Below are 548,162 nucleotides of genomic sequence, written 5' to 3'. Positions count from 1 at the left end.
ATTTTGGTCTGATCTGATTCTTGACTTGGCCACTAGGGGGCCAAAGCTGAAAACACAAAAAGTGTGATATCTCACTTATTAGTGATTTGTTTTTGATGAATTTTTTATGGTAGGTACTCCCAGCCAGGATACATCACATACATGACCTATTTTTCAAGGTCATAGAGTGGTGGAGACAGGGGTGGAAAAACTCAACAAGTCGGGAGTCGATTTCTTATCTTTGTTAACACCATAACATGGGGTTTTCTGAAATAGTACAAACATGTGTCACAATCAGAAACAGTACATCATAACCATACTTGTGGTATACAAATGTCCTCAAATTTGTCTTCCCTACAACATGGTCTTACACAGAGAACTAGAAGCTACATCTTACTGTCACACAGATCATTGAAAACAGTCCTAAATATTCTCACAAACTTAGTACATGACAGAATGATATTGGTACTGTAAAATCGCTGGGAGACGTTGCTCCTGTACACAGAGTGCATTCTCAATGCATAGATGTACGCATTGCACGAGGCGCGCACTCATTGAAACTTCTGGAGAAGCATTCAAGACTTTGGACAATCAAACCTCGATTTTGATGTACACCTTTAACTATTCTGAATGACAGTGGGCTAGGTGTTTATATACATATTTTGCTTTTACCTGAATCTTGAAACCTCCCGGTTCAAACCATGAAGGGTTACAAAAACCTACAAAAAAGAGGGACGAAGTCCGCGAAGACCTTCCCTGACAAATCAAAATGGCTGAAGCGAATGTGACATCATTGCAACTCACGGACGTGGGGTTGTCTCCGCGCGCGCGCGCAAGTAAGTTAGCGAGGGAACATGTCAAAAGTTGACGATAGGCAAATAACGCTGGGAAAATAGGCGCAATATTCAAAACATGATAGAGGTCAAATGGCGTAAATTGGCCGTTTGGGCAAATAAGATGTAGCCTTGGCCCGACGTGACAGTTAATCGGTCTAATAACATCAATATGAATGCGCTGCAATGGGCAACCGATTGGAATGTTTTCAAGCAGAGCTTTGTTGACCTTCGGTGGTGACTTAATTTTCTGGCATGTTGGGCAGGAACGAATATATTCCATAATGAGACATTTTTAATAGCCCGGGCCTCCAGACCCGTTTGCGAACAACCTTCAGTTGTGTCTTGAATTGCCCAAGATGTGATCCTGAGAACCCATCGTGGAGTTGAAATACATATCCCATGATTATGTAGTTCAAAACCTCTCTTTGAGACAGTCAATGCTATAGTCTGGGCGAAGGGATCATTCTTTTCCCTTCTTTAGTTCGAACCTGGACTTTTTCAGAATGGGTTTCACCTTGATAGGAAAGTCTGCAACCGTTCCTTCATTTTAATTGTCAAATGCAATAAACCAGTTGTCAGGCAGATTCGAAGAAGACGATGATGACTTAATTTACATCCATCTAACCTGCACTCTCTGCTTCTCTCACAGGAAACACAAGCATGTCAGTAACCACGGCAACGAAAACAAAGTTTGTTTTCTTTTGCAAAGGGCCATTTCTGTTTGGTTGGCATTTTCTTAAACTTACTGCAGGCCCAAACTCCATGCGACTCGCCACACACTTTGCATGATGACCTTTCTGTCGGTGTTGCCTTCTTAACAGCTGCAGTCGTTACATGGGTCCTGAAGCTATCGGTATCTTTGCTCGGATTCGACTTGATCCCATATATTGTTTCGGATGCAGCAATCTAGAACTGCGACTCTTCATTAACAAATTCTCTCAGTGTCATAACTGATTCCACTGCTCTGTTCTCATAAACTCATCTCCGATATCTTGACAATAATCCTCCTATCAGCTTCTTCTGCAGAGTGAAGTAGAGTGAACCACCGCCCATCTCGTGGTGTAGTCCCCCGTCCTCTAAATTGACAACTTGGACATCCAATAACTCGGCCAGCTTTTCCATGTCTCTAGGATGACCATCCCTTACTTGCCTAAAATTCTCCAGTTGGTCGAGTCACAATGTGATCTGCCTACGCTGACCCCCATACTTCCTATCAAGTCGTATCTTTGCTGCTTCATAGGCTGCTGCTGAATGACCCAAACCTTCGATTACTCGCATTGCATCGCCGCTTTAACTTTCTCTCAGCCTCAGAAGCTTGTATTCAGATGTTGTGTTTGCTGCATCAACACAAGAGACAAATGCTGCTTTCTAGCTCTCATGATTGCGTTTGTCCCCACTGAACTTTTGAATCGATACCCTGGTCAGCAGCCTGGCTGGGTCAAAGAATGATTGTACGGGGTGTACGATTACGGGTTTTAGGTTACGGGGTGTTCGATAATGGGGTGTTAGATTAATAGTTACTACGAGGTGTTAGATTAACAGTTATAGTTAGCTTATAGGTTCGCTAGTTGTGGGGGTTGACGTATCTGGCATATACATGGTCTATGTTATGATAAAGTATTTTACTGATATGGCAGCTTATGAGTGCGTGTAAGTCATATAGGATCTATATATCACTGGCAATCGGCCAACACGCTACCGTGACGTATACTGTTCTGTTTTGTTAGTTCTGTTAGTTAACGTGCAGAATATAAATTGAGTCCAAGAAATGAGGTACTTTGATGATTATAGCTTGATAAGCTTGTGTAAAATTGGGGTAGACTAGAGCTTCAAATGGGGAGTACTGGCTCTCCAGTGGCAGGGAGAGAGGTACCTTCAAGGATCATACCTATCTGCTAGGAGTCAATTTTGAAACACAGCAATGTTAGCGAGCACTCAATATATAACCGAGATAAGATTCAGATGTGTTTTATAATTTTAACCAAGGAAGTTAATAATATTAGGTATCTGATAATGAAGGGCCTAAACCTTGGCTTGTGCTTTCAAAACAGGGTTAAAGGTAGTCTGATAAACTTGCTAATACCAAACTGATAGAATAATTCTTTGCCAGAATATTTCAGAGTTGGAAGCTTTAGACAAATTGGCTCAAGTTGAAGCTTTCTCAAGGCGACTAATTTCGGCATAAAATCGGGTAAAATCGGTGAGAGCTCCTTGGGTGAACTCTCGGAGGTGAACTCTCGGAGGTGAACTCTCGGAGGTGAACTCTCGGAGGTGAACTCTAAGAGGTGAACTCTCGGAGGTGAACTCTCGGAGGTGAACTCTAGGAGGTGAACTCCCGGAGGTAAAATTTTGGAGGTGACTCCCCGGGCGTTGATATCTTGCCCTTTTTATACCTGTTAAGGCCATTGCTTCATACCTATTTTTAACCTATTTCTTCATAGTAGACCATTCGGTCATTACTATTTTAGCAGATTAGCTCATTTTCGGAATGCCTCATTGTTAAAAATAGTTCAGTTAAATAAGTATTGTTTCCTAACATATCAACTATCCTATTATACGATATAGAAAACTGTCATAATAATTATACATATAAAATATGAGTTTTGTTTTGGTCCTTGATCTGATTCTAGGTTTTTAACTACTTGTTTTAGACAAATGTTTCAAGGCTGATCCTTATTAACTTTCAACTTACATTCTATAGATAGCCACTTGGCTACAATTCAGCCTCTTTGAGCAGGTGAATCCTCGCAGTTTTGCAATATTTACAGGTATTTTCCAATAATATGTATCAATGGGCAGCACAGCCGCTAGTGTACGAGGCCTATGTGGGGTAAACATGCAACAGAACATGCATACATATGAAGAATGCAATGATTTTGCTTCAAATCGTCTCTAAGTATAGTGATAAAGGCAGTACTATACATGATTGTTGTTCACTTTGGACTGCTTGTTGTCCCCATCCTGTTGGCGTTCTTGGATTCTGTGGAGGTAGATCTGGTTGCTGTCCCCATCCAGGCATTCTCGGATTCGGTGGAGGTAGACCTGGGATGGGTCCATATATAGAAGGCAGGAATCTGTATCCATGTATCGGGTATCTCGGATCAGGGACTTGGCTTTTGACTTCTGACAAGATGACAGGTTGTGGCACTGGCGAGTTCTGGCCTGTTGTAATACCATGACGACTGCTCTGTGGCGTAGACCTGGTAGGTGCTGGTTTGGCTTCCTCACCCTTGCAATTTGCGAACCTGTATTTGCAGACATAGCTTGGAATTTCTCAATTGGTGTTGCAATTTCCCCTTTCTGCTTTTCGATGTCGACATTGACAGAGAAAAGTAACGATGCACCACGATCAGTTGCTGGACCTACGTTTTTTAGGTTTCGACAAAAGTTTGGACTCACCATTTTCCTTTTGTTTGTGGATGTATCTCTGCCACTGTAGAGTACTCCGTTTCCAACTGCTCCAGTTCTCCTGTGAGCGTCTCTGCCTTGATATAATATTTGGATAAATGATGGATTATATATTTTTGGGCGAACTGCCCCGAATGAGTGATACAGCTAGACTAAATATAAGACAAAGAAAACTATCAGACCCCTGGTCGAAGTGACGCTAAAAGGTAACTTGTCAGAGGAGATGGGTGACACAGCAACCAGGTAGCTGGTCATCCAAAGGTCGGGAATTCGTGACTTGGAGCCAATCTGTTTTAAAGTGAAACTCTCCCGAACACTACTCACTACCCCAGTTGGCCGTTCTGTCGCTGCAGTCTGCTTTGGAAAAACATATGCATTTGCACATTTCTTCAGAGTATCATCTTTCACCAGCTTGTGAAAGATAGACTTTTTACCAACACCAAAGATTCTTGATATCGTGTCGCATCCAGTGTAGGCATATAGAAAGAGTAACTGAGAGCACAATTCGTCACCAAGCACTCTCTTTAGTTCGTTTATATGATACACTTTCTCAGCATTCGCCTTGTTGGAGCGGAAATACAGATTCCTGCTGTCTTGTTGCGTATAATGATGAAGCAGGACCAACAGATCTGTGTCTTCTCCAATCAATGTTGTTGAGCGTGTCAGAGAGGAATTGACAGCCGACTTAGAAATTTCAACATCAGCATTCGCTGGGGCATTGACCACTTCACAACCTGTTTCCCGAAGTTTTTCACTGATGAGATCGATCATTTGTTGTTTGTTACTGTCCCTTGAAAGAAACTGATCATTCTTTCCAGAAAAATCGGTGTCTTCTGTAAAGCTCACGAGCCGTAGGTGTCTCCTCTCTTCCATAGTAGACGCTGGAGCAAGGAACCTCCATCAAGGACGTAGTGTTCAGTTTTTGGCTGGGCATCTGATGTGGCTTCTCTAGTTTCTTGACGCTATGCCTTGTTCGCTTAGTCTGTAATGGCGTTCGCAAGTTGAGGCTTGTCGCGTTTCCGGAGCACTTTTCTTGCCTCAAAGAGTGCTGGAGGGAAAGGACTAAGCTCATGGCTCATTACGTCTTCCAGTGATAGGACCCCTAGTTTTGAAACAACTAGCAAACGCTGGAACAATAAGCGTGGATCTATTGATCTCTCAGGTGCTACCTTTACTGATGAGATGTTTGCAAGGTTCTTTGCTTTGTCCTTTGGCTTAAACGCAATGGAGAAAACATCTATACCTATCTATACACTATGAAACTACTATAACATTGCATTTACATGCATCAATAACCTTTCACAAAAGTGATCACTTATATTTCGAAGGGAGACTGCCAGTGCAGCCTTTACATATTCATAAATATTTACCATCGTTGCCACCGTGTCGCACTTGAGATTTGATAGATATGAAGGATGAACAAAGGGAGCAAAAAGCCCCTTACTTCTTCTCTTCTCAACACTGTTGGCTAAAAGCGCGATAGCGTCGCCACGTGACCACTCCCTTGATTACGTCATAATACCACAAAAGGGCCCCAATTTATGACTTGGTTACTAAAATTAAACACTCAACCGCAACAGATACCTTTCTGCTCACTGGCAACATATTGCCCGAAAATGTCATTAGCGGTGGTATCCTTCTTCACCGGGCTTGCTGTGGCCTTTTCGAGTGCAGTGACGGCATTCTTGAGAATGAAATCCTCATCGTCCTCCTGTTTTTGTTGTCTGCTTCGTTTTCTTCCTGTGGCTGTTTTGTAGATTTCTATTGGCCACCCGGTATTTACTGTGAATACTAACACCTGAGACTTGGATAAATTCGACCTTGTTGATTTCGGTGTACAAAAATCTCTGAGGAAGTTAAGGGACTCAAAGGTGGGCTTCACTTTCTTTGCATCATTTGTCGAACTTCCGCTCTTGGGTGCAGCTGTTAGCCTTACTCGTTCTCGGTTGTACTGAATCCGTAAACGTGAAAACTTCTTGGAAACATCATCAGCTGTCAAAGAAAGATAGAAGCTGGTACCGGTACACTCAAAAGTTAACACTACCATTATCAGTCTAGAAGCTAGAAGACAGCAGCAATCTGCTGTAGGGATGCTTTCTTCCTGTCTCTATCTTTGTATTCTCTGCTAGCGATGTCATTTATACAAGGATGCTTTTGGTATTCCGCGATGAAAGTCTCTATTTCATTAAATTGCCAGTCTCTTTCTTCAATGATCATCGTTATCATCGAAAACGCTTTCCGTCATTGATTGACATTGCGGATGTCCGAAACCAGACCTCTCCAGGCCGCTCTATCATTGGCTAATTCCACAGGTTCATCGAGCTGAAAGCTCGTTCCAAGGTCTTTCTCAATTGTTTTTATCCAGGTGGTTTTGGGTTTTCCCCTTGGTCTCTTTGATTTCTTGACGAATTCTTCAAAAGCCTGACGGGCAGGTGAGGTCTCGTCAAGCTGTAGAAGGTGTCCCAGCCATCTCAGGCGTCTTGTCTTGATTAGATGGCTCCAGGGTCTTGTATGGGTTCGCTCATATAGATCTTCATTTTTGATTTTGTCTAGCTTGGTTACTTTTAGGATTCTTCTGAGAAGTGTTCGTTGGAAAACATCAATTTTGTGTTCTTTGGTGAGGGTCCATAGTTCACTGTTGTAAAAGTATATGCTGTTTATGAAGGCTTGGAAGATTTTTACTTTGGTTGAGATGGATGCTCTTGGGTTGGTAAAGAATCTGTTGAGGGTGTTGAAGGCGTCGATTGCTAGTCCTTTCCTTTGTTTGATGTCATTATGTGTATCGAGTAGGCTTCCTAGATATTTGCATTTCCTCCCGTCATCTTCTAATCTTGATGATAGAAACGCTAGGAAAGTATGAGCGTGGTTACCAGGACGTGTTGTCCTTGATGTTGAGTCCTAACGGCGACATGGTGCGCAGACGGTGGATCCAAAAAGACTCTCTAGAGAGTCTGGTGGCCTTGGCTTGGGCGCCATCTGGTGGGATGTGCATGAACTCAAGGATAGAGACAATAATGTCTTCCAGGCCATGATGGTCCGGGAGGTTAAAATGATGACCTATGACATCAGTGGCGATGTTTTTGTTGACGCTATAAAAGTGTCCTTGAAAGCGTTCTAGTAGTGTACGCTTAGTCTCGCCTACATATTGAATGTGACATTGTCTACATTGAATACAATAAATAACATTGTTGCTTTTACAACAAATTTTGATTTTTGTGTTATATATCTTCCCTGTGGTCCTGCTAGTGATGCGCCCCGTCTTGTCAAGATGAGGACAGTATCTGCATGTTCTTGGTGAAAGACAGGACCAGCGTGGAGGCTTGGTTGTGCTTGGCGCTACAACCGTAGAAGGCCCTAATTTGGCTCGGACTAGGTTGTCTCTAAGGTTTTTAGGTCTTCTGAAACCATGTATGATTGGTGTCTCATACAGGTGTAGAGTAGTTTTGTGTCTAGCTAGGATGTCCAAGTTGTCTTTTAAAATGGCTGCTGGTTGTGTTAGCGCCGGGTTGAAGGTTGTGACAAAGTAGAAAGGAGCTTTGTCTTCCTCCTGAGTACCTATTATGGTAGGATCCGGGTTGAGAAGAGACTGGCGGTCTTGCCTATGTGCCCGTATAAGGGCCGTCTCTATGAGTGGTTTAGGGTAACCTCTGCGTTCGAAGTGATGTGCTATCACGAGCGCGTGTTTCTCAAAGTCTTCTAAGTTTGAACAAATTCTGCGGATTCTCAGAAATTGTCCATAAGGTATGCCATTGAGACATGATCTAATGTGAGCTGATGAGTATAGAAGATAGTTGTGTGCATCCGTGGGTTTGGTGTACAGGTCTGTGTAGATTTGACCGGTGGATGTGACGTGGGCACGTGTGTCTAAGAAGATGTCATCTATGAAACGTACCCAGACTAGTGGTTGTGTCGGGTGAGTGTAGACGTGACGTTCCTCGAAGTCTGCCATGAAGAGATTAGCAAAGGATGGTGCGACCTTTGTTCCCATGGCCGTTCCTGAGACTTGTAAGTAGTTCTGTTTGTTGAACTGAAAGTTGTTTTGTGACAGTACTAGATCAAGAAGTTTGATTATAGACTGATTGTTAGGGCCGTGTTGTTGGCCTCTGTTCCTCAAATGGCGTGCCACAGCTCTTTTGCCCTCCCATATAGGGATGTTTGTGTAAAGTGATGTGACATCGAGAGTGACCAATAAAGTCCCAGCTGGGATTTCTCCCAGAGCTGTGATCGTTTGTAGGAAATGGGTGGTGTCCTTAATATATGATTTGGTTGTTTTAACCAATGGTTGAAGGAAGTGGTCGGCTAGTTGCGAGATGCGTTCTGTCGGGCAATCATTAGCCGACATTATGGGTCTGCCTGGTGGTGGTAAGACCCATTTGTGGATTTTTGGAAGTAAGTAAAATTCCGGTGTTTTGGGTTCCACTGGGGCTAGATAGTCAAACATTTTTTGTGTGATTTCCCCTGTTTGCAGCATGTCTTTTAAGAAGGATGTGACATTGGCCGCATGTGAATCAGTGAGATTCTCTGTCGTAGGACGGTAGTGTGTCCGGTTTGACAGTTGGCGTTCAGCTTCCGAAATGTAATCTTGTCTGTTCATGATTACTACTGCAGAGCCCTTGTCTGCGGGTTTGATAACAATCTGTGGCATTGCCTTGAGTTGGGTCAATGCTTCCCTTTCGGCCGACGTAAGGTTGTTGGAGCGGGGTGAATGGAGAGGGATCCGGTCGAAGTGATATTCATTGGTTCTAATGAAAGCCTCTAGATCCGGGGGTCCTGGGGGGTTCCATTTGGATGGTAGTTTGAACTTGCGTTCCAGAGTGTTATCATCCTGGTTTGGGGCTTGGTCTAAGTCAGGGTTATTTTCGTGAAAAAATCCCCTGCGTCGGAGACTGACGTGGAATTTATCCAAGTCCTTAAAGAGTTCTCCGAAGTAAGGTTCGCCCGGTGTGGGGCAAAAATTTAGACCTTTGCTCAGGAGGGTCTCCTGGGCTGAAGTGAGCGAGATGTCTGACAAATTGATAACATACTCAGATGAACCTTTCGGGGTGGATGTTCCCCTGTTATTTAATGTATCACTATTGTTATTTACATTACTGTGTGACAAATCGGAGAGGATTTTCACTTTCTGAAAGCCTTGATGAGAGCTTCTTCTCTTGCCGAAAGCTGTAGCTGGGAGTCCCTTCTGCCCGCCCTGTTTGGTCGAGGGGAGATGGGTCTTGGCCTTGGACGTGGTTGTGCCGTCTGGCGCGATCTTGGTTGTGCTTGCTGTGTTGGCTGTGTTCCGCGATGTGGTGATCGCGACCTCCTTCGGGGTTTGGTGTTGTTCCTGCCTTTTGAAGCTGTTGTGGCTTGTGGCTGACGGCCGGTCCCTTGGTTGGTGTGATCTCTCCTGATCGGCCCGTCTTGAAAAACCGTCTTAGGTATTTGGTGAGTGGCCAGACATGCGGCTATCTGCTCATTAGTGAGGCGCGTTTGTGACGTCATCCTTCTTTGGATCACTTCCCTGGCCCCAGCTTTGTCTGCTGCGATCAGTGAATTGAGTAGAGTTATGGCTAAGTTGAAGCCGTCGACGTCCTCGCCATAGATAGTTCTGATGGTTCGGACCAGGGCGTCTCCCCGTGAGGCGTCCAAGGCTGCTTTTTCCGTGAGTTCATCCGCGTGGATGCGGAGGAGACTTACTGCATGCTGTCGACTTGAATCCACTATCCTGGAGGAGATTGGGACAAGGAACGGTGGTGGGCGGTCTAGGCCCAGAGACCAGGCGGGTGGATTATCCTCGTCCGCCAACTGTCTGAGACTATGTGCCCTGGAAGAGGCTTTGGCGAAAGCTGAAAGGCTGTTGCGAGCCTGCTTCCACAAGGGTAGCGCATCCTCTCTGACGGGGTGCTTACTTGTTGTCCTATTCTGAAGATCAGGTTGTTCAGTCAGATCCGTCCGTGACCTTTTCTTTGCAGGTTGAATGGCCGCGTCGGGGTTGAGATTTTCATCTGCCGTGGGTGGCGTGATAAAGACGGTTGGAGTGGCAGCTGATGTGCTGGCCACCGGTTGTGCGACATTCAAGCTCGTGGTGCTGTGAACTGGTGTGTGGAAATCGCTGAGCGATTGCTGCGCGTCCCTGAGAATTTCTATGGGTTGAAAATCCGATGGGTTGCGTTCGAGCGGCTGGAGACGCCTAGCTTTAGTAGCTTCTCCCGAAGCACTTTGAGATGTTCTGGGAAGAACGTTTTCTTTTTCTGTTTCTGTGTCGGCGCCGGGCACGGGAAGGGTGGTGGTATCACCCATCAGTTGTGCGGCAGCCTCTGTGGTGGATGGTGTATCCATCAGATCCGTGTAGAGTCCCGAGAGGACCTCTCAAGCAGCAATAAAATAGAAATAATTTGGAAACGTAGTTTTGTGATGCTGCTGTGTCCAATGGTAAGACCGTTGTGACTGACTGGGACGTCAAATCAGAAAAAATATCGTTGGATTGTCCTTACGTCTTGACGTCTCAACCCTGTTGGTGAGTCGTCGTCGGTTGGATGTCCCTGTGGCGTCACCAATGGTGGTTGTGACGTCCCGGTCTTGACTGGTGTGGTTGTCAAGAGTAATTCCGGGCAGTAGGGTGTGCGCGGGAATGACATGCTGTCGTCATTCTAGGGCGGGAAATAAGCAACAGGGTTTAAGTGTGCTCTGAAAACGGTTTCGGTACAAAGGTGACCTCATCAGTTATGCTAATGGACTAAACGGAATGCGGCAGGTAGTGTGGCCTGCTTGACCCTTGGAATTTAATACTGACTGAGGGTCAAGCAGGCCACACTACCTGCCGCATTCCGTTTAGTCCATTAGCATAACTGATGAGGTCACCTTTGTACCGAAACCGTTTTCAGAGCACACTTAAACCCTGTTGCTTATTTCCCGCCCTAGAATGACGACAGCATGTCATTCCCGCGCACACCCTACTGCCCGGAATTACTCTTGACAACCACACCAGTCAAGACCGGGACGTCACAACCACCATTGGTGACGCCACAGGGACATCCAACCGACGACGACTCACCAACAGGGTTGAGACGTCAAGACGTAAGGACAATCCAACGATATTTTTTCTGATTTGACGTCCCAGTCAGTCACAACGGTCTTACCATTGGACACAGCAGCATCACAAAACTACGTTTCCAAATCTTCTAATCTTGATATTGTATAGCCTTCAGTTTTTTGGAGATTTACATTCAGGTTTCGTTTCTTTGGTTTCATTTGGACTGCTTTCTTGGTGTTTTCTTTGGTTGCCTTGTTGGTTGTCACATATCCGATATCATCTGCACATTGTTGGTTTATGTTTATGGCAGTGTTTGGCAGGATCCTCTGGTAGTTGCGTTCTTGTAGGTGTGTTGGTGTTAGTTCCTCTGTCCTCTCATTTGGTCTGGCATATCTTTGTTCTTTCGTCGAAAAACGATGAATATCGTTAGGGCGTACTGTATAGATGACTCGAGCAAAAAAGGAAAGGAGTAGGTTTCTTGATTTTTTTATTTAATCAACTTGTACCCACTTTAACCCCACTTTGTCCATGCACCAGGTACATTCAGTCAATCAGACTGTACGCTGGCTTCACTGTGTTCATTTTGGTTAGTCCATTTCGATTTCCATTTCATTGTCTTCGACGTCCATAAACTCAAGTCCTTCCTCCTCTTGATCTAGCTGCTGATGTGGACCTTCCTCAACAGGAGCAGCTCTGAATGTGAGTTCGAATCCTTTCTCAACAACTTGTGGAGGAACTTCGTCCCAGGCCTCACTGATTATGTTGAGTACAACACGAAGGCCAATTCGTTCACACTGTCCTTCGTCGTCGGTATTCTCTTTCTTCCATGACTTCCACTTCTTCCACAGGTCACTCTTGAACGATTTCATAACCGTCAGATCTAGAGGCTGCGCAAGGGAGGTGCAGCCCGCAGGGATGAAATCCAACACCCCCCCCCCCCCCCCGATCTCTGTAACTGCCATGCCGAAGTTTTCTGTACGGCAGATATTTGTTGCCTTGCGGCAGATATTTGATAATGCTCTCCGGGAATGGAAAGCAGTAAAACGAGTAAGCACACCTTACTCTGATGTGGGAACAGCAAGTGCTTCACTGGACTTGAAATGTGCCAACGACTCCTCTTGCATTAACTAACAACAGTTAATCTGTAAAAAAAGAGAAGAGAATTTAATACTGACTGAATAAAAAAGGGTGACATAGACGGGGAAATGTACACCACCGGATACAGTCTGTGCTTGATCAGGCATTTGTCAGATGATATCCTGAACAAGGCATCTATGGAAGCAAATCCAGCTGGTCGAGCAGAACCTCCTTTAGGAAAATAAAGTTGGTAATATGCATCAAATTTCTCGAATAACTCACGAGAGTCTTTCAACTGAAGTCCAGGACAGAGGTCATCAGTTCCTGCTCCAGATGTCCCTGCTTTTTGAAGAGCTTTTTTGTAGTCTTTTGCAAGATTTTTGCACATGTCCTCCACGATCTTCCCCTCTGGGGCTCCAATTGCATCAGCTACTGACGCAAAGAATTCATTCAGAAGATTGCTCCGCTTGCCCCTTAGATATCTTTTGTGATTATCAATAAGGTAATCCAAAGTCTCAATCCTTCTCTCTGTACTCCAAGTGAATCGCTTCCCAGGCCTTTTCCCTTTTCCATTTTGATTGAAACCACTGCAGTATCACATGCAATATGAACAAATGTGTGTCTACAGGCTACATGTACTGTGTCATGTTAACTTAGAGTTAACTTTGGTGTCAGGGTTAACTTTGATATTTGACCTCACCTAATGTGGTTTGCCAGTGAGGGCCATTTTGCAACAATCAGGCTACCATCATGGTTACTAGTCACTGCACTCCAATACAAATGGTTTATTATGCTCCTCTGCCAACATTTCACATCTGGTGTCTTTTTTGCCTAACCCGCGAGCCTTTTCTTTATGCCTGAAACAACAATGAATTTAAATGCAGTCACTAATTCTAGCAGTCTGATTAGATGGAGTAGCCCTGTCCTTTCAAGATCAAGTTTGTCTATGAAATTTAACTGTACCTTTTGCCACATGCCATATGTCAAGGTAGTGGGTTACCTTGCCAGGCCATTCTTCCCGTACATGTTTGGCTACGCCTGTGTGACCATCGGTAGTCAACTAAATTTTTAGGTGTGGCAGTGCTGCGTCTAGGAAATCCAGAGCGCGTGAGAGTCCTAAGACTTCCATCGCTGCACTCTTTTTTGTGTCAGGTTCAGTCGACTGCAAAAGAAAAAAACAATATGTGTCAATCTACAAAACACAACAGAACGGTCCTGATATGGGAATTTTTTCTGAAAAAATATCATGATCCAACTTACCACCACAAGCTCTGTGCACACTATAAAATTGTCCGTTGTGTTGTGCAGGGTGTAGCTCCCGTATTTGGCGCAGTGCCCTATGGAGTCGCACCTGGCATCACCAGAAAGTTGGACACCATTGTCAAGCTTTGACAGTACACGGATGTATTCATCCTCCCAGCAGTTGCGGACAGCCTGGTTTAGGAATTTGCGCTGATGCATGATGAATGTCGGAATAGTAAAGCCCTGTACACCCCAAAACTTTAACATTCTGACAGCTTTGCTGGGAATACTGCCAGAACAAAGAAGTGCCGTGGATAGAGAAATGTTGCCTGAGGGATAAGTCCCAATCATTTCCTGGCTACTCCAACTTGTATTTTCATCACAACTCAGACAATGCTGAGAAATGGTGACAAGAGTGCCATTCATTGAAGCAACATTTGCCTCTGCTCCACTATGTCCACACTTCTGGCAGATCTTAAAGAGGTGCAAGAGCTTCTTCTCCGAAACAACATACAACTTCACAAACTCACTGTCACCATTATCGGGGCTGTTGTAGGAGTCATCACTTGAAAATAAGCGGGAACATTTTGGAACTTTTATATTATTTATTATAGACAATGATTACCATTTTCAGGGGCAGTGAAAACTGAAAGGTTGTCTTTTACACCGGGCAGGAAAAGATCCCTACTTAAATCTCACGTATGAACTACTGTGGAAGAGGGCTAGTATATATACCAGTTATATGACATCATTATTATAATTATCATTACTACTACAGTGAGCAAAAATTCATAAGGTTGGCTTATCAATTTTTGGTATAAGCCAACCCTAACCCACTTACTGTTCTCCAAAAGACATATTAGGGTTCCAAGTAGGATCCTTCTTCTGGCAGTCAATGAAAGAAAAGGACTGGTCCAAATCAGCATCAGTGAAACTTTCATTTCGTTTCCTCTTTGGATTCGGTGTTGATGACAATGGTACAGTCGGGCTACTTGGTGTGGGAGGTGGAGTGGCGGGAATTGGTGCTGGAGGATAGGTTGAAGGCATGGGTGTGGCTTCTGCACTGCTGCTGGTGTCAGTTTGAGTTGGTAGATCAGCAGGCATGTGGACGAAGTGGTCACCAATAAGGGTACACTGCACCGATTCGGATCTGAAGTACATCTTTGTCTGGCACCCCATATTACTTGCATCTGGCGACACCTGGCAACTCACATTCCTGAATTGAACTGGGGCAAAACTTTCAATTTGAACTGAAAAAAAGATGAGCATGACACATAACTGCCATGATAACATTCACATAAATCTGATATTAGGCATGATACTGAAACCCAAGTCTTAGCCATCCACATGCAAATGGGGGAACTATAGTGGAAGCCAACACCAGTTAGTGAGCCTAGTTGTTCCACAGTTTAGATAAACCGTTTTAAATAAACAATTGGCAAGAATGTAAAATGAAATCCTTAGACCTACTATCAGAAACTTACCTTTGGTGCGGACAAGCTTTTTCAGTCTCTCAGCAACTGGTAGAACCATTTGAATTTGTTCAGGTTGGTGTTCCTGGTCTGATGGCTGAATTTCATCATTGTCGTCAGGGATGCCGACAAGATCGTTATACTCTGTAATTGCGGTTTGAACAATCTGTAAAATAGATAAAATTACTAATATCCTAATGGCAAGTATAATTGTACAACATCAATTAAAATCATTTTATAACCGCCCTGTAGAATTGGTGATATCCTGAGTTCTGGGCTTCATTGATTGGAGCACCTACAGGCAAGTTCAAAGTCAGAAATGGCAGCTATAACAGCAACAGTGCTGAGATGACAAGTTCTCTTACTGCCCCTGTGCATTAAATTTGCCTCCCTACACAAGTAAAGAACATTTTTTCACGAAATGTGCATTATTGCTCCCACAGCTGGTTCTTACACTCATTCTCTCTTTTCGTTCTCTATACTGTGATTTTCTGCCAGACCTTGCCAAACCAGTCAGAGGAGGTACCAAATTTGATTCTTCTGTGTTTGGTGGCGGTGGAGGCCCACAAGCTTTGTTTGTCTGGGCAGAATCAAAAACTGTTGGCACGGCATCATCACTTTTCATCCATATACTGAAATATATAACATTGTACATGAATTTCAATACATGAGCCACGGTTTAAATCCCACTGCGGCGTGAGAATTTGGGTAAGGCCTTACTTTCCTCACTCTACCCAGGTGTATCAATGGGTACCGGTCGAAAATGATCAGGTTGTATCGCTGAATGAATACAATGTACCTCATCTGAGTTCTACTGAAAGGTTTCACTATTTCAGGATTGAGCGGGGTTAGGCCTAAAGTGTGAAGTCGGATACTCTACCGTTGTTGATATCAGTCTAGGCCTATACATCACACAGGCCTGGCTAAGTAAATTTTAGTTAGTTTTTATTCACCAACTATTGAACTAGGCCTATCGGCCTTTGGCTTCGCTAGAATCACACTGCAAGCTAATTCTACAGCCTTCTCAATGTGTGCTACATCATGTAGGCCTACGATGTCAATGACAATGGTGGCTCGGTCCATACCATGACCTTGGCCAACCACGACAAACAAGCCAGACCAATAGTCTGAGTAGTAGAGGAAATGTCACTTTCTAATCGAGTCACAGTGACTGTGTGTCGCGAGTCACACAATTGTGACGCGCGAGGAATCGTGTCGCTTTGACTGTCTGTCGCGCGTCACAGTTGTGTGACTCGCGTCACTTTTTCCTCCAAGCCAGGGAAAGTCCATGGTGGCCTCAACCAACTTAGTTTGCTAAAGTTCTACTATGAGCCAAAGTCTACTTCTATGCATTTACTATTGCAATTTCCCCAAGAGTCCACATTCGCCAGTGTGGGTCCCCAATTGAAAATCAATACACTGCAGTTGAAAGTCCATTAGATTTTAGTTCATAACCCAAAGTCAGGGAAAGTCCACATTGTCACCATCGGCGGCCTCAACCAACTTAATTTGCTGAAACTCTACAACAAACCAAAGTCTAGTTCTATGCATTTACTATAACAATTACCCAAGAGTCCACATTCGCCAGTGTGGGTCCCCAATTGAAAATCAATACACTGCAGTTGAAAGTCCATTTGATTCTAGTTCATAACCCCAAGTCAGGGAAAGTCCACACTATCACCGTCGGTGGCCTCAGCCAACTTTGTTTGCTGAAGTTCTACTACTAGCCAAAGTCTACTTCTACGCATTTACTATTTACAATTTGCCAAGAGTCAACATTTGCCAGTGTGGTTCCCCAATTGGAGATCCACTGTCAATTGACAGTAGGGATGACAATCATTTTCATGGGATATCCAGCTGCAGGACAATGATGCAAAACCAAGTTTTCTTCCAAACAAAGCATCCTATTCATCTGGAGTGGAAGACTGGAGTTCTCTTTTTACAAATTTGTTGTTATAAATGCCTTGAACAAGTTCTTGTTCATCCTATTTTTTTCTATTAACATCACCACGTGACAGCATACATAATTCAGGCAAAAGAAAGGTGTCATACAGGTACTGTGTACACATAAAGCAATTAGTTTAGACCAAGTTTTACACTTACCCAAGGTAGATTTTCCACCCCATAGTCATACAGTATCTCTTCGCCTGACTCAATTCTCCTGGTTGCACATATCATGAGATGGGGCATTTGCTCCTTATCAGTTTTCACCTTCACACGGGCATTCTGGGTTTTATCTTTCCTGCTCCCATGATTCACTATACGTCCAAAATTTGATACGGGGATTTCTGGCTCTTCTGTTGCATCGACGCTGAAAGATTTAGAATGAAAAACATGTTATGCATGTATTGTATTTGTATGTGATTTGAAGAAACAGGAAAGACATGATTGCGGAGTACCAGTAACTTAGGTCATAACCCTGGTTTTGAATGGACCACCAACAAAATGTCCCCCTCCCTAAACTAGTTCTGCATCTTCCTTGTCCATGAAGTTATGACATGCTATCCAACATCACCAATCACACTCTAGTGTACCCTCATGACAAGATGTCAGAGTGATAGGAATACTATAACCACCAGTCACCTGTCTGAGGACAAGGTTTAATTCCCATTTGTCATATCTATTCTTTATGTGATAGAAAGGGGGGACTCCCTCTGGACTGGTCCCTGATTTAGCTGCCTCTTTTTCATGATGCCTAAACCAAGTTTTTCCTGTTCGGAGACATCTTTTAAGTTCTTTTGTACAGTTGAAGTCAGAAGTTTACATACACCTGGGTCGAAAACATTCAACTCAAATTTTCAAAATGTTTCATTGTACTTACAAAAACGATTTTGATGTGATAATATACCTCAGAGGTCTACTTTATTTTCTTACTGCATTCATTTATTTCTGTTTCTTTATTTCAGAATTATTTGACAGAGTTTGATATCTCTATTAAAACCAGTGGGTCAAAAGTTTACATACAGTAATACTTCAATACTTGGTAGCATTGCCTTTTACAGCAATCACCTGACTCAGACGTTTGGGATAGTCATCTACAAGTTTCTTACAATACTCTTTAATTTTGGACCATTCCTCCTGGCAGAAGTTATGTAATTCAGTCAAATCTGTTGGCTTCCTTGCTCTGACCCACTTCTTAAGTTCGGTCCAAAGATTTTCGATTGGATTTAAATCTGGGCTTTGTGAAGGCCACTCTAAAGTCTTCACCTTGTTGTCCTTAAACCATTTGGTGACTACTTTCGTCGTATGCTTGTGATCATTGTCTTGCTGAAAACTCTAACCCCGACCAAGCTTCAACATTTGGGCAGAGGCCTTGACATTGTCATCAAGAATCTGGATGTAGTGTTCTTTTTTCATGATACCATCTATTTTCTGGAGTCTTCCCATTCCTGATGCAGCAAAGCAACCCCAAAGCATGATGCTGCCACCACCATGCTTTACGGTTGGGACGGTGTTTTTAGGGTTGAAGGCTTCACCCTGTTCACGCCATATGTACCGCTGGTAATTATGACCAAACAGCTCAATTTTCGTCTCATCTGACCACATAACATTCCTCCAAAATGCTGTCGGTTTGTATTGATGTTTCTTTGCAAACTCCTGTCTTGCTTTTCGGTGCCGATCTTTAAGCAGTGGCTTCTTCCACGGGCGATATCCCTTCAGTCCAGCTCGATGAAGAATGCGCTTCACTGTGGATCCTGAGACACTCACTCCTGCATCCTGCAGATGTTTGCAAATTTGCTTTTTTGTTGACCTGGGGTTGATCTTCACCTTGCGCACCACGGTCTGTTCATCTGTGAGGGTCAGTTTCCGTTTTCTTCCGCTCCTTGGCTTGGTTAATGTGGTCCCGAGGGCCCTGTACTTCTTGACGATGGTCTGAACGGAAGACCTGGGTAGATTCAACTGCCTAGCAATGTGGCCTAGTGAGGACCCTGCCTTGTGAAGATCAACCACACGTCTTCTAAGGTCTTGGCTGTGCTCTTTGGATTTACCCATCTTGTCTCAATGCTTGTGAACACTGGAATGGGCTATACACTATAGAAACGCCTTTTTATATAGCCCCTAAAGAACGCTTGGGTTATTACATAATTTCTATAGTGGCCAATGGCCTGTGAAATCATCTGTGAGTCCCTAGATGTCAATTTCTTCTTGATTCAAGGTTGTGTTTTTAGAGTTTCACTTGGTGTATGTAAACTTTTGACCCACTGGTTTCAATAGAGATATCAAACTATGTCAACTAATTCTGAAATAAAGAAACTGAAATAAACGAATGCAGTAAGAAAATAAAGTAGACCTCTGAGGTATATTATCACATCAAAATCGTTTTTGTAAGTACAATGAAACCTTTTGAAAATTTGAGTTGAATGTTTTCGACCCAGGTGTATGTAAACTTCTGACCTCAACTGTAAATCTTCCCCGAACAGAAGAGGCGACTCAAGTTTAATCTTGTTAACGACTTTTTGGGCTTTAGGGTCCATGAGTTTCTTAATTTTATTACGCCGTAGTATGTTTAGCTCATGCATTCCACTGCCCAAAACTGCAAGTGCATCCATGCACCCACGAATAGCAGAGGAGACGTCAGGGGGGCTTTTAGTCACTCGATCACGATAAAGTTTGTCGATCACCTGCACCAAAGGAATAGCCTCTTTGATCATTTTCTTCCCAATTTTTGACAGAGTCAAATCCTCTCCCATTGCCTCTCCAGGGAGCTCTTCCCAAATATCAGGGTTTACACGAGAACACAACAGGTTTGGGCAATTGTCAGGTCTGAGCAAAGCGTCGGCCATGTCTTTATATTTCTCATCCGTGAGCGGCGAAGTGAACAGCCCATTGATGAGCTGTGCAAATTTTTCCTGGATTGGAGGGCCGACCTCCTCTTCAGGAGCAGCATAGGCCTTCGGTAATTCTGCGAGGAGTTCATACTCTGCTTCGGGCTGAGCATCAGGGGGCTCTAACAGTTTCTCAAGCTCAAAGTCAAAATCATTCTCAGCCTCAGCTTCGAATTCACAATCAGCCACCTCACAATTGTCATTATTGTCCATACGAACCCGCTTAGCACTCATAGATTTAGGAGAATCATCATCTTCCGCAGCCCCGCAGTACAACTGCTGTGCATCGTCAAGTGCTCGCTTAGAGCCGGCCGCTGCAGACGGCATGGACGGTGGCATTTTTTCTGGCCTACGATCATCATGACGATCACGATCTTCCGTTTCCGTCAGATTTTTTGACGATTTGGATGACCCAGCCGCAGCTGAGGCCTTACGATTTTTCGTTTTTTCTAAAAGTTCTATTCGGAGCCGAAAATGGCATTTGACAAATTCCATTCCTTATTCATTTTTGTTGAAAAGCGAGCAATTCAGATAACTGACAGATCGAGAACTGACAGAAGGAACCAAAATGACTACCAGCAATGAAACCGAGGCTGCAATTTTTTAATTCCCGCGCACAGAAACAAACCTCGAATACGAGTAAATAAACCCCCAGATCGGGGAAAGGGCCGGTCGAAATCTGCCCTAAAATAAACTCTTCGAGTTCAGTGCGTCTTTCGCCGCAGAAAAGGACATGAACTACCGAAAACTAACTAACTTACCTAGCGCAAAAAACAGTATAGCATTCTAGTCCGCCATGTTGCGACGCGAATTGCATTCTGGTTGGAGCTGCACACGCATCTCATGTAATCTCGCAATGTAGTCAGCTGTTGGGTAGAATTGGGTTTTTTTCGACTTTCTTCAGCTTCTTTTTCGTTTGTTTAATAGGCCTATTCTTCTTTTTTATTGTTGGCTTGTCTAGTCACTCAGTTAGTTTCTTCGATTTTTTTCCTTTTACTGTGTTCGGGAGCCTCTTGCCTTTACCACAAGGTTTGCCGCTGATGCTGGGAATCGCTTCTTGCGCGATGGGCAAACAGTGAAAAGTGCACCGCTTGCATTTGTCTTGATGCTGTGTTTTCTCATTGAAATATTGCCAAAATTTATTGATTACCTCTGTGTTTTTTGACAACGTTTGACGAAAGGCAGCACCGGCTTTTTCTTGGCGCTTCATCAGTTTCGTAGTTTCCTCAATTTTGCTCTCGTAAGCTTTCCGCTTGGCCTCGCACTTATTCACCCAAACACTGACTTTTTCAAAGGCTTCTTCTTGCTTTTTACGAAAAGAACAAAGGTTGCTAAAATCGCTAACGAGATTAGGATATTTGGAAGCAATTGTTCCCATCTCGGCCAAAGGCAATAGGTATTGATAGAGAAACGATTGTTCGCTCGGCGAACAGTGGTCAAACAGAGGCATCGCTCTGTTCGAGTTAGTCCCATCGGTTTCAGGCTGGAGATTGTTATGAACTATTTGCTGTCGTAATTGCGCCTTTAATTGTTCAAGCACACTTTCATCCATTTGCGGTTTAGGAAAAGGAGAAGTGGCGCGTGCCGGCGTACTAACAACACTATTTTTGCCTCCCGCTGTGACTGTGATCGCGATGGCTTCTCGCTAGGACTCGCTCTCCGAACTCACTTCTAAATCGCGTTCTAAACAGGGCATTTCTTTTTCTTCTTCCTCTTCTTCCTCTTCTTCTTCTTCTTCTTCTAAATCGTCTCCCTCGTCTTCGTCATCTTCAATGCGCTCTTCTGCGACCACCCGTGTTGGTTTGGCGCTTTGGTGTGAACCCGACGAGGTGTCCTGCCTTTTCTCCTCTGGTACACAACGTTCTTTTGACGCGCGGCTAGGCCCACCTCCATCTTTTGTGGCTTTACGCTTGTATTGTAACAGGACTCTCGTTTCCTCGTGCTCTTTTAGGGAATTTCTGCTGCTGAGTGCGCAGAGGGCCGCGTCTTCGACCTTCTTGAAACTCCTCTGTAAGTTATCTTTGTCGTTTTCCTCCTCACCGTCAGAGGATTGGTGATCGCTTTCCGACAATTTTTCGCAGACGATATGTATATCATTGTTCGTTTCGTGTGAAATGATGAGAGAGGCTTTCGCCGACAATAGATTTCCATGTGTGACGCAACCATTGAAGTGGTAACTTCTCACCTGAATATGGTGTTCTCCGAGACAATCCAGTAGAATTTTTCCCATTTCGTTCCAACAGTATTTTTGTGGAGGGTCAAATTTTATTAATACCTGATTTTTTCGAACCTGTTTTAAACATCTGCTACTGGCTGCGAAACCTAATGTTTCGACAATTCGATTGACTACTTCGCCCAGTAATGAGCTCATGATTAATGTTTAAAATATATCTTTTAGTTAATAGTTAACGAATATTCCGGGCGCCTTGGTGTATTGGTGATTACAGGGGATTTCCAACTGCACCTGCATATAATTCTCATCTAAAAAATCGGAGAAAAGCGACACTTTTTCGGGGAACGCCTCGATGTTACTAAATACAAAGGTACAACGATATTTTTCACAGCGCATGCATGTCTCTCTTCAGGTTTTACAATTTCGGTTATCGGAGGTTCTTCTATATCCCAGAAACGACGGATAAGGTCATCAAAGTTGTCAGTTCTTGCATGGAAGGTGAAGTTCGTGCGAGAAGAGGAATCTGGTTCTTGAAATGAATGGATGCAAGTCCATCCCAGAGGTGTGAGTCTGGCCATCGGCTCCCCTGGTCTGCCTCGTACTTCTTGCAAGGAACAGTGAAGGTCGGCCTGGTCGATACCAATAAGAAGGTCTACTATCGGCCGTGGCCCGATATCAGGAAAAGGAGTGTCCTTAATGTGACTCCATTCCAGCTTCTTCTGTTTCCATTTGACAGCTGGCATGCTCCCTGTCACACGCTGAGTGTAGTAGGCGTCAATGCATCTGGATTCATAGCCATCGATACTTATTAACCTACATCCGACACATGTCGTTCGTATTCGTTCGGTGTTGTCATTCAAGACATTAACGGCCATCTCGTGCTCATCACCCTGGGGGCCTAGTTCAGCTGTTCCAATGACGGCCCTGTATACATATCAATGAGGACAGTGCCAGTCTACTTAGAAAATCAAGGTCGAAAGATAAAGGTCAATGCGCTATTGGATGACGCCAGCACCAAGACATACATTAAAAGTGATATTACAGCTGAACTAGGCCTCCAGGGTGATGAGCACGAGATGGCCGTTAATGTTTTGAATGACAACACCGAACGAATACGAACGACATGTGTCGGATGTAGGTTAATAAGTCTGATGGGTATTTTGTTATCCGAAAGTTCACATTTCCGCATCAAAAATTCTTATTATCCTCGATTTGATGTTATGTTATCCTCAAGTTTACCTTTCGTTCTCATAAGCGGTTATCCATAAATACTATTTAGGGATCACGTCCAAAGTCCGCACGCGATATTCGCCGGCGAAATTCACCCTACAGTATTTCGCCTGCGAAATCTGTCCGAAAATCGACCGGCGAATGTGAGGCGATAATATGAAATCGCCGGAACGTCAGATGCGAAATTCGCCCACAATCGCGCCAATTCTTTGATTTCGCCCCAAAAATCGCTCCAGGCGATAATGGAGCGATTTTACGAAATTGGTGGCTCTTGCATGCTTGTCCGATATTCGGAACGATTTTGCAACGACTTTCGTCTTGTTTTATTGGCGGAAAAGTGCAGTCACGTGAACAAATCGGGTCATACTAAACAGCGTCCACCAGGTTTAAACACATACATACATTAAAACCATCCAAGTAAAATCTAATGGTCTTAAACGAAATAAGCATGAAATTGTTAGGAAATGTATTTTTTATGGTGTACGTATTACGTTTTGGCCACAAAATTTTATTTTGATGACTTTATACCCGACTTTAAACCTGGTGAACGCTGGTGGGCGCTGGTGGACGCTGTTTAGGATAACCGGATACTACAACGATCTTGATTGGTTGGCTGAGACTCGGAAACATAAGCCTAACTATGATTAGCTGTATGATTCGGTACATTCCGCCACAATCCTTCGGAATACATACCATAATACTAAGAACCTCAAACCTCTGTGCCAAATTTGTGTAGCTCCTCGTGGATAGATGTGATGTATATGATTACTGCAGTCAGGTTGACCGGGAATTCCAGTTTGTGTTTTTATTCGGTCTGCTATCAGCTGATGTCGGAATAGGCATACTACAACACATATAGGCCTCTAATATTCGCTTCGTTCCGATGGTTGGTGAGAGCGAATCAGGCGCGATTATTATTTTCGCCTGCGATTTTTATTCAGTCTGAATTTTCGCCTGATCATAATAGAATCGCCGAAGCAGGGAGCGATTTGGAGGCGAATGAATGTGGCGTTATTCGACCAGGCGAATTTTCGCCCCGATTCGCGCAGCGAATATTCGCGTGCGGACTTTGGACGTGATCCCTTACATAACAGGCATCACACACATATTTCCATTACATGTAATCCAAGTGATTTAGGCCTGGGGTGACGTGAATTTCCACATACAAACAAGCGCGATGGTTCCATTGAAAAAATGCCTCCCATAAGGGCTGGGGTGTTTCATTCGTAAATACACCCGACAGTCCCTGTAGAACCGATAACTGCCCTTTGAAATCATGCCGTAATAGTATGCAAAAATGTCAGCGTCCTCCGTTTCTTCCCCCCTCACTTAGTATCTAAACGGAGGGTCCCACTGGCTATGAACGATTGCAAAAATTCCTTTGTTTCCTCCACCGACGTAATGTTGGTTGGTACTCGCCCTTCCCTCCCGACAGGGGAAGACGTAATGGAAGACATCAGGATACGTCTCGCTACCTCAGTACTCACGATAGCAAATTCGGGAGGGGGTAGCATGTGCAATATTCTTTTCCTTTGTGGATCATTCTTGGATCTCTCCCGAGCCAGGCTCTCTTAGTACGATGCACATTTCACCATTTCCGTTGCCGTTGGTGGTTCCTCCGGTTCATCATCTGAAATACAATGATCAATTATAATGGGTTGTACCTTTTCAACACAAGGAACCGTGATACGTTTATATATTTTCAATGTTAGGCAATTCTCATGCCAGTTTGTGTACTTAAAAAGTGTAAGACAATGACAAACCTGAACTTATGTCCACGGCGTTTGGTATTATATATGTGTGGAAGGCCTGCATTTCGTGTGTGTTTCTCTGAGACGATATGTAGCCACACTTAGCCTTCAAGCTCAACGTGTGGTGGGGTTCAAACACACTAAAAAAAGGAACAGGCACAACTTCTTGTCTAAATCTATTATCAGTCTATCACGCACAGAATTCTGAACTCGCCCATTGTGGTCATTGCTTTTACTCAATGTCTATGGCATCTTTGAATCCAACAAATTGAAAATTTTCTTCAAGTCCTGGTGGAGGGAAAAAGGCTCTAATTTTGCTTACAGCACTTGATGGAAGAACCACCCTTATGTCTTTTCCCAAGTAGCCGTAGCGCCACCGCACTAACTGTCGATATGCTATATGGCGTAAACGTTGGTGTCTTGGTCTATTGCTGTGGGCATTTTTACCATATTGTTGTCTGTATTGATACCAAGCTGTTTCCAGGACGTCTTCATTAATGCAGACTGAATTGAACCCTTTCTGTGCGGTGATACATGTTGGTGCGTTCTCATCTTCTGTTAACTTGGCTTGGTATTCGTTGATATCCCGACAGCAGACGCACTCCGCCCTTGTATGTTGTACCTGGCAATTGTCACAGGTGCACCTGTAAAGATATATTGATGAAATTTATTATTTACTACCTATACATTGTATATAATATTAAATTTAGTTTTCTTTTTCAAAGTGAGTTTGTTCTGTTTTTGTTTCGGCCCTTCCTAATTTGCAGGTGCAGGCCTCAACCTCTAACCATGTGGTAGCACTGATTCATCTTATCATCAAGGGCCTATAGGGCTATACAATAGAACTTCAATGAAGGCCACCCATGGGATTGCAACATTTTTCAGTTTAAATGAGATGTACCCTGTTTACAGGATTTAAATTGAATGAAAATATTGGCTATGGAACTGAACTAATTGACCTTAGGCCAGTAAACAAGTAGGCTACTCCCTCAGAGCCTAGGCCTAGGCCTACAACATAACGATAGAAGATGGTCCTAGGCCTACATGGCCTAGGCCGTAGTAGAGTAAACAGATAGAGGTTGAATGGCTTTTTTTACAGAGATCGCCTTTAATGTTTAAGGGAATTTCTACTTTACCCTAGCCCATTATAGGCCTAAAGGGCTAGGATTGTGAACTTGTGGAAATAGTATAAACTAAGATTTAGTGACTTACCAATTTTCAAGAACTGTATAATCAAGCTCTTCCACATGTTCGCCAGCTTCCATTGGTATTGGTAGTGGCTGATCCCTCTCTACTACATCGTCTGGTAGGGGTTCTGGCTCATACATATAAGGAGCTATCCCAACAATTTCATCATTAGGCCTATTGAATTCCTCATCTCCATGAGATTCATTCTCATCAAATACAAAGTCAAAATCACCACTGTCAGAGTCAGTAAAGTCAAAGAAATCCGATGAAGTATCACTCGAGGCACTATTGTCTCATCATCAAATACGCTTTCCGTCATTGGCTGACATTGCGCGCGTCACAAGGCATCTCCATGCTGCCTTATCATTTGCCAGTTCGGTCACGTGATCTATATCAAAGTTTATGTTGATAGTAGCGAGGTCTGTTTTTATTTGGCTCATCCACGTGGTTCTTGGTTTGCCTCTGGGTCTTCTTGTCGGCTTTCGGAATTCATCTATGGCTTGTTTTGCTGATGTTCCCTCTGGTAGTCTTAGGAGGTGTCCAAGCTAGTTCAGTCTTCTCCTTTTTACATCTTGGCTCCATGAGTGGGTTTTGGTTGTTTGGTACAGTTCTTGGTTTGAGATTCTGTCTGCTCTTTTGACATTAATTATTCTTCTCAGGAGGGTTCTTTGGAAGGTGTCGATTTTGTTTCCCAGTAGTTTCGTGAGGGTTCAGAGTTCACTGTTGTGACGAAAGCTCTGAAGATGTTCATTTTGATTCTGGTTGTGGCTCTTGGGTTGGTGAAGTATTTGGATAGGGTGTTGAAGGCGTCCATGGCTAGGCCTTTTCTTCTCTTTATATCCTTCTCCGTGTCAAGGTGGCTTCCCAGGTATTTGCCTTTTTTCCATTCCTCGTCTCCTGTTCGGCTGATGGTAAATTCTTCTGTTTTCTCTAGGTTGACATGGAGGTTTCTCTTCTTTAGTTTTGGTGGGATGTTTTCTTTGACGTAGCTGTGGATTGGCTCTGTGATAGTTGTGATCAAGGAGGTGTGGAGGGTTCGGTGGTCTGGCTTCTTGGATGGATTTTGCTAAATACAGTGTGAAGAGAATGGCGCTGGCGCAGTCTCCTTGTGGTGTTCCTATATTGGTTTTGAAATTTTCTCCGAAAGATTTCCCGCATCTGACTTTTATTTGGACATCTCGTAGGAGTAGATCAAACATATGGAGTTCGTCTTCTTCTAGTATTTCTCCTAGGTCTTTGATTAGATCTGCTCGTCTCACTGTATCGAAGGCTTTACTCATGTCTAGGAGTAGGATGTGAATTTCGTAATCTGTAGATGTTATTGCTTTTTCTTCTAGGAGTTTTAGAGTGAAAACGTGTTCTGTGGTGCTGCGTCTGGGTCTGTATGCTGCTTGGGTAATAGGGATGGCATCATTGAGTTTTGCTGCAGTTCGTCTTATCATGATTATGGCCAGGATTTTACGTAGTATCGAGAGTAGAATTATGGGTCTTAAGTTCTGCGGTGGTCCTTGTTTCTTTCCTGGCTTTGGAAGAGGGACTAGAATTCCTTGTTTTATCTCCGTTGGGTGTTTGCCTGTCTTTGCCATGTGGTTTAGGATGTCAGCTATTTCTTGAAAGACTATGGTAGGACTGTGTTTGATGAGATCGGCTTTCAGATCATTACATCCCGCACTTTTGTTGTTACCAAGGGTCTTAGCAGCTTGTTGGACTTCTTTAGCAGTAAAAGGATGTCTCATCTCTTGTGGTTGGATGTACTGTATTTCTTCTTGGTCGTCTTGATGAAAGATCTTTTGGAAGTGTTGTGACACGAGTTCTACTTGTTGTTGCTCACTAGTTGCTATTCCTTTTTCACCTTCGACAATTAGTTGTTTCTTGGGTTTGGTAGATTTCAGAGCACGGACTGCCTTGAACATTCGGGTGGAGTCGTCTTTGCTGTTTTCTATTTCTTCGGTTTCTGGAGGCTACATCATCAGAAGAATTATCATATTGGCCTAGTTTACGCAAGCGAGTTTTTGTGCTCGGGTCAGACGTGTGAACGGGAGATTAAAAGTATGTTTTCCTTCCAATTGCTTTATTTATATAGTTAAAGGTGACTAATTGTGATTTATTACACTAATTACTTCTGACTGGTCTGGGTTTTGTGGTTGTTTTTGTTTTCATAATCATAGGTCTTTAAAACATATCAATACAAGGGGTTAATAATCATGACTTTCATGTATTTACAAAATTAATACTTTATTGAATTATTGAAACATTGTTCTTCCAATCACCGGAATAGATGGACCTTAAAGTCTGGAAATACCGTGCACAGGTACTACATATGAATAATCAACGCGAAAGGATAATGTCCGCGCGGCGCGACGCGAGTATGCATACGCGAGGGCCCTATATGTATATATAATTGTAACGAAGAAGCTCTCACCAGCTGGACTGTCCGATCATATCCGATATATCCATCATACTTCCGAAACTCTGCATTAAAACTGACTATCACGAGCCTTAATCACACATCTCGTATATGAATATATACGTCTAACCGCCAAGCAGACACTTCTTGCCTCTCCCTGTTCCTCCGAACAACAACGTTCTTACAATACATGTAACAAATTGCAAAAGATAAATAAAGAGCCAATTGTTCTTTTTATCTTAAGCTGGCCCCGGCCAGGGGCCCAATGTTCCCTGGGGGTATAATCATGTACCCCCAGAAGTAGCATGGCTACAGATAGGTTGACAGCTTTCCAAACTAACCGCAAACTTTATATATCCATTGCAAATAACGGGAATATGGCATAGGACATTATATGATTGACCTTACCTTTTCCGCGTTGGCGTTTATTACCGGACTCGGCCATTATCCTGATTGCAATAACCCGTTTTGCAAAGTTGCCAGGTAGGATCAGAGGGGCTCGGTAACGGCCATCTTTGAAGACGATTACCACCAATCTTACACCAATAATTGTTTTTGCACCAATATCTTTTAGGTTAATGGTACTTTGCGGAACGGAACGGAATAGACCTCGCCCCTAGGTCGTTTCCTAGAAGCCCTGAAACTTACCCAAAATATCAAAATCGGACCTTGTCTGAGATGCTATCATACCTTAGTACAGTTAGCTCTCCATATTAAAGCTTTTTGGTGGATTTCGTGCGATAATCTATACATGTTCCGTGGATATTGGTACTTTGCGGAACGGAACGGAACACGATTATTACTCCTCAGAAGCGCACCTCTTCTCGTTTAAGTGTGTTATGTTTCTAAACTGCTGAAGTCCGCTCTGAAGCTGCCTGGCAGGTCAAGTAACTTACACATTATCCTCACAGGTGGCAGCACGTGCCGATAATAAAGTTGGCCCATTCATAGGCAAAAATCACGAAAAACAGCATATTCGGCCGATAAAAAATTGATTTCGAGATATAGCGGATCGTCTTCGGGACATCCAATACCCATGAATAACCCTCAACATGGCCAATTCCTTCAGTGGTTTCAGAGGAGATAGACCAAAATACTCTCCAGACGTCACCAGTAATACAGATGTTCCGTTCCGTTCCGCAAAGTACCAATATCCAGCAGGATAGTGGTATTTTGCGGAACGGAACGGAACATATTTATACAACAGGCCTTAACGACAGTACAATAGGCTGAGGATGGAGTAACGGAGAATGGATTTCGAGCTATAATCTATGCATGTTCCGTTCCGTTCCGCAAAGTACCATTATCCTGCTGGATATTGGTACTTTGCGGAACGGAACGGAACACTGGATTTGGCCCTTCATTCTCACCTTTACTCACTTGACTGTCCTTTACTTATTTAACTCCATGCTTTTAAATAGCGAATAACGAATATGCTTTTGATTACTGGCACGATCCTTTATTTTCAAAGAGCTGACATATATTTCAGGATCAATGACGTGAAAAACTGCAAAGATACAAATTGAACCGAACCTAAGTACAGATGTTACAAAACACTTATAAACTTGAATTAATATTTCGATTTTACGGGATATTCGAAGTTAATAAAGCCAAACACTTGCTAATCATTACAAGGTTACTATACTACAATGATATATCATATCTAGGCCTACTTCGCATCCGGGGGCGGACATTTAAGATGGCCGAACCCAAAATGGCTGACACAACGTGGTCAGCAATGAACACACGAATGAACGACAACCTACATGATCTATCGACCATTAAACATGTTAAAACTAACAACTAACCGAGCATATATTGATATATTGATAAACTATCTCTTCATCATGTTCTGTTATCTCTACGAAATATCTTAAATTCAAACTGATTTAAGGCGTTGGTGTGTTGGGAATGAAGAATCTTCAACTCATTAAACAGAAATAACATGAATAGTCAGTACGTTGAACTAACCAACCAGTAAGTTTACATACAGGTAATAAAGAAATAATAAGGTACAAACCTCGTTGCGCCTCTTGAAAAACATGGAATTATTTAGCACGAAAAACGAATGGTAAGAACGAAAACGAAAAGGCTCGAAGAAGTTCGACGTTCTTCTTCGAGTGCTCATGGCGAAATGCGCTAAAACAAAGGGAAGGATGCATCACATGAAAAGTCAATACGTTGAACTAACCAACCAGTAAGCTTACATACAGCTAATAAAACATGGAATTATTTAGCACGAATAACGAATGGTAAGAACGAAAACGAAAAGGCTCGAAGAAGTTCGACGTTCTTCTTCGAGTGCTCATGGCGAAATGCGCTAAAACAAAGGGAGAGTTCACGTCGAGAGAGTATATCATGCGTGTATTTGCCCTCACACATCACGCATCATAACTTAAGGCCTCTGTCAGCAGATTTTTGTGTTCTAAGTCAAGCTCAACACCCTGGCTAATCTCAATGCGGCCTGTCCAGAAATAGGGGTGTCGTTGCAACAGGCAGTCACGCTTGATACAATAACATTTCTTCCTCAAGTCAGTTTTGGAAGTCAGCCATTTCCGCTTGCCAGTTTCGTCGTCCACTGGGTATGTGTATCTCTCCTTGTGCGATATGAGGATATCATAGGGACTATGCGCTTTCTTGCTTACCACGCAGGTACATGATTCACACTTAATGGGTAATTTAGATTTTTTACATCCCTTGACATATTCAACAACGAAAGGCTCGTCGTTGTGCCATACTTCAGCATACGGCATAGAGCATACAACGGCATAGAGCGTTGCTGACGAAGGTCGACGTAGTCACCTGTGAGCTGATGGATTTCCGAAATAGGCCGCTTGGCCACATTTTGAGCACCTTTCCTTGGTTTCTTCACCTTGCCCTTTTCTCCAGCGCTTCTTGGTCTGTACTTATTGAGTGCTTTTGATGCATTGTACTCCAAATTCTTAAGCACATCCTCCAATTTCATTTTATCGTCGGCTACAAAAAGGATATGACCACAAACACGAATCTTCCTGAATTTGTCGCACTGGCACTGGAAGTAATCGTCAATGTATTTCACGACGCACGCCTGATCGCCACTGAAGATGCAAGTGCGACCTTCCTCGATCTCTTGAACTCTACCGTTAGAAAGTACATTTTCTGCATCAAACCACAATTCCTGAATCATGCGCAGGGGAAAATCTTTTAAACTCTCCTTGCAGTCTTCGGGTTGGTGAGAGAGTTTTCTAGTAATTACTGGAATGTTCTCATCGATCGGTATGTTCTTGAATATCTTATTCACATGGATCTGCCGTTGCTCCGGTGACATTTGTACCCACCGCTGTGGGTCAACCTGATACTTGCTGAATGGCGTAGCGAGCCTATACTCCCCATGGGAATAGATCGCCTTTATCAGCTCCCTTTCCTGAGGTAGTGCCACCTTGGTGTAAACCAAGTCATGCACGCTTGCCTGATCCACAAACCGATTCTCCATTGCCTCTTTTACCACATTGTTTAGGCTTTCTGCTCTCTGGTTATCAAATTTGTTTGGGGGTTTTCCCAGGCCACCGGCAATTCTAACGTCCTTCCCCATACACCTTAGAATGATATCTTTCAAAGGCCGCACTTTTCCCTGCTTCGAATCCATGAATTCTCTAAATTTCTCTGGCCAGGCTCTAGATATCCGTTCGTATTCATGGAGGAAGTCAGCATCCTCGCTGTTGACGAGGCCTGCAGTTCGTTGACCATTAAATTCTTTCCCAAGAATTTGATGTATGATAGATTTATAGTCCTTGATTCCAATTTCTTTTAAAGTATACTTCAGGTTGTCGTAAATGTGGTTGAAGCACCGTAACTTTATGCTTCGTTTTGACGGTACGACTCCTTCTATTGGGAATACAGCTTCCATTGCAGCCTCAAGAGCGTATTCCCCGTCCGTTCCGTAAATAAGGTTCGTAATCCCTTGTCCTTTAAGCTGCGTGGCCAGGAAAAGGTAATCCTCCTTTGCCCTTGCGGTACTGGTCATCATTCCAGCAAATATAGAGGGATGCTTTTCTCGATCGCGTTTGTAAACAAACATAGGGTGCGGCAGATTAAGAATTGTCGTATAGTACGGCCCAACCTTGTACGTCATGTCAATCCCTAACTGGGATTTGTAAGGGGCAGAAGGGTCGCAGTAATCCTTCACACACTTTAAGCTGTAATCGGTCGCAGCAAAGGTATTTGGATGGATACGCATGGCCTTGTTCCCTTCCCTCTTGGCGAATTCAACATTTCTGACGAAGGTGCCATCCTCCATCGAAGCAATGAGGCGGTTAAAATCGGGTGTCGCTACCTTTCCTGTGTTCCTGGACTTGAAGTTTCCTCCCATTTTTCTTTTTATATTATACACCTGCCCCCGATCTCTTGGGCTGTCACTTGGAGATCCCACCGCTAATGCAAGTATCAATGCGTATCTTTCCCCCCCCCCCCCTCCTCAAGGGTTCGACACCTTTACGACAATATACCCAATGCACTTCACCTACGGCAGGAGTTCATTAGACACTTATGGAAAATCGTCAGGTTATCACTTGCTATTATCCAATGATGTGGAAAGATTTCGACACCTAACCACCTTTTCCTAAGATGTTCGACATGCTATCACCTTTTTAGGTCAGAAATCACCAAAGATGTTCGACCACCATCAATGCGTATCTTTCCCCCCCCCCCCCCCCCCTCCTCAAGGGTTCGACACCTTTACGACAATATACCCAATGCACTTCACCTAAGCTACGGCAGGAGTTCATTAGACACTTATGGAAAATCGTCAGGTTATCACTTGCTATTATCCAATGATGTGGAAAGATTTCGACACCTAACCACCTTTTCCTAAGATGTTCGACATGCTATCACCTTTTTAGGTCAGAAATCACCAAAGATGTTCGACCACCACAACTCGGCACTGCACTAGCAGCACAGCAGAGATAGGGTCGCAGGGGCTAAAAATCTAGGCCATTATATCGATAACCTCAGGGCTTCAGCGAGTCCTTGGTCTCCAAATCTTACGATGATATGATACAAAGAAAATGAAACACAAATTACCTGCAAAGTATGCCCGAAAGTATGCGAGAACACACGACACACGCATTCACTACAACAGCATGAAAAGCCAATCTTGACACTAGAGGCGCTGATGTCGTTCCTAAACAACGGCTCTAGCACTGCTAAATTGCCACCATCTTGAAAAGCAGTACCGCGCATGTGGAAATGTAAAGAATCTTTACAATTGCAAAGCGGCTATCGCATCACCACTACGCCCGAGAACACGATGACTGCACTGTGTGAGTTTGCATGAAAAGCGTGACAGCGTCGAAAAATTGCGTACCACGCATGCGCAAGGGGGAATCCCCAATCCGGCAAGATTACGACGATGACCCCGCCTGGTCTTCGCCAAGATTACGGCAAACAAAACACGGCTGATCCAATCTTGTCGTTAAGCTTTCGGCGCAATATCACAAGGACCTCGCACTTCATCGCCAAGAATACGACAATTCCAGGAAGAAAATACCTCAAGCTTCGGCAGAGAAACGGCGCCGAATCTTGTCGACCCTTGAGGAGGGGGGGGGGGGGGAAAGATACGCATTGATACTTGCATAAAACATCCCCAAGATCTTGATCAATGACGCTGATCACCTGTTTTGGAGCATGGTGCCTCACAAGGTCACGTTCTTGTTGTAGAATCGTTGGCTTCATTCTAATATATGCGTCAGTCCCCTTGCTGTTACCGTGGGGCTTCTTCGTCATATGACCGTCCCCGATATACTGCACAATGGCATGTTTTGCAATTATTCCTGCCGAATAAACCTTTGATATTATCCGGCTCGCCTTGCCCATTCCTTCCGCGGGTTTTTCTTTGTCACTATATTGTCTCTTAATGAGGTAGACACCTTCCTGCTCCAGTATCTTCTCTTTCTCCTCTGTTGTCATCCCGTTCAAAGGCGTTCTGTACCAAGTTTTGAAATCAATTACTTTTCCCTCCTTAAAAAACGCTTTTCCCACTACAGTTCGGGTTGTATGCTTTGCATACCACCCAGAATCGTCACTAGAAATGTTATTTTCTCGCACGGCAGACGTATCAATGATAAAGGTACTGTCCTTACGAGGCATCGGGGTGCTCGTGCACACCTCAGCAGGTTTCCCAGACACACACAGCTCAACTATCTCCTTTAGGTCCATTCCTTTTTCTTTGACTGCATACCTGGGACATACAACTTTATCATGTCGGTCTGAAAAATAAGAGGTGCACACTAATGTTATCAAAGATATATTCTAATTTATCCGGTACAGGATGCGTGGATGGGTTAAAACAATGTGGTGATTTCAAGAGTCGATCGCCCAAGGCTCCCGGTGTCAGGATCCAAAATGCTGCCAAGAAGCTTTCTTCTGATTCAGGGGCCGGTTGCACAAAAGTTATGGTGATAAAAGTATGTTAGTTTATCTTTTTATGTTAAAGTCCCTAACTTAGCGTTAGCTAACATAACGCTAAAATTGAGTTTCACAAATCAATGTTAGGCCCAATGTTAACTAACGCTACTTTTAAGTAAATCAATGTTAGTTGCTAGGGACATTTCCCATAATGCATTTGGTCCTCATATTGAAAGCAAGACATGCAAGATGGCTGCCTCCATAGAGAATCATTCATCTCAAAAGACAAAAAGGGAGAGAAAACCAAATTTTTCACACTCAGAAGCCGAAGTTTTAGCCGATGTTGTCATAAATGAACTTGGGATCTTGCGATCCAAGTTTTCGTCAGATGTGACAAACAAAATGAAAAAAAACAAATGGGATGAAATTGCCCTAATGGTTAGTTCCTTGGGAGTGGCCACAAGGACCGGGGATAACTGCAGGGAAAAATGGAACCAGCAGCTTTCAAAGGCGAAAGAGATCCATTCCCTGCAGCAAAAACACCAGAGAGGGACTGGCGGAGGGGGAAAGATGCCACAGGCCGACCCTACACTGCAGAGAATAATTGAAACATTCGAAAAAGACGCAGCATTCAGAGGCATCACTGGTGGATTTGAGTCTGCAGGTAGGTACACCAGGCTCCGATTTAGCCTAATTAGGCCATAAAACGCTATCTACTTCTACCAGCATATATTTCTGAACATAGGCCTAAGCCTTACATAGGTCTAGATTTCATAGCCTGATGTCAATCTTCAAAAACATTGGTGGAATTAAGCTCAACTCGGCCCTACCCTGGCTAAGTTCAAAGTATGTCGTCTGGTGCCTGCATCGATATTGGCACTCTGCCAGCCATTTCTGTTGGACTTCCTGTGTGTATAGCGACCATGTGTACATGCTGACATGACAGTGCATGCATGCATTTTTCAAGCGGCCGAAAGTACAGCTTTTCATGACCGTCACTTAGAAATAGTACCATAGTAGTTGACTTCATAGCTCTATAAATCAAATTCATCAGCAGATAAGGTAGTTCAACTGCACAAAAGTACAGAAAATGTGGTTATTCGCTGCTCCAAATACGCGCTTGCAAATTTCCCGACTCCATATTTCTAAACGCACTGAGCATGCCCAGTAAGTGTATGGAACGCAAAGTTTGCAAATAGTACTATACAGGGTGAAACAGAAATAAGTTCCAATATAAATATTTTGTTAATACTTTTAATTTATTCAATAAGTCATGCATCATGATGCATGTGAATTACCTCAAAGAATTACCAAAATGATCGCAATTGTACACATTAGGCCTATTGTTAAGCTGACATCACCCTGTTTTAATGGAATATCATAGAAATTTGGATTTTCAATGGATTTAATTAGAATTTATTGATTTTTCCCGCCAATTTATGTGATTCATTCCCTTTAAACTTTAAAACTTTCATTTGTTAATATTTTCAGTAACCACACCTATAAAGGCTACAGCAGCAGTCTCCCTCCCTGCTACATTACCTGATCTGGCTGGTTGGACTCCTGGTAAGTTTAATTTAAAGGTGCTGGAAGCTCGATGATAAATATGCCCATGTCAATTAAGAGCCGAGTATTTCTTAGACTATGATACATTACATTGGTACCGGTATACAATGGAAGAAATACAAGTAGGCCTACTGAGAAACAGAAAGCGACTGTAGTGACCCGGTTAGACATCATGCGTCTTTAATTTAGAAATAGTAAAATTATTTTTTATGATAATTTCATTTAATTTTTCAGTAAATCAAGCTGCAGATGTTGATGTCGACTGCTCAGATGCAGTGGTTGTGGCAACCTTTGATCGTCAACCACACGAAACACACATAGAGGGAGCCACAATAATTCTTGGTATGCTATTAGATACAGGTTCGGTCTTTCAGTAGGCTATCAGGCCCGGGGTCTAATACTGTATCGATGCTGATAGCCTGGCCCACACCTCATATATCAAGGCATTTGCATTTTGGATATTTGAATCTATATTTGCCAGAGTTTTGGTTGCAAAACATTTTGTGACCTTTCGTGATTTGATATTTATCATCATATAGGCCGAACTGTCATTTTTATTCTAGATTCTCAACAGACGATGACAGCCACTGCAATGACTGCCCCAAAATCTCCAGCCAAAAAGAAGGCCAAACTGTGCAAAGTCACTGGTGAGTAGTTGGGACTCTAGAATGGCGAAAGCCTTTCTTGATTTTAAGCAGTCCCTACATGAATCAATCAAATGTGCTAAAATGAGCTCTGGCCGTTCACAAAGTGACAAAATTGAAGTGCTTTGTGATCCATTTAACCCGTCATAATTTGTTTCATTCTCTCCTAGGTGCCAGGAAAGCACATGCGAAGGGTCTGCTGACAGACGCCATGTGCCGACAGAAGACTCAGCAGGATGTATTTAACATGCAGCTTGAGGTCCTTGAGGCAACTCTTGTTACGCAGAAGGCCACAACACGTACTCAGGAAGTTCTTCAGAAAGAGGCTGGCCTTCGAATAGAAAAGCTACAGCTGGAGATTGCTCTGCTGAAGGAAAAGGAGTTCTTGGGTCTGTCGGGCATTGAACTGTAAATTTATGTGTAAATAGTATCTATGTTTATAGGATTTGAATTTTTTAGATATTAAATATATTAAATAGTAAATATATAGTAAATATCAAGTTATTTAAAACACAAAGGGAATGTATCAAAATTAGAAGCTACAGTGTCAGTGACATGATGAAAATGTTATGGTATATTTCTTACGCGAGTGTTGATTATGCAATACATAAGTTATAGTTTTTAAGTTTGAAATTGGAAACTTCACTGGCTGTAGCTTCCACTGTTTTGATATATCCCCTCACTCAGGTTGCAGTGGATCACAGTCAATTAAGCAAAGTAGCGATTGGCGAGGTAGTCCCTGTAAACACTGCCAGAGTTTGGGCCAGCATACTCCTCAACATCATCTTCATCATCTTCTTCGTCATCACTGTCGTCGTCTTCTGGCCGGGGGTCACGTTCTCCTCTCATCTTTGCAATATTATGCAGGACAAAACAGGCAGAGATGATCTTAACTACACGGTCTGGCTGCATACGAATCTCCCCATGGAGAACATGGAACCTCCTCTTTAACACTCCAAAGGCATGTTCTATCCTCACTCTTGTGGCACATAACGAAGTGTTCAATCTCTGCTGGGCTTCTGTTGTGGGTGCTCCGTACGGGACGATGAGATACGGCATACAAGGGTATCCACTATCTCCTAGCAACAGTCCATCTTCACCTCTGGGGTTTGTCAGTTCCAGGTGCTCTTTAAGGTCACTGTTCCTCCAAATAAAGGCATCATGGGTTGCCCCTGGCCAACGTGCAACTACATTGGTGAATTTTCCTGAAAAGGAAATGTATCATTTTAGTTAGGAGGGCTATTGATCATTATTACACGACCACTCCGTATTTTATTATATTCAACATATTTCAGCATCAACAAGTTTCTATGCAATTAACGATGAAAAAATACAAAAACTATGCGTATTCTATCTTTATGAGCAACAGTGTACAAGAGATAATTTTTGCATAAATGGCATTCCATATGTTTTGTTGGTCAGGCAATCATGGAATTGGTCAACGTTCGTTTACCAAAAAAGGCATGTCAGTCATGGTGCATGTCATGATGTCGAGGATGTGGCGCTTGTTGTGATATCATGGATATTGGCCCTAGTATTTAGCATGTTTTCAGGTATAATTATAAAAGTAATTACCCTTATCGTCAACCACTGCTTGCACGTTGATGGAGTGATATCCCTTCCTGTTTACAAAAGATGCTTCGTAGGCTGGAGCTGGAGGAACTTGCGCGGGTTGTTCTGCTTCTTCCATGGCTTCGCCTTCGCGATCTGCAGGCATGGGCAGTGCAGGTGCATGTGCAGGATCAGGAGCATGTAGGCCTATCTGGTCATCTCGCATCTCCTGGTCATTCTCAGCAGCATTGGCTGGTTCTGGGATGTGATCAGCATCAGGACGTGGCTCACTGGGGCATATTATTCTGATGTGCGTGCCGTCGATGCATCCCAATACTTTGGGAAAATGTGCGATCGCATAGAATCCAGCTTGAATTCGACGCCTCTCCTCCACCGACTGGGGCCACACAATAAAATCGTCCCGTGCAGCATCTAACAGGCCAGCCACCCTGTGCACCACACGACTTACACTCGCTTTGTCTACACCGAAAGTGTCCCCAATAACTTCAAAGAAAGCTCCAGATGCAAAATAACGGAGAGCAATCAAGACTTGCACCTCAGGCGAAATTGCATGGCTTCTGTTGGTCGCACTTTCAATGTCCTCCCTGAGCATATCAACTATCAAAACAATGGTTTCTCTGCAAAAACGGTATCTTTTAAAAAGTTTTTTGTCATTGAAGAACTCCAAGTGGTTGATTCTTTCTCTAAAATGCCGTGGAGCTTGAAATAATGGCTGGAAAGCCACAAACAGGGCCTGGTTGTCCACCATTTTGTTTCAACTAACTCCAAAATAGGGATTTATCTTGGGGTTAGGAGGTCAGTTAAAGTTAGCGTTAACTTAACGCTACTTTTAAATAATTTTCTTTCTTGCAACCCAAATTAACTTTTTGGAGTTAAGTTAACGCCAAGATAAACTAACAGTGATTTTTAACTATTTTTTTCTTTTGTGCAACCGGCCTGGACGTGCTCTCTTATTCGAGAGTTTACTGGTGGCCAAATGAACTTAAAAGTAACTAGATTCGTGGTAGAATAGCCCCCCCCCCCCCCTCAAAATGAGCTCACTCAGGCCCAAATGGGAACTGCGCAAAGGATCGAAGCTGGTCACCAATATTACGACTCTATAGAACTTATCATCCGCCTTGCCGGTCATCAGTTACAAAGGGATGATGATACATATATTTGTCATGGATAACCCTATGTTTGTCTCAATTGACAGGGTCTTATACAGTACTTGTCAGGGTAAAAAAGAATGTGTACATCTCGTTTTTAATTACCTGATGCACCTTTAAGAGTGTTGCTTACCTTTAAGACACTTGGGTTGATTCCTGAACGTATACCCGGTACTACCGTGTATACGCACTGAAAGGGTTAAAGTTCCGTTCCGTTCCGCAAAGTACCAATATCCAGCAGGATAATGGTACTTTGCGGAACTTTGCGGAACGGAACGGAACGGGGAGAGCCCACAGAATGCCTTAAACGTGTTAATACATACGACGATTTGGCCATACAGCACAATAGGCTAATGATAGAGTGACGGAGAATGAAAGGTAATTGAAGGCATTGTCTTGTGCCGTCGCTAAAATGAGAAGAGGTGCATGGGCTTCTGCAGAACTTGAAATGAGACCCGGAGAGTTTGATTGATTTCCTCTAAAAATCTCGTGTGACCATGCATTAAACACATACAATGCCTTAAAATATATGCGAAGATGTAGCCCTGCTACGACATTACGGTCAGGCGGGAGTGACAGAAAATGAAAGGTAAGCATGTTTTATTTACTTCGTATCTAAAATGAGTAGAGGTGGGCTTCCGTTCCGCAGTGTTCCAATATCGAGCTTGATGATAGTAATATGTTGAATACATGATGTGGTGACGGAGAATGACAGGTAGTTCCACGCAGTATGTCATCATCTCTTGCCTTGTAACTAGAGAATGAGAACCATGTTCCGACGATGTGAGTATGAAGTGACGGAGAATGTAAAGGTCGTAATTGAATGCAGCATGTTTTGTTTATTACATCGTAACTAAAATTAATGAGTATCAGTGTGCTTCTGAGGAGATCTTCAAATAATTATTAAGTTGAATACAATCAACCTTGATATGAGGCCAACATCTCGTGTTCCGTTCCGTTCCGCAAAGTACCAATATCCAGCAGGATAATGGTACTTTGCGGAACAGAACGAAACATACATTATGGACGATCTGGTCCTACTATGGCAGCACAATAGGCTGAGGATGGAGTGACGGAGAATGAAAGGTAGTCGAACGCATTGTCACAGTGTTGTGTCATCACTTAAACGAGAAGAGGTGCGCTTCTGAGGAGTAATAATCGTGTTCCGTTCCGTTCCGCAAAGTACCAATATCCAGGATATTGGTACCAATATCCAGCAGGATATTTGTACTTTGCGGAACGGAGGATATTGGTACTTTGCGGAACGGAACGGAACATGTATAAATTATCGCACGAAATCCACCAAAAAGCTTTAATATGGAAAGCTAACTGTACTAAGGTATGATAGCATCTCAGACAAGGTCCGATTTTGATATTTTGGGTAAGTTTCAGGGCTTCTAGGAAACGACCTAGGGGCGAGGTCTGTTCCGTTCCGTTCCGTTCCGCAAAGTACCATTAGCCTATCTTTTATCATCTTTTAATGCGGAATTTAGGATAACCAATTGGGAAACTATAATATTATTGTATTCTGTTACTAGTGATAGGACTGATGACTTCTTTCATGTATTTCTCGTGTATCTTGTTGATAGTCATGTTCTGATTCGGTCCTTGCTCCACTGTGATCTCGTTCCTCCAATTTTTAATTAGTTTTACCTGAGGTAGATTTCCTTTTAATGGGACTACATGTCAAAATCGCGTTGTATCGTTTTCCGAGTCCTTACTCCAAAACCAAACATTCATGGTCCTTCTCGTGCCTCCGTTCTTCCTCTAACCGTTGCAATCTCCACCAGTGCTACATACTTGGTTTTATTTGGATACCTTACATTGTTTACTCTTTGTCCGGGTTACACTCGAACACTCTCTCGTACATCCAACATCCTTCTCTCCGTCAAGGGTGTCACAGTCTATATATAGGAACCAACCAATCAGGGTGCAGGGAATCGACTGCATTGCGCCACTGCGGCAACACATGCGCATTGCGCCACTGCGGCAAAACATGCGCATTGCGCCACTACATCAAATACGCGCATTGCGCCAAATACGCCTCCAATCAGGAGCTGGGAAGGTCTACTGCAGTGCGTCGGGTAATGCCCTGGGCAATGCAGCACCGTACCTGCACCCGTCTTGGTCCTTCATATAGTCTACCTGTTCCTTATCAGGGATAGGTTAAAGGTACACTATACTTAAATACAATACGATTACAGCCTTATTACTGCAAGTACATGACATATTTTATATGCATTATGCATTCATTGGAAAATAATCAAGGCTGACCTACAATTCATTAATATATTTACATTTGTAACCTTTCAAGAAGATCATCTGCTTTAGGGAATGACATACCCTTCGTACAGTGAAATTTGAATCGCCACTGTGAAAACAGTTTGTTAACAAGAGGCCCAAGGGCCTGGCGCTCAGCTGAGTTGCAGTCGGTGACATTGGTGTTTTTGGTATTTGATTTTGCTGGTCCTGATGTTATTGGTTAAGATTTTGCGAGAAATTAACAATTTTGTTGTTTGATCTGGGAAGGTGAATGTTCATATTTCGTAGGTACATTGTTTAAGGTACATAGATGTAGTGGTTTTTCTGACTTCATTTGGTCAGAAGGGCTGGATATTGACTGTCATGCTACCTAGCTTAGCCATGCAACATCACATTTGCACAACAATGAGCCATGGATTGAAGTGTCTGCTCGAGTTTCGTGAGGGAGGAAGATGAGAGTGCCCGTATTCACTAGGGTTGGTACTCCTCTGATGTTACAACCAACCTGAATGAAGATTTGAAGTGACGAGAGTTGGGAACAAAAAAGAAAGAGACTATTGTTCAGAATGAGTATTTATAATAAAAATAGCTATAAAAGTAACAGTTTTGATTGAGAATCACAGATATGTATGTGGCAATTGGTTGAAGACCATAAATTACAACATGGTAACATAAATGAAAATGAAAGTGTTGATTGAAAATTACTGATATGTGACGATCACAAGAAATTATGAATTACAGTATGAAGAATTACAAAACGTAGATGTTCCCTGTGCAAGTGGTTACAAAGTAATGATTAGTCGTTGGGAAACTCACAAAGAAAAAAATGAGTATTATTAGATCTTGATTTTTACATTTTGTTGAAGAGATGAAATTGAAAAATCTACCTAGCTGAAATTGAAAGATTATGCGATTTGACTGATGAACACATTCATTTAGGTCGATGGGAATTGATTTCATGTTTTTTGAGTTAAATTATGGCTTTGAAGTATTTCTGAGATTGTGACTTGGCTTATTAGAATCATGAAATCAACTCTCATCGGCCAAAGTGAAGCAAAAAATGAATAATCATGCCTTACAGTACAGAAGGTGAAGTGCTCTTATTGAAAAGAACTTGATTATAATATTTACAGATGTATTGTAAATTTGAAATATAGATTAAAAAGACTGTTGCATAAAATGAATAATACAAAAATGGCAGTAGTAGGTACATAATTGAAGTAATCTGAACGTTATGGGCATAATGAAAGTAAAATGATGAGCCCAGTTATAATTATAGAGACGCATGTTGATGTCCTCAATGTGAATTTTATGAGAGCAGTTGTGCCCACATTGTAAAGAGATATTATGAAATGCTACTTGGAACCTGAACATGGTACAAATGGCAAGAAATGAATGACATCATGAGAAGCCATTTCAGTCATGATTGATGAGCATACATGTAATACAAATGAAACAAGTTGCAATGTCACCCTGGCTAACGAGTACTCTATTGAGTTGTGGGGGAGCTCTTTACTCTTCATAAACCGGTTTACAGGGCTGCTTACCCTAAAAAAAATTTGTGTGTAAGATTTCCAAAAAATGTGTATATTTTCCCTAAAAATTGTGTAGACATAAGGAATTTTATGTGTAAGATTACTAACAAAATGTGTAGAAATAAACAACAACGTAATGTACTAATTTCAACAGTTTATTATCAAAATTTAATCCTTGTACATCACTACAATATTAAAGCAGATCATAGTTTTGAGATTCAAACTGGTACATGTAATCACATAGTGAAACAAATGATATGAAAATGAAATATACACATTCTTGATGAGGAAATGTGCCTTTGACAATAGTAAATAACTTGAATTATAAAACTCGCAAAAATTAACAGCACTAACTGTAAACAAAGCTATCAAAATGCATCACTTCATGACTAACTGGCTGAACCATATTGATTTAGGTTACGAACTAGGACAATAACATATATACATTGATAATTAGGCAAAAATAAGGTTTGATTGTGCCCGACTAGGACTACATGGACTAGATAGGGAAACTTGATACAGAGAGTATTGGGACAGCAGGCATTCTGGCTAGTTACTGGCAAGAGAATAATAATTGAAAAAATGTTAAGTTAAACGAAAAAATGTTGGCATCAAAATCCACTATCTAATGATCATCATGCAACTCAAAATAAATTCTTGATTGTGTCCACAGATCAACACAGTAAAGATGATATATTACAATAATGAAAATTTAACTATCATGACAAGAAGAGGAGGCTGCTGTGTGAAGCAGAAACAAGTGAATATATGTTTCAGCCTCTCCTGAGGTTTTGGTTTCACAGGGGCAGAGGCAGATGACATCCTGAACAAGAATTTCATCCAATATAATCCATTGAAATCTCTCTCAAGGTTATTGCACAATTTAGAATAAGATATTTTTTTTACAGAATGATAAAGAATTGACCTAACCTTACACCAATGAAAATACAATAGAAAGGAGTCACAAACTTGTGTTCTCAGGTTTTTTACCTATGAATTAGTAAACATTTACACTATAAAACAATATCTGGCTAAGAGAATCACATAATATTCAATGATTAATGCTCTGAACTGTCCATCTGAACTGTCCATTCATCTAAATTAATCATAAACCTCTGACCTGGCAAAACTTACTAAAATGGCATTTACAGGCAGCACAGGTTACTAGTATGTAAAGAAAAAGCTTGTTGGGGTGATCAAAGATGGATCATCAGAAATGTGCGCATAAATACAGTTGAGTTCTTTATACTTCAAACTTCTCAAGCAAAGTCCAACAAGAGAATTCAGGAATACAGGAACATTTCTTTACATTTCAGAGTTTTCATTTGACTATCAACTTAAGTCCCACATGATAATTCTTCTACTGATTCAGTCTTTCTTCTGTAATGCCTGGTAATAAGCAGACTTAAGTTTTTTCAGTTGTTCAGTTGTGTAAACTCTGGTATGGGCTTCATCTGGCCTTGACTTAGCCAGCAGCAAGGCCTCAATTGTGTCCGAACTGAGGGAGGCTCTTTTCCAAGTTTTGTTCTGCCTCACCAGTGAAAATACTCGCTCACACTGAGCATTTGAATGGGGCACCGTCAGAATCCCTAACATCACACGTGCCAGGTTCCTATACTTGTGGACAGCTCCGCCATCCTTCATTTTACCAATCTGAACCCAGATCAAGTCCATACGATCTCCTTCAGGAATGTCTTCTTCTGATTGATAAGCAGCGAACTCGAGCTCTAGAGTCTCCCTCTGTACCCCTGCAATGGAAAATAAAGTGGAACAAGTGCAGAAAGATGTTTTTTAAATGTGGTATTACTTTGCTGAAAACAACAAACTTATCAATTGACGAAAAATAGTGCACAACTTAGGTCAACCTCCATGAAGGGGGTGGTCAAGGAGTCTTTTAGCTTTACACAATATTCTGAGAACTCTCTGCTTTCAGTTAATTAATCATTCAACTGATTAATACATGTATAACTTTGACAATTCAACACCAAAACGTCTGCATGCATTTCACACCTGACTTGGTAGGAAAATTTACGTCAAATGAGCATTTTTTTCAGGTTGGCATTACTGGGCTTACCTTGAGGTATCAAAGCTGGGAAAGAGTCTAGGAAGTATTGTAGATCCCCAATGCCAACTGCATTAGTTCGGAGACTAACATCAGCCACTTCTGCATGCTTTAATAGGGTGTTATCCAGTGGGAGTTTCTGCTTTATGTACTTGGCTGCAGCTATGTAGAATTTCCTGACTCCTGCATAGAATTCGTTGATTCTGCTGTCTCGCAAGTGAGCTTAATCTTTACGAGCAATGAAGCTTCTGGCATCGTCCCCTATAAACAATTCAGTGTCTTTCCTCTGCCCCTGTACTGTATCAATGTTTACTTGTGTAACAGTTTTGCCTAAAAGGGCACCAGGAACTTTGTATCGCAGAAGTATGTCCCTCAAAAGCTTGTGGAGATCTCGTCGTAATTCATGAATCAGAGGCGCCTCATGTTGCAAGCGAGTATTGATGGTGTCAAACAGTTTGATAGCACTGCGCAAGAAAAGACAGAATAGGTTATTTGTGGGCGACCGAAAGAACTTGTAAAGCCTACGTTCCCTGCAATCAGCGTTATTGTCATTGTCTGGTAACTCAGCAACAGCATCCCTAAACAGGCTTTTAAGGGCATCCCAGTTTTCTATGATGCGTTCTAAACATATGCCAATGGACAGCCAGCGTGTCTTTACATGCTTAAGGATATTTTGATGTTCCACATCATAGAATTGCTGCCATCGCTCAAGCGCACCTAATCGGTTACTGCTCTTATCAAAGTAGTAGTAGGTCTCAATCAAAGCATCATCCACTTTGACAGGAGTTGTTGGTAGTTCAGCATGAGCTTTTTCCGCAGCTATGTGAATGAGATGAATAGGACAACCTGACAGATACATATTGGCATGTAACCTTCTAAGTGACGCAATCACACCATTCTGTACTCCCACCATTACCGGAGCATTATCCGATCCAAATGCGAGGCAATTTGCCCATGGTACTTGGTGTTTCTCAACTGCCCTGATTACGAGTCTCGCTATATTCACCCCTGAAAGAAATATTTATAACCCATCTGAGTATTGCAAATATATGGCAATGTATGGTTGTGAAGGGGAATTATACAAGTTATAGGGGCCACCCTGGAAAATAAATAACATCATTTTAACCAAGAATCTTTCAGCAAATCAATACATAATGCGTCATGATACTTAGTATGCCTGTACTGTACTAGAACGTCCTTCATTTAACAAACAGTCCCCCCCCCCCCCCCCCCAGTGCAAACTGGCAGAAAAATAGCCTGCTGTGCCTTAATGGAAAGATTTAGAGATATAGGTAATTGCCCAAATTGTGTGATTACTAAAGGCCTGTATATATACCTGTTGACCTTTCCTGCAGTGACAAGCATGGGGTTCCAAGGAGCCTCAGCTTCACCCCAACTTCTATGTCAGATGTCGCAACCACCAGAGGATATTGCTTCAACTTCTGATCACTGCTCCCATCGGTGGAAATGCAGAATGTACCACTTTTCATCTCTGTGACAACATCATTTGCCTCCTCCGTCCCCATCAATTTCACCATGGCAGTGGTCTTATCACGACTGCATTTGTAATTATTAGCTATTTCACTGTCTGGAAATGCAACTTTGTGAACCTTGGTCAGTCTGTCTGCAAGTGCCAGTGGCAAGTTCATTTCCACAATTAAGTCAGTGTACATTGCCTCAGCACGCATGACCTTTTGATCAAAGTTTGTTATCGTCTGCTGCGGCAAGAATGCTGTAATGGGCCTAGCCCGCCTAGCAGCCTCCACCATTTGCAGATGCAGCTTATTCTTGGTTCGGTGCCGTGTGATGTCAAATAATCCTGAATGTCTAATAGAAAAGTCTGCTTTACAATAGGTACAGTGTGCATGATATTTTGAATTGGACTTTGCTGGTTGGATTCCTGGAAATTTTGAATACGACGACAAATATGTCTGTTCATACTTCTTTTTCTTTCTTTCTGGACCACTGGCACTGATCACGATGTCATCTTCATCACTGTTATTCACCAAATCTGGACCGCTTGCCATGTTTTCGTTCGTTAAGAGTAAGACATCTGAAGTGATAGTTATAGTATTACTATCAATTCATAGCATGCATAGTATAGTTAGTATAGGCCATAGTATTAACTTGCCGTATTGGCTCATCATGAACATGAATAAAATCAACCCATCAAATCCTGCACAAGTTCACCAAAGAAGTGTATTGAATCATTAATGTCAAGATCTGCAAATTCTGGCGACTGATGAAAAGTTCAGATATACTTAGTATCGCATATGATTCAATGACGTCTTACAAACTAACTTACTAAGTGAAGAACATGCAATGCATACATGACGCGACAAGAAGCATGTTTATGTAATGTACATGTCAATGCATGTAGGCCTACATAGCACACGCCACAGGATCACTGACATACGCTCATGCGTTCAACATGGTGCCATTCAAGCCAAGAATTTTCAAACATCATGCTGTAAAAAAAGAATCTTGACTGATATTCGCTTCTGCACATAATATGCACTTGACCTGGGGTGTTATGGATGGCATGATTCCGTTTAGAAATCGGGAAATCCAGATTATCGGTGACTGCGTACCTGTCACATTGCTGCGAATAGTGGGAATACCGCGCTCGGCGATAATGGCGGACTCGGGATTGTTCGGCGGTCAGTCGGTGAAGTTCGGAGCGCGCCAAATGAGGCTGAGTACATGGAGTAACCATGGAGAAAGCACGCGGGCACAGGAAACTCCGGCAGGTCGGCAATACTTGTAAGGGTCGGAGGGAGGGGGCTGAATTAAGAGTGGGGGGCACGGGGTGGGTTACGTACAAATCACCAAAAAAACGCGTAGAACACACTTTATAGAAACGTATTCTGACATTTATTTAGCGTATTTTGAGGAAAAATAATTATGTACAAACATGGAGAAAAACGTAGAGCGTAGAAACCAATTCTGTCTACGTATAAAATACGCAAATTACGTACAAGTACGAAGCCCTGGGTTTACGAGTTGCCTGAAATTTTGCACGCCTATCTCTGTAGAAAATGGTGGGACCTGCGGAATTATTAGAGGGGGTACATTTAAAGATGAAATAAGTGAAGTATCTCTTGGTCATGCTAAATTTCAATTGTTCGTCGGGTAGCAAGGTATTTTCTGTTTATTTTGATGAATAAATATTGCTTTGGTGAAGATATAATATAGTAATATTTTTATCTTGGCCTGTCAAATATTTTGCTGGTCTTGTTGTCTATGATGTTGATACAAATTACAACAAGACTGGCATGATATTTGAAAGGTTGAGATAAAAATAGGTGAACTACTCACCAAGACAACTTATATAAATCAAAATAAATGGAAACATCTAGCTACCAGATGAACAGTTGAAATTCAGCATACATGATAGATTCTTGGCCTATTTTGTCTTTGAATATGGCTATGTCTGAGATTTCGCTATTTCTTACGCAGATAGGTGCAAGATGTTGACGCAGCTCGTAGATTGGTCTGCAGCTTGATGGAGTGCTCTTTAGCCAGGGTGAATTTGCAGTCCAGAAGTTATGAAAATAAACGAATGACAGAATTAGAGACCACTGTGGTTGCGATTGATTGATCAGGTCATCTATGTTGAGAAACTGGTGATATGGTGGTCAGCATTGTATGTTAGTCGCTCAATGGTTTCAATGTTGAGGAGATATTCTTCGACTTGATCATTAGTGACATCTGCTGTCACCTTTAACCCCTCACCCTCAAGAAACTGGAAGACAATTTTGTACATTGCAGTAAGTTTGAGAGTTGTGTCTTCATGCAGAACATTTAGTTGGACTTTAATATTTTGGACAACTGAAGATGTGCGTTGTCGCATGGAGCAACCGGAACATTTGAAAGTGGTTGCCTGCATATCTTGAACTGTAGTTTTGCAAGTTTGGCATGTCTGCCATAATGCAACATTCACTTGTTCAAGTGTAACATTTTCAACTGTGGTGAGTTGTTGTTCGGCGGGTTTTAGATTTGCAAGAAGATCTTTAGCAATGACAATTGTGGTGACATCAGTTTCTGTTTCCTCTGTTGTTGTCAAGGGAATAAAATCTATACTATTAAAAGAATGGACTTCCGTTTGAATGTCTGCACCTGTGCTCATCAAACTCTATACCAAAATGTCAACCATGTACCCACAGCTGAAACCTCCCTATACGAACTGAAACAAATGCAATTCAGTATGATTTTGAGGTGGAATTCTTTCGATATGAACATGTGTCCATAAATGGTCACATCTGCATGGATTCAAAAATATTTTTAGCAGTAAGACGCGTCGCGGGTTGCGTAGGGTTCTCTTCTGCCGCAAACGTTAAAACTGTACTGCTGCTGGACCGCTGGAGATCCAACTTTTCTCGTTCAATTTGAACGAGCTCTTCGAGAAGGGATGCAGTTTTCACTTCAATTTGAAGTCGCTTTTTATCGACCTCCAACCTCTCCTTCTCAATTGACAACAGGTCACAGGTCACATTATTCGCAGTGGGAGCAGGGCTTCGCGTCCTTGAGGTAGGCTGAGACGAAGGTGAAGAAGTACCTGGAACACTTTTAACAACGAATTCCGCCCACGTTTTCGAGATTGGGCAACTGCTGCTGAAGTATTTGGAACACTTGCATCTTCGACATGTTCCGAGAAAGGAGAATTCGAACGTCGTCGAAATGCGCCAAAACTGAAGGGAATTTCTTTCTCTGGGCCTAGGTCATCAAGCTCTTCCACATCAGACTGCTCTTGGTCACTCAATGGAGTTGAGATAGTGGCCGGCGCTGAAACTCTCTGAAACGAAAATGGCAGGCCCTTTCTAAAGGAATTGGCAAACAAACACATTTATTTCCATCTAAAGAAAACTTATACAATATGCATCTGTTGATACTGCACTCTAAATATTACTTCAATATCTCACTCTAACATCCTCCATTTGACTGGAAAGAAAGATGTTTGATTGATTTCTCCTTTGTGGATATATCTGAAAAATATTTTAGAAATTCATCTTGAACCTACCATGTTCGTTGGGTGAACATAGGTTAGTGCCAATTTTAATTGAATGGCTCATAACAGTAATTAATTTCAATCATTAGATTGAATTTTAAATTGTTTTCTCTGTTCGTTTTGCTCAAAATTTATTGAAATTAAACGACAGTTGAGTTCCTTTGAGGAAATAATGCCTTTAGTAGACTAACCTTGGATTGTTTTGGTGTGGGTTCTACATGTACTTGAGAGTGAGTGGGGTTAGCCGTATCATAGCCTCCTTTAATCCCAAAAACTTAAGTCGTTCCCAAGAGACCAATAACTCTCCGGTCAATATCTGACAAATCTTCAGTTCTACGAGGCTCATTCCCTGTCTTAGCGTCCTCTGCCTTATCTTTGTTCGCCCGTTTCTTGGCCCGAGTCTTCAAATCATCCCACCTTTTTTTCATGTCATCGATATCTCTGTGGCATGGTGAAATTGCATTCACTCTCTGACAAATATCCTTCCAACACTTTTTTTGCGCTCGTTTGTGACACTGTCAGAAAATTTCGAAGAGATTACTTCATAATGTTCTTCAATTAGCTCCAAAAGCCGGCGAGTTTCGTTTTCTGTAAAGTTCGGTTTTCTCTTTCTTTTCTCAGACATTACGGCTGTTGTATCCCTGCCAGGAGTGTTAGTGAATACGCATTAAATGGAACAAAGTACATGTAGTAGAATGTTCACTGCAATCGCCTTGCGACTTTCCGAAAGAACGGTCATCTCTTTACATAACAATCGCTGCGCGTAATGTTGGTATCGGCATTGGAGAATGCATGCGGGCCTTTCCAGGAACGATGATTTCCCGGAATGCGTAACTTTGCGGAGATCCTTAGTGATAAGGATGGTCTACGGAACGTTTTGTGAGTAAAGCGTAGCGTAAATCTTACGGTATCGCAGGAGGTCCGTAACTAAAGGTTACGGATGCGCAAGTTACGGATCTTTTGTGAATAAGGTCCCTGAACACAAAGCCTGTTTGAAATTAATAACCAGCATGTTACATGACCAGGCCTGGAATCAAGGTCATGTAGGACATTTAGTCCATGATCAATGTTTACCTGGGGACAAAGAGTTTGTTTATAATCAACAAACCCGAGTGGCTGTAACTGGTCCATTATTGACAACACTGGATGTCCTAAATGTCAATGTGGACTTGATGATGAGGTACTATCAAATAGGGTGTGGGGTGTCCTTGAATCTTCCCAGCTGGTCCCAGCATTCTATTCCATTCGAAAATTTGTACTGCACAACCATAGTGAAGGTAGTGATGAAACTCCCAACCAGAGAAAGGTCAACATTGAGACCTAAATCAGTGAATGGCTTCACAAATGGAATGCCGGACAGGAATCCCTGCACTTATTCAGCATATTCCAAATTGATCGACGACACTTCAATCATTGCTTACCGTACTGTAGGAGGCATGCACTTTATATCTCTAGTCCTCGATTATTACCTTGGGAGTTTCATCACTTACTTAAACATTCTAATAAATAACTACAGATTTTAATTCACTATGGCACAACGACTCCAAAATGGTAACACTTACAGCTGAGCACAGCCACAGCCACTGACATGACTACGACAGCCGAAATTTTCTACACAAAATAGGCCTAAGTTGCAAGCCACTAAGATGGAGCATATTGCTGCACCTGCTGCGTAACGCAACTGTGGAATTCATACTACGATGTGACTTTTAAAATAACAGAAGTCACGGCCAATACTAACAGCTGAGCACAGCCACAGCCACTGACATGACTATGACAGCCGAAATTTTTAGCTGTCAACATCAATGGCTATAATATACTGCAGAATAGTAGAACTAATAGAATTAATTTCCGAAGTTTCCAATAGTTTGAACACAAATCAGAACATCACCCATCAGCTGGACTCAGATCTGCATAAATTACGATAAATAATGAGGTCGTCGCTTCAATTTCGCAAAGAAAGTTGACTCCATTCGAAGGTTGTTTTGACAAAATTCCGTTGAACTCATCGTTATGAGGGCATTTGAACAAATTCTCGTTGATCTTTTCTATAAACGTGTGAAGTTTCGTACCAAAATACATTTCCGTAAAGGCTTAAACCTACAGCCACGGTATAAAAGGAGGGGGTGTGGGCAAAGTATTTAAATGGCAGCCAGGCAAATTCAAAAACAGAGCTCCTGTATAATTTGTGATGTTTTCATGATTTACTCAGTACTTTTTGCCCTATGTAAAAAATTTCTATGATTCCCTTTTCCGTGAATATCTAATGTATGTGTAACCAAAAAAGGATTTGTAGTAGGATTCCCAATCAGTCAAAAAGAACACTTGTTTGAGAAAAATAGGCAAATTCAAAGATCAGTTAGAAATTTGATTGACAGAATATGTCATGTGACATTATTATTGTTTTCTTGCTGCTTGGATACCATTAGGCATGCTTAGTAAAGAGAGCATGCATAAATATCTATTTCCTACCTAAATCTCTCATTTCCAGTACTAATATCCAAATGTGTATCCAAATCATTCATAGATAAGTTTTTATCCAAAGTCTATATCAAGAAATCCATCATAGAAACATCCACAGAGTTATTATTTGTATGAAAAACATGATAATATTCCACAATTCAACAGTAAGTTGTGTCATGTCAGTCGTAATAGAGTGTTAAAACATGTGTAATCCAAATAATATACAGATCAATTAAATATAGAATTCACCAAATATTCCTAATAAAGTCAGAATTGAGATTTAATCAATAAAAATCGTTACTGCCACCTGTGACCCATGTATAGCCTCCCAGGTAAATTTGGGTACAATCCTCTGACAAAGTCAATCACGCAATCTGGCATTACCTCCCTCCGACTCCAGACAGTAAAGTTTGCATCTCTGGCCCTCTGTCCTTTCTTTAGAACATATCTTTCATCCCACCATGCCCCTCTTTGATCAAGCATCCTCCAGAATAACTTGTACTTTTTTTTGCGAATTGCATTATTCCTCGCATTTGGTTGATGTTGCCTGCCAAACCACGCTTGAGGGAACTGAAGCACACATGGAGAACAAAAGCACTCCTGGCATTCCATAGCCCCAGCTACAGGTGGTATGGGTGGGGCGGGATCGGGTGCTGCCACTTCCTCATCAGCCTCCAAGGGGTTAACACCATCCTCATCAACATCTTCAACTAGTGGAATGGCTCCTAACACATCATCATTTAGTTCTCCAACAAGTCCAACCTGCTGCTCTTCTAATACTTCATCGTCACTGCCTTCAACCTGTTGCTCTTGATTTACGTCCTCTATGTTTTCACTCCCAGCATGATTCCCTTCAATCTCAACAAGGTCCCAGTTGTAGTGGTTAAAAAGTGCCCTCACAGTCTCTCGTTGCTCCTCAGTTACCATAATATGCCAAGGCTCTCTGTTGTCCATTGCAAAATGCTTTCCTCTTGGTAATGAATAGAAGTCTGGTCCATATAATAGTCTGAGATAATACTAGGTTCCATGGTGTGTTCCATGACTATTGGTAAAATCTGGAAATCCAATCTTCCCAAATTATGGATCTAAATGAATAAGTTTTTTTGGAATGAACTGGTTTCCCAGTCATTCTTCTTGGGTGATTTACATCTTCTTCAACGAGCCTCACAGATGTTCGAGGACGGTCAATGTTCTCATTCCAATCCAGGATGGACAACTCGGTGTTCATCCTGTATCTGTTGAAACCGACGCCACCAATCATCTTGTCATGGTAAATGAGCAACATATTATTGAAAGATTCGACGTAATGTGTTTCTTTGCAAGCTGTGTAATCCTGAGCCGATTTGTAAATTGGAAGACTTTGGAGGTATTTCCTCAACCTTTCTTCAGCTTTTGGGGTGGTGATCTTTTCCTTTGATGGCTCGTACAATGGATCACTACGGCATCTTGATTCCATACTGCAGTTTTGATGGTCCCCTTGGTAGTGTGGGATTATGTTGTCTATACTTGCCCTAAGTCGATCAGGAGAATTGTTACAAGTTTTGATTGACCAGTACAAATGAGTTTTTATAGATGCACCTTTGTCGGATAGTTCATTTTTGTACCACTTGGCTCGTTTTTCTCCCTGTGTTATTCTCTTCTTCATGTTCTTTGCTACATTTTTGGTCGCGTGCCATGTGTCGTTCCCGTTTCGAGTTAGTTTTCTTTCCTCTCTGACGAACTTCACCACTGTGGCATTGTAATCGTGAGCATGAATTCTTACTGGTACAGCTTCATCATCAAGATATTGATATATTCTTCTTGTCCCAATCATTTCATGGCGCTGAGAACATTTGTCATCTTCTTTTGTGATTGTTTCAACCCGCAGAGCTTTGTGACTATTTTCACCCAAACAAACAACATCTGAGAATTTAGCATTGCTGCGCCAACAGTGGCGAGCGTCTGTCATAATGTCAATGCCATCATCAATGACCTCACTTGATGCAACCTCTTCCAGAAGAGCATCCTTCTGGGATTCCTCGGCAACTGTATGCACACTCTGTCTGTAGGAGTCCACAAATGTGTTGAGGGCAGTGTCCCCGATTTTACCAATATTGGCAGCTTTACATAATCGTTCATATGTCCATGTAGCATCCTAGCATCGACTAAGAATTTCCCTCCTGCTATCCGTGGAGAAGAGTACCAGTGAATTGCATGGACCTTAGCTTCACACGTGAAGTCCATGGTCCCAACATGTCCATCTTCATTTTCAAATCCACTAACAGACATTGGTTTGGAGCATGAAGAATTGTGCAACTGCAAACGATTAAAAAGATTGTTAATTGCGGATTGCGTGCACAAAAATATTGGCTCATCCGTTGAGTCTTCGTTGCAATGATGGTACGATCCAGGGAGTGGAACGTCACTCGCCCTTTCTTGTTCTTCCTTTCTCTTAGTCATGTCCTTCTCTAAATTCTTCTCTACATAGTAATCCAAAACCTGTGACAGTAGGGCGTAATTGCTCACCTTAGCAATTCGGCCTCCTCCAAGTATCATTTTGATATGGTCAATTTTGTTCATTAGTATTGTTTTCTCCTCCGACGTATCACAAGAAAATTCAATGTGCCCCCGAACTTTGCTGATCGCAATGACGGATTCCTTTCTTCTCTGCTGTTTTTCCTTCTGCTTACTTGGACTATCGGATGGCCGTTTTTTCCTTGGATTCTGCAATTTGTGCATTTCTTTTAATCGTATGAAATTAAGGGTCTCATCGTCTTCAGCATTACTTGCCATGATGGCTGCTTGGTTTAGAACTGAGTGTAACTGAACTTTCTCTGAAGCTTCTTTGTGGAAACTGTCCTTGAGATTTGGTAAACAGGCCATATCAGTATCAGATTGTCACTAAGTCAAGTCAGGGAAAAGAAAGTATTTTTGGGTTTATTGTCCCTCAACTCAGACAGTGGTAGGGATATGACCCTCCAGTGATTATAAAAGGGGCTTCTGCAAGTCTTGGGTAGGACAATATTGTATTTCTATTAACAAGTTAGATGGTTGTGTCATAGTATAAAGCTGAATTAATGTGGTCAGTAAAAGATAATGGACAATAAAAATATTATTTTTTTCATGGCCTGCAATCCAACATCAGGAACTGACTGCATGTGTTTATTGGATAAGTGAAAAAATGACCCAAATGTCACATTCAAAGAATTGTTTTACTGCCTTAGAATCATCTTTCCCATAGTAACACCTCATCAGATGTGACCCTGACAGTAATGCCATGCCAGTCTGAAATGATATAGGCCTAGGTCTGGGTAGACCTAAACAGGGATGTATGTAATGCATTCCAAAGATACTCTGGGGGAAAGCAATCAAATAGAGAAAAAGTACATTCTACATGTAGGGCCTATTTTCTGAAAACCATCCTTTGTATAGAAGCATTGCAACGTGTTTATTTGGCGCCAATGACGTGAACACAAGCTACCTACACCTGGCCTATCAACGAGCACTAGTGTTTATCAGATCTAGGCCAAGCCCAGCCTCTCTGGCATAATTACTATGCCATCACAAGGAACGCAAGTTGTAGGTTTAAATAAGAAAATTTGTCACTTACAAAATCATCGCTCTGGTAGAAATAAAAAGGTCACCACCATTTTCTTGATGATAGTACTCCAGGTAAACTCGACCGCGCAGTGGAGGGTCGAGCCGCCTCGTCAATTTATCCCAGACGAGCCGTTCATACAGTGGATGCACTGGCAATACCCGCAGTCCGGTATTCACTGGTTCGAGGTTTTCATGTCAGTTCGCGGCGGGAAATTTAAAGCGGGGTCATCCGGGGTCAAACAACAGTTTTGCTCACTACCGCCAACTGGTGATATAAATCCACACTAATCTATTTTATATCAAAACTTCTGTATCATGAAGACCTTTTCAACTTTATTTCAAGCTTTTATCTGCTGGAATAGAGCGTCAAAAAATTGTTTTTCATTTACGCATTTTGCCCCCTGGGGAGCTGAATTTGAGTCGAATCGCCCAAATTTTTTTCCGTAAGCAACATTTTCTGCGGTGTTTATAAGCAAGACTAGATTTGAAGTGCCTCAGTTGTATGATTACAAAATGCCCAACTTTGTCTACAGATGGCTAGATGGATGGAAGGAAGGATGGATGGAAGGACGGACACCAATCGAATAGCTATTTGACTAGCTCCGCTGACTTTGTCAGCTGAGCTAAAAAACGTTTAAAAAGAAGTTTATATATGGCAATATTACTGAGCTCTTGGCTGCCCAGTCACCTTGCAAACTATAGCGTTAGGTTTCCATCATCAAATTCCACAGAAATAGACATATGTTTATTTAAGTGAGCCCTCTGTGCAGGTTCTTCAAACAGGGATACACCACAAGTCATACTGACTTTGGTTTGACCTATATACTATACATGTAGCATGTTTCTTAACCAGGATGAATTCCTAACCACCAAATATATATACGGTGAGCACAATGGCCTCTGACTATTTCATTAAGTCTGTGTTGGATGGTGCATTTGCGATAGTCACAAAAATGAAACGCTCTCAGAAATTTCACGGTTTACATAAATCTGTATTATCCTTTAGGTTAATTATACTGTGTACATATTGTCATGTAAAGTTTATTGAATAAAATCTACAGTTCAAAAAATTAATCTCTTTGAGTTATTCTTGCCATGTTGGTCTACAACATCAACAGACTGTTTCCTGAGGAAATTTAGGGTAAATGTGCCCCTCTGCCACGGATTGCACCAACTTCATATGAAACAACAGTCGTCTGACTGCACTTACACACCCGAACAGCTGATTTAATCGCTTAGACTCGGCTAGTGGCCAAAATGGTTCTAGTTTGAAGCTTGCAGTTCATGCAAGACTCCTGTCCAAGTATAGATTTCTAAATTTGCCCGTCTCCACCAAGCTGTTAAAGTGGTTTTCGGTGAAAAGCGCTTAAGGTTGGTCTAGTCATGCTAGTTGTCCTCAAGCATGTTAAGGCAAAAGTACCCAAACTTGAGTTTATCTTTGTGGTTGAGGGAATGAAATAATGTTGCTTTCGTTTTTTCAGTGTTAAAGTGTTCTGCTCTATGACACTGGTTGAGCATGTGGCTATGAGCTCAGTACCTAATTGCTACTCCACGGACTCCCTGGAAATGTGTTATCCGTGTTTCACCGAATCCTTAGGTCCGACTATATCACAAACATAAATGCAGAAATATCGAAGTTAACACTTTATTCGCTCACCGCCACACCCAATGACAACCACTACACTCTCTTCCAAAATAATTCGCCATAACATATTCTCCCCCTCATGAACAGACAGCGGTAGTGAAATGTTCATCACTAAGGTTAAAGTCCAAAACAAATATCAAACATTTGAATAAGTGTCTCATTTGAAGACCGAAAGTAACAAGAACAAAGTTGCCCCGCTTTGGATCGAAGCATAACACGAGTCTGTCGTCTAGACCTGGTGAGTGCTCACAACTGGTTCAACTCAGAACCGATTCTAACGATAAACGTCCTAATGTCATGGACACAACGAATGCTGGATCTGCCGAATATCCCGAAGTAATTTATATGCTAGAGTTATACACCGCGGTGATGAGAATACTGAAGTGCACAGTTTGTAACTAAATAAAGTCCAAATTAACTGTAACGCAAGATATATAGGAGTACATGAAAATTCAAACAGTTGAGAAATTCAGCCTGGGCAGCGCACGGCGTACACCCAACAATCGGGAAGCATTATTCTGGCTTGGACCCCAATTGCTGCGAAGATTCTAACTATTCAAATTTCCTAAAACAAACCACATTACTTAATACAAAGTTATATAATGTCCAAATCATCAAAACTTAAGTGATCATTCCACGCGCAGGATGCTGGCGAAGCATCAACTACCGCAATGTTCAAAGTATGATTAAATTGTCTATTTCTTCACAATGAGAAGGCACAGTCTTGTGTTCAGACGGATATACTCCTGGCCACTGCTCTTTACCTTCAAAACACGAACGTGTCCATCAGTTCCTGGAAAGACCTCCGTTACCTCGCCCAGCGGCCATTTCCCACGGGGGTTGATTTGATTAACCAGCATGCACACGTCGTCGACTTGAATGTCTTGAAGTTCCTTGCACCGTTTCCCTCTTCGGCTTAGGTTTGTGAGTATCTCCTTCATCCATCGCTTCCACACATCACAGATGAGCTGTTGGACGTAGCGCCATCTATGATGGGGTTCACAGCCAAGCTGTCTACTACTCTTGGTGCCAAATAGCCCCAGCCTGACCATAAATGAAATGGTTGTGGTCAAGACGTTGGGATCATTGGGACTGTCACTGCAATAGCTCAATGGTCGAGAGTTGAGCAATCCCTTGACCTCAACCACTGCTGTCAGGAACTCTTCATCCGTGATGCCCTTGTCCTTCAAGATGGCACTCAGTGCTCGCTTTGCTTGTTTCACCACTGATTCGAAGATGCCTCCGTGGTGCGAGCCGGTTGGTGGATTGAACTCTCCATTCAATACCGTCGTCTGCTGCTTGATCCACTATCTTGCTTTGATCCATTGTCTTGATTAGTTCCCGCATCTCTCGGTAGCTCGGAAATCAAGCAAAGGGGCCATCAGTTGCTGTCCTTTTACTTTTTTCATCCACTTGCATGTGTAGCACGTCCATTCCCACCATTTCACTTCCCTCGCATGGACGATCCAGTACTTTGCACGAATGTCTGCCAATGTCCAATTTACTCCACGCACATGGTGACCATGAACATGGTAGTGCACCACAACAAGCTGAGTGATGCGATGCTTGTTTGGCAGAATCGCAGGATGCTTGGTCTCATAGGGTAGATTGGACTTCTGGAGACGTCCCCCCCCCCCACACGCATACCTCCTTCTGCATCAAGGAAGGGGATCAACAGCTTTAGTCTTCCTCTAGCAGGTTCATGTTTGTTAAAATGGCTCAGATCCTGAGTGAACATCTCTTGGGCCTCTTTTATCCAGTACTGTTCAGCCTCGTTCAGTTCATCAACGCGTTGCAACAGTGCATCGCTTCAGATTTTTTACAAAACGTTAGAATAATGCCGACACACGCAATAGCCGGTACCGACTTGGGAATTTCTCCGGATCGATGATGCTGCCAACTCTCTTGGCAGTGAACAACACTGGGAAAGTCCGTATTTCTGTCTTTGCTTCTGGGCTGCTACTTCCGAATTTTAGACTCGGCCACAGGTCCTCCCCCTCGAGCAGAAACCTGGGCCTGGCAAACCAAGGACAACCTTCTATCAACTCTGTCACTCGGATGCCTCTCGTTCCGAGATCAGCTGGGTTCTGGAGTCCGGGTACGTGTCTCCATTGTGATGGGGATGTCTTCTCATGGAGTTCTGCTATACGGTTGGCCACAAAAGGTTTATAGTTGTGTGACTTCCCATGGACCCAACACACCACATCCATGGAATCAGTCAAAGAAATACACTCCGAGACTGGGCACTCTATGCTTCTGGCTATAACTTCAGCTACACGCACTCCTACTACCGCAGCCATCAGCTCCAGCCGTAGAATACTAACATTCTTCAGAGGAACAACTTTAAACTTTGTAGCTACCATGCTGACCTTTATTCTTCCATCAGCATACTGGAAACCTAAGATAGGCAACTGCCCAGTAGGCAAGTCGCGATGCATCGTTAAACGTATGCAGAGCCATCTTCTCTATATCTCCCACTGGTCTGCTGCGATAATAATATAATAATATTTGATAATATTTAAATGATTTATAGTGCCAGAATCCACTCAGAGTGATCGGTGACACTTTACAAAAGAGAGACATATTAGGAGTGGTAGCGACCAAAGAGATAGGATTCAAGATGCGATTTGAAGACCGAGATGCTGGCACATTCTCTCGCACTGCGTGGAAGTTGATTCCAGAGCCTCGGGGCTGCAGTGGAGAAGGCTCTGTTGCCAAACGTTATCAACCTACTCCTTGGTCGCACCAACAGTGGGCCAACAGATGAGGAACAGAGACTGCGTCTAGGTTGGTAGAATTCTATGAGGGAGGATATGTAATGTGGGGCTAAATTGTTTAAACACTTGAATACAATAGATAGCACCAAGGGATGCAAACCTTGTTCACCCGCTGGAGCTCTCCGGTCCAATGGCCAAGTCTAGTTTGGATATCAACAGGCAGGTCATCGTCCCATCCGATTCCACGCAAATAGCATTCTTGCAGAGCTATCTTGCCCCGAATAACAACAGGGGCTAAGAATTGGAAAGGATCAAATATGGTTGCAGCGCGACTCAGAATTTGTCGTTTTGTCATAATCGGCTGCTCGGTACTGTGCAAGAAAAAGGTAAACGTGTCTGAAGCCGCATTCCATTCAACGCCAAGGGTCTTCACGCTGGGAAGAGCTGACTCTTCCAGATTAACTCCTGATGCCTGCTCCGACTCATCCAACCCTTCCAGAACAGCACATCAATTGTTGCACCAGCGGCGAATCATGAAACCAGCGGGTTTCAAAACAGCTTGCAAATCATGGCGCATACGTCTGGCTTCTTCTTCATCTTCAAGGCTGTCAATTACATCATCGATGTAGATTGCTTTGAGTACAACCTCTGCTGCCTCCGGATATTGCTCCCGCATTGCCTCGGCCTGATGCGTGGTTGCAAATTGTGCAAAAAACGGATATGCTGCATCGCCAAATACCAGTCTTGTTGCTTCATAAACTTCAATCGGAGCAGTTGGATCGAGAGTGCGCCACAACAGACGGTGGATCTTTCTGTCCTTTTCCGCCAGACTAACTTGATTAAACATCTCTTTTATATCTCCGATTAAGGCCACAGGCTTCATGTGAAATTTTAAAAGGATCTTCAATATATCTCGTTGTAACTTTGGGCCTGGGAACATCTTATGGTTAAGACTTGTACCATCGTAGGTTGACGCACTATCATAGACAATGCGCACCTTCGTTGTCTGCTTGTCGTCACGGATTACCGCAAAATGTGGCAAGTACAACCCTGGTTCTTGTGCTTTCTCAAATTGTATCTTGCTGATGTATCCTTTCTCAACAGTCGCTTCAAATCCTTCTTTGTATCTCTTGGCTACTTCAGGTCTCCTCATCAGACTGGCTTCAAGTAATCGAAGTCTTCTCTCAGCTACTATTCTGTTATCTTTTAAATCTGGAGGTTCTTCACGCCAAGGAATCCCCACTTCGTACCAGTCTGATAACTTCTTTATCGAACTCTTCGTCTTCTTAATCACCACCTTGTCTTCTGGAGAATGGGTGTCATCGACTTCTCTGATGAGGTCCTGGTCCCATAACTTCCGCAACTGATGATCAGTTGACTCTTGTGTGACATTAAAGCTCATTGCAAAGTTGGTAGAAGTCTGATGTACATTGGTCAAAGGTAGAGGACCAACGCACGTCCAACCTAGTGGCATTCTCCTTGCAACTGGCTGCCAGATTTCCCAAAACTTTCCTCAAGGGCGATTCCTAACTCTTTATAATCAGATCCGATTAGGACATCCACCGTCTTCCTACCTGATGCCGTGGGGAACTGCCAATCGGCAATATGGTCGAACTTCGTCTTACGGTGGTTCCAATTATGAATTGTCACTCATCGTCCATATCTTCATCTTCCGAACCGTGCTACCATCTATGCTCTCTAGCTGAACTTCCACTTTCTGTCTGTCAAGTGAGACCCAGTCAGCGAGAGTAGCGGTCTTCAGATTCTTTTCCGTTCCACTTATGCCCAGAGCTGTAACGACGTCTGCTCGGACATAAGACCCCTCATCCATCCTCATTAACAAGCACTCTCTTTCCTCCTGGACCAACTAACCGCACCGGAACAGTTCGTAGTACAACCTGGATAGGTACGTTGGGCGCCGAATCACTGGTACCAAGGGAACTGTTGGCCTTGTTGGCTGGGTTGGCTTTTGACAAGGATGATGACCGATCTTCATGAAGGTGGAAATGATGACTTCTTCCACAGCCATTTATGTTGCACGTGTTCCTGCGCTGGCAATTTTTCCCCATGTGATTTCCCGACAAGACAAACATCTGAAGCACAACTTCTTCTCTTTCACCAAGTTCCATCGCTTTTGCACTGTCGCACCTTTCTAAGCAGGACAATCTAGCAATCTGTGTGCAGATTCACTAACGTAACATTTCATGTTTGCTTTCTTGACGTTCCTGGCTTCACCTGTAGTGTGAGATCTTGTTTGTGTTGAGCGTGAACTTGCAGTTTTCCACCAGTGGACCGATTGTCCTTAGAATATTCTTGATCAGCGGTCCTGGAGACTCCGAATACAGGATTGTTTGTCTCTCGAGCAATGCCTTGCAGAAAATCTACAAGTTTCTCTGTCCCTGGATAAACGTTATCCTTCACGACTTTATCGACTTTATCGACTGCAAGCTCGCGCCATCTGGACTTCAAAAACAGAGGTAGTCTCTAAACAATCTGCACCACTCTTGATCTTGTGTCGATCTCACCAATGCAGTTCATCGCTGGTAAGGTTTCACCACAACTCAACACCTCATCTGCAAATCTTGTAGAGCTGTAAAATCATTAACTTTTATTGCAGGAACTTCCGTTACGTGCTTTACACAAGCTTCGGATATCTGGTACTCCTTACCGAATCGCTGCTTCAACAACTCCATGGCACGGAATAGCCTCTACTTGGATCCATAATGGCACATGGTCGAATCACAGCTGCGGCTTTGCCTTTACAAAACTCAAAAAGGCAATTTAACTCTGCAATATCATCAACGGCCATGTCCCCAATACAACTATTGAAATGTTGCATAAACATCCAAAACTCTCCTTGATCGCCCGAAAATGTCATCATCGACGTCAAAGGCAAAGCCATTGTTTCCACCAATCTTCTTTGCCAATCACTGACGTTACTATAACCTGGGTGTCAGTCATGAACTGCTGAGGAGATCTTTGCTCTCTCCTGGACATAAATTCTGGTAAATCTTCAGCCACAGTTGGTGAAGGCGACTTGGGATGGGGCGAGATATTGCTCATGTTCATCGTGGGTGGGAGTACTCGTGGGGTGCTCGATGCATTAGGTGCCTGCTGCAATGCTGTCCTCGATTGGAACTGCTGAGTTGGCGACAATGGCTTCAAGGATCTCTCTTGTGGATTTAAAAATGAAAAATGTCTATCTTCTGTGGGCCAGCTATGACCCGATAAGGTCATATCCTGTAAGTCGGTCGGTGGCTGCACAGTCGCCCGTTCAGGTGTGCAATGTCGCAATTTGGTCGTAAGCATGGCCACCTCCCATCGACTCAACTCTAACTCTGATTGCATCATGTCCATAAAATCGCCATAGTCAGCATGGTCAGCGGCTGCCACATCACTGAGCAGATGAAGCCCTGAAAAGGTGGGTGGCTTTCTCTGCTTACTACTTCTATCCCCAAGAATGTGGGAGTGGCATCTCTTGCAATGGCCTGGCAGAATCTGCAACTCCAAATCCCGCCATCTCGTCCTCAAACAAATAATCAAAGTCTGCCATCTCAACACTCATGTCGTTCACACGATATGCATGTGATCATGATACTGATTAAACGAACTGCAAGTGCAATGATGTGACTGGACGATAAAACGACCAACGAACGAAATGGATCAGTCAATATGAGACTAGGCATGTGTGAAAGACCATGTATCAATGTTTACTCAAACATTGCAGGTGACTTCTGAGCTCGACAGGCAAAGGCGTCAGGGATATGGGGCAGTCAGCAATCTTTTGTGACATCAGGCTGGACTCATCATGCGTGGTTCAATAACAATAAGCAATGCTTACTCACCGCCGCCAATTGATATTGATTACAGGTTGCAAATTACCATCGACCATCGGACCAGGACCAACACTCCGGCTCACTCTTTTAAGCTTTAGCAGAATGCTCGACAATGTCCGCCAAATCAACAGTCAGAATATTCATACTCGTAGTTCTCAATGCAATACATGAAGTTCCAAAAACGCATGTCAAATCGAACACCACACAGCGATTTACTGTCGAAGGCGAATTTCAGTGCTAAAACCTAACATTCTCACGAACATCACATAATTTTCGAACAGCCTATAATCCAGCATCAAGCGAGCGAACACCGCCCCATACAAAATGTACAGCGTACTTGATATACACAGTTCCGACGTAGAGACAATTATGACCTACTTTTTCCTTCCTCGCACTTCGCGCTCCTCGATACCAAAGTTAAAGTCAATTATCCGGTCGGAGAGACCATTTTATGTTTCACCTAATCCTTAGATCCGAATATATCATAAACATAAATGCAGAAATATCGAAGTCAACTCTTTGTTCCGAAAACTTTGTAACAAAATCGTCCTGCCTCTACGTTCACCGCCACACCCAACGACAACCACTACACTCTCTTCCAAAATAAATCGCCATAACAATCCTCATGAAAGATGACACATGGATCGAACACTGGATGCAACCCAAATGATCTTTCAGTGTTTTGAAGTTGTTCCTGAAATCACATCCTTCCCTAACACTGCATGGAGAGGCGTGAGCTACATGAAGGACTTGCAGTTTGAGAGTGATCTTTATAGACCCCGCAGTCTTGGGATTCAAGTATTCTATGCACAATGTATTGCTGTGGGTTATACAAATTTATTTGGTGCAGGTTTATGATAATGTTAAGTAGTACAATTGTAATATTCAAAGCCACAGTTTCTCACCATAAATTCATGTAAGCTACTGTGCAACAGGACTATTTCTCCTGGGTGACTAAGTTTACTTTCACATGGTCTGAGCACTGCCACTCCTCCAGGGAAAGGTACATGTACATGTACGTTATTTGTTTGTTTTTTTGTTTGTTTGTTGTTTTCATTCAGAAATGATATTCAGCAAGAGGGTGACCTCTCCGAACAGGAGCAAAGCTTTTAATTTAGTAGGCCATATTTTCATTCATGTGGAACCTTTTTTTATTATCTTTTATGAGACATTTCAAATGCACTTTTCACTTGGGCATTATTCGAATGACAATGTCATGGTATGATACACAATTATGATAAATAGCAAATGAAAGTACTTGACAGGTGTTTCCAGCGGAATTTTCCAAGTAGAAATATCACATACAAACAGTATTTGAACTGAGAGTATAATTGCCAATGATGGAATGTATATCTACAATGAAGGCATGAATGGTAAATCACCCAGTGTGTGACCGTGAGATAAAAGGGAAACCACTACTACAACCAGTTGAAATATGCACACTTGACCACTTCTCTCATCATGGCAGGTAAGTACATCCTTCAATATGTTAACCAGCGATCACTCATCAAGTCTTCTCCTCTTGCCACGATTAGCTTCCCAATGCCAGCAGAGACCCTTCCAAATTATTTTGACATCAGCTAAAAACCTGAACATGTATGTCAAGAGGGTTGCTTCACAGAGTAACTGTTTTTCTGTTGCGCCACATATGCTGAATTGTGTTTGGTTGCTCCAAGAGCAATATCAAAATAGTCAGATTTCCTATCAGTTATCAGTGACCCCCCCCCCCCCCCCACCCACCCCTAGAAACTGAACTATTGTTCGTTGATAGATCAAGTTGTATCTTTCAGTGGAGACCTATTTCCATGTGTTGTATACTTGATAAATGGAGTGCAATCTATTTGTCCTAATTCGCGCAGAACGGCCGAACACGAAGCATTCATGAAATCTTGTATATGCTGCAAGATGTCAGTGCTCTTCGACTGACATTTTCTTGGCGTAGCATTATTGGATTATTAACTGCCCAAACTGGTTTCGAAACCTTTGAAATGATATATGTTGCCTATATGACAGGAAGACTATCGGTATTTTTGGCACTGATATTATCACAACCTCAAAATGCTTTGAAACGCCCTATCTTTGCAGCACCAGAATAATGTGCTTTGTAAAAACAATAACATGTCAGCACCAGAATAATGTGCTTTGTAAAAACAATAACATGTCAGTCCTTAACCTATGGTCTAGTCAGAAACATGATTAGGGGCCTACTGTAGTCTACCGCCATAGCTCTATTCTACCTTTATTAAGGGGTGGATATAATGCCATAGTTAGAGTTTCTGTACAGAGGATGGTACTGAGATGCATCAGAATATTGGCACAAACATTCTGCGAAGATTTTCCAGACAGGTGTTGATGTATAATCTGAATCCCCATCTGCACAGGCACACTTAACTACAGAATAATGCAGATGTAACAGTTTTATATGTCCAAGGATAAAGTGTCCCTTCTGTGGTTATAGAGGTCATGTATCTTTACAGACTCGTACCTTACTTCGTCACCACATAGGGAAGGACACTTTTTCCGGAGAACATTTAAAAATGTTACAGTGGCCCATGCAAAAAATTACAGGGTATAACTTGATGATATTGGTAGAGATTGGTGTTGACACACCTGAAACATGGCTTGTTCCTTCTTTGCATTGCAGAGTGACCAAGTTTAGTAGCAATTGGGGATCAAGATTGATGTTATGGCCCAAGGAGGTCAAGAAGCTTATCGTTTGAACAGAGATGGGGGCAGAGTGGCAGACCTCCTCCAAGGCACCAAGGGGGGTTGTTATCTTACCAACCAGGTTGGCCATTTTTGTCGATCAGGCAATGGCTGTGGCGATGCAAGGTATGACACACTTGAGAAGGAACTGGTGTTCGAGAGAAACAAGCACAAAAAGGAAACAGATTATCTGGTCAAGAGACTGCTCCAGGAACAGGATGTTGTGAAGAAATTGAAAACAGATAATGGCAGAAAGGATGATATGTTATTCGATGTGAAAAAACACGCTCGAACTACATTAGACAGCAAACTTAAGTCATTAAGCAATACAATGCTAGAGAAGTATGACAGTAAATTGAAAAAGTGTAAGAAACACTACGAGGCAGAGTTGCAGGCATTGAGGGGAAAGGTAGATGACTCACGGGAGGAGTTGTGGACCACTAAAGAGGCGGCGCGGCGGAATCTAGAGGATAAGATATTTGAGCTAGATAATAATTACAAGAAGATGTTGTTTGATGCAATCTTAACGAAAGAAGAGGACCTGAAAAAGATGTATGAGAAAAAAATGCATGGACTGAAAGCGAGGTATGAAAAGTATGAACGAAACTCTGAGGAAGAGTTGAGAACAATTAAAGAATCGTGGGATGAATTACAAAGGGTACTGTTAAGGGGAATGGAGGTGTCACCAAATGATGCCCTGCGCCTGGCTGCGGAGTTCTTCGATGAGCACATGAAGAAGTCCAGGGAGGACTGGCAGGCAAAGGAAGCAAGATATGAGGATACAATCAGTAGGCTTGAAAAAGATGCCAAGGATAAGATCAGTGGGCTTCGGAAGGATGCCGAGGAGATGAAGAAGAGCCAGCAAAATGAACTTATGTTGATGTATGATGGTTTGTTTGCTGATCTTCAAAGGGAGAAGGAGGAACTGGAGGCACGTATTAGGGTAATGGAACAGGGCCATCTGAAGGAAAGGAGTGATGATGCTAGGAGGAAGAAGGAGCTTCTGCAGAGATTGGAGCAGTACAAGAACACTATCAAGGATATAAAACGTTCAGCAGAAGCTAAGGAGGCCAAATATTATAATTTAATGGAGACACTCGGCAACTTGGAGGAGAGGTATGCAGCTGTGCAGAAACTTGAGAAACAGACCAACTGCTTGCATGCCGACTTATCGGTGGTGAATACCAGTCCTAAAGTCTCCTCATTCCACCGCCGACACAAAGGGCCACGAAATCCGTCGAACACGCCATCATAAACGGGTGCCCAATCAAATTGCTTGACACAAAGTAATTGAATGACCGCCTGAATTGATAGTGTCAACCTCAGGATCAGGTTACCCTTCTTCTATACAACATGCACTGTGCATTTGGGTCAGGTCAGCATCCCTGGAACAACTGTTACTCATCGAACACCTGGTCTTCCATTATTATGGCTTTCAGTGCGTGTCTCGTGCGGGAACCACGAGTGAGTGTAATGGTAATGTTGTCGCGACATGGACGCGTGGGAAAGGAAGGGAGGGCAGGGAGATTACCGATAAAGTAACAGCCCTTCTGACGGCCGATCAGGGAGAGTTTATCGGCGGTGAAGGTTGGATATATGCACAACGAAGGTGATCGGCATGACTTCTTGAGGAAAGAGATCAACCACATTCGTATCACGTAGATGAAGAGATCAAAGACCTGACAAAATTTATATGAAATAAAGGATCTAATCCAAATGATGATGTGATAGTGCTACAGTTGGAGCATTCCAAAGTATTGTTAGATGTGTTGGCCTGGTGCAAGAAAAAATCCATATTGAAGGAGGATTTGATGAAGCAGTATCTTCTGAAGGAAATGAATATGGGCGGAGGTCGAGAGGGAGCAACGGGAGGTTGTTACCCTAGAGAAGAGGCTGGTGACCATGGTAAACTAGATCAGCCATGTGAAGTTGATGGATCCCTTGTTTCTTTCCATTTTGCGTTGGGGGCATACAAATCTATGACAATGCCACCCATGTGACACATGTGCTGTCAGAAGGCTTGGGGAATGGTCAATTCACATGTTTTGAGATTGACCACCATCAACAGTATTTTACCAACACACTCATAATACCCTTAGAAGTGCTGTTTGTGGAAGGGTTGTGTTTTGAACATTGGCTGGTCTATTGGTATCCCATAGAGCATGACAACATTTAAATGAAAGTCTTCCTCATGTCCTCTATAACGATTTAACGGAATTTCACATGATCCTCATGTTATAGCCTTCTTTAACATTTTTACATTAACTAGACTGAGGCACGGTTTGTTGAACATTTGGTAGATGGAACCCTGGTCTCTGATATCAAAGCTGAACTGCATGCACACACCCCATGCGGCAATAGTAAGACATTCAAACGACCGAAAAGCCCTTCTGAATACGGCCTGAAACATGATAGACATCCAATTCTTCGATGCGCTTGATTTCACAAACCAGCAAGCCGTGGGACGATGCGGACCTTCGCAGAGAACTCTGGAAGGAAAAAAATATAAGATCCTCTCATCGGGACTCGAACTCGAGACCTCTGGTTTTATTTGCCAACACTCTTATCCTCAAGGCCACTGGGCTGCTTGAATGCTTGACGTTTTATACGCCTTTATAGAATGTGCAAACATTTGTGTGCAATCTTTGTTCAACATCTTTGAGCGGCTTCCAGGAGGCAACTGCAGGAAGAAAGTCATTTTTTCTTTGCTGTGCGTGATTATGTATGCGGATTTTACGTTTTTTCTTAGCAATGTTCACCTTTGTCTTGGTATCTTCTTCTATTACATGTACTTGAGAAAATTTCTGGTTCATCTCTCAAAAATAAAGCATAATCGCCATTCATATAAGTTATATTTGCTGGCAGCAGTTCACAAGAAAGCCCCCCCCCCCCCCCCCGCTCAGACGGTTAGAGCGTTCGTATTCTGAGCCCGAGTTCCCGGGTTCGAATCCCTGGAGAAGATTTTGATTTTTTTTTTTTCTCTTCCATAATTCTACGAGACTGTCTGCATCGTCCTGTGGCTTGCTGAATTGTGAAATCAAGCGCATCGAAGCATTGGAGGTCTATCATGTTTCAGGCCGAATTCAGAAGGACCTTTCGATCGTTTGAATTTCTTACTATTGCCGCATGGGACGCTCTGGTTTTGTGCATGTAGTTCAGCTTTAATACCTGTAAATTGTCGTTTAACAAATATTTTGAGAGTTGGCACTCGCAGATTTGCCAGTAATATAATGTTCAAATATTTTGATACATTTACAATGTAAACAATCATACTAACTTTTAATTCCCAGGCAACTACATGTATCAGCCCTGTTTGGTGTGAACTTTTAAAATCCTGAGTACTTAATCTTCAGTCTACAACAGTTTAATCTCGAAAATAAACCTGCTGTTCAGTGATACATAAAAATTACTGTTGGATGAAGTTTTGGTCCGTAAAAATGTCTGTGAGATTATGAAAGACCTGTTGAAGTTTAATTTTCCACCTATCAAACATGCTTTGCATACAGATTATAATGAAATGCCACTGGATATACCCCCCCCCCCCCCCCCCGCTGTGATGCATGTTATCGGAGAGAGGAAAGCGAGACACCTTTACGAGAGCTGTCCCCCCTCCCCCGGGGGTCACTCCCATAGAAAGGGGTATGCACATCCGTGGCCCGGAAAAAGCTGGCAGAGGGTTATTTCTATCAAACATGCAAAACGGTGGGTCTGCGCGTTAATAGTAGAGCATTACCTGCAAAAGCCCATGGAATTGCTAAATCAACCTTCTGCTGATGCAGAAGATGCACATTTTGTTTGTTTTACTGACTGATAGAGGCCAAAAGAGGTGTTTTTGTCCCCTCCCCGTCACCAAACAGCTAGCCAGATGCCTGTATAATCTCAGGTCTTTGCTCTTTTTGTGATCGACTTAAATAATGTAGGGCCTTTTTACCAGTATAAATAAATTAAAGCAATGTCAGCTCTGATGGTGAAGACCGTTGTATATAAAAGTTAAGTGGTACGAAATCTTCAACATTGATTAAATTGTCAGTACTAAATTCATGAAAAATGTGCTTTCGTAAGCAATATTTTTTCATAAGGACTGTTGTGGCTAGTAGTTGTGAAATAGATTAAGAGGCTTTTCCTGCATGTTCTTGGAGATTAATAACAACCTGTAGAATGTAAATTTTGATACTAAGTGGTGTTTTTTTATTATTGGTAATTATTTTTGTAGGGCCTACTCGTGGTATTTAAGAATGACCCTTTGGGTCCCAGTTATCCCGTTGTAGAAGTTTAAAATGTCCTAGGATAAAATGTCCGGGAACAAAGGATTCTATTATGCGCTTCAATCTCTGAGCTATTGACTGTCAGGGTCTCTATAGAACCATATTGCAGAATACAATAGGGCCGGACACTTTTTCCAGGGGGGGACACTTTTTGCTTTTACACCGGCATACCAGTGTCAGTTGCATGCTTGTCCCTGATGCAGTCTGATTTCCAGGCGTTGGTATATTGGGGGCTCAGCCCAACCCAGAGATAGGAGAGAAGCTTCAGCCTTTGAAATAAGGGTATCTGGGGCCCCTGTCCAGTTAACTTTGTAAATTTGAATGCCAAATATGTATTTTTGCACATCTGGAGGGTTAAAATTAGGATTAGTTCTTTGCTTCTTGAAAGAGGTGCCATAAGAAATCATTGATCTCAGCTCAAAGGGGGGAGCACATGTATTTCTGAGCTGGTTCAGATTTGTGATCCCGACTGATGGAGTGCTGTGGTAGTGATTGTAAACAACAACCTGTTGTCCCAGTGGAATCAATTGGTTTGACTCCGGGCGTAAGGGATGTGGTTAGTACGAAGTGAAATGCCCTAGAGCTGAGCATGGATCCCATCCTGACCAGCCAGTGCTTGAATCGAGCTATTCCTCCGTGATACAAATAAAAATGTGCAAAAAGCTCTTTGGGTCCTATGGCTGACCAAATACTTACCTGAGGAATGTTAATAGACCACCTGAAGTTTGCTGTGGATTAAACGAGTTTAACTAAATCCCCTTGACGGAGTCGCCAAAATCTTTTTACTGAAATATTGCTCAACAGTGTCCTAATATTTCAACCAAACATGGTTGATTAGGCTAGGAAGGGTTTGTAACAGTAGTTGGGCTTAGGGATCAGAAGGTGAATTGATTATGCACCTTAATTATAAAACTGACCGTCGAACAGTTGATATCCTGGCGATTATGCTAAAATAAACAAACCAACGCCAAGTAGAATTTGAGAAGGTGGAAGTCAACAGTGAAGGGACAAAGGGTGTAAGAACAGAGATGCCCCTCTCTGAACATGGGCACGAAATATTTGTCACTGTTTGTCCTCTTGGCAATATTTATCGCAGGAGAGAGAAGTCTGGCGATCTATGTTCAATATAAAACTGGATATGAATATCTGTATAAGTTTCACACAAACGCGGATTTGAACAAAGTTGGAGATTTCTTATACAAGGGCAAGGTAAGTGACATTGTTTTTTTTCTGATGAATCGACCTCAAGACTGTTATCCTGAGGAAATGCACTCGATCAAGACTGTTATTCTGATGAAGTTTACTCAAGACAGTTCAGATGAAGTGCACTCAGCAGTCTGTTTTTCTGATTAAATTTACTCTCAATACTTTGCTTTTAAAGACCTATGCCGTTCATTAAAAATCTGAATTTTTTTATTGAATTTGTATGTTTCCAATTGTGGAAATACGTACCAAATATAAATTGACAGATAAACAGATACTATAGATAGATACCAACGTTTTTAGCAAAGTTGCATGCATGATAACTGCACTTTGGCATTGTGTATAACTGCATTTCTATTTTCCTGGACCATCAGTAATTACGAACGGCGTAATCGTTTTAATGTACATGTTATTTACATCAGAGACTGTGGCCAGAAGGCATCGTGTGCGTGTGCGTGTGCGGGGGGGGGCATTGGTTTTGATAAAATTAGACTTGATTTGGTTCATAGTCTTGGTGAAATGCTAGCAGTTGATCTAAAATCTCCCAAGTAGGCCCTTTGGTAAAATGTATATTGAGGATTAGAGCTTAAAGCCCTTATTTGAAAACCATGCGAGTTTAAAAATATTATTTCAAAATACACCTTACAGTGGGATTAGTTTAGTGCTATGATTTAATGGGGTAAAAAAGTATGGAGACTTTTCACCATTGCAGAAGAAAAAATATTATCCTCAGGACTATGGACTGAAAAATTAAAATCAGCAAAATATATTTTTCTGGTCATTTCCAAATAATGATGCTTAACTGCGAACTGCAAATGAAGTGAACAGATGCCCGTCGGATGTTTTTAAAGGCCGATTTTATATTTTGTTCCGAAATATAATTTTCATCTTCTGTTGGGTTGGGCACGCTGTCTATAATTCAGTCTTAGCAGATAAATCTAAGAGGCACGGGGGGGGGGGGGGGAGGGAGGGGGTCATATGCTCCCCAGAAGTCACCTAAAAATGTTTCTGACCGTGAGCCTTTTCCCCCCACAAGACCAAAAAGCTAGCTATGACCCTGAATCTGTTTTGAAAACGAACTGAATGATCTCAGTATATGAATAGAGATTTTTATTATAGCATGGCGCTTTCCTACCCTTTCAGATTGGTTTTGTCCCTATTGACGACAATGAAAAAGGACAAGAATTACTTCTCCGGGTTTATTTGCTCCAGATGCAACGTAGGGAAGGATCACGTAAGTTTGTCCTAGAAATGTCAGCCGGCATATTATTGCCATATCATTGGAATGTTGTGCGTTATATCAGTGATTTTTTATTGGAATTAACGTCAATGGCGACAATATACACAACATGTCTGTATTATATTGTTGTCAGCGTATACGCTTTTGTTTATCTGCTACTGATGCAGCGGATGGAAGCAGGAAGGAGAAATGATGTAAGAAATCAGATAGGTCTAGCTTGGCTTACTCGAGGCTGTTTAGGCTAAGGGAGGTAAAAACCTTCCATCCGCTTCAAAACTCCCCCTTGAAATACCTTTTTTATGGCTAACTCCACCTTTAGAAGAGATGGCAATATAATCGTAACGTCCTTTGAATCATCTGTAACCTTTGCTTGACAACAGATTGATGAATATCATATTTTGGATAAAGAGTCATACGATAGCCTCACTCAGATGTATGGTTTTCCAGGCCATACTTAATGGATGTGAAAGTGTCCCCTTAGAATTAAAAATATTGAGTCGACAGCTGAGCGTGAACAAGAACATTAATAGCTCTATAAACGATATTGGGCAATTCAAATGTAAGTAGGAGGAATAGGGAGACCCCGGAGGAAACCTACGCTGCACGGCGAAGAGAGTCGCCCTCTCTATCACATGAGCGTACCAGGAATCGCACCCGGGACCTCAAAGGTGACAGACGCTGATGTTACCACTGCGCCCCCGAAAGTATGCCCTTTCTGACTGATAACATTGTCTGCAGGTCATAGCCTAGTTAGTAACCATTCAGTAGGCCATAGGCTGTATCAATGTGATGCAATTATATTGTTCTCACATCTCATTGTTTCAGCGATAGAAACTGTTGGATTTGATTTCTCCAAGTGGTAAGTTGTCCTTCGGTGTGGTTGTTTCTGAATTTGGCTACCAGGCTACTGTTTTTCTAAGTGACAATAGTGCGAAGAGAAGAATTGCGCGGACAGGCTAAAGTTTCCATCAAAACATATTTGATGGGCCCATGGGTGGATCGATGATATTTATCACAAACCACGTATTACACTCGGCTCCCATCATAAATTCTATCATGGGCCATCGGAGATTCTATAATTTTATGATACTCCTGCGTTAGATCCATTGATGGGGATTCCATTATAGATCCAATAATGGTAGGTCCCACATAAAATGCTCTGGCATCTACGATTAATAAGAAATATCCCCCCGTCACTCATTTTGCTGAAAGCTGTTGATTTTTTTGTGTTTACCTGCAGACCAATCTTTATCTCTTTTCTCCAAGGTTTTCATTCGTGATCAATCAGCAAGGTGAAATCCTGCACGTTTACTTCCCCAAGACAGAGGATGAAGAAGTGATCGCCCTGAAGAAAGCATTTGCCGCCCTCATCTCGGGCAAGTTCCATCACATTGATCATCAGGTAATGATATACCATAAATGAATAACAACATAAAGGTTTGACTTGTAATCAACCAACTGGGTGAAATGCTGCGTGTTAGCTATGTATAGCTATCCAGGTATACCGTAAAGAAATAATGCTCTGAAGGTCTGACTAGAGTTTGGGACATTTCAATAAATGTGCAATTGCCTATTTACACATTACCTTGAGTGTGATACTAATAGCTTATTTCTCACAGCCTACAAGTTAATTTTGTTATATTCAATAGCCAGTTTATGTTGCATGAAAGGCATAATGAATGACACACCAAATCCCGAGACCCTTGCAAAGCACTCATGGTCCTTCTGAGCTATCATCTTGACTTCATGATGGAATTAATTGCTCTAGCTCCATTTTCTTTTTATTTCCAGTCTGTTGAGAAGTATGGTGGTGGTAAATATGGCTATCAGACGGAGGAGATTGGTCATGAAGGTATGTCTATCTGCTGGAGTTTTGTATCCACAGTACCTGTAGTGCACTGCGTACGAATGATATTTGTTACACGCAACAAAATCGCGAGTCTCCATGGTTCATCGCAATATGCATGTGATGGAATCGCTGCTGTGTGTGTTCTCAATATCAATCTGGTTTAATCTTATCTTCCAACTGCGCCTATAGCCATGTTTTCATTGCTCATCACAGCAAAAACATTGCACATCTCTGCGATGACAATCCCTTCACTGCAGTGTACATGAAGACCCATTTCATGTTGGTGGCTGGTAAAGAGACGACACCAAAACTCATTCAGGGTTAAATCGCGACATATGTTGCCCTGTCTTGATGTAAGATCTCGTTTGAATTTTCTCAGCTCTCACTTGATCAGTATGGTCGCTATTTGTAAAAAAATATACAACATCATTTCAGGTCCTCACAATGCCACCTATACTGTGGAACCGAATGATGGTGGATTGAAGTTCACTAAAGTCAGAAACAACCATGTGATGCCTACGGCTGAGAGTAACTACACCAAGGTATGGACCCTTTCCTAATGGACACCTCTGTCTAGAAGACCCACCCATACGAAGGGAATGTCTTTGACCAGTGTCAACGTATAATCAATCTTATTTAGTCAATTTTATAAGGCATCTGGCCAATACAAAACTTTTACACTAATTTTTCAAAAGTATATTCTGCAGCCGATGAAATCCAAACCGATTCAGAGTTGGCCCTCTTAACAGTCCTAACAGTCAAAATGGTAACTTATTCTTGGAAGTGGACATGGTTCTGGTCTATCTAGTTTGACCCCAGACAACGGATGATTTGCTGTGCGATGTGTAAGCATTTCATCTGGGAATTAGTTGGATAGTGTTGCTAATCAACCAATCTCCAATGTTTATAAACAGTTGGTATAAGGACGAACAAAGCAGGTTTGGGTCCTAAATGGGCAATTTCCATTGAATTTGACCTCTGTAATTGGTACACTTTTTAGCAGGTGGACAGTCCATGGCGTCACAAGGAAACCATCCTACCTCCATGATAATATTTCCACAACCCCTTCCTTAGCAGGACATTATCCATGAGAGTTTAGTGGGCATTTCAATCAAGGGCTTTGTCGCTCGAGATGTTGATTAATTCAAGGTGGTACACAGGATTTACCACTGTGTTCCAAATGTTGAGAATGGGCCGGGCACTCGCATTGATAGATTTGCCTTGTTTCAGACGGTGCACTACCATGAAGGCCTTGGTATCATCCACAAAGTCCAGGTGAAAGAGAACGTGGAAGTAGCCAAAACACCTACAAAGTAAGTTACTGGATCCACTCAGCAATAAGATCCCAAGCCCGACAATACCCGATTTCTACACCCGCCTCGATGGGTAGGACCTAAACAACCGGACATAATAGTAGGCATTTCGCAGCCATAAAAGGGATGGGATATCTTGTCTTCGTTTCTTCCAATTGGTCTTTAATTGTGATATGAAAAGTTCCGCTGTAGAGTCATGACCTTTCATGACGATTACCTTGTTAAATCTTGAATAGATATCCAACCTCTGTTATGGCTGCGAAAGGCCTACTATTGTGTTCAGCTGTTTAGACTCTACCCATCGAGGCGGTGGTACAAATCGGGTATTGTCGGGATTGGGATCTTATTGGCGAGTGGATCCAGTATCATCATTTTAAGAAATCCCTATTAGGTTTTCTATATCATGAGGCGCCTAATAGCTCAATGGGTAAAACTGATAGTCTAGCTACTGTCCAGTAAAGACGCAGGTTTGAATTGACAAGTCCCCGGATTTCTACCCCAGGATGGACCTGCCTGTTCCCAGTCCTTTGGTTCACAATAGTAAAAGTAATAGGCCAGGGTTGGAGAAGATTTAACCTCTGGGCTACATGTAGATAGTGCAGCGGCCGCTTTCAAACGCATAAGAATTTCTGCCGTTGAGGGTTAAACAATTTGTGAGCAGTATGTGTTCCGGTGGCTTGATGATGTACTGATGGTTAAATGTTAACCTTTCTCGCCTGCTGCTTGTTTCAGCTTCAATCCATTTGAAGGGCAGAGGCCTGTCAAGTCAGTCAACACGTTCACCATGATGAGTAAGTCAGTAGTTGAACTTCTCCAAGACATTTTGGATTTGTGGTCAAGGTGTCGAACAGCCAGAGTAGTGAGAACTTAGTAGTCGACACAGAGCTTGTGATCTTGGATGAAAAACTTTACTCATATCATGTCGTCTTTAAATGAGACATTAGTCACAGTTTCCATTTACTGGATTTTTTGGCCAGGTCAAACAAAAGAGCACACGATTGGTGAATGTGTAACGTGCTGTCAATACCCCTCCTCTGACAAAACGGTATGACTTGGGCTGTTTTGTGCAAAACCACAGTAAAACAAAAGGAATGCAAATGTCAGAGAACACTGTTTTCGTTAATCAATAATATGTAGATAAAGTACGTACCAATCAACTAGTACATGTAATATCAAATTTTTAGAGTGGCCCAAGTTTTCAGCAATCAGTGAGGGCGAGGCAGCATTCCTTGCCAGGAACAAAATCGACCAAAAGGTTGCGAGACCAAGTGCATTGGTAGAGGACTCCATCCATATGGCAGACGTAAGTTTGGCAGTTGCAGACGTAATAAACTGATGCCTTATCTCGGGGTTATCTTTCTGTTGCTTTCCACAGGCTTTGGTCAGGCCATCGCGGTTTCATTTTTTCGTGGAGCCAAGGTCTTTCTCCACAATATTAGCAATGAGCTGTTCATTCAGCACTGCAGCGTTTGCATTTCTGACCAGTACCCTTTAATACACCTGGGTAGAAAAGGCAAGTTAGACATAGAGACCAATAATCTCACACCGAAAGTGGAGTTCAAACCAGGGCCGCTTGACCACTGGCCTAGAGTTCGAGTGAGCCACTAGTCCACATCAGCTCCTGTAGTACTGTTAGGGAGATCAGTGACAAGATGATAAGAGCGCCAGGCTGATAATCAAGAGGTTTTACTGATCGACTTCTAAGTAGCGACACTTAAGGGGTTATGTCAGGTATATTAACACAAATGCATGTCGGTCCTTCCCGCTACTGATAATTGCCCTAACGATTGTAATGACCATCTCCTGTCCGATATTTCAGATCAAGAAGGCTATCAAGTACGCCCAGAACACCACGCTGCTCTTTGATTACATCCACGGAAACCTAACATGCATGAGAAACTCAGGTACTATAAACCGGAGATACGGGATGTCCTCGTGAATACCGGTAGCCTATTCTTTCTGTACTATAAAGTAGGACCATACATTTCAGAGGTCCACAAAAACGTACCAGTAGGACCAAGTAGGCCCTGGTCCCGCCTTTATTGTGACTTGTCATGCACAATCTGCAAAGAGCCTGGGACATTGACTAACAAAACATTAGAAATACCCGCTAGTGTGGCTTTCAGATCTTTAGCCAATGACTGTGACGACCTGTGCATACAATGACATTTAAATAACACTGTTATGGATTATGTATCCTTCCCCCCCCCCCAACCGCATAAAAGTATCCTTCTCCCCCATTATAAATAGCCAATTACAATACCTGGAATATATGGCACCCCAAGAGGCCTCTTCAAAGTGGCACCCGATACCAGTATTCACGAGGACGGCCTGTATAATCCTCATTACAGATCTTAAGCCAATGACTGTGACGACCTGTGCATACAATAACATTTAAATAACACTGTTCATGGAGTATAAATAGCCAATTACAATACATGGAATATATGGCACCCCAAAAGGTGTCTTCAAAATGGCACCCGATATCAGTATTCACGAGGACGACCTGTATAATCCTCATTGTAATACTACTAAACAGTGTCAAAATTTAACAGTCCAGGATCAAAATTATATGATTGCCCTAGCTATAGAAACTTGGACTTACTCGATAAACAATAGATATTTAAAGGGAAAGTTTCCAGGTAAATACGTTCCTAGGTATGGTGTTTCCTTATGACACGTTTTACATCTTTTCAGATCTCTACACCAAGGGGCGTGATGGAATCGCTTGTTTTACCAACATCCACAAGATGGTGGAAGTCCTGCCAGATGAGTCGTTGGTCAAGTTATGCGAGCCGATCTTCAGCTCGAAGCAAATGTAAGAATTGCAAAAGAGGAGAATTCTTGCTTAAAAATAAATTCACAATGACTTGGATTTCATGGATTCCCTATAGATCCTAACATCAACTGCTGATGATGTAAATATTGTTACGCCATATCACATGGTACAAATTAAATGTAACAGGGTCAGTTAACAGAGGGAGCAAATTATGTCACAATATCACGCATTGTACTGTGATTGTTTTCACCGTGACTGTTTCATCACGTTTGTTGCTTTTCACGTGGCTCAGACAAACAGAAATCAACATTGTCTTAGTGTATGTTACGCATGCAAATTTGCCGAAACTTGGCATTTATAATATTTGTTTATAAGTCTAAACAACTGTATTTTAAAATTGATATTCGGTATGTATTAACACAATTGGAAATTTTCAAATTCGCTTTCGTCAATTTCAATTTTTTTTGGAATTTATGGAGTAAGCCTTTTAGCTAGGAATCGGGTGCATCTCAGATATGAAACATGTCAAGTTCGCCTGCACCTCTCATTATTTTGACTATGACGATCTTCCCTCAAGATTCCAGCCAAAGTTAGTCGCCAATGCCAAGAATATGATCGATGTCCTCGTGGCAGTCGACACAGATATGGCACATGATATCCTGCTCAACATGATCTTTAAATCAGAGCTCCCAAACAAAGCGCTCATCCACCGATTACTGGAGTCATTCGCTGGGCGTGAGAGACCTCCAATTCAGGTAGATACGTATGCAGTGTGTTGTTTTCTATTTGAATTCAGTATTCGGAGTAAAGCCTACACATGTATATATAAGTCAATATGAGTCTCATAACCATTATAACTATCCCGCCCTCAGGACTCAAACTCGAGACCTCTATGACGCTGAATACCTGCTCTCTGGTCTTGCTACCTGAGCAACTCAAAAATCTTGAAACTTAACGTTATTCTATTGGTATGGGTTATCACGTTCACCATGTTACGTCCTTCAGTTTACCTTGACCGAAAGAAGTTTGTCCATGGAACGAGGTCAGCTTCAGCTAAAATACCAAATGAATTAAGATTAGTAATCACCCCTCTAAATCACATTTCTTTGTCTAGGAATTCATCACAGCAATAGAACATTTCGTCTTCAACTCAGATCGTTACCCAGATGTCCTTCAAGACGGTAGCACCGTCCATCGCGCCACGTTAGCCCTCGGTAGTATCTGCCACAGTCTCATGAGGAACAACCGATACGATCATGCCAAACGTATCGTAGGGAAATTGGAAGGTCATCTCGGCATGCACGGTTGGTACTTGTTTTTCAACATTGACCAATGGCGGCAGATTATCTGATTGTCGCATGCAAAAACTTTTCAGTAAAGCGTGGTCAACATCAAACATGTTAAAGAAAAGCATATTCAGGTTGTCGGGTATGTTTTAAAAATGTCTCCCAAATCAAACGGACTAATCAAAGCTTTCATTTTATTTTAAAATGGAGCCAAATCCTGCCTGCCTTAGTCAAGGGGTCTGAGGCAGCACAGTTCTATCTATGGATAGTTTGAAACATTGCTCCTGAACAAAAGAATTGTCTCTCTTTTTTTCTAGTCAAGGACATCTTAAGAGGTGTAATACCTGTTATAAATATTGTTGCAGTATTGCGAAATACTGTATGGGTGCCTGGGACTTCTAATCTCTGGAGCTGAAATTGGAGTGCTTGATAAACTGGTGAAAATTGAATTGTGCAAATGATTCCCTTCCAGACCCCTGGGCAGATAGACAGAAACGTTCCGCCATGGATGAATGGGAGTTGGAGCGCCATGACCTCAACCAGGTGATCCTCCTGGACGCGTTGGGCAATGCAGCGCTCGATACGTCCTGGCATCACATCATGTCATACATCAACTCCTCCAGCTCAATCTGGGTGCGGAAGACTGGCGTTCATTCCTTGAGAAAGTATCAGCATGAAGAGGTGAGGGTGATGTTACCTTGAGCAAGTGACCTTACCACTGTTTCCATGTCCTTTGAATGACATGCTATGCAGATTCCTTTTGCCCAATGCCAGGGCGAGCAAAAGACCCAATCCAGTTTCCCTCGCATAAGATGGATTCTCTAAAGACCGAAGTAAAGGGATCTGTAACTCTGGCAACTTTACATGACCTCAGGGTGGAAGGTCATCTCTGAAACGGACACATGCCACTTCAGTAGTCTGGTGACTGACTTCTTCCCCTGATGTTGCCACTAAGCCATTTAACTCAATCTGGACATCCAACCGGAATGGCTCCTGTCACCTGATCAAACATGTCGAACACGAAGTAGTAAACTTAGTGTAAATATATTTAGCTGATTTATTATTGTATACTTATCTAATTGGCAGTTACAATGCGATGTTCTCTTTGTTTAGGCTGCTATGAAGATGCTGCACGCAGCACTGAACGATGAGTCTGATGTTGTCCGCTACGAGGCTGGTCTGACATTCCAGGCTCATCCAAAGGCTCAGCATCATCTACTTCAGGATGGACCAGGGTAGGTAGAATGTTCAAAAATTTGATATCATTATTGCTTAAAAAAACAACTAGACATTTATCATCCCATTATTGAACGAGTTTGAGCTCAGTAGGGATATCGGTTTGCCCGATAAGATCAAGCTCGGTATTATTCCGCCCATGTCCAAAGGGTACAAATGCCCGAAAGGCCATCTTTTGCAGCCCTAAGGAATAAGCATTATCTTCCATGTAAAACTGTCTGTGGTGAATCAGAAGAAGACAAAGTACATGTACTTGGTAATATTATCCTTTTCTTGTCTCATTTTCAGTCCTCGAAATGCCAGCCGTGCCGTGTATGAGCGTGACCATACTGGTGAATTAGTCCATGCGGACCAGTCAGTTAGTCGTATTAAGCGTAATCTACCATTTACGTTCAACATTGAATTTCACTTGCACTCCCCCAGCTTCGAGTGGAGGAAAATTCTTGGGAGTACCGATCTTGGCGCGTCTTTTGGATTGATAATCAAAAATAACCTGGATTTAAAACTGCGTAAGTTGTTTCAAGAACATGTATATCTTAAGTTGAGTCACTCGCAAAAGGACACTGTTTTTTTTATATTTGCCTTAAATTTATCGGGGAAAAAATATGCACTGAAAAATTAGTCCCTCCGGAAAAACGGTTCTGAAATGCAAATGAGTTTATCGCTGTGTAAATAAGCAATTCGATTTTATCAGTCGTAATATGCACTGAAAAATTAGTCCCTCCGGAAAAACGGTTCTGAAATGCAAATGAGTTTATCGCTGTGTAAATAAGCAATTCGATTTTATCAGTCGTAATATGCACTGAAAAATTAGTCCCTCCGGAAAAACGGTTCTGAAATGCAAATGAGTTTATCGCTGTGTAAATAAGCAATTCGATTTTATCAGTCGTACTACTTTCAAGTGGCCAATAGACATTTCTGTGCCGATAAGTCCTATGTAAATGATTCTTCTTAAAGAAACAGATGCCATCATCAACGGGGGTCTGCGGACTTGTCGAAATGTGCAGGTGTTAGGACCCCACGATTAATTCTGTTTGGGTTTTAACATAACCAGATTATTGTCTGACGAGACATGGGCATCAATTGGTTCCCGGTAAAGGATGTGGACCTTATTGAAAATATCCTAAAAATCCAATACAACAAAGTAGATAAAAATAACGTTTGATGTTTTCTTACAGAGCCATTGGAAGGTTCGCTTAAAGTTGAAATCCATGATGAAGCTTATGCAACAATCCATCTCGGCATCTTGGGGGTCAACATCGACTTCATGAAGATCCGAGTTTGCTTTATAGGTGGCGCTGGGTACAATCTCAACATCTTACAGGTCAGACGAGAAATAATTTTTTCGGGAAGACGTCACAACCAGAACTGTGTGCCAGCTTGGGGGCCAATTATATAATATCATGCTGGGAAGCACCCTTGTCAGAATTTGCCCCTCCAGGTCAAATTTCTGTGCTGACAAAATATGGCTGTCAGTTGGAAACCATCTTGAAAACGATGTACGTTCCGATATATCATTTCAGTTAGAGATGTCCTAATTTACAACTCATTCGTTTGAGTTGAAAATATCATGTACTCCTGCCTAGGTAAAGCTGACACCACATGATAAGCTACCCGTTGGCTACTAGAAACCAGTCAGATTAATCAATAAAACCTTATTCTGGCTAAGGACTTTGAATGGGCCAGACAATACCTTTTCAAACATACATGTACCTTGTATATCTAGCATTTACTGAATTTTGGTTTATTTTTCAGAATTTCAACTTTGAAATGGTTAACGAGATGCTTGAAAGGTTTGATAAGGTCTTCAACACTGTTGTTGATTCCCTAGACAAAGGCATAGAGAAATTGAGCAAGATTTTTAGTGGAGATGTCGATACTGGAGCGATAATCAATGACTTTGTGGACAGGTTAGGTGACTTGCCCAGTCATGTAAGTGATCTGTTAAGGTTTTCAGAACCATGGCTGTTCCGTTGCTGCTTCACTTTTTTACCAAGGAAAAGTAATACCGTAAACGTTTAACTTGCATTAACTTGGTGACCAAAACCTAAAGCTTGCACACTGTTAACTGTGAGATTTTCGTGAACAAGTGGTAAATTTGCTCCTTTTTGAATTATCGACAGACTATTTCGCGTTTGCTGCCAAAATTTAATTGTTGATGAATACATTACAGTTGAAATTTTCACACTTTTTAAGTTTGCGTTTAAGAGTGCATTGACGAAAATATCAAAACTACTGCAATGAGCAGCTAAAGTTATGGTGGTTAAGTATATACGATCGTAAAATGACTTTCACCCGGTGACATAAATTTGATAATGGGTAGGGTAGAGTCATTTATACCATGATACAAAATGCAAATCAACAAACATTGTATCCGTGTAATAGTTTTACCATGGTAATAACTTTGTACGGTTAGGTTATGAATGTTCAATATGCTTGTGAATGGCAAGTGACGGCGTTTTGCTATGACTTTGAAATTACAAAAAAAATTTCCGCGATTTTTTGAAGTGGCACCCTTAGGCCTAAAAAAGTTAATGTTATGTTTCTGGTTTCATGGTCAACTGAAAATGGATGCGGTCGTGCGGGGTTTTATTTCTGTGATAATTTTGATTACTTTTAGTAAGCTATAAATTTGGCGATATCCAATCTACTAACACAGAGGTTAAAAACAGTACAGATTCAGAAAGAATGAAAATTAGCTGCCGTGACATGATAAACATATATTGACGCGTGGGGGTTGGAATTGACACGGGCGGAAACCGGAAATATAACATTAACTTCTTTTTGCCTTATATGCATCATGGTAAAATGATGATATTTTTTTCAGAGTATTTCCCTCCATTATTAATCTGTTGTTTCATTGATTCCAGGTAAACGGTTTAAAAGTTTTCGCGTCTGCCACCATGAAGATCGTGGGAGAGTTAGAAATGAAGAATCTGCCCACCTTCCTTCAACCTATTGCCAACATAGCCCTCAGAATTTCCAATCTGCTCAGTGACATCGAGAGCGACGTGATGAATTTCTTTAACGTGAGTTACATTTGTTATTGCTTACTTAACTGATTTATTCATTAACTGCAAAGGGTCAGTTTTAATTTTCGATCGAACATAGAAGGCCTGTAATCTTTTTGGGATCCTTTAAGTGATTGCTAATCTTCTTACATTAATTGCTCGTTGACCTTTTACCTTTGATTGTAATAAATGTTGTAAGAATGCAGTCAATTTCCAATGGTTCTTTAAGTGATTTCACACTTTCTGATTTTTGGTCTTTGACCTTTCAGGCCCTAATAGAAACGATTCAGATTGCCCTCCCACGAGCCATCGAGATGATATTTAAGGGGGCGGTTAAGATCATCACTAGTTTCGAGGATTTCTTCGACGCACCTGGCCATGCCATTATGCAGATTTTTTCAAATATCATGTCGTATGTATTGTTTGTGATTTACTGTGAATTTTGATTTGCGAAAATTTTCAAAAAGAAAATTTCGCGATTCTTATTTTAGCAGATAAAGAAATTTCTCCTTGTTTTTCCAATAAAAAAGGTTTTTCTTCGAAACTCTAGGTTTTTGAAAAATCTGCAAAAATTTAGCAGTTTAGCAGTTGAGCAGTTTAGCAACCATACGCATACCTGTGCATTTAACTTGCTGAGTCTGTCACCTGTGCTGAAATGGTTATCTGAATGTTATTGTTTTTTCATCTCCAGTGTTGGGATGGGAGTGCTTTCAATGCTACAGTCTATGACTGACTTGAAGGAGACATCTTTCTTCTCGACAGGTCAGTTGAAAAAGGTTCAATCTGGCTTATAGCCTTGTGGTTAACAATGCTGGTTGCAACGCAATGAGAGCACAGTTCGATTCCCGGAAAATGCAGAATTGTAGTTCTGGAAGAACGAGCAAAGGTTTCAATTAAATAATAAAAAATCGTGGGTCTTCACAGTCCTTCGAATGAGACATAAAAGCTATGTCTGGAAGAAGCGGCATAGCTAGGGTTTCAAAGAAGGAAATTTCCTGCCTTTTCACAGGCTTCCAAATGAGATGTAAAACAGTTTCTTCGTTGTATATGGACCTGGTGTCTATGCCAAGGCAAGCAAAATACTCCAGCAAGTGACAGACATTTATAGAAGCTTGTGATGGACTCCCTCCTTCGCTGGAGGCCCTTTGAAATGGTAAACTATAATGACGACATTGCAAGTCTGTGAAGAAGAAGAGAATAGTTAGAAAGAGGAATTGAATGGTTCGGATGCAAAAACTGCTAAATGCCATTCTGAAGGAAAGTGAGATAACTTCATCATGATCATGTATAGAAATGAAGCTCACAGTACCCTGGATCTGAGTACTAAAGCGTTTCATTGCAAGCCGGCAAAACTCACAGTACCCTGGATCTGAGCACCAGAAGCATTTCAGTGCAAGCCGGCAAAACTCACAGTACCCTGGATCTGAGTACAAGAAGTGTTTCATTGCAAGCCGGCAAAATTCACAGCACCTTGGATCTGAGTACCAGAAGCGTTTCATTGCAAGCCGGCAAAACTCACAGTACCCTGGATCTGAGTACAAGAAACGTTTCATTGCAAGCCGGCAAAACTCACAGTACCCTGGATCTGAGTACCAGAAGCGTTTCATTGCAAGCCGGCAAAACTCACAGTACCCTGGATCTGAGTACCAGAAGCATTTTATTGCAAGCCGGCAAAACTCACAGTACCCTGGATCCGAGTACCAAAAGCGTTTCAATGCAAGCTGGCAAAATTCACAGTACCCTGGATCCATGAACCAGAAGCATTTCATTGCAAGCCGGCAGAATTCACAGCACCCTGGATCTGAGTACCAGAAGCGTTTCATTGCAAGCCGGCAAAACTCACAGTACCCTGGATCTGAGAACAAGAAGCGTTTCATTGCAAGCCGGCAAAACTCACAGTACCCTGGATCTGAGTACAAGACACGTTTCATTGCAAGCCGGCAAAACTCGCAGCACCCTGGATCTGAGTACAAGAAGTGTTTCATTGCCAGCCGGCAAAACTCACAGTACCCTGGATCTGAGTACAAGAAGCGTTTCATTGCAAGCCGGCAAAGCTAACAGTACCCTGGATCTGAGTACAAGAAGCGTTTAATTGCAAGCCGGCAAAGCTCACAGTACCCTGGATCTGAGTACCAGAAGCGTTTCATTGCAAGCTGGCAAAACTCGCAGCACCCTGGATCTGAGTACAAGAAGTGTTTCATTGCAAGCCGGCAAAACTCACAGTACCCTGGATCTGAGTACCAGAAGCGTTTCATTGCAAGCCGGCAAAACTCACAGTACCCTGGATCTGAGTACAAGAAGCATTTCATTTCAAGCCGGCAAAACTCACAGTACCCTGGATCTGAGTACCAGAAGCGTTTAATTGCATGCTGGCAAAATTCAATTGAAACACAAGCACGAGGACATCACTTTTAATGCAAAAGCCGTAAAAGCCACAGCAAAAAAGTTGTGTTTCCTTAAAAAGACCTAAAGTTGATTGAGTGGCTTTTAGATTGAACTCTTCAATTGTAGAGCACTTTTTTATGGAGCCTGTTCTTAGTTTGCTTCTATAATTCTGTCCAGTTCTCACAAAATGTAAACATTTGGCCTCCAGATCCAAACAGCTAGATTTTCATGGCACTAACACCAAGTTTATCTCTTGCACCTGTCACCCCAATTTGCCAGAATCCTAAGATACCAAAAGCACTGCTCATTTAATTGGCACTTCCAGCTCAGTGCTAGCTTGCGGGTAGGCCTAATGTTATAATAAAATCATTCCATTCGCGTTGATTTTGTTGTATTTCAGGAAACCGTCCATACTGGTGGAACCTGGCGCCAATATTTACGGACATTTCATCCCAGCTCGTCAAGGAGTTGAGCACGGTTAAATCAAAGGCTGTGGCGTGGATGAGGCCCAACCCAAAAGTTGACGATAAGTCCAAGGATCCAGTGTACAAATTGACAAATGGGAAATCATCGATGGTATGTTCTTTTTCAGGCCTGGTTTACATAGAGTTCTTTGTTGTCATTTGTTTGTTTCAGTTGTTGCAGCAGGTTTTATCCGCTGTCAACCAGTCATTTTGTTGCTTATTGTAACAATAAATATTCCAGGTGGCAGCAATGGAAATATCCCACCTGTGAGGGGCTTTAGAGGTCATCCATCCTCTTGAAAGAGTACATTCAAGAATATTGATTTTGGAAAACATTGATCAACATTTAAGTGAAAAATGGAAATTAATACATTTGTCATTGACCCCCTTCCCCAAAAAGAGTATGTTGTGTGATCTTTTGAAAACTTTGATGGTTACGAATGACCCTTGATGTGTTGAACTTATAATTCCAGCTACAAATGAAGCAAAAAGTGGTCACCGACTTTGTTGATACATGTCTGACTGGTGCTCAGACCATCTTTGACAACCTCATGGGAATGTTCCAACCATTCATTAGTGCTATGGGCAAAGCTATGAAGCTCCTCCAAGATATCAAGGAAGGCTATGAGAGATTGGACAAGGGGTAAGTATTCATATTGCGCACCATGAATATTTTGTGTGAGCATTCGCTAAATGCCTTGCTTATGGTATACGGTAAAAAAGGTACAGGAAAAAAGGTACAGGAAAAACAGGTACAGAAATAAAGGTACAGGGAATAAAAGTACAGGAAATAAAAGAACTTGAAATAAAGGTACTGGAAAAAAGGTACCGAAAAAAAGGCACACAAAATGGCATAAATAGGTAAAAAAAGGTACACAATTTAAAAAAAAATTATTATTTGATTTCTCTCTTTTTCTATTCATAACTTTAACTTTATTTGTTGCGTAGGCATTGCATAGGCCTTAGAAATAGATATATCAAATTTCCAGTATACCGTTATGGTTTTCAATAGTCAAAACACGACTATCAACACGACTCTCCTGTACTTTTATTTCCTGTACCTTTTTTCCGTACCTTTTTTTCCTGTACTTTTTTTCCCCCGTACCTTTATTACCTAGATTCTTGCCTGAGACATGTAAGATTGCATCATCAAAATTAGACTGAGGTTATTTCTTGAGAGAGCTGATCAATTCATTATTTGATTGAATATGCCATTTTTCAGCTCAAGGATGTTTTCTCTGCCAACCCAGCTGTTCATAACATCATGTGGTCACAGGCATGTGAAGATACAACAATCAATCAATTAGCTGTCAATCAGCCCCCTGATGAAGTGTTGTACACAGGAAGTGACTATCTTCACGCCTGAGCACTGGCGTGAGATTATCAATGATAATAATCTAGCAATAATGCTGCTAGTTATTTGACTTAAGTCCCAACATAACGTAAAAACATAAATATCACCTGTCTGCATTCCCCTTATGGTGAGCTTGCACTTTTAATTTTCTTCCTCCAGGTACGGAATTGCTAAGAAAGTCATTGATCAAGTATTTGGACCAAAGTTCCACAAAGCATTCCCGAAAAAGCAGAGAGTTGCTGGGGGAGGGTGTACTGGCACAGGTTTCTACCCGGCATCGTACGGCAAGGCCAACACTGTAGAGCACAGGCTAATGGGCGTGGACTTGACTGTCAAAAATGACCAAAAGGTAAATAAAGTGTATTTAGATTTAAAACGAGAAAAATACTGTTTAGCATCATAAGCCATATAGGTCAGATTGAAGAGAACTACAATGCCCTTCCTGCACCTCAATCGGTATCAAAGTAATTGATGCATTATCAAGTCATACGCAAGTTTCAGAATGGAACCTTATTGTCCACAAGTTCATCAGACCGAATCTAGCTAAAAAAATATCTGCGCCCGACTTTTTAACCAAAAGTGATAAGGTACAATTTCAGCCCTTGAGAAAGGGCATCAACATGATCAAGTAGACTGCATTGCTGGTCATGCGAAGGTTTACGAAATTTGCTAATAGCGTTATCTCCTATCTCGCAATACCTTGAAATTATTCACTCTTGTATGAAGAATGCAGTTACCACTTAATCAGATAAAACAAGGTCCATATCCGTGCACTTGAAGACTTTCAATTTGACCCCCTTACATCCAGCCTGGAGTCACCTATAAGTTTGGATTTTATTTATTTTCGTGTGCTTTACTAAAATAAGCAGATCTGCCTCTGTTGAGACCTGTACCAGTGACAGTGGCTGTGAAGTGCTTCGAGATTGATATTTAGTTGGTATTAAATTGAAAATACGGGATGTCCTCGTGAATACCGGTAGCCTATCCTTTCTGTACTATAAAATTAGGACCATACATTTAGGAGGTCTACAAAAGGGTACCAGTAGGACTAAGTAGACACTGGTCCCGCCTTTATTGTGACTTGTCATGCACAATCTACAAAGCGCCGCTCCCCTAAGGCTTGGTTCACATAGAACTATACTATTCGGGTATTCGGTGCACGTTTTGCCAGGGCACGCGGGTACCTGAAATCGAACAAGGACATTTCACAATACCGGGTCACATAAGAGGGCACTATTCGAAAAGGTCGTATACCTGCGTATAGTATAGTATAGTGGGAATCGTGCGCGTTCGATTTTCGTGCAGCGTATACCACCTTGTTCAGAAGTGACTAGTGCATTTTAATGTTATCTATCACAATTATTAAACGATTTATTGCATACTATAGGATAAGTTAGAAACAGCAGTACTCATTTTTCTCATTTTATTGAAATTTCTAAGTACAGACCTTCATTACATGTTTTATTACTAATCAACTAATGATTCTTTTAATTAACATCTGGATGATCCATGAGGTTTTTAAATGTCCTGTGGTACTCCACCAACAGAGGTCTCATCTTAAAGTGCTGCCGCACCCATTCTGTACTTTCTTTCCTTGGTCTTTGTGCCTGGTCAGCTTCATCCTCGGCTAAGAGTAGAAGAGCCAAATCTTCTTCGTCTGAACTGTCCATCTGATCGGCGCCAAAAGACCGAATACCGCACGCATGCTACCCTATGTGACTCGCCGTGCCCGTATAGCGTATAGCGAATACCGAATAGCGTTATATCGAATAGCGTATACCGAATACCGTATACTATTCGGGTATTCGGTGCACGTTTTGCCAGGGCACGCGGGTACCTGAAATCGAACAAGGAAATTTCACACTACCGGGTCACATAAGAGGGCACTATTCGAAAAGGTCGTATACCTGCGTATAGTATAGTATAGTGGGAATCGTGCGCGTTTGATTTTCGTGCAGCGTATACCACCCTGTTCAGAAGTGACCAGTGCATTTTAATGTTATCTATCACAATTAACGATTTATTGCATACTATAGGATAAGTTAGAAACAACAGTACTCATTTTTACTCATTTTATTGCAATTTCTAAGTAGAGGCCTTCATTACATGTTTTATTACTAATCAACTAAATGATTCTTTTAATTAACATCTGGATGATCCATGAGGTTTTTAAATGTCCTGTGGTACTCCACCAACAGAGGTCTCATCTTAAAGTGCTGCCGCACCCATTCTGTACTTTCTTTCCTTGGTCTTTGTGCCTGGTCAGCTTCATCCTCGGCTAAGAGTAGAAGAGCCAAATCTTCTTCGTCTGAACTGTCCATCTGATCGGCGCCAAAAGACCGAATACCGCACGCATGCTACCCGATGTGACTCGCCGTGCCCGTATAGCGTATAGCGAATACCGAATAGCGTATACCGAATACCGTATAGTTCTATTTGAACCCAGCCTTACCGCCCTGGAACATTGACTAACAAAACATCAGAAATACCCGCTAGTGTGGCTTATGCCCGCCGTTCACGATCAAATTTTTTGGTCAAATCTGTTGGTCAAACTTTTGTGTCAAATTTTCTAGTTCAGCCGCCCGTCGAGCACGATGGATTTATTTCATCAAATCTTTTCCAATATGGCTCCCGTGCAGTCAAGACTGATTGCGGCAGCTGCTGCATGTGCAGCCATAACTGCAATTGTTGCGAGCCCTATACTCTTCGATCAACACATCTACAGCATTTTGTGTCCAAACCATCTTGGTACAAGCCTGCGTTTCGACCGAATGTGCAGGTATGGTGCGAGTTGCTTGTATAAAGTGTACCTGAATTATTTCTTGGCGCATAATACTCATTATTATAACTATTAACTGTCTTTGTCGCTGTCCCGGCTCACAAAGGATCGGTACAGTATATGAATAGGCCTACCTATTTGGACAGCTCGGATAGTGAAAGACCATGCTTTAATTGTCACTAAAAAGGCCAATGCGCGTCACACCTGAAAAAAAACCCATCTAATTGATGTGTTCATTGATTGATGGCCCGATAATATTGAAATGGCTACTTTGACTCAAACGGTTAATCGTACAGAAAAAATCCAATCCCGCCGCTCACGATCCAATATTTCCGAATCGTACTAAATAAATAGGACCGGTTCTATCCACAACAATTTTTATCCTGGGAACATATTTCATCCAATTTCCCGTCGTTCACGATCAAACTTTTTGGTCATATTTTTTTGGTCAAATTAAATTTGATCGTGAACGGCGGGCATTACAGATCTTTAGCCGATGACTGCGACGACCTGTGTATACAATAACATTTAAATAACACTGTTTATGGAGTATAAATAGCCAATTATAATACATGCAATATATGGCACCTCAAGAGGCCTCTTCAAAATGGCACCCGATACCGGTATTCACGAGGACGACCTGTATAATGAATTATCTGTTTTAGGCCACACTTTCTTAATAAGTTGGATTACGAAACTTCATATCCAAAACCTACGTGGGCGGGGCGGGAATAAAAAAAAGTATTTTTCTTCATTCTCAAAACATATGTGGGGCGGGAATAAAAAACAATTCCATCAAACTCGAAACCTATGTGGGGTGGGGGAAATAAAGTTTAAAAAAAATGCTTATTTTTCAAACATTTTAGTCCCAGATCATACAAGGGGACCCACAAAAATTAAAATTGGTTGTCGGGAAAAAAATATTTTTTCATTTCTGTCTATTTATGGTCGGGGAGGAAAAAAACGTGTGTCAAAAGCGGTCATCGGGACTTTAATTTTTTCCACTTTCTGGAAAATGGCCCCAGGGGGATTCGTAATCCAACAAATAAAAAAATGTGGCCAATATGATAAATAACTCATGTTTTCAAGTTGGCTGTGAAATTGGTCTGTATTAGGTTTTCCGACCAATTAAACAACCTGCCATGAAAACGGTGATCATCAACAGCATGTAGCTTACTATTCCTTATCAAAATAACACGAGCTGGGCACATGGTCAATGGACGATTTCAGTTGCCATTTTTACTTAAAATTGTGTTATCATGAATTTCCATTGCCGTTTTCAGATCGTAGCACCACGTGGCGGGTCTATCTCACTGACACCTTTCGCGAATGAGGTTGTCATTAAGTCAGGAGGCATAACTGGCTTGAACTATTTCATCACAAACTTTGCACCTGATGCCACGATTAAAATGCCTCATGATCCAGCATATGTCAAGACCATCGTAAGTTGTTTCACTCACAACTGAAAGCAGTTTTCCTTGCGAAGCATTCATAGAGTTTTCATTCTGATTCACAGGTTGTTTGAATGAATAATTTGAGTAATAATGAGGAAGTATTCTCAATGCATTCATGAAGTAGTGTTCACAGAGTATTCATGAGGAAGTGAACACAGTGTATCAGTGTAAGAGTATTGACCAGGAAGTATTCTCAGTCTTTTCATAAAGTAGAGTATTCATGAAGAGGTATTCTCAAGGTATTCGTAAAGTAGTGTTCATAGAGTATTCATGCAGACGTATTCTCCATGTATTCATGAGGAAGCATACTCAAGATGTTCATACAATGAGTGGTGATCTGGTGTCATGAGGAAGTATTCTCAAAGTGTTTAAAAAGTAATGTTTTTAGAGTATACATGAAGAAGTGTTATCAATGTATTCATATAGTGTCAACACTGTTGTCATCATCTTCATAGAGTATTCATAAGGATGTATTGTTAAAGTTTGTAGAGTATTCATGAGGTAGCTCACTCAAGATTTCCATAAAGTTGTGGTGATATAGTGTCATGAGGAAGTGCATGTATTCTCAAGAGTGTTCTTTAGAGTATTCATGAGAAAGTATTTATAATGTCTTCGTGGAGGGTTTATGGAGTGGATCTTCGAAGAAATTATTTGTGGTATGCCAAGTTTTTCTCTGACACTCGTTTGCCTTTTTCAGGTTGTGCCTGGGCAACAGATTGGAAAAGCATTGAAGAAGAGTCTTGGAGCCAAACTTTGTACCAACCACATCCATGTCGCAGTGAAGAAGTTAGCCTTCATTATCGACCCGACGAAGTTCATTCCGAAACCACTGATTCAGTTGCCAAAATGGGTCGCTAAGTGTGACGACTACAAAGTGGTCTATAAGGTAGAGTTTTCAAGCTCGCCCTGGAGAATCAATTACCCAGAATCAGGCAGTTGAAGTTGTTAACCGCATCAGGAGAAAACAGAATTTTTTTACCCAATAATTTAACTTGCCAAATCTTTGCACCAATTTGGTTTTTTTGCAATTCATGAAACTTTCTATAAATGTACATTTAACAATTTTTGTTTTAGCCGATACAAATAACTTCCACATTTTCCCCAAAAGAAAGTTTTTGTGATTTGAAATTGCATGACTTTTGAAATTTGTTGATCTTTGACAATGTAGAATAAACATTATAAACCAGGTGCAACATTTACCTAACGATGTTCCCTTTTCAGTTTGACGTGAAGGCTGCTGGGAGTGTAATCGGCAAAGTTGGTCAGATGCGAAAGAATGGTCTACCGGGAAGAAAGAGCGCGCCAAAGAAGTCTGCACAAGATCCGGCTGCAGCCAAATCACCGGAGTCGGCGAAACAGAAGACAGAAAAATGTAAGATTTAAGTACATGTAGAGACGGCCTCACAGATGATGACAATGTTGTGGTGTTCTAGTAGCTCACTGTCCGTATGATACTCTAGGCAGGTCTCTTTACCATAAACGCCTTACTCCACTCTGGTATTAATCGGTAACAGTCAAAAATATTGAGGCTGCACGCTGATTAAGCAGGTCATCTGAGTTCTACTGAAAGGTTTCAGGCTAGACTGGCAAAGGAATGTCGAACGCTTTAAAGGCCTACTCCGTTCGTTAAAAATTTTGAATTTGTAATTGAATTTTAAAATGTCCAATTGTGGAAATACGTACAAAATGCCCATTTCCTTACAAGAAATGGCCATTTTGTTAGTTCATACTTACCTATGGAACACTTTTGCATGTTACTCCATTTGGGCTCAAACACAAGAGTATCCCTTTAATTTTCTAAAGGGAGAACTGAGTTAACAGCTCGGCCGCCAGGCGGCGCCCTGACCGATCCCGCGAGATCGCGCCGATCTCATGCCGCCATATTTAGTCTTTACTCTTGAGCGTTAATAAAGAGTATGTCCCGTTTGTGGGGACGGCGGGAGGGCCGTGTTCCATAGGTAAGTATGAACTAACAAAATGGCCATTTCTTGTAAGGAAATGGGCATTTGTGTCATTCAAACTTACCTATGGAACACTTTTGCATCGAATCCCAGCAACCTATTGGAGGTGGGAAACGAGGACTTACCTAAGGCTGAGCTGTTGTTCCATCCAGGAGGCACCACCGGCATATTAGCTAAGGAGGACCGCCAGGGGAAAGAAATGGGGAGAACCGGAGGACCGGTATTTTGATCTCGGTATTACAATCATATTATAGAGAGTAATAGACCCATTTTCCGGAAAGCGCTAGAATTGCGTAATAAAACCATCTTCTTTCCGGCAACAGAGCTTAGAGCAAGTAAGGCATGTTGAAGGGTGTAGAATGAATTATTGCTAAACAACAATAAGAAATTGCGTCCTTTCTAGTCTACTAGGGGTTGCCTGGATGTTGAAGATAGGGCATATCAAAAATGGCGCAAGATGCGCGTTTGACTCTTCAATCGGGCTTCCCCCCCCTTTTTTGATCTAGCCAGGATCAAACAACATGCCCCGCAGACACAATCGGGCCGATTGTGTGCATGCCATCTACGAGGGAAGAAACGTCTCGTAGGTAGAAACGAGAGAATGTGGAGTGATTACTCCAACATGCAGCGGAAACGACTTCTTGAAGAGCAACTCCTCGGTAGTTAGCCCAGGAGGTGGCTAGTGCTCTAACTTCGTGCGCTGAGATGTTAGCTAGCGCACGAAGATCAGAGGAAGTCTTCAAGGTGTTGTAGGAAAGACGAATAGTCTCCACAATCCACCTTGAAATAGTGGCGGCCGCTATCTCTCGTTTATTTCCCTCCTTATAGGACAAAAACAAACGCTCTCTCCCCTGGCGGATACCGGGAGGTTTTGTCCTATTTATGTAGAACTTTAGGGCCCTGGCGGGACATAAAGTTCTGTCAGGAAGATCATAAGAGATCGTTCCTGACAGAGAGGGAATAGTAACCGGGGGCCGAGAGGCGGCCGGTCCCTGGTTCTTCGCCAGAAATCCTGGTATAAAAGCCAGGATAACCTCCCCTCCCTCTCTAAAAGCCAGCTTCTTAAAAGAAAGTGCATGGAGCTCTGATCTCCGTTGGGCGGTAGCCAAGGCTACTAGAAAGACCGTTTTGAGTGTCAGATATTTCATGGATGAAATAGACATGGGTTCAAAAGGATGCCTCATGAGCACCTTAAGGACAACAGAAAGGTCCCATTTAGGGGTGTTGTGAACCGGTCTAGGACGCTCTAATAACATTCCTCTGAAAAGAGGGGTTATTTGGTCCTCCCAACGAAGATCCCAGGTGCTTAAAACACGGAGGGTAGAAGCGATGGCGGACTTGTACCCTTTTATAGCCGTGACAGATAGTTGTCTTTCCGTGAATAATTCAATAAGGAAATCAACTAATCTGTATATAGAGGGAGAGATCGGATTAACTCCGTTCTCCCTGCACCAGGAAGTGAAGGTAGACCACTTTCCTTGATACACATCAAGGGTAGACCCCCTTTGAGGTGCGGACATGCGCTTGACAGCGATGTCCGAAAAGCCTCTCTGGTGGAGATGCAACTGGATAAGTTCCAGGCGTGAAACTTGAAAAATCCAGGGTTCTGGTGGTAGCATCTCCCCAGGGGGTGCCACAGGAGGTGCTTCCAAGTAGGAAGACTCCTGGGGTGATCTATCAGGAGCTCCAGCAAGGCTGGGAACCAGGCCTGATTTGGCCAGCAAGGTGCGATGAGAGTTATTCTCACCGGATGGCTGGTCAAGATCTTGTTCAGGACTGGTTGGATGAGAGGGAGGGGTGGAAACGCATATGCGTTCAGCCCGACCCAAGAGGCTGTAAGGCTGTCGACTTCCAGGGCCTCTTCGTCCGGAAGTGGAGAGTAATAGATGGGAAGGCGATTGTTCAGCCTGGTGGCGAACAGATCTACCTTCGGAGATTGCCAAAGGCGACAAAGGTCGTCTACAATCTCCTGATGGAGTGTCCACTCTGTCTGAACTAGCTTGTTCTGACGGGACAGGGCGTCGGCAAGGATGTTGCGATTGCCCGGTATGTGTCTGGCACATATCGATACTCCAAGGTCGGCACAAAGATGGTAAAGCTCCCAAGTTAGCTGGCAAAGAATGCCGGACTTTGTGCCTCCCTGTCTCCTGACATATGCTACTACTGTAGAATTGTCGGAGAACAGGGTTACTCTCCGATTCTTCAGGCGAAGGGAAAGAGCCCTCACGGCAAGAAGGACAGCCTTCATTTCCAATATATTTATTGGAAGAATGGTCTCCTCCCTTGTCCATAGACCTCTTATGGACATGTCCCCGTTGTTCAGATGTGCTCCCCACCCTAGTAGGGAAGCATCTGTGAACAGGGACACTTCTGGGGGCGGTGGAGCAAGATCTACACCGCTTTGGAGACGAGTCTCCGACTCCCAGAAGTTCCAGACGTTCTTGAGTAGGTATTGAGGTATCAATACCAACTTGTCTAATGGGTCCCTGTGGGGTTTCCATAGAGACATTAGAAACATCTGGATGGGACGCATATATAGACGGCCAAGGGGGATTTGGTCTGCTGCCGAATTCAGAAGTCCCAAAAGGCTCAAGCATCGCCTTGCGGGAGCTTGAGTCCTTCCTCTGAATTCTGCGACGAGATGAAGAATTTTCTTTATCCTGTCTAGGGGGGGCAGCATTTTCCCTATGGCCGTAAGGAACCGAACTCCAACGTAAACGAAGTCTTGGGATGGTATGAATTCTGACTTTGTTTCGTTGATAATCCAACCTGCGGAAACTACTTTTTGCTTTAGAACCTGAAGTTGTTGCAGTAGTAGTTCCCGCGATTTGCAACGGAGTAGCCAATCGTCTAGGTAGTGATGGAGCTTGAACCCCATCACGTGAAAGGGAGCGACGAAGGCTGTGACTATCATCGTAAAAATTAAGGGTGCCGATGCCAGACCGAACGGCAGGGCCCTGAATTGATACGTCTTTCCTTCGTAATGGAATCGAAGGAAGTGTTGATAGTCTGGATGGATCGGTACATGTAAGTACGCATCCATTAAATCCATCGATACCGCCCAATCGTTGGGCTGTATCGCCGTTGCTATAGACCTGGTGGTTTCCATCTTGAAATGAGGAACATTCAAGAAGGTGTTTAACCTGGAAAGGTCTATGATCAGCCTCCATGTCCCTGCTTTCTTGGGAACCAAGAAAACGTGGCTGTAAAAGCCGGGGGAGCATGGATCTTGAAGGACCTGAATAGCTTGCTTCTCCAGTAATGTCGCGACCTCTGCTTGGAGGGCAGAGGCCTTGACTGGGTCCTTCGGTGGCTGAACTGGGGTTGGATATATGGTAGTCGGGGGGGTACGGTTGAAATCTAGTTTCACTCCGTACCTCAACATGTTTGGGACTGGGGACCCCTTTGGGCACCAATCGTCCCAAATGTCTGCAAATTTTTGCAGACGGCCCCCGACTACCGGAGTCGGCTCCTTTTTGCGTCCGGGAGTAGGAAGGAGGGGGGAGTCACCTCTTCCGGCCAGCACCCCTTGGGCGAAAGGAGTGCTTAGTCGGACCGGATCCACCCTGGTTAGAGGAAGTATTTTTCCTCTTTCCAGTCCGGCGACCCTCCGCTTCCCGTCGGAAGGATCCAGCAGGAGCAGGCTGACTAGGCGGGGTAGGCCTAGGCAGGACCTGGCTGGCGTACGGGATTGAACCCGATGCCTGCTGGGGCCTCTCTATCTTTCTAGCGTTAGGTAGAGAGGTCTTGGCCCTCTGTGTCGCAGTGGGGGCATATAATTTGTCCCAATCTTTCTGTGCTTGAGCCGCCTCTTGTACAGAATCTGCGAACAGGAAAGAACCGTCCATAGGAGCGGTTCTTAAGGCCCCTTCCAGCTGGAGGGATCTGATGACATTGAGAGAGCCCAGTGTGGCGTCTCTACGGAGTAGGACGCTATTTGCTGCGGTCTTGGCGGACAGCGCAATAGCGTGCCTAATCGAATGTGACAAGGATGTCACAAGCGATTTTGTGTCATCAGATAGTGACTCATTATCTTTTAGGGATCTGACTAGGGCCAGGTTAGTGTGCTCTGCGTAGGAGAGCACCGCTAACGTGTTTTTGGCCAGACCCTCTTGTGCTCTAAGGTCTCGGTAAGCCGAGGAGGAGGTCACCCTAGGCACGAGTTGGTCCAGCTGTACATCGTCCTTTAATATGGAAGTCGATGCTGCAGCTGGACAGCCGGCCGAGCTGACTCGATAATAGTCAGCGCGGTACTGCCTAACGGGAGGAAGTTGTGCCGTGAACAACTTCCCCGGTTTACACCAAGCTTCCGGTCCGACTGCCGGAAGGACAGGGATGGAAGTACGTTGGTGGGCGCCTTGTGAGTCTCTGATTGTACGCTCCAAAAGTTCAGAGACTGCTAACACCGACGGGGAGGGAGGAAGGAATTCAAGTGCCCGAGTGGAGCCTTGAGAAACCTGTGGATTGGGATCCACTTCCTGTCCCCAGAGTGAAAAGGTCGGTGTTGACAAGGCTGGCAGTTCCGGCGGGGTAGGGCACAGATCCTGCGGGAGGTACGCTCTGATCAAGGATCTGAGTGTCCTCATATCCGACAGGATACTGGCCTCCTCTGGTGACAGCTCCTCCTGATTGGGGGAGCGGTAGCCTGGCTGAGAACTCTCGTTCTCAGAAAATTCCTCTAAAATAGAGGAGTCGGATGGTGGGTATCCGATGGGACCAGGCGCACCAGAGGAACCGAAACCCTGCTCCAGATGGCTGAGTCTATCAGAAAGACCTGCTACCATCTGGATGAGCTGGGACAGTTGCTGTCCCGACTCGGGTTCCAGACCCGACGTGCGGCTTCTCTCAACGACGGGCGGTTGAGGCGAGGGTGAGCGCATAAGCGAACCCTGGAAGCCGTATGTGCGGGCGAATGGGTCTTCCGGAAGCGGAAGTTGCCCATATTCTGAACTAGAGTTCAGATGTCCTCCCTGCGTAGCTCGTTCCATGGGAACGACGCCTCTGCTACGAGGAGGGGGTGGCACTTCCGGTTGGTTCCACCCAAGAGGTTGGCCAACGTAGGAAGGTGCCTGCATTTCCGGTAGGACGAAGTCCGAAACCGGAAGTGCCCGTAACTCCTTCGCCGGTATGGAGCTACCGGAAGCCCTTTTAGAAGGAGGTACGGAGGGCGGAAACGCTGTTACCGAAGACGCATGGCGTTTCGGAGGTGGCGTTATAAGGTCCGGCCCTACTCTACTGTGTCCGTGAGGACTGGGGTTATTTCGCAGTAAAGACTGAGAAAAACCCCCAGTAGAGTCTTCGGTTACTGAAAAACGGGAACCCGCGTCAGTAACCGGAACTGCAATCGGCGGACCGGAAGCAGGGTGCTCCCGCGGGTACAAAGGGCTTGTACTCGGGGGAGCGGACGACAGGGGAACCGGAAGGTTCCCTGAGGTCCGGGGTATATTAAACCCTTGGAGACTTATTGGATGTAAGTTTCCCTTGGGACCACAGACATTAATAATGTCAGATCCCGCATCCTTCGCAGCCGCGGCCGGAACCGGAACTCGGCTGACGGAAGGGGTGGTGGCGGGAGGTTTGCTAGACCTCCGGGTTATATGCCCGGAAACGGAACCGGAAGAGGGTTTAGGCGTCTTCGCGGCCCGTTTCCCGCCACCAGACGCATTCCTTTGTGGTGAGACAAAGGATGCCGTCGGAGGGGTACGCCAATAAAATAAAAACAATAAAAACACTGGGAACCCCAAGTAGGCCAGAAAGGACGCAATAATTAATGGAAAGGAAAACATGCCTACTTGAATTAAACACTATTGCAATGGATCTGAGTCTTGTTCATTACAATAGAGCGGAGAATAGCCTACTTAACTCTACCCTACCAAGATCAAAATAATGGAGCCGGGTCGACTAAGCTAGCTAAGAAAATGTCTATAATTAAATAGACTGGACAATACTAATGCCAAGATTAGTTTGGCGGTCTACTCCGTAGGTGAATGAACCCAAAAATCGTCTAGACTTGGCTGGTTGAATTTGGTTTTAAATCGAATTCACGGCAGCTTTGAAAAAACGATGTGCTTCGTAGAAGCACAAGAGTAAAGACTGAATATGGCGGCATGAGATCGGCGCGATCTCGCGGGATCGGTCAGGGCGCCGCCTGGCGGCCGAGCTGTTAACTCAGTTCTCCCTTTAGAAAATTAAAGGGATACTCTTGTGTTTGAGCCCAAATGGAGTAACATGCAAAAGTGTTCCATAGGTAAGTTTGAATGACACAAAATATAAATTTCAACGTTGCCGTTGTGTAGACTGATATACAAATACTATGAATACCAAGTTTAAACAAATTCGTACTCATAATAACCGCACTCCGGCATTGTGTATTAGTGGATTTCTATTTAACTGGACCACAAGTAATTACGAACGGTGTACCCCTTTTAGAAAGTTTTATAATGTGCAATATAAGATTGTACTGTTGTGATTTTTTGATCGAGGGCAACGCTTATTTCCTTTGCTTGATTCGAAGGCTGACTCTTTTTGACCAATGAGAAATGTTAATATTTCTTCGCTCTGATTTGCTCCCTCGATTAAGTCGCTTTGTTTCCCAGAGTAAAGGGAAATATATCCCCATTAAAATTTTCCACAATGTGCCTTGTTTTGCTCTGTTAAGATGTTCCGAAATTACTTCCTTGATAGGAAGTAATTTCAGACGTAGCCTACCACTCCGGCTGCTGCAGGGCAGTGTCATAGCTATAACACTTGGGTTGATGACATTAAAACATCATGATGTGACAATTATGATAAAGTTCTGAGCCCTCTGACAGCCAACCGAACAAACACTTAGAAATCGCATGTGTTGGTGATATCACTATCAGTGAATAATCACTCATTTGGTAAAGACATTGTATGTATGTATTACATTTGAATTTTATTTATTTTCCACTTTAGCCGATCCTAACTCTGTCTCGAACAAGTTGAAGGCAGCCGAGGAGAATGAGAAGACAGCAGCTGCGTCAGCTCCTGCTGCAGCTCCCGCTCCAGCAGCGGCATCATCATCTTCAGCAGGCTCCTCCGCAAAGGCTCCTGAACAATGCGAACAGAATCAGAGTAAGTTGCGGGGTGGGTCAAGTGTGTCCCCGGTTCTGTGCATCCTAAGTTCTTTGTGTCCCTATGAAGACCGCTGAGGCGAGTGATGCAAGTGTATTATTATCATCATCAGGTTCCTACGCAAAGGCTACTTAACAAATGCTTGTCATCTGGTTCAGCCTGATGAAAAATTGTTTAAAGTGACAAAAAGGGTGTAGATTGAGTTGGGGTGGGATAATACACCTTATAAGACTATCCTCCTTGTGAATTTGGTTTCCAGAAATGAAGAACGGGAAGTGCACGGCGAGTGCGTCGCTTGGTTTCCCTTCCTTCACGCCAGGGAAAATGATGAAATGGGGCGTGTTCAAGATCAAGAACATGAAACTAGGGAAAATTGTGGCGTTTCTGGAAAAGTTAAATCTTCCCAATACAAAAGAGGAAATTCGCAAGGTGTTCGTTGCGATTAAGGTATGTTTCTGTTCAGGAAAAACCTCACTTATGATGCATTTTACTGTAAATCGTTAAATTTTTGTGATTTAGGTATGTTTCTGTTAAGGAAAACCTCACTTTTGGTGCATTTTGTGTCATTCAAACTTACCTATGGAACACTTTTGCATGTTACTCCATTTGGGCTCAAACACAAGAGTATCCCTTTAATTTTCTAAAGGGAGAACTGAGTTAACAGCTCGGCCGCCAGGCGGCGCCCTGACCGATCCCGCGAGATCGCGCCGATCTCATGCCGCCATATTCAGTCTTTACTCTTGTGCTTCTACGAAGCACATCGTTTTTTCAAAGCTGCCGTGAATTCGATTTAAAACCAAATTCAACCAGCCAAGTCTAGACGATTTTTGGGTTCATTCACCTACGGAGTAGACCGCCAAACTAATCTTGGCATTAGTATTGTCCAGTCTATTTAATTATAGACATTTTCTTAGCTAGCTTAGTCGACCCGGCTCCATTATTTTGATCTTGGTAGGGTAGAGTTAAGTAGGCTATTCTCCGCTCTATTGTAATGAACAAGACTCAGATCCATTGCAATAGTGTTTAATTCAAGTAGGCATGTTTTCCTTTCCATTAATTATTGCGTCCTTTCTGGCCTACTTGGGGTTCCCAGTGTTTTTATTGTCATTGGTACCATTTTTTATATGGCGTACCCCTCCGACGGCACCCTTTGTCTCACCACAAAGGAATGCGTCTGGTGGCGGGAAACGGGCCGCGAAGACGCCTAAACCCTCTTCCGGTTCCGTTTCCGGGCATATAACCCGGAGGTCTAGCAAACCTCCCGCCACCACCCCTTCCGTCAGCCGAGTTCCGGTTCCGGCCGCGGCTGCGAAGGATGCGGGATCTGACATTATTAATGTCTGTGGTTCCAAGGGAGACTTACATCCAATAAGTCTCCAAGGGTTTAGTATACCCCGGACCTCAGGGAACCTTCCGGTTCCTCTGTCGTCCGCTCCCCCGAGTACAAGCCCTTTGTACCCGCGGGAGCACCCTGCTTCCGGTCCGCCGATTGCAGTTCCGGTTACTGACGCGGGCTCCCGTTTTTCAGTAACCGAAGACTCTACTGGGGGTTTTTCTCAGTCTTTACTGCGAAATAACCCCAGTCCTCACGGACACAGTAGAGTAGGGCCGGACCTTATAACGCCACCTCCGAAACGCCATGCGTCTTCGGTTACAGCGTTTCCGCCCTCCGTACCTCCTTCTAAAAGGGCTTCCGGTAGCTCCATACCGGCGAAGGAGTTACGGGCATTTCCGGTTTCGGACTTCGTCCTACCGGAAATGCAGGCACCTTCCTACGTTGGCCAACCTCTTGGGTGGAACCAACCGGAAGTGCCACCCCCTCCTCGTAGCAGAGGCGTCGTTCCCATGGAACGAGCTACGCAGAGAGGACATCTGAACTCTGGTTCAGAATATGGGCATCTTCCGCTTCCGGAAGACCCATTCGCCCGTACATACGGCTTCCAGGGTTCGCTTATGCGCTCACCCTCGCCTCAACCGCCCGTCGTTGAGAGAAGCCGCACGTCGGGTCCGGAACCCGAGTCGGGACAGCAACTGTCCCAGCTCATCCAGATGGTAGCAGGTCTTACTGATAGACTCAGCCATCTGGAACAGGGTTCCGGTTCCTCTGGTGCGCCTGGTCCCATCGGATACCCACCATCCGACTCCTCTATTTTAGAGGAATTTTCTGAGAACGAGAGTTCTCAGCCAGGCTACCGCTCCCCGAATCAGGAGGAGCTGTCACCAGAGGAGGCCAGTATCTTGTCGGATATGAGGACACTCAGATCCTTGATCAGAGCGTACCTCCCGCAAGATCTGTGCCCTACCCCGCCGGAACTGCCAGCCTTGTCAACACCGACCTTTTCACTCTGGGGACAGGAAGTGGATCCCAATCCACAGGTTTCTCAAGGCTCCACTCGGGCACTTGAATTCCTTCCTCCCTCCCCGTCGGTGGTAGCAGACTCTGAACTTTTGGAGCATACAATCAGAGACTCACAAGGCGCCCACCAACGTACTTCCATCCCTGTCCTTCCGGCAGTCGGACCGGAAGCTTGGTGTAAACCGGGGAAGTTGTTCACGGCACAACTTCCTCCCGTTAGGCAGTACCGCGCTGACTATTATGGAGTCAGCTCGGCCGGCTGTCCAGCTGCAGCATCGACTTCCATATTAAAGGACGATGTACAGCTGGACCAACTCGTGCCTAGGGTGACCTCCTCCTCGGCTTACCGAGACCTTAGAGCACAAGAGGGTCTGGCCAAAAACACGTTAGCGGTGCTCTCCTACGCAGAGCACACTAACCTGGCCCTAGCCAGATCCCTAAAAGATAATGAGTCACTATCTGATGACACAAAATCGCTTGTGACATCCTTGTCACATTCGATTAGGCACGCTATTGCTCTGTCCGCCAAGACCGCAGCAAATAGCGTCCTACTCCGTAGAGACGCCGCACTGGGCTCTCTCAATGTCATCAGATCCCTCCAGCTGGAAGGGGCCTTAAGAACCGCTCCTATGGACGGTTCTTTCCTGTTCGCAGATTCTGTACAAGAGGCGGCTCAAGCACAGAAAGATTGGGACAAATTATATGCCCCCACTGCGACACAGAGGGGCCAAGACCTCTCTACCTAACGCTAGAAAGATAGAGAGGCCCCAGCAGGCATCGGGTTCAATCCCGTACGCCAGGCAGGTCCTGCCTAGGCCTACCCCGCCTAGTCAGCCTGCTCCTGCTGGATCCTTCCGACGGGAAGCGGAGGGTCGCCGGACTGGAAAGGGGAAAAATACTTCCTCTAACCAGGGTGGATCCGGTCCGACTAAGCACTCCTTTCGCCCAAGGGGTGCTGGCCGGAAGAGGTGACTCCCCCCTCCTTTCTCCTCCCGGACGCAAAAAGGAGCCGACTCCGGTAGTCGGGGGCCGTCTGCAAAAATTTGCAGACATTTGGGACGATTGGTGCCCAAAGGGGTCCCCAGTCCCAAACATGTTGAGGTACGGAGTGAAACTAGATTTCAACCGTACCCCCCCCCCCGACTACCATATATCCAACCCCAGTTCAGCCACCGAAGGACCCAGTCAAGGCCTCTGCCCTCCAAGCAGAGGTCGCGACATTACTGGAGAAGCAAGCTATCCAGGTCCTTCAAGATCCATGCTCCCCCGGCTTTTACAGCCACGTTTTCTTGGTTCCCAAGAAAGCAGGGACATGGAGGCTGATCATAGACCTTTCCAGGTTAAACACCTTCTTGAATGTTCCTCATTTCAAGATGGAAACCACCAGGTCTATAGCAACGGCGATACAGCCCAACGATTGGGCGGTATCGATGGATTTAACGGATGCGTACTTACATGTACCGATCCATCCAGACTATCAACACTTCCTTCGATTCCATTACGAAGGAAAGACGTATCAATTCAGGGCCCTGCCGTTCGGTCTGGCATCGGCACCCCTAATTTTTACGATGATAGTCACAGCCTTCGTCGCTCCCTTTCACGTGATGGGGTTCAAGCTCCATCACTACCTAGACGATTGGCTACTCCGTTGCAAATCGCGGGAACTACTACTGCAACAACTTCAGGTTCTAAAGCAAAAAGTAGTTTCCGCAGGTTGGATTATCAACGAAACAAAGTCAGAATTCATACCATCCCAAGACTTCGTTTACGTTGGAGTTCGGTTCCTTACGGCCATAGGGAAAATGCTGCCCCCCCTAGACAGGATAAAGAAAATTCTTCATCTCGTCGCAGAATTCAGAGGAAGGACTCAAGCTCCCGCAAGGCGATGCTTGAGCCTTTTGGGACTTCTGAATTCGGCAGCAGACCAAATCCCCCTTGGCCGTCTATATATGCGTCCCATCCAGATGTTTCTAATGTCTCTATGGAAACCCCACAGGGACCCATTAGACAAGTTGGTATTGATACCTCAATACCTACTCAAGAACGTCTGGAACTTCTGGGAGTCGGAGACTCGTCTCCAAAGCGGTGTAGATCTTGCTCCACCGCCCCCAGAAGTGTCCCTGTTCACAGATGCTTCCCTACTAGGGTGGGGAGCACATCTGAACAACGGGGACATGTCCATAAGGGGTCTATGGACAAGGGAGGAGACCATTCTTCCAATAAATATATTGGAAATGAAGGCTGTCCTTCTTGCCGTGAGGGCTCTTTCCCTTCGCCTGAAGAATCGGAGAGTAACCCTGTTCTCCGACAATTCTACAGTAGTAGCATATGTCAGGAGACAGGGAGGCACAAAGTCCGGCATTCTTTGCCAGCTAACTTGGGAGCTTTACCATCTTTGTGCCGACCTTGGAGTATCGATATGTGCCAGACACATACTGGGCAATCGCAACATCCTTGCCGACGCCCTGTCCCGTCAGAACAAGCTAGTTCAGACAGAGTGGACACTCCATCAGGAGATTGTAGACGACCTTTGTCGCCTTTGGCAATCTCCGAAGGTAGATCTGTTCGCCACCAGGCTGAACAATCGCCTTCCCATCTATTACTCTCCACTTCCGGACGAAGAGGCCCTGGAAGTCGACAGCCTTACAGCCTCTTGGGTCGGGCTGAACGCATATGCGTTTCCACCCCTCCCTCTCATCCAACCAGTCCTGAACAAGATCTTGACCAGCCACCCGGTGAGAATAACTCTCATCGCACCTTGCTGGCCAAATCAGGCCTGGTTCCCAGCCTTGCTGGAGCTCCTGATAGACCACCCCAGGAGTCTTCCTACTTGGAAGCACCTCCTGTGGCACCCCCTGGGGAGATGCTACCACCAGAACCCTGGATTTTTCAAGTTTCACGCCTGGAACTTATCCAGTTGCATCTCCACCAGAGAGGCTTTTCGGACATCGCTGTCAAGCGCATGTCCGCACCTCAAAGGGGGTCTACCCTTGATGTGTATCAAGGAAAGTGGTCTACCTTCACTTCCTGGTGCAGGGAGAACGGAGTTAATCCGATCTCTCCCTCTATATACAGATTAGTTGATTTCCTTATTGAATTATTCACGGAAAGACAACTATCTGTCACGGCTATAAAAGGGTACAAGTCCGCCATCGCTTCTACCCTCCGTGTTTTAAGCACCTGGGATCTTCGTTGGGAGGACCAAATAACCCCTCTTTTCAGAGGAATGTTATTAGAGCGTCCTAGACCGGTTCACAACACCCCTAAATGGGACCTTTCTGTTGTCCTTAAGGTGCTCATGAGGCATCCTTTTGAACCCATGTCTATTTCATCCATGAAATATCTGACACTCAAAACGGTCTTTCTAGTAGCCTTGGCTACCCCCCAACGGAGATCAGAGCTCCATGCACTTTCTTTTAAGAAGCTGGCTTTTAGAGATGGAGTGGAGGTTATCCTGGCTTTCATACCAGGATTTCTGGCGAAGAACCAGGGACCGGCCGCCTCTCGGCCCCCGGTTACTATTCCCTCTCTGTCAGGAACGATCTCTTATGATCTTCCTGACAGAACTTTATGTCCCGTCAGGGCCCTAAAGTTCTACATAAATAGGACAAAACCTCCTGGTATCCGCCAGGGGAGAGAGCGTTTGATTTTGTCCTATAAGGAGGGAAATAAACGAGAGATAGCGGCCGCCACTATTTCAAGGTGGATTGTGGAGACTATTCGTCTTTCCTACAACACCTTGAAGACTTCCTCTGATCTTCGTGCGCTAGCTAACATCTCAGCGCACGAAGTTAGAGCACTAGCCACCTCCTGGGCTAACTACCGAGGAGTTGCTCTTCAAGAAGTCGTTTCCGCTGCATGTTGGAGTAATCACTCCACATTCTCTCGTTTCTACCTACGAGACGTTTCTTCCCTCGTAGATGGCATGCACACAATCGGCCTGATTGTGTCTGCGGGGCATGTTGTTTGATCCTGGCTAGATCAAAAAAGGGGGGGGAAGCCCGATTGAAGAGTCAAACGCGCATCTTGCGCCATTTTTGATATGCCCTATCTTCAACAATCCAGGCAACCCCTAGTAGACTAGAAAGGACGCAATTTCTTATTGTTGTTTAGCAATAACTCATTCTACACCCTTGAACATGCCTTACTTGCTCTAAGCTCTGTTGCCGGAAAGAAGATGGTTTTATTACGCAATTCTAGCGCTTTCCGGAAAATGGGTCTATTACTCTCTATAATATGATTGTAATACCGAGATCAAAATACCGGTCCTCCGGTTCTCCCCATTTCTTTCCCCTGGCGGTCCTCCTTAGCTAATATGCCGGTGGTGCCTCCTGGATGGAATAACAGCTCAGCCTTAGGTAAGTCCTCGTTTCCCACCTCCAATAGGTTGCTGGGATTCGATGCAAAAGTGTTCCATAGGTAAGTTTGAATGACACAAATGCCCATTTCCTTACAAGAAATGGCCATTTTGTTAGTTCATACTTACCTATGGAACACGGCCCTCCCGCCGTCCCCACAAACGGGACATACTCTTTATTAACGCTCAAGAGTAAAGACTAAATATGGCGGCATGAGATCGGCGCGATCTCGCGGGATCGGTCAGGGCGCCGCCTGGCGGCCGAGCTGTTAACTCAGTTCTCCCTTTAGAAAATTAAAGGGATACTCTTGTGTTTGAGCCCAAATGGAGTAACATGCAAAAGTGTTCCATAGGTAAGTATGAACTAACAAAATGGCCATTTCTTGTAAGGAAATGGGCATTTTACTGTAAATCATTAATTTTTTTCGCGATGAGGTATGTTTCTGTGAAGGAAAAACCTCAATTTTGGTGCATCTACTGTAAATCATTTAATTTTTTCGCGATGAGGTATGTTTCTGTGAAGGAAAATCTCACTTTTGGTGCATTTCACTGTAAATTGTTAAATTTTTGCGAGCATTTGGCAAAGGCCATGATCCAAATATGATAATAATGTTGATGATTTAATTTTTGCCAATTTTTTTGTACATGTCATTGTTAACGGCATAATTGTTGCAAGCATTTTCAACAGATTTCGCGAATAATCTTAAACCGCACAATTAGTTGTGAAGACATTTTGATGTCGGATATCGCTTTGCCTTTTGCAACAGTGCGTCTTCAATGTCTGATATGCCTGGAAACAATAAAACAAAACAATCGGCTTGACTTGTTGACGTCAACCGGAGAAAGAAGACCTTGTTCTCGTTCTCAGATCAACGTCTGAACCTTTCTGTTTACGAAAACATGTAATTCGTTAGTTATTGACATGTACATTTCGGTCTTTATAATTAGCAAATTGATTTGAAAAGGGTCTTGGCTATCATGTATAACTACTGGGTAAGACCCAGGTATGTCTGTATAGTGTGTCCTTAGTATAAGTCTAGTATCTTCTGTATTTAACTAATTGGTAGGACCCGGTACATATGTAGTGCCTCTTCTATCTATTAGTCTATGATATTCTACGTAAAACTACTGCTGGGTAGAACCCAGAAACCTGTAGTGCCTCTTTTATCCAATAGTTTGGAATATTTCATGTATGTCTATCTATATCAGTCTAGGATCTTTTATCTAATGTATCATTTGTGAATCTGTAAATGTAGATGTGTGTGATATTTCTCCCTTTCGGAAGTTGCTATACGTAAATAAATGAATGAAGAACTACTGCATGAGTGGGACCCCGGAATATCTATAGCGTCTCTTCTCTATCAATCTAGGCTCTTGTATCAGTGTACAACCTGGGTCAAAACTTATACAAAATAGGCCAAAGTCAGCCTCGTTCTGGATTGCCCTAGTTTGTGTACTATCTAGTGCATTCCAGTTTCAATGCACTATGATCTCAGATAGTGCTTTGATAGCTGGGGTCATTATTTGAAATGACTCTGACACAGCCCAAATCTTTTTTTACCTCAATAAACATGCTTAATATTGTTAGATACATACCACACTACAATCCCAATGCAACATGTATTCCATTTAAGCACTTTTGAGAGCATAAAATGCATTTCATTGTGAGTACTGTCCAACACACACCCCACCCCCAACTTCTAATTGGGATAGAAAAAGTTTCTATGTCTAAAACAAGAGACCATTGATGGGAGACCTTTGATTGACATCTTGGCTGTGGAATTCAACCACTTTTCTCAATAAATATGCACACCCCTTGATGTATGAGGCTTATGAATGGCTGGAGTCCACCCAGCACAGCCCCCTCCCCCTCAACTAAACTGTCAATAACATTCTTGGTGGTCAACTTGTGTATGGTATCATGATACAGCCTGGTACAGGGACCTTTCTGCTTGATTAATTACACACATTTGGGTTAATTTGTTTATACACTTGTCTGCTATAATCTCTCAAACTCAGCAGGCTGCTTGTTTGCAAGGCGGCATATTCCTTTGATCTTGTAATAGGGATAGATTTTGTTTCTGATACTTCAAGTGCAGAAGGTCAATTCCATGGTGTTGACCATGTCTTACTGTAGTGAATGAGTACAATTTACACCCTTTCTGGTCATCAACGAAGTGGCTATCACATTTTTGATGTTGCTTGTCCAGCTCATTATCAGCCGCTCATTAGCATATTGGCCTAGTAACCATGTTGAAACACGTGGTGGTGAAGATCAAGTGCTTCCTGCCTTGTCAATTTTGTTACATCTTTCCTGGTTCCAGTTCTTCTGAACAGGTTAAACTTATTTTATTGTTCCTTTGGTGGATTATATTCTTACTTCTTTTGGATTATTAATGTTTCACATGTGTAGGCCTATATTCATTCAGTGACCCTTACTTTGATTCATATTTTTCGACCAAAAAAGGAATTTGGAATGAAATAATTGTTTGGATATTTGGATATTCTTGATTCAATGGATTAGGGATGTTGGGAGGGTGATTTTATTTATTGTACTGCAATAGTGAATTCAATGCACATTTCAGATGGACAAACTCCACTTTCCATGCATGGCACTATTATTGTTTATATTCCTAATATAGGTAAACTAGGACATATTATGCATGAATCTATGTCAGTGGGCGGCCAAGTTTATGCTAACCAGGTATACTAAACCGAGGCTATAATCTGCCAGCAACTGGGTCACTTTGGATATCAGTTACACTTTGGCTACCCAGAGCACTCACTGTATGTAGAACTTCCGGTTATATAGGACCGGGTAGGACCTGTAGTGCCTCTTTTATCCATCAGTTTAGAATATTTTATGAAGTAACTGTTTATATCAGTCTAGGATCATTTCTTCAGTGTATTGTTTGTGAATCTGTAAATGTTGATGTACATGTACATGTATATATATCAGCCTAGGATCGTTTATCTTATGTATCATTTGTGAATCTGTAAATGTAGATGTATGTGATATTTCTCCTTTGCGATAGTTGCTAATCGTAAATAAATGAATGAATGAATGACTACTGCATGCGTTGGACCCTGGAATATCTGTAGCGTCTCTTCTCTATCAATCTAGGAACTTGTATGTAGAACTTCCGGGTTGGACCCTGGACCATTTGTAGTGCCTCTTCTTCCTGTCAATCTAGGAACTTTAATGTAGAACCTCTGGGTTGAACCCTGGACCATTTGTCATGTTTGTAGTGCCTCTTCGTTCTGTCAATCTAGGAACTTTCATGTAGATAATCCGTTGGGACACCGGACCATTTGTAGTGCCTCTTCTTTCTGTCAATCTAGGATATTTAATGTAGAACCTTGGGTTGAACCCCGGACCATTTGTCATGTTTGTAGTGCCTCTTCGTTCTGTCAATCTAGGAACTTTCATGTAGATATTCCGTTGGGACACCGGACCATTTGTATTGCCTCTTCTTTCTGTCAATCTAGGATATTTAATGTAGAACCTTGGGTTGAACCCCGGACCATTTGTCATGTTTGTAGTGCCTCTTCTTCCTGTCAATCTAGGAACTTTAATGTAGAACCTCTGGGTTGAACCCTGGACCATTTGTCATGCTTGTAGTGCCTCTTCGTTCTGTCAATCTAGGAACTTTCATGTAGATATTCCGTTGGGACCCCGGACCATTTGTAGTGCCTCTTCTTTCTGTCAATCTAGGATATTTAATGTAGAACCTTGGGTTGAACCCCGGACCATTTGTCATGTTTGTAGTGCCTCTTCTTTCTGTCAATCTAGGATATTTAATGTAGAACCTTGGGTTGAACCCCGGACCATTTGTCATGTTTGTAGTGCCTCTTCTTTCTGTCAATCTAGGATCTTTCATGTAGATATTCCGTTGGGACACCGGACCATTTGTAGTGCCTCTTCTTTCTGTCAATCCAGGATTTTTATGTAGAAATTCCGGGTAGGACACCGGACCATTTGTCATGTTTGTAGTGCCTCTTCTTTCTGTTAATATAGGATCTTTTATGTATTACTACATTGGGACTCTAGAATATCTGTAGCATCTCTTCTCTCTATCAATCTAGGATCTAATTCCGGCTATGGTTAGGGTCAGCAGGTTTATCCACAATATTTGTACTATTGTCAATGTAATTTTCTTTTTCTCTTTGTTGTTTGGTCCTTTCCTTTCTTTTGCTTTGTCGTCGATCTCACTCGGAGCTCCACTGCACTTATTCCTGTTGATGCTTCCCTTTAAGCCAATGTAAATTTGTAATTTTACTTTTGTCCGGGGCTGCTAATGCTTGTAAGCAATAGCCCTGAGTTACTATTTTTGTTATTGTCCACATTGGTAGTTTTCAATAAAAATCTATATAATCTAGGATCTTGTCAACAACCGGCGCTGCTCCAACCCAGAGCAGATGACGGATGAGGAACTGCGTTTGGAGCTGGTTGACCGTGGTTTAGCAGCCACAGGTGCACGTGCTATCATGATCTCTACATTCAAGATGGCACAAGCTAGTAAGTAGTCGATTGCATGCATCGATTCTAACCTTAAGAGGAAGACTATAGTGTGTAGCGAGGTGGGCCAGATTAAGTTGTAGAAGTCGGCAGTAGGTGTCTCAATCATATAGTACATCATAATGTACAAGGAATATATTTGTCGCCAAGTAAAATCACACACCGTTCCCTAAATGTGCATGTACTGGTCTCATTGAAAGCATTCATTTGACCCCCTAGCACCTGCCTATAGTCTCCCTTCAAACTGTATATCTGAATGTGGAATATTCCTTAATTCATTGTTGCTAATAATAAAAAGAACTGTTGTTTTGTCTTTTTTGAACAGTGGAAAACTCAAACATTGTGTTCTCCATGCCTTCGATGAAGTAGATCATGGCCTGGCCTATACCTTTACATTCTTTCCAGAATGTCCTCTTATCCAACTGACCCTTCCAAAGGAAATCTACTGCGTCCTGGACCCCATGTGTCTCGGCATCCAATGCTGTGTCGAAATTGGCGTTCAGATGTTTAAGTTCTCAGTGAAAGCATGGGCCAGGATTAACCCCTGTACATTCACGTTGATGTTCGGAATCAAGGCTAGCAAGTTCGGATGGGCAAAGAACTTTGACCTTAAGGACATATTCTTTGGTAAGGAATCTTTCTTTGTATGTAATCCAATAGTATTGGCATTGTGCCTATTACGAAATCCAAGAAGACCCTAAACTCCAAATCAGTGGTCTGGTTGGCTTCTGATTCGCATCTTCGACTTGATCCCGAAGAATTCCGTGTAAAAGCTGAACTGCATGCACCAAACCTGAGAACCCCATGCGGCAATAATAAGAAACGCCCTTCTGAATACGGCCTGAAACATGATAGACCTCCGATGCTTCGATGCGCTTGATTTCACAAACCAGCAAGCCGTGGGACGATGCAGACCTTCGCAGAGAATTCTGGAAGGAAAAAATAAATAGGTCCTTTCATCGGGACTCGAACTCGAGACCTCTGGTTTTATTTGCCAACACCCTTATCCTCAAGGCCACTGGACTGCTTGAAATACCTGTCGTTTTATGCGCCTTTATAGAATGTTCAAACATTTGTGTGTAATCTTTGTTCAACATCTTTGAGCGGCTTCCAGTGGGCAACTGTAGGAAGAAAGTCATTTTTTCTTTGGTTTTTAGCCTTTGTCCGCCTCCACAAGTGGTGGAGCAAGGTGGTGAGTTGGCCCATTATTTTACTGGCCACCTAAATCCCATGCCCAAGATTTCTTTTTTTTTTATTCCAGGTGGTGATTACAACCTTCCAACAGATATCCAGTTCGATGTTTTACCTGACGTTGAGCTGAGGGCCAAGTAAGTCATACTGACAATATTCTATGATTGCTATTGCTCAAGCCGGACTAAACCCAGATCCTGTAACTACATGTAGGAGTATAACGCTGCCTGGATTGGTTGCAGCTCACCACAATTTAACTTTCCAGTCAAGACTGGTTTCAGTTTTACATACACCTGGAAGAAAATGCCATTTTCGACGTCTGATAAATGTATTTGGATCAAATGGCACACTTTGTTGTAATGTGGACTCGTTTTCTATTCTTGCACTTGCAGCATCAAGATTCAAAAGACTGACACAAAGTCAGAGTTGTCGTTCGGCTTCTCCCTGTGCGACAAAAATGAGCCCAACAATTGTTGGTCGCCACAGATGTTGCTAGATGCTGCTGTCATTAGCTTACCCGTGTGTAATGCTGATGGTTCTATGACCTGGCCTTACGGTGAGTATACCCAAAAGGTTCCTATGCATTGTTGTTAGCTAAACCTATGTGTCATGCTGATGGCTCTATGACCTGGCCTTACGGTGAGTATTCCCAAAAGGTTCCTATGCATTGTTGTTAGCTAAACCTATGTGTAATGCTGATGGTTCTATGACCCGTTTTTGTTTGATCAGTGATCTCCCACAGAGTCCGATGATATGAATGATGGACTCCTCTTGAGAAGTCTTATTTTGTGCTCAGAATCCGAAACCAGACTAAAAAATAAATAAAAAATGACCTGAATCCAGCGGGCAAAATTAATGAAGAAAAAAACGCCAGGTCCTTCCGATAGCCTATTTCTATTTCCAGTGAGTTGGACCGATTTCTTAGTTCGAGATGTTGTCAGAAATCGATTGCTCGCAGCCGGCAAGAGCGAGGCAAAGGCTGCAACTGTGGCGAAAGCTCAAAACTTAGTGCAAGAACTTGGGCTCCCAGAGGTAGGAAATCGTGTACTGCAAATTTTGACCTTTCTTTCTTAAGTTCTTTCTCAAATTTGACAGTTCAGTTGCGACGTCAAATAAACACCTTCACTCATTTTGGAATGAAATCATTTTCATTCATTCTAGGAACTTCTCGACCCCACGCCACCCTGCCCACGGCCTGATACATTGACGAATAGTCGTATGGATGATGCTTTAGCGCAGCGTGGACTTGCAACCTCTGGAACCAGGTCAGAGAAAGACACACGCCTCATGCTCGATGACTTCTGTAAGTTTTTCCTTCAATACTGGGTAGTTGGATGAGTCTCTCGGCTTCCTTAAAAAATCATGTGATCAGGTAACGAAATATCCAATTAAAATGTTGACATTTTATAAGCTGGGATTATGATGACGATGATGATGATGATGATGATGATGACGTACTCAAACTTTCTTAAGAGATTAGTAGCTTGTAGAGTTTGGAAGTTCCTGTGTAGAGGATGCTTCTGAAACATGTACATCTGGAAGTGTGTGCTAAGATATGTTACATTGGTGATGTGTGTTTTATGATGCGTTCCAGAACCTGGGTGTTATATTTCTCTCTGTCACCCATCCACTGACATACCGCTCATCGCCCCCGGGTCATAGCCTTGCTTAGCTTCGGTGATGGGGCCGTAAAGGCCAACCACAACTCCATAAAGGAAATCCCTTCAGTGAGTGAAGGGTTGGACTTCTCTTCTACTTGGGGGAATGATACACCCGGCCAGCTTCGCAGGAACTTTGAACTGCACATCAAAGCCTTTATAGTTATCTTGTGATAGACATTATACCCCTCCTTTACAAAGAATTATTCGTCTGTCAGTCAGATGTCTGCTAGTGAATAGTGAATAGTGAATACTGCACGAGACAAACTATCTTTTCCCAGCGTGTTCCTCCAATGGTCGAGACTTCAGCCTGCCGACCCTTACCGATGACGAAATGGCTAACATGTACTACAGCATCTCGAATGATTGTCGACGATTTGACGCGTGTTTCGGTATCTCGCTCGCCGAGATTAGCGTGACAAAGGCATTCAGGGCGTACATCGATCTCGACACTTGTAACTACGAGTTCCGTATTGGCTTTGAGAACTATGAGGAGACATTTGTGACGTTTGTTTACACGTGGGGCGAACCACGTAATTTCACCATCGGAGACATGACACAGGTTTTGTAAGTACTTGTCCTTATTTAAACATAGTTAGCTACAGTAGCGGCACTCGTTTTCAGTATGACCTGGGTTGCAATACTTGGCTTCATTTACATGCACTCGGTAGAACCTTTTGCGTATTTGTGTGTGCGGGGAGATCAGTGGCATAGTGGTTGTAGTCCTAGGCTCGTAATCAGGAGGTCATGTGTTTGAATCTTGGAAGGATCATTGCTGTTTTATGTCAGTGTCCTTGAGCAAGATATCTTACACTTTAAATGAGACATACATCCAATTTCCTTGTACATGATGCCTCTGCCAGTGCAAACAAAAGACCCTGTCTATGTGGGTAGAAGCTTGAGATGGATTCCTATGTCAGGCCAAAGATATAGTCAATAAACTAAATTGGCATTTGACCATATCAGCATCAGCACGCGCTCACAAGTTGTGATGGTGTAAAAGTCCAGGAGATTCCTCCCGCCCAAAAAAACCTGTATGCAAAACTTCGCATTATATCTGCTTGCACTCCTTGTTCCCTGCAATTGCTGGTCATGAATATAACAGTTACTTGTGAGGTACACAAAATACTGCCTGTCTGTTATGACCTTAAACTTTTTTTCCAGCTACACTATTGATAAGAATGAGAATACCCAAGAGTTCATTGTGGACATGGCGGTGGAGGTCTGCAAAATGGTCGTAGACCCTACCGCTCCCACGCCAACACCTCATCCAGACGGCCTGGAAGTGGGGCCCGTCATGCTGAAGGAATGCCTCGCAGAATACACCATCTTGAGCAACCTGGCAATCCCAATGCAAGTTTGTGGGTCAGATTTCACGCTGCCCGGTGGAAACACCATCACTGGCTTCCTGCAGGAGATGGAAGGGGTGTTGTCTGAGGGTGCTTTTGATGTCATTCTCAAGACAAATCAACTGCAGGTAAAAGAATATTGAATTGAGAGCGGAGAGTCACATAAAACATTATTAGTTCTATCAAGAATTCATAAAGACTTTATTCTTGGTTCTATAAAGACTGTTGGGTGACCTGTAATAGTTTTTGGAAAACGTGGTGTAGAAGTATTTGGTGCGACTAATTCTTGACCACGAAAGAACAAACCCGCCATCATTAAAACATTTAAATTGTTCTCACTAGGAAGAAGGTTGGGATATCGATATGCCGTTTTAAGGACACCTGAACAATTCATCTTGGTTAAATGAGGAGATAGTGATAATTTTGTTAATCTAAAAGTCAAACCTCAGATTTTCAAGTCACTTTGCCACCACATTTTTTTGGGTTGGAAAAGATATACAAAGTTGATGAGGCACTGACTCGAAGTGGTGTGGTTTGACTTCAAGATTTCTCAAGATGGGATGAAATCTGAAGGTATCCTATAAAACAGCGCAAGGAACAGCGTTCTTTCTTGTGTTCAGAACAGTGTTTTTAGCAGTGTTTGGCATTTAAAGATCAACAGTCGGTGATGGTCTTGTTCACTCTGTTATGATTGGTGATAATTGCGATCGTCGTTTTCAAGAACAAGCCACATCCGGTGCGGTGAATGATGTGCTTTAAGCAATGTGTCAATTCTTCACCTGTTACAATCACTGTTTTTTCCCAGTTTGTAGTAAGAAACTATCAATGCCAAGTTTCTGGCAGAACTTAATTTTTTTGGTTTATATATTTTTATTTGTTGAAGACTGACTGAAATGCTACCAACTAGAAATCGAATGCTGAATAAGAAAATCTAATTACAAGTAGGCTAGTATCCATTAAAACTGTGTAATCCTTTTTTTGTCGAATTAAACTTTCAGATAACTTTATTCTTTTTTTGTTTGCAGGACATTTTTCCAGAAGGTGTATGCTCCGCCCCTGTCTCACCAGACTCCTGTGGCTGGGCTTTGGACCAATCACACCTCAGTGGCGCGGACCGTAGCTATCTGAACTGCGCCCTGACAGACAGCTGCTTTGGCGTGATATGTTGCGCAGAGCTACCATTCTCCGTCCCGAACGCCCTCGATATGATCAATCGCACTGTCGAGGTGTCGTTTGACATTGAACCGTGTGACTTTACGATTTCCGTCACCGTTGGTGGTAGCTGGACGTACAGCACGGACCTGATCAGCTATGATTGGGGAAAACCAGTCGCACTAGAAATTGGGACCAAGTCTGGCGACAACGCCGATTCGCCCGTCCAAGTCACGTAAGTTGAGGACCATCTCAAATTAATTCAGAGAAATCAGGCCAACAGTAAAACTTTTAAAATGTCTAAAATTTCCCAATGCATTTTCAGTTAAATTCAAAACTTTGAAGCCACTTTCCTCAAATTGGCAAAAAAAGATTTTATCTAATTTTGCAAAGAAAATCTTCATTGATTGTAATGATTTTGACCTTACAGATACAACATTGACAAGGATGATACAGACTTCTATCTGACGTTTGATGCTCTGTTCTGTATCGACATCGACGCTGACAGGGTATGCGTGCCGGGCGAGACACCAGTCAGGCTGATCAAGAGAATGAAGGTGCCGAGATGTAGCCCTGCTCAAATAGATAGTGCAAATGTTGGTGAGTTTTCGACTTTTTATTCTTCTTCATTCGATATCAGATATTGCATCATACTCTCAATTACGTTGCAGTCACAAAGGCAGCGTTTTATAAGTTCATCCAGATATTCGTATGGCTTGGTCTGTTCTGCTTCCTCTGGTCACATCCTTTGTAGTGTTTGGGCAGAGAAGTCAGGGCAATCCTGCTGTATGTGGAAAGGACTTTTGATGGCTATCCCACCCTGGCACAGCGCTATGTCCACCTCGTGAAATCTCCTCATAAGTGGCCACATAGACCACAGTGTCCAGTTCCAGGCGATAAATGATTGCCGCCTCTATCTCAGAGTCTGAGAGCATCTTCTCTTATGATTGAATGTGCATGCCTTGTGCCTCTAGTTTAAGAAATAATTTCTGTTCTTTTCATCTTCCAGATACGACAATCCGTAGCTGGATGACTAAAATGAGTGTGACTGATGGCCAGGTACTGAGTGAAGCCGGTGTTGACCAGTTCCTACAGGAAACAAAGATCATCAAGAATGTTAACGAGGGCCAGTGTGACTTATTAAGATCTCCGTATGACTCCGCGGTCGATGGATGGAAAAATGGTACCTAGAAATTTATTTGCATTTTTGCTGGAATTGTAGGCAACCATATGTACAAAGCAATGGTACATCACAGTGTCTTTTTGTCAAGCATGTTTTTTCTTTGAAAGAACTGATTGTGAGAGCACTCTCTGTTTTTACATATGATCAAAAGATGCCCCTCGCCTGATTCATGTTTGATATTTGTTAGTCAGTCAGTAAACCCGAACTTTCTTTATTGACCCAGTTTATCAGCATTTCTATTTTACAGACCTCAAACATTCTCCCACCAATGTTTCAAAAGTAGATTAAAGGAAGGAGTCCGACTAGAATAGCTGTATTTTTAGCTGGTTCAATTAAATCAAATGATTATTTGCAGTAAACGTTGCGTTTGTAGCACCATACTGTTGCCTTTTTGTCACTTGATTGTTCTTCATCTCCTCTTCCCCAGACTGCCCCCTCGGATTCTACGACCTTCCTGTCCTCACCAATGGCATCCGCTGTAACATTCAAGACATGTGCTCCGGCATCAACTGCTGCTTCAATGTCGATTTCCATGGCATCTACCAGAGGTCACTCAACATGGAATTCATTGTGGACACTTGCAACTATGTCATCCGTGGAAGCCTTGAGCGATTCAATTTCACATATTCGATCTTCACGTACGATTGGGGAGTCGAGGATAGCTTTGATTTGATGGACTTGTTCAAAGTCACGTAAGTCTTCTAGTCTATTCCGGACAATAGAAACCATACACTTGGTACCAATTAAGACACTTAGCCACAAAAGGTGTTTTTAACTTATATTTACTCTGTGCCTGAGGCCGGTATAGGCTTTACCCGTTGAACAACAATCACCGAACAAGGACCAGGTTTATAAGCCAGCGACTGTTAACAGGATGAGGCCTACTGTTGCTTCACTGCAGTCCAGGATGATCATGCATTTTCATTGAGAAGAGGATGGTTGTCACCAAATGCTCTAGTGAGTTTCACTTGAAAAACGTTTTTCATTGAACAAAGATTGATTCCTGTCTTGTAGATGCCCTACCAAATCTCTTCCAGATTAGTGCTAGGCTAATATTGTTCCTCGTTTTCAGCTACACCTTAAACAAAATCCCTAACAAGAAGAAATACCTAGTGACAATGAAGCTGAGTATTTGTCTGGACCCAGGACAGCCCTGCCAGGTTGAACATCAGCTGTATAAGCACACGGAAGTCCCACAAACTGCTTGTGACATGAGTCAGACTATCATACTTCCAGATGGACAGACGCTAAAGGTATGTATCCCAGTGATGGTGTGTTCCAGACAACTTCTGACATAAATCAGACAGTCATACTCCCAGATGGGCAGACGCTTAAGGTACAGTACGGGTCAAATTCGGTGTAGTTCAAATTCAGCAACAAGTCCCGAGACTTGTTGCTGACCAAAGCTCAAGAGGCCAAACTCCCCCATTACTTTCATTCAATTGCAGGAATTCTATGACGCTGAATCACCATTGTCTGTCGATGCCTTAGAGGCTGCTCTCAGATCCCTTGGACTTGGCCATATCATTGCTGCCACCACCAAGATCTGTCCAGACACAAACAATCCAATCGATGATGGTAGGTAAAGACTCTTACAGTTCCAACAGTCAAAAGACAGTAATTAGACATGTTGGATTCTCGATCACTTTAAGAAGTCGGACATTTGAAATTTAACTTGAGGTCTTTCTCTTGGATGAGATTGGGACGAAGTTATTATTCTATAATCACCGAATTAAAATACCATTCAAGCCAGCATTTTATATTTCGGGACCCTTCAGCAGAAAGTTACAAATTCAACAAACAAACCTAAGCCCAGTTGTTCAAAACAAGGTACGTCGCTAACTTGGCGTTGTCTCCTTCTGTAAAGTCAGCCCCCTATGATAATGTTCGTTATTTGATAAAATGAGCAATAAAGTGTTGTTTGATGCAGGTTTATCACGAGAACATTTGTCAGGATGACCGCAATAATGTGACCGCCACTTTAGTGGCTGACCTGTTTCGAATAACCTGGCCCTGATCTTTGATTAGTTGTAGTTGTTGTTTCGGGCAAGTGATGATAATCATAATGATGAGTTTTTCGTATAGCGCAATCTGTAAAACTTAGTCATTCGAAGAACATTTTGGCAAATCTTTCCAGTTTGTCCTGATAGTTCTATCACCATTCCCTCGGGCCAGCCATCTGGAACCACCTGCCAGATCAACTACCCTTGCCTGGGAATTGAATGCTGTTCATCCATCGACCTCGGTATCATCAATCGTGTCTTCAAGACATGGCTGATCATCGACCCCTGTGAATACCGCCTGTCCCTCGGATTCGAGCACTTTAATTTCAACACGACCTTGTTTACGTTTGTGCGTGGTGTGGAGAAGAGAGTTGACATTGGATCAGGCAATCCTAGCCCTATTGCTCTTGTGTAAGTGCTTGTTTAACCCTTTGAACCCCGTACATTTTTGGAATTTTACCAGTTTTTTTACAAGGTTTTTCTATCATTGGAATCATGCATGCCATGTACACTGTCCATTGGGACACTATATTCGGTGTCAGATGTGAAAATTTATATAAACTTCATTCTCTTTCAGCTACACCATTGACAAGGATGCTAACAATTTCCAATTCAACCTAAAGCTCGACTTGAACATCCCGGGCTTCACAACCACTGAGTTCCCGCTTCTCGTCGACTACACCTTCCCAATCCCATACTGCAACATCAACGACTCGTTCGAATGGCCGAGCGGCACTTTGGCGAAAACCGCAGCAGAAGTCAGCGGAACGCCCACAGAATATGCAAATGAAGCGGTGCTCAGGTCGACGAAGCTGCTTTGGATCGTTGAGGGCGACATGTGTGAATTCAACTCTAACCTGACACAGGCACAGCTCGGCTCACGTAAGGAGTATTTGCTTTGAAGAGGGAATGTCGTGACATAAATGCAGGACTGGCTCTTATGAAAATATCAGCGTTTCAGTATGTTTGGGAGGGGTGGCAGATATTTATCAGGAATTGATATTGAACAAACAGTCCAGAACAGCCCGATTATAGGCCAGTAGTGCCTCAACTACATGAACTATGTCTGGAGTGTTTAGAGGTGATACAGAAAATAGGTTATTCCTTCAACTGCTTTTCTTTGGACAATATTTCTCTACCTTAAACCATAACTTTAGAGAGTGACCTGAAGTCCATATCTCAGTCAATCCTTTAGATTGTCATGCATCATACATCATTTTAAAGACAACTGTGTTAGGAATCTTCCTACGCTAATATTTTCAAAACGTTTGCACCTACGTACCCTATCCAAATTTTTGCACATGTTGACACTTTAGCTGGAGCCAGTCACACATGTTAAGCTAACGGTTCAGCAAATCCTCCCCGGCTGGCATCCTTTGGACAAAATTAATATTCCTTCACTTATAGGTTGCCGTCACCTAAAGATGCCAAAACTGCCAGATTTTGTCCAGTGTCGCTATGACGACATGTGCATGGGTCTTGAGTGCTGCTTGAATGTTGACTACAAGCTTTTGAAGAAGCCAATGAAAGTGTGGTCGATTGTCGATTCATGTTCAAACAAGGTGTCAGCTGGTCTCGAAACTTACCAGTACAACGTCACGCTTGATGCAAGTTTCTGGGATCGGGAAAATCTGATGGAGATTTCCGAGTTTGTTCGCGCTTTGTAAGTATGGTTCTTGCTCAAAGTGCTTTAACATCAGGCAGTCATCTGGTAATGCAGCTGTCAATGTGAACCCTGTACTCCCCTACTCAGGTGATCAACACTCACTCGACACTTGCCATTTTTTTCTTGGGTCAGGGCTGGAGACACTTTTTCACCATGGACTTGAAATTATTACTTGGAGCCTCGGCACAGGTAGAACAAAACTCTTCACTGAGAACTCGACACTGACACTGAATTAGCGGTGACCCCGGCCCCAAGGGCTACATAGTTTACATTGACTGCTGCATGGGTAAAGATGTACCTCACTGCCTTGGGACTCGATCTAAGAAGATACTTCAGCCTATATAAGGGATCAGTGACTTGAGGATGTCGGGCATCACCAGCTCATTAAGGCAGAGCTTCCCAGATCCATAGCACTCTGCGTCTAGAAGTAACATTCCCCTGGGTTCAAGATGTTGCTAGTCCATCACAGGTTTGCTACCTAACCAATAGTAGTTTCATAAAAGATTTTCAGCAGGCAGCAAGATTCGATTCGAGTGAGTGGACACACTTTGACTCCGGTATCGGGAATGCGATTCTACGTGCTGAAAATATATCCAGGATTAGCAGTACCTATTTTGATCTCTTCAGCTTCTCTGTCAGTAAAGACGATAGCACAGCCATGCTGGAATACGTCCTAGTCCTCAGCATTTATCTTGACGACGACAACACCTACCCAATGCTGGACAAGTTCAAAATGCCAATGCCTGAATGTAACGCTGACTTTAACTTAGGTGCGTATAGCTTTTTACTCAAATGTTCAGGTGTTCCCATCCATAATCGTTAAACCTTCCGGCAAGTATAGATTAATCCATACTTGCTACCGGTAACTCTAATACAGTAAGAGTAACATCTTTATCTATCGTTAGTCGTTATCATTCAGGAGCTTTTGTTTCTTGCAGGTACCGACCTCAGCAGCTTCGTGAGCTCATTTCCGGCAAGCGCAATGGTCGGCGCAACAGATGACATCCTCCGCCGATTGCGTTTACCATCATCTTTCTTCGACCGAAGTGCCTGCCCAGTAGCAGACAACTATGTCCAACAATCACACGCCAACTGCCCGGACTTCGTGTTCCCGGCTATGCCTGAAGGATTCCGCTGCAAGTTGAACTCCGATTGCTTGACGTTGGACTGCTGTGCCACGATGCATTTCTTCGATAAAATGGAGTATGCGTTCAAGGCGAGCTTCGAGATTATGCCGTGTACATATGAGGTCAAAATTAGTGTTGAGACAGATGAGGTCACAAGGAACATATTTGATAGCTTTGGTGAGTTCTTTTAAAAAGAAAAACTGAAAATACAAAATACAAAACCAGGCCATTTGATTACATGTTCATGAAATACATCTTGCATGTAATTGATGTCACAAAAATCTTTAGCTTCTCTTTTTGATTACTGGTAATTGATTCCCTGAGGAATCCGGAAAGTCACTGACCATTTCCAAGACACTACTCCATACCAAGACGTCAACTCGTAATTTATTGCTGGATTCGATCTTTCAAGGAATGTTACATTTTATAAATTCTACTAGAAATTTTGAAAGGCAAGGAAATTGGGAATGAGCAAAGAAAAGAGGACGGTGAACTGAGAAAAAGGGCAGTGTTACCTCCCTTCTTTAACAAAAAATGCTTTAGCTGTTCTGAAAAAGGCAGGGATATGGCATGCCGACTTATCGGCGGTGAATATCAGTCCTAAAGTCTCCTCCTTTCACCGCCGATAACTCCCGCCAGGTAATCTTTCGGACGCACGATCATAAACGGGTGGCCAATCAAATTGCTTGACGCAAAGTAATTGAATGACGGCCTGAATTGATAGTGCCAACCTCAGGATCAGGTTACCCTTCTTCTATGCAACATGCACTGTGCATTTGGGTCAGGTCAGCATCCCTTGAACCGTTACTCACCTGATCTTCAATTATGATGGCTTTCAGTGCGTGTCTCGTGCGACAACCACGAGTGAGTGTAATGTTAGTGTTGTCACGACAGAGGACGCGTGGGAAAGGAAGGGAATGCAGGGAGACTACCGATTAAGTAACAGCCCATCTGACGGCCGATCAGGGAGGAGTTATCGGCGGTGAAGGATGGATATACGCACAACGACCGTGGATCGGCATGGGATATGGTGGCGCTGACACCTTTATTTTTGATCAGAAGAAACACTAAAATTCTCAACAAGAACTGTTTGTTTCATCAAAATACTTTTTTCTGTTCCTTAGGATCTGTCTGGTCTAAGTCTTATGGTAACACCCTCCAAGTTATGTACAACTTCAAGAAGGGCATCCCTGGTCAGTTCATCATCGACTTTGGCCTTCAGTACTGCATGGATGGCATGTGCTCGGACCCGTTGTACTTCATGCATGACACCATCATGACGGTGCCGTTATGCCAGAGTGGTGCAATGAGCTGGCCTTGTAAGTATGACTTCTGCACAGAAGGAGGCAAATAGACGGGTGGTTAACATTGCTGGCTACCAAGCCATGGGAACTAAAAAAAAACCTGGAATTGTTTGTTGGTTACTGTATGACATGGTATGACACCCTGGACGTCAGGATTCCTAACCTCAAACAAATCGAGATCATCAGAAGTCGCATCGCGGTTTTAATCTCACTTAGATGGCTTTTTTGTGCGCAAAGTATGAGGTAATGCATATTAGAGACTGTGAAGAATCTTTGTCGCTTCAGCTGTTGATGTCCAAGCTGCCATGATCAGCTATGCTGGTGATGCAGCAGAAAAGATCCTAGCTCTCCAGAACAACCTGCTCCGCGACGGGCTGACCTGTGATCTAAGTGTGTCCACAACATCTTGTCCCCACTTTGAGCTACCGTCAATGCCGGAAAACTACCGCTGCGCGTACAATCGGGAGTGTACCGGTTTCGACTGCTGCATCGACATGGATATGAAAATCTCAAGCAGAACATTTGCATTCCGAGTCTTGCTTGATCCGTGTAAATTGTCGTTCCATGTTGGATTTGAGAAGTGGGAATTTAATGGAACACTAAAGGGCTACAGTTGGGGTATGTGTATGATTTGTTTATTTCATTAATTAGGCACATCTTAATCTTATAATTAGATAGATTAGGAATAACATAAGTTTGGGATGCTGATGCTCTTTATTCCTCAATCTGGTCGCCAGTTGTTTAAGGTTTCAAACGCAGACAATATTTTAAAGGAGCCAATAATTTCTGGTGATGGTAAGGTCAAAATACAAACTTTAAAAAATGCCCATCTTCTCTTCGCAGGAACTCCAGTCAGTACCGACATCGCAAGTACTATTCACCTAACGTACACAATCAATCGTCCAAATTCTGGACAGCATTTCATTGTCTCGGCCATGTTGACCTTTGACGCAGATTCGTTCGGTTTGACATTGCCCAACATAGTTTTCAACGAGTTGCGGATGCCGATTCCAACGTGTAACTATGACGACAACACCATCAGTTGGCCTCAGGATGGTAAGTAGGGATGCTAAGATTGATAAATACTTTAATTCCGAAAGTCGTTATGTGCCTTTTATTTTCACGTTTTTAACACTTACATGTAATTGCGCAAATAGTTAGATACGAAAAATAAAATCTCATTGATATTACTGATAACTGCTTGTCAAAAAACTAAATTGAAGTTATGCCAATGTTGCAGCATTATAAACCGTAAAATAAAATGGCCGCAATATATCTGTGTTTGTAGTAAATTGCAACTGGTTGCCCCTACACATTTAAAACCATACCATCTGTCTTTCTTGCTGAAATCTCCTTCGAGCCAAAGGAAGAAAACATTTCCTGTTACCTATGGGATACTTTTGTGATATGTGCGTCATTAACGCAAGTGCAGCATGTGATGCATAGATTGCAGTGGGTGCATGCAAATGGTGAATACATTATGTAATGGAAATGATGCATTCACCATTTGGGATGTCCGGCCAGGTATGCCAATCATTCTTGTGCAACACAGAAATCTGGACCTTGGAGCTCACATGGTTTCTGATCGGTCAATACTCGAGAGAATTCCCAATTTGAGCTTCTGGGAAGTAGCAAACGATTCATTGATTACAAAATATTACTGTTCGTTTTCATTTTTCAATCCAGTTCAAAAAAAATCAGCAAGCGGCCTAATCCTTTCCCAGCTTGGTGTAGACCCTCTACTCATCAACTCCGGGGCCTGCAAATCTCTGTCAGAATCATCGGGCGACCTCCAGGCCCGCTGCCCCCATTTCTCCATGGGCACTCTCCCAGCTGGTGTCACGTGCAAGTTCAGTGACATGTGTACTGGCATGACATGCTGTGCGGAGCTTGACTTTGATGTCATCAAGAGGAAGTTTAGTGTCTGGGCGCAGATTGATCCGTGTAATTTCTTGCTGTCGGTTGGATTTGAGAAATGGAATCTGAACGTCACTTTGATCGGATTCACGCAAGGTGAGTGAAAAAAAAATTCATGAAAATATTTAAAAGTCTTTTCATTTACCCCGATGGCAATTTTTTACTGATCCCAGTGGCCTGGTGGTTTAGGTGTCCAATTCTTAAACTTAAGGTCAGAGGTTCAAGCCATGTAGTAGCTGCTTCCAATCAGTCGCCATCTCGTTAAATATAGGGTACAAACTGCCATCTAGCCAGGCGCCTGGCATTAGTTATAGGAGTTTATAAGTTAAGAGTGTCCCAAATCTGGCTGGGCCTTTCCCTGGAGGTGACATTTTGATAAGCAAACCTCTTATTTATGATATCTGTTGGTTACTAGATTGATTTTTGGTGAATAATTCGGAACTTTTTTGTTGTGTTTTATTCATCTGAGACAAACGTATATTGCTTCATTTCAGCCGAGGAGAAAATTGAACCAATTGGCAAAGGTCTCAAACTTAAGTACGATATCAGCCAATCAGTGGACAGACGTGATTTCTACATCTCGCTCTCATTACTCGTTTGTACGCAAGAAGATGGTGTCTGTCAGGCAGAACTTGTTATCTTCTCTGGCGCCTCTGTCCCAGTGCCGTTTTGTAACGCTGATAAGACATTTTCGTGGCCCTCATGTAAGTGAGAGAAATCTTAGTTTTCACGTTTTACATCAGTCAGTGTCCGCAAGCTCTCTTGGTTTTCTTTTGGAACTGAAATCCTAAATTCTAATGAAACGCTCCCATCATCCCCTTTCATGGTGGGGAAGTTTCTACTCATTGAAGTGATGGGAAAGGCAAGACAGTGCCACCACTGAACCAGGAAGTTATGGGAAGATGAAGCTCATCAGCCACTTAATATAGTGGTAAATCATCTAGGAGAAGGAAAACTCTGATTTCAAACCCGGGCAGATTGTACTCATTAGCCTTGGATAGCAGGCAGTCTAGGAGCTGGGCCCTCCGAAGAAGAAACCAGACCTAAGGCTGAAGTAGGCAGCAGACATGCCATCTAAACAGCCTCCTGCATGATAAACGATGAATGGCTATACATCTTAACCTTAATAGATGTTGTGCCATGCCTATTAGTCAATGTTAGGTATAGCACCTGGCCCTCAGAGATGTCAGCCTCGAGATGGTCCATATTAAATGCAGAAGAAGAAAACGACATTAAAAATGGCGTGATCTTTCATTGAAAAATCTTATATTACATGCTATAGTTGGGCTCTTAAAATTCGCTGCATGAGAAGTGATTGCATAATTTTTCGTAAGTTAAGAAGTCAAAAAGCTTCTCTTTAATTGATAGCATTGAAGTCATGATATAATATCAAAATTGCAAATCAATATAAAAAACATTTCTTTACAGTTGATAATGTTGATGCCAATGGTGAAATGGTCCAACCAGCCAGTGCTATCGTCCTAAATAGACTCGGTGCTGAACGGAAGGCCGTGCTAGACACCGAGTGCCAGATGCCAACATCTGTCAATCCGGCCAGCTGCAAGGGCTACAAGATGCCCAAGTTGCCTGCGAACGTCAAGTGTGCATTCAGTGACAAGTGCACTGGTGTCGAGTGTTGCTCAGCGATGGACTTGAAAGTGAGTTTGCTGAATTTATGTCTCCATGCATCACTTGGTACTCATTTTCCTGGAAGCTAGCTGTAGCTGTAAGGGAATTGACATCAACACCTGTCACCTCTGTTCTTGAGGACTCGCTCTCTGGTTTGTTGCCTTCCTGAAAGTGATGGAGAAGGCAACTTTCTCTCACAGCCTTGGTTTCCTCCGGGTCCCTGGTTTCCTCCTACATATCTTAAAATTCATCAATATTGTTTATAGAGCTTAAAATATCTAGTTTACATCAGCTCAGCCCCAAATATTTGCAGGGAAATAACCACAATTTGTAAAAATAGATATTGCGAAAATTGATTTCTTGGTTGGAAAAAATGAGTTTTGTCCCACGCCTAAAACAAAATAATGATAACTTTCATTCTTTTCAACTTCCAAGAATGAATAAGTGCGGGAATTTGGTAATTTACGGTAAAAAATCATTTATCCATTATTTACTCTGTCTTTAGATCACATCGAGGAACTTCAAGGTCTGGTTTGACATTGACCCGTGCGACTACACGCTCTCTGTTGGCTTCGAGCGGATGTTTCGAAACATCTCCTTGATTGGATTCAAGTTTGGTAAGTTCCATATCGAATTCTTGTAGACTGGGGTTCTTCACGTTTGACGGAATAGGATTCGATGGCCGCCACGACAAAGCAGATCATCCATACCACCTGCTGCGGACCTACCAGACCACAATGGACTGCAGGATATTTTAATGGTCTTTGTCCTAGTATAAATCCATGCACAACCCCAATTTCCAATCAATATTTCAGGCAAAGAAAAGGACATAAAGGTTGGCAAGAACCTCAAGTTGTACTACATGCTGGACCGCACCGTCTCCAATGGACAGTACATTATCTCCATGAGATACAAAACCTGCCTGGACGACGCCTGCGAGGACACCATCATTTTAAGCGGTCTGAAACTCGGCGTGCCTTTCTGCGATGCGGACGGCAGTCTGTCCTGGCCGCTGAGCTCCTATGGAAGGCTGCTGCCAAATATTATCGGGTCAGAGTTGACGTTGTTAAGAAATCCGTCTTGCACGTATGAAGCTCTCAAACCTGGTAGTGAGTATTTCTTTACCTGTTGTGGCCAGTTTCATAGAATCCCCCGCCCCCAACGCCACCCAAAACATCCTGCTAGGACCCGAGGGGCTGAAGATAGATAGCCTTAACATTTCATTCATATGTCAAGGAGTTTTTTTGGCAAAATCAAAAATGTCAATATCCGTTTAAAACCTTTATGTCTGCCAAATTTCAATCAATCAGACTTACAAGGTTCACATTAACAAAATTTAAATGCAGCATTTTGTGACTTTCTCATTTGTTTGGTTTTTTAATTCATACACTTGATTTGACATCTTCTACTTCCAGCAAACTGTGCTGATTACGCACTGCCAACATTTGGTAAACAATACTGTGTGATGGACAAGACTTGTCGCAACATCGCTTGCTGCTTCCCGAGCGACCTGGTTGTTGAGACCAAGAACCTCTACTTCAATTTCAAGATTGACCATTGCAAGGAACAGATTGAGTACGCATTCGAGAAGAAGAAATTTGCCAGGTCTTTGATTGGTTTTGAGTATGGTACGTATCTCATTTTGACATCTTACAGGAGCCTCATAACCTCGTGGTAAGCAGGGACTCATATCCTAGAGGTTAGAAGAACCTCACATCCTTGTAGTTAGAGGAGCCTCGTGGTCTTGTTGTCCGAGAAGCCTCATTGTAGTTAAAGGAGCCTCATAGCCTAGTGGTTAGGAGAGCCTCATAGCCAAGTGGTATTAAGCAGGGACTCATATCCTAGTGGTTAGAGGAGCCTCATAGCCTTGTGGATAGAGGAGCTTCGTGGTCTTGTTGTCAGAGGAGCCTCATTGCATGATTGTAGTTAAAGGAGCCTATGGCCTAGTGGTTATGGGAGCTTCATAGTCAAACGCCTGAGTGTCTAAGCTAGTGCAGGTAAAAGCTCCCACATAGGAAGGGAGTAGCCTATAGTTGACTCCACATAATACCTCATGCTGCAGGCATAACTAGCATTTACCCACACCCAAAATGTCGAAGGCAGGATTGCCATTGACTCGTACCCAAAATCCAGCGGGCCAGACACAACTAAGTTGCGTGGTCAGCAGACTCATGCAGTATCCCATGAGAATCAAATGAAGAAATGCAACAAGATTGCAAATCCAACACGAATGAGTTGGACAGTTGGATCAGTTGTCAAATATGGAGATAGTAGCCAGATTTGTGCTCTATCGTGCTACACGTTGCAAGCCAGATTATTGTTGAGTATTGTGATTTGACTTGATTGTTACCTGTATCTGTTATAACAGGTGTGACTCATGTTGAATTGATCGGAACGGCCATCACACTATCCTACATCATCCGTGACAATGGCGGCCGGTATCAAGTGCGTGCAGAGGTGAAAACCTGTTTTGTCAACAACTGGGACGCGACAGAGAGTTGTCGGACAGACACACTCCTAGCGATGACCTACTACAAAAAACCTGTCTGCTCAAAGCGAAAACGTCGCTCACTGTTTGGTAACAGTCGAACGCGCCGGTCTGCCCTTATTCAAAGACGTCTGTGAGTATTTTTTTGGTTTGTTTGCAAATTTATACTAAATTTCTTATGATTTCTCCAATCAAAAATATCTTATAGGCCGGGTCTATTTGGCAAGCCGCTCGCCGAACAGGCATCTTTTTTTGTCCTGTTTGGAGAGCCGCTTGCCAAACAGCACTAAAAAGCCACCCTGTTCGGCCAGCCGGGCTTGCCAAACAGGTAAAAAATCTACCCTGTTTGGCGAGCTGGAGACTTTACTTTAAATGAGTTCGGCTCTCCATTCAGGACAAGAAAAAGTCGCTGTTTGGTAAGCCGGGCTTGCCAAGTAGTCACTTCCTATTTTGTATCAAATCCGCGAAAAATTTGGCAGTTTGCAGTGCCATGGTCATATCAATTAATGTGACCATGGTCAGGTCACTTTACTGAGATTGCCATATATTTTAAATAGTCCAACGGTGAAGTTTTCTGGCCAATGCGAGGAAGATATTTTGTAATACAAATAACTGTAAAGATTTGGGCCATTAGTAAGGTCCAAATATATTTTGTGGCGATTTCTATAAATAATCGACGACGCTCTTCATCACTCGTATAATTCAGGGTAATGTGCTCCTCCAAAGTGGGCTCATTAATATTTTCTTGGAACTGTACGTCATCGGCAAGCGCTCCATGTATCACATGCGGCATGACTGCTCGTCAATGATCCGTGCGACCCGATTTCATTACCGTAATGTTATTATATTTTATTTGCAAAATATGTGTTTTGTAAGGTTTTCTATGACAGTATGCCAACATGGCCTTAAATATATAAATACCCGTAGATGAATATACTGTTCCCCCGTCTTGGAGAAGGAGAAAGAACAGTTCTAAGCAGAAACCTCTTCAGCATCTTACTCTGCAACGCCTGCCTTATCCAACTCAGCTCAGTTCCAATATTCCTGGGTGAACATAGAGAGCTTACAAGTGACCTTAATCATATTGTTTCCTTTTAGAAATAATGATAGTCCAACTAGTAGGAAGGCGCAGGAACAAATGATCGCTGGAGCTGTGAAGACCGGAAAGAGTAACGAGGAGATTGCGAGGATGTTCGCTAAGCAAAAGGACACCACGGTTATCTATAAGACAGGGCCTAATGCTGGCAAAAAGGTCTCGAAAAATCCGAAATATCCTCCTCAGTTGACAGTCTTCCAACGAGCAAAAAAGGCACTGGCTGGCAAGGGACCGGCGTCACATCAGAAACCGAAAGTGTTGACGTCGAAGTCCGTACCTGCTTCTCTTCCAGGAGGTAAAGTGTATTTCGAATTATCTCAAACATAGAAGTGCAATGTAAGGGACTCCTCACAGCTCCTGGAGCCAATTCATACCCACTGCCTCGGTGTAATCATGGTTTCCGTCAATTTCTAGAAGAACAAATTTTACCATCGATTCAATTGTTTGTGTCTGAGGTGGGGAACGTTCCCCCACGCCTACTTAGAGTTGGTTCCCAATCATTTCCAATATCTCAACGCCACAGCCTCTCCAGGACACTCTGTTAACTTTTCTTCATACAACAGCCACTCCCCACTAAGCCAACTTTACCTTTACAACGTCATCATCTGTGGGCTGAGGGGCCATGCCTGCTTTGTGATGGTTTTTTTTCAACAAGCGCGGAGCTGTCCGTAAGCACGAATGTCCGTTATCTTCAAATGCATAACAGTGGATAAATTTCATTGCAAAATGGAGCGGGAAGTTCGTAATATGTGAGATATGCCTAACATCATAATGGTGACTTTTTGTCAGATGTTCCTAGGCCTCGAATCAAGGATGTGCTTCGGCGTCAAAGCAGTGCTACCAAGCAGTGATTAGGGCTGACTTCCTATTGCACAGACTGCTAACCAGCGTTGTACTTGAACAACTGTTGGCAAAAGACCTCATTTCATAATTTGTTCATTTCTTCATATTACTCATATTTTGCAGCGGCAAAAGTCATCGAGATGCTTGGAGATGGAAGTGACAAGGACATGGCCAGCCCGGCGACAAAGACGTTCCTCTTCGGCAAAGGTTTGACTGCGAACGGCATACACCTCCTTGGTCTCCAGCTGGCCAACATGTCCATCTCGGACCTTGAAGTGTTCGTAATCATGGCTCGCTTGGATCCAATTCAGATGTATGAACTTGCCATGACCATGAAGGACCTTTTTGTTACCCTGGTATGTATTTAATAACCATTACACACCCAGTTACTGGAATCGACTCCTTAAATTCATGAATTGGAAGAGTCCACACAGGAAATAGGGGATGAAAAGGTTGCTAACCATCAGGTCATCACCATTTGTATACTGAGTGCCTCTACAGATTTTCGTTAATTGTGGATTTTTTTTAACGTTGCTTCAATTTATAGGGCCTTAAGCTTTTCCCTGGAGCGCCTGTGCAATGTTCATACCCTTTTTTAGTCGTCTTCCATTCTGTGGGGCAAAAGAGGGTTGAGGTAATTTCATGCCCTCTTTCTCAAGGGTCAAACTTCAACACATCTGTTGCAAGGTACAAGGTTTACAATTGTCACAAAAATTGATATCTCAAAACCGATTGAAAACCTCTTGATGAGAACTTTCAGATGGTAGGCCTGCCGTTGATATTTTTTTTTAAACCTAGTATAAAAACTTGTGAATTTTTCTTAAGTACAATGAGATGATAGACGTATTTACCAACCCAGACAAGTTGAAAGAGTTTGCGAATGAGGAGTTGATACTGAAAGGAAGTTTCCCTATGCCGAAGACTACTGTTACCTTCTTCAAGCGGACCATGTATTTCTTAGTGGGCATGCTCATACCAATGACGTTCTGTAAGTATCAACAGTACTCACATACAATCACACACGTGATCTATGGTCTACTGAAAAAATCCTTCTTTTCACACTGAGGTTAAAGAGCGTGAGCTTTGGTGTAAGGCGTTTGGGTTACGGCTCCAGCGCTTTGGAACTGTGTTCTGACGATCAGGGTGAAATAGAGGTAAGCTAGGCTTACTTACCGAAAATGGAAGTGTGGATCGATCTCGCTGCTTGTAGTCACCACCAGAGGGCACCGATCGTCCAGGACCGTTGACTTGAATGTCATCGACGTCTCTACTTCGTTCCTGGCGGGCTCGTCCACTTCGGGGCAGCACTGTTTGTCTTCACTCGGGTCACTCTGGATTATACGCCCATAGGTCAAGATTATAATGATGATCTCGATCGGTATATGGTGACTCCCTCCTTCCGGCGGGCCTTGCTCCCTGAACCTTGAAACACAAACTAAAATTCCTGGCCGCATACCCGACAGGCTTTGCGCCCATCCGGGAAAACATGGTGGCGTGGCGTCCGTAGAAACAACTCCCTAGACTGTAGTATAACACCAAATAGACACTCTGGGCTAGTACCGAAAATCCCTAAAACCGTACCTATTCAGGAGGCAATACAAGTGGGGGATGCTCTTGAACATCTATACATGTATATATCGGAATTGGATAGCTTATAGGTGGGCGACAGAACTTGAAAATTATAAGGATTTCTCAAAAACTTGGACAACACCTTTGGTGCAGATGTTTACACAGCTTTACTATTTCTTGTAGCTTTTAGGACAGTTTTCCCACATTCTTTCAATTTCTTGCAGCATTTGGTGCGGATGGCTACTATGGAGCAGATTGTACTCTAGGAGTGAAAGTTCTCCAAATGAGTGCATTTGCTGAAGTGACGCCATACACTGGTATCTTGGTCTGGGGTGAACTGGGTATCGGCGCGTTGCTCTACGGTAAACTCCGCCTCGAGGGATACATCTGCGAGCTCCGATTCCCAACATATGCCGAGATTTGGTTTATGACCTTCCCATTTGATGTGATGTAAGTGGATTTCTCGCACGACCTGTTTGATAAACCTTCCTCGGGCAAGCAATTTTACATGCGTTAAATATCACTTGTCTGCGGGGACCATCATAGCTGCCAGCAACAAGAATTGGTCATTGCAGCAATAAACGCGCAGGTAGACATAAAATGGTTCTATCTAACACACAGAGTGTTCACCGATTATGCCCACTGATTGACTGGCAATCTTTTATTACTCCAAGTAGCGACATATATTGCAAATCTCTGCAATGAAAATCACTTGAGAAGTTCCTTTAGCCCAAAAAATTGGAATGGCCATATCTGATTTTAGTGAGGTATTTCTGACATCACTGACATATCCTGTTTACATCAACATAAATTCAAGGAATTGTGTGCGGTATAGGAGGGGTAGGGGGCTCGGGTTGAGCCAGTTCCGTGTCAGTGTAAGTTGGCTGTTCGATGTCTTCGTCCTAGACTGGTTGGTCGAAGGTTTCCTGGGTCTCCCTTATGTGACGTCTATTCCTCGTGTATTGTGCTCCTGCCTGGGTCTCCACCAGGTATATGTTGGCGGTGCTAAAGCACCGCAATGACGTTGGTTGTACTAAAACCAACACTGGTCGAGTGGATCTCTATTCTGCCTTCGCGCTGGAGCACCTCAGACAGACAAAGAACCTTATTTTCTGACTCCTTTTCAGGTTGAAGATGGATCTTGAGATCATTCCATTGAAATTGAAGCTTATCGCCTTGGTAACGTTGGAAGTCGATCTCGCATTTGTAACGATCAAAAAGGTGCTTTTCAGTATGAATTTATGGGAGTACACTGCACCGAGTATTCGTACGAATATATTCACCGTCAACACAAAAGATGAGGATAAATCACCGCCAGAATTTGCTGGAAAGGATAGCACGGTTGGTAAACAAGATGCCCTTTTTTTCTTCGACGTGGCGTATCATTTTAGCCACTGTCATGAGCTGACACAGTTTGTAACTTGCACTTGCTAAGCTCCATTTTCATTATTTTCCTGCTATACAGGATACCAGAATCCATTCACATGATATGAATTCGTTGATGTCTTGTCAGAGAAGCAAATAGTCAAAACCTCACATTTTTCGTCACACAGAAACTTTGACAAAATGTGACGATTTTGACTATTTGCTCCGACAGAACAGTGATGAAATGTGTACACAGACATTTTCGTAAACACAAATCGGTTTAGATTTACAATCCCTGATCGGAAATGACGTAGTTTGATCGCAATCAACTATAAATCCATTGAACGATGGAACTTGTTTCGTCAGTTGATGACCTTTTTTGGGGCCAAGATCGGGACAGTAAACTCGTTCCAAATTGTAAAAAGACTCACTAGGATTGAAAGCATACCAGCGGTGATGGCCAGGTTGAGATGTCATCTCAAGCTTCCTTTATCCGCTTTGATTTCAGTCTGGAAAAAGAGGTGCTGCCACGAGGGCGTGTGAAGTTACCCAGCTTGCGGGTCGCGACTTCACGGATCCGGGATTTGAGATCTCTGTGCGAGCCAATGACGACAGGAGTCAGGTGAAAATGATCCTTGACATCGGTAGTGCGCCCGGTGGCAGCGATTTAGTTACTGGACTTGAACTCGGAGGAGAAAACAATGATTTTATTCAGGTTGGTCTCCTGAGTAAAAGAATTAGGCCTTAAAGGGGTACGCCAGTCGTGTTCATTGTATTTACTGGTGGCTAAGGAAAATATATATACTGTAGAAGAGAAAATCTTCGTAGCGTAGACTTTTCGTGAATGCCAAACGTTGGACTGCATACTCGCGGCAGAATATGTTTTTCAATAAAATTAAAATTGTCTATTTTGACTTGGGGCTCTTAGTGAACAGGCGCTGTAGTGCATGAGGGTAGATGTCTGTATAATATACTCAAATCCACTGTTAATACGTCTCAAAGTGTTGAGTAATTAAGTCTATAGCACACAAAGATGGACACTAACAGGGCAAAAGTTATTCAAGAGGTGTGGAATTTGTGTATGTTAGGTGTAAACAATGATACCTGCTAATTGCTGCGGGTGATGATATGTTTTCACAATTTTACTTTGCGAATATTTGCCAATCCTTGAGAAATAAAACGTGTGCGAAAATTTGGTAGTTATCACTGTATGAATAATGTTTTGTTGGTTATCACAGGATATCCCTCTCCACGGTTTGCCGGTCTTCTTCAAAATCACTGGATCTAACTCGGCCGGCAGTAGTGTCTACGTCACATGTGACTTACCAACATATGACGTCACACTGCCGATTGGTCGAATGAACACAGACTTCATTTCGACGAGTAACCCGCGTGTGCTGCGAGGGAGCCTCGTCGCCATGGAGGATTCCCCGCTCGTGGATCAGAATGTCGGCATTGGCTACGGGAAAGAGATTTATGGCGATGCTGTCGTGGAATGGTACCACTTTGACTTGAAGCCAAATGTGAAAGAGCTGGGTACCTGTAAGTGGATGATAAATTAGCTTATCTTCTTCTAGGGAGACCATAGGCAGTGACCAGATGGACCGAATTAAATGGGGACTTAAATGGGGCCGGGATTCAGGTCGTGCATTGATTGGCAGTATTCAGGTTACTAATATGCACAGTTTGGGGCCAGGGTTGTTTTTCATTGGCCCCTCTCAGCCGACTTAATCTAAGTTCCTGGCTCTTGTCTACAGTCTCCCGGTTCGATTTGTTTAACTATGAGTACACCCCGGTGTATAAGTTTTAACGAGAAAGGAATTTTTGAAATTAACTAAGTAAATCAAGTAAAAGTGTATTGGGAGTTTAGAACAAAACTCTTTTCTTCCGAGTTGCGTCCTACGAGTCTGTCTGTAGGAGTTTAATGTCTTGGTGTATATCCTGCCATCTGATAACGAATTACTATTTTGTCATTACAGCTGGAGATACTTTAGCCCATTTCACCGGCTACAAGATTGGTCGCGTCAACTCCAAGATCATCACCTTCAGCGGGTCAGTGGGCACTCCGCAGGAGTGTGCGTCGAAGTGTTTGGCGTTTCCTGCCATAAAGTGTATGAGCTTCAATTTTGATTTCAGCGCAGACGGCACGTGTGAGTGCCTCGAGGCAATCGAAGGACCAGAAAATATACTCTCAGAGGTAGGTGATTGTCTTCGTCATCACATTGTTCAATGGACAGCCAAGAGAGCTGTTGTCTTTATTCGTCCTGGTCGCAATAAATCAGGTCCTTGATGCAGGTTCTAACAGTCATTGGGTCGGTATGAGAGCTGTTGTCTTTATTCGTCCTGGTCGCAATAAATCAGGTCCTTGATGCAGGTTCTAACAGTCATTGGGTCGGTATGAGAGCTGTTGTCTTTATTCGTCCTGGTCGCAATAAATCAGGTCCTTGATGCAGGTTCTGACAGTCATTGGATCGGTATTGCCTGGGCAGAGGTCGTTCTGTCCAATTCGTTACTTGTGGTAGCGATGGTGTTGAAGATGAAGTCTGCCGTAACTGGTTGGGATGTGGAATATGATGACCTTCAATCTTCTTGGTCTATTATTGACTTTTTGCCAATAAGCTATTTGTAATGTAGCACCTGGAGGAAACTTATGCTATCGAAGAGAGTGACAGTGGACAGTGTTTGATGGCTATGTTTGAAGCTGGAAATCAGTTGTCGTTTTAACTATTTTCAGGATGGAATGTTCTACCATTATGAACGTCTGGGCATTGGCCACGCCGTCCAGTTTGAATATCAAGACATGTGGCTTCAGCATAACAACTTGTATTACATCAATGTACAACTCATCAACTACATTGAGTACGAAAGCATCGTGTCCACAGAAGGCATCCTATTTGACGGCACCCCGCCATATCCCGGCCCAGCCCCAAATGCGACCGAGTTTAACGAATGGGTGGATTGTCACACGTATATTCCATTTAATCGTGAGGATTGGCGTCATCTGTGTCATGATGTCTCGAAGGAGATCCACAACCACAGGTAAATGTAAAAAGTGCTATGTTAACTGTAACATGAATCAGCAGTAACATAAGTTATTTCCCTCTGGAATCCGGGAACAAGGAATAAACAGCTAACCCGGTGCAGGAACTTTACTTCCCTTTGAGCTGGCCACTTTACAGGCATGAACTTTATTTGTCTTTATTTGTATTGTCTTATTTCATATAAATCTTACATAAATTTTATATAAAATGATATAAAATTTGGCTATATAAAATTTATGCGACCTCAGTATAAAATTTGTATATATAAAAAATTACATAAGATTTATGTAAAATGTATATAAAAATGTGTCTGTGGGGTGGATAGACTGACCACGAAGCGACAACGTCCGTTCATCTTACGTTCGAACGTCACCACAATTTATATACGCAAGTTTTTGCGTCATGCCGTCCTGACTGAGTTGCCTGGACAAGAACACGAATGACAGTCGTCTCTGCTGCATGGTGATGGGAGGTCAGGTGGCCATTTCAGCCTGCGGTCGACTTTGCTCTGCCTGAAGAGGCCAGCCAAGTTGGTCGAGAATGCGATAAAGTAGCTGACATTTCAAATGGAACGTCAGTTACTTTATCACTTCGGCTAAAATAACCGTGGCATATCTCCATATCTCACTTTCAACATGTTGAGGAATGAGACATAACATCGGCCTTCTAAGTTCTGCTGACTTTATTGAGAACTGTCTAAGGAGAATCGAGAAATGAGGAGCACCAGCCGTCCCCCAGATACACAACCTAAACTCTATACATGTAATAGAAAACATGATAACGAATGGAATGAGGAGCACCAAAAGTATACCACTATATAAAATTTATATAAAAACTGTTCTATAAATTTTAAATAAGGAATAAATTTGTATAAAATTTATCCAAAATCTTTTATGTAGAATTTATGTTTAATTAATTTTATATTCCTTGATATAAAATTTATATGAATTTTACTCTCAAAATTTTGCCAGCCTACTTCTCAAGACTTTGGTTAAATGAGTTAAAATTGTGCGAACCTATTTTTGCACCTCTTTATTTGTGCGATTTGTGAAAAAAATATTTCAAAACAATTATTCGTGAAAATTCAAATGTTTACAATTGCCGTCTTTCTCTCAATGTTCCAGGATTACCCATGATGGAGACGACGCTGCAACAGTGTTCAATGGGATTGAACCTCTTGAGGACCTCAAGTACACACGAGCAAACCGATTTATCTCGGTCAACTGGGACGGTATCCATGATTACGAGACGGGTATACACGGTTATACCTGGACGGTTGGCCTTGCTGTTTGCGAGGATCTGATCCATCCGCACCATGACCCACAGGCTCACTTGTATGACGAGTCCGAGTGGACGCACTCGGGCACAATCTACCCAATCCCACCACCTTACGAGATTTTACCTGGTAAGTCATTATCTCCTGGTTCTTCCTGGTTCCCCGCACCGTCAGGCTCACTTCTATGACGAGTCGAAGCATAAAAGTTGTCAATCTGACAAACGAAAAACCAATGAATCTGCTTAATTTGAAAAAAATCCTTACTACAACTTACAGGACCCTGGGATAGCTCACTTTGTTACTAAAACGGACGGACTTGCATCGCAAAAATTCGGAAAGCTGAAGAAGAATGGGACATTTTTGAGCAATTTCTGTGTCCCACACTTGGCGACAATTGTTGCCGTCAGTTCTGGGAGAGATAATTCTAAGCATGCATTTCTCCCCTTCAGACGCCAAATACTACACAACCATCCGAGCTCTGAACAAAGTCGCCTACGGTGGACCGATGTCTCTCTCGGTGTGCCACACGACGCCTCTCGGTATCGACAATACACCACCTATCTTCTATGAGATGTATAACTTTGCATATAATGAGACATCATTTGTTGCGTCCCTCGATTACAACGCAACGTAAGTAGGCCTACATCTGAAAAACGTCAAATATCCCGCAAGATCATCAACCTGAATCATGAAAGAAAAGAAAATATTTGCTTCGAAACAAACACAATAAGATTTGGTGTACGTGTGCAGTTTCTTCCTTGCAGTAAACGTTCCAATTTACAACACATAAATTTGACCACTCTGGAATATCAATTTCATATCCTTTTCTTCGTAAATTTCTTTTTCCAGTGACCCTGAGTCTGACGTGATGTTTGTTGATGCCTGCATGGGCCAGACGTCCCGAGATTGTTACCTAGTTCCGTGGGTGGCACTAAATGGCAACACAGGCAGCTTGTGGTTTCAAGCGGAAATTCCCAGTGGCATGTTGGCTTCGCCCAAGATTAAAATTGGTAACCATGGTAAGTAATGTTGCCATGGTAACCATAGTTGATAGTTGCTATGATAACCATGGTTGATAGTTGCTATGGTATTGCTGTCATAACCATGGTAACTTGTCATTGTGGTTGTTGTAACCTTGTAGGTAATTTGAACTATTACTGCTATGGTAACAATAAGAGGAGTTGTGTTGCTTTAGTGACCATAGCTATAAATTATGCTGATATCCGTAGAAGGTAGGCCTGGTGTTGCTACGGAAATGAAATGGCATTCAAAAAATCCTCTGAAAACAAGATTTCAAAACAACTCTCCCACCATTAGTGGAACTAGCAGTTTGCAAACTCAATAAAAAAAATTCTATTTCAGTCCTGTTGACTACCATTGGGGTTGGCGCCCCAATCATCATTGACTTGACTCCACCGGAGCCGGGTGAGATGTTTGATGGCCCACACTTTGGTTACGATTTGAACTTCACCAAGGATGCTACTCAGGTAAGTTGACAGATGGTCGTGTTAGACAAAGAGACCTGTCTAGGGTCGCCCACGGACAAAGGGGTTCAAACCAGAGAATGCTTGCCACAAGTCAAGAGCCGAGCTGCTTAACCACGGCTCCTTCACAATATTCAGTGTTACGCACAAAACGGTCCATATTTTTGACATGTTCTCCATTATCCTTGCTTCAATTGCAGATCTGCGCCAGCTGGAAAGACTTCGCTGATCCGGAGTCTGGTATCAGCAAGTACGAGCTTGGCCTCGGTACGAAACCCGATGCTGAAGATGTCATCGAGAGAATTGAATATCATGGACGGACTACCCAGGCCTGTATCGACACCGTCAAGACGGCAAATCTCACGTTGCAACACAATACGCGATACTATTTCACAATCTGGGCTTGGAATAACGCTCAGAAGATGTTGTTTGTCAATGTTTCTACAGATGGGGGTAAGATATTTTCGTTATGAGCGCCTACATGTAGTGGCTCATTTGAAGTCATCTTCACCTGTACTACTGAAAATACGGAAAGCTTAGAATACAGGCTTGACTGTATAATCAATGTATCGGCCATTAGCCACATCACTTACAAATTCAATTCAGTGATAATGCATGGGCTAAATCCCTTACACGAGTTCATTGGCTCTCGGTGATGTGCTCAGTAGCAGTTTCGTAATGGCCCCACAAGATTTAGTTGCGGGAATGTTTGATCTGAGTCATCTAAAAACCACTTTCGAATAGTAAGAACTTTGACTTGTTTTCTTGCAGTGGTTGTTGACTTGACAGTGCCAGTGGCAGGCGAGATAGTTGACGGTGGCAAGAATGCGTATGAAGATCTCGTCTTCAGCTCGAAACCAGCAACAGTTGAGGCCCAATGGAGGAATTACTACGATCCTGAGTCACACGTCATAGACTATGAAGTAGAGGTAGAAATTGCTGGGTGAGTTGCTTTATTCAATTAAAGCTAAGTTTTGGGTTTATAGTCCGATATCAACAACGTTTTACCTTATCATCAGACTTCACACTTTAACCTGCTATATCCTGAATTGTTTCAGTTGATCTCAAATGAGCCGCTCAACCAGCCCTACAAGCTTCTTCTTCTTCTTCAGCGTTCGGTTGATCAGGCAGATATCAGATCTGCAGTGTGGATGCATCGAAAAAACGCGTAGTTTGCGTCAGGTCGTCACCGTTCACAGCTTCCTCTGGAGTGTTGTTTCGTCGGGCCAGAACTTCCTGCGTGCCGGCTCTAGTAATGGGCAGGTATTTAGAATGTGCTCTGGGGTTTGTTCTCAGTTGCTGCACTCGCAGTTGGCCGTTTCTCGGATTCCTAGTCGCTTCAGGTGTTTGTTAAGCCTGCATTGTCCTGTCCGAAGCCGGTATATTGTCACCTGGCTCCTCCGGTCTAGCTTGTGGATGCTATCCTGTGCTGTTCTGTAACCGCCAGTCTGCCAGCTCCCGCTCGCCTTGTAGCTGGCCTTTAGGAGGGTCTTGGACTCCGCTTATGAGATCCTGGGTTGAAACTGCGGGAGCATGCTGCTAGTAGTAGGCTGTCAAACAGTGTTTTGGCTTTCCTGCTCTGGAGAGCTTTGAGGGCTGACAGTGAGTCGGTCATTAGGACGATGTTGTCTCCACACTTGGCACAGTTCCTAGCAAGGTAGTCAGCAGCGGTGGTGAGTGCCTGTAGTTCAGCTCTGTAGTTGGAACAAAGTTTGCCGGCGGAGACTGCGACGCAGTGCGATTCTCTGTCAGGGTGTTTGACAAAAACTCCGCTTCCTCCATTCCTGACAGCATTCTGTGATGATCCGTCAGTGTAGACATGGGTCCATGCGCGGTTGGGGTACTGAACATCGATAATCTCGAGAGTTAGAGCCTTCATGACTTCAATTGGTTGGCTTCCTTTGAGACTATCCCTGGAATTGTTGTTCTGAACTCTGGTAGTCTTCTCTCAGGGGTCCACTTTGTTACCTTGAGATCCTCACTCATCTCCTGGTCCTTTCCAAGTATGTACTCATGGTGACTTTGAAGGTACATGGTGATATGGTGAAAGCTCTTGCGGTTCAGCCTGGTCAGTGGTTCTTTCTGGAGTTGTTGGTGTAGAGGATGGGAGGGAAGTCGCTTGATATTCTCAGCCTAGGTGATGGTCTTTAGCTCTCGTCTCGTCTTTAGAGGCTGAATGTTGGCTGTTTTCTCCATGTCATCTATGGGTGTGCTCCTCAAGGTTCCAAAGATGATTATCAGGCGCATGTTCTGTACCTTGCCTAGTTTGGCTTTGGTTGTTTGGAGGCCGTCATCCGAGTGCCGGATGCATATTCCATTACTGGTCAAATGGCTCCAGTGTAGACCTGCTTCAGGATCTTCATGGCTGCTCCCCAGGACGTCCCTGCAAGCTTTTTCATCAGAGCTATTTTCTTGATGGTTCTTTCTTGGACAGACTGGATGTGTGCATTCCCGGTTAGTCGTTTGTCCAGTTTGCCACCTAGGAAGACCGTTGGTTCAACCTCTGGTATCGGCTGATTTCCAAAGTGGCGATCGGTGGTTTCCTTCTTTGTGGAGAGTGAGAAGAGCATTGTTGACGTCTTTGCAATGTTGACATCCACAAACCACTTTTCGGCCCATTCTTCCACCTGGTTGGCGATTGCTTGGCCTCTCTTTCTGGCTGCAGGTAAATTTGTACAGACAACCCAGGCTGCTAAGTCATCTGGATGGAGCCTGTTCTTGACATGTTGTTCAAACGCTGCAGTTATCCCGTTGATGTAGACCAGGAAGAGAGTTGGGGATAATACGCCTCCTTGTGGTACTCCTTCTCTAAGCCTCACACGGTTGCTAGGGGGCCATCAATGTTGGCTAATCGGCTGAACAGGAAGTTTCGCACCCATGTGTACATCTTTTCACGGAGCCCGGAAGTTTGAACAGTAACCCTTCTTTCCATACCATGTAGAAGGCCTTCGACAGGTCAAAGAAGACAGCCAAGACATGCCTCTTTTCCTGGAAAGCGTTATTCTTGGGCAAGGTAGGCTAGCTGGTCCTCAGTGCTGCGATGCTGTCTGTAACCGGGCTGTGATGGGGTAAGGAGTGACTTGTCCTAAAGGTGCCAGATGAGCCTACTGTTGACGATCCTCTGTAGCTTTTGGGGTTTTTCGTGTTTTTTTCCTTCCTTTGAAATAGAGGTGATGAGTGCTTCCTTCCACGTTGTTGGGACTCGTCCTCGTTTCCATCATTGGTTGAAGATCTCAAGAAGGACAGCCTTAGCTTTGGGCCCAAGGTTCTTCAGCATCTCGTTGGTAATGCCGTCGGTACCGGGGGCTTTCTTGTTCTGCAATTTTCTCAGGGCATCCTCTAGTTCCTGTAGTGTGATATGATCGGTCATGTACTTCGGTGGGTTGATCTGTGCCTTTTTCATGTTGTCAGTCATATCTCTCACCTATTTTGCTCTTGTTCTGGTGACCTTGCTTTCACTCTCCTGCTGGTAGCTACTGGTCAGGTTGGCGGCTTGTTTCCCTGTGAGAAGTCCCTTCCCTGATTGCAAAGTGACTTTACTCCTTCCTGTGTTGTCATCGTTCAGAGTCTTCGTAAGTTGCTAGAGCTATGCAGTATCCTTTTCAAGGCTGAATGAAGCAGTCTTCTCGTTCCAGCTGTTGCGTGCTTGTTGCAGCTTCTCACGGTCGAACTACGCTTTGACCTTGTTGTGTCTGGCCACGTTTTCATCTGTTGGATGGCTCTCCTAGTCCTCCCTGGTTTCACACAACTTGTGGTGTAGGTTGTCAAGGGTTGCATTCCAGTATGGCTTGCAGTCGCACCTTCTTACCCGTGGGATTGACTTCTTGGCAGCCGCAAGAATGGAAGATGTGAACATGGAAGCATTCTTGTCAACATTCCGCTTGAAGAGTTGGAGTTCTTGGCTGCATTGGTCTCTGAGGGTGCCAGAGAGTCTCCAATCAGCTTTCTTGAAGTTCCAGCTTGGTGACAACTTGGCATCATCTACTTGTCCTTGTCTGCCAATGTGTAGGATGATGGGTTTGTGGTCACTGCCTCCCAGCTGTTGAAAGACTTCTCGCTGGGTTATCCTCTGGATCTTGTCCGTGGCGATGGCAAGGTCAGGTCTGCTGGTTTTCCTCCAAGCCCAAGTAGTAGCTGGGGTCGTCAACTGGTTTGTTGATCATCCATATTGCTCAACCTCTTCATCTTTGGAGTTTAGCTCCGTGTATCCCCAACTCGGAGAGTGACTGTTCAAGTCCCCTACCGTGAGCCACTCTTCTGTGTCTGGTGAAATGTCCTCTAGTTGTACTTTGCCGGTTGGAAGGTAGAGATTGCAGACAGTGTGGTTCCCTGTTGGGAAGGCAAGCCTCACAGTGATGTGCTCTGTTCCTGCTGAGTCCCCCTGTTCGTTTCGGCCAACGCGATGGTGTTCTTGACCAGAGTTAGAACTCCCCCTTTTGCTCGATTTTCTCTGTCGTGGCGGTGGCATTCATAGCCTCGAATAGAGAAGTGGTGGGCACTTTTAAGATGCGCCTCCTGGATGCAGCAGGCACCTACTTCGTGTACTTTGAGGAAGTTTTGGAGGTTGGTCTTCTTTCTTCTAACTCCTTCTGTATTCCAATGCATTATCCGGATTTTGTGATCAGTATCACTTCTCTGACCTCCCCTAATCACATCGGGATGTACAGAGCCGCCAGTCGCTTGGGTTGGGCCCCTTCGAGGCAGAGGGCCCGGTACCATCGATACCTGGCTGTCTCCCATATTGACGACACCACATCGCTCTAGTGATATCTAGTACATGATCATTTCCGTTTATGCGTGGATGCCCGATTTGGCACGCCATCAAGGCTGGCATCCATCAGCTTCGGTGCTGGCTTTCTTCTTTGGAGTGCCCGTCTCCTAGACTGGCCGCACTGGGCTGACGCGTCCGGTCTACTCGGGTTTTATGTCTGAGTTTTCCTTCCTGAGTTTTGCCTTGCCGTCCGGGGCTTATCGAGCGGCATCTACCCGGGTTTTTGATCAGAGTTTTCTATCTCCTAGATGAATTGCCTTTGCCTGGCTGATGAGCTCCACCTACCCAGAGCTTTCTGGTTTTGAGGCGCCAGGACTCACCTTTCGCACCACCACTGTTGGTGAGAACACCCCCGCCACGGGAAGGCCAGGGTTGGAACTTGGCTGCCAGAGGCTTTGTCTTCGCTTGCCATTGGAGCATTTTAGAGACAAGGAGAGCTCTTCCATCTTGTTACGCCGGCATTAACAGTCCTTTTGGGGGGTGCACTACTATTTGACTGGTACCGATTTTTTTTACTTTGGAGAAGTAAGACAACTGCCTAGATTTCAGGCTGGTTGTGGAGTTCAAACCAGCGGTCTCTTAACTGCCAGGAGAGAGTCCTGTCACCTTTAAGAGTTGCCCCCAATAAAAGGGCCAGCTAGCTTTCTCAAATGACTTGACTGAAAAGTTTATCGTTTTATTCCAGGGATATGGGTTCGAATTTCCAAGTGGAACATTCGTATGAGAGTGTCTTCCCTGACGAGGCGATAACCTGGCACCACTTCCATCTTCATCATCGTGACATCATCAAGTCGAAACTGCGAACCACCAACGGCGCTCTAAACTTCATCGAGTCCGAAACTAACTCGTTTGTCGTAGATTTAACACCACCTAATTTGATCTATTTGAATGATGGCCCGACTGCGGAGGTCGATATTGATTATTCAAGCAATGACAATATGGCCGCCAATTGGGATTTCCATGATGAGGAATCTGGTGTAAAAGAGTACGACCTCGCCCTCTATGAGATGTACCAAGGAACTAAGAGACCGAAGAAGCCAGGTAGGCCCAAAAAATCTAAGTTGGTCTAAATAGCAGAAGTTGGCTGAAATTTCACATTATTTGAGTGGAAAATACGTGAGTAGTTGTCAAATATAACAAGCGTCAAGCGGACCAGCTGGCGGCCATCTTGGATTTGGATCTTGGTTTCCTCTATTCAGAAATTTGAAAATCAAAAAAGCGAGGTGAAAATTTGGTTGTTTACAATAGTTTCTTTGTTCATTTTCAGAAACTGTCGGACAATACATCAAGAAGGCTAAAACGATGAAGACAATTCAAGAGAACAGTCTTGGTCTCATCAATGGTGCAGCATACTTTACGGAGAATATGGCAACGAATCAGGCGGAGCTATCTACTGTTTACAAGACAAACAGTTTCAAAGTGGATAAAACTGGCCCCATGGTAGGTTTCCGTCGTCTTCAGTATACATCTCTTCCATCTCTCTCAAGTCAACTCCGGTACTTTGAACAACCGGGCCATGGACATAGTTCCTCAAATACCACAATATGATAAGGATGCTTGATGTAGATGTTAAGTGTTTTACATATTCAATATCACGACTGACATTGCCTTTGGCTTGCAATTAATCGCTACCTTGAAGTAGTTACGTAGTGAAAGATGGTTCCAAAAATTATCTAGCTCTACTTCATCCCCCCCCCCCCGACTGAAAATCATCATTGATATTTTATATCACGAAAATTGCAGGGTTACAATATTGGATTTTGTATCTTCCAGATGCAATTTGTGCATGTTGGCGTTTTCTCCGGCTTCACTGAGGAGGTTGTTGATGAGCATTGCTGGCAGGCGAGGACAGATTCCATCATTGGAAGCTGGAAGGCTATTGATGGGCAGTCAGGAATTGAAAAGTACATGGTGGCTGTAGGCACATCTCCAGGTTAGTATTGGTTAACAATCTGATAATAATAATGATGATGATGCCGATTTTATTTTGCGCTTACCCTACGTTCGTTTCTCAAAGTCCCTTTGACAACTAATGAGTTTCATCATAAAACGGGATAGGTGTCATATCCAATATTTTGGAAATAACCATACCTTACCCTTGGCCTGACCTTTCTGGTGCTAGCTCAAATCATTTGGGAGTATGTCTGGCTGCCCATATCGGCTCTAAAGGATTAACTTTGATATAAACCATCTGCCAGTTTGGTACCCAGGGAGACAAAAATGAACCAGTGCTGATTTATGCGAGAGTCAAACTTCAAACCTCCTGGTTGTAAGCCCCTTACTCTAACCACTTTGTCCCCCTCCCCCTCCATCCACAATCTCAAGAATTAGGATCTAAACAATGATGAATGCCAGAGAAGCATTGGGGTTAAGTGCCTGGCCCAAAGAGATATCATTGGTTTGAGAGTCGAACCTACAACTTCCTGGTTTGCTAGAAACACCTCGCTCTAACCACAATCTACGTTTGAAGAATTAAGTTCTAAACCGTGATGAGCGCCAGATCTGATAGGCATACATATATTTCTGAGGTAGCCATGCCTATGTGTTGTATTATGTACTCTATGTCGTCTTGTTAAGATAAAACGTGCAAGTAGAAGGCTTGGGTCAGATCGCTTTTGGATTAATCAAACAAGAAATCAATGAGAAAGAAATCTCCAACTTATTTCAGGTAGTACCGATGTGTCCGACTTTGTCAACATGAAAAACCTGGACCAGGGGATTATCGGTGATCTTGTGCTGCCCCTGACTGACCGGTCACAAAACCCAAAAGTCCCTCTCTACTACCTGACCGTCAAGGCGATGAATGGGGCAGGCCTGTGGTCGAGCCCCTTGTCGAGCGAGCATGGTCTTATAGTCGTGGATGAGGACAAAGTTGGTAAGTATTATTTCTTCTTTTGTGTATGAGTGGGAATAAAATGAGGTGAGGTACTGTTGTTGGTTGTTAACTGCAATACCTTGGCGAATTTCACTGATTTCGCCCCAAATTAATGACTCAATTTATGAGCGCTGCTTCAGGAAATACTGAATATATTGATAAAAAATTACCTGAAAATCTGCTCAAAAAGTTTTGTCATCAGGCGATGAACAATGCTCCAATTCATTCTTCCTATTTGTTCCCCTACTGGTCTAGCAGTTCAAGTGAGCGCCTTCTACTTGCTCCTCGAAACCCCTGATTGATTTCTGTGGAGATCAGGTGATGATATGGTATTTCAAAAGAACATGGAAAAGCACTATGATATAAGAACTAAATATTATTATCATTATCATCGTTCTAATATTGTTCTCCTTAGGTCTCGCAATTGACGGACCAGAAGGTACAGAAAACCCCTACAGTTCTATGGGCATCGACATGTCCTACACGAAGGAGACAAGCACTGTCACGATACAGTTTGAGGGCTTTGAAAGCCAGCTCCATGGCCTGAAGAGGTTTGAGTGGGCCATCGGTAGGACACCCCACCATGAGGACGTGCAGCCGTTCATTGAGGCCGGCATCGTCCTGAGGAATGACCCCACCACCCAAGCGAATATCGACGGAGACGGTGAGTGTAACAAGCAGAGTTGTACTGTTTTAACTTAAAGTGTTGAAGATTTATGAGTGCTTTATTTTCGGGGATTTCACTCGGCCAGGCCTATGGGAAATTGGGCGAATGCGTGGATGTGATACTGTAGACCAGAACAAAATTGTGTGCAGGATATTTTCGCGAGTAGCTCATGCTCATGAAAATATTCTGCCGCTAAAATCTCTAGCTTTTCAAGAAGAATTCCATGTCATTGTTGCCATTTACCACAGCGGCATGCATCCATGATCAGCTAGGTTTTAATGTTATTGGAAAAAAGTATTTTTAACCTGCGAAAATATTCTACCACGAATATGTCCATTGCTCGACATTCGCACATTTTTTATGCCGTGAAATTTTTCTGTTCTACAGTAAGCACATTACCATTTAAACATACTGCCTGCAGTAAGATAAAGTGATACAAATACAGCTCCAGTACAATTGTAGCCCTTACATTGTACGAAGTTCCTGGCATTACACATTGCCAAGAGGCTGTAATTGTAGCGGGGATATAGTTGTACCGCCTTATCTTATGTCATTCTATCTTTGCCAGGTCTTGTTGGCGCTGGCAAGGCCACCGTCAGTGTCGACCTGGAGGTTGACGTGTGGTACTACGCCTCCGTTCGTGGCATCACCTACGGCGATAACATCCTGGAATGCGTGACAGATGGTTTCGTCATTGACAGGACTGCTCCAAGCATCACCCTAGAAAGGTAATTTGTTATTTCTTAACTTATAAAAGCTTGACTATTGCCAAAGATGTTGATGTTGGCGTAATTTTCTTTGTGGGGTCATAATGGTGCAGAGAGCCTCAAACAATTGAATATCTTCAAGAGGATTTTAGTCTATTTAGTCTTAGTAGTCTATTTCTTCACACTAATTTTGTCACATCGTCTGTTTCGTGTATCTGTCATAGATGACTTGCTGGCTCCAATGAAGGCACCTTTCACTGTCATTTGTCCTAGTTCACCCAAGTTATGGGGACTGTAGCAGTAGTTAAGTGGTCAAATTTGCGCTCTCCCAGTGACTGATATGTGGTAGGTCTTGTATGTACTGCGAGTAAAAAAGGCACATATCAGATCTTGTCCAGTTGGCTCCTGCATATAATGTTGTGACACATTTGAAACAGCTTGTAGGCAAAATGCCATTTTTTATTCTTGATCACAGCGTTGGCATGCAAGACGGTACAGCTGAACTTGGTGAAGACGGTGTCGTTTACGAGATGTCTGTCGACTCTTACACCGCGGAGTGGCACTACACGGAACAAACCAGTTACATCACCGCGGCCTCATACTCTGTCGGCACCCACCCTGAAGGTGACGACATCAGCGGCGTACAGAACATCGCACAGATTAAGCCGGCGTACTTTGATAACATCCCAAATGCTCTGTTTAAACCCGTTGCTGATGGACGCCCAAATGTTCTGACTGTCCATGCTGTTAACTTTGTCGGACTTGCATCCAAAGTCATTTCTGCTACTATCACGATTGACACGACACCGCCTACTGAAGGCACGGTCGTCTGCCCCAGACAGATCAGTGTAAGTACAGATTGTAGTGCAATGAGAGTTGACTTTGAAGTAAAGAATTTGATTTTCGAATTTCCTCACTGACCTCATTTCTCAAATATAAACCTTCTAGACTGGTCTCAGAAGAGCAAAACTTATTTTCAGTCAAAGTTTCATCGTTGAATCCGTCGTTCGAAGTCATAGACTACTATTTAAAGAACTTTGCGGTGAATTTGCCTCAAATCCAAGATGGCTGCCAAAGTTAAAAAATGGCCACTGAATAATCTTGATTTGACTCTCCCTTCCTTTTAGGCTGTAACTGAGGTGCAATGCACATGGTATGGTTTCTTTGAGGCCCAGAGTGAGATTGTCAAGTACAGGTTTGCCATTGGCAGCCAGGAAGGATTCGAGGACATTTATTCATACGCTGATGTGGACCCAAGCATGGATCGACACATGGCCACAAGTTTGTTCTTTTCTTCGTCCTCTTACTGATGAAATTTGTGTTTAAATTATCTGATTTGTGGAGATTTTCATCAATCATGTAAATTGCTTTTTTGGTGACTGAAAATGACCTCTTTATTTTTTATCAAGGCTCTCGGAGTCTCAAAAAACCATTTATTAGTCCCAGAATACTTTTACAACTCTTGATATTACCGTAAGCCTTATTTCTGCCTAGCGATACACCTAGAAATTTTTTCCGAATTTTTTACCTGTGAAGAAAAAACTTCAGGAAGCGTTTAGGAGCTTTTAGAAAAATTTCAGCAGCACTCTGTGATAATTAGGAGTTATTGCAGTTGCCAGTACGAGGATTGCTACGACCTGCCAACATATTAAGCTAATCAATTACTGGTTTAACCTCCAGACAGGATATCATTTTTCGCAAGGTTGCAGCAGTGAAAATCATCTTCATCTCTCTCCAGATTTCCTGGCGCCGTTTGAGCACAAAAAGAAATACTACGTCACAGTAGAAGCCGAGAACAGCGTAGGTTTGAAGGTCTGGGCCTACTCCAAGTCCATCGCTATCGACAACACACCACCCAAGTATGGCGTTATCGTCGAGACGGCTGGAATCTCTCAGCTTGATTGGAAACGCGGCATGTATGGAGATGAGCAGTCGTTCACTTGTGAAACAGAGGCAGGTCAGTTGTACAATAAATCCTTCTTGAAAGCAGGTTTCTTGTCATATTTAGAGGGATAGTGCATTATTAAGAGCCAAATGTGTACCACACCAATCGCAATCATGCGATCATGTTTGATCCCCACTGTCGGCATGAGACTGTAGGCAGGTCTCTTTGTCTCACTTGCCTCTCTGGACCTAGGTGTATAAATGGGTAGCGGTCAGAAATGCTCAGATTGTAGCGCTGCTTGGCTGAGCTGCACATCTGAGGTCTACTGAAAGGTTTTAGGACAGACCAGGGTTAAAGTGTAAAGTCGGATGATAACCTATATCGTAGTCGATATCAGACTATAAACCAAAAACTTTAACTTTTTTTAACGAGTCATTTCCAAAGAGAGGGCTACATACCCTTCACAATATCACTTTTCACCCTCACGTCGTGTTTTCAAGCCGAAGTCAGTCAACTTGTGAAGATTGAATCATGGCAAGTGACAACGTAAACTTTGTATAATACTTGAGGCCCCTGATAGGTGGTTTTAGGATTTGCTCTGCTTGTTCTTGGCATTCCTGCCGCTGCATCAAGAATGCTAAAAAATGGTTCAAATCCCATCCAGCCGTAAATGGATTATGACTGTCCGGGTTGATTAATTGAGAACTACACCTGTTATTGTTGTTATCTTTCAGATTGCATGGAGATCGATGCCATCTGCCAGGAGTCCTTGGCGCAAGTCGCCGCTGCGTGGACACCGTTCACCGATGACGAGACCGGTCTTTCGCGTTACCAGCTTGCTGTCGGCACAAGCCCTGGGGGCGCCAACATCAAGCAGTTCTTCGACATCCCTGTCTCGTCCACTCATTACGTGATTACTGATCTCGACTTGAATGGAGTCAGACAGGTAAATATTTTGTCTCCCTTCCCCCTCTTTAATTGAACTGTTAAGTATCAGCTACTTCGACGGCATATCCCTCCGGTTCCTCACTGTTGGGTTTTGAGACAATGATGATTTCTTTGGTGAATCCTGATAGTGGCCAACACAGCTCTGCAGCCTACTTGCACTTTGCAGATCGTTGTAATCATCATGAGCTGCGATGGCTGAGGATTTTTCAATGTCAAAATCTCAAATGATATCTGTCTGACCAATTTTGGTCAAGGCCTGCTGAGCACCTATCTGTCATTCAGTTAGGTGATTCCTTATGACAGCAAACTACTCTGCCTACTCTGCAGCTTTGTATGTCCTGTTTCTTTGCAAATCTTTGTGACCATGAATGGTGCAGAATTGTTCAGCATCACTTTCTACCTGACCTACTTTGGTCAAACCCTGCAGCCTCTCAAACCTGTGAAGCAGCAATATCTTCGGTAATTCCTTGTAACAGCCAATTGCTCAGCAGCTCATGTTCCTTTGCAGATCTTTGTGACCATCAAGGGCTACAATGGTGCTGGCTTGTTTAGTATCACCATCTCTAACGGTATCTACCTGACCTACCTTGGCCAAGGCCTGCAGCCACTTAAACCTGTTGAGGTTTGGGACAACAACGATCCATTCGGTGACAAGTAAGTTTCAAAGATTTTCGAGGTTGTTTATTTTCTGTGTGAAATCATCAAAAAAGAGTGCCTTTTTTTCCTAAAATTGAGTATAGTCTGCCTTGACCACAAGGAAGAGAGCAAATGGAGGGCAGGCCGACCTCTAGCCGTGTTCGTCAAGCTGGTGCCGAAATCAGCCCCTCGTGTGCTGGTGCAATGTAACTATCACCAGTCGATGTGTAAGTAGCCAAGTGGTTAACACCGCTGCTACCACGCAATAGGGCGCGGGTTTGATCACGTTGAGAACCCAGAATTAAGTGAAAAACTCGAGTAGCTTGCGTGGTCTCCCATCGAAGACCGAGTCAGGAGGGAAACCAAATTGCCACCTTCCCAAAGTTGCACGTAAAAACCGCACATCTTCTCTTGGAGGAGTATACTTGCTGAAGAAGAACAGCTCCAAGTGCATAATAGCGAACGGTGAAGGAGAAGAAGGTTGTTGATGCGAATGCCCTCTTCCCACTTGATGTCACATTCCTTCAGCCTTTGAAGTGATGAGTATACTGCATGTTTCTGCATGCACAGATATCCTATATTTGCCACAGTCTCTCTGAACTCATCCTCTTAATAATCTTCAGGGATTTCCAGTCGGACTCTGAGCAACTGAGTGCCCGATGGGATTTCACTGGAGACCCGTGCCCCATCATCAAGTACTACTGGGCAATCTACCGGATTGACAATATTGAGCTTCAGCCATGGACTGACACCCAAGGTACGATAAATTATTTAAGGGTTCAAGAAATGGTACCATTGAAGAGCACGGATCAAGACATGTTTAATGAATGTGAGATACATGTAGATACATGTAGAAGAGACGCCCTGCAGACTTTTTTTATACTTGATGTGACCTACTTGGCACCTGCCAATAGCTTCCCTTCAACTATTTAGGGCAATTTCAGTGTTAATGGCAGATATGGGTGGAGAAGTTCTGTGGTCAAACAGTCTGCTGATAATCATTATAATGGCTTATACACTGTGTTCAAATGATGATATTTTTTTGGCCGGGTCTATTTGGCAAGCCGCTCGCCGAACAGGCATCTTTTTTTGTCCTGTTTGGAGAGCCGCTTGCCAAACAGCACTAAAGCCGGGCTTGCCAAACAGGGCAAAATACTACCCTCTTTGGCGAGCCGGAGAGGTTACAACATGTTGGCCAATCAGAGAGCAGTGACGTCATATTCGAATTTATATGCGCATATTTAACAATGGCGACTTCCCGCTCTCGATTCAATTTCTGTTACTAAACTCGGGTTTTGGTCAATAATCCATGAAGAAGCATGTACATGTACATGACTGTATGGATTTACAAAAAAAGTCATAAACGTGATTTAACTGATAAGCATGTTAAATGCATTAGTGTGCATTTCTAAAGGCGTTTCACTGTAACTCCAGTGTTGCTGACCGTGTTGCCTTGAATGATAATGAGCTCCTGGATGGTTGAATATGCATGAGTTCGGCTCTCCATCTGGGGCAGAAAAAAGGCGCTGTTTGGTGAGCCGGGCTTGCCAAATAGTCACTTCCATTTTTTTATGAATTAATCAAATGCATTTTCTGCACAGTCAAGGTTTCATTTTGTTCACGTTATCGTTTTTAACAGTGAACACGTTTGCTCTGAATGATGAGATGAACATGGGGTCCGGTCAGACTTTCTTTGTCCGGGTCAAAGGCATCAACGCCATCGGCATGGAGTTCAATCTCAGGTCAGACGGCATCACGATCCAAAAAGATCCGCTCATCCCGGGACGTGTCAACGATGGAAACGTTTTCGGATATGATCTTCTGTACTTGCCGGAGACCACGAGTGTCAAGGCCAACTGGGATGGCTTTGGTGTGCAGACCGTAGAGACTGCGAGAGCCGAGACATTATCTGGTAGGTAATTTTGGGGCCTCGTAGGGATTTTAACTGAACCTGCTTTTAAAAATGTTGAACACTTTTGATTATTAAAAGGTGAACTGTCAGCCCGAATGCTCTGAAATACTGATCACGGATTAGTCATTATATGGGCAATGGTCTGGTTAAGCTGAAAATGTTGCATATTGTGTTTCGCGTTGAAACAATTCAAGTGTAAACATTGTGTGTGAACGAAACCCGCCTTTAAGATTTCATCTCAATGTAAGCTTTACCTGATAAACGACGAATCTTTTTTCAGGCAATGCCGGCATAATCGAAGAACAAAAGGAAGAAGGCAATCGTAACCAGGAAGTAGAATACTACGAGATTGCCATCGGAAGCGATCGTCGTTATCCGAAAACTCGCGACAACATCCTCCCGTTCACCAACGTCGGAAAGAATAAGACAGTCACCATCTTCGACTTGGATTTGATCCCTCGTACTGCACTGTATTACATCACGATTCGTGCCCACAGTGCCTCATTGGCTGAAGTCGAGGTTACTTCCAATGGTTTTTATTGCGGTTTCGATAACGGCGTCGAAGCGGGCAAGATTGATCTTCAGGATTTTTGGCAGCATGACGATTACGTGAAGCTGCAGTGGAGCGGTTTCAAGTCGGAAGTTGAACTTCTTTTCTATAACATTGGCATTTCAAACTCGACGGATCCAAGTAGCTATTCCTGCAAGCACTTGGTAAGATGAAACCCATCTCAGTTACATATTGCATAATGCTGATGATCTAACAAATATTCAGGCTGATCATGCTCTCAAATTACTCTTTAATTTATCTTGCTGTGGTGAGCAATCCAGACTTTGGCTAGCAATTCTGTCGTCTGCCATGTAGGAGAAGTGCATACACACCACAGGTTACTCTAGATTGTCACTTTGGTAGAGCCCCTTGTCTTGCACAGGCACCAGGTGGGTTTCACTGCATCTAACTTAACTTTAAGGATGTGGCAGTTGAGAAGTGACCTTCGACCTTCGACCTGTTTCCTGTTCTTTCCTTGAGTAACGTGGGCAGCAACCAACCTGCAGATGTCTTCAGCGTGGCACACAGACGTACTAAGCATGTCTTTGTTAACATTTACCTTTTCTTGTGTTCCAGACTTCGAAAGTCATCACATCTGCTGAGCTAGCCAGCCTGTTCCCCATTCTGTACCTCAGTAACGTAGGCAAGAACCAACTTGCAGAGGTGTTCAATATGACCATGGAGCACACGCAGACATACTACGCGTATGTGATTGCCACGGATGGGACTGGCGAGTGTAACATGACGAGCAAGCACTTCACCGTTGATGTGACTGACCCAGTTGAGGGCGCCATGAAGACCGGCCCCTACTGGGACATGGTATGTTTCTCGGTTGCTACAGTTCTGAACTGAGATTCTAAATTGCAAGAGGCAGGCCTTTTACCAACCTTTCAACGCCACCTTTCAACGCCACCTAACCTGGCATGTTTAAAGGGAGACTATATAGCCAGGGTCAGAGGAGCCCAGATTAAGTTACATGAAGTTGCTAATCGGTGTCGCTCCACGTTCATTGCACATTGGCACTATTCGCTCACTGTACATTTATTATTTTTATCACTGATTCAAACTTCCCTAATTGCACCGAGTTAGCTGGAGATAACCACTTGGACCCCCTACATGTAGCTCTTGCCTTGAGTTGACCTTTAAGCAGAGCTATTCTGATTCTGATACTTCCATCGTCCTCGATAAATTTTCATTGTGGGCTGACCACGACAATTTCAGCCGGAAGAAGAAGTCAGTAGTTTTGTGGGGTTATTGGTCTGGTATCAACTTGCATATAAGTGATTTTTGGGCTGTTATTAATTATTTGGACCCCCATAACTACATGAATAAGTAAGAGCATCCTGCCAAAAACCTTTTAGATAATCATCATGTCAGGCGTTTTAATCATTTCTGTGATTTTGCCATTTCACCTCTAATTTCCAGGTAGTCACCTACGCCCCGTCGTCGCTCGAGTTAGAGTTCAGTTGGGAGGGTTACAGCGACGCAGACTCCGATCTCAGAGAGTTTCAGGTGGCGCTACTGTATGTACCGACATGCGAGATGGCCGACGAGGCCAACATCACCACCCTTGTTGATTGGATCACCATCCCGGGGAATTATACGACTTACAAGTTTGTTGAGTTGGATCTACAGGTCAGGAACGTTTCGATATTGTATACCGCCAATTTTTTTACTGTATTTCCATTTTATTTTTGTAATCAGCGAAAATTTCAGAAAATTTTTTCGCGATTTTATTTTTTGGGATGGCAAAAATCTTTCAGCTTTTCCAATCAAAAATATTTTTGTGGCATTTTTCATTTTTGCGATTTTAATGTCCAATCTCGCAACAACCCGTGAGAAGACTGATGGCAATGTCATCACGGCCTGGTCCTACCTGTGCGATAAGTTGAAACGCGAGAACTTGCTTAATCGGACGTGAACAACATCAGTCCTTAAGAAGCTATCGTGGACAATCTTCAGTAAATATGAATCCATTGAACAGATTGAAGTTCGTTGCCTTTAATTTTGAAACCGCTCGGATGACTGATAGCGTACACCAGTATTTTCATATGATCTTATACTATACTCATATATCCATGTCTTCATCCAACATCTTTCAGCCTGCTACACCATACTACATCCATCTGCGTACGATCAACAATGCCGACAGAATGATTCTGACAGTTTCCAACCCGATTCTGTTGGATAACTCCGTCCCAACAGTGGGTGAGGTCATCATTGGGACGAACTTCTTAGACTCGATGGTTTGGAACAAGGCTGAGGATGAAGTGTTTGGTGAGCCTTTTTAATATTTTAGCCAATCGTGTCCCGCATCATCAGGTGGCAAGGGCCCTTCTGACTCCCACTCTGCAATCAAAGGCTGTCAGACCTAAAGGGTCGAACATGTCCAATACGTCATGCGACCAACAACAACACTACTTTCCTGGCAACAAAAAGAGGTTGTCGATCACATATGTGATACAAATGTCAGTCAGTTTGATTAATGATCATTGTTTTGTTTCAGTCAACTTCCTCCACCTCCAGGTGCCGTTTGGCCCATCATGCCCAGACCAAGCAGCACCTCTCTTCGCTGAAGACTGGTACGTGATCGAGACATCTGGCCTTCTCAACCCCGGCAATGAACCTTGGAAGATCGAGTACAGGGAATCGGAAATCATCAGAGACACCGAGGATAATGATACGATCATTATAGCGATGGTACAGGACACAAAGAAACCGTTGATGTACTCTGGGGCCTACAGCCGCAACGCAGACATGGTCAATGGTGGCCATTACCAGGTACACGTCCTGTACTGATTTAGGGGTACACCATTCGTATTGGCTCAGGAAATAAAAGTGTAGTTATACTCAATGCCTCAGTGCAGTTATCATGCGTGCAAATTTGCTAAACTATGTTATTTGAGGTATTCGTAGTTGAAATCTTATATTCAGTACATCTTTACGCCGTTTGAAATTTTGATATGGAAATTTCAATTTTAAACGAATGGCGTGGCTTTACAAAGCAATCACTTTTCTCTGAGAATGTCAACTCCTCAATGCCCGAATGGTTAAGACTATATTATCCCCCTCAACATAGAGAAACAATCCCCAGCTTGCCGAGAATAATGTAGGTATCCCAACTTGCTGAGCTTGCCTGGGAAAGGAGGAAGTTTTTTTGATAATGTTTGAAAAACTGTGAACTCGCTACATTTTGCTGATTGTTGCTGCAAATACAAATCTAGCAAGGTAGACTTTGATAAATTTTTATCTCATAGACATAGGCTAAACTGCCCCGCAAACGAGTGATTTGAATCGTTTGTGATGAATATCACTTGTGTGCCATGGTCATTGTAGGTACCTGCGACAAGTGTCGATGATAGATGTAACCTGCAATCAATTTCAAACCCTGCGATTACACTCCAGGTTTTCCTCCTCAGATGAGTAATCTTTTTGTCGCACAGAGCAGCGATTATAATCACAGGTGACAGCACTTTAAATTGCTTGTTTGGACGACGTTTAGCTCTGTCTTTTATAAATGTTTTAGATTGATATCAAGGCTGCAGAGGGGGACCAGGTTGCAACGAGTATCGTATTCTGGGACGGTCCCGATGGTGTTCTCGGTGATGTGAACTACAAGGCGGAGAAAGACTGGACTGAAGGCAACTGCCTGTGCTGTGCTGAGGACCCTGTACCTGTGGTAAGGCCATACCAATTTGATTTTTAGGTTAACAGATGTCCAGCTGACCCCAAGTGTCGAGTTTGAATATGATTTAGTTACAGTTACAATATACATTTGTAAACAAGATGACATAAGCATGGCTCGTTTGATACGAGTTCAACCATTTAAATTATAAAACTCACGTTTTTTTTATTGGCTTTAGCCAAGGTACTACAAACCTATTGGGGAGGTGCATTGTTAGCGAACCAATCGTTGAACGTAGTTTTACTTGTGGTCAAGAGAGGATTTTCTAGGACGTTGATAAACATCCAAAGCTGTGAAATCTCCAATACTCAATTAATCTATTTAGACATGCACATGCGATTGTGTCGCTTACCTTGAGGACAAGCAGTTCATGGTTGAGGCCCAGCTCGCGGCGCAGCGCACCAACGAAACGACTGTCGAGCCCAGCACTGCGATCACGGAAGCGCCGAGCACCACGCCAGCGGTGACGTCTGCCCCGGTGCCTTGGTTTGTCGTCCAGGATAAGAAGCCCGGTCAGGTTGTCTACGATGCCTGGGAAGAGCAGCCTGCCTACACGTCTTGCGGCATGAGTCTCCATTCGAAAGGTGAGCGTCTCGGGTTTTTTTCACCTTTTTAGACGGTTGCTCTTGCATGTCAACTGAACTCTAGTTGTTCCTGAAAGTCGTGTCCACTTTTGACTTCAAAATTTTCTTTTTGATGAAATAAATACTCCAACCACGAACTATAGAACTTCCAAGTAAACTACGCCAAACTCGCAACTTACTCTCGCCTTGTTTCGCATACATCACTACTATAATGGACGTAGAGCTGAAATAGTTTGTCACACATCTCCTCCGTCAGCTCAGATCGGATGACCTCGAAACTTTTCCTGAAAGTCGTGGTTGATATGGAGATGGTCCTCGCCGGGTTAAATGGGTGAACTTTGCAGCGATCTCGGAGAAATAGCATTTTTTTGTTCTTTCTATATATTGGCATACTCATTAACATAAGGGGCCATTTCAGCAGGTCTGATTTGCATATGGGGCCATTAAATCGAAAGTGTGGGATTATACAAAAATAAGCCGGGAAAGTATTGGGGCCACTGTATGTTTAAAGCATTCATCCATCTCCGCAATTTTCCCCCTTTATTTTGGTCGTACTCTTTCACCTACGTTGTTAATCGCTCTTAATTTTTCGAAGTACCGTATGGGAATTCATCACGTGATACACGTTACATAAAAAACAAACCGCCTCACACGACCCAAGCACTGGGCGCAAAGTAGCGCACATCTCCCTATATGAATAACCGGGGCAAATATAAAATATTATATAAAATCCCGATTACCAATTCTTTACTGCAATAAAAACAGGCTAACCACTGCAGATTAACAAGCGAGTGAGTGTTCCGGAACGAGTGGAGTCCGTGCGGAGGGTGTCGAAAAAACCCTAGGCGAACTACTTCCACCGTCTGGTGCTGCCACCCACTATGCTCGCTGCACTTGTTGTACTAAGTTCGTAACTTCACGCCAATGCCTCTTCACCATTCGCGAAATAGTTCGTCAAAATGGAGTGGCGTTTGATTTTTCCGGTCACAACCCCTCAGACCAATCAACCCATATCACCCAGATTGTCCCAATCATCAAAATCAAGACAACATCACAACCCCCAGACATATCATTTCATTTCACCCAAATTGCCCCAACCCCACAGTAAGCCAACACCCTAAAACAACCCGCGCCAAGAGTATTATGCTAGTGTATGTAAAGTGTAATTTGCGTGAAACCTTCACTGCGTTATGCGAGCAATTTGTGTGTATTACTGCACACAGCTTTACTAGGCACCTTCGTGAAGCAAAGGGTATGTCAGTTTCGACCGGGACTGTACATAAGTTTACTGCATTAATGAGGCTCATCCGCAAACAATGGAGGGAAATGATACATCTCCAGTCATTTGTTTTGTTGAAGTAATGATATGATGAATAGTTGGAGGTTAAATAACAACAAGAATGTGTATTTTCTGTTTCGTTTAGGTGGGAAGCATTATGCGGTCGGATGGTGCCGGTCAGGCAACGACTCACGTGACCTCCAGTCCACCAGGAATGAGCTCCTGTTCGACCCGCGGGAGTGGCACACATACAAAGTGGAGTTCAACATAGACAATAATGATCCAAGCATGGTAAGAAAACTGTGAAAGAATTCAGGCAGCTCCTTGCCATCTAGTCAAATGATTACATAACCACTCTTCTTCTTTGCGTACGACAATATAGGGATAGTGACACTGCACCAAACCCAACCAGACCAGACCAGATCATGTCGCACAACATGTCATGAATGACGTAGGTCTCATTATGAGGTAAACATGAATATAGAACCAGACCAAATCACGTTGTTGGGCATTTACACGGTAGACCACTGTAGACTAATCCAGATCGATCTATGTCGAGTCTCATGACAAGAGTGTGGTTTGAACCAAGGACTTCATGACCGCTAGTCAGACCGCACAGGCCACTACAACCTGGCGGCTCCAAAATATTTTGTACTTGAAATACAACCAAGAGGGTGAAACGCAACAAAAAAACATCCCTAAGACCCTGTGTTACATTGCTTGAAAACAACAGTTGACACAATGTCGTCAACGCTAGGCATTGGCGTAACATTGGAGGGCAGTTGGGCATTCAAAAGGTACTCGACTCTCTGAGCCATTTACATGCATTAATCAAACGTCCTAATCCTCATTGAATGAATTAATCAATATGAAATATATGAAAAACAACGGGTTTTTTTGTGAACATCCAGTTTCTTGCCAAAATATATATCGTGTTCTTTCCCACTTTTCAGCCTCATTGGTGCTTCAACGTATTCACGGACGAATTCAACATCGTAGAGGTCTGCGGTATCGATGCGATGTCTACCGATACAAAGATGATTCTGCACGTCTGGAACGCCAACAACCACATTCCCGCCATGGCCGACGCGTTCTCCGCATTCAAAACCGAAGCGAGGTTCAAGGCTGTGCGTTTCCCTCCTTCGAGCGAGTTAGAGTGCCGCTATGGAACGCCCTTCAGGGGCGGCACTAATGCTATCATACGATATGAGGCTGCTGTTGGAACATCACCAGGACTCACAGATATCATGCCGTATTCTGAGGTGAGTATATTGGATAGATTGAGGCATATTTAGGAACCAACCATTAAGTTCGCCATTCCAATTCTACATGTAGATGTTGTACCATTTCAAAATGTTTTATCACAGCTCATTGCTCAAAGATGCGTATTCGCAAAAAGGGATTTTCAGCATTGCATTTCATGATCTTTGGCCTCGGGTCTTGATCCAGATGATAAAAAGTTCTCTGTACTCATTACATTCACTGTCCTTTGAGTATAACACAAATTGATTCCCCTTTCTCGAGCTGATGTCAGGACAAATTGACTTAATGCCTTTTTAAGCTTTTTATCTTCCGATAATGTAACATATAACTTAAGTTGAAATTCAGAAACTTGCCAAACAGCCCAGTTTCCCAAAGAAAATTTCGAATTTTATTTTCTAGGCTGTTGTGCCATGTGTCCCGTGCAACAACCCATGTGATCGATTCTTCTGTAATGAGACATGCGTCAGCACCATCACTGAGAGCATCATGTTCTCCATCTCGAATATCTCCATGCCGATGGTCAGAAACGAAATGAACTCGACCGGTCATGTCCTTTCGTATAACAAGTCTCTGCCTTACTTCGTTTCTTGTAAGTATCAGGCAGTGTTATCGCTTGCTTAACCTTTAATTTGCAGATGACGCCGATTGACGACCTCACTATAATGGCCGCCATGTGGCTGTACCCCCATCTGCAACTTTGCCCCTTGTTTTAAACTATCGGACAGTTGTAGAGCAATCAGCGACTTATTCAAAACGTCTGTCGTGCCATTGTACAGCAATCGCCAACTTGGCTCTTGACTTTTCCGATGTTCTAAACTAACTGGCATAAATTGAACTTCCAGTGAAAGCAGTTCTTGGCTCTGGTCAGAGCGTCATTGGGACATCAATGAGCTTCTACATTGACTTGACGCCGCCTACTGTTGAAATCAACGTGATGTACATCGACATGTCCCTGGACCCGCTAATCCCAGTCCAGTACCAGGCTTCCAATGATACAATCAAAGCATTGTGGAAGTGCGACGATGGGGAGAGTTTGATCAAGGTAAAGCGAGATGCTTCGAACTATTTTAGCCTCGTTTTCTCATGTTTCCTTGAAGGTTTGGAAAAGCTTTAAAGATTTTGACAAAGTTTTAAAGTTTTTTTTGGCCAACACGAATCTGCCCCCGTAGAGGTTTGTTGGTAAAGTATAAAACTCCAAATGGGTTTTTGAGATTGTGAACACAGTTTCTATCTCTATAGGGTGCATATTTGTGTTGGCCAAAAAACCATAAAAGGTTTTTCAAATGCTCAAAAACCTTCATTTATTCATTTCTTAGAGTGAAGGCCCTTCCTGAACCTGGACGCTCTACCATGGCGCCATGGTGCTCCTGTCACATGCTGAGGAATAGGTTTGAAAGTGATAGTGAAAGGGACCTTTATAGTGTCATGTTCTGTTGATAAGAGTGTTTCCCCGTTCTTGCTTTAGAAATGTTGCAGCAGTGCCTCCTAGCAGATTCACTGTGCCACTTCCTTATCAATTTATTTTCAAGGAATACCAATGGGCAATCGGTACAGCACCAAATATGACAGATGTCCAAAACTTCACATCAACTGGCGTTAATCCCTCCGGCATTAATGATCAGTTGGCTGGTTTCATCGAACACAATACGACATATTACGTCACGGTCAAGTGTAAGAACAACGCACGCCTGGAGACTATGGTTGTGGACCATATTGGTAAGTTCCATCAGCCAAGGCTTTTGCAGAAATGGATTGAAATATTTTTGTTTTCCTATCCTTCGATCTAAGACTGCCGTATTTCAACAAAATCTGTCGGGGAGGACCAGAAACAATCAGCGTATCGATTGCTGGCTTATGCTCTGGATAAGCCCTTCCTCATGCTGTGTGTTGTTATACTCTGCAAATAGTCCATCGAATCTGATTTGTATATGAAAAATTACAGAAAATTTCTAAATTATGATAGTGTTAAACATTGAACTAAGTTATGCTCATCACTACCTGAAGCTGATATTTCTGATAATTTTTCTTCTCAGTGTTGTCTTTTCTTCACATGTTAGTCTAGTGATGACCTGGTTGTTCAAAACAAATGTTGTCACTAACACCGGCGATAACTTAACTTTACATCATCTCCTTCAATTAAGCCCTTAGACTTAACGCCAAGTTTAAGGCCTACGCCGTTCGTTACAAATTTTGAAGTTGTAATTGAATTTAAAAATGTCCAATTGCGAAAATACATATTAAATATAAATTTCAACAGTGCCGTTGTGTAGACTGATATACAAATACTATGAATACCAAGTTTAAACAAATTTGTATTCACAATAACTGCACTACAGCATCGTGTATCAGTGGATTTCTATTCAACTGGACCAACAGTAATTACGAATGGCGTACCCCTTTAAGTTATTGCCAGGTTTAGTGATAAAACTGGTTTTGAGTAACTGGGCATACACTTCCCGCAAAGTGGTGGTGGCTTATGAAGACAGATGTAATACTTGTAAGGCATCTACAGTTGGCGTCTTTGTATCAAAGAACTGCTACACACTGCTCTCCCGAACTTAAGCCAGTTGCACCTGCTCTCTCTTCAGGTATAACCGCCATTTTGGAGCTGCCGGTTGTCGATGACGTAAACAACACCATCCCCGGAGCCGAGGCCTTTGATCATGCCGTCTATCCAGAGACTGCGAAACAGGCCAAGGACCCGACCAAGGCCGGCGTCTCATGGACGAAGGCCGCAGATCCTACCATCAACAGATATGGTAAGTTTGTAAAGGACAAACATAAGTGTCAGCTCACTTAGTATTCACAAAAAAATATTCTCCTCTTCTGCTTTCACACTTTGCACCGGTTACCGTTCCGGAATACGTGCTCTGGTGTCTGATTTAAAACGTTGCACTTGCACCTTCCGGAATTGGCCATGTTCATCCTCTTGAAGTGGCCTTAAGGTCTACACTGACCTGTCCTCAGATGAAAGATACACGCTGTCTCTCTTCTGTCCATGTCTAGGAGGGTGTTCCTTTTAAGGCACCATCTTCCTTCTCATTTCAATGTTGCCCCTTATTCAAAGGATACGGCGATCGAAATGATGTGATTTACCAAAGGTCACAAACGAGTGTCTGGTCCTGTGTCAGACTGACAATGCCTCGATAAGGAGTCAATCAGCACGTAAGCGCCTATTGGCATTGCACACCACCCTTAAAAGGATGACGAAATAAATTACTGTTCTTTCCTCTTCACTAAGAACAAGAACACTAGTGCTTATATGACACAAATACAAAACACACATTTTCGCATCGATAAAATCAACATCATTAGCTGTACACTTTCAGAATACTGTCTTGGATCCTCCAACGAGACTCTAGACGATGTCTTCCCATGCACCTGGGTCGGCTACAACGCCTCTGGGGTGGTGGAGATAAAAAGTGGCTCCCTCTATCTGGATGGTGCGGCGATTGCCGACTTGTCGTCATATGTCGTTCCCAACGCTGATACAAATCTGACTGAGGTTGCAGCAGCCGGAAATAGCGGTTTCGCAATGGAGCCAGGGCGCACGCTGTTCACGACAATGCGCATATGTAATGAGGCGGAGGTCTGCATTTATAAGTTTGTCAGTACAGTGACCGTGACAGATGATGGCGCGCAGTTGGAGTCGTCGACCAATGGAGAAGCCATCACTGCCTCGCTGTCTGATGAAAAAAAGAGGAAGAAACGTTCCTCGTCGAGGGATGTTTCCATCGTAACACCATCAGGTAGGTGAATTGACAATTGAGACCCTTCCTTCAATTGAAACTGAATATAAATTTCAGCATTGTCGTTGTGTAGACTGATATATAAATACTATAAACACCAAGTTTAAACAAATTTGTATTCACAATAACTGCACTACGGCATTGTAGACTGATATATAAATACTATAAACACCAAGTTTAAACAAATTTGTATTCACAATAACTGCACTACGGCATTGTGTATTCGTTGAGTCCTATTTGACTTGACCACAAGTAATTACAAACGGCGTATCCCTTTAATTCACATGCGATTGTGCAAATAGAGAATGGATCTAATTTTGCTCCAATCAGCATTTTCAAGAGTTTGTCTTGGCAGCCGTCGTGGAATCATCTGATTGAGAATAAAGTCTATGTGACTGAATCTTTTATTCCCAGGAATGTCATCGGGCCAGTCGATCATCCTCGGTGCCCTCAGCTCCGCAGATCTCACTTGTAGTTTCGAATCTGGCGGCTCAGTCGACTTTTCACCATTCGTCGTGGACCCCCAGACCACGACGGATATGACAACAAGGCTGCTGCAGAATCGGTAAGCAAGGTTTGGTTTGAAACTCCATAACCTCCGAAACATATTGCCTCGGTCGGTGTTCGTAGAAAAGATGAGCTTTCTATGCTAATGGCTAATGTATGGTACACAAGCTTGTGTCTATATTGCGCTGGAGGTGACTGGATTGTACGAGGCTAGTGATATCAGTAAGTTAGCCATCTCTGTTTCTGTTGTATAGAATCACATCGATGCCATCAGACAGTTTCTACTTGGCACCCCTGGCCCACACGGCGCTCCCAGATGCCATGGAGGTCACTGTGTCATACGAGGCCAGCGAGATCAGTGATCAGGTGATGCCCATGTTGATTCATTGGGATCCAGGTAAGGCCAATTCTTGGAAGTCACACCCTCTCGCAAAAGCATGATTAAATACAACTCATCTGATCAAATTACATAGAATAGCAGTTACATACTTTTATAAGATACATTGCTTGCTTTGAAGTGGGGAATAAATACTCTCAACTGCCAAATTTTTCCAATAATTCATTATTGTCGATTTTCAAATAACCGCAAATTGCGAACAGAAAAAGTATTTTTTGAATGGAAGAACTGAAAAAAATGATATCGTAATTTGCTTGTCTGGTCAGTACGTATGCAACCATCATCGAAGTTGAGAAACGTTGGGTGAAGCTAGTCGAAAGGATCAGTGGCATGTTGTAACGTTCATTTTCTTGCAGATTCCAATGCCTGGATGGTGTCAAATGAGACATGCAGTGACAGTGTAGATGATAGACATATATTAGATGAAGCAAACATGCAGTTTACTACCAAAGTGAGTACTTCTCTACGACCCGAGTAAGCTAAGGCACTGATTGTGCGAAATCCCCTTTGCCGACTTTGGTTCGACCAAGTTTGTATGGTCTTTATCCACACTTGCTTCGACCAAGTTTGTATGGTCTTTATCCACACTTGCTTCGACCAAGTTTGTATGGTCTTTATACACCCTTGCTTCGACCAAGTTTGTATGGTCTTTATCCACCCTTGCTTCGACCAAGTTTGTATGGTCTTTATACACCCTTGCTTCGACCAAGTTTGTATGGTCTTTATCCACCCTTGCTTCGACCAAATTTGTATGGTCTTTATCCACCCTTGCTTAGACCAAGTTTGTATGGTCTTTATCCACCCTTGCTTCGACCAAGTTTGTATGGTCTTTATCCACCCTTGCTGCGACCAAGTTTGTATTTTAACGTCAATCATTTTACTTGAGGAAAACACTATGCCTTAAAGAACAAATCATGTCTTTAATCAAAAAGAGCTTGAGACCAAGGCCCCAATCCTGTCCTGAAAGGGCTGCACTGCTCTTTATAACAACTTTAAATTTAAATGCTGTCTATTGACACTTAATAAGTGATTTTTTCCTTCGAATCTCGAAAATGAGTGGTATGCCCAAATTATTAATGAATACAAAGAGGAGTTGAAACTGTTAAAACTGTGTGTGCTCAAAACCAGTTTTCTTGACCTCATAGGACATGGGGCTAGCTTGATCCAAACACTGTAATTTGACAACCAACTCAGAATCTTTACTTGGTACCTTAAGCAAGTCACTTATAACTTATGTTGCCTCAACCGTAGAAGGAGACAAAAAAAAGATTCAGTGTACTCTGTCCAAAGCAAATTTCTCAAAAGAAACATTTCCTTTCACGTTCAGCTATGCCGCACAAGGACCAGTAACTCGACGGTATCTGCTGCATCTCGTCGGAGGAGACGCAGACGTAGGCGGAGGAGGTCACTGAGCTCAGAAGAGTATTTTGCAGAGGAGACCCAATTTGTCGTCGCCACTATCTTGAGGGAGGTGCCGAATAATGCCCCAAATGTGACAGCCATCATGAATATCAACCTACAGGAGGATGCTGGTTAGTATATTTCTTTAGAACTTGGCTCAGGCCAGGTAGATCATGAAATATGAAAACGTGTTTCTCATCTCACAGTTTGTAATGAGAACATACAAATCATCGTAACATTTTACCCCAAAACCTCAAACATTCAAGCATCGGACTGACTGGGAGTAGTTTGTCATCACGAGAGCTTATCGCTACCTGGTAGGGCACTCCCGATCAAGTGCAAAAAAGTTCACAAAGTGAGGCCTTTTCTTAAATGTTTCCTCATGTTAACAAATAATGCCTACAATTGATAACTTTCTGATTATATACCACAGGAACACTCTCGTACCAGCTTAGTGCCGTGGACCCTGATGGCGACAGCCTGCTGTGGTCCCTTGACTCAACCCAAGCGTGGACCTCCACCGGTACCGCGACATTATCCAGCACCGGTTTCTTTACGTACCGTCCCTGTCTCGACTGTTACGGCATGGATATGGTCGCCATCGAGGTGTACGAGGACAGAACGGATGATGTCACCGCGCTGTACACGTATGCCAATCTCACGATCCTGGTCACGTCGACAAAAGACAATCCGCAGATGTTTGTGGCACATTTTGGACATGATTTGTTCCCGACGTCTGCAAGTTATAAGACGATAACTGTACGTGTTATTCATTATAAGGAAATGTGGCCCCTTTGCTAAAAGTTTTTTAAAAGTACACCTCATTTAGCCTAGGGTTTCTTCCAGGTAAAAACGACCTACAGTGCTGCCGGTAAAAAATGCAGATTCCCTTTTAAAGCTGGTTTTGTCTTCTTCCAATTGTCTTTATGGGAGACTATAGGCAGGGGCCTGGTAGGTCAGATTAAGTTACACAACGTTGCCGATAGAGGTCTCTTCTATCTCATAGTTCATTGAAACTATTCCCCTTGTATAAGGAATATCATTGATACTGAATCAAAAACAACCCAGTCCCCTAACTGTGCACACTGTCACTCAAAGACTACCGATCCTCTAGCTCCTGTCAAAAATCGCCTTTAACAGTCTGTAAAATAACGTTTGAAATACCGGCATGTGAAAACCATTCATTGTCATTTTCAGATCAACGTAGAACAGAATACGCCTGAGAATGTTGCCTACACGCCCTGGATTGGAAAGGTTGGTGCATACGACGCGGACTCAAACGACACGCTGAGCATCAGCATCTTATCTCCCTCGCACGGCTCCGTCCTCCTCACGGCCGGATCAACCAACACGCCCAATCTGCCAAGCGCTTGTGATGGGAATGAAATTGTAAGTATTGAGTACAAATCGAAATGAGATTTGTTTAAAATGTTATTTGCAGACACATCGCTACAACACCTCTACCACATCGGCACTTTTAACTCTTGTACGATGAATGTTTTTCTCCAAGGTAACCACTTGACTATGATGGACCAATATTTCGGTCTGACATGGTCATGATGTTGCTCTCATGCATGAGGCATGGTGTTGCGGCATTGCTGTGAATGACGCTGTCGCATGATAAAATTAATATTAATAATATTGAGTTCTTAGCGCTTTTCCATGTTCGCCTGATCAAAGCGCTTTTGGGATATCAATTACCCCGGTCTCTACAGAAATCAATCTCGGGTTTCAAGGAGCAACCAGAACTTGAACTCGACCAGTAGTGAAACTAAAGCAGTGACTCGGCCGGGAGTCAAACCCATGACCTCCTGATCATAAAGCCGACTCTCTTCCACTGCGCTACCACTGCTCGAAAGACATTTTGTAGCCCCGCTGCCCCAATGGCATAGCCAACTGAATAACAATGAGGAACGTCTGATAGTGTATTAGATAAACCACACCCAGTCCAAACCACGAGCCCCTACCGACAGTCCCTCTTAAATTTCAATCACTCATATTCTTTCCAGGCCGAAGCCTTACCATGTGACGTCACTCTCGATCACGCTACATCGGCCTACTCTTGGAAACTCACCACATTGGTTTATACTCCGGACAGTCAATTCTACGGCCTGGATGGGTTTAGCATTATCATTGAGGATTCGGGTGGGAAATACTCCGATGTTTTTAAGGTGACTGTAGCAGTGCTGGAGAATCCGTGTACATCCAACAGTACATGTGTGGGTAAGCATCGCTCAACTGAGGGGCATTGCAAAAAGCAACTTTTATTGCAGACAGTGTCACATGTAACAAAAATTACCAGTGTACAGGAGTCATAAATGGTGTGGTGACGCATCTGTCATCACTGCAGCGTGCAATAATTGTCAATCGATTTGATTTTATCAAAAGTGGCAGTGATGACCAATGTTGCCAAAGAGCCACAGAGGTGTAGTGGCTTAGGTCTCTGACTAGCAGTCACAGGTTTAATCCCCACTATCAGTGTCACTCTCAGCTGGGCATGTATGTTTAGCCTTACTCCACCCAGGTATGTAAATGGGTGCAGGTCAGAAAATGCTCTATCAGTGTAGTGCAGATTGAGCAGGTTACATCAGTTCGTATCCACTTACTGTAAGAAAAATTCCAATTCAAGGCCAAACAGACGACGTCGACTGCACGGCCACCAAGCGTGCAACCATTGGTTTCCTGAACGAATACAGCTGCAACTGCCTCCCAGGTTGGACCGGCGATACATGCGACACGGATTACGATGAGTGCAACAGCGCACCCTGCATCTACCCCTACGCATGCTTCGACAAATTCAATGGTTATGAATGCGGCTGTCCGACTGATTGGTTGATTTGCGATACAGGATTGACGCCAATGACTGTTGGGATAATCGCCATCGCGTTTGTCTTGGTCGCCACCTTGATAGCTTTTATTGTGTGGCACAAGAGAAGCAAGCTTGGGTGAGTTGGTTTGTTGGTTCATTTGGTACGTACGTGCAATTATCCAATTTTTCAATACTTCATACCCTCTGTACGATGCCTCAGTTAGAGGCCAAACTCCCTTCTGTAGCAAGATGATTGTCAGTCGGTTCTGTTTGTAGTCTACAGCTAAACGTCTACGCTAGTTGTTAGAAATTAAATTTGAAAAGATAACGTTCAGGTCCTGAATTTAATATATTTCAAGATTGTCTTTCTCCTCAATTAGCTAAAAAGAAGAAAACAGAAATTTGTCTGCCCTTCAGTTGTAAACTCGAGTAGGCTATGATTTATTAATGCCATTGTTTGCTTTCTCCTTGAAAATAACCATGTTCTGTTTTATTATTGTATTCCAGTGGTGTTCTCGGTGACCTGATGCCAATCGGGAACCCCAACAAGGCCTACTACAACATCAACACCAGACAGAAGAGGAGTGGTGTGATGGCCAAGAAGGGACAAGGATTCGACTCGGTAACAAGTTTGACTATACACCTTTCCAGAAATGGGGCACTGAGTGTCCGAAATAGTGATGTCATAAGGGGAAACTAGGCCTTATGGTGGAGGGACAAAAAGGGAATCACCTCGTTCTCGTTCTCGGAGTAGGGGCCGATCTTAACCTCCCTAGTCATGGTTGACCAACACACTTGAATGCCTTTAATGACGGACAAGGGGAAAAAGTTAGTTCCAATGAAAGCCACCAATTTCGGGAAGCATGTATAGATCTCACCACGCATAGATTCAGCCGAATACCCTTTCTCTCAGTTTTTGCTGAACCCAATCTATGACATGTCGATTTCTTGACACCGTGTGTCAAAAAGCCCAACACGATAAAAAAACAACGGATAAAGCTCACTAACCATGATTTGCTAGCGAGTTTTTTTATAACATTTCTCACAAAAGAGAAATCTTTGGGTGGCGTTGTACTGTGTCAATGACAACAAACATTGTAGTCTCAAACAAAAGCATTAATCATGCGCAGAATGTTAAACAATGTCATGTCACACTTGCCGGAGAATTTCATATTAGGCTGTTCGTTAAAGAAAAACCCTTCTGTCATGCACACTTATGTCAAGGTCTGATGCTTTTAAAGTTTACTCACTTGGACAGTCGTCTTCGTGCCTTGGAGGCAGAAAGGGCTCCAATCGTCAGTTTCCACTCTCCTGGTTGGCAGCCTGGTCTGTAAATGTTCCCAAGGTTAGACCAAACTGTTTCTTTTTTTTTCTGCTGACGTATGGTACGGGGTTTCTTCCCGTCGGCCATGGATCGGAGTGCCGTCCTTGATAGTGTGCCCGGTGTAGACTTTGGTGATGAAAACAACGACTGTAGCGTCGAAGGTGTCTGGGCAGCCAACAACTTTGTTATGATACCCTTAATTACTCGGTTGGTCCTTTTATCGAAATGCTCCCTTTACTCCAGGATCCTGTCTGGACAACCAAGGAGTCCAAGGCAGAGAAAGCCACGGACGACGCCTCCCCTCCGAGCACCGCTGAAGGTATACGCCGTCCCGAGAGTGTGGACTTTGACGTCAAGACCCCTGAACCTCCACCGGCCAGCCGAGTCAGGACGACAGAGATTGATACAGACGAGATTGAAACAGGTGGGAAACGATTCTTATTACTGAAGGGAGACTATAGGCACAAGTCCAAAGTTGCCGATAGGGGTCTCTTCTATCTCACAAAACTTCGAATTTGAAATTATTCACACTTGTATGAGGAATATAACCATCACGGAATCAAACACAACCATGCCACTAACTTCACACACTAGTTGACTAAAGACTTTCTATTTGTCCCTCTACCTCCTTCCTATAGTCCCCCTTTAACACATCTGTTGGCAGGGCGCTTTGTATTGAGAAGACACAGAAAATGTAGGTGGATTCTGAAAAATGAAAAATGTCATCAACGAGTCTGTGAGAAACCTGTCCGGTCTGTCGGGGCTCAGTACACGGTTAAACCGTGTACATTCGGTATACATACATGTTCTTATTCTTAGGCTAAGCACTTAGCTTGTTGGTTTTAAATGCTCACAGTGCCACCTAGGGGATATTATTGAATTATATAATTCCATGTTGTTGTTTTGCAGAAGAGGCCCCAACTCCTGTCTACTTCAAGAGGAAGACAGTGGCTGCAAAGAACAGGGACAAGGCGCAGGGCAAGAAACTCTCAAATATCTGGAAGGTAAAGTATCTCTGACTATTGAAATTACTCTCATCTAAGGCAAATAACTTACTCGTAAACTATTGTAACCTGAAAAATATTCACGGCAGATTTTAATTGCCATTGCTTTCCTTTAAAAAACTTACATTTTGTGCATGTATGGTTTGCTGAACTACTGGAGCCATAAAACACAACGTATGGACAAAGTGAAACTGGGTGTCTCAGCCCGAGCTGGCAGAAGATCCGAGACTGGGGGTAAAAGTGTGATCTGTAGTGCACTGGCAAATCTCCGGCAAAATTCCACCGTGGGATAAGATGTGGTAAGGATTGATGTAACTCGGTGGTTTTCACCGCTTATCCTCTGTCCTCTTGTCCTTCAGGAGATGCAGACAGGTCGTGACGCCGACTGGTCGACCCCGACCCCCCAGGCTCAAGGCCAACCAAAGAGGACAACCCGCATCCAGAGCATCTCCATCCCGAGACTGAAGAAGGGGAATGCTGGGCCAACGACGGAAAAAGCAACGACGAGCAAGAGTTCTGGCCGCACATCGACAAAAAGGACAGACTCTGTGCCGGGATCTTTTGGCGACTTTTAAATATGAGACAGTGTCTGGAGTGAATTGTGTGAACTGATAATGAATTTTCCTTGTGTTTTGCTGTCAGAAGAAAAACATAAATACTTTTTCATCAAGTTCTCAATCCAATTCTTAATAGAAAATATGTCGAAAAATGCACTTTTTCCGTTCAAAACTGACTTCAAGTTTGTGATGTACATTCCTGTGATATTTTATGCATACATGTTTGGCGGTCTTCCCAGTTTATGTACTCAAATGTAAATAAAAGCAGTCTTTTCATCCTGTGATATCTCTTTTATATATTGCGTCCATTAGAGCATTGTAGCTCTCTGGTAGCATACCTTGGGATACGGAAAAAAGCAGAGGCACACAACTTGACCGCCTTGGCACAGTTATTCAAAGCCAGAGTTAGTTCAGTGTGCATGAACTTAGCTTTAGCAGAAGCCCTTTGGCGAAACCCCACGGGGAGCCCTTGCGGTTCCGCTGTCTTAGCAATGGCATAGCGGTAGCGAAGCCCAACGGAACAAACTTGGCCTCAGGCTAAGATAACAGTGTTTGAGGGGCTGCCAAAATACCTGAAGCAGATAGCCCATACCCAATACTGACTTCCAACACTGGCGAAAATCATCAGAGAAAGGCATCAATGAATTATCAAAAGGGATTTTGAAATACATGTAATATTTTCACATTGCTCGCGCGATTGGCATTTGTAACACGTCGTGCTTCTTCAGTTCTATTTTGCTCCGGGTGCCGACCGCATGGGCCGACTAAATGACGCAGTTTTCTTGTAGAAGCCGTCTGAACACTCAACCATGCAGGCTTTCACATACAGTAAGGAGCAGTTGAAGTCCTTAGCCATGCATGACTCTGGTCGAAATCTGACGTGTGCTCAGGCTGTTTCTGGGAAAATCAGGAGGATCATTTTCCCAAATTTGTGTACAAAGCAAAGGCCAAGGGGCAAACGAGCAGGACGAAAAAGACATAGTCTAAATCTGTGTGTGGTAAACGCTCGGTCAGTAAGGAAAAAAACTGCTGACATTGTTGACCACATTATTGACAAGCGTGCTGACCTTTGCTGTATTACTGAAACATGGCTTAAGGACAGGGACTCAGTGAGCATGCGAGCTTTGTCACCTGATGGATGCAAGTTCAGGAACGTGCCCTGACCGGGAGATAGGCAAGGAGGAGGAACCGGCCTCATGTACCGAACATCCATCAAAGCTGTTCTCAAAGAAAACTCTTTGAAGGACTCTTTCGAATTCTCAGAATGTACTATCGAATTACCATCATCGACACAACAAATTCTGGTAGTGATCATCTACCACCCTGAACCGTCTCCGGTGCCCGTTAGTGTCTTTCTCGATGAATTTGGAGAATACCTGGAGGGAGTAGTTACCACCCCTGAACAGTTGGTGGTGTGTGGAGACTTTAACTTTCACGTGAATGATGATTCTGACACTAATGAAAAGCGTTTCCTGGAGCTGTTAGACACTTTTGGTCTCGACCAACATGTCTTAGGACCGACTCACATCTCGGGAAACACCCTGGACCTCATTCTGTCTAGAAGATGTGAAAGTCTAGTCAGTGGCACATTCAGGGCCAGCCTCTTGCTGTCAGACCACTCTTTCATTGACTGTAAGTTGAATACACCGAAACCCAGGTCACCAAAGCAAACGGTGTCTTTCCGCAAGATTACCCAAATTGATGTTGAGGATTTCAAGGCGGATATCAGATCATCAGACACCTGTGGCCCATCGAAAGCTGACCTTGATAATCAAGTGCGGGTTTTCGACAAAACCTTAGTCGGCATCCTGGACAAGCATGCCCCTTTGATAACCAGGGAGATTCCTGTTCGTCCATCCACGCCATGGTACATCGGGGAGCTGCGTCAGCTGAAACAAGCCAGGCGAAGGGCGGAGAGGAAGCGACACCTTTCACCAGCCTGTGGGAGAGCCTACCGGAGGGCCCGCAACTTATATTCTGTAAACCTCAATAAGGCGCGCCGAGACTATTACACCAAGCGAGTTCAGGGATGTGAGGGCGACTCAAGGAAGTTATTTCGTTTAGTACACACGCTCTGTCAAGAGAAGCAGGTTGACACACTTCCCCCACATGACGACAAGACTGTGCTCGCCAACAACTTTGGAGAGTTCTTCGTGAGGAAGGTGAAATTGATTCAGGAAAAGATCGCAGCAGTCGAGGTCAACTGTCCTTCTGTCACAAGCCCGGCACCAGGGAAAACTTTCTCTTGCTTCGACCCAGTGTCTGAAGTAGAGGTCAGCGACATCATCCTAAAGGCCTCTAGTGCATCATGTGAACTCGATCCAATACCTACGTCCCTTCTGAAGCAGTGTCTTGACTCACTACTTCCTACCATCGTTGAAATTGTCAATCAGTCTCTTCAGACAGGACATGTTCCAGATAGTTGGAAATGTGCTACCGTCAAACCATTGCTGAAAAAGGCTGGGCTTGACCTCACCTTTGCTAATTTTAGACCTGTTAGCAATTTGCCTTTCATTTCAAAAGTAGTTGAGAGAGTAGTCGTGAAGCAGCTTCTGGGGCACAGTGACTCCTTTGCCCCGCTCCCCAAGTTTCAATCAGCTTGCCGTCAGAACTTCTCTACAGAGACTGCATTGGTAAAGGTCCAGAGTGATATCTTAATGAAAATGGACAAACAAAAAGTGTGCCTGTTAGTCCTACTAGACTTAAGTGCGGCATTTGACACTGTCAATGTGACAAATCTTCTAAGCATAATGAAAGAGGATTTCGGTATCTCTGGAACAGTTCTAAAGTGGTTGGAGTCCTACCTTGTAGGAAGAATCCAACAAATTGTCCTGGGCGACTGCCATTCAAAGCGCTTCAATCTGAACTGTGGTGTCCCACAGGGAAGCTGTCTGGGCCCAGTCCTTTTTCTGTTTTACCTGTCCCGTCTGTACCATCTGTTGGCTCTACATACCCCTGGATTTCATGGTTACTCTGACGATAACCAGCTGTACATGTCATTCAGACCAGTCACAGTCGAAATGTGCAGGGGGCTGTGGAGACAGTGGTTCGGTGCATACGCGATGCGCGCACATGGTTTATTGACAATCATCTCTGCATAAATGACACTAAGACAGAATGCATGTTGATTGGCTCCAGGCAGCAGCTTGGGAAGGTGAGCATTGACGGAGTCAGGGTGGGGAACTCGACAGTCAGCACCAGTACGTCAGTCAGAAATCTGGGTGTCTTTTTTGACGAACACATGTCGATGGAAATTCATGTCAGTAAAGTCTGCTCTAGAGCTTTCTTTGGCCTCTACAAGATTCGTCAGATTCGCGGGTTTCTGACTGTCGGCACCACCAAAGCCCTGGTGCATGCGTTTGTTACATCTCACCTGGACTACTGCAATGCTCTCCTCTACGGCATCACGGAACAGCAGTATGGCAGGTTGCAGCATGTTTTAAATGCTGCAGCCAGGGTTACATGCTTGATTCCCAAGTTTGAACGTATCAGTCCGGTTCTAATGCGGCTCCATTGGCTGCCTGTCAAGGCAAGGGTTGAGTTTAAGATACTCTTGCTCACCTACAAGGCAGTCCATGGAGCGGCCTGGCTTACCTGACTGATATGGTACAACGCCGACGTGGGTCAGCCTATTCCCTCAGGGCTGATGCCGCTTTCCTTCTACAGGAGCCACGCACCAAGTGCATGCGTTTTGGTGACAGATCCTTCTACAAGGCGGCGCCACTCCTATGGAATGGGCTGGCTACACACATTAGACTTGCGGAGTCAAAGGCAGCTTTTAGAACAATGCTAAAGGCACACCTTTTTCGAGTGTATTTCAAAGGCGCCTGAGAGTTGGTGAAATTTTTCACCAAATTTGGGCGCTTTAGAAATGTCATATTTGATAATGGTTATGTAGACTGATAAGTCGCTCTTTTCGCCGATTCAATATGCCATGAATATGCTAAGTTTCAAAACATCATTTACATCTTATTTGCATGTCAAACGTTATTCGATGACCAATCAAATATCTTTTAGCTCAGCATGATACCAGGGTCAGTGCAATGACCCCTGGGTAAACGAGGTTGCCGCCATGACGAAAAACTGGAAAACCCCTCGGTGTAAAAATGGTTTTACGTCATAAGTCAACTTAATTACCCGCAACTGCGACGATAAATGGAAATAACGTTTCGTCTTGATAGCCGGGTGACGTGAACTCGGATCTCGGCATGCACTCAAGTGGCGGGAAAAGTCTTTAGTGCCAGGACTTGCGCATATTGAAAATGATGAATAATGCGTTTTTCTACTATCTGCATATAAGAACCGAAACAAAATTGGAAAAGCATCGAACACGTTCAGAAAAATAGTTTACTGATGAACCAGAGGAAGAACAACATACTTCAAAGACAATTACCCGAGCATAGTTGAATAACAACGGTGGCTGTAGTTGGATAACACCCTGTTGGTGAGACCAGGTTCACCCTTTTTGAAGAAAACCTCAAAAATAATTATAACAAGGACATGAAGTCTTTAAATTTGTTCCAAGAGAAGCTTCTTATTTATTTGACTTAATTCACAAAAATGAGCATGGCTAAAATTACTGTGTACCTTTTTATTGTAAAAGAACCGTGGTTGCCCAACGATGTCCAAAACGGGGTATCATCGACTCGCCATTATCTCTTTAAAACAATGTTAAATACACGAGCTTCATCTGATGGCATGGGCCAGTCCGAAACCAAAGGAATTTTTCTTTATACGCTTGAGATCAGAGAGGGAGGGTGCTCTGGGCGGCCAATGGTGGTGAGAAAAACGGGGATTTTTGATGAAAGTTCACCCTTTCTGAAGAAACCTCAAAAATGATTATATTATGAGGACACAATTTTCGTTCCAATTGAAAGCTACGTGCATGAAAAAAATCGAACGCAAGAGACCAGCAAATTCTCTCTAAAGTACATTGTAAGTGGTGAAATTCGCACACCTCAAAGGATAACGCCCAATGTGTTAAGTACATTTGTTTGATAAAATTCATGAAAGGTGACCCAAGGGCCATAAACATAGAAACAAAATCACAGCCATATACATGTACAATCAAATGTCATTATCACAACGATACATATCTCTTTGGCGGGAAGTATAACTGTAAATTTAAGTACCGGTATTTGGTCCAAGGTATTGGTAAAACCTAACACAGGCACAGGAATTATACTCAGCACAAGCAATTTCTTGGTTATGAAATATTACCTGCTTGCGGTGTAGTTTGTGTCTTAATGATGCATCTACATACCATCAATCACCCTATTTAGTGATTTGAAATACCACATAATAGCCACATGAGTGTGATTTTCCCGCTGCAGCAGAACACATTTAGAAGTTGAATCGGAGCTAAATTGTCAAAGCAGAAGCAAATTGCATTTTCTGGTTTCTGTTTCCGCAGTTGGAAAATTAATCACACAACCATGGTTTGTTAAGGAATGTGTTATTGTTAGAAAAGTGCTGTCGTGTAAAATGAGACATTCTGACACAATCTTCATCGTACCTTTGTGCTAGGCCTCATTGTTACAAGGTCCCTCATAAGATTCCTGAAGGAGCTCTCCATGGGCACCATCGCGTGTGTCATCCAGCGACGCATGACTATCCTTTCGTTTCTTTCTGCTCAAACTGGACAAACTTAACCGCCTCATCTTTTTCTTCTCCGGAGGTATTGAGGTATTCAGCCTCCATATTTCTCGTTTTAGTTCGTCGATCTTTTCATCCTTCTGCCGACGCTCTTCACGGGAAGCATTCTCAGATTTTACATGTGCTTCTGTCTGGATATTGACAGCATCACACCTCTCCTTCTCGGCCTTTCTTCTCTCATCCTGCAACACCTGTGCATGCCTATCCCTTTCTGCCGCCAGGTTCTCGTTCATCTCGCCAATCTGGAGTTCCATCTCCCTTAGCTTTTTCTCGTAACCAGCCTTCTGCGCCTCCATATCAGCTTGATGATCTTCCATAATTTTCTTGTTCTTGGCCTCGAATTCTTCGCGATTCCTTCTCTCTGCGTCTCTAGCATCTGTCATATCCTTCCTCCTCTCCTCCTGCTCCTTGTCAAGTCTCTCCCTAGCCTTCTCTAATTGCCCCTTGAGGTCAGCGATCTCATCCTTCAAGTACTGTATCAGTTTGTCGTGTTCACTCATCATCAATTGTTCCCTGTCCTTGGCATCAAGCTTTGTCTGTGCCACAGCCTCCTCCTTATCGCGTCTCACCTCCTGAAGATATGCTGCATGTGCTTGCCTCTCCTTCTCAACTTCAGCTCTGTGGGTCACCTCCTGCCTCTCCATGATGGCCTTCGCCTCCTCCTGCTTCGCAGAATATTCCACCTCCTTATTCATCAACTTCAGCTTCTGTTTTTCCCGAAGGTCGCTGATTTCCTTTACCTTACATGCCAGTGCCTCCTCGTGTTGTTTGTCAGTTGCAATCGATTCCGCGGCATTCTTTTCCTCTAATGCCTTTTTGTCCTCTTTAGCCTGTCCCAATTCCTTCTTCAAATCATTTGTGGCACCCTCCTGTCGGTCACACAGTGCTGCCTTTGCTTCCAAAGACCATTGCATTTCCTTGCGTTCGGTCTTCATCTGCTTTATCCTCTGTTGTAGGTTCCGTATCTCTCTGACCAACTTATCCTTGTCTTTGCAACTCTCATTTTGTGCATCTACCAGCTTCTTCTGGTATGCATCCAATTCGCGCCTGTGAACAGTTATCATGTCCTCCTTTTGACGCTCCAAGTTCAAAACTTTATCACGATAGACAGCCTCCATGCGCTCTAAATCCATTTCGTGTTTCTCTTCGAGGTCTTCATAGCGACCTTTCCTTGCCTCCTCAACGCTCAGCTGCAGCTCCTCAATACGTTGTTGGTATCTTCCTTCTTTTTCACGCATTTCTTCCTTCACGTCTTCTATCAGTTGTGCATGTGCATCAACCACACATTTCATTGACACATCAGATGAAATGTCACTGTTTCTTGCCAGTGCTTGCCTTGTGACTGTATGCGACTTCTTTTCATCCTCAAGTCTCCGTTCCAAAGCCTCCAATTCTATTTTCATCCGACAGTTTTCACGGTCAATGTGACGGTGTTCTTTTTGCTCTGCCTTCTGTTGATTCAACAAGGCCTCGTGCTCCTTCTCTTGCTCAACCAGCTTAGTTTTGACCCTGGTCAGTTCTGCTTCCTTCTTTCTCATATCATTAGACAACTCGCCTATCTTAGCTACTGCACTGACATTCTCTTCAGTTGCTACATTGGTTTTCTCGCCTGCTTCCCGGACCTTCTTTCTTAGCTGTTCGACCTCGCCTCTCAGACTCCTAATCTCATCCAAAGACTGGTTTCTCACAGCATCTACTTCGTTGCCATGCTGAATAATCAGACGCTCCCTTGTTTGGTCTTTCTTCTCCATTTCTACTCGAAGTCTCTCGTCAAACTGCTCCTGCTGCTCGTATAGCTTTTGGTTGCATCGTTCTCTCTCTGCCTCCACGTTTTCCTCATTCGCTCTCGCAAACTCTCTCTTTACTTCGATCAGCTCTGCATCTTTCCTTGCATTTTCCTCCGCCAGAGCTTCTGTAGCCTCGTGTTCCTTTTCTAGTGTCTCCCGCCAACCGATTCGTTCTTCTGCAAATTCATTCTCCCTCAGCGCCATTGCTTTTTCGTGTTGCTCCTTCTCGTACTCCAGTTCGCCTTTGTACTTTTCATGGTAAGTAACCAAAGCTTCTACATCTGCATTTCGTTCGCCATCCACAGGATAGGTGTAATCGGAGCTGCTGTCGCTTATGTGGCTATCTTTGTCGGCTGATTGGATACCCAAGCTGCCACCCTGATCGGGGAACGACGTACTTCCTTCTGAATCACCCGCTGACTCATTCAAACTCTGCTGAAAATCGTTCACCATCTCATCATCACTTCTGCCGAAGATTTCTCCATTGGACTCTGCATGATCTGCCATGTCAAGGTCTTAACTTTCTCTGATGGTCAAGACCTATAAAGATAAGCATGAAACAATATATCAATACCTAATGTTGTTGACACCGCATGCAGATAAAGCTTATTTTCGATGTGCGTGCGTGTGTGTCATCACTCTTTCAGTAGTGTAGCTAAAATTGAAATAGATCACTAAGGTGAAATGGAACCCCACCGTCGACCTAAGATTTTTGATTTCTGGCATGGGTTAGGGTTGTAGAGCCGTAAGTAAAATACTGTCCAACTCAAGCAATCACCACATAACTATGAAAATGACAAGGCCATGGGCCACTGTGCTCACATAGACAATTCATGCTGGTTAAGAAACATGCTATAGCTAAATGGCCATTTCACCTAGTCTGTGACCTAGGAAAGTAGGGTATTTTAAGGGTGGGGTGTACCCAAGATATTTATGAAGTTTTGCAACACGAGGTGGGGTGCCAGCAATTTAGAGGACCACTGGTATTATTAAGGGCTGGTATTATTACCTAGCTGTCGGCTGCCCAGTCACCTCCTATTCTACCAAACTAGTTTTCATCAACAAATTGCACAAAACAAGGAAAAATTCAAAATCTGACTGAATAAATGCTTTTCCGATGTTGACTCCGATTTGAACCGAGTTAGCCCTCCATGCGTCGATCTTCTCCACGTGGACCGATGCACTAGTAAGGCGCTGCATGGAGCCATGGATCTTGTTGTAGATATCGATTTTTCTTTGTTGCTTGCCGAGTCGGGGAAGGGAGAGCCCAAATCACCCTCGGTGGCGGATGACGTTAATTGTTATTGTTTGAACACATAAAAATACACTGCGTACATTCGTCATCTTTTACTAACGTGAAAGAAAAATGGGAAAAAAAGGCGTACTTTGCAAGGCTTCAGCACCAAAATCTCGGCAAAACAACACTGCCCTCAATGACCCTGTGGACAAAGTGAACTCAAATAGATAGCGGGAAAGAAATCGGCGCGCTAAGAATTTATTGTCCCTTTGAGGGCAAAGATAATGAACGAAGTATAGTTTGCTAATGAAACAGGTGAGCAAGGTAAGGTGGCTGCTTCTAAGGTAGGATGATAAGCTGTCGAGGTAGGGTAGGACGCCCTGACATGACCTCTAGGAAAACAGCACGAATCTTATTACTTTGGTGATTGGTTACAGTTACTATAACCATCGGCAATGTTGTGGCTGGCTGAAGATAGATGGCTGTACGTGGTCATTGTTGCGGCCAAAGTTGCCTTTTGCCTTGTAACTAGGCTCATAGTAACTCATTTAGTAACTTTGATGTAAAAGCAATTGTTGTTGTGACGCAGCGTGCCAGCAACCGCGTCGGGGACACCTCTACATTAAGAATTTGTGGAATGTTGATGACGTCAATCGCGTAAACATGTTGTTTTGGAATGCGGTTGGAATGTGCTAATTGTTGCTTGTGACAACTTGTTTCTACCGTTACTTTGTATTCAAGGGGGTCCCTGGCTGTTCTTTGTCAGTCGCTCACAGGAGCCTGAGGGTTACGTTTGGTAATCTGGGAGAGTTCAGCTCGTTGAAAGTGTGTACGCAGTATTGCTACAGGGACTCACAGTACACCAGTGACGGGAGCTATGTCCGAGATACTAGTGTATTGAGATGATGAAATATCACGGTATTAAACTTCCGAAGATCTGTTTACTAACAAGAGTTGTTGCAGTTCCTAGCGTCTAAATATTCAGCCTTAAATCTAGTAGGCTAAAGCCAGACTGAGTATCCGTCACTCTCATGGTAAAACAGTTGTAGGCCTACATCCAGTAACCATTGTCGATATCATGATATCACCAGATGCCATTACTCTGCTTATGGTATCATTGGAGGAAGCACTTTCGGCATTGAAATGCTGGGAAATAACATTTCCTGACATTGCTCTTACTGGGTAAGTGTATTTTTAGATCGTTCCCGCCGACAACTGAATTTCCGAACATTTGGGTTACCCAGCACACAGTCATCTATCACGCATGTGGATTCCCACTGTATTAAAAAAAAACCCGGCAACGTTGCAGAAAACAAGGCCAACGACCAGACAACAAACATGTATTCATTTACATGTATAAGCAGGGAAGTCGTCCTTTGTCTCGTTATTTATTTCATAATTTCGAGTCATTTTACAGTAATGACAGTGACTGTATAGGCATGGAGGTACTATTAAATGATTATGTTTAAAACTTCCTTGTTGTAGGTGACTTCTAACTTGTGGCCTTTCCCGAACAAACGAAGTGTAAATAAAGCTTTTCTCGGACAGCCGACATTGTTACAGAAAATTACTGACTCTCTAAAGAGTTCCCCAGGGCAGATACATTACATCCCTTCACTCACATTGTACGCTCTGGCAGTAACCCTCTCTGTACGCATTCGCATCAGTAAGCCATACATTCTACAGTGTATATATACGGGAATTGTGTGACAACCGGCACGTGAACCTATGTACGTACGCTTTGAGATATCCCCCGGAAACACGCTCCTCTTATACCGTCAGGCGTCAGTAGATCTACTCTCCTTGGAGAATTGGTCCTACCCTATTGTTTATATATAATTAGAAATGCCTTGTCTTATATTTTGATAGTACAACTGGATCCCTGTCTCATCCGCATTACCAAACCTATACAGTAGTAAGGCCTGTATTACTTAAAACGGGACCTTAAATTGAACAATAAGGAAGGACTAGTTCTCCAGTGGTACTAAATTTACATTTACTCCTATACTCTTGGTACTTACCTAGTTTGAGATGTATACTTCGAATAAATCACTTCAATGATAGCCTACTATAAAAAGTGCAATGCTCCACGAACGCCCCTCAAGCTCTTGGTCAATTCTTCTTCTTGATATACAGTAGAACCTCCCTTAGCGGACACCTCCCTATTAAGGACAACCTCTCTATCAAGGACACTAGCTTTGGTCCCAAGTTGGTTGTTTCCATTCGATTTGACCTCTCTAATCTGGACACCTCTATATTAAGGACAGCACTAGTCAGTCCCATTGGTGTCCTTAATAGAGAGGTTCCACTGTATTTGTATCGTTTAATCAAGCTCCATGATAAATGTCAAGTGTCGTTAACAAATTTTACGCTGGGAAAGTCCATGCTGGATTTTTGATTCTAATTTTGTTTGTTTTTTTCTCGGAAGTTACGAGACTATTCACCAACTGAAAATCACAACACAAAAATCCCGAACAATAAAAAGCCGTCTTTCATTTTCCTGTTTCTCAATGGGGACATGTAATTGGCGAGATGAGTCAGTGGGTTGACGTATCACGGTATCATCGAGGTATTACGGTGCTTAGTCTCTACCGGGAAATCGGCCAGCCTCGTAATAGCTGTACAATAAGTAACTGTGTATACCAATATCATATTGTCGGACGAAGGGTATAAACAAGGACATGAAAGTGGCGATACGTGAAGCCCAAGGGTCGGTTCATGACCTGGCACTTCTGGCACTGGCACTGGCACTGGAACTGGCAGCGTTTTTGCCCGAAAATACAACAAAATATGTTTTACGTCCCATAAAATGGAATTGGTGAAAACTGATGAGGATTGCAGGTTATTGTGTCCGTAAAAGGCATTGATTTTTAAAACTTAACCCAAATTCCTTTCTCAAGCCCCCCCCCCCCCCCCCCCCCCCCTGTGCAGAAGTGGCTGCCGGCTGCAGATAATCCCTTATGCCATGTGCATATAGCCTGACATTTTACAAAGAAGTGTGCATGGATCTGGAGATCATGTTGTTTCAACTGGAAGAGGACAACCAGTAAATATTTGGGCCAATATTTGTGTCAGAACTAGGCCTACTGTGATCAGGCATGGATTACGATCCCTATGATTCATATTCCAACTTGGTAGTACTGCAGACCAGAAATCACATTGGGACCAGTGCCAGGTTTTGAACCGACCCGATGCCCAACCCCAAAAAGGATGATGTTAATAATGTCCTTTGGTCCGATTGTTCAAAATACAAAATCACCGTAGGGAGCAATGTGTGAGGGCAGTGGCGGATGGTGGTGTGGGGGGGGGGGGGGGGGGGGGGTGACGCATAAGGCTTTTCGTTAGCAACATTTATTAGGGCGACTCTCCCGAAGCACAAGACTACTTTCAAATTTGAAGGACCCCTAACCTCTATTCTCAGATCACACCATCGGGACTCTCATTAGGGTTCAGCTGCGCCCCCCCCCCCCTTCAAAATGTCTGGATCAGCCAGTTTAGGGGGGATGTTCAGTCTTATTTCCCGACGTGGTGTCCTTACCTGGCGGCAAATCGCTTTCAGCTAATTTTATTAGCAGTTTATGAGGCTGTAGGAAGGAGCCGAGTGGACCAGGTTAAGCTTTTCAGAGTTGCTGATAGACATCTTGACATACAAGGCTCCGAGTACCTTTAACGGGCTTCAAGACTGCCTATAGAGGGTGGGATTGGAATTGTTTAGGTAATAAGATGATAGAGGTATCTGATATCTTATAATTACGAGTTTCTTCGGTCAAAAGGTCATGCAAGACCAAGTTCCAAAACTGTGTACGTGGGGACCATCAATATAACCCGAAAGCTCATTCCGACAGTCCACCTAGCAGCCAGGAAAAAAACTATTTGCCACTACCTTGTTTTAAACGTACGGTGGCTGGGAAAGGACATCACTTTTTTTTTTTTGCATAATTTTTTTTTTCAGCGTGAAAATTTTTTTTCAAGAAAAAACTCGATCGATGGACTTATTATCTCGGGCGATCGAGATATTGTCTCAGGCGATCGAGATATTATCTCGGGCGATCGAGTTATTTATCTCGGGCGATCGAGATATTATCTCAGGCGATCGAGATATTATCTCGGGCGATCGAGTTATTTATCTCGGGCGATCGAGTTACGAAATCGAGGCCGTTTACCATTCAACATGGATGACACCGTGAAAAGTCTGTTCCAACTCGGGCTTTGTCAAGCTGAAATGTGCTCTGTTCTCGCTCAGAGATTCGATTATAATGTAAGCGAACGGCAATTACGTTGAGTTCTTTCACGGCTACGTTTGTACAGGCGGAAGACATCTTCCGATTTAAATGATGTTGTCGACTTCGAGAGCGAAGAGCTAGCTAAATCGGGACAGCTTCTTGGCTACAGATTTATGCACTTGAAATGCACTACCAATCGATTAGTGGTCAGCAAAGAAGCTGTCAAAATAATTCTGAAGCATCTTGACCCAGAGGGTGTTGAACTGAGAAGGCGTAGGAGACTTGTGAGAAGAAGATATCGTGTAAAGGGGCCCAATTATGTGTGGCACCTTGATGGCTATGATAAACTAAAGCCATTTGGTATCTGTATACATGGCTGTGTTGACGGGTTTTCAAGGCACATTTTGTGGCTTGAAGCATACAAGACGAACAGTGATCCCGCCGTCATAGGCGGTTACTTCATCAAGACACTTGAAGATCACAAGGGTTGCCCGAAAATCATTCGAGCCGACCGTGGAACGGAAAATGGACATATAGAACACATGCAAACGTTTCTTCGAGAGAACAACAACGGGAACGATGAACGCTATTTTCAGTACGGAAAAAGTACTGCAAATCAGCGTATAGAGTCATTTTGGGGTATACTGCGAAAGCAAAATGCTGAATATTGGATTGCCTTATTTGAGGTATTGGAAGGACAAGGCCATTTCAGTGGCGACAAGAAAGACCAGGAGTTGGTACGATTTTGCTTCATGAATCTGATACAGGTAACGACATTATATATATATAACATTACTGTAAAATCGGACGGATCAGAATGTCCATCCCACTTTGGCAAGGTTTTGTTGGTTACTGAAAAATTGGCAATGACCATAAATTGAATGAAAAGGACTGGCCATACATGCAAACTGAATGAATTTGAGATTGCATTTTCACACTATGTTTGGCCCTAGGGTCGCTTACGGGGCGTGTTTTTGGTTATACGGCAAAGGCATCCGGCCGCACTACTAGACAAAGTAATCTACATATATTATATTGACAAAGTAATTTACGTGTTATTTTTACATTTCTCAAGTAGGCGGTCTCTGTTTTAGCAATCATAGCTTTCTGTATTTTCAGGAGGAGTTGGACGAAGTCTGCATGCTTTGGAACGCACACAGAATCAGAAAGTACAACAATACCAATCTCCAACACGGACGACCTTTTATGATGTACTTCGTGCCAGAGCTGTTTGATGCTGAAGACGGCCTTTGCGATGTTGATGAAATGAATATCGAGCTTTGCCGGGGAGAGTGTTCCTTCAAGTCTCAATTTACATGTTACAAGGACATGTATGATCTTTGCTGCTTACTTATGAACGAACGTGGTCTTGCGATGCCAAATGATTCAGATGAGGCTAGAAACCTGTACATAACACTCAAAGCTGTCATTTATACACTTTTTGATTAACGCGTGCTAGGTTCTTCGCGCTTTGCAGATGTATTTCTCGCAGACGGCGCAGCCCAAAGCCCTCTGTGCTCTACACGATTTTTGAGTCCGACATGATCTGTATGGCTACTCCGTCGTTAAGGGTACATGTTGTGGGACGGGAACTTGCTTGGTCCTTAAAGCTGAACGGCATGCATAAAACCAGCGCATTGCACATTACAACCACTATTGTAAATATTTTAATGGGTAACCCGGCAACTGTTTTTCTTCAATCTAAAATCCTCGCTGGTCCAAAGATTCGATTAAGAGAAACCAAATTTTGTAATACTGGTATGCCAAATAGTTTTCGGCCCGGCACAGCGGTCCAAAAGCGAGGTGACATATCATGGACATTTACTTAGTGGAGCCGGCTATACATGCTAGTCATGTTAGTCATTCAATCGTTTTTGGAGCCCATTGTGTTGTCCCACTAAAACATGGCGGATTATGTCAGGAAGTGCTGGTTTTAATAATATTTAACAACAGATAAAATGTAATCAGAACATTACTGTTTTATTAAATAGATACGCGTAAGCTATTCTGTTCTCATGTTGTTCGTACAGTTATTGTGCATAATAAAAAAATAATTTCTATCACACAACTTTTTTCCCTGATTGTTTTGTAGTAGTATCCATCCAGCATTATCAGCAACAAGCCCTACACAATTACGGCTAAGGATGGCTTTTCCCTGCCATTATTGATGGTACTACTATCGCCGAATCGGTAGATGTCGTCCTAGGTAAGCGTAAAGTTTACCCAGGACCAACCTGGGTAAGACTAAATGTTACCCAAGATCGTTCTTGGTAAACTTTAGACCACTAAAGTTTGAAATTCGCACACTTTCCAACCTGCGGTCGAGGTTGCTGAAAAACAGTACGTGACTTGTGTTACTGCAGAGGGTTTAAAACGTTATTTGAACTCTGTCCCATAATTTCGAGACGGTCACTTCACATCTTAAGATAGAGAAATAAAAAAGAAACTAGTGGAGGTCGTCGATGGAAAATCAAAACTCCGTGAGGGGCAAAACTGGATCCAACAAGAGGCTCATAGGCCTGGCGCTCAGCTGAGTTGCATTTATCGTATCCGCTTGAGCTGGACAGTGCCATGAAATGGTGAGGTATTCCAAATGTTGTTGTGGTAATTGTATGTTTTTTTCCTTTAGAAATTCCTCAGATTCTAAAGGTATCTGGGCACACTAACACAAATACGTACCATTGCTCTGAAGTATTTTGCTTCCCCAAATGTGAAATGTACGTAAATTGAGTGGTTAAAATTGCAGTCTCGGTTTGAGTGTTGAATGGCCTCGATTTCGTAACTCGATCGCTCGAGATAAATAACTGGATCGCTCGAGATAAATAACTCGATCGCCCGAGATAATATCTCGATCGCCCGAGATAAATAACTCGATCGCCCGAGATAATATCTCGATCGCCTGAGATAATATCTCGATCGCCCGAGATAATAAGTCCATCGATCGAGTTTTTTCTTGAAAAAAAATTTTCACGCTGAAAAAAAAAAATTATGCCAAAAAAAAAAATGTGATGTCCTTTCCCAGCCACCGTATAAACGAGACCTCACCTGCACTACTCGTGCTGACATTTACGTTTTTAAAGATTTATACCTGGCCTTAGTACTAACGATCCTCGTTAGAGCTTGAAGAAGCCGGTCATTGCGGTATTGCATTATGAGCTTTGCATATGACTATGTCCCTTATAGTGTCAGGCTCGCATTAGGTTTTCTACCCTCTTCGTGACAGGCATGTTTTAGGAAATTTCCAGTTTTAGAGGACCTCATTTTGAGGCCTTGTAGCTGTAGCGTTTGATTCCATCATGTTACAGTGAAGAAAACGTTTCTGGGGTATTATTTGGGGTATAAGATGGTACCAGTTACATGTGTATATGTTCACCGGTTTTGGGGTAATATCAATAAAAATGTGTGAAAACGTGCGGTTTTTGACGATTTCTAAAAAATATTTTTCAAAAATCATTGAACAGTGATATATTGGGTCAGCATCATCGTTGTCACTTTCACTATCCTGGTAATCACTGAGGACATCCCTATTTATGTTATCTTGCTCAGCTTTGGGTATTTGGGGAGGTAAAACCCCCATACCGCTTGCCTGACCTCTTCTGAGAACGTGCTCGACTTTCAGTTGCAAATTGCGGGTAATTTCATGTAGAAACAATCTGGTTTCCTGGAATCAGAAGATCGGTCACACAGAAGATCGGTTTTTACACTGGTAGATAAACTAAACAGAACGGACTCCAATTTCGCCGTGGATAATTTATTTTCTGAGGCATTACCCTGTCTCGACCCAGGGTCGAACGCGGCACTAAAAGGGGTAGGAATTTTAACTCGACCCGAGGTCGAGCATGACACTGTAAGTGTGGGGATTCGGACAGAAGATACTGCCTTTGTTTCACATTTATTTCAAGATCCCCAATAAACGACCTTTTTTCTTGCTTGCAATAGCTTTTCACATAGCGATATACTAGTATATACAACACGCATAGTACTAAATAGTCTTGAGGAAATAGTCCTGAACGGAATTCATGCAATCATTACATGAATGGTCTCACCAGTTTTTGAATTGCCCATCTGACACAGTACATCGGTTTGTTTGAACGGATAGCAACTTTTTTTTCATTTTCTATTTAGCTTGTTCATGGTTGTCCTAATTTCTTCGGATGTTAATGGCGTATTGATATTCATGGCGAAGTTCAAAACAGCGAAATGTGGGAATGGGGTACTGTAGGGGATACTTCAGTTCATATAGCACCGGTGGTGTATTTCAAATTGTGCTTAGATGAAGTGTGACTGTCATGACTGAGGTGCAACCATAGCGGACAGTCATGACACCATAACGGACAGTGTGGCGTCTTACATTGCATTTTACACTTTACACTTTGAGCCAAGTGCTTTCCTATTCTGGTGTACATGATACACAATACAGCACATGCAATAATATTCACAGTAGGCACAGGGCTACAAAACACTGCTTTCTCTATTTGTACAGGAGAGCTACACCAATATACATTAACCTATTAACTGATGTGTTCAAGTTATCATCAAGAAATATCTACCAGAAAATCAACGTCGTGTTTCATAGAACACGAGTTATTTGTTGTTGAATCTGCTTGGGTTTTCAAATTTGTTATTGTCGTCTGCTAGCTGTGTGGTAACCATAGTGGACAGTGACTTGCTGACACTGTACGAATTCACACTGATTGTACATGGTAGTAGGTAAAGGTTTAAACGACCTAAATGAAAAGAGCCGAACTAAACGAAACAAATAAACATAGTCCAAACATGAAATTGAAGATCCGGTTTTTAGCTTTCGTATCAAATGAAAATTGCAATAATTCATATAATGCCATTTAATTTCGCTCGCGTCAAGTTATAAAGAAGCCAAAATAAACAAGTACATAAACAATCCATAGTTTGAAATGAACTAAATTGAATGGGACTATTGTGAATGACATTACTCATAACATGCCATAAACATAAACGAATCCTGCAATTAATACTACAGGTGAACTTACCATTTCAGGATTGAAACGCTTATTTTGCCCTCGTTTCAGTACTTACAAACTATCATTATGCATTGGCAAAGTTTTGATACTTTTCGTTGATTTCGACGACATTGTTATTGGACAGGCGCATTAAAGGTTTGGATACTTCTGATTAAAAAAAATCGATATCATGCGTTGGTTTTTCGACCTTATTGGTTATAACAGGCCCCTAGACTCTTGACCTGTCCTTAAAATGTCCTATAATAACCTGAAAGGTCAAGAGTCGAGTACTCAACCTTCTTCTTCAATATTGAACCGTTAATTCAGATAATGAATAAGTTATTTTCGAGTAAGAAAACATCAAACATACAAACTTGCCAGGTCGAGTTTTATGTGTTGAATCTTTAGTGTGAATGAACCTACTGGGCTTTCGTACTAATCCGTGAGTCAGGTCCTATGGCAAGCCGTTCGTCCAATAATTAAGAAAACCTAGTTTTATTGAAGAAAACCTGGTTTTCTTCTTAAAAACATAGTTTTCTTCAACTAGGTTTTCTTCGAAGAAGCATAGGTTGATTTAAAAAACCTAGTTTTCTTTTTAAAAACCTGGTTTTTTAACAAGATAACTTGGTTTTTTAAATCAACCTATGCTTCTTCGAAGAAAACCTAGTTTCATGGAAGAAAACCTGGTTTTTTAACAAGATAACTTGGCTTTTTAAATCAACCTATGCTTCTTCGAAGAAAACCTAGTTTCATGGAAGAAAACATGGTTTTCTTGAAGAAAACTACGTTATATGCAATTCTTTTTCAAAACCAAGTTTTAATGAAAAAGACCAGGTTATTTTTCATAACCTAGTCTTTTTACTTCGTCCCTGTTTGGCCTGAGCATGGCAGGGGAGAGGTTGGATTTTGCTTACCCGGGTTAGCAACCCGGGCTACGCATTTACGTACCAAAGGCCGCACAACCCGGGTAAACTACGGTGGATCGCCAATCTCGCCCCAAAGGTCACGCGCGTGCTGAGGGGACGGGGTAAAAAGACTGGGTTGTTTCGAAACCAGGTTTTCTTCTTTCGAAACTACGTTTTCTTGTTAAAAAACATGGTTTTCTTTGTTTTCTTCAACGAAACTAGGTTCTTTTGGAAGAAAACCAGGTTTTTATGATAAAAACATGGTTGTTTTAATTATTAGTCAAATGGCTGGATAAAAACATAGTTTTTTTTCTTTTTTCGAAACTTGGTTTTGAAGAGAAATCATGGAACCTACACTTTATGCAAAAAGAATAAGTTATTTTTTAAAAAACCTAGTTTCATGGAAGAAAACCTGGTTTTCTTCAATAAAACATAGTTTTCTTAAAGAAAACCATGTTTTCTTGTTAAAAACTTAGTTTCATTGAAAAAAACTAGGTTTTCTTGAAGAAAACTATGTTTTTTAAGAAGAAAACCATGTTTTTTTCAAAAAAACTAGGTTTTCTTAATTATTGGACGAACGGCTTGCCATAAGGTCCGACTCCTCCGCGCCTAGTCTATGTAACCTCGACCCTATCCTCCACGCAGCGGAGGGTCGAGGAAGCCTTGTTGATTTACCCGAGGCGAGCCATACAGTTTCAGTGCATACAGTGAATGCACTGGAAGCCTACGCCCGCAAATCGAGTTCATGACGAGTGAACTGCCGTCAAGTACATGAACCAGTCTCTGTAATGAGTGAATGGAGGAGACTGGTGAAAGAGTCTACTCGCGCCGGAACTCGGCCATGGTGTCTAAAACACACTCGTCACTGAGAGGGCATAGGAGAGCTCAGTTTCTATGGATTCTAATACACCAAAGAATGCGATTCAACTCATTCAACTTGGTCATCTAATTCACTGTAACCTTGTAAGCTTCTCATTTTGTCAAGTTCCCTCTCCAAAACATTGATTTTATTTTCAAGTTCCCTTTTCTCTTTTCTGAGTTCGTTCTCTGATTTTACGTGTTTCTCTATCAATTTAGTGATGGAAGTAGAATTCTCCTGAATTTTATCATCAAGCTTACATTGCAGTTGGTGTTGGCCTTCTTCCAATTCTACTATTTTCTTACCATCTGAAACCCTTTGCCCCTCCAGCCCACTCAACTCCTGCTGGTGCCGTTGCTCCATAATTCGTATTTCCTCCTTCAGTTTCCCAATTTCTTCATTCGATTCCTTCAGGCTGTCATCCTGCTGTCTCTGCCTTGACTCTTTGAAATCACTCTTGAATTTGTCGTATTCAGCGATGTATTGTTGCTTTTCGGTCTCGTAGGCTGTTTTTAAAGCTGAACATTCGTCCTGATAAGCGGACTTGAGGTGTACCATTTCTATCTTAAGGTTGCTCACAACCTCCTCGTGACGATCCACGAGTAATTTCACATAGTCATCGTTCTTTCCCTTCATTTCGATCTTTTTCTCCTCAATATGGTTTTTCGCTTCTTCTAACTTGCTTTGAAGAATTTGAATTTCATATCGTGCATCTTGCAGTTCTTTCTTAAGTTTGTCCTTAGCTGAAGTTAATTCATTTATTTGTCTGCAGTCACCATCGAGAGCATCAGTTAACTTAGCTTCCAAACGTTTCTCCGAATTTTCGATTCTCTCGAACGACGATGCCTTTCTCTCTTCTATCTTAAAACGTAACTTCTTAATTTCATCCACGTTTGTATCATTGCTTTCTGATTGCTTCTTTTCTTTATCGCTCCAATCTTTATCGAATTTCATCAAATCCCCGAAAGTCTTGTTGCTAAATTGTCGGTATTCACTCCTCTCTTTCTCAAGCTCTTTTTCGAGTTTTTCGGTCTTAGACATATATTCTGAATCAAGTTTTTCGAATTTGCGTTTATGATCTTGGCTAAGTCTCGCAAGTTTTTTATCGTGCTTTAATTTCAGGACGGTGATCTCATTCTCGTAGTCTCTCTTCCCCTGAGTCTGTTGCAGACTGGCAAGTTCCGTCTCGTTCGACGCCTTGACTGATTCCTCAGGTTCGTTCGAAGGACTGGCTTCATCCTCGGTCGTCTTCGAAAAATCTGCCATTTTTATAAACGTATTATCCGGACCAGTTTTACTACCACTTCATGTACAGTAACTTCTCTTTTTCCTGGAAATCAAGATGAATCTTCTGTAGGCAAATAACAAGAAAGCTACCGAAAATAACCGTCGAGATTAATTCATCATTGTAAGTGTGATTGACTGTAAAGATTGAAACCAGCGAAGTATGAAGAATTATAAAGTATCTGGAGTGCGCGCCGTGGATCCCACACATGTACTTAGCGTGATTGACGCCACAGAAAAAAAATGCGTTTTAAAACATTTTACAACTTGTTAATAATGATGGTATTTTGAACATTGTGCCAGGAAGAAGGAGACCGGAAGTGCGATAACGATGTTGTTTATATTGCGATATTTTTGCTACCAAACAACTCCTGAACACATGAGCGTACCTTTCAACCTGATCCAAATAGTAATATAGCAAATAGATCCTTCAAAAAGCGTAATAAATGCCTACTTCGATGGAAATTAAAGGCTTTCAACCACCATAATTCACAAAAAGAACATGTGTGGAGTTTTACATGTACAATGCACGATATGTGCTTTCAATGACCATTTTAACTATTTACAATATCCGAGCATTACAAAAGTCGCACCCGAGATACCTACCGAGATTCATGTTCTTTTTTTAGAATCTGGGACCGGCCTCCCACTGCGAATGGTGCGAATTTTATTCGCCAGGCCGAAAGTAAACTACTTTATCTTATCAGAGTCTTTCGAATAAAGAGTTAGGTCACGGCAAGTTTCCTACAAACTACAAACTGACCTGAGGTGCAAAACAATAATAGAACGACCAAAAATCTAACAAAAAAATATACTCTGCACAAGCGGTATGATTTATCGGATAACAAATGCATACAACATAATTGTTTACTGACTATTGGGTTGAACCAGAGTCTTTCAAATCAGTGTCATCACTACTTCTCAAACTGGCGAAAAGTAAACGACGAAACATATCGCTTTTCAAATCTATGTTGTCTTTTACACTATATCTTAATAGTTGTTTGCTTTATGGGGGCCTTTGGCTACGCCGATGACATTGTCATTCTATCTCCAATGAAAAGCGGGTTGATGGAAATCTTGAAGATATGCGATACTTTCTCAGTGGAGTATTATGTCACGTTTAATCCCACAAAGAGCATTTTGCTTTTCTACGGTATAAAGAAGCCAAACGAGGAGATATTCATTATATGGAACGGCAGAATTATTGCCCAAGACCACACAAAACACCTAGGACACATGGTTGGCGTTGACGTTAAGGATAACGTCATTAACGATGTCATCGCGGAAATGTACAAACGAACAAACTGTCTGTTATCATTATTCGGTTTCTGTGATTTCGAAGTAAAGTACAGGCTGTTTCAATCATATGTTATGACATTGTACGGTAGCGCTCTATGGGACTATTCTCACCGATCCTTCAGCAGATTCAACACTGCTTGGAGAAATTGCATTCGAAAGTTATTCAGGTTACCCTGCAGAACCCATTGTATACTGCTGCCGTCTATTTGTAGAGATGAACAGTCCGATATCCAGGTTTTTAAGAGATTTGCGAGATTCTTTAAAAGCTGTATGAACAGTGAAAGCAAGAGAGTTTCAATAAGTGTCGAATTGACTCTTCTGGGCGGAACGAGTGCATCACGAAATCTGCTGAAAATATGCGACTTGTTCCAGTGTACTATAGACAACCTACCAGTAAAGAAGGAGACATTTGAGGAAACGGAGCCTAACGGACCAGTAATGAGGGACCTATTGAGAATGCACGACCGCTGGGATTATTCTATTCTAAGTAAAACAGAGATGGAGCAGATGCTAAATGTAGTGTGTACAGATGAGACTTGATTAAACTGTATATAATAACTATGTTCTTATTATAACGCCTGTAATTGCACAAATATACATGTACGTGCACCCTATTAACTCACTGTCTATTGTACTTCGTACGAAATAAATAAATAAATAAATAAATTAAAACGGAGCATTTGGAATGGCTATGTTCAGCTGATCGAAGAATTGTTCAAGTTCCAGTTGTGTGGAATTAGCTTGGATCAACGCGTGACCCGAGAGCTCTGTCCAACGTGCGTCTTTCGGAATGGGCGGTGGCTTTGATGTTGAATGCGAAAACACCCGAGTGAGAATATTTCATTTTCATAATAGATAATCCATATAGCCTCGTTTTTACAACAGAGGTTTGGGTGAGACAACCCAAACTTCTTGGGTTGGTGCAAAATGTAGAAGCATTTCAAACCACATTCGATATTTAATTTGAGATGTTTTAGAATAGAAATTGATACCTCAAGCCGATTTGATTGGGCAACATGGTATCCGGTAATAAAGGCACTGGAGAAAAGGCACTAGGAAAAAAGGCACTGGAAAACAAGGCACTAGGAAAAAAAGCACAGGCAAAAAGGAACTGAGTAAAAAATGCACTAGGAAAGCTCTACCTAGGCAAAAAAGGCACTCCAGTTGAAAATTCGCCCTGTGGTGTTTTGGGGGAGATGACCTCGGGGGAAGATCTCCTAGGGGGCAGATATCCTACGGGGGATGTCCAGGGGACTTGTCCTCATACCGAAGCATATATTTAGCCCATAAACTAGGCCACAATGGTGACTATTTTTATGAAGAAAAAAATATGAATATGGTGAAGAAAAAAGATTGACAGAAAAGAACACACAGGAATTCACCAAAATAATTTTTGAACCGAGTGCCTTTTTGACTCACCGTAGGGGAGTCAATACAACACCGTCGTGTCCGTCGTCCGTCGTCGTCGTTGTCTGTATCCTCTTTCAAAAAACAGTGGTACGTTTCTTAACCGCTAGGGCTATGCACTTGAGACTTCGTACACATAGGTGACCTCTGACTCTGACTTTCGGTCCGATCTGATTCTCGACTTAGCCTCCAGGGGGCCAGAAGTGGAAACCCAAAAAGTGTGATATCTCTCTTATAAGTAACTCGTTCGATGATATTTTTAACGGTAGGTTCTCCTACCAAGGATACATCACATATCGTACGGGTTTTTGATTTGACCTAATTTTCAAGGTCACATTGGTCAAATGGCGTAAATTGTCCGTTTGAGTGTAACTATGGCACGTTTCTATGAACTTGAAAGTTGGTAAGCATGATTCCCTACGTCATGTAATCTCTGACACCGAATTTCGGTCCGATCTGATTCTTAACTTGGCCAGCAGGAGGACGAAACTAAAAAAGGTAAAAAGTGCAATATCTCACTTATTAGTGACTTGTTTTCGATGATATTTTTATGGTAGGTACTCCGAGCAAGGATACATCACATATCATACCGACTTTGGTTTGACCTAAATACTATACATGTAGCATGTTTCTTAACCAGGATGCATTCCTAACCACCAAATATCTATACGGTGAGCACAATGGCCCTTAGCCGTTTCAATTGCCTAGGAAGAGTTTTCCTGGTGCCATTTTTTCAACTGCCCTTTTTTCCTAGTGCCTTTTAACCTAGTGCCTTGTTTTCCAGTTACTTTTTTACCAGCGGTGCATTTTTCCTAGTGCATTTTTTCCAGTCCCTTCATTCCCTACATTTGGGCTACATGCGTACAGCAAACCCGATGGCGGGCAACACCATTTTGGGATGTCAGGGGTCATCTCGATACAATTACAAGTACAAAAGAAAATTAGGAAAGTTATGTGGTTTCACGTTGCAATACCTTACGAGTGCCTTTAAAATCGATACATTTCCCATTCAAGGATGCATCTATCAAACACAACTATCAGTATTTGCACCTCGCTCCGCCGGTGCAAGCGCAGTCACGCGATAAGAGTTTATAATTCGCATCTTTGCAAAAGTGCTTGCAAGATAAGCAATTATTTAATTAACTCTACGCGGTGAGTTTGAATAGTTGAAGGTGATAACATGTCAGGTGGCCACTTGCCAAAAAAAACAAAAGAAGTGGGGAATCCCGGCCTATAAAACGCGGGTGATGCCGGGGAATTCCGACGAGTTGTACACAATTCGAAATTCCCAGATTGGTGCCCTACTTTGAGCGCCGCCTGGCGAGGCAATTCCTCTTCATGCGATTAAAACACCTCGTCACGCACTTCCGCTTTCCTCCTTGAAAACGGCTTGTGGTATTCGACTCGATGACTCGACGACGCGATGGCTCGATGACGCGATCGTTGCTATGGATTTTGCTAAAATACGGAATCCCATGATCCTGGTCTCCGGGCTACCGCTGCAACAGCAGAGGTTTTAGCTCGGCCTTCACATACCCAGCTACGGTATGTGGAAGGATGTGCCCCCCCCCCCCCCCCCCCAGCCATGGCCACTGAAGATTGGTCCCCGCGATTGATTTTGATATTTAAAGGACTCGTGGAAGTTTCATAGCATGCAAAATGACCGGAGATTTAATTGACAAACAAGCTTCTAGTGGCCAATGTCAGATGTCATGTGGTAGTCTGTCAAGAATCGGAATTTCGCATATGTACAGTTTTTTAGACTCAGTCACTCAGTCCCTCTTCTGTCCCTTGACATCTGCCCCCCCCCCCCCCCCCCAATACATCAGCCCCTATACATGCTTTCCGAAATTGGTGGCTTGCATTGGAACTAACTTTTTCCCCCTTGTCCGTCATTAAAGGCATTCAAGTGTGTTGGTCAACCATGACTATCTCCTTTGTCCCTCCACCACAGGCCTAGTTTCCCCTCATGACATCACTATTTCGGACACTCAGCGCCCCATTTCTGGAAAGGTGTATAGGACATTTAATATTGCCGTGCTGAACGGATATCCAGAGCCAACCTTGTCTCCAGGAAATCGCGTGTCATTTTAACATTGGAATTTCTGCTCGTAAAGAACCTGGGTAGGAGGTTGATCTGAACCAGCTATATTTAGGTGTATTAGCTGTATTGACGGTAAGATACCAGTGGCTTGTATAGCAACATGGCGCATGGTTTTATCAAAAATGCGAACTTGTAGGAAACGAAAAATGGTCGGATTAGATACGGTGAAAACAGCTGGAAAGGGGTTGGTAATGATCGGTTCTTTTTTATTTTCCTCCACTTATGATTCTATGTATAAATTACAGTCCAAGCAGTGATATTCTTTAAAAAGATTCCAACCGGATCGCGTCATCGAGTCATCGCGTCGTCGAGTCATCGAGTCGAATACCACAAGCCCTTGAAAACTAAGGCTCCTTACCTACCTTATTTAGGTACTTCAGGTCCTTTACACGGGTCTTGGGAAGCGTCTGTAGTATCATCGGTTAATATGCCATCTATAATTGTCCCGTACAAAGCGATGCTCTTGCGACACTCTTCGGCTCCGCCATATTCATTTAAATGTGCAATCAGAATACTAGCCCATGACATAGGCTCGATGTGCTACGGATGGGCTCGTCGATCTATCAGAATACGAGGAAATTCTTGGGGAAATCACCCTGGGGAATCCCCAGGTGTTTCTAGTTTGTTTCATTTTCTATTCGATTCAGCTGATACATACGGTGTTCAAGGTCGCTGTTGGTCATCATAGGCGAAAACGCAAGCCGGGAATAGCGGAAAAAATGAAGAGGCTAGGCAGAGCCCTTGGAATGGGCAAGAGACCGATCGATGGACATTCCCACAAGTAAGTCTCATGATGTTGTATCGTGTTGAATCGATCGTGGATATCGTGGAATCGAGTGTGGATATTCCGCCAGTCATTTTATTTCGATTATGTGAGGTTAGCTTATCCCCGGCTTTAATTTGAAAATTACCCTATCTCCATCATATGGATTTGTTCCTGATAGTGTGTCTGTTATCCTCTGGAATGGCGGGTTGGGGACTTTGGCAGGGCAAAGCAGAATTTATTCAGGACCGATTTTTTTCCATCAGGACTAAAATTTACGCCAGAATCACGCTATAAATTGCCAAACTGTACAAAAATTTATCTCAGGACAAGGATTTCACAACACCAGGTAAAATATTCCTATCCATGTATTTTTTCCCCTTCAGAATAATTTATTTTCACGTTTAAAAAAAAAATTGTCAGTACGAAAAATACGGCAGGACTTTTTTCCTTCAGAATTTTTTCGTCAGGACGTTTTGCGGGCAGAACGAAAAATTCTCCCAGAATTCACGTGACTCCTGCTAGCGATCACGTGACTCCTGGCAGAAATCACGTGACTCCTGGCAGAAATCAAGTGACCGCGAAAACGATGACGTCGCGCATCATCGCTGCGTTTCCATTTGCCATTTCTGTGTTTTGCCAATTCGCTTAGTCCTGGTAACCTCGACCCTATCCACCGCGCAGCGGAGGATCGAGGACGCCTCGTTGATTTACAGTGGACGAACGATATTGCATGTTCATGCATGTTGATACTCGGCGCCCTGGTATCAATGATTTTTCACTGGGCTCCAGGTTACCGGGGAAACCCCAATTCCAATGCAACATGTACTATTCAATATGCAGTGGCTTGGCTGAGTTTGGTGGTGTTTTATCATTAAAAGTAAGTAAGTATTCCACCTAAGATCTCTTAAAAGATCATCAAAGGAGCTGCAGTTGAACAAATTGTTCAATTCGTCCGCATTCATGGAGATGGACGCCATTGCTGCATATAGCAAAATCGCCAAACTTCAGAAAAGTTCGTGAGTTGCGAAAAATATGATATATGACGTCATCGGTTTAAGTGGTCACGTGCGTTCTGCCAGGAGTCACGTGAGTCCTGGCGTCGAAAAATTCTGAGGGAAAAAAGTCCTGCCGTATTTTTCGTCCTGACATTTTTTTTAAAACGTGAAATAAATTATTCTTAAGGAAAAAAAAATACATGGATAGGAATATTTTACCTGGTGTTGTAAAATCTTTGTCCTGAGATAAATTCTTGTACAATTTCGCAATTTGTAGCGTGATTCTGGCGTAAAAATTCAGTCCCAATGTAAAAATTTGTCCTGAATAAATTCCGCTCTGGCATGCCATAGGTGACCGCGGACTCCACTTTGTTTATTCTCAGAAAGTTAAAAGTATCATAATACTATAAGGCGGCTCGCTAAAGTGCCATTTGGGGGTAGTGTTTCGTCTCGAAATTTTGCACGTTTGCAGGTGATATGTTATCCTGATGCAACGTCATGTTTATTTTCGGAAATTTACTTCAGCGGAGCAGTAATGAGGGAATTTTAATCGGACACGGTCAATTCTCCTTATCACTCACGGAAGCCAAGCCATTGCTGTTTAGTTATGCAGGGGATTAATGAATCACCTGCACTCCCTGTGGGGTTACTAACACTACCTGTTGAACGGCTGGCTGTAGGGGGATGATTGGAACAGCCTGTACACGTGTTGACCTGCTGAACCAAGGTTAATATTATTTTCAATCCACGATTGTAGGTCACCTGATCTTCGAGATTTCGCGGGAAAGAAATTGTAAACAAACGCATGTGTGCAGTTCAAATGTAAACAAAAATGTATTTTGATACTTTTGGTTGCTGGACTTGGGTTTTCCCGCAGTAAGGAGCTGGGGTCAAATTGATGGTCTATCGTATATTGGTACTGTATTAGCCAGAGCTAGCCCTTGATTATGAAGGGATTTTCAAATTAAGGTTACAATGGTATGTTTATGTGCTCACCACAGCTTTCAAAACGTGATGTATCTGAAGAGGCACTCTGAACTTGGCATGGCCTTATCAAGGAGCTGCTCACGGTGCTGAACATCTAGCTTGCCTGTCGACTAAGTGCCTTGCCCGAGATCATGCTACATGTAGGAGGAGCACGCATTTTAAAGTTTTAGTCGTGATAGTGCAATTGGTCCGAGCCCTTTGGAGGCCGACATGTGAAGGCCTATCTGGGTTCTCCTTCTTCTCCGTATAAAAAGGGGCATATTGCTGACTAAGGAACGAGGTATATTCACATTGCCTCATCATCTCATTCGGATTACTTTTATATGCACGCATACAGCACGCCACAGGGTCCGAGTCTGTGGACAAATGGTTGGTTTAATTTGTCTCTTCGATATTGCTCCTTTGATATTGCATTATATTTTCATTGCAATTCAATCTATTCAAGGTATAGCCCATTTGAACCTGCCTGCGCCACGGGTACAATGCTAGTTGTTTTTATTTACATAAACTCAATGTTTTCTTTCTTTCTTGGAAATAGGCCTATTTTGTAAAAGTCTCCCCTGCTTGAACATGGAGTGGGCATTTGTGACATGCAACGGGTCCAGTCGGATTAAATAAATATCTCGATTATTTTTGTGCACACCAGTGGCGACATCATCGAACGGCAGAAGTGTGAACACACTCAGTTGCACTGAAAGTGAAAGGAATACCCGGGAAGGCATTCTAGCGTGTTCTTACTCCGCGTCCACACGTGTAGGCCGTAGTGCAGTTATCATATATCATATCATTACCGGCGTCGTAACCCTATTGGATTTTTGCCGGAGGTATGGAGTCCACTATAGGCTACTGTCCACCTATGTGGGATCTTTTACTTGCCCTGGCATAGACAGACCCTCGAGTATTTCGTACGTGTTGTGAAGAGCCAGGAATTATAGTTCCTTGAAAGCCACGCCGGTTCATCCAGAAATACAATCCTGGGTTCTCCCCGGGATCGAACCAGGGCCCTATTGCGTGGTAGCCAGCAGTGTTAACCACTAGGCTATGAGGCTCCTCATGAATACGAATTTGCTGAAACTTGGTATTTTTAGAATCTTTATATCTGTCTACACAAAGGCAATGCAGAAAAGTATGTTCAGTATGTATTTATGCAATTGAAAGTTTTCAAACTTCACTCGGTGAGACTACATTTTGGTGGACTGGATCCTGTTGTTAGTACACAGATGTGGCGACGTATGATCATTCCGTGTGCCCTATATGGTTGCGAATTCTTAACAAATCTGAGCAAAAAGGATTATTTAACCATGGAAAGGACACAAAGGCTTTTTTCGCGCCATGTCAAGGCCTTTATAAAAGAACATCCTCTATTGCCGTTAATGCATCTCTGGGACTCGGATCAATTCATAGTCATATAGATAAACTCAAGCTTTTACTTTTTGGCCGTCTCTGCAACCAGAAAAATGGTTCTAACCTTAAAAAGGTTTTCCTGTTTCGTTTATGTGTATATATAACCGGATAAAAAAGTAAAATTAGCACACGTGGAATTATGTCCGATTTCGTAAACGCTCTTAAGAGATATAACCTTTATGAATTCCTGACCACATTTATAAAACATTGTGAATTTCCTCAAACTAAATTATGGAACAAAATTGTGAATACCAGTGTTGATGAATATGACTTTAATATGTATAAGGTGGAAATTGAAAAATAGTATGCATGTGCACGGTTTATTGAGATTAAGGACTCCAAAGGATTTCACCCATGTTGGTTATCGGCACGCAAATTTAGGCACTTAAAGTTTCAGTTCGCTTTTTTAGTTTTGTTATCGATGGTTAAGTCAAACTCAATTATTGTATGCAATTTCTGTGGAACCAAATGTAGCGATATTGTTCAGCATGTTATTTTACACTGTGAGAATCTACTGGATATCCTCACCTCCAAGACACAGCCAGGTTTTAGCACAGTGTACATTGAGAGGTACAATGGGTGAAGGGTTTATGCAGGGCGTATTAAAGCACCGGCCCGACCCGCGATTTGCATGCGAATATAGCCAGTAGACCAGCCCCGATCAATAGAGAGGAAATGGATCGACCACAGAGTAATAAAGGGTAACACTTAGCGTTCGCTTTGTAGTGGTGAAGAGACACGTGTGCCCCAAGGATTATACGGGGTGTTTCAAAAACTACTACACTCAAAAAACCTTGACGAATATTCTTGACGAGAAATTTTAATAACCGATTTTATTATTACAACACAATGGAAAGAATAACTCTGGTATTGTTGTTCTTTAGGTTTGCGCGCTGGACAGTATAAGTAGCATACATGACAAAGGAACACCCCCTCCAAAAATGGAGAAAAATCCTAGTTATTATTTCAAATGTCACTGATCTTGCTCCATCACTGGAAGATATTCAAGCCCATCACCCTCCTCGTCATCGTTGGCTTCTAGTTCATGTCCTCCGTTACCATCGCCATCTTCATCATTGCCATCACCCAATATACCGGCGGCGCGAAATCCGCTGATTACGACATTCGGGGGAACTTCATCCCATGCTGCCCCAATCAATCGTGCAACATCAAGGTGGCTAATGAGCGGGCACTGTCCATCAACGGTGTGCGCCTCCTTCCATGCGCGCCAATTGGAACGGAGCTTACTTTTAAAACTTCCCATGACAGTCAAATCGAGAGGCTGTAAAAGCGGAGTACATTTGGGAGGTATCAGTTCAATGATACCACCTATCTCAACCACTCGCATGGCGACATCATCATTCAGGTGTATGCGTGCCCTGTCCCACAGATGGATATACGGTACGTCAGCCCCAACAAATGGTTTTACAATCTCCTCGATGAGATCCAGCAAGACTTGAGTCCTGACCCAACCAGTTTCGGTGTGAGCGATATGGACATTTGGCGGTGGATTAGCTCTTAACTCTTCCCTTGCAGCAATTGTTGGTGTTTTAAAGGTAATGTGGCATGGCATCTTCCTTCCGTTGCTGGTTATGCCAAGGGTTACGCTACATCCAAGGCGTGTATTCCCACGCGATGACTTTATGTTAACTTGGCGATTGCCTTTTGTATCGTATGTGTAATTCGGCAATGCGTCGAAAAGAGCGAATGTCTCGTCTAGGTTTGCAATGAAAGATGGTGCGGTATCTCGAACTGTGTTGTGGAATGCATTCCTAAAGTTGGTCACCACCTCATCAGCATGTTCCGGAAGTTGCTTGTCATCCTTGGTTTTCCGTCGGCATGTAATGCCGTGTCTTTTAAGGAAACCTAAACGCCATCCGTTAGATGCGGTGAAATCAGAAAGTGTCGGGTGCTCACGCAAAATAACCGCTTGACGGTCCATCCCAAGGTCATCCCACCACTCTGTGTACAACCGTAATGCCTCGTGGGATATCTGTCGTCCTGCGATGGGCATACCTAGACCACGTTGCATCATAAACCAGTCGTACAAATTTCTTTCCATCTCCGGAAATAGTCCTGAAAATACAAAAGGCAAAAGGCATGAATTAAGCGGTGTCGCATCGCAATTTTCAATGCTAAAGGTTTCAACACCTCAAGCAAAATTGAAGAAACATTATAGCAAAAATCGGTAAGGAATTACACTAACCTATTCCTCTCTCAAAGCACGCTTGCTCAGTTCCTCTTCTCTTTGAGTCCTCTTGATGCTGGAGGATGACCCCCTCATCGTTTAACCAACCAAAAAACGTATACCGTGATAAGTTGTTGTCTTTTGCAAATGCAAAGCTGAAACATTTTCATTATTTGCCTGGAGGAGTCTAAAATCTGTGAGCAGTTTGACCTTTTCATTTAATGAATAGTGCCGACGGCGTTTAGGGGCAGGCTGCGGCTCCATAACTTCTTCCTCCATCCCTTGCTCGGTTCGTGGCAATGCTCGGTTCGTGATAATGCATGTAGTCCTCAGTACGGAGGATCTTCATTTCCCAATGACAATGACAATTTGTGTTCATCCCAATACTTTGCTTTTTAAGGGTTAATAATGAAGGTCGTGTCGTCGATGCCCATTGAATTACAGAACGGGATTCCACTTCATTGGCGTGATGCAATCGATCTTCAAGCCATGAAAACCAATCTTTAATAGAGTGAATGCTCAACATGATTAGGCCTAGTTGATTTCCGATGACCCATCAATCAAAGGAATGGGTGTTTCTAATACCAGCTAGATACATGTAGGCCTCCTATCGTGGGCCTTTTTTGATGTACAGAAGTACATCCCGAGCATTGTGTGTCTTGGAGGTGAGGATATCCAGTAATTCCAATAACAGATCAACTTTTTGACAATGTAATAGCAGTTATGGATTTTTGCCTGTTTCAAAGATTTTATGACCAAGAGGAAGAAATGGTTTTTGAAGGTTTATTGGGGGGGACAAACAATATTTTATATGATATGTCGGTTAAAGATTGGGAGGATTTCATGATCACGTCCGCAACATCACTTTTCACATTCCACGGGGCTTTTCCAAAACCGTTATTTACATCATGATATCTGTATAATACCTTCTTCCCTTCAGCCCTGGCCCCTTTCTCATCCATAAGAAATTAATTTCAACCAGTTAGTGTTGTACATATCTTGTTGTATATATCCTTTAGTTACCTGGTTACTTTTGTATTCTACTGTACCCTGTTATCTGTAACTCTGTAACTTTACTATATTACATGTATTTTGATTGTACTCATCTGTTAAGGTGGAATAAAACAAATCAATTAATCAATCAATCAATACTCAAATGCCCCCTCCCCGTAACTCCACATAAGTCGTATCTGATTAGTATAATTGCCAGCTATAGGCCAACGTTAAATACCAAGTTAATTCCCTATGCTTATCAAAAACTGGAAAAGTCTTCGAAAATGCCATATGCCTAATAGGCCACCGTATAATTTTTTAAATGACTGTCGACTGGTGACTGGTGATCATGACAGGCGAAATAAAATGACTGGCGGAATATCCACACTCCGATCGGACACAAGTAGTAGCAAGGAAGTTGGCCCGGAAGTTGCGGCGGTACGTTTTGAGTATAGGATTTGATCTGTTAAAGGCCTACGCCGTTCGTTAAAAATTTTGAATTTGTAATTGAATTTGAAAACTTTCAATTGCATAAATACATACTGAACACACTTTTCTGCATTGCCTTTGTGTAGATAGATATAAAGATTCTAAAAATACCAAGTTTCAGCAAATTCGTATTCATGATAACTGCACTACGGCATTTTGTATCAGTGGATTTCTATTTAACTGGACCACAAGTAATTACGAACGGTGTACCCCTTTAAGCATATCACCTTCAAAGAAAACACTGCGTTGCTCCTCTTTTTTCGATATCACACATGAGTGCATCTGTGTTGGCCTACTCCATGTTCAGGCAGGGGAGACTTTTACGAAAGTGGGCCTAACTTGATAAAGCATAAGAAACAAAGCCCGAGAAGAATTCAAGACATTTTTGATGTACTGAACTGTATGATTCACGAAATATTTACAGTATTTACATGCATAATGCAGACCAATACCTACATGTATGTTGAATCAAATCACAATAGTGTTGGAGTTTTGAAAAATGAATTTGTGCTAGGTTAGTGTTATCAGTACTGTTGTGTGTAATCAAATTATACTGGTAAATGTTCCAGATTATGATTTAATGTGATCAATTGTTTTTATTTACATAAACTCAGTGTTTTCTTTCTTACCATTTATAGAAATAGGCCTATTTTTGTAAAAGTCTCCCCTGCTTGAACATGGAGTGGGCCAACCCGAATGCACTCATTTGTGACATGCAACGGGTCCAGTCGGATTCAATAAATATCTCGATTATTTTTGTGCACACCAGTGGCGACATCATTCGAGCGGCAGAAGTGTGAACACCCTCAGTTGCACTGAAAGTGAAAGGAATACCTGGGAAGGTATTCTAGCGTGTTCGGTTACTTACGCCGCGCCCACACGTGTAGGCCGCAGTGCAGTTTCCCCTGTGACGTCTATGGTAGGCATTAGTAGAAATAATTTCATGTCCAAATTCGAACATCCATTTTACCTGGTCCTTTTATTCAAATTCTAAACGGCCAATCTCAGAGCAAATTTTCGCATGAATTATATAATGTCCAGGATGTACATATTGTTTAAACGATCTGCATGAAAAAAGTTAGGAGCAAAAACGTTTTGTTTACATATGAGTCAACAGAAAATTGTCACCTTTGTTCCCTTTGATGGTACTCGATTGTGAACTCACTTTTCATTTATCACACATTTTCTTAATGAAGATAAAAGGGAAATCTTTCAATTAAACTTTACTTATTTTGCCAAAGAGCTCAACATTCGCACCATACTCCGGTGCATGCTGTGAAAGTTGGGGTGGTGTGGGTCCTACTGTCACTGCTTGAATTGACCGCCGTCGGAATCGGAATGTTGTGAAATAGCTTATCCACGTAACCACGTAACCGCTGGACTTTTTGTGCCTTTTTTGTTTTAAAATTCAATAAAGGTTGTCAAAGTGTACGTATTTGAAGCTGACTCGATTTTTTTACTGACAAGACGAAAATCGTGACAATTATGGGCATTCTGTTCGAGCCATTTATGTGTATCATACATGCAATATACGTGCCATGGAAGCCAATACTGGCTGACGATGCTTGAATATTACGTCTGCTTTGGTGAATGTTCGGCGATGGCACTCCAACGCGATCTAGCTACACAGAAAAGAACTATAGACCCGTCGGTCTACCAAATAACCGGGGCCTTAACTGTTTCCAAGTTCTGTTCACTTGTTCATAGATGGCGATAGCTACTGGCGCCGACATTGGGTGAAACGGACCGAAATGTGAAAATCTATGATTCCACAATGCAAATTTTCAATGCAAAACATGTCAACTGATATGTTGACACCTGGAAACACCAAAAATTAGTAATTTTCAAACAGTACTTCACTGAACTCTTATTCGGATTGATTTCAGGATATACCCATGGAGTACTTGTGCAATGAATACCAACAGCTAAAACGATGCTTCCGCGCGACAGCACAACTGATCGTTGGTTCCATCTAACCTGATGAAAATACAAATGGGGCGATGTCGTCTCGTGACGTGGTCTCGTCATTTGACCAGACACTGTCTGAGTTCATGGTCTTCTTTGAGTACACCACTAAATTCAGACTTTGTGTGAATAAATAGTACAATGCTTTGCAGAGTGCCAGTTAGGTGCATTTCCAAACTAAAATCCATTTTGTATACATAGCGACATTTTACATCTTTTTAAACATGTTCAATAGTTCTAATGGACCTCTTTTCTTAAATGTTTATATTTGCTATGAAATTTTTTAACTTGTCGTATTTTCGCGATATTTGCCTGAGCCGCGCACCTCCGCTTTGTGCCGAAGATCTGCACTCGTTATAATAGGGCCATTTAGACGACAGGCGAAAAGACCGCATTCGGATCGAATCTGGATGAATCCGGATTAAAACCACCCAAGGCGATGGTACCTTTTTAGTCCGGATGCAACCACATTGATCCGGATCTTTTTGCGTTTACACGACGAAAAATTAATCCGGATTCGGGACGCATCCGGATTTTTTCGCGTCGTCTAAACGGCCCTATTGTGTCTGCAATACGGGTACAGCGCTTGTACCATAACGCGGCACAGTTCCGTATTATGCGGTACTCATTTTATGGGCGCACTCGATATAAATCAGGATTTGCTAGGACATTTCTGATCTTATTTCTTTTTAGGCCTGAACCAGCTGACAGTTACACTGAGCATGTGAGTACTTATTGCAGTTGACAGGCCACTACATAAATGTAGAAACGTCAAAACGGCAAAACGTTGGATTCGTCTCAAATTGGTTCCCAACGACACAATGCTATAAACCGGGTGACGTTGGTTAAACCGCCATGTTTACCATTAACATATGTGATGTCATTAGACCAGCTGACATGACTGAGAGAATAACACGTTTGGCGTCAGAATATATCAACCGCAGGGATGTAAAATATTTCATCCTGAATAGATAAAATGCGCCACAGAAAATAAATTATCTTGGCGCTGTTGCTAAAATTCACACCCTTTAGGTGGCTAGATTATTATGTATGAGACAGTATTAAATCATATTTGCAAGAATTGTCTCAAGACTCACGTCACTATGCATTGGAGGGGGGGGGGGCTGTAAAGACGGTCCTCAAAGGACTATTCTTCTTTTTTCAGGAGAGTCGTGAAGAGAAACGAAAACTTCTCCGCAAAGGTAATTATATGACACTGTTGAAATGAGAATCACAACACCACCATAAGCGTCTTCTATTGTCGAGCGTAGTATAAATTGAGCTCCCGGGCCAAGGAGAGACCACTTCGTATTTCGCTTTCGTCGCACTCGGACCGGGCTTTATTCCTTTGGTATTCTTCGGTGTAAGTAGAATTTCTGCCGCTTTTGTGCTCTCGATTTCCTTTGTCCGTATTTCGGCTACGCCTACTGTGTAGTCTCCGCTTTGTGGCCTACGTGCTCTGGCCTCTACTATGCTTCTGTGCTTTCGGATCTTGCTTCTCTTGGATTTGGTGTTCGTCTTTTCCCGTATTTCTCGTTTATGTCTATGTTTTATATGTTCTGTTTGTCTCTGCTTAAATTGTTGGTCCGTGGGTATCAACAAGCCCGTAGGGGTGCAATGTGTAAAGCTTAAATTGTTGGTCCGTGGGTATCAACAAGCCCGTAGGGGTGCAATGTGTAAAGCTTAAATTGTTGGTCCGTGGGTATCAACAAGCCCGTAGGGGTGCAATGTGTAAAGCTTAAATTGTTGGTCCGTGGGTACCAGCAAGCCCGTAGGGGTGCAATGTGTAAGCTTGAGTTGTTGGTCCGTTGGTATCAACGGGCCTGTTGGGGTACGCTGTGTAAAGCTCAAATTGTAGTTCCGTAGGTATCGGCAGGCCCGTGGGGGTGCAGTGTGGCTTGCATAGTTGTTGCCCATGGGGGTGCCATGTATGGAAGTATAGTTCGTGGATGCTCTATCGGCGCGTGGGGTATAAACGTGTCAAAGTTTGTGTCAAGCCATATGCGGCTCCAGTATAGCAAGAGTGCGGTTGTTGAGTGCTCAAATATCAGGGGTTTGTTTTGTAATGTATTATTTCTTGTGTTGCAGATGGTTCAGCCGACTACCCTAAAGAAAAAGCATTCCCTGGTGGGGAAAAGTTTGCTGCCGCTGTTCGCACGGTTCAATGGTAGCCCTGATGAGCCCAGAGAGTTGGCTAGGATGGACAAGGATCAACCTTTGGAGAATCTGGATTCCGATGGTATCGCCACAGCCTTCAAGAAACTCACCGGAGAAAACATCGGAGACGTCCTTGCCGCCCTCGGCAAACAAAGTGGAGCTGGAGTGGCTTTATTGCACCATGCAATTGTGCTAGCGAACGAAATCGGCCAGCCAGTAGGGCAGCCCCTTAGGGTAAGTCAATAGCTTCAGTCCTATCGGTTGTGCGGTTAAAGTGGGTGATTATCTGTCGGCTATGTTCATGGTCTCTGGAAATGGTTATGTGAGCATGTGGTATAAGATGCGGCTGGTGTGCTCTGGGGGGTATGATTTCGGATGGGTAGAATGTTATGTTTCGGTGCTTGTGTTATAACAATGGTTTTGCTATTTCAGGACCCGCCCATCACTCCACCGGGTGTTTCGGATGATGTAAGTGAGCCACCGAGGAAGGTGCAGAGGATAGCGTGCCAGGCGACCGTAGCTGATCCAGTGCAGAAGGCAAAGGCGAAGGTGAGGTCCTTGGCATTACATGAAGAGCCCAATGAGTCGTTGATGTTGCTGTACCTGGAGGATTTAGCGGCGGCTGCTACTTCTGTTTCGCATAAGGACATGGAGTTGTTCGACGATTTATATCGTCAGGCAAGGCGTTACCAAGGAAAGGTGGACATGGCTAATGTTATCTTGACGGTGTTGGGTGGTGGTACGGGTGAGCTTATCACCAAGGCCATTAGTAAGTCGCTAAAAAAGGTAGTCGAACCGAAGCCGATTGAAACCGTGAAACCTGAAGAGAGCCCAAACCCAAGCCCGTCCATTCAACATAGGTCACCTTTAACGGATTTGTATAGCCAGGTTGCTGCGGTTGCATCTTTGCAGCAGATGATGAATCCGCTCTTTGATTCCTATAGGGGTGGGGCGTCAAGAGGTGCCCGGCGCGGCAGGGGTAGGGGAACGGATTCCTCTCCTCCAAATAATTATCAATGTTATTTTTGTAACTCACCAGATCATTTTTATCGTGATTGCGATAAAATGAAAGAGGCATCGAAGATGGCAAAAACGAAGTAGGTCCCCTCCCGGAGCATTCTGCTCTAGTGGAGATTTACATCTTCACGTGGGTGGGGGGCCGGGCTTCGCGTCCGTCGGATTTGTCTGCTGCGACTTTTAAAGCTACTGCTCTCTTTGTTTTAGGGTATGGACATTTTGGGTTACGAAATCCAGGATTGGGAATTCCAGATTCCGTTTGATCCGCAGAGAGCAGTAGCATCCAAGCATCTGTCGCCGCAGTGGACAACTCTGGATGGGCGTGAACCTCGGCTTTCCACCCACCAATGCCCGGATTTTGAAAGCGTTATAAATGACGGTGTATGTTTTGATTTGAACGAGCTGCCACTACGAAACCCTGATCATTTTGTAGCAGGTCAAGTTCATCAAAATTTAGATCAATGGCGGGAAGTCATTGGCCATGTTTCTGATACTTGTCCTGTTTCTAGCCAAGTATTATCATGGCTAACAGACGGTGTTAATGTGGATGATTTTTTCAGGCCATTTAAGGGCAACTTTAAAGGTGAATCGTTTGACTCGGATACCCCGCCTTCTCGATACTACCCGAATTCCAACAGTTGTCAGCAGTTTGGGGAGTTTATAGCCTCGGAGCTTCAGCAGCGTGTTAAAACGGGGGCAATGGAATTAGTTGGTCGGGTGGGCGAGTGTCAATTACCATCCATCATCATGCCGCTTACTGTCGAGCCTACAAAACCACGGCTTTGCATAGACAACCGATACTTAAATTTATGGATTAAGGATTCTCCGTTTCAATTGGAAACGCTTAAACATGTTTATAGGCTAGTTGATGAAAATGCGAGAATGGTCTCAACGGATGAGAAATCCGGGTATGATCATGTTCTCCTGTCCCCTTCCAGTTCATCTTACTTTGGCGTACAGTTTGGGGGTTGGGTTTTCCGCTGTAGATCTTTGCCGTTCGGGTGGAAGTCTTCCGCTTATATCTATCAAATGGTTGGGATGGTTGCAACAACGTATTTGCGCACATTTGGCATTCGCAATGCTCAGTATATCGATGATAGATTAGCCGTAGAGGCAGTGTTCTCTACTTCTAACGTAAAGCATCTTCCAATAGAGGTAATTGCTTATGCTTTGTTGCAGCTATTAACGAGATTGGGTTACACATTTGCAATTCACAAGTGTAAGCTCGACTTTGGGACGCATCTCAAATATTTGGGGTTTATGGTTGATTCAGCTAGATTAGCTTATATTCTCCCGGACTATAAGAAAGTTAGCTTTGGGGCTTTGCGTGATTATATCCTGTCGTGCCAGCAGATCAATATCAAAACGTTGCAAAGATTTTCAGGCAAATGTGTGTCAATGTTGTTGGCAGTTCCAGCAGCTGCTCTCTACACTAGAGAAGTAAATGCGGCAATATCAATGGGCCTAAAAAATAGTAGGGATGTTCAAGTTTCTGGCAAGTTACGCGCTGAAATAGAACATTGGAGATTTTTAGATTCGTGGGGTGGTTGTTTGAAGTGGCGTCGGGAGTCACATAAGCAGATTGTTCTCGCAACAGATGCATCGCTTTTCAAATACGGGGCGGTGGTCACAGAGGGTGAGCATGCGGGTTTGAGCTTTTCTGATTTCTGGGACAAGGATGATAAGCGGCCAATAATTTTAAAAGAAGCTGATGCTTTGTTAAAATCGTTGCAATCCATGCAGCCTGATTTGGTTGGCAAAAGAGTGGATATCTTGACGGATAATAAGCCGCTCATCTTTGCATGGAAAAACCAAGGTTCAAAATCTTCTCCTTTGAATGATTTGTTGAAGCTCATATTTCAATTCGTCTTTCAAAATAGTATAGATTTGAGGCTTTTCTATGTGCCATCTAAGCTCAACCCTGCAGATGCTCCATCTAGATCACTAAGTTCCGATGACATTACGCTCGCAGACGAGGTTTGGACCATTGTCCAAAAGGCATTTGGCCCGCACTCTGTTGATCTCATGGCGCTGGATTCCAACGCCATGTTGGATAATAATCGGTTGTCTCTGCGACATTTTACTCCTTCACCTTCGCCATTTTCATCTGGCATCAATGTTTTTGCTCAGAATGTGGCAAAGGAGGGCAACCCGTACGTTTTTCCACCATATATTTTCTGTAATTAAAGCGGATATTATAAAAGTTTCTTCTTCAGTCTATGTAAGTTGTCGTTCCTGCCATCCCATGATACCATGAGCTTTGCCTGTGGACATCCATTTGCTGTTCATGGTTTTGGGTGTTGTGGGGTGATGGGTGATGGGGTGATGGGGTATTGGGGGAAAAAGCTGGAATGGTGATATGGAATGTTTTCGGGAATCCATATCAGGTTGATATTCAGGTTTTCCTCCCAATACTTTCAGCGAGATAATGGAAGACGCTTAGGATGTGTTCACACCATAAGCGTCTTCTATTGTCGAGCGTAGTATAAATTGAGCTCCCGGGCCAAGGAGAGACCACTTCGTATTTCGCTTTCTAGGATCTCTGGGCAGAAGCTTTTGCCCCGTATTCTACGGGGATTGAGCGTATGGCCGTTGGGTGCCATGTTGGTCGCCTCGGCCCCAATTTTATTAGCTTACGTTGTCTTTTGGAACTTTGGGCTGTGGGGATCGGAGGATCCTTTTGCCCACCCCACCCCCCCTTTGCGGTCTTTTATTTTCTCGCCCCTGAGTTTCAGGTTGATATTCAGGTTTTCCTCCCAATACTTTCAGCGAGATAATGGAAGACGCTTAGGATGTGTTCAATTCTTGGGATCATATTGTTTTAATTTTCTTTCACACTCTCATATCTTTACTAGAGTAGTCAGTCTTCTTTTTACGAACTCTAACCTACCACCCACCAGTTCACCAATCACCTAGTAGTAGGTCAGCTGGTAGCTCCTTCTGGATTTCACGTGGCCACCTGTTGCCCTCGATACTCGAGCTGGCTCAGCTGCTTATCTGAACATGAGGGTTCTTTACATCAGCATCAGCAGTGTATTCCACAGAATTATTCTGTCAACAAATATTTTTCTTTTGAATATTGCTGAACGTATCGCCCGATAGGATTGCCGTTTCGATATTGCCCACGTGCCCACTAGTTTGCTGCTTAATTCGCCATCGCACACACTGCAGGGTATAGACATTCGGAAACGCTCTGTTGAACAAGTGACGGCGTTGAATATCGAAAGTGAACTTCCACCGTCTCATCACCCCAATAAGCCTCACAATAATGGGATGAATCGTTGACGGCGACGTTTGTCAGTTGTTCGGAAAAATAAAGTTCAAGGACACCGCTGCCAACGCCAGGGTCTCGATATACTCTAGTTGTGGTGGTGGTGGTGGTGGTGATGGTGAGTGGGGTGTGAGTGGGGAGGGGGAGGGGGGATAACACTATTCTAACGTTAAATTTCCATTTCAGCGCGTAAAGATGTGATTTCTGGTATTGAGAGCGACATAGAGGACATCACTGAACGGCATGAACAAGCCAGTAAAAACGTCAATAAATTCCAAGCGGATTTCAACGAGATGGAGAACAAGGTTTACTGCCTTGGACATATAAAAGCTTGTGCACGGCAGATAGAATCGATAAAAACGGGAGTGAATTGTCCGGCCTTAATTCCAGTTGACACGACTAATGAATTTTTAAAATTAGAACGGCAAAGACTTCGCGAAATTCAATTTGAAAAGAAAGCGCTTCAACAGGAAGTAAAAATGGCAGGCGAAAAGCTGCAAGATATGACAGATTTGTACAATATTGTTTTAAGCACAAAATCTGTGCCACCAAGGGTGGCTGTAGCCGTCAGAGGAAGAAAATCAAATGCTACTGCTTGTGTCGAGCAGACCGAAAAGGCCCTTAGCACTTTGATTGAAGATGAGAAACAGGCCAAGCAAAAAATCGGAATTGATCCATGCACAGACGTTGCAACAATAGATGAAACAGATATAATTGCAGACTTGAAAACTGGCCGAGAAGATCCGATCGCAAGAAAGCAATTGCTTAAGGAACTAAATATACAGGCACAACAGGAAATGACGAGTCTGAAGACGAAAAAAAAGCAAATATCAGAGGAGTTGACCACTGCCAAAACGAAAGAGAGTAAAGTCCGCGAGGAAAGAGAAAGGTTAGAAAAAAAAATGGTAGGTAATAGTCCAGTCAAAATAAAGGTCAACCTGGAACAAATTGCAGCAAAAGGATTTGGTATCATTTGTTCATGGGACCATCCTCTACAACATATCCAAAATTCTCTAATGTTCGGGCAGGGGAATGTACCTAATTTGCATAAATTCAAAATGGCCGCCAAATATACCTTTGGAGCCTCAAAACTCTCTTATTACTGAGTTTTCACCCTGTATATGTATTACAAACAGATAAGTAGGAATATCTAGTCAGAAATATCATAAATCAATACCATGACGTCCCATAACGTCTTGACGTCTTATAAGGCTAACATAGATCTTTACGGCTTGTTGTCAAGACATGATAGATTTATGCTGTAAATTTTGTGTATCTTACGCTGATACTTTTTGTTCTATACGAAAAATTAAAACGCAAGTCCAAATTTACAATATCCGTGTTGTTCCCCCAGTATATTTTGCGGCTATATGTTCAGAAACGCAAATCTACTGCATTAGAATATTTCTGAACACAATTGCATGAGATCTCAACTACATCAACTTGTCATATAAGCCGTGCCAAGTGTACGTAAATTTGCTGACATCTCAGTAAAACCATTGCTAATTTTTTTTCTCCACTGATTGATCGTCGTCTCGGTTGAAAATAGTCGAAATTACTGTGACGAATTTTCACGAGAATTTGATATCGCTAATTTCAACTGGTAAAACTGAAAAAAAGATAGATTAGGGGAAAAAGCCATTGTAGTATCAGTGTGATCAGTTTTGAATATGCATCAAGTTAGTAACCCCTAAAGTTGATGACGTTTCGTTTTGCCAAAGCATCCGAGATATGCTGGCACCATGGGAGGTACCAATTCGTCGCATTGAAAAGGTCCTTCTGAAAAAAGAGCCAAAACATGAAGTTATGACAATGCATTTTTTTTCTACAGGAAGATCTGCAGCGGATGGACAGGGAACAACATGCACGGACTATGATATTGATCCAGGGCAGTCTGATAGACGAAGAAGTGAAGGAACTGAAATCAACTCTTTACCAATTGAAACAAATTACACGAAATATGACGCAGCCCACGATAGGCTTCACGGAAATTTGGGATTATTTAGAAAGGCAGGTAACGCTTTTGGCCGGCTGGCTAATATGCGGAAATGTGTTGCAAATGTACAGAACGAACACGTATTGAGAAAACAAAACAAACCTTGCCTTCGAATACAAAATTAAAATTAAAATTAAAAGCTGACGAGTCAAATATACATTTCCGAGTAAGGGCAAAGCCGAGCTCTCGGAAATGTTCGTGATGTGCATTTGGATCTTCTACTGAATATACCCATTACACCCCCCCCCCCCTCATGCACGAATCGAAAGCGCGGGGTATTCTCCGCAGATACGGTGTGGTGCACTTCGAAAGCCTTCATGATACAGTCCGGAGGCCAATGCTTCAATGCCAATGCTTCAATGCCTCGCTTTCTATTTGGGCACTGGGGAAATGGGTATATTAAGATTCAAATGCACACGACGAACATTCCCGAGAGCTCGGCCTCGGCCTTACTGGGAATAGTAATTGACCCGTCAGCTTTAATGGAGAGAACGCATCCCAACAGTTCGGGCGCGCCCGCTCAAGGGTACATTTAAAAAACTAGGTGCAATGACTGAATTACCAAGTAACGGGCAAACAGACGCCTTGGCGAATTGCATCTTTGACACAGAATTCACCACTTTCCATTTCAGCCAAAATCTTATTTCTGTTGGTGATTACTATGAACTTCGAAAGTCTCTTTTAATGAGGAGCAAGAAAGAATTGGTTTCGAGCATCGAAGAGATGGAAGACAAACTACTCGCTAAATACGGTAAGTTATCATGATTCTGGATGAGCCTAGTTCAATGCAACAGCATTTTCACCAGTCTTGTAAGTTTATTAAGATGAAGACATAGAGCAAACTTATTCCATTCTCACTCGAACATGATCCTCTGATGCACTCAGCAACACATTAGGTACTGTATGTCACTCATCGCTATTAAAATTGAGAGGTACTCCCACACGATACAGCTGTGTTTCACCCGGAAATGCAGTCTCATTATTCGATTTTCGTACGGAGCCACGGAAGTTCACGCTTGCGTTAGTCAACTCTCATTGAATACATCACTTGCGGGACAACCAAATACAAAAACTGGCGGTTTCGGCTACGATTCCTTGCGAGGAACCGCTTTTCATCAACTATTTATTGTCTTTGATTTAACAATGACCGAAGGCTTTGTTTATTTTTTAGACAACGAGGAAGGGAAAACCTTAAGCCAGGTGAGATTTTTTGTCTCATGATATTTTTGATCAATATGGCATATAACTTTTAACTACAGCTTAAGTTGAGATGAGACGACTCGACGAAGCAGTATATACGCAGAAAAGCAATGAGGCGAGAAGAGAAAATGTCGATATTTCACTAATCAATTCACCACCTTTGGTCCCATAGCATGATTTTAAAGACTCGCGGTGAACTTGTTTCTGATTCGCCAATACCTATCGTGAAATACTCAAATTGTTCTTCCACCTTTGGAAAGTAGTGAATTATTGATGAGAAAGTTTCAGGTAAACTCGCCCTTGAATTTCGAGACTTAATCGTTATGCATGATTTACACCTGATACACAGGCAAAAGTGTCCGTGCATTTAATCATCAACGTTCCATCCATGGGTCATCCATGTATAGATGATGGGGAATCCTCATCATAGATACATGGATGGAACCATGACCATATCTACCATGGGATTATCATTGATCCATGGATGGAATCCGCAATAATTTTTTGACGGGCCATCAAATTATTTATATTAGAATTAGTGAATAATTCTTATTTTCCAGACTTCTGAAATCTGTAACTGAAATGGGTTTGCAATTATACTTTGCTGCATACGTTAATTTTTATGAAACCCACCGTCACTGGGCCTATCGTGGAACTCCCATCAATGGCACGTACACGGGCCAGCAATGGATCGATCATGTGCCATCATAGAATCTATGATGGCATCCTGTTGTAAAACGTGGTTTGTGATGATCATCATAGATAAATGGACACTTTTGCCTATGTATACATGCATTTGCAAACTAAATAAGCCAACATGTAAACCGACTCTTCAGGTTCCTTAGTAATTTTCACTATTGTTACATGCTTTTGCAGCCACCTAATGAACCAGATGCACCTGCGGAGCTGTTGCAAACCTACTCTCAAACGGTAGATAGAAAGGTTAAGGACAAGGTATATGACCAGCCTGGTGGTCCCTGCAGATACCTCCAGGACGTTATGGTGTTGATAAAGGTATATCTGCAGAATTTATCAACGAATGAAAAAACAAAGGTAGGTTAGCTGCGTTCTATTGACAATTCACGTAAAAATGATTATACATTCTGATTCAGTATGGATAAAAAAATCTGAGAAAATCATGGTCAATTTCACAGATTTTTAAATGGGGCAGCACCCCCTAAGTGTCTGCCTGTAGGTCTGCCAACTCCTCTCATGCAATCTTCCGGGGGCTGTATAGTCACTCATTGTTACATTTTCATAGATTGTCGCGACTATAAAAAAAACCCAGGAATGCCCTGCTGAGGAGCTTGATGGTTAAGGCAAATGTTATGGACCGATTTATTCGTTTTTTAGCCATTTCCTTTCTCTACGGTGGCTGAGAAAAGCCATGAGAGTAAGGGTTCATCACTATCAGTTTGGACGTATGATATACATGTATTGGCCTTGCTATCGGAGATTTTTTTTCACGACTCCGAACATGACCAGTCATTGTACCACCTTTTCCATATATCTATTTGTTAATGACAGCGTCTTGCATGCGTCTTGGGAAGAGAATCATACGAACTACGGGGGCAGAAAAAGTGTATATAAAAAGTGTATATATTGGGTCTTTATCAAGTCTTCATCGTTCAAAATGACAAATAATGAAAAGTAAACTGATTTAAAAAGATAAAACCAGAAAGATTGTCAAACTCAGATCAAGTGAGCCACAAATCGACAGACTAAATCGTAGAATAGAAGTTTGCTCACAAAATCGTGGTCCAAATAACCCCCTTTCTCAACAGTTTCATGCTATTAAAGCCTCAAATCCTGATCTCCGACCTGGAACGTCTCGAGTCTTCAAAAGTCTTTTGGCAAAAAAGCCTCATCTATACTCCACTTACACTATTCTAAACGTTTTCAGAGTTCTGAGGCTCTCTACGCCTATGTGGATCACAAACTGAAATCTCAAGACATTGATATCATGGTCATAGAAGACAAAAATACGTCTGATCTCAAAAACAGCAAAGGTGAGTACACATGTCACCTGTTACATCAGGAGATATTGTCAAACAGTTCTACATTGCTCAAATTTTGACTTAATTAAAAAATATAGGTATCGTGACGTCTCCCACTTTGAAATAAAGTCTATTGTATCCATAATTTCTTTTTGGGTAAATTGATATATTGACGAGGAAGGATTCGACTACTTACCTGTTACCATGATTACCTGATACCGATTTTCAATCCAGGATCGACCATGAAGGTCTTTCATGGTGGTTATGGTTGGGGTTGACAATTTTGCCTCAGTTGTCAGTAATGAATGCATCGCTTTTGATGTAAAGATTCTTTGTTGTTGTTTTTCATCATAAATGAATAAATTCTCGTTGCAAACCTTTCTTCTTCAGAGTCGAGTATTTGTATGGGCCAGGCCTTACAGCGGTATATGAGAATGATTGTAAGTTCAACCTTAACAATTATATCTTCAGATAAAATCAGCGAACTTGAGGGAAAAATCAAGCAATTGGAAAGAGATAAACAGGATGTGATAACGGCAAAGGACGATTTGAGAAGCACACACGACCAGGAGAAAGGTAAACTGAATAAGGAGTTGGCAACTGCAAATGCCGAGATAGAGACCAAGAGACGGAAGGTTCGTAGCCTAGAAATAGAAAAGCAAGCTGCTGTCGTTACCAACGCAAAAACAACAGAAGAGGCCAAAATCGAATGCAATAAGCTACGTGCCGAGAAGGAAAACACGTATCAGATGTACAAAGGGCTTCTTGAAAACATCGATGGGACCAGACGTGCAATAAGAGGTGAATACAATCAGTTGGAATTAAAGAAGGACGAGTGCCGTGCCGAAGAAGTCGAAGAGTACAGAAAAATGCTGTGGAAGATGCGAGAAAACTACGAGCAAGTGCTGTGGAGGCGACGCAACGACCATGTCAAGGAAATAGCTGAAGCGGACAAGATGCTTGATGTTTTCAATTCTAGGCTTAAGGAAGTCATTATGAGGAATGCAGAAGATGATTCACGCGCTAAGCTCGAGCAGAGGTTGTTCGATCTTGAGAAAGAATACACAATGAGTCTTGCCGAGTGGGATGAAGAACGTACCACACTGAAGTGCGAATTGGTTGAAGCAAATATAGACAAAAAAATTGCAGAATTTCAACTCAAAAAGCAACTGCAGTACTACAAGACAGAGTAAACGTTAACAAAACGATCAGAGCAGTCGTCGGATACTAGAAATGAATTCACCAATTTTTTAGCAATATCTATGAAGGTTAAAATGGAGCGATGTCTAAATATATAGTCCTCATATGCGCCACTTTGAAAAGCAAATGTTTTTGTAAATAAGATGTAAAATAGTAATGACGACTAGTACATGGATCATATCTGTATCAAATATAAAGTTCGTATAGTCAAATTGTCTTCAAGTAGGTGTTTGATTTGTATTATAGAAAAAGTCATATAAAACTGTACCACTTATTGTGAAATACTGTGAGTCATGCATAAAGTATTGGAAATTATTTGTCAGGTAAAAAGTTGCGACACTACAGTGTTTGTTCTGTGCATTCTGTTTGTCGGATGAACTATTTGCGGACAAACTCACTCGTTTGTTTTCTAAAAATAACATGCTAAATGATCGATTACGTACAACAGCCTGACTCTTCGTTTATTTTATTATTGAACTCCGATAGTTACTTGTCGGTATTTCTCATGACTTCTTAAGTTGCAGTGCCGTATGGACCGTGCGTGTTCTTGATCATCCTATACCGCGCGCTGTCAGTAATTGCAGCCAACACACCGACGATCTGCGCCTTCGAAGAACTCCGGCGTCAGGCGACCAACGACTTTGATATAATGAATTTTTACACGGACAGTTGCATGAAATAGCAGCTATTTCACTCAACCCCTTATCGATGAGTTATAAGCATTCCGATAGGTTAGTATTTTAGTCATTTTCGGAAGAAGAAACTGCACTCACATCTCTCTTGCAAAGGGCTTAGAATGAGCATGCGCTAACTCGGTGAACGTCCGTCAAGTCGCCGGAACCGAGTTTTAAAGAAGAAGAACTCGTGCAAATACTCGGGTCAGACTAACCACATTCGAATTAGTTCGAATACGTGACGTCACCATAACCTCGGATCGCTGTTGTGAAAAAACCAGAGCAAATAATCGCTTCAAAAGCATCGAAATGATTAGAATTTTGAAAATCCTTTAGCGATGTTGAATGGATCGAATTTAGTTTGATGGTATTCGGGTGATTGATTTTGGATTTATTTCGCCGTTTTGCTGGACTACTTCAATAAATATATGTGGAACAAAATAACAAAAAACAGAAGAAACCAAAACCTGAGTGATATCAATATGGTCCCCAGAGACTGTCTGGAGAACCTGAGTGATATCAATATGGTCCCCAGAGACTGTCTGGAGACCATAACTAAATGACATGAAGACTGAGTTTCTATTCCTCATTATCACCTTTTCAGGATCAAATGCGACCAAGTGATATTTTACTGCATATGGCCAATACTGAAATAACGCTGTGCAATGGATCACTCGTGATTATTTTAAATTCAAATAAAGAGATAAAAGAATGATGAACTAAAATCGCTATATCATTTTTATTGTTTTTGCAATAATTAGTTTGGATTTTACGCCTAAATACCCAACATCAGATATATGGCGGACACGCCGTTTATGACCTTGTATAGTCCTCTCTACTTTCCGTTTGCCAAGGCGATAAGTCCTGAAAAACAAAATACAAATATAAGGTTAACAGGCGAATCAACAGAATCACGACGTCAGTGTGAATAAAAAGAGGGCGTTCTACATAGGTCGTTGTCGAGTGAATTCAGACCATCACTTTTATTCAGACCCTGTCTTCTTCAGACATTGTCTCTTAAATCGCACTGTACTAATACTGTCTACGCGCACGGCACTTGAAAGGTATTCCCAAGTTAAATCCTGAAAATCTGCAGAAGCTAAGGAACCAACGTATACTGCGCTAAACATAGCCGTTTATAAGACCTGGAGTGTTAACACGGAGTGGCACTTGTCGGATTTTGAGGCCTGCAAACCTACACAATAGAGAGTTTTCGCAAAGCCCCCGAAACGCCAATGTGCATTGTTGTCAAATTCGTTCAACATCGTGGTCAAGAATTTAAACAAAGGGATAGGCGTTCACGTGGGCGTTTCGGGAGCTTTGCGAAAACTCCCTATAGTTATTTGTGATCAGTAGCTGTTCAACTGCGTAGCAATGTACTGCTGTTTTTGGTGAATGTATTACCTGCGAGCGCACCCTGGTATCCGGCATTGTAATCACATGCCACTTCAGTATGCTCATACTTTGTACGGTCGTCACTGTAGCCATCATACCTTGAAAGAAATTATGAAAAGACGTCAACCGGGGAAATGCAAAATAATGCAAAAAGGGCCATTATAGTGTTGGATATAAAACTGTTAATTTTGTGATATAAACGAAAAAGAGGAACAGAGGGGATAATAGAAAACATTGAAAATACGGCGTTATATTGTGGAATATTATCTTCATATTATAGAAATGGACTGACAGCGATCATATCAAAGACAATAACAACACGATCAAAAGAACTGGCCTTGCTGCGCAGTTGCTGGATATCGACCTGATATCGTATGGGTGGTCCAACTTGATATCTCGTAAGCCTTTTTCAGGCTGCCGTGACCGCCTTAATAGTTTGCTATGCTACTCACTTGTCCGGTCCTCCTACCAAGGCTCCATATATAGTATGCACATTTGCGCTTCCACTGTTGTAGTAATTCCATCCACAGGAATGCCACTGGGGACAGGAACTACAAAACATGGTAAACGATATATCAACACAAGTTATTAGCTCAGAGTTTCTTTTTCAGTTTTGATTACAATATAAATCAGCAAGATATGTTTTGGTAAGAATTCTTTTATCGATAGATAAGCATTAATAATGAAGTGAAATTCTTCTTACATTTGCATATTTCTTAAAAACAAATTGGCAAGATATAAATTAGTTTTTAATTTCTCAGGTGGAAACAGCAAATATTTTATATGTGTTTCGCCAACATTAAATAAGTACATGTATACATGTACATGAAAAATGCATTGTCAATGTTGTGTTTGTCATGACACCCTGGATAATCAAAACCCGGAATCCTGAACATTTCGTGCCAAGTCCAGGTTCCCAGACATTTCATATTCCTGAATTTCGAGTCCTTCAGTAGTTTCCTCGCAAAATGGCTTTCTGATGGCAAAACTTTAATGGTCGTATCTAACAAATGTGTAGGCCTATACATTCGAATCAGGAATTTCTGGGCCTGCATGGACTGATTTCAAGCACCATAGCTACGGCGGCGTGACGAAGCTAAAGGTCGGAAGCATGTACCATGTACAGGCTTTTCAATTACTGCAGCCAATCGCAAGTAACCTAAACATGCTAAATGAAACCTCCACTATCATCGTGTTCCTCAATTAAGAGTTTTATCTCGTCGTTGAGGGAAGGGAGCGCTGTTTTCCTAGACGCACCATCGATGAGGGCCTTAGAATTCAAGAGTACGAGATGACTCGGAACCTGGATTTGGCACGTAATGCCCGGAGTTCAGGATTTTGATTCCCTGACTTAATTCCTACTCACGCTCCTTTGTGATGACAGCGTTGAGGAGGGTTGTATCCGTAGCCAACGACGTAGCTGCGACCAGTGTCTCCCAGCGCATAGTGAATCTGACTCCTGGCAAAGTCACGTGATTTACTAGGATCCACTCCAAGGTCAGCTGCCATTAGGGCAATAAAGGCGGCATTTCCTGTAAAATCATGTTGACCGTTAAAGTTCTGGTCCCTTTATGCCCCACATCCATTGTACAGACTGTGTAACATTTCACTTGATTTCAACGATAACTTGAGATTTGAAAAAAAGTGTATGAAATGCGTCACCAGCAAGCTGTAACGACAATAAGTGATGTTAAATTAGTTTCCTTTCGCAAATTTTCGCTGAGTTTATAAAATGCATGAAATATGCACATGTTGCAGAAAAAATAAAAGAGACATTCCAACTCGTCTAGCAATAAGCATGTATATCATGAATTGATTTAAAGATGAACAGCGCTGTAATAGTTAGATCGCAGAAAAAAAGACTTGCCAGAGTATCGTAAGGAGCCCCAGGCATCTCGCCAAGCGAGCCCCTTTGGAGTGTAGGTGACTCCACCACCAGTGCGCGACCAGCTGTTGAGGAAGCCCGCCACGTCCTGTTTGTATTTGTCATCGCCTGTAATCTGGGCTAAAAGTACCTGAAAGTTATCCGAGATTGTAGATTTCTGCTCTGAACGATGCGGTACGTATATATATTGTAGCGAAATCTATTCTCGCATCAATATGGCGGGTGAATATTCAAAAACCGATTCATGTACTTCGGCAGGCAAGGAACAAATGGAGATACATGTATCATTGTCATTGCTATTCGATTTAAGCCTACACCTTACTCACTGAAACCACATCAGCGCCCGTTACCTGTGAGGCCGTGGTTTTGATCACGGGATGTATATTTTCCGCACGTGATGGAGAAGAAGATTGAAGTTGACTCTCTCTCTCTCTCTCTCTCTCTGTCTCTCTCTCTTTATGAAAGCATAAATGTTCCGCCATGGTTTCTGATTTCCTTATTTGTTGCTTTACAAATTCCGGTGCGAAACAATTTCGAGTGGTCAATGAGTCCTCAATTTAAATGAAGTTTTTTCTTTTCTTATTAAGTTATTACAAAAAAGAATTTTCACCCTCTCATTCACGACAGTAATATCAAAAGTAATCGATTTTATAGGCGGAGTATTCACAAGGGAGATAATTACTATACATCACACTGATGGTCTGATGTCGCAGGCTAAAGGAACTTACCATGTATCCAGGTTGTTTGTCTGCCCATGAGAATGCCCATGGAACAGCGCTGTCATAGAATGATTGAGCCTTTGCCAAGTAACCAGCATCGTTCGTCGCAAGATAAAGCCACGCAGCAGCCCAGCAGAGTTCATCAGTGTAGTCAGTAGACCTGAATGATATTCAAGGGTGGGCAATGAAAAACGAAATGGTCAGACTTCAAGCATAATGACCATAAGCATATTAAGTACGTGTATAAGCATTGACCCTGCGAGATCTAATTTTATTGTCGAGACACTCAAGGAGTAACTACAGAGACCGAGGAAGTCGAAACCAATAATGAAAGTCTGCTCGGTCCTAAGTTACCTCTATTTTTAAGTAATCCCCTTTATATGATAAACAATTGCCAGAACTTATCACCACAATGAACCATCGCTTCTCGCTTTCGATGCGAAAATTCCCAAAATTTAGTATGAACAAGTTACTGAACCTGTAATGGAATCCGCCAAATTCTAATTCAAATGCCATTTGAACCTACCCGTAGAAGCTCTGGGCATCTGGGATAGACTGGCTGTAGTAACCTCTGTATCCATCAGCAAATGCGTACAACCTCTTGGCGTGATCCAGAAGAGTTGCTGCGAATGCCGGATCTGAAAGGAGTGTTGAAAATGTTAAGACTCAGAAAATCTGCTCCGCGCTCACTCCTGCACTTTAGATGGATACTCATGTAGCTCAGGGCTTTGTCTCCGTACCATGGCATTATTGGCCCTCTTCATTACTGAGGTTTGGCTATCCTATTCCGAGAACCAATTCACCGAGAATGGTACGCGTTCCCTTTCCCGTTATCGGCTATCAAGAAAGAGCTGTGACGGCGACTGAGGTTTTTCACGGTTTTTACTATTTTGACCGGCCTGTAGGCCTATATTTCACGCTGTATCGACTTGTCTACGGAATGTACACTGTGAAGAAATATCATTTGCTGCTGAAATGAACTACAAATTGGCAAATGTTTGTTCGCGATGGAGCCATCGGGTTCCACAGCCTGAATCACTACACGGTGTCCGCTTCCGAGATCAGGAATTCCTGCCCTAAAAATTGATGACGATATACACAAAAACTTGCAATTCTCGGTGAAGTAGTTGTCGGAACGGGATAGCGAAACCTCACTACCTAATGACTATATCATTATAATGCATGGACAAAGGCATCGACTCACCCTCTTATATACAGTGCATACCTGACTTTTCGGGTAAACTGTATGCAATTACCTTACTTTCATCTAAAGTTCTGCAATGGCTTCTAGTCAGAAAGCATTAGTCTGGCGACAATAGTGAAGTTGAGAACAGCGATTTAGCGAGGATCCTCCCTAGTTAACGGCTATGCACTTTCTTTGGACTATTGATGAAATTTACGAGAGTGCATTGATTTCCAGTAACATATTACGCACCTTGGTTTTATGAGGGAGATAATTTACAAAGGGCGGATCCAAATCAATTTTCAGAGGCCTCGATCCTCTAACATTTCTAAAAGGATTTATTATACAGATGCTCAAAATGTGATTCCGGGCCAATCGTGATGTTTGCTATAGTATCAAATTGTTGGCAGAGGTATAGAAGTCCAACCTACCTTCATCCCTAAAGACGAGGTAGCCAGCGGCCATGGCAGCGGCAGTCTCCCCAGCGAGGTCAGAACCTGGTGCACCAGCGTGGATTTTATATGATGGGCGATTCATTGTCATTCCCTCGGCTGGGATCCAACTCGCGTGATCAGTGTGACCATTTCCGACCTAAAATAGGGAATAAATATCTATATGCTATAGTGTGTGAAATAAAATGCAGTCGTATATCCCGCTAAGACCAGATTTCAAAAAGAATTGCAAATCGTACACTCAAAGAAAGGTTTTTGTTATAATACATTTCCCGATACAAATATTTCCTGCATTCGTCAATCAGATTCAAACGAAATTCTTGTCGCGTACTTTGACACTGAGATAGCTGGTCCATTCCGTTGGTTTTCGTCAAAAAGAAACAAATCACAAAGTGAAGTATTGGTGAAGGGATTTAGTTTTCATCTCTGTGGCGCTGAGAAAAAAAACCCATGTGAGCAGTGAGATACATGACTGTCATTTTAACATGAAAATATTTATATTAGTAATAATCAGTAAAGAATGTTAGACGTACCTGTCCATACAGTTCATTGTCTGACACATGGCACTTGACAAAGTACTCCAGTGGCCATCGCACCGACTTCAGCATCCAATTGTATTGGCCGCTACTCTTGTAGGCATCCCTGTACTGAAGGAGTCCCCAGATGAGGGTAGTTGTAGACCAAGCCATGGGGAAGTTGAACTTAACGGTGTCGCCCGCTAAAAATATAAGTGTGCAGATGCTTTCTCGTCATTTTATGGGGCGGACTAATGAAAATGAGTAGACCTACTATGCTACTTTAACCCTATATTAACCACCATCGCAGATCTGCTACATGGTCAAAATGGTATGAGTGATTGACCAAGATGAAATTTTTTTCCTCCTATTCACCACTGTGGATAATCTGCTGCGTCAGGTCAGTTCCATAACCATCAAATGGCAGGACCATCTAAATGTACATTTTGGTGCTGTTGACCAGATGGTGGCCCCCATGCTTGGCTGCAGCAAGGGATGGATCCAAGGTTCGATTTTTCAGAAAATACAACACTTTATGGTGTAAAAAACATTTGTTTACTGCTGTTATGCAATGTTTTTAATGTCTGAAGTAACTGTAGGATGCAAACAAATGAATAAAAAGTGATCACATGTGTAACTGTAGGATGCAAACAAATGAATAAAAAGTGATCACATGTGTAACTCTAGGATGCAAACAAATGAATAAAAAGTGATCACATGTGTAACTGTAGGATGCAAACAAATGAATAAAAAGTGATCACATGTGTAACTGTAGGATGCAAACAGATGAATAAAAAGTGATCACACGAATGACAGGGGATGAGCCAATTTCGGTGTAGCAGATCTGCTACGTTGGTCAACGTCGGCATATGCTCTGTTGGTTCGGTGTGAAAGGGTTAATACTCAGGTCCGGTGGTAAAAGGGTTAATATACATGTCCAGTACAAAAGAGGGCTAATACCCATGTACAAATGTTGTTATCTGTAGTTATTTATTCTGATTTTTCACTAATTTTGTGTCTTTAATGAAATAAATCCAAAATTTCTTTACACTTCTATTATCCAGCGCAGCAGATCTGCTACAATTTGAAAAAGTAGGTCAAGTGGGCAAAAAAATTGACCCCCAAAATTATTTTCTGTGTCTTAAATAAAAGTTTTCCAAGAGGAAATAATTTTCACTCAATTATAATTGTGTCTGGTTAATATAGGGTTAATAAACGGCCTTCGATAGGCGCGCCTTCAAATAAAAAAAATATTTAATGATATGTGAAACCTTCAAGAATGCATCTTGGGATATCTCTGGTATAATCGTAGTTGAAAATCTATTGAATGAACATTATACAATAATGTTGCGCAAGCCTTCAAAATCCCTTCTTGGGTATTTTTAGTATTATCATAGTCGAAAATCTTTTCTTACCATCGTACCATCCTCCTGTTAGATCCTTTCCTACGTCGCTACCATCTCCAAGCGCTGAGTCGCCCCTCCATGGGACACGGTTATCAGGTGGCAACTTCCCTGATCTCTGGGCTTCATAGAACAGGATAGATTTCTCCAGTGCCTCAACGTAATTGTACTTGCCATTGTTATTATTGTCAATAGTTACTGTGAAAGAAACAAGATGGTCGACTTTGAATTGTAGGATTCCCAAAGATATGCGAAGTCTTTACTCATTGCTTGGAGCAAAGTTATCTGAATTTATACTATTACAACTTTGCAGAACAATACACTAGTAGACGGCTTTTCTCCGACGTCTTAACGGTTTCTCTGACTTTTTCCTGATTTATCCGACAATGGCTTTTCCCTGAAAGGTGTGAAACATGCCAGGACTTTCCAAAATAGGGCAATATAGATTAAAGGCGTTTCCTAAATGGGGTTGATGAGTTGACCTAAATTGAGTGAGCTAGTAGTATGCACCCTTAGGGTCACTCTGAGTGTTTGGCTCACACCTCATTTACCTCATTTAACATAGGCCTTTGATCTTTATTGCCCTATTTAGGGATCAAGCCCCAATATTGTTCACAGAATCCGACCTTTCAGGGAAAAGTCGGACAATGTCGGACTGTTATCGGATAAATAAGAAAAAAGTTAGAGAAACCGTTAAAAAGTGCCTCCTACTAGTGATAAAGGTGTCCTGTTGATTTTTAACTTAACGTTTTTCTAACACATGTGGGCCGAGACCCGAAACATATGGGCTTGCCCTTGAACACTTTGGCATGTTGTTTACAATGACTGATTCCTTGCTGTGTGAATGTATATTTTGTTGACTCATGATTGAATCCCTTTTAAGACGGATGCCATCTTGGATTTTTGGAGGAAACTTTGTCCACACCTTTGCCAACAGTTTATTTCTACATTATATTTTTGCACGCTAATTCCTCGATGCCCTGGACTAATGTGAGTAGAATGTGTATATTTGTATATTTGGGCAAAGAATGGTTTTTGAAAGGTGCAGCAAATCACCGGGACTAGAAGACATGAAGCGTGTTCAAAAGCACCACTTTACCAAAAAATGTGAATATTTATCTTCTATTCCCTGTGCTTGAGTACATCGGGGTATTGGCGGGCCAAAAATGGTGCCAGAGGGAACAATCATTGGCAATGTTCTTCCGATGACTCCGCAACATTGGAATCAAAATGGCTGCAGGTCACAAAACCATGAAACCTACCTGTAGGGGTTGTGGTCGCCACTGGGATGCCAATACTTCCGCCGAACTGTCCTCCGTTTAGGATGACAACCTCGTTGAACTTGACTCCAATTTCCTTTGGCTGGACACCACTTTGGCCAGCATCTCCAATGATGATCATGTCGATGACGTAGCCTGGCCATACAGGTGTATTGGATCTGAATTCAAATCCATAGAAATTGCTCCAGACGCTTGTAAGATCAGCTACCCAGTTCTAAAATCAAAATCGGAATACAGTGTAAGACCACCGAATTGTTTAAACATTAGCGCACGTGATGCAAAACAGACTACTCTCTGAAATTTTAACGACCGATGGTAAACTTAAAACGACATTTGCCCCGTGGAGAGGAAATCGTATTATTAAGACAGCAATTTACTGTCACTACTGAATCAACGAAGTTTAAGACAAAAAGTATATCAAACCATGCACCTTTGATCCATCACCCCGAAGGATGGGATTGGAAAGATTCTTAAGCAGGACAGAATTTACATTCACACCAGTGGCTATATATACCTCTATTTATAGTCTGGTGTGGTAGGAAAAATGTGTCTAAATGAGAAGGTGTCCAGGAACAAAGGGTCACATTATACGCTTTTAACATTGTAAATCGCTGAGGTACAGTTTTGCCAGTCACCATATAAAAAATGGTTTTTATGGTGAGGTAGTCGCGGTACCGACTCTGAGGTAGTTGCCGAATTTGGTGAGACGACTAATACTGACAGTGAGGTATCAATATCTGTTCTAAAACATATCAAATCAAATAACGAATAATGTATTTTGTGACTGCTTCAACATTTTGCACCAACCCAAGCAGTTATGGTTACCTCACCATCACCGCTGAATTCAAAACGAGGCTTCATTGGCGCATTTAGCGCATTTACACTGCAAAGGGCGGTTCATTCTAAATCCAGGTGCTTTAGAATTACACACATTGTCAACTGTGAGGCGATTTGAAACCCTGGACGGTCTGAAGAAGTGGTACTTACCTGTACACTGTAAACAGGTTCATCAAAGCTTAGAGACAGTGTCCACCCATTATAGTTTCCAGACACAGTTACTTTGACCTGTGCCTTGAAGCCCCCGTGCCATCGTTCGAGGAAGGCAAATGTTGCACTATTATTAGCTTTGCATGATGGGATTGCAATGGCAGCCGCAAATACCAGGTAAACTATAATATTTGCCATATCTGAAAGATAAAAAAAAGGTTTATTTCGATCCTTGACGGTAACTAGTAGGGGGCTTTTTCCGACTTCTTGACGGTTTCTCTAACATTTTCCGACAAAATTCAGACATTGTCTGACTTTTCCGTGAAAGGTCGGATTTTAAAAAAATCTGTGAAAATAGCCATTCGGGAGCGAAACCAAGTTGTCTGGTATTTCTGATGGTCATGACGTCATGCCCAGCCTTCGTATTTTTTGTGTCGATTTTACAGCTGGGGTTCAGAATGACAGGCAGATAGGCCCTGAGCCAATCAGGTATGACGGGGCCTTGGCCTGTTCAATGCGCATTGTGTTGGGGCGGTCGAATGCTTTGAGAAAATGAACCGGTGTTTGATCGGTGAGTCTAGAATATCTACTTTAATCTCTTGCCGTTAACAACCGAAGTACTTTTGCTCAGGGTATGTCCATCAACAACTCAAATAACTATATGGTACCGCCTCCCGCATAAAGGGGGTTAGGCCTGGTAGGTATTGGGCCGGGCCTCGCTATGGACAAAGGAAACGAACAAGACCAGGACTCTAACTGTCAAAGGCTTGATTACATCAATAGTACACCTTGGTGAAATGACAGTGTTGGCCTATTCATATTGGAAGGTCTTGGCGGTGCAAAAGGTGGTATTGCCCTCCCCAAGATGGCGACTGCAGTTGTTAACGGCAAGAGACTAAAGTACGTTTCTCTAAAACCGTTGTGATACAGGTGTAGAGTATTCGTTCTAATTATGACTGAGGATGTTTGGACAAGCCGCTCGCCGATCTAGCATCATTTTTTGTCCTGTTTGGTAGGCCGCTTGCGGTTTTGATCGACTCAAAATGGAAATGAATATTCACTTTAGTAATATTGATCAGGGTTACATTGTAAGATCGGTGAGTCTGAAGTATAGCAGTCAAGAAGTACAGCGAGTACAACAGATGAAAATCCCAAATATCAACATAATTGTTTTGCTTGAAAGGAACATCATAAAATGCAGCCATATCCAACCAAGCATACAACCTTCTTTCGCATTACCGGAACTATTCATATCGACGTCGTTCCGTCCCTGCTTGAATTAGCCACCATTGCAATCTGAATGTGGCGAAATACCACATCCACGAAACTTCCGGACTTTTTGTGGGGGTTTTTATTGCAAAAATTCAAACAAGGTTGTCATATTGCATTTCAAGTCTTTTTCTGAAAAAATCCTCCTAAAACAAAGTGATTTTGAGGTGTTTTATGCGCACTATTTTGGTAGCGTATAGAAAATTGCTGTGTGATCAGTTTTGTTCGTGCAGATGATGATTTGAAGCGAGGTGAGTTTGGCTCTTGAACTGTTTTGATAGACTCAAAATGGAAATGAATATTCACTTTCGTAATATTGAACAACATTACACTGCAGCAGACCCGAAAATCTTCAGTAAATCGCCACAATTACTGTATTTTGTTTGAGCATTCTACACATTTGTGTATATTATACATGCAATAACGTGCAATGCAAGCCAATACTGGTAGAGACAACATGCTTGAATATTATCGCTGCTATGGAGAATACCATGCATAGTAAGCCAGCAACTTTGCAATGTGAACTACTTTTACGTCGCCATGCAAAAAGTCGATACGCAGTGACACCAACATCAATGTCGCTTCAACAAATGCAACCTGTACAAATAGAAAACAGCGCGCTATTCAAATTCACTTGTTTGACCCAAAATGCTCACATGGGCTTATTAACTCCTTGCTTGCACCGAACATTGGGTTTTCCTCAAACCGAATAGCAAGACGAGATGAACGTTGGCCCGCGCGAATATCGTAAAATGGTCTGATCTGGGAAATCGTGTCCGCAATCTGTTTCACCAACACAAAAATTGAGTCAATTTCGATCTAAAACTTACCTTTTTTATTGATCAGCCACGGCAACGCAGTCTGGTGTTTTCCGGCAGAGGATAAACATTGTATTATATACTCGGTATCAACTATTGCGTATGTCTGATATAAAGACAGCTGTTTATTCACATCGAAAGTCGCTTGTTTTAGCAAGAAGTGAACATGGAAAGAGCCGAAGTTAGATCTATATACAGATACGATTATTCCTCACATAACATACCGAGGCATACCGACATTCAAAAAAATATTTTCGAAGTTCGTAGTCCAAGCTAATTTCAGGCAATTATTGGTGAACGAAATGTTGTCCCTGGATCTCCAACAAATAAATTAGGGTTGCGCATATGTTGGGCAGCTTGTGGCCTCACCCGTATTTTTTTAGATTCGTCTTCGAATATACTTTTAATCGAACAATTGTAAAATAAAGCTTAAGGAATTGGTACCAGCTAGATGTACTGGTCGTCTCACCATGACCACAAGGGTGGAGTTAAAATCAAGACTGTAGTGCCGGGCACTTATAACGTAGGCCCGGACGGTGATCCAAAGGCTGTGCAATACTACAAGTATAATATCATTGACACATAATATAAGCGGTGCGGATGCACGTAAGGTGCAAGGCTGAAAGGAATTATGAGCTCGGCTAAAGCGGAATGAACTGACTAGTTTTCTCTGTGATCTGCCATATTTCTCTCGAGACAGGGCCACATGTTGACCCTGAGAAGTCACTGGTCACCACCTACCGATGACAGCGTCATCGCTCGGTCGCTGGCGACCCCTACCCGTTCCGTTGGCCGCCGGCTGGTAATGGCGCATCTCTGCCCTGGTCACCGGATACTTGGCGTTGGCCGTCATCAACCGGTCTTCGTGCGCCCCAGCTATCACCGGCGACACTTTCTTAACGCTGGCGTTGAACATCACCTTTTCTAGCACGATTGTGTAGTCGGTGGTCGTGCTCTTACACCTGAGCAGAATTTTGGCGAGTTTTTTGTCAGTTCGATGCGCACTGGCACCTGGCCCAGCAGCAGTTTGTCCTGCTGGAACATTTCGTGGTGGATGGTGCCCTCCAATTCGAAGGCGCGCTGGTATTTGCTCAACTTGAATCGATTGACCGCCCCTTTCTAACTCACTGTCCCATCGCTGACGGTTGCGCCGGTTGTTTCCAGATCGGTCTGGTCTTTGTAGTAGCCGCCCAGACGCACCAGGTTCTCCTTGGCATCTTTGGTGTAGTTTCATATGGCTTCCATCATGGCGCGATATGGATACAGGGTGGTACTCGAACCGATCACCTCGGCGCCACTTGCACCTCCATCTGTTTGAAGAAGCTGGCGATCAGGTAGTTTACCGGATAGACCCGTGCCACGTCTCTGCTAGCCGCTTTCAACTCCACGTCATCCGCTCTTTGGATTTTGGCCTTCACGTACAGGCTCGACTCTCTCAGATCCAAGTACTCGCCACTTCCGGTAGTGATGGCGAATTCCACCATGTCACTCGAACTGACCACGGTGGTTGGCGTCACCGGTTGGATTCGGCCTTCTTCTATCGACGTTTGTGTGGGTTTCTTTTGCGCCTGTTGATGGCGGGAGTGCCTTTGACGGGGGGGGGGGGGGGGACAGGCGTCACAGGGCCTATATCTCGTTTTGGGCCGGTGCTCTGGTCGCTGAGCGCTTTGGCCACCTCAGCCCCACCATTCCCCTTGTCTTCACGGCGCTGGCCAAGTCGGACTCGCCCGAGGCCACGTCCTGGGCCACGGCCAACCTTTGTTTCAAGAGTTCTCTTCCGGCTGATTTCGCGGTCCTCTTGATGGTGGGTACCACTGGTGATTTCACCACTTTCAGTAGGACGCGCGAGATACCTCTAAATATCGATCCGAAGAACCCGTGTCCTTTTTGGTAGGGTTCTCCGGCAAAGCACGGTCCCAATCCGGCCTGGTACGGCATATCCTTAAACACTCCTCCTCTCCCCGTTGCTGTCGACGGTGGTGCAGGCATCCGTAATGCGCTTTCAAAAAACTCTTTGTCGGGTCGATAGATCTCGCATCTAGCCAACCCCACCATGGTTCTCGCCTTATTGTCTACGTTATCGCAATGTGCCTGTTCGGCCTCCGTCACACGGCCTATTTTTCCCCCTGCCAGTCGGATTACTTGTGGGATCACTCTTTGGCGCTGTACGGATCCCACCTTTTTATATCCTGATGCTTTTCCGCTGCTTCCTGCCGCTCTCGGCGCCGTTGCCCTTGTCCTCGTCCCACAGAAGTGGCATCATTGACGGCGATCGTTCTAGCGCAGGCTCTTCGGCGGACTACAACTCCCTCGGGCTTGCGGGTTGTCCCCTGTCTTTCGGAAAGCCAGAGATGATAGCCAGCCGGCGGGGGACTCGACATGGTCGCCGGCTCCGTTGTCAGTGTTCTGGCAGCGGCCGCTCCTTGCTTCTCGCCAGTATTTTGCCGCCGGGGCCCACCGTTCGGAGGCTCAGCGGGCGACGATGCCGGAGAGGATAGTTGTGGTTGTTTTTTCTTTCGCTTCTCCAATTCTTTCAACCATTGAGATACGGTTTTCCGCTTGCTGATGCTTTTTGCCCTCGTGCTGCCACTCTCACCGGTATCGGGTGTTCAAGTCCGCCCCCTCGTTTCGCCGGTTCGTCCGTAGCTCCACCCCGAGCACCTGCCGTTTGCTTCCGCCGTTCTCCCCACTCGCTCTCCGGCACGCCAGCCTCTCGGGGCGCCAACCACCCGCACGGTACGCCAATTTCGATAAGTTTCGTGCGCAATTATCTACTTCCTTTTTGTCATATGTAATTGACTTCTTCTGGCGCCAACAGGAAATGCAACTCTCGGATGATGTTCGTGTCTCCCAGTCGTTCCCCATCCAGCATTATTTTCGTAGGAGTCGTCGTACCAGTGTACACGGTTCGAGTGACGATCCACGTAGTCTCTGACAATTCTCTTCAAAAACGGGTGTGCCCTTCCCACCAGACCAGTGTACTGTTCGACCAAATTTATTTGGCGCCGCCTCCTACTGTCTTGGCTTTATGCTAGGCAGGGTGGCTCTAGGCAGCCCGTTTCTTGGTCGGCCAATCGTTTCATGGCCGATGCGGGTAGTCGTCGTTCGGTGTCGGCCACCGCCGCCCGATCATCCCGCCTTTGGCCGTCCTGGACCTCGCTGTCGCTTTTCACATCTTGCTTGGCTTGATGTAGCTTGTAGAATGATCACAGAATGATGGCCGCTTTTGCGAATCCCCTCTCCCTTTCATTCTCGGAGAAGGCAGGCGGTGGTGGTCATTTCCTCCTTTCCTACTTTTTACCGGTGAGACTACTGATAAGCCCTCGTATGGCACTGACCGCCAGCGGGATCAACGAACCCAGGAATCCTCCGCTCTGCGCCAGCAGTTCTTTTTTCTTGTGATCGCTAGTGCCCCGCTGTTTCAGTTGGCGAACTTATCTTCTGTACCTCTGTAGACGTCTAACTTGAGTCGGTGGCACGTGTACGTTACGGGCGTTTAAATTGTCCACGCACTCTCGAGAATGGCTTGCAATTGGCCCCTGTTGGCCAACTCGAGCAATTGTTGGCGTACCCATTTCGCTTTGCTCCTGCCCAGCAGCAAGAGAAAATCCAAATGCTGCACGGCCTTGAATCGTTTCGCCCTGGCCCTGGCACCGGCCCTGCCTGTTTCCGGTTTCTGTTTCTGGCGTGGCGGCCGCCGCTGCTGCTGGCGATTTGAGTTGGGCAAGGGTGTTTGTAGTTGTCCGGTGCATCCTGAAATAGTCGGTCTGTACGACCGTGCATTCGGCAGGATTTTGGTCGTGTTCGTTCGAACGCCGCCCTCCGTTTATCAAAACTAAGGGTTCTCTCGCTCCCCTCACAGGCCTATTTTTCTGCCCTTCAGCTTTCCCCCGTGAAATGATATGAAAAGTCGGATTTGGGCCGCTATGTAACGCGATTTCTTTGTTGTTTTTCAGTACTGTACTGGAATAACAACCATCACCAGGATAATAACGTATAATAGTTGAACGTTCTATACCCCGATATTGGGTGTAACGCACACGAACACCGAGGGTAGGCGCTCCACGGTTTTATAGGATGGCGACGGGGCTGGTCGGTTATGCGGCGGCACGCGCCAATGTGGAGAAGGGTTAACAAATAAATAAATCTCTCGGCCAGAGAGCAATGTTTTCTCTCCGCTGCGCCGCTGGCGTCTCCGCCATCACCGCATTCCCTCCTTCGCCCACCGCACAGCCTTTGAACCGTTGGTGGCTGCGTGCCTCCCTACCATGCGTTCCGCGCTCGTTTGGGCGACCGGCCAGCGCATGTTCAACGGATGCATAAAACATGAATACAGAAGTTAATGTTCCGGCCACGACGATTCTTATAACGCTAGTCCCACTGCTGCCGCTCCGCTCACTATCGCGGGCCGAAAAAAGTTCTTTCTAGTCGGTGGCTGCAGTTGCTCGCGAATTTTGCCTCCCTCGCCGTTGATGATTCCTCCTAATGCATTTCGTTTCATCCGCATGATATTTGGTGATCATCCGAGAGAGTTTGTTTTGCAAAGTTCGATTAAATCTCTCGACCAATGATGCCTTGACGTCGCTATACACCAAGAACAATTTGATGCCGCGTTTCTTCAGCACCTCCAGTGTGGGCTCATTGTAAAACTCTTTTCCCTGGTCTGTCTGGACGAATCGTGGCCTGAGCTACTCCTGGCCAAGTAAATGGGCGATGGCCCAGCTGACTTCTGCGGCACTTTTAGCAGTGGAACTGCTTAGGCCTTGCGCAAAAAAACATCGATAACAGTCAGCAAGTACTGTACACATTCGTTGTATCGTTTCAAATTTTGCAGCGATACCAGATCAATTTGTAATTGGTCGTTTATTCCTGCCGAAATTGATTTCCGTCGTGGGAACCTTCTCCTGGCCATCCGGTGAAGCGTGTAGGTCTCCTGCCCACTCAACCACCGGTGGACATCCTGGCGCTTGATGTTCGGCTCGAGAGCTCGACTGGCGCAAAAGGGTTTTCCGGTGAGCCGAAACTGGCCGGATGGTCTAGCCGATAGTATATGCTGGCGAAAAGTTTTTCCCTATCTGACAGTTCTGCTGGTGGTTGTGTGGCGGCGACCGGTTGCATTCTCTAGTAGTCCTCCTCGCTGCCGCTGCTGCCGTTGCTGCCGCTGCTCGAATCCGAAGGATAGTCGGACGGCGGTGCCGGTGCGGGATAGAACTCTTCGGCGACCTGCTGCTCTGGCTCTCTTCTTCTGCCGGCCACGAATTCTCAATTGTCGCCTAGTCGTCCCCGTTGCCGTTGCAGTCATTTCTAATGGCGCACCTAAAGTCCCCGTAGGCCAGTGTGCTCAACCCGCGTCGCAAATCCACTGTTTGACATCCAGACAAGACAGGCCTCTTTTCTTCATTTCGGCCGTGTGCAATTCGTGCTTTTCATAATTGACAGGTGTGCGTTTGCTCAGGTGCGTACAGCGCCCGCTTGTAGTTGCCGTAGGACAATTTCGCCACCGCGGTCTTCTAGATACCCTTGGCTTTCACGACTCGTTTGCGTTCCAGAAATCGAAACAGGTACATTTGGGGCCTTATGCCCACAAAGCCGGTGATAACTTGCTCCGGGTATTCCACTTTGAATGTACCTTTCACCTTCTTGTTCACTTCGCTGTACGGGTGAGTTTTGGGCAGGTTCGAAAAGTCGAAGTAGTGTGGCGCGGTCTCGGTGAAGACATCCGATTTTGTCCAATAACCGAGTTGGTCAGAATGTCCGTGTCCGTCACCAAGAGGCGACACTTTTCCGGCCCTCCCAGCACGGACAGCGCGTAATTGTAGTGGAAACGGTACATGTGAAACTTGGAGAGTTCCAAGACCGTGAATCCCACCACCAGGGCGTTTCGCATCTCGATCATTGCGGGCCGCATTTGAACGCCGACAAGCTGCCAGTCGTAGAACGTCACCGATTTGAAATTTGTTTGGCCGTTAGTTTGAGAAACCGCTCCTCGTTGTGCTCCAATTTCATATTGATATGTTTGCTCTTGTCCAAAAGCAGCCGCCCGTAAGTGCTGTTGAGCATCAGTTTCCAGAATGAGCTTTCGAATTCCGGGACTACCCGCTGCCGTTGGCCAGTGATGAAGTGGACGTAGTCGTGTATCCAGGCGCGTTCTGTGAAAGCCAAAACGCGGTGGATCTTTTTCAGGCGCATGCCCTTGGCCAGGTAGTACTTCAAATTCTGATAGTGGATGACTTAGTCTTCTTTGTCGTTCAAGTCGGCCACCAGTTTCTCGGGGCCGATTTTGAACGGATTCCTGTCGCCGGTTTGACGCAGGGCCAAATCGTACGTGTGCGGCGACCAGAAAGCGGGCGGAATGGTTCGTTTGACGCATAGAGTGCGACACTTGAAGTGCTTTCAGACCCAGTGGGCATGGGTGTAATATTCATTGCTTATCCGGCGTTCGTGTAGTGAATCGTAGAAATCCTCTCTGGAGGGCAGTCGTGGCAGTGCCAATTTCTCTTCCGCATCCAAAAAGTCATAGCAAAACACGGCTTTCCTGGTCAGCAGTCGGTAGCGTTCTTGGCTTCGGCCGGCATACTCCCAGGGAAGGGGAAACGCTACACGCTGCTCGCTCGAGGCTGCCACCCCGCCGCCCACGGTGCTGCCTTTCTCGTCCATGGACTCGGCGATGGCGGCCAGGGAGGTCTTCATAAACTCGAACGAGTCCAAAATGACAAACGATTCGTGATAGATGGTCAGGTAGTGTTCGGTGTTACGCGGCAAAATTTTGGTTGTCCTTCGTTGGGCAGCCCGGCTCCTCCCGACCAGTTCTTTGATTAAGAGGTGGCTATCAAAGTGCACCGAGCCATGGGCGAACACTGGCAATTAGAACCGCTGCTCGCTTCCCCAGGTCAAATTACAGCGATTGCATAGTTTTCGTCGATATTTCCCCGATAAATGCGAGTGGTCCCCGGTAGGGGGGCACTTTTCCTCCGTCGAATTCCACACCGCACATCTCACATCGAGTTTGGGCGTGGAATTTGTGCCAATCTTCTGCCGTCATTACTATGGGTCGGTGTGAATGTCGAGAATCACTCCTGCATCTCTAGCCAATCGACAAATCGCGCCACGCAATCTCAGCCCACGTGATGAAACAGCCCTGAATTAAACTCCGCCGTGTCTTGGCAAATGCGGACGGCCGCCACGGCGATGGGCTGGTGTTTTCGCCTGCCCGGCGCTTCCTCAGTTTGGATAGTTTCGAAATCGTAATAGACAAAACTGACAAAATTCGAAAGTCTTCTTACCGCGGGCAGGCACTCGATACAGCTTCGGCTCGCGACTGCAACAACTCCGCCAGTGTGACTCTAGCCGCGCCTGCGACGTGTGTAGAGTCAAACAGGAGTGGCAGACAAACTTCTTCCGCTGCCTCCCCACCTGGCCGCCCAACAATCGGTTCAAATTGGAGATGAGAAAGTAGTGTTCCCGATAGAGCAGCAAATCCACAAGCGTTCCATACGTTCGCCGGGGCACGCAACACGCTTCACCAGACATTCAATTGCTGGCGTCCTATCTCATTTTCGCCAACTCCCAAACGCCGGCTGGCCTCGTGTATAAGCAGGCAGTCCTTGAAACACGACCGTTCCACTCGAGGGGGATTTATCAGTGCCCTTTTGAGGCGTAAGGCCTCGGGCAACTGGGCGTGGGCTAAGTGCCGCCCCCCCCCCCCCACGAAAGGTCGGAAAGAAGCCACCACCAATCGTAGCGAGTCGACTCCGTCGAACGTCCATCACTAGCCATCGTTGTGAATGACGTCCATTCTTTCTGCAATCTCTTTCTGCTGTTGCACAGCTCGTGGAAAGAGTGCTGTCTGGAACCACGGTTTGGCCACGTGTGAATCGTACTCGCCAGATGAAACTTTAATCCGATTTGCGGCACACCCTCTCGCGCTCGTCGTTCCTCGCCTTCGCCCAAGAGTGACTTCAACTGGTGCTTGACCAGGGGCTCTGCTTCCCGTGTCATGAAGTTGGATAGATCGTGCCCTTGCCCGACTGGCGGCCTGTAAACGAATATTTGAGCCATCCGTCCATCGGGGCCAAAATCCTTTTCCACCCTGAACCTTGGGAGGGGCGGAGTTGGGGAGGGGAATCTGCGGCTGGATGGCTGTGATCACAGCCCTTCAATTTTTGATGGTTTCCCTAGTGCGAAAGTGCAATGTCAATATAACGCGACCCAAGCTGAACTCTTTGAGCTCTCCGGTCTCACTATTTAACCAAAATTTCAACTCGGTGATGTAGCACGAATTCAAAGGTGTGTACTGGGGCCTGGCAAAGGTGTGATTGACCATTTTCCCGCGCTGGCCGGAATCGATGGGCACCGTGCGCAACAAGGGAGCCCTGACATTGCCCACGGCGCTCTCTTCCACGAATGAACAATAAACGTATATGCTGTAGGCCGAATAGACGAGGCTGGGGTGGCGTTGGGCGTTGAACTTTTAACGCGTGGCATCTCCGACCGCACTCGGGTTTACCAGGATACGCCATTCGGCGTTCGGCTGACTAGGCGCCGATGTCGATGGGCCAGCCCGCTCGTCGTTTTGTTCGTTAGTTCCTCTAGGCGTCTCGGAAATGACATTACTAGTCTCCTTTTCGTCTCCTGGCCCGTCCGCCTTAACCCCCGTCCGCGGCCCACCTCGGGCTTGGTTGGGCGGCGACTTTGCGCCGCTGCTCTCGACGGTCTGAGGAGCCACAGGCCGCATCTCAGAGCCCTGCGCGGGGGGGGGCTCCTCTTCTCGGTCGCTCGACACCTCTGGATCTTCCTCAGTGCCGCCTCCCAACTGCGATAGGCCTCGTCGTCCCTTACTATCCCTCCTATCGGTTGCGGGAGGGGTCCCAGGCGCTAGCGCGGTGGCGCTACTGATGCCGCTCATCGATTCTGTTGAGCGGCCACTTTGCGGTCGTCGACTGCGTTTTGCTCCCGCCGTCTGCCTGCCTTCCTTCGAATTAGCCGTTTGATTAGAGGCCGGGTTGGTGGGCGGCGCGATGAAGGAGCCTGCTGTCCGCTTATTCCTCGCAGACGCACTCGTTCTGATGGACGACTTACCGGGCTTCACCTAGTGTCCCGACTGCCTCCACTTCTCTTGGAAATCCTCCTCGTCCTCGGGGAAAATACCTTTCATCTCGGCCTCTTCACCGCTGTAAAAAAATAACTTCTGCTGGTCAAAGCCCAAGGCATGGGCCACATTTTCTGGCAGAAACATGGCCTCTCCTTGGAACAAGAAAAATTGGACTTTTTCGGTCTGGTTGAGGCAAAATTTCCCTCCCTATAGGCCATTAGGGATACTTTCGAGTTTGGGGCGTCTGACATTAAGCCCGCGAGCCAAGCCTTCGATGGAATGATAGTCGGTGGCAGGCACGCCGGTTGGAAGGCAGGCTTTTGCCAGTGTCGGGGGTTTCTCCGGAAAACGCACATTTAAAACGAAAGACGGAGAGCGCGTTTAGTCTAGTCTCGTCAGAAGCCAGCGGCTATCATCGGCCCGAAATCGCTTAAAACGAATTGGCTCTCACGCACCACTGCGAATATTTTGTAAGCACACTCCTTCGCCCTGAACTTTTTGAGCCAGCTATGCGCATAGGAGATTTCCATTAACCCCACGACCGGTTCGTCTCTGACATTTTGTAAATGCAATGGTTTGTCCAAGTGGACGGTGAACTCTTCAAACTTGTTGGGAAGTAGTCCTTTCGGAACTGGCGTGTTAGAGGGACACGTAATAAAGGCCTCAAACCTCCTCGGCCCGGAAAACATTGTCGCCAGAAGCTGTCCGTTGGTCGGAGATAAACCAGACAAAAACCCGGAAGTTGGCCATCCAAATTCAGAGGGTTTTTTATTTTTTCCACAGGCAACTTTAATGGCACGACTAAAAATAAGAGCTCCTCACAGGCCTACAAGTGGCGGTACTCAAAGTATTTTTTTAAACGTGTCCATTGCGGAGTTTTGGGGCGCAATAGCAGCCCATGCTTTTATTGTACAGCTCATGCAAATGCGGCATCAGCCGAGCCCGTGCGTACGCTTCGTATCCGCAGCGCACCGCCCGCCTCCCGGTGCAATTCGGCCCGTTCCGATATGGCATATTTGTCCTGGCTGCGAGTGCCGGCAGCATATGGCACGGCCTCCGCTGATTCCTGCCTATACGTACAAGTACCGTTGACCGTAGCAAGTGTGTTAAATCCCGCCGGTATCCTCGCATCCTCGACAGGCCGGGGCTTATGTTGACCGGCCGATGGGGAACTGAGGCCATGTCAGTCGCGCTGCTTCGACTCGAGTCCTGCTTAGAATCCGCCGGTTGAGCCAAAACCACCCTCGCAACGTTGACTGGCCGCCAACACGCTGTCGCGCGTATCTTGAAAACGGGCGACACGAGCGATCCTCGGTAAAATGGCCCACTGCGCGATCCGGTTTCCACTAGTTATAGTTTGGGCTCGACTAGAGATGTTTCTGATCAGGACCTGCAAATTCCCCTACAGTCCGGGTCGATGATACCGCTGAAGGCTTCGAGGCCGCAACGCAGCGCCAATCTCGAACGAGACTCGATACGGCCGTAAAATATTGATGGAATTTCCACTGTCAGATCCGTACGGACGGCTACGTATTCTTTCCCGTCGTCTGCTTCGAGCGTTTATGTTTCGGCGCTGAACAAGTCAAAGCAGGCCGAATCAGGCGTGGCCAGAAGCGGTTCTCGGGCACGTGGACTCAACCGCCGGTAACGAATGACAATCTCCTCTTCGCTCGTCCCTCGGTGCATCTCGAACGGCAATAGCGGCGTGTGAAGACAGTGAGTGGCAGCGCGGGACCCGCCACAGGGTAAAATATGGCTGGTGTACCCCCCCCCCCTCCAGTCTCTGGACGCAATGATTGAATTGTGGTGGTCTGTAATGTTCGAAACGCCTGATGGTTGTTGGTTAAATGGCACCCACGCCATCGTGCACTTACCAGATGAAATGAATTGGCGAAAAAAACAGCATTTTTCCCGGCCAATAACGAGTTTTCCCGGCCAATAACGAATTTACTTGGTTTGTAATGTTCGAATCGCCCGATGGTTGGTGGTTAAACGGCATCCACGCAATCGTGCACTTACCAGATGAAATAAATTGGCGAAAAAAACCAGCATTTTGCCCGGCTCATATTGCAAAACTCTGCTCTGCATCGTCTTTCTTGCCACTCCAATTCAGCGTCCAAATGAAACAGGGCGCACTATAATAGCTCCCATTGCGCCTTGGCCAACCGCAGTCCACAAACAGAATTTCTTCAGGCGGGGCGCCTCTATCGAAACAAACGTGAGCCGCCACTTCTCGGCCCAGGTCCACTCCCCCTCGGCAAATGGAATACGGGGAACGATAGGTATAATTGAGGTTTGCCACCAATCCCCCTGTACACCGCCGCCATGGGCTGCCTACGATTGACAAATATTTCATTCGATGGTCCGCCGAGTTGGAATGGAGAGACAGCGTTCTCGTTACTGCCATGCCGGTTATCAGGAAATTTCCAGAAGGCCTGGCCTCCGATGAAAAATTTCAAAAGTTGCCGGATTTTCTCCCCAAGACCAAAATGATTGTTCAGAAAGGTGGATAACGGGTTCCTATAGTGGCTGTCCATGGGTCCGAGGCCGAGCAGGCGACAACGAAGCTGTTGGGAAATGGACTAACACAAAACAAAACGGCAGTTTATTCACTCAATACAGGATTGTAACCGTACATGTAATTGGCCAAAGTATGAGTGAATATCAAGTCCGTGGCTGCTGCTGCTGTTCGGCAATCGGGCATCCTTCTTTCGACAATGGTCCATACTCGATCGGTGCCCGCCCAGTCGAGGGGAGACGAGGCGTGGCGACTCATCACAGGACTGATTTTTCAAGCGCCTGATCGCCGCATTTCACTTCAACCCGACTGAGCCGCGAAATGATGCTGTGAGGCCGGTCGGTGTCCTCTATAACATAGGAGCAAAGCCAGATCGCGTCGTGGCGGCCCGTGGACAACAGTCAGCTTTACGTATTGGTTTGGTAACGCCTACGCGCTTAGTGCCATTTAGCAACATATCTAAAAGGCCCGATGTGCCCCGGAATCTTCTGTTTGATCGCCTGACATTGAGGTCTACCATACAAAGTTGAAATCCATCGCCGTGTCCAAGGGGAAGCAAGATGATTATTGTCCGTCCTGTTCAGCTAGATTACGCGGTATAAGGCCACCACCTATATGCTGTCGTTTGAGGAATAAGGAGGTGGCTCTACAGTCGGCAGTACATTTTTCACAGAGCTAAGAATATCTCGACGAGGCGCCGCATTTCCCGCATCTATACTGGGCGATGCGACAAGACCGTTAAGAGGGCCGTCAATGATAGAGAATAATTTCATTCCATAGATTCAATGATTGAACCATGCCACAGGCCGGGGTCTTGTTCCGGCAATTTTGCATGCGATATGGGAAGGCTGTGAACGCGCGATCCTCAATACGTGCGAGGGACGGCTCCGGTGTGGTTTTGAGAATCACTCTGTTACGCTACCAGGACCAGTCGGAAAGGAGGTGCGGTGGCCGGCCACCAATACTGCCAGCGATAAAGCTGGAAAAAAGAGCTGTGGGATTTTGATCAGCCAGGGCCGGTGACGGCTTCATTAGGCTCACCAGCAGAAAACATTGGGCGAGTTCGATGCTGGATTTAGTGTCGGGGAAACGTTAGACGGTTTTCCTACGGTCCTGGATATTTGTGTAGACATGGATGTATCCGGCTAGCATCGAGTATGAAGTTGGTTTGGATCATTTCATTTCCTAAACGGTTGTATTGGCCGCCGCAGCAGAAATAAAACCGTGATATCGTGGAAAATTTGACACTAAAGCCAACACAGCCACTGCGTCCAATATTTTCCCACCACAATTCCAGCATTCTCTGGCTGCATTTTGGCTGATGAGGGTTCAGTGATGGGCGGATTTGGACAGAGGCAGCATCCTCTGAGCACATTTTAGGATGCGGGCCATTGGCGGGAGAAGACGGCTTGTCCTCTCGCATCCTGGAACTGCTCCTTGGGATGACTCCTTCATAATCTCCCGCCCTGGCCCATACACTTCTCAAGACGGGTCATGGCTCCCGATGTCCACTTTTGTATCCGTCCACCGATCGTGCAGACAATTCATGCCTGTCGGCAGGATAGCTAGAGCCCGAATGAACCACCGTTCAGACTTCTTTCGGCCCAACTCCCCCCCGCCCGAGGCAAAGAACGCCCACAACCAGTCCAAAAAAAACGGCAACGCCAAGCACACTGCCTGTAATACACACATCGACTCCACCAACAACACCGGCAAAGGGCCAAAGTACCAAAAGCAAGAGCGAGCGAATGCTCGTCTCTGTAGACACCGCGCGTATAGGCGGCCTGGGCCGAAGGAAAACACGTTCTTCTTTACCAAGAAGAGAAGTATTTGCACTCGGCGAAGAACGGTACAAACGCACGGTCTTTCACTCGGAGTAATGAACGGCGAATTGCTTTTAATCACCAGATTCGGGGAGCAATCACCAAGCCCGCATTCGAACACGTTCGCCGCACATCATAACCGGCACGCGGCGCGGAGGAGTTGCGGGCGATGGTTCGCAGACTGCGGAGCCCGAGGTCAACTCCCCACCGTCAGCACCGCCGTCGCTCGGCCCACCCTTATCCCCACGTCAAGACGGCGTTATCTCCCTTTAAAACGTTACCTCCCTCTGAATCGACGGTTATATATCCTACTGTTTTGGCGAAGTGCCATTTCCTCACGTGCTATAGTAATTGTAAACAAACGGACGCCATTTTAATAGAGGCTCATGGGAGTCATATATAAAATAAATATTATAAAATTAATAAAACTACGCGAGATCACGGCCTCGCACTAGGTTTTCGCTCTCATTCTGCTAGGGCCCTCCAGGGAGCACACGGCCTTTTCGTTCTTTCCGGGTTTCACGTGTTTTTATTTGTATTATTCGTCCTGGTTGAAATCCTGTGCCATGTTTAACTGTTGGGAGGCGGTTCGTTGAAGTTTGAAGGTCCTGGTAGGATTATTCCGATAATTTCTCCTTTCAATTCCAAAAATTAACTGGGAGTCGGTAGGGCGTAGTATTCGGTCACTCCCCTTCGTACTGCCATAATGACATGCATTTAAATTGAGCCGCCATTTTGTTTGTGAGCTCATGTTTTGATTACGTTTCCAAACCTGTGTATTGACATAATCGCTTTGTATGGGATTTCTCCCTTGTGTATGTGCAAAATTGTGCTACACGCTAGCTCATGCATTCGTATAGTATTATTCCTAATTTGGCCGGTCTCGTTGGCCTGTAGGTTTTGTCTTCGCGTTTGTTGTGGACATATTTTATATCGTTGACGTTTCATGCACTGTTCTGGTTTTCCAGTTAGTTGGGTAATCCTACTATTTAGGTCAAATATATGCTTAGGCCTAGACTAATAATTCATAGTCCTTCGTGATGGTGTGTTAGAATGTCCTGTGGTTGCATAGGTCATATTTGGATGGGTCTTGATGCTCGGTTCTAGTCGTTGTTTCCGGGTTGAACAAAAAGGCCACCATTCTTTATTAAATATTATTAAATATAACAGCACCTAAACTGTGGGCGTGTTATACAAATTTGGTTGTTTTCTAGTTTACAGAACTAGGCGTTAATCGGTGACGTCATGTTCTAAATAATGCATTCAAGCACTTCTAGTATTCTTCGTAGTAGACATTCGGTTCGGCTATTGTGGTTGAATTTGTAGTTGAATTTATTCGACTACTAGCAAATAGCATTCGTGTCTACACTGCTCGACAGCTGGAATTATAATTGGCATTCAGCTGTCGTACATCTCCTTCGTTTACACGCCTCCAGTTTAGGTTTACGTCCCTGATAGTATTTTAATAAACAGACATTGGGTCAAAATGGGTTCGCCCATCCACATCATCTAAAATTTAGTAAGAACCAAAGTTCAAGTTGTATCACCTTGTTACTTATGTTGCCTACAACAAAAACCAAAAAAGATTTAATTGATTCCTTGTTTCAAATTCGACTCATAAGTCAGAACAGTATAGCTCAGCCATGTATTGTTAAAATTCAACATTATATATCAAACTATAGTCGACAAAACGTATTTGTGCATTATTGTACAAAACTATAAACATATCCATTATCAAAAATAAACTTAGCCCGCTTGTTGGTCAAGCGCGGGGTTTGAGAGGAACCCAGAACCTCTTCAAGATATATTGCGCCGCCCACGGGCTAGCAACAGGGTGTGAAGCCAAGGGCGTGATGACATAGTCTCCAGGGCAGCTGATTGGTACTGGTATCAACGACCGTGAAGGATGCTGCCATTGGAGTTAGAAGCAACAGCCACAACCAGGTGGGTCCAGTGTTTGTTCGAATTCTACCGTCCCTGTAGTTTATTGGTATCCGAACCTTCGTCAAAACACCTTCTCTCGTTGAACTTCGACAAACCTCGCTCCGCGGCTTGGGCGTATCATCGCGTTGACGTTAAAGTAAGTAGTATTTGCAACAGGACAGTCCAATCATATCCATAGAAACAGCATGCGTCTGAAGAACTGTCGGATCTCGTAACTTACTGGCTAGTAAGATCTGAGGGTAACATGTTTTAGGCATTATGCATTCTCAGGAAAATAGTCAAGGCCGACTTGCTATTTTATTAGTATATTGGGAATCCATTCGAAAAGGAGTGTCTGCTTGAGCGGAACGTTTTACTAAGGTCGTGCAGTAAAATTTAAATTTGAATACTAGTACATAGTGTCAATGCACACATATAGTGCCTGTGTATACTCTGTGTCACCATGCATGGCCTGATCAATAAAAAGTGGGAATTCCCCTTTTGCTATTTTAAGCACTTTATTACAATGGTTAGACCTATCAACACGCATGTATCGCCGATTCATATCGATCTGAGACATCTGTTTGAATAAATGCGACATATTCTTGCAAAACAGTGTACGCGCCATGATATAAATTTGCCATGCGGCAAAAGCTCATCGCGTTTGTTTGAGATTGTTTGGCCAACAACAATACCAATCGATGGCGGCACCAGACCGATTAACTGTGTAAAAGGCCTATGCCGTTTGTTAAAAAATTTCAGCAAATTCGTCTGCAAAAAAATTGCACTAAGACATTGTGCATTTCTATTTTCCCGAATCACCAGTAACGGCGTACCCTTTAACATTAGTCAAATATACATTCTCGAGTAAGGCCCAAGCCGAGTTGTCGGGAATGTTCGTCATGTGCATTTAGATCTTCTACTGAATATAGGCCTACCCACTACCCCCAGTGCACGAATCGAAAGCGAAAAAATGCTGTCAGGAAGGGTGTGAATGCCTTCCAAATGTCCAGGCCTACTCAGATTCATTCATTCTCATATCGCCGTCTTTTTACTGGCGTGTGACCGTCAATTTCTCCATCACCAGAATTCAGCTTGGAACCTTCCACTGTTCTTTCTTCGTCAGTTTCCCCATCCGAGCTGACAGTATTCCCATTCACAAGTGGTGAGTGCGATGATTCCTGAAGCCTTTTTTGGCAGTTTATATCATCACTAGCACCATCCTCGATTTCTATAGCTCCATGGGTCATTTCAATGAATGACTCAAAAGCTGAAGAAAACTGCTCCAGACAAGTATCCCATGTCGTTTTCGATTTTCCCGGCGTTAAGTCCTGATATGCTTCCAAATGCTGGATGGATTCTTGAAATATTTTTTCTAATGTTTGCAGTCTCGGTTTCATAAGGTTTCCGAGCGCACTGTGCTCCAATCTCATAACACGCCTCTCCTGCGCATGCTCCGATGTCAGCTTGTCCAGCCGTTTGTTGTACGTCATCAGAGCGCCATGAAATTGCTCGTTCAGTTCCTTAAAATACTCGTTCGTTTTCTGGAGATTTCCTAACTTCTCAGCACACCGCGCAGCCTGCTCCTTCATTTCATCCAAAACACCATTTAATTTGCCGATTTGATCTTTATAATTCTTGTTCGTTTTTTCGAGATTGCTTATCTTTTCTGCACGCCGAGCGGCCTGTTCCTTCAGAGTGGTGATCTCATCCAACATGGTACCTATCCTTGCGCCGAATCTATCCTTTTCTTCAATGTGATCTTTTTTTGCTTCCTCGAATTTCATGCGCAAATCATTGAGGGCGTTCATGTGTTGTACTTTCTCGTCGTGCTCACGCGCCAAGGCTACCACGTGTTCGTCTCTCTCACTACGCTGTAGCTCCTGTGATTGTATCAGCTGTTCCTTAACCACGGAATTAGTCTTGGTCAACTGTTCAACTAGACGATCGTGGTCCTGTTTCATTTGGAATTTTAACATATTCGCGTCCTCTATCATCTTTCCTTTTGCTTCTTCATTCTTCTCAACTGCATTTCTTAAGTCCACTAAAGCGGTGTTGTAATTCGTCCTCTCTGTTTCTAAACTATTCCTCAAACATTTAATCCTGCTACGGAAACACAATCTCTCTTTCCCAAACGATTCCACGTCTGTTTTTTTCTGTATCTCTAGCATTTTCTCTCTGACCTTCAACTCGCCAATCTCGCTGTCTCTCTCTGCAAGACGGCTATCCTTATCCGCTTTCAACTCCCGAAGATCCCTCCTCAGTGTATCTCTCTCTACTTCTAACTCACCAATTCTCTTTAAATGACCGTCTATCTCTGCAGACGATCTTGTCGTATTTTCTGAGTGCCGTGTAGCCTGTAGAACCATGGCATCGTTCCATTCCCTATTTATCCTCTGAACATCATCCTTATGCTCCTGCCTCAGTTGATCCAGTCTCTCATCCCGTTCCTTGTTTGCCCTAGCTTCATGCGCAGCTAACCCGTGTTCCAATGTTTCCACCCGCGAGCTCTGTTTTTCCACCAAGGCTGCGATCGCCTTAAAAACTTCGCTGGAGTTTTCATCTAGTTTCCCCATCATTGCTTTCTCGAATGCAACATTTTTCATTCGTTCCACCCCAAGATCCCTAATATACTGCTCACGTTCTTTTTCATATGCTGCTTTCATCGAATTTATTTCGTTAACTTTCATTGCAAGTTTTACCTTGAGTTCATCTTTAGCACGTTCGGCACTAGCTTCCCTCCTCTGAATCTCGTCACGGTGGTCACTAATCAAGGCGTTTCTCACTCTCTCAAGCTCGGCGAGATTATTCTCTTTCTCCTCTCGGTATTTTCGCTGCACATCGCCCTCCGTTATACTATTCTGGTTGATAAGCTCTTGAATACGGACCGTGTGTTTCTCTTCTTGAACGTTTATCGCCTCTCGCCATTTTGTCTTTTCAACCTCATGTTCGTCTGCCAATCTCTTCTTTTCAGCTAACAGTTCAGCCTTTTCCGCATAGAATCTTGCCTTAAGTGTGACATTTTCCTCCTCAGCCGCCGCGCGTAGTTTTTCTCGCTCGATTACCTCCAGCCTCAGCTCACGACAATCAAACTCACGATCAGCTTTCTCTTTTTGCAGGTCACGGTCAAACCTGTCCCGGTCCGTTTGAATGACATCCCTATCTCTCGTAACGACATGTAAATTTCCTTCTAACTTGGTCTTTGCAGCTTCAGTTGTTCTCAACAGGTCAGCATTCTTGTCCAAAGCTTGCCTGGTCTTTGTGACCTCAAGATCAAGCTGCTTAATCTGTTCAATCTTATCTTTTATCGTCGATTCCTTGCTGTTAATTGTAGCTGTAAACCTCGATGTCAGGTCTGATTCCAGTTCTTTTGATTTTGTATCAGAGGCTGTCTGGATTACCTTAATCTGATTCTGTAATTTCGTGATAGTACTTGGACTATTTTTGTCTAGTTCCTCAAGATGATTTATTTTCTCATTCGCTGCTTCTAAAGATGACAATAGAGTAGAATTATCTTGCAGAAGTTTGTTATGCGTCGTTGTTAGTTTATTTAAAGTAGATTTACAGTCTGTTAACTGGTTTTCGTATCCGACAGTAAGTGCTGTCACTTCGCTGGCTCGGCCTTTTTCTCTTTCAAGCAGCTCCGCTCCATGCATTGCCACCAATTGGTCCTTTGTTTTTTGACAGTCACGCCTGGTCTGGGCCAAGTTGTCCCCCGCGCCTAGTTGTACTGCTGTGTCCAAGGCAACCTCTCCGCCTCCAGCCGTCTCTTGTCGACTGGAATCATATGAATCCGACATACTGGAATGTCGAGCTCTTCAACCAACTTCAGCAATGACTGAAACATAAGATTGAAAACATACAGTACCAACATCAGGGGTTTTGATTTCTATTTTGTTTTCTATTTTTGTATCATGAAGTCTAAAGCGCCCTGCAAACAAAAGATTTTAGTTTCGGTGACTTGCGGTATTAAATCATCGTATTCATATGTTTAAAAGAATACTTTTTTCGGTGGTCATCGTCGCAGGCGTCTGCTAGAAGAATCGGTTACCGCAATAAATGATGATCAATCTCTGTGACAACTGGTTTTACCTTCACTTGAGACAAACACCTGTTGTTGCACATCGCCGAGGGAAATTATTCCCTGTTGGTGCAACAAAAAATTCTCATTTGTGGGGCGTTTTGACGCCCCACAATGAGTGCCTTCAATGATATATCGTAAAAAATTGCTTTAACCCCATGTTGTACACGAGTCACTTGAGTCATTTATTTACCCACAATTTTTATCATGACGTAATTTCTTCCGCTCTTCAAATCAAAAATGTTTTAACGATTTTTATTTTCGCTTGTAGCCAACACGCACTCAAATAAATAAAAGATAAATCGTTGGTCGACTACCCCTTTCACAAGGCCGGGGGACACTCAAAAAGTACAGGCTTTGGCTAATTTGGTTTTTAAAAAAGACTATAGGTGTATAGGAGTCAGGTATGCAAGATAAAGTTACACAAAGTCGCTAATAGAGGGCTCTCCCATCTTGCACTACATTGCAACTATTCAAACATGTACGTGGAATATATTAAGCGCGCAGCAGAAAAGCCGAAGCTTTTCTGCGAAGCGCTACTATGGTTAACGTGCGTACGACGTATCCAATGTAAACAATGTTTCTAAAGTCAATGGATTCGTTTCAAATGGCTTAAATTTGACTTAAAATGGCCGCCAGAAGAGATAAACGCGCGAATGAAGCAACTCGACTATTCTGAGCTCCGAGAGAGAACCACACGATTATTCTCACTGTTTTTTAATCAAACTTCAATTTCTGGGGGGTTCGGGGGGTTCCCCCCCCCCCCCGACATATAGTGTTTTGATTTTTGAGACTTTAGTAATAATATCCAAAAGACGCTTAAAATGGATATAATCCCGAATAATCAAGCAAAAACCGGGCAGGCGTTTGGGCAGAGACCAGCGGAAGTGTGGCACAGTCACATAGAGCTTATCAAAATGTCAAGTTGTGGTAAATACATGGCTGGGATGGACCAAAGTGGAATTAATTCTCAATCTGTTGTTGATTCTTAATCTACAGAGTCAGGCCATCACAGAAATATGCTTTTTGATAATATATTTAAGAAAATGTGGTCTCACTGGTCAGTTTAGAACTTGTACTTTGACAGGGCCATATCAATGCGCCAGTGACGTTTTGATGGATATGGTGTACGGAAATCTTTTTTTCTCAGGCAATCGGTATTGGAATTTTTTAAAACTTTATTATGCTATTGGCAAAGGGTTCTTCTTGACACATATAAAATTTTGTGCAGATTGATTGGTCCAATGAGTATTTTTTTTACCAAAACCTATGCACAACAATGTACACGTAATGTACACATGTTTTAATAGAGGACTCTGGCCGTTTCGAGAAAAACATTTTTTGTTAAGATTTCAATAAACCTTTTGAACGTATTCCACATGGGCCGTGGTGGGATCCGAAAACACCTTAAGGAGGAATGTATGTTTTTATGGGGTACTGTTGGTTTTGCAGATCTTCTGGGTTTTTTCTAACGAATAATCAATATTCGCTAGCAGGCTTTTTATGCTCCCAGGTATGAAGAGGGTTCTATGTTCCTCAGGTTCTTTGTTCATCAGTCTGGTGTTCTTCAAGGGTCAAGTGTCTTCCAGTCTCTTGGCCTGCAAAAACCCTTTCCAACCAATTTTTTATGTATCAACCATTCGGCAACATGTTGGTGGGGGAAAACCTGATCCCTGACCCCTTGAATTGGTTGCCCAGGTACGACCACAAGCAATTGTCTCAAGGAAGCCACCAGTACGACCTCTTGGTAGTCTTGCCAATATCATGCCAGTGAAAAGGAAGGGTAATGATGGTTGAGGGTTGCAGTAAGGGTACCACCAAAGGAGTACCTCTTCCTCGCTCTGGGTTAAACGTGTCAAAGGACTGCACCATCATGAAGGTTTGGAGGTTCCACTCAAGCGCCCCGGGGTAAGCAGCTCAGAAGGACTTATTGAGAGGCCATTAGGGGGGTTGAGGGGCCAATGCACTAGCTAAAACATGTCAGAAGGACGGGGGTTGGGGGGGGGGGGGGTTTCTTTGCCGGCTATTAATGATGATGGAGTTGAGTTACTGCTAAAGCGATACACGGAGAAAACTGTCTATCAAAACAAAAAATTGGCGGAAGGAACTATAGCAGGTTCCCAACCAGGGGGTTTGGGGGGTTTCCCCCAACCTAAAGGCGCTGCGCGCTTACTAGGGTACTGCACTGATAATATTAATCACTGCATCAGACACAAGCAAGTCCCCTAACTGTGCCTATAATTCACTTGAGGACTACCAAAATAACCCCCTTATTCCTGCCTATATTCCCATGTAGCCTGGGGATGGTCAGGTGTGCGTGTGTGTGGGAAGGGCGTATTTCCATTTCTACCAGAATAGGTTTATTATAACTACAAACTCCACTACGTTTACCTACCTGTACAACTCATTTAACATGTCACGATGTAGACCACCTACACAGTTGATATGGCCACTTGCTTCGACCCAACCGGCTCGTTTGCCCCGTCTTGCATTGCGCACACGGGGAAAACCCATCCAATACTCCATTTGGTTTTACCTGAGTGTACTTTTCCATTGCATAAATACAGGTTTCGAAACAGATCGATATTTACGGGAAACCAACTATAAAAGTCCTCGTTGGTTTTTCATTCCGTACGTTCACATGTATTTCAATGCATTACATACACAGAAAAGATATAATCAATAAGAGGTGACAGGGATGAGTAATACCTGGACGTATACAATATTCTGCTCGCCTAGAAGAAGAAATAGCTTTTAAACGTTGTGCTGAAGGGTAAGTAATACCTACATGTATAGCATGTATAGGCCTCTGCCGTTCTACACCAGTCCTGTTAGTCATCCCCACAAGCCAGTTGCATGCTTCTTTTCTCGATCCATATTCCACATAAGTATTACTCTAGTTTCGCACGCCTAACGTCCATTTTAGTAAGCCAGTGTATGTGTACATTTTGGTAGGCCCACGACGGTGGTAGTTGATAAAGTATGGAATTAGTGAAACCTTGGAAACACTGATAAACCTTGGAATATTCAATGTAAACCATGGAATCACTGTGAAAATAGCGCGGGAAATCGGGTGCGTTCCTTCCACGATTTATACCCTCCCAACTGACAGTCTCGTCCCAGCTGACTTTATTGATACAAATTCAAATTCAAATTAGTTTATTAATCAAAAGGCCCGGAGGGCAAAGGTACACATGGTACAATAGAAATACAATGATTTTGATTGAAAGTACATAAGACATACAAAGGATACATGACAAAAGTAACAATATAAAGTCTACTACCGGGGTCAAACCTGGAGTAGATACTAGTAGGTGGGAGAGAGGAGGTCCTTATTTTATGCGATCAGAAAAGCATTTCTGTAAAAATGATGATAGCTTCTGACAAATTCCAGGGTCCTCATTTGAAAGAAGCCAGATAAACTTATTTCCTGGTGAGAGACCTGAAAAGTTGATGTTGTTCTCATTGATAACTGAGAAAAAATCGTTCCTTGAAGCATCATATTTTGGGCAGGCAGTTAGAAAGTGAACCTCGTCTTCTATTGAAGTCCCATCACAAGAACACACCCTCTCTTCAACTTTAAGTTTTTTGTATCTACCTCTTTCAATGGCTAGATCGTGACAGCTAATGCGGAAACAACAAAGGGATCTTCTTAAAGAAAAACTTGAAATTGAAGTCAGATATTTCTCACAGCAGAGTTGCGTTTTGAAGGACCTATAAGTGCGTAATTTGTTTTTAGCATTTGGATTCCGAGAATCATCCCAAATTTCTAGCTTCCACTTTCTGTAAAATTCTTCACCTAATTTATGAACAAGACTGGAGGTTGAAACACTTTCAGCATTGTTTGCATCCAGATTCAGACAACCACAAATAAATTTTATACAAGAAAACCAAGACTGTTTTCCTTTGTTGTCTAGATCCTTACTAACTTGTAAGGCACTGGTTAAAGATAGCAATTTGCCAGTTAGTTCAGAAGCCAACATTTTTAATGTGGAGGATGACGTCATCAATTGGCAATGCGTTGTGGTCGTTAAAATATTTTATTTCTCTTCAATGGAAGCAAAAATTAGTTTTTATGATTGTTTTGTATTCCATAGACGATAAAGTATTATGCTCGGTACTAGATGCACGAGATCATAGGACAAACACACACGTGAATAAAAAAACCGCTTAGAACTGGTGACGTCACAAAGATCTCTGCATCCCTCGATGCGTACTGGAAGATGTAAGAAATCGCTCACGGCGAAGGAAATTTTCATCCGCAAACTTCGGTAATAAACATACATGACTAGGCTTCTTTTATTCATCGTTTGTTATAAAATATCAGTCAATCATAGACAATTAGGCCTAGACATAGTCGTCAACCTTATCCATGCATAATGCATGACAGGCCCCCAATTTTCTCTGTATCACCCTGTATGAACAGACCGATCCGTAGTTCAAATAGGCCCCGCGTGGTGGTGGCGTATTTATAAGCGGAGCGCTATTGGTCCAGGTTATGGGTGTGTGGTGGGCGTGTCTTCCCATATTTGGGAGATCAGTACTGTACACTGGAGGCGAGGTACAACTGGGTTGTTCTAAAATATAGACTATTGAATCGGATATGCGACAGATTTCTAAATTACCATAAAATTCCGATCTGATCATGTAAGAATAAGCTCCAAATGTTGATTCGTAACCACGTTAGGTTCGAATGGCATTATTTCATGTTTTTATGCATTTTTAGGACTGATTCCAAGGTTTATCACTGGTTCCAAGGTTTCACTGATTCCAAGCTTTATCAACTACCCACGACGGGAGTGAGTTTCTTCAGGCCTGCACTTGATTGACCAGCAGCGTCAATGGCAATATCGAAGGCCTAAAAATTATCCCATTACGGGCCTAGAAATGTGCACTATGTAAAGATCAGGCTGGTCGTTAGGAGTGAGAAAATAGAGTATAAGGCCCACTGTAGTAAGCCAGTGTGTGTGTACATTTTGGTAGGCCCACGGCGGGAGTAAGTTTCTTTATGCCTATATTCGATTGACAAGCAGCGCCATTGGAAATACTAGCATATACCCATGGAGCGGGCAAAGTTGAAATGTAATATACATTAGTTAAATGGGCACGATGATTGAGCTACATTAAATTTCTAACGTTACTGAAGTTTTATTAAAGGTTAAACACGAAATTAACTGCATTTAGGGACTTATTGCTGATGCTATCTACATGCAACCCCCAATAGATTGATTGGAGTACGCTATTTTGCACAATGCATTGAGACCAGTGACAGCAGGTCCTGTTCCAAATAAGACCCTCACATATTAGGCATATCACCTACCCACTCCCGTACCCAATGCCACTGTCGGACCAAAGCCAGGCGCATGGAGAGATGCAGAACGCAATTCAAACTGACAACATCAGTCAGTAAAGAATAAAACAAAGAGCAAGCGCTGGCCACTGTACATATTTTGTCCATCCTGGCATAACTGTTTATTGATACCCTGACTGCATGTTCCGGTAGGCCACTCTGCAGAATTTGCCTTATCACTCAGGTCAGTGTTTCTCGAATAGAACTAAAATAGAACAGGTTAATCAATAATCTCCCTGCTTATACCCTGCACCATGGACCAGGTTGTATAGTACTACATACGTGCTGGAAGCTAATACTGATGTGGCAGGGAGAATATGCGTGAAGTTTGTGTATGCTTTTGAGAATGAGCGGAGCTCTCCAGTCGACGTGCTCTCTGAATAGTTCTTATTTATTCCAAAACCACCAAGATATTCGACGTATGACACCCTCAGTGACACTCTTACTTATGATCCACACCTACGAAACCAAAAGTTGCAAGAATTCGACGCATTTTCGAGGCCCAATTTTGAAACAAAAATCGCCTCCTATTTAGCGGCCACAACGCGCATTATAGTATAGATAGAAGCTAGGCCTTAAAATTATCCCATTACGGGCCTAGAAATGTGCGCTATGTAAAGATGAGGCTGGACGTTAGGAGTGAAAAACTAGAGTGTAAGGCCCACTGTAGTAAGCCAGTGTGTGTGTACATATTGGTAGGCCCACGACGGGAGTAAATTTCTTTAGGCCTATACTTGATTGACCAGCAGCGTCATTGGCAATAGTGGCTCTTGGTATTCACATTCAAATACTAGAGGAGTGTAGAAAGCCTAAAAATTATCGCATTACGGGCCTACAAATGTGCACTATGTAAAGATCTGGTTGGACGTTAGCAGCGAGAAAGTAGATTACTTTCTATTAGTAAGTTCAGTAATTCATGCTTGGTATTGGGCTGGCGTACACCAAACAGCAATAGGTTTCTATAACCATGCACCTTTAGTACTCCTTGGCGTTGTTCCTGACAATTACATGTAGGTCAAGAAAAATAGCATACGCCGGCCAAAAATCGCACCGGCTTGACACCATCGGATTAACGGTCCATATTAATTAAAAAGTTCAAATCTGTAGAAAGACAGAAGACGCAGTTTTAGTACCCATTAAATCAGGATCATGATGTGGATAACCCAACTGAAGTTACGCAAAGACTGATATAACAATTTGTCACGATGCTATCGCGGTGACATTATGTCTCATCAGTGATGATGTCTTGACGATTGTTACGTGCATTATAATGTGAATGTTCTTCACTTCAGCGCATGAAAGAAGCAAAACATGTCAGGCTGGGTAAGAACTTCTTTTATTCTGATCGCATAAAGTGTCGTCGATATTGGCTGCCATCTTAAATCCCGCCTGGAATCATCAGAACTATTTCCCGTCTGTAAAATTCATTAGTTTAGTTTCATTGCCGTTATATTTTATATGATTGCCTAAAAAATATGTATAAAGGCGTTGTATTAGAACTACATTTATAACCGGTAGAATAGATCTAAGTTGACCGAAGGTGACACTGTTCAGGTGAAACTGCCGTAATTGAATCCGTTACATTTTCAGAGTGCTGAGCAGAATAGGATCCGTCTCCGGAAGGGTATGTAAAATCATTTTCTTCATCTTGCGTAAGAGTTTACACCCAAAACGAAACTATCAATTCATTGCTCGGCCATTTTTACAATAATTAAAGGTGTTATCATTGGCAACGCGGTCAGTAACACTGGTGGATGTATCGCGAAGGGCCTTAGCAATGTACCCAATGTGTTTATTACTTATCAGATCACATTTTAAATTCCATTATTACGTCACTGATCTGTGATTGGCTTATACTTTCAGAATGTTCTGAAGTCTCCGGCTCGCCAAAAAGGGAAGCATTCTTTACCTTTTTGGCAAGCGGTGATTTTCGGTATTGTTCGGAAAGCGACCCACCAAACAGGACAAAAGATAATGCTAGTTCGGCGAGCGGCTTGCCAAACATCCCCAGCCTTTAAATCAAATGGTGAAGAAAGCATGCACTGTATCACAACAGTTTTAGAGAAACGGTACATTCGTGCACGCTTTATTGAAAGCAATCTGTTCATGAATCCCGACCCACTATTATATTTTCAATTTGAGGGATGTTGTCACCCTAAATGCTTTACTGATACATTTCTTGCTACAGAACGCGACTCTGCAAAAGAGAAAATGAAGGAGAAGCTGATAGAACTGAATGAAGAATGCACAAAAGCCTCTTCTGCAGTAAGCAAGGCGCGGAAGAAGTATCAGGCGATGAAGGTTTCTGTTGAGGCTCTTGAGTGTGAGATGGGGGATTTTGAAAGTGAGTTCAAGGACTTGGAAGAACGTGAGATGGAATGGAAGGCCACTGAGTATGATCCGGTGGGAAATCTCCTGGATGCAGCGCAGGCGGATCTGGAGGAGATCCGAACCGAATTGGCATCAAAGAGAGAAGAAGTCAAAGAATTTCAGGAGAAATTCGAAAAAGCAGACGACTCATATGACAAAGCTGCGAAAATAACACGCCAGAATGTGATGCCGGAGCGGGAAAGGGATGTGGCTGAAAGAAATCTGATTCAAGCACAACAGGAAATTGCCGCTCTAGAAAACAGGGAGACGATTGCTATAGAGCTAGTTCGAGAATACACAGAAAAGCAGCAAGCTGCGTTATCAGCCAATCAGGGCGCAGAAAGGGAAGGTCAGAAGGTCACCGAAACCAGGGCAAAACTTGAAGAAAAGAAGGTCAAGATTGAGACGGAACTGCAAAAGAAGATAACGCTAAGACATCGACTTCAGAATCAACTTGATTCAGCGATGACGGAAGAAGAACAAAGAAAGAAGAATAAGGAAGACTTCGAAGATGCAGAGGCATGTTGAAAATTGTTTTATTATACATTTCTACAACTACATTCACATTGCGTCCTACAACTGGTTACGCTGTAAATTATAAATGAAGTATACCTGGAGAAGTGGTCGACGTGCTAACCACGTCACAATCTGTGGTAATTCAGAATTTTTCAAATTCAGCATTTTTTCCAAATTCTTACTCTATCTGCTAAAATCTCATACAGTTTCCAGGAGTTTTTAGAATTGATCCAGAGGCTTTACAGGCCGATGGAATCTCTGAAGAGAAAAATGCATCGATTGGGCTTTTTTCTTGTATTGTTAAAATGTTAATTAATGGAGGTCTTAGAATAGAAGTACTGGTAATATCCTATCATGTATTCTTTTCCAGAAAAAAATAGTAAAGGCGGAAAGTGATCAGCACATGAATGTCCTGTTTGAGGTTCAAGGGAGCCTGAGTACGGACGAGGTGAATGGCCTGAAATGTCTCCTCCGCGAGTACAGGATCATTAATAAACAGCAGGAGGAGAAGATTGAGCACTTCATGCATTTGTGGTACCCGATGGAAAGGTAAACGCCTCTTTTCCCTAGAGTTCTGTCACCAAAATCAGCATATTTTCAGCTCAGTATCAGCTGGTATTTACTGTCTAAACCTTCCACCCACACGGTTAGCAATGACAAGAGGGTATCAATGAACACTGACTGATGTTACCATTAAATATCTTTGCCCGTAGAAGCGATTTAAAGAGAGTTTCGCGCCCAAGTCAACTGTCTGTGAACAACGCTGCGTAAAATAACAAATGTCTCCGTCAAGATTCATCTTGTCCCTCAAGTTTTCAACTTCACCTCGCCGCCTCATGGACTTCTTTGAGTGGAGGCTACGGATGAGTTCCTCGCTGGAAGTAGAAAATGCTCTAACCACGCATGTGTGAATATCATTAATACAGTGACTGACTATGATTAAATGGGGACTATTGGCAGGATCTCAGTGGTCTCCGTGTGCCTATTATGCACAGCTAGGAGACTGGATCAGTAGTTTCACTTTGTGATAAAATTCTTCCTTTAACAATACTGTGAATAGTGCCGATGACTGTGAGATACATGACTTCGTGTAGCTTAATCTGGCCTATCTCGCTCCTGCCTAAAGTATCCCTTTAAGCTGTAATTGGCGAAATGAAAACTCAAGTTTAGGCTACATGGTATGGAAGTATGCTAAGATATCAAATGTCTTTTCAGCAAAGAATTCATCGCGATCGGAGATTATGTCAATCTGCGTACGAGATTACTCGAGAGGATAGGAAGGATAGACCTGGTTACAAAAATCGAAAAAATGGAGGACGAACTTCTGAAACAATACGGTAATTCAGTGACTCGAGCACTTTGGCGGCATTTAGTTCTCGCACGGCACGTGACAATAAATGTAGGGCTGCAAGGCAGACATACTTTAGTCATTGGTTAATGCAAAGGACTCATATTATTTTGCAGGGATCCCTTCGACAAGTGATTAACGAACTGGCGCAGGGATATAGCCCTACACTTGTTGACCTCGGGCCCACAGTACCGACGTCGATCCAAGTCCTCGCACGCAACACTCGCACCTTATACACGCACATACGGCACACACGCACACGCATTCACATTGCAGCAAAATATTTGAAATTCACCAAATAGTTTACCATTTTGAAAATCTTGACAATGAGGAATCAATTCATGACGGACTGGGTACTACCCTGTCACTTCACATTTGAACACATTTGGGTGTTCTTCACTAATACTGCAACTTCAACAAATATATACGGTTTACATTTTCTTTATCATGCTGATATCATAACCCATCAGAGCAAGTTTTCGGTAATTTTTCGGGTTGAAGAACAGTTGTTCACTATTTTTTACCAATTTATTCCTCAGATTTCGTTTTTCTCCATTACAGAAAAAGGGGCCACCCCGCTTCAGGTACGAATCTTAAACTATTAGAATAGTAACTCAAATTCAGTGTCATGGATTTCACGAATAATGTGACCTTGATTCTTCAAAATAAAAACGGTGGAGATATTACTTATTATCTAGAAATCGGTCAATACAAATTTCGAAATCCGCCAAAATTGTATTGTAAAAATCATTTTGAAGAAAAAAAGAGAATTTACAAAGGTCTATTTGTTGACAGTTGTTTGTCTTTCAGGCATAATGGTAAGTTCATTGGGCCGTGTTTTCAGTTACTAATATCATGTTATTTCACTGTATGCTGCAGCGCATTACAATACCGATTGTCGGATGTGAGGCCTAGGGGCCTACTGGACGTTATCATTGGCTTGAGATTCGACATCATCGTGGTAGCTGTCTGCTTAAAATACAGCTGTGTGAAAAACCAGTGCCAGTTAAAGCTCTCAAGTATTATGTAACCGAGGTTAATCCTCGATGATGTCAGTCTATCAGTCGACTGCAAAACCCGTCACCTGACTCTCGGCGGTAATTAAGCACAAGAAAACAATGAAAGCGGCTCTGACACCCTACCAACAGCATTCTAGCTACATATGTAGTTCTCCATCCCAGCACCACGTCACCAAACATATACCTTCATTTGTAGGCCAATCGTGTCAATATATATGCGTTTGTGGAGCCCCCACCCCATGCCCCTCCCCAAAAGGAAACAGGCAACTGTTCGCTAGGGATATTCACATGTCGTTATCCTTCCATAATTTTTTGCAGCGCTTCAATTCGCAGCATGACGGTGAAACAAAGCGCCTAATTACACTGTCCCAAAATATTGACAAGAATGTTGCTGGAAGTGCATACAACAGGCAAGGAGGCCCTTTCGCTTTCCTACAAGATGTCTTGGTGGTGATCAAGCTTTATCTCGATCAACTAGCGCATAAATCGGAGGTGAGTAGCACTCGTAATCAGGCATCTTCAATATGTGAATCACAGGCCCGTGTACTGCAAGTTGGTCCTGTTAGTGGTCCCCAGGTGACTTGATTGCACGGTCAGCAGTAGGCAAGAATACCCGTATGGCGAATTTTCGCCAAATCAGCGAGTTTCGCCATCACATCCGCAGAATCAGGTGCAAGTCGTTTCCGCCGCATAGTTGCCCCTTGATATATTGGTTGGCGCAAAAAATAACACTCATCTGCGCTTGTCTTTGTTGATTTCATCAATATTTCCCACTTGCTCTGCCAACTGATTTAAAGGGGGATTATATGTAGGAGCAGCGGGGTTAAATTGGCCATCTTCGGGTGATTAATATGCACTCTCAGAAGAATAATTTGTTAAAGAAATCGTTTTAAGATTCTGATATTACCAAATTGTTTTATTTTGTATATTTTCTGTATTTCAGAGTTCAAAGGCACTTTATAGTTTCGTGGATGGTAAATTGAAATATGATATCCTGGCATTGGAAGCCTCCAACGTGAGGGACTCTGAATCGAAAGAAAGTAAGTAACGGGAACTAAGGAGAACGGAGACATTTATTGATTCACGATGGTCACATCAGTTGATCGAGAATAAAGCTCGGCTGTTCAGCGGATACGTACACGATGATAGGAAATTAAAATAATATGTCTCGAGTTTAAAGATTTGGTTTAAGTGAATGGTAAATATAAACGATTGCGTGATCAAATATCAGGTACAAAAGCCTTTTAGACAAAATATTATTTACGGCGACTCTACGTGTAGTCTGAAACGTAGTTGGCCTTTTTAAAAGGTGCTGTCAGTAGCATAATATAGGATTTTAAGTGTGGCGGATCCTCTCTTTCAAGGTACCATATTTCACAAAAGATGCTTCTTATAACCAACCTTCTGTGTTAGACATGCCAGAAGGAATACAGTTGCCATACATTTTGTCCAAAATGTGCACACATCTCTAATGCCTCAGAGGTTTTTCTCTCTACACATTTTGTCCTCAATATGCACACATGTACATGTATGATATAACAGGGTTTTGCTCTATATACATGTACCTTTTGTACATGCACACATGTACAAATGTACAATATCAGAGGTCTCACTCTTTGTTTGTTTTGTCCATGCACATATGTATAATATTACAGAGGTTTGCTCTCGAACTGATTTCTTTACTTAAAACACTTCCGATTAAAAAAACCTGACCGGAATTCGGTTAAATTTCTTTCAACTGACACCTATACATTGTGTATTTTTACAGGAGAGATCATGCAGCTCAAACAGAGAATTGTGGATGAGACGGCTATCACGAAATCCCTTGAAAAGACTATAAAAGATCTAGAATCAAAGTATAAAGAGGATCACCAAAGCTGGTGGAACAAACTTTTATTGGCAAAGTCACAGACAACAAGTGACAAGGAAAGACTTGAGACGGAACTAAGTGAGAAGAAGGCAGAGCTGGAAAGAAACCGACATACCTGGGAAGTGTCGCAACAAAAACTCAACGAAGCCTATATTAAGTTGCGAGCAGAGAAAGAGACTATTGCTTCGGAGTGTGACAAGCAGAGAGCAATAATGGACGGCAACTTCCGCGGGCAGGAGGGGAGGTGCGAGCAACGGGTGAAAGAAAATGAACGGATCTGCGATGAGAAGGTCCAGCACTTCAAGAGTAAGATACGCGAGATGCAAGCGACCCTTGCGACTCAACTGTCTGAACAACAGAAAATGTATGAAACCAACATGGCCGAGATGCAAAAGATCATTGATGTTTACAAGGACAAACTTGTTAATGCAGAATCGAATAAGAGAAAAGAAGAATCGATTTTGAGAACAGGGTTTGAAAATAAAATTAGAGTTTTGGAGAACCAGCATTGGGACGCTCTGGTAGAGTGGCAAACTGAACGCTCGCAACTGAAACGTGATCTGGTTGAGGCAAATGTTAACCTGGTTCTTAAACCATAAGGTGCATGGGACACTTTTCTTGTATACGATTCAGTCCGTGGTTGTCAATGGCAGCTAGGCTTGTAAATGGGACAATCCCCACATCAAATAGTTAACTTTTAACAAAAATCTCCCCACCGCCGGCCGCGGTTTTCATTCGTTAGTCTGTATTATAATCTGTATGGATGAAATGTGACCGTAAAAATGCTGCGTCTCCGAACTTTTGTGAATCGCGAAAAGCTATATTCAATTTTAATGTACGATTTTAATTTGTAGTTTTAATCTTGTAAATTATTTGTGTTTTTGTGTTGAACTTGGACAACCGGTAGACACAACTTTGATGATTATTACGAATTGTATATACGCTGTATACTGGTAGCAAACATCCCTATAACATCGGTATGATTGGGTCATTTTGATTAGGGAAAAACATAAACATTTTCATTTCACTGGTATTTCATTCCGGAACTTCTAATCCTGGCACTTGACCAGACTAGACTTGCTGTAATCTTGCGGTGAATTGTTACTTCTAATGGCTGATAATATGAAATAATAAAATGTACATTAACACGTCATCCTTCTTGATGTCAACTTGATAAAGGTAATGTTAATGGTTAGCGTCTAGGCAATGTATTCTCGCTAACCAGGGTCAGTTAACACGCTCCTTCCCCTGCCAAAAATTTGGACCTCGTTAGGACCGACCGTAAATTGCAGCACAAATGTATATGAAGCGGCTGTCGACAAATCAATTTCGCTCCACCAAAACGCCTCTTAAATCGCACACACAATCTCCTAGCAGCAAAATTACTGTTGAAAAACAATCGCTGCATCAGCATGATACGTATACTTATTAAAAGAGGTATCGTATAATGCTAGCCGCACACTGACTAATAGTGCAAAGCATTATTTGGGCCAGCCGTATTTGAAGTGGCACAGCCACGAAAGCTCCCTGTATGCGGACGAGGGCTCAGCATTATTCGAGTTTGCGCCACATGACACAGCCATATCAGTTTGATATCACGCGACGCGTGGCACACCGTTATTTGGCGCAACCACGAGTTGTAACTCTGGGCGGGCGGGCGCTTGCGCCTCATGGCATGTTAAAGAATGAAATATATCCCGTAACAATTTGTCGTGACAAACATACCAGATTGAGAATCAGTCATTGGATATTGGCGGACTTATAAATTCACTCGTTGCTGTCAAAATTTGATACAGTCCTAAATGAGATGATCCCATTGTTTGCATCCTTGTTTCTGAGATTTTCTGAGATACAATCACAAAACAAATAGAAGTTGCATCGAACCACTGTTTTCATTAACAACGCCGACATCGTCAACAGGAATTGTAGTGTCCAAGCATCCATGCTCATGTTCAGTTCCCACTTACCCTTAGGTTCTCCTCTAGTGGATGTCTATGACACTAACAGGAACCGGAAGTATTTCTAAATGTAGCCAATGTGATGATCTCAGTAATAAATGTTATGTTCTATTATCCAACGTGAATCTTCATGATCAGAGGACCATCAATCCTACATCTGGCGACGAGGATGCTAAAGAACGTCTCAAGCAACAGCACAACTACCGATTTTAATGAAAAGCAATGACATTTAGGCCAAAATCTGAACTTTTCTCAGCTGAATCTCGCCCTCAGTCTTAGTGAAAGCTCCACACTGTCCAGTGCATGCACACAGCTCCTAGTGCATCATGACGTCTCTCCCAACCTTCCCAGCTTTTGACCTCTCTCAGGATGGTAACATCGGGCCCAGATGGGAAAAGTGGTTAACAAGATTGCAGCGCCTACTCCTTGGCATGAACATAACAAACGCAGCAAGAAAGCAAGCATTACTGCTTCACTATGCAGGCCCAGATGCCGATGAAATCTTTGAAGCACTTACGGTGCCAGACCCCACTGGTGATGAAAGGATTTTCGACACAACTGCCAAAGCCCTCACGACCTATTTCACGCCACGCACGAACACAGCTTTCGAAGTATACACGTTCAGACAGTGCAACCAGGATCACGGTGAGTCAATCGACTCCTACGTCACAAGGCTTCGCAAGCTCGCCAAGTCCTGTGGATTTACAGACGTCGACAAGGAAGTAAACGACCAGATCATCCTTGCGTGCTCATCTTTGCGCTGCTGCCCGAGCTTTGGAGCTCAGTGATAAACAAGCCGACAAAGTGGAATCCGCCACTAAAGCCTCCGTGAATGCCGTCCAACGGTCAGCTAGCCGCGGCAGAGGCCGACAACGAAGTCGAGGTGGTCATCAACAACACAGGCCACAGCCCAGATCACGGTCTCACTCCAAATATCAACCCCAATAGCACGATTCGCAACCAGACACGACGACCAACCCGCGAAAGCAGCCCTCTTTGCGAAACAACAAGAGCTGCTACTTCTGTGGCAGCTCCACACGCCATCATAAGAATGATGCAAGTTGTCCCGCCACAGGCAAAGACTGCAGCGCCTGTGGTACAGTCGGTCATTTCAACAAGGTTTGCCAGAAAAGTCAACGACAAGCACGTGCGAACGCCATCCAAAGTGAACCATCAACTCGGCCAGTAGATCTAGAGTCGGATGATGAGTACGTATACTCAGTTAGAAACGTAGCTCAGTCGAAAACTCGCCTACCACGATGCCGCATAAAGCTGAACACCTGTCCTATGCAGTTCATGATCGACACCGGAGCATCGGTCAACATCATCGACGAAGCCTCATACGATGAATTACGCCAATCTCGCCCACACACAGCACAGCTGCTGACGCCTGTATCAATACAATTCGAAGACGCCGTTGCCCGTCACAGGAACGTTCACCGCCAATGTCCGTAACGGAGAAATGTCGACACAGACCACATTCTACGTCGTGTCAGGAGCAGGAGGCAACCTCCTAAGTTTCACAACTGCCGAAACCCTAGGCATGATCTCCATCAATTTTAACGTGAACGCGGAACCTGACGTAACTCAAGAATTTCCAGACTTGTTTAAACCCGGGATCGGCAAACTTCGTGGACGCCAAGCCAAGCTCCATATCAACACCGAAGTTCCACCTAAACACCAGCGCCACAGACGGATCCCATTCCACATCAGGAAAGATGTGGAAGTCGAAATCGATCGTCTCATCAAACTGGACATTATCGAGAAAGCCGATGGTCCAACACCATGGGTAGGCCCAATCGTCGCAGTGCCTAAGAAAAATGGCAAAACTCGCATCTGCGTCGACATGCGTGCAGCAAATACCGCCATCCTACGTGAGAAACATCCGATGCCAACAATAGATGAACTTATCACCGATCTTAATGGATCTACAATGTTTACGACGCTAGACCTAACCAGTGCTACCATCAACTCGAGCTCGATCCAAAATCACGATACATTATGACCTTCAGCACTCACATGGGACTTTATCGATACAAGAGACTCTTGTGCGGTGTCAATGCCGCTTCGGAAGTGTTCCAGAGCACCATTGCAGAGATTCTTTGCGACATCATCGGTTGCATCAATATCTCTGATGACATCATTGTTCACGTAAAAACCAAGCGAGAGCACGATATGAACTTGAAAGCAGTCCTACAGCATGTGTCCTTCCATGGTTATGTCTTTGGCAAAGACGGCCTAGCTGCAGATCCGAAGAAAATCGACGCACTCGTAAATGCTCCACCGCCAACAACGCATCCGCAGTCAAATCTCTTCTTGGTATGGCTCAATACGTTTCCAGATTCGTTCCCAACTACCCTTCGATAACCACACCAATTCGTGAGCTGACGCGCAAGGACACACCATGGATCTGGGACAGCCGCCACCAACAATCGTTCAAGGACCTCCAGCAAGCCCTGGCTGGTGCCCAGGTCATGGAGTATTTCGACGCCAAGAAACACTCAGAAATCATCGTCGATGCCAGCCCAACCGGTCTCGGAGCCATCCTCACCCAAAATAACAAGGTCGTTAGCTATGCCAGCCGTGCACTCTCAGAATGAATGTCGAATCACAATACTCGCAAACCAATCACGAAATGCTAGCCGCAGTATGGGGAGCCGAGCACTTTCATTTGTACATCTACGGCTCACACTTTACGATTATAACCGACCACAAACCGCTCCTTGGAATCGTAAACATCACGAAGCCAGCTTCTGCCAGGATGGAAAGGTGGCGCCTCCGTCTCATTCCCTATAGCTTCGATCTTGCATACAAACCGGGACGAGATGAAAACAATCCAGCAGATTTCCTCAGCCGCCACCCAAGCACTCCAGCTGAAGAAGAAAATGTCGCAGAACAATACGTCAACTTCGTTTGCCAACACGCTGTACCAAATGCCATGTCAATCGATGAGATCAGAGAAGTGTCTCGCAGTGACCCAGTCATTCAAAAACTGCACACAGCACTACAGACAAACAGCTGGAAGGACAAGAACTTGATCCCATACAAACCAATTCGAGCAGAACTGCTATCTCATGACGACATGATCCTGCGACAAACCCGCTTGCTGATTCCTGAAAAACTCCAGCAGAAAGCAATCGACCTCGCCCACATTGGTCACCAAGGAATCGTCAAGACAAAACGGTTACTACGCTCGAAGATACTAGTATGGTTTGCAGGTATCGACAAGATGGCTGAGCAGACCATCAAGCAATGCATACCATGTCAGGCAACGACTCGAAATTCTACCCCTCCAGAACCACTCACTATGTCTCGCCTTCCTGCAGCTCCGTGGAGTGAAGTGTCTATGAACTTTGCCGGTCCACTGCCATCCAACGATATGCTGTTAACTGTAGTAGACGACTACAGTCATCAACTCAATAGCAGCCAAAACCGTAATTCCAAAATTGGACAATATATTCGCTCGACAAGAAATTCCAGAAACAGCACGATCAGATAACGGTCCCCCGTCCAACAGCAAGGACTTTGATCAATTTGCCAAACAACTCGGGTTCAAACATCGAAAAGTAACCCCACTGTCGCCACAAGCCAACGGTGAGGCAGAACGCTTCATGGATCCGATGATAAAAGCGATACGAACAGCCGGGATAGAAAAGAAGAACTGGAAGCATGAACTCTGCCGTTTTCTGCGCCAATACAGGGCAACTCCTCACACGACCACAGGTGTCGCCCCAGCCGAAGCTTTGAACAATCGCCGCTTCCGCACTCCACTCCCGCAGATACCCGAACGTGATGCAAAACCATTCAAAGGGACGCGCTCCCGAGTTCAGCAGAACGACAAGCTGAAGAAGCAAACTATGAAAAGCTATGCTGATACGAAACGACGCGCCAAAGTCTCTGACATCTGTCAAGGAGACACCGTCTTTGTACGTCAGAACCGTCAAAATAAACTCTCGCCCAATTTTGACCCCAAGTCTTTAACCATGGATAGCAAGAAAGGCAGTATGATCACCGCACGCCGAGGATCATACACGATTACACGCAACGTCACTCATTTCAAACGGATCGACCCAACTTAACGCGACGAAACGACCGCCGATGACGAAGACGACACCATGGATTCCGCCGATGCAGCTCAGCAACTTCCGCATAAAGATGGGAATAACGCCGCACCGCTCAAACCATGCCTACGTCCGCCGAGCACGCGCCTAGCACGCTCGCATAAGTTACAAGTCCGTTTCAACGATTACGATGGACTACCAGGCAACTTTCATAAATAATCAAACAATGTGAAATAACATGAAAGTGGCCTATGTCATGAACATTCCAATGGTAAAGATTGGATTCTTAAGGTGATGTGCTGGTAACCTCTCCCTCACTTAAGTGTTCATAATGACTTTAGAATTAGATGTTTAGACTAGTGTTTTGCAGTTTAATTGATGTTCATTTACCAATTGGACTATTAGTTTAGTTTGTGTGTTTACTACTATATATTAGACAATTTTCATATATCGCAGTAACAATCGCTCTCATTTCCTAGATAGACATTTTGAACTTTCATTATGTCACAAATTCTGCTTGATGATAAGTTTTCATCCAGAAAGGGAGGAATGTAGTGTCCAAGCATACATGCTCATGTTCAGTTCCCACTAACCCTTAGGTTCTCCCCTAGTGGATGTCTATGACACTAACAGGAACCGGAAGTATTTCTAAATGTAGCCAATGTGATGATCTCAGTAATAAATGTTATGTTCTATTATCCAACGTGAATCTTCATGATCAGACAGTTCAATGGTTATGCCTTTCGCCTTTGCATAAATTTCATAGTAAGAGTTCAGATGACAGGCCCTTTAAGATTTCACTTTATCATCAATGCGATTTCTTTTATTGAATATTCGTTGTCAATAGGCCTAGACTAAAAAACGGGGGGGGGGGGGGGGGTAAACCTACTGATAGAAGTATTGGTGGTTAGGTCACAAGCGATCAGTTCATTCCCGATGCCAACCACTGTCTATCAACTTATCAAACTTGAAGACCGGCAAGTGTTAGCCAATCAGTATGAAGGGTATCGAGGTGACTGTGCTGTGATGACGTCACTCGCCCCGGCGTTTATCCAGGTGACAGTGCTACGATGACATCAGCTACCCCAGCGTATATCCAGGTGAGAGTGCTGCGATGACGTCACCCGCCCCGGCGTATATCCAGGTGAGAGTGCTGCGATGACGTCACCCGCCCGGCGTATATCCAGGTGACAGTGCTGTGATGACATCACCCGCCCCGGCGTATATCCAGGTGACAGTACTGCGATGACGTCACCTGCCCCGGCGTATATCCAGGTGAGAGTGCTGCGATGACGTCACCCGCCCCGGCGTATATCCAGGTGACAGTGCTGTGATGACATCACCCGCCCCGGCGTATATCCAGGTGACAGTACTGCGATGACGTCACCTGCCCCGGCGTATATCCAGGTGAGAGTGCTGTGATGACGTCATCCGCCCCGCCTCTTTCACTTGTCACTAATAACACATCCAACTTCACATCAGTCATCATGACTTCCTGGGCACAGGAACCGACAAGAAGTCCTCGGCTGCGATCACCTCAGATGAAAACACGTCCTTCGCTTGTTTTACCAAAGTCGACACCGAGACGTCCTCCTCCTTGAGTTCGGCGTCCAACGGTTTGTACCGCTGGCTGAAGTGCGTCAGAATGAGTCTCTTGGCATTTATGTTGTATGCAAAGGTAGCTGCCATGCCTGGAATTGAAAACATTGCTATTTTAATGTTGAAATCCTGGTGTTCAGTCAGCCAGGTGGTTTTCAATATGAGAAAGTTGAATCTGATCACTGGATTCAACTTGAGATTGTCTACAGTTTGAGCGCTAGGATTCTGGTATCCTCACATGCCTGTGATTACTTCAAGACTCATTAAGGAGGACTCAGTAGAAATGGCAGCCTGTGTTGGCAGTGATAGAATGACATAATCAATAAATCTAGTTCACTAGCAGAGCCGGAATTGGTCCCCATTGAGTTTAAGATCATGAAAGATCTGCTGAGTCATTCACCTGGAGTAGAATGGCCTTTCTCTATCGCATCTGCTTTACGACCATCCTCCAGTGTCGCCTCATGGACCAAAACATCCGCATCCATGGCAACGGCGGTCATGTGACTAGAATCAGATGTATCTCCCATGATGACGATCTTGCGTCCAGGCCGAGGAGGACCTACCACTTCATCTGGATGGATCTGATATCGGTCAAGGAGAACATAGCTCAGAGTTCCCCGATTCAGAATGCGAGTTAACGAAATAGGAAAACCATCCAGTGATGAGTGGAAATATCGCACTCACGGTTGTCTTGGCCCAGAAACCGACTGACCAATAACCGACTGATTTGAGGAAAGGGGATATTTTCACTCAAATCAGACGAGTGTCGTATTCGGTGTATAATACGCCATTACTTACGAGTAGTCTAAAGATAATTCACTCCTATCCTTGCAAATCTTATTCTAAAATCCAATAATAGAGTGTGCCATGACGTTACATTAACAGGTCAATGACGTCACTTCAGCTCGACAAGACAATGATGTCACCAAGTGGTTCTAATTCACAGCGTGCATGCGTGCACACCCATGTGATAGAACTATGTGAAGTAGAAAAACATGACACACTGGGGAGGATTGAACGTTTGACAACAGTAAAATCAAATAGAAATCACCCTGGAGAATCAAAATCCTTAACTCTGAGCAAGTCCAGATTCTGAGTCATCTAATAGTCCTGAGTTCCGAGTCCCACGATTGGTGGTCTTGGAAAACAGCGCTCCTTTCCGTCAAAGACACGATAAAGTTTTAATTCTACTTGTGCATTTGGATCTTGGGATATTGGGGAACACGGTAGTTGAGGTTTCATATTAAAGGTTGCATCTAATAGGCTATACCAAGGGAAAAGCTTTTGTTTTTCTTGCTTGCTTATTGATCTTTTGCTTCGTCACGCCATCTTAGCAGAGATGAGGTACTTGAAATCAGTCCATAGCAGACCAAGTATCTCTAGATCCAAATGTATGCATCAGTTGAATACTACTATATTTAGGTATGCCATGAGAGAGCCATTTTTGCAAGGAATATACCGAGAGACTCGGAACTCAGGAATACCAGATGACTCGGAATCTGGACTTGGCACGAATTGCCCAAAGTTCAGGATTTTGATTCTCCGGGGTGGAAATGTTTGATTAGAGTTGTTTTGCCGAGTCAGAAATTGGTTCTGATGATGTTCAACTGACAGATCATCAAATAATTTATTACGATTTTCTGCCTCACTTTTGTCTCAAGTGTGATTTTGAGAAAATCAGAAAACCTCAATGAATTCTGCATGTTGCAAAAGTATACAAGTTCGCCGCTTGGGGAAATGACAGATTTCCCCTGCTTCAGCTGGGCATACAGTGGCCCAGGTGGCAGCCCTCGCGCTTTAAGCACTGATACATCCAGCCTCCCGGCTATCGGCTTCTCCTCAATGACGTAACCAAATGACGGGATCCTGTGAACCAACCAGCCAGCCTTGATGCTCACCATCTCGTCTTCATATCTGAAATGTACAACATATTATAAAGATATTGAATTTGAAGTAGATATGAGATGGACATTTTTTTTAGATTTTAAAGGGAGGTGTAATCGGTCAAGTGGACGGACTACTTCTTTGGGTTCGACTGGTAAAGCTTTCACACCTTTGTCCTCAAGAAACGTGGACTGACAGCTCTGATGGAACTTTATCATCATTATCATCATCATGACGGCAGCATAGTCCTATTTTCAGGACAGCACCATTGATTTCAGAGCTCGTCACTCGGGTGTAGTTACGTAGTCTCGTGCATACCGTATAACGTTATATGATAGCGAATATTAATTGGCACGAAAAGCGCGAAACACCTTAGTTTGTACACTGCGAAAATAATGGTTTACACGTATGTTTCGCGAGACAAAAATGTTGCAGAAGGATTGGTCCAGAAAAGTTTGCACGTAACGTTGCGCGATATTGTATCAGCCACGTCTGCGTTATATCGCCATTTACATCATGACATTAATTTCCATTAAAAAACGACAATATAACGCACACTCTTCTCACTAGAGTGAAATTCAAAAAAAAAAAATCAAAATACCAGAGCGAATTTCTTGACACTTGCATTGATGGCACCATTGCCCAAGTCATTAATTATGGTAAAACAATCGATTGACCTCGCCCAAATGCGACCAGCCACGCAAAAATGTACCTCCGCGCGGTGATGATGTTATCGGGAAATAGGCCATTTAAATCTTGCATGTAAACCCCATGTGTAGCATGTTTACTTCCAGGTTCAGTAGGTTTTTAACACCAGCCAATTCAAGTGCTGACGTCTCGGGTAATCCCCTATTGACTCGAGTGGTTTAGCATATGAATTGTCCACAAAATTATCTTTTATTTCATGAAAAAAGTGTGAAATTTGACCTAACAATGGCGAGCGGAGATATCTTGGATATGATGTCATAACATGCTAATTAATGAAGATTTTCAAAGTATTCTAAGTTATTCTGAAATTACATGTCATAAGGTATTACAATCCACTAATAACTCAATTTCATGAATTTCATGAATTTGGTCCCTACCGGCCTCTTTGCATGGCTGGTCACAAATTACTTTCTTTTGTTTCGTAACGTACTGCCAAAGTAGGAGAAATAATGGGAATTTTAAGGTGAAACTAGAATTGTCAGTTGAGTCTTGCCAAGGTCAATCGATTGTTTTACCATGACTTGGGCCATGGTGCCATCATTGCAAGTTTCAAGAAATGGCCCTGGTAGTTTTTCATTCATTCACAATCCAGGGGATGGTTCCTTAAGCTGAAGCACCCAGCCACTTTGCTGATTTTCATCAGGAATTTGTCTGCTCCTGAGGTGGTGACCACTGAGAGTGTTCCCCCAAAAAAACATACTTTGAGGACTTGAACGCTAAGTGTTTTAGCCGCCATCATAATAGATGTGAATGTCACTCGACGCAGTCATGATAAGACAGACAATCGATGGGAGTGATTTCAACCTAGGAGAATCTTACACTTGCCAGACTTGTCCCTCGTCAGCCTCGATGAGACTTCCTGCTTCCTCATTCACATGGAGACGATCATCCGATTCATGTTGCACAGGCCACTCCTAAACAAGTATACGAAACACTTCTAGAAGTAACTAACAAACGGACGAAAATTTGTGTGTGTCATCCTAATTTTCCTTCACAGTATCCTCCAGCTTTCAAAAAAAACCTTTCCCAGGAATGTCAAGGAATGTTTGTGCTCCTGTGGACAGACAGATGCACAGACGGACGCCACTCAAATCGCTATTCTACTAACGTGATATGCACCATCTCCAGCCAATTTGAGTCGACCATATCATTGCATTGCCCATGATGATGACTCAGCTCAATGAATTGTGTAAGATTCTTCTGTTTAAGATTCTCCTACATTTAAAATCCTCCAATTTACACCAAGATTATCGAGCATACCAAAAGTATCAAGCATCCCAAGGGACCCGGAGCATACCAAGGGCCCCAGGGCATACCAAGGGGCCCGGAGCATACCAAGGGCCCAAGAGCAATGGCACAAGAGCATACCAAGGGTCCCGGAGCACACCAAGGGCCCAAGAGCAATGGCACAAGAGCATACCAAGGGTCCCGGAGCATACCAGGGGCCCCAGAGCATACCAATGGCCCAAGAGCATACCAAGGGTCCCGGAGCATACCAGGGGCCCCAGAGCATACCAATGGCCCAAGAGCATACCAAGGGGCCCGGAGCATACCAAGGGCCCAAGAGCAATGGCACAAGAGCATACCAAGGGTCCCGGAGCACACCAAGGGCCCAAGAGCAATGGCACAAGAGCATACCAAGGGTCCCGGAGCATACCAGGGGCCCCAGAGCATACCAATGGCCCAAGAGCATATTAAGGGCCCAGAGCATACCAAGGGCAAAAGTTCAAGCATACCAAGAGCTCTGCGATGTTAAAGATGTATGGTAGGTATGTGATTCACCAAAGGAGATCGTCCACATACTTACATTCCAGTCAGCCGGGTAACAAGCTGCAAGAGGCAACAATTCATGGACGACGTAGCTGAATCCGAGCATCGATCGTGACAACTCCAAGCTCGTCCTGAGGAACTTCCTCAATCCAATGGGGCCATAGATCTCCACGGTCTCATCGCAGAGATTCCCCTGACTCACCGTACACATCAGGCCAGGAAGACCAAACATCTGAAATAAGCACGACACATGGAATGTATCTAGGAACGCTGGTAAACGTTGGCATTCTGAACTGGCCGTCACAATCTGATGCTATATATGCGTATCTTGAGACCACTCCACAGGCAAAAATGTCATTGATCCATGGATGGAATCAGTTATAGATTTTTTGAGACGACTTAAGTATTTATATTTGAAGTGGTGAACTATTTTTATTGTCCAGACTTCTAAAGACCGTTACTCAAATGAGTTTGCATTTTGCTGCTCTGTGCACTTTAATGGGACTTGCCTGCGATAGACCTGTTGGAGTTCCCATCAATGGATCATCCATGGGCCACCAAAGGGTCTACCATGGGCCGTCATTGAATCGAGGATGCGATCGTGTTTTTTTTTCAGTTATAGATCTGGGCCTGGATGGACACTTTTGCCTGTGTACTTATATGGTTGTAATGAAGATGTGCTACATCATTGCCATGGAGAGAAGGAGCCTCATGGCCTAGTGGTTTACACTGCTGGCCACCACGCAATAGGGCCTGGGTTCGATCCTGGGGAGAACCCAGGATCGTATGTCTTGATGAACCGGCGTGGCTTTCAAGGAACTAAAATTCCTGGCTCTTCACAGTCCTTCGAATGAGACTCAAAACCGAGGTTCCTTGTACCTGGTGTCTATGCCAGGGCAAGCTAACACCCCACCAAGTGAGAAACATGAGTAGCTTGCGTGGACTCTATCTCTCGCGCCAAAGTTGGACCACTAGGCCAATAAACCCAATTGGCGCCTAACCGTAGTGGCACGCAGGATACGCTCATCCCGCCTTGGAGGAGGATAACTCCTAGGAGAATGACCCCTCCAAGTGAAGAGCGAACGCTGAAGAAGAAGAAGAAGAAATTGCCATGGAGATACGGTACACGGGTAACATGGAAATGCCTTACTCATATGGTCGTCACAGAGATGTATTACGAACACGGACACCATGGAGATGCAATACTAACATGGTCACCATGGAGATGCAATACTAACATGGTCACCATGGAGATGCAATACTAACATGGTCGCCATGGAGATGTGTGATGAATATCTTGTTGATCTTCCCCGCCTTGACGCCCTTGTTCCTCATCACCTGAGTCTGGGAGCCTTCGCCACAATCAAACATCCAACAACTACCAGACTCTGAAATTAAAAATATGATGTACAATTTTATCCTCAAAGGCGGACAAATGGCAGGGCTTACAGGCTCCAAATAGTCATCTCCAGTTGACAAATCAGCACAGTTTAGACTAGAGGAATATCAACTGGGTCTGTTTTGACTTGGTGACGGAAATATTTGTCCTACAAGCCTGAATAGTGCTGACCGAGACAGTACAGTGACAGTATGTAACTTAATTTAGCCCACATTTAGTTCCTTCCTCAGTGCAAGGACCTGTTGGCAGATGAGGCAATATGCACAACCAGTACAGGCCATTGACGTCATTGTATTGTTGTATTGTGCATTACATCGCCATTTGCATTTAAGTCATGACGATAAAGTGGCGATATTAATAAACAGTCCAGTTTTAAGGATTGACCACAGGTACTGCCATTTTCAAAATGATTTTGGCTAGAACTTGAAATCATAAAGCAATTAGAATAGAACTCATTCAAAATGTAGCTCATGCTCATTTCAAGGGTGAGAGTCTGTTCTTTGTTTTCCAGAGAACAGCCTCCAGGGTCTTAAATGAGCATTCAACTAATTTGGAAAGAGTTCTAATAACATTCCGCGATGACGTCATTGCAGCTGCTGCCCTCCATTTCCCCATCGCTGAATTACAGGCAACGTCGGACAAACATGAGATTTCGTAATCAATTTAGGCTTTCTAACTGATGGGAATACTACATAATTGTTCCGAATATTTTTCTCTCGGACTCTATGGTATCATTCATGCTAAAAACAAAACAGGGTCAAAGATACTAATTGATTTTGAAATAAGCTCAAATGCGTAGAAATTAGTGCCGATGTCTAACACTAACAGTCACGCGACTAAAACGTCATCAATATCTTATTCAAATGATCTTGTGATCTATAAATAGTAATGTCACAGAATGCTATTGCAATAGGATTTGGAGGTCTAGCCAAAATGGTGGTACCTATGGTCAACCCTTAAATTTCCTTGGAACATACCCATTTTGAGGACGACACAGGATGCTCCTCTCATTGGCGAGGGGTAGGCAGACCCCGTACCTAGGAATGCGATTTCCATTCTGCTTCAACGGTACACGTAGACGCAGCTGGCCGATAGCGCCACTCAATCGTGCAACACGACTGCTAGGAGGCTCCGTTTGCTCACGCTAGAAAAAAGAAACGGGTCAAACTTAACAGCGTCCACCAGCGTCCACCAGGTTTAAAATTAAAATAAAATCTAATGGTCATAAACAAAATAAGCAGGACATTTTCCACATTTCCTGATCGTTTCATGACATTTGTCTGCTGGATTAGCGAGTTGTTGTCTAAAATGTACCAGCGACAGGAGCCTTCAGCCTTGTGATTTTGGACAATATACTCCCTCCTTAAACCCAAATGTCATGAAATTTTCATGAAATGCGTTTTATGGTGTACTTATTTCGTTTATGGCTACTAAATTTCATTTTGATGACTTTATACCTGACTTTAAACCTGGTGGATGCTATTGGATGCTGTTAAAGATGATAGCAAGAAACGGCAAACTCGCTTTGGCCCACCAGTGCACCACCACAGTCAGTGGCTGCGAAACTAATTGGTTGACTGTTCCGAATCAACTTATAGTTGTGACACTGTGTTGCAGAAGGTCATTGGTTTTGATTGAGTGACCCAGTTGGAAATATGGCACAAGCAGCAGGATATACTCAGTCACAGTATGTGTAATCACAGTCACTGTGTGTGGGACTGTGTCAGCTGAGACACTAGACAGTGTGAGTGTGCAGACCGACACTTTTGGTTTTTCTTCACAGACACATGTCATCATACTCATTTTTTACCATAAAAGTCGCCTTCTCAATATTCTACAGGTATTTGGTCACATTAATGTCATAATCTTGACTATGATACGTGGAAGTGGGACTTTTCTGCAGCGAAATAACGAGAACTTGTGACAAGTGATTCTGCAAACTCGCAGTGCCGAAATCTGTTCAGTTTTATGAAAAAATGATTTCGACGCAACTCTCCAGAATTCGATCTCCGCAACACCGATTCACGTGTATTTTGTCTACATTTTGTACACCGTACATTCCATGTACATTTTCATGTTTTATATAAAATCTACGATTTTCGTCCCGAAATAACGCTCAAAAACACAACATGACGAGACAGGCATCCTTATCTGAGATATTCGCCAGCTTTGAAGAGTACATGAAAACAGAAAGTGACAAAAGAGAGGTATTTTCACTTTGTTTTTCATTAGTTTTAGGAGATTTTCTTTAACACAGAGTCAGAGCCAGATGGGCCTATGGCAGACATGATCATGATGATGATCATGCAGAAACTGAAAAAAATATTATTTCTGTCCACCACAAAGCTTAATCCATGGGCAACATTAAAACGCTGTAGGATCACCATCCTGCTTGATTTTTACTCCGTGCATGCGAAGATCTCCACTTGGCACTTATGAACATGACAGAGTCAAGACTGACTGATCTGGCTACGATCTGTCAATCAAAGATCTTGGCCTGACTGGTTGCCATGTTTATAACATTTTGTTTTTTCTCTTGCAGGAGATCAGGAATCAGGTGAAGATACTGGAGCAGACGGCTCGGCAGTTGATCACGAGTCTTCAGGGGATTCATCAAGCAGACGGCATCAAACATAGTAAGATGGGAGACGCCTTCGGGAGCGTCTTAAATGTTGAGGCCAGAGTGACTTGGTCTCTTGTCTTCACTTTGGCTGGGTAACCGGAAAAAGGCTGACCGACCGACCTACCGACCTACCAACCCAAGGAGTTTCGTAGTTGAGTCACAGGTCTCATAAGTCAATGTGATATATCCAATCCACGATAGCAGGTCATGTGAAATAAAATTGTAAACAAGCGCACGTGCGCTGTTCAAATGACAACAAATGCATATTGTGCGTTTCAGTTCATGCATTGCATCGGTCGAGACACTCGAGTAGAAAAACTACAGTGCATAGATTAGGCCCAAATCATGTTTTTATATCCACCGACCATGTACTAGACAAAGCATATCTTTAGAGTATCGTTATCAGTTCCTTACTGCGTGGGCTCGTTTTCCCGGTATAATTGACTGAAGATGCTGCTGTCAGACACGTCGGACTCCATCACGTCCATTGCGCTGGGCACTACACAGATACATGTGCTATAGAAAAGCGAAAGGGATACTGCATATGACGGTAGGTTGGCAGGTCGGTCGGTCGGCGTTTTTCCGGTTACCCACAAAATCACCCTCTATAGATTCATGCACTTGATTGGGAACAACGTTTACATGATGTAGTGTTGGCCGTCGTCACGTCACCATGCATTTTACATAAACGTTGGTCCCAATCAAGTGCATGGGTCTATAGTATTATGATGGTAGGTCAGTCGGTCGGTCGGCGTTTTTCCGTTTACCCTTTGGCTGGGACGTTTCATGACTGCTCAAGTCATTTCATCAGAAGAAGTTAATTCTATTGACGGCTAGGGTGTAGGGGGGGGGGGGTAGTGGTCAACAAAACATGGTCCAACCACAAGTCGGCAATAAGAGACCAAGTTGCCTAAGCTAATCATGCAATCTGTTGGCGTGACAGCAAGATCATTGAACGAGACACCAGTCAATACATGGAGCTTCATTCTGTAAAGTTGATCATGTAAAGTTGATATCCAGGGAAAGGTCCATCATGAGCCGAGACGAAGGGGGCTTCAAACTTTCTCCTGTGCAGTAATTGATGACATTTTGTTGACTGCTACCCAGCAGTCAATGCATATAATGCCAGGACTTTGAGACAGGTAACAGGTCTGCTTTTAGATGCATGTAGCGTTGCTAAACATTAGTAATCCAAGGAATTGCTCCTTAAAGTGCTTTGGCAAATAATTACTACAATACAACCAAATCCGTCCTTCATTATTACAATCCCTATGGCCTGAAGGTCCAACACCTGGTAATAAATGATACTGAATGGGGGGCCACATCACAAGTATATTGCACTGGTTGCCATTGTTGCCAGTTTATGAAATTTTTGTCTCCGTTTTAACGCAGTCTTTTTTTTCTTTCAGCCTCCGACATCTGTAAGACGGTACGAGGATCGTTAGAAACAGTCAAGTCTCAGTACAAAGATCTCGGTGTCAAGATACCTGACGGACAGTATTATAGGTTCCATGACCACTGGCGGTTAGTCACTCAGAGACTGGTGTTTGTGACGGCACTGGTGGTCTATCTGGAGTCCGAGAGACTCGTGACGAGGGAGGAGACAGCAGAGATGTTAGGAAGTAAGTCACCCAGTATCATAGGTGCCATGACCACTGGTGGTTTGTCTGCATTTATGCCAGACCTTGAGATGAGCACATGGTTATCAAACATATTTATTGGCCCAACCCAGTTTTTACGAAGATAACCATCTCTTTGTCTCTTCAGTTGTATGAGCTATATGAATAGGTCAATGTACTTTAAGAATAAATGATGTTCACATCTAGGATGAAATCGACTTAATTGGACCTTGAAATTTTGCTCCATTTTTCATCTTCCATTGACGTAACGATTTCACATCTCATTGCAGTCCATGTTGATAAAGCTGAGGGTTTCCATATTGATCTCGACGACTTCCTTATGGGGCTGCTTCTTGTAGCCAGTGAACTGGTAAGATAAGAATTGGCTTTCAGGCGTTCTATTCTACAACTCAGTCAGATGTTAAGATCATCGACAAAACTATACAGGAGCACTTCTCTATTAAGGACACCCTCGGGACTGACAACTGCTGTCCTTTTTAGAGAGGTGTCCTGATAAGAGAGGTCAAATTGAATGGAAACAACCAATTTTGGACCAAAACTACTGTTCTATGTTGAGAGGTGTCCTTTTAGAAAAGAGACGTTGTCCTGTATAGAGAGGTGTCTTCTAAGGGAGGTGAACCACTGCACTTGGTTGTATGTCGAGCTATGTCAGCTGATTTGCTCTGCCATGTGACGTTGTCACAATGACTTTGTATTGGCAAAGTGTCTCCAGAGTCTTCTTGTAGCCCTGTATTGTTATGATTGCTACTGTTCAATCAGATTGCTTTTTCATGGTAATAATATCGACATCGGGTTCTCATCAGGTTAACCTCTTGTGGTTTCAGTCCCGGATGTGTATCAATGCAGTGACGGCCGGAGACTACACGCGACCGCTTCGTATCGGACAATTCGTGGGAGAACTGGACTCGGGATTCAGACTCCTAAATCTGAAAAACGATGCTCTGAGAAAAAGATTTGACGCTTTAAAATACGATTTGAAGAAAATTGAGGAGGTGATTTATGACATTACTATACGTGGTCTCGTACCGGGGGACAGACAAGCAGCGTCACCTATCTCTGGTTCAGGAGACTCGCCTAGGGCGGTTGGTGCTACTGAGACATCCTTGGAGGATTGATGGAAGGAACTGTGTACTGGGGGCGCCCCTGGTGTTTGTGTCTTGGCATTGGATAGAGGATGAGACAGTCCTCCCTTTTTGGCTCACCGTAGGTGAGTCTATACAATAGGGCAGCGTCCGTCGTCGTCTGTATCCTGTTTCAAAAACAGTGGCACTTTCTTAACCGCTAGAGCTATGAACTTGAAACTTTGTACACAGGTCAACCCAGGTCAAGTGACTTCTGACAATCAATTTCGGTTCAATCTGATTCTTTACTTGGCCTCTAGGGGGCCAGAAGTAAAAACCTAAAAAGTGTGATGTATCTCTGATGAGCGACTTGTTTTCAATAAAATTTATGTGCCATGGGGTATGTCAGGTCACCATGACCTGATCATGACATTTCATTTCGATCAGCCCACTGCATGCCCCAGATTGCTCAATATATGCATGGGTTACCTTGCAACTCATTTTAATCTGTTGCAACTAGTTGTGGTCACTGCAGTCTTCGTAGGAGTGATTTGCTGCAGTGCAGCTGTTTGTGTTATATCGGATTGCTGTGGAAATAGCATACCACCAGCATTCTGACTTGACTTGTCCCCAAGCCTCTCTCCACGCATTCTTGACTTGTTTGAGCAGCTTGAACCACTGTTAATGGTCTTCCAGTCTGCAGCAAGACTTTTAGAGACTAACCACTGCCTCCTTGAGGAATATGAGAGTTTTTGCCGAAGTTTCTCATTCAATATTCAGATTTTTTGCTGATTATTATTGTGTTGTAAATATAGGCATCTCGCTTCCAGTTGTGAAATTATCAGTCACGATATGTTTGTAATAAAAAATTTGAGACTATTCTGAGTTTATAACATGGTTGTTTGTCCAAACGTTTCCTCAAATAGTATCGAGTCAAACGGCCCCAGGGTTTTTTTTAACTCTGAAACCGTGTGACATTATATTTTGATTATTCGTCAATGGATTTAAAGTTTGAAGTTAAAATCGAGTTTAATTGGTCCGTTTTAACCAGGTGCCGATTTAGTCTGGGGCAGATTAGACTGCTGAGCCCTTGAGTCCTCTGGCTTCATTGTACATTGTATTACATGTTGGCTGCAGATGAGTCTGCACACAATATAGGCCTACTAAAAGAACAATCTTCAGTGGCCCACTTGCAGTTACTGTATAGTACTTCTCAGAGTGGAGTGTGGAAATTATTTTCTGTCAATGGAATACAATATTATTAGTGCATTCATGGCATTTGGAATGTTCCAAAGGGCTGTCAAATGGACTTAGTTTCATACTTACCATTTTGAAATTGTCAGTGAAGTGCATCAGACCAGATCTATTCATCTAGCCCTATATATTCCTCTTTTGCTCTATGGGATAATGTCACAACCTACTTAAAAGCCATGACTTGAAGTCCTCACTCTCTCCTCAATCGCTTGGGACAAAGTCACAACTTGTGACAACACTCAAAACGAATTGCTGGTTGTGACTTTGTCCAATCTATTAATTTTCATCGATAGTCACGTGACCAATTGAGTGGTCTATGGTACTGACCCACGCCACGAGACAAAGCTGCACCAGACGCCAAATTTGCTCAGGACAATGTCACAACCTGGAGAGTACTCCTACTGCAGCTTATTGGGTGACATGAATAAAGACTAGCAAATGCTTTTACTTCAATTTTGTACAGAAAGGCCTAGTGTAAATGTACATGGAGTTTTAGATAAAGCATTTGCTAGTCTTTATTCATATCACCCATTATTGCAGGTTGTGACCTTGTCCTAGAGAACTTGGTGGGTAATTTTTGCATGTCCAAAGTCATGAAACCAAATTTACCACCCCCGATTCCTTGGTTATGCCCTCGGTCTCCCTTGTAACGATCTCCCAGACATACCTCCTGCCTCGTCACATCAATTTTGGTGAACGCTGGCGAAAAGCCTGCACCTGGCAAAAGATGCTGATGACCTCTTGATGTTCCAAATGTGAATAACAGTGAATAGGGAGGTTTAGATGTAGACACGAGAACAATGATAATTTGACGATAATGATAAGATAACTATGCAGCTTTAAACGTTATTTCGGATTGTGACTGACAGATCTATGGAGAACAAGATACATGTACATGGATTGTCCTGCTCGGCCACTTTTTTCCCATAAAGCACAAGTCCTATCATTTCATCATTGAAATGTTCCCGATGACAGACGACACGAGTCTCGGTCCACGATATTGTCCTCACAGCTCATCACATGGTGTTTATCTCCCCCATGATATTGACAGGGCGCTCCATGTACTTTTTGGAGATCTCAGATTCAATCTGGAAAGGAGATGGACAGATTTAAGAACAAGAACGTAACCATACGAGTATCGTGACTGTTTCTTCAAGCTGAGTGTCTTTAAGAACTGGCCTGTCCCAGTTGAGTATCTTACCTGTTTCTTCAAGCTGAGTGTCTTTAAGAACTGGCCTGTCCCAGTTGAGTATCGTACCTGTTTCTTCAAGCTGAGTGTCTTTAAGAACTGGCCTGTCCCAGTTGAGTATCGCACCAGTTTCTTCAAGCTGAGTGTCTTTAAGAACTGGCCTGTCCCAGTTGAGTATCATACCTGTTTCTTCAAGCTGAGTGTCTTTAAGAACTGGCCTGTCCCAGTTGAGTATCTTACCTGTTTCTTCAAGCTGAGTGTCTTTAAGAACTGGCCTGTCCCAGTTGAGTATCGTACCTGTTTCTTCAAGTTGAGTGTCTTCAAGAACTGGCCTGTCCCAGTTGAGTATCGTACCTGTTTCTTCAAGCTGAGTGTCTTCAAGAACTGGCCTGTCCCAGTTGAGTATCGTACCTGTTTCTTCAAGCTGAGTGTCTTTAAGAACTGGCCTGTCCCAGTTGAGTATCTTACCTGTTTCTTCAAGCTGAGTGTCTTTAAGAACTGGCCTGTCCCAGTTGAGTATCTTACCTGTTTCTTCAAGCTGAGTGTCTTTGAGAACTGGCCTGTCCCAGTTGAGTATCGTACCTGTTTCTTCAAGCTGAGTGTCTTTAAGAACTGGCCTGTCCCAGTTGAGTATCTTACCTGTTTCTTCAAGCTGAGTGTCTTTAAGAACTGGCCTGTCCCAGTTGAGTATCGTACCTGTTTCTTCAAGCTGAGTGTCTTTAAGAACTGGCCTGTCCCAGTTGAGTATCGCACCAGTTTCTTCAAGCTGAGTGTCTTTAAGAACTGGCCTGTCCCAGTTGAGTATCATACCTGTTTCTTCAAGCTGAGTGTCTTTAAGAACTGGCCTGTCCCAGTTGAGTATCTTACCTGTTTCTTCAAGCTGAGTGTCTTTAAGAACTGGCCTGTCCCAGTTGAGTATCGTACCTGTTTCTTCAAGTTGAGTGTCTTCAAGAACTGGCCTGTCCCAGTTGAGTATCGTACCTGTTTCTTCAAGCTGAGTGTCTTCAAGAACTGGCCTGTCCCAGTTGAGTATCGTACCTGTTTCTTCAAGCTGAGTGTCTTTAAGAACTGGCCTGTCCCAGTTGAGTATCTTACCTGTTTCTTCAAGCTGAGTGTCTTTAAGAACTGGCCTGTCCCAGTTGAGTATCTTACCTGTTTCTTCAAGCTGAGTGTCTTTGAGAACTGGCCTGTCCCAGTTGAGTATCGTACCTGTTTCTTCAAGCTGAGTGTCTTTAAGAACTGGCCTGTCCCAGTTGAGTATCGTACCTGTTTCTTCAAGCTGAGTGTCTTTAAGAACTGGCCTGTCCCAGTTGAGTATCATACCTGTTTCTTCAAGCCGAGCGTCTTCTTCCTGATGATATCCAGCTTGGGCTCCAGAGCTCTCTGCTCCTCCAGCGCATTGTCTCGCTTCGACACCGATATCCGCTGCATGGCGGCAAATTTCTTGGACTGTGCTACAAGCTGGGACAGGTTTTCAGATAAGCGATCAACAAACCTGCAAGAAATGGAAATTGGTAAATGGTCTAGGAGTTTGAAACTTGTTTAACACCTTCTCTGCCAGGCCCTTTTTCTCATCTATCCCCTATGGGGCCAAGGTTTTCACTAAAATCAGCACTTTTCAACTGAATAAAAAATAAAGTTATGATAAATGGAATTACATGAAACTGGGTGTAGTTGTAGTTCTTGATCTCCTCTTTCATTGCTTGGGGTGATATTTCCCAAAGTACCTGTCCTTATAAAGGGGGCATGACAGTCAGAACAGTGATATCTCGTATCTTTACGAATACCGCCAACATAACACAAACGACAACGTTTCTGTTGTCTGTAACCTCCTTGTGTGAGCTCAAGCTTATGTTTCCTATAACCACCAACTAGCCTTACAACAGGGTAATGTACAGGAGCTCTAGGGGCTTCCTGGGCATTATCATCAATAGAAGAGTCCTCAGAAGTTTCGAAATGCAGATCATCAATATCGCAGAACAATTTGACCAGTCTCAAGTGAAAGTCATACAGTGACAAAGTTTCACAAGCCCAAACACCACAGACTCTCTATCTTTGAAACAAGGCAACCATTTGCTGGCAAAGAAGATTTCTCTGCCTTTCATTTACAACACTGGTCATTGTGCTGAGCTAGGCCTTTTGCTGGGACATTTTCAAAGCACACGAAAGAAGAAAATTCCCCACCTGGGTGAACTTCTAATAGACAACATATGCTGGAGTTTGACTTCATCAAACCTCTTTATGATGTCAGTGACCCGGGCATGGAGCTTCTCAATCTGACATACGTCCACTTGGAGTTCATTAGGGGCTGACTGCAGCTGTGTGCTGGAGATCACGTCAGCCTCCATGGTCATCTCCTCTACACGCTGGCTGAAGAATGCGTCCAACTGGAATCAAAGAGATTAATCATAGTCATACAAGGTCCACCTGGAGTTGACTGGGGGCTGACTGCAGCAAATAGAAATTTGGTCTACATATCCCATTAAACTAGGTCGTCCATTTCTGCCAACTAACATGAACTTGTCATCGAAGTTATTAAAATCCTACCTCGAATAATTCATCCAAGAACTTATTTCTGGTCTCAACATTGTCTAAAACGGTCAACGCATCCACGCCTCTAGCCACGCCTGTTTCTTCTGACATCACTTCCTGTTCGATCGTTTCCTTGGAGACGCCGCCCTCCTCGACTTCAATCTCCACGTTTGTATCAATGTCGCCCCAGTCGATATCTTCAGCAGCCGTGATGCTATCGCCAAAGTCTATATCAGCAACATCTCCGGCCCCAAAGTCGATAATGCCTTCGTCGGTACCAGCTGTGTCTATGGCGCCCCAGTCAATCTAAAAAAAGGAAAATATGTAAGATATAAATTATGACAGCTCCCACCATGAAAAAGAAGGCTAGGCCTTGTGGTGACTCGATTGTGTTTTGTGAAAACTTAAAACCAAGTGGAGTATCATTCTGTTGATGCAGCGACCGAGTGTCCCAAGACTATTTCAGAGACAACCGTGGAACTTATTTACATTCAAAAATGATACCGAATATCTGACTCTCTTTTTAAAATATGTTAAAGGGAGACTACAGGCAGGAGCCAGGTGGGTCGGGTTAAGTAACACAATGTTGCCAATAGGGGTCTCTCCTATCTCTCATGACATCAGAACTGTTGTGCTTGTACGAGGAATCAATCATGACCGAGTCTGCTAATTGGTCATTACCCCACACACGAAGACCACCAATTTCATCCGCAGCTCCTGCCTAGCCTAGAGTCCTCTTTAAAGTTGAGTAAATTAGCTAGAAGTGCACTCTTTTGGTCTTAAAGAAAACAACCCTTCCCGTGTCCTGTATTTTTTCATTTCCCTTTATTTTACACTTCTAAGTTCTATCCTAAAGAGCCATCTAGAAAAATTGCTCTTCGTTATTGAGATGTTACCGATAGCGATAATGTGTTTCTTATCGCCACTTTAACCCTTACCTCACCAGCTTCCTCCGTGTCATCTCTCTCCTCCTCCTCCACACTGACCGCATACTCAGCTAGGTCGATCACGGTCGGCTTCTCACCCGTGCGGTATTCATAGATGGAGGTGTTACCCTTCTGCTGGAGGTATCTGATGAGCGGGGTGCGACTTGATGCTGCATCAGAACTGGAAAAACAATGTTAAAGGCTTGTGTTAGTTGATAGAGGAGGGATTCATAGGTTGTGTTTGCTCTTCTTCTAAGGCAGACATAATATTCAAGGGTAGCACTGTATTATACGCGCCGGTCACCGATCAAAAGGTTGACCGCGCTCAACGTTGCTTAACTTCCACTCTGGGACCAACGCGCCAACCACTGGGCCATAAAGGAATTCCCTCATGGCCGGCGGGTTAAGCTGTGCCATATACCTGGGGGTACTATACATCATTCCCCCCTTCGGACAGAGATGGATCGTACTCGATCCTACTTAGCGCTTCTTGCGTCTCAGTACCGAACTACAAATCCAGAGCTCGCATCGCGTGGGAAGGTCGCCAGATGTATTATACGCGCCGGTCACCGATCCAAAGGTTGACCGCGCTCAACGTTGCTTAACTTCCACTCTGGGACCAACGCGCCAACCACTGGGCCATAAAGGAATTCCCTCATGGCCGGCGGGTTAAGCCGTGCCATATACCTGGGGGTACTATACACGCACCACCTCACCTCACTACTTTCACTGTCCTCTCCGCAGCAAGGTTTTGATGATCAAGAAACGCTACATTCGAATTGGGAAAATAATTTAGAAGAGCTTGTTTTAGTTGATATAGAAGCAGCGAATCTATAACGTTAACGGTTTGTTCCCAGTGGTTATAGGTTAGCAGTCAAACAGTACTCACTTTTTTAACGTGAACTCGATGAACATTTCATACAAGTTGACTGGTTCCTTGAGGTCCCTGGTAGCTGTCGTTATTTTATCGAACTCGGCAGGAAGATGTTTCACTAACGATAACAGCTCTGATTTTACCTTATTTCCCTGAAAAATGAGAAACACAAAATCAGCCCTACTTTCACTTCTGGGGCAATATTTCTTGATTTAACACTATTGCTAGCTATTGTCCCTGAGAGAAAAACTCTTACCAAATGATAATTTGCAGAAAATTTGTCACTGAGATTAACCACTCGGATGGCAATGCTCATGGTATCTTATACCTTAATGTATCTAACTCCTGTACTCAGACTCCTTCCTCATGGTATCTTACCTTAATGTCCATCTGTCGACACGCCGCATTATATTTCTCCAGATACTCGGCCTCCCCGCTCCTGTACTCGGACTCCTTCCTCATGGTATCTTACCTTAATGTCCATCTGTCGACACGCTGCATTATATTTCTCCAGATACTCGGCCTCCCCGCTCCTGTACTCAGACTCCTTCCTCATGGTATCTTACCTTAATGTCCATCTGTCAACACGCTGCATTATATTTCTCCAGATACTCGGCCTCCCCGCTCCTGTACTCAGACTCCTTCCTCATGGTATCTTACCTTAATGTCCATCTGTCGACACGCTGCATTATATTTCTCCAGATACTCGGCCTCCCCACTCCTGTACTCAGACTCCTTCCTCATGGTATCTTACCTTAATATCCATCTGTCGACACGCTGCATTACATTTCTCGAGATACTCGGCCTCCCCACTCCTGTACTCAGACTCCTTCCTCATGGTATCTTACCTTAATGTCCATCTGTCGACACGCTGCATTATATTTCTCCAGATACTCGGCCTCCCCACTCCTGTACTCAGACTCCTTCCTCATGGTATCTTACCTTAATATCCATCTGTCGACACGCTGCATTATATTTCTCGAGATACTCGGCCTCCCCACTCCTGTACTCAGACTCCTTCCTCATGGTATCTTACCTTAATGTCCATCTGTCGACACGCTGCATTATATTTCTCCAGATACTCGGCCTCCCCACTCCTGTACTCAGACTCCTTCCTCACCGTATCCTTCTGAACCTGTTTACATTTTGCGATCTGTTTCTTCAGTGCAGGCACCTCATAATTAACGTTCCTCATCAACATCTGCGCGACTTCAGCTGAAAAAACATTTTTAAAGAGCACTGAAAGCCCTCTTCCTCGTAAAGTCAAGGAGCCTCATAGCCTGAAGGTCATCATTGCTGGCTACCATTCACTTGGGCCCTCCTTCGATCCTGATGAGAACCCAGGATTGTATTTCAAGAAACTAAAATTCCTGGCTCATCACAGTCCTTTAAATGAGATGCAAAACCGAGGTGCCCTGTATCTGATATCTATGCCAGGGCAAGCAAAAGATCACATCAAATTGGAAACATGAGTAGCTTGGGTGGCCTCAACCTCCTGTTGAAGACGGTGTCACTTGGATAATAAAACCAATTGGCACCTAACCGCTGTGGCATGTGCTGAGGGATGACCATAGGCCCCTCCATTTTAGCTAGAACTTGAAATCCTAAAACAACTAGAACTCTTTCAAAATGAATGAAAGTCAATTTCACGGGTGGACGTCTGTTCTCTGGACACCAAAGACTCTCACCCTTGCCAAAACGGTGGTGCATATGGTCAACCCTTAAGCCCAATTATACCGGAAGGGTGAATTTGATTGGTATAAATTCCCTTTCCAATCATCAACTTTATTTCACAACCGACTCACCTAAATAAACGCCATCCTTTTCATATAGTTTGATAATCTCACACCAATCCTGAAACAAGAACACACTAACTTCACCGTGGAAATTACTTTGAAAATTTTTCACCAGACATGCAAGTATATGCACTGCAATTCCATAAATAACTGTTTGCTTTTTATTTTTCGCTTTTAAAGATGATATTGAAACTATTCCGCCGTGAAAAAGAAAATCTGATTGTGAAAGTACTGTTACCACTCGGTTGTCGAAATGGTAGATTAAAAGTATGAAAAATGTGAATTTCAGAAAAGTGCAAAACAATTGCTGTGAATATTTCTGGATTTACAGTACAAGACGCATCACAGATCACGATTCAAAAGACGCCACTATCTTAAGGATGCTGATTTCAATCCAAATTGATCATTATCATTTTGACTTCGGTAACAGTACTCCTCACTTTGAAAGGTCAGCAACTCTCAGGGCCAAAGGTGTCTCAATAGAGAGGTCCTACTGTACATGGAATACGCATACTGTACAAACAATTTGACATCTGTAATCAGGACACCCAGAGCCATCCATGAGAGAGGCATCGACAAGACACTTCACAACCAAGATGGAACTGGGAGAGCCCAGCCAAAAGACGCTGAGACAATTGATGGAGAATGGAAGGCAGCTGCTGGCACCAATACTTTTCTACAGCGAGAGGTGAATGTTCGCCAGGACTGTTCCAGGGTCAATCACTTTTGCTCAAAGGAACGGAATGTGCTAAATGTTGGCCAAAGCACGGTGCAAACAGGCAATTTTTATCACTGTGACCTGCAACAGTTATCGCTGCAATGAACAATAAACAGAACGCGCTCTGCAGGTACAACCAGTAATTCCTGGGTTTGATGTCGTCGCAGGTCCCAGCGGTTATCAATTCTTGTCGCAGGTTGTGATAACCACAGCAAATGAGTTTTTTGTCATATATCATGTGTTCATGATTAGTGGTCGCGATGACGAAATCACTTGCCTGCAAGGCGCTTTGTTATACTACTCATTGAACATCACAAACATTACCCACCTTCATGCGCTGCGATGAATATCGCCCAAAAATGTTTTTACTTCCTGCTTCTGTCTCCTTGAGCAGCTCAACGATTCTGAGACAATGAAAGTAGTTGATATCTGAAATAAACATCAGTTGAATTTTCAGTTAAGTTTGCTCTTTTTCTAATCCCACGGCTCTCAGTCTCAGATGTTTTGGTCTCAAAGATGATTTCTTCGGGTGTGACTTGATCATCATGTTGTCATGGCTGTGTGGCAGATTGCAGTGACAAAAATTGCCTGTTTGCTGTTCCCAGCAGCCGTGTGGCTGGATGTTGTTATGTAAGGGCCGATTCCAGACTTGAGTCCAGGGGAGGATGTGACACACCTCACCACATCAGAGATGATTATGATGTGTAATCTTGTGTTGTCACAAGGTGTAAATGGCGGCCTCCGTAGACGTATTTTGGGGCGAGAACTGCCAGCCAATTATAAATGGGCCCCACAGTAGCTACATGCAACCTGATATCCACTCAGAAGTTTGTGGGTTGTTTTAAATTCCCACAGTTTTGAAGAGAAGTGCAGCTCTACTCACTATTTAAGAGCAATTCGGTAGCAGAAGGAAATATAATGGACAAATCTGAGAAAGTCCAAGACTTACACGTTCCCTGCAGCAGTGTTGTTATCTCCTCCACGGGAGGCATGTCCTGGATGGCGTTATTGATTTTCTCCCGGATGACGAGTGCGCTCACCTGCCATTGCTGGTTGCAGTGACGACGATTGATTAACCAATCTGAAACAGGATGGTGAAGGTTGCTTAATCTTTATAATCTTTATCCCTCCTAACAAGACTAGCCGCTGACATATGACGTCCACGTCTATATGCGACCCAATGTCACTGGATCGATGATGGGATCTACCATGGGCCATCATAGAATCTATGATGGGATCCGAATTTAAAACACGACTTGTTATAATCATCATAGATTCATCCCATCAATGATCCTATGAAGGAATGTTATGCCTGTGAAAATGACTTTGACATTATATAGTCACAATAAATGACTGACGGAAAGTGGAATGTTATTGGGCATCGACACTGACACTGATGCATATGACATCGACTTCGATGACACCGATGCATGGGCTACAACAGAATGCCCCTAGTTTTTTGGCTGGGGAATAAAAGTGACTAGACTTACCAAGTAACTATAATGACTGGACCCACCAAGTAAATATAATGACAGGACTTACCCAGTAACTATAATGACTGGACTTACCAAGTAACTATAATGACTGGAATTACCAACTAACTATAATGACTGGAATTACCAAGTAACTATAATGATTGGACTTACCAAGTAACTATAATGACTGGACTTACCAAGTAACTATAATGACTGGACTTACCAAGTAACTATAATGACTGGACCCACCAAGTAAATATAATGACAGGACTTACCCAGTAACTATAATGACTGGAATTACCAAGTAACTATAATGACTGGAATTACCAAGTACAGTGGAACCTCCCTTAGCGGACACCTCTATATTAAGGCGAACCTCTCAATTAAGGACACTACTTTTGGTCCCAAATTGGTTGTTTTCATTCAATTTGACCTCTCTAATCAGGACACCTCTCTATCAAGGACAGCACTTGTCAGTCCCGAGGGTGTCCTTAATAGAGAGGTTCTACTGTAACTATAATGACTGGACTTACCAAGTAACTATAATGACTAGACTTTCCCGGTAACTATAATGACTGGACTTACCAATTAAAAAGTAGCTTTAATACTGGACTTACCAAGTAACTTATTGTAATGAATATCGATTGGAATATGGTCCATGCTTCTTCCCGTGCTGTAGCTGGAATGGAATAATTCTAGGTTTAAATATATGCTTGTCACTTTCGGAAGAAATACGAAAAGATGTCTTTGACTCTTCTTGTCAGGTAACGTTCATTCACCTATCGGCTCATTTTTATCACTGATCATAGGCATTTCTTTCAAGCAACTGGTAACTAATGTTAATTTATTAGAATGACTGTGGCAATTGATGTTCATTACCAATTGACTGATATTTCGAATATATTTCTGTCATCATATGATAAACAAAGTCTACGCCTATGCACAGACCAGAATCCCAGGACCAGAATGAAGACGGGGACACTTTATTGTGGTCATCATGTTGTTGCCGTTGTTGAAAGTAATGTCACTGGCGACTAATCGAACAACACACACGAGACAGAAGCAAGCGAAGGAGATGAGATACTACAAGAAGAATAGGGGATGATAACCAAACCAGCATCCAAGCAGAAAGACAGGGGAGGGGTGTTGCTCCTAAGGCCTTGCTTAGCGAAGAAAAGATATGTCTCAATTTCACCATGGTAAATCCCACAATTCAGCACTTCACCATGGTGAATTGGGACGGTGAAATAGTTACGATGGTGAGCATGAATTCACCATGGTGATCATGGTGAACGCTAAATTCACCATGGTGAATTCAGATTCAACCTCCGATCTGAGACACCAAGCACCCCTCATCCTCCAAGTGTGAGACACCAAGATCATGCCATGTCACTGTGATCCAAAACCTGCGACACCAGGTGATCCAAAACCTCCGATCTGAGACATTAATCAAGCACCCTACCTAGTACCTCCGATCTGAGACACCATCCTGACCATGTGATCCCGAACCTCTGATCTGAGACACCAAGCACCCTACCTCCAATGTGCAATGTGAGACACCATACATAATCGTCACCATACCTCCGATCTGAGACACCAGAGTACTAGATCCCCAAAACCTCCGATCTGTGACACCCACTGTGCTCAGCAAGCTCAATTGACTTTGCGCTGCTGAGCACAGAGCTAGAGCAGAGTTAGAGTAGAGAGAGTGGTCAGCATGGTCCGGGACAGTCAGACTCAGTCTCAGACATGTCAGAGGAGCTAGCTGCATGCAGTTTACTACTGTAGTGTTTACAAGTCACTCATCTCATGATGATGTCACCTGTGACTTGACTTAGTCTTTACATCTGCTTTTCAAACCCTCCAACACTCTTACTTTACATTTTATCGAAGGTCAACGTCACTTCCTACATTTCCATCGTAAAATAATGCAGCTAATTACAAACCTCGCTGTCGCTTGAAGCCAAAATATTGTGCAAAAATAGGATTTTTTTGAGATGATGTGGTGACAATTTCGTGAATGGTTAATAAACGTACCACTTGTGACCTTGACCTCAAAACGTAAATACACTGGAGGGGTAGGTGTAAACTGTAGGTTGGTGTAGGTAGGTGTAAATATTTTTTTTTCTTTTTTGCTTTCGCTGACCAATTAAAAAGATTATAATGCATAATATACTGCAATTTCTTTTAAATATATTGAAAGACAAAGAAATGCAAGCCCACCAAACTTAGAGGGCCGCTGGCCACAGTTTCGTCCACACTTTCGTCCACAGTTTACACCTACCCCACTTGGAGTCTATATATAGATTAGCACATGGGATCATTAATGTATGTTACATACGTCACAACCTCATTAAATATAAAAACTCTTATTTATTCAGGTATTATGATGGTAAACAAATAATATGTATTTTTCTGTAATTATTTTATGATATGAAAATCATTTATATTTGGAATTTTTCATAAATTGCCACATTGGCTGCATGATAATTTTATCCGGAAGTTTACATCTGCACTTTTTGCACGTGTTGCAATCTCCAGAACTCTGGTTACTGCCACTAATCTAGGGTTTTGTGATTTCTCAAGTGTGATCTTATCCTCCGAAATAGCCCATCAAAATAATGAGTTCAACGAGAATACGTGGAAAAAAACAAAAAGTTGAAAGAAATTCCGGAAAGGAGGAAGAAAAGTATGAATTCATCATCAATCGCCAGGTTATGACTTTTGAACACCCACTTGTCTAGTTTTCCCGGTAGGGGCGCCACTGTTTTTAATCACGAAGTGAGACAAGACCAACAGGTGTAGTATGCACCGAGCATCCGTGAGTTATATGAAAAAAGTTTTAAGATGTATTTTGGCATAAAGAATACAATTCATAGTCTTCATGCCAAAATACATATTTTTTATCTAGGCCTAAATAAAACTCACAGATTTGCTCGGTGCATACTACACCACAACGACTTGTAATGTTTTTCAAGCTTAGACAGTGGCGCCTCTAGTGGAAAACCGGGAAAGTGGGTGTTCAACAGTCATAACCCAATCACAATGACATCATCATCAAAAACTGACAAAATAGTCAACAACATCCACTGCATCCAGAGCTTCATCAACAAGATCACTTGTGACTTACCTCCCAGAGAATGTCGGGCAAAATTCTCCACGACCACAGGCGCCCTGGCCCGTTAGGCGTCATATGTCACAACGTGGGCATCGCCATCGGTCTGATTGTTGTACATTGTCTTAAAATATAATCGCCCCAACCATTTTTGCTAACATGATAGGTAGTAGCGCTTCAGGATATATCACCATTGGCATGGCAATGCCAGGAAATTGTTTCACAATGCTGCCCTTGTAATTGTTTGCTTTGAGAATAGCAAGCCCCTAACGTCAGTATATTCTTCCTTTACAGTGACCAACCATCAGATCTGATTGAACCACAGTCACAGAAACTATACAAGAGAATTATCATCCGCATTGTCCTTGTGGTTGGTTCACTCCTGTTCGTCCGTTTCTATCTCCCTGGGGTTGGTAAGAACACTACCATTGCCAGTTCAGGAGAAATTATTGATCGCAGACACATCAGTATCGAGTGTTCAAAAGATTATGAAGAGGAAAAGGACAGATTTGAAGGTAGGTGATAAATGGTCACTCTCGAAGACCTTGGTACACCAGTTGACAAAATGAAATAGGGGAGCTTTCAAAATCTTTGAATTAATTCAGTAAGTACTCCAAGTCTAACACAGTCATTTACACTTCATTATACTTTATTTTCTAGCATGCATTCCTAAGTCCTGTGGGAGAGTTGTGATGGATTCAGTAATTACACAAGATGAAGCAGCAAAACTTCAAGAGTAAGTACATGATATTGACCTATTCTAAAGATTAAAGAGTTCCATTTGCTTCTGGAAGTTATCAGCAGGTGATGTACATGTTCTCAACCCTTCGTGTGTTTCCAATGTGCTTGAAGAATGAAGACAATGATTGGTTACCACAACAAATTCAGTAACTCGCATATGACAGTCATTAGTCGTAGTTCCACCTATCATAAAACCCCTTGTTTTTTTAAGACCCGTGTCTTCGCCGTGTGTCAAAAAACCCGGGGCGCACTACTTACACCTATCAGTGGTGTTAGATAATGGTTAATAGCCCCGGCGACAGGTGCGCTGTAGGTAAGGAGCTCTCCTGTGTTTCTTTCCTGTTGGAGGGGAATTTCGCGTGCGCAATACCGAGGCAACTACACTGCGCCATCTGTCGCCGGGTCTTAGAACTTGCAATTGCCGGGGCTATTCAGATTCCACCTATCAAAAAACCCATGTTGAACACGGGTCTAAATTAGCCCCCGATTAGCCCCATCGAGCTTGATGGGGCTAATAGACACGGGGATTTGACACACGGGTCTATTTAGACACGGCAATTCATAGGTGTAAGCGCAAAAGACACAGGGATTTGATAGGTGGAAGTACGACTTACGTGTTACAAGTGTGGTGTTAACACTTCTTTCCTTTACACTTACAGTATAGCGAAGAGAGGGTTAGCTTTGGGAGGATCCAATGGTGGGGTAAGTTTCTCTGTCATCATATTCACCCTCCAGGTGATTTTGAGGTGTTGTCTTGCCATTTGAGTGAGCAAGAAACTATCGTACAATTCTGCCACTTTATTTCAATGTCCATTGTCTCTGGACGAGACTGGGAAGATTTCATGGTGTGACTTAAATTGACTACCTCTAAACTATAGATTCATGCACTTGGTTGGGAACAACGTTTACATGACGTAGTGTTGGCCGTCGTCACGTCACCATGCATTTTACATCAGTGTAACGTGACGTGACGCGACGTTTTCGTAAACGTTGGTCCCAATCAAGTGCATGGATCTATAGTTCAGAACATTTCATGAGTCCTTCTTGTTCCAGGCATCCATCCTAGATCTGCACTCAGGAGCTTTATCGGCAGGTGACAAGTTTGTTGATGTGTTCAGGGTCATGGAGAATAAGAAAGTGTTTACTCAAGAAGATTTCAATTTATACAGGTCAGATTTGTGTAGTTAAACACGTATGATTGTGTCATAGCTGTTTCCAGTAATGTCTCAGAGTTTGACTTGAACATGCTAACAGCGAGCTTTCTAAGATTTATTGACTTGACCAGCAAAGAAGTATGCTCAGAGTGGGCAGGCTCTCATCTACAAACCTCGTCGATTGAACTCATCCCCTGTTTGACTTATCATTTCATCTTTCCAGGGCGGTGAAGAATAAAATCCATCGAACGATATCTCAAGAGTTTGGAATCCCTCCAGGGGAGCTGTTTCTAACCAAGCCAACATTTTTCTCTCGCATGACCACAAAGCCTAAGAAGACTGTGCATGATGAGTACTGGCATCCTCATGTAGATAAGGTAAAGATTCGTGCTGATGCAATACTAATTTTTTTTCAAAGGAACCCGTGTGGAAGGTGTTGAATCTCTTTTCTATGTTCAAAGAACAAAGCCATCTTAGGTAACGAGACTTGCCTTAGATCACACGCAGTCACTGTGTAGTTGTCATGTACATGTAGTTTGTGCTTTATGCACATTATTGTTTTTCTTACTATAGGAAACATATGGTTCGTTTCACTACACGTCTCTGCTCTACTTGGCGGATTATGGGACGGACTTCACTGGAGGACGCTTCGTCTTCATAGACAAAGATACAAACAGGACGGTTGAGCCAAGGCAGGGACGCCTGTCCTTCTTCACATCTGGGTCAGAGAATGTCCATTTTGTGGAAAAACTAGAAAGTGGTACGCGATACGCCATCACCGTCTCGTTTACTTGTGATGCTACGAAAGCCATAAAAGATCCTGTACTGCGATAGGCGTTTCAGCAACATTCATCAACACATTGGGTGATATGAATAAAGACTAGCAAATGCTTTTAGCTTTTACTCCGGTTTTGTACAGGAAGGCCTAGTGTAAATGTACATGGAGATTTAGATAAAAGCATTTGCTAGTCGTTATTCATATCACCCATTGATTCATTCCATTTTTGTCATTCTACACTTGTGTGTTACAACATTAATCATGCCAGTCATTCTGAATGTAGAGTATTGTATGTAGACCTAAAGCCACTTTCATTTCTTGGACATGCTATGGAAGAGCTGACAACAGTGGTGATATTCTGGGAGTTATCAGGTTTAGCAAATCTGGTTTTAAATATTACTTTAATTTATGATTCTAAGAGTTTTCATGTAGTGCTATGGGATGGAGTTATCTGCCAATATCTCCTATCGGACATTAATGTTTATTTATTTGACTGAGATAGATTGAGGTTACTTTGCTAAGTAGAATTGTATCTCGAATTGTGTTCATGTATTGTCAGCTGAACTATATTAGCTCAATTAAAGCCTTTATGTTGTAAACCAATGATCAAATCTATATGTATAAAGCATCACTGACGAGGAAGGATGAGTTAAATTTTGTACTGAAGCTATGCTTTAAAAGTGTTTTCAGACAAGGCTACCCTAATACCAGGTAGATCCAGGTTATTCCCAATAATGGGGATTTTTGATAAAAACGGCATTATAAAAACAAATCTGTATTATGAATACATGTACAATTATGAATAAATCTCTCTTTTAAACTTCTCTCCGTGTCCGTTTTTTTCATGATCCTGGTCAGCTTCTGATGTTGTCCAATGAAGGGCTGCCTTGATTAGATGCCTTTCAAATATGTGAATTTGTCTCATCAATTCAGTGACTTGACACAGAAGTCTTGTCTCCCGATGTGGAGAAAAGGAAAGTGCCTTTACTTGAAAAATCCTGCAATCCTGTCATACACTTCTATGATGTAACATCTAGACGCAAGGACCAAACGCGCCGCGTAGCGGCAAAATAGCAAAACACTTATAACGGGTCACCGTGTTCTCATTATGGACTTATAGCGCGATTATGGGGTTGTAACTATTGTGCTGCATATTGTCACGAGGAAAGAAAAGCACGCGACCTGACGCCGACCTATTTATGTAAAGTGATAATTTGAAGGTATATAGTTCAGGAAATGTTAATAGATAATCATTCCATATCGTCTTTTGAGAGCATTTTTAATTGTAAAAAATGTATGCCTACGTCACAGAGTCTCTGCAATGGTCATTTTTTCACATTAGTCTCGCGCAGCCAGAAGTTTTTTACTTATTAGTCTGGCGCATGCCAGACTTTCTTTGTACGAGACGTTTTCCAGCACGATGTATGTGGGCAGAAGCAACACTGCGCAAGATTAACTCGAGCAGGGGCCGATAATAGATTATGCTAATGAGCATAATACCTTGCTCATTGAGTTTTTCCAGAATAGTCCATATCGCGCAAAGCTCGGGACGGCATGGTTGTCTGTTGACTGTGCTTTTAGAGAGACTGGCACATGCCTAGTCTCTCTAAAAGCACAGTCAACAGACGCCCCTATACCCCCTCATACTCGGAAACCACAAACGCCCACCCCTTCCTGCTACCTTAATACCTCTGGATGTGTTTAAGATATGGCTGATCTGGGGACGAGATAAAGCAGATTGTCCTGGCTAGAGCACATGTCACTGTTCTGCTAGTTACTTCTATGTACATGTAACATCTCATTTCTTCTTCACTTCACTTTGATGATTAGGGATTCTGACAATTCAGGCTCATGTGACATCTTACATGTATTCAATCTGCCCAGACTTCCAAGAAGCCAGACGGCGCCTCCCTTCATGGAGAGGGTGTGGTGTGTGTGTGTGGGGGGGGGACTAGGAAACCCTGAGCATGACTTCTCAGCCAGGCCAATCTCTCCAGAGTGTAACCCAGGAAGACGACTGACACATCGCCAAATTAGGGAGAGGTGGAGAATAAGTTGAATATGCAGCTTATTCGGCACCAAAGTTTTTCAATACTTGGGTTGCGTGCATCACTTTTACCAGCATGAAATAACTGAAAAATTCCTATTTAACCAATATATATATAATATATTTTCTTCTGATAAGAAATATTATAATGCTTTTTACACTTATGTGGATAAACGAACAGTTACACATACTCCATGAATCCTCAACTACAAAACTCGACTAAACGTTATTTCTTCTCTGTTACTGCATGAAAGAGGATTCACAATTGACACCTTGTAATTTCTCTGAGATCAACATGAAAACATGTAACAAAAGAATTTAAAGAAGAGTTTTTGAAAATATTATATCATATTTATGGGGAGGGTAAGATATGCCAGTAGCACACAACATTTAAGATGGGTGAAAATAAGTGGAGAGTCAATGATCAATTTAAAACTTAAGTAAAATCATCTGAAAAACTTCTTCATTTCAATGTATTTCTAGGTCTGTACGGCAACGAAATTTATATTTCAAATGGTTTACATGTTGTCAACAAATTGTGTAAGATCCAATAACTTGCTTGAGGCAGACGATGACATTACTATCATGAAGTTTAGTGAGACACTTTTATTAGCATCCGTATATCAAGTTCAGTATGAAAAGATCCCCCCTCCAAATCCATATAAAATCTTTACACCGTTATTATCCTAATTGATTAGTTTTAAGTAGGTCAATTTCAACTCTACTAGCACGGATGACAGTCGTATTTCCCAAAATTCTGGGCAAGGAAAAAAATTAAAACGTTTAGAATTAGGCCCCGGCAGTGGCTGCCTCAGCGCCACCACGCGGGGCCTAATGGTATTAGGCTATCACTGTCGCTGTACGCTCACTACCACAGACCCTCATGGTCTATACCCGGACGTTCATGGTTTATGGACCCCATGGAAATGGACATGTATCGGTTTGCGATTCAATTTATAGATGGCACCGTGTTATTCATATTCATTAATTGAACTACAAGTATGTCTGATATTAGGACAATTTCCCGGTAACTGGGTCAAGCTATACCGGGAAAATATTCTGTGAAACTTACAATACCAAAACCCCGCACTAAATCGAAACACGGCAGTATAATCGACGCTAGTTTTGATTTTAAGATATCGCCATCTTACGCAGATTTTTCCGTGGTTTTCCCTTGGTAAGTACCCCCAGGTTATTTCTTGGATTTAAATACATTCGTAATCTTGAAATCGACAGTCTGACCCAGAAGAGCGCATTTTGCGTCGAGTTTGAAAATACATGAACCTCTTGGGAATAGATAGGTCTAGATGTTGCTGCTCAAAGGTAAACGGTGACAGTCATTCTTGAATATTCAGTGTAAATTGCTATTTGGCCTACGCAGTCCGAAACATTTCTCCATACGGTAGTATTAAAGTCATCACGTCGTCATTGAAAAAAAAATCACCATGTCCTTTCCCAGTCACGGTACGTTCCCCTCAAACAGACGATCTTTTTCAAAGTGGTTACAAATCTCTATATAAAAATGAATAGCACGTTGGCCTTGATTATTTTTCAATGAACGCATAATGCCTGAAATATGTAATGTATGCGTTAGAGTAATACATGTAATACACGTGTAAAGCTGTAACTATTAAAAATGCACGAATCACACAATATTCCCGCGTTTTGACCTAATTTTGCCTCCTATCCTTCGGCACTTGATGACCTGGCGCCTCTATCATAAAGCATAATATGTGCTAATGGCATCTTGATGACGGTCACTTTAAGAGCATGGCATATCAAGAAGGTACCATTAAAATACCTAGATTAATGGTAATATTAAGCAGCGTTTCAGGTAGTACTTTTATCCTGTCTTTTACTGATAGGGCAGCCTTAAATCTAATGGAAGGTTGGGGTTCCTTTAGCCAACCCAACTGGATTTTCGATGCGAGGGTCAGCATCTGAAACGTTTAGACTATCGTGGACGCCTGATAAACGGTTTACATGTTGGTGTGGGGTCAGTCGGGGCAGGCAAAGGTATGCCTATTGTCATTATTCGGGTAGAATATTTGATAGTATTTATCTTGGTCAGTTGTAGACGGGACAGGGACGAATTTACAAGATACACTTGATGAGTGAATAAATTTCAGTTGGTTTCAAATAATTGATTAAGTCGTTACCTAAATCATTCTAAATTATACTTTTTTAAATCAAATTTACTAGTAATTAAAATTGGCAAAAAAATATCATTGATCTATTTATTAGTTTCATTATTGACATTCTAGAAGGAATATAATTAAACTAGAACCAGCTTAGCGTTGCCCACAACATCAGGATGATTTCTTTTCCTTTGCTATTTTCAATTTCTTTGCAGTCAATGCCCACAAATTACATCTTGTCCAAAGTTTGTTTGCATTTGGTTGATAATAACTCAGTGCTTGCATGTCTATTCTAAAAAGGATCCATAGCCGTCTGTGCCTTGCTATCCTTAATCTAAGACACGACTCAAAGCAGAGGGTCGTTTTGATACAGAGTTCACCACTCAGTATCAAAATGTCTGTCACCAAATTTCTCACCACCTTTGAAACACCTGTAGTACAATTTGGCACAATGCATGGGCAACACGATATGCGCCTAACATTAACATTGTTCGGGCACATAATCGCCCAATTCATACAAAATAATCGTACATTTGGGTCATGAATCCATGTATATCCCCCAATACAGTCCTTAGAAAATGAGCTATTGTGACCGTTCACCTCAATTCAATCATTGCTCATGAATGTTTTTGATATGCCATTTGGAAAACATCGGTGACATTAATAAACAACATTCGAAGTATGCATCTTGACAGTGCATCATATCTTGCACGCTCGTGTATTGCGCATTTGCTATTACCCGCTGACCGACTTTCGAACGTAGCTATCCAGACAATCCTCAAAACCGGCCAAAAGGCATGAAGGTGCGTACCACATATGCGTTAATCGTCGCGATACACAGTTTGACACTCGTCGCAAGGACCCCAAAATAGCAAAGCTTGCGAAACATTTATAACGGGTCACCGTGTTCTCATTATGGACTTATAGCGCAATTATGGGGTTGTAACTATTTTACTGTATATTGTCACGAGGAAAGAAAAGCACGCGACCTAACGCCGACCTATTTATGTAAAGTGATAATTAGAAGGAATATAGTTCAGGAAATGTTGATAAATAATCATACCATATCGTCTTTTGAGAGCACTTTTAATTGTAAAAAATGTAGTAAAAAGTGTATGCCTACGTCACAGAGTCTCTGCAATGGTCATTTTTATCACAGCATTCTCGCGCAGTCAGAAGTTCTTAACTTATCAGTCTGGCGAATGCCAGACTTTTTTTGTACGAGACGTTTTCCAGCACGATGTATGTGGGCAGAAGCAACACCTGCGAAAGATTACCTCGCTAATAATAGATTATGCTAATTAGCGTACCTTCCTCATTGAGTTTTCACAGAATGGTCCATATCGCGCAAAGCACAGTCAACATACACCCCTATACCCCTCACACTCGGAAACCACAAACGCCCACCCCTTCCTGCTACCTTAATACTTCTGGATTTATACACAGGCAGGAGATTTCAACTGACTGTATATACTGGCAAATTACCCGTGAAGCGGGCAGGTTAAAATGGATTATACCATGAATTGCATTGACAGAAATGTTGAATTGCAATGCAAATCTAATGTAATATCAAAGAGACAGTTTCAAATTATATTTGCATATCAACTCAAGTGAGGCAGTGTATACCCAGCGTTGAAAGACTCTGGTATACCAGTGTTCAAACGAGCATGCTATATCTCCCGGAGGTAGAGTCCATTTGTCATAATATGTTGTTACGAAAGGGTATTTCAATACGAATCGGCTATTTTTCAACGACTTTTTTTCAATGATTTTGTATTTGGTGACGTTGCGGTTCTGCTGAAAGCCATTTTTGTATGAAAAACCAACATATCCCATGCCCAGGTTTTCCCTTTAATCGAATGTGCTTAATAAGTGTTAGTCAGTAGCCAGCTTTACACTTTTTTCCAGGGTTACACTTAGGTAATCTTTTTGTCCGTGTTAACTTTGCGATTTAACCGCATCCATTACGCTTACCAATTTCGAAGGCACGAGTTCGAGTTGTTTGCACAATGTGCAATATTTCTTACATCATAGTCCATTGTATTAACAGATGCAAAAATGGAAGACTTAGCAGCCTTACTTTTCATCCTCTTCCTTGCCCCTGTTACTGCGGAACTGTCGGTAACCAGGGCTGCAACATGGCCGCCAGACGTTGTCAAGGACAACGGATTAAACAAACTGCCGTTACGATGCCAGATCCACTCAGACCCAGGCGAATTCAACGTTACTTGGTACAGGAATAGTAGAAGTACACCAATCAACATCAGCGACCAATATCCTTTTTTAACCGGAAACCATGTTATATCCAATCACGGATAAAAAAATACGATATGAATTCTTATTTTCATTACGAATATCGTAATCATATTACGAGCTTCATAATTCTATTAGGGGACTAACTTCGTCGCAATTCTGTTACGAATTTTTCAGTTTTATTACTAACTTTGTCACTCTATAATGTCCTAAATCTGAACAATATGGGGATCAGATCTAGTGAATCGTTTCTATTCACAACCGCGGTTGTCAATTGAAACGATTTCATAGGTCGGAACCGGATACAGTTGGACGTAAAATACGCAATATACATGTACATGTAGTTTATATTTGGAATATTATGCATTGTGTTTGTTATCCTATTACGAACTTCGCAATTCTCTTATCCGGTCAACTTCGCCGCAATTCTATTATGAACTTAGTTATTCTTATTACTAATTACTAACTTTCTAACTTTGTAATTCCTGTTTTTCAATAATTCTATTACGAACGTAATTTTAGATATGATATTAAAAATGACGGTCGTCATAGAATTATTAGGCAGGTTTTGCAACACTTACAAAGAGTTACGAACAACGAAGTAGGAAGTATGTAAATGTACTTTATTGACGACTTTTGTCGAAAGTTTCCCCGATTCCTCGTACAAATTAACATAGAAGATGATTTACGAGTGTCGCGTAAATGAATTAGCACATGACTTGATGACACGACAGATCCTCGTAGTTCGTAATGCGTCATTTGTAGGGGTTGCAAAACCTGCCTATTAACTCTATTCAGTACGAACATCATTTCGAATACAAGTCATATAAAGGTTGGTTATTCATTTGGGGCATTAATTTTACCTGCATTGGAGGGATTCAGAATTCAACGCCGGTGGGTTCTTATTTTCCTTGACGATGTTTCACCTTCACCGTGGAGACAGATATGGCCAGTTCGACCTTGGTGATTTCCGACCCCAGGGTGAACGATACGGCCACATATGGATGCTTAGTACAGAACCAGATAGGGGAAAGGGCTAATGCTAGTAATTACCTGATCGTATATGGTAAGTTCTAATTTCTTATCCGTTTTCTTGTTGATGCCATGACAGTTTGACGCCAATCGGAACTCATATTCGGCGAGGGAGAATGTGTCAATCGTCAATGACAATTCACTCAATAGGAACTTTCTGACGTTTGGGCAAAGTCTAAATACGTGATCTAAGTATTGAAGGGCGTTGATTTGGATAGGCCCTACACTCCTGTTTAGATGCCTGGAGATGTTGCTCTTACCGCGGATATGAGGAAAGTCTTGCGTTTTATCTTCATTACTGCTTTGAGAGAGTAGGCTGTCCTCGGGTAAGTCATCCGTAATCACTTTTTAGTACAAAATCCATTACAAAGACGTTCGAAAACACTGCCAACTGTTTTGGTCAGCAGCCATTTTGTCGCAAGACGCAGCCTAAGGCCTGAAAGTCACAGATCTTAGACGACCTTCTAAAGTCCAGTTGGCAATCTGGCATTTGCAAATTGGTATTCACTTATACATGTATTTCAGATCATAGTTCTGCGGATGCTCCCGCGAGGATCACCGAAGTCATGCTGCCCCAAGATGGTGTCAGTCTCGGAGATGATGTCAACCTCACCTGTGTCATCTTCTACGGCAGAGACGACTGGACGGTATGTATTGCTATAAGTTATAAGCTCACATTCTCCTCTTCACGATCCTCATAGCCAAATAGGGAGTTTCAGCAAAGCCCACAAAATGCCCAGGCGAACGCCTATCCGAACGTTCTACATCGTGATGAGGCTCGGACAATAAAGGCCAGAGACCTCTATTAGCCAGCGTGTACATTCTGTGTACATTTTAATGAATATAGGTTGGTGAAAAAAGTACACCAAGGGTGCTTTAATTCCCACCAAATTTTATATGTGTTTTGAAGAGGCTTTTATCGAAATAATAGTAAAAATTCAAATCATTCCAATACCGATTGCCTGAGAAAAATTGATTTGTGTACAGCATTGCCATCAAATCGTCACTCGCGGACTGATATGGGCCTATTAGAATACAAGTTCTAAACTGGCCAGTGAGACAATATTTCCTTAAATTAATTATCAAAAAGTATATCCCCGTTATGGCCTGGCTCTGTAGATTAAGAATCCACCGAAGATTGCAGAATAAATCCACTTTCACCCATCACAGTCATGTATTTACCACAGCTTCACAGTTTTCCTTATAAAACAGAAAAAATACATTTCAACTCGAATCTGGTGTTTTAGCCTAACGCCAGTAATGTCCAATTTGATGGTTCACCCCGTTACATGTAATACTTGGTTTTTTACAGCTTCAATCCTATTGGTACCACGATGGCCAGTCCGTTAACGACACCTCAAAACATGCGTGGCAATCTCGCTATGTTGCTGGTGACACCCATTTTGGATTGATCATCGTAAACATCACGGTAATTACCCTCTCCTCCCCCTCCCCCCAACCACCAATGCCCTCTAGATGATTTGTCTGATTTGGCAAAAACGAAACCCAGGAGTCTGTTAATCTCTGGCGGTATTCTCAGTAACCCGGTGTAGGCGGCGACCGACTTTGAAAAAAGCATGAAAGAGCTGGAGAGATTCAGTTGGGTTGTCCGCTGATAATTCGCTGCGTTGGGAGGCGCGCAGACCGATGACGTATCAATCAGTGGCGGATTAAGGGGGTCCCCTACCCCCACCTCCTTTCAGCCGAGGGCAGTGATTTTTCAGTCCACAAGAAACAAATAACTTCTTCTAATTTAAGCCCTCAGATGACCGGAAAACGCATATTATTTGGCACGTAAATGTTAATTTTTCAGGGGAGGGCCCCCAGACCCACCCTCACTCATTTCCAAAATCGCACATTCGCCAGATTAGGTGCCCTCTGCTTTGGGCTGCGCCCTCCCCCCTCCCAAATTTCTGGATCCGCCAATGTCAGTGAACCTTGAAGAGAAGAAGACGACCAAATAAAATAACGTATGTTTCTACTTCTAGGATGAAGACCTCGGTAACTACACGTGTAACGCTACGAACCAGTACGGGTCTGACATCAGGACTCTCGACTTGAAGCTGAAGAAAAAGCAACCAGGTAGGCCCCTACTTCTTGATTGGCATTTTTTTGAAGTGTGAAACAGTATACTGAGTTCTTTATGGATATACCTATGTACACTTCATATAATTATAAAGTCTGCAAATTTTCGAAGTGTTTCTTCTTCGTCTTCTGGCGTAGGAATGGCACTCCAACTGCTGTACTCCTTGCAGTTGTTATCTTGTGGGAATAATTTTAATCAAGGCTATGAAAATGTTTTTCAAAACGTGGCCTACAGTTATTCTTCTATACTCCTTGAACACCACGATTGACAGAAGTTCATATTTCCAAATCGAATTTTATCCGTAGACCAGATTTTGCTACGATAATCATTCCAGCAACCAAGCTGCGAACTTCCACCAATCGTGATGCTGATTCAAAGTCATCACAGGAGTGTTAGCACAGCGGTGCAGTGCAGTGAAATAATCCTGTTAGTACCACAAGTTATCCTTCTTGACTGCTTCTGAGCTTCACGTCAAATTTTCTAGGTTTTTTGCCTCTGATACCACTTTTTTTCATCAGCTCCAAGGTCAGTACTGCTCACAATCCTAGCATCGGCTGGCGGCACTGTTGTCTTTGTTGCCATAATAGTCACGGCTAGGGTTGCCCGCATGAGAAAGAAGGAACCGGGGTTGGATGACCTGCCATGGTTTAATACAGAGAATTATGAAGGTACATGTAGGGCAGACTCTACTTCTTCTTCCTCTGCGTTTTCAACCATATATAGATGGACAGAGTCCTGTTCTGCAGGGGAATGGCAGGACAGGCCAACTTAACATTTATCCTCCGACTTCTTTTGCCCTCGCTCTGTACACTAAGTGAGCTTTTACGTATTGGGTAAGAAGTCATAAGTTGTTAAACACAGAAATGAAAGGGAAAAGCTTGGATCTTTTATCAAATTAAAGCTGATAATACCAAAAGCACTTTACCCATGGATGGCTGTATTTAATCTCAATTTGACCTCTTTACGAACTTCGCTGAGCGCTTGAGAAGAATATTTGCTTTTTGGATAGTGTTAGCAGGCAAAGGGCTACAAAGTGGAACTTGCCGTGTTTACAGCCTTGTATTTCGTTCCAGCCTCAAATCACCCTCTTGAGTATGACGTATTCATATCGTACAGTTCCCAGGATATTGCCTGGGTCAAGGACATTCTTATGAAGAACCTTGAGAAGCAAGGGTGCAGAGTCTGCATAGACTTCAAGTGTTTTATGCCAGGTGGGTATATATACCATGTTATGTTCAAAACTTGAAAATGACTGCCTCGCCAGACGCGGACAATTCCAAGAACACCCGACTCGCCGAAGAGTTAACTTGGATCCATCGACTGCGCACCATGTCACCGCTCGGTCTTAACATCAAGGACAATAAGCCTGTTAATCGAAATCCCGCACTAGCAATTGCAATACCAGTCGTTCCTCCTTAGGGTTCGGCGATAACATCAAATTCATAGGTCTGTGACTGGGGTCTTGGGCTGTGGCCTCCAGGTCTTCCTCCGTTTCCCATATATGAGATTCTAATCATCCGGCCAGGTGTGGTCATCCGCTGTGCAGTGCGGTCTGTTCCTCTTGCCCATATGGGCGCTGTGAAGAGTTTGATACTCGCGAATTACAATAATATCATTTTCTGACAATTCTTTGCATGTTATGATGTTCAAACTTGCAGTGCATAATGCCATGTTTTTTGCAATAATCCGCCGATATATGCGTGTACGCTTCTAGAGTGCGTAAGAAACCAGATGACTGCAGTTAGTCCGGTTTGACAGAATATTATATAAATATTGCCCGCCACGGAGGGTAACATGCCGAATGTCGCCACTTCGGAATGCAATGTCTCCCGAGGCTTTGCGAGGGAGAGCCTTGGGAGAGGGAGACATTAGGGAGTTTCCGCATCGCTTAACATTACGATTACGATTACGATTTCAAAGTCGTAATCGTAATATTCTCAAAACCGGCATGAACCAGCAATTTTGTTTCCACATTCACACCAACGACTGTACATGGTGTCCTGTAGTGTAGGCCGTATACTCTGCTCTCATGTTCTGGGTGCACTTTTTTCGGTGCTAAAACATGATCAAAATTGCCGTTGATCACATTAAATGCAGTTGCTATGTTTGACAGATATGTTCTAAAGTATTCTTCAATGAATATTTCACCTACGATTTGATATGTAGCGTGGAAAATAGACGTTTCGCTAATCCATGTAATCGTTTTTGACTTACGAAGATCAGCCGGAATCCTCGTAAGAACGAGACGAATGTACAATCGACGATTTCGCGGGGGATGACGTAGCATCAAAAATCGATGACGTCAACCACAAATCGTAATCGTAATCGTAAGCGATGCGGAATCTCGCTATTGCATCCCGAAGAGGCGACATTCGGCATGTTGCCGCCACGGAGTGTACTGTTGCACAACATGCCGAATGTCGTCACGCCGGGAGACATGGCAAAATGTCGACCGGCTGGAGCGGGCAACATTGCGAATACCACACGGTCACGTGACGTGTATCAGCCAATCATATTCACGGAATCTTCTTGAGGTATGAGATTAGAAATTGTTGCACGACAAGTCTCCAATGAAAGAAGGCTGTTCAAACAGCTACTGAAAGCATTCCTTACAGACAGTTTTTCGACGTGGTGTTACCTTCAGGGCGTTCCTGTGTGACATTCGACTAATTGCTTTGCCAATTGCCCCCTTACATATTTCTGCCCATTGCTTGCGTGGGGACAGATTATGCAATGGTGTCAGACCAGCTCAGTTCATTTTGAGAGGCTCCTCATTTAATTCCTTACACTCCTAAAATAACTGTGGATGTACGGGTAGGAGCAGAATTTCTGAGGAGCATGACATGCATATTCTCTCACCAACAGGAATGCCAGTCGTGGAAAACATCATGGAAGCAATCTACAAGAGCAAGCGAACCATCGTTATCATGTCTAAGAACTTCCTCAAGTCCGTCTGGGGGGCGTTTGAACTGGAGCAAGTCCAACACAGGTTAATCACCATGGTAAGCCAAAACCACCTTTGCAAAATTCCGGGAATGCGGTGGAGTACTTTGACTCCCTGGGCTGTCCATAACGTCATCCTAATTGGATCTTCTTATGGGTGAGGGACGAGGCCGGTCACTGCATGAGCCCCGGACCTCTGAAGCACCTCCAGGTCGAAGTCATTTGAGAATTTGATAAGGAACTCGATCCTATTATGCCTAACCTACATAATTGGATCTCAAAAATAAAGAGAAGCTGAGCAATGCAAAACTACAGATATTATATAATGGTGCCGGAGACGATAGTTTTTGTTATCATACCACATTAGTATATGGGCCAATCACGTCGCGTCATTTGCCATCACGTACCGTGCGATAATTTTTACTATTCTATTGCATTATTCCGCTGATTACGTTATTGATGATGCGTTCACTGCAAATGGCGGTCTTTTGAGTTTTTAAGTTCTCTCGAATCAGCCATAAAAAGGCACTTTTACAACAATTTTCGCTAGGATGGTACCCATGGATGGTGTAAGCAGCTTGGATTATGCCAGCTAGGGGCACTTTTTTCAACTGACGTGTTTCACCGAATCCTCAGGTCCGAATATATCATAAAAATAAATACAGACATATCGAAGTTACACTTTATTCCGAAAACTTTGTCACAAATCAAAATCGTCCTGCTTCTTCGTTCACCGCCACACCCAACGACAACCACTACACCCTCTTCCAAAATAAATCGCCATAACATGACGTGTCTAGGTTGCTGGCCGTCCCGGTGCCATCTCGACTTAAATTATAATGCACCGTACTTATTAAAACGGGTATGAGGCCTGATACGACTCGCAAAGCCTCGTGAAATAATGTTTGACCGGACAAATAATTTTGACTTTTTAATGGGTTGCAATATTTATATACTACCATATTGCTCTATACATCCGTGATATTGGTGTCAGTATCACCAATCTCTGCGCCTTACAGGTGAGGTCCATGACGCATCACGCAGGGATAATGATCTACGAACATATTACAAAGAATTTGTGATTCTTAATCGTAGTTCCTGAGCGATGCAGAACATAACTAGTGTCGAACGCCGACGATGCTACTGTTACGACACGAACCTTTGTTTGTCGGTGATATATACTGTAGGTACGAACGTGAAATTTATCCAAAACTCCTTTCTTTCAAATAAATGCATGTGCTTGAATGAATCTTTGTTACACTGATCAAACATGTTCGCTTTTTAAACTGTTTGCTAGCAATTTCCTTTCGATTGACGTGTTGCTTTTAACTCAACAGAGAGACGATAGTCTGTTACTAGTAAAGTACGACGGATGCCAGATCCCAAGAAAGCTGATGGGAAAGACATTCTTAGATTGGAGCGACAAGAGTGTAAAACCACACTTCTGGGACCGGCTCTTCAAAACTCTCGGTCCCGATAGGGTGCAGGTATGTATGAAAAAGGACCTGTGCCCAGTTGCTTAAAACCAGTTTTGTCACTAACACTGGCGTTAACATAAGGTCACGCACCTGTATCAAACCAATCAGCTCGCGGTTGTATACGAAAATAGTTCAGTTTGAGATCAATGCGCTGTCTAACCATAACAGTTGAATATTATTTTCCATTCAAAATAAAAAAAATCTTGAATAGAGAATCAAGTGTGTTTAAAATGAACAAAAGGATAAAGGCTTACCATGAATAAATAACTTTCAGATGGACCCATTTTGTTAAAAAATACTCCTTATTTTCGTTGTGTAAGCAGTTTTATGATCAGGTCAACGGAAGTCATGAAATTCATTTTTGTAAACCAAAGCGTTCCTCGCTGATTAACTCTGGGGAAAGTTATTAGCGTGTGGATTGTGCCAATTTAACTGAAAAATGGCTTAGACGTTTATTACAGGTACGTAACCTTAACTTGACGTTCTGAAGGAGATAACGCCAAGTTGAGTGAACGCCAGCGTTAGTGTCAAAATTAGTTTTGAACAACCTGGCCCAGCTTGTCAAAACAATAACTTCCTATTATTTCGTCCATGTTCATTAATAACTCACACAACGTAGTGAGTGTAATGGTTACGTATGTATAAAGTGTAAACAAAATTCATATATCCATCATGTCCATCGAATCTGAAAAAATTTGTGCAGACCCATGACAATTCTGGTTCTGGTACAGTTTGTCACATTCCATAGGGGGCGCGTTGGCCGATCCTGCTTTCACGACGCACCGCAACCACAGTTACCATGATTCCCATTGTTTCCTTCCTCGTGACGCAATTATTTCATGACGTCATGAGCCATTGACCATTCACGCAAGTAGATTTATTCACACCGGCGCCACTGTCCTGAAGTGCGGGTGTGGGACATCATGTATCTAAAAATCGTCTGCTAGAACATACAGGACAACAACGTCGGCGGAGACAGTTGTGACATTTCATTGCAGACGAAGTAAACGTCCTCTTCTTCTCGATTTACGTACTTTACTTCAAAAAAGTCAGTTTTAACACTACTGCACAAATATAGAGTGGTCATAATGTTCCATTTGGATAGAGATTTGACGGACTGATTTGGAAATTCATTCCAACCATGCAACTGTTTCAGAAATGAGAAAAAGCTCCTGGGTGTCATGACATGCAATCAATTATTAACTCACCACAAAGAGCTGCTTCTGTCAGCAGATATGAGACAGCTACCGGGGCGGGGACTATTTCTTTATGGGGCCTTATTGTTCAGCGTCTCCAAGGAATTCTATTTTTAGAGTCCAATGGGGGGGGGTGGGGGGGGGCCTTCCCCCCAATGTACTGACTAAAACCTGTCATTTTCAGAGAACGGGGGAGGGGGTTTGGGGGACTCATCCCCCAATGTACTGGCTAAATATGTCAGAAGGACGGGGGTTTGGGGGGCTCCCCCATGTCAAACAGTTGTGTGAGTTCACTAGAGAATGCTCTTCACATATTATTTGGCCACCATACTATTTTCGTCAGTTAATTTTTCTGTTGAGTTAAGTTCTGGTTGCCAAACAGGCCATGTTAAGTTCTCCGCTAAAGCTTCGTGATCGTTGATTATGGTACACGTTCGTGACTGTTACTTCAGGGTCCGTTTGTGGTGTCCGCTTCTTATCATTTGCTAGACGGTCATCCCGATCTCTTGATAAATTATGTTGTTTTTGGAGTTGTTCTTTGTCTGTCTCCATAAATATGGTTACGATGGCAGGTTCTTCACGCAAATCGTCACCATTAACGATTGGGACACCTGCAAATGATGTTCTCAACGGTCATGGGTCCGTTTCGCATGGGTAGATGTCGCTCTCTATAATTCAAAAGTTTGTGGTCTTACTTCGAAGCTGATGGTTTTAGAGAGTTTTGCTGTTAGACTCTGTCTGTCAAGTTTACTCCCCATGTATGGACAGGTCATTTTATAACTCCCTGTGCCAATTTGACTCTCTTGTGTCTTTTTTCCAGTACAAGGAGGATTCCTCCTCCATGCTGGGCATGGACATTAACAGACCCACCGACTTCGAGCAGGCCTTCCTTGAGACTGAACAACTCCGGACCCTCAGTGACGAGGAGCCCTTGTTGGAGAGGTTTAATGGCCATATCCAGGGCCCAGAGGAAGAGGACTCCCTGTTGCACAATAGTGGGTCATCTGGATTCGGTAGTTACGGGTCTGACAATCAAACACTCGATGGAGTCCTGGGAGGTGTTGTTGTCTGAAGAAATTCACCCTCATGGTGACATGATGGGCATTATGGGTTGAAGGACATAAGATTTATATGGCAAACAACCACCTTGACAATTTATAATCTATCTATGGTACAGTAGCATTTAAATGGCTAAAACTCGGCCAAAATCAATATGAGGAAGCATTTTCTTTGCTTATTTTGGCGACCAAAAAATATAATTCTTGAATCTGGGAGGACTGTAGAATACTCGCCGGGTGAGATAATGCTTAGGAATTTCACAGTGAAAATGCTTACTGCGGATTTCTAGTGGTAAACGCTTGTAAATACTTTATAAACATGTAAATATTATGTTGTACAGAATTTTTGATACATTGACTTTTGTAGGAAAGATGATGAGTAGGATGAAATAGTTGGCCAGAGACCTCTATTAGCCAGCGTGTACATTATGTGTACATTTTAATGAATATATGTTGGTGAAAAAAGTACACCAAGGGTGCTTTAATTCCCACCAAATTTTATATGTGTTTTGAAGAGGCTTTTATCGAAATAATAGTAAAAATTCAAAACATTCCAATACCGATTGCCTGAGAAAAATTGATTTGTGTACAGCATTGCCACCAAATCGTCACTCGCGGACTGATATGGGCCTATTAGAATACAAGTTCTAAACTGGCCAGTGAGACAATATTTCCTTAAATTAATTATAAAAAAGTATATCCCCGTTATGGCCTGGCTGTGTAGATTAAGAATCCACCAAAGATTGAAGAATAAATCCACTTTCACCCATCACAGTCATGTATTTACCACAGCTTTACAGTTCAGTACGGACTTCCGCCTGTGGATGAATACATGTCTCTGCCCAGTTCTGGGTGTGTTTTTTTTTAAAACGTAGCTCGACAAGGTGCTGGAAGTCTGTACTGCACAGTGGAGGAATGTAGGTCATCTGTCGTGATGTAAAGTATTACCAGAGGCCTTCAATAGCCCGTGGGTAAACCAGCGGCGCGCAGCTGTTTAGTCCAAAAGCACATTTTCTGATGCCTCTTTGAATGAATAAAGGTAATTTTCATAGTTAAATTGTGAAGTGCAGTTATGTTTAGCATGCATTTAAGCCTTGATCGTCCATTTATAGGGAGTTTTCGCCAGTCCCCCGAAACGGCAACGTGAACGCCTATCTCATTGTTCGACCTCCTGATAACAAAGTCGAACTGTGAGATAGAGGTTCACGTGGACGTTTCAAGGGTTTGCGAAAGCCCCCTATTATCAGATATCCTGATACGGTACGTCTATCCGAAACACTTTGACCTCGAAAGAAGTACACATGAGTAAATCTTGATACATATATGAGGCCAGATGTGTCTTTCCCATTTCGGATTTGGAAAACCTGCTTTTTTCACACATGGGATAAAACCATGGAGCGTAATCAAGTCAAAATTGTTTATCAGTTCCGGTCGAGATGCTGTAAAGATCAACTTGTGGTGGACCGGTATCAACGATGACAGTGAAAAGCAAGAGTATACGCAAAATGCGATTGTACACGTATACATAAATTTGACCTTTTATTCATTTTATTTCGTTGCTGAATCTGTTCCCAGTAAGCGTATTTGAGCATATGGAGACAAAAAGAGAAATCGGACGATTCATATGGCCTGCACCATTCATAGATTTACCACAGATGACCCGTAGCACTGCCTGGAGACAGTCGTCCTTTCATAACACCAATGCAAAAATCGATTCCTGTTCTTGACCAGAGTGAAATCATGAATAAAGTCATGGTGATATACAACTAAAAACGCATAATTGACTAACTAACTTGAGCTGGAACCGCAAAGCAGAATATATTTTCACCCTTGTCGTCGACGAGGGACCACTCCACGACCACTTGCACCTGGAACGAGAAGGGTGTGTGTCATTCTCCATTTCTTTTAGCATGTTCGATTACTAGCGCGCCGCGACTGGCGCCTCGTCTCACGCCAGGCCCTCGGCGTGGGTAACTTCGACTATAAAATGGCCGACGGGTGTGATTTTTAAGAGGCAGCATAAATTATGTGTACGCGTACGTAGGTTGTCAAATGGAGATCATGCAGTGCAGAGCGGGTAACTTGAGGACATTTGGTCACGTCATTTCTATCTCGACTCTCAATGCATTACATCACTACACCGTCCGCTGCCCTTGATAAACGGATGTATGAAGTGATTGCACATCATCCTGGGTTTCCAGGAATGTGTGATATCATCATGATTTTCCTATTGCCAACACGAGGTGAACTTGTGTAACATAAATTAATGATTCTGAAATATTGTGTAACACCCTATTGGTGGATGACGGATAAAGATGCATTGCTATCGAAACTGATGCGACCTTAGCATTGGACGACTATCACAAAGTTTAGCAGGCAAATGTTATCAGTTTATCATGTCGTCCATATGAGCGGAGATACAACGGCACGAACACATTTACAGCCACGGGCTTTGGAGATACACTGTAGCACAGATAAGTTTTCATAAGACTTTGGAGATGACGTTCAACCGAAAAGCTAGTCTCTCCTTACCTTTGGGTAGAGCTTGCTCACAAAAATGCTATTTTTGTACGTGTACTTGACGCCATTTTCCACTGGGCACGTCACCCCGGTCTTGCATCCGTCACTGTTGGGAACAGGGAAGGGGACCGGTACGTTTGCGATAACCCCGTACACCTTAGCGGTAGCCGTCTCACTCTGGGTCTCTGCAGAGGCGAAAGTTAAATTTAAAAAACGTAAGCCGGTTAAATGTTGGGACTATTACAAAACCGTTGGGGACTACAAAGGAAACTGTTATTCTCTGATTAATCACTTTGGCGAGAGCAATTAGATGACGACCTGTCCAAAAAAGGCTATATCATTTACAAAACCGTTGGGGCCTGTAAAGGGAATGTAATGATTCATCCTGCGATTTCGGAACAGCTGGCTTCGCGGTAAGCGTATCTGGAGGCGTATAAACTTTTATAAACTATTTGTTATTTTCAAGATTTTATTCTGACTGCTTTAAGCCAACTTGGGCCAACTCAAGCAAACTTGGGCATAAGATATGTTGTTTTTTTGTACAAATGGCTTCCATCAGGACCGCAACTTTTCCAAACAGAATTAATGAACACTTTTTGAACGGCAATAAATAATGCACTAGAACAGGGTGTAACCTTAGGCCTGCCTATGATTCGCAAGCCATGCCCAAAACTGCCTTCCAACACAGGTGAAAATCATCAGAGAACGGCATCGGTGTAATAATACAAGGGGCGGCGCATGGTGTCAAGTTGGCACATTATCATCCTGGCCAGGTAAATCACACGCCCAAGTCGTCCCTTTAACTTTGGCTGAAAGGGTGGATGTCGTCCTGGGTGCCGACAAATGGTACCCAGGTTCGAGATCGACTGGACAATAAGTACCCTGGGTGCCATTACACTAGACAAACAGCACCCAGCTTCTTTTTGCCTGGCTTACGGATCTTAGGGACGACGTTTCTTGCAATCTCTGGGTGCTATTTGTCTTGTGTAATGGCACCCAGGGTGCTTATTGTCCAGTCGATCTCGAACCTGGGTACCATTTGTCGGCACCCAGGACGACATCCACCCTTTCAGCTTAACTTTGTGTTAAATCTAAGGACTTAGCTGAAGAAGATAACACTAAGTTCGGTGAACGCCAGCGTTAGTGACAAAATTTGTTTTGAATAAACAGAAATGTTGAGCCGGCGACTTCGAAAGAGTGGATACATGTACAAATGTACATGATTGTACAAATTGAGTTTTTCCATTTCATGGGTTCTTCGTTGACGAATGTTGGTACATTTACGGCACCGTGCAAAGTAATAATCATCTATAGAAGAACGGTTTCTTACTTGAGGTGAAGACTACTGTTGTTGTGGCGTTGGTCCCACGTTTGAGGGCGCACGGAAATTGTGGGCATGGTGTGATGTCTACGCTTACGATCGTACCCGCCTTGGAACCTGGAAAGTATAATGGTAGAGAGGTTTAGCAGTTCAGCATGTACGCCTGCGACTAATAGAGACACTAAGTGTAAGATTAGCTGGGTAATGGTTGCACAGCAAAGCATCTTTTAATTGCATTTGCTAGAATCTAACAGTCACGCCCGATCTGATATGATGAAAAACCTATTGGAAACATGTTGAATGTCAGATTAAGGCATAGCTGTTGTTAGAACTCATCACCTGGTTACTTTGCAAAGGATTTGAACTCACCGCAGTCCTTAAATTTAACATCATCAGCGTAGACCGCGGCGACCAGGGCAAAACACAGCAAGATTAACGAATGCATGGTTCTTACTCCAGAGAATTCCCTATAGTAGTATCACGTTTACTGGCAAAAGGGATTGAACGCGTTTCATGTTATCAGCAGATAATAGGCCTCTTACCACAACTTTTGCCTTGTCTAATCTAGTGATAACAAAAGCCCGTGGTGCCCATCGACTTATGGCTTTTGGTCCGTGTGACGGTCGAAAGTTAAGAGCACGATAAGATAACTTTAATTTAAATATAAGCTGCGCGTACACCACGAAATATTGGTGGACCAATTGCACGTACACCACCACATTGCCGCGACAAATTGGTTCGGCAATCCATTGCCGATACAAATTGCCGGGCGAATTTGTCCCACCAAGCTAGATGGTCCAAATTCGCCCGGCTTGTTAAAAGCTCGGCTCTGTCGTGGTGTACGCGCAAATGGATCGGCAATTAGCTAGTTAGATGGTTCGGCGACAGGCGGCGCTTTCGAAATGGCGTTTTCTGCTTATTGTTTGCGCGCCATCTGTAGCCGGATTTATAACTAGCTGCAGCGCTGGTGTAAGCGCTTGGTGGATTTTCGATGGTGCGGCATTGGTTCGCGAACCAAGATTGGTGGCCCATTTTCAGGTGGTGTACGTGTTTTGATTAGATATTTTCGGGGTGGTATTTAACGGGGGGGGGGTCTCTCCATCGTTTTCGCCGATTCTTTTTCTCGTCCCTGGTTTTCGCAAACGGGAATGATCGGCCAGTATGAGTGGGACGTATTTTTCCAAACCCTTTTTCAAAATGGCCATTCAAACCATAAAATCAGCTACAAACATTCTTTGTTCGAGGGACAACTTTGGCATTAGACATCCTGTTTTTCATGAAAATAGCTTCAAGTAGGACTGTGACTTCTCAAGGAGCTGAGAGAATTATTGACATATCATCAAACTGCTAAAAACGATCTCACTAAAACGGAATGTAACTGTACGTTTGCCTAAAAATCTAAGATTTGCAAGTCATGTCAAACCCGTCTCACATTACACGCTAAATTCATTATTAGTGATGAGCATTTAGTTTGTAACTACAGTGATGAGCAGGCGGATAGATTCAAATTACATATCATCTTCCTGGTCACCTAAATCCCACACCCAAATTGTCCCTTCAAATCACGTGCACGGAGCTATATAGATACGATTTCCGTGTGCATGCGCACTTCCGACTCCAAAAGAATCGACTCGAATCTTAATTCAAAGCCGCCATTGCTGACATCATTGGCAGCATTGCTGTCACCAGTAAAGCCTTGATGGCCTCGGCAGTTAGACGGTTGCACTGTGGATTGGATGGTGATGGGTTCGAACCGCGGCGAAACTATTTTTTAGAGTTTTTCAAAAAAATTTCTTATCAATATTCATTAATGTACGTTCATCAGGCGCGGATCCAAGCGGGTGCACTGGACGCACGGCTCCTAATTGATGTAAACTATTTCTAATTGACCACTCATGAAATTTTTTGGAACACACCTGTCCAGGAATTTTAATGAGTAATGCAGTGCACGCTCCCTCTTCTTCCCGTTCCTAGATTCGCTGGCTCTCTTAATACCATTGAATTCCCGAGGGTACGTTGAGGCTAACAAATATTTTGGTTGACCTCGATTCCAAACCCTTTTTCAAAATGGCCATTCAAACCATAAAATCAGCTACAATTTGTGTACAAACATTATTTGTTGAAGGGACAACTTTTGGCATGAGACAGGCTGTTTTTCATGCAAAATAGCTTCAACTAGGACCGTGACTTCTCGAGGAGCTGAGAGAATTATTGACATATCATCAAACTGCTAAAAACGATCTCACCAAAACGGAATGTAACTGTACGTTTGCCTAAAAATCTAAGATTTGCAAGTCATGTCGAACCCGTCTCACATTACAGGCTAAATTCATTATCAGTGATGAGCATTTAATTTGTAACTACAGTGATGAGCAGGCGGATAGATTCAAATTACATATCGTCTTCCTGGTCACCTAAATCTCACATCCAAATTGCCCCTTCAAATCACGTGCACGGAGCTATATAGATACGATTTCCGTGTGCGTGCGCACTTCCGACTCCTAAAGAATCGACTCGAATCTTAATTCAAATCCGCCATTGCTGACATCATTGGCGCCAAGACTTTTTCTTTTGACCCTATTGACCTCGCTTCTGAAATTTTTTGAGAAAGCCATTCAAACATTCAAATCAACTGCGAGCATTATCTATTATATCACCGAGCTATATAAATACGATATATCAAGAAAACTCTGTCGCAATATTGAATTATACGATTATCTGGGACTATTTGGACCCAATTACTCTTCCGCCAGCGTAACCTCGTCACAATCATGGCGCTTTTTCAATATGGCGACGACTTGAACAGCGAACATCCCTGTCTATCACACCCCTATCAGTAAAGCCTTGGTGGCCTCGGCGGTTAGACGGTTGCACTGTGGATTGGATGGTCATGGGTTCGAACCGCGGCGAAACTATTTTTTCGTGTTTTTTTTTTAATTTTCTTATTAATATTCATTCATGTACGTTTCTCAGGCGCGGAACTAAGCGGGTGCACCAGACGCACCGCTCCTAATTGATGTAAACTATTTTTAATTGACCACTCATGAAGTTTTGGAACACACCTGTCAAGGAATTTTGATGAGAAATGCAGTGCACGCTCCCTCTTCTTCCAGTTCCTAGATTCGCTGGCCCTCTTATACCATCATCTTATACCATTATGAATATTATCATGAAGAAAACCCCTTCACCCGAACTTTTCAAGCGGAAGTACACACTGATACCAGGTGTTCGAGCACTCCAGAGAATGGTTTGACTAGTCGGCGGCTTGAATTCCCGAGGGTACATTGAGGCTAACAACTATTTTGGTTGACCTCGATTCCAAACCCTTTTTCAAAATGGCCATTCAAACCATAAAATCAGCTACAAACATTATTTGTTGAAGGGACAACTTTTGGCATGAGACAGGCTGTTTTTCATGCAAAATAGCTTCAACTAGGACCGTGACTTCTCGAGGAGCTGAGAGAATTATTGACATATCATCAAACTGCTAAAAACGATCTCACCAAAACGGAATGTAACTGTACGTTTGCCTAAAAATCTAAGATTTGCAAGTCATGTCGAACCCGTCTCACATTACAGGCTAAATTCATTATCAGTGATGAGCATTTAATTTGTAACTACAGTGATGAGCAGGCGGATAGATTCAAATTACATATCGTCTTCCTGGTCACCTAAATCTCACATCCAAATTGCCCCTTCAAATCACGTGCACGGAGCTATATAGATACGATTTCCGTGTGCGTGCGCACTTCCGACTCCTAAAGAATCGACTCGAATCTTAATTCAAATCCGCCATTGCTGACATCATTGGCGCCAAGACTTTTTCTTTTGACCCTATTGACCTCGCTTCTGAAATTTTTTGAGAAAGCCATTCAAACATTCAAATCAACTGCGAGCATTATCTATTATATCACCGAGCTATATAAATACGATATATCAAGAAAACTCTGTCGCAATATTGAATTATACGATTATCTGGGACTATTTGGACCCAATTACTCTTCCGCCAGCGTAACCTCGTCACAATCATGGCGCTTTTTCAATATGGCGACGACTTGAACAGCGAACATCCCTGTCTATCACACCCCTATCAGTAAAGCCTTGGTGGCCTCGGCGGTTAGACGGTTGCAATGTGGATTGGATGGTCATGGGTTCGAACCGCGGCGAAACTATTTTTTCGTGTTTTTTTTTTAATTTTCTTATTAATATTCATTCATGTACGTTTCTCAGGCGCGGAACTAAGCGGGTGCACCAGACGCACCGCTCCTAATTGATGTAAACTATTTTTAATTGACCACTCATGAAGTTTTGGAACACACCTGTCAAGGAATTTTGATGAGAAATGCAGTGCACGCTCCCTCTTCTTCCAGTTCCTAGATTCGCTGGCCCTCTTATACCATCATCTTATACCATTATGAATATTATCATGAAGAAAACCCCTTCACCCGAACTTTTCAAGCGGAAGTACACACTGATACCAGGTGTTCGAGCACTCCAGAGAATGGTTTGACTAGTCGGCGGCTTGAATTCCCGAGGGTACATTGAGGCTAACAACTATTTTGGTTGACCTCGATTCCAAACCCTTTTTCAAAATGGCCATTCAAACCATAAAATCAGCTACAAACATTATTTGTTGAAGGGACAACTTTTGGCATGAGACAGGCTGTTTTTCATGCAAAATAGCTTCAACTAGGACCGTGACTTCTCGAGGAGCTGAGAGAATTATTGACATATCATCAAACTGCTAAAAACGATCTCACCAAAACGGAATGTAACTGTACGTTTGCCTAAAAATCTAAGATTTGCAAGTCATGTCGAACCCGTCTCACATTACAGGCTAAATTCATTATCAGTGATGAGCATTTAATTTGTAACTACAGTGATGAGCAGGCGGATAGATTCAAATTACATATCGTCTTCCTGGTCACCTAAATCTCACATCCAAATTGCCCCTTCAAATCACGTGCACGGAGCTATATAGATACGATTTCCGTGTGCGTGCGCACTTCCGACTCCTAAAGAATCGACTCGAATCTTAATTCAAATCCGCCATTGCTGACATCATTGGCGCCAAGACTTTTTCTTTTGACCCTATTGACCTCGCTTCTGAAATTTTTTGAGAAAGCCATTCAAACATTCAAATCAACTGCGAGCATTATCTATTATATCACCGAGCTATATAAATACGATATATCAAGAAAACTCTGTCGCAATATTGAATTATACGATTATCTGGGACTATTTGGACCCAATTACTCTTCCGCCAGCGTAACCTCGTCACAATCATGGCGCTTTTTCAATATGGCGACGACTTGAACAGCGAACATCCCTGTCTATCACACCCCTATCAGTAAAGCCTTGGTGGCCTCGGCGGTTAGACGGTTGCAATGTGGATTGGATGGTCATGGGTTCGAACCGCGGCGAAACTATTTTTTCGTGTTTTTTTTTTAATTTTCTTATTAATATTCATTCATGTACGTTTCTCAGGCGCGGAACTAAGCGGGTGCACCAGACGCACCGCTCCTAATTGATGTAAACTATTTTTAATTGACCACTCATGAAGTTTTGGAACACACCTGTCAAGGAATTTTGATGAGAAATGCAGTGCACGCTCCCTCTTCTTCCAGTTCCTAGATTCGCTGGCCCTCTTATACCATCATCTTATACCATTATGAATATTATCATGAAGAAAACCCCTTCACCCGAACTTTTCAAGCGGAAGTACACACTGATACCAGGTGTTCGAGCACTCCAGAGAATGGTTTGACTAGTCGGCGGCTTGAATTCCCGAGGGTACATTGAGGCTAACAACTATTTTGGTTGACCTCGATTCCAAACCCTTTTTCAAAATGGCCATTCAAACCATAAAATCAGCTACAAACATTATTTGTTGAAGGGACAACTTTTGGCATGAGACAGGCTGTTTTTCATGCAAAATAGCTTCAACTAGGACCGTGACTTCTCGAGGAGCTGAGAGAATTATTGACATATCACCAAACTGCTAAAAACGATCTCACCAAAACGGAATGTAACTGTACGTTTGCCTAAAAATCTAAGATTTGCAAGTCATGTCGAACCCGTCTCACATTACAGGCTAAATTCATTATCAGTGATGAGCATTTAATTTGTAACTACAGTGATGAGCAGGCGGATAGATTCAAATTACATATCGTCTTCCTGGTCACCTAAATCTCACATCCAAATTGCCCCTTCAAATCACGTGCACGGAGCTATATAGATACGATTTCCGTGTGCGTGCGCACTTCCGACTCCTAAAGAATTGACTCGAATCTTAATTCAAATCCGCCATTGCTGACATCATTGGCGCCAAGACTTTTTCTTTTGACCCTATTGACCTCGCTTCTGAAATTTTTTGAGAAAGCCATTCAAACATTCAAATCAACTGCGAGCATTATCTATTATATCACCGAGCTATATAAATACGATATATCAAGAAAACTCTGTCGCAATATTGAATTATACGATTATCTGGGACTATTTGGACCCAATTACTCTTCCGCCAGCGTAACCTCGTCACAATCATGGCGCTTTTTCAATATGGCGACGACTTGAACAGCGAACATCCCTGTCTATCACACCCCTATCAGTAAAGCCTTGGTGGCCTCGGCGGTTAGACGGTTGCAATGTGGATTGGATGGTCATGGGTTCGAACCGCGGCGAAACTATTTTTTCGTGTTTTTTTTTTAATTTTCTTATTAATATTCATTCATGTACGTTTCTCAGGCGCGGAACTAAGCGGGTGCACCAGACGCACCGCTCCTAATTGATGTAAACTATTTTTAATTGACCACTCATGAAGTTTTGGAACACACCTGTCAAGGAATTTTGATGAGAAATGCAGTGCACGCTCCCTCTTCTTCCAGTTCCTAGATTCGCTGGCCCTCTTATACCATCATCTTATACCATTATGAATATTATCATGAAGAAAACCCCTTCACCCGAACTTTTCAAGCGGAAGTACACACTGATACCAGGTGTTCGAGCACTCCAGAGAATGGTTTGACTAGTCGGCGGCTTGAATTCCCGAGGGTACATTGAGGCTAACAACTATTTTGGTTGACCTCGATTCCAAACCCTTTTTCAAAATGGCCATTCAAACCATAAAATCAGCTACAAACATTATTTGTTGAAGGGACAACTTTTGGCATGAGACAGGCTGTTTTTCATGCAAAATAGCTTCAACTAGGACCGTGACTTCTCGAGGAGCTGAGAGAATTATTGACATATCACCAAACTGCTAAAAACGATCTCACCAAAACGGAATGTAACTGTACGTTTGCCTAAAAATCTAAGATTTGCAAGTCATGTCGAACCCGTCTCACATTACAGGCTAAATTCATTATCAGTGATGAGCATTTAATTTGTAACTACAGTGATGAGCAGGCGGATAGATTCAAATTACATATCGTCTTCCTGGTCACCTAAATCTCACATCCAAATTGCCCCTTCAAATCACGTGCACGGAGCTATATAGATACGATTTCCGTGTGCGTGCGCACTTCCGACTCCTAAAGAATCGACTCGAATCTTAATTCAAATCCGCCATTGCTGACATCATTGGCGCCAAGACTTTTTCTTTTGACCCTATTGACCTCGCTTCTGAAATTTTTTGAGAAAGCCATTCAAACATTCAAATCAACTGCGAGCATTATCTATTATATCACCGAGCTATATAAATACGATATATCAAGAAAACTCTGTCGCAATATTGAATTATACGATTATCTGGGACTATTTGGACCCAATTACTCTTCCGCCAGCGTAACCTCGTCACAATCATGGCGCTTTTTCAATATGGCGACGACTTGAACAGCGAACATCCCTGTCTATCACACCCCTATCAGTAAAGCCTTGGTGGCCTCGGCGGTTAGACGGTTGCGCTGTGGATTGGATGGTCATGGGTTCGAACCGCGGCGAAACTATTTTTTCGTGTTTTTTTTAAATTTTCTTATTAATATTCATTCATGTACGTTTCTCAGGCGCGGAACTAAGCGGGTGCACCAGACGCACCGCTCCTAATTGATGTAAACTATTTTTAATTGACCACTCATGAAGTTTTGGAACACACCTGTCAAGGAATTTTGATGAGAAATGCAGTGCACGCTCCCTCTTCTTCCAGTTCCTAGATTCGCTGGCCCTCTTATACCATCATCTTATACCATTATGAATATTATCATGAAGAAAACCCCTTCACCCGAACTTTTCAAGCGGAAGTACACACTGATACCAGGTGTTCGAGCACTCCAGAGAATGGTTTGACTAGTCGGCGGCTTGAATTCCCGAGGGTACATTGAGGCTAACAACTATTTTGGTTGACCTCGATTCCAAACCCTTTTTCAAAATGGCCATTCAAACCATAAAATCAGCTACAAACATTATTTGTTGAAGGGACAACTTTTGGCATGAGACAGGCTGTTTTTCATGCAAAATAGCTTCAACTAGGACCGTGACTTCTCGAGGAGCTGAGAGAATTATTGACATATCACCAAACTGCTAAAAACGATCTCACCAAAACGGAATGTAACTGTACGTTTGCCTAAAAATCTAAGATTTGCAAGTCATGTCGAACCCGTCTCACATTACAGGCTAAATTCATTATCAGTGATGAGCATTTAATTTGTAACTACAGTGATGAGCAGGCGGATAGATTCAAATTACATATCGTCTTCCTGGTCACCTAACTCTCACATCCAAATTGCCCCTTCAAATCACGTGCACGGAGCTATATAGATACGATTTCCGTGTGCGTGCGCACTTCCGACTCCTAAAGAATTGACTCGAATCTTAATTCAAATCCGCCATTGCTGACATCATTGGCGCCAAGACTTTTTCTTTTGACCCTATTGACCTCGCTTCTGAAATTTTTTGAGAAAGCCATTCAAACATTCAAATCAACTGCGAGCATTATCTATTATATCACCGAGCTATATAAATACGATATATCAAGAAAACTCTGTCGCAATATTGAATTATACGATTATCTGGGACTATTTGGACCCAATTACTCTTCCGCCAGCGTAACCTCGTCACAATCATGGCGCTTTTTCAATATGGCGACGACTTGAACAGCGAACATCCCTGTCTATCACACCCCTATCAGTAAAGCCTTGGTGGCCTCGGCGGTTAGACGGTTGCAATGTGGATTGGATGGTCATGGGTTCGAACCGCGGCGAAACTATTTTTTCGTGTTTTTTTTTTAATTTTCTTATTAATATTCATTCATGTACGTTTCTCAGGCGCGGAACTAAGCGGGTGCACCAGACGCACCGCTCCTAATTGATGTAAACTATTTTTAATTGACCACTCATGAAGTTTTGGAACACACCTGTCAAGGAATTTTGATGAGAAATGCAGTGCACGCTCCCTCTTCTTCCAGTTCCTAGATTCGCTGGCCCTCTTATACCATCATCTTATACCATTATGAATATTATCATGAAGAAAACCCCTTCACCCGAACTTTTCAAGCGGAAGTACACACTGATACCAGGTGTTCGAGCACTCCAGAGAATGGTTTGACTAGTCGGCGGCTTGAATTCCCGAGGGTACATTGAGGCTAACAACTATTTTGGTTGACCTCGATTCCAAACCCTTTTTCAAAATGACCATTCAAACCATAAAATCAGCTACAAACATTATTTGTTGAAGGGACAACTTTTGGCATGAGACAGGCTGTTTTTCATGCAAAATAGCTTCAACTAGGACCGTGACTTCTCGAGGAGCTGAGAGAATTATTGACATATCATCAAACTGCTAAAAACGATCTCACCAAAACGGAATGTAACTGTACGTTTGCCTAAAAATCTAAGATTTGCAAGTCATGTCGAACCCGTCTCACATTACAGGCTAAATTCATTATCAGTGATGAGCATTTAATTTGTAACTACAGTGATGAGCAGGCGGATAGATTCAAATTACATATCGTCTTCCTGGTCACCTAAATCTCACATCCAAATTGCCCCTTCAAATCACGTGCACGGAGCTATATAGATACGATTTCCGTGTGCGTGCGCACTTCCGACTCCTAAAGAATCGACTCGAATCTTAATTCAAATCCGCCATTGCTGACATCATTGGCGCCAAGACTTTTTCTTTTGACCCTATTGACCTCGCTTCTGAAATTTTTTGAGAAAGCCATTCAAACATTCAAATCAACTGCGAGCATTATCTATTATATCACCGAGCTATATAAATACGATATATCAAGAAAACTCTGTCGCAATATTGAATTATACGATTATCTGGGACTATTTGGACCCAATTACTCTTCCGCCAGCGTAACCTCGTCACAATCATGGCGCTTTTTCAATATGGCGACGACTTGAACAGCGAACATCCCTGTCTATCACACCCCTATCAGTAAAGCCTTGGTGGCCTCGGCGGTTAGACGGTTGCACTGTGGATTGGATGGTCATGGGTTCGAACCGCGGCGAAACTATTTTTTCGTGTTTTTTTTTTAATTTTCTTATTAATATTCATTCATGTACGTTTCTCAGGCGCGGAACTAAGCGGGTGCACCAGACGCACCGCTCCTAATTGATGTAAACTATTTTTAATTGACCACTCATGAAGTTTTGGAACACACCTGTCAAGGAATTTTGATGAGAAATGCAGTGCACGCTCCCTCTTCTTCCAGTTCCTAGATTCGCTGGCCCTCTTATACCATCATCTTATACCATTATGAATATTATCATGAAGAAAACCCCTTCACCCGAACTTTTCAAGCGGAAGTACACACTGATACCAGGTGTTCGAGCACTCCAGAGAATGGTTTGACTAGTCGGCGGCTTGAATTCCCGAGGGTACATTGAGGCTAACAACTATTTTGGTTGACCTCGATTCCAAACCCTTTTTCAAAATGGCCATTCAAACCATAAAATCAGCTACAAACATTATTTGTTGAAGGGACAACTTTTGGCATGAGACAGGCTGTTTTTCATGCAAAATAGCTTCAACTAGGACCGTGACTTCTCGAGGAGCTGAGAGAATTATTGACATATCACCAAACTGCTAAAAACGATCTCACCAAAACGGAATGTAACTGTACGTTTGCCTAAAAATCTAAGATTTGCAAGTCATGTCGAACCCGTCTCACATTACAGGCTAAATTCATTATCAGTGATGAGCATTTAATTTGTAACTACAGTGATGAGCAGGCGGATAGATTCAAATTACATATCGTCTTCCTGGTCACCTAAATCTCACATCCAAATTGCCCCTTCAAATCACGTGCACGGAGCTATATAGATACGATTTCCGTGTGCGTGCGCACTTCCGACTCCTAAAGAATTGACTCGAATCTTAATTCAAATCCGCCATTGCTGACATCATTGGCGCCAAGACTTTTTCTTTTGACCCTATTGACCTCGCTTCTGAAATTTTTTGAGAAAGCCATTCAAACATTCAAATCAACTGCGAGCATTATCTATTATATCACCGAGCTATATAAATACGATATATCAAGAAAACTCTGTCGCAATATTGAATTATACGATTATCTGGGACTATTTGGACCCAATTACTCTTCCGCCAGCGTAACCTCGTCACAATCATGGCGCTTTTTCAATATGGCGACGACTTGAACAGCGAACATCCCTGTCTATCACACCCCTATCAGTAAAGCCTTGGTGGCCTCGGCGGTTAGACGGTTGCAATGTGGATTGGATGGTCATGGGTTCGAACCGCGGCGAAACTATTTTTTCGTGTTTTTTTTTTAATTTTCTTATTAATATTCATTCATGTACGTTTCTCAGGCGCGGAACTAAGCGGGTGCACCAGACGCACCGCTCCTAATTGATGTAAACTATTTTTAATTGACCACTCATGAAGTTTTGGAACACACCTGTCAAGGAATTTTGATGAGAAATGCAGTGCACGCTCCCTCTTCTTCCAGTTCCTAGATTCGCTGGCCCTCTTATACCATCATCTTATACCATTATGAATATTATCATGAAGAAAACCCCTTCACCCGAACTTTTCAAGCGGAAGTACACACTGATACCAGGTGTTCGAGCACTCCAGAGAATGGTTTGACTAGTCGGCGGCTTGAATTCCCGAGGGTACATTGAGGCTAACAACTATTTTGGTTGACCTCGATTCCAAACCCTTTTTCAAAATGGCCATTCAAACCATAAAATCAGCTACAAACATTATTTGTTGAAGGGACAACTTTTGGCAGGAGACAGGCTGTTTTTCATGCAAAATAGCTTCAACTAGGACCGTGACTTCTCGAGGAGCTGAGAGAATTATTGACATATCATCAAACTGCTAAAAACGATCTCACCAAAACGGAATGTAACTGTACGTTTGCCTAAAAATCTAAGATTTACAAGTCATGTCGAACCCGTCTCACATTACAGGCTTAATTCATTATCAGTGATGAGCATTTAATTTGTAACTACAGTGATGAGCAGGCGGATAGATTCAAATTACATATCGTCTTCCTGGTCACCTAAATCTCACATCCAAATTGCCCCTTCAAATCACGTGCACGGAGCTATATAGATACGATTTCCGTGTGCGTGCGCACTTCCGACTCCTAAAGAATCGACTCGAATCTTAATTCAAATCCGCCATTGCTGACATCATTGGCGCCAAGACTTTTTCTTTTGACCCTATTGACCTCGCTTCTGAAATTTTTTGAGAAAGCCATTCAAACATTCAAATCAACTGCGAGCATTATCTATTATATCACCGAGCTATATAAATACGATATATCAAGAAAACTCTGTCGCAATATTGAATTATACGATTATCTGGGACTATTTGGACCCAATTACTCTTCCGCCAGCGTAACCTCGTCACAATCATGGCGCTTTTTCAATATGGCGACGACTTGAACAGCGAACATCCCTGTCTATCACACCCCTATCAGTAAAGCCTTGGTGGCCTCGGCGGTTAGACGGTTGCACTGTGGATTGGATGGTCATGGGTTCGAACCGCGGCGAAACTATTTTTTCGTGTTTTTTTTTTAATTTTCTTATTAATATTCATTCATGTACGTTTCTCAGGCGCGGAACTAAGCGGGTGCACCAGACGCACCGCTCCTAATTGATGTAAACTATTTTTAATTGACCACTCATGAAGTTTTGGAACACACCTGTCAAGGAATTTTGATGAGAAATGCAGTGCACGCTCCCTCTTCTTCCAGTTCCTAGATTCGCTGGCCCTCTTATACCATCATCTTATACCATTATGAATATTATCATGAAGAAAACCCCTTCACCCGAACTTTTCAAGCGGAAGTACACACTGATACCAGGTGTTCGAGCACTCCAGAGAATGGTTTGACTAGTCGGCGGCTTGAATTCCCGAGGGTACATTGAGGCTAACAACTATTTTGGTTGACCTCGATTCCAAACCCTTTTTCAAAATGACCATTCAAACCATAAAATCAGCTACAAACATTATTTGTTGAAGGGACAACTTTTGGCATGAGACAGGCTGTTTTTCATGCAAAATAGCTTCAACTAGGACCGTGACTTCTCGAGGAGCTGAGAGAATTATTGACATATCATCAAACTGCTAAAAACGATCTCACCAAAACGGAATGTAACTGTACGTTTGCCTAAAAATCTAAGATTTGCAAGTCATGTCGAACCCGTCTCACATTACAGGCTAAATTCATTATCAGTGATGAGCATTTAATTTGTAACTACAGTGATGAGCAGGCGGATAGATTCAAATTACATATCGTCTTCCTGGTCACCTAAATCTCACATCCAAATTGCCCCTTCAAATCACGTGCACGGAGCTATATAGATACGATTTCCGTGTGCGTGCGCACTTCCGACTCCTAAAGAATCGACTCGAATCTTAATTCAAATCCGCCATTGCTGACATCATTGGCGCCAAGACTTTTTCTTTTGACCCTATTGACCTCGCTTCTGAAATTTTTTGAGAAAGCCATTCAAACATTCAAATCAACTGCGAGCATTATCTATTATATCACCGAGCTATATAAATACGATATATCAAGAAAACTCTGTCGCAATATTGAATTATACGATTATCTGGGACTATTTGGACCCAATTACTCTTCCGCCAGCGTAACCTCGTCACAATCATGGCGCTTTTTCAATATGGCGACGACTTGAACAGCGAACATCCCTGTCTATCACACCCCTATCAGTAAAGCCTTGGTGGCCTCGGCGGTTAGACGGTTGCGCTGTGGATTGGATGGTCATGGGTTCGAACCGCGGCGAAACTATTTTTTCGTGTTTTTTTTAAATTTTCTTATTAATATTCATTCATGTACGTTTCTCAGGCGCGGAACTAAGCGGGTGCACCAGACGCACCGCTCCTAATTGATGTAAACTATTTTTAATTGACCACTCATGAAGTTTTGGAACACACCTGTCAAGGAATTTTGATGAGAAATGCAGTGCACGCTCCCTCTTCTTCCAGTTCCTAGATTCGCTGGCCCTCTTATACCATCATCTTATACCATTATGAATATTATCATGAAGAAAACCCCTTCACCCGAACTTTTCAAGCGGAAGTACACACTGATACCAGGTGTTCGAGCACTCCAGAGAATGGTTTGACTAGTCGGCGGCTTGAATTCCCGAGGGTACATTGAGGCTAACAACTATTTTGGTTGACCTCGATTCCAAACCCTTTTTCAAAATGGCCATTCAAACCATAAAATCAGCTACAAACATTATTTGTTGAAGGGACAACTTTTGGCATGAGACAGGCTGTTTTTCATGCAAAATAGCTTCAACTAGGACCGTGACTTCTCGAGGAGCTGAGAGAATTATTGACATATCACCAAACTGCTAAAAACGATCTCACCAAAACGGAATGTAACTGTACGTTTGCCTAAAAATCTAAGATTTGCAAGTCATGTCGAACCCGTCTCACATTACAGGCTAAATTCATTATCAGTGATGAGCATTTAATTTGTAACTACAGTGATGAGCAGGCGGATAGATTCAAATTACATATCGTCTTCCTGGTCACCTAAATCTCACATCCAAATTGCCCCTTCAAATCACGTGCACGGAGCTATATAGATACGATTTCCGTGTGCGTGCGCACTTCCGACTCCTAAAGAATTGACTCGAATCTTAATTCAAATCCGCCATTGCTGACATCATTGGCGCCAAGACTTTTTCTTTTGACCCTATTGACCTCGCTTCTGAAATTTTTTGAGAAAGCCATTCAAACATTCAAATCAACTGCGAGCATTATCTATTATATCACCGAGCTATATAAATACGATATATCAAGAAAACTCTGTCGCAATATTGAATTATACGATTATCTGGGACTATTTGGACCCAATTACTCTTCCGCCAGCGTAACCTCGTCACAATCATGGCGCTTTTTCAATATGGCGACGACTTGAACAGCGAACATCCCTGTCTATCACACCCCTATCAGTAAAGCCTTGGTGGCCTCGCCGGTTAGACGGTTGCACTGTGGATTGGATGGTCATGGGTTCGAACCGCGGCGAAACTATTTTTTCGTGTTTTTTTTTTAATTTTCTTATTAATATTCATTCATGTACGTTTCTCAGGCGCGGAACTAAGCGGGTGCACCAGACGCACCGCTCCTAATTGATGTAAACTATTTTTAATTGACCACTCGTGAAGTTTTGGAACACACCTGTCAAGGAATTTTGATGAGAAATGCAGTGCACGCTCCCTCTTCTTCCAGTTCCTAGATTCGCTGGCCCTCTTATACCATCATCTTATACCATTATGAATATTATCATGAAGAAAACCCCTTCACCCGAACTTTTCAAGCGGAAGTACACACTGATACCAGGTGTTCGAGCACTCCAGAGAATGGTTTGACTAGTCGGCGGCTTGAATTCCCGAGGGTACATTGAGGCTAACAACTATTTTGGTTGACCTCGATTCCAAACCCTTTTTCAAAATGGCCATTCAAACCATAAAATCAGCTACAAACATTATTTGTTGAAGGGACAACTTTTGGCATGAGACAGGCTGTTTTTCATGCAAAATAGCTTCAACTAGGACCGTGACTTCTCGAGGAGCTGAGAGAATTATTGACATATCATCAAACTGCTAAAAACGATCTCACCAAAACGGAATGTAACTGTACGTTTGCCTAAAAATCTAAGATTTGCAAGTCATGTCGAACCCGTCTCACATTACAGGCTAAATTCATTATCAGTGATGAGCATTTAATTTGTAACTACAGTGATGAGCAGGCGGATAGATTCAAATTACATATCGTCTTCCTGGTCACCTAAATCTCACATCCAAATTGCCCCTTCAAATCACGTGCACGGAGCTATATAGATACGATTTCCGTGTGCGTGCGCACTTCCGACTCCTAAAGAATCGACTCGAATCTTAATTCAAATCCGCCATTGCTGACATCATTGGCGCCAAGTCTTTTTCTTTTGACCCTATTGACCTCGCTTCTGAAATTTTTTGAGAAAGCCATTCAAACATTCAAATCAACTGCGAGCATTATCTATTATATCACCGAGCTATATAAATACGATATATCAAGAAAACTCTGTCGCAATATTGAATTATACGATTATCTGGGACTATTTGGACCCAATTACTCTTCCGCCAGCGTAACCTCGTCACAATCATGGCGCTTTTTCAATATGGCGACGACTTGAACAGCGAACATCCCTGTCTATCACACCCCTATCAGTAAAGCCTTGGTGGCCTCGGCGGTTAGACGGTTGCACTGTAGATTGGATGGTCATGGGTTCGAACCGCGGCGAAACTATTTTTTCGTGTTTTTTTTTAATTTTCTTATTAATATTCATTCATGTACGTTTCTCAGGCGCGGAACTAAGCGGGTGCACCAGACGCACCGCTCCTAATTGATGTAAACTATTTTTAATTGACCACTCATGAAGTTTTGGAACACACCTGTCAAGGAATTTTGATGAGAAATGCAGTGCACGCTCCCTCTTCTTCCAGTTCCTAGATTCGCTGGCCCTCTTATACCATCATCTTATACCATTATGAATATTATCATGAAGAAAACCCCTTCACCCGAACTTTTCAAGCGGAAGTACACACTGATACCAGGTGTTCGAGCACTCCAGAGAATGGTTTGACTAGTCGGCGGCTTGAATTCCCGAGGGTACATTGAGGCTAACAACTATTTTGGTTGACCTCGATTCCAAACCCTTTTTCAAAATGGCCATTCAAACCATAAAATCAGCTACAAACATTATTTGTTGAAGGGACAACTTTTGGCATGAGACAGGCTGTTTTTCATGCAAAATAGCTTCAACTAGGACCGTGACTTCTCGAGGAGCTGAGAGAATTATTGACATATCATCAAACTGCTAAAAACGATCTCACCAAAACGGAATGTAACTGTACGTTTGCCTAAAAATCTAAGATTTGCAAGTCATGTCGAACCCGTCTCACATTACAGGCTAAATTCATTATCAGTGATGAGCATTTAATTTGTAACTACAGTGATGAGCAGGCGGATAGATTCAAATTACATATCGTCTTCCTGGTCACCTAAATCTCACATCCAAATTGCCCCTTCAAATCACGTGCACGGAGCTATATAGATACGATTTCCGTGTGCGTGCGCACTTCCGACTCCTAAAGAATCGACTCGAATCTTAATTCAAATCCGCCATTGCTGACATCATTGGCGCCAAGACTTTTTCTTTTGACCCTATTGACCTCGCTTCTGAAATTTTTTGAGAAAGCCATTCAAACATTCAAATCAACTGCGAGCATTATCTATTATATCACCGAGCTATATAAATACGATATATCAAGAAAACTCTGTCGCAATATTGAATTATACGATTATCTGGGACTATTTGGACCCAATTACTCTTCCGCCAGCGTAACCTCGTCACAATCATGGCGCTTTTTCAATATGGCGACGACTTGAACAGCGAACATCCCTGTCTATCACACCCCTATCAGTAAAGCCTTGGTGGCCTCGGCGGTTAGACGGTTGCACTGTGGATTGGATGGTCATGGGTTCGAACCGCGGCGAAACTATTTTTTCGTGTTTTTTTTTTAATTTTCTTATTAATATTCATTCATGTACGTTTCTCAGGCGCGGAACTAAGCGGGTGCACCAGACGCACCGCTCCTAATTGATGTAAACTATTTTTAATTGACCACTCATGAAGTTTTGGAACACACCTGTCAAGGAATTTTGATGAGAAATGCAGTGCACGCTCCCTCTTCTTCCAGTTCCTAGATTCGCTGGCCCTCTTATACCATCATCTTATACCATTATGAATATTATCATGAAGAAAACCCCTTCACCCGAACTTTTCAAGCGGAAGTACACACTGATACCAGGTGTTCGAGCACTCCAGAGAATGGTTTGACTAGTCGGCGGCTTGAATTCCCGAGGGTACATTGAGGCTAACAACTATTTTGGTTGACCTCGATTCCAAACCCTTTTTCAAAATGGCCATTCAAACCATAAAATCAGCTACAAACATTATTTGTTGAAGGGACAACTTTTGGCATGAGACAGGCTGTTTTTCATGCAAAATAGCTTCAACTAGGACCGTGACTTCTCGAGGAGCTGAGAGAATTATTGACATATCATCAAACTGCTAAAAACGATCTCACCAAAACGGAATGTAACTGTACGTTTGCCTAAAAATCTAAGATTTGCAAGTCATGTCGAACCCGTCTCACATTACAGGCTAAATTCATTATCAGTGATGAGCATTTAATTTGTAACTACAGTGATGAGCAGGCGGATAGATTCAAATTACATATCGTCTTCCTGGTCACCTAAATCTCACATCCAAATTGCCCCTTCAAATCACGTGCACGGAGCTATATAGATACGATTTCCGTGTGCGTGCGCACTTCCGACTCCTAAAGAATCGACTCGAATCTTAATTCAAATCCGCCATTGCTGACATCATTGGCGCCAAGACTTTTTCTTTTGACCCTATTGACCTCGCTTCTGAAATTTTTTGAGAAAGCCATTCAAACATTCAAATCAACTGCGAGCATTATCTATTATATCACCGAGCTATATAAATACGATATATCAAGAAAACTCTGTCGCAATATTGAATTATACGATTATCTGGGACTATTTGGACCCAATTACTCTTCCGCCAGCGTAACCTCGTCACAATCATGGCGCTTTTTCAATATGGCGACGACTTGAACAGCGAACATCCCTGTCTATCACACCCCTATCAGTAAAGCCTTGGTGGCCTCGGCGGTTAGACGGTTGCACTGTAGATTGGATGGTCATGTGTTCGAACCGCGGCGAAACTATTTTTTCGTGTTTTTTTTTTAATTTTCTTATTAATATTCATTCATGTACGTTTCTCAGGCGCGAAACTAAGCGGGTGCACCAGACGCACCGCTCCTAATTGATGTAAACTATTTTTAATTGACCACTCATGAAGTTTTGGAACACACCTGTCAAGGAATTTTGATGAGAAATGCAGTGCACGCTCCCTCTTCTTCCAGTTCCTAGATTCGCTGGCCCTCTTATACCATCATCTTATACCATTATGAATATTATCATGAAGAAAACCCCTTCACCCGAACTTTTCAAGCGGAAGTACACACTGATACCAGGTGTTCGAGCACTCCAGAGAATGGTTTGACTAGTCGGCGGCTTGAATTCCCGAGGGTACATTGAGGCTAACAACTATTTTGGTTGACCTCGATTCCAAACCCTTTTTCAAAATGGCCATTCAAACCATAAAATCAGCTACAAACATTATTTGTTGAAGGGACAACTTTTGGCATGAGACAGGCTGTTTTTCATGCAAAATAGCTTCAACTAGGACCGTGACTTCTCGAGGAGCTGAGAGAATTATTGACATATCATCAAACTGCTAAAAACGATCTCACCAAAACGGAATGTAACTGTACGTTTGCCTAAAAATCTAAGATTTGCAAGTCATGTCGAACCCGTCTCACATTACAGGCTAAATTCATTATCAGTGATGAGCATTTAATTTGTAACTACAGTGATGAGCAGGCGGATAGATTCAAATTACATATCGTCTTCCTGGTCACCTAAATCTCACATCCAAATTGCCCCTTCAAATCACGTGCACGGAGCTATATAGATACGATTTCCGTGTGCGTGCGCACTTCCGACTCCTAAAGAATCGACTCGAATCTTAATTCAAATCCGCCATTGCTGACATCATTGGCGCCAAGACTTTTTCTTTTGACCCTATTGACCTCGCTTCTGAAATTTTTTGAGAAAGCCATTCAAACATTCAAATCAACTGCGAGCATTATCTATTATATCACCGAGCTATATAAATACGATATATCAAGAAAACTCTGTCGCAATATTGAATTATACGATTATCTGGGACTATTTGGACCCAATTACTCTTCCGCCAGCGTAACCTCGTCACAATCATGGCGCTTTTTCAATATGGCGACGACTTGAACAGCGAACATCCCTGTCTATCACACCCCTATCAGTAAAGCCTTGGTGGCCTCGGCGGTTAGACGGTTGCACTGTGGATTGGATGGTCATGGGTTCGAACCGCGGCGAAACTATTTTTTCGTGTTTTTTTTTTAATTTTCTTATTAATATTCATTCATGTACGTTTCTCAGGCGCGGAACTAAGCGGGTGCACCAGACGCACCGCTCCTAATTGATGTAAACTATTTTTAATTGACCACTCATGAAGTTTTGGAACACACCTGTCAAGGAATTTTGATGAGAAATGCAGTGCACGCTCCCTCTTCTTCCAGTTCCTAGATTCGCTGGCCCTCTTATACCATCATCTTATACCATTATGAATATTATCATGAAGAAAACCCCTTCACCCGAACTTTTCAAGCGGAAGTACACACTGATACCAGGTGTTCGAGCACTCCAGAGAATGGTTTGACTAGTCGGCGGCTTGAATTCCCGAGGGTACATTGAGGCTAACAACTATTTTGGTTGACCTCGATTCCAAACCCTTTTTCAAAATGGCCATTCAAACCATAAAATCAGCTACAAACATTATTTGTTGAAGGGACAACTTTTGGCATGAGACAGGCTGTTTTTCATGCAAAATAGCTTCAACTAGGACCGTGACTTCTCGAGGAGCTGAGAGAATTATTGACATATCATCAAACTGCTAAAAACGATCTCACCAAAACGGAATGTAACTGTACGTTTGCCTAAAAATCTAAGATTTGCAAGTCATGTCGAACCCGTCTCACATTACAGGCTAAATTCATTATCAGTGATGAGCATTTAATTTGTAACTACAGTGATGAGCAGGCGGATAGATTCAAATTACATATCGTCTTCCTGGTCACCTAAATCTCACATCCAAATTGCCCCTTCAAATCACGTGCACGGAGCTATATAGATACGATTTCCGTGTGCGTGCGCACTTCCGACTCCTAAAGAATCGACTCGAATCTTAATTCAATCCGCCATTGCTGACATCATTGGCGCCAAGACTTTTTCTTTTGACCCTATTGACCTCGCTTCTGAATTTTTTTGAGAAAGCCATTCAAACATTCAAATCAACTGCGAGCATTATCTATTATATCACCGAGCTATATAAATACGATATATCAAGAAAACTCTGTCGCAATATTGAATTATACGATTATCTGGGACTATTTGGACCCAATTACTCTTCCGCCAGCGTAACCTCGTCACAATCATGGCGCTTTTTCAATATGGCGACGACTTGAACAGCGAACATCCCTGTCTATCACACCCCTATCAGTAAAGCCTTGGTGGCCTCGGCGGTTAGACGGTTGCACTGTGGATTGGATGGTCATGGGTTCGAACCGCGGCGAAACTATTTTTTCGTGTTTTTTTTTTTAATTTTCTTATTAATATTCATTCATGTACGTTTCTCAGGCGCGGAACTAAGCGGGTGCACCAGACGCACCGCTCCTAATTGATGTAAACTATTTTTAATTGACCACTCATGAAGTTTTGGAACACACCTGTCAAGGAATTTTGATGAGAAATGCAGTGCACGCTCCCTCTTCTTCCAGTTCCTAGATTCGCTGGCCCTCTTATACCATCATCTTATACCATTATGAATATTATCATGAAGAAAACCCCTTCACCCGAACTTTTCAAGCGGAAGTACACACTGATACCAGGTGTTCGAGCACTCCAGAGAATGGTTTGACTAGTCGGCGGCTTGAATTCCCGAGGGTACATTGAGGCTAACAACTATTTTGGTTGACCTCGATTCCAAACCCTTTTTCAAAATGGCCATTCAAACCATAAAATCAGCTACAAACATTATTTGTTGAAGGGACAACTTTTGGCATGAGACAGGCTGTTTTTCATGCAAAATAGCTTCAACTAGGACCGTGACTTCTCGAGGAGCTGAGAGAATTATTGACATATCATCAAACTGCTAAAAACGATCTCACCAAAACGGAATGTAACTGTACGTTTGCCTAAAAATCTAAGATTTGCAAGTCATGTCGAACCCGTCTCACATTACAGGCTAAATTCATTATCAGTGATGAGCATTTAATTTGTAACTACAGTGATGAGCAGGCGGATAGATTCAAATTACATATCGTCTTCCTGGTCACCTAAATCTCACATCCAAATTGCCCCTTCAAATCACGTGCACGGAGCTATATAGATACGATTTCCGTGTGCCGTGCGCACTTCCGACTCCTAAAGAATCGACTCGAATCTTAATTCAAATCCGCCATTGCTGACATCATTGGCGCCAAGACTTTTTCTTTTGACCCTATTGACCTCGCTTCTGATATTTTTTGAGAAAGCCATTCAAACATTCAAATCAACTGCGAGCATTATCTATTATATCACCGAGCTATATAAATACGATATATCAAGAAAACTCTGTCGCAATATTGAATTATACGATTATCTGGGACTATTTGGACCCAATTACTCTTCCCGCCAGCGTAACCTCGTCACAATCATGGCGCTTTTTCAATATGGCGACGACTTGAACAGCGAACATCCCTGTCTATCACACCCCTATCAGTAAAGCCTTGGTGGCCTCGGCGGTTAGACGGTTGCACTGTAGATTGGATGGTCATGGGTTCGAACCGCGGTGAAACTATTTTTTCGTGTTTTTTTTAAATTTTCTTATTAATATTCATTCATGTACGTTTCTCAGGCGCGGAACTAAGCGGGTGCACCAGACGCACCGCTCCTAATTGATGTAAACTATTTTTAATTGACCACTCATGAAGTTTTGGAACACACCTGTCAAGGAATTTTGATGAGAAATGCAGTGCACGCTCCCTCTTCTTCCAGTTCCTAAATTCGCTGGCCCTCTTATACCATCATCTTATACCATTATGAATATTATCATGAAGAAAACCCCTTCACCCGAACTTTTCAAGCGGAAGTACACACTGATACCAGGTGTTCGAGCACTCCAGAGAATGGTTTGACTAGTCGGCGGCTTGAATTCCCGAGGGTACATTGAGGCTAACAACTATTTTGGTTGACCTCGATTCCAAACCCTTTTTCAAAATGGCCATTCAAACCATAAAATCAGCTACAAACATTATTTGTTGAAGGGACAACTTTTGGCATGAGACAGGCTGTTTTTCATGCAAAATAGCTTCAACTAGGACCGTGACTTCTCGAGGAGCTGAGAGAATTATTGACATATCATCAAACTGCTAAAAACGATCTCACCAAAACGGAATGTAACTGTACGTTTGCCTAAAAATCTAAGATTTGCAAGTCATGTCGCTCGATCGTCTCACATTACACGCTAAATTCATTATTAGTGATGAGCATTTAGTTTGTAACTACAGTGATGAGCAGGCGGATAGATTGTAACTACAGTGATGAGCAGGCGGATAGCTTCAAATTCCTGTGCCCGGTTGTTCAAAAGAAGTTAAATTTCATTGATGTTAAGTTAAATATCAACGTTAAATTCCTTGGCATTAGCTAACTTGGCGTTAAGTTTGGGTTGTTCAAAACAACGTTAGGGTAAACTAACGCTAATGTTAGTAAATATTGCATCTTGGTTCACTGATGTTAGTTGCCATGGTAGGTATAGGTAATCAAGTTAAAGATAACGTTAGATTTAACTTAGGGTTTTAGGTAAGTTAAATCTAACGTTAAAGATAACGCCAATGTTAGGCTAATATTGTTTGAACAACTCAAAATAAAACTTGACGTTATCTTAACGCCAAGTCAGGAATTTTAACGTTAAGTTATCTTTAAAAATGTATTTCTTCTTTTGAACAACCGGGCCCAGGTCACCTAAATCCCACACCGAAATTGTCCTTTCAAATCACGTGCACGGAGCTACATAGATACTTTTGCCGTGTGCATGCGCACTTGATCTTTAATCAATAGTACTGTTGGTGACATCTTTGAACAATTTGTAGAACTATCAGGAAATTGCATCTCGTTCATTCTCGTAATCATGGTAATCTCGCGTCAAGTAATGCCAAAATGGTTGACCATAAAAAGCACGGGCAGGCATCCCGTGAAGTTATTCATCTTTTTAATGTCAATACTGCAAAATATATAGCAATATGCATGGTTTTGACTTTTGTGATATATCACGGAGCCCTGCGATATAAATATGGTGGGTATTTATTATCCTATTTTTTGTAATTCCACTTGAAATGAAGTTCCTAAAAATCTGCTGTACATTTTCGCAGTGCATTTTCCAGTGAATTTTTTGTTTGTTGACACTCTGACTTTTCTTGTATGGCTTAGCCTCAAACCGAGGTTCGTTGTTTGTGGTGTGTATGCTAGGAAAAATAAAAGATCCCTCCACAAAAGAAACATGAGTCATGAGACGATTTAGGCCTGCTGCACCTATACGATTGACCATTTCGAAACAGTTTGTTTTGGCACTGATTGATCTGTGATGATCAGTTCGAATGCATTTCACCTTGAACAAAGGATCGCCGTGTCTAGTCTTGTCAAAGATGTTGAGAAATCTTAAAAATCACTCTCTGATTAACAATTGCGTATTTATATTCCTGAAACCTACCTCGAATCATCCCAGCTTGTCCCTACGTTTTAATCCATTCAAAACTTAGCTCTGTCCCTCTGACTACCACCGCACCAGAAATGTTCACTTTGCCTGCGGCAAGAAACGTTTCCTGTGCTTTAAATGCAATGAAATGCACTGGCAGACAAGTTGTGTCATGAATGACGCAACGTCATCAACAATGCAAATCTCACTGTTGATGACATCATTTGGCTCTGGCTCTCTCAAGAGTCAAAGTGTGTACAAAAAATTTGCTATGCCATGCCTATGCTGTTACATTTGGCCTTATTTTGGAGTGGTTGTGGTCAATACAAATTTGGAATGGAATAGAACGCTGGGACAAACTAGAAAGATTCATTTGAGGTAGGTTTCGTATAAAACCATTAGAAATTATGAATGAGAGCGATTTTCAAGATTTCTCAACATCTTGGACAAGACTATAGTGACGGGTCACACTGGCATTTTATACAGGGGGAGGGGGTGCAAAGGTATGGGTTTGTAAGCACCCAAAAGAGCTTTCTTGTCATCTTCAAAATGTCGTAAAAAACTATCATTTTCCAAATAAAAATGAACTGAAATGCATGCACATATTCTCAATATCTTTTCCACCATTCGCTGGCTTCATAATCATACACCCACCGTTTATATGAGACGTTTTATGGCGTCTGTCATGATAACGTGTTCCATTGCAATCTGTTAATTTGGTGATGAAATTTGAGGATAAAATAAATTTGATGTGGTGGAAAAAATTATATTGATGTGGGCGGCAAATTGATCTTGGCACTATGGCAGCAATGATAAATTAACATTTTTTTATATAGCCTTATTGATTGAGCACTGCTTAAATTTCATTGTGTTTTTCAGGAAATGACTCGTGTAAATGGTTGATGGGCGATGGAAGATTCCAGGGACATAATGTCTGGCAGCCCTATGGATGCATGATGCACCATTACTCAAGGATGTAAGTTTGAACATTTTCACCCAGGCCGGTCCTTCATTCCAAAACGTCTAGATTTATAATGAACCGCAGTTTACAGTGTTAATGCACTGTGCGCCTACAGGGCCTCTGTTTTGAATTCAGGCAACCACAACCGGAGAGGATGGAGATGCTTGGAGAGGGTACAGCTGATTCCACGAGGTGAAGGTGCTTACTTCACATAAAACAAAAGTTCCCGCAAAAATAGTTGCTCCTAATTCTAAAACACCTAGGTTCAAATGAAACACAGTTTACAGTTTAAATGCACTATGCGCCTACGAAGCCTCATTTTGAATTCAGCGGTTATGGCTAGGTAACCATAACCGCTTGGGTTGGTGCAAAATATGGAAGCAGTCAAAAAGCATTTAAAACCACATTATTTGGTATCTAATTTGAGGTCTTTTAGAATAGAAATTGATACCTCTCTGACTGTATATATTTTCTCACCAAAACCGCTTTAGTGGAGCTATGCCTCACATTTGGTCTACAATTTAGCTCTAACCTCGCGGTCTAGGTGAGACAAACAAAACCTCCGGTTTGGTATCCATTCCATAAGCACAAGCAGGATCTAGACTACAGGATAAAACAACCGTGACCTTGCTACAGTCCTTCAGATTTGGCTCAAGTTGAACTAGATGAAAGCTTAGTTCGAAGCATTTAGTTTTGACAAAATCAGATTTTTCTTGCAAAATTGTCACTAGTAGGAAGAAACCAGAAATTCTTGCGCTGTTCAAGAGAGTCACCCTGTCTATCACATATGTGTGCCGGGAACGACCATGAATCGAACCCTCACCTCAGAGGCAGCGGGCGCTGATGGGTGATGTTTCCACCATTGCCCCACTCGGTAATAGGCCATGACACAGAACTACCCACGTTATTGACATTAGGGATCGTCCACAAACAATGATAGATGTGATTCACAATCCTGACAAATTTAGATAGGGGGAGTAGGCCACCAGTACAAAATTAAGTTTTACATTCATCACCAGACCATTTTAGCATACTGTTGGAGCATACCCTTTGGAATTGAAGCTACATTTGAATCTCTCTATTAAGGACACATTCGGGGCTGACAAGTGCTGTCCTTAATAGAGAGGTGTTCTCATTAGAGAGGTCAAATTGAATGGTGACAACCAATTTGGGAACAAAACTAGTGTCCTTAATAGAGAGGTTGTCCTTAATAGAGAGGTGTCTGCTAAGGGAGGTTCCACTGTACATGTATAATCACCGTCTCCAATTAAAGATAAAATTATTCTATCCGTACGCGATCTTATTCATGCATGACTATTAATCGTGGTGATAACTTCAATAATTTCATCTTTGATCGGACACCATGGTAATTTTTTTTTTCCGTTCAAAAAATGTTAGACCACCACACCAGACGAAACATTTGAACATGTAAGAGAATGAACATTCAGCTCTGAGCTGGCTGTGCAATTTTAATTTGCGAGCAGTCATCATATCCATTTTTTAAACGTGGGTTTATAAAAAACCTTCCCTTCAAGTTATGACAGCAGTCAAAATCTAAATTTGGATCCCAGCTGTCCTGGCTACCCATAGACATTGCATGTGCAATCAATCGCATTTTTATGTGCAATACATGTGTGCCTGCTCCTGCGGCACACCATTCATGCCTCCCATGTTAATGAAAAACCGGACCAAATCAATAAATCGGTTCAGCTTTCAATATGACAACAAAGAGATATTGCTACTCATGTTTATTGTTGCTGGTCACGACTATTGAGTCCGTGACTTGGGAACAATCTGTATCAATCAAGGCAATAATTGATACAATACATTTAGCCCTTTAGGCCAGATGAAATAATTCTGTTTCTCAACAACACCCCACCTGAAAAATTCGTCATGGATTCCATAGAAATTTTAAAACATACTGAAGAAAAAATCCAAAACAAGTTTTCTTGAGTTGTGTTGAGTACAGATTAACTTTGAGTTGGATGATCCTCTTTTGAAAATGTTGATTCCTAAGTCATTATTGCATACTGAGTGGAAAGTAAGATTAAAATAAACGCAAGATGAGGAGGGATGAAAGTCACTGTGACATGGCAGAACCAGATTGGAAAATAGTTCCTTGAGTGAAGATGAACATGTTGATGAGTCTTCGCCTTTGAAATACCGTAATCATAAAGCCCTGTTTTGACATTTGGTAAAAGCTCTAATGGGGAAACCCGGAATTTCTTTATACTGTCCTATAATCATAATGATCAAAATGCATTATCCAGAGTATTGACCAGTTATGATATGGTTGTCCCTGTTCAGACATGCAGGTATTAGCCGCACGTACACCACCTGAAAATGGACCACCAATCTAATGCCGCACCATCGAAAATCCACCAAGCGCTTACACCAGCGCTGCAGCTAGTTATAAAATCCGGCTACAGATGGCACGCAAACAATAAGCAGAAAGCGCCATTTTCGAAAACGCCGCCTGGAGCCGAACCATCTAACTAGCTAATTGCCGATCCATTTGCACGTTCACCAGGACAAAGCCGAGCTTTTAACAAGCCGGGCGAATTTGGACCATCAAGCTTGGTGGGACAAATTCGCCCGGCAATTTGTATCGGCAATGGATTGCCGAACCAATTTGTCGCGGCAATGAGGTGGTGTACGTGCAATTAGTCCACCAATATTTCGTGGTGTAAGCGCAGCTAATGTCAATCCTGTTGACTGTTGGTTTAGAAGAGGCCAAGTCAAGAGGCTAAACCAATTGCATTGTTTGTTTTTTAAAAACCCTCTTAAAAAGAGTTCACTGAAAAGTATGAAAGTCAGCTGGCCAAACCGAGTGAACTAACCTCTTCTTCAGCCAAACCAGTAGAACTGTGTGGTAAAGCCAGCAGTGTTGACCACTTTTCTATAATCTCTGATTCATGACAGAGATCTCTTTAGACAGGTGTCACTGGATGTAATCATCATTTTGAGAGGTCAGAAGGCCTTGGAGGAGAAATAGTTCCTAAAAGAATAACAACCCCCCCACCCCCTCCCCTCCCCCATCTTGACCCGCAATGTTTTGAGATTGCTAAATCACTCACCCAAACCCTTGACATTTTCCACCTCAGAAGTTGTTTTTTTGGCCAGACAAGTAGCCTCGATTTTGGACCAAGCAGAATGACGATCTCAGCAGCTGCAGTAGTATCCGTTTCTGAGCGACAATACGATTTGAAATATTCATGACAAAACGATTTAAAATTGTGATAATTCATGTTTTGTCATGGTGCAGGGGAAACAGGTAGATGAAAAGTATCTTAGAATTTGTGGAAGCTTGTTTTTATCTTGGCTTTCCCGGAAGAACGAATTTCTACCTACAACCCTGTGCCCATTGAACGGATTCTAAAAATACGCTATAGGCAATTGCATAGTTGGACCGTTGTCATAACAGGCGACGAGGTTGGACAACGTGCGATCGGCGTTGACCTTTGCCCTCTTTCATGTCTTTAACTTTTCATATCAGCGCTGTGATTGGGGTGCGTGCTGAGAGCGTGCCGAGCAAACAGAAAAATCGATGGAATCCGTCATGGGTTTGTGGAGCTCGATAGTGGTGACGCAAACGCATGAGAGCCAGGATGCCCCCCCCCCCAGTGCAGAGTAAACGCTGAAGAAAAAGTCATGAATACAATGACGTCCGTGTTAATAGCCTCAAATCTAATCAATTTCTGTCTGATTTCCAGCGATGCCAGGAATTGTATGCACTACATCTCCTACTGGGGCGGACACAATCACATCGTGTTCATGGGCGATTCACGGATACGAGAACTGTTTTATGAATTTGTCGACATGTTCACACCAAAATACAAGGAATCGCACCACCCGGTTGTTCATAGCAATGTCAAATTCCGGGACGAGAAAATCAACTTGAAAGTGGTAAGTAGTCGCTTATGTTTTCTTTGTCAGAAGACGGAAGTGTTCTTCACTGTCCGTATTGTGGTGGGTCATCCAACCAAAGGGCACTTTCCACCAGCCTGGAATGTAGACCAATACTTCGATCGTCCCCAAAAGGGACGAAGTGCGAGGTTCCTATTGCGAAAATCATTGGTTGACGAAACAATGGCCTGATTGGTTGGCTAGCCTTGTGACGTCAAACTCTTTTTACACCAAGAGGTTTCCTGTTTTTCTACACGGCTTAAGCTTTATTCATGCTTTTGGGTTGGAATTCCTGGCTTTTTTCGAGGCAGCACATAAGCTCGATGTACGGCGTAGCGGATCGCGGCTATATAATGCGCTACCTGGAAATGCACAGTGTAGCGCAGTGTGTTTGCTGCTGGGTTTTTATTTCGACAGTTCAGGCTTTCTGGATTAGCCTGAAGAATGAGTGTAAAGCGCTTTAAGAATTTACATTTGTTTTTTTCGGAACCTCATGTTCACCAATCTAATTTAACCTTTTTTCCCACTTTCATTGTAGGATTTTCTGTGGGTGCCTATGGTGAACGGGTCCATGTATAACATTTATAAAGCGTGGGTCGGCATGGACCAACCTGAACGACCCAACCTGGTCATCACAAGCGCCGCACTGGTGAGTTTTATGCATAACCATGTCGAATAAAGTCCTTTAAGGGGCCTTGTCCAAATTATTCGCCGAAATTCTGGTGAATTTACGGCGAATTTACGGCGAATTTTTACAAGTTCGCCAAAATTCGCCAAAACCTCCTAAAAAATCGTCAAAAATTCGCCGGAAAGTTCGCCAGAAATCGCCTAGAATTCGCCATAAAATCGCCATAAATTCGCCGAGAATTCGCCATAAAATCGCCACAAATTCGCCTGCAATTCGCCGGAAATTCGCCATAAAATCGCCGCTAATTCGCCACAAATTCGCCGAAATTCGCCTTCAAAATCGCCCAAACTTCGCCAAACATCGTCAGAACTTCGCCAAAATTCGCCGGAGACTTTCGGCGAATTTGTGGTGTTTTTGGGGTGAATTACGGCGAATTTCGGCGAATAATTTGGACAAGGCCCCTAAAAATCTTGACATCTTTGATAATTGATTATTTCATCCCTTAATTACTCTACATGGGGAAATAGCACCAAAAATGTTGTTTTATTGGTCCTTAATTCTATTTTGATGAGTTTTAGGGAGAAATTCAATAAAACTTAATTTTAATGGAAAATGCACTGGAAGTGTACCTTCTAGTACTGGTGCTGCCATCTGGATTTTTAGTTCTGCACGTTCCTCATTCACTGTAAGACTAAGACACTCACAGCATGACCTCAACTACTCGAATTTCAGTGGACGATTTCACATAATAATGGAAGTCTAGAGGCCCTTGGAAATTTCAAGGTGAACCTGACATACATCGTCCCGTTTTTTGACAAACTGAAGAAGACCACCAAAGTCTTTTGGCGTTTACAAGGTGAGTTTTAATCTCATGTGTTTTTTTTGCTTCCAATCTACAATTTATGGCCAGAAATGGAAAGTGTCTGTCGCAGTTGCTGAAGCCCACCTTGAAAACTTCAAACTTGCTGTAATGTTTGTTCAAAAACCTTGACTTCTCGACCTTTTTCTTCTAAAATATGTCCAACAACAATGTGACCTTGAGTTTTCCTGGCCTAGAATATGTCAAACAACAATATGACCTTGGCCTTCCTCTCCCAGCTTTTCATACACTCAGGCACATGGCCTTGACATATAGTATGACCTTGACCTAAAAAATTCTGAGAAAATTACCTGTTACTTGAATTTCAGATCCTGTTGAAGAATTAAAAAGGAAAGACCACGGAAAAGTCATCACCAATCCCAGGATAGATGAGTACAATAGAGGTGCTATTGATATACTGTAAGTTTGGCTTGGTTTAATCGTTTTTATGAAGTGCTGAGTCTGACATGACCTAGGGCCCTTACTGTGTATACTAGTCACTTGAGGATGGCCAAATTAGCCCCTCTGCTCCTGCCTATAGTTCCCCTTTAAGCAGCTAAGCCTTTTGACAATTCTTTGACTCTGTTCTTTTTCAGTCAAAATAGTGCGGCAGATATCTGGAGCTCGTCGCGTCTCGTTTGTCAGGGAACGAGTCACCCCACGAAGGACGGTACACATCTCACAAGTTTACCCCTCCTATGGGTAAGTCCCGCATGATCATGAATAAATTTGCTGACCGGTGTGAAAATTTGCTGTGGGCCCTGTTGTGAAAGGATCGGCCAATTTGATGTTATGTGATCTTTCATGGGCATGTGGGCAGATGTGACCGGAATCTCTCAGGCCTGAATGAATGGTTGTGATGTGATCTTGCTTTAACCTCTTCTCTACTGGGCCATTAGAACTGTTCCATATCAGAGCCTTTTTGAATCGTTGTGCATTGGGCAAAACATTTTCTTTGCCGCCACCGCAGCGCCTTTGTACAAGTTGGTGGGTAGCAGACGACATGCCCGAGTCACTATACACCAGTAGAGCTGAGCCAGATCATACCAAACAATACACAGAAGGTCTATTATCGCAACGGCTCAAGCGGTCGGCGGTGAACACGTGTATTTGTTTGGGACCGCTATAGCGGTCGGCGGTGGTCAAGAGGTTAATGCCAGGCAGCGTATCATCACTTTGACCCAAAATGATTCCATCATGGGCAGATATCAGGTGTGACAGGTGTCCCTGAATGAATTGTTGTGGTGTCGTCCCTCTGAGGATCCTACCATTGCGAGGTAGAGTAACCGCGCTTTGTCCCTAGACTGATTCCTTCATAGTCATTGGCAGTGATAGGAGTTTTGCCATCTTCCACTTTGTTTAGGGTGGTTCTAATGTTTTTGGGTTCGTTGATGACCATGAGAATCACAGTGGTGGACCTCGGTGGATGGTATGTAACTTGATGATGGGGATGACTACCTGTACTTTGATGCCAAATGATTGCCCAAATCAGGGTTTGAAGGAGGTCAACAGAAAAACAAAATGTTATTGCAGTAGAACCTATCTATTAAGGACACCCATGGGACTGACAAGTGCTGTCCTCAATAGAGAGGTGTCCTGATTAGCTAGGTCAAATTGAATGGAAACCACCAATTTGGGACCAAACCTAGTGTCCTTAATAGAGAGGCTGTCCTTAATAAAGAGGTGTCCGCTAAGGGAGGTTCCACTGTTCTTCATTTTTCAGGACAACCAGATCTTATTCAACATGTACTGTAACAACAATATGGGTTTTAATGATGGCACATGTTGCAGTAACGCCGAACCAATCACAACTATACAGATCATTACCGCCATCGTGTTTGCATTATGGTGAGTCGTTTTCCTCTTCTTTTTTTCGTCATCGTGGCTGGTTGTGTAGTAGTATACCACAGGATTACCGTTACAGCATTTTACACCAAAAAAGTTGATTGTACACTTTTTTTACAAAGCTTCTACACCAAATTTAAAAATTGGGTGGGCAGGTGTGGTCTGACGCAATATATGCCACAACATCACAACGCAACAAGTGCCTGCCAGTGACATTCTGCCAGTGTAACATCACGTCGTCATTTCTTAGATATTTATGGGGAGGTGTGGTATATGATAATTAAAAAACAGACTTCATCACCGGTCCTCGTCACCGGCTCAGTACTCAATGATTCGGCGACTTGGACAAGCCACTCAGTCGGTTTTATAGGTTTTTTTTCAATTTTTGTATCTTCTTCCTTGCAGTGTACTTCTTGCATTTCCAATGTGGGTGTTTCAGAAAAAGTTCCTTGTGTGTAGAAAAAATGCTAATAAAGGTCGACCAGGTGAGTTATTGCACCTTCACATGCCAAGCCGTATGAAATTCATCTTTGAAAAATTGTGAGCTACTGCACAGTTTTCGACAGTCTGTGCTATTTTATCGGTTTAGATATTCCCGTTTTTATCGTACTTTAACCAGCATGCGAGAAACTCATCTCAACTGTCATGTAATGTAAAGTGGTCATGCTAGTGGGGTGTGAGTACAGAATAGTTTTGGTTTCGAAATCATGAATTCCTACTAACCACCAAATATCTATACAGTGAGCATGCTAGTGGGGTGTGAGTGTACAGAATAGTTTTGGTTTCGAAATCATGAATTCCTACTAACCACCAAATATCTATACAGTGAGCACAATGGCCCCTGACCGTTTCATTTATTTGTTGGATTACAAATCTGCCAGGGCCAGGGGTCATTTTCCGGAAAGTGGAGAAAAAGATAAAAGTCCTGACGACCGTTTTTGACACACTTTTTTCTCCCCCGACCATAAAATAGAGAGAATTGAAAAACTATTTTCCCGGTGACCGAGTTCAACCAATATTTATTTTTTTGGGCCCCCTTGTATGATCTGAGACTAAAATTGATAAAAAGATAAGCATGTTTTTGTTCTATTTTCCCCGCACCACATATATTTTGAGTCTGATGGAATTTTTTTAATTCCTCCCACATAATTAATATACATATATATATCAATATTTTTCTTTTTGGCTCACCGTATCATTATTTGGATGTCACAAAAGTTGAAATTGTCTGTTCGTCTTTAAAGAGCATGGAGGAAGGATTTTTTGGAGAGCACCGCACTATAAAAAAAGGCAAATTTGAACCTAACATTTTCACAGTGTTTGTTTCAGAGAATGGCCATCGTATCGCCGGCTGCCAACCAAGCAGCCAAGCTATCAAGCCTGCCGAACCAGAGAATGCTTATTATGTAATACTCATAGCATTGGCCAAGTTGGGCCTCATCATGACATACTTCTTTATATGTGATAGGTAAGAGAATTAATAGCTTCATCGCTGAGTTGATTGTTCTAGTATTTACGACGCTACTAGTCTCGTCTGCTGTTAAAATAAGGGGACCAATAAAGGAAAAATTTACTGTGGGAATTCAAGTACGAGAGCTCTAGCCAGGATTCACTGTGGGAATTCAGAGAGGACAGGTATAGCCAGGAATTCACTGTGGGAATTCGGGGAGGACAAGTATAGCCAGGAATTCACTGTGGGAATTCGAGGACGAGAGCTACAGCCAAGATCATTACTTCTCTTCGAAAAGTGCAAATGAAAATTTTCTCATCAATAGATGGATATCTGCTGACGTCATGGCTAATTTGTAAACGTCATGCGTGCGCACTCTCGTATTTCTTCAACAAGGTTTTCATGAAGAAAAGTTGCGACAAACCGTCCTCCTGTTGAGAATTCTCTTGATAACATAATGATGCTCAACCGTTGATGTACGGCTATTGTGACAAAATCGTATCCAAATTTTATTCAAAAATATCATGCAAGTCATGAGTTAGGCGAGTGAAATCAACAACGATCTAGGACGTTGATATTGTTACGTCACGTCATCCCCTCTGTTGAGATACGAGTATGTGCGCGCAGCCAACGGTAATGACGTCAAAATAACGTCATTTTGTAGATTAAGATCCATCTATACACATAGCATTGCCTAATATAGTATCTTCATTGCAGAACCACTGTGTTTATGAAAGAAAACAAAGCGTACACTTTACTAAACTTCCTCTTGCCGTTCGCATACGTGATGGTGCTCGGGTTCTTCTTCACGGAGGACTCCGACCAATCGACGATACTCCACCGGGACCAGACAGACGAGTGGAAGGGCTGGATGCAGCTGGTGATACTCATATACCACATCACTGGCGCTAGTCGGGTACGTCCACAACTTTAGAAGGCCGCATTGAGTCGACAATTATTACTTATGCCCGTCGCCCTTCAGAAGAAATAAGCAGACAGTTTTTGTAGTTCATAACTTTGACTAGGGTGAGGTCGCTAGCCTCACACCAAACTCCTCCCTTTGCATCCAAGGCGGTGGAGATATGTTATCCCAACGTTGGTTCGATATTAACGCCAAAGGACATATCATCGCTGCTTCATCAGTTGTCGTGCATATTATTGCCAGAAATTTCATTGGGAATAACGTTATGACGATAACCTCTTGACTACCCGGCCGTTTGAAATGTTCGATACCGGGCCTTTTTGGTATTATTGTGCAGCCACGTGCATCTGGCAAAACCACCGTCTATACAACTTAGTACACGTTAGTGGGTAGCAGACGACATGCGAGTGTCACTACACCAGTAGACCTGAGCCAGATCATACCAAACAATACACACAAAGGTCTTTTACAGTGACCGCTTAATAGGTCGACGTCAACATGTGAAATTTGAAATCTAACAGATCGTGGCAAGAACTTAGCGTGAGTGAACCAAGTATTTGAAGTTGCTTCTTAATCATAAGGGGACTAACTTGGATTAATTATCAGATCAAAACTAAGAATAACTACTTATAATCTGAGATGTTGGTCTTGTCACTGGAGTTCAAATTGCAAAACTATACCTACAATCTGTGAGTGAGTGCCAATGAATATATTTCGATATTAATTGTTATTTGTTGTTATCTTTTCAGGTTCTTCCAATCTACATGCATATCCGCGTGCTCGTCTCCGCCTATCTCTTCCTGTCTGGTTACGGCCACTTTGTTTATTTCTGGAATAATGGCAAATTAGGAATACAGCGGGTCTGTCAGGTAAATCTTGCAAATTCTGTTCAAGGATGAAAAAGAATTTTACAGAGTCTCACTCTCAGAGATTATTTTGAATGTCTGTAAAGCTGACAGCACACCTGACACCAACTCTGGCGTCCAGAGGAGTTCGACTGAATGCCGCTGAATCGGTAGCACACCTGGCTGCTTCAGGCGTTCACTGGCGTTCACCGGAGTCCAAAATCAAACCAGTTTGATATCTGGCGTCGAGTGGAGTTCGGCTGTGTCCAGCGGCGTCAAGTCATAGCACACCTGGGAGTTTTCTGGCGTTCAGACACTGACGGCCAAAAAAAATCCACTGGATGCTGAAGTTGGAGTCAGGTGTGCTGTGAGCTTAAGGAGCGGCATTGTCTAGTGTCGGGATGTCAGAGTCTGAAGATTGTACGTTCCATATGTGACACAAAGTCAACTTGGCCAGGACCTTTTATGTTGATTGCTGTGTTCTTTGAATGCAACCCGACTGACTGTGGTGGTTCTCGACGCAATGCTCTCTGAGTGAGCGCAGAAGAAGCTAGATACATGCATGAATCAAGACTAGTAACTGATTTTACTGAACATTGTGATGGCTAATACCCTTTTTGCCCAAAACTTGAGTAAAAGCATTTACTATTCTTCATTCATACCACTCATTGGGTGATATGAATAAAGACTAGCAAATGCTTTTACTTCAATTGTGTACAGAAAGGTCTAGTGTAAATGTACATGGAGTTTATAGATAAAAGCATTTGCTAATCTTTATTCATATCACCCAATGTCTTACAAGTATATTTTCAAAGGCAGTCTAATCCCCATTGCTTGGTGTTTTCTTTGCATAACACTTTACCACAGAAGCGCAGAAGAAGGTACATTTAGATATGAATCAAGACTAGTAACTGCTTTTACTGAACATTTCATGCATGTGATGGCTAATACTCTTTTTGCCCAAAACTTGAGTAAAAGCATTTACTATGCTTTATTCATACCACTCACTGTCTTCAAGTATATTTTCAACGGCAGTCTAATCCCCATTGCTTGGTGTTTTCTTTGCATAACACCTTACCACAGAAGTGCAGAAGAAGGTACATGTAGATATGAATCAAGACTAGTAACTGCTTTTACATGCATGTGATGGCTAATACTCTTTTGCCCAAAACTTGAGTAAAAGCATTTACTATTCTTTATTCTTTATACCACTCACGTTTTCATTTTGTTTGCAGGTGTTGTTCCGCCTCAACATGCTCGTTGTGAGTCTGTGTTTTACGATGAACCGTCCGTACCAATTCTACTACTTCATTCCACTTGTTTCGTTCTGGTTCCTTGTTTCATATCTGACCATGGTGATTTGGCCGCAGGCAACAGCTGCCAAAGTCGATGGTAAGTTTGACTGATGACGTGCCTTATAATCAGAAGATTCATTGGGGCTCTTGTTCCTTTTAAAAAATGGCACCAAAATTCCCCCCCCTCCCCACCTTCCCACACCCCACCCCCCTGATTCACCTCAAGATGCAAATTAGAACTCCACCAGCTCAAGATTCCCCCCTGATAAATGTGAGGAATTTTGTTCTCTGAACTTTTGTTTCTGCACATTTTATTGAAGGTCATCAAGGTTTATTTCAGTAGTTGATCTGCTTGCCACTCTGTTCCCTGATTTCTCTTTGGTTTGCACACTTTCTCCTTTTTCGGGCTCGCAAAGTTTCTGGCGCCAAAAAGTTGTGAAGACACTGCAGGACAAAACATACATCGTGACGTATATGAGGATGGTTCTCCAATCAGTTTAGGCCATGAGCCAAATCACAAAAACTGTTTTTCGCGACAACATTTTGGAGGCAGTGTAGAAATGCTTTTATCGTAATGCATAGGATAAAAAAATGCTCCCACATAAATAGTTGCACTGAAAGTCGATATTCTGACTTAAATCACAAGAATATCCCATACAAACTCCAGTTATTTTAGTTCACCGACTCTCTCCTAGGTTACAAAAATCTGTTCCGTTCAGTGCTGTCACCTAGGATACCATTCATCATCTCAAAGTTCATTTTCGGTGTTTTAGAATTAGGAGCAACTATTTTTGTGGGAACTTTTGTTTTATGTGAAGTAAGCACCTTCACCTCGTGGAATCAGCTGCACCCGCTCCGAGCATCTCCATCCTCTCCCGAGTCATGGCCAACCACCTCGCCGAGTAAATCCAGCCTCCGACTGTAGACAAAGTCCTCGTATGGACCTTTCATTCAACTTACAGCTTCCTCACTGTGGCGAGGCTATGCCAGGACACACCGGAGTCATGATGAGGCCTTCAAGCTGATGTTGCAACTCTGACTTCAGTGTTCGAGCTGTAACAGTTCCAATGTCTTCAAATGCTAGCTCCTTAGTGGTCCTGGCGTAGCCTCGTCACAACAAGAAAGCTAGCAGTTGGCTGTACGGTCCATGCGAGGGCCTCGTTGAAAGATGGTCTTCAGTTGGTGGCTGAATTTTCTCAGAGAGGTGGTTGGTCATGGCTCGGAGCGGTTGGAGATGCTCGAAGAGGGAGCAGCTGATTCCACAGGGTGTTGTGGGTACTAATAAATTCAAAATGTTTTATGTGAAATAAGCACCTTATTCCTTTTTAATGATCCAATTTTTACCCTGCCTCCTAAATGTTGTCACAAATTTAAAATTTGAGATCCATTTAGATTTTGCTCATGGCATGGATATATCACACAATTAAGTAACATAAGATAATACCTTGTATAGAACACCTTACCGTCGTGACCATTTGTGACCCGTTCTAGCAAAACCAGTCGCATATCGCACATATGATGAGCCTAGATGACACCAGGAGATAATAGAAGATATTGATGTCGTCAGATTTCACAAAGGGCAGACAATAGCGAAATGAACAAACAGTCCGTCTCAACCAGCCAAGCTCAGAGCGACATGCGACTGGTTTTGCTGGAACGGGTCACATTTGGCCAAAGTGCTACCACTCCCAAGCATAGCAGTAAGCCATAGCTTCAAAACCGGCCTAAAGCTGAACATCCTGTGCAAATATAACATAGATTTGCAGCTTGTTCCGCAGTCAAGAACCGCATGCGGAAAAACCTCAGGCCCTGTAAGAGAATGAGGTGTTTGACTGCTTAGGCAGGTGTTGGGAGCTAGGAGCAAATGAGGTTGTAGTGCATGATGATTGGGCACATGAGAGGTGTCAGTGACCAGCTGCCAAACCAACTTTCTTCCAAAGCAGCAGAACTTTGAAGTCTCGGGAACAGGTCGAGTTCCAGGAGAAGTCTAAGTCGAGTTTCTGTTCCTATTTACAATTAGGGTGCTGCCAATAGTTAATTTAGTAGAAATTTCGGTCAGACATGCAAAGTCAAAGACTCACACTCCTGTAGACCAGAATTTTGGTCTGATGACATCATGACTCAATGTACTACAATGCATGACGCATTGCACGTCATGATGTCATTGTCGGGAATGAAGCTGTGGAGGGAGCACAGTGGTCGACCGAATAACGTCAAAAATGTCCAGTAGTGAAGTGGTTTTAAAGGTACTGATATCGTACAGGCGGTATCAGTTGTCTCACCAAACCCACAAGGGTGGAGTTAAAAATGTTGGCAAAAACCACAGGGGAGGCCAAGGTTTTGGGCAAAATGGCATCTTCACCTGAGGGGTGTTTGGTCAGACAACCAATACAGACAATGAGGTATCAATTTCTATTCTAAAACATCTCAAACTAAACAATGAAATGTGATTTGGCAGCTTTTTCACTAGTTCCGCATTTTACACCAGCCGAAGCAGTTATGGTTGGCTGATCATAATCGCTTCGAGGGCCCAGAATGCATTATCATATAAACTGCGGTGCTTTGTAATCAGGGTGTTCCAGAATGATTCATTAACGCCCCAGGTGCAGCATGTTGTAAAAAGAATATTGCAGCCAGATGTGTTGTGTCGTCCTTACTTTACGAGCCCACTTTATGAATAATTTGTCACCTTTTCGGCAGGTTTTCTAACTACTAAAGTGAAAGTAGACCACTGCCGTCCAAGGAAAGGTATTCTTCTTTTTGTGTATTTTGCCTCCCACCTATCAGGCCTGTGATAACAACACTGAGCTGGCTGTTAATCATAATCAAAAACAAATTGTGTTTTAACAAAAAAGTGTTCAGTTTTAAGAAATGGTTTCGAGGGTTGTTGGCTGATTCCACTGGCCTGATAGGGATTTATTATGCGTATTCTTGTCACTAATTTCATTCCTTGCATCATTTATGCAGCAGTCGGCGTCAACTCCGACCCCCCCCCCCTACCACCACCATGCCCTGCATGGTCAGTAGTCGACAATGCATTGACGGAAAGTCCTGATGTACTGAAAAATTTTCCTTAGTGAGTCATATATGAATTTCTGGAGAAAGGAAATCCCATCTTTAGAGGAAAAGTAATGTAGTCTGGCCTTAAGTTTTTTGGTCCGACGGGGGTAGGGGGAGGGCTCAGACTCTGAGTTTATGTTGACTGCTGCATTATTAGTTCAATGATATTCCTTCTGTTCTTTTTAATTCATTGTCTACTGCAACCCAGAAAGTTTTTGCAGGCGTTTTGATTTTGGGATCTTTTTGGTTCAACCTGATCCTCACATGCCGTAAATTGATTCTGAGTTGCGGATTTCACTGCTGTAACCCTTCTCAAGCATTCGATTCTCTGATTTCAACCATATTGTCGGGACTAACATCACGAGTCGTCTTCATCTGGTCTGCTCACTGCATGGTGCATGCCCCCCTTGCCACGGCTTGTGTGAAATTGTTATCATCCTTTACATTATTGTGTCTTGCATGTCTGCTTCCTGTATTGTGTTGGTGCATTAATATTTAATATCACTTGTGGCAATAACCAAAGTTTGCTCTGAATTGGTTGGAATGATAACAGCACTTTGCTCTGGATTGGTTCTGGTACGAAGCTTACTTTCTTCTGGATTGGTTGGGATAATAACAGCACTTTGCTTTGGATTGGTTCTGGTACGAAGCTTACTTTCTTCTGGATTGGTTGGGATAATAACAACACTTTGCTCTGGATTGGTTGGGACAATAGCAAAAGCTTGCTCTGGATTGGTTCTGGTACGAAGCTCACTTTGCTCTGGATTGGTTTGGACAATAGCAAAAGCTTGCTCTGGATTGGTTCTGGTACGAAGCTCACTTTCTTCTGGATTGGTTGGGATAATAACAACACTTTGCTTTGGATTGGTTGGGACAATAGCAAAAGCTTGCTCTGGATTGGTTCTGGTACGAAGCTCACTTTCTTCTGGATTGGTTGGGATAATAACAACACTTTGCTCTGGATTGGTTGGGACAATAGCAAAAGCTTGCTCTGGATTGGTGCTGGTACGAAGCTTACTTTCTTCTGGATTGGTTGGGATAATAACAACACTTTGCTTTGGATTGGTTGGGACAATAGCAAGAGCTTGCTCTGGATTGGTTCTGGTACGAAGCTTACTTTCTTCTGGATTGGTTGGGATAATAACAACACTTTGCTCTGGATTGGTTGGGACAATAGCAAAAGCTTGCTCTGGATTGGTTCTGGTACGAAGCTCACTTTGCTCTGGATTGGTTTGGACAATAGCAAAAGCTTGCTCTGGATTGGTTCTGGTACGAAGCTCACTTTCTTCTGGATTGGTTGGGATAATAACAACACTTTGCTCTTGATTGGTTGAGACAATAGCAAAAGCTTGCTCTGGATTGGTTCTGGTACGAAGCTCACTTTCTTCTGGATTGGTTGGGATAATAACAACACTTTGCTTTGGATTGGTTGGGACAATAGCAAAATCTTGCTCTGGATTGGTTCTGGTACAAAGCTCACTTTCTTCTGGATTGGTTGGGATAATAACAACACTTTGCTCTGGATTGGTTGAGACAATAGCAAAAGCTTGCTCTGGATTGGTTCTGGTACGAAGCTCACTTTCTTCTGGATTGGTTGGGATAATAACAACACTTTGCTCTGGTTGGTTGGGACGATAGCAAAAGCTTGCTCTGGATTGGTTCTGGTACGAAGCTTACTTTCTTCTGGATTGGTTGGGATAATAACAACACTTTGCTCTGGATTGGTTGGGACAATAGCAAAAGCTTGCTCTGGATTGGTTCTGGTACGAAGCTCACTTTCTTCTGGATTGGTTGGGATAATAACAACACTTTGCTGTGGATTGGTTGGGACAATAGCAAAAGCTTGCTCTGGATTGGTTCTTGTACGAAGCTCACTTTCTTCTGGATTGGTTGGGATAATAACAACACTTTGCTTTGGATTGGTTGGGACAATAGCAAGAGCTTGCTCTGGATTGGTTCTGGTACGAAGCTTACTTTCTTCTGGATTGGTTGGGATAATAACAACACTTTGCTCTGGATTGGTTGGGACAATAGCAAAAGCTTGCTCTAGATTGGTTCTGGTACGAAGCTCACTTTCTTCTGGATTGGTTGGGATAATAACAACACTTTGCTCTGGATTGGTTGGGACAATAGCAAAAGCTTGCTCTGGATTGGTTCCGGTACGAAGCTCACTTTCTTCTGGATTGGTTGGGATAATAACAACACTTTGCTCTGGATTGGTTGGGACAATAGCAAAAGTTAGCTCTGGATTGGTTCTGGTACGGAGCTTACTTTCTTCTGGATTGGTTGGAATGATAACAACACTTTGCTCTGGATTGGTTGGGACAATAGCAAAAGCTTGCTCTGGATTGGTTCTGGTACAAAGCTTACTTTCTTCTGGATTGGTTGGAATGATAACAACACTTTGCTCTGGATTGGTTGGGACAATAGCAAAAGTTAGCTCTGGATTGGTTCTGGTACGAAGCTCACTTTCTTCTGGATTGGTTGGAATGATAACAACACTTTGCTCTGGATTGGTTCTGGTACGAAGCTTACTTTCTTCTGGATTGGTTGGGATAATAACAACACTTTGCTCTGGATTGGTTGAGACAATAGCAAAAGCTTGCTCTGGATTGGTTCTGGTACGAAGCTTACTTTCTTCTGGATTGGTTGGGATAATAACAACACTTTGCTTTGGATTGGTTGGGACAATAGCAAAAGCTTGCCTGGATTGGTTCTGGTACGAAGCTTACTTTCCTCTGGATTGGTTAGGATAATAACAACACTTTGCTCTGGATTGGTTGGGACAATAGCAAGAGCTTGCTCTGGATTGGTTCTGGTACAAAGCTTACTTTGCTATGGATTGGTTGGGATAATAACAACACTTTGCTCTGGATTGGTTGGGACAATAGCAAGAGCTTGCTCTGGATTGGTTCTGGTACAAAGCTTACTTTGCTATGGATTGGTTGGGATAATAACAACACTTTGCTCTGGATTGGTTGGGACAATAGCGAAAGTTAGCTTTGGATTGGTTCTGGTACGGAGCTTACTTTCTTCTGGATTGGTTGGAATGATAACAACACTTTGCTCTGGATTGGTTGGGACAATAGCAAAAGCTTGCTCTGGATTGGTTCTGGTACGAAGCTTACTTTCTTCTGGATTGGTTGGAATGATAACAACACTTTGCTCTGGATTGGTTGGGACAATAGCAAAAGTTAGCTCTGGATTGGTTCTGGTACGAAGCTCACTTTCTTCTGGATTGGTTGGAATGATAACAACACTTTGCTCTGGATTGGTTCTGGTACGAAGCTTACTTTGCTATGGATTGGGTGGGATAATAACAAAAGTTTGATCCACGTTTATAAGCTCCTCATCACATTCACATACAACGTTAAAGTTTCTTTTGTTCTCCTTCTGTATGCGTCTTTTCACAACGTTTCGAACATCAGTGCTGCTGGTGATTGGACACGATTTTAGTTCACTGCATCCTTGCTTGCGTCAGTTGCAGTTACCCCATTGTTTTCATTGCAATTTTTGTCAAACTGGTAACTGCAATGATTAGTCGCCCAAAGTTACCAGCTTATGCCATATTTGTAACTGCAAAGATTAGTTATCCAAAGTTATCAGCTTATGCCTAACTTGTAACTGCAAAGATTAGGTTTATTAGGTATCAAAAGTTACAAGCTTATGCCAAACTTGTTACTGCAAAGATTAGGTATCCAAACTTTACCAGCTTGTGCCAGACTTGTAACTGCAAAGATTTGTTATCCAAAGTTACCAGTTTATGCCAAACTTGTAAAGGCAAAGATTTGTTATCCAAAGTTACCAGTTTATGCCAAACTTGTAACTGCAAAGATGAGGGATCCAAAGTTACCGAAAGTTACCAGCTTATGCCAGACTTGTAACTGCAAAGATTTGTTACCCAAAGTTACCAGCTTATGCCAAACTTTGGGACACTCATAGTAGCTTTATATTGGACAGGCCATGGCCGAGTTGCCCCAAGAGGATGAAAATGGCAGAGTCCCAAAGGTGCAAGCTCAGTTCAGGTGATCTAGAACTGTCCACTCTTGGACACTGAGGGACTGACCACATGTGAGAATGGTGCATAAGGGGAGATAAAGCTCGGAGAATCAGGGGACAACTGCCAGTTCTGTATATTACAATACTGAACAAATGTAAAGCTGTTTGAGAATGTTTTGCATTGCAAAGCCCAATATAACAACTTTAAAAAAAAATCTTTTAAAGGAACTGGCATTTGACTAAGATTATGATAACTAACTCCACTTTTCTTGCTGTTCCAGTGAATTTCCTCTACTACGTCTACATGTTATTCAAGTTGATCATTCTAGCTGGGTTAGTCTCTCTACTATTTCTCTCGGAGGTGAGTACCATCATTTACAGAATCTTTAAATCCTCCAGTGCCAAGGACAAAGCGGCTTCATGCCTCAATCAATTCAACTATCATTGTTCCATAGGAAACAGAAAGAGCACTTGCTACTTTGCCGGGACTGGGACTGAGAGGGGAGTGGGCAGTACCAAAAATACACTGAATAATAGGATATTTAAATCTGCATCTGTTAAAACTTTGCTGTCACCGCTGAGATCCAGTCAGTTGACTTGCACAAGTGATAGAAGGGGTGACTTTCAGACATGGATGTTCTCCTGCAGGGTATCTGGTTTCCTCCTAGGACTACTTGCCCTTTGTTTATCTAGTTTCCTCCTACCATTACCTACCCATTGTTTATCTAGTATTTTCCCCCTACCGTTACCTACCCATTGTTTATCTATTTTCCTCCTACCATTACCTACCCATTGTTTATCTATTTTCCTCCTACCATTACCTACCCATTGTTTATCTATTTTCCCCCTACCGTTACCTACCCATTGTTTATCTAGTTTCCTCCTACTATTACCTACCCATTGTTTATCTAGTTTCCTCCTACCATTACCTACCTATTGTTTATCTAGTTTCCTCCTACCATTACCTACCCATTGTTTATCTAGTTTCCTCCTACCATTACCTACCCATTGTTCATCTAGTTTCCTCCTTCCATTACCTACCCATTGTTGATCTATTTTCCCCCTACCGTTACCTACCCATTGTTTATCTATTTTCCCCCTACCATTACCTACCCATTGTTAATCTAGTATTTTCCCCCTACCGTTACCATGGATGTTCTCCTGCAGGGTATCTGGTTTCCTCCTAGGACTACTTGCCCTTTGTTTATCTAGTTTCCTCCTACCATTACCAACCCATTGTTTATCTAGTTTCCTCCTACCATTACCTACCCATTGTTAATCTATTTTCCCCCTACCGTTACCTACCCATTGTTTATCTATTTTCCCCCTACCATTACCTACCCATTGTTAATCTAGTATTTTCCCCCTACCGTTACCTACCCATTGTTTATCTATTTTCCTCCTACCATTACCTACCCATTGTTTATCTAGTTTCCTCCTACTATTACCTACCCATTGTTTATCTAGTTTCCTCCTACCGTTACCTACCCATTGTTTATCTATTTTCCTCCTACCATTACCTACCCATTGTTTATCTAGTTTCCTCCTACTATTACCTACCCATTGTTTATCTAGTTTCCTCCTACCATTACCTACCTATTGTTTATCTAGTTTCCTCCTACCATTACCTACCCATTGTTTATCTAGTTTCCTCCTACCATTACCTACCCATTGTTCATCTAGTTTCCTCCTTCCATTACCTACCCATTGTTGATCTGGTTTCCTCCTACCATTACCTACCCATTGTTGATCTGGTTTCGTCCTGCCATTACTTGCTTATTTGTTTATCTGGTCCCTTCCTACCCTTACTAAAATTTGTCTTGTTGTTATTTTTAACAGGTGTTGTTCGAGAAGATCTTCCTCATGAAACCATTCAAGGCATTGTTTGTGATGGAAGACGACTCTCTTCATGAGTGGCGCTTCAGGTGGCAGCTTGACAGATACGTAAGTATAAAAAAGGTTTAAGTCTGCCTGGCTGTCTGCACGGCTCATCAGACTGGAGCTTATCCCGCATTCCGTAGCATCAAGCAACATGGGGTATCACTCTTTTGGGTAGGATGCTGGTCAATCGGAGGTCAACTTCTGAGGCAAGCCTGGCACCCATTTTATAGTCTCCTGAGTCAACTGAGCATGTTGGATGAGGTGTGTAGCTCATGGGCACAGAGATGAGTGATGATCCTACCCACAACCTTCTGATTATTAACTGGTCTAACCAGATCTCTCCCGTTATTTGACATGAGTTCACACCACCATGCCAAATGTATCAAATGTCAACATAAATATCATGGCCCTCAAAAATCGAATCAAAGTCACAAATACCAGTCAATGCGGGTCGTTGATATGATCAAAATTCTAAATGACTGACTGAGCCATAACTCTGTGTCGAATCTTTAGTAGCACACTGGCACAGATACTCGGCCTTGGGTAAAGAGAGATAGAGTTTCAAGTCTCTTTCAAAGGACTGTGTTGAGCATGATCACTGAGCATGATCAGGCAGAAGAGGTATGCGGTTCAAACCTAAGTGCCACATTTGTTTTTTTGTAGACCAGTAGTGTTACCGACTGAGGATAAGAGGCTGCCCAACATAACATTTATGAAAATTTGGTCATCTTAAAGAAGAAACGATTGTCACTTGAGCAATGAAAATTGTTCAAACGATATTTGTATGCAGCCTGAGCTGCCCCTGTAAAGCTGTCCCTGTAAAGCTGCCCCTGTAAGCTGCCCCTGTAAAGCTTCCTCAACTTCACCACTTGATTTGATTCTGTTTTACAGAGTGTTCTCTATGGCATCATGTTTGCCTTTGCCTGTACTACCCTAAAGAAGCTTAAGATATTAAACGACAGTGGCGGAGGCATGTTGTTCCCGCGGACCTTGTCCTTGTCCATCACGATTGGCTCTGTTTTAGGAATCTTAGTAAGTATTATGCCATGTTCAATTTCAAAACTGCCTCATTGCACTGACGGAAAGTCAATATTAGAGCTCAGTGTTAGTGTGATACTACAAGTGACGGTGCATGGTGTCAAGCAGGGGTATTATCCTCCTGGCCAGGCAAATCCAACGCCCAAGTTGTCCCTTTGATATCAGTTCATTTATCCTTTGTTTAAGATTTGACCTGGTGCATAGACCAGGCCAGGTCAAATTCCCCATCCACTTGAGAAACATGGGTTACCTGGTGCATAGACCAGGCCAGGTCAAATTCCCCATCCACTTGAGAAACATGGGTTACCTGGTGCATAGACCAGGCCAAGTCAAATTCCCCATCCACTTGAGAAACATGGGTTACCTGGTGCATAGACCAGGCCAGGTCAAATTCCCCATCCACTTGAGAAACATGGGTTACCTGGTGCATAGACCAGGCCAAGTCAAATTCCCCATCCACTTGAGAAACATGGGTTACCTGGTGCATATACCAGGCCAGGTCAAATTCCCCATCCACTTGAGAAACATGGGTTACCTGGTGCATAGACCAGGCCAAGTCAAATTCCCCATCCACTTGAGAAACATGGGTTACCTGGTGCATAGACCAGGCCAAGTCAAATTCCCCGTCCACATGAGAAACATGGGTTACCTGGTGCATAGACCAGGCCAGGTCAAATTCCCCGTCCACATGAGAAACATGGGTTACCTGGTGCATAGACCAGGCCAAGTCAAATTCCCCGTCCACTTGAGAAACATGGGTTACCTGGTGCATATACCAGGCCAGGTCAAATTCCCCATCCACTTGAGAAACATGGGTTACCTGGTGCATAGACCAGGCCAGGTCAAATTCCCCGTCCACATGAGAAACATGGGTTACCTGGTGCATATACCAGGCCAAGTCAAATTCCCCGTCCACTCGAGAAACATGGGTTGAGTTGGTCTCTTACTCTCTGTGTCAAAGACAAAGTCACCATGGCAATAAACCCCAGTTGGTGCTGCAGCACAGCTCACAAGTTTGTTTGTTTTTATATTTTCAGAGTTACGCTGTGTTTTCCATGTTCTGTCGAAGCAAAGAAGAGTGCAACGACATTCATTCCTATATTGTTTTCCTTCCAGTAAGTAGAATATTACCTCCCCTTTTATATGGTTGTTCGCATTGTATGCAAAATATTCCCTGTTTTGGTCAATTGCAAACCAGGTAGATGGGCCTGTCTCTAATTGACTGACCATGAACGCCGAAAACAGCATTGAAATAAATTTTCGCCGCTTGTCAACCCCAACCTTAACAATCTTTCATTCGTGGTTTTAAAATGTATTGCATTTTTTTTCAGATAATCTCATACATATTCCTTCGTAATACATTTCACATCATTCGACAAAAATACAGCACGTTCTTTGCATGGTTTGGAAAGATATCATTAGAGGTAAGTCACTTGATATTTCAGGTCAAGAAAAGGCCCTAATAAAGGGAGTTGACAAAAATTTAGGTCAAGGCGACTTACTAATCTGGTTAAGTAGGTCAAGAGTCTGTGTGAGTCATGTCTATGGATATCATATTTCAGGATTTAAAACACGCAATATAGGTTCACTCGTATCGAAGTTCAAACTTCAAACTGCCTATGAGGTGTACTTCTGCACTGAGGTGTTGTTCCTCAGGGAGTATTCCTCCTCCAAGGCAATTTACATGCCTCTACGGTTGGGCACCAGTCGATTTTATTAGCCAATCGACTCTATCTTGAGTTCATGCGAGATTCTCGTGTTTCTCACTTGGTGGGGTATTTTTTTGCTTGCCCTGCCGTAGGCTTGAGGTGCAAGGAACCTTGGTTTTACGTCTCCTTCAAAGGGCTGTGAAGAGCCAGGAATTTTAGTTCCTTCAGTGCCGCACCAGTTCATCCAGAAATACAATCCTAAGTTCTCGCCGGGATCAAACCTCGCCACCATTGCAACAAAATGATTCGATGTGTTTCGTATGTTTGTTGTAAATATTGATCGCTTCTTTTTTTGATTCCAGTTATTTATTGCGCAATACCACATCTGGTTGGCAGCCGACACCCATGGCGTTCTTGTCCTCGTCCCCAGTAACCAAGTCCTGAACGTGATCGTGACAACGTTTATCTTCATATGTGTCTGCCATGAAGTCCACATCATCACGGTGACGCTAGCAAAATACGCTGTGCCAAATGACTGGAAATTAGCTCTGAGGAACTGTATATGTTTTTGGTTGATTCTCATTCCTATTGGGGTGAAGAGAGGTGTATTCTCATAGTGATTAGTCAGCTGATCTTTTTGATCTAAAAACTCTACCCTGATTGGTCCGTTTATGTATTTCAAATCAGTTCATTTGTCCTAATTGGTCAATGAATTTTACATTGTATACTCAATGGATGCTGTCGTTCAAAGTTGGCTGTACTCTGTTCGTATTGGTCAATTTAAAATGGATGTCAGTTCTGATTGGTGGATTTAGTATCATGTTATCATTGGTGGATTTCTAATGGTGATATCCTTGTGTCAATTTTGAGTAGTCCTCTCTTTCAGGTAAAGTGTGTTTCTGATTTTATGATGTGTAAAGATCTTTATCAACCTGGATATGGAAGTGAGGTTTCCAGGTGCGGAACAAGGATTCAGAGAAAGAGGGGGGGCCTTGGCACTTCAGTCTTATTCTTAAAATCTGGGTCAATTTCAAAGACTTTTTTAAAAATGTCATAGTCAAGTTTCATAAAACTTTCAAAGGGGGGGGGGGTGGTGTAGCCAATAATTATAATCTTATGTGAATTCTTACCAAGATAGCAGCCTACTCCTATGGCCACCAACTTGTAAAACTTTCAAAGGGCGGGGAGTTGGGGGTGTGGCATAGCCAATAATTATAATCTTATGTGAATTCTTGCCAAGATAGCAGACTCCTCATATGGCCACCATTCTGTTTAAAACAGAAGGCTATACGATTTGTAAGTACATGTACTTACAAACTAGTTTAACAGTTTATTTTATAGAACTAGTAGTAAAAAGAAATTGACTAATCACGACTTAGCGTTCCTCCCAGTAAATTGTAGACATATCAATACACTGGGTGGGGGTGGTCGATGATAAATGTACACTTTTTAATTTTCAAGTAAAATGTTAATCAAAATTTCCAAAAACTGACAACTTTTGGAAGTCCTTTTTTCCGGTCTGACAAAAGGAGCATGTTTTGTTCTCTTTTGAAAACGTTGATAATAAGGGATTATCAAACCTTCGCACCGGAAAGGGATTCATTACATTTGATAGATGCAACACAATTATAGGACTTTTTCAGTCGTCAGTCCCAACATCCACTTTCAGATTAGGACAAACTATGCACACAAACATGTATCTATGTACATACATGTATCTATGTACTCTGTCAGTCAATTTGGCAAAAATATCGTTTAGAAGACGTTTTGAAGCCACTAAGTTCCCCCAAGAGAAAATTGCTAAATAACGTTTTCCTTCAAAACCTTCATTTTCTGCAAACATTATCGGTAAAAGGTTGTTGTTTTCTCTGAACATATTTATGAATATCTAGACAAAGGTGGGAGAGGTATCAAAATGAAGCTGGAACTCTTAAGCTATATGAACATGTGGATAACTTAATATGTGCTAGGTCCCACCTGCGACTTACTGCCCATTTTAGCCTGATGGGCCACGTTAGTGTTATTAGTCATGTTAACATAAATATCGGTTCTTAAGATACTCTTTATATCCTAGATATGGTAACATCATTTCTACAAGATGATATACAGGGTGACTCAATAAAATGGCAATCCATAAAGGGTTATATTAATTTGTTGTCTGAAATTATAGTGGTTGTATTATAAAGTAGGAGCTTTGCAAGATCCATTAAATTGGTGAATTATCATTATACTCTGAGCATGCCTCGCTTAGCACCATTGTTTTGAAAATGTGATGTCAAAAATTGACTAGTTTGACCTGTATATCTGCGCCGTCGGTGTGTTCATCATGTGGAATTTTACTTTAGAAAATATTCAGGGTCCATTTCAGTCCGAGGAATGTTAGAATTATCAGAATTATACCTTAGTATCAGAATTCTGATACATTGGGCCAGATTTTCACAAATATGTCCATTGGGGGGAGGAAACATAGATAGGACAGAAGTTTATGTTGGCATGATTCAGTAAAAAATGTACACAGCACTGTCACGCCGGCTTTTGAAAATTCTCCCGAGCGCTTGCTTGTAAGTATCAATTATATCCAGCCCCTGTACATTACCCTGTGCATCATATGTGTACATTATTTTGTACTGAAGAATTCGGTACTTTCTTAAAGGGTGCGAGTGATGGGGTCCAAAATCTGGGGTCAGCTTCAGAAAAGGAAGCCAAGTAAAGCTCTAACATCTGTCTTGACAAAGGTGGTAGCCCTGGGTGGGTTGTGGGCGTGTTTACTTCAGTTGAGCCCTTTACTAAAGATTCAGGGGTATCCGAATTTGGATATGGGGTATCCGAATTTGGATATGGGGTATCCGAATTCTAACATTTCATGAACTGATGTCCTCATATACGGCTATAGGAATACTTTTATTATTATCCTTATTAGTGTTATGATAATGTTGCAAATTACAGTGTGGGATGCTATTGCTATGAATTTGTCATATATTGGCAAATTCCCAGCATGCAATTGTTTTGGCTGAAGTTATACGCGGGATGTCCTCGTCAATACCGGTAGCCTATCCTTTCTGTACTATAAAAGTAGGACCATACATTTCGGAGGTCCACAAAAGGGTGCCAGTAGGACTAAGTAGGCCCTGGTCCCGCCTTTATTGTGACGTGTCGTGCACAATCTGCAAAGCGCCGCTTCCCATACCGCCCTGGAACATTGACTAACAAAACATTCAAAATACCCGCTGGTGTGGCTTACAGACCTTTAGCCACCAGTGCATACAATGACATTTAAATAACACTGTTCATGGAGTATAAATAGCCAGTCATGATACATGCAATATATGGCACCCTAATAGGCCTCTTCAAAATGGCACCCGATACCAGTATTCACGAGGACGACCTGTATTATGTAGACAGAACATGGAATTAAGGACCTCTCTCTATACTGACTTGCAATGAAAGCATAAATAAGGACATTTTTATCAGCGACAGCATTTTAAAAAGGTTCCTGTGCAAACCATTGGGCTATTTTTAGTCTTTGCTTGAAAACTTTAAATGAATCTCAGATCAAACCCAATGTAAAAGATGCTCAGAATGAACCATGGATAAAACCGAGTGATGATATGTTGGGAATATATTGTAGAATTTTATGCTTGTTATGTTTTTGAAGTGTATATTTTATGCTTTTGTAACCATTTATCCTGTGCATTGAGTCCCCCCGCCCCCCTACACACACACACATTCACACGCTTGCAGAAGTGAGGCAATACCTACTTGTATGCGTGTCACCGAATTTGAGTGAAGATCAGTTCCTTGCAGAGGTAGCAGAGAATACAGTAGAACCGCTCCATTAAGGACACCCTCGGGACTGACAGGTGCTCTCCTTGTTAGAGAGGTGTCCTGATTAGAGAGGTCAAGTTGAATGGAATCAACCAATGTGGAACCAAAACTAGTGTCCTCAATAGAGAGGTTGTCCTTAATATAGAGGTGTCCGCTAAGGGAGGTTCTACTGTACCACTCTTCCTGTGTGCCAGTTGAGCAAAAATATGTTTTTTCTTAGATAATGGATTTTAGATAACCTGCATGCTGACTGCATAGGGAATGTGATGATTTTGTTACACTGACTATAAAACTTGGGGGGGGGCATGCAAACAGAACTACCGCGGGCGCGGGGGGTCAGTGATTTGGGTGGTCATTTGCGTACTCTGTACATTTTTTACCACTTTTTACATGTGGAGGGAGAGGGGGAATGTGCCCACGTAACTGTAGGTTGCGGTGAAAAGTCAAAAGAACTGATATATATATGTAAATTTGGAAACATACGTTATTCAATAACCCTTTCACTGCGGCAGCCATTTTCGGCCAGTGCACTGCCCGTGCAAACAGTCGATATCAATAACAAATAGTTGAGCTAATTTCTAACTGAACGGGCGAAACAATTTGAAAGTGTCGCCATCTATACTATTAGGATGAAACTAATTATTCCCGAGTGCGTTTGGCGTATTGGTGAATAAGTATTTTAAAAGGACATGACGTGATGTGCACGTCATCCGCATGGCAGGGGATCATGTACATGACGTGGTGTGCACATCACCCACATGGCAGGGGACCATGTACATGATGTGGTGTGCACGTCACCTGCACAGCAGGGGACCATGTACATGACATGGTGTGCACATCACCCACATGGCAGGGGACCATGTACATGATGTGGTGTGCACGTCACCTGCACAGCAGGGGACCATGTACATGACATGGTGTGCACATCACCCCTACGGCAGTGGACCATGTACATGTCATGGTGTGCACGGCAGGGGACCATGTGGGGACCCACAGCGAAAGGGTTAAAAGTATTTGACAGGAAACTCCCTGCACTTTAGGAGGTTGTAGGTTAATTACAACTCGGGAACTAGGATGGTCTACTTGGCGACCTTAAACTTTGCTTACGTTAGGTGTTTGTACAATATACTACTCATATAATGTGGACTCATTGGGGGAGGGGATAACCTCTCGTCACACCAATCACAAGATACGTTTTGTGGTGGGGAAATGTTCTTACCGGTACAAGTTAGCAACTGACCAATTATATTTGTATGCCAAGTCTTTCCACTTTTGACCAAAAAATGTCCATGTGTTGTATTTTTTACGTGTGTGATGTCCAACGGAAGAAAGAGTTGCATGTACAGTTGTGATAAATTAGTTCCTGTTTACCACCAAATTTGTATACCACCAAATTTGTGCTGGCATTTTTTTTTCGGGGATGTCGTGAATCCGGTGGATTCGCAAATTAAAAATTGTGAAAAAAAATTTTCATTGGAAAAACCTTAAGAATTTTTTTTTTAAGGACACTAGTTTTGGTTCCAACTTGGCTGTTTCCATTCAACTCGACCTCTCTGATCAGGACGCCTCTCTATTAAGGACAGCACTTGTCAGTCCTGAGGGTGTCCTTGCTAGAGAGGTTCTGCTGTATGATTTCAAGAAAATTTCTCTAATTTTGCAACTCCTACATGTACATATGCCAGTTTTATTCAGTTCCATGAAAATAAAATGCCGGCAAAAATTTGGCAGTTAACAGTAAACCTATAAGATATTGGTGTATGTGTATTGGGTTTTGCATTCTGTGTGTGTCTGAAACTGGTGCAGTAATAATTATGAAACACTGTCGAACAGAATGATTTTGCTTGCAGGATATTTTGCGAGTAAGTTAAGTCGTAGTTCCACCTATCATAAAACCCCGTGTTTTTTCAAGACCCGTGTCTTCGCCGTGTGTCAAAAAAACCTGGGGCGCACTTACACCTATCAGTGGTGTTAGATAATGGTTAATAGCCCCGGCGACAGGTGCGCTGTAGGTAGGGAGCTATCCTGTGTTTCTTTCCCGTTGGAGGGGGCGCAATACCGAGGCAACTACACCGCGCCATGTCGCCGGATCTTAGAACTTGCAATTGCCGTGTCTATTCAGATTCCACCTATCAAAAAACCCGTGTTGAACGCGGGTCTAAATTAGCCCCTGATTAGCCACATCGAGCTCGGTGGGGCTAATAGACACGGGGATTTGACACACGGGTCTATTTAGACATGGCAATTCATAGGTGTAAGCGCAAAAGACACAGGGATTTGATAGGTGGAAGTACGACTTTAGGCTCGCAAAAATATTCTGCCGCGAAATGGCCTTGCTTTTTCAGCAAGAATTCCATATTATTGTTGCCATGTTTCCACAGAGGCATTGGAGAAGGGGATTATCTCCAATAAAAATCATGAAACCTTCGCAGTTGAAATTACAATTACAGTAGAACCTCTCTATGAAGGACACCCTCGGGACTGACAAGTGCTGTCCTTAATAGAGAGGTGTCCTGATTAGAGAGGTCAAATTGAATGGAAACAACCAATTTGGGACCAAAACTAGTGTCCTTAATAGTGAGGTTGTCCTTAATAGAGAGGTGTCCGCTTAGGGAGGTTCTGTACAATTGAAACAACTGCAGTAGAATGTAAAAGAATTGCAGAGACTGCAATGAATATTTCAAAACAATTTCAGTTCATTTGTGAAACTTTCAGCTGAATTGTAATGTAGCTTTGTAAGAATCGCATTAGGATTGTGAAACAACTGCTTTAGTAAAAAATGCATGATTTGTACTTTTTTAGGTACTTTTGATAAGTCCAGGCTGCACTGATCGCGATAGGAATATTAGTAAGCTTTTGCACCAATAGATGTAGACACTAGTCCTGGAAGTGGCCAAGTTCAGCATTGTGTTTTATTTAGCATTGATGTGGTAATGTCTGAGAAAAAATAAGTAAATGACGGAAACATTTTAATTCATGGTGAGAGGTGGGAGGTGGGGTGATGTTAGGAATGATAAACATTGTTAATGTTACAAAATTATTTATGAGCTTAAAGGTACAAATTCTGCATGTATATACTAGTCGTAGTTCCACCTATCATAAAACCCTGTGTTTTTTCAAGACCCGTGTCTTCGACGTGTGTCAAAAATTCTACTGCGCATTTACACCTATCAGTTGTGTTAGATAATGGTTAATAGCCCCGGCGTAAGGTGCGCTGAAGGTAGGGAGCTCTCCTGTGTTTCTTTCCCGTTGGAGGGGGCGCAATACCGAGGCAACTACACCGCGCTATCTGTCGCCGGATCTTAGAACTTGCAATTGCCGTGTCTATTCGGATTCCACCTATCAAAAAACCCGTGTTAAACACGGGTCTAAATTAGCCCCCGATTAGCCCCATCGAGCTCGGTGGGGCCAATAGACATGGGGATTTGACACACGGGTCTATTTAGACACGGAAATTCATAGGTGTAAGCGCAAAAGACACAGGGATTTGATAGGTGGAAGTACGACTATAGAGGGAAACATTTCAATTCATGGTGAGAGGTGGGAGGTGGGGTGATGTTAGGAATGATAAACATTGTTAATGTTACAAAATTATTTATGAGCTTAAAGGTACAAATTCTGCATGTATATATTCTATATTATTGCAGTATATTATTTAATGTTTTGTAAGAAATTTTTTAAATAAAACCTAAGTGTAGATCATGTGATTTCTTTCTATTCTTTCCAACCTGGAGATTCAGACCTTTCTTGCATGTACCTCCCTGCAAACATGCAAGAGGAAGTTGTTTGCCACGGGCCAGCGCGATCTTGTTCAACAGAGAAAAAGTTTTAGTTGTTGGTGGTTGATATGAAAATCATGCATGTCGCAACAAGACTGCACATGCATTAACATGTCCCAGGTGAGTTTTGCAAATTTTCTGACAGTTAAAAATAGAAACTTGCAGTATACAGAAAAAGGAAAGTTTCTTTAATCAGAATAACTATAATTGAGATGGTTTATGACTGACTGCCAAAAATTTTTATGACAACACGCAACGCTATATATAATATATGACACACTTTTCCCTTGGCTGCAGTTGGTGTTGGCTTTCACCAAAAGCGTTTCTCGTGGTAAATGCTGGTTTAGAAAATAGACTGTCGTTATGCTAGGGACACGCCTGGTTCAGTCATTAAATCCGAGTTGCCCCCTTCATGTAAGGGAGAACTACGAATCCATCCAGCCAGTGGTTAACCAGAAATCTCCCCAGGTCTCAAAATGCATTTGGTTCAGGGCTAGCCCATCAGATGGCGCTCATGTAGTTCACACAGATGCCACAGTGGCTGGGACCCCCTGCCCATTCCCAATGATGTCACTCCACGTCAGTGAGCATGCAAGGTGTGAAGGGTCAATATATCTTTCCAGAAATGGGGCGCTGAGTGTCCGAAATAGTGATGTCATAAGGGGAAACTAGGGCTTATGGTGGAGGGACAAAGGAGATAGTCATGGTTGACCAACACACTTGAATGCCTTTAATGACGGGGAAAAAAGTTAGTTCCAATGCAAGCCACCAATTTCGGGAAGCATGTATTGACCTTTTGGAACAGGCACATGGTGTTTTCCCAATCACAGAACTCTACTGACCCTCACTTGAAAACCACTTCAACCCATAAAACTTATTTTTCATCATCATCATCATCATCGTCGTCGTCACTCACACCATCATTGTTATCATCATAGCCTCCATACCTTTTATTTGATGCCAAATGTTTATAAAACAGCTGTTTACTAAGAGATTTGAATATTGGACTAAATTTGGAAAGAATAGAAAAGAAAAAACTTTTTTCTCTTAGATTCTGATGAAGGTAAAAACTAGACGCCTTCTTTCAAATACCTGCCCCTCAGTGGCATTTATATAGGGGGGAAATTAAATCATGAGGAAAAATCACACTGCAACAAAGATATTGAATCTTTTAATAATTAATGATTTTGTTTGGATTTTTTAAATTTTACAATCCACACATTAGCTGTATACTCATGGTATCATCAAGAATTACTAAAAACTATTCTTTTAATTCTTGGTAATAAGTAATGTCATTTCTTTTTTTAAAACTATCAGAGCAGATTACTTGGATTCTGACAAGACGCAGATAAAACAATTTTCATGGACAATGAATGGTATTCGAGTTGATTAGTACGGCAGTGTTCTCCTATTTCTCCACCCTTGGAGGAATTATACTCAAGTATAATTCCTCCAAGCTCCACCTAATTGAATAAATCTGCTTGAGGGGCCTGTGGACGAGCGTTCAGAGGAGGACTGTACAATGGATGGCATAGCACCCTATTGTAACCTTATAACCCGTTTGTTTCTTACAATAGGTTCACCATTGTTTGCTTCATAGATTTAATTATGTTAAGCTCTTCTATTGAGTGATCTCACCCGGCCCATGTCAGTTGATAGGTCGAGGACTTCCCGTTGCTGTAGGTTCTTCAAGATATCATTGTATGGTTAGAAAATATGGGCGAAACTAAATGCAAATACGCAAAAGGATAAGGCCTATGCATTGGTTTGATGGGGTCATCAGGCTAGATAACTATAAAACATTGCCCAAATGAAAGGGTTAGTGGACATTATATTTTTTGTGACTTATTTTTAGCTAAATAATGGTACATGTATATAGAGCACTATTACCCTTCAAATCTGTAGTATTATAAAGTGCTCTTTTGTATTCCCAAGGTCATGTTGGTCATTATGATTAGCTTCTGTCCGCATGATCACCATTGGTTTAATTTAAGCGCAGCCTTTTCCATTAAAGACTTCATAAAATACGAATCTCTATTGTACACTTTACTCAAAGTTGTCTAAAATCAAATCAAATTTGTATTCCGAAAAATACTTCAATTTCATTCTTCCATTTTTTGGGAAAACAGGTCATATTTGTTTCAGAAGACAGATGTCACATTTGTAATTTGAACTGATAAGTGTATAATTTGAACTGATGCATGAAATGAGAAAACTACCCCAATGCCCAAAAACAACATGATTGACCTCCACAATGGTCAATCTAGATTTCATATACAATTTATGCCAAAAAAATCAAGTTTTATTTTTTTTATTTTTTTTCACATTCGAATATTTTACAGAAAATCGCATCAAATGCACCAATTTAAACAATACTTTCACTTTCATGATGTCACGATAAACCAGAGACTTGTGAAAGACTCTGGATAAACCATGTAATAAGGTAAGGTACAGACAAATTTGCAGCAAGAAGTCCAACATAAATCTATAAGCAAAATACATTAGTCTTTCTAAATTGATACTTTCCTCGTTATGAATAAATCTTTAATTTATGTTTCGACTTAGAAAAATTGAAAACACTTCTCATACTTAAACTGATTAAAACAGTCCCATTACTCAACTCATCTTCTCACGTATCAGAGGTGTCAACCCTCGTCAAACCTGGCATCAAGTGCGCCGCTGATTCACATTTTCTTTGGTGATGGTTGGATAATTAGCGGTAATTGCTTCCAATAATGAAGTCGCGAACTTTCGGTCGCAATTTAGCAAATGTGAGCATTAAATTGCGAATGAAAACAAAACACAGGAGAAAATATGTTTTTTTTTATTCGCAATGATAGTATGCAATACGTGAAACCATGCTAACAAAGCAAATAAATCCCAATTTTACATGATGCCGCCGATGGACAAGTAACGGCAAATTGACAAGTGCATGCGCGGCTCTCAAATGCGCCGGGCAAATGTTGCCCGGACTTCAAGCGGATGAGCCGAATCACATAAACAAATTGATTGTCAGAACTCAAGTGAAACATATAATAAACCCGTACTATCGACGAACTGTTCTTGCGACGCATGGAAAGTTAAAGCGTACATAATCTGAGCCAGGCGGCGTTGCTACATGACCGAGCAGCAGTCCGCAACCTCATTTACAACTTCACTAACGCGACCACCCCGGTAACGCAACCATTCAACCTCGGTCCAACCCGGTAACGCAACCATTCAACCTCGGTCCAAGGAGTGGTCGTGTTACCGGGGTTCCACTGAAATTGGAACGATGATTCACATTTTGGCTGGGCGCAAAGGTTAGTCGAAGCCTTCCAAACCAGTCCTAAAAAGTACATAATTGGGATTTCTTTTTCTGAATGCCACAGCCACAGCCCGATTAGCGCAAGGGTAAATCAACCATATTAACTTTTGTCAATTCATCAATTGTCAAGCTTTATATAATATTTGACAGAACAATCTGGATATTTATGTAATGTACATTACCATCAGCGAAATTACATATCACCAATATACAAGATTCAAAAACTGTCGAGAAGTATATAGTCTACAGTATACTCTTAGAATAAAGAATTTTCAGCTTTAGAAAAATCTTTAACGGTTTTTCAGCCAACACAAATATGCGCCCCGTATAAAAATTTTAGCCAAGTGAAAAACTTCAAAAAACAACCGCTACGGTGTGATTATTTGCGATGGCCGAAAAAAATGTTGATGACTTTTTTCAGGAGCGTATGTACAGAAACATCCTGTAAAATGTCACGCGCGACTTGAACTTTCATCAATTCTGGGGCAGTCTTTGTCATTCATTGATTGCTCATCAGTCTATTATCGTCACCCCCACTACAGCAGGAGACTTCAGCTGCCGTTCGTCAGACAGTTCGTGTTAGGTGATGAAGAGGCAACACCAAAAACTCCCTCAATGTACAAAGCATGTGACGCCATGAGGTAATAATATCACCCGTCACCATCGATCGCACCACGGTGAAAACCCAATGGTCGCTGAGTAAATATATAACGATCATTCACCTCCACGAAGTTACGGAGCGGACATGTTACAAAAGAAAGGCATTTACGGGGCAGCGGAGTCGGACAATTTTGCAGCTGTGGCAATTGACAAGAAAAAAAACAATATTCAAAAAAATATATAAAATTGTCTCCGTGAAAAAATAAACGTCTTTGAGCCTATTAGACAGATTTAAGGCCTATACTCTTGTGTACATACATGTACACTCTTAAATAATGGTTTGTGAGCCTCGGGAAAATATTTTAGGGTTTTTCGTGTAACACAAATTTTTTTTTTCAGAGACTTGAAAAAACCTTAAAGTATTTGAGTTGATGAAAATCCCAAAGGGTTTTTCATTTCCCTGAAAATCCTCTACGGTTATACTTGAACTTTGAAAAACTTCTGAAAAAAAACTAAAAGGTTTTTCTGGGAAAAAAGGCTTTTCAGAAGCTCAATGTCTTAAGAGTGTAGGTGACAATTGGAACTCTTACTGTGACTGTTTCTCTGTAGTATGTTCTTGCGAATCGTGTCTTGTTCGAAGACTACTGGAACAGACACTGTGATTGATTGACTATGCCATCAAATTTATCCGAAAATACGCGTATGATCGGCCGGTGAGTTTGAGAATTATTGATATTAAAAGCTCGGCAGGCTAACAAGTATATTCCTGTCCACGTGTTCTCGGTCCGGGTTCCCAGTGTTTCTTTCAAAATAAGGTAGAGAGGTATAGATTTGAGGACATCCCTATATCAAATCCCATGCCAGTGCCGATCATCGGCGTTAACCATGCGTCGATATAATTCTAAGGACGGGTATACCGACGCACAACGACGATCAGTGGATCGGTATATCAAATTTGAACGAAATTCGATTCCCTATATAAGAATAATCATTTGATTTTGATTTACTTGCGAAAATGGACAAAAAATGCCCCTCCATTTTATGCCGTTGATCAAATTAACGAATTTTGATTAAAATTTGGCAATGTCATACATGTACGTGTAAGTATACATCGATGTATTGTAAAGAAAGTGTGCGGAGAGCTTGAGGCATCTTGACCCGTCTATAGTGATTTCAGGAATTAATCAAATCGTGTGTGCATTTAACCCTTGAATGCTTCAAGATGGCTTGAAGTTCGGTCTGATTTCACGATTCTCTCGTCAGCCCCTTTCTGGAAATGGGTGACGGGGTTTACCTTTAGCTTACATTTTCCTCGTGAAATACACAAAAAAAAGAAAAATTGTTGAGGCATTGGATATTTGTCAGTCATCATTAGGCTCATATTTGCACGTTTGAATGTGTTATTCCGTTGTTCTGAACCTATTGACTGTTCATGCAATTGATTGTACATGTATTAGGCCATGGGAATGATTAATCCTGTTTACCGTTTGAGAGATTTAAAAAGATGATGAGGCTTTTTTTTCATTTTTCATTATTCATTATCGGTTTACAGTCTGATTTACTGGTCAAAACACGAGATTCAGCAAGTTCCAGTAAATGGAAATCAGGTCGGTCATCAACATGAGGCATTGAAAAAATGTCATTATTATGATGAAGAACCTACCTTGCCAAGTTTTTATTGTGTTTTTCAATCATTTAAGGTAAAGATGAACCACTGGAAAGATTATTTGAATAAAAAAATGATGGCAACAATAAAATAAATAGATTTTTTTTTAAATAATGAAAATATTTCATGTTCGCTCAGAACCCATGCGGGAGGTGGACGGTAAACAGGAATAATAATTCCCATGGCCTTAGTAAAAACTATCAATCAGTTATGTCGAAATGATGAACCGTTTCGGTATACATAAAGCACGGACTCAAGATTAGTTGAGGGTGTTGACGAGAAATATGAAATCAATTTTCACAGCGGCCTAACCTGACCTATAATCATTATTACACTAGTTCTCCAACAGCATTGTGAGCATTCTCCAACAGACATAATTTTCAAGCATACCGCCTCACTAGGCCTATATAATCATTGCGCCGGAGTCATCCCAAGGAAATCAGAGATGTTCGCTTCTCCGATGCGGCCCCGCACACAAATGAGTGCAGCGCCGGAGAAGCGAACATTAAACCCATATTTCCTGAGGCTGATGGTACACTTATTAAAAGGCGGCCTACACCGTTCGTTAAAAAATTTGAATTTGTAATTGAATTTAAAAATGTCCAATTGCGAAAATACGTAGTAATATTAATACATACTAATACAAAATATAAATTTCAACTTTGCCGTTGTGTAGAGTGATATACAAATACTATGAATACCAAGTTTAAACACATTTCAACATTGCCGTTGTGTAGCCTAATATCCAAATACTATGAATACCAAGTTTAAACAAATTTCAACATTGCCGTTGTGTAGACTGATATGCAAATACTATGAATACCAAGTTTAAACACATTTCAACATTGCCGTTGTGTAGACTGATATACAAATACTATGAATACCAAGTTTAAACAAATATCAACATTGCCGTTGTGTAGACTGATATACAAATACTATGAATACCAAGTTCAAACAAATTTCAACATTGCCGTTGTGTAGACTGATATGCAAATACTATGAATACCAAGTTTAAACAAATTTCAAAATTGCCGTTGTGTAGACTGATATACAAAAACTATGAATACCAAGTTCAAACAAATTTCAACATTGCCGTTGTGTAGACTGATATACAAATACTACGAATACCAAGTTTAAACAAATATGTGTTCACAATAACTGCACTACGGCATTGTGTATTAGTGGATTCTATTTAACTGGACCACAAGTAATTACGAACGGCGTATCCCTTTAAGCGGACCGGCCAAATTTCAATTGCGTGAAATAGCACTGAATATGTATTAAGTTCAACAATGCGTGTATAGATAGCTTATTTATGCGTGTACCTCTTCCAATACAGTATATTCTGATGTGCTCGTGACACTATCTCAGCAGATCAATTCAAGAATGGAATGGATATAAGCTCACATGTATTTATATTTGAGTTTAGAAAAAAATCATTGGATCCAGCAGCGACACTGGGAACACGGCAAGTACATGTCATTAAAAAAAAACCCAAATCAATTGAGGGAGAGAAAACATCTTATTTATAAAGCTTTGGCATAGGCCTAAATGACAATGTCAGATATCATGATAGTACATGTAGGAGGAGATATTTAATATGTAGGAGGATTTGGAATTCACACATTTCATTTTGAGCGGTCTATTTTTGTATGAATTGTGTCCAAACCTTTCATGTTACTTCAGAGGGCCAATTATCCTGTAAGATTACGTTAATCCTCGACACCCCCTCTTCGAAAACTTACTTTTAAAAAAGTTTACATACCCCACACTTTATTCTAAATAAAATAGTAATTTTTGGGTCATATTTAATGGCAATGGTTTTAATAGTTAATTAATATACATTTGTACACGCTGGTAAGAGAATTCTGATATAAAAATAATTAAGTCAACCTTAAAAATCGATTAAAAGATAACTGAACAGAAACTGATATTGGCATCATGTGCTCAAATTGAACGGATGTCAGCGGAGGGAGGCGACCGGGAAGAGCCAACTGCATGAAATTTTGCACGTTCCGGATCGGTGTGACTGTAATATTTTGCCGTTTTGGGATACTTCTGGACTAACGTTTTCAAATCTGATAATTCCTATCGAAAGGTAAGTATAAGTTCTCTACGTGTGCCAAGTTTCAAGCGGATCTATCCGGTAGTTTTTGTGGAATCTTTATGGAAACGTTGAGGTCTCTTTGTTGCAAATCGCAATTTTTCCCCGTGCGATTCAGCTGGGCTTTGTACAGGGAATGTTACTGTGTGTAAAATGTACGTAAGTGTTAATAATTACTTATGGTCTTTTAATTTGACAACATGTCACTTTAATTAATTTGTCTGCTATTTCTTCATTCATATTCTCTTCTAGCTGGGGTTTTGAGACTGCTTTGAGAGGGAACGATTTGGAAAAGATTTTTAAAGAAACGATCGGGAGAAAACTTGACAAGTTTTGACTTTTCTTTCAGAAAGTTTGATAGAATGGCCGAACCCGAGCAACCTAGCACGAGTGGGTTAAACGGGACCCCTCAGCCTGCCCAGCAGGCTGTGCAGCAGCCCCAGCAAGTTTCTACTGGACCCGGGAGGGGGAGGGGAAGGGGCAGGGGCCGTGGTGGTCACTCCAGAGCGAACTCTGCTGCCAACAATTCTAACGGTGACTCACCAAAACCCTCTCCAAAACCGGCATCAAAACCACCTTCAAAGGTGACATCCACCGCCCAAAAAAGGTAGGTGTATAAAAAACAGTCTGCTCCACTTGTTCTGGAAATTACAAGGCGATCCATCGCATAGTTTTTGTGTTTATGTGTGTTTACTAAACCATGAAATAGTGTATCCTCTTATTCACATAGAGCTCAGAACACGATGCTCCAGACATGCGAACTGGATCGATGTTGCTCATTTGCATATAAGACAAAATCATTTCCTGACAGTTTATGCAGCGTCTAATCTCTAAACTTTTGCAATATTTGTAATCCTTATGCAATAACCTTTCCATGCATGTCAATTTTATCATGTTTCTCATTGCGATTTTGGAGAAATTTCGAGCCAAGTTTTGTGTATAATTTGTATGTCAATACCCAAGTTCGCCATATTGAATCTTGTAGTGTGTATAAATGACTGCCTTGTGCATAGTGCTTGGCTATTATCGTTGTGTTAATTTTTGCTTTGACGAAACATTTACAAAAAAACAGCTGTGAGTAATCACACTAATTAGGCTAAATTGTTATTTTCAGGATTCAAAAAGAGCTTACAGATATTACTGTTGACCCACCACCAAATTGCAGGTAAAGCTTATATATTTTCATTGTCATTTAACCCTTTCCTTGACATTTAACCTTAAAATTTGTTGTTACCAGAGTTAATGCTTCCATGGAGGGATATGGGGTATTTACAAGGCTAGTTTGAGGTTTTGTTTTCATGGTCATCTTCTTTGCTTTCAAGTCGACTCTCTCCTACGCTTAAATCTTTAAATGCCAATTTGTCTTAGGGCCTATAATGAGTTGTATCATAGTAAGCATGCTTTTTGCCGGCATGGTTATTTTCAGGAAAAGGTATTTTGCTGTTTTTATGTATTTTGTTATCGCAGTGGATATTTGAACGTGTCATGGTTTAATTTTATTTCCGCTATTTAGCCGGAACTTCCGTTTCACATGCGCAGTTTATGATTTTCAGACTTGTATATTTTAGATTTCTACTGTTTCTGCCGGCAATTGCCATACATCAATCGTACACAGAGGTTATTTTGCCGGACAACGCACACCGGTCTGCACAGGGGGTAACACCGCACTTTCATCAAAAATTTTATCCAAATTATCCACGCTGTTCTTGTTCGAAGCTTTAATAGCGCATTCAACAGCGGAGACTAATAAATTCGTCACCAACTGTGAGCGCGCGGCATCCTTTCATCATCATCACCAGATATAAACATGTCGAAATTGTCGATTTCAACTAATTGTCCAAGTCCGAAAATCATAAACTGCGCATGTCGAAGGGAAGTTCCGGCAAAATAGCGAAAAAAATGTGAAACCGTGACACGGTCAAATATCCACTGCGTAAAAATTGTTATTACAAAAATATTTCAAGTTTAGACGCTTTCCTACAGTCTCTGAATCTCCTGAAACCATTTTTAAATGAGAGTTTGCAACACTGAATGATTTAATTCAGTTAGTTGGCACTAACACTGACAATAACCCCTTGTTAGCCATGAGATTTGACATAGTGTTGACATACTCTTGACAAAATGTTGCGTTAACCCAGAGTTAATCTTAAGTTAGCAACCCTGGAGTTCGTGTCAACTCAGAGTTAACTCCAATTGAACCTGAGCACCAGGTGTTATTGAGGCAAATTTGTATTACAAATTGCGCTACACTAACAATGACCCCTAGACGTTAACTCTGAGTTGACACTTTTTGAGGTCAAGTGTCAGAGATAACAAGTATTTGCAGAGTTGTTTGTTTGCAAGGGTGTTGCTGGGGTATTATAAATGCAGGAGTAAGGGGGTTAGCAGTGGCCCAGTTATGCAAATGAACCCCTGCAAAAATGTACTTAATTCTTGTTCAAAAGTCCAGCGCTGATCAGTTACTCTAATAAGGATGAACATATTGACAGAAGGCTTCCACTCATAAACTCACTTTTGACGTGATGACGGTTATTAGCCGGCTTGGTCGAGGCCAATAGGGCTTATGCTGTGCTGGGGGTGGTTAGTGCTGGTCTGTAGTGCGTGCATGCGTCAGTCCGTAACGTTTTAACCTTGTCAGCGCTCTACTGTCTTCATTTTGTGACGGATCATTATCATCTTCCATATGTGCATATATGGGCCCAAGATCTATGCCAAGTTCGATTTTAAGCGTCATTCGATTCCTAATTTGGCCACCAGGGGGCTTTTTGTAAAAAACTAAAACTGACTATGCTTTGACTCTGAGCTAGGGTGCTCTATTTTTTATCACAGGTACATCTATTGAGGATACATCATATATATTACGGGTTTTTGAATTGACCTTGTTTTAAGGGAAAACTAGAACAAATGGCAGAAAATGGCAGATTCCTTACTGGTGCGCTTGTCAGCACTCTTGCGTCTTCAGTTTTTGACAGATCCTTTTCATTTTTCATATGTATGTATATGACCCTAAAATCTAGGTTGAGTTTGATTTTGGGTGCGATGTGATTCTCAGTTTGCCCAATAGGTGGCTTTTTCTGAAAAACTTAAAACTGGTCTAGTGCCCATATCCTTGAGCTAAGATGCTCATATTTCTACTGTAGGTGCAGCTACTAAAGGTAGATTGTATATATGATACAACTTCCCCCCCCCCCCAAAATTCCCAAATCCTACTGCCAAGCGGGCACACTGCCCTTGGTGCAAGATCGCTTTGATAATGATTTTGGCGCGGGAAGGGAATTGTGTATGTTGCTCGTGTGAAATCAGCTTTTAATACAGAGCAACGCTCTGATTGGGCGCTTAACCCTTTGGGCGCTGAATTTTTTTAGAAAATCAGAAAATGTTATACCCACACTTCACAGGGCTATAACATAATAAATATTTGGTGCTGTGTCAATATAGTCGTAGAGTTTCCCCTTTCTTTGGCCAAAAAAAGACATGTAACCTGTTGACATTCATAAGCGCCGTCTATGAATACAGATTGGAACTAAATTAACGATGTCTTGAGAGGTGCTGGGGCAGTTTTTATAGGGGCATTGGTCTCTCGTCACCGTACGGCGACTCCTGCGCTCAAAGGGTTAAGGATGAACATATTGACAATTGATGACGGTTATTCTAAGATCGCTTTAATAATGATTTTGGTGCAGGAAAGGCATTGTGCATGTTGCTCGTGCGAAATCCGCTTTTAATACAGAGCAACGCTCTGATTGGGCGCTTTTTTTCTACTGCTAAAATCCTTGTGAAGGGCATGGATTTCATCAGGGGTTTGAAATATCGAGAGGTGGAGTATATTGAAAATCACTGGTTAGGTCAGGATGCTGTATTATCAAGGTTCCTTGCATGTATGAGTTGTAACTAAAAAAAGATGAATAAACTCTTGACATGCATGTCTATACATGTAAGTTCGAGCATCTATAATTGGTGTGAACGCATCATAGAAGAGTAGAGGCTATGATGAATCATTTATCCGAGTCAAAAGACAGAACAGTGAAGAGGTTTCACTGTCGCTCACATCCTCTTGGCTTTTGCAAGAATCAACAATGAATGATACACTTAGTGAACATCGTCATCTGTCATCTGTCGTCATCCGCAGTGGAAGAATTTTATGCCGTGCATCTTGTTCAGCCTGACATTTGGCTTGCAAATGTCAGCAGGGCTATAGTTCCTGTGGTGACGAATTTCAGAATACTATCATATCCAAGGACTGATCAACTGGAAAGACAGATTTAAAACTTTCTATGAATGTGGTCTATGCTGTAGTGGTAAAACCAGTATCACATGTTTCAAGAGTCCTGAACTCAGTGACAGCGTGGCTTAGTCTTGGCATTGTGGGAAACTATCCATCTTGCTATGACTGTTCAATGTGGCCGTAATGTTTGACTGGATAGAGTAAAGTGATTTGCCCAAGGTCACAAGTGATGTATCAGTGTTTGGTATAATAAGTAAAGTAGAACCTCTCTATTAAGGCCACCCTTGGGACTGACAAGTGTTGTCCTTAATAGAGAGGTGTCCTGATTAGAGAGGTGTCCTGATTAGAGAGGTCAAATTGTATGGAAACAACGAATTTGGGACCAAAACTAGTGTCTTCAATAGAGAGGTTGTCCTTATTAGAGAGGTTGTCCTTATTAGAGAGGTGTCCGCTATGGGAGGTTCCACTGTAGTTGATGTTGAGATCCCTTTTTTTTTTGCCTATGTACGACAGTACTGCAACGATCAATCTCACTTCTCAAAAAACCTGCTGGTAGGGAGGTACTGTTGCTTTTATCATTACCAGCTATTGCGGGCCTAGCCAATTAAGCCAATTAGTGCACCTGCTTAATTGGTCCTGGCAAGCCTAATGGAAAATGCATAGGAAATATCAATAAAGTTGGCTTTTTGGGCGGGGTGTTAAAATAATCCCAACTCCCGACTTCTGACACAATTCTATATATGTCTAGGTATTTACTGGCAAAATTTGGAGTGATTTGGATGGAAATTCGATGTGTCCATCTATAGGTTGAAAATTTTGGTAAATCTGTAATGCTTCACTCGTAGCCCGTAGTGTAAATTCCTGAGAAAGTGGGTTTTGGGGGCTTTTCTAGCTGCGCTAGCTCCGAAACTATACATTTGATACAAACTCCCGACTTCAGACGTGGTTGATATAACTCTTAGGATTATATTCCCAATATTTCAGCTTTATTGGAGAAAAATTCATAGTGTCCATAGGGGGGTTGAAAATTGGAGGATTTTCAATTTTTTTCCCAACAAATATGCGAAAAATATTACTTTCCACCTAGAATTAATCAAAATTTCGCAAACTATCATAAAGTACTTCCTTGCAACAATCATTTGTGAAGCTTTCAAAACTTTTGGCTGATTTATTTGACCCTAAATCAGCAAAAACCAAACATTTTAGTGTTTGTATGCACCAATGCACAGGAGGCTAATTGCCAGATTAATTCACACCTTTCCAATCTCAAACAATAGGAATGATGGAGTCTCCCTCTATTCAAAACAGAGTGTGCTAGGCCCGCAATAGCTGGTAATGTCAACAACAAAAAATGTTTTCCAGAAGTCTCTTGTAGAAAGAAAGCAAAAAATTGAAAGGAATAATTTCTAGGATTTTTTTTACTTAACTCAAAATTTTTAGTGTGTGTGTGGGGGGGGGGGTCTTTTATATGTTAACACCAAGCAAATGATTTTTTAGCACAGCCTCCAATCCGAGATCTATACCTGTCTACATGTAGCTAATGATAGAATAAGTGAGCACTGGGGTAGAACTATGATGGGGGTATTTGCTTTCAATATTGATTCTGCAAGTGAGACAACACAGTCAGTCCATAATGAGGAACCTGCAAGTTTTGTTGATTTCTCCCTAAAACTCATCAAAATAGAATTAAGGACCAATAAAACGACATTTTTGCTGCTATTTCCCCATGTAGAGTAATTAAGGGATGAAATATTCAATAATCATTGACCCGGGAAATGGCTTTCTCATTACAATCATGGTCCACTTGCCTGCATGGCCCCCCAGGGTTTCCGCCAGGAATTTACGTTAGGGGAGGCACAATCCGAAGAAAAAAGCTAGATGCCCGGAGAATGCGTTTTCCGAGCTTTTCAGAGCCAAAAACTCACGTGCAAAAACACTGGTTTTCCTACATGAATTTTTGAAAATCGGCAAAAGAATACATAGATAGTGATAAATATATGTCGTTGAAATGTTATGAAAATACAGCTGATGAATTCCCTCTCAAGTAGTCTGTTTGATACTGTCTGACACATCCCTGACGTTGTCAGTAACTGATAAGGACATTATAGTGATTCACACCTTATCTTATCTCTTTCATTTAGCTTAAAAAAGTGCCCCCCTTGTCCCCTCTGGCAGAAACCCTGCCCCCTATTGGCAGGTTTTGTTGTGCAGGTTCCTCATTGCTCCATGTGACGATATTTTGCGTATCAAACATCGTCATTGCTGTCAAGGAGAAATCCGACGCCAGTCACATGACGAGATCCGTTTTCATACCATTTCTTGAAGAGAACAATTACTGAGAAAGTTCAGCATGTTTGGGGAAAAAGTGTACACAGTATCAGCTTCGACACAGTCTAAATATTGCGTGTAGAACCTCTCTATTAAGGACACCCTTGGGACTGACAAAGTCTGTCCATAATAAAGAGGTGTCCTGATTAGAGAGGTCAAATTCAATGAAAACTACCAGTTTGGGACCAAAACTACTGTCCTTAATAGAGAGGTTGTCCTTAATAGAGAGGTGTCTGCTAAAGAAGGTTCTACTGTACTCACAGAATTGTCATTTGTCATAAATATCCTAATACTGCAGTCAAACAGATGTTTTTGCATTCCCTGCAAGAAGACTAATATTTCCCTTGTTTTTTAGTTTCATCATTTGAGGAAGCATGAGATTTTTTATGACCGCTTTTGATCATTCACATCAAATAAGTAACATACACATCAAGACTACAGTGGAACCTCCCTTAGTGGACACCTCTCTATTAAGGACAACCTCTCTATCAAGGACACTTGATTTGGTCCCAAATTGGTTCTTTCAATTCAATTTGACCTCTCTAACCAGGACACCTCTCTTTTAAGAACAGCACTTTTCAGTCCCAAGGTTGTCCTTAATAGAGAGGTTCTACTGTATATCATAATCGTCATGTGTTCAAACCCAGTCGCAATCAGATGTAGCCTTCACACTCCCTGCTGGGGTAACAAATGTTCCCACATGTCCTTGGCTCATAATAGCTTTTGTGTCCATACTGAAATACAGGAGGCTCAAATTATACATGTATTTACATCCCCCATATCACAAAAAATTTATCCCCCATATCACAAAAAATTTATCCCCCATATCACAAAAAATTTAAGATCTGGTCTCAAACAGATGTAGTTTTTTCCGCACTCCCCACTGAGCGAACCAATGTTCCCTCTCACCCTGCCCTATTCTTGTCACAGTCCCGAATAACAATAACCCGCTGTCGGCCCGGCCAATAACAATACAAACACGGAAGAATCCTCCGTCGCTCATTGTGAATATATGCTCGCCCGACTATTCAGATGTCATGAGGAATATGACTCATGTACGCTGATGGCATGTAGGACCAGTCCATGGAGGCATCCTGAACCTCATGGTCTAAGACGCCCTGTAAATGTAGGGTTTATAAGCCCATGAACACTTTCTGTTCTACAGGGTGGCCCAGAATTATTTCCCTCACACAATGGATACACAACAGAATGCTATTGTGCACGGGAAAATAATTCTGGGCCACCCTGTGCATAGTGTTCCATTTCAAGCTCAAGACTGTAAAAATTCTTCTGTGCGTTCAATGATTTTGTAACAAAAACTATCATTTCTCATGGCCGTACAGTGCTCAGGAAGCCAGGAAAATAGAAATGCAATTATACGCAAGGTCGAGTCCAGTTATATTGCAGACGAATTTTCTGAAATTATGGTGTTTACAGTATTTGTTTGTCAGTCTGCAAAATTGTATTGTTAAAATTTATATTCAGGATCTATTTTGACAATTTGAAATTTTCAAATTCAATTGTGAATTTCAATTATTCAACAAACGATGTAGACCTTTAAAATCATAATGTTGAGCCCTTTGAATCAACACCACGGTGGGGAGAATTCAGGACGAAATGTCCGAGGAGTATTCTTGACTGACAGCTCAGGGCTGATCTCGGATCTGACCGAGTTATCTTGCGTTGGACAGGAAGATATCAGAGCATGTGAATTGTGATTGTGAAGTGGGAAATAAGATGCATTCAGTGACCCACTAACATGTTTACGTTGGAAAACACAGAATCGCTGACAATTAATTGAACCCAGTAATTGACCTCATAAGCTTTAGTTGGATTCCCCCAAAAAATATCTGAGGCATTTTAATGAATAAAACAAAAGTAACAAAAGAACATGATAATACTTTTTCACTACTACTAAGCCCCATGACCTAAGGTCATAGGGGCACCATGGCAGCTGACAGCAGTGATGCATGCCCAAGTAGATCAGTTTTCGGCCTTCCAGATAAGTTGAGGTGCTGTTAGGCCGGTCCACTCTTTGATGTTATCCATCCACGTTTTTCTTGGTCTCCCTCCAGCGACAGTCAGCTGCAAAATTGTCTTTGCAAGCGAATCATGTCGGCATACTATGTCCAAACCAGTTGAGCTTCCGTCTTTTTACGGTGGTCAGGAGTATCTCGTGCGTTCCACATGTTGTCTCCACCTCTGGTCGAACAGACGCATTGGTTCTTAGTTGTAGTTATGAGATCCCAAGCAGTTTTCGCAGGCACTTCATCTCAAACGCTTGGATGCAGCGCTCTGTCGTGGCGTGTGCCGTCCAGCTTTCACAGCCGTAGAGGAAGATGGAGACAGAGTTGGAGTAAAAAAAGGTTTTGGCTGTGTTGAACAGCGTGGTTTCAAACAAGAGACCCTATCACTAGTATCTGTGAACATTCATAAACGCATACCCTGGAGTGCACAAACCAGGTCAATCCTGAATAACATTTCTGGACCACTAATTAACTCGTTCTTGGTTCAGCGTCCTGAGGATCATATCCGGCCCACAAACCCCTGACATTTTGGTGCAAAACTAAGTGCACCCCAATCAGATCTCTCCCTAGTCTTTGGAATGAGAAGCAAAGGTTCTGTCTATCTGGTGTCTATGCCAGGGCAAGTAAAAGATCCCACCTTGTGAGAAACGTAGCTTGTGTGGAATCTACCTCTAGCCGAAGACGGATTCACTAGGCTAAGAAACAGGGCCAGGGGTCCCAAGCACCAAAACATTATGGTAATTTTAGGGGTTTGCCAGTCAGTCTGAATAGTCCAAGCTGCCAGGATCGCTGTTCTCCGCAAGGAAATATCCAGTATTTGTGATATTATTGCTGAGCAATCCAAAGAACCCCCTCCATGCTGAGCCTACCTGCCTGAAATAGCAAGCGCATTGATAACAAACCCACGATCATTAATAAGCGGGAAGCTGTATTAGTTTGCTCATGACTCATTGGCTGGAGGGTGTGCATAGTCGATTGTTAGGAGGGGGTCATGATCACGAGGGTCTGCTGTATTTGGATTGAAGCTTAACTCGTTCAATCCATGCGTCACCGCTTGCGATCCTTGGCTGTGTCTTCTGCTGAGAAAAACTTGACGAGATATTTTGCATCAAATTGAACAGGTTAAAAAAACGATTCGTTAAGACAAAAATACAATCTACTTTTCTTGGTTTTCCTATCTTAGTACTCCTATGATAGGTGTTGATCAAATTATGAGTTCTTACGAAAACAAGTTATGATCCATTGTTGCCATTTTTGAGCCAATATTTTGGAATTTATTTGAACTTTCCACAGCATATTTGTTGTGAATGAGTTGTTGTTACTTTTGACATGATTGGTCAGGTTTCGAGGAAAACAATTAGTATGCCTCTTCTCTTCTTGACCATTTCAGCCTAAGACCACACCACAGTGTTGATATCCTAAAATTGTCATTGCACTGAGTGTGGGTACTTCAGAAAATATGACTGGTCATGGTCGTTCACGGGAGTTAACTTTTGCTGAGGTGTTTCGATAGTTCAAGCATGCAGTTTGCATATATACACTGCTGTCATCACCTGAAACGCTGTGTGACTGTGAGTGCTGATCAATCTGGAGGCGTTCATGTAGTATCATGCTATACTGTTGACGTTCTATGCGGTAAATCCACATGCCTTTCTCCTACCGCCAGTTGTATGCCCACACAATCTGACAATAGGTTACAGGCAGGAATCCCAATCAACCACGTGTAGTCATTGTAATGATCTGATGTTGCTTGGATAAGGTCACATTCGATTTACATGCTGTTGCTGTCTCAGGACACTTTGTTCATCAACCTGGGAGCAACTGTTTATCTTTCGAACAAAATTGTTGCTTCAGCACTGCATTTCTCAGTCTGCTGTACTTTAGGTTGGTGAGTAGCTTGCAGGGGACTGCCCCTGCTCTTGGCAGAAGAGTTATAATGACATTGCCCGACAAAGCATGGTTGACGCCACTCTTAGCGGTCGATGAAAGAACCGGGATACTTTCTTCTTAGGAAACGTCGTGAGTTGTTTTGAAACGCCATGGTATATCTACCTGTTTCCTGTGACGATAGACCTTTTATTCTCGATGGATTAGCGAAGAGATGAACCTCATCAAGCCTTTTAGATCATTTGTTACAATAGTGCTGCCAATCCGACGTGGCTACATTGAAGGTACACTAGCAATCCATACGCAAGGCCTTTCCGTCGACCCGCATGTATCCTGGCGTTGGTATGATCTGCAGATGAGTGCGAGCGGATCGGATCTCTAGTGCCAACTAGAAACTGAACCAGCTCTATTCATTGCAATACTGTTGATATTGATTTTCTCTTTGTCTGGAGTTGTCCACAGAACATTGGGCACAATCGCAAGATAAATACTGGTAATTTTTAAATGAGCGATAAATGGTTAAGAAAGAGGACGGGCCTTTTGTGGTAAGGGCAGTCCGTGGCACCAGTAGTGGATTTTAAGGCTTTAGGTCGATTAGACAACCGGCCAAGTCGAGCAGGTCATCAGTGGTCCCCCCATGTATATTTCAGGAAAAAGTGAAATATCTGGTGGCCGGTAGGCCAACATCGCTACTCAAACAAGTTGCCCGCTTTGAAATTAGGTGGTCTCGGGCTACGGGAGCACAGCTAAAATGAAACCCTGTCATCATCATTCAGTTGCAGGTGTCCCGTGCAGTAGAGAACTTTAACTATAGCTCTCCCCATGGTGGATATGAAAGATGGGCAAATGCCTCCCCTGACAGCAGCCCTCTTAAGCCTTATTGGTGCATTAAATTCAAAGCCTTTTATGATGTAATGCGGCCAAATTAGGGGGGTGGGCCAAAAAGTTGGATTTTTTAGGGAGATGACAGGGTTGTGCCATGCCATGATGAAATTTGAGGTGGAGATTAATTTCCAAAACAATTCGTTCTTTTCAAATTTTTGGAATTTTCAAAATGGCAGTACCTATGGTCAACCCTTAACAGGGCAAACTCAGTGAAGTGGTTTTGAAATTCATTTCGTATTAACAGTGCAGTGGTCATGGAAAGTGAGGTCCGTGTGATCGCACATTGGGTTCACCATATGCTGCTTTATATACCGTATACAGATAGTTACATTGCATACGGCAGAATTGGATCCAATTTGGGTGAGGTGCACCGTAAAGTGTGGCGCGGGCAATACGGCTTTCTGAGCTGAGGCCAAGGAAAGTTAGATATTTGGTTATTAGGTATTAGTTATCGATTTTGAAAACCTTTCATTTGTATGTTGTACTATAGGTTGAAACTCTGCTCTGACATAAAGGTTTTGTGCTATACTCCCAGTAATGATAACATTGAAATACTGTACAGTAGAACCTCTCTATTAAGAACACCCATGGGGCTGACAAGTGCTGTGCTTAATAGAGGGGAGTCCTGATTAGAGAGGTCAGAATGAATGGAAACAACCAATTTGGGACCAAAACAAGTGTCTTTAATAGAGAGGTTGTCCTTAATAGAGAGGTGTCCGTTAAGGGAGGTTCCACTGTATATATAATTTAAATTGCTCTATCCATGCTATTTTGACATTCCATAAGAACAGCTGTTTAAACTCTTATCTGTAAATGGAAAATATCGCTAAGATTACTCTTGTGAGTAATTACTCTTGTGAGTAATTCCTACACTAAATCATTTGGCTTTTGACCGCATTGTGTGCATTAAAAACAACTCTTCTTAAATTTTTCTAAGGACACCCCTGGGACGGACAAATTCTGTCTGTAAGAGAGAAGTGTCCTCATTACACGTCACGAGAGATCAAAGTGAATAGTCCGTTCGTCCGTATTCTGTTCTGTTTGACCACGTGCCAGTGTCATAATTCGCCGGATAAAAAATCAATGATTGATATTTATTGAGAGTAAAAACGATATAAAATTCAGCAGTGGGAGTGTAGGTAGTAAGAGGAACAGCCATAAACCTGCGTTGACCCAATATCGCCTGTATGCTCTATGCGGGATTTATCGGACAAAACGCCAAAAATAGATCCACCCATCCTTTAGCTCTCAAGCCATCTGTTTGTGTACCCACGGGTGACATTTGTCCTACCCTTGATTGTTACATTATGCTGTTAACCCTTTCAGATGTGGCGCATCATCATTTTATAAAGAATGATCATTTACAATGTACGCCGACCTTGTTCGGTAAAAGGACCGTTGTGCTAATTGATTGCATATGGCAGGAAGAGTAGCCGCCCTACTCGGAGTACGAGGTGATTCCCTCTTTGCATTTTACGTCATCAACTGCGCTGGGTTTTCCCCTAGTTCATTCATACATGTACAGTGGAACCTCCCTTAGCGGACACCTCTCTATCAAGGACAGTAGTTTGGGTCTCAAATTGGTTGTTTCCATTGAATTCGACCTCTCTAATCAGGACACCTCTATTAAGGACAGCATTTGTCAGGCCAGAGGGTGTCCTTAATAGAGAGGTTCTTCTGTACTAGCTTGAAAAAAACACAGATAGTCCGGCATCTGCTCGTAAGCGCTCTCCCACAACAAATTGATCTTTTCTCGTCTTAGATTCAGCGCAATCTCTTATTTTTTCTGAACCTACAATGTATATAGCTGGTAGTGACAAGAACACTCTTTAAATTTGACATTTTTGTGGGGTGCAATTGCTGGTGTGTGTACATGCATGTACATCATTTCGGACTGGGGGTAGTGATGCTGCTGCCAACCAGTCAAACGTTTCCTTCGTGCATGGATTCCTGTTGGACGTGGAGTCGGAAGTAGGCGGCTGCTTACCCTGTCTATGATTAAATTTTTTTCCACAGCAAGGTATCCTTCTTAAAGATGTATGTACACCTTCCATCAAAAACGTAATCATTGTCTTGAGGTTTTTTCCTCTCCTGTCACCTTGTCAAATCATTACAATCTGCCCGGCTGAGTGCCTAAAAATTATTGCTTCCCTGACGTTTCCATGTTGCAAAAAGGGCCGACATTCGACTTGTTTACGACAGTGTCGTGACTGTAGCTCGAGGAAGGAAGTGCAAGGCATGTACTGACACTTGCATCAGCTTCAAACTGTGTTGTGAAAATGATGTCATAATAAGTAAGGTGGGAATGCTTTTATCACTTATTGCAGGTTGCTGCGACTAAAATCTCTTGTCTGCACAGTTCGTAGCATCATTGCAGAATCTGCTTCATGACATCACCATCAACAACACTCGAACACCAGGACCCATGTCGCAGGAGTGGCAATATTGATTTTACGAGTGCATTCGTACCGCAGGCTGATTAAGAATCATCGTCAAGCATCTTTGAATATCACAGACTAATCATTAAAACTTTTTTGAGGATAAAAACTATGTGATGGTTATTTTGTGGTCAGGAGGGTGTTTGTTCTTTGTCCGAAAACATTGCACCTTTTCCTCGAGGGCTGAATTAGGAGGTCTTGGTTGACCCCTCTTCCTTTTTAATGCTGATTAAATGCTTCCAATTCAGCAATTGACTGGTGATATCATTTCAAAATAACAAATACAGTCCAAATCACAATTGACATCCCGTAAATCACGTCATTGATGCACTACCCAGCGCGTAAGTCGCATGTAGGTCACGCGTAAGTCGTATGTAGGTCACGTGTAAAATACACGAAACATCGAGAAATAAGCACATCACTGGTGCGACATTGGCACTCAACTCACTGTAGCAAAATACCCGAGATATTCTACTGAAGTGTGTATTTTATGTAAAAAATCATGGTACTATTCTTTGGGTGAGAATTAAAGATTAATAAACAGATTTCACAGTCTTACAAGAAATCTAGATTTTTCTTCATCAATTTGGGTGAATGACGTAGTGTACCCCTCCTCCTGGATTGCTCTTGATTTTACGTTTGAAAGCAAAGTCGGTAGTGAAGCCGTCAGGCCTTTGCGTGCAAATAGTGTTTCCCCAAAATGGGATAGTAGGGTGATGCCCGTCGATGTAATGGCCGAGATACCTTTCCAAAAATCAACTCAGTTTCTGTAGAGCTTTGATTGAGCGTATTTCAGGAATGATACATATAGGCTTACTGCGGGAGGATGTAAGAAAATGGGCAGTTCCTTGAAAAATGAATCAACGTCTTCTTCTTTAGTGAATAAACTGAATCGGATGAATTTACTGAAGCCTTGTATCATACAATGAAAGGATTCGCGGGCAGAAGCATAACAGCCCCAGAAGGGATGCGGCCATCTTGGTTTCCTTGACAACTTAAGTAATAGGTTGATGAAGAGGTCGAGACAATGTTTTTCCTCTCATCAAGCGGTATCGCTTTCTTGGCTTCCTAATGCGTCTACAGACGAGGCTCAGGATCGAGTCGGTACCTTCCTCACGAGGCAACGTCTATGAGAGTATCTAATACTAACGTAAAAAGAATGTGGCATTGTGGGAGAAAACAATAAATGGCAACGAATATCATGTGTTCATTGTAGACCGCTGTTTAACCCTTTGGAGCCCGAGTGTCTACAGAAATACTAACCCATCAAGCCCTAGTTTCCAGAGCAAAATGTTGTTTACATCACCTTTGATACCAAATACTCACAGAGTAAAAATGTTCACCCTGGAAAACCTTATATGAATATCATGCTCAGCCACCACACTACGTCACCAAAGTTGTCATTCGGAATAAGTCCGTCTGACAAAGCTGTAATAAGTGTTTTAAGTGAAGGGTTGCCGAGTGAGTTTTTGCGACTATAGTCGTGGTCGGCCAAACGGATATGTTTTTCTATCTCGACTTAAGTCGAGGTCGGGCTTCAATGGGTTATTAACCTTATTCTGAAACCCCTTTGTTGCAGTGTAGCAATATTTATTTGCATTGCACTGCCCCTTGTTTTTGTGGCAGCAGCTTCATGTGGTTTACATGCAACTCTAACTGCCTAGGTTGGTGCTGCATACAAATTCTGTAAGTATAGTCACAGTCAATATCACATTTGAGTGTTTAGTTTAACCCTTAAAGGGCCAACTGTGACGATCGTCGAATCTGGGCCAAGACGCCAACTTCGACGATCGTCGAATTTTCACCATGCCCAGTTTAGTTCAATATTTTAACACTATACAGCAGCACTATCACAAACTGACGATCTTTGCGTGTTGTTTACATGTGGGGCCGCCATTACACAGTGTATTTGCTATACGATGGTGCAGAACTTTCTGGTGTGTTTTGAGATCGAAATTTCTGATTGTCTCGGAGAAAATTACCATCATTAATTTGGCGGTGGAGGAAACGTCCGTATATTTATCTTGGCCTTTTAAGGGTTAAGATGTTTTAGAATAGAAATTGATACTTCACTGTTGGTATTGCTTGTCTCACAAAATACCACTCGGCTGTTTTTTCCCAAAAAAATTGTGGCAAGGTGCCTAAGTTTGGCCTACATTTTAGCTCGACCCTGGCGGTAGGCCTATTTGGTGCCAACATCTCCAGTTGGGTATCAATTCCTAACTGGAGTATAAAGCTCACAGCAGCACAGCTGGTATACATTTTTAATTAGTTAATTTGTCTTGACATTGCTCAACATTTTTTAGACAACGCGGGTCAATACCTTGACGAAGAATACAGCATGTATTTGTATGCAATCTATTTCAAACTGAAGTTGATTGGCTATTACTCACTATAAATGGCATCGCTGTACACACAATGGTAACAAATTTAGCGTGATGCCGCTGACCATCACCGTCGGTAGTGCAGGGGTCTGATATCTCGGCAAGTGTAGCATTTTTGTGTCTCATTCAAGACACAAAATATACCTTGCATTGAAACTTACGCAGTGGGTGACTTCAAAGTTGGTGTTAGTGTTAACTTTGGGAAAGTGCTATAGTTTTTCAGCAGCCCTGGATGCATCATTTCCACAAACAAGGCTGTGTACCCTTAGCTTTACACCTTAAGTTTGTGTTGATCGCAGCGTCATTCAGAAATATTGTCTTGTTGCTGCATAAAAGCCCTAACATTTTTACAAAATTAATACTATCACCAACTATGAAGTCACCCATTGTGCAGAGAAGATTAACAGGGCAAACCATGTGAAGTTGTTTTGAAATCAATTTCGTATTAGCAGCGCAGTGAGGTCTATCAAAATTGGGTTCACCATACGCTGCCTTTTATACCACATATGTTTAGTGTACATTGTATATGGCAGAATTGGATCAAATCTGGGTGAGGTGCACCGTAAAGTGAGGCACGCGATATACAGAAAAATGGCATGTACAGTGGAACCTCCCTTAGTGGACACCTCTCTATTAAGGACAACCTCTCTATCAAGGACACTAGTTTTGGTCCCAAATTGGTATTTTCCATTCAAATTGTCCTCTCTTATCAGGACGCCTTTCTATTAAGGTCAGCATTTGTCAGTCCCGAGGGTGTCCTTAATAGAGAGGTTCTACTGTATTTCTTCAGTGGTGTGGGCAGAGGCTACGGCAGCAATACCGCTGGAGTTCAGTATGCCACAACAGAACCACCACTAAAAAAAATTTTCCCAACGAACCTTGCATATTCTCATCTAATTGTTTCCTCTTCTTTCTCATTACAGTGCTCGGCCAAAAGGTGACAATATATTTGAGTGGGTTTCTATTATTCTCGGCCCTAAACATTCGCCGTACGAGAGTGGCGTCTTCTTCCTCGATATTAGCTTCTCGGAATCTTATCCATTTAAACCACCTAAGGTAGGTTGAGTTGGCCATACTCGTTACTCCGGAAACACAAATCGAAATGGTAGTATGTTGATGATGAAACAAGCCAAATGAAACGCGACAAATGAAATAAGCCAAACTAAACGATCAAAATAAACATTTTAAACCTGAACTGAAAGATCAAGTTTACATGACTTAATATTCATTGCAGGATCCGGTCAAGTATGTTTATGGCATAAAATATAAAACTTTTTACATAGTCCCATTCATTTTGGTTCATTTTAAGTTTTGCATGGTGAGCCATGGAGTGTTTCATTCACTCGTTTATTTTGGCTTGTTTAAAACTGAACGAGCCAAATTAAGTTGGCCTGAGTGAATAAAAGTGCTCTTTCATTTCAGGCAAATATCAACGTAACGCTTGCAATCATATTGCATATAAACGTGATCTTCAATTTCATGTTTAGAATGTGTATAAAGGTTAATTTAGTTTGATTTGTTTGATTTGCCTCGTTTCAACATTTACATACTACCTATCAAAACCACCTTCAGAGGGTAATCGTGTTTGTAACTAAAAATACCTCAATGAATTTGCGTTGGTTTGTAAAAATAACAAAAATTGAAAAATTGAAAAATATCAAGAAAAAATGGCAACAGCTGACTCTTTTCCACGAAGAGATAGACTCTTTTCCACTCTTTTCCATGAAGTGCTTGTTCATTGTGTGCACTGGTATGAAAACATCATACATACCAAGTTTCATCACAAGGGCATGTGTCATCTCTGAGCTACAGCCCTAATTCCAAGCAGACCAAAACAAAAGTAACCTGGCTTTAAAGGAGGACTATAGACATGAGCAGAAGGGCTTATTTTGCCATCTTCAGGTGACTAATATACACAGTAAGGGCCCTGGGTCATATCAGATTCGGCACTAAATATGTCCCTCGTGCAAGCGTGAATCATTTCGACCTACTGTGAGATATGTGAGACCCCTATTGGCGGCTTTGTGTAACTTTATCTTGCCTGCCTAGCTGCTGCCTATATTGTCCCTTTAACACAAACATACGAGGCACAAATAAATCAGCAACATGTTTTGATCTCCAACAATGCAATTGAAATATTCACTCAATTGATTTGTGTCTGATACATTTCAATTAGTGTTTTATTATCGATGAAATGACTCCATGAGGAGATAAACTATGTGTACACTGTGGTAGTTTACTGGCATGTTCAAATGGATAAATCATCGTACATTTAGGAAATGTCCTCTTTGAATATCACAAGAGCATCTCTGTAACCAAACATGTACACAGTACTCCTAGGCCTTCTCAGAATACATTGTATGCCCGTATCCACCTTGATTTCTCCAGAATACAAATCACAGCTCAGAGCCATGATAGACTCTGCAAATCTAATCAATATTGGGGGCCATCTCAAAACACACTTACACACATTGAAATGAAACTCACATACTGCAAGCCATGAAATGTTTGCAAGAATTTATTTTCACAAATGCCTGGTTGAACTTGAAATCAAAACAGGCAGATATTTCAAATCTAATGCATTAAACCAGTGTGCAATATTTTGTTTACCGCCTATTAAAAACACGCTATTTCTACTGCTGTCATTTGTGTTGCAGAAATCTCAGTTTACACTATCACAGAATTTCTCTTATGTCTCCAAATAAGTTCATATTCATACTTATCTTTCACTGCGGAACGAAATGTCAGTTAAACTAATCATGTCTAGTTGTTTGGCATTGGTTTATTTTGAGATGGTCCTTCACTTAATCATGTGGCACCTGCAGTCTGGTCTTGAATGCACGCGAGGGGTCTGATGGGAAAAGTAGCATATTGGGTTCCTAGAAGGGAGCACTCTTGAAGTGCACTCAATATTTGGAATGTTTTGATGTGGCCGAGAATATCTGAATGCACTTGATTTCGGTAGTATGTAAATGTTGAAACCAGCCAAATGAAACAAGCCAAATGCAACAAGCCGAACTAAAAGATCCAAATAAACATTTTAAACCTGAACTGAAGATCAAGTTTACAGGTAATATTCATTGCAGGATTCTGCCAAGTATTTTTATGGCATGAAATATAATATCATTCACGTAGTCCCATTCGATTTCGTTCATTTTAAGATTTGCGTGGTGCACCATGAAACGTTTCATTTACACGTTCATTTTGGCTTGTTTAAAACTTAACGAGCTTAATTAAGTTGGCCTGCGTGAAAAAAAGTGCTTTTTCATTTCATGCAAATACCAACCTAACGCTTGCAATCATACTGGCTGATATTTATAAAAGACTAGTAAATGCTTTTACTTTAATCTTTATCTACATTCACACTAGCCATCTCTGTAGAAAACTGTAGTAAAAGCATTTACTAGTCTTTATAAATATTAGCCATTGTTTATAAACGTGATCTTCAATTTCATGTTTAGAATGTTTACTTGGTTCGTTTAGTTTGGCTTGTTTCAACATTTACATACTACCCACTTGAACATGTATTTTTGAAAGTGGTTGACCATAGATTAAGGGTAAAGGTTCCATATGCACTCAGCCCAAGATGATCTAGTACGCCCAATAGGAGCCTGATCATTGTAAAGAAGGAATCCACTCTGCATTCCTACTTGCCATTTCATCTGTTTCTCATCCCCCCGCCCCCCCATCAGATGTCTTGACAACATCAAGGAGGTCAATAATTCTAATGTGATATTTACAGAGGGCTGCAAATCGATTTTAGAGTTGATGCATGTGGTATTGCTAAAGCATTTTGAACGGGTGAGATAAAACTAAAAGCATCAGTTACTCAGGAATTTGACCAAATAGAGTGGAACCTCCCTTAGCGGACACCTCTCTTTAAAGGACAGCCTCTCTATTAAGGACACTAGTTTTGCTCCCAAATTAGTTGTTTCCATTCAATTTGACCTCTCTAATCAGGACACCTCTCTATTAAGGACAGCACTTGTCAGTCCCGAGGGTGTCCTTAATAGAGAGGTTCTACTGTAGTTAATAATTACTAATTGGCATTTTCTTTCGATGTCTTTTCAGGTGACATTCAAAACTAGGATATATCATTGTAACATAAACAGCCAAGGGGTGATATGCTTAGACATTCTAAAGGACAACTGGAGTCCGGCGCTAACCATTTCTAAAGTCCTCCTCTCGATATGCTCCTTGCTAACGGATTGTAATCCAAGCGACCCGCTCGTCGGTAGCATCGCCACACAGTTCGTAAATAACCGATCGGAACATGATCGAATCGCAAAGCTGTGGACTAAACGTTATGCGACAGGAGTAGCGAATTACGATCCTAAAGTACCTAACGGGAACGCTTGAGGTGCCGTCGCATAAACTTTTCCTAACTCTTCGCCGTCATACTTTCTATTTATCCATTTACCCATAATGATTGACTTTGGTGGTCTTGGAAACCAAGATGGCCGCTGCATTTGGTTGTCATGGAAACTATATGGAGTCCAGGTAGTCTTGAAAACCCAAGGCAGTTGACGACTTAGTCTTCTGTCTTGGAAACTAAGATTGAATTGCTACTGTGACTTTGGTGGTCTTGGAAATCAAGATGGCCGCTGCATTTGATTGTCATGGAAACTATGGAGTCCAGGTAGTCTTGGAAACCATGACAATTGAGACTTGTGTCTTGAAAACCAAGATGGCATACTGTTACTTTGGTAGTCTTGGACGTCAAGTTCACAGTGGACTTTTCGACATTGCTGAAACTGAGATGTCTACTGACATGGTGGTAGTCTTGGAAACCAAGATGTCTGTAATATTGGTTGTCTTGGAAACTGGGAATTATGACACTGACGTTGGTGTCTTTAAAACCAAGATGGCTTTGGAATGTCACGTTGTTGTAAAGAAAACCAAGATGGCCACTGAGTTGATGGTCTTTGAAACCAAAATGGACGCTATATTGGTGACCTTGGAAACTGGACTGGCTGTTATTTCCCTTGAAATGGATCATTTCAACACATTTTTAGTTGGAAGACAATGTTTTAGGTTTAAAAACCTGCAGCTAGCAGGTATTGTATTGGGTCGGATTATGTTTTAAAATGTTTTGAACGGTTGGTGTAGTGGCAAGTTGTGAACAGCACATGTTTGACAGGGTGGTGTTTCTAAATGCGCTTTTGTGGAGAAAGAATTTAGTTAAAGGGGAACATTCAAATAATTCAATGCTGGTTCACTGAGATGGGTTTTAGCTGCGTGTACTTGTTACTCCATTGTGTCACAATGGAGTTTACGTTGGGGCAGTACTGTCGCAATCAACTGGTATCAGGTATTTTCCTACGAGGAATGAACGACTGTAATGAGTCTATGGTGTCTCGAAGATTGACCGTGATCAGATAAAATGTGACACGCTCTACCAAAACTAGGCGCTTGTCGCATCTGAACTTGACAGGTTGATACGGACTTGTTGTTCATTTCCCTATTGTAGACCTTTTGTGAAATGTGACCAAATCAGTTTGTAATAGATTTCACAAAAGGTCTACAATAGGGAAATGAACAACAAGTCCGTATCAACCTGTCGAGTTCAGATGCGACAAGCGCCTAGTTTTGGTAGAGCGAGTCACAAATGTCAGTTCACGGTATTTTGTTTTACCTTTATTATTATACCTTCTAATTTGGTGTAGCCAGTACAACAAAACCTCATGGAAAGGCCTAGTGTGAATGTACATGGAGTGTTAGATAAAAGCATTTGCTAGTCTTTATTCATATCACCCGATCAGATGAAAGGAATGCTTTTAATCATGAACATCTTTTTCATATGATGAGCAAAAAGAGGTGGACATATTAGATTGTGGGTATTCAGTCTTGTTTACAAACATGATAAAAATATAAAGAAGTAAGCTGAACATCTGTGCATTCAATCTGCAACATCTAGTCCTGAGCCATTGTTCAATAGGCATTGGGACAACGCCAATGTTTGCTCCGGCGTTATCATCTCATTCAGATAATTGCATTTACCATATGTGTAGTAGCGTTGCGACTTAACTCTTTCAGCCCGCAAGCCGTATATACACGGTCAGCCATGTTTGATTTCACAGCCGCAGACCGTATACTCACGGTTTTTCAAATTCCCTGCACTGTCACATGATGCCTTCGTCTTAAATACACTTGTGATTACTCAAGCAACATATGACAATGCGTTGGCGATCTTTTCAATGGATTATAGTTGGATTGGTAGGTATCAGATGGCGCTGCAATCTGTAATATCGTCTACCGATTTTGAAAGTCGAATTTTCTGGAATTGCCTCGGTTTTCAAATCAAACCGCGCGAAACGAGTTACGGGCTGAAAGAGTTAATGCCAGCATTATACTGCCAACGCTGATGGAGCAACCGGGCCATGGCTTTTCCGCCCTGGAATGTTGAAATCTAATTCTTGTCAAGTTACATTCTATGAATGGTACAACTATTGCTGACAATGGCATGACCATCAAAATACTGTGGTGTTTCCAAGATACCGTAAAAGTTACTGGGTGTGAAGAAATACTCTTGTTAGTTTTGACGCAAGTTGTGACTAGTTTAATTGAGTACAATTACTTGCTCTTTCGGACATAACCTCCCTTTTTTTGGTAGCCTGTTTTTTGGGGGAAATCAGTGAGATCAGCGAGGATTGATGAAATTTCACATCAATCCCATCGCTTTTATTCATGCTATTGGAAAAAAATATACATGTAAGGAAGAATTCAACTTAAAAATACAGCAAGAGTTTTTTTTTACACCCTGTATACTGTAAACTGGGTAATTTTTTAATTTAATTTCCGCAATTGGTAGGGCAAATGCAAAATCAAATTTGCTAAAATTTCTGTTGTGATATTTTACCATGAAAATTCCGGCAGCAAATGCAGTAGTTAGACTACGAGGTCTACTGTGAAACGATAATGAACAAATTCTGGAACTTTTGGCCTCGTGAACATTACCTGCCAGTTTACAGCATTGCATTAGTAAAACATTTTGGTCTACTCTAATAGTCAGATAATAGGCAAGTCAAATTTGCATTTGAAGACGCGAGTAATCACTGTTTAATGTATAACGTGAAAACAACACAAAAAATTAAAGATAGGTGCTCCCAGTGGGGTAGTTGTGATGAGTATCAACTTTTGTGCACCAATTACCAGAGGTTCTACATCCTATAAGGTGACATGATGGGGGAAAGCTAGCCCCTGTCATGTTCTACTCGCACACATGAGAATTGTGAATAGAATAATATGCGAGGGCTTGATTTCCCAATTTGCTCCTATTACAAAGTTAATGTTTTTAAAGTTTTGGGTTTATAGTCTGATATCAACTGCCGTAGAGGTGTCATCCGACTTAACACTTTATAACCCGAGTCTGTCCTGAAACGTTTCAGTAGAACTCAGATGAGCTGCTCAATCAGCGCTACTACCAGAGCATTTCTGACCGCTACCCATTTATACCTGAGTGGAGTAAGGCAAGTGAGACAAAGAGACCTGCCTAAAGTCTGTGGGGTTCGAACCAGGGACCTCTTGACCACTAGTCGAGAGTTCAAGCCACTAGTCCACAGTGGCTCCTTATTACAGTATGATGTATTTTGTTCTTAACCCTTTGAACCCTGCGGGCGACTGTGCTGCGGATTTAAAGGGTTAAGATTGGTAATGTTTCCTTTCCTGACATGTATATTTCATTAATGACAAACCTGATTGTATATTTCAGTGTAAATGGGAAGGATTTGTGAAGAAGAGCATGAATTTATAATTGGTGGAATTTTGAACATCGCTCAGATTGACTTATGTCAAAAATTTTCAGGCTGAATATTTTATTTATGCTGCTCTACAGTTACATTTAAAAAGACAAGGACTTTTTACCACTGCTTGTGATATAATTTTGTTGGTTTAAATTTGTATTTGACTGAAATGAAATATTGAAAATAAGAAAAACCCAGGTTGGTGCTCAAAGGGGGTGGGGGTATGCAGCATTGTTTCAGAGTCATGAGTTAGGATGTTGTATTTAGGGATTATTTGAAAAGTTCGATTATCCAAAATAAGGTCAATCCATTTTTGTCATTTTGAGAAAAATGAAAAAGCACATTGTAAGGTAGAATGGGGTATTTGTAGCCCCAGTTTAATTGTAGCCCCTGTCTATAATATTGATTGATATCCCCATGCATCAAACAATGCAAGGGCTACAAATAAACCGGGGGCTACAATTACCCCATTCTACCCTAAACCTCACAGCGCCGTGCACATAGACTGTCTAACTCGGAGCTTGGTATTGCAAACTGGAAATTCACTTCCATGATGCATTTTACTTGTGCAGCTCAAGCAGAGACATGCATAAGAAAGTCTCCAAGTCATTGTGACAGTTTGAGCAGTCAAATTTTTATGAAGAAATTGTACAGGCATGTTTGTTGTGATTGTCCTTTAGTTGTCATGGCGACCAGGAAAATGTTATAAAAAGAGCCAAAATGTTTTTTAATAGTTGTTTGGTGGACTTTCCGATGAGTCCAGGTGCTTACAGAGAGGGCAAGGGGAGGATTTTTAATTTTGTTAATGTCCGAGGCTTAAAGTAAACCTGTTATGTTTGTGTCCCCATAGTTGTAAGTGAACTTTCTATAGTTGCTGGCATGGCAGGGGGTAGGGGAGAGGGTGCAGACGATCCCGCTTCTGGGAAGAATCTTTGAGAAAATCTTCCAGGGCTGTCCCTCAAAATGAAATATGTCTTGAACATTGAGCGGAAAAATGCTTTTTGAAAATGACCCCCTCTTGAAAACTGGACGACACCTTTGCTGTCCTGGAATGGTGGATGGCTCTCATGACAGTGAGGTCAGACTGTTTACGACTCCAAGTTGAACTTCAGAATGGCATCACACCTTTTTTTCTTCAAAAGAAACGTCATTTGTGTTTACAAACAACTTAAAAGTCAAACAACAGACTTGCTTCCTGGCTACTTTTAAGGTCTAGTTTTAAATAAATTTGAAGGAAGCTACAGCCCAAATCACAATTGACCTCCGCCATTATTGTATTGATTATTTAACCTTTTCGATAAATGATCAACAATGAAGGAGTTAAAGATGTTCGATGAATTATTATTCATTAAACATCTTTAACTCTTTCAGCCGTACATACTCGGTCCGCCATGTTTGATTTCACAGGCGAAAACCATATTATCTCGGTTTTTAAAATTCAAATTTATTTCCAAGCACTGTCACATGATGCCTTCACCTTTAATACACTTGTGGTGACTCAAGCAACATATGACAATGCGTTGAGGATCTTGTCAATCGATTGCAGTTGGATTGGTTGTTATCAGATGACGCTGCAATCTGTCCTATGTCTGCCGAATTTCATAAATTCGCCTCAGTTTTCAGATCAAACTGCGTAAAACGAGTTATGAGCGAAAGAGTTAAACATTATTTTAAAAACCTTCACCTCAAGATTTTCAAAACAAGGTGCCTGCGATCCAAGGGAGAAAGATTTGTGAGACCACGGCCTCCTTGAGTTTTGTGGCTGGCATCTTTCAGAGGATTAGGTCGAGAAACAGTAAAGACTAGTCTTTAATGATTCTTGATATGACCTGTTCAAGGTAGAAGGCCAACATTTAGACTATGAGACTTGCCTTGCTTGAAGGGGTTGACAACCTTGTGGAAGACACCGTGCCTATTTGCAAAGGTCAAAGATCAAAACAAAAACTCAAAGATCAAAGATCAAAACAAAGTCAAGTGTTTCGGTTTGTTAAACATCCCCTTCTCCCTGGAAATTTGTGCATGCCTGTATTTTCACATTTTTGACATTTACAGATACCGTAATCGTAAAAATGTATGGCCACCACAAATTTGATTGAAATTACTGTTCCAATGTCACTTGGTTGTCAAAATGCTAAATAAAGTATGGCGAGGTTGCGATGATTCATGAAACCACAAAACGATATGGCCGCGAATATTTCCAGGTTTACAGTATCCTGAACTGTGAATAAGAAGAAATGTACATGGCCTAATTACTCAGTCAGCATTACGGACAAACCCCAGTGTTGGGTCAGCTAAGCGTTAGCCTACCTCTCTCAGTAAATTTCACTTACAATTGTAGCGTCAGAACTTAACGTCAACATTACTGCTAATATAATGCTGATTGCGCAAGTGGGCCCAGATCATTCTTCAAATTCCCTGATCAAAGAGTACAATTGTCTGTCTAGGCCTCCTGATTCAGTCCTTCAGATCGGCATGGTGTTTTCCTGTTGACGAAGGTAGGGTCTGCTGCAGTTTATTATGCAAACAGAAAAGTGTGAGCGGCATCTGCAGCTAGTGAGCTATCGCTACACTTTGTGCGGTGAACCCTGGGTAATCATGGTAATAAAACTCCCAGCGGATCCTCCACGGCAAACCTTGATTGCAATACAAGTCAGCATTCACATTATTGATTATGGGTGCACTCAATTCCTTCAACAGCACAGGGGGTGCTGAGTGCGAAAGTTGTAACAGCCAGTCTCCAGCTTCTGAATAATTCCTCCGTCTTCGTCATATAGACCTTATATACGGCTATTAAAAGATGGAGTTTCCATGGTAACTCGTTCATGTGTCTCATGAAATTGTAAAAATGTGCAAAAGTGAAAAATAAAAATAAAGTTGTATATATAATTGATAAATTGTACTTGATAGTTTTATATTGATTGTGTTTTTTCACGCCTGCATTCTTATTATTTCTCTATCTTTAAAAGGTCAATATGAGGAGAAATAGTGCACATTACTGCAGGCCGTCTCAAAACGATAATCGCCAGTTCTTGTGTAGAGGGTGCTACATTGGTCTACAAATGTTCTACTGACTGTTTATGTATGCCATTGGATCTTTTATGCCTCTCTTCGCATAAACTGTGTGCCATGCATCAGTAAATACCGGCATCAACTCGCCCAACTCATCTCTCCATTAATGGCTTTACGATGTCTGGGATTGTGACCTCTGAAATACAACTGGGTACGACGTTTGTGTGATTTTCCAGTAACAGTAGTGTTAGATTCCAGAAACCTTCAAACTCTTAACAATCATGAATGCTGGTAATCATTGGAGTGCCGTCACGAGTGGCAGTAACCTCTCGCTGTTTTAGTGATGGTAACCAATTGTTGTTACTAATAATAGCAAGGGGAAAGAACGTATAAACTGTCGCTATGGGACAACCAAGGCTATAATACCCTGTCTCCTGTGGGACAACCTAGGCCATATCAAGAGTCATACCCTGTCTCCTGTGGGACAACCTAGGCCATATCAAGAGTAATACCCTGTCTCTTGTGGGACAACCTTGGCCATATCAAGAGTAATACCCTGTCTCCTGTGGGACAACCCAGGCCATATCAAGAGTAATACCCTGTCTCCTGTGGGACAACCTTGGCCATATCAAGAATAATAACATGTCTCCTGTGGGACAACCTTGGCCATATCAAGAATAATACCCTGTCTCCTGTGAGACAACCTTGGCCATATCAAGAGTAATACCCTGTCTCCTGTGAGACAACCTTGGCCATATCAAGTATAATACCCTGTCTTCGGTGGAACAACCTTGGCCATATCAAGAATAATATCCTGTCTCCTGTGGAACAACCTCGGCCATATCAAGAGTAATATCCTGTCTCCTGTGGGACAACCTTGGCCATATCAAGAATAATACCTTGTCTCCTGTGGGACAATCTAGGCCATATCAAGAGTCATACCCTGTCTCTTGTGGGACAACCTAGGCCATATCAAGAGTCATACCCTAACTCTTGTGGGACAACCTAGGCCATATCAAGAGTAATACCATGTCTCCTGTGGGACAACCCAGGCCATATCAAGAGTAATACCCTGTCTCCTGTGTGACATCCTTGGCCATTTCAAGAATAATAACATGTCTCCTGTGGGACAACCTTGGCCATATCAAGTATAATACCCTGTCTTCGGTGGAACAACCTTGGCCATATCAAGAATAATACCCTGTCTCATGTGGGACAACCTTGGCCATATCAAGAGTAATACCCTGTCTCCTGTGGAACAACCTTGGCCATATCAAGAGTAATACCCTGTCTCCTGTGGAACAACCTAGGCCGTATCAAGAGTAATACCCTGTCTCCTGTGGAACAACCTTGGCCGTATCAAGAGTAATACCCTGTCTCCTGTGGGACAACCTTGGCCATATCAAGAGTAATACCCTGTCTCCTGTGGAACAACCTTGGCCACATCAAGAGTAATACCCTGTCTCCTGTGGAACAACCTTGGCCATATCAAGAGTAATACCCTGTCTCCTGTGGAACAACCTTGGCCATATCAAGAGTAATACCCTGTCTCATGTGGGACAACCTTGGCCATATCAAGAGTAATACCCTGTCTCCTGTGGAACAACCTTGGCCGTATCAAGAGTAATACCCTGTCTCCTGTGGAACAACCTTGGCCATATCAAGAATAATACCCTGTCTCATGTGGGACAACCTTGGCCATATCAAGAGTAATACCCTGTCTCCTGTGGGACAACCTTGGCCATATCAGGAATAATACCCTGTCTCCTGTGGGACAACCTTGGCCATATCAAGAGTAATACCCTGTCTCCTGTGGGACAACCTTGGCCATATCAGGAATAATACCCTGTCTCATGTGGGACAACTTTGGCCATATCAAGAGTAATACTCTGTCTCCTGTGGGACAACCCTGGCCATATCAAGAGTAATACCCTGTCTCCTGTGGGACAACCATGGCCATATCAAGAATAATATCCTGTCTCCTGTGGAACAACCTTGGCCATATCAAGAGTAATACCCTGTCTCCTGTGGAACAACCATGGCCATATCAAGAATAATATCCTCTCTCCTGTGGAACAACCTTGGCCATATCAAGAATAATACCCTGTCTCATGTGGGACAACCTTGGCCATATCAAGAGTAATACCCTGTCTCCTGCGGAACAACCTTGGCCATATCAAGAATAATACCCTGTCTCCTGTGGAACAACCTTGGCCATATCAAGAGTAATACCCTGTCTCCTGTGGAACAACCTTGGCCATATCAAGAGTAATACCCTGTCTCCTGTGGAACAACCTTGGCCATATCAAGAATAATACCCTGTCTCCTGTGGAACAACCTTGGCCATATCAAGAATAATATCCTGTCTCCTGTGGAACAACCTTGGCCATATCAAGAGTCATACCCTGTCTCCTGTGGAACAACCTTGGCCATATCAAGAATAATACCCTGTCTCCTGTGGAACAACCTTGGCCATATCAAGAGTCATACCCTGTCTCCTGTGGGACAACCTTGGCCATATCAAGAATAATACCCTGTCTCGTGTGGAACAACCTAGGCCATATCAAGAGTCATACCCTGTCTCCTGTGGGACAACCCAGGCCATATCAAGAATAATACCCTGTCTCCTGTGGAACAACCTTGGCCATATCAAGAGTAATACCCTGTCTCCTGTGGAACAACCTTGGCCATATCAAGAGTAATACCCTGTCTCCTGTGGGACAACCTTGGCCATATCAACAATAATACCCTGTCTCCTGTGGGACAACCTTGGCCATATCAAGAATAATACACTGTCTCCTGTGAGACAACCTTGGCCATATCAGGAATAATACCCTGTCTCCTGTGGGACAGCCTTGGCCATATCAGGAATAATACCCTGTCTCCTGTGGGACAACCTTGGCCATATCAAGAGTAATACCCTGTCTCCTGTGGAACAACCTTGGCCATATCAAGAATAATACCCTGTCTCCTGTGGAACAACCTTGGCCATATCAAGAGTAATACCCTGTCTCTTGTGGAACAACCTTGGCCATATCAAGAGTAATACCCTGTCTCCTGTGGAACAACCTTGGCCATATCAAGAGTAATACCCTGTCTCCTGTGGAACAACCTTGGCCATATCAAGAGTAATACCCTGTCTCCTGTGGAACAACCTTGGCCATATCAAGAGTAATACCCTGTTTCCTGTGGGACAACCTAGGCCATATCAAGAGTAATACCCTGTCTCCTGTGGGACAACCTTGGCCATATCAAGAATAATACCCTGTCTCCTGTAGGACAACCTTGGCCATATCAAGAGTAATACCCTGTTTCCTGTGGGACAACCTAGGCCATATCAAGAGTAATACCCTGTCTCTTGTGGAACAACCTAGGCCATATCAAGAGTAATACCCTGTCTCCTGTGGGACAACCTAGGCCATATCAAGAGTAATACCCTGTCTCCTGTGGAACAACCTTGGCCATATCAAGAGTAATACCCTGTCTCCTGTGGAACAACCTTGGCCATATCAAGAGTAATACCCTGTTTCCTGTGGGACAACCTAGGCCATATCAAGAGTAATACCCTGTCTCTTGTGGAACAACCTAGGCCATATCAAGAGTAATACCCTGTCTCTTGTGGAACAACCTTGGCCATATCAAGAGTAATACCCTGTCTCCTGTGGAACAACCTTGGCCATATCAAGAGTAATACCCTGTCTCCTGTGGAACAACCTTGGCCATATCAAGAGTAATACCCTGTCTCCTGTGGAACAACCTAGGCCATATCAAGAGTAATACCCTGTCTCTTGTGGAACAACCTTGGCCATATCAAGAGTAATACCCTGTCTCCTGTGGAACAACCTTGGCCATATCAAGAGTAATACCCTGTCTCCTGTGGAACAACCTAGGCCATATCAAGAGTAATACCCTGTCTCCTGTGGAACAACCTTGGCCATATCAAGAGTAATACCCTGTCTCCTGTGGAACAACCTTGGCCATATCAAGAGTAATACCCTGTCTCCTGTGGGACAACCTTGGCCATATCAACAATAATACCCTGTCTCCTGTGGGACAACCTTGGCCATATCAAGAATAATACACTGTCTCCTGTGAGACAACCTTGGCCATATCAAGAGTAATACCCTGTCTCCTGTGGAACAACCTTGGCCATATCAAGAATAATATCCTGTCTCATGTGGGACAACCTAGGCCATATCAAGAGTCATACCCTGTCTCCTGTGGAACAACCCAGGCCATATCAAGAGTAATACCCTGTCTCATGTGGGACAACCTAGGCCATATCAAGAGTCATACCCTGTCTCCTGTGGAACAACCCAGGCCATATCAAGAGTAATACTCTGTCTCTTGTGGGACAACCTTGGCCATATCAAGAATAATACCCTGTCTCCTGTGGAACAACCTAGGCCATATCAAGAGTAATACCCTGTCTCCTGTGGAACAACCTTGGCCATATCAAGAGTAATACCCTGTCTCCTGTGGAACAACCTTGGCCATATCAAGAGTAATACCCTGTTTCCTGTGGGACAACCTAGGCCATATCAAGAGTAATACCCTGTCTCCTGTGGGACAACCCAGGCCATATCAAGAGTAATACCCTGTCTCCTGTGGAACAGCCTTGGCCATATCAAGAATAATACCCTGTCTCCTGTGGGACAACCTTGGCCATATCAACAATAATACCCTGTCTCCTGTGGGACAACCTTGGCCATATCAAGAGTAATACCCTGTCTCCTGTGGAACAACCTTGGCCATATCAAGAGTAATACCCTGTTTCCTGTGGGACAACCTAGGCCATATCAAGAGTAATACCCTGTCTCTTGTGGAACAACCTAGGCCATATCAAGAGTAATACCCTGTCTCTTGTGGAACAACCTTGGCCATATCAAGAGTAATACCCTGTCTCCTGTGGGACAACCTAGGCCATATCAAGAGTAATACCCTGTCTCCTGTGGGACAACCTTGGCCATATCAACAATAATACCCTGTCTCCTGTGGGACAACCCAGGCCATATCAAGAGTAATACCCTGTCTCCTGTGGAACAGCCTTGGCCATATCAAGAATAATACCCTGTCTCCTGTGGGACAACCTTGGCCATATCAACAATAATACCCTGTCTCCTGTGGGACAACCTTGGCCATATCAAGAATAACACCCTGTCTCCTGTGGGACAACCTTGGCCATATCAAGAATAATACCCTGTCTCCTGTGGGACAACCTTGGCCATATCAACAATAATACCCCGTCTCCTGTGGGACAACCTTGGCCATATCAAAAATAATACCCTGTCTCCTGTGGAACAACCTTGGCCATATCAAGAGTAATACCCTGTCTCCTGTGGAACAACCTTGGCCATATCAAGAGTAATACCCTGTCTCCTGTGGAACAGCCTTGGCCATATCAAGAGTAATACCCTATCTCCTGTGGAACAACCTTGGCCATATCAAGAGTAATACCCTGTCTCCTGTGGAACAACCTTGGCCATATCAAGAGTAATACCCTGTCTCATGTGGGACAACCTAGGCCATATCAAGAGTCATACCCTGTCTCCTGTGGAACAACCCAGGCCATATCAAGAGTAATACTCTGTCTCTTGTGGGACAACCTTGGCCATATCAAGAATAATACCCTGTCTCCTGTGGAACAACCTTGGCCATATCAAGAATAATACCCTGTCTCCTGTGGGACAACCTTGGCCATATCAAGAGTAATACCCTGTCTCCTGTGGAACAACCTTGGCCATATCAAGAGTAATACCCTGTCTCATGTGGGACAACCTAGGCCATATCAAGAGTCATACCCTGTCTCCTGTGGAACAACCCAGGCCATATCAAGAGTAATACTCTGTCTCTTGTGGGACAACCTTGGCCATATCAAGAATAATACCCTGTCTCCTGTGGAACAACCTTGGCCATATCAAGAATAATAACATGTCTCCTGTGGGACAACCTTGGCCATATCAAGAATAATACCCTGTCTCCTGTGAGACAACCTTGGCCATATCAAGAATAATAACATGTCTCCTGTGGGACAACCTTGGCCATATCAAGAGTAATACCCTGTCTCCTGTGGGACAACCTTGGCCATATCAAGAATAATACCCTGTCTCCTGTGGAACAACCTTGGCCATATCAAGAGTAATATCCTGTCTCCTGTGGAACAACCTTGGCCATATCAAGAATAATACCCTGTCTCCTGTGGAACAACCTTGGCCATATCAAGAGTAATACCCTGTCTCCTGTGGAACAACCTTGGCCATATCAAGAGTAATACTCTGTCTCCTGTGGGACAACCCAGGCCATATCAAGAGTAATACCCTGTCTCCTGTGGGACAACCATGGCCATATCAAGAATAATATCCTGTCTCCTGTGGAACAACCTTGGCCATATCAAGAGTAATACCCTGTCTCCTGTGGAACAACCATGGCCAGATCAAGAATAATATCCTCTCTCCTGTGGAACAACCTTGGCCATATCAAGAGTAATACCCTGTCTCCTGTGGAACAACCATGGCCAGATCAAGAATAATATCCTCTCTCCTGTGGGACAACCTTGGCCATATCAAGAGTAATACCCTGTCTCCTGTGGGACAACCTAGGCCATATCAAGAGTCATACCCTGTCTCCTGTGGGACAACCCAGGCCGTATCAAGAGTAATACCCTGTCTCCTGTGGAACAACCTTGGCCATATCAAGAATAATACCCTGTCTCCTGTGGGACAACCTTGGCCATATCAACAATAATACCCTGTCTCCTGTGGGACAACCTTGGCCATATCAAGAATAACACCCTGTCTCCTGTGGGACAACCTTGGCCATATCAAGAATAATACCCTGTCTCCTGTGGGACAACCTTGGCCATATCAAAAATAATACCCTGTCTCCTGTGAGACAACCTTGGCCATATCAGGAATAATACCCTGTCTCCTGTGGGACAACCTTGGCCATATCAACAATAATACCCTGTCTCCTGTGGGACAACCTTGGCCATATCAAAAATAATACCCTGTCTCCTGTGGGACAACCTTGGGTATAACAAGAATAATACCCTGTCTCCTGTGAGACAACCTTGGCCATATCAGGAATAATACCCTGTCTCCTGTGGGACAACCTTGGCCATATCAAAAATAATACCCTGTCTCCTGTGAGACAACCTTGGCCGTATCAAGAGTAATACCCTGTCTCCTGTGGGACAACCTTGGCCATATCAACAATAATACCCTGTCTCCTGTGGGACAACCTTGGCCATATCAAGAGTAATACCCTGTCTCCTGTGGGACAACCTTGGCCATATCAAAAATAATACCCTGTCTCCTGTGGGACAACCTTGGCCATAACAAGAATAATACCCTGTCTCCTGTGAGACAACCTTGGCCATATCAGGAATAATACCCTGTCTCCTGTGGGACAACCTTGGCCATATCAAAAATAATACCCTGTCTCCTGTGAGACAACCTTGGCCATATCAGGAATAATACCCTGTCTCCTGTGGGACAGCCTTGGCCATATCAGGAATAATACCCTGTCTCCTGTGGGACAACCTTGGCCATATCAAGAGTAATACCCTGTCTGTGGAACAACCTTGGCCATATCAAGAATAATACCCTGTCTCCTGTGGAACAACCTTGGCCATATCAAGAGTAATACCCTGTCTCTTGTGGAACAACCTTGGCCATATCAAGAGTAATACCCTGTCTCCTGTGGAACAACCTTGGCCATATCAAGAGTAATACCCTGTCTCCTGTGGAACAACCTTGGCCATATCAAGAGTAATACCCTGTCTCCTGTGGAACAGCCTTGGCCATATCAAGAGTAATACCCTGTCTCCTGTGGGACAACCTTGGCCATAACAAGAATAATACCCTGTCTCCTGTAGGACAACCTTGGCCATATCAAGAGTAATACCCTGTCTCCTGTGGGACAACCTTTGCCATATTAAGAGTAATAATACCCTGTCTCCTGTGGGACAACCTTGGCCATCTCAAGAGACGGTCACAACCAGAATGAATCGAGCTGGCACCGTCATTGGTGGTAGAGGTGAGGCAATCGCGACCGGATCAAAGTTGAGACAGTCGCAACAAGACCCAATCGGGTATGGAACATCCATTGTCTAGTCAACACGGAGGGAGAGACAAGACAGTCACAACCAGGCTGGATATTCACCCCATCAGCCCTTACTGGTGGGGATGCTATACAACACAAAATGATAATGTTATGGGAATATTTTTGTCTCTTTCTCTCAAGAACAAGCCTTTGACGTCTGTAAATGTCTCGTCCGATACTAAAGAGACAGAAATACTTCCGATACCTGTCCTTACATGGGTAAGAATGGGGTACAACTCAACAATATTATTTCTTGGAGAGTAATAGGATAGTCCTACCCGCGCCGAATTGGGAGAGAGACCTCCACTGCCTTGCATACACAATGATAGAGATGAGACAGCCAAACAAGGATGAATTCGGCCTTGCAAATCCATCGTCTTGCCAATTTAGTGAGTGAGATGAGGCAGTCGCACGGACTTGTTACCTCCACCTTCTTGAAACCGTGGTGAGTGAGTTTTGACAGTCACAACCAATATGAATTTGACCTGACAATTACGTTGTTTTGTCTTCATGGTGAGGAAAACAATACAGTAACAGAAATACAGAATGCAAACCAAATACAACCCTTACTTTGGAGGGATGAAAGGAGGAACACAGAAGATTCAATGTCATAGGAATAGATTATTATAGTGATGGTAACCAATTGTTGTTACTAATAGCAAGGGGAAAGAACGTATAAGCAGCCTCTGTGGGACAACCTAGGCAAGAACAAGAATAATACCCTGTCTCCTGTGGGACAACCTAGGCCATATCAAGAGTAATACCCTTTCTCGTGGGACAACCTTACCCGTCACAAAAGACGGTCACAACTAGAACGAATCGAGCTAGCACCGTCATTTGTGGCAGAGGTGCAGGCAATCGCGACCAGGTCATTTGAGACAGTCACAACTAGACCAATAGGGTATGGAACATCCATTGTCTCGTCAACACGGAGGGAGAGACAAGACAGTCACAACCAGGCTGGATATGTACCCCCATCAGCCGTTAGTGATGTGGGATGCTATACAACACAAAATGATAATGTTATGGGAATATTTTTGTCTCTTTCTCTCAAGAACATGCATTTGAACGTCTGTGAATGTCTCGTCTGACACAGAAGAGAAAGAAAAACATTCGAATTTGGCCTAACACCTACATTGTTTTTGTCATCATGGTGAGAAAGACAATACAATCACAGAAATACAGAATACATACCCAATACAAGCCTTACTTGTGTAGGTTGCCTCTGTGGGACAACCTTGGCCAACTCAGGAGACGGTCACAACCAGAACGAATCGAGCTGGCACCATCATTGGTGGCAGAGGTGAGGCAATTGCGACCAGGTCATTTGAGACAGTCACAACTAGACCAATCGGGTATGGAACATCCATTGTCTAGTCAACACGGAGGGAGAGACAAGACAGTCACAACCAGGCTGGATATTTACCCCATCAGCCCTTAGTGGTGTGGGATGTTATACAACACAAAATGATAATGTCATGGGAATATTTTTGTCTCTTTCTGTCAAGAACATGCATTTGAACGTCTGTGAATGTCTTGTCTGATACTAAAGAGACAGACAGCGGTTCCTTCGTCAATGTGGCCATTCCATAATATAAAGTTGAGGACACTTGCCATAGGCCGTTTTTCTCATTGGCTGCTTGATAACCTCAGTCAATAAGCTATATTATGAAGTGGTTAGCCGTGACATCGATCTTTGATGTTGCAAGGACAGCTTTGTGCTAGTAATGGATTCTGATAGACCAGTATAAGGCCGGGTAAAATGAAAAAGTGTTTCCCATCCCCACCCGCCCCAATTTCTGTAATAGCTAAGCCGTGGACCTCTCTCGAAGTGGTTAGCTTAGACATCGATCTGTATTTGTTATAGGGACAGCCTGGAGCTAGTAATGGATTACGATAGACGGGTATAAGGCCAAGTGAAATGAAATGCGTTTCCCATCCCCGCCCGCCCCGATTTCTCCGATAGTTAACCCTGGGACCTGTCGAAGTGGTTAAAACGTGTTTTCCGGCCCCGCCCGCAGCTTTCTCTAATAGGTAATCGCATTTTTACCGCTGTGGCTGTTCCCCATATTTCAGTGTTTCCATTCAATAGACAGCTAGAAAGACCATGACTTATCAATAGAGGGAAACATGTGCAAAACAATAATGGTTGAGGTAAAACACCAAAAAACGGACACACTCCAAAAAGATAACACTGGTATAGAAGTTAAAAAGAAAGGATTCTATGTGCTTTATTCTCTGAGCTATAACATACTACATAAAAGAACACATCAAGAGGAGCAAATGCATCCTCTTGCAAACAGGGCCTACAACACGACTCCTCCTTACGCATGTTTCCATTGAGGGAGTAAGTATGCATTGAGCGAAATGGCCCGATATTGTCAGGATGGAGCAAATGTTGAGTGCATTGTTCTAATGAGCAAAAATTATCAATTTTTAACAACACACAAATAGATATTGTCAGGATGGAGCAAATGTTGAGTGCATTGTTCTAATGAGCAAAAATTATCAATTTTTAACAACACACAAATAGATATTGTCAGGATGGAGCAAATGTTCAGTGCATTGTTCTAATGAGCAAAAATTATCAATTTTTAACAACACACAAATATCACAGTCAACCAGCTGCTTATACATTGTATATAAAAGGGAAAGGAGAAGACCCGCCTCCGAACAAACAAAGAAGAACATGTTATAGTCTGCACCATTTATACTTGAGTTGGCCTACACAGGCAAACATTTCTATAATGGATTCTATGACAGATCTATGCGATTATCACTAACCATGTTTAATAGCATATAGCTTGTTGTAGATTCTATAATGGGAATTCTATAATGGGATTTCTATAATGGGATTTCTATAATGGGAATGCTATAATGGATTTTATATCGGTGTTCTATTATAGTTCCAATAATGTTATAGCATCATTACGGATTCCATTATTGAAATTACACTGGCTCAAATGCATTATAGATATATACTCTAAAATCTAGAATACAAGGAATGAGACTTCGCCCCCATTCATTACAATGGAGGAGGGATTCTAAAACCTCAATATCAACTCTAAAGAAATGACACAATAGGGTATCTTTTATTAGAAGAAATAGGCCTACTATAACCAGTGATGTTGATTTCGTTTCACTGTCAATGTCAGCCAAGATCAGAGCGTGATTATAACACATGTGACTCCATTTACCCATGCCATTGATGAAAGAATAATACCCGACTTATTCGCCCATCCCCATTCAAAACCATTGCAATGATTGGGGGCAGAGTCTCATTCCTTGTATTCGAGGTTTTAGTGTATATGTGACCCACCACGGCAAAATGGGTGGCATGTCTCACAGAAGATGAGCCTAAAATGACACCAGGACATAATAGAAGAAATTGATACACTCAAGACTTCACAACAGGCAGACAATAGTGAAATGAACAACCAGTCCGTCTCAACCTGTCAAGCCCGAAGCGACATGCGACTCATTTTGCTGTGGTGGGTCACATATATACATTGCATATATTCTATGATGGAAATTCTCAGTTACAGAATTCCTTTGATAGATTCCATGATGGAATCTTTACCTGCGTACAACTACAACACATGAGCATTAACATTCAACGCATGTCTAATAGTAAGGCAAAGATCCTCGTCCGATCCCGACAAAATGTCCACATCTTGAAAGAGTTCTGAACAGGATAGCATTCCAATATCGCACATCCTTTGGCTTTTACAAGAATTACATAGTTTGTGATGAAGCTTCCTTAGGAATCCCAACCCAATACACCGTACTAAACATTTGAAGTTTTTCCTTGCCAGAGAATTGATGCGTTCTTAAATACTCGGACATCCGTAGCCAACCCAGGTGTTCGCAATATTCTGCGGCATTCATCTGGCGATAGGTGCGATGTGTGTCTCCATTTTCGTCAGTTGTCTTTACCCTAATCTGAAAGAGTTAACGCTAAAGGTGAGAAATAGGATTTTTACGAGACATCATAATAGTAGTGTGTCAAAATGACGTTGAAGCTCAGACAAAATGGTCATTATATCTCTGTCACAACACTGCAATACCTCAGTGACAGTTGGCCCCACTTCCGCATGGTTTTATAGAATCTACCATAGATACCAGTATGAGGGGTCATGTATGCAATGTATACCAGCAAAGGGGGCGGGGATTATGTAATCTCATGGTCATCAACCATAGGCCCATCATCGATTCTCTGATGGAAACTGTACTAGAAATAGAATTTCGGACAGGTAATCAGAGAACCTATATTGGAATTGATGAACTCTTTCCCGAATTTTGAAGACTGTTCCTCAAATGGTTTTATACTTTGATGTTCACCCGCAGCATGGTGGGACTCACCATTTCTTTCCTCTCAGTATCAGCACCCAGGAACAACAACTTCTTCGTGATATCTTCATCTTTCTTCTCAATGGCATAGAAAATGAGGTCCTTGAATCCCTTCATTAGCGGTACTCCTCCAGGGTTTAACTGAAAAACAAACCAAACATGTATAAAGGGCAGAGACCTGTATTCATCCACGACCGGAAGTGTGGCACAGTCACATAGAGCTTATCAAAATGTCAAGTTGTGGTAAATACATGGCTGGGATGGACCAAAGTGGAATTAATTCTCAATCTGTGGTTGATTCTTAATCTACAGAGTCAGGCCATCACAGAAATATGCTTTTTGATAATATATTTAAGAAAATGTGGTCTCACTGGTCAGTTTAGAACTTGTACTTTGACAGGGCCATATCAATGCGCCAGTGACGTTTTGATGGATATGGTGCACGGAAATCTCTTTTTCTCAGGCAATCGGTATTGGAATGTTTTTAAACTTTATTATGCTATTGGCAAAGGGTTCTTCTTGACACATATAAAATTTTGTGCAGATTGATTGGTCCAATGTGTACTTTTTTTACCAAAACTTATGCACAACAATGTACACGTAATGCACACAGGTTTTGATAGAGGTCTCTGGCCTAAATATTGGTTTTCACAAAAATATATAAGGTGAGCTTATATATTTTGGTATAGTAAAATAGAGTAGAACCTCTCTATCAAAGACAACTTTGGTACTGACAAATGCTGTCCTTACTAGACAGGTGTTCTGGGGGGAAATTGTATAGAAACAACCTGTTCTAGAACAAAATCACAGTCCCTAATAGAGAGGGTCTCATGCAAACAGAGATGTCTGCAAGGGGAAGTTCCTACGTTACTCTGGCAATTAAAATACAAAATACCTAAATCCTTCCTTATTTCATGAAAGATCTCGGAGCTTAACCCCAATCTCACCTTGGCAGGGATGACAGACATTGGGTACCAAACTCCACGCACACTTTTCAAGAATTCTTTATACTTCTGAGAAGTCTCATCCTTCGACCGAATAATACGCCGTAACGCCTCGTACTTTTTCAAGCAGTACATCTCCATTTTGAGGCCGTACTCCTTTTCCCTCTCTTCCTTAATAAACAATGCTGGGTCATCATCTGTTGCAGTGGGTGCGTAGTCTCTGGGCTTTTTCTGGAACTGAGAAAAAAACGCATGATTATAATACAGGATATGTATTTGTAATATGGGGCCTAATCGAGCAAAGTGGTCAGGAAAAAGTCAATTTCATCAAAATGCTTGACCTAATTGCCGGTCTTGTCTGCGAGTAAAACCATTCATCACTGGCATTCATATTGGTCATAGGTAGCTGCAATCGCTGACGCTTGTCGCAGGCATCAGAAATGACCACTACAAACAAGCAATATTTGTTGCATGGGATCATGGTATCTAAATCTCTCATATGCAGGGCGATTAACCCTTCAGCACTCCAGCGTTTTTAATTATTTTTCCATCTGTTCCTCCAGGAAAAGCCCAAAAATTCATAAAATTAAGCAATTTTAACATGAAATTTGTAGTATTACTCGTCAGTAAACGGATAACTCCTTGACTGAGCAGAAGTTTGGCTCCAAACATCCGACCAGCTCAAGTAGAAACGATGTTTTGATTCAGCATGTTCATGTCAGATGTCACCTAAATCGCGGGCGCCCACGGGCATTTAAAGAAAAAGCTGCGGGGCGTCCATGGGCGTTTGGAGTGCTAAAGTGTTAACCACCTGGTTTTGAGGTCAACCTGAGGTATAGCGAACTGGACTCACCACGTCCTCAGCAGTCTCATCAGCACCATTATTCTTCAAGAGTTCCAGAATCTCCAGGCCACTTTGTCCCAGGCCGTAACCATAATGTAGCGCAGTCCGGTATAACTAGAAATGACAATTTATTGAAACATTAAGTAACGTACACAGGCAGATATTCCTATATAGAATCTATGAAAAATCTATATAATAATAATAATAATAGCTTTATTCACATAAACTAATAGTTTGTAGTGATTACAGAGAAAATTTCAACACAAAAATGTCTTTACCAAATCTGTCTAGAAAATGGTAATCACAAAAGCTATATAGAATTTCTATAAAGATTTTTCATAGAATCTATATAGAATTTCAATATAGGTTTTTTTTATAGATTCTATATAGCAATGTCTTTACCAAATCCATATAGAAATGTCTTTACCAAATCTATCTAGAAAATGGTAATCACAAACTCTATATAGAATTTCTATATAGCTTTTTCATACAAATTTTTATACATTTTTGGCATAGGCTTTCCTTTATTTATAACAGGTCATTTGATTATTTCCTCTTGGCTTTTATGGTCACCAAAACACAGTTGAATTTGGGGTTTTTATTTCTTTACAAAATCAATATAGAAATGTCCTATGTAGGATAGTAAATTTTCTATACAGATTTTTAAACGTGTGCAGTGATATAAACTACGCCCAGGAATGAACTCTGAAGAAAAATCTAAAGACAATTTTGTACGATATTTATCGATAAAAAGTTACAGTTATTTACAGAGACTCAGACCACCTCGGCCCGGCCATACTCACATTATCTCTGCCCATATTGATGAGTCCTGGCTCCTCCTCTAAAAGGAACATGGTGTACTTCTTACTTCCAGACATCACAGCCAAGATGAGGGGAGTGCGACCTCCCTGAAACAAATAAGGCAAATAAAATCAGTTTTAAAAAAACCCCATCATATTCAACAGAAATCGTGGCACTCCTTCAGAACAATGATACACATCTGTAATGACAATAACTAACTAGGATTGTCAGTTGAGTCTTTGCAGACTCTGGAGTCTCCGCCTCATATGCACACAACCATGCATGTTGACAAAAACAAAAAACATCGCACTTTCACTTCAGCGAAGCGATGGTTTATGTGCGAAATACGACTGATCAAGGCAACATAAAGTGTCCAGAAGGGAAGAACACATTCTTGAAACTCAGCTGCTTTAATTCACTGCCGTTTTTTCTTATTTCATAGCCCATAAACTCCAAATATTAGGTTTTATAGAAAAATGCTTCGATGGTGTAGACTAGTCCCTGGTGTTTATCCGTTACGTTCCTCCATATGTGCAGCCAATATGTAATACACATAACGCGGGGCACCAGTCATCGTGCCGGTATGGCGAGGTTTATTGGTTAAAAATGTACATGTATTGCGCTATGCATGCCCATAGCACTTTCGCGGCTGTAACCCAGATTGACTTCTCAGTTCATGGACACCCTCGTTTTATCGATGTTTTGCAATGCATTGCCGTGTTCATGTACATATGAAGCTTTCACCTGGGGACGAGAGTTTGCTGGAATAATTTCTTGAGGAGAATAATACCCTAATACAAAAGTCTCAGCCGATGGCGGAGACTAATTAATCAATTAATTAATTAGTTAATTTTAATAAATTTGCTATGATGTCTTTATAGTGCCCTTCCACTTTAAAAATGAATAAGGTTCAAAAGCGCTCAGAGGCAACTGAAATTCTGGTTTATTTGAGCTTTAATGCATCCAGTTTGGCTCTCAACCCCTCCCTCTCCCAGATACCATCCCCTATATTTTACACCACACTAATTCACCCACCCTATCCTTTGCCCTCAGCAGTTTATCTCTATGTGGGTTCTCCTTTAGAAGAAAACGCGACATTCCAACGTTATTTGTCCAGATGTAGTGATGAAATTGTTTCACGTCGTCAAGAAACTTGGACAATCCCTCCAACCACTTGGTGGCTGTGTCATCCTCGTTCCCAGCCGCATATATTAGAGTATCCTTATACTGAAAAAGAAAATAGACAATAATTATTTTGGTCAAACTCCTCCCAAACGCTTCCGACATCCTGACCACATTCTCATCTTGATGAAATCAGAGATTAATGTTCACTTCTCCAGCCCTGCACAGTGCAAAAGTAATTGCGCCCAATCAGAGCGTCACTCACATTTGAGTCTGGGAATTTCAACAACGTTAAAGGGGTACACCGTTCGTAATAACTTGTGGTCCAGTTAAATAGAAATCCACTAATACACAATGACGTAGTGCAGTTATTATGAATACAGATTTGTTTAAACTAGGTATTCATAGTATTTGTATATCAGTCTACACAACGGCAATGTTGAAATTTGTTTCAACTTGGTATTCATAGTATTTGTATATCAGTCTACACAACGGCAATGTTGAAATTTGTTTCAACTTGGTATTCATAGTATTTGTATATCAGTCTACACAACGGCAATGTTGAAAATTGTTTAAACTTGGTATTCATAGTATTTGTATATCAGACTACACAACGGCAATGTTGAAATTTGTTTAAACTTGGTATTCATAGTATTTGTATATTAGTCTACACAACGGCAATGTTGAAATTTGTTTAAACTTGGTATTCATAGTATTTGTTTATCAGTCTACACAACGGCAATGTTGAAATTTGTTTCAACTTGGTATTCATAGTATTTGTATATCAGCCTACACAACGGCAATGTTGAAATTTGTTTAAACTTGGTATTCATAGTATTTGTATATCAGACTACACAACGGCAATGTTGAAATTTGTTTAAACTTGGTATTCATAGTATTTGTATATTAGTCTACACAACGGCAATGTTGAAATTTGTTTAAACTTGGTATTCATAGTATTTGTATATCAGTCTACACAACGGCAATGTTGAAATTTGTTTAAACTTGGTATTCATAGTATTTGTATATCAGTCTACACAACGGTAATGTTGAAATTTATATTTAGTATATCTTTCCGCAATTGGACATTTTTAAATTCAATTACAAATAAAAAATGTTTACAAACGGCGTAGGCCTTTAAAGCAACAACATATCCAAACTCGCATTTTCACTGGTTGTTTTACATTACCATGCCGACAGAAGACAAAGCACCGTCTCCTTCGAGGTGCGCACAGCAAACCTCGATTCCAAGATTTCTCAGTGCGTTTTGCATTCATACATAACATTAAAAGTATGGTACTGGAACCGAGGTTGTCGGTTAAATCTTGGATGATGACAAAAGGTCATGTTTGCCTGTACTTCCGCTTGAACAGAGAAATATCTCAGGGGTTTGTGTGCACGGTTGTAAACCAAAATTACCCCAGATTTCCTCGGAACGAATATACAGTAGAACTTCCCTTAGCGGACACCTCTCTATTAAGGACAACCTCCCTATTAAGGACACTAGTTTTGGTCCCAAATTGGTTGTTTCCATTAAATTTGACCTCTCTAATCAGGACACCTCTCTATTAAGGACAGCACTTGTCAGTCCCCAGGGTGTCCTTAATAGAGAGGTTCTACCGCATCTGCATTTACAGGACAACAACAGGATATTCATACTTCTTTCGTCGTAACATTTCAGGGAACTCCCATCACCCCATCCATTCCTTATAACGTACCCTGTACTCGAAGTTAAAGTCATCATAATGGCTGACTGCCAGCTCCCATAATGCATCAAGGTCCGTCTTTCGTATTAACTTTATGATCAGCTGAAAAATAGAAGAAAATTCTTCACAACAATGAAAACTGATCGAACTTTGTAAACGTCAAGAAAGATAGAGCTGGCTGGTTTTATTTTGGAGGTGGCCCCCTCTTTGGCCAGAAAGGAGAAGTACATGATGTGCTTTATACCTGTTTCTCACTTCACTGACCTATTCTGCTTGTTTTGGCAGAGGCCTCTAGAAAGATGCAGGGATTCAGTTTTTATATTTGAAGTGTGATATATTCTGCTTACCCTGTCAATGGCCTCCACTGCATATTTCCTGCCAGCTAACTTGGCCACATCTCGAGCACTAGCACCAGTCTACAAGAGAGAGAGATAACATCAAGAATATATCAAGCATATATAAAGACCTTGTCTAGCCACAGTAGCAAGTAACTCCCTGCATTTGTGGACGAGGCATTCTGATTTTATATCTTTGTGGGAAAAGCTGGCGGGAAACCCAGCTGACAAGGGGAATGCTCGTGCATGAATCTTGATTATTGTGCCACAGTGCAGTGAGCAGAATTATCAATAATAACCTCATAATTACACTATGAGATTCTCTATGCCAGAACTAACAAACAAGGACATTATCAGCTCTATTAGCAGTTGTGATGTAATGAAATCTAATGTAATGTAATAGCGATTGTAATGTAATGTAATAGCGATTATAATGTAACGAAATCTAATGTAATAGCGATTGTAATGTAATGAAATCTAATGTAATATAATAGCGATTGTAATGTAATGAAATCTAATGTAATGTGACATCGATTGTAATGTAATGTAATAGCAAATATGATGTAATGAAAACTAATGTAATAGTGATTGTAATGTAATGGAATCTAATGTAATGAGACAGCGATTGTAATGTAATGTTATAGCTATTGTAATGTTATGTCAGCAGAGTACAACCTCTAGAGATGTGTCTTGATTAGAGAGGTCAAATTTAATGAAGACAGCCAATTAAGGACCAAACCGAGTGTCCTTGATAGAGAGGTTGTCCTTAATAGAGAGGTGTCAGCTAAGACAGGCTCCACTGTAGGAGGAAACTGGAGACCCCGGAGGAAACCTGCGATGTCGAAGAGTGCTGCCCTCTCTTTCACATGAGTGACTAAACCCCCATACTTTGCAAAATGTGACGTTTCCCGTGGTTTAAATGTCTACTGATGTGGACCAGATTTTTAAAAAGACAATCTGTCTACAAATGATATTGGCCAATATGGCGACATGTTGGTCGGACACTGTACCAGTGAACACTTACGTGATCCCTCTCAGCAATATTGACCCCATGTTCTATGAGGAAATCAACAATGTATGGCAGCATTTCATCGCTAGCTTTATCAACGGCATAGATTAAAGGTGTCCGCCCTCGCTGAAATAAACAATTTTAAAGAAAAAATATAAGTTATCCTCGTGAAGTTTAAAATCAGTTGGACAAAACTCTGGATTTTAAAAACCAAGTCATTACCGGAACCCTTCCTCAACATGAACTGATTTCTCGAAAGATCATATCACCTTTGCAGTAATTTTTAAAACTTTACACAAATCTTTTACAAAATTCATTTCTTTTTAATAAGGTATTTCTATGACAGAGTTAAACAATGCTTTTGAGTGAAATCCTGGGCGTGCCTGGCAGAGCCTCTTTTCCTGACAAGTACTGTAAACCGCCAAATATTCACGGGCATTTTATATTTGCTGACTTAACCCCGGTTCGCAATGATCAAAAACAAAAAACAATATTTTGCTATTAGCAAAATCTAAAAGAATTTTGTAATTCAACAAAATAAAAATCATAACAAATTCAAAATTTTTTCAGAAGTTTTGCGAAACATAAAAATGTGGCAGTTTACATTATGAAGATGTAACATCATTTCTATCAAAGACTGGGTTTCACCTTTATACATAATACATGTACCATCCTGAAATTGTCTTTGATGTCAGAGAAAAACCCCTGTGGTGTCATCACTTATGTTCTGTAATCTTACCTCATCTTTAGCAGTGACATCTATTGACGAGTCAAGTACCTTCTCCATAATCTTTGTCTTGAGCCCAGGACGTTTTCTTATCACTTCAAAATACATCGGACCCTGGAACAAAATATGATTGAGATGACTTGAAATAAGAATTTGAATAATGCAGCTTTGCTTTACACAACTGATTTTGAACTATACAGCGCTTTACACAACTGACTTTAAACTATACAGCGCTTTACAGATTTGGCTTTAAACTATACAGTGCTTTACACAACGGACTTTAAACTATACAGTGCTTTACAACAACTGACTTTAAACTATACAGCACTTTACCCAACTGACTTTAAACTATACAGGGCTTTACACAACTGACTTTCAACTATACAATGCTTTACACAACTGACTTTCAACTATACAGTTTTACGCAACTGACTTTAAAACACAACTAGAGAGCTTTAAACAACAAACTTTAAACTATACAGTTTCACACAACTAACTATAAACTATACAGCTTTAAACAACTGACTTTAAATTATAGAGTTTTACACAACTGATTTTTAACTATATAGCTTCACACAACTGACTTTGAACCATAGAGCTTCACAAAACTGATTTTGAACTGAACAATCATACTATAAACAAGAACGTTTTTTGGAGAAAATGCCTTCGTTTTTCAGGGTCAGAAAAAATTCCCTGACAGGCTTATCTTACCTTGAAGTATTTCTTAATCCTGACCCAAAGGTTGACATCAGCACCAGCTTCACAGAGCGCAGTGACGTAATCAAGGCGGTTACTGTCAATGGCGCACTGCAGCACATGTTCTGGGCCAACACCCTACAACAGAAATAAACAATTTATTAGATAGTAAGGTAAGGTGGTACAATTAAAGCCTCACTGCACATTACGTGTGCAACAGCTGTTTTCTTATCTGTAGGACTATAACTGTACCACTTTACGTTACATGATTCAGTTTAACAGACAATAATAGATTGAGCCTTGCCGCAAGGTTAGGTGGCAGATTGGCCTATCCAAAAAAATTCTCTGTTCCCAGAGACTGATCACCCCGACGGAAGGAATCAATGCCAGAGTGAGATGCAGATAATAATGACAAAAATTGTCAACTCCCCTTTTGTAAAGTAATCTTTTTAATGGTCTCTTGATTGTTCTATGCTTGTCTCTGCCCAGAGGACTGGTGACACCTTATTCCATAGGTACCGGGCCGCAGCAGTAAAAACTCTGGGAGCCTCCCAGATTCAATCCCTTTGAGCTTTCAGTAGATAACTCCAGAGAACGCTCTGGTGAACCTTTGTTGGGGGAGTTGCAAGAGTTCTGATGCAGGACCCACCACACCGGAGACAATTGCCACTCACATTCACACACTAAACCTGCTCAACTTTCACTGAGACTTTTAAGGGACAATATAGGCAGCTAGGCAGGCAAGAAAAAGTTACACAAAGCCACCATTAGGGGTCTCTCACATCTCATAGTACGTCGAAATGATTCACGCTTGTACGAGGAATATATTAGTGCTGAATCTGACATGACCTAGGGCCCTTACTGTGTATATTAGTCACCTGAAGATGGCCAAATTAGCCCCTCTGCTCCTGTCTATAGTCCCCCTTTAAGGCATTAAACTTGTTCTGTTAGTCAATTTTATGGATAGTCCTCTTCTTAAACTTTTGTTTGTAACATAAACAAGAAGAAGAGGACTATCCATAAAATCTATGGACATTCCTCTTCTCAAACTTTTGTTTGTAACGTAAACAAGAAGAAGAGGACTATCCATAAAATTTACTAACAGTTTATACCCCAACCTCTTAAAGGATGACATTCAAGAACCATTGAGCTAGATGCTTGGTTTTGGTTAACAATGGTATAAGTTACCACAATTGGTCACTTACCATGTTGAGGAAATTAACCCGACAGATGGATTTCTTCAAAGCTTTGAACACTTTTTCTGACTTCTCTTCTTTTACTCCATAAATGCAATCCTGAAAGTCAGAATTGTATGAGACATACTTCATGCAACATGCACATTTTCTGTGTGAATCATGATGAAAATGAAAAAATAGCCAACCAGAGCTCAAAAATGTTCTCAAAAGTGAAGTCCACACACAGTCAAACTATGACGGCTGTGACTTTTATCATTCAAGGATGTCACAGGTACCAATTCACATGCACCAACCGTTTCAAGGATGCCACAGGTACCAATTCACATGCACCAACCGTTTCAAGGATGTCACAGGTACCAATTCACATGCACCAACCATTTCAAGGATGTCACAGGTACCAATTCACATGCACCAACCGTTTGAAGGATGTCACAGGTACCAATTCACATGCACCAACCATTTCAAGGATGTCACAGGTACCAATTCACATGCACCAACCGTTTCAAGGATGTCACAGGTACCAATTCACATGCACCAACCGTTTCAAGGATGTCACAGGTACCAATTCACATGCACCAACCGTTTCAAGGATGTCACAGGTACCAATTCACATGCACCAACCGTTTCAAGGATGTCACAGGTACCAATTCACATGCACCAACCGTTTCAAGGATGCAAAAAATTCACATGCACCAACCGCCCGAGCATGCCAGCCCTATATTGACTTATTGATTTTTATTTGGTTTCACCACAACACAAAACTTCACCACTTCCAAAACCTTCTTCATCTTCGGCTCACTGGTAACACCCTCCTTTTCAAATTCATGTGTCTCTCAGCTACTTCTAGTAATAGCGAGGATTAGCACAATTCGGACTCCCACCCCGATTGAAAATGAAACTCAGAGAGCGAATAGTAGCCACCTATGGATACTCATGAATTAAATGATTTGATGGACGCTAGTCATTGATGAAACACTGTCACTGTCATGCGAGGAAGGATTTGGCGTCTCAAATCGATTGCGCGCATAAACAGCAAATATCGAAGTAATATTCCTATTCGTGCCGATTTCTTACGAATAGGAATACAACTTATATTCATGATATAAGAGCAAAATCGATGAAAGATGCTGATTCTTTTTTCCACATGTGACAGTTTCCAGGAGTGGAAACCATCCATCAAATCATTTAAATCGCGATTGTCCATTGGTTGCTGCTATTCACTCTCGGAGTTTCAGTCAGAGTGGGAATCGGAATGGTGCTAATCCTCGCTAATCATCACGCATTTACCCGATACATTGAAAATGGAGAAGGGCAAAAATACTGAACACTGTAATCATCTTACCAAAGTGTGAGAGTTTCTGTCAATAATGGCGACCATATCGTGGTAACTTTTCTTTGCCGCATACTGCCGTAACGTTCTCCCACTCTTATGGACTGCATCTAACCGGCACCATTTTGAAATCAGCTCTTCGAACTTGGGGATATCGTGTGCATCGACGCATGCAAACACACCAGGCTGAAACATTCGAGTACAACAAATCTAGTTCAAGGCATTGAACTTGATCTGTTGGTAAATTTTATGGATAGTCCTCTTCTTAAACTTTTGTTTGTAACAGAAACAAGAAGAGGACTATCCATAAAATCTATGGATAGTCCTCTTCTTAAAATTTTGTTTGTAACGTAAACAAGAAGAAGAGGACTATCCATAAAATCTATGGATAGTCCTCTTCTTAAACTTTTGTTTGTAACATAAACAGGAAGAAGAGGACTATCCATAAAATCTATGGATAGTCCTCTTCTTAAACTTTTGTTTGTAACGTAAACAAGAAGAAGAGGACTATCCATAAAATCTATGCATAGTCCTCTTCTTAAACTTTTGTTTGTAACATAAACAAGAAGAAGAGGACTATCCATAAAATCTATGGATAGTCCTCTTCTTAAACTTTTGTTTGTAACATAAACAAGAAGAAGAGGACTATCCATAAAATCTATGGATAGTCCTCTTCTTAAACTTTTGTTTGTAACATAAACAAGAAGAAGAGGACTATCCATAAAATCTATGGATAGTCCTCTTCTTAAACTTTTGTTTGTAACATAAACAAGAAGAAGAGGACTATCCATAAAATCTATGGATAGTCCTCTTCTTAAACTTTTGTTTGTAACATAAACAAGAAGAAGAGGACTATCCATAAAATCTATGGATAGTCCTCTTCTTAAACTTTTGTTTGTAACATAAACAAGAAGAAGAGGACTATCTATAAAATCTATGGATAGACAAAACCAGCCCAGGCCTATGTCCTTCAATAAAACCATGTCGTCTTGAAATAATCTACAAAGTGCTAATGGAAAACCAATAGGGTACCAGCAAACTTTGGCCACCGCTACGCGGTGCTTAATGTCACCAGGGTATTTAAAGAAATGAAATTATTACAGGAAGATCAAGTTGCCTGAACCTCGACAGCTCAATTGGTAGAGCAGTGGACCGGCAATCCAAAGATCTGTGGTTCGAATCCCAGTCAGATTGAACTTGATTTTTCTGTACTAATTTCATATCCGTCCTTATATGAACCAACATTAGCAACTTTATCATCGACCTGTTGTGACAGAGATGTGTCGTCAGCTCTGCATGAGTTTTGACATCAACTCTGCATGAGTTTTGACGTCAACTCTGCATGAGTTTTGACGTCAACTCTGCATGAGTTTTGACGTCAACTCTGCATGAGTTTTGACGTCAACTCTGCATGAGTTTTGACGTCAACTCTGCATGAGTTTTGACGTCAACTCTGCATGAGTTTTGATGTCAACTCTGCATGAGTTTTGACGTCAACTCTGCATGAGTTTTGACGTCAACTCTGCATGAGTTTTGATGTCATTTTGATGCATACCCTAGTGAAAATCAAGGCCGCCTATTGGGATGCTATTATACCCTATAAAATAAAATCCAAAAATTTTTTTTCTATCTACCCACCTCGTAGACTTTGTATGAACGTAGCCACCACTTATTTTGAGTTTCGATCTCCATAGCTGTCTTGCCTTCCTGGAAAGAAATACAGGTGCATGCGGTGATGCATTTGAAGAAACAATGATATTCGGAGCCCCAAGTACTGCAGATCCGTCATTTGAAACTCCCCTAGCATACTGGTACCATGGGCATGGCCAGCCAGGGTTTTATTTTGCCCAATACTTTCACAAAGTTCAAGTGATGTCAGAGTATTTGGGTCAAGTGGGGTGCAGCTATATCAAGGTTCAGACATGTGCCTACATGTATATATGATAATAATAATAATAGTCCATATTTATATAGCACTTCTCATTACGATAATACGATGTTAAAGCGCTACTCCCCAAAAGCCTTTCTAAATAGCCACGTTTTTAACTCCCTTTTAAAGGATACAATAGAGACGAGTGAAAGTCCGGTGGCAGCTGGTTCCACAAGCGGGCTGCACCAACAGCAAAACACCTGTCACCATAAGAGGTTCTGGTCCTGCTGATGTGCAGCTTCCTACCGCTTATGGCACGCGTTTGTCTTTGACTGCAGAGATTCCGTACTAGCTACGAAAGGTACGCTGGTGCACTTCCTTGTACAATCTTATGAGTTGTTGCAAGTATCTTAGCACAGAACGGGAGCAATGTGGTCTCTGCGCGTTCTTGACACAACCCTTGCTGCCACGTTCTGCACTCTTTGCAATGGAGCCACTATTATACATTGATCTACATGAAAGTCCGTCAAAAGCAATTCAGATGGCACCTTTATAGGTTTCACAGTATTCTCCATGGGATTTTCAATAGGAGGGGAAGAGAAAGTCCAAGAGAGATTGTAAATCAAGAAATTAACGCTGGCAGCACACCTGGCGCCAACTCTGGCGTCCAGAGGAGTTCGACTGAACACCAACGCTCGCCGCTGAATCGGTAGCACACCTGACTGCTTCTGGCGTTCACCGGAGTCCAAAATCAAACCAGTTTGATATCTGGCGTCGAATGGAGTTTGCCGGCAGCCAGTGGCGTCAAGTCGTAGCACACCTGGGAGTTTTCTGGCGTTCAGACACTGGCGGCCAAAAAAATCCACTGGACGCCAAAGTTGGAGTCAGCTGTGCTGCAAGCTTAATTTCTACGAGGGTGCTGCAGAATTTTTTTGATTGGGCGGAGAACACGGGATTCTGGCCGAGACTGACCAATTAACAGGACGAGGCTTGAAATCCACCTGGAACACTGTACCGGTAAGTCCGTTGCCCAACCAGTAGGCCAACACTGCTTTCAATGCACTCTCTTACCCTATTTTTGGCAAAGGGATCAATCCCAGCTGTCATCAGATCGGAGACATGCGCACACTCATTGCTCAGGGCGCTCATGTGTAGGGGAGTATTACCAGCCTGGAAAACAAATTAATCTTTAATCAATGGAATAGGTTAAAGACACAACAGTCTGAATGTGTTCAAGAATGTGTCATTTGGCCGCAGTAGGTAAAAATCTAAAATCCACTGGCCATGGTGACTGTCAGACAATCCCGAGTTATTTCTAGCCCTATAGATTCATGCACTTGATTATTGGGAACCACGTTGACGAAGACGTCGCGTCATGTCACGTTGCAGTAATGTAAAACCATCAGAGCTGCAATGCATCGTGACGTGACGATGCCCAAAACTATTTGTGCTCTTTCTTTTTCTCTGGGTAAACTGGATGCCTCGAGTAGAGACAGTGCACACATTGTGGGCGAGGACTTTGGTGGCAATGGCCCCAGGTGGAGATTTGATTTTCATATCATGCAGACAGTTGTCTCAAGGAAGAAGTCCACCGGGAGGAGACTGTCCTCACCTGTACGATCTTCGGAACTGGACCAGCTAAGCACAACAAAATATGGAGAGAAAAATTCTCCACACAATTTAAAGAGAATTGTTTTACCTTATTTTGAGTATTGATATCAATCCCCAGAGTTAGAAGGATACTGATAATCTGAGGTCTATATACAGTGCTGGCCAGGTGCAAGAATGTGTTGTTCCGCTGCAAGAGAATGAGGACAGCGATTGTGCACAGAGGAACGAAAAATTTGGAAATAAGAGGATTGCATGCGAGTAGAATTTTCTAAATAAACATCGGCAGGGAAGACAGTGGGATTGAAGTAAAAATAAAAGAAGTCAGGTTGGGTGAAACCTAAATGTTGCAAAAGGTGTGCACTTGAAATAAACACAGGGCTATCCGCATCAGGGATCATGGTGCTGAGAGTAAAAGAATCAATGAAAATGTTGTCCTTAGAACTGCCTTCACTTGCCCCGAAGTGCTTATTTTTTGGTTTGATTTCAAAAGTTCAAAGTTCTGCAGGGAGTTGAGGCAAAGATCCTTTCATTGCTGCTGTCAAATAAATCCTTTTCAGGAGGAGAAAAACACTTATCCTCAAAAATCTCAACTGCCACATCCCTGGTGAATACACAATCATTGACAGTAACTCTAGCACCATTTGCTATGACAAGGTTGTGACCTTTGGTCTGTCTTAAAGGGACAATATAGGCGGCAGCTAGGCAGGCAAGATAAAGTTACACAAAGTCGCCAATAGGGGTCTCTCACATCTCACAGTAGGTCGAAATGATTCACGCTTGTATGAGGAATATATTTAGTGCCAAGTCTGACATGACCCTTTGCCCTTACTGCGTATACTAGTCACCTGAAGATGGCCGAATTAGCCCCACTCCTCCTGCCTATAGTCCCCCTTTAAATTGTTTCTTGATCCTCCTCCATGCAGGTCTCACATGCAGTTCATCGAGTCAGCCACGACAATTATTTTCAAGTCCGTTCCATCCTTCCGCCACCGATTCACCGGCTTTAAACAGATTTGGCGCCAGGTTCAATCAGAGCGGTCTAATCCACAGACTTGGATGGTCAGAGACCCCTCGTTCAACAGTGCTTTAACAGATTTGTAATGATTTCAATGCAACTTCTTGTTGAGTTATCACAATAAAACTGATACTGCCTCCACATAATCATTTTGTTACAATACATGTAGATGGTCGGACTCTTGACGGGGCAAAATTTCCTGAGATTGAGAAACAAATGAGAAATAAGTTTATACCTTGTCTTTAAAAAGGGGGTCTTCACCGTCAGCCAGCAACTGCTTCAGTTCCTCCACGTGGTTGCTTTGGACGGCTTGGCCTAACTTGGTCTGAAATAGTAATAAGATTGAGCCAATTGAAATAGGTGAAAATCGACAAGACACTGCTACACCTCATTTAGATCTAGATAAGCTTCATTTTAAAATTGGAATGATTAGTTTATAAAATGACCCTTGAGTAATTCCAATGTCAAACTTTAGTTGCCCACTGCCGCCTGCAAATTTATCCAGTTCAAACATTATTTTCTTCAGACTGGAGGCAAGAAGCGTCAATTTTCCAACTGGGGCCTAAAATTACAGTGCTAAGGAGGCTAAGCAGACAACACTTAGTTCTAGCTCATTGTGCTGCAACTGTAACCACAATGAACATTCGAGGATACATGCAGGACACTTTAGAATATGAATACTTACAGCCAGCAACTGGCTCATGTCCCCAGCCATCTTTCAGGGTTGATTTTAATCAATTTAATTTCAGGTAGGCCCTTCCAGTAGTGGCCCAGTGTATATGTATCAATTATAAGCTCAGCTGTATTTTCATGGTTTGGTCCATTTCGCCATCGTTCTCACAGAAATATCGTTGAATCAAACCATCCTAAGTTTCGCAGCCTGCAGTTCATTATGAGGTCACCCTGAAAAGAATCATCATCATCATCATCACTACTATGGACGTAACTGCTCTGTCAGTTTAGATTGGAAGACAACAAAACTTCTCCCAAAAGTCGAGATTGATACCGAGTAGGCCTATGTCTTAGCGGACTTTGATTTTGGAATTCTGGAGCGATTATGGAGAAATATATGTTTGATAGTATTGCATTTTGAGGTTGGAAGGGAACCTTATCCAAATGCCTGGATCACCAGTACAAAAGGGCCTAAATTCGGCAGGATAAAAACATGACGGAATTTGATAAAATATTCAAGGAGGCTAGAATAGAATGTGGCCACCAAAACTCAACTTGATAGCAAGATAGTAGTGTCAGCCAGGAGACAGGAGTGATCACTCCCGCTCCTGTAAACTCCCACAATCTTTTGCGGGTGTGATGGACGACTCCTGTGGCCAAAGGTAAAGGCAAAGCGGCGGCAGTTTCAAAGCCGCAAAGGCACCACAATCAGGCTAGATCAACTGATGCATCGTGAATCTCATGAATAGTAGAAGCAGGGTCATACTAATTCCCGACCTACCCCGACTTTTCCCGACATTTACCGACTTGTGGAAAATGCTGCCAAAATATAGTGTATTACTATTAATCATCAGAATATTTATATTTGTACTGTTTACATACATATACAGCACGTCTGTTAATTTCAAGACTTTTGAACGATGCTAAGTTGAGCAAATCAACTCCAATAATTACATCTATTTACCAACCACAATTATTTCTGCAGGTCGGTAATCTTTGTTAGTTGTGGTTGTCGCTTCTTGTAAACTGTACATGCATAGTGCATATGCTCATGTTCGGCCTTGCGGTCGGTAAATAGATGTAATTATTGGAATTGATTTGCTTTACTTAGCATCGTTCAAAAGTCTTGAAATTAACAGACGTGCTGTATATGTATGTAAACAGTACAAATATAAATATTCTGATGATTAATACACTATATTTTGGCAACATTTTCCGCAAGTCGGTAAATGTCGGGAAAAGTCGGGGTAGGTCGGGTCGGGAATCTATACTATAATGCGCGTTGTGGCCGCTAAATAGGAGGCGATTTTTGTTTCAAAATTGGGCCTCGGAAATGCGTCGAATTCTTGCAACTTTTGGCTTCGTAGGTGTGGATCATAAGTAAGAGTGTCACTGAGGGTGTCATACGTCGAATATCTTCGTGGTTTTGGAATAAATAACAACTTTTCAGAGAGCACGTCGACTGGAGAGCTCCGCTCATTCTCAAAAGCATACACAAACTTCACGCATATTCTCCCTGCCACATCAGTATTAGCTTCCAGCACGTATGTAGTGCTATACAACCTGGTCCATGGTGCAGGGTATTAGCAGGGAGATTAATGATTAGTCTGTTCTATTTTAGTTCTATTCGAGAAACACTGACCGGAGTGATAAGGCAAATTCTGCAGGGTGGCCTACCGGAACATGCAGTCAGGGTATCAATAAACAGTTATGCCAGGATGGACAAAATATATGTACAGTGGCCAGCGCTTGCTCTTTGATTTATTCTTTACTGATTGATGTTGTCAGTTTGAATTGCGTTCTGCATCTCACGATGCGCCTGGCTTTGGTCCGACAGTGGCATTGGGTACGGGAGTGGGTAGGTGATATGCCTAATATGTGAGGCCCTTATTTGGAACAGGACCTGCTGTCACTGGTCTCAATGCATTGTGCAAAATAGCGTAGGCCTACTCCAATCAATCTATTGGGGGTTGCATGTAGATAGCAGCAATAAGTCCCTAAATGCAGTTCATTTCGTGTTTAACCTTTAATAAAACTTCAGTAACTTTACAAATTTAATGTAGTTCAATCATCGTGCCCATTTAACTAATGTATATTACATTTCAACTTTGCCCGCTCCATGGGTATATGCTAGTTAGTATAACCGGTATAGAAGCAGCAGTGCAGATAATGTCAGCACAGTAAAAGACACCAGACCATTTTCTACGTCAAATGTGGATGTCAAAATAATGTAACTGCACAAGCTCTGTGGCTGTGTCAAACCTGAAGTACATGTACATGTAGGCCTGCTGCTTCTGTAACACTACTACAGGCTGACTGGTGCACATACATTTGACGGTAGGCCCACTTACACTTTTACAGTACATACAGGAAAATGCATGTTAACTATAAAACCTCAGAAAAACCCGCTTCTATGAATTTTCCACGCAATGACAACATGATGTACCGGATAAGCACAACTTATATCTTTTAGTCATGCTACGTTAATCACTAAAACACATTAAAATCGAAGTAAATCGCTGTATTTTTACCTGATTTCCAACACTTCTTCCCTGCGGCGGCCATGTTTGTTGTCAATGTATACAAACGTGGTTTAACCCTACCCGGATTAAACATGGATAGGTCAACTTTGGCTGTTCCATTTGAATGTTGCCTACCCACTGGGCTTTCCATTGCCATTGTAAATATATTCAATTAATCATTTGGGGTAAAGCGTTTCTAAGTTATATTTGTGAATGACTTACTGGCCATTTAGCAGCTAAATTATTGAGATTAAAAAATAATGCATGTTGAATTTTTTCCATGATTATCTAGAAAAAACACAGAGGGGGTAAAATTCATTAGCTAAATATCTCAATTAATCCTTCCAGTATTTGTTGTTTTGCTACTGTTTTGCACCCCTAATCCTTGTAAATACTTACAAAATGTGCATAACTCATGTTAATGTGGTCATCTGAGGGATGTGGATTCATACTGGTGATAAACCATTGAATGGGTGATCATGGGAGGGATGTGGATTCATACTGGTGGTAAACCATTGAATGCAATGGGAACTCAAGTTAATGTGGTCATCTGAGGGATGTGGATTCATACTGGTGGTAAACAATTCAATGCAATGGGAACTCAAGTTAATGTGGTCATCTGAGGGATGTAGATTCATACTGGTGATAAACCATTGAATGGGGTATCATTGTGAGGGGTGTGGATTCATACTTGTGATAAACCATTCTATGTGAAATGAAGTTAATGTGGTCATCTGAGGGATGTGGATTCATACAGGAGATTAACCATTCAATGTGAACTGAAGTTAATGTGGTCATCTGAGGGATATGGATTCATACAGGAGATAAACAATTCAATGTGATTGCAAATTATTTCAGTCATCCGAGGAATGATGGATTCATGCTACAGCTCAACTATTCAATGTGAACTCTGGTTTATCTCCAATATCAATTCATCCCTGAGATGATCACATTAACTTGAGGTTATCTCCAATATGAATCTATCAGATGATCACATTAACTTGAGTTCCAAATAAATAAATAAATCAGGTGTACGACACAGTTTTGGTTTCACTCAAGGTAAGGTTAATTTGTCCTTCTTTCTGTGTCTCTTGATTATATCATTTTCCTGCCTGAAAACTGGAGACCAATGAATGAGATTTGACTGAAATTTGATCCCTGAAAAAAATCACATATTGTCGCTCATTTCTGTCTCCTATTTGAGAGACCATTGATTTTATCCCTGCATGACCGCGATATTTTGCATTGCCCCCCAACAAATTTTCATAAATTTCTCGTAGTCATAATTTTACCTCTAATCAAGAAAATCAAGTGAAAAGTAAGCAAACATGTATTCTGTTTTTGTTTGGATTTGCTATTCTAAATTGTTCATGGTATTATTCATCCTTAGGAATCATGGGTTAATGTTAGCTTCTCCGGCCCTGCACACAAACTGATCTCCTCAGGATGGGTATTATTAACAAAAGCTGTGTCTTGTTGAAAACAAACAAATCAAATGAACCACATCATGACTTACAACTGGCTGTTAATCGAGTACATTTGTATTACTGCTAGTTTTAAAGTTGAATGAATCTTTTTTGACTGTTAATTCTTTCAAAAAGAAGTTTGGCAATGAAAATTGTGAATGAATGGCTGGTATCATTGAAATGTTCACCATTTTTGGCTATTTGTTTTTATTGCAAGAAACTGTTTTAGGAAAAAAACCAATTATATAATAGAAAATATTTAACATTACAACTACCAACACTATTGTTTATAAACACCCTATACATTCCCACCCAAATCAAACTGGTCACTTATTTATTCTTTATGGCCAATCACATTACCAACTTTGAATTAACCCATGGCCATCTGACACCTTTGTTTGATTGTTTGGAGCAACAAAGACTATGCCAACCTTGAAAGAATGTATGGGTGTGTTACATAAAACCACTACCTGTCACATTTCATACCTTCCAATGCTTGCTTTGGCTTTGACTGCGTTGTGCAGTGCAGGCTGAACATCTATTCCACCAAGGAGCACATTGTTTTGCTCGAATTTTGACTTATTTCAACATCTGAAATAGCAAAATTACTTGTGTTTAGCACAAATCTTCTACAAGGTGGGTGTATCACCTTCTGTCTAACTGAATCTTGATGTTATTCGTGTTTTATTTTTGTAGGCCTAATGGATTTTTGAAGAGGGAACTTGTCTTTGTATTTTCCCCTTGTATTTTTTTGGCGGGAAAAAATCAATTCTGTTGATTGAGCTCGTATGATCCAATATGCAGGTATCATTCGATACAGAGAAAGAATCTACCTCCAAGAACCTTTTAACTTCTGACACCAGAATCCTATCAAATGCCACAAATCGTACAAGATTCTGTTTTTGGAGGTCATGCAGTCCAGAGGCGACATTGTCCTCCGGGTAATACTTTTACCATAGAGGCCCTTACATCATCTGGAGGGACTAACGGACAGACACCACTCGAATAGCTATTCTACAATAAGTCGCCTAAGCTAAAAATGAAAAAATTGCTCTCAACTTAAGGAATTTGGAACTATGCATTTGTTCCAATTTATTATTACAGATGACGCACATCTTGTCAGCAATTGCAACGAAAGATTCTCGCTGGTATGGTTTGCAAGGTGAAGGGTTACATGTAGGTATATAAGATTCTGACTTTCCGATTGGTTGAGAGGTGCCACTGTGAAATGGCAAAAGATATGAGAATTGCATGCTTTTGTGCAAAAGAACTGGAGAGTACAATCGAGTCACTAAATCAGGAGGCCATATTTGGAGCAGTGATGCCATCTCATTGGTTGCTAGTTTTGCATTGATCACGAGTTTTGCTCGTGTTGTTTACATAAGTACAAGGCCGCAGCTGTTGTTCTGATGGTCCCATTGGATTTTACATACAAACTACTGGCTATTCTTACGACAGTCATATTCACTTTTGTGTCTTAATCCTAACCCTAACCCTAACCCAGACCTTAACCCTTCCTCCTGGCACTAACCCAAACCCAAACCCTTCCCCAACACCAATCTCAACTTCCTAATTCCCAAAATTGCATAAATCCTTGTTAACTAGTCGTAAGAATGGCAACTTTGTATAAAATAAAAGGAATAAAGTCTATCAATTCCATGAAGGAAACATAATTCATGACTAAAAATGATGTATTTCAACATCATATTTAGGCAGTAATTTCATGATTAAAAACACTAGAATTGCTGTAATATTGCATTATGCATTTGTTCCAATTTATCATTACAGATGCCACAAACCTTGTCCGCAATTGCAACCGAAGATTTTTGGATGAACCGCAAGATGATCAGATGAAGGGTATGCATCAAGTAAAAACTTGCCCAAATGTTGATTGAGTTGCCACTGTCAAATTTTTCTTACCGTTATTAGAATAAAATAGTAAAACAATGCTATTGAAGGCCACAAGTGAAAAGTCAGTCCCCAAATGTGTCACTCTTAGTTACAGCAATCTGCCAGCAAGCTAAGGAATGAACTGACAATGCTAATGGCAGATTTGCCTGCATTCAGTGCTTTTGTTTCAAAGCAATATCACGTGGTGAAAACTGATAGAAGCCACACACTGAGAGTTGAATATTGTAAGTATGACTCAAGTGAAAGATATAACAAACCATTAAGCAAGTCAAACACTTTCATCAATGAGGTATATGAACTAATACTGAAATTTTAAAAATATCACAAATCACATACAACTTTTATCCCAATTGCAACGACCTTTTCATGTGCACTTTCCTGAGAGATCCAGGAATTAAAACTACCTTGTCTATATATTTTGCCATTTTTTATCCAAAGAATATGTTTAAAATAAAATGCACAAATAAAGCCACTGCTACAATGTACACCAAGTTTTGTACAACATGTTATATAGATTGACAGTGATGCCTCCAGCAGCAATTCATGTGAGTGGATTTTCAAAAGCCGTAACCACAGTATATGATGTGTGTATGTGTGCGTGTGTTTGAGACGGGATAGGAAAAGGGTTCGGGAGGTCATGAGGGGGGGGGAGACTTTGGTGACCATTGTGAGAGAGTTGGAAGTGTGTCTGATCACTGACTTGCTAATTTTGTAGCCATTGTTGTTATTCTAGTTGTTAGAGTAGTTATCATAGTTATCTAGCTATCGTAGTTATCTAGCTATCGTAGTTATCTAGCTATTATAGTTGTTATTCTTTTGGTTCCTGCTTATCATCTATTTTAACCTATTCAGCTTTCAGTTGTCCAGGCCAGGCCAGGTGACCAATGACGATGATAGATCGGGTTCGATTCAAGCTATACGCTTGGTGTATTTGGTTATCGTGACTGGCGACTTGAGTCTAACTCATCTCATGTCCAAAGCGCGGTGGCTGGGTCCCAGGCATGCTTGCCACTTTGTTCCACGGTCCTCATCTAAGTTTCGACGGTGATGACATGGACTTGGGTTCAAAGTGCGTGTTCCCCTTGAGTCATTGTGGTTGATTGATGGGGGTAATTAACGGTTGCGTGTCGCTAGTCATTCACAATATCCCCTTGTTTTAGAGTGTTGGCGGGATAAGTCTTACGACTGTTAACAATAGTAAGCAATAGCCGGCCGGCGACCCCCTACCTGATCTCGAGGGGGATGGAATGACTGGGGTTGAGACCTGTTGTTAGCCTGCGGAATTTCGTCGGACGAAATGTCAGGCGTGTCCGTGTGGTACTTGTGCTAAACCAGTTTAGTACTAATGACAAAGACATTGGGCTCTTTGGATAACAACAGTGTTCTTGACCTCCTTGTGCTTCACAAAGCTAAAATATACACCCGCTGAAATCGACAAGACGGCGAAGAAGAAGGAGAGCCGGCCTCCAGCTCGAGAGCTAAGAAGACACTGGATGGACCCCAAGGATATGTTGCTGCCAATGTTGGAGCCATACAGGGTAAGCATCACTTAGTTCTTAGTTACGTCTGGATTAAAAGAAACATTACAAAGATGTTACAATAACTCAGAAAGAAGTATCAATCTGACGTACAATTTCAACTTTTATACGTATTGGGGTGCCACACTCAATTCTGCTCATACAGTTTTGAAACTTCTTCAACCAAATTGGTTCCAGAATACAATTGAATGTGCTTTATTGAATTCGCATTAACTGATTCTCATTGAAACGTGTAGTGTGGGCGTTAATTTTGATTCATTTTGATTCCGGAGAGTGCTCTCTGTAAAACAGTTTTAAATCAGATTCAGTGTGAACGCAGCATGCAGTAGAAACACGAAGAAATTAGATAAACCCCTCAACAAAAAATACTGATTCTTTTAGGCAGCCCGAGCCAACATTGTACAAGGGCCACAAGGACAAGGGACACAAGAACAAGGGACACAAGGACAAGGGACACAAGGACAAGGGACACAAGGACAAGGGACACAAAAGACAACTTTGCAGTCTACAGGGTGAGCATCACTTAGTCCTGGTTGATATTATATCTACTCATGAAACAAACTTCATGACTGTTTTTATTCAAAATCCTCACTGACACTGTCACTAGATGCTTGCAGTGACATCGTGGTTATTGTTACTTTATCAGTCAAAACCAAACAAACGTCGAGCATTCTAACCTTTTTAGAGGTAGCCAACTTGAGAATTTGTTTGTAGAACAAAGTTGGTTCTAGCTAGCAGTTTATAAGATAAAGCCAAAAATAGCTTTTCAAAGAGCGCCACCTATATGGCAGACAAGCAGTCAAATTACGCTTATTTCATTTTGAGGGAAGGTCTTGCCTAGGGGTACCAACACACCAAGTATGAACCTTCTGGGTCAGGTGGTTAAGAAACGTGCCACTCTTTTGTCAAAAGTTAACGACGGACGACGACGATGACAGACGACGGACGCCACCATATTGTATAAGCTCCCCTGAAAGGTGAGCTAAAAAGTGAAGCCAGAAAGTTGATGAAAACACAAATAAAAGAAGAAAATCTTTTGGTTTCAATCTATTCATTTTGAGATAGGTCCTTGAATGTATTTTTTCCTGTTATCTTGCCCTCTGCAGATTGAGATGATGGCTGTCAAGAAGACCCAACCACTCAACCAAGATCTACAATTCGTGCTATGTAGATGTGACTCTCAAGGATTTTGGATAACGAAGGAATCCAATACATATATGGTAAGTATAAATAGGTGACAGGACAGTATATGGGTGAACACGCCATCGGCTGGGTTCATTTCATTAAGTCGCAAAATGGTGGATTTTACCTTCAAACTGCACACGCAACCTCAGTTTGGAATTGAATTGCAAATCAAATGTCAAGTAGTATAGCGTTGTGGGCATCTGTATACAGGCCTTTAGAAAATTAAGACATTAACACATTTCTTAAATAACATCCAACTGGCCCTTCCAGAAACTAGCGATGATTTTTGAAAAACCCACTTCAGCCGCCTTGTTTTGATCGACCCGATTATTCGGGCAGAGATGCGCTAATAGCTAACGATACCCACATATTGCTTGAAGACTTCAGTAACTTCAGGGAGATTTCGCACGTCGATTTGGAAACCTTGGACCTGCATGTACCTCACTCGTGAAACCGAACGAACTCAGCCCTAAAGTGTATTTACAGGATGTGCCAATAAATATTCCATATGTTGTGTGGCTGCACTGAAAATAGACAGGCTATTAGATTTTCCATCCATGGTTTTGTCACTGCATCGCTCCTTACTAAACACAAACTGTGTCAAAAATAGAAGTAAAAGAGCCACAGTTGTGCAGTTGTTTGGGTCTCTGACGAGCAGTCATGAGCTCCTGGGCTCACTGGTTGAAAATGCTCACATTGTAGTGCTGATTGAGCGGCTAATCTGAGTTCTATTCCACTGAAAGCTCTCAGCATAGACTGGGGTAAGAGTTAAAAGTAGGGTGACAATCTCAACCGTTGTTGATATCAAGACTAGAAACCCGAAACTTGCAAATTGTACTTTTGGGACAGACAAGATGTCGAGACGCGATGAGATAAGGGGCTGAGTGAGGGCTTCAACTTAAGGGGCACGCCGTTTGTTATTACTTGTGGTCCAGGAAAATAGAATTGCAGTTAATACACAATGCTGTAGAACAGTTATTATGCATACGAGTTTGCTAAAACTGGGTGCTTCTGGTATTTGTATTTCTATACAACGGCAGTGCCAGTGCTGAAATCTATATTTAGTGCATATTTGTACAATTGGAAATTTCAAATTCAATTACAAGCTTCTCGTTTTTAATGAACGGTGTAGGATTTGAGGGTTGTGATTCTATCATAAACTACTTTGGTGAATTTGATGAAACTGAATGAAAGGCCCTATGGCACATGCATTAATTATGGTAGAACAATGGACTAACCTTAAATTTTGTTTTCCAGTCGCTCACAGATACGGGCAGACGACTGAGAGTCGAGTGGATTCAGTGGATCGAATGGTTGCGCTTAGGGATATCCATGTGCAGGAGTGACGAATAACATTTCAGCAAGCAAACGATGCCTTGACACTGACCAATTCAAAGAGGAACCTTCGCTAGGATCAGGAAGGGAACGTGTTTGCTATGTGGATGGATTGAACACTTAAATATCCATCATTCTATAGACTATAATGACAATCTTCATTATAATGACAATCTAACTCCAAAGGGGACTCTCTGGACTTAGGGAAAGCTACGGACATGGAGCCCTGACATGATATCCTGCAGCCACCATGAGGACAGCCTATCTCATACCTTCGGAAGGATGCCATCACACGGTAATATAAACAAATCGATTTCAGTTTTTCAAATGTCCTTGATTAGGTGTAGCCTGATTTAGAGATCATGAGTTCTCTGTTGAGGAACAATTTTCCAACGTTGTTTTTGGGATACCAATTACAGCGTGATTTTCATCAAACTCACAGTGATGATATCCACTGTACATTTTGCAGTTTCCTCTGGTGGGAATGGCCAGCCAAACATGCATGAAGCCAAAGTAGCCTCATGTGACCTGATATCCGCTGAGGATGTTTCTGGATTGTTTGGAAATGCTCAAAGTGATCACAGTAATGAAGAGCAGAGTGCATCTCTGATCTTCTTATCTTACTCTTTAATAAACTTCTTGGTTGTAATGTCCTCAATATCCTAGACTTACAAGTCAAAGGAATGACATTGGGAGCTTGAATCACGTTATTCTTATTGGAAAACCGCTCGGGCACTTCAATTTGTAATGAACATGAATATCACTTGCTAGCTGATAAACAACAGCTAGAGACTCTGTAGTGGTCCCTTGAGGAAGTGACGGTCGGGGTCTCTATAGAACCACACACCATATCAATACGGGGTAGGCCAAAATCATAGAATGTAATTGTGTTGCAGTCCATCGAGTACCCCTTTGCCTATCGTCAGTCCTTGCAATGGGGCCAAAAAATGGGTTATTCTTCGACTTCGATCAACTTCCCTGAAATCGTTCCAATATACACCTTTCCAGAAATGAGGCGCTGAGTGTCCGAAATAGTGATGTCATAAGGGAAAACTAGGCCTTATGGTGGAGGGACAAAGGAGATAGTCATGGTTGACCAACACACTTGAATGCCTTTAATGACGGACAAGGGGGAAAAAGTTAGTTCCAATGCAAGCCACCAATTTCGGGAAGCATGTATATCTTAGCAAGGATTTATCATAACTGGTTGCAAGTATTAACTCAATCACTTCATTCAGAATTGTGACATATGGTTTATTCAAATGACCATCAATCAAACTCAATCCAATGAAACTTTTCTTAACTAATAAAATCCTATCATATAATCTTGATGAATTTGATCATCACATGGACTTAGAGGGGCATACTTTTCTGGAGTGAAGTGCTATTATTCCATGAAATGAACCTTTAAAAATTGTAAATCTCGCATGAATGATAGGTATACGCATTCAGCACGGTTTTGGTGAGACAACCTAAAACCACCAGCTCGGTTTTAATTACAAAATCCCAAAAATGGCTTGGAAAATGTTCCTTAACAAAACTTCTCAAATTCTACAGTCCGTTACCTCCCTCTGAAACTGAGAACTTAATCTGCTGATTTTCTAAGGATTGAATTAGTCATTGTAATGACATCAGGCATGTCAAGGAGGGATACAGATTTGTGTCTCTTGCTAATCCAAAGCAGCACTGAGAGTGAGAGTCCTGAACGAAGGCTTTAGAGAAGTCGTCCACTAGATATCTATACCAGAGCACCATGGCCCCTTGACATTGAAATATCAACTTCGCATGTGCACCTACATGTGTACAACCTTAATTCCATGTTGTCTTTTTCTTTTCAGCATGATGAGCCATCCTGCAGGAGGGGGAAGGATGTTGTTGACCCAGCACATCCCAACCATGCTCCCATCGCCGTCAAGTAACAGTACGACGGTTGTATTTTGTCGCCGTAGGCCCTATTGTTTTATCAAAATATCTGATTGAAAGGTGATTTAATAAAAATTCAAATTTTTCTGATGGTGAGAAGGCAAATATTTATCTTGCTTATGACAAGCATAGATTCTTTTAACCTATTCTTGGTTATGACCATGACTTATGCCATGGTTCAAAATCTTACACTTTAATATCAAGGAATGATAATTATCATTATTGGGTTGTTATCGGCTAACAAAGGAGCCAATAAGGCACAGAAGGAAGATCAATGTGGGGGGGGGGTTGTTTGTGGCTACCAGAGGAGCCAACAGCCGCCTTGGGCATATCAGGACGCTAAAATTCTTTTCAGGCTAAAGTAATTTTTTTGCTTAAAAAATCACCGAATTCATCAGATATTCATTTGATGATATCCATCACTTTGGACATGGGGTCCATGTGTTCTTGTTTCGCTGACCCCACGAAACAAGAACACATGTGTCTGATGGAACTGTAGGCCTTTCATACTGTTTCTCGATCTCATCAGTACCACAGAATCAACTGACATGGCCTGGGCTCCGATACCCTGGACCCAATATCACACTGGCTGGATCAGTTGCTCAGTACATGTACCTTCATGCTCGAGACAACTGACCGACAGCGATAAGTTGAATTTGAATTTCCTCCTTCTTGAAATACCAAACATCTTTCCAATTGAACTAAAACGGTTGGATAAACTCTCACTGTTTTATTGAAAATTTAAAGACTGATCCTTCCCAAGTGATCACACAGTGAGCCGTTGTCAAAGTGTGTCATTCGACAATGGTGGCATGCATGCATGTTTTGTTACTGCTTACCAGGGACCCCAAATTGTTGGTGATGATGTTCTCCATGAGTACATCTCTTTGGATAATAGTGAAGCAGAATGGTACCTGCCGTCATGACAATTTTGAACATAATACTGAATTGATCGAGAAAAGTGTTATTTAGAAACGTCAACTTTTAGACGTTCCTGTATGAATGTATTTGTAAATCCTGTATGTAAACTAAATATTTCTTAAAATGTCTAAATAAATGAGATCTATAGACTCCATGACTTGGCAAAAAGTGTGGCAAACCCAACTTTTAATCTTTGCCATGTCAAGGTCACCTCTTTTGTCATGCAAATAACATGTCTGAACTGCTCCTTTTGTAATGCTAATTGGCAGCCAGCTCTGTCCAGAGGCCATGAGAAATGTGCTTCTTTTGTTATTCAAATTGAGTCCTGCAAACCAACAGCAGTGACCAAACCTATTGTTAGCTAAACATACAATAGCTATTCATGTATAATAAACATGGTGAATGCATGAAGAGGTTTAGTGTTAACTCAAACCATTGTGGTGGAGTAGTTGAGTCTGTTTGATCTCAATTTAGCATTGTGTTGCAAGGACACTATCAGTGTTTCTTTGTGATATCTTGTAAAGAAGTTGACCATGTCTTGAGGGGATAGTGCTACTGTCCTATCTCCTAGTGCTCTTCTTGTATTGGGCTTTCGGAGTGGTGCAGCAAAAAATAATGTACAATGTATGTACTCATTTTAAACATAAGCACCTGTCACCTGTGTGATGGAGATGGCGACTCCCTCCGATTGCGTAGGTTTTCTCCCGGTATGCGGGTTTCCTCCTACACGACTTTCCAATTCGTCATGTGTCTTCCTTGGAATGTATAACAATAAACTTTTTTGAAAGAGAAGCATTTTTTTTCTTATTGACCGCCTCTAATAGAAACTTTTCACCGGAGCCGTCATGCTGACCAGATTTTGACCTTGACAAATAGGTCAAATAAAAAAAAATGCTTCCTATGTCTTGCATCCCAATGGAAGTTGGAAATGACACACTTTTAATGTTGTCAGTTTCAGTCGCCCCTGAAGTCATCTGACCTAGTGGATTATGCATAAATTTGCAATGACCATTGGACCACATAGCGTACTAACCTTTGCACCCCAAGGAGAAGAGTCCATTGATTATAATCTTCGTTATGAATCCTGGCTAACAGAAGCCCAAGGCTGCTGAGACTCCCCCCCCCTTTCACAAATTCTACAGGGGGCTGTGGGGTTGATGCTTGCTTCTCTTCCTCAATATTATTGTTATCATTTCTATTATTACTGGGATAGTTCAACAACCAGACACAGAATCACTCTCTCCAATGTCACTTCTTCAAGGATAATTGTCCCAACCAAATTTGAACAAGGACACATGGAAAAGGGCTGTGTAAGAACTCAGTCTGATTGATATTATTTCTATTATTTTTGGGATAGTTCAACCACCAGAAACAGGATCATTCTCTCAAATGTCACATCTTCGAGGACAATTGTCCAAACCAAATTTGAACAGGGAAACATGGAAGAGGGCTGTATAAGAACTCAGTCTTATTGATATTATTTCTATTATTGCTGGGATAGTTCAACCACCAGAAACAGGATCATTCTCTCAAATGTCACATCTTCGAGGACAATTGTCCCAACCAAATTTGAATAGGGAAACATGGAAGAGGGCTGTATAAGAACTCAGTCTTATTAATATTATTTCTGTTATTGCTGGGATGTTTCAACAGCGAGACACAGGATGACTCTCTCCAATGTCACATCTTCGAGGACAATTGTCCCAACCGAGTTTGAACAGGGAAACATGGAAAAGGGCTATATATATGTACTCAATATTGTGAATATTATATCTATGATTACTGGGAAAGCGCAACAACCTGACACAGCATCACTCTCTCCAATGTCACATCTTCGAGGACAATCGTCACAACCGAGTTTGAACAGGGACACATGGAAAAGGGCTGTATAAGAACTCAGTCTTATTGATATTATTTCTATTATTACTGGGATAGTTCAACTACCAGACACAGGATCACTCTCTCCACTCTCACATATTCGAGGACAATTGTCCCAACCAAATTTAAACAGGGACACATGGAAAAGGGCTGTGTAAGAACTCAGTATTATTGTTATTATTTCTATTATTGCTGGGATGTTTCAACAGCGAGACACAGGATGACTCTCTCCAATGTCACATCTTCGAGGACAATTGTCCCAACCAAATTTTAACAGGGAAACAAGGAAGTGGGCTGTATAAGAACTCAATATTATTGATATTATTTCTTTTATTTTTGGGATAGTTCAACAACCAGACACATGATCATTCGCTCAAATGTCGCATCTTCGAGGACAATTGTCCCAACCAAATTTGAACGGGGACACATTGAAAAGGGCTGTATAAGAACTCAGTATTATTGATATTATTTCTGTTATTGCTTGGATAGTTCAACAACCAGACACAGGATCACTCTCTCCAATGTCACATCTTCGAGGACAATTGTCCCAACCAAATTTAAACAGGGACACATGGAAAAGGGCTGTATAAGAACTCAGTATTATTGATATTATTTCTATTATTACTGGGATAGTTCAACCACCAGAAACAGGATCACTCTCTCAAATGTCACATCTTCGAAGACAATTGTCCCAACCAAATTTGAACAGGGAAACAAGGAAGTGGGCTGTGTAAGATCTCAATATTATTGATATTATTTCTGTTATTTTTGGGATAGTTCAACAACCAGACACATGATCATTCGCTCAAATGTCACATCTTCGAGGACAATATATTGTCCCAACCAAATTTAAACAGGGACACATGGAAAAGGGCTGTATAAGGACTCAGCATTATTGATATTATTTCTATTATTGCTGGGATAGTTCAACAACCAGACACATGATCATTCTCTCCAATGTCACATCTTCGAGAATAATTGTCCCAACCAAACTTGAACAGGGAAACATGGAAGAGGGCTGTATAAGGACTCAGCATTATTAATATTATTTCTGTTATTGCTGGGATGTTTCAACAGCGAGACACAGGATGACTCTCTCCAATGCCACATATTCGAGGACAATTGTCCCAACCAAATTTGAACAGGGAAACAAGGAAGAGGGCTGTATAAGAACTCAATATAATTGATATTACATGTATGACTATAACTTGGCCATGTTCGGCGACTAATATATAAAGTAAGGGCCCTGGGTCATGTCAGATTCAGCATTAAATATATTCCTCGTACAAGCATGAATCATTCCGACGTACTGCGAGATGTGAGAGACCCCTATTGGCGACTTTGTGTAACTTTATCTTGCCTGCCTAGCTGCTGCCTATATTGTCCCTTTAAGCTAGGATTCCTTCCGAAATAAAATCCTGTATACAAGAGTACTTTAATTTGGGTAGGCCTACTGGTACTTTAAAGGGACGACTTGGGCGTGTGATTTACCTGGCCAGGAGGATAATGTGCAAACTTGACACCATGCGCCGCCACTTGTATTTCACTGATGTCGTTCTCTGATACCGATTATCACCTGTGTTGGAAGGTAGTTTTGGGCATGGCTTGCGAATTTCAGGCAGGCCTAAGGTTACACCCCGTGGTGCATTATTTATTACAGTTCAAAGAGTTTTCATTGATCCTGTTTGGAGAACTTGTGGTTTAAACAAAAGCAAGGTCCCTTCACACACCAACAAAACCCAATATTTGCCAATTATTATCAATTTTAATGTACAAATATACAGAGCGATCATTTCTATACACATTTTTACATTGTCTAAAAAGTCTTCATCACTAATATCATACACAATAGATCTAAGGAAACTCAAAACATTGCTATGCATGTCAAACACAGGTATATAAAGCCTACCAATAAAATTCAACAAATATCATTATTTGAAAATCATGTCTGTTTTCACTGGATTTTCTGTGCTTTTGGGAGACATATCAGTAAGCCTGTACCTACAGCTCCCAACCCAAGCATTGACAGTCATCCCATATAACTGCAAACCGACATTTTAATTCTCGAGTTACAGGGTGTTAATTAAAACATTGTTTCATTAGGGCCGTTTAATACACGGGATCAAACCGATCTAGATTGATCCGGATTGGTCCAGATTCGTATGCTGTTTAAACACGCACGAACGTAATCTGGTCTGGTCTGGTCCAGTTCGATGTACATGTACATGTACATATTTACATCATACGAGACTTACATATACGTCATTCATGACGTTATGAGTGATGTGATCTGCTCTGGTCCTTGTCTAGTTTGGTTGGGTTTGGTCCTGTGTAAATAGCCCTATTGAAAGGCTTAATAAATTTTGATTTCAATTATGCAGGGCTATAAAATCTTATCATTATTTTTCAATGGCTTATCACATAAGGCTTGCTATACATAGGTTTGACGAGGTCACTTATCGTAAGAATGCTAGTAAATTGAATTGGGCTTGAAAAAATGACAACAAATCACATAAGGGTGAAAACTGACACAGTGAATTTCATGTATTCCACTCCCAGTGAGTTGTTAAGTTAAGTTAAAGTCAGCTGGGCTATTGCCTGAGCCGTGAACAGCTCATCCGGCCGGAGCTTATCCCAGTTTCTGTAGCATGAAGCAACTAGGAGTATTACTCCCCCTGGATAGGATGCTGGTCTGTCGCAGGTTAAATTCCCTGGCAGGCCTGGTACCCATTTACTCCCGGGTGGAGAAAAGCAAGAAGGGTTAAGTGTCTTGCTCAAGGACACAAAGACGAAACAGTGCTGATCCGTCCGAGTATCTAACCTACGACCTCCTGGTTATAAGCCACTCTGCCACTGATTCCCCTTAGTCTGTTGTTAAGGTGACATGTTTTAAATGACAATGTTAACCCAGCCTATTAGCCAATCACACTCACTCTTTGCATGCAACTTTTCAACCATTTTCCTGAATCTTCTAGTTTATGGTCGCGCCATGTTTCTAGGTGATTTCAATGAAAATTTATTGGGCCTTTCAATGATGCAATGTTCTACAGAATGGCTAAATAACATATTTTGCCCCCCCCCCCTCGGGATCACCCTGTGCCTTAAAGAAATAGCCGGCTTTTTATTGAAGTTTGTTTGTTTTTCTTCTGGTTCATCAGTAAACTGATCCGTTAACTTTTTGCAAAATTCGCAAAAGCGCAAACTAAATTTGCAAGAAAATTCTCATTCATTTACCATCAAACTTTGAAGCAAACACATAATTTGTGGTACGGCCAATCAGTAACAGCAACTTCACAAACTTTTCACGGTTGAAAAAACTGCATGATATAAACAAATCTACTGATTCTGCCAAGTTTCAATGAATCCCAACGAATTCTGCAATGTTGCACAAAATTCCACTAATTCCACAAAATTCCACATCCCATAAATAACACATATCCTGCAAGCCTCGCTAATGTTCCAAAAGTCATGTGACACGTGATGTTAAGATCACGTGACACTCTGAGGAAGGGGAGCACCATTTATCTGCGCTAACTTTGACATCAAATGATATATAAGTCCAGCTTGTTTCGTGCGTAACGACACCCCCGCTCGGGGCTGCGATTTTAACCGGACCTGAAGCGTCGACCACTCCGAATCGCATTTCCAGTCGATGTCATTGTAGTTGAAACTTTGAAGCATCATCTGCAAGGTCAGAAAAAAAAGAAATAAACAATTTTGAAAAAAACTGACAACAAGGAAACAATCATGACACAAATAGCACCATCAGAATTGTTGTTTACTTCTAACTGCTAATTTTCCTAGTGTGTTTTATTTTCGCGAATTTTGCAAATATAAATGAACATCAATGATTTAAAGGGACAATATAGGCAGCAGCTAGGCAGGCGAGATAAAGTTACACAAAGCCGCCAATAGGTGTCTCTCACATCTCACAGTACGTCGAAATGACTCACGCTTGTACGAGGAACATATTTCGTGCTGAGTCTGACATGACCCAGGGCCCTTACTGTGTATATTAGTCACTTGAAGATGGCTAAATTAGCCCCTCTGCTTCTGCCTATAGTATCCCTTTAAGAAACTGAGCGTCTTTTGTGTAAATATTAGGATATTTTGGTACTAGGTTTACCCATAATGCCCTCGTCTCAGTGGGTTTACATTTTGTAGATTTGAAGTGCCTAGGTCTTACGGTTATAAAATGCCCAATTTGTCTACAGATGGATGGATGGATGGATGGATGGATGGATGGATGGATGGATGGAAGGATGGAAGGATGGATGGAAGGATGGATGGATGGATGTATGGATGGATGGATGGAAGGATGGATGGATGGATGGATGGATGGATGGATGGATGGAAGGATGGATGGATGGATGGATGGATGGAAGGAGGGTAAGGATGGATGGATGGATGGCTAGATGGATGGATGGACAGATGGACAGACACCACTTGAATAGCTATTTGACTGAGCTAATAATATCAACATATGAACAAACCTTATTGTGTCCATGAATGATGTGGAGACCAATATCGTTGACACCAATATACACAGCCACAGGGGTTTTGGAGGACTGCAATAAAAAGATGATATTCTTGTAGGCTACGTACCTGTAATAAAGATTTAAGTTTTTTCCCTTAACACCTGGCCATAGGAGGCAGAACTAAAGGCCAAGCTATGGGGATCACCTGGATAAACTTGCTCATACTGCTGCCTCTGTGACTTGTACAGAAATGAGGGTAGACTCGCCAATATGCAAAAAAACGCAGAAAAAAAACTATGGCCATGGCCATCTAAACTGGTCTTTTTTCCCCGATACTCAGTGACAGTGAAGAACATGTTTTGGGGCCCTTTCCAGTGTTTCAATTCAGTCGGAAACACGATAGTTTCTGATGGTCACGATTCGGTTTATTCACAAAACACGCTCTCTTGAATATCGCGATGACACACAAACATCTCTTTCGACCACCTTACAGCATGTACAGGGTGTTGCATAAGAGAGGCTCACAATAGCCTTACCTTGATATTTACATAACCCGTGAAGAACGCTGAACCATACACCGTCAAATTCCAACATAACGTCAGAAACCGAAACTTGAGATCCTGAATGATAAAAAACATACACAGCGATTGCAGTTAATAGATCACCATGAAGGCGTATTATGTACGGGCAAGGCTTAAAGTGATAATTACATAATGGGGCGGGCTGAGGATTTGCCCTACCGATATGCCCCATGGATATGGGCCTTAGTCTGACACTTAGGTCTGAATACAGATCCTCGCCTATTTCTCCAAAGTAGACCTTGTACCTACCTCAGTGGTTTTATCTTTCAAATGGGAAGAGACTTGTTTATATCGCGCCTGGAGCTTATTAGACCAGTTCACACCTCTCGCTTTTAACTTTCCAACCGGTATGAGTGTCTGGAGATTTTTTTCACTGAAAATGTGATGGATCAGAACATATTTTAGAACACTGAGGGAAAATCAGGGAAGTGAATGGCACAAGATTTCAAACAGTCTTTACACCAGAACTTACTTTGAGAAAAATGACTTTGCTTTTTTGGTATCATAGTCTCCCTGATTTAACTGCAACAGCAACGCCCCCAATATCACAGCATCCTCATCAGCGCATGGATATAATGACTTGATATAGTTCTGATATGCCTCGTGAAAGAGGTAGTTGGTACATGGCGCATGGCGGATTTTTCGTTCGTCAACAATCGTTAATCTTGCATCCCGTTTCCAGAAGAGTTTCGGATCCTCTTTCTGCGGGTCAAAGTCTGTCAGCATGCCAACTATTTTTCTTTTCCAATCGTTGAGGTGTTGGATGGGTTTATGGTCGTACTTCAGTTGTAATTCTACAATCAAAAAGAAAACTTGGCTGTGAAAAGTTGAAAATGCAAAATCTACAAACAGTCCACAACTTGTGCACAGATTTCTCTTCATCAGCATTTGCTATGCACTTTAATGGATTCTCCAGAGAGTGTTCCTCCTCTGAGGTAGGATTAGTTCTTTTTTAGTGCCACGCACCACTAGGGGTTATAGGCTTATTGGCGATCCAGGGCCTTGTCCACACTCGTTTTCCTTGATTGCGTCTTCTCTTCCGTCTATCAACTATGAGCAACAAAAATTGCAGCAGAAGCACTGGCAAGGCATCTTCATCTCTTCGAATCTTCCATTTTTTAAAATTTTCCCTCCAAATTCTGCCCTCTGAATACTCATTCCTGCTCATTTTTCAGTAATATCTTGGTAACTTGTTGGCCAATTGTTACCCCATTGTTACCCAGTGTACACAGGGCCAAGATTCATCCCAGGTCTGTTGCTGTCCCTGGTCAACAAGTTACCGAGAACGCTTAACCGAAAATGTTGATAGTGTACACGAAGCTTTAGAGACTCTGACTTCAGCCTTGCAAGGGGCCATGGAAGAGTGCATTGCAAGCTACAAATGTTTCTCACTTGCTGGCGTCGTTTGCTTGGCCTGGCATAGGCAACAGGTACGAGGAACTTTAGTTTTACATCTCATTCGAAGAACAAAATAATGAAGAGATCAGTGCCTTACAAAGAGTTGAAATTGAACCTACGACCTCCTGATCCTCATTTTGAGCCCAGTGCTCTAACCTTTATGGCACTGACCTCCTGGACTTTTCAACAAATCATTCAGTATACTTTTAATGAGAAGTACCTAGTGCCGATAATTATTAGATTAAAGATGTTCTCATAGTTGTGGTGTTTGAAAGGCAGGACTGCAGGTCAGTAATAAAAACTACGCCCTGGTTTAAATATACTCACGTAAATATTTTGAGCAGATCCATATGGTGAAGATATGTTTACAACTCTCTGGCATCTCCAACTCCTGGAAGAAATAGAGAAGATGTGGTTGGCGTTAAAAATCAATGTATGAAGGCCAATTAAAGATTTTGAAAACACAACGGCACATCTATCATCATCGTCATTATCAGTCAACCAGGCCTCTCAGTTTCATTGGGGACACACCCTGTTTTCCTTCATTATCAGTCAACCGGGCCTCTCAGTTTAATTGGGGACACACCCTGTTTTCCTTCCTTATCAGTCAACAAGGCCTCTCAGCTTCATTGGGGACACACCCTGTTTTCCTTCATTATCAGTCAACCAGGCCTCTCAGTTTCATTGGGGACACACCCTGTTTTCCTTCATTATCAGTCAACCAGGCCTCTCAGTTTCATTGGGGACACAAACTGTTTTCCTTCATTATCAGTCCACCAGGCCTCTCAGTTTCATTGGGGACACACCCTGATTTCCTTCATTATCAGTCCACCAGGCCTCTCAGTTTCATTGGGGACACACCCTGTTTTCCGTAACCACTTAATGCCGTAAGACGTATATAGACGCAAACTCTATCTGAACCGCTCTGCCGTAAGACTTATATATACGTCAGCCATCCACAGGACTGTTCATGTAAAATCCTGTACTAAAGCCCCTATTCAAACAATCGTGGGGAATCGCCAGCAGAAACTGAAACTGAGGAGGCTTCGTTCTTCACAAAAACACCACCTGGCAGCACTTGATCGATGGTCGCTGCAAAGACGAAAAATGACGTTTTCCTGCAATAATTTCGGCAGAGCGGTAAGGTCAAAATATTTTTATTGCGGCGTTAAGTGGTTAACCTGTTAACCGCATAATTTTGTATTTGTTAATCGCGTCCTATTGCGTAATTGATTAGACTACACATGCACATCCTCATCTAACAGCTGCTTCGTCTTGCATGCTGAAGCCATGATTCAGCTCAAAAACTGGTGACAATGGCGGCCCGTAGTGTTCTGAAACTAAACTACACTGCTGACGATCTAAGGGGATTCCCATCGAGTTTCTGAGTGTTGCCTGGACTTAGGTGAGTCACAAACATAGGACGCCATATGACGTCTTACGCAATGCAAGGTGTTTAGGCCAGACATAAGGCGTCTTACGCAGTTAACAGGTTAATTTGGGCTTATTACCGAGATTTCATCGCAAACATTGGTCCTTCGCCTCCAAAAGTTGGGTTTTTTTTCTTGATCATGACACTAATTTGATGTGTTCATTGTCCTGGCAACTTCTCCAACAAGTAGCCCGATCAGGTCTATTGCACTAAAAAACTGTGACAATCCCACATTGCATTGTACCTGTGTCATTCAGTCCAACTCATATTTCTATTTATATAGCCGACATAGAAATATGTTCCTTATTTACTGAACGAACTTGATTACCAGGAACATATCCAATTCCAACAGTAATGATTCATCATCAACAGATTGGGTCACAAGACTTGCCCTTCAAAATGGCCGAGGACAATGAAGTTTGCTGACTTCTCTCAATAATTTACACATATTTCTTCGATGTTATGTTCGAGATTATGTTGGGAAAATGACTTTCTGGCATTAACAGTGGGCTCCTATATTGCTCAGGTACGTAGTCAATGTTTAATCCTTTCAATACATGTATGTAGAAGGGAAAGTAGATTGAAACTGTCGTGCTTTCATTACATGTATATGTTGAAGAGAAAGTAGATTGAAACTGTAGTGCTTTCATTACATGTATATGTTGAAGAGAAAGTAGATTGAAACTGTAGTGCTTTCATTACATGTATATGTTGAAGAGAAAGTAGATTGAAACTGTAGTGCTTTCATTACATGTATATGTTGAAGAGAAAGTAGATTGAAACTGTAGTGCTTTCATTACATGTATATGTTGAAGAGAAAGTAGATTGAAACTGTAGTGCTTTCATTACATGTATATGTTGAAGAGAAAGTAGATTGAAACTGTCGTGCTTTCATTACATGTATATGTTGAAGAGAAAGTAGATTGAAACTGTAGTGAGCACTTTCATAACATGTATATGTTGAAGAGAAAGTAGATTGAAACTGTAGTGCTTTCATTACATGTATATGTTGAAGAGAAAGTAGATTAAAGTGCTTTTCATCACTAGTCATAGTGAGCACTTAACAAGACCATGAAAACTCTGAGTGGATTTCTAGTCAATAACATTGGGCGATTTGTAACCTACCATAAAGTCTGGAGAGCCCGAGGATACCTATGCTATTGAAAAGAGTCGCCCACTCTCATCACACTAGTATACCGGTGCCAACCAGAAATGGAACCCGGCACCTCACTTTTTGTTTGGCTGGTCAACACCAACAGAACACTCACAGTACATACTGTGTGAATGGGTTTTTAGCCAGCCTTATTCTATTCATCAGAGGCTTATTTGGTGAAGAAGCTCCTTGGCTGGGATAAACCTGCACCCATGGTATCTGCATGTCACTATATATAAATGCTTAGGACGTTGCCAAAGAATGTCAGTAACTTTCTGTCACAGTATCAACTTGTAAATCGTTTTGTGTGACACTCAATATGCCCACATTTCTTTACAGAATGACATCCTACCACAGCCTTGGGAAGGAGCTGGAATGCCCAATCTGTCTGGATTATCTAAATTTACCAAAGGTTATGGGTCAATGCTTGCACTCTGCCTGCTTTGAGTGTCTGGAAAAGTTGGTCGCGACGAGCTGTACATGTACGAAATCCTTCCCGTGTCCCGTTTGCCGGAGGAAGTGCAAGATTCCAGCAAAAGGTGTCGCTAACTTGAAAGATGACTTTCGGCTGCGGGCAATCGTTGAGAAATTCCATGAGATAGGGAATGATAAAAGCCACAACCATGTTAACCATTGCATCATTTGCCCAAATCCTGCATCCCACTTCTGCGAAATGTGCGAGAAGGTCTACTTGTGTTTAGCCTGCACCGACAAACACAGCCAGGACCCTCTGACCGCAGCACACCAGCTTGTCAGGCTCTGCACAACCCATTGGAAGAGTCTGACCATGTATTGCCGGAAATGTGACAAGGGCATCTGCCACGCGTGTTTGATTGCAAATCACCCCAGCAGCAGCCAAGAACACGATGTGATTCTTCATCCGAAAATCGCTGAGGAAGAAGCAGATGAGGTGGTTGCCGCAGTAGAAAAGCTAGGTAAAACCCAGGAACAGAAGGAAAGGGCACTCAGGAGTATCATGGAGATAAGAGACAGCGTTAATGAAAGAATTGATTCGGAAATCAGTAAGATAGCTCAACAATCTGAGTATGCCTTACTATACACCGTTGAAAACACAGTTGAAAACGAGATTGCGACGACAGAGGCAAAGGAAACATCGCTTCGACAAAAACAAGATGAATATTCCCAGTGTCTGAACAAATATCGTGATTCATATATGAACAAATTTGAGGAAGTTATAAATCAGGCTACTGCAGAAAATGAAGGGATAAAGGTTAAATTGGACCAAGGACGCAATGAGATCTCACTGAAACGGGTTCTTGACGAACAGACGGTACCACGCTTGAAGAAAATCAAGATGGAGCTCTCTGAGGCAAGGACCGCAGCAGAACAAACAGACTTACTTGCTCCATTAGTTGAGGAAAAGGAAGAGTTGTTCAGGCTCGTCCCGGCTAGAGATGAGATGGAGTTAGGATTTATCCGACGACGATTTACAACGCTCAAGAAGTTTGCAGACGTTTTCAATCCTGTTGATCGACCTCGTAAGTTCCTGGATTGCGTTCGGTACCTTCCTGATGGGCGCCTAGCCACACTGTATCGATCAGGAGGGGCGGTTTCATCTGATACAATAAGCTTGCATGACCAGAAATCCTGCGCTGTCCGTCAAATGATGATCAACAAATACATTTTCCCAGTGCAGGATATGACTGTCACATCCGAAGAAGAACTGATTATACTCAGATCGGCCGACCCTGCTGTCCGGGTCTTCAAAAGCCACACCGGCCGCTTCCACAGCATAAATATCAAGGTCGCTAAGGATGAAATCAGTCAACTCAAGGCGGTCGCATCTGATGAAGAAGGCAACATCTGTATAGCAGATTATAACCATCTCCGTGTCTTCAACCAATTCGGAACCATCATCAAGGAATTTGAGGTGGACTTCGCAGGGTTGCAGCAAATGTCATACTGTCGGCACGCGAGAACCCTTTACATTGCAACTAACGAAAAAATCGCGATGTATACCTGGGATGGTGTCACACTCGAGGAAACTGCAACGTTCGTACATGGTATTGAGGGGTTTCGCTGCCGCGATATCTGCATTTGTAACGAAAGGGAAGTGTTTGTTGCCGGCGATTTGGGCGGTTATACAAACGAAATACGCATCTACCAGGTCATCAAAGCAGAGCACGCGACACTAAGTGATACTGACGAGGAGAATTTTGGCTGTGAGAATGAAATGCATGGGTTCAAGATGAACAGACTGAACTTTGATGACAACATCGAGAGAGGCTTACATCTTCCAACTATAGGGGCTTTCGGCGATACTCTGGCGCTGGGTTATGGAGGAAAGCTTGAGTTGTTTGAACTGACTCCTTAGGAGTGACTCTGACGATAGATTGACACTTGTTGAGAACACTCTCATCGTATTGAAAACTGACTCAGGAATGAAAGTGCCATTGCAATCTTGTGATATCTAGTGTTTACTTCCATGACACAATGATGTCCTGTACTGCTTTCTACAACCAAATGTTGATGTTACACAATGCACTGAAGCATGCATTCACTTGCATGCTGTCAAGAAGCAGCATGACACACAGTAGTAATCTTTAACAAGCCCATTAACACTAGACATTGTGAGATTTCAGAATCAATGTTAGACCAGTCCGTGTACAGTTCATTAGTGTATAGTACCCCCCCAGGTATATGGCACGGCTTAACCCGCCGGCCACGAGGGAATTCCTTTATGGCCCAGTGGTTGGCGCGTTGGCCCCAGAGTGGAAGTTAAGCAACGTCGAGCGCGGTCAACCTTTGGATCGGTGACCGGCGCGTATAATAAATCTGGCGACCTTCCCACGCGATGCGAGCTCTGGATTTGTAGTTCGGTACTGAGACGCATGAAGCGCTAAGTAGGATCGAGGACGATCCATCTCTGTCCGAAGGGGGGAATGATGTATAGTACCCCCAGGTATATGGCACGGCTTAACCCGCCGGCCATGAGGGAATTCCTTTATGGCCCAGTGGTTGGCGCGTTGGCCCCAGAGTGGAAGTTAAGCAACGTCGAGCGCGGTCAACCTTTGGATCGGTGACTGGCGCGTATAATAAAATTAGCTCATTTAGACATGTAGGCCTCCTCCACAAAAGTGCAAAACGAAATGGCTAGGCTAAGCGTCAATTATAAAGGGAGCTAGAAGCTTAACGCTAGCTGTTCCCAATATCTACCTGTTCGCCAAAAATTGGAAAAGTTTCCGAAATTAAAAAAAAATACCGGAGATGTGACGGCATATGATAATTATGCGTTATTGAGCAATTTATCAATATACATGCTATAACATAAGGCTGATCTCCGGGAAGGTTTTTTAAATTTCTGAAAGTTTTCCAATTTTCGGCAAACAGGTAGAAATTAAAGATTACTGCTGTGTGCCATGACAAAATATAGTATTCTCACTACGCAAAACAGTTGGAGTTTTGATAAAATCTTTTGCGATGACTTCGTAATCTTGTTGCAAATTGGGTAACCAAGATCGCATAAATGTACACTGAAATACCTTCCATTATTTTATGTGTGTTGTCAGTGGGGGTGTGTTTGTCAGTCGATATGGGGATGTTGAGCTTTTATTTGCATGTGCCTGTGGGTAAAGGAGCATTCCTTCAGCTATAAAGTGTCATGCCCATAGCTCAGAATGCCTTATTTGCACTAAAAATGTTAAACAGGTACTGATAAAGTCCAGGCAATTAATTCCACATCCAAATGAAAATCTTCAGCACTTTTCAATGAACTCAACACATGATTGCTGCAACTCATATTGCAACTTTTGGATCAAGGACACCTTGATATTGAGGACGCCTGTCCATTCTTAGGGTGTCCTTAATCCAAACGTCACAGTAAGGACACCTTGATATAGAGGACACCTGTCCTTAACATAGAGGTTGTACCATACTTTATAAAATGTAGGAGGAAACAAGATATTGAGGACACCTGTCCTTAGGGCGTCCTTAACATCGAGGTTGTACCGTACTTTATCAAATGTAGGAGGAAACCAGAGGCACAACTGGTACTCACCCGAACCATTTGTTGATTCAACTCCTGAACTGATGTGTTGGCTCCCGACACAAGACTCAACATCCGGTACGACCCATCCATTAGATGGACTTGTATTTTTGGTGCCTGGTACACAAGAAAAACATTGTTGATATCCAAAGCAGTAAACACAATGAAATAGTCTATTAGAACTTTTAAAGCAATCCCAAAACAAACTATATTTGTTGCAGCAAACTGCGATAATAATTACACGCAACAAAAATATCTCTTGTTCGAGAGGTTCATCGCAGTGGCCTCGGGATAAGAATTGGTTATCACAGTATCTATGATTACTGGTGATTACTGGTTTTCCACACAGACAGAACTTTTAATCACTCACTGCGGCAATTATTATCGCAGGTCGCAGCGATAATAATCTCTCATTTTTGAGATGCGTAGTTGCGGTCTTGTTCCGACTAACCTACGGTGAGCCAAAAACAAAGGAGGTTTAATGACCGTAGCACCGTAGCACAAGGAATCGGGTCTCAGGAAATCGATTGCATTATTGTGATATAACTTGCTTTCTCTGTTAGTTTGTGTGACATCATTTACATCATCAGCAGATGGTGTTTTTGTCACAATGTTTGTACTGGCCTTAAAGGGACAATATAGGCAGCAGCTAGGCAGGCAAGATAAAGTTACACAAAGTTTCCAATAGAGGTCCCTCATAACTCACAGTAAGTCAAAATGATTCACACTTGTACCAGGAATATCTTTAGTGTTGAATCTGACATGACCCAGGGCCCTTACATTGTATATAAGTCACCTGAAGATGGCCAAATTAGCCCCTCTGCTCCTGCCTATAGTCCCCCTTTAAAAGAGTACATGTCTCACTGCGCTATCTTCAAGGATTTATCAAAAGTCGGCCACCCCAAAATCACTTACGGGTCTCTCGATGGCTTTCTGTAGTAACCTGGCTGCAGCCTGCCAGTCAGGTTTTGGCACATGTTCGCACAGGTTTAATGGCGTCTTTCCCTCCCTATCCTTAGCATTCTGTAGAAAGAAGAGTTTAATTACATAAGGAGCCACTGTGGTGTAGTGGCTGGGACTCTAGACTAGCGGTCAAGAGGTCCCGGGTTCGATCTCCACTGTCGACATGAGACTGCAGACAGGTCTCTTTTTCTCACTTGCCTCTCTGGACCCAGGTGTATAAATGGGTTGCGGTCAGAAATGCTCAGATTATAGCGCTGCGCTGGTTGAGCTGCACATCTGTGGTCAATTTATTTATATTATTATATTATTATATTATTACTGAAAGGTTTCAGGACAGACCGGGGTTAAAGAGTAAAGTCGGATGATAACCTATATTGTAGCTGATATCAGACTATAAACCCTAAACTTTAACTTTTTTAACTTTTTTTAAAATTATAAATAAAATGTTGCCTTGTTAGAATTTTGTCAATTTTCTCATTGATTTGTAGATTGCTTTATAGAGACTGAGCCTGACATTGCAGATGCCCTGGGTAAAAATTTGTTCATTCCAAGCAAAGCAAGAAACTGAGTTACATAAGGCAGTATAATTAAAGCACTTAAAGGCCGAAGTGTTGCTCATGATGCAATGTGAACTCTCTCCCAGTGTGGGAATTCTAACTAAAAGGCACAAGGCCTTCCAAGCCATGGAAACGAATCCTACTGCATTGGATTTCTGATAAAATCCAAAGGCACTCCCAGCCAAGGAAATGTATACCACTCACTGTCCCTGTGATTTCTGAACTTACCACATCAATATCCCTGTGATTCAGCAGCGCTTCGATGACCAATGGATGACCACACAAGGAGGCAAAGTGTAGCGGAGTTGATCCAGAGTCATTCGTTATGTTCGGCGGGCACTCTCCTTCGGTTAGTAATAGTTTGACAGCATCCAGATGTCCTTTCCTAGAAAAAGAGGACAAAATAGGACATTATCTGGAAAATATGCAAGGAGAGCCCATTATTTCATGCCCAGCAGACAGGCACGGATCCAAGGGGGGGGGTGCATCAGACGCAGACCCTCTTAATTCATGAAAATCTTCGAATTAAAGAATGAAAATTTGGAACACATCAGAAATTTTGCTGACAAATGCAATCCCCACTTAAAGTCTCTTTCCTTGCTACCGGATCCGCCCCTAACAGATGCAATGAGGAATCTGCAGGCAAGTGGACCATGGTTGTAATGAGAAAGCCATTTCCCGGGTCAATGATTATTGAATATTTCATCCCTTAATTACTCTACATGGGGAAATAGCACCAAAAATATTGTTTTATTAGTCCTTAATTCTATTTTGACGAGTTTTAGGGAGAAAATCAACAAAACTTAATTTTAATGGAAAATACACTGGAAGTGAACCTTTTATTACTGGTGCTGCCATCTGGGTTTTAAGTTCTACAGGTTCCTCATTATATTCACCAAGGGGGACTAGGGTTCCAGTTACACCCACTCACCATCCCAAGCGGAGGTCACCCATAAACCATGGCAAGAAAAACTGCTGTTACATAGTGCAAGCATCCCCCCTATACTTATGATGAAAATTACAATTCTTTTTGGTTTTTTCAAGTTCCAGTAGAATCACATGGTATGTTCATCCAGCTTTTGTTGGCCATCTTTACATCACATTCGTCAATCCAAGTAATGTGACTTGCCCAAGGACATCAATGTTAATTTGAATTATCAAACAAATAGGGAGGATGACCTTGCGTTATTCAACTTCAAAACTGACCGGTGCATTCAATTTTGGTAAGACGGGCAGGACTATCTCATCTACTTTCACACATCAAATCTCGTCACACCTGCCAGAACGAAGCCTCACTCAGTGTGTCATGCGTCATGTCCACACACATAGAGCTGAAAATCATGGTTCCTTACCAAGCAGCATAATGTATAGGTGTCCAGGCCACCTGGTCTTTCTGGATGACGGAATGACCTTTGTTGATCAACTCCTTCATCGTCTCACAATCACCCTCATATGCGCACTTGTGTAGTGGAAACTCCTCAATCCAACTTTCACTGAAAAAACAAAGTAATTGTTTTATATGGATTCGCTAAGAATGGAATAAATGTTCTATGTACATTGACACGTTTTCATATTTCTCATCTATTGCTCGTGTTCCACTTGCATGACCAGAAGGTGCCAGCGACCAAGCTTATGACACCTGTTCTTTCAATATACGGCATGGTCAGCCCAAGATGACTCTTATTCCTTTAATAGTAGTAGGCCTCGCAACTACCTAACAGAAGCCTCACTGAGCATGCCATGCATATTCAAATCTCCTCACACCTGCCAGAACAAAGCCTCACTCAGTGTGTCATGCGTCATGAAATCTCCACACACATACAGTCCAAATCACAATTGACATTTGTGATTTAGACTGTACCGTAGCAAAATCTTACTCGGTGTGTCATGCGTATTCAAGTTCCCTCACACACCTACCCAAAGGAAGTCTTACTCAGTGTGTCATGCGTATTCAAGTTCCCTCACACACCTACCCAAAGGAAGTCTTACTCAGTGTGTCATGCGTATTCAAGTTCCCTCACACACCTATCCAAAGGAAGTCTTACTCAGTGTGTCATGCATATTCAAGTCTCCTCACACACCTACTCAAAGGAAGTCTTGCTCAGTGTGTCATGCATATTCAAGTCTCCTCACACACCTACCCAAAGGAAGTCTTACTCAGTGTGTCATGCGTATTCAAGTTCCCTCACACACCTACCCAAAGGAAGTCTTACTCAGTGTGTCATGCTTATTCAAGTCTCCTCACACACCTACCTAATGGAAGCCATCCTCAGTTTGTCATGCGTTATGAAATCAGTACTTTACTCAGTGTGTCATGAGTAATTTAATCGTGTCACACCTACCTAACGGAAGCCTTACTGAGTGTGTCGTGCGTCTCTGGCACTTTCATCTTGCTGTAGTCTGGCAGGCCCACCTTCCAAAACCGATTGATGGCAAATGCATCCACCTGGTGAATAAATGTGGAGATATTCACTTTAAAAGAAGCCCTCACCAGCGCATAAAAAAAACATTGGCGTCAGAAGATGAGCAGCTTGACACTTGAATTGAATGAATGATCAAAATTATCATATATTTGTTCTGTGCATATCTTACAGATTTTAGCTTATTCATTCTACGTTTGTTTAGAGTCTTCCTATTTCTGGTTATCGAGCCTTTGCCTACTGAACATAGACAAAAAAGGGCATACCCTATTTTTTTCAATCCCTAAATAAGTTTTTCAAGAAGAGATAACCCCTTCAAACAAGGACCAGACAATTCCCAGTGATTAAGGCAAGAGTCACAATCTTTTCTTTAGCTTCGCGTTAGATGGAGATGGTGTAGCTTTCCGGTGTCGTACAGAGTTTGGAGTCATTTTTTCGGGCCAAATTTGATTTGAGTTTTGTCCACGGAAATCTCTGTAGGCACAGCAAAAATCTTTGTGGCTGAGCACCAACGGTGTTTACATTTACAATGTGCTGTGATAGGACCCATCCCAAAAGTTCTATTGTTCTATTGATGACCACAGGTTTTCAAGTTATCTTTGTAATTTATCATAATCTAATCCCAAAACCGCACCACAAAGCAAATTACTAACATGACTAACAATAACATCAACATAAATCAAAGAAAAAACACAAAGAATCTTTCTATTAAAATCTATGCATATCCTTTTCGAGTTCCCTACATATTAAAGCTGACATGCATACATAAAACCCCCAGTGGCCAATAATTGCACTGTTCAGGTTTTTGGACTTGGTTGCCGAGTGGTAAATCACATCAAATCCAACTTCCATTCCTTCGATCACCAGACATAGTGGTACATGGAACAATCCATGGCTGGGAGGGGAAGAGTTAGACCTCGAGTCCCGAGTTCAAACTGCCATAAAAATCTTTAGTTCTCTCTTCTTCACGAGAACCCCTCTGTGATCTATCAATGAACTTGTTGTTTGTGCAATCAAGTGATGGAGACCAAGGGTGTCTTGCATGTCTTTAAGTGCAGTTGGTCATTTAATATTTCTAACTTATCTGCTGGGAGTTTTATGCACGCATGTGAGCTTTAAAACTGAAACATGTATACTACCATCTTTCCAAGTTTGTAAAAGGAAAAAGTTATGAACCTTTTCGTAGATTTTTTTACACACAGGCCAGTACAATACATGGCAACTTTTGAAATTTTATTCGAAATGGAATTTTTAAATGAATTCAACACATTGAAATGAAAATAGCACCTGGAACCTTAAAACAGAACTGTTCAAAGTTAAAGAGTTACTACTTTACTTGGATATGTGAACAATCAAAAATAAGTTGGACGACGTTAAGTGTGCTAAACATCAAAAGCCAATTGTGCTGACCAATCTCACCACCAGTGGTCTCCATTAACACACCTATAAAGTGACAATTAAGTGTAGACGAAGCCCGAACTAATCCATTTCAACCTTATTTCATTACAGCAGCCTCATCTTCAATACTGTCTGCTTCGACTTAAAGGGGGACTATAGGCAGGAGCAGAGGGGCTAACTTGGCCATTTTCAAGTGACTGGTATACACAATAAAGGCCCCTTGGTCTTGTCAGATTCAGCACTAAATATATACCTCGTACAAGCTTGAATCATTTCGACGTACTGTGAGATGGGAGAGACCCCTATTGACAACTTTGTGTAATTCTATCTTGCCTGCCTAGCTGCTGCCTATATTGTCCCTTTAAATCATCCTGCGATAAAATGTGTGCATGAGAGAGCGTATGACGTCATTGTGATGCTGACGTTGTAAAATTTTGGCCATGGCATAACATGATGGGAAGAGGACAAAACCTCCAAGGTACGAATTAGCTACCATCAATATCTCAATGCAGAAATGATACAGCATCTATCATTTATCGTCTATAAATAGTTTGTTTGTAGGGCACCTAACGCTCCTTGGAGAATATTTGTCCAAGCAGACAAGATAGAAAAAGAGTTACACACATCAATGAGCTAAAGGCACACAGTAAAACAAGGACCGGATTCGCCAAAATCGCATCTAAATTTGTTACTTCATAATGGCACTGGTGGTCAGATCGAGAGCAGACAGAATCTCTCATAACTCGGCAAACAGAAGAAAGGGGGCGTTATAATGAAATGTGAATATGGCGCCTCACCATTGAGTGTCCAGACATTCTACTCGGGATGAAGGGAACAACGCTACCGTCCTGAAAACACCAAATATTTGTCACAATCCCATAAGGCCCTTCTTTTTTAATTAGTTGGTTTACGGGACATTTCTTGAAAAGACCAATGTCAGAGGGGGGAAATAAAAAAAAAACAAAACAAGGGTAGACCAACTTTTTTTAGGTAATGTTATAAAATATGTACATCGGAGGAAGAAATTTTTTTTAAATGTTACATCCGCATAGGTATGCATAATAAAACAGATGCGGTGCCGCTACCCACAATGAAAACAACAACAAACTGCGATTCTAACGATATATTGACAGTTTTTTATTGCAATGTTGAGAATAAACAATGTCATCCTGATGTGAACGATTGGTGGGAATCAAAACAACTGGGTTTTTTTCATCTGATTTTGAAAATATACAATCTTTTTTGCAGCATATGATCCAGTGGTAAAAAAATAATGGGGAATTCCCACATTAATTTTTTTCTGAAATCGGAGATTTTACTGTCGGCGGTCCCGTGAACCAACTAATGAAAAAAAGCCTAAGCTTTGTAGCATGATAAGGAGAAGATTTTAGAGCTGCGGGTTCTATCTCTAAGGCCAACATTGTCAATTAGTTAATTACAACTTGATGGTTATTCAAATAAGTCTGCATCAAAACAAAAAAATATTCAAAGATTTATTCATGCAGATGTCAAGGTGTTCTTATTTCTCGAGTTCTTATTATAGCAATCGGCACTGAGATGTTTTCAATGCGACTCCAAAAGTCATTCTGTAATGTCATATTTTCCTCACCAGAAGAGAAAAAATGCCCTGTACTCACTAAGACTCCAACTACCACATTACAGCTCTAGCAAACGATAAGAGAGATTCAGAGTCAACAGAATGGTGAACCATTAACCACTTAATGCCGTAAGACGAATATATACGTGAACACTATCTGAACGGCTCTGCCGTAAGACGTATATATACGCAAACTACATCTGAACCGCTCTGCCGTACGACGTATATATACGTCAGCCATCCATCCTGTACTAAAACCCCTATTCAAACAATCGTGGGGAATCCCCAGCGTAATTTGAAACAGAGGAGGCTTCGTTCTTCACAAAAAAAACAGCTGGCAGCACTTGATTGATGGCAGCTGCAAAGACGAAAAATGACGTCTTCCTGAAATCGATTCCGGCAGAGCGGTAAGGTCAAAAAAATTTTATCGCGGCATTAAGTGGTTATCAGCAGTAGTGGACTTCATGGCAAATGAGGGCATCGATGCGATAATAGTAATGAATGGAGATTGGCCCAACTTTCTCATTCAAAGGATGTTGCCATGCTAAGCAAAGTAACCTGTCAAAGACCCCAAGCTTTAGCCAGGTCTGCGAGGGATTGTACCCATGACCACTCCATCTTCAGCCTGAATGCAAACTATCAACTAGGCTTACATGTTTATTTTGACACATCCTGTACGTCTCCGACAGACATATGTGACAACACTGCTGGTGAAAGCATGTGAAATTGACAATACATTTTAATGCTGCTGACAAATGACAACAAATCTAGCGAGACCATGAAGTTTGCCGATCAGACCCTGGGCAGTGGCAAAAACAACATTGGCTCATTAGCATAATCGAATACATAATCAATCACAAATTAATCACAAAACAACAACCGTTTTTTCAGTTACCTGTCTGAGTCTCAGTGGCTGTGTGCGTAAGAAGGAAGGGGTTAATTGCGAGAGGGGAGGAGTTCTTTTGGTTCAGGAGGCGAATTTGGAGATGATAGTTAGTAGATTAGTCCCTTGGTCATTTCTCCAGAGGGCTAATTGCATTGTGATTGGTGCAGATGTCTCTCATGACGTAATTGGAGAAGACATCAATATATACAACAGGGAAACATCATTTGTGGCGTCTCGAGGATTCCACCCGATTTCACAAGGATTTTTATAGCATTTCCTGATGACAGACCATATGTCATAAATAACATCTATGGCCAAACAATGACGGGATGTCAATCATTTCACCTCACCCGGAAAGAAGACCTCTCATAATTCTAAGGCAATATCAATTGTCAGTTCAGCCCTCTAGTGACACAAAGATACTGAAAACTGTGAAATTTTCACAAAGCTAAAGAGTAAACATCATGTTTGCAGCCAAAGTTTAATGCTACATCCATCACACTGACTATTCAGTGATGATATGCACACTTTTATAAGTTCATGTTTGACAATGCATTTGCAAAAATCGCCGAATTAATGTTGGCGAAAATTTCACAGTTTACGGTACACGTACGGAGTATGAAATGAGGTTTTAAGATTTTAGAACTACAGCACCAACACTTAGAATTATAATTAGACATTTCCACCGCAATTTTTTATGATTTGTTGAATTGAAGACAGTGATCTGAGTTATTGTGCTATTTTTCCAGGAGGTGTAGCTTTGCCCGCAAGAACTGATATAAACGACATGTTATACTCATAGACTAGGATAATTATCTTTATCGACAGCAGTTGAAACCAGGACACCCTACTCTCTAAATCTGGAGACACGACAACCTTCCGACATTAGACATGAGTGGCTAACTAAGAGGCCATTAACTGGCAGCCTTTAGAGGCCATTAACTGGCAGCCTCTAAATTCACATGTTTCATATCTAATTTTTTCTGGTCAATTTCAAGCCATGGATCTGCCATGATGTGTGGTAGGCTGCCATGATGTGTGGTAGGCTGCCATGATGTGTGGTAGGCTGCCATGATGTGTGGTAGGCTGCCATGATGTGTGGTAGGCTGCCATGATGTGTGGTAGGCTGCCATGATGTGTGGTAGGCTGCCAAGATGTATGGCAGGCTGTTGTCTTTGAAATGCTATTCAGGTCAGAAGTCTTGAGCAGGGGTGATGACTTTTTAGTGTTATCAACTTCTTGCAGGCAAGAAACACCTCAGAAATATTCCACTACAACCTACATGTAAGACGGAGCCATTCCAAATACTCTGTAAATTCTGTAAGGACATTTATACGTCAAGACTTGAAATATTTTTAAAAACAAATTTTAATGCAGTCAACAGCCATTTATAAATTTAGTCCAGAGGCCAGTGAGGGTTGAGAAACTACATAAATTTTATCTTCTTTTACAAAATCTCCCACATTCTGGACAAAAACAAAGCTAAGTTGAAATCACTTTAAGTAGTTTGGACCAATGTTGAATAAATGTGTTTTTTAAGTAGAATTTGGCAAAGCAAAACGCAATAGAGAGTAGCACATAAAATCTTCAGATAAATTTCGCAAGGAAAAAGACAATTTTTGATATGAAAAGACAATTTATTGTGGTAAAATTGTCTAGCAACTTCCCGAAAAAAACCCTGAAGTTCTGATCATTTGTATTTTCACTCTCACCTTATTCTTATATGGCAGTCCCGAGCCAAACAGTGGGTTAATCACCACCATGTCACACTTTTCCAGGGCGACCATTTTGGCGAGTGCTTCGTTGGCTGTGTGCTGGATTTCTTCTGATGGGCTACTGTTGGACTTGCGGAAATCAGACTGAAAAGATGAATCGAGAAAGTCATTAGCTCTTCAGGGGCTTTTATGGTGTCAGTACCATCGTTACGTTATGGTAAAGGTACCGAAACCTCTAGCTACCTACATATTTCCCAGGCCAATTAGCACGTTTTGTTGTCATGGTGATTTGACTTGGGTGGCCAATTTTGATGTGAGGTCTCCTTTGTCTGACATCATAGAAATAGCCCACCAGACACCCACCTCAGTATTTGAGACAATATCGTTCCTGACTCGGTCCGCCACGTCGCCCTGGGAATCATCTACTGACCACTTTTCCATTTAACTTCTGGGCCTTTTATTGTATTTCACACATCTTCAAATCGATTACAGGAATAACATTTTTATCAAAATTTTTATCAAAATTGCAACTTTGCAATTTTACAAACAAAAAATGAAATGGCCAGGGCCATTGTGCTCACCTCATGTGGAGGAAAGATGGATAAAGAGCATGGTATTGTGTCATGTAGTGTTAGGTTTGATGTAGGTCCAAGCAATTACAATTTCCCCAAAATGGCCAATTTACAGTACATTCGACCTCTGTGACCTTGAAAAGTAGGTCAAATCAAAGAAGACCCGGGTGACACATTGAATGGTTGTTAGAATTAGATGTACCTATGATATAAAATTGGTGCCAATCGGGCAAGTCATTACTAGGAATATTATGGCATTTTGAAGAATTTAGGATTTGGCCCCCTCCCTGGAGGCCAAACGGCAAATCAGATCGCACCAAACTTCGGTACCTGAGATCACCTGACCAAGGGGTACATGTGTACTTAATTTGTGATCAATAGTCATTGCAGTTAAGAAATGTGCCATAGTTACGGCCTGACGGCGAATTTACGCCATTTGACCTCTGTGACCTTGACAAGAAGGTCAAATTAAAAACCTGTGTGACATATACTGTATGGTGGTTAGATGTACCCATGATATCAAATTGGTGGCAATCGGGCAAGAAGTTAAGGAATAATCACATTTTTAAGGTTTTTGGATTTTGCCCCCTGGTGGTCAAGTGGTCAATCATATTGGACCAAACTTCGATCCCTGAGATCACCTGACTAAGGGGTAAATGTGTACCAAATTTGGTATCAATAGTCATTGCAGTTTAGAAACGTGCCATCGTTACATCCTAACGGCCAATTTACACCATTTGACCTCTGTGACCTTGAAAAGGAGGTCAAATCAAAAACCCGGAGGATATATGATGCACCTTTGCTAGAAGTACCTACCATATTTTTTTCAAAATTTCCCGACTACTATTAAGGGAGATATTGCATATTTTCACTTTTGACGTTTGGCCCCCTGGTGGCCAAACCATGAAACGAATCGGACCGAAACTTGGTCTCCAAGGTGTCATTACATAAGGGTACATGTGTACCAAGTTTCAACTCAATAGCTCTAACAGTTACGAAACGTGCCCTGCTAACGGACGACGGACGACGACGGACGACGACGACGACGACGACGACGACGACGACGACGACGGACGACGGACGCCACGGTATGGGATAAGCTCACCTCTGCTAAGAGGTGAGCTAAAAATAGCTGGTCAGCATGGCCTCTCCCATTGTGTGACCTCTTCAACTCCCCATCACAGTCCCAGTCACAACTGACATACCTTCTGCTTTGTACAAGCTGCGCACATCCCACGCTCTAGTGCCGCAATACACGTAGCTTTCACACTGGTTGCATATACAGTGGAACCTCCCTTAGCAGACACATCTCGATAAGGACAACCTCTCTATTAAGGACACTAGTTTTGGTCTCAAATTGGTTGTTTCCATTCAATTTGACCTCTCTAATCAGGACACCTCTCTATTAAGGGCAGCAGTTGTCAGTCCCATGGGTGTCCTTGATAGAGAGGTTCTACTGTACATATTGCTAAGAAGGTTTGCATATCTTGCGCAAAACTTACAGCCATTTTACTGAGGCCAACTTGTGTGCAGGGAACGTCAAAATAGATCATGATCAATGCATTGTTAAGTTAGCGAAAAAGTTGTGTACATGTAAGTTACATGTAAATTGCACATCACATATGCAAATTAAGGGATGTCAATTGTGATTGGGACTGTGTAAATCCTGTATCTACCACACCTACCTTATCTTGACGTTTTAACGGTATAAATGCTGGATTGGTGACGACAGTTTTAAGCCGGTACTCTGATGATGCACGAAACAAAGCTTCGGTGAAACCAGGAACAAGGGCATGCTTTTCTCTTAACCAACTACAAAGTAAGGTATGAAAATGCTATAAAATAAATTCGAATTTCAAAAGAAACCATCTTGACCCCAAGGTTTTTGAGATCCCTAAGTCGCTCCTCTATGAGGAGCACGCAATAGTGGGGACGCGAGAATCTGGTTCATGCGAAACATACGAAAAGAAACTGTTAGAAACATGACTTGTTTTCTACTGCTAAGCCTTCGATTTTGATGGCAGTTTTTACATAGATCTGCCAAGGAGACAACTTTGGTAGTAGAGTGGCTGAAAGGTACATGTAGTTTTATTTTTAAAGGCCTGCACCGTTCAATAAAAAAGTTGAATTTGTAATTGAATTTAAAAATGTGTAATTGCAGAAGTACGTACTGACTATAAATTTCAACATTGCCGTTGTGTAGACTGATATATAAATACTATGAATAACAAGTTTAAACAAATTTCAACATTGCCGTTGTGTAGACTGATATACAAATACTATGAATACCAAGTTTAAACAAATTTCAACATTGCCGTTGTGTAGACTGATATACAAATACTATGAATACCAAGTTTAAACAAATTTCAACATTGCCGTTGTGTAGGCTGATATACAAATACTATGAATACCAAGTTTAAACAAATTTCAACATTGCCGTTGTGTAGACTGATATACAAATACTATGAATACCAAGTTTAAACAAATTTGTATTCACAATAACTGCACTACGGCATTGTGTATTAGTGGATTTCTATTTAACTGGACCACAAGTAATTACGAATGGTGTACCCCCTTAAATACGACATGAGGTGTCACATTTCATAAATAAATAAATAAATAAAATGATGATGCCAATTATAGAATGAGAGATTGTTAATTCTGATGCTTTTGAACGTTTTCATTGCTTAATATGACTGGGTTGACTGTTATTGAGACAGACGGCCTTGACGGAGTCTCGGAATGAGGAAATCAGCATGACATCACCATCTGTTTTTGGGATGTAGTCAAAAGTCATGACGAGTAATTTTGCTTTCGTTGAAAATCATTAAAATATTCATAATTATCATGACGTTCTAATCACTCTGACCTCATCTTCAATGTAGTGAGTACCTAGCCAAAGATAAATGAGTATGCCCTCGACTTTTTTGCATATGATTTTAAAAGTCTTGTCGGGAGGGTTTATAACGGACAGACAGTCAAACAACAGATCTATACTCAAACTGAATTTTTCATAATATTTTTCCAGCAGACACATTTAACATATTGACACATTGTTCATGTGACAAGCTGTCGTACTGACAACTTGACCTTCACACCATCGGCAAGCGCAATACTGTGACTTTGTCTCAGTGAGATCTCGCACAGTCCCACCCAAAAAGTGACATGCTTAGATTAATTGAGGAAATGAAAAATATAGCAAAAAGATGGCATCAAATATATACGTCTCATAAAAGACAATGAAACTATTATCTTAGAGATGTTCACAATAACATTTCTTAAGTTGTGAAGACGTTCAACTTGTTCAAAAAGACAGACAGTTCCTGAGAAATTTCTAAGAAAACAAAAAGGAAATATTGAAGAAAAAATTCTCAGAAGTGATAATTAGTGTCATCATTTTACAGGAAATTTTGCGGACGCAATCAACCCACGCCAACTCTGCGTCAATGTATTGATACATATAAAATGATTTATTTTGTAACCACGGTTACTCCTACTACAATGGGAAAATCCTCTTACTTTAATAGGGACCAACCTAGATTTAACCAAACTTTGAAAAAATTGGACCAGTAGTTTTCGATAGTGGTCGAATGGTTCACAGTGGCCCAAAAAGGAAAGTACAGTACCTTGAAAATACTAAAGATAACAAAAAATATCCACAGGCGTACACTTAGCTGTAGCACAAGCTTTTCACCACATCTAAATTATAAATCCACAGCACAATATTCTCATGATATACGAAAAATCCGCTTTTTGCAACTGAAGCAGCAATATTACGCTTTGATTTGATGAGTCATCCAGCCTCTCTGCCGGTATCAGAACTTTTGCACACTTCCTCATCTAAATATAGGTCAAGGTGGAATCTGGCTCAGAGTACAACAAGTGCATTTCATCACCTGCCACTGCTCGGAAACGGGACCAAAATATATGACTGTGAATGTTGCATTTACCGAGTTAAAAACTCGTGAAATTGTGAAATGAATAATTTGACTTTGAGAGGTCATCCTGTAAGAACACTATGTATATACAGAATGTGCCAAAATATTGAGTACCCATCTTCAAACAACGGTTTTTGGAGCATTTTCTGTGTTCCAAACATCAGTCTACCATCAGGGCATTGCCATGCCTCTTCTAAAAATGTCTTGCGATCATACCCAGGCTGGTTGGTATAAATAGGGGGACAACAGGCGAGAGCCATGGGGTCAAATTGGTCATCTTTTCAGGGGTCGAAAAATCCAGTAGTCCCTAGCCCGAGACTAAGTGACTTTGACAGCCGGGCCAGCCTACAGTCAGGCAAACTATAAGGATTTACTGAAAGAGCTAGCCCAGTCTTTGAGATTGAAAATGATTTTTCGACTCCTGCTTTAGTGAATAAAATGCACAGTTTGGGGACAGAGTCGTGTTTTATTCAGAGATAAATATATTGATGTTTTTGATTAACTGTGAGATATGTGCAGTGACCCATACTGACCACTTCATGTAACTTTTAATCTTGTAACTTTAAAACTCAATACACAAACAAGCGAAGTTTAAAACACAGGCTTTTTAGATTGGAGACTATCTGGACAAAAGATGTCAAGAGAAACCTGGGTCAATCAACATTTTAAAACCCATTCTATCAAATGCAAAACCTTTGTGATAGTGCCACGGATTTCCCCCAGATTTCAACTCAAAAGATTGAGGTTAGAAATAAAGATCTGCCTACCTTTCCAATCTCCTGAGCATAAACTTGGTCTGTTTTGAATAGACAACTGGATTGTTGTGCGAGTCAAGAATCGTATCCAAGGAGTAAAACCTCGGGTTACTGGGCGCATTTTCAACAAAACTGGCATTGAGACGTTCTGGAATGAATAGCGATACAAATAAATTTGGCATCAAAGAAAAGGAGAGAAATTTGATAAAAGGTTAAAGTACATCTTTGGAAATTATTTGTCTTGCTACAATTACAAGTAACTGAATTGGTCTTGTTCTAATTTCATTTGAAATTTACACATCAAGACTTTTTCAAGAAATCAATCTGAGTTTGAAGTATTTACACTATATTTCATCAATTGGGGCCAGAGCTCTTAGAAACAGCTGCGAAGGGACTTAACAATCTCAGAGCCTTGTGTGCCAAAAGTTGTTCGTAAAATTGAGCATTAAATGCATTCCTGGGAGGTCACTCCTGATGACTCAGATAGAGCATCCTTGTACCAAAAAATGTGTGTCAGAGGGCGACGCTTTTAGGCAGCAAAGCATGACCCATGCAGTGTAAAGATACCCCCATTTTTCAGTCAAGCCTGGCAATAACACCAGTCGGATACTTCAAAAGATTTAACCACCAACTGCAATAGGGAAAGATGGTTTGTTGGTCCGACCCTAGGTGGTACCAGCGTGTCTGGCAAAGGGCCTTTAGGGAGGTGGGTTGAAAAATATGCCAGCAAAAGGGGGTGTCGATTTGATATTGTTGTACCCACTATTAAATAGGGGTCAATCAAAAACCCAGGGACAATGATGCTCCAAGTTGGTCCACTGGGTCAAGTGCATTATTATGACAGATATTTCGTGGGCTCAGGGTTAACTATTGTACTGCATTTTTGTCACAATTGATTTTATTATCTTTAAAAAATAATGCACATTTAATGACCTTTAATTACAACTTTAAATCGTACTAGTATGCCGGTTGAAGTGTAATACACAAAAACACTCCTCAAAACAACTGCATTTCCACTGGGGTTTTGAATCTTTGATTGTGTTTTTCTCAGAACTACCAAAATGTCAGATACAACCAGTTAACCTTGAGCCCACAATTTGGCAAAATGTCTGTCAAATGTTTTGCTGTAAGTCGTTGCTGGACCTAACAAAATTATTGAATTTGTGACATTTCAAAAGACAAATTTAGCTCCAGTTTGCCCAAACTTTCTAAACCTTCCTCCTCATTTAAAACATTGATTTTTGCAACCCTTCTCATTACGGTATTGACAAATCAGCTGTTTCAATTTCCCACCCGACTCGTTTATGGAAACCCAGCTCAGTAACCGTGGCAACAGTGTACCTTAGCAACGTACCTCTAGAATCGACAGGAAGACAGAATAAGGTGCCTTTAGTATACGACTCACGGATTCCCTGATCGCCCGGTTCGTTCCTTGCAGGCGGGATATAAATGGCACGTTTAGCTGAAGAAGATCAAATACGAGATGATGACATTTGGTAAGCAGGTCGGAAAATCAAGCAGGAATTCTAAATTTCTTGCAGATTGGATTGGCCACTTTTCAATACACAAAATCACTCGAGTGGGATTTCTGAGGTATCAGACTACAACCGAGTGATGGTCTTTGGCTTGGAAACCCCTGAAACATACCGCAGGTCGAGGGGGTTTCCTTGTGGGCGTTTTGGCCATCATAGATTATAAGTTGTGCTTCGGTTGTAGGTTACACCTGCAACAAACTTGGCTGGTTTTGTGGGATATTTTTGTTTGAATCCCACAAAACATGAGTTTGTGCCCTGGATTTCATTTACCTCGGACATGGGATAAAAATGAATATAACTGAGTGACAGGTCGGAGTCACCGGATCAGCACGAGATGATTTTCTACGACCTGAAAATCATCTCCTGCTGAGCCAGTGGCGTGGACCGGTCACTCAAGTTGTTTTTTTATTTATCATATACTTGCACCACACATTCCCATGAATATCTAAAAAATGACGATTATAAGGCAATTCATTTTTTTAACCAAACTTCTCATGACGTGAAGACGTCAAGCATGACTTAATTTTTTCGTTGACGACGCTGTGATGACGTTGCGAAAATCCTCGACGTGAGGAATAAATTTATGACGTCAGAAATAGCAACAATGAGTACGGTGGTGTTATCTTATTAAAGTCAGTCTTTGGTGCACTGTCCTTGATTTTGGTGAAAGTTTAAATGAATTTTTCATGATATTTTTTTGTTTTTTCAATATCTTGTCTCCTGATTAGTGCATAGGGTACATACATGTATATGATGAATTGTATGCCCATTGTCAAAACAGATATGATAAAGCCATTTCTGATGTTCCCGGTATATGCAAAGTGTCAAGTCTGGTGTGAACACTGTTTTTTTTCATTTGTCCCAGAGTCAGCAATGGAATTTAAAGACAAATAACACTCACTTTTTATTCCCCCCTTATCAGCACCAGTTATATGATATAGGGTTCTCTTCATATACTCTGCCGGATCCTCACTGTAAGGAACGTTAATCCTTGGCAACTGCTTGACTGTTTTCGCTCGCTCATTAGCATATTCGACGAGCAATATGTCAAAATTGCGAGGTCGGAATTCCTGATTTTGCGACTGGCGATGTTTTGGACGGATTACTGCGATGATGGAGTCCATGGCCCCTCACCCCATGGAAGTCCTGGAAAAAGAATGATAATGTCAAGTAGCCAGATGGCTGAATGTCAGAGGAGTGTTCCTGTTTCTTTGGGGGAGGCATTTTGGGTTTGGAGAGAGGGGTAATTTATGATGACTTTTACCCCTTCAACTGATTTCACCTCCTGATGACTCTAACCACCAGGAATGCTACTACTAGCCAATCATTGACCTTGTCATTGAAATTTATACCATGGAGTGGACAAACCTTATCTCAGGACTCTTTATAATTATACCCTCTACATGTAGATTCCTTTCACAAGAATTTATCTCCTGGAAGACATCTTCCCCACCCTCACCAGGGGATTCTACCTTCCTGGTTGACATCTCCCCTCCCTGATCTTCACCTTAAGTTACTCCTATCACCAGACTTGATTTACCCCCCCCCCCCCCACCCCTTCTTCAGGTGAACATCAACAGACTCTAGCCCCCTCAACTCCTATCCCCAGATTTTATCTTCCAGTAAAAACTTATCCAACACAATTCTTACATGACTTGCTCATCCCCAGATGAACTAATATACAGTAGAACCTCTCTATTAAAGACACCCACGGGAATGACAAGTGCTGTCCTTAATAGAGGTGTCCTGATGAGAGAGGTCAAATTGAATGGAAACATCATATTTGGAACCAAAACTAGTGTCCTTAATAGAGAGGTGTCCGCTATGGGAGGATCAACTGTAGATACCCTTGTACCAGACTGGGGAAAGAACTGCAGGCCACAACAAACAAGCAGCAAACAAAAGACCATGTGGTCGCATAACACATGTTCTTTTGTTTGTGCCTATAATTAGGTTTGTTTTGGCCAGCAGTAACTTTGTCCGACTGGTGTGTAAATGGATATACCACCAGAGACTGCTGGTGGAAATCTACATGTACATGTAGATATACCCCCCATACCTTTATCCCCCAGCCTCCTATCACCAGACTCTTATTCATAGACGTTTCCCCCTCCACACTTAATTCCCTGGTATACCCCCCCCCCGAACTTTGAACCTTCTGTTTGCAGTTTACAATACAGCCTAAGTAACTCACACTACATTTAGTATTCCACCCTCTTACCCCTATAAGTTAACGACCTACACCATTCAGTAAAAAAAATTTAATTCGTAATTAAAATTGCTTAACCACTAAGCCAACTAGATGTAATACTTGACTTGCCAAACTCAGCTCGACGCCGAACTGCAGCGCCACTCTTGGACAAAGATAGAACAACTCGACATTTTTTTCACCGGTTTTCTCGCTGCGCATGCGTACCAGCGGAAATCAACAAAAGATGACGCTGGTACGCATGTGCAGCAAGAAAACCGGTGAAAAAAATGTCGAGTTGTTCTATCTTTGTCCGCGAGTGGCGCTGCAGTTCGGCGTCGAGCTGAGTTTGGCAAGTCAAGTATTCAATTGTAATGGACATCCCACTCCCAGTCAGGCTGGTGCGTTAGGATCCTGTATCCCTATTTTTACAAAATTGATACAAGACTTCACAAGATCATCAGTATTCTCAAAAATCTAATAAATAAGCAAACAAGGTCTAAGATATAGTTTGCCTGTCTAAATATCATAAGCAGACTAAAAATGAAAGTAAAGTGTACATATTTATACATTGTATACCACTATCACAGACATTCTATACATACATGTAGCACTAGCCACTACTATATACTATGTACAGAACCGCGTACATTTCACATGTATTTCTATAGAACGGATAGCGAGTGGGTGTGGTGGCTTATTTCAAGAAATCTACCCATACGATTGCAGTTTTACATATTCTTACCGGGGTTCCACATATATATCTAACTATTCCACATATTAGCACATTTTATTATCCACTAGAATTAAACTTTGCAGAACTTTTTTCCATAATTTGTCTGCACTATCGGCACTTTGTCCTCCATGTTTACTATATTGCACACTAGCGCCTCTTTCGACAGATCGTTGAACTAAACGAATTTCGTCTGCTGGAACTGTCTTTAGTCTGTCTTTGCTGTGGGTTGTGATTTAGCTCTCCTGTAGTTTGCTGAGCAGAAAGTTAAGAGATAGTCATATTTATTAGTCCTATTTATTATTGTGCTAGTACACAGATAGATCTACTATTTATATAGATTATCAACATTGCAATGTAGCAGCAATTCGGGGTAGCAGTCTTGCTAGCTGTCACAACCGTCGTTGGTCAAATAATTCTGTGGTCTGCCCAAACTCTCTTCAGCTAGTTTTGGTCCTGATTTTGGTTCATTTGGTTATGGGCTTCAGCTCCATGACCATTTAACATCAAGTCCTGGTGCTGCTCAGAGGCCACCAAGTCACAGGAGCACATTCAGGAGACGAAGAATTGGTTTTAACCTCTTGACTACCGCCGACCCCTATAGCAGTCACAATCAAATACACCATGTTTACCGCTGACCGCTTGCTCTGATAGGTCTTTGTGTGTATTGTTTGGTATGATCTGGCTTGGCTCCACTGGTGTCTAGTGACTCGGGCATGTCGCCTGCTACCCACCAACTTCAACTAAGTCATATAGATGGGGCTGCTGTGGCAGCCAAGACAGAGGTTTTGCAAGATGCACTTGGCTGCACAATTATACCAAAAAAGGCCCTGGTATGGAACAGTTCGAACAGCCCGGTAGTCAAGAGGTTAACAATAAATGTACCAGAAGTCATGGTCAGTTTTCAAATAAAGCTGTCTCTCTGCGCCTGGTCCAGATCGACCACTATTTTAGCTGGTCATCCTCAGCAGCGTCCACAACCACTGGTGGATACTGTTTTAGCAGCGACCGTTCTCAGTTGGTTCTTCCATCACCTTGGCCTTAATACAAAAGCAATCATCTGAGAAGTATGAGGGATAAGATGCCACAAATTAACAGAAATTTTTTTTTTCAATTTTTAAAAGATTTTATTGTAAATTTCATTGTGTCAACATAACACTATTTTGTACAAAAATCTCACACTATACATGTATAGTCACAGACTAAAATTTTGGGCAGGGCTCAGAATTCACAACCGACCTTATTCCAAAATCTTATACCTTTTCCAGCCGACTACAGACGTAGCTCACCAAATAACACAAACACCCCTGAGTCACATGGTTACACCCGGTCATGAAATCTAAGCCCCACCTGACTGAAAGATGGTGAGGTCAGAATGTGTGGATGTTCTGTTATATTAGTTCACTGTTAAAGGCCTACTTCGTCTGCAAAAATTTCCAATTGCCTAATTCCGCATTGCCGTTGTGTGGACAAATATACAAATACTATAAATATCAAGTTTCAGCAAGTTCGTATGCATAATAACTGCACTGTACCATTGTGTATAACAGGGTCAGGTTGTTCAAAGGGAGCCAGAAAAACAATCTTCATGGCGGAATGTTTTTTTCAATTTTGTCATTGTAAACATCCCTATCTTTTTTTTTGATCTATAAGTCAATCATGAGAGGGTCTCTTATATGATGAACAGTCGCATTGACACTACCAATCAAACATAACATAGACAATTCTAAACTCATCTACTCTTCATATTACACATCTTAAGACCTCAAAAACTATTAACTGAAAGGCTAAAAACTACGGCACCCAATATTGTCAATTTTACATGAATCCCAAGTTGGTTTGACAGAAAGGTATTGAATAGAAAGAAGAAAAATCACAAATTGCCGAAATTTGGTCTCCCAGGTGTCATTGCATAGGGGAACATATGTGCCAAGTTTCAAGTTGACAGCTCCAGCAGTTACAAAACGTGCCTTGCTAACGGACGAGGACGACGGGTGCTGTGCCATAAGATAAGTTCACCTCCATAAATAGGATTAGATATTTTTGATTTTTCAAAACTCCCAAAGTATCAAAGTAATGTTTACCAAATTTCTGCCGTGTTGACCCCACTTACGTTTCAAGTAAGTTGCAGGTCAATTGTCTATGCTGTCACCTACATTTTGCAACACTACTGCACCTGACCAGGTTTGATAGATGGACATACAACTTTTCTCAAAGAGATACGAGATTGCATGCGCATGGTATTTACAAATTTGCTGTGACGTCATCAGATATCCATCTATTGGTGTCCATTGGTCACCAATCAAACTCTCAGGCCACAGTAATAATTCAGTTACAGAAACCCTTCATCAACATTGCTCGTTATCAACCAAAAAACTTGTAGATGCACATCCAGAGAAACAAGGAGTCTGGCAACACAAATAAATATTATAGACAAATTACATGTAATGGAAAGCAAATAAGTGGAAAGTTACAGCAAATACTGCACAAAAATCTCTTCTGGATGGACAAAGGACAATAACTTTGCTCCTAAAATGCTAATAACACAAACAGGCTCTCAATTTATTCATCACTTCCTTGGCATCAGAATGCATAAAATTATTGACCATAACGCTAATTAGACAAGACCAGGTAATCAAGAAAAGTTAATTAATTTGTAAACATCATTATAGGATTATAAGATGGGCTAATGAGGAACCTGCAGAGCTAAAAATCCAGATGGTAGCACCAGTACTAAAAAGTGTATTTTCCATTAAGTTTTGTTGATTTTCTCCCTAAAACTCATCAAAATAGAATTAAGGACCAATAAAACAACATTTTTGGTGCTATTTCCCCATGTAGAGTAATTAAGGGATGAAATATTCAATATTCATTAACCCGGGAAATGGCTTTCTCATCACAAACATGGTCCACTTGCCTGCAGGGCCCTCTATTGGCAGGTTTTGTTGTGCAGGTTCCTCATTGAAAAACAAGAAACTATGTTAAGTAGGAAGAACAAAATGCAACAAAAACAAATAAACAAGTTTGAATCCAAAACGTCCATTGAAAAATGGCAAAAAACATGCATAACTGATTTGATAAAGCAAGTATTTTTCCTCCGCGACAACACCACTGATTTACAGTAATTAACAATTCTTTAATAGAGGTAAGTTCCTGGTAGTCATAACCAACACCACCGCCACTAAACTTCCCATATTGAACAAAATGTGAACCATCATTTATGATACCTCATTTATAAAGCAACTGTGACAAATATTTAAAGGGGGACAATCATCAGGAGCTGGGCGACCAACAGGTGATCTACAGTACTATACAGTAGAATCTCCCTTAGCAGACACCTCTCTATAAGGACAACCTCTCTATCAAGGTCACTAGTTTCGGTCCCAAATTGGTTGTTTCCATTTTATTGACCTCTTTAATCAGGACACCTCTCTATTAAGGATAGCACTTGTCAGTACCGAGGGTGTCCTTAATAGAGAGGTTCTACTGTAGATATGTTCAGTCACTGGGTCTGGTTGATTCTATAGTTAAAATATTTCACATGAGAAATATTGTGATTCGTGCCGATGTACTGAGAGATAATAGAGGCACCTATCGGCAACTTCATGAACCTTAATGCGACCCAGCCAGCTACTTCGTAGTCTCCCTTTACCAAAGATTTGTCACCAAAACCTGAAGACATTGAAATCTACATATAATCTTCGGCGTCACCTCCTATTATGATGGCCGCAATAATATATTCTGTTGCCGTGTATGACCTAGATGTCATTTGATTACAAGGGTAGCATGCAAGTATTTTTCGAATCAGACCCAATCACAATTGATAGGTAACAGAAACAGGTAGAAGAGTGTGTTGTGTCATATCGAGAAATGTGCACCACCAATGTTCCATTCTGAAGCTGTGCTGATAGAGGGTTTAGATAAAATTGGGAATTTCCAGCTGAAAAAATGACCGTTTGTAGGGCAGCACTGGTTAAGGGTGCTGCTATGTCTCACGCCAGAAGTGGTTCATGCAGGATCCAAGTGTCCCTTTTAACAAGTTAAGCAAAAGTGCCAGTTTTAATCAGATAAGGAGCCCTTTGTCAACAAATTTCAAGCCATACCGATTATTCAAGAAAGAGTTTTCAATTCTTCAAGTATACTGTAAACCAGGTTATGTTTGCAAAACCAAATGTTTACGAATTTGACTTCATCTTGAATATGTTGACAAAATTTCATGTTTCTGCATTAGAGCTGAGGTTTAGTGTCTCAAAATCATGAGAAATGAACATTGCAAACATAACCCCGGTTTACAGAAAGTGTTTCCAACTGTGTGTTAAAAAGTGTGGCATCAAAAATGAGTGATCCAAGATGTGTACTTCAACCTCCTCCAGGCGGGGCCACACCAGGCAGGAATCACTTCAATAATTCACCTAAAGTCTTCACTACATCAATAACCCTGCAAGCCATTGTACACTTTTTGTTTTGATTCCTGTTTTAGAATCTTCCTTAGATCTGAAATGAGAAGGATATGAAGAGGTCAACATCAACATTGAGATTGTAAGCTTTCGGGTCCTTATATAATAATCTACCACGTCACAAAGCTGGGTTTAAACATCCAGTTCATGATGTCACTTGTAGCATGTCACTTTAAACAAACAAGAAAAATTCAAAGAGTGACCTACATTCACGATGTCAGTTCTCTCTCTCAGGTCATGTCATCAGTGTCTTCCCCGACAGCTTTGAATTCATGTCTCGTTCAACAAACAGCAAAATACTGTAAACTGCTGAATTTCGTGGACGTTTAGTTTCAAAGATGCTGCAAATAGCCTCTATTCAAGAAAGTAACAATCGCCAAAAAATATTTTTGATTTGAAAAAAACAACAGATTTTCGTAATCAAATCCGCAAAAATAAGAACAGCGAAAATTTAAACTTTTTAAGAAATTTTTGTGAAACGCAAAATGAGAGGTAAATTAAAATTAACAGCAGTTTACAGTAGCTCACTCCAATCTGGATTGAAACTCTATTGTACAGGGGACGATGTCAAGATTGTGGGCCTCGTCAAGGATTGCACAGGGGATGATGTCAAGATTGTGGGCCTCGTCAAGGATTGTACAGGGGATGATGTCAATATTGTGGGCCTCGTCAAGGATTGCACAGGGTATGATGTCAATATTGTGGGCCTCGTCAAGGATTGCATAGGGGACGATGTCAAGATTGTGGGCCTCGTCAAGGATTGCACAGGGGATGATGTCAATATTGTGGGCCTCGTCAAGGATTGCACAGGGGATGATGTCAAGATTGTGGGCCTCGTCAAGGATTGCACAGGGGATGATGTCAATATTGTGGGCCTCGTCAAGGATTGCACAGGGGACGATGTCAAGATTGTGGGCCTCGTCAAGGATTGCACAGGGGATGATGTCAATATTGTGGGCCTCGTCAAGGATTGCACAGGGGATGATGTCAAGATTGTGGGCCTCGTCAAGGATTGCACAGGGGACGATGTCAAGATTGTGGGCCTCGTCAAGGATTGCACAGGGGATGATGTCAAGATTGTGGGCCTCGTCAAGGATTGCACAGGGGACGATGTCAAGATTGTGGGCCTCGTCAAGGATTGCACAGGGGATGATGTCAAGATTGTGGGCCTCGTCAAGGATTGCACAGGGGATGATGTCAATATTGTGGGCCTCGTCAAGGATTGCACAGGGGACGATGTCAAGATTGTGGGCCTCGTCAAGGATTGCACAGGGGATGATGTCAATATTGTGGGCCTCGTCAAGGATTGCACAGGGGATGATGTCAAGATTGTGGGCCTCGTAAAGAATTGCCCTTCTTTCCTTACCTTCTTTCTCTTCTTTTGATAATTCTCCTTTTGGGAAATCAACGTCTATCGTTATATACAGCATCCCTTTCACATTATTATTTTCATAGTTTGGCATACCCTCGTGTTTTTTACGAATTATTGCACCGGGCCATGTTATTTTTTGTCTCTCTACTTTGACCTAGAAAAAACAACATGAACAAACACATTTAGCAGGAGATTTCATGCCACCATACACTCTAAATATCTTTTAACCCTTTGCCTACGTAACGCGTACCCGTACGCAATAATTTGCTATCCCAGGACACATCACACGTACTGGGTACGCCAAAAAAAATAGCGTTTTAAGTGAATGTATAGTTCTGCAATCTGCTACAACTTTTGTGACTACTCTAATGATTTGTGCTACCAGTACAAACATTCCGCGGCCATTAGAACTACACAATGGTGAGAACTCACGGCATGTTCTCACAGGTAAATACAATTATGGAAAAAGTGCTCTCGTGTCCCAGGTGGGTAGTGGCTCAGTAGGCAAAGGGTTAATGGAAGCCCACAACCACTGCTCATTTGGGGACTTTGAAGCAACACCATGATTGGCAGAAGGTGGAAAAAAAACCCTGATTTTGAATCTGGATACACTTGCACATTGATAAGTAACCAAGGTAAACAGACTGTAACCAAGGTAAACAGACTGCAACCAAGGTAAACAGACTGTAACCAAGGTAAACTTATTCATGCACATGCGTAATTGGATACAAAATCCGAACGTTTTGTTCGAACTTCTGCCAACTGTGGCACTTATTCGAAGTCCTTGAAGAAGTAGATCCATTTTTGATGGAAGGGTATTCAAGTTGCCCGGGCCAGGAAACCCTTCAGATTTACCAGGACACGAATTTGTACCACCAATAAAACAGTTCTAAAATGCAACAGTTTCAATGTTGAGATTAAGGATGGCCCACCGACCCTGAAGTAGATAGATAGATAGATAGATAGATAGATAGATAGATAGATAGATAGATAGATAGACAGATAGATCCTGGAGAGAGTAGACTTACCGCATGGCCATCTAAATGTTTTATTTCTACTTCAAATCCAGTTAAAGCATCAGTTAACGATATGGAGATATTTGTGTACAGATCATCGCCACGTCTCTCAAATTTTGAGTGCCTGCAAGAGAGGAGGGTGTAATTATTTCATTGATTAAACTTGCCAGGTGACATTCTGATTTCTTAGCATACTGATCTGCAGGGCAGGGAAGAATAAGAAAGTCTCTTTTTGCTCAGTTTAGAGGCAAGTATCCACATACCGACGGGTATCGGAAGGACAATTTACAAAATGACAACTACACACTATACAACATCCCAATTCAGAATAATAAGGCCGGACTTTCAATTGATCGACTCATCACAACCAGCTAGTCAGTCGATTTATAGACAGTCTGGCCCAGAGGCAAAAACACAAAATACACCTTACTATTCTGAATTCAGACAAATAAGAGTGTGAACTATCCCTCTGAGGAAGTGTGATTTGTTTCATAATATGATTAGATGCACTGCACTATCTTGGATCTCATCGGTAAAGATTTTCTCCAACAAGTGAGATTACAGGGTCAAATTTTAAAAATATCACGTATTACACTTACTTCAGCTGTCTAATTTTGAATCTCAAATCCCCAGGTTCTCCATCAATGTGGGGCTCCCCCTCTGCCACGAAGGGATACTCTTGGCCATCCCTCATCCCAGGCTCGATCTCGATCTCAAGAAGCTTTTCCTCCGGTACCATCCTGGGAACGAAAAATCATCAGATCTTGAAATTCAAACTTACCAAACATAATACAGAGGGGACAAAGGCTATTCAGCATCAAGACTTGTGATCCAAAAACAGTAGAACACTTTGCTATTAAGGACACCACTGACAAATGCTGTCCTTAATTGAGAGGTGTCCTGATTAAAGAGGTTGAATTTAATGGAACATTTTGGATCCAATGCGATGTTCTTGATAGAGAGGTTTACTTTAAAACAGAAAGATATCAAATTTCGGAGGTTCAACTGGTAACATGGGTAACTTAACTGATATGGACACATCACTTATGACCGAATACATGTAGTCAGGACAGAACTTGCTGATAGTGAAATGGGAGAGGTAAACATCTGTAATTTGATCAACTAGAGTCTTTGGACCAAACTACAATGGAGCCTCCCTTAGAGGACACCTCTCTAATAGTAATAAGGACAGCTTCTCTATTAAGGACACTAGTTGTGGTCCCAAATTGGTTGTTTCCATTCAATTTGACTTCTATATTCAGGACACCTCTCAAATAAGGACAGAACTTGTCAGTCAGCGGGTGTCCTTAGTAGAGAGGTTCTACTGTACTTAAATGGTAGATTTCAAGGTTTTTATAAAATTCATAAAAAATAACCTCTCATAAAAGAAGTGTTTTTTCTCAACTAATTGTTTTGAAAAGTTAAGATCATGCTGGTACCATCAACATGTACATGGTGAGAATGGTATCGTTTTTAAGCGATGCAAATATCTCTTCTTTCCAGACCGACTATAATTCCTAAGGTTACAGTTGTGTTTTACCTGACGTTAGGACCAGAACTATAATTCCTAAGGTTACAGTTGTGTTTTACCTGATGTTAGGACCAGAACTATAATTCCTAAGGTTACAGTTGTGTTTTACCTGATGTTAGGACCAGAACTATAATTCCTAAGGTTACAGTTGTGTTTTACCAGACGTTAGGACCTGAACAATAATTTCTAAGGTTACAGTTGTGTTTTACCTGACGTTAGGACCTGAACAATAATTTCTAAGGTTACAGTTGTGTTTTACCTGACGTTAGGACCTGAACAATAATTTCTAAGGTTACAGTTGTGTTTTACCTGACGTTAGGACCTGAACAATAATTTCTAAGGTTACAGTTGTGTTTTACCTGACGTTAGGACCAGAACTATAATTCCTAAGGTTACAGTTGTGTTTTACCTGACGTTAGGACATTCATCACAGACTTGTTGCTGGCTCATCTGGAATCTTCCTGGGCCAAGTTGATGCGTGACCATCTCTTGGCGACAGTTGCATTTTCTTGTGCCTGGCGCTGGTTTGGCAACGGGTTTGTATCTAACCACCTATAACCAAGAAGGTTTGTTTTTTAATGTGCAGTTCACTCAAGACTTCATCTCTTGCCAATATGAAATATTTTCACAATAAAAGACAACAAAACATGACCATTGCAGGCCTCGAAAATTCGCTTTTAAAAGGGCACAGCAATTTTTGGCTGTAAAGAGGGCATTTTTGATAGTTTTCTGAAAAAGGGCACATTTTGAATGGGAATTAATGAAAACAAAGTTTCAAATATTGAGTTGAGAGCTGAGCAACACCAAGGACATTATTAGCTCTATAAACGATATTGGGTGATTGTAATGTAAGTAGGAGGAAACCGGAGACCCCAACAGGGGAGGGAATCAGAGGCAAATGCCTTCGGTGACTCCGATAAATTCGATCCCTGCTATTGGCTTTGAAAGCTCTCCATAACACGTTCTAATGGTACCATTATGATCTAATGGTACCATTATGTCTTTATCACATTATTCTCAAAAATAACCTAACACTCCTTGATATTTTCTCAGGAGTACATGATGTCCTTATCGTTCAAGATCAATTTACCAGCTCAGAAAATCGTCAATAAATGACCTGTAGCAGAAAAAGAACAACACATGTACAAACCTCGACAAAATTTCCAGTAAAAAGTTCTTCTAATGTAACATCCAAATCAACTAAAACGTCACCACCTTTTGGCGTCTCTCGCTGCTGTTCTCTCATTCCTCCACCAAAGAACGAGAAGTCTCCGAAGAAACTGAAAGTCAAAATAAAAAAATGGACATCGATTCATGTTTTCATGCTTTTGCACCCAAAACCATTCAAAACCCCCTCCTCCTGTAGACAGGGCTGCAGGTGAACTGTTAATGGTACCCTTTGCATAGGCCAAGAATAAAAGCTAATCGCTCATTCAAACATGACAAAGTTATCACTGAGTTGTACAGTACTTCATTTTTGCAAAATGGAAAGTTCTAAAGGTCAAGGTTGACACAACTGTAGGTTGTCTAATTCAACATTAATATATTTCAAAAAAGTTTAATGGCCAAAAAAACACTCTTCAATCAATGAATGGCTTGACTACAGTCAGTTTCACCAGCTTTTATGCTAGAATTTATAACTCTGCTAGAATTCTTATATGTATTGCCATTTGACACATTTGACAGTAATTTAAGGACACACTCTGTTAAAGGGGGACTATAGGCAGGAGCAGAGGGGCTAAATTGGCCATCTTCAGGTGACTAATATACACAGTAAGCACCCTGGGTCATGTCAGATTCAGCACTAAAGATATATTCCTCATACAAGCCTGAATCATTTCGACGTACTGTGAGATGTAAGAGACCCCTATTGGCGACTTTGTGTAACTTTATCGTGCCTACCTAGCTGCTGCCTATATTGTCCCTTCAAGTAGAAAAGACGCATCCCTGCTGATGAACAAAATGCCAAAGAAATGAATGAACAAGCAACCAAGAATACCTTGAGAAAGGATCTCCAGAAGAATCCCCTTGCTTCAGACCCTCTTCACCATGTCTGTCATAGGTTTTTCTTTTTTCGTCATTGGATAACACCTAGAAAATGGAAAATGTTATTTCATGATGATGCCCTTCTATTCTAAATGTACATGTATAGTGGAACCTCTGTTAGCGGACACCTCTTTTTTAAGGACACTAGTTTTTGGTCCAAAATTGGTTGTTTCCATTCAATTTGACCTCCCTAATCAGGACACCTCTCTATTAAGGACAGCACTTGTCAATCCTGAGGGTGTCCTTGATAGAGAGGTTCTACTGTAGTTTCTAGTTTATTATTAGCGATCTTATTGTTAAACCCCAGGCCCAGGTGCTGAACAACTGAAAAGTCTGCAATAGCCCCCAGGGAAACCACTCTATGTAACAAATGGTCGTCCTTGGCAACCAGACAACACAATATTGCTACTATAACATTCTTAGAGCTTTTCATCAACAATGCACCGACAGTTTGGGAGATTTAGTAGTTTTAGTACAATTTTAGCTTTATAATAACATTATAGAAAGGTACCAATGGAGAATGCTTTCCTTTTTAATTCTGACTATACTTACTTCATATGCTGCACCAAGATCTTTAAATCTATCCTCCGCCTCGGGATCATCTCGATTTTTATCGGGATGATTTTCTTTTGCTAATTTCCTGTATGCCTTTTTGATCTGGTTTGTTGTCGCAGATTTTGAAACACCAAGAATCTTGTAAAAGTCTCGGCTGGAAATATATATTTTGAATTAGGTTGTGCCGATCACAACTTCTGTGAACAAGGACATCATTCACTGGATTAAGAACCAGTCAGTGACGGTATTTGAAAGTACATGTACCAGTCACTGGAGGCCATAACTTCGCACCAGGCAGAACGCCAGAAGAAGCCATGGTGAACCATGACAAACCAGGAGCTAACAAAAGACCACGCTGTCACTTCGGAACATTGGTCCCGGATATGACGATGGTTCTGGATATTGTGATAACCAGGACCAAACGGTTTCGAAGTGTTGTATCGCAGGTAAGCATAGGCCTATCTACGTGTGAGTTGCAATGTTTGTTAGAGAACATGTCACATGTGCAAAATAAAGTCCAAAAGTCCTTTTTTGTGGATGCTAACTCTAACTGGGCCTCTGCTGCAGTCCGTTGTGCAAGTCCGGAAAATGAGGTAGCTTGACCAATTGCCAAAGAAATAAATGCTTTTTCAATTTTTTGCAACACCCTATACTTTCTCTACATTGTTGTACGTGAATTGGCAGTACATCATTTGTGCCGAAACTTTTGAACACTTGAAACCATTTATTTCTATGAAAATCGGGAGGAATCGACCAAAATACACTTTCAGTACAGGTGCACATATAACAACATTTGAGCAAGCCAAATCGATTGTCATACCCTCCCAAAACTTGTACGAAAACAAGCAAAATGTTGACGAAAATAAAAATCCAGGAAATTTGGGAAGCCATTTTGGTTTCTTGCCACGCCGATTAAGATGCATTCTGGGATTAGTGCCAGGAAGTTTGACCTTGACCTGTTTAGAAACAAGATGGCTTCGGTCATGTCGGTCTTCTAATTTATACCAGAAAAAGAAGCCTTTTATGGCCTTCAAAGTCAATTTGTTATCATAAAGTTCTGTTCATTATATAGAAGGTATTCCATAGTTTCTAAATATATATAGTTTTAAGGGTAACGCCCCATTATTTCATGCGTATTTTCCCAATATTGTGATTGATAACCTGTTGTTAATCAATGATTGAATGTCATGTGAACAGTTAGTTGAGTTGGGCCTATAGATTCATGCACTTGATTGGGAACAACGTTTACATGACGTAGTGTTGGCCGTCGTCACGTCACCATGCATTTTACATTACTGTAACGTGACGAGACGCGCCGTCTTCGTAAACGTTGGTCCCAATCAAGTGCATGGATCTATAGTCTTGAAACATGATATTGATAAAAGAAAAAATACTTCAAAGAAGCTTTCTTTTACCGTCTTAACTCTCTGATCAGCAGCGGCCATTACTCAGGAAAAACGTATTCGTATCGAGTACCTAATAAACACAGTTCATGTGCTTAAACCATAACATGCCTCAAAATTCAAATGAAATTGATCGTTACGTCATTATCATCTAGCCTATGTCCCAGCCTTTTAATACTTTCAAAAATTGATTCCGTCAACAATCATCCAGAAAATGAAGACTTTGTGCAGGATATGAGCATCTATGCTAAAATGCATGTCAAACATGGCGCCTCATGATGTCATTGATGACACTACTTGCAACAGAGCATCTGGTGATTGTGCTACGTCATTAATCATGACATTTCTTGTATGGCGTTAATTTCTCCGGTGCTGCCATTCTCAACAAAATGACATTGTTTCTTTTCAGTGCATCATGTCACAGAGTACAGAGGGGAGTTCCCAGATGAGTTTGGATGGCAGCATAAACACTAGTGGTGACACAGTTATCCTCAACTCATCGCTTAATTCAAGTAGTGCGAGCCTTTCCATGTTCCTTGAGAATTCACATGGACATGGTGAGTGAATTGTTGATCTAAAATCTTGTGTTACATGTGACGCGTCACAGCAAAATCAGGTGCATGTCACTCTGAGCTCGGCAGGTTGACACAGACTGGTTGTTCATTTCACTGTTTTCTGCCATTTGTGAAATCTGATTACATCAACTTTTCCTTTATCCAGGAACACTTTTGTATATATGTTTTGCACAACAAATATGTTGACAATGCTAGTCGCATGATACATGACTACTTTTAGAGTGCAGAAAGTTTGTTAGAGAATTCGATAAACAAATTGTACGAATATTTCACCTCTGACCCAAGTGCAGAGAACCAGAACAAACTGGAAAATGCACAAACTGAAGTGAAAGCGTTCAGAGAAAGCAATGTCCAAGGTTTTATAATCAGAGCAAAGGCTAAGTGGCACTTCGAAGGTGAAAGGAATACACATCACTTCTGCCCATTAGAAAAAAGACAATACAGTGTGTTTCAAAAAAAGGTGGCTCCTTAGTCTTGTTCATTTGAATTGTAACATTATCCTCCCTTTCTTAAAATTGGTCTTTTTCCTTTCAAGGGTCAATGGGTACCTCCACCCCTCACATGCTGCAGCCCCCAAAGACTGCACTAAGGCGGCCTCACCCAACACCACTCTTGGCACCAATAGAGAAAAGACGAAGTTCGTCGCGTTCGATCAAAAGGAAGAAATTTGATGATGAACTAGTGGAGAGTAGCCTCGTTAAATCTGATCGCACAAAGTTCAAAATGGATTTCAAGCCAGATGGGGTTGTGCCTGTCGAAGCGGCAGTAGTACCACCTCCAGCTCCAGAAAAGAAAAAGGTAAAGACATTGCTACACCACACTTGCAATTTGAGCCAATGCTGGAGACGGCTCTCAATATACAGGGTGGCCCAGAATTATTTTCCCTCACACAATGGATACATAATCGAATTCTATTGTCCAAAGGAAAATCATTCTGGGTCACACTGTAGAAAAACGATGTGTTTGAAATTTCACTTGTTTTAATTTTACTCTAACTCTGTGGGTTTATTGCGTCTTTGTCAACATGATTAAATACCACTGTGACATTTATCCTCATTGCCATTAAAAAAATATTGATGTAATATTTGTGTAACAACACCAGTCTGAGAACGCTATGAAAAAATATTGATACAAGTGTGGCAAGTTACCTGCTTCTTTCTAAACTCCACCTCAGATGATCTCAGTTATATCTGATCTTCCCCTTTCCTTCCAATTTCAGACGTCATCTAAGTCAAAGAAATCCAGAAGACACAAGGTGAGTTGATGATAAAATATCCTTTCAGTTTGGCAGGCTAGCAGTTTTGCTAGCCTCAGAAATAGGAGGTCAGGAAACTACCTGAAGTGAATAGTAACTGGCCTTCAGGTGAAATTCCTCGCATCCTTCAGGGCTATGGAGCAGGTGGCTTTTTCTGAAAAAATTTAAACTGGTCTAGCTCCCATCATCCTTTGAGCTATCCTTTGAGCTAAGATGCTCATATTTCTACTGTAGGTGCAGCTGTTAAGGTAGATCATGCATAATACAAGTTTTTGATTTTAATTTAAAATTATGAATTTGAATTCATAATACAAGTTTTTGATTTTACTGAATTTCAAAACACCCCCCCCCCCCAAATTCAGTGCCTTGGCACTTGGCACTATTTTTTCTGACTCTTGGATCTTCTCCTGCTCGGCATCCAGAACTTTCCATTGGATTGTGACGCTTCTTTTCTCTTAAAAATGAAACAGAAAGAAGAGAAAATGTACCTGTGTTCTGACCTTCCATCTGTTTTTTAGACTCAACAAACAACAAATGCAACTCGTGATCTTGGACGTTGGAAGCCGCAAGATGACCTTGCGCTGATTACAGCTGTTCAACAGGTTGGTCTTAGTGTTTGACATGTATCATGCCAAAAGTAGGGTTTGATGAGTTGTGACCAGAAGAGCACACTTTTTTTTAAAAGGGACATTTTTACCATCGTAACCACTTCACTACTAGACATTTTTGACGTTATTTGGTTGTTGAGTACTGGACTCTATAGTGTCATTCCCGGTAATGACGTAATGACATGCAATACGTCATGCAGTGTTGTACATTGCGTCATGACGTCATCAGACCGAAAAACCTGTCGGCAGGAGCCAGCATCATCGCACATCAGATCGAAATTTCGGGCTACAGTAATGAAGTGGTTTAAGAGGACACTCATCATTGACTGGGGAAGGACATTAAGAAAATCTGCCATTGGCATTGAGATAGATTAAATTTGCAGGTAACTGAAAAGAAATACATTTTGACCTAGAAAATTAGCAATACGACTCGGCCAAATCTTAAAATGACAATGTGAAGTTAGAATCACAGCCTTATACGGTAGAACCTCCCTTAGCGGACACCTCTCTATCAAGGACAACCTCTCTATTAAGGACAGTAGTTTTGGTCCCAAATAGGTTGTTTCCATACAACTTGACCTCTCGAATCAGGACACCTCTCTACTTATTAAGGACAGCACTTGTCAGTTCAGAGGGTGTCCTTAATAGAGAGGTTCTACTGTATTTCAGGAAATGACATCAGAAGGAAATGTGACATTTCATTATTTACTTGCAGACATGTGACCTGACGGCAGTCCACAGAGGGGTGAAGTTCTCGTGTAAATTTACTTTAAAGGAAGTGCAGGAGCGGTGGTATGCATTGCTTTATGATCCTGTCATTTCAAAGTAAGTATGATGTGTGAAGTGAACACTGACTAAGGCCACACCAATTTAATTGTTCGTTTAACGGATGTTTTGTCATTGAAAAGGTGGACGATGAGGACAAAATAAAAAATATTTAGCGGGATATTGAAAGATTCCCAAACCATTCCAGACATAAAACATTATCGGGAGCTATCACTTGTCATTTGATATGATTTGTATATTTCACATTTTCATGTTGGTATTCATCTTCAGATTAGCATTGAGTGCCATGTATCAGCTTCACCCAGATGTTGTTGCCTCCGTCCAGTCAAAGGCCCTATTCAGTAAAGCAGAGGAGAAAGCTATTGGGACCATTCCATCGGTACGTGTTGTAGATTTCATCATAAGTCTGCCCTTTTATTATCCATATCCATATCCATATCCAAAGGAGCCTCATGGCCTAGTGGTTTACACTGCTGGCCATCACGCAATAGGGCCCGGGTTCGATCCCGGGGAGAACCCAGGATCGTATGTTTGGATGAACCGGCGTGGCTTTCAAGGAACTAAAATTCCTGGCTCTTCACAGTCCTTCGAATGAGACTCAAAACCGAGGTTCCTTGTACCGTATTTTGCTGCGTATAAGGCGCAGCTTTTTGACCCAAGAAAGCCCTAAAATCGGGGGGTGCGCGTTATATGAAGGTGCGTGTTATCTATGGCCTAGACCTAGGAAGCCACCGAATGATCACAAGATTTTTTCCATCAACTCATTTCTTTTGACGGCTTTTTTGGCTCGCAACCAAGTCGGCGCAGTTTATATTTTTGCACGAAAGAAAAATCGGGAATGTCGATGCACTTTGCATAGTTCACCGATGCTAACTCGCCTGTTCTGTACGCAATACATATTAGTATCCTCATTATCATTTCAGTTACTTCTATAAATGTTTTTGAGGGTCCTTAGCGGCAATATTCAGAGCGTAGATGCGAGATAAATCCAAATCGATAAATCAGCTGATCGTGTGCCGCCATGATTTTTAAAGCCTCGCTTTGATGTTAAAACATCAAAGCGAGGCTTTTACGAAGGAAAGATAGGCAGGGGGCATCTCAGAAGTACTGCGTGTTATACGTAGGTGCGCCTTATGTCTGGATTTTGTCTACGGACTCAATGGGTGCGCTTTATACCCCGGTGCGTTTTATACGCAGCAAAATACGGTACCTGGTGTCTATGCCAGGGCAAGCTAAGACCGACCAAGTGAGAAACATGAGTAGCTTGCGTGGACTCTATCTCTCCCGCCAAAGTCGGACCACTAGGTCAATAAACCCAATTGGCGCCTAACCGTAGTGGCACGCAGGATACGCTCATCCCGCCTTGGAGGAGGATTACTCCTAGGAGAATGACCCCTCCAAGTGCAGAGCGAACGCTGAAGAAGAAAGAAGAAGAATTATCCATATCCTTTGAAATGTCCTTGCAAAGTGTTTGGGTTTCGCGAATTTGTCTTTATGGGCGCAAATAAGAAAACAAGACAATTTAAGTCATGTTTATAGTACCAACTGATGGTGCAGTAGAATAAGGTACATCAACTAATGGGACCTTGGGTTTGTTTGCCTAGCTTCCCCAGTACAGTAGGCACATCCGCTGTAAGATTAAGGGCAAAATATGCCAGGTAGCCAAATGTTTTAAGACCTTCTCATATACAAGTTCCAGATTCAATGCAATATTCAACTATTACCAATCACTGATTACCCATAGCTGGTTTTCAAGTGTCCGATATTTCTTTCAGACAAGCCAGCCATCGACAGACACATTTCAAGAATTAATGAACAAATTCCCAGCTGCATTTCATCCGTATCGGATGCCTAAATCTTTATACAATCATTGGCTGCTGATGAAGCAGTATCATTTACTGCCGGACCAAACAGGTAGCTATTATTAAAGGGGAAGTACATGTATTCTCCTCTTAGGACCCTCAGTGCCTAATAGGTGGCACTTGGGGCTTCCATAAGGGTCCTCCACTCAAGTTGGTTAGCAGCTTTCCGCCTGGCTGACTCCCATGCAAGGCCCTTCTCTCCATAGACCGTTTTTTCAGGTGTCCTAAAAGAGAGAAATATAGGTATGAGATTTCATATAAGTTTTCCAGAGAAAAGATTTTCAGTAGGTCGATGATTTAAAGGCCTTGGACATCTACTTGAGTCAGCATTAATGATTAGCCAAAATGAAAAAAATTGTATTCTCAGCTTTGATTATCTCAGTCTTTCAGTGCTGATTTTGGTTTCTCTCAGGTGATTGTTAGTCACTCGTGCCTCCCTTTCTCTTCCAGTGCAACCAATGCCACGGGGAGATCATGTTTTGAATTTCTCAGATGCTGAGGACATGATGAACGACGAAGAGCTGAAGTAAGTCTTTTTGTGATTGTTGCTTACCTGAATACCTTCTATGCATAAACCCCTTAATTGCCGATGCATGTATGTCATTCGGGCTTTTTTTTAATTAGTCGGTTTACAGGACCATCCACGGTAAAATCTCCGATTTTAGAAAAGAAATAAATGTGGGAATTCCCCATTATTTTTTTACCACCTATCGTATGCTGCAAAAAAACTTGTTTATTTTCAAAATCAGATGAAAAAAACGTGTTCTTTTTTTCCCGACGATCGTTTACATCAGGACGACATGGTTTATTCTCAACATCGCGGCACCGCATTCATTTCTTCCACCGCCATGTCCGATGTACAGATTTTATAACATTCCCTAAAAAAAGTTGGTCTACCCTTGGCTTTTTAAAATTTTCCCATTGAGGGGATGCCACCAATTTATTCTGTACCATCCCACTTCAGTGCATTTGATACTGGTAAAAAGAGCAGAGAATATAAAGATGAAACATTAGAACAAGGTATGTAGTATTAATCAATGAAAAGTTTCAGCGCAAAACATGATTGGTGCCGTATTTATTTTGGAGTAAACCATACCATGAAATTACCCATGTGATGACTGACCCGCCGTAAAAATTTCAAAGCATTCCACCCAACTGTAAGATTTTTGTGGTAAAATAATGCCCACGAGTTGCCATTGCATTCTAAGTTAAATCCCAAACTTTCAAACCATTTTCTCAAAATGGCCAAAACGGATATATCTCTTTTGCGATAAAACTCTTTAAATCACCCTTGATGCCAAAATATATAAGTTAACTCTTTGAAGCCGCAGACCGAGTGTACTCGGTTGTCTATTTAGTTCCCTGTGACGCACACCGGGTTATCTCGGTGGAACCATTCCCTTACAACACTACAGCCGACGATCTTTTTGAAATCGATCGAGGTGCCATCAGTTATCATCTGAGAACACTAATTATTCCTTTTGTGCATGAGTGGTGGCAAAGCGAGCGTGTGCAGCAGACGATAAGCCAAAATGGCAGGAGAATTCAGTCGACCGATTTTCAGTGGCTGAAGTGCTTGTACATTGACTAAAACAATCATTGACAAAAAAACAAAGCCATAAATATTTGAATGTCTCTTCCAGAACTTGCCATAGCTGACCGAAGACAAAAGCGTGAGATTCGTCACTTAGAGCAGGAGTTGCCAAAGTGGCAGGTTTTGGTCGACAACGTTACAGGGGTCAGCCCGCAGGATTTCGACAATCAAACATTGGCTGTGTTGAGAGGTCGTCTGGTTCGCTACCTGATGAGGTCGCGTGAGGTCAGTATTTGAAACTAGAAATTTAGGTTTTCTTCCCTTGAAAACAGAGGTCAGTTTGCCAAAATTTGGAGCAGCAATGCAAGCAGCTCTGAAATATTTCTCTGACAATATCAATTTCAGATCACCACTGGCTGAGCCAATAAAGATATCCCATCATTAACGTCAATCAATCCCTTGAGAGATTTTCAAAATCCCCTAAAATATATCAATTACTATGTCGCCAAAAAGGCCACTTGAGGTCAGGATAAATGAGCACAAAACGTCAGTGCAGAAATGTGACATGAAATCAGCTATATCTGAACACTTGTTAACAAACCCTGACCACAAAATCCTCTGAAACTCAGTTGAAAGGATTTGTTCAGATGTGGAGAACATTAGTGTTAGAAAAATGCATGAAGCATTTCAGATAAGGAGGATTAGACCCAAGCTCAATAGGGATCAGGGTCCGTTTCTGCCTTATGCATATAACCGGATTATTCAATCAGACAATTAGTTTTCCTGCACATATATCTCATTACACCAGAAGACGTCTTTGAGAACGCAAGGCAAAACATTGTGTGGACTGCAAAAGACACTCAGAGTCAAATCCATAGAACTTTTGAACTTAATATGTTACCCCTTGTTAACTCTTCAAGAGAGCTAGTAGTGAAACCCATTTCCATTCCTAAATCGTTGATATTTCAGATCACCATTGGTCGGGCGACGAAAGATAACCAAATCGACGTGGACCTTTCATTGGAGGGGCCGGCTTGGAAGATCTCGCGGCGACAGGGTGTGATCAAACTGAGAAACACAGGCGAATTCTTTGTTGCCAATGAAGGAAAGCGACCAATCTATATTGACGGCAAACCAGTGCTTCAGGGATCCAAACAGAAACTGAATGATAATTCAGTGGTAGAGGTAAGAGACAAAGTGTTTCGATAATTTTGATGATTCTGAAAGCGTTCTTCAATGAGGCACCTGCAGAACTAAAAATCCAGATGGCAGCACCAGTACTAAAAGTACACTTCCAGTGCAGTTTCCATTAAAACTTAGTTTTGTTGATTTTCTCCCTAAAACTCATCAAAATAGAATTAAGGACCAATAAAACAACATTTTTGGTGCTATTTCCCCATGTTGAGTAATTAAGGGATGAAATATTCAATAATCACTGACCCGGGAAATGGCTTTCTCATTACAACCATGGTCCACTTGCCTGCAGAGCCCCCTATTGGCAAGTTTTGTTGTGCAGGTTCCTCAATAGGTCAGTAGATAAGATTTCCCAGTCTAGTGACCTAGTTCCATTCTGCTTCCCCTGTTAACCGTGTATACATCTTTGTGAAATATCTTAGGATGATAGAATAAGTTCTGTCTACCAGTGTAATAGCTGTTATTTTTTCTATTTCAGATTTCCGGTCTGCGGTTCATATTTCTCATAAACAAGGATCTGATCAGTGTTATTCGGACAGAGGCACCAAAACTCAACAGCTAGCGAGTGACAATGGGTGATATGAATAAAGACTAGCAAATGCTTTTATCTAAAACTCCATGTACATTTACACTAGACCTTTCTGTACAAAATTGAAGTAAAAGCATTTGCTAGACTTGATTCATATCAGCCATTATGGGCCTAGTAGCAGACCTGGCACCGTGCGTGCTTTCAACTCATCTGTTGATGAGACATAATAGCATTCCGCGACGTTACTCTTTATCGATCACAAGGTCATTTGAATAAGATATTGATGACGTTTTAGTCACATGACAGTCGGACATCGACACTTATTTCTACGCATTTGAGCTAATATTTCAAAGTCAGTTATCGTTGACCCTGCGTTGTTTTTAGCATGAATGATACCATAGAGTCGGAGAGAAAAATATTCAGAACAATAATGTAGTATTCCCATCACTTGGACATGTGCCAGATTGAATCTAACTGCCCTAGTTAGAAAGCCTAAATCCGTTACTAAACCTAATTTTTGTCCGACTGCATGTAATTCAGCAATGGGGAAATAGAGGGCAGCAGCTGCAGTGACATCATTATCGCGGAATGCTACAGGTGTGATAGTGCTATCGGCTAGTTGTGGAGTAGGCCTGCTGTCGGGACTGACACACCCGGACTCACGAGAGGAATGAAGTGGAGACTTTGATTCTTTGAACAAGCCACCTTCTTCCAATGAACAGTGCTTCGTGTTCCAATGGTGTGCAGTACCTGGTAACAGGCATGTTCTTCAAGTAGACTTTGTTCAATTACAGAAAGAGTCAATTACAGGAAGGGTCCATGTTTTACAAGTCTTTGCCAACCACGGAACAGTTTCATAAGGACTTTGCTGGTTGAACTTTCCACACTGAACTTTGCATTTAGAAAGGGGAAATCAGTCTCGGTGTATGATTGAAATGTATAGTGAAGAAAGCAGAAGGGAATCTTTAATAGTTGTGACAAAAAATGCATCAGACTAGGTAATGTTGCTAATGTTAAGAATAAATGTAAGAATAAATTCTAAAGCGACTGACAAGAAGTGTCATGTATATCATCTTAAAGGTTATTTTGAGCCTGATCAGCTCATGTCAATTATTCAGTATCTGTCTTTGGTGTACGTAAAGTACCTATAAGTACTTTTGTACTGGGGCTGGTCACATATTTCCCTCCCAGCATCTTGGAAAAATAAAACATGTAAATCATATCTGGTGGATGAAAAAAACGCGCCAAACTTCAGGGGTTAATAACTTCTGATTCATTTCTTGAAATCTAGTGGAATTCAGTCCATATATAGATCTGATAGTTTTGTGCTTATTCTGAAAATTTGGTGCAAAAATGCTAGTTAATCTTTATTTGATAGCCAATTGAGGGAAACTTGTCCAAAATGGCCAATGAGACGATGCCTGAAGATGTCCAAGGTTATACTCTACCTGTCGATTTAAAGTCTCATGGAGCACTGATATGATTATTTTGCGATCTGATTACTATTTTGATATCTGATTACTTTTTCGAGACGGACGAAGATCAAAGCCTGGAACAATATTTTCATGTTGAAGTATGGTAGAAAAGGCTTAGGGCAGGATGGTCATCAAATAGTGTATAAATTTGCATACATGTTTAATAGAAATACATGATTATTCATTAGGATTGACTCTGTGCCTTTTGAGAGACAGTACTCTAAATTGTGGGATTACATTTGGTCTTGGAAGTATTGTTGTGATATTTGGACATTGCATATTTTGACCCTTCATCTTAATTTTGTCATATCTAAAAACATCGAGCCTATCTTAATCAAAATTTTGAATACTGTGAAAAACAATCCGGACCTATTATTCACCAAATCTCATTGCCATTACCTGGTTATCTTCAAGTTATTAACGCTCGAAGTTCGGCACGTTTTTTTTATCCACCCGATATAATAGATTTTGTATGAATAAAACACTATGTCATAATTTGATCAATAAATCATGATTGAATTGGTACAACTAATATGAAATTGTATTTGATGTGTTGTTGATCTGTTTGTGAATGAGTTACTCTGCAAACTTCTACCCCGTTATCAGATCATACCAATCCTTAGGACGTAGCCAACGACTGCTCTGATTACTTCATGGCGGAAATTGTGCGGATTCGTGAAAGACTGGACCAGCTGGCCTAGTTAATTCTAGTCAAGTTTTAGTTAATTCTAGTCAAGGTCTAGTTAATTCTAGTTGCCAACTAGGTTCAACTAACTCTCAACTAGGTTCAACTAGCCCTCAACTAGCCTCAACTCGAACTACGCTCTCAGGACAAAGTCGGACTAGCCCTCAACTAAATTCCAACTACTTGACTGATAGTGGCCTTAAAGCCAAACAAGACCTAGAGGTTTTAGTTACAACAGCGAAAGTAAGGATTTCCTTAACCAACAACTAACATTAAATAACTTAGATGTTATGCCAGAGAAGGAAGTCAATAAATATCATAGACTCTACCAGACAAAGATTGCTGCTAGGCTTAACGATTCTTTAGGTAAGACAGTACTTAGGGCTTACACTAAATTAACAAAGTTATTCTTACCTGTTGATGATGAGGAAGAAGTTTACCATGACCTTAGAAACGATTACTTAGTAACGAATGAGTTGGACAAATGGTTAGGATGGGTAAGTCTGAGGATGGGGGCACCAACTGCCCTTGCCTCAACTACCCTCATTACACCAGGTCACTGTCATGGGGAATCATTAGGACAGGAAAGTCCAAAGATGGATGATGACATTGAGACAAATAGTGACTCTAATAGTGACCTAATTAATTCCAGTAACTTAAATGGAGAGTGATAACATAACTCAAGTTACAAGTAATACAGATGATACTAAACCGGTAGTACCTAAGAAGGCTAGATCTGAGAAACAATTAGCATGGTCTAGAGAGTTGGGGAAAAGGTCTCAGGAATTTAAGAGAAATAAAAAAGAAAAGACAACATTCAAAGAACCCAAACCAGAACCTGAAGAAGAGGTAAGTACTATTACTAGTAATAGTAATGAAGAAAAATCTACTAGAAGTTCAATATCTAGTGCAACCCACCTCTATGTAGGTGTAGGTGTAGTTATTTTGGTTAGTTTAATTTACTTCAGCCCTTTAGCTAAGAAAACTAATAAGAAACCTGTAGTTAAGGAACCTACTATTAATGAAACATACAGTAAATATACTACTACTTCTAATAAACAAGCTAAAAGTTCTTGTAATAGTATTTTTGTTAAACCTTCTGTCTTAAAAAGTAACACTTCTATTCCTTTAATGGAATGATTTCCTCATCAGTTATGACCTATTACCTCATCATCACTTTCATGAATACAAGCATTTAACTCTATTAAGAATTCAAGAACAGTTTTTCTTCCTCTGTTCATTTCAGTAGTTATTTCAAATTTGATATGATTAGTACATTTGTTAACTTCTTTAGTACAGTTAAGTTCGTACCTTTTAAGCTTAATCTGATCACCATCCTCTACAGGTATGATACAGAAAACATCCGAAGGTCTATTCCTGAAGAGTGTATTACTAGTATTAACTAGATTTGATCTTAATAAAAGATAAGAAGTGTAAAAAGGAAGAGGTCTGGTTGAGTAGTACTTCCCTTTAATTGTGAATTTTGATTGTTTAAATTCAAACAATTTAATAATAATATCATTATTTAAAGGAAAGGTTTCTTTAAATGAAATTTCTTTATTCTCTGTAAGTTCAATTATTATGTAATTGTTATTATCACAGTTTATTTTAAAATGTTTAATTTTATTAATATGAATTAAGTTTTGCCAAAATTCTCTTAAACTAAAATGTTTATTGAAGAATTTCTCATGCCCTGGTATAAAATCCAATGTCCACCAAGAGTTGTAAATATTATCGACTTTAAAGTAACAGATCTTATATTTATTTCTTTTGGTAAGTAGTACTCAAATGATGCTTCATAACAATTCCATTCACGTAGTATGAAATCCATTGTATTTACCTGTATTTAAGGTATTTAAAATACTTAACTCTAATCTACATACCAAAAGGTAACGTAGATATCCCATCCTCTAGTATGAATCTCTTGTCATCAAAAGGACTAAGACTTTTCTTATTTACCTCTTCTAGATAAATCTGGTGTTTGTCTGATATCAAGTGTCTCATCTTATGATTAAATGACTTACTATTCTCTAGACAGTCAACATAATCATTGAATGCAATATCTCTCTTCACTGCATTCTTTCCAATACCCTTTAATTTCTTAGTATCTGAATAAGAATGAGATTCTGTTTCTTTGGTCGAGTCTGCGAGCTTCGCTTGACGAAGTCATAGTCTTGGTCCTGTAAGCATACATCTTACTTCTAAGTGCAATAAATTCAGTCATCTCTTCTCCTCCTAGCTCATCCTTAAAATCACCTGGCACCTTCTTCTTGTTAGTGTCATAGAGAGGATGATCTTTTGGGTAAATTACTGAAGTCAAAGTGGTCCTTTAACCCTTTGAGGTCTTCAATTAAATCAACAGTATTAATTTTCAGTACAAAGGAATCTGTATCAAGATACAGTAGTTCCAGGTTCTTCTCACCAGAATATGGCTGTAGCACCTCATAGTAGACGTTTTCCTCATGCTAATAGCAGCATTATGTTCGTCAAATATGCATACTGAGGAAAACCTGGGATTGGCCATTAACTCCTGGCTCTTCACATTCTGTTACCAATTCAATTTCCATCCTGTCCCTTGTGTTCTCACAGGTCTTACCGTAAAAAACATTATTTATTAACTTGAAATAGTCTTTCTCGAAATCAGTCTTAGAATCCATCCTCCTTTTAGTGTTAAAGTCAAAACTTATCATTGAATGAACCTTCTTAATTACCATTCCGTGCTTGAGGTAAAAATGTAGCATCCTGTAATGCACTATGTAGTTGGTCTTATCCTTTTGTGTCAGTATCAGTTTCACTACATTTGATCTTTTCTCATCACCCAGTAACTCTTTCTGGTAAGGGCTGAGTTCATCATCTTCAATAAAGTGAGACTCGGGACAGAATGGAAAGTTCCTAATAAAGAGAGACTCGGGACAGAATGGAAAGTTCCTAATAAAGAGAGATTCGGGACAGAATGGAAAGTTCCTAATAAAGAGAGACTCGGGACAGAATGGAAAGTTCCTAATAAAGAGAGACTCGGGACAGAATGGAAAGTTCCTAATAAAGAGAGACTCAGGACAGAATGGAAAGTTCCTAATAAAGAGAGACTCGGGACAGAATGGAAAGTTCCTAATAAAGAGAGACTCGGGACAGAATGGAAAGTTCCAAATAAAGAGAGACTCGGGACAGAATGGAAAGTTCCTAATAAAGAGAGACTCGGGACAGAATGGAAAGTTCCTTGACTTGAACTTTATGTTACAAGGATAACCCAAGTCTACCTCAGAGAAATAACCTACATCACTCTCCTTAGGTATCGACATAATCCATCTTAGATGGAGGTTATCCTCATCTGTTGAACCAATATCTGTCATATTAAAACTACCATAAGGTTGATGTTCCATCATAGCCCAACCGTAAAGGTTATTAGCATCAATGTACAGTAGTCTGTGGTTATCATCGGCCTTAAAATGTCTTGTCCCCATCACACCCGAAATTCCACCTCTTGTTGCCTTTTCAAAAGTAAGTAAAATGTTGCTATCTGTAAGAAGTTCTAGGTTTATTCCAGTGTTTTTCAAACCAGCTTGCCATGTAAGACCTGGAGCCGTGTATTAAACAGTGACATGGATCTATCTGAAAGTAGTTTAAATTTACTTCCCTGAACTTTTCAAATAAATCAGCTAAAAGTAACACATCAGCTTTTAGGTAAAGGTCAATGAACTCTCCATGATTTCTTAGGTTAAAATTATCCCACATGGCTTTAGCTTCATCATAGGCTGAATCAGGTGCCATTTCATTCTTTAATTCATCATAGAACATTTACTTATCTAGGAAGGTTACATTGTAGCTTTCATGTGACGTGTAAAAGGAATAAGGAACTGATCCATTCTTTCTCAATAGTTTGAAGTCTGTAGTATCAGGAAACATCTGTCTTGCAATTTTGAAGTTATCGTCTACCATTGATTTTGTTATTTAATCTAAACTGAACTTTAGGAATCTGTATGAGTCTAAGAACCCAAAACACCCGAACTGAAATGAAATGTATTGTTCTGCTGTTTTGGCAAGTAATTTAAGTTTCTTATGTTGGGGTAGTTTAGTCATTAAATCTTTAATGAATAGGTGAGAATCATAATTACTTAGATTGTGAAAAAACACTGGAACGAACATGGCTTTCCTTTCATTCAGATTGCATGAGTTGTGAGCAGCACCTCGATATCTACCACTGTAGTGATCATGATCCTTGACTTTATCATACCCTAGCAACTGATTGCAGTAGTAACAGTGTGTTTCTTTGTGGTATCGATTCCACTCTTCATCATACATTATTAAAGGATAGTTACAGTTCAATAAATTAGAGAATTGTTCTTCCATTTTGATAAGCCAATTACATAACACGTCTGCAACATCAGAACCTCTTTGACTTAAATACTGATTATTGTAAAGATATTGATAATCAGAGTTACAGCCATTATATACTCCCGCAAGATTAGCCAGGGTGACGTCATAAATTTCAGAGGGAAACCTTGGGAATTTCAGGGGCTAGTTGTTTTTCAGTGGAAAGCCGTTTGCATTGCTCCTTGAGTATCAATCTTGATTTCCCCTGACCAATTTATGGCAAAATGTCCTCCAAACTATTATACTTCCCGCCGTGAAGATGGAGGCCATTTTGTTTTCTTGGACTACACCTGTTGTCCAGAACTTCGTCAGTATTTTCCCTCCCCTCAATGGTCGAACTCAATGATAGTTTGTGTACCGAACGTATTTGCAACATGCTGCACTCCTCTAGAACTTTGGCGATTTTGTGCAAAAGGTGGCACGGAAACAAAATGTCAGTCTCACTGCCTCGCGGGGCCACAAGGTAATTGACGCACTTCGCACTGGCATGTTTTAGCTCTGTATCTACCTTGGGAGGAAGTCGAACCCTCGTACGAGGCCGTGAGGCTCATCATTCGTCTGGTTGTGAATTTGTTTTCAGACTGAAGATGGGGCCAACTTGGTTTCTGGCAATCTTCCAATTTCGGCCATATCCTTGTTGATAACAAATTCTTGTCTCAAGGTAAACATTCAATCTAACTTAACTCAATTTATCTTGCGAGGCCTGGATACTTTTATAGGCCTTGAGTCCATGTAGGAATTGAAATTCAACCATGCCATGCAATATACATGTTATTACATCCTACCTGAAGACGAGTCTTCATGGGTAAACAAGGGTATGGTCGAAACTATTGGCTGTTGCATCAATCATGACCTTCCCTACTCTGACATGAATGATAAGAGTGACTTTGCCCTCAAACCGATTGTGCTGCCGACTTGTCTTTCTGGTTGTGACTTTGTCCTCAGACAGAAGTTGCTCCCGACTTGAATGGGACGACAGTTGGCTGTTGCATCCTCCGTAACCCTTGCCGTGAAATGAAAGTAGCTTGTCCCCGAACCAAAAATGCCACCGACTTGTCTTTCTGGTTGTGACTTTTTCTTCAGACCGAATATAGACAACTTCACACATGCCATTCTAAGGGGTTTTTTTTGTCAGCAAACGCACAAGTTGTTCTGCAAATAGGCCTGAACAATGGGCCGATCAAAAGACCAGGTGACGTAGAAAGCCAAAACAAACTTTGTGTATAGGGGTCTATGCTGCCGACTTGGTGTGTTGCAAGTTTGGAATGGTTAAGAAGGATGGAAGCAATTTAGCCATCGCATCCACCCTGACCCTCCCGTCATATGAATAAAATCTCTGTTCTGTTGCAGGAGGAGTTAGTTTTGGCAGGGGCCTTGGTCACTGATAACGATAATGTTGAGAATAAAGATTGGTCTTCTCATATTTTGAAACCTTTTTCGATTTTTATCATTTTAGCTTTGGCCACATAGCTCTCCTTGATCCATGCTACAAGACGACTGCCGAGGTGTCCATGGTGGTAAGAGACGACAGCCGGTGGTCCATGATGCTATAGGAGGACAGCGACGAACGCAACTCACTCCATCCGGGATCGTTCACCATCGAGTCCTAGTCTTTCATGGTGATCGGTTCGGCAAAGAAGGATAACGCGGACACAGTACCATACGAGGCAAGCAAAGTACGGCAATGTTACTTTAAATTGGTAATTAGGAGAACAGAGAGCATATTTTCATATCGCAATAAACCCGCCATAATGATGGTGATGGCTATTGCATTACCTGTGCATGAAGTTCCTACACAGCTGGAAGGCTCGGAACAGAAAGTCGCCTCCTTCTCCAAACGGGTTCTCTTCCATTGACTCCGCTGACACACAATATCCCTTTGGTAGAATCAACATTACCCTCAAGCTCGCCCTCAGGTGGCATCTCTATGAAAAGTACAGCGCTTGGTATGGAATCATTACTACGGATGCCCTGGACATCAGGGCACATCAACAAAGGAACTCGGGTACAGGCAGGTGGTAGAATTCGATCACGCGTAGTGTTGTACATTTCATAGAGCTTCCACCTTGGTGCGAGCTTGTGAGTTATGTTGATTGTTATGGTCAAATCCGTGTGTTGTCGTCTTTGGTGATCTCACCACCTTGCGATTTTAATGACCCAATGGGTGCACTGATGAAAAAGCGGCTTCTAATGACGCAGCCGGAAATGTCCTCATCAGAAAGCCTTCTCCTTCTCCACACATGATACCTTCTTTTTACTCCTCCGAATGTAAGTTACTGATGAATAATGACCCTCTTTAGATAAAGCCAGCAGTAAAGTGGGGGAAGTAGGCCCTAGTCATCTGAAGACTTGCCTTGGCTATGACAAGCAAATGTAAGGCATTGAATTTGGCTTCTCTAATGCATTTTCCATTACCTTCACTTGAGATTTTAACCAATTTTCGTCTATTCATTTGGCTTTAAAATATGTTTTTCATCAATCGCTCAGGGTACTTGTTAACATGATAGTGTTTTAATAGCAATTCATGTTATGGTTTAAGCGCATGCACTGTGTTTATTACACACTCGATACGAAAACGTTTTTCTGGAGTAATGGCCGCTGTTGAGAGAGTTAAGACGGTAAAAGAAAGCTTCTTTGAAGTTTTTTTTTCTTTTATCGTCTTAAGTTTTAAGACTATTCTGATATAATGATATTTGCATAAGTAGGAGCTACGATCATTCTTATCAAAGTCAAAACATAAATCAAATCATGGTTTTTGTTTTCCAAATCTTTACATATATTTCTCTTCGTCAACTTTCGAAACAGATAATGGTAATCATCAGTGTATCGACCGACGCAGTGCAGGTGGTAGGGGGTGTTGCAACAAGGAGCAAACATCACATCAAAATTCGGGCCAGTCACTGCAATTCCCCACCCGAATTGAGAATAGCAAATTCCACATTTTTTATGCTTTATACCAGTGCTCCAAAGTTCGAAGTCCATTCCGAATTATTAGGGCTAGTTGTCGCGCCGTGTGGTGGTTGAAGGTGATCTATGCCACACAGTAGCCATAAAATTATTAATGGTTGATTCTGTGACACACCCTTGCTTCAGTATGAATGCTTGCACATAGTGTACAACAACCGCACCCGGAGGAAAGATCTGTTGCAACTTAATCAGGAAGCGCGCAGCGTTCTTGAGGGTAAGCTTGTTTTCGACAAAGTTTTTGTGGCGGGGCTTTAAAAGGGTACGCCAAAAGGTGTAAGGTTCCGTAAACGCCTGAAGTTCCCCTTGTAGATGGAGCGCCAACCGTTGGCACTGTAGTAAACTACCTTGCAGGGTGAGGGCCGGCAACCAAAGGTCACCTAGGGAATATAGGGTACGGTTGACATGCGGGTGGTCCAGGAAATAAAGGATAAGGTGAGTGATGGCGAGAGGTGCCCAGGTATCCACCCGCTTCCAATTATTTATGGACACAATAACCTCCATCCATGTCTGGCATTTTTGGCATGAGTTTTGGCGGAGGTTCAGACTGCTGTGTGCCAGAATGTATACCCTATCTTTCCTATCCTGCCGTCGCTTCATGTCTACAAGTAAAAGAATAGGGAGACATGGTAAATAATTTTAGAGAACCGTACCTTGTTGCTGCTAATGACCTTCAAGCCCGAGTCGAGGTATAACGGGGGAGGCAAACGTTTAGATCTTAGCCGGAGTTGACACCTCCATACTTTCCCCAGCGGTTTCAATAATATGTGTTTTTGGGTCCGTCTGTTCATTCAGGAGCAACGTTCCGCATACCAGGCAGGTGCCATACCCATTTTAACGGAGGCTTCTAGACAGAGGTAATGAGTTGGGGTAAAACAACTCTTAGTGAATTGTAGAAGACGATATCTATTTAAGATCGTTATGTTCGGAGGAAAAGCATCCCCACAACTAGGACAACGTTTACCGTCAAGGTATTTGTCTGGGACATATTTCAGTATCCGTAATGACTGCCTGAATTTCCGATTTAGTTTTGTTGACGTGCACAATGCTGTTGGCTCAGGAGGCCTTATGTGATCTAAGGCTACTGTTGGCCGGACTAAGGAGACATCTTCCAAATATTCCAGAATGGTCTGTTGAAACTGGTTGTCAAAACCGAGGAGATTGGTCAATCTTACCGACAGAAAAGAGACGGTCAGTCTGCACATTTTATTTGTGATGAACAGACTAATACTTTCGTAATTTTGTTTAGTCAAGGGAACTCTCCTAGAGTTCGAATTGAGCGGCTGTGCCGATATGTTTCCTTGTGAAAATCCCGTTAACAACATGGCTTGCATGGTGTCGCTTGCCAAATAATTGGCTGCTTCCCAATAGGGTTGGAAAAAAGCCTGGGAAAAATCAACATTAGGGTTTTCCAGTGCCCATTGTATCAGTGTGATGAATGCTATTCTTGGGATGGCAGTTAGCCAACGGCGCCAACTAAAAGATCGAAACGTATACTTACAGCCCACGCCCCTGTTGACTTTGGCTTGAAAGTACTCTGAATGATGACACAATTTCACCATTTCTGCCCTGTTCCAAAGGTGGAATTCGTAGTGGGTCGCTGGTGGTCATTTTGCTGAAAATACAATGAAAATGAAGAAGATGAAAAGGTGCTCTGATTCTAGAGGATAGTGCCTTGTCTGCTCTAGTGGGTAGCAATCCACCATCCTCTGAACAAGTGTTCATTTTAGACATAATTTTGTCGCTGCCTATTATCTTTGTTGTTGACAGCTTCAAGGGTAGATGTGCTGGCATCTATCATTATGGCGCTGTTTGCACAGGTAGGCCCGAGTGCATCATTACTTTGGCAAAAGAATACCAAATATCTATTGTCGATTTTATGATAGAGCCTACAATACTAATCTAGGTGTTGAAAGTAATTTAACTACTGAAAGTTCATTTATTAACACACCAGAAAGAGTAAGAAGTACTCTACCTGAGCTGGCGAAATTAGAATTACAATCTGTTGAGGATAAACTCGAAACAGCATTGAAAGGAACAAAATGGAATATGATACTAATAAACTGAGTAAACTAGCACCACGTATTTATGTTGAAGGAAACAAAATTTATTATTTACCTGACGCTAATGAACTCTCTAACTTTACTCCCGAACAAGACAAAAACAAATGAAACGAATAATAACACCTTCCAGTAAAGGTCATCAATTTGCAATTCCTTTAACCTATAGTGATGGAAAGTTCTATTCTGAAAGTACATTAAAAAAAACATATGGGTAGTAATTTTTTTAAGTTTATTAAAGGAATGATTGAATCAAGTTCAATACCATATGTTCCATGTGAAACAACATTGCCTATTGAAGGACCAGCACCTGTAAGACAACCTCAGTTAGTACAAGAACCTGAGGTTAGAGCTCGATTAGAACAGGTTAATCAAATTACTCAAACAGATAAAACCGCAGAAAAGTTGTTAGATGCAAAGGAAGAAGAACTTAGGGCATTCGGTTTTAGTGATCAAGATATTAGAGAAATTAACTGGATAGAAAATCAAGGTCAAAATATTGCTGGAATAAAAGCAGAAAAAGACAGGCAGATAATGGAACTACAAACACAGAAAAATGAAAAACAAAGACAAATAAAAGAACTAGAAAAAGAAAACTAGAAGGATATGATGCAGAAAAAGAAGAAGAAAAAGAAGTGTTAAGAAATAGAATGAAAGTAGTAGAAGAGAAATTAAAAGAAGAAAAGGAAAAAGTAATTAGGATAGAAAATGAAAGAGAGGGACAAATGGAAAGAATGAAACGTTTAATAAAAGATGTATTAATTTAATCAGATTCAAGGATTCCTTTAATAGATAGAAGACGTTTGGAGTAACCAATGGTGCCATAGTAACAGCTGTAGTTATGATCTTCACAACTCTAGGTCTAGCTATCAGTAATTCTCTGAGTAAAGTAGTTAACCCAAGCCCTGATAGTAAAACAACAGAAGCTAAACCTGAAGATAAACCTGAAGATAAACCTAAACTAGAACCTAAACCAGAACTAGAACCTAAACTAGAACCAACAATATCAGACAGAGTAAAAGAAGGCCTCAAGAAGTTTGCTGGAATACCTTGTTCGTTTCACAACAGAAGTGAAGCTAGGAAGAATAACAAAATCAAGTTAAGGGTACATACACATTTGTTAAACCAATACAAATACCATACAAATCAATATTCAATAAAATACCCTAGCAACTCATTGAAGTAGTAACAGTGTGTTTCTGAGTGATATCTATCCCAGTCTTCATCATACATTATTAAAGGGTAGTTACAGTTTAATAGATTAGAGAATATTTCTTCCATTCTTATTTACCAGTTACAGAACATGTCTACAAGATCAGGACCTCTATGACTTAAATACTGATTATTGTAAAGATATTGATAATCAGAGTTAACATAAACTCCAACTGCTGATGAGTTCTGTTTAAAAAGTTTCTTACTAGTACTCTCTACTTGATACTACAGGTCTGTTTATTGACTCAAAATCTGCAGAGATAACAAAAAGAACACTATTCTTTATTTAAAATGTTTTTCAAACTTAAGTTGAGACCATTTACTATTCGGTGTTGGTAAACTAATCTTACAATATTCATGTTCATTACATTTCTTCTTATAATTCTCAAATGTAGACTTACGATAAAAGTAATTCATACACCTCCTACAGAGATACACAGTATGAGTGCCAGTCCTGAAGAACATATTGATGTCAGTTATGTACATGAAATGACCCTTAAAATAAAGGATATCAATGACATCATCATCATCATTGTTCTTACCATTCCCGGATAGGTAGAGAGGTTCTAGTTTTGCCTCACGTATGTTTTTAGCGGCTCTATTCTGTAACTTGAACGCATTGATCTTAAGATTACTGTCACTCTCGAACATCCTTTTGAACACATACAGGAAATGAGTCGATTCGTACTCCGTACTGAGAGCTAGGCTCGATCTTAATCTCATTTTCATACATCTTGTAGGGGTTAATTTCTGTTGCATTAAAACTTGTTTGCCCCTCACATGATGTGACTTTGTGGTATTTAGCAGCCAGTAGATTCCAGAGCAAACACTTCTGGTCATTTCCCTGTTCCTGTGACATTACATTGATGACAGCTTTAGTGTTAAATGGTAATCGAATGTAATGACCACCTTTACACCTCTTGTAAGAACATATTGTCATGTCAGAGAACTCTATTATGTTAAGAGACAGGCCAGACCCTTGAAAGTACCTCTCCTCAATCTGTGTACTGATGTAGTTAAGCTGGTTGGATACTGCATAGATTGCCTGATTACTTGAAATAATGCTTTCCATTGGAGACTAAATTGAGTGTGTGACATTGTCACCTTACCGATTCAAGCTCTGCTCTGCGGCCGAAGGCCGATTCAAGCTCTGATCTGCGACCGAAGGCCGATTGAACTGGGCGAACACTGATATGCTTATTTTGTGGTGGTAATCATTGAGTTGAAAAAGGACCTCCTCTAACTTCTCTCTGTATTCATACACCTGTTTAGCTTCTCTGTCAATATCAACTCTAATAGTAACCACAGGCTTACCAAACTCCTTTACTACTTCAACTCCTTCCACTTTCTTTATGCCATCAAGCTCCTCGGTCTCAAAGGCAAACTTCTTATCTACACCTTTAGGTATTAGTGGTAAAATAGAAGGTTGTACTTGTACCACTAACTTATCTAAATGCCCCTTAGTCTTCCTGTGAGCTGTCATATTGCTGTATGAAACGTATTTATCACAAGTAGGACAATTAACCTTTTGGTTTCTTTCACTCATTGTTTAGATTTTAAAAATTTATTAAATTTAGATTGGGACAATCGGCAAATAGCTATTTTAAATGAACGCAGAGCGCATCATCACCAAATGATGGGTTATTTAAAGCGCCTGTTGGATGGCGGGTCCCAAACAGACATTACACCACCCAAAAAACCCTCAACTCCTCTCAGTAAATTAGAACAAAAAGCAACAAAACAACAAGAAGAAGTTCTGATAGTAGTGACACGGAACACCGAACAGCTCCTGTGGGACCAGAAAATATGGAGCGGCTCCTGTGCTTGTTGTAGCCTCAGAGGAAAGCTTTTCACTTTTCCCTAAAAGTGCTGCCACCTGTAAGTGGCAATTCCTCCTCAGTAATAAGTTCATGTACCGATACTCGGAATGCATCGTGAGAAAATCGGTTACTGCCACTCCTTGATTTTCCCCAGAATGCTAGGGATGCGGAACAGCTCCTGAGGGACTCGACAGTATTTTTCATCCTTCTCCGGCTTGAGGGAAATAGACTCCCTGGGCAGCCCATCGCGTCAGCCTAATTAATTGGTATCCTTATGGTGAGGAACGAGGCTGGTGCACTGCTTCCGGGTGTAGTGGGAAGTCTTAACATAGTACAATGTATTGTATTGTTGGTATATGGGGCAGCTCCATGCATAATGACACCTCAGTATAAGTTTACGCGGACTCCAAGCTTCAAGGTAGAGTTACATGTGGAGGACAGAATAATGATGGATCCATCGCTTCCTCGTGCTGCCCACCGTTTCTTTCCCGCGAGGGACGTCATTTGGATGCGGGCGTCGACAGCCCAAAATGTTGCCAAAATGTACGTCCTAGATCCCGTGAATTCAGCAAAAATGTCCAAGATCCCCAAAAATTTGGTAGGACAACAAACATATCCGGCTCTGCAGCCAAGCCTGAGAAGATCTGTGGAACCTTATCCTCTGACTTCAGCCAATTTCTGAAAAGATGCGAGGTCTAAGCAGATTTCAATGGGGGTCCGAGAAAGATGTGACAACTAGCTCGATATCCATGATATAGGGATTATGGTAGAGCACTCCGGCTATTCCCACTATCAGATGTATTGGCCGAACCGTACATGAGGCAACAACTCTATATATAATTTCACTTGTGACTTAGTTTTAGGCCTATTGGCAGTGTCTTTCAATCGTACAATCCAAGGCTTCACTAAGCTAAGACGTGGATGTTCCAAAGCTTATCTCTCATCAAGGGCAGATGAACAGCCCTTATATACTCCCACAAGATTGGCCAGGGTGACGTCATAAATTTCAGAGGGAAACCTTGGGAATTGCAGGGGCTAGTTGTTTTTCAGAGGAAAGCCGTTTGCATTGTTACTTGAGTATCAATCTTGATTTCCCCTGACCAATTTATGGCAAAATGTCCTCCAAACTATTGTACTTCCCGCCATGAAGATGGAGGCCATTTTGTTTTCATGGACTACACCTGTTGTCCAGAACTTCGTCAATATTTTCCTTCCCCTCAATGGTCGAACTCAATGATAGTTTGTGTACCGAACGTATTTGCAACATGCTGCACTCCTCTAGAACTTTGGAGATGTTGTGCAAAAGGTGGCACGGAAACAAAATGTCAGTCTCACTGCTTTGTGGGGCCACAAGGTAATTGACGCACTTCGCACTGGCATGTTTTAGCTCTGTATCTACCTTGGGGGAAGTCGAACCCTCGTACGAGGCCGTGAGGCTGATCATTCTTCTGGTTGTGAATTTGTTTTCAGACTGAAGATGGGGCCAACTTGGTTTCTGGCAATCTTCCAATTTCGGCCATACCCTTGTTGATAAACAAATTCTTGTCTCAAGGTAAACATTCAATCTAACTTAACTTAATTTATCTCGCAAGGCCTGGATACATTTATAGGCCTTGTGTCCATGTAGGAAGTGAAATTCAACCATGCCATGCAATGTACATGTTATTACATCCTACCTGAAGACGAGTCTTCATGGGTAAACAAGGGTATGGTCGAAACTGTTGGCTGTTGCATCAATCATGACCTTCCCTACTCTGACATGAATGATAAGAATGACTTTGCCCTCAAACCGATTGTGCTGCCGACTTGTCTTTCTGATTGTGACTTTGTCCTCAGACAGAAGTTGCTCCCGACTTGAATGGGACAACAGTTGGCTGTTGCATCCTCTGTAACCCTTGCCGTGAAATGAAAGGAGCTGGTCCCCGAACCAAAAATGCCACCGACTTGTCTTTCTGGTTGTGACTTTGTCTTCAGACCGAATATAGACAACTTCACACATGCCATTCTAAGGGGGTTTTTTTGTCAGCAAACGCACAAGTTGTTCTGCAAATAGGCCTGAACAATGGGCCGATCAAAAGACCAGGTGACGTAGAAAGCCAAAACAAACTTTGTGTTTAGGGGTCTATGCTGCCGACTTGGTGTGTTGCAAGTTTGGAATGGTTAAGAAGGATGGAAAAAATTTAGCCATCGCATCCACCCTGACCCTCCCGTCATATGAATAAAATCTCGGTTCTGTTGCAGGAGGAGTTAGTTTTGGCAGGGGCCTTGGTCACTGATAACGATAATGTTGAGAATAAAGATTGGTCTTCTCATATTTTGAAACCTTTTTCGATTTTTATCATTTTAGCTTTGGCCACATAGCTCTCCTTGATCCATGCTACAAGACGACTGCCGAGGTGTCCATGGTGGTAAGAGACGACAGCCGGTGGTCCATGATGCTAGGAGGACAGCGACGAACGCAACTCACACCATCTGGGATCGTTCACCATCGAGTCCTAGTCTTTCATGGTGATCGGTTCGGCAAAGAAGGATAACGCGGACACAGTACCATACGAGGCAAGCAAAGTACGGCAATGTTACTTTAAATTGGTAATTAGGAGAACAGAGAGCATATTGTCATATCGCAATAAACCTGCCATAATGATGGTGATGGCTATTGCATTACCTGTGCATGAAGTTCCTACACAGCTGGAAGGCTCGGAACAGAAAGTTGCCTCCTTCTCCAAACGGGTTCTCTTCCATTGACTCCGCTGACACACAATATCCCTTTGGTAGAATCAACATTACCCTCAAGCTCGCCCTCAGGTGGCATCTCTATGAAATGTACAGCACTTGGTATGGAATCATTACTATGGATGCCCTGGACATCAGGGCACATCAACAAAGGAACTCGGGTACAGGCAGGTGGTAGAATTCGATCACGCGTAGTGTTGTACATTTCATAGAGCTTCCACCTTGGTGCGAGCTTGTGAGTTATGTTGATTGTTATGGTCAAATCCGTGTGTTGTCGTCTTTGGTGATCTCACCACCTTGCGATTTTAATGACCCTCTTCCCAATGGGTGCACTGATGAAAAAGCGGCTTCTAATGACGCAGCCGGAAATGTCCTCGTCTGAAAGCCTTCTCCTTCTCCACACATGATACCTTCCTTTCACTCCTCTGACTGTAAGTTACTGATGAATAATGACCCTCTTCAGATAAAGCCAGCAGTAAAGTGGGGGAAGTAGGCCCTGGTCATCTGAAGACTTGCCTTGGCTATGACAACCCAATGTAAGGCAGTGAAATTGGCTTATCTAATGCATTTTCCATTACCTTCACTTGAGATTTTAACCAATTTTCGTCTATTCATTTGGCTTTAAAATATGTTTTTCATCAATCGCTCAGGGTACTTGTCAACATGATAGTGTTTTAATAGCAATTCATGTTATGGTTTAAGCGCATGTACTGTGTTTATTACACACTCGATACGAAAACGTTTTTCTGGAGTAATGGCCGCTGTTGAGAGAGTTAAGACGGTAAAAGAAAGCTTCTTTGAAGTTTTTTTTCTTTTTTCGTCTTAAGTTTTAAGGCTCTTCTGATATAATGATATTTACATAAGTAGGAGCTACGATCATTCTTATCAAAGTCAAAAAATAAATTTCAAATCATGGTTTTTGTTTTCCTGATCTTTACATATATTTCTCTTCATCAACTTCCGAAACAGATAATGGTAATCATCAGTGTATCGACCGACGCAGTGCAGGTGGTAGGGGGTGTTGCAACAAGGAGCAAACATCACATCAAAGTTCGGGCCAGTCACTGCAATTCCCCACCGGAATTGAGAATAGCAAATTCCACATTTTTTATGCTTTATACCAGTGCTCCAAAGTTCGACGTCCATTCCAAAGGGCTAGTTGTCGCGCCGTGTGGTGGTTGGAGGTGATCTATGCCACACAGTAGCCATAAAATTATTGATGGTTGATTCTGTGACACACCCTCGCTTCAGTATGAATGCTTGCACATAGTGTACAACAGCCGCCCCGGGAGGAAAGATCTGTTGCAACTTAATCAGGAAGCGCGCAGCGTTCTTGAGGATAAGCTTGTTTTCGACAAAGTTTTTGTGGCGGGGCTTTAAAAGGGTACGCCAAAAGGTGTAAGGTTCCGTAAACGCCTGAAGTTCCCCTTGTAGATGGAGCGCCAACAGTTGGCACTGTAGTAAACTACCTTGCAGGGTGAGGGCCGGCAACCAAAGGTCACCTATAAGGGAATATAGGGTACGGTTGACATGCGGGTGGTCCAGGAAATAAAGGATAAGGTGAGTGATGGCGAGAGGTGCCCAGGTATCCACCCGCTTCCAATTATTTATGGACACAATAGCCTCCATCCATGTCTGGCATTTTTGGCATGAGTTTTGGCGGAGGTTCAGACTGCTGTGTGCCAGAATGTATACCCTATCTTTCCTATCCTGCCATCGCTTCATGTCTACAAGTAAAAGAATAGGGAGACATGGTAAATAATTTTAGAGAACCGTACCTTGTTGCTGCTAATGACCTTCAAGCCCGAGTCGAGGTATAACGGGGGAGGCAAACGTTTAGATCTTAGCCGGAGTTGACACCTCCATACTTTCCCCAGCGGTTTCAATTATATGTGTTTTTGGGTCCGTCTGTTCATCCAGGAGCAACGTTCCGCATACCAGGCAGGTGCCATACCCATTTTAACGGAGGCTTCTAGACAGAGGTAATGAATTGGGGTAAAACAACATTTAAGATCGTTATGTTCGGAGGAAAAGCATCCCCACAACTAGGACACCGTTTACCGTCAAGGTATTTGTCTGGAACATATTTCAGTATCCGTAATGACTGCCTGAATTTCCTATTTAGTTTTGTTGACGTGCACAATGCTGTTGGCTCAGGAGGCCTTATGAGATCTGAGGCTACTGTTGGCCGGACTAAGGAGACATCTTCCAAATATTCCAGAATGGTCTGTTGAAACTGGTTGTCAAAACCGAGGAGATTGGTCAATCTTACCGACAGAAAACAGACGGTCAGTCTGCACATTTTATTTGTGATGAACAGACTAATACTTTCGTAATTTTGTTTTGTCAAGGGAACTTTCCAAGAGTTCGAATTGAGCGGCTGTGCCGATGTTTCCTTGTGAAAATCCCGTTAACAACATGGCTTGCATGGTGTCACTTGCCAAATAATTGGCTGCTTCCCAATAGGGTTGGAAAAAAGCCCGGGAAAAATCAACATTAGGGTTTTCCAGTGCCCATTGTATCAGTGTGATGAATGCTATTCTTGGGATGGCAGTTAGCCAACGGCGCCAACTAAAAGATCGAAACGTATACTTACAGCCCACGCCCCTGTCGACTTTGGCTTGAAAGTACATTGTACTTTGAATGATGACACAATTTCACAATTTCTGCCTGTTCCAAAGGTGGAATTCGTAGTGGGTCGCTGGTAGTCATTCTGCTGAAAATACAATGAAAATGAAGAAGATGAAAAGGTGCTCTAATTCTAGAGGATAGTGTGTTGTCTGCTCAAGTGGGTAGCAATCCACCATCCTCTGAACATTTGTTCAATTTAGACATTATTTTGTCGCTGCCTGTTATCTTTGTTGTTAACAGCTTCGCGGGTAGATGTGCTGGCATCTATCATTATGGCATTGATTGCACAGGTAGGCCCGAGTGCATCATTACTTTGGCAAAAGAATACCAAATATATATTGTCGATTTTATGATAGAGCCTCACTGTGCACGTTGCCTCAATTAGTTTACGGATTTTCCACCTAGTCCAACTGAGATCAACCACTGTAGGCAGTCATCTTCAATCTTTGCCACACTCCCATTGCAAAAAGAGGCGCAGCGCACCGCATGTTTTTTCGAAAGATATATGAACGTCTTTTATATTTCGAATTCTTGTCGAAGGTAAGAGACGACGTACTTGGAATTTCTAGGAATTCAGTTTGATTCAGATTCAGATTGCCGACTAATATTTCAATTAATAGGCAAATACCTGAACTGGCGAAATTAGAATTACAATACATATCTGTTGAGGATAAACTCGAAAAATTGAAAGGAACAAAATGGAAATATGATACTAAAAAACTGAGTAAACTAGCACCACGTATTCATGTTGAAGGAAACAAAATTTCTTATTTACCTGACGCTAATGAACTCTCTAACTTTACTCCCGAACAAGACAAAAACAAATGAAACGAATAACAACACCTTCCAGTAAAGGTCATCAATTTGCAATTCCTTTAACCTATAGTGATGGAAAGTTCTATTCTGAAAGTACATTAAAAAAACATATGGGTAGTAATTTTTTTAAGTTTATTAAAGGAATGATTGAATCAAGTTCAATACCATATGTTCCATGTGAAACAACATTGCCTACTGAAGGACCAGCATCTGTAAGACAACCTCAGTTAGTACAAGAATCTGAGGTTAGAGCTCGATTAGAACAAGTTAATCAAATTACTCAAACAGATAAACCCATAGAAAAGTTGTTAGATGCAAAGGAAGAAGAACTTAGGGCATTCGGTTTTAGTGATCAAGATATTAGAGAAATTAACGGGATAAAAAATCAAGGTCAAAATATTGCTGGAATAAAAGCAGAAAAGACTCGCAGATAATGGAACTAAAAACACAGAAAAATTAACAACAAAGACAAATAAAAGAACTAGAAAAAGAACATTACCAGCTATTGCGGGCCTAGCCAATTAAGCCAATTAGTGCACCTGCTTAATTGGTCCTGGCAAGCCTAATGGAAAATGCATAGGAAATATCAATAAAGTTGGCTTTTTGGGCGGGGTGTTAAAATAATCCCAACTCCCGACTTCTGACACAATTCTATATATGTCTAGGTATTTACTGGCAAAATTTGGAGTGATTTGGATGGAAATTCGATGTGTCCATCTATAGGTTGAAAATTTTGGTAAATCTGTAATGCTTCACTCGTAGCCCGTAGTGTAAATTCCTGAGAAAGTGGGTTTTGGGGGCTTTTCTAGCTGCGCTAGCTCCGAAACTATACATTTGATACAAACTCCCGACTTCAGACGTGGTTGATATAACTCTTAGGATTATATTCCCAAGATTTCAGCTTTATTGGAGAAAAATTCATAGTGTCCATAGGGGGGTTGAAAATTGGAGGATTTTCAATTTTTTTCCCATCAAATATGCGAAAAATATTACTTTCCACCTAGAATTAATCAAAATTTCGCAAATTATCATAAAGTACTTCCTTGCAACAATCATTTGTGAAGCTTTCAAAACTTTTGGCTGATTTATTTGACCCTAAATCAGCAAAAACCAAACATTTTAGTGTTTGTATGCACCAATGCACAGGAGGCTAATTGCCAGATTAATTCACACCTTTCCAATCTCAAACAATAGGAATGATGGAGTCTCCCTCTATTCAAAACAGAGTGTGCTTGGCCCGCAATAGCTGGTAATGACTAGAAGGATATGATGCAGAAAAAGAAGAAGGAAAAGAAGTGTTAAGAAATAGAATGAAAGCAGTATAGAAGAGAAATTAAAAGAAGAAAAGGAAAAGTAATTAGGATAGAAAATGAAAGAGAGGGACAAATGGAAAGAATGAAACGTTTAATAAAAGATGTATTAATTTAACCAGATTCAAGGATTCCTTTAATAGATAGAAGACGTTTGGAGTAACCAATGATGCCATAGTAACAGCTGTATAGTTATGATCTTCACAACTCTAGGTCTAGCTATCAGTAATTCTCTGAGTAAAGTAGTTAACCCAAGCCCTGATAGTAAAACAACAGAAGCTAAACCTGAAGATAAACCTGAAGATAAACCTAAACTAGAACCTAAACCAGAACTAGAACCTAAACTAGAACCAACAATATCAGACAGAGTAAAAGAAGGCCTCAAGAGGTTTGCTGGAATACCTTGTTCGTTTCACAACAGAAGTGAAGCTAGGAAGAATAACAAAATCAAGTTAAGGGATAAATACATGACACTTATTACGATACCTGATGGTCGTTATGACCTAGAAAGATTTTCAAAAGCATTTTCATATCAATTGAAAGAAAACGTCATAAGTAGAAATGCTGTTAGATTTGATTAAGAAGAACCCACTGGTAAGACTATCCCACACTTACTGAAGAGAAGAAATGAGAATTGATATCAAATTATGTTTATGGATAAAAGCAATGAACTGTTTGGTTTTAAACGTTCTGAAGGACATTATTCTTCTGAAGATGGTTTGATCGTAAGTGATTTTCCAATGAATTTCAGACCAATAAACTATTTTGGTTTACACTGTGACATAATTCACACTAATAAAGTACTTTGTAATGGGGAACGGTCAGATGTTCTGGCCATTAGACCGATTTTAAGGAAGCTGATATTGAAGATACTATTACATACACATTTGTTAAACCAATACAAATACCATACAAATCAATATTCAATAAAATACCCTAGCAACTCATTGAAGTAGTAACAGTGTGTTTCTGAGTGATATCTATCCCAGTCTTCATCATACATTATTAAAGGATAGTTACAGTTCAATAGATTAGAGAATATTTCTTCCATTCTTATTTACCAGTTACAGAACATATCTACAAGATCAGGACCTCTATGACTTAAATACTGATTATTGTAAAGATATTGCTAATCAGAGTTAACATAAACTCCAACTGCTGATGCGTTCCGTTTAAAAAGTTTCTTACTTAAGGAATTGAACCCGAGGCGGAGGACCTTGGTTGAGTTACCAAGACACTCGAGGGTGGAGCTAAAATACAGTCCAAACCCGAGCCGACAGGCGAGGGTTTGGACGAAATTTTAGCTCCACCCGAGGTATTTTAGCTCCACCCGAGGTATTTTAGAATGGTACTCTCTACTGATACTACAGGTATGTTTATTGACTCAAAATCTGCAGAGATAACAAAAGAAACTCTATTCTTTATTTAATGTTTTTCGACCATTTACTATTTGGTGCTGGTAAACTAATCTTACAATATTCATGTTCATTACATTTCTTCTTATAATTCTCAAATGTAGACTTACGATAAAAGTAATTCATACACCTCCTGCAGAGATGAAAAGACCCTTGAAATAAAGGATATCAATGACATCATCATCATCATAGTTCCTACCATTCCCGGACAGGTAGAGGGGTTCTAGTTTTGCCTCACATATGTTTTTAGCGGCTCTATTCTGTAACTTGAACACATTGATCTTAAGATTATTGTCACTCTCAAACATCCTTTTGAACACATACAGGAAATGAGTCGATTCGTACTCCGTACTGAGAGCTGGGCTCGATCTTAATTTCATTTTCATACATCTTGTAGGGGTTAATTTCTGTTGCATTAAAACTTGTTTGCCCCTCACATGATGTGACTTTGTGGTATTTAGCAGCCAGTAGATTCCAGAGCAAACACTTCTGATCATTTCCCTGTTCCTGTGACATTACATTGATGACAGCTTTAGTGTTAAATGGTAATCTAATGTAATGACCACCTTTACACCTCCTGTAAGAACATATTGTCATGTCAGAGAACTCTATTATGTTAAGAGACAAGCCAGACCCTTGAAAGTACCTCTCCTCAATCTGTGTACTGATGTAGTTAAGCTGGTTGGATACTGCATAGATTGCCTGATTACTTGAAATAATGCTTTCCATTGGAGACTAAATTGAGTGTGTGACATTGTCACCTTACCGATTCAAGCTCTGCTCTGCGGCCGAAGGCCGATTCAAGGTCTGATCTGTGACCGAAGGTCGATTGAATTGGGCGAACACTGATATGCTTATTTTGTGGTGGTAATCACTGAGTTTAAAAAGGACCTCCTCTAACTTCTCTATGTATTCATACACCTGTTTAGCTTCTCTGTCAATATCAACTCTAATAGTAACCACAGGTTTGCCAAACTCCTTTACTACTTCAACTCCCTCCACTTTCTTTATGCCATCAAGCTCCTTGGTCTCAAGGGGAAGCTTCTTATCTACACCTTTAGGGATTAGTGGTGGAAAAGGAGGTTGTACTTGTACCCCCAACTTACTCATCTGTTTATCTAAATGCCCCTTAGTCTTCCTGTGGGCTGCCATATTGCTGTATGAAACGTATTTATCACAAGTAGGACAGTGTACCTTTTGGTTTCTACCACTCATATTATCAGTCATTATTTAGTTTAAAAATATTTATTAAATTTTACCCATTCCAGTTATGGCATTCCAGTTGTGTTACTTCTTACAGACTGTACAGGTTGTAGTAATAGGATAATGGGTGCTAGATTACTCGGTTTTTGTATTGGCAACTTTATTTTGGCCCTTTTCTTACACAGAATCGTAGATGTTCGTATATCGCATTATCCTATTACTGCAGTGGTAACCGAATTTATTGCACCTTGCCACTCTGCCTTTATCATTCAATCAGTGATGTGGACATTAATTTTGGTTTTAGCCGAGTGGAGCGTTTGATAGAAGCATTAAGTTGTCTTTAAACAAAAACACAAAGAAAATCACACAAATTAGCAGAAGTAAGTAGCTAACCTCCGGCTACAGTTTTATATATACCTTTGGTGAGAATGCGATTTTGTCTCAGCGGACAGGTCGGTGCTCATGTTACTCATAGTAGATGCTGTAAGTCAAATTATTAGTATGAGCGACTGATTTCAATTTTTGAGATCGCGGTTATATACAATGTAGGGTACAATGTACTATATACAGGGTGTTTCAAAAAAAGGAAACCGAGATTAATTTGTAAATTTCCTGGACTTGGTTAAATATTTTGGAAATTGGCAACCACCATTTATTACCTAATGATGTCCTCTTTCTTATGATCCCATGAAATCCAATTGACTGTGACAGATGACGGAGCACGAAGCAGTTCAATCAACCATGTCAGAACTGGTCTTACACCAGATTTACCGCAACGGAACTCCGACAATAAAGAGAGACCAGTGTGTCCTTAGCAAAAATGTTATTCAATGATTTAACATCTGGGTGCTCATTCCTGTCTCAATCTAACACCAGTGTCCTTCGACATGGCTCTGGTTCTCATTGCTCTCAATGCATTTCTGATTACGTCTCTCTGTCCTCTTAAGGTCTCAACTGCAGCGACGATTCTGGCACGTATGTCATTGATATCTTGTGAAGACGACTTGTTCACTTGGTTCTCAAGATGTCCTCACAAAAAAAATCACGGGGATGAGGTCAGGGGACTTTGGTGGCCTTTTAATCTCACGGTTGATCGCACCAAGTGCATCTACTACTGGCTAGAGGCTTCCAGTCCTCAACCACTCTTTTACCTCAAACAAACGCTGATTAGTTGTAAGTTGCATTTTGCTGGCCTGAGAAAATGAGCAACCTTTCCAAATTTTAAGGTCCTCCTAAGGAGTGTGCAATGGAAATACATGCAAAGGTTTGCATAATTTGGAGGCCCAACAAAAGCCCTGCACTTGGCAGACAAGGTTTATTACCAAAACGTCTATCTGGTGCAAGACCAGTTCTGCCATGGTTGATTGAACTGTCTCGTGTTCAGTCATCTGTCACAGTAAATTGGATTTCTTGGTGTCATAAGAAAGAAGACATCATTGGGTAATAAATGGTGGTTGCCAATTTCCAAAATATTTTATTTTATGGGAGTAAAAGGGTTAATGCTATGTTCATGTACAAGGAAAGAACGTCCAGTGTCAACAAGTGATAAATTTTGTCTCAGCCACTTTAGAAACTTAAACTGAGTACATCCTGTTGACCAAACCCTGAACGAAAGTTCCTGTACATTACCACATATCATGAACATGGAGAAAGGCTGCATTGTCTTTATGAACCAGATCTTTTGGGGCCAGCAATATCAGTTCACATGACAAAACAGATCACCTAACGTTGGCATGAAAATGTAATAAATGAATGTAGAATAAGATGGAAGAATTTAGCTGAATTGTTCCTGAACCCAACCATTCCTTGTCTGCATCTGATGTTCATTGCATGGCAAGAATAGACGCAAGGCGCTACTCACATTTTGGATCCGTCCAATGACACCCATGGGGGTTTGGGACATTCTGTTTTAAAGGGAAAGTCTCCTTGTAACAACTTTTCCCATATATTGTATCCCAAAAATGGTATGACTTCCTTTTTTAATGCGAATTTCAACTTGTCTCCTAGGGTTGCGTACATCCATGACTGTCCTTGAAGACGTGTGCTCTCGACCAATATGTTCATTCCAATAAATTGTTGCTAATTTGCCCGCATTTCATATATGTTATCCGAAAATACCACACATTTGTCATGGTACTGCAGCATTGCATTATTGTAACTTACCACATGATATGTATACCTTGAAGTGACAAGATCAGTAAATTTAAAATTGGAAAATATTGGTAATCCTCGTGGTGATCTTGTCGGCTGAGAGTTCCCTGGGTATCTATCTGCATGCTCTCGGGAGAACCGGTTTTTAAAGTACAAATATCAGGTAGGAGGGTGACAGAAGATTTATGGCGGTTCCTTCCATGATCAGGACTACTGAGCTAGAGTCAGGCAAGATAGACATGACTCATACCGTGAGCATGTCAGCCCTGACTTATTTTGAGGAAATTATGGGTGAGATATGAGGTGAGCAAGTTTCGCAGCAGTTTTTGCTGGAAAGTTCGTGGCCTAATGGAGAGAATCGATCATGCATGTCATGCTATCCTGATACAGAAATTTAACCCTGTTTTTAATTGTCCTCTCTCCTGGACATTTACAACATTCCTGAGGAAATATATGTAACAATAAACAGATGGAGGTCCTGCAGGTCTGGAAACATTTAGTTCAGAAAATCTATGACGTTTCGGTATATACCTCTTTAAAAAGGTACATTATACAAACTTAGCATACATCGGTATTACCTATGGCCCAGCCCATTGATTAGGCCTACTTACTGGCAGGTTGAATTTTTCTCTTTTAACATTGGGACAATGTTTTTCATCTGGTTGTGGGGATGTACTGGTTCCCTTATAGCTCGCCAGGGTAACTATTGTTAACCTGGTGAGTTGTTTGTGGAGACCGGGCATCCTACCACAAGTCCCCCAGAACTGTAGATCATATGACCCAGCTATCATTGGCCATCCTCTTCCAACCAGGGACTACAACACAACATCTCCTTACGCATGTTTAATTGTGGGAGTTACGCATGTTTAATTGTGGGAGTTACGCCTGTTTAATTGTGGGAGTAAGTACATGTATGTATCGAGCGAAATGGCCGGATATTGTCGGGATGATCATTGGCTGGCCCTTCTAAGGCCTCAAACCAGACCGCAGGGCATCCGTCTGAGAGAGAGAGAGGAAGAAAGGGAGCAACAGGGCCAGACCAACACTCATTTAGAAGACCTCTTGAGCACTTGTTTAATACCAATAAAGTAATGGGTTAGTCTTTAACTAGTCTTGTCCTCTTTGTGTTGCTGGAGTAATCATGCTAGGGGAAGGATCTCTGCGGACAGTCGGCCAATCAACAGATCTCTGAGAGGCCGTGGATAATTCCCCCCTCCAAGCAGTGATGACTGGTGGCGGTTCATGCCCAGTATACGTTACAGTATTCATGCTGGATATTGCACTTTCTACTTTATCAGTTTTGGACCCCTGGTGGCCAAGCTGAGAACCAGATCAAACCGAATTTCAGCGTCAGAAGTTATCTGTCATAGGGGATCATGTGTACCAAATTTCAAATTCATAGCTTTAGTGGTTGAAGGGGCAACTTGGGTATGAGTTATGTTGGTTTTTCATACAAAAGTGGCTTCCAGCAGGACCGTGACTTCTCCAAACAGGATAATTGAAAAGTTATTGAAATAGAATGGGGTGTAACCATAGGCCTGCCTGAAAGTCACATGCCATGTCCAAAACTGCCTCGAAACACAGTCCAAAATCATTATTAGAACACAGCATTTGTGGGATAGGGCCTACTACTAGTGGCGGCGCATGGTGTCAAGCAGGGTCTTTATCTTCCTGGCCAGGTAACTACCAGGCCCAAGTTGTCCCTTTAAGAAACGTGCCACAGTTACACTCAAACGCCCAATTCACGCCAATTGACCTCTGTGACCTTGAAAAGAAGGTCAAATCTAAAGCCCGTAGAACATGTGATTTTCTACATTCAGCAAAATGGGAGTTGATCGATCGACTGTCATCTCACGACTGAAATCAGAAGCATTGTTCGACCTTGTTCCAGTCTTGAGATATGAAAATTACCCACATGACAAACCCTAAAAGAGTAGGGTCACCTCGAGTAGGCTTATTATAAACCGCGAGATGAGTAATCATTATTTTCTGCCACAAGATTTTCTACTTCTCTGGACCATGACAATCACCATTTCTGATGCTGCTGTCCACTTCTCCATTCAATGATAGTAGGGCCGAAGACAATACAAAGGTTACACAAATCGCACTGCGGAGTCTATTTCAATGGGCCATTCAAAACAAGGATAGCTCCTTACTTCAGCCTCGGACTCATGAATGTTTGCCTGTAGTGCATGGTACTCTCACCGTGGTTGGCATCTCGCAATTTCGCATTCCGCATCTTGCGGTTTATGATAAGACCTTAGAGCATGAACCTGGTAAGAACAATGCTTTGAGCATCATTGGCTCCAACTGATGCAGTGCGGCCCAGTAAGTGAAAACCAAAGTGTCTTTATCAACAGTGACCGTGTTTCTTGCATGCACCCCATCAATTCATCCTCATACCATGTTGCAGAGACTTTGTGGTCTTTGATGAAGGTTTCTGTTCATCCCAATTGGTCTTATGAGGACAGAGTCTCAACCAGGAGGCAGGGGTAAGGTCAATCCTTGAAGAATTAAGACACTCGCAAATGAGAGATTTCTTCTACATGTACTTAACATGAAGATCGTGATTTGAAAGCTTAAATTGCAATCAAAAGTCATGGCGTCATGACTCAAATTGCTCCTTAGCTGTTTCAAATAAGAATAAGACGACATATTTTTTCAAATAATATGTGATTATTTTATTATAATGTATATGACATGATGTTTTATGCTGGTCAAATCACAGGATCCGTTCAAATGATGTGCAGAGAAAAGGCGGGCAGCAGCATGAAAGACATCCTCTTGCAAGCAGGGCCTACAAAACATTGAGGGAGTAAGTATGTATCGAGGGAAATGCCCGGATATTGTCAGGATGCATGAAAGAAAGATAGGTGTTGATCATTCATACATGTACAGTCCTAAGGAAAAGAGAATACCCACCAAAAACTTTTAAAATATCTCTGCAACAAGTTGGGATAAGACAATTACTTTAGTTTTTTTTAAATACCATTACTTAATTATGGGATAATTTAGGCATTAGTTTGCCAATGTCAAAAGATTGATTAAATTGTCTTGGAAATATCTGAAAATACACTATATTTCTTTTTCCTCAGGACTGTACATCAAAACATTTTTATGACAGAAAGCTGGGTTCGTTACTAACCTCAGTCCAGTAAAAACTGCCAATGCCACCCGACTATTTAATTTGACACAGAACTAATTCACGGAGCCAAGAACCTCCAACTGTACATTACTTACATTACCACTTAAAGTAAGCATAATGTAAGTGCCTGCCTCAAAAATACCATGAAGCCAATGAAGCAAAAAAGTCTATTCAATCTGCTTCTCCGAAGTAAAATTCTGTCAAACTTTTGGCTTCATTCAAGTATGGATTGACAAACAGCTTCGAAACGGCCAGGGGCCATTGTGCTCACCGTCTAGATATTTGGTGGTTAGGAATTCATCCTGGTTAAGAAACATTCTACATGTATAGTATATAGGTCAAACCAAAGTCGGTATGACATGTGATGTATCGTTGCTTGGTGTACCTACCATACAAATATCATTGAAAACAAGTCACTAATAAGCGAGATATTGCACTTTCAGGTTTTTTAGTTTTGGCCTCCTGGTGGCCAAGTCGAGAATCAGATCAAATCGAAATTCGATGTCCGAGGTTACATGACGTAGGGAGTCAAGTACCAAATTTCAAGTTCATAGCTTTAGCGGTTAAAAAACATGCCATCGTTACACTCAAACGACCAATTTACAACATTTGACCTCTGTGACCTTGAAAAGAAGGTCAAATCAAAAACCTGTATGATATGTGATGTATCCTTGCTAGGAGAACCTACCATAAACATTTTATCGAAAACGAGTCACTCATAAGAGAGTTTTAGGTTTCCACTCCTGGCCCCCTGGTGGCCAAGATTCATGATTCAGATCGCACTGAAATTCATTGTCAGAGGTCACCTGAGCTGTTAAGAAACGTGCTACTGTTTTGAAACAGGATAAAGACGACGATGACGACGGACACAGCGGTTTTGTATAGACTCCCCTACGGTGAGCCAAAAACACAGCAACCTACAGCCAAATATATCGAACATAAAAGACAATAATTTCTAATGAAGTGAAATCATGACCCCAACATTGGCAACCCCGACCCGTTAATATTTCACTTTATTGGCTTCACTCTATTTTGGAGACAGTCTGAAAGCAAGGAGGATTCCACACCCTGGGCCTTTCAATTCACTAGATTTACACATTTCCATTTCATCAAACAGGTGTTTGACATGTCTGAGAATTCTTCTAATTGGTCTATTTGATTTTGAGCATCTGAACTGGGATACTTTGGCACAAGATTCAGAGAGAAAATGCTATTAGACAACCCTTAATCACAATAAAGGACTTTATCAACATCCTTACAAACAATGAGATGATGGAACGGTCCATTTTACAGGCTGACAGAAATATGGATGTTTGGAAATGTTTTCGTTTGTTCAAAATTAAGTTTGCCTGAGAGACTAAGTAAATTTCATAGTCCTTTGCACCGCTCTAAAAAAACCACTTGGCCAATTTGTCCAAAGTTTCCTTTTTCTTCAATCTGATTTCAAGGTTTGCAAACCAATTAAAAACATTTTCTTAATTGGACACGTTGGAACCCTTCAATCATTTTGATGTGTGTGGACAGGGGTTGATTTTTTCCAATGGATAATTTTTAATGAAACTTGGCTCATTTGCAGAGATACATGTAAAGGAAAAAAAATGCCCTGAAGATATCATCAAAATTCCTCCAGAAATAAGCAGTACAGAGAGAAAAAAAAATCAATGCACTATGTCAATTTAGACGAACACATACAATAAAGGTTATTTCATTAGCATGGTGACTGTAACGTGAAAATGCTCTTGGGTCCGAAAAATTGGATTTCAGAAAAACGAGATTTTGAAGAAAATGGCTCAGTAGTTTTTGGATGGCAGGCCAAAATGTTATAGGCACTTCACAGGCCAATGACACTATAACATAAGGATGCTCACATAATGCAAGATGTACAGGAACACGTGGATAACTTGAAGTAAAGTTCTGTGTAAGCAGTTTGTCAGAATCAGCAGCAAAAGGGCAAAAAAGTGACAGAGAGACAAAGACATTGTACTTGTTGTTTTCAGTGAAAATGTCACTCTAAAACACCCTGAACCAAATTTACCAATACAGCATGAGACTATTTAATATGCTTAGTCTGGGCCATAACAGGTAATGACAGTCCGTTGTATATAATTCACAGGCCCTGAAACTGATTATTCAGAAGTTGAATACTGTAAAAGCAGTTTATTAAAGGCAGCATCAAGTCCAAATACCTGTAGCCTATCACCCCATACATCCACTAGAATCACAAGCTTAAGGTCAGTATTACATTTACCTGGTTCACCATAGACAGTTGCTGCTTAATAATGAGGAACCTGCATAACTAAATATCCAGATGGCAGCACCAATACTAAAAGTACACTTTCAGTGCAGTTTCCATTAAAATTAAGTTTTGTTGATTTTCTCCCTAAAACTCATCAAAATTGAATTAAGGACCAATAAAACAACATTTTTGGTGCTTTTTCCTGATGTAGAGTAATTACGGGATGAAATATTCAATAATTATTGACCCGGGAAATGGCCTTCTCAATACAACCATGGTCCACTTGCCTGCAGGGCCCCCTATTGGCAGGTTTTGTTGTGCAGGTTCTTCATTATGTAGGAACAGCTACTATGTGCACTGATATCAGCTAACTGCGGTCTCTCATCAGGTAGACAGTAGTGAGTGAGAGTGCTGCTCAAAACATCATCAGGTAGACAGTAGTGAGTGACAGTGCTGCTCAAAACATCACCAGGTAGACAGTAGTGAGTGACAGTGCTGCTCAAAACATCACCAGGTAGACAGTAGTGAGTGAGAGTGCTGCTCAAAACATCATCAGGTAGACAGTAGTGAGTGAGAGTGCTGCTCAAAACATCATCAGGTAGACAGTAGTGAGTGAGAGTGCTGCTCAAAACATCATCAGGTAGACAGTAGTGAGTGCTGCTCTCTCCTCAGGTAGACAGTAGACAGTGCTGCTCTCTCCTCAGGTAGACAGTAGTGAGTGAGAGTGCTGCTCAAAACATCTGCAGGCATAGGGAGAGGATTACTGCCTGTATATGTACTTCCTAGAGCAAATAGTGAAGAGATTTGTGACTTGACAAAACACCACAATTACATCACCAGTACAGAGCCATTATCTGATGAGATTACTATAGCACATAGTCAGCAGTTATCAATTGAGCACATACATGACCAAATACATGTAATGGTACATCTATCGATACATGTCTCACTGCTGTGATACATGTAGAGATACTGTACATGTCAAAATCCAGAGCACTTGTACACATACACATTGTTTTGTGTTCATACATGAAACCAAAAATAGACAAAGATTGAATAAATAAAGACTAGTCCATCTATTGTTGATGTGATGTTTGTCATGAACACAAGTAGTATCCGCAAGATCATGTCCGTGTGACTTGTCGAAATAATAGCCTACATGTACGACTTCCATCTCCGCATGTTTTGCATCAATGACATGATTGTGGGTTGAGCACACGCATGCAGACTTCAGGGCAGGGCTTTCCAACTACACCAGTAACAGCCTGCTAGGGTGAAAAACTGAACCAAGTGCCAGCAGCTCGAGGAACCTGCAGAACTAAAAATCCAGATGGCAGCATCAGTACTAAAAGGTACACTTCCAGTGCATTTTTCATTAAAATTAAGTTTTGTTGATTTTCTCCCTAGGCCTAAAACTCATCAAAATAGAATTAAGGACCAAAAAAACAACATTTTTGGTGCTATTTCCCGATGTAGAGTAATTAAGGGATGAAATATTCAATAATTATTGACCCGGGAAATGGCTTTCTCAATACAACCATGGTCCACTTGCCTGCAGGGCCCCCTATTGGCAGGTTTTGTTGTGCAGGTTCCTCATTGCTAAATTCGAGACTCTCAGTAACAGGTCGAGTTGATGAGAAGTTGGAATGCCCTGCTGAGAGAGAATCTTAAGAAAATGAATGAGTGCTGCCACCTTTAGGCCCAGAACAGAGACCACAGAACAGACATTAAAACTCTTTCACTTATAATTAGATCTGATCTTGATCACTCTCACGCACTGTGCCCTAGACACCAGACCACTGTCAGTCCTGACAGTATCATGAATGAAATGATGGCAAGGTTTTTTTTATGTATTACCAATGTGATCACAGAAAATGATGAGATGATTTTATTGTCAAATGAAAATCTGAATAAATATTCACGATACATGTACATCAGGAACCTGGTTTCTTTGGCCCTTTTCATGCGGCTGGTGAACATAATTAGCCAAATCTGATCTACATGTATCCCATCCAGCGCTTGATGAATCCTATTTGCCAACAGAGCACTTGCACAGTCTAATGTGCAGATGGGCCTCTGCATTGATACCATCTGCATGCCATATCCTTTGGAGTTTTTGCTGGCTTGTAAAGCTTTTTTCGGCAATTTTAAGAATATATTTTTGGGCCAAAAGCTACATGTCAAAGGTTAAAGCCTACGCCGTTCGTTAATTTTGAATTTGTAATTGAATTTAAAAATGTCCAATTGCGGAAATACGTACAAAATATAAATTTGAACATTGCCGTTGTGTGGACTGATCCGCACTACGTCATTGTGTATTAGTGGATTTCTATTTAATAACTGGACCACAAGTAATTACGAACGACGTACCCCTTTAAAGGCCAGGTTTACCGTGTACACTGTTTACACACGGGCCCTGTAGAAATGCAAGTGTAGACTTATCTCCATAGATGGCAGCAGCTGTCAGCAATTTAATGCACTATCCACGTATGTGTTCTAGTGTTCATAAAGTTCCTGATAGCTACCGATAAATTATTCAGACTTTTCTGACAATTTTTATTAACAATGAATGATCTCCTAATACCACCTCCAACCAACAAGACTTCAATGAACAAAAAGACGTATGCCCTCCGTCAACAATCAAATTCTTTGTCCAGTTGTCTGAAAATGACGATTCTGGTCGTGAAGGCAACGCCAGGCCCTGAATAGGCACTTTCAGAAAATTGGGTGAAAAATTTGACTGTATCGTTGGGTACTATACACATGCAAGACATT

At 42.2% G+C, this 548,162-nt stretch overlaps 26 protein-coding genes and 1 long non-coding RNA gene across 38 annotated transcripts; 13 read left to right on the top strand and 14 right to left on the bottom strand.

The window, feature by feature from the left end:
• Window positions 1-35,594: 35,594 nt before the first annotated feature.
• LOC135499815 (uncharacterized) lies at window positions 35,595-37,803 on the top strand. The gene is made up of 5 exons (XM_064790774.1): window positions 35,595-35,646; window positions 36,474-36,548; window positions 36,783-36,890; window positions 37,112-37,195; window positions 37,363-37,803. Exons 4-5 carry the CDS (start codon window positions 37,126-37,128, stop codon window positions 37,602-37,604), a joined length of 312 nt encoding a protein of 103 aa, XP_064646844.1. The 5' UTR covers window positions 35,595-35,646; window positions 36,474-36,548; window positions 36,783-36,890; window positions 37,112-37,125; the 3' UTR covers window positions 37,605-37,803.
• A 97-nt stretch (window positions 37,804-37,900) lies between these two features.
• On the bottom strand, window positions 37,901-39,694 carry LOC135499394 (putative nuclease HARBI1). The gene is made up of 2 exons (XM_064790139.1): window positions 38,768-39,694; window positions 37,901-38,397 (listed from the first exon to the last, which is right to left on the bottom strand). Exons 1-2 carry the CDS (start codon window positions 39,510-39,512, stop codon window positions 37,901-37,903), a joined length of 1,242 nt encoding a protein of 413 aa, XP_064646209.1. The 5' UTR covers window positions 39,513-39,694.
• A 20,601-nt stretch (window positions 39,695-60,295) lies between these two features.
• LOC135499393 (uncharacterized) lies at window positions 60,296-60,904 on the bottom strand. Its single transcript, XM_064790138.1, has one exon. The coding sequence runs from the start codon at window positions 60,902-60,904 to the stop codon at window positions 60,296-60,298; it is 609 nt and encodes a 202-aa protein (XP_064646208.1).
• Window positions 60,905-61,691: 787 nt separating this feature from the next.
• On the bottom strand, window positions 61,692-62,585 carry LOC135499392 (uncharacterized). Its single transcript, XM_064790137.1, has one exon. It carries the CDS (start codon window positions 62,583-62,585, stop codon window positions 61,692-61,694), a length of 894 nt encoding a protein of 297 aa, XP_064646207.1.
• Window positions 62,586-67,705: 5,120 nt separating this feature from the next.
• On the top strand, window positions 67,706-68,980 carry LOC135499391 (uncharacterized). Its single transcript, XM_064790136.1, has one exon. The coding sequence runs from the start codon at window positions 67,706-67,708 to the stop codon at window positions 68,978-68,980; it is 1,275 nt and encodes a 424-aa protein (XP_064646206.1).
• A 55,023-nt stretch (window positions 68,981-124,003) lies between these two features.
• LOC135499390 (uncharacterized) lies at window positions 124,004-127,911 on the top strand. The gene is made up of 6 exons (XM_064790135.1): window positions 124,004-124,049; window positions 124,575-124,830; window positions 125,461-125,603; window positions 125,772-126,137; window positions 127,085-127,279; window positions 127,550-127,911. Exons 1-6 carry the CDS (start codon window positions 124,004-124,006, stop codon window positions 127,909-127,911), a joined length of 1,368 nt encoding a protein of 455 aa, XP_064646205.1.
• A 2,724-nt stretch (window positions 127,912-130,635) lies between these two features.
• On the top strand, window positions 130,636-177,755 carry LOC135499389 (uncharacterized). Its single transcript, XM_064790133.1, has 59 exons — window positions 130,636-130,839; window positions 131,316-131,427; window positions 131,626-131,919; window positions 132,226-132,438; window positions 133,179-133,431; window positions 134,397-134,689; window positions 135,361-135,593; window positions 136,063-136,225; window positions 137,031-137,256; window positions 137,934-138,147; window positions 138,680-138,886; window positions 139,410-139,713; window positions 140,151-140,368; window positions 140,906-141,210; window positions 142,337-142,617; window positions 142,938-143,118; window positions 143,338-143,507; window positions 143,851-143,975; window positions 144,173-144,425; window positions 144,744-144,915; window positions 149,429-149,784; window positions 150,011-150,183; window positions 150,517-150,676; window positions 151,412-151,618; window positions 152,034-152,282; window positions 152,854-153,013; window positions 153,468-153,840; window positions 154,120-154,273; window positions 154,731-154,949; window positions 155,612-155,823; window positions 156,334-156,479; window positions 157,085-157,218; window positions 158,101-158,373; window positions 158,654-159,087; window positions 159,500-159,742; window positions 160,349-160,558; window positions 161,026-161,200; window positions 161,430-161,704; window positions 162,450-162,602; window positions 162,934-163,192; window positions 164,617-164,762; window positions 165,425-165,733; window positions 166,134-166,323; window positions 166,577-166,776; window positions 167,264-167,450; window positions 168,323-168,493; window positions 169,064-169,483; window positions 169,898-170,048; window positions 170,245-170,387; window positions 170,744-170,838; window positions 171,715-171,919; window positions 172,222-172,547; window positions 172,986-173,177; window positions 173,798-174,011; window positions 174,418-174,733; window positions 175,105-175,219; window positions 176,165-176,345; window positions 176,831-176,925; window positions 177,285-177,755. Exons 1-59 carry the CDS (start codon window positions 130,636-130,638, stop codon window positions 177,498-177,500), a joined length of 12,858 nt encoding a protein of 4,285 aa, XP_064646203.1. The 3' UTR covers window positions 177,501-177,755.
• A 2,968-nt stretch (window positions 177,756-180,723) lies between these two features.
• LOC135499388 (uncharacterized) lies at window positions 180,724-181,080 on the top strand. The gene has a single exon (XM_064790132.1). It carries the CDS (start codon window positions 180,724-180,726, stop codon window positions 181,078-181,080), a length of 357 nt encoding a protein of 118 aa, XP_064646202.1.
• Window positions 181,081-181,809: 729 nt separating this feature from the next.
• LOC135499807 (axoneme-associated protein mst101(2)-like) lies at window positions 181,810-211,517 on the bottom strand. Of its 3 annotated transcripts, none has more exons than XM_064790766.1 (2): window positions 211,500-211,517; window positions 181,810-185,464 (listed from the first exon to the last, which is right to left on the bottom strand). In XM_064790766.1, exon 2 carries the CDS (start codon window positions 185,429-185,431, stop codon window positions 183,005-183,007), a length of 2,427 nt encoding a protein of 808 aa, XP_064646836.1. In that variant the 5' UTR covers window positions 185,432-185,464; window positions 211,500-211,517; the 3' UTR covers window positions 181,810-183,004. The 3 variants fall into 3 exon arrangements, with proteins under 3 accessions (XP_064646836.1, XP_064646835.1, XP_064646834.1); XM_064790765.1 differs by lacking the exon at window positions 211,500-211,517 and adding an exon at window positions 203,584-203,802; XM_064790764.1 differs by lacking the exon at window positions 211,500-211,517 and adding an exon at window positions 188,183-188,294.
• Window positions 196,879-203,669, bottom strand: LOC135499812 (uncharacterized). Its single transcript, XM_064790770.1, has 2 exons — window positions 203,580-203,669; window positions 196,879-198,457 (listed from the first exon to the last, which is right to left on the bottom strand). The coding sequence occupies exon 2, from the start codon at window positions 198,391-198,393 to the stop codon at window positions 197,197-197,199; it is 1,197 nt and encodes a 398-aa protein (XP_064646840.1). The 5' UTR covers window positions 198,394-198,457; window positions 203,580-203,669; the 3' UTR covers window positions 196,879-197,196.
• On the top strand, window positions 203,850-226,273 carry LOC135499808 (myosin heavy chain, non-muscle-like). The gene is made up of 10 exons (XM_064790767.1): window positions 203,850-204,002; window positions 213,702-213,732; window positions 214,174-214,210; window positions 219,640-220,358; window positions 221,285-221,463; window positions 222,082-222,200; window positions 222,621-222,649; window positions 223,526-223,702; window positions 224,553-224,658; window positions 225,118-226,273. The coding sequence occupies exons 1-10, from the start codon at window positions 203,941-203,943 to the stop codon at window positions 225,837-225,839; spliced, it is 2,181 nt and encodes a 726-aa protein (XP_064646837.1). The 5' UTR covers window positions 203,850-203,940; the 3' UTR covers window positions 225,840-226,273.
• Window positions 226,274-227,235: 962 nt separating this feature from the next.
• Window positions 227,236-238,455, bottom strand: LOC135499811 (endoglucanase E-4-like). Its single transcript, XM_064790769.1, has 13 exons — window positions 238,439-238,455; window positions 236,340-236,539; window positions 235,335-235,566; window positions 234,085-234,270; window positions 232,688-232,872; window positions 232,134-232,293; window positions 231,046-231,157; window positions 230,529-230,679; window positions 229,783-229,930; window positions 229,282-229,447; window positions 228,368-228,466; window positions 227,925-228,013; window positions 227,236-227,384 (listed from the first exon to the last, which is right to left on the bottom strand). Exons 2-13 carry the CDS (start codon window positions 236,535-236,537, stop codon window positions 227,356-227,358), a joined length of 1,755 nt encoding a protein of 584 aa, XP_064646839.1. The 5' UTR covers window positions 236,538-236,539; window positions 238,439-238,455; the 3' UTR covers window positions 227,236-227,355.
• Window positions 238,456-254,133: 15,678 nt separating this feature from the next.
• LOC135499806 (myosin-8-like) lies at window positions 254,134-260,807 on the bottom strand. 2 transcript variants are annotated; one of them, XM_064790762.1, is made up of 2 exons: window positions 260,651-260,807; window positions 254,134-257,619 (listed from the first exon to the last, which is right to left on the bottom strand). In XM_064790762.1, exon 2 carries the CDS (start codon window positions 257,579-257,581, stop codon window positions 254,807-254,809), a length of 2,775 nt encoding a protein of 924 aa, XP_064646832.1. In that variant the 5' UTR covers window positions 257,582-257,619; window positions 260,651-260,807; the 3' UTR covers window positions 254,134-254,806. The 2 variants fall into 2 exon arrangements, with proteins under 2 accessions (XP_064646832.1, XP_064646831.1); XM_064790761.1 differs by lacking the exon at window positions 260,651-260,807 and adding an exon at window positions 260,258-260,344.
• On the top strand, window positions 260,418-270,934 carry LOC135499809 (GRIP and coiled-coil domain-containing protein 2-like). The gene is made up of 10 exons (XM_064790768.1): window positions 260,418-260,635; window positions 264,505-264,535; window positions 264,803-264,836; window positions 265,401-266,101; window positions 266,469-266,647; window positions 267,314-267,435; window positions 268,008-268,030; window positions 268,784-268,957; window positions 269,409-269,505; window positions 270,234-270,934. Exons 2-10 carry the CDS (start codon window positions 264,524-264,526, stop codon window positions 270,932-270,934), a joined length of 2,043 nt encoding a protein of 680 aa, XP_064646838.1. The 5' UTR covers window positions 260,418-260,635; window positions 264,505-264,523.
• LOC135499813 (zinc phosphodiesterase ELAC protein 1-like) lies at window positions 269,521-285,660 on the bottom strand. The gene is made up of 8 exons (XM_064790771.1): window positions 285,525-285,660; window positions 284,692-284,858; window positions 283,582-283,703; window positions 282,353-282,547; window positions 281,365-281,459; window positions 279,672-279,867; window positions 278,354-278,534; window positions 269,521-278,045 (listed from the first exon to the last, which is right to left on the bottom strand). Exons 2-8 carry the CDS (start codon window positions 284,768-284,770, stop codon window positions 277,840-277,842), a joined length of 1,074 nt encoding a protein of 357 aa, XP_064646841.1. The 5' UTR covers window positions 284,771-284,858; window positions 285,525-285,660; the 3' UTR covers window positions 269,521-277,839.
• On the top strand, window positions 285,434-290,174 carry LOC135499814 (translin-like). The gene is made up of 5 exons (XM_064790773.1): window positions 285,434-285,921; window positions 286,257-286,350; window positions 287,747-287,959; window positions 288,247-288,326; window positions 288,802-290,174. Exons 1-5 carry the CDS (start codon window positions 285,844-285,846, stop codon window positions 289,090-289,092), a joined length of 756 nt encoding a protein of 251 aa, XP_064646843.1. The 5' UTR covers window positions 285,434-285,843; the 3' UTR covers window positions 289,093-290,174.
• A 952-nt stretch (window positions 290,175-291,126) lies between these two features.
• LOC135499816 (CDK5 regulatory subunit-associated protein 3-like) lies at window positions 291,127-301,558 on the bottom strand. Its single transcript, XM_064790775.1, has 12 exons — window positions 301,265-301,558; window positions 300,420-300,481; window positions 299,277-299,408; window positions 298,656-298,756; window positions 297,619-297,667; window positions 296,850-297,028; window positions 295,829-295,965; window positions 294,952-295,120; window positions 294,029-294,319; window positions 293,666-293,868; window positions 292,805-292,976; window positions 291,127-291,380 (listed from the first exon to the last, which is right to left on the bottom strand). The coding sequence occupies exons 1-12, from the start codon at window positions 301,297-301,299 to the stop codon at window positions 291,309-291,311; spliced, it is 1,602 nt and encodes a 533-aa protein (XP_064646845.1). The 5' UTR covers window positions 301,300-301,558; the 3' UTR covers window positions 291,127-291,308.
• A 762-nt stretch (window positions 301,559-302,320) lies between these two features.
• Window positions 302,321-306,385, top strand: LOC135499629 (2-oxoglutarate and iron-dependent oxygenase domain-containing protein 3-like). The gene is made up of 7 exons (XM_064790507.1): window positions 302,321-302,491; window positions 303,212-303,432; window positions 303,578-303,653; window positions 304,318-304,360; window positions 304,712-304,827; window positions 305,036-305,189; window positions 305,386-306,385. Exons 1-7 carry the CDS (start codon window positions 302,424-302,426, stop codon window positions 305,644-305,646), a joined length of 939 nt encoding a protein of 312 aa, XP_064646577.1. The 5' UTR covers window positions 302,321-302,423; the 3' UTR covers window positions 305,647-306,385.
• Window positions 306,386-308,507: 2,122 nt separating this feature from the next.
• LOC135499863 (interleukin-18 receptor 1-like) lies at window positions 308,508-322,691 on the top strand. 2 transcript variants are annotated; one of them, XM_064790860.1, is made up of 11 exons: window positions 308,508-308,814; window positions 311,826-312,048; window positions 312,955-313,094; window positions 313,586-313,707; window positions 314,373-314,489; window positions 315,049-315,142; window positions 315,665-315,814; window positions 316,220-316,357; window positions 318,012-318,148; window positions 319,427-319,576; window positions 321,584-322,691. In XM_064790860.1, exons 2-11 carry the CDS (start codon window positions 311,834-311,836, stop codon window positions 321,833-321,835), a joined length of 1,515 nt encoding a protein of 504 aa, XP_064646930.1. In that variant the 5' UTR covers window positions 308,508-308,814; window positions 311,826-311,833; the 3' UTR covers window positions 321,836-322,691. The 2 variants fall into 2 exon arrangements, with proteins under 2 accessions (XP_064646930.1, XP_064646929.1); XM_064790859.1 differs by lacking the exon at window positions 308,508-308,814 and adding an exon at window positions 308,889-308,960.
• Window positions 322,692-323,406: 715 nt separating this feature from the next.
• Window positions 323,407-326,139, bottom strand: LOC135499864 (NPC intracellular cholesterol transporter 2-like). Its single transcript, XM_064790861.1, has 4 exons — window positions 326,032-326,139; window positions 325,672-325,779; window positions 324,354-324,526; window positions 323,407-323,689 (listed from the first exon to the last, which is right to left on the bottom strand). Exons 1-4 carry the CDS (start codon window positions 326,105-326,107, stop codon window positions 323,606-323,608), a joined length of 441 nt encoding a protein of 146 aa, XP_064646931.1. The 5' UTR covers window positions 326,108-326,139; the 3' UTR covers window positions 323,407-323,605.
• Window positions 326,140-350,046: 23,907 nt separating this feature from the next.
• Window positions 350,047-382,438, top strand: LOC135499515 (N-acetylneuraminate 9-O-acetyltransferase-like). 3 transcript variants are annotated; one of them, XM_064790311.1, is made up of 20 exons: window positions 350,047-350,182; window positions 351,461-351,557; window positions 355,256-355,448; window positions 355,987-356,097; window positions 356,809-356,932; window positions 357,265-357,355; window positions 357,532-357,637; window positions 358,659-358,783; window positions 359,186-359,265; window positions 360,110-360,248; window positions 360,948-361,146; window positions 361,902-362,021; window positions 363,233-363,389; window positions 365,993-366,040; window positions 370,633-370,712; window positions 372,191-372,295; window positions 373,124-373,264; window positions 374,308-374,385; window positions 374,602-374,694; window positions 375,282-382,438. In XM_064790311.1, the coding sequence occupies exons 1-20, from the start codon at window positions 350,047-350,049 to the stop codon at window positions 375,534-375,536; spliced, it is 2,478 nt and encodes an 825-aa protein (XP_064646381.1). In that variant the 3' UTR covers window positions 375,537-382,438. The 3 variants fall into 3 exon arrangements, with proteins under 3 accessions (XP_064646381.1, XP_064646380.1, XP_064646383.1); XM_064790310.1 differs by having other exon boundaries at window positions 360,098-360,248; XM_064790313.1 differs by lacking the exon at window positions 365,993-366,040 and having other exon boundaries at window positions 360,098-360,248.
• A 7,650-nt stretch (window positions 382,439-390,088) lies between these two features.
• LOC135499549 (ubiquitin-conjugating enzyme E2 E1-like) lies at window positions 390,089-411,771 on the top strand. Of its 2 annotated transcripts, none has more exons than XM_064790381.1 (5): window positions 390,089-390,191; window positions 390,547-390,804; window positions 391,312-391,362; window positions 407,295-407,427; window positions 410,443-411,771. In XM_064790381.1, the coding sequence occupies exons 2-5, from the start codon at window positions 390,560-390,562 to the stop codon at window positions 410,728-410,730; spliced, it is 717 nt and encodes a 238-aa protein (XP_064646451.1). In that variant the 5' UTR covers window positions 390,089-390,191; window positions 390,547-390,559; the 3' UTR covers window positions 410,731-411,771. The 2 variants fall into 2 exon arrangements, with proteins under 2 accessions (XP_064646451.1, XP_064646452.1); XM_064790382.1 differs by lacking the exon at window positions 390,089-390,191 and adding an exon at window positions 390,284-390,352.
• Window positions 411,772-427,425: 15,654 nt separating this feature from the next.
• On the bottom strand, window positions 427,426-448,025 carry LOC135499780 (serine/threonine-protein phosphatase 6 regulatory ankyrin repeat subunit A-like). 2 transcript variants are annotated; one of them, XM_064790731.1, is made up of 19 exons: window positions 447,985-448,025; window positions 445,467-445,684; window positions 445,017-445,106; window positions 443,855-443,953; window positions 443,227-443,325; window positions 441,924-441,992; window positions 440,298-440,471; window positions 438,965-439,054; window positions 437,775-437,897; window positions 437,076-437,177; window positions 436,352-436,462; window positions 435,340-435,408; window positions 435,005-435,094; window positions 433,200-433,391; window positions 432,167-432,271; window positions 431,373-431,477; window positions 430,523-430,756; window positions 429,588-429,716; window positions 427,426-429,167 (listed from the first exon to the last, which is right to left on the bottom strand). In XM_064790731.1, the coding sequence occupies exons 2-19, from the start codon at window positions 445,494-445,496 to the stop codon at window positions 428,961-428,963; spliced, it is 2,118 nt and encodes a 705-aa protein (XP_064646801.1). In that variant the 5' UTR covers window positions 445,497-445,684; window positions 447,985-448,025; the 3' UTR covers window positions 427,426-428,960. The 2 variants fall into 2 exon arrangements, with proteins under 2 accessions (XP_064646801.1, XP_064646803.1); XM_064790733.1 differs by lacking the exon at window positions 443,855-443,953.
• A 13,863-nt stretch (window positions 448,026-461,888) lies between these two features.
• On the bottom strand, window positions 461,889-492,583 carry LOC135499516 (krev interaction trapped protein 1-like). Of its 4 annotated transcripts, XM_064790314.1 has the most exons (19): window positions 492,450-492,583; window positions 490,418-490,662; window positions 489,336-489,443; window positions 487,994-488,129; window positions 484,974-485,100; window positions 482,714-482,860; window positions 481,011-481,028; window positions 479,316-479,366; window positions 477,043-477,146; window positions 476,053-476,193; window positions 474,929-475,085; window positions 474,096-474,203; window positions 473,193-473,297; window positions 466,917-466,980; window positions 465,664-465,985; window positions 465,441-465,564; window positions 465,147-465,230; window positions 464,626-464,700; window positions 461,889-463,816 (listed from the first exon to the last, which is right to left on the bottom strand). In XM_064790314.1, exons 2-19 carry the CDS (start codon window positions 490,638-490,640, stop codon window positions 463,622-463,624), a joined length of 2,289 nt encoding a protein of 762 aa, XP_064646384.1. In that variant the 5' UTR covers window positions 490,641-490,662; window positions 492,450-492,583; the 3' UTR covers window positions 461,889-463,621. The 4 variants fall into 4 exon arrangements, with proteins under 4 accessions (XP_064646384.1, XP_064646386.1, XP_064646385.1 ...); XM_064790316.1 differs by lacking the exon at window positions 479,316-479,366; XM_064790315.1 differs by lacking the exon at window positions 481,011-481,028.
• Window positions 492,584-493,565: 982 nt separating this feature from the next.
• Window positions 493,566-504,315, bottom strand: LOC135499723 (dnaJ homolog subfamily B member 11-like). The gene is made up of 9 exons (XM_064790663.1): window positions 504,235-504,315; window positions 503,412-503,568; window positions 502,813-502,904; window positions 501,964-502,093; window positions 501,223-501,365; window positions 499,882-500,022; window positions 499,295-499,406; window positions 498,261-498,420; window positions 493,566-496,931 (listed from the first exon to the last, which is right to left on the bottom strand). The coding sequence occupies exons 1-9, from the start codon at window positions 504,303-504,305 to the stop codon at window positions 496,867-496,869; spliced, it is 1,071 nt and encodes a 356-aa protein (XP_064646733.1). The 5' UTR covers window positions 504,306-504,315; the 3' UTR covers window positions 493,566-496,866.
• A 67-nt stretch (window positions 504,316-504,382) lies between these two features.
• Window positions 504,383-515,174, top strand: LOC135499718 (microspherule protein 1-like). Its single transcript, XM_064790658.1, has 13 exons — window positions 504,383-504,489; window positions 505,227-505,374; window positions 505,928-506,190; window positions 506,612-506,647; window positions 507,166-507,249; window positions 507,971-508,080; window positions 508,312-508,420; window positions 509,817-509,955; window positions 510,354-510,429; window positions 510,868-510,923; window positions 511,547-511,722; window positions 512,407-512,622; window positions 513,110-515,174. The coding sequence occupies exons 2-13, from the start codon at window positions 505,233-505,235 to the stop codon at window positions 513,191-513,193; spliced, it is 1,491 nt and encodes a 496-aa protein (XP_064646728.1). The 5' UTR covers window positions 504,383-504,489; window positions 505,227-505,232; the 3' UTR covers window positions 513,194-515,174.
• Window positions 515,175-523,183: 8,009 nt separating this feature from the next.
• LOC135499574 (uncharacterized) lies at window positions 523,184-524,864 on the bottom strand. The gene is made up of 3 exons (XR_010449306.1): window positions 524,774-524,864; window positions 524,157-524,270; window positions 523,184-523,257 (listed from the first exon to the last, which is right to left on the bottom strand). It is a non-coding gene; the product is annotated as an uncharacterized LOC135499574 (long non-coding RNA).
• Window positions 524,865-548,162: the final 23,298 nt, after the last annotated feature.

The sequence above is a fragment of the Lineus longissimus genome, chromosome 15, assembly GCF_910592395.1.
Source record: "Lineus longissimus chromosome 15, tnLinLong1.2, whole genome shotgun sequence".
In the NCBI taxonomy this organism is placed as follows: domain Eukaryota; kingdom Metazoa; phylum Nemertea; class Pilidiophora; order Heteronemertea; family Lineidae; genus Lineus; species Lineus longissimus.
The sequence above is the reverse complement of the archived record's forward strand: the minus strand, read 5'-3'. Positions and strand labels throughout refer to the sequence as shown.

Bases quoted from the DNA above. Each gene is read 5' to 3' on its own strand.
- LOC135499809 (XM_064790768.1), top strand. The intron at 266,102-266,468 runs GCATGTTGAAAA...ATTCTTTTCCAG, and splicing joins AAGACTTCGAAGATGCAGAG to AAAAAAATAGTAAAGGCGGA. The intron at 266,648-267,313 runs GTAAACGCCTCT...ATGTCTTTTCAG, and splicing joins TTGTGGTACCCGATGGAAAG to CAAAGAATTCATCGCGATCG.
- LOC135499390 (XM_064790135.1), top strand. From the start codon at position 124,004: ATGTGTGAATTCAACTCTAACCTGACACAGGCACAGCTCGGCTCAC. The intron at 124,831-125,460 runs GTAAGTATGGTT...TGATCTCTTCAG, and splicing joins TCCGAGTTTGTTCGCGCTTT to CTTCTCTGTCAGTAAAGACG. The intron at 127,280-127,549 runs GTAAGTATGACT...TTGTCGCTTCAG, and splicing joins TGGTGCAATGAGCTGGCCTT to CTGTTGATGTCCAAGCTGCC.
- LOC135499812 (XM_064790770.1), bottom strand. From the start codon at position 198,393: ATGGCAGATTTTTCGAAGACGACCGAGGATGAAGCCAGTCCTTCGAAC.
- LOC135499814 (XM_064790773.1), top strand. From the start codon at position 285,844: ATGACGAGACAGGCATCCTTATCTGAGATATTCGCCAGCTTTGAAGAG. The intron at 285,922-286,256 runs GTATTTTCACTT...TTTCTCTTGCAG, and splicing joins CAGAAAGTGACAAAAGAGAG to GAGATCAGGAATCAGGTGAA. The intron at 287,960-288,246 runs GTAAGTCACCCA...ATCTCATTGCAG, and splicing joins GACAGCAGAGATGTTAGGAA to TCCATGTTGATAAAGCTGAG.
- LOC135499718 (XM_064790658.1), top strand. From the start codon at position 505,233: ATGTCACAGAGTACAGAGGGGAGTTCCCAGATGAGTTTGGATGGCAGC. The intron at 505,375-505,927 runs GTGAGTGAATTG...TTTCCTTTCAAG, and splicing joins TGAGAATTCACATGGACATG to GGTCAATGGGTACCTCCACC. The intron at 508,081-508,311 runs GTAAGTATGATG...ATTCATCTTCAG, and splicing joins TATGATCCTGTCATTTCAAA to ATTAGCATTGAGTGCCATGT.
- LOC135499391 (XM_064790136.1), top strand. From the start codon at position 67,706: ATGGCCCAAGGAGGTCAAGAAGCTTATCGTTTGAACAGAGATGGGGGC.
- LOC135499811 (XM_064790769.1), bottom strand. From the start codon at position 236,537: ATGGCAAATATTATAGTTTACCTGGTATTTGCGGCTGCCATTGCAATC. The intron at 228,014-228,367 runs GTGAGTAGCATA...ATTTCTTTCAAG, and splicing joins TTGGTAGGAGGACCGGACAA to GTATGATGGCTACAGTGACG. The intron at 227,385-227,924 runs GTAATACATTCA...TTTGTTTTTCAG, and splicing joins ATACCAGGGTGCGCTCGCAG to GACTTATCGCCTTGGCAAAC.
- LOC135499516 (XM_064790314.1), bottom strand. From the start codon at position 490,640: ATGGACTCCATCATCGCAGTAATCCGTCCAAAACATCGCCAGTCGCAA. The intron at 477,147-479,315 runs GTGAGGCGCCAT...TTTATTCACCAG, and splicing joins GAATGTCTGGACACTCAATG to GTGGATGCATTTGCCATCAA. The intron at 465,565-465,663 runs GTAAGTTCTGGT...TCACATTTTCAG, and splicing joins GCAAAGTCATTTTTCTCAAA to TGAAAAAAATCTCCAGACAC.
- LOC135499806 (XM_064790762.1), bottom strand. From the start codon at position 257,581: ATGTCGGATTCATATGATTCCAGTCGACAAGAGACGGCTGGAGGCGGA.
- LOC135499549 (XM_064790381.1), top strand. From the start codon at position 390,560: ATGGCCGAACCCGAGCAACCTAGCACGAGTGGGTTAAACGGGACCCCT. The intron at 390,805-391,311 runs GTAGGTGTATAA...TGTTATTTTCAG, and splicing joins ACATCCACCGCCCAAAAAAG to GATTCAAAAAGAGCTTACAG. The intron at 391,363-407,294 runs GTAAAGCTTATA...TTCTCATTACAG, and splicing joins GACCCACCACCAAATTGCAG to TGCTCGGCCAAAAGGTGACA.
- LOC135499863 (XM_064790859.1), top strand. The intron at 314,490-315,048 runs GTAATTACCCTC...TTCTACTTCTAG, and splicing joins TGATCATCGTAAACATCACG to GATGAAGACCTCGGTAACTA. The intron at 315,143-315,664 runs GTAGGCCCCTAC...TTTTTTCATCAG, and splicing joins GCTGAAGAAAAAGCAACCAG to CTCCAAGGTCAGTACTGCTC.
- LOC135499808 (XM_064790767.1), top strand. From the start codon at position 203,941: ATGAAGAGGCTAGGCAGAGCCCTTGGAATGGGCAAGAGACCGATCGAT. The intron at 214,211-219,639 runs GTAATTATATGA...TTTCCATTTCAG, and splicing joins ACGAAAACTTCTCCGCAAAG to CGCGTAAAGATGTGATTTCT. The intron at 221,464-222,081 runs GCAGGTAACGCT...TTTCCATTTCAG, and splicing joins ATTTGGGATTATTTAGAAAG to CCAAAATCTTATTTCTGTTG.
- LOC135499515 (XM_064790310.1), top strand. From the start codon at position 350,047: ATGGTTGACCATAAAAAGCACGGGCAGGCATCCCGTGAAGTTATTCAT. The intron at 372,296-373,123 runs GTAAGTATAAAA...TCTGTTTTACAG, and splicing joins GGTGGCAGCTTGACAGATAC to AGTGTTCTCTATGGCATCAT. The intron at 374,695-375,281 runs GTAAGTCACTTG...TTTTGATTCCAG, and splicing joins TTGGAAAGATATCATTAGAG to TTATTTATTGCGCAATACCA.
- LOC135499864 (XM_064790861.1), bottom strand. From the start codon at position 326,107: ATGCATTCGTTAATCTTGCTGTGTTTTGCCCTGGTCGCCGCGGTCTAC. The intron at 324,527-325,671 runs GTAAGAAACCGT...TCGCCTCTGCAG, and splicing joins AACAGTAGTCTTCACCTCAA to AGACCCAGAGTGAGACGGCT. The intron at 323,690-324,353 runs GTAAGGAGAGAC...TTCTCGTTCCAG, and splicing joins TGAGCAAGCTCTACCCAAAG to GTGCAAGTGGTCGTGGAGTG.
- LOC135499392 (XM_064790137.1), bottom strand. From the start codon at position 62,585: ATGAGCTTTAATGTCACACAAGAGTCAACTGATCATCAGTTGCGGAAG.
- LOC135499815 (XM_064790774.1), top strand. From the start codon at position 37,126: ATGACAGCCACTGCAATGACTGCCCCAAAATCTCCAGCCAAAAAGAAG. The intron at 37,196-37,362 runs GTGAGTAGTTGG...ATTCTCTCCTAG, and splicing joins CAAACTGTGCAAAGTCACTG to GTGCCAGGAAAGCACATGCG.
- LOC135499807 (XM_064790766.1), bottom strand. From the start codon at position 185,431: ATGGCAGATCATGCAGAGTCCAATGGAGAAATCTTCGGCAGAAGTGAT.
- LOC135499394 (XM_064790139.1), bottom strand. From the start codon at position 39,512: ATGGTGGACAACCAGGCCCTGTTTGTGGCTTTCCAGCCATTATTTCAA. The intron at 38,398-38,767 runs GTAATTACTTTT...TTTCCTTTTCAG, and splicing joins AGCAGTGGTTGACGATAAGG to GAAAATTCACCAATGTAGTT.
- LOC135499629 (XM_064790507.1), top strand. From the start codon at position 302,424: ATGAGTTCAACGAGAATACGTGGAAAAAAACAAAAAGTTGAAAGAAAT. The intron at 304,828-305,035 runs GTCAGATTTGTG...TCATCTTTCCAG, and splicing joins GAAGATTTCAATTTATACAG to GGCGGTGAAGAATAAAATCC. The intron at 305,190-305,385 runs GTAAAGATTCGT...TTCTTACTATAG, and splicing joins GGCATCCTCATGTAGATAAG to GAAACATATGGTTCGTTTCA.
- LOC135499723 (XM_064790663.1), bottom strand. From the start codon at position 504,305: ATGGCTTCCCAAATTTCCTGGATTTTTATTTTCGTCAACATTTTGCTT. The intron at 499,407-499,881 runs GTAAGTGTAATA...CCTCTCTTGCAG, and splicing joins TTCAAAATTAGACAGCTGAA to GCACTCAAAATTTGAGAGAC. The intron at 496,932-498,260 runs GTAAGGAAAGAA...TTCTCATTTCAG, and splicing joins ATCAAAAGAAGAGAAAGAAG to ATCTAAGGAAGATTCTAAAA.
- LOC135499816 (XM_064790775.1), bottom strand. From the start codon at position 301,299: ATGGTCAGGATGGTGTCTCAGATCGGAGGTACTAG. The intron at 300,482-301,264 runs GTAGGGTGCTTG...ATTCCATTCCAG, and splicing joins TCTCAGATCGGAGGTACTAG to CTACAGCACGGGAAGAAGCA. The intron at 293,869-294,028 runs GTAGGATTTTAA...CTTTGATTCCAG, and splicing joins TCTTGGATGAATTATTCGAG to TTGGACGCATTCTTCAGCCA.
- LOC135499388 (XM_064790132.1), top strand. From the start codon at position 180,724: ATGTCGATGGAAATTCATGTCAGTAAAGTCTGCTCTAGAGCTTTCTTT.
- LOC135499813 (XM_064790771.1), bottom strand. From the start codon at position 284,770: ATGGAAATCGCATTCCTAGGTACGGGGTCTGCCTACCCCTCGCCAATG. The intron at 282,548-283,581 runs GTTAGTATTGCA...TGCTTATTTCAG, and splicing joins CACATCTCCATGGCGACCAT to ATGTTTGGTCTTCCTGGCCT. The intron at 278,535-279,671 runs GTATACTTTTGC...GACCGATATCAG, and splicing joins TTTCCCCAAGCGGCGAACTT to ATCCATCCAGATGAAGTGGT.
- LOC135499389 (XM_064790133.1), top strand. From the start codon at position 130,636: ATGGTCCAACCAGCCAGTGCTATCGTCCTAAATAGACTCGGTGCTGAA. The intron at 139,714-140,150 runs GTAAGTGGATGA...TTGTCATTACAG, and splicing joins TGTGAAAGAGCTGGGTACCT to CTGGAGATACTTTAGCCCAT. The intron at 161,705-162,449 runs GTACACGTCCTG...TAAATGTTTTAG, and splicing joins TCAATGGTGGCCATTACCAG to ATTGATATCAAGGCTGCAGA.
- LOC135499780 (XM_064790731.1), bottom strand. From the start codon at position 445,496: ATGGCTGGGGACATGAGCCAGTTGCTGGCT. The intron at 445,107-445,466 runs GTAAGTATTCAT...TTACTATTTCAG, and splicing joins ACATGAGCCAGTTGCTGGCT to ACCAAGTTAGGCCAAGCCGT. The intron at 436,463-437,075 runs GTAAGATTACAG...TGTTTATTTCAG, and splicing joins ATGTCACTGCTAAAGATGAG to CGAGGGCGGACACCTTTAAT.
- LOC135499393 (XM_064790138.1), bottom strand. From the start codon at position 60,904: ATGCATCGCGACTTGCCTACTGGGCAGTTGCCTATCTTAGGTTTCCAG.